This window comes from Pituophis catenifer, unplaced genomic scaffold (genome assembly GCF_029215685.1).
Source record: "Pituophis catenifer annectens isolate HBS135680 unplaced genomic scaffold, rPitCat1.0.hap2 SCAF_16, whole genome shotgun sequence".
NCBI classification, from domain to species: domain Eukaryota; kingdom Metazoa; phylum Chordata; class Lepidosauria; order Squamata; family Colubridae; genus Pituophis; species Pituophis catenifer.
In genome coordinates, this window is record NW_027256896.1 from 3,122,273 (window position 1) to 3,677,656 (window position 555,384).

The 555,384-nt window shown below is 45.8% G+C and overlaps 4 protein-coding genes, 2 long non-coding RNA genes and 1 other non-coding gene across 11 annotated transcripts; 3 read left to right on the forward strand and 4 right to left on the reverse strand.

The window, feature by feature from the left end:
- The first annotated feature begins 57,141 nt into the window (after window positions 1–57,141).
- Window positions 57,142–102,626, forward strand: LOC139325441 (transcription initiation factor TFIID subunit 4-like). The gene is made up of 3 exons (XM_070955319.1): window positions 57,142–58,039; window positions 59,829–59,890; window positions 102,177–102,626. Exons 1-3 carry the CDS (start codon window positions 57,142–57,144, stop codon window positions 102,624–102,626), a joined length of 1,410 nt encoding a protein of 469 aa, XP_070811420.1.
- A 12-nt stretch (window positions 102,627–102,638) lies between these two features.
- Window positions 102,639–333,032, forward strand: RAB26 (RAB26, member RAS oncogene family). The gene is made up of 9 exons (XM_070955071.1): window positions 102,639–102,857; window positions 107,766–107,876; window positions 262,859–262,900; window positions 269,165–269,231; window positions 287,733–287,785; window positions 328,696–328,761; window positions 329,057–329,113; window positions 329,877–329,953; window positions 332,681–333,032. The coding sequence occupies exons 1-9, from the start codon at window positions 102,639–102,641 to the stop codon at window positions 332,781–332,783; spliced, it is 795 nt and encodes a 264-aa protein (XP_070811172.1). The 3' UTR covers window positions 332,784–333,032.
- A 3,393-nt stretch (window positions 333,033–336,425) lies between these two features.
- On the reverse strand, window positions 336,426–341,807 carry LOC139325199 (uncharacterized). 2 transcript variants are annotated; one of them, XR_011601081.1, is made up of 5 exons: window positions 341,693–341,807; window positions 340,473–340,555; window positions 338,750–339,124; window positions 338,050–338,075; window positions 336,426–337,895 (listed from the first exon to the last, which is right to left on the reverse strand). It is a non-coding gene; the product is annotated as an uncharacterized lncRNA (long non-coding RNA). The 2 variants fall into 2 exon arrangements; XR_011601080.1 differs by lacking the exon at window positions 336,426–337,895 and having other exon boundaries at window positions 338,035–338,075.
- On the reverse strand, window positions 338,282–338,367 carry LOC139325538 (small nucleolar RNA SNORD60). The gene has a single exon (XR_011601097.1). It is a non-coding gene; the product is annotated as a small nucleolar RNA SNORD60 (small nucleolar RNA).
- Window positions 341,808–342,315: 508 nt separating the features above from the next.
- TRAF7 (TNF receptor associated factor 7) lies at window positions 342,316–402,023 on the forward strand. 4 transcript variants are annotated; one of them, XM_070955024.1, is made up of 21 exons: window positions 342,316–342,467; window positions 351,139–351,259; window positions 351,388–351,445; window positions 356,025–356,116; window positions 361,272–361,382; window positions 365,364–365,456; window positions 370,408–370,441; window positions 372,245–372,428; window positions 373,715–373,849; window positions 381,848–382,065; window positions 383,202–383,275; window positions 386,335–386,383; window positions 390,511–390,638; window positions 392,571–392,653; window positions 393,870–393,909; window positions 394,201–394,317; window positions 395,932–396,054; window positions 396,147–396,266; window positions 396,463–396,594; window positions 397,827–397,946; window positions 400,208–402,023. In XM_070955024.1, exons 2-21 carry the CDS (start codon window positions 351,176–351,178, stop codon window positions 400,220–400,222), a joined length of 2,010 nt encoding a protein of 669 aa, XP_070811125.1. In that variant the 5' UTR covers window positions 342,316–342,467; window positions 351,139–351,175; the 3' UTR covers window positions 400,223–402,023. The 4 variants fall into 4 exon arrangements, with proteins under 4 accessions (XP_070811125.1, XP_070811126.1, XP_070811128.1 ...); XM_070955025.1 differs by having other exon boundaries at window positions 351,142–351,259; XM_070955027.1 differs by lacking the exon at window positions 342,316–342,467 and adding an exon at window positions 344,711–344,751.
- On the reverse strand, window positions 365,325–366,514 carry LOC139325231 (uncharacterized). Its single transcript, XR_011601083.1, has 3 exons — window positions 366,416–366,514; window positions 366,097–366,148; window positions 365,325–365,568 (listed from the first exon to the last, which is right to left on the reverse strand). It is a non-coding gene; the product is annotated as an uncharacterized lncRNA (long non-coding RNA).
- A 4,449-nt stretch (window positions 402,024–406,472) lies between the features above and the next one.
- Window positions 406,473–544,041, reverse strand: CASKIN1 (CASK interacting protein 1). Its single transcript, XM_070955320.1, has 21 exons — window positions 543,948–544,041; window positions 463,805–463,856; window positions 443,486–443,583; window positions 442,850–442,995; window positions 441,920–442,015; window positions 441,304–441,434; window positions 440,271–440,379; window positions 440,011–440,119; window positions 436,261–436,355; window positions 435,251–435,368; window positions 425,035–425,139; window positions 423,268–423,389; window positions 422,538–422,625; window positions 421,259–421,356; window positions 419,777–419,887; window positions 415,773–415,874; window positions 412,291–412,429; window positions 408,972–410,450; window positions 408,354–408,902; window positions 407,526–407,913; window positions 406,473–406,812 (listed from the first exon to the last, which is right to left on the reverse strand). The coding sequence occupies exons 1-21, from the start codon at window positions 544,039–544,041 to the stop codon at window positions 406,716–406,718; spliced, it is 4,326 nt and encodes a 1,441-aa protein (XP_070811421.1). The 3' UTR covers window positions 406,473–406,715.
- Window positions 544,042–555,384: the final 11,343 nt, after the last annotated feature.

Consider the following 555,384-nt stretch of genomic DNA (forward strand, 5'->3'; position numbering starts at 1 on the left):
GCTTTAAAAGCCTTTTATCTTCTTCAAACAGGTTTTAAGGACTAGGCTGTTTCCATTTGCTTTTTAATTGTAGCTGTAACTCATAGTTGTGCTTTTAATTATCCCAGATATTTATAAGATAGATAGATAGATAGATAGATAGATAGATAGATAGATAGATAGATAGATAGATGGATGGATGGATGGATAGATAATGTATGTGTCTGTGTGTCTGTGTGTCTGTGTGTCTGTGTGTCTGTGTGCGTATGTATATATATATATATATATATATATATATATATATATATATATATATTTGTTTTCTGATATATATATACACACACACACACACATATCTCAATACTTGCTGATAGCATCAATCCATCTTGAAAAAAATGGTGTAGGGCAGTCAGATTGCTACTGGTTCTCCCAGGTTCTTGCGAACCGGTAGTGGAAATTTTGAGTAGTTCGGAGAACTGGTAAATACCACCTCTGCCTGGCCCCGCCCCCAATCTATTCACTGCCTCCAGAGTCCCAGCTGATCAGCTAGAAGGAAAAAAATCAGGGCTCACTTGACAAATAAGAGAAGAAAAAAAAAAACAAGACACCTTAGCTTTAAATTGAGAAGCCAAGAAGCCTTCCAACTGATCGGCTAGAACCGATCCGCTCCTTGATGGTGGTAGATTGGCAATTGAGGCCAATTGAGGCCAAGCTGCTTGAAAGAGGTTTCCGATGCTCTTGGTGGTGGCAGAGCGGCAAAAAACTATTTAAACTCTTGCCACGCCCTTCAAAGGGCCGCCTTACAGCTGATCAGCGGTAAAAGGCAGTGTGGTGGTAGACCAGTGTGCTCCAAAAAGAAATGGGTAGACCGGTACAGCTCTGCAAGCAGTTAAAAGCTGGTAGATCAGTACCTCTGCTAAATCCTAAAGAATTGTTTGTCACATGACCATCAAACCACGCCCACAAAATAAGCCACGCCCACAAAACCTGTAGTAAAAAAATTTAGAACCCACCCCTGAGGGCAGTGATGGCTAACCTTTTCCAGACCGAGCGCCCAAAGCGCTCAAACCCCCAAAATGCAATGCGTGTACACCCCTCCTGCACACACCCCACGCATGCACAACAGAGACCCGAAGGCCAGCTGGCTGGTGGGAGGTGCACGGACATGCGCAGTGCAGCTGAACTGGGGCGACAGCTCACGTGCCCACAGAGAGGGCACTGCATGCCCCTTCTGGCATGCGTGCCATAGGTTTGCCATCACGGGTGTAGGGTCTCCTGCTTGGGTGGTTGGGGGTTGGACTAGATGGCCTACAAGGTCCCTTCCAACTCTGTTAATCTGAGACCTAAAACAAGATGGGTTGATGCTACCAGCAAATATTGCGGGCCCAGTTGGCAAAGGAAAGCTCAGGACCGAATGGGCTGGAAACAGGCGGAACAGGCCCTCATCCTGCAATGGATAGACAATGATGATAAACATACATAAACACACAGTATAGATATTAAAAAGTTGTTATTATAATACTGCTATTTTGATTGATGGTATACACGTGGGATTGTATTAGTATATTTTCACATCTAGTTTTATTGTACTGTATAGGCTTTAAGCAAAGATTAATTACAAGTATAATCAACATTCAATTTGGTAGCTAACACAGTTTGTGTTAAATCCTCCACTGGCTGAACCACAGTCAGATCCCCAAACAATCCTCATTGCTCATTTCAGAAAACAATTATGTAAAAAAAAAAAAAAAAAGCAATATTTTTCTCCCACTGAAACCAAATTAAAACTTTTAGGTTAAATGAGATTTATCAAAATAGAAAGAGGTTTTTGTTTTTAAGGCAAGAAAATTGTGGCGTATTTAAGAGATGAAAGTATTGCAGCCTCTTCTGAAAAGTGAGGGATTCCCTATATTTAATCTTGGGGGGTTTTTTTGTCTGTTGTTTGCCTCCAGCCAAAACAGATCCCGCGCATAAATGTTGTGCTTTTCATGTGCAAAGAAGCAAAGACCCCTGAAGAAAAGTCATGCCCCTCCCATGTGGTGGGTGGAAAAGTCTTGGCCAGAAGCCCCCCAGAAGGCGCCCAGCTCAATTCCCTTCCCTCCCACTCCCAGCCAATTTGCTCGGAGGGACCAAGACCAAAGAAATGCCACTCAAGGAGCTCTGGCTGCAGCCTCCTTGTTTTTCTACCTCTAAGTACATTTTCCTTGGCTCTGGGACATGTACCGCTCCTCCCGTGTGCCACTAAGAAGGGCTCCCCATCTCCTGCCCCAAGGGTGGAGGGGCTTCCTCTACGTAACATCATCCTGCTGCATCCTTCAGTCTGACTGGGGAGGGGGAGCAGCTGGGTTTTTTTAAAGGCCAAGTCCAATGTAACAGCCAGTCTGTTACCCCACCACTCAGGAGTAAAATGTAGACAGTAAAAGATGCTAAGGGAAACATCACCGTGCTGGAACAGTTTGGCTCAGGGGGCAACTGCAGGGAAGAGGGGTAAAAACATCAAGATGGTTGCCATTTTTATCTGCATGGCAACATAAAGGGGGGAGGGGCTTCAACCATATGATTGTAGCTGTCATTTTCCTTCTACACACATATACACAAAACTGCAAACACCCCTGGTTTTGTTATTTTGGGGTTGGGTATCGTTCATAAACCTTTCGGACCTCAGGGACCACTACATTCATAATTTTAAATCCCACGGGCCACTAATAGGATCTGCCTAATGACCGGCTGGGTGGGTGATCATGTGACTGGATGGGCGTGATCAACTTGATATCACTCACGTCGAAGGGCGCCTCACCGGCCTCTACTTACCCCTCCCCTCCCAGCCATTCCTTGCCTACCTGCCCAGGCTCCTTAGGGCCCCAACAGGAAGCAGTTGTTGGAGCTAAGCAGCCACCACGAGAAAGAGTTGGCAAAGCAGCTCAGTTCAAATTGGATCCGGCCGAGAAGGAGGCTCAGCAGAAGCACCTCATTGAGGACTACGAGCATAGATTTTCCAAGCAGAGGGAAGACCTGCGGAAGTGTAAGGCCAGGTACCGGCGCCTGGAGGCCCAGCGGGCTGAGATGGTCAGCCGGTTCCAGGCCATAATACAGTCCCACTGGAACAAGGCCCTCCGGCTCCTCGCCACCAGCAGCACTTCCCTCCAGCCTTCGCTCAAAGCCCCACACCAGGAGGCTGAAACAGACCCCAAGTAGGAATTTCTGCCCCCCTCCGACCCGCACAAGAAGACCCCAAAGGAAGAGACTCTCTGCAGCAACACAAACGTTCATTGCACGTATCCGTCCCAGGGGCCGTAGTTTGAGGACCCCTGATTTAGTGCAATATAAAAAACGCAAATAATTTTTCTGCGGACCACCAAAATTTTCTTGTGGACCACCAGTGGTCCACGTACCACCAGTTGGTGACCGCTGGGTTAAAGCATTTTATGTGAATTTAACCAACTATGGTCTGTATTTCAAGACAGCTTAGTGTGATGCGTGAAGCCCCTCTGTGCTGGTATGTCTGGAGCATCTTTGGAGAAAAATATAGTTGAGCCACCACAGCCTGGGTTCACACAGCACACCAGACCCCAAAACCGAATTCACAAATGCAGCAGTGGAGTTCATTGAACTTACGAAGCTGAAACCTTATTATGATTTAGTGCAATCTGCGAACTCAATCACAATGAATTCAGCCCTCTGAAGTTTGTGTAGCTGTCACTTTCTCACCCAGACTTTTCAGAGGGTGGGGGCTGCAATGAATTTGCCCCCATCCCACAATCAGAATGGCACCCATGGGCTTGACACCTCCAGTAACACACTCTGCTACTCAATTACTTTTAGGGCTTGATCATGACATCATAAAGTCCATCTAAAGCAGGGGTCTCCAACCTTGGCAACTTTAAGCCTGGAGGACTTCAACACCAGGGTTTCACGCACAGAGACCAATGCCCTCTCCCACACAGCATGTTCCTGAGTCCGGGCTGAGACAGTCATAAAAGTGACCCTTGGCAAGAGGGCAGATCAAAGCATTGGTGGGGCAATGTGCTGTGCACAAGGACCAGCCTCAGAGGCTCATTCACCGCGCTTGACTCTTCCCCCAGCACAGCAGAAGGGGTACTCCTGTGAGCCCATTAAAAAGCCAGCATTCTCCTGCCAAGGGTGATGTCATGTTCCCATGACGTCATCTGCAGAGAGAAAAGCGGGTAGACGGGAGTCTTGCCCTCCCCTGGTGTTTCTGATGTGTGGCCTGCAACCAGAGCCTTAATGGGGAAAGCATCTGTGCACATCGAGACCGCAGCGAGTCACAATTTTGCCAGGAGGCCAACGGTACGGACAATGATTCAGGGGTTAATGCCAAGCCGTTAGATGGAACTCAGCGTCAACAGAAAAGGCTGCCAAATGCACCCCCCTCGTCCTTTGCTCTCTGGCCTGGCTGCCAATCCCTTTCTCAGCCCAGTTAGGGCTGATTTTGGCCCTTAGAAGCCCCCTCCTGGGTTTACCCGTCCTTCCCCCCCCCTTTATTCAACACAAAAGACACAACTAAGAGGTATCTCTGTTTTACTGTCTTTCTCGCAGAAAGAAAGTTGCTTTGTTCGGGAGGGACATGAATATTGTTTTACAGCTGATTTTAACTGTAATTTTATCCACCTGGATATCATTATAATAAATCTGTACAGCACCCGGTGACATAAACATACCAGCTACTGAACACCTGAACAAGTTTGACCTTAACAGGCTATCCTTCAGCCAGATGTTCTTGCTGAAATCCCAGTCTTGACCAACCCAATATTTCATTATGACATTGTTCTAGTATCCTAAATGTTTATATATATATATATATATATATATATATATATATATATATATATATATATATATATATAAATGTCACACTCTTGAAGCCAGCTTCTTCTGTTTTTAATCCCTCCTCTGTCTTTAGAACTTTAGATCATGTCTACATTAACTTATACAGTGGGGACCGTAACCATAATCAATCAAATGTTGCATGAACAGGGGTGTCTGAAGGGGAGTCAAAAAAGGCAAGATGGCGACCACAACAATGCCGTCAAAACCCTGCTTTGTTTTCCATGGTTAAGCAAAGTATCAATTAATGGATAAATAAACACACAACATTCCATGTGTGACAAGATTTGGTTTTTGCCATAAATAATTTTTGCAATGACAGTTTAACAAGGCATTTTAATTACAGTAGCAATCCATCTTCATTTTTTTTTTTCACTTCTTAGTTTGCAAAAAACAGCAACCAGTATTTGTTTTTGTTATCTAATTTTCATGGTCCAAATGCCATGGCAATTAAAATATTTATTAGAGCAGACAGCAAAACACTTAGTGAATGAATAATGTTTGCAATTTTCTGAGGATAATACAACATCCACACAAAATAACCCAAAATAACCCTATTTTTAATCAATATGTGTTTATGGCAATTTTAAGAGAAATGCAATGTGACAAATTCTATTCTCTCCAAGTTGCAGTATCTCTGCTTCCAGTTGCTCGTTCAGTCCTGCAGAAAAGCCCCCTGCCCCATTTGAAAATAGGAGGCTGGCAAGCCAGAGGGTTGATTAGGCTGTTGCTATGGCAAACGCATTCACATCAAAAGTGCAGACAAACACTTACAAGATTATTGACTCTCATCTATTAATCTTCCCAGGGAATGGGGTTTCTTGTTGAATTAAGGCAGGCGAGAGCAAAGAAAATCTCTGTTTTGCCTTTTTGTGCTAAGGCCAGTTGCAGTTGGTGCGTTGATTTTTGATCCCCCTTTCCTCCCCACCCACCCCCCATCCCCCGAGTGGTGGTAAAGCCACCTTGGCACATTCGAGGCATCTTACATGCTGCCCATGGATATTAAAACAAAATATATGGTTATAAATCCAGACAGAAAACCTGAAGGAAACGCTTGGCAGAGTTAGCCACCTCTTCAAATAGCACTCTGAGCCGCCACCACGCAGAAACAATTCCTTCAGCACTCCCTACATATTGAAAATGTCACTTTATTTAGATTTCTTAACGTACATATGCCGCCTTCTCAAGTTTGTTTTTTCTCACTGCCAGAACAGTGATGGAAGGGTTGAAGAGAGGAAGAATTTGTAAGCGTGAGGATGTAACCTTTGTAATCCTTCATTTGGATAATTCTAATTGTTAATTCTTTATTGTATCCAATTCTGGATTGTTATTTTTTTTTGTTTCTGGATATATTTTTTTCTTTTTGCTTCTTTTTCTTCCTCTCCCTTTTATTCTGAACTGTTTTTCTTTTTCTTTTCAATCATAAAGGCAGTCATTTCTGCCATCTTTATTCCTTTTGTTTCTCTCTTATTTCCTTCTTTCGAAATGTTTTTAACAATTTATAAACTGCCCAGAGTGGCCAGTAGTTGGGTGGCACATAAATTTAATAAATTATTTCATTTATTTTTATATTATAGACAGATAGTCCTCGGCTTACGACCCCAATTGAGCACAAAATTTATGTGGCTAAATGAGACAGTTGTTAAGTGAGTTTTGCCCTATTTTACTACCTTTATTACATTGATTATGTACAGGCAGTTCTCAACTTATGACCACAATTGAGCCTAAACTACTGTTGTTAAATGAGACATTTGTTAAGTGAGTTGTGCCCCATTTTATAACATTTCTTGCCACAGTTGTTAAGTGAATCACTACAGTTGATAAGTTAGCAACATGGTTGTTAAGTGACTCTAACCTCACCATTGATTTTGCTTGTCAGAAAGTCGCAAAATTCACTTTTGACCCTGGGACATTGCATTGCAACCATCTTAAAAATATGAACCAATTGCTACACGTCTGAATTTTCATGACTTGACCATGGGAATGCTGCTGAATTCTGCTGAAGAGGAACGTTTACATTGTACTCAGGGAACCTCAGCCGGGGGTTTTTAATTTAAAGAAGCTTCTAGTCCTCAATTCCGGTTGAATGGCTTGAATGGAGACAGTGGCTGATGAGATCACATGTTGGCTGGGGAATTCTGGGAGTTGAAGTCCAAGCGTCTGAGAGCTGCCAAGATTGGGAGCCCCTCCTCTAAAGCGGTGATGGCAGGGGTGAAATCCAGCAGGTTCTGACAGGTTCTGGAAGCAGAAATTTGGAGAACCGGCAAATGCCACCTCTGGCTAGCCACAGAATAGCAATATATGCTCCAAATGACAATCAAGAAGATTTTTATAGAAAATTACATATGAAAATAATTGAATTGGACTATGATAATATTTGCATGATGGGAAACTTCAATGGTATAGTAGAGGAGTGCCACTGTAACTTTGAACAGTCTCTAAAGGAACGGTTATAAGTCGAGGACTACCTACCTACCTAATTTCTATGGCCACTCATTTCAAACGGGTGACTCTGGGAGGCTCAGAATTCTAATAACAAAAACCTTGAAATGAGAAGAAAAAAACTGATTACTTGAATAACATAGACCACTTGGCTCTTCCAATGCCAGGCTGTTTTTGTTTAAGTTTTGCGGTTTGTTTACACCCGGGGTGAAATGCTCCCGGTTAGGACCGGATCGTCCAATCCGGTAGCAATGGAGGCGGGTGGTTCGGAGAACTGGTAGCAAAAATCCCTGCCCCCCCCCCATGCCCAGCTGAGCCGCACAATCATCAGAGGCTTTTTTTTTTTTTTTTTACTTTTAAAAGCATTTTAAACAAAAAGGTTGTTTAAAAAAATGCTTTTAAAAGGCTCTGACAATCCCAGCTGAGTTGCCTGATCATCAGAGGCTTTTTTTTCTTTTAAAAGCAAAAAAAAAAAAAAGCTCTTAAAAGAAAACAAAAGCCTCTGACGATCAGACAACTCAGCTGGGATCATCAGACACTTTTAAAAGCATTTTTTTACAACCTCTTCAGCCAAAGAGATTTTAGAAAAATTGCTTTTAAAAGTTAAAAAAAAAAAAAGTTGGCCACGCCCACCAAGTCACATTACCCCCCCCCCCCCCCCCCCCACACACACACACACCAAGCTACAACCACAGAACCGGTAGTAACAAATTTTACATTTCACCACTGGTTTACACCCCAGGTTAGGATTGTCTACACTCTACACAATCCACTCATATAGTTAGATGCCTGGGAATACCATTGTTGATTACAAAACCATGTTCAACTGTTTCTAATTCTCTTCAGCCCTAGAGGAACGAGCAGGGGCAGGGGAAGAGGGTGCCCAGGGGACTGCCTTTGGGTAGGAGTCCTCAGGCTGGAGGCAGGGGACCTTGAAGGCATGGAGGCCAACCCAACACCCCTGCTCAGGGGAAGATCTCTGCCCACTTGGACACACCAGAGCAGGGGTATCCAACTCACAGCTCACAGGCCGGATCTGGCCCACAGGGTGCTTAGATCTGGGCCAAGGGGCTGCCTTGGAAACAGCAAAGGACTGGCCCGCGGTGCCTCTGCCAGCGAAAACAGAACTCGGGAGAGCCACGCACCCCTCCCCCGCCATGCCCCCCTGAGATCAAACACAACCGTGATGCGGCCCTCAATGAAATCGAGTTTGACACTCCTGCGCCCAAAGAAGGAGAGTCACCAGTTCCCCTGGCCCTAACTTTCAGCCACAAATTTGCTTACCCAAATTCATGCAAACCCTGCCTTTCTTAATTTCCATCCATTATTCCACCTTCTCTGTGACTTCCTTACAGGTCCTGTGAGAGGGTGCCACCTTCCCTGCCCGAGTCTTTTCTGCACAAAACCAAACAGATCCAATTTTTAAAATCCCCTTCAGAGGCCTTAGTTGCTAGTCTTCCGATCAATTTGATGCCCTTCCCCATATACATGATATTAGTTTATAATATTGGGTGACACAAGTGGGGTCTTTCTCCAGAGCGAAACTGTTCCATGGTAAGATCATCCGGGAACCTTCCTTAGTCAGGCAGGGAAATGAGGTGATAACAAGGCTTTCAAGTTTCTTACTGACTGAGACAGACTCTGCATATAGTACAGGTAAACCTTGCTTGCTGACTGTCTTGTGCAGCAAGGGTTCAAACTTACAATGATTCTGAACTTTGCAATCAAGGGACGACCTTCACAGTGTGAAATGGTCATGTGATTGCCATTAGAGTCAGTATGAGTTGCCCTGGTTTATTTGTTTTGTTTTTCCCCTTCCCCATGCAGAGTTTAGAGAGAAAGGGATTATAAGAGAGTAAGCAGACAGACAATGGGCAATACACATCAAAAGGAATGCAGTGGCACTGGCATCGCTTTACAAATGGCAGAAGGGGAACCAAGAGGAAAGCCCAGCCACTGTCAAATGATTTCCCACTGAGCAGCTGTTTCACTTAGCATCAGAGCTGCTGGTCCCAATTATAGACCCTAAATGTGGACGCTTGTCCTGGGAATCAGAGAATGGGAAACAATTAAATTGAGGCTGAAAACTTTTGCCCTTTTTCGGATGGAATTCCTCTTTCGTGCCAACCGTTCCAATGTGAAAACAAGGCTTGCATTTTTAATTCAGAGAGCTGCATTTTAACTGGTTGAATTAAAGTTCAAAACGAGACTTTGCTACATGATTAAACCTTCCCTTTATGCCTTGTACTTCAGCACCCAGTGCCTCTGACCTACAGAATCTATCTGCCCTGGGCCTCGTGGCAGATCCTTTGAGGAAGGATGATCCCGCTGGTACAGTGGGTGGGTGGGTGGGTGGGGGAGACCTCATAAGACTCTGAACAACATACTGAGCCTCTCCCGTCCCTCCTGTTTCCCACATCCTGCTTCCCCCTGCAGCGGAGGCGAAAGGAAGAGGAGGATCTGTCCCTTGAAGCCTTCCAAAGGAAACTCTGGTTTTAGAAATGATTCCCTGAAAAGAACCTCAGGAACTGTGATCTGCTAAAGCAGGGGTGTCACATCTGGCCCATGGGGGGCTTAGATCTGGCCCACGGGGCCACCCTGGAAACAGCAAAAGACCGGCCCGTGGTGGCTCTGCCGGTAAAAACGGAGCTCAAGAAGGTTGTGTGCAGCCCTTCTGAGGTCCGTTTTCGCTGGCAGAGGGTTGCAGGAGGCTATCTCAGCCGAAAACTGAGCTCGTGAGGAGAGTGGATGGCCCTCCCAACTCCATTTTCATTGGCAGAGGGTTGCATGAGGCCGTCACAGCCGAAAACGGAGTTCGGAAGCCCGTTTTTGCTAGCAAAGTGCTCAGGCCACCACAGGTGCCCCCAACACGAGTGACGTTGAGCTGGCCACGCCCACCATGGCCACGCCCACCCCAGGTCCCCAAGGTCAAACACAACCCTGATGCAGCCCTCAATGAAATCGAGTTTAACACCCCTGTGCTAAAGCAGTGGACCCCAATTTTCTGGATTTGCAGACCAGTGCGTGTGTGTGTGTGTGTGTGAAGAAATAATTCCATGTGAGCTGCAGGACAGTGTGTGCATGCGGCTCCATTTGCCTGAGTGGCAGGCACCCACACGCATGCGTGAAGCTCCATTTGCATGAGTGGTGGGCATGCCTGCCTCCCTTGTGCAAATGGAGTTGCGTGTGTGCGCTCACGCCTGCTGCTTGTGCAGCCCAGCTCCTAATGGCTGCGGCCCAGTAGCAGGCCATGAGCCGGGGACCAGGGACCCCTATGCTAAAGCGTTTGCTAGTGGTCCCAAGCGAAGGCCCTCATAAATCCAAGAGGAATGCCTCTGGTTTTGTGAAATGCCAACAGATTTTTAAAATTCTATTGACGTCAGAGAGAAATCTTCCAGAATGAGCGATCTTTCCCATATGGGGTTTGGGAAAGATCGCATCATGCTTGCAAAATGGGACACATTTATCTTGCAACACATGCGCCAAAGGCGGATTCAAAGAGCCAAGGAGCCCTCAATCTCCTTCAAGAATTGCAGGAAAGGGTGAACAGTGCAGCAACTGGACTGGAGAGGAGCAGGAATGCTCACTTTCCAGGAACATCAGTGTGTCAAAGTAAAATACGGGTAGGAAAGCTAGATTGAACACCTTTTCAAAAATGTGAAAAGTGTGAACATGGATGCTCCCTCAAAAAGGGTCAATTTCCATTTTTTTGTTGGGCTAAGATTGCCATCCTAAGGGAGAAAAGGAAACCCGGAGACTTTGTGGAACGTGAAGCTACTTACTTCCTGGTTCCCAACTAATACATCTCAAGAAAAAAAATCTGTGCATTCTAGGGTTCTCCTGTTCAAGCAGTGGGATGGACTAGAAGACCTCCAAAGTCCCTTCCAAATCTATTATCCTATGTTTTATGTTCTAGATCAGCCCTAGGAGCCATGAGGCCTGCTGGATTATAACTCCCATGATTCTCAGCCAACACGGAAGGTTCAGAGTGGGAGAGCTGATCTCAGGATACCAAAATGTTGTTTCTCCAAGTCCACCTTTGAGAAGGCAGTGAGGAATTAAATTTTCACATCCCTGTAATGTGGAGTTCCCCAAATGTCTGCCACTCAGAAACAATTTTTCAGGTAATCCTTCTTTGAGTCCAATTCAATTTTCAAGCTTTTTCTCCCTGATGGGTTTGCTGTATTTAGCTATGACTGCAAACGGAGTTTAATACCAGAAGAAGGATGGATTTAGAAGCAGAAAAGAATTCCCAAGAGAGATTATGTGCATCTTTGTTTGTATATAAACTGTTTGCTTTCTCAGTACACAACAGATAAATAATTCAGGTCAGCTGGTTAAACCTAAAAAAAAACAAAAAGAGGAGGGGAGCAGGAAAGTCCAGGGAAGAGAATAAAAAAATGCAGATATTGGTCAATTTTCTCCTGTTTTTAGTCACACCATTGTGGCTGCTTTTCTTACTCCTCCCCATTGGCACCCTATGCAAAATGCACTAAATCAAGAGAATGAATGTTTAAATATTCCACTCATGCATCCATATAGCAAGCTGACAAGCACTGACGATTTGATGCAAATATTAAGTGTAACTAGATTAACATTTTAACCACATGTAATTCTAGACTGAGGTGGTTGAGCAGAGTGTGCTGAAGAGTAAAACTTGAATAACAAAGTTGGAAGGGACCTTGGAGGTCTTCTAGTCCAACCCCTTGCTCAGGCAGGAAACCCTATACTATTTCAGACAAATGGTTGTCCAATCTCTTCTTAAAAATCTCCAGTGTTGGAGCACCGACAACTTTTGAAGGCAAACTGTTCCACTGGTTAATTGTCCTCACTGTTAGGAAGTTTCTCCTTAGTTCTAGGTTGCTTCTCTCCTTGGTTAGTTTCCAGTCATGGTTTCTTGTCCTGCCTTTTGGTGCTTTGGAGAATAAGTTGACCTTCTCCTCTTCTTTGTGGCAGCCCCTCAAATAGTGGAATACTGCTATCATGTCACCCCTAGTCCTTCTTTTCTTTAGACTAGCCAAACCCAGTTCCACCCGCCTCATAGAAACTCTTATGGTTATGTCCATGATCTTGTTGTTTGCAATAGTATAGGAAAGATGTGTTCTCTTCCTGGTTTTTAGACCTTCCACTTCAGGTCCAAGATTAGCCAAAGATGATGCTCTCTGCCATGATCCTCGGCAGCCATAATCTATTTAAATCCCACTCGCTTCCCCACTGTTAAAAAGACAAGTTCCAGCAATAACAATAGCAACAATCATTCTTATTTAGTAAACGGATGCAAGAAGATCAAACAGACTGACTACAAACAACAGCATGGCAAAGTAGCAACAATGGCACACTGGAAGAGTTGCAAGAAATATCATTTGCCTGCAAGCAGGTATTGTGGGACCACAAAACAGACCAATAGAAAATGAAGAAGCTACATTGCTCTGGACTGATTCTTATCCCTATGGCCCTGGAGAGCCAAAGACAGAAGAAAGAACTTTTCACTTTTGGAGACGATATTGTGAGATCAAATGGCAGGGAAGTTCAGCCACAGCTTTTTGATATTCTTTCGGCCAAGCGTTTTAAAGTTTTCAAATATACCGTGTGTGCTTTTTAAAAAAAATGATTGCATTATTTCATTTCTGCAACCCGCCCAGATACGGGAAGGGACAGCATACCAATTGGCTGATATATAAACATACAGGAGAGGTGCCTTGCATAGACTAGAATGAGCCACTGTTGTTACCTCTTTTCACTGCCCCAAAAGAAACAAACAAGCCCCTCGCCATCACTCATCAGACAGAAAGCCATCCAGGACAAGGCTTCCTTTCTGATCTGACAAGGATGAAGGAACACTATTCCCAACCAATTCATCGGAAAGCACATTCCTCACTGGTAAAGCAATCCTTGGTGCGCAGGGCTCTCGGGGAAGCCAAAGTCCACCCAGCAGCTAAGCCACACTTCCCTTTAAGCTCACAGCTTTGCTCCATGTGGAAGAGGCAACTGGGAAAACACTCCCATGCGCTCAAAGAGGCTCCCTTGACTTTGTTTTGCTCACGAACCACCTGGGAGAAGACTCCCTTATTCCCTTCTCCCCCCCCCAAAACAGCTGGCTGTTTGCTTCCCAGCTGCAAGGAGTGACAACACAGGATGGATAAGGGGGAGGCGAGACATCATCCTTCTTCTTGCCAGCAAGCCAGGAGAAAAGAGCGGAAGCCTCTCTGCAGAAGCCACACCCTGCTCTGTTCCCAGAGTCAAGAATAGCAATTTTCCTTCGTTCCAAGAACTGGAGATCCCACCAGGGAGGAGAAAGAAGCCACTGTGACATCATGCAGCTCTTCTACGCAGAAACTGTGTTCCTCATGTGCATTCCTAACCCACCCGGGTGCATCAGGAGACGAAGAGTGCACAAGGGGAATAACTAGAAGATATTCTGTGAGAAAAGGGCGACGTGCATAAAAGGGAGGCAAGTGAAATCTCCCAGGGCCAGACAAGGGTCACCACACTATAAAAAAGATATTGAGACTTTAGAAAGAGTTCAGAGAAGAGCAACCAGGATGATTAGGGGGACTGGAGACTAAAACATACGATGAACGGTTGCAGGAACTGGGCATGGCTAGTTTAGTGAAGAGAAGGACCAGGGGAGACAGGATAGCAGTGTGCCAATATTTGAGGGGCTGCCACAGAGAGGAGGAAGAGGGTCAAGCTATTTTCCAAAGCACCTGAAGGCCAGACAAGGAATCATGGATGGAAACTGACCAAGGAGAGATTCCACCTGGAAATAAGGAGAAATTTTCTGACAGTGAGAACAATCAACCCATGGAACAGAAGTTGCCTTCAGAAGTTATGGGAGCTTCATTCCTGGAGGCTTTCAGGAATGAAATGGTGTAGGGCAGTGGTGAAATCCAAATTTTTTTACTACCGGTTCTGTGGGCGTGGCTTGGTGGGTGTGGTGTGGTTTGGTGGGCGTGGCTTGGTGGGGGTGGTAGGGGAAGGATACAGCAAAATCCCCATTCCCACCCCACTCTGGGGCCAGCTAGAGGTGGTATTTGCCGGTTCTCCGAACTGCTCAAAATTTCCGCTACTGGTTCTCCAGAACCTGTCAGAACCTGCTGGATTTCACCCCTGGTGTAGGGTCTCCTGCTTGTGTGTGGGGGTTGGGCTAGATGACCTACAAGTTAGTGTGTATCTGCATCTGTATAAGGGTAACGAATACTGCAACCAGGGTCAGTTAGAAACTGGGGTCAGTTGCTGCTCTGAGATGAAATGGAGCTCTGCACTTGGGGGGGGGGGGGCTCAATCTGTGGAATGTTACAGCCAAGTGATGGGACCTCTTCCTCCTGACCAAGGCCAGTTTCCATAAATAAGATTGTTTTCATTATGCATCATATCTGAACCTCCTTTTATGCACCCGATATCAGCACCACCTTCCACCCTGGAGTGCAAATGCCTATTTGGACCTGCCTTGCCATCTAACTTACTTTCTGGGGTTCTTGTTCAGATAAGAGAGAGAGGACACGGTGTGCCATCTTGGATTTGACGGGGGGGGGGGGAGAAACAAGGTCTAAATGCGATAAATAAACAGACACTGGCATTGAGATATGGGCCACAGCGCTTTGAATCGGCCAATGCGTCAGCTGCAGCCACACAATCCTGGGAAGGGATGCAGCTGCTGTCAGCAACTGTAGAGCATGTTGCTTCATGCTTCTGCATGCTCAAAATCAGCCTTTCAATGTGAAGCATTGCTGTCCTCTTCCTAATAATTCCTACTGCTGAGTCTTGTTTTCCACCATGATTCCGTGAAGAATATTTGCGAATTGAAAAAAGTTAGATTTCTCAGCAGTTCTCACTGGGAGTTTGCCACGGATAGACAAACCTATGGAAGTAGCTGAATCCGGAACTGGAAGGTCTCTCCCTTTTTTGGCCCAGAGGGTCTGAGGTCACTCTAGGGGTGGGACCCTAAGGGAGAGGGGGTGGTTTTGTTGGCAGGTGATTATTACATGATTAGGTGATAGGCTAAGCTATGAAGTAGGAAGGCTTGGCAGGCGATGCAGCTATTAAATTGCAGCTACAGCAGTGACTCTTAACCATAATATGTTCCCATGGCTAATCTAATCAGTGGTTTATGTGTCATCCAAACCTAGATACTTAATTCCCCTTCTGGACACAGAGAAGAGGAGGCCTACCACAGCATAGGGCATCCTTGGAAAGTAAGCAGGAAGTGAAATAGGAATAGTAAGGTGGGGAAGTAGAATTTCTTCACCCCCACCGCCCTTATATGGTTGGCCCCGATCCTGAAGACCTTTAGAAAAGCTGTTAACTTCTGGCCTTTTCCTTGGGCACTTGGGACAAAGATGAGTAAGAGTTCTCAGTTGGCGAGTTATAAATATATTTTAGTTCTGACCATCATTTGAAACAGCTTTAGTGGTATGTATTATTGTTTTTTTGTTTTTGGTATTTTTGTCTAATGATTCTATACATCGCCCAGATTCACACTGTTCAGGTTGGGGACCCCTCATGTAAAACGTAAAAGAGTCCCTGCGGATTTTACTCTGCTGGTCATTGTTGTTGATGGGGGGGAGGGGGCGTGGAAGGGGGGGCCGGTGCTCATTTCCATTTCAAGCCCATTGAACCAGTGCTGTCCAAAGGTATTTCCATGGTCACATGGCCAACATAAGCTCACAGAACACTGTTACCTTCCCACCGTAGTGGCACCTATTTATCTTCTTGCATTTGCATGCTTTTGTACTGCTAAGTTGGCAGGAGTTGGGGCATGGCACTCAGGCACTGAATCTGGGTTTCTGGCTTTCCTTTTCTTAACCGCTTCATGTAGAAAAGAAGGAAGGAAGGAAGGAAGGAAGGAAGGAAGGAAGGAAGGAAGGAAGGAAGGAATGAATTCCACCCATCTCACCAAAAACCAGTTTTCTCCAAAACTGTAAGAACAAAACAAAGCAAGTTATGGTCAACCACCCATTCATACCAGTGAATGTGGGCGTGGCTTGGTGGGCGTGGCATGGCTTGGTGGGCATGGCTTCATGGGCATGGCAGGGGAAGGATACTGCAAAATCTCCATTCCCTCCCCACTCCAGCAGAAGGATACTGTAAAATCCCCATTTCCTCCCGATCAGCTGGGACTTGGAAGGCAGAGAATAGATGGGGGCAGGGCTAGTGAGAATTTTTACTACCGGTTCTCCGAACTACTCAAAATTTCCGCTAGTCATTTTTTCCAGCACCATTGTAACTTTGAATGGTCACTAAGTGAATTGTTGTAAGTCAAGGACTGCCTGTATTTCTTGTCTTGCTTTCCAGTGCTTTGGAACAGGGGTCTCCAACCTTGGCCACTTTAAGCCTGGCGGACTTCAACTCCCAGAATTCCCCAGCCAGCAAAGCTTTGGAAAATAAGTTTTTTATGTTTAAAGAAAACCAAATTAATGATGGGGGGTGGGGGGGAAGCAGCAGTCTTAGAACTGACAGTGAAGCGAAAGGCGGCTTCTGCCTTTTAGGAGTAACCATCAACATAAAGGAAAAAGCAGCCAACACGACATGGGAGACAATGGCCATGAAGACCTCAGAAAGAATATTCAGATGCCACGATGGGCCTATTCAGATAGTCCTTGCTTAATGACCATTTGACGTGACCAAGCCGAAAAAGGGGATTTACAACCCAGATTTGAAGTTCCCACATTCGGGGCCCCTCCATTTAGTCAAAATTCAAGCCTTTACGGCTTTTTGCAGCGTCCCATGGTCACATGACATGTTTTGACAAAACCCAACATTTTCAGTTTTCATCGAAGCTGCACCCATACAACCGTTGGTTCATTTAATGACCCCGCAAAAAAGGTCATGCAATTTTGCAACCATTATGACACACGGCCGTAACGGGCAGGGTCCCTTACAGTCCTACATCAAGGACGACCTGTACATACAAAGATCAGAACAGCTCAGGCAGTGATCTTCTCTGTTACGCTTTATGGCAGGGGTCTCCAACCTTGGCAACTTTATGACTTGTGGACTTCAACTCCCAGAATTCCTCAGCCAGCTTTGCTGGGAGTTGAAGTCCACAAGTCATAAAGGAATTCTGAGAGTTGAAGTCCACAAGTCATAAAGTTGCCAAGGTTGGAGACCCCTGCTTTATGGCACTGAAATTGGACTTTGTAGAAGCTGAGTAGAAAGCAATCGGTCCAGAGATGATCTTCCTCCAGGTACAAATGGCCAGGCTCTGAATTATCTTGCTTCAGATGCCTTCTATGGAATTGGCTCTGATGCCAAGAAAGGTGGAAGGAAAGAGAAGAGGGGGACCAGTGGCAAGGACTCAATTACAACGGTCACTTCCAACGTGCTACTGGAAGACCTGAAGGACCAATGTTAAGGACGTGGTGATGGAAAATCTCAATCTATGTGGCACTTCATAATAGCAATAGCACTTAGACTTAGTGGATGGAAGGATGAGACTGAGTCAACCTTGAGCCTGGTGAGATTCGAACGGCCAAATTGCAGGCAGCCAGCAGTCAGCAGAAGGAGCCTGCAGTACTGCGCTCAAACCACTGTGCCACCGTGGCTCATAACCCATCAGATCCAGTCCTTTGCAATGATAATGAAATTGATTATGGATCAAAAAATGATGGAAGGAAATACAGCACTTGGAATTGCTGCTTCTCCCAAAGGACACTGGATACGCGGAGGGGCTGGAGGGGGGGAAGACCCTGCATATTCTCAAACTGAAAATCAGAGCGAACACAATGAAAGGACAGGGTCGCACAGCAACGGCAGTGGCATCGCTGTGCCCCAAAGATTTGGCTTCTCCCCACGTCGGCCTCAGCCTCCTCTTTTGGGCACCCCAGATAGTGTACCACATGTCACGTGCAGCTGCGTTTCGAAAGCCACCACCGCTGGGTTGACTCCCACACCAATGGGGCTCCGTCGAGAGGCTCCCCCAGAGCCCGTCTTCTGCTGCACCTCTTCCCAGGTTTATAAAGTCTGCATCCCACCCACCCAGCTGTCCTCCAGCACCTTAATGCCACGATAATCTGTTCTTTTAATCTTCTCTCCCATAAAAGAATTATGTATCGCCCCGCATAAAAGTCCAACCGCATTACCAATTGTTAACAGCTGACAAGGGGAGAGGGGGAGAAGGAAGGGCTCCCCTGCTGGAGTGCAACGTGTCCATTTGTGCTGCTCGTGCTCAGCCCAGAAAGGGATCCGGGTTCTAGGCACCCGAGGAGGTTCTGAAGGCTGGCCCGGTGCCAGCCTGAGCGTGTAGGTCCTCCCTGTTGTTTGCTTCTGATCTTGCAAACAGGACCCGCTCTGTATCTGGTGTGTTGTCTGATGCGTGGAGCCCATTGGCTCCCAGGTCTCCAAAGAAAACATCTGTGCATTCCAGACACATTTGGTAAGGGGAGCAAAGCCCATCCTGAAGCGAAGCTTTACAGCCGCCACAGAACACACTAAAGACTGCTGGCAAGCAGGAGTGGAAAAGTCATGTTTAAAATGTTATTCCAAGGATGGTGGCTGCCAGAGCCTCAAATTAATCATTAGAATGTGTCTTTGGAGGAGAGCGGGCGGAGAAGGAGAAGGAGGAGGAGGAGGAGGGGGAGGAGGAGCATTATGTAACATTCGTCCACCCCCAGATTAGAAAACAGCACCGCCTGCTTCTTCACTTGACCCCCCTCCCTTTTTTTCTGCAGGAGCGGCACAGAGGACCCCGCTGACAATCATGAGCTGCTCTTGGACTCCAGGCTGGCTCTGGACAGAAGCAAGGGCAGGTCACACACACACACACACACACACACACACACACACACACATCCCAGAGATAAGGAAACCCCGTCTCTTTGGAAGGACCTTCCCAAGGAGGAAAAAGAGCTACCAGGGCTGAAGGTCCACAATTCAGATCATCTGCAAGTTTCAAAATAACAGGAAGGGACTTTGGAGGTCTTCTAGAACAGCCCCCAGCTCAGGCAGGAAACCCTACATCAGTGGTGCCTAACCTTTTCCGGACTGAGTGCCCAAAGCGCACGTGCGCGCAAATGCCGGTGCACATGCCCTAACCCCCAAAATGCAAAGTGCGTGCACTCTGCCCCCTGCACATGCACGTGCCCCCCCCCGCATGCACCCCCCTGCATGAATGCATGGCCCCCCACGTGCCCCACCCATGCTTGCACATGTGCACCCACCCGCATATGCTCACCCTGCATGCACGGCAGAGACCTGATGGCCAGTGGGAGGCACAGGCGCATGCACGGCAGAGTTAAGCTGTAGCAACGGCTTGCGTGCCCACAGAGAGGGCGCTGTGTGCCAACTCTGGCACACGTGCCAAAGATTCGCCATCACGGCCCTACAGCATTTCAGCCAAACGGTTTTCCAAAGTCTTCTTTAAAACTTCCAGTGCTGGAGCATTCACAATTTCTAGAGGCCAGCCGTTCCACTGGTTAATTGTTCTAACTGTCAGTTTCCACGGAGGCTTTTGTGTCGGTTCCCCATAGGACTATTTTAAGCATCCGGGTCTCTTTGGGGGCGCTCCCCTTGTTCCCCTCTTCTCCTTCCCCATTTCATTCCACCCTCTTTGCTCTCCCCTGGCCTGTTCCCAACCAAACAGCAGAGGAGGGACAACAGGCAAAGCATCAGAGATGTGCTTGCTGTGGAATGATAGCCCAGTAAACAAGGATTGGACCTGTGGCACAATGGGAACTGAAAAGCATATTCTAGACCCGTGATGGCTAACCTTTTCCGGACCGAGTGCCCAAAGCGCACATGCGCCCGAACCCCCAAAATGCAATGCGTGCCCAGCCCCCACACGTGCCCCCCTACGCATGCATGTGTGGTCCCCTACATGCACCCCGCCCCCGAGCATGCATGCACGCACTCCCCCCCACATGCAAGTGCTCCCGCGCATGCACGACAGAGACCTGGAAACCAGCTGGCCGGTGGGAGGGGCGCACGCATGCACAGCGGAGCCGAACTGCGGGGTCAGCTTGCGTGCCATCAGAGAGGATGCTGCGTGCCACCTCTGGCACATGTGCCATAGGTTCCCCATCACAGTTCTAGGGGGTTTCATGAACGGGTCTATGACTACTCACAACGGCCAACTTGCCACGGCCAACACGCCACAGGTCAAGAGTTACACTCATATCAAAGAAATGATGGAACAGAATCATAAAAAAAAGGATGCAAAAGGAGGGACATAATGAAATGTGAATGACAAAAGTTAAAATATTTTGCTATTTATTTTAAATAATTAAATTTGAATTGTTAAATTGTTCATCTTGCAGAAGGCAAGCCGGGAAAATTGCATGTCATCATCTCTTCCAGCCCATGAGGACATTCTTGACCTCCCAAGAAAACTCTAGGCCAGTGATGGCGAACCTTTTAGACACCGAGTGCCCAAACTGAAAGGTGCATGCGTGCATGTGCTGATGTGCGCATGCACAGACATGTGTATGGACATGCATGCACACATGTCCTGACATGCGCACATGCACAACATAGACCCGAAGACCAGCTGGCCAGCAGGAGGCAGGGCATCCCAAAACCGGCAGCGCAGCAAAAGGTAAGACCTTTTTCTTTCGTGAGCTTCTGTTTCGTCGTTTGCAGGAAAAGAGAAGCTCATGAAAGAAACGCCACGGAGATCTGACCTGGGGGCGATGCCACACGTACCAGCAGAGAGGGTTCTGGGTGCCACCTGTGGCACACGTACCATAGGTTGGCCATCACGACTCTAGGCTGTGACCTCCCCATAGTTTTGAAGAGTGTTTAGGAGGCTTCTTGAGGGAGGGGAAGGAAGGAAGGAAGGAAGGAAGGAAGGAAGGAAGGAAGGAAGGAAGGAAGGAAGGAAGGAAGGAAGGAAGGAAGGAAGGAGGTGCTTTGCTTTGTAGAATGCCAGCTTCCGATATAAGGATTGGAAAAAACAACCCCCTACGCAATGCAGGAGTCCACTAGTCCAGCATCCAATGGCCACCAACCTCTGCTTAAACATCTCCTGTGCAGGAGACCCCCCCTCTTTTCTTCTGAGAGACCATAACCCTTCTGCAAACGAACTTGCCAGAAAAGAACATTTCTGGGAAGGTGGGAGGGACACAGTGACCCCCGGCACCTCTTCTGAACCCCAAAAAGGAATCCTTCCATCAAGCTGCTTTTCCCCAGGAAGTCACCACTGCCATGGTGATGTGAATCCTTGGGCTTAAAAAGCCCCACCAACTGCCCATCTGGACTTCGCCATGGGGAAGTCCTCCCACCCTTGGCAGATCCTGAGATCTGAACTACTTTTGCAGCTGCTCTTCCTCAGCCCCGTCCACCAGTTCCAGCTCCCTCCTGGAATCCTGTTTTGAACTGGGCTTCTATGCCTTGCTGTTGGACAAAGGAGCATGCAATTCTGGACAGTCGTGCGACATGTGTGTTTCATTAAGGTATCTGGCAGCCCCTGATGCACCAGAGGAGCATGCTGGGAGGAGACTGTCTAAACACACGACTAACGTTAAAGTTAGAAAGGTGGATTTAGGATGGCGACTTCAATAGCTTGCCATTTACTCATTTTGGGGTACGTTTTTAAACATAAATTTTTGCAAATGCTTTGCAAGAGCTCTTGTTCCACCCCACCAAGCCCAGCATAGAAGGACATAATAAATGTAATAAACAGCAACCCTCTGATTATATAACGGAAGCTCTGCAGGAGGAGCTGCCTCAACTTCTTGGGCACCCTGACACTTTTATCTTTGCTCCAGCCAAGCCATTCTAAGTAAGAGAGATCCACCATAAGGACATGCGGGTTTTGCTTTTTTTAATGACAGCCCCACCTTCCTGCTCCCCTCAACAAAACACTGACTCCAGGGACTGTGTGTGTGTTCTTGATGGGAGGAGAACCTCTACGCAAATTATGCATGTCCTTAAAAAGTGAACTTCTTCTTCTGCCTGGGAGGAGAAGAGAAATTGAAGAGATCAGAGCAGGCTCAGAAGGGGACTTTGCTGCACCTTACAGATATAAGGCTCTGATCCGTGGAGGTCCTTTGCCTGCAGAGCTATTCTTCCACAAGGCCTGGTACTTTCTGCACCAAAGTGAGCCCCCGAGGCATGGCCACAGCTGGGGGATGCTGGGAACTGTATTTCAGAAACACTTGTGGGGAATTTTGATATCTGGGTGGTTAAATAGAGTCAAGACCAACCACATGCCACACCCTGCCATACATCCAAAATGTTTCGGAAGCTGTAGAACGCAGCTTCCGAGATCTGCAAGTGGGCATCGTACACCACCCAGAGGCTACCATAGGACGACAAATCATGCATTGCAAAGATCACTTGGAGGTGGGAGACACTTCTAATGTAATCTACCGGATCCCCTGCAAGGATTGCCCCTAGGACTATGTAGGACAGAAAGGGAGGAAGTTAAGCACCAGATTGCAGGAAGACAAATGAGCAGTCAAACCAGGCAACCCAAACTCATTGATAGCCTCACATTGCAATGAACAAGGGCATACATTCATCTTTGCAGCTACTAAGATTGTTGGACAAGCAGGCACAAAAACAGCCAGGGAAGTGTTTGAAGCTTGGGAAACAGGCCCCTCACCAGTCAACAGGAGTAGTGATTTATCACTACCGGTAGCTTATCAAGTACTTAGAAGGTGAGAGCTGGGCAGCTCAAACAAACAACAGCCAACAACTTCAAAGCCAGCCATCAACACACCCAAATCAACATCTAAAAAGCCACATACAACCGGCACCATATGAATACCACAGACAGAACAGCACACACTCTGCTAGAGAGAAGTTCCCTGAAGATGGGCTCCAGCACTCCAAAAGCTCGGAAGACAAACCCTCTGGTCCTGATGACTGACCCAGATTGGATCCTAAATAGAGACACTTCTGCAGAATAGGTCCAGGACTATAACAACCACTGCTCCTGCAAGAGGAAGTAACTTTGCTTAAAAACAAATTTTTAAAGGTGCAGATATTATCATTACAGGAGTGGGTTCTAAATTTTTTTACTACCGGTTCTGTGGGTGTGGCTTATTCTGTGGGCGTGGCTTGGTGGGGGGGGTAATGTGACTGGGTGGACATGGCCAACTTTTCTTCTTTTTTTTTTTTTACTTTTAAAAGCATTTTTTCTACAACCTTAAGAGGTTGTAGAAAAAAAAGCTTTTAAAAGCCTCTGATGATCCCAGCTGAGCCGCGCAATCATCAGAGGCTTTTTTTTTTTTTTTTACTTTTAAAAGCATTTTTTCGGCCAAAGAGGTTGTAGAAAAAATGCTTTAAAAGTTTTTTTTTAAAAAAGCCTCTGATGAGGTGGGCGGGGTAAGCGAGTGGCAACTGGGCCAGGGACCAGTTCGGGGGCATGGCCAGCCAATGTTATTACCAGTTCTCCGAACTACTACAAATTTTTACTACCGGTTCTTGCGAACCGGTGCGAACTGGGAGGAACCCACCACTGTATCATTAGTATCTGAGGATACTGATCACTAGTATCTTTTTAGCTTTTTTTTCTTCTTCCGTTCAGTTGTGTCTGATGATTAAAAACTGCCTGAACAAGTCCCTGCAGCTTCTTTGGCAAGGTTTTTCAGAAGTGGTTTACCACTGTCTCCTTCCTAGGGCTGAGTGTGAGTGACTGGCCCAAGGTCACCCAGCAGAACTAGAGCTCACAGTCTCCTGGCTTCTAATTTGATGTCTTAACCACTACACCAGATTTAGCTTTTATCCTATTAAAAAGCTTATTTCTAAACATAACAGGACATGAATTGTGATTCCTACTGTAGCTTCTACCTTGCCTACCCTCACCACACCGCCACCCCTGGCAGATGCCAATGTCAATCACCTACAGATTTACAAAAAACAAAAGAAAACCCAGCATCCTTTTCAACATGGATTGTTTGCAAGGACGCTTTCATTTCTGTAGCTTCATCAGAGTAACGTCTGCTGCAAATCTTTTCCATTTTTAGCCTTGCACAGCTCAGCCAAACTCTGACATGCATCTCCAGGTCGGGAAGGGAGAGTGGGGAACGGCCTCCTTCTGGCATTAATCATCTGCGTGGTTTGATGGCTTATTTTGAACAACAGAATGTCCTGAACAGGCAGGCAGAACATCCCAGTTTCAAGCAGAAGGCAAGCGGCAGAGGGGCTCCCACCCCAGATCTTTGAGGCAGAGAAAAGCACAGGTTGTGGCCCCGTGTCTTCCATCAGGCCTTTGAGCCACAGGACCACAGTCCGTCTTGGACTATTCCAGGGGTCTGAAACCTTAAACACACAAAGAGCCTTTTGGACCTGTTTCCCACAGAAAAGAAAACACCGGGAGCCACAAAACCCTTCCCGTGCCTGACTATTTCTTGAGCGGCCACAAAACTAGCCTATGTAGTTGAATTAAACGTTCTGTTTTCTTCTGAAACTTTTCTTTTCTTGGATTTATCCATGGTTGGCCTACCGGGGGTTGAAAAACTCAGTAAATCGCGTGCTGGCGGGTGTTGCACATTGGCGATTGTGACGCATATTTTGAGTGACAGGGAGCCGCAGCAGAGGGGTGAAAGAGCCACATGCGGCTCCATAGCTGCAGGTTGCTGACCCCTGGACTATTCCATATAAAGTGGCCAAGACAGTCCACAGCAGGCATCCTTTTCCTTGATGCGTGGTGCCCCACACAATCATCCAGCCAAAATCTGTGCTTTTCATTCCAACCGAGGGAGGCACAGGTACACTTGGCACTCTGGAGAGCTGCTCCTTGCCCTGGTCTTGGAGACAGAGGCCACTGGAAGTGACTGCGGGGACAGCTGCCTTGGTGTTCTGCTGGCTAACAGATGAAAGGCTTTGTTTTAACAAAGCCCTGGAAAAGAGCCCTGGCAGCCAAGAGATTCAGAAAACTCTCTTTTCGGCAATTCAACGGTTGTCTGGATTTTGGCAGCTCTAATCCCTCCGCTGCACAGAATGATCCAAAAGAAATGTGGGCCATAATTTGCTGTTGATATTTTAGAAAAATTAAAAATTGAAAAGAAAATTAAAGAGAAACTGGCATGAAGCGAAGCAAGCACTACTGCAGGGTTTCTCGCTCCCAGCAACTTTAAGATGTATGGACATCAACACCCCAGAATTCATGGCTGGCTGGGGAATTCTGGGAGATGAAGCCCATGCATCCTAACGTTGCTGAAATTCTGCACGAGCCCGTTGGAGACCTGTGGCTGGTACCTTGCCTGGCTCTCGGGAATGACCCCAAGGCAGTGAAGTTGCCAGTTTTGCTAAATTGGCAGTGAGTTAGCCACCACTAACCAACGCAAAGTAATTAATGTACCAGAGTTTTGCAACAACTTTGAAAGCCAATTTATGGATGTACTGTATATCTTAATGAAGGGTGACACACGCTGAAAGCATGGTCAGCAGAACTATTTACATCTATTTACATTTTTAGTATGTCACACAGTCATGTGGCAAAGATGACTTTTCTTAACACAGGGCATCCTCCCAGGCAAATCACGTATGTCTTTGGGGCAGGGGTGAAATCCAGCAAGTTCTGACAGTTCTGGAGAACCGGTAGTGGAAATTTCGAGTAGTTCGGAGAACCAGCAAATACCACCTCTGGCTGGCCCCCGAGTGGGGTGGAAATGGGGATTTTGCAGTATCCTTCCCCTGCCATACTCACCAAGCCACGCCCACAGAACCAGTAGTAAAAAAAATTGGATTTCACCACTGCTTTGAGGCCTTAATTCTGAGGGAAGCAGGACCAGGGTCCCAAATGAAGCAGTGTGACTTTTGAAGAAAAGGAGATGTTCTTACAGGTGACATTAAGAAAGAAAGAAAATTAAAAATTATGTAGTGGTGATAACTGTACCCTCAAAAAGAAAATTTGCATAAAACAGCAACCTCATTTTTTTTTTTAATGTACTTAAATCTTTCTTTCTACTTGGCTATAAAGCCTCTTAGCACAAATCCTATGGCCCATGACTGCTAGTTAAGTTATGGCATGAATCAAAGTATAGGTTAGGAGACATGATGAGTGAAAGTAGACATTAATTTTCTTTTGTAAAATTTTAACATACAGGTGAAACTCGAAAAATTAGAATATCGTGCAAAAGTTCATTTATTTCAGTAATGCAACTTAAAAGGTGAAACTAATATATGAGATGGACTCATATTCTAATTTTTCGAGTTTCACCTGTACTTTGGTGGTCCATGAAAAGTAAGGCAAGCTCATGCCTTTTAAATTGGCTTTTAAATTGGGTTTTAAATGTTTTTTAGATAAATTGGATGTTTTAATTTGTTTTCTGAGCCTAAATTATTTAATCTGTTTTTAATGGTTTTTTAACTTTTTATGTCTTTGTATTTTATCTTGGCTGTTCACCGCCCTGAGTCCTTCGGGAGTAGGGCGGTATAAAAATATGATTGATAGATAAATAAATAAATAAATAAATAAATAAATAAATAAATAAATAAATAAATAAATGCTAGCTTCTCAGCTCTGCACAGGAATAGCACCATGATGTGTGCTAATCCACAAAGTTTCGGGCTTCTCACAGGTCTCATTGGCTTTCAGTGCCTGCAAAAAGTGGCCCCTTTTTGTGCATGAGGCACAGGCAGGGTGGATAAAAATCTATGGTTTTTAAAAATAAAAAAATCAGATTTTTAAAAATTTAAATAGGATTATTTTAATTTTTATCAAATTTATTTAATAAAATGCTTTTGGAGTAAAAATCTAAAGATAGTTTTCAATTTAAGAAACAGCAATAATTTAGTTTATTCAGCATGAAATGCAGCTTAATTATGTAGCATGAGGCTGTATATTCTGCAATATTGGGACCGGTGAGTCAACAGCAGGTCAGAGAAGGAGCTGCTGCAGGACAGAGATGACACTTGCTCCTTAAAAAATTTAAATCAAATTGATTTAAATGAAGTCTTTTTACTAGTGATTTAAATCATGATTTAAATCGATTTAAATCAAATCCACCCTGGGCACAGTATGCCGAGGGTGGCCCCTTTTTATCTGCCTCTAGCTCTCAATCTAACGTATGGTTTAGTCGGGGACCCTAGGGAACATCTACACAAACTTTTGTTCAATTTGGAAGAAGTCCAGCGTGGATCCCCTTGATATGGAATGACCTAAAAATGCAAAGTTAGGAAGGCTCCAAGTGAGCTCACCTTCCTGTCAGAAAAGACGAGTGGAAGCTGGGACAGGATGGGGCATCCTGGGGTTACACAGGTATTTTATGATGATGATTCTACAGTGGGAAAACTTCTTCTTGGCTGCCATTTCTCAGAGCAATGAAATTCCAAATCCACCAGTTGTGCCAAAGTCCTGGAACTTTGCAAGAAAAACTGCGTCCACTGCGTGGCTGATGCCACAGAAACCAAAACCCCTTTCTAACTTCCATGCAACCAACACAAGCCAAACAGACACAACTCTGAGCTTAATCCAATAAGAATGATCGGGGGGGGGGGGGGAGTCTCAAACAAATAATTTGATAAAAGACGAGGAAATGAGCATCAGTAAGGCTTACACTATTGATCTGGAAAAGGCAGGATGGAAAACAGGAGAAATTGAAGGGGGTTGTTTTCTCCCATGGAAAGGATCTTTTCAATATGCCCCAAATAAGCACAGCGGAAAGACAGAAAGCATCTGGCATCAACAGGAAAATAAAACCAGGTGCCTGCACACGTGGGCAGACCCAGCACACACATTCACGTGTAGCAAGGATGATGCTATGCAGATGTGCTCCAGAAGGCAAGTGGGAGCCCTGAGAGTCCTAACTTCCCCTTTCTCAGCCTCTCTCTGCATATTGCTGTGAAAATCTCCACAAATCCAGCCCATGAAAGAGCCAAGATGTTTAACCTGATCTGCCTGGGAAGATTCTCTGGCTGATTGCTGTGATGAGCACATGGTTGACTCTTCATAGAACTACTCAGGAAAAAGGTGGATCAAGGCAGCCAATGCTTCTGAAACTTTTGATATGAGCTGTAAAGTGGTCTCTGACGGCCTGTCCAAGTGGGGAATCCTCTTCCCTCTTATCTACCTTCAGAAAGCCTTCATCCTCCATCTCTCCCCCTTGGCTCAGAGGAAGTCCTTTCTTGGCCACAGCTGGGCTGCTGGGCTGCTTTCCTGGGAACTTGTAAGGGACCCTTGAGTGCTGAAGAAAATGGCTTCACCCAAGATCCGAGAGAGAGAGAGGGGGGGGGGGGAGAACTGGGCCAAAGCAGCAACATGAGAAGGGAGTGGTCAAGGCAGAGCCATGAATGAGTTCTTCTCTTTTCTTTCTGGGGTCTCCTCAGATGAAGGATACGGGCCCACGTGGCTTCTCTTTGGAAGAGAAATGGTTGGGTGGGCCCCAGATGTTATCCATCTGCGGAACAGGCAAGCACAGAACCGACTGTCTTACAAGACTTCCATTGCTAGGATGGCCAATAAATCTCAGAGGCAGTCAAGATTCCCCCCCCCCAACACCTCCTGCAAATGAGAGGAAAGGTGTCCACTGAAATCTCCTGGCTGAAAAATCCGTCAAGTTCTGGAAATAGAGGGGTGCCCAAACTAAATTCTGCCTCTTTTTTATGAAGCCAGCCTCTTCCTTTCATATATAGCTCAAGGCATACCCCGTCTCAAGATTCTTCACTTTATGTAGCCCCCAAATCCTCTCTAATTCTTGGCATTTCTAGCTCTGCCTAGGAAAACATGTGGGGCTGGAGCTAAACCTTTGCCAGGCCTCTCTCCCCATTAGGGATGGGCTCAAGCACTGGGGAGCAGAAGTAGTCTTGGGGAGATAATCCAGTCCTCTCAAGACACCTCTGGTAGCTGAGAAGACCCACTTGGCATGGATGGAGTCTCCCCCTTGCTCCCAGTCAAGAATCTCCCGGACCAGATATGACTCCAAGGCCACCCACATTTTTTCCCCACCCAGCCCCATTACTTTTCCTCACTTCCAAACCTCTTGACTGATGAAAAAGCCTTCGGGAAGGGAAAACATTTTTGCAATGAAGTCAACAAGAGCCATTCCCTAATGCAGAGAATGACGAGTTTTTAGCTTAGCAGGACTGACACAAAATGAGTCAATTCAGGAGGGCTCAGTGCATCTTTCCCACCCACCCAGCCTGCAGAAGGGGGGCTGCCAGTACCCAGGACATCTCTGGCTGAGAATCTGGGGAGTTGAACCCCACATATCTGGCGTTAGAAGACTTGGGGCCAAATCCACCAACACTTGTTATCCTGATATACAAGTAATCCTTGATTTACAACCACAATTGAGCCCAAATATTTCTGCTGTTAAGTGAGTCATTTGTTAGGTGAATTTTGCCCCATTTTATGACCTTTCTCGCCACAGTTGTTAAGTGAACCACTGCAGTTGTTAAGTTAATAACCCAGTTGTTAAGTAAATCTGGCTTCCCCATTGACTTTGCTTGTGAGAGGGTCACAAAAGGTGTTCACATGACCTCGGGACACTGTGACCGTCATAAATGTGAGTCAGGTGCCAAGCATTTGAATTTAGATCACATGATCATGGGGATGCCACAAAGGTCATAACTGTGAAAAAAGGTCATGTCACTTTTTTCAGTGCCGTTATAACTTTGAACAGTCACTAAATGAATGGAATAGAATAGAATAGAATGGAATGGAATGGAATGGAATGGAATGGAATGGAATGGAATGGAATGGAATAGAATAGAATAGAATAGAATAGAATAGAATAGAATAGAATAGAATAGAATAGAATAGAAGGTAGGGTAGGATAGAATAGAATAGAATAGAATAGAATAGAATAGAATAGAATAGAATAGAATAGAATAGAATAGAATAGAATAGAATAGAATAGAATAGAAAGTAAGGTAGACTAGACTAGACTAGACTAGACTATAGAGTAGAAAGTAGGGTACGGTAGGGTAGGGTAGGGTAGGGTAGGGTAGGGTAGAATAGAATAGAATAGAATAGAATAGAATAGAATAGAATAGAATAGAATAGAATAGAATAGAATAGAATAGAATAGAATGTAGAGTAAGGTAAGGTAAGGTAGGGTAGGGTAGGGTAGGGTAGGGTATCAAGTTGTTCTGACGTGCAGTGCCTCATCTGCATTGTTGCTCCTTTCTAGAAAGCAAGCCATTTATTCCTGTATGTACTTTTGCCTTATTCACACAATTCAGCACAGAGAAGACACAATGGAATTCATTATTCTCTTTTTATTTGTTTATGACAGAAATGTCTCTTATGGCTTTTCTTTTTCAGTTCTCTATTATGTAGCATAAAATAACCTCTTAGAAGTTTTATTTCCATCTCTAAATCAGTGCTTTTCAGTACTTTATTCTCAAAAAATATTTTAATTCCTTTTTACAATCTTCCACTATTTTTTTTTTCTGTGGCGACATTTTATTCAGTCTCCATCTAAAATAATTACGGTAGACTTTCTTTTATAAACCAAACTTACAGGATTATGATGCAGAAAACTCTTTGGCAATATCTCTGCTTTAGAAAACTTAGCAGCCAAGGGTTGGGTGTTTTTTTTAAAAAAAAAATTGAAATATTTCTCTTCTTGAAAAGGAAATGCGTATTTCAGAAAAGTCGGCACTTTCTTAAATTGCCATTTTCTGTTTCCATATATCAACTAGCCCTAAACTGTCTATCCAATTAAAAAAAAAACTTTTGGGAATTTGCCTTGAGTGATTTTAATGTTTTTCTCAGAAGTTCTGTCCAGTTGTGGGGAGGTCATTCAATTTCAACCCCCCATCGAATGCCAACTCTCACAGGAGAAACCTATTAGTCTCTCCATAAATCCTTTATAGAACAGGCATTTATCCTCACTTGGTACATAAATTTCCCATAACAGTCCCATGAAAATGAACTTCATCTCAACAAAGCTACCATGCTCATCAGTTGATACAATTTCTGGTTTTACAAAACAATTTCATTTTTTTTTTCTTTTTTGTTCCTCCTGAAATAAATTCTTCACCAAAATTTTATAGATCAAATATCCTCTTTTTCCCTAATATTCTGTATGTCTCTTGTAGGCAAATTATTTTATCTTTTTCAAATAAGGGAATATTTTTCTCTTTTGAGGAGCATTTGCTCCATTTATATTCCACATTAAACTTTTGTAACCCATCATCAATCCAAAAGTTTAGAAAAATCGGTACCATTTAGCACCTAGTTTCAGTTTCAGTTTCCTATTGCGCTGTTGAGTTTTTGTGTGGTCTCCTCTGACACCTCCATTTGAATCTCCTCCATTTCTGCTTTGAATTTTTCTAGAAATTCCTTCACCTTCTGGACAGAATTCAATCAAAATCTCTGCTGTTGAAAAGTAAAAATCACAGCTCCCAATTTCTCCCATCAAAATCGGATCATTTTCTGCTTCAATCTCTCAGTCAAAAAAATTACATAAAATTATAATACAAAATAGTATTATTACTATTAGTGTATGGTGTTGTTACATAATCCAGGAGACTGCAATTGCAGAGAAGTAGTTTGGCTGCCAAGGTATGAATCAGGGGTGAAATCCAGCAGGTTCTGACAGGTTCTGGATAACCGGTAGCAGAAATTTTGAGCAGTTCGGAGAACTGGCAAGTACCACATCTGGCTGGCCCCAGAGTGCGGTGGGAATTATTTATTTATTTTATTTATTTATAATGCAATTTATATGCTGCCCTATCTCCAAGGTCTCAGGGCGGCTCACAATGGTAAAGATGCACAGTTCCTCATTAAAAGACAATATAAAATTAAAATTCCAATTTAAAACAATTTAAAATTCATTAAGAAACCCCCCATCAGTCCAGGCTGTGGAACAACCAGGTCTTCAAATCGCGGCGGAATGAGCGAAGGTCAGGGGCCATCTGGAGCTCCAAAGAAAGTTGATTCCAGAGTGTGGGTGCGCCCACAGAGAAAGCTTTCCCCCTGGGGGTCGCCAGCCGACACTGTCTGGCCGACGGCATCCTGAGGAGGCCCTGTCTGTGGAAACGCACCGGGCGATTGGGAATTGTCGCTGGCTGCAGGGGGTCTGACAAATATCCCGGGCCTAGGCCATGAAGGGCTTTGTAGGTAATAACCAGCACCTTGAACCTCACCTGAAGGGCAACCGGTAACCAATGCAAGTCGCGCAGGAGGGGTGTAACATGGGAGTGTTGGGACGCTCCCATCACAACCCGCGCAGCCACATTCTGCCCCAGCTGAAGCCTTCGAGTGGTTTTCAAGGGCAGCCCTAGGTAGAGAGCATTGCAGTAGTCAAGACGGGAGGTGACCAGCACATGAGTAATGGTGCATAGGGCATCTTGGTCCAAGTAAGGGCGCAACTGGTGCATAAGGTGGATCTGGGCAAATGCCCCCCTGGTCACGGTCGTTACATGATCTTCCAGAGACAACCATGAATCCAGGAGGACACCCAAGTTGCGAGCCCTATCCACAGGGGGTAACACTTCACCTCCGATGGTCAACAATGGAATATCTCGATCGGACCAAGATAATAATAATAATAATAATAATAATAATAATAATAACAACAACAACAACAACAACAACAATAACAACAATAACAATAACAATAACAATAATAATAATAATAATAATAATAATAATAATTTTATTTCTATACCGCCCTTCTCCCGGAGGACTCAGGGCGGTGTACAGCCTATTAAAAGCACAAAGATAAACATCAATTAAAATTATTAAAATTATTAAATAGTTTCGGCTCAAATTTAAAACCCCCAATTTAAAACACCTAATTTAAAATCATTACACTGATAGCCCGGCCTGGCGGAACAGCAGGGTCTTGAGGGCACAGCGAAATACACGGAGGTTGGAGATCTTACGCATTTCCGGTGGCAGTTCATTCCACAGGGCAGGGGCTCCCACAGAGAAGGCCCTCCCCCTGGGTGTCACCAGCCGACATAACTTGGCCGACGGCACCCTGAGGCAGCGGGACATCACATCGAGGGCATCACTGGGCTGGTTTGGGGTGGATATAAAAAGCTGGGTATCATCAGCGTACTGATGATACCGCACCCCAAAACCACGGATGATCTTCCCAAGTGGCTTCATATAGATGTTGAACATAAGAGGTGAGAGGACCAACCCCTGGGGCACCCCACAAGTGAGGGACCTCATAGCCGACCTCTGCCCTGCCAACACCGCTTGCGTATGGCCCGAGATATAGGAGGAGAACCACCACAGAACAGTGCCTCCCACTCCCAACCCCTTGAGCCGTCGCAGCAAGATACCATGGTCGATGGTATCAAAAGCCACCAAAAGCTCCAAGAGGACCAGAACAGAGGAGTATCCCCTGTCCCGAGCCCTCCAAAGATCATCCACCAGTGCGACCAATGCCGTCTCCGTGCTGGGAATGGGGATTTTCCAATATCCTTCCCCTGGAGTGGGGTGGGAATGGAGATTTTGCAGTATCCTTCCCCTGCCACGCCCACCAAGCCATGACCACCAAGCCACGTCACGCCCACCAAGCCACGTCCACAGAATGAGTAGTAAAATAATTTGGATTTCACCACTGGTATTTCCAACTGTTGTGAGAAATGCTCATGCATTTCCCATGGAGCGCAACAAGAGGGTGAGCTTATTTTGCACCACAAAGCAGCTCTTCCTGCAGTGTCACCGAAGGCCCCCTCCCACACCAGAGCTGCCTCACAAATGGGCACCACAGCCAGGAAAGTTCAGAGGGCAGGAATCTGACTGCCTGCACGGAGTACCAGCTCGTCCCCACCGCACCGAAGTGGTACCTATTTTATCTACTTGCGTAGAACATGGTTTTGAACTGTAAAGTAGACAGAAATCGAAGTGAGCGATGGGAGCTCACCCCGACATGCAATGATAGGACTTGAACCATTGGAGCAGAAACCATCTCTAGGGTCCTTGACACTGACCACTGTGCCTCTACAGGAATTAGTTTGAGTACAATTGTATCTACATTAGCAATCTTCAATCTTGTATTAAATTGCTGCAGCAAATTTTGATCTCTTGTTTTCTTTGTGACAAAGTGCACCAAGACATTCCTTGGAATATTTCTTGTTCTCACAAGTCTTTAATTTATTCTATATACTTTATCAATTTCTGACTCAATGTTCTCCTCTTCCCAGACCAAAAAAATTGCCAAGAGTTTAATAATGTTTTCTCTAATATCTTAATATCTTTACCATATCTTTACCATTAATATCTTTACCAGAAACTTCTGGGATTGCACCGAGTCTCAAATAAAATTTCATCTCTCTCAATTCCAATAAAACCAGATTATCTAATGTTCTTTCCAACCCTCTGACTTCTCTCTTACTAAAATTTCCACTTTGCCAGTAATTTGCTTTACCTCTCCAGACAATTGTTTTACAGAGTTCCCCTCTTGTTAACTTTTTTCATCTCCTCTTTCATCTTTACATCCATTCTTCATCCATTCTTTTTTTCAAAAGCTGTCAATTTGGTAACAAGTGCTTCTAACACCCATTTGCTCACATTTGTTCAACAGGAGCGTGGTACCTCAGTGGCTTAAAAAGGCTGGATTTGCTGATCGGAAAAGGTCAGCTGTCTATATTCCAGCAATTTGAGCCCAAGCACCATGTGACGGAGTGAGCTCCCATCACTCGACTCAGCTTTTGCCAACCAGCAGTTCAAAAGCATGAAAAATGCAAGTAAATAAATAGGTACCACTCTGGAGGGAAGCTAATGGTACTTTGTGTGGTAGCAAGAAACCAACTGGCACTGGACCTGCCCAAATGCAAGACAAAAGCAGTGGAGAATGCAGACACCCCTGCAGACCATCATTAGAAACTTTGAGTGTGGAGCTAATTTGCCCCCTATGGTGCACCCTGGATAACATGTGAGTCAGGGGTGGGTTCTAAATTTTTTACTACCGGTTCTGTGGGCGTGGCTTGGTGGGGGTGGTAATGTGACTGGGTGGGCGTGGCCAACCTTTTTTTTTTAACTTTTAAAAGCATTTTTTCTACAACCTTTAGAGGTTGCAGAAAAAAATGGTTTGAAAAGCCTCTGACGATGAGGCAACTCAGTTGAGATCATCAGAGGCTTTTCAAAGCATTTTTTTACTACCTCTTCGGCCGAAGAGGTTGTAGAAAAATGCTTTTACAAGTTAAAAAAAAAAAGCCTCTGATGAGGTGGGCGGGGTAAGCGAGTGGCGACCGGGCCGGGGACCAGTTCGGGGGCGTGGCCAGCCAATGTTATTACTGGTTCTCAGTACTACAAATTTTTATTACCGGTTCTTGCGAACCAGTGCAAACCAGGAGCAACCCACCACTGATGTAAGTGTGAACTAAATGAACTAGCAATAACATTGTAGATTCCCTGGCTCTCAATGTACAAATGCCATATGCTAAATAAATAATGTGCCAATCTGGTGTAATTCTTCTCTCTGTGTGAGTTGCTCTAGTGACCCTCTCCTCCCCTCCATTCTTGATGCTTTTCTGGTAGTCATCACTATATTCCAAACTATTATAATTCAAAAGTGAATGTGTCTCAAGGAAAAGCTTTTTCTTTTTCCGTGAGACACATTCACTTTTTCTTTTTTATTTATCTTCCTGTGCCTTCAATGCTTTCATCTCTAATGGCACTCCATAGTAACAGAGCATCACAACCAACATTTCTATAGTTACAATCCACATTACAGTCTACTTATATTATCTTTATCTTTCCTTTTGTAAAATCCACCATTTTATTTGTTTATATCCCACCTTCATTATTTTTACAAATAATTCAAGGCAGCGAACATATCCAATATACCTTCTTCCTCCTATTTTATTATTTATTTATTTATTTATTGGTTTGATTTATATGCCGCCCTTCTCCGGAGACTCAGGGCGGCTTACAATGCGTTAAGCACTAGCCTTCACACTTTTGTATAGACCTGCTTAGTAGAGCTTTCGGCCCCCCCTAAGCGGTGTTCTTTTTTATACAAAGTCAGCTTATTGTCCCCACAATCAGGGTCCTCATTTTACCTACCTCGAAAGGATGGAAGGCTGAGTCAACCTTGAGCCTGGTGAGATTTGAACTTGCAGTAATTGCAGGCAGCTGGTGCTACTTAACAGCACTTTAGTCTGCTGCACCACCAAGACGCACACATTTTTCTTCACAATAACAATCCTGTGAAGTGAGCTGGGCTCAGACAGGGGTTCTGGCTCAGCCCAGCCAGTCACCCAAATGGCTTCCATGCTGAAGCATGACTAGAATTCATATCCTGCTTTCTAGCCTTGTGCCTCTAATTTTGAACATTATAAAAAAGAGGGGAATTAAAGAAATTTCCAGAGGATAAATATCTCAACAAATTAAGCTTTTACAAAGACAATTATCTATGTCAACTGCAAGAGAAATGGAAATAAAAATGAATCATGTAAAGCAAAAAGAAGCCTGAGTTTGCACATAAACCATGGAAATGTCTAGCATATAAAATACAAAAAGGAAAAAGGAAAATTGAAAGTACAAGAGGGAGATACTCTATTAATAGACAATGTGGCCATTCAAAAAGCATTCCATCAATATTTTTCCAATTTATATAAAGGAAGTGACATCTCATTAGAGAAAATAGATGAATATTTAAAGAAACAAGATTTACCAAGGATCACAGAGGAACAGAGAGATTATGAACGACCTATAACAATAAGTGAAGTTTCTGAAGCTATAAAAATATTAAATTAGGACAGGTCCCTGAACCAGATGGATTATCAGGTTCTTATTACAAATGTTTTATGGATGAACTTTTACAACCTTTACAAAATATGATGAATTCTATCCTATAGGGAGAGAGAAAAATGTCAGAGAGCTGGAAAGAGCCCAAGACATCACTAATACATAAAGAGGGACAAGATGCAATTTTTAACAAAAAAATAATAATAAAGGCCAATATCATTATTGAATAATAACCGCAAGTTGTTCACAACCATTTCACCTGATAGACTGAAAATAATTGTGCAAAAATGTATTAATGAGAATCAATGTGGATTTTTACCTTTTTAAAAAATCCAGTTTTTACAGTTAATTGACAATGTCAAAAATGTGTTATACATTTTAGAATATTTGGAGCAACATTATGAAAAACAAACCACACTAATTTTCTTAGAAGCGGGAAAGGTGTTTTGGAAGATATGAACTTTGGAGTTAATTTTATAATAATGGGTAAGATCATTTTATACTTCACAAAAAGCACACAAAATTGTCAATGAAGAACTAACAAAACCATTTGGTATTTTAAAAAAGGGATAACAGAAGGATGCCCACTGTCTCCTCTCTTATTTATTTGGTGTTCCTGAAACTACTGAACAGAGATATAAGATAAAATGAAAGGATTGTGAGAATAAAGATTAAGAAAGAGACTTACAAACTAAGGGATTTTGCAGATCACTTGGTGTTGATTCTGGAAGATCCTTTAATGGTAATTTACGAGACCGCCTTCTGCCTCCGATAGCCTCCCATCGACCAGTACGCTCCCACAGAGAGGGTCTCCTCAGGGTGCCATCGGTTAGACAGTGTCAACTGGCGACCCCCCAGGGGGAGAGCCTTCTCTGTGGGGGCACCTGCCCTCTGGAATAAGCTGCCCCTGGAGATTCGTCGGATTTCCGACCTTCGTACCTTTCAGCCGTGCCCTTAAAACACTATTATTCCATCAAGCAGGGCTGGCCTAAAATATTATTTTAACGGGTTATTTTATTTTAGATGATTGGCCAAACTATTTAATAATTTTAAATTGTTTTTAACTTTTATATTGTTGGTTTTTATCTTGGCTGTACACCGCCCTGAGCCCTTCGGGAGAAGGGCAGTATAAAAATTTAATAAATAAATAAATAAATAAATAAATAAATAAATAAACAAACAAACAAACTGTGATACAGGATTTACTTACAACAGTTGATTTAGTGACCGAAGTTACAACGGGACTGAAAAAAGTGACTTATGACCAATTTTCACACTTAGGACCATTGCAGCATCCCCGTGGTTACGTGATCAAAATTCAAGTATTTGGCAACTGACTCATATTTATTTTATTTTAATGTGTATCATTGTGCATACAGGTAAATGACAATAAAGATCATCGTAACTTAATTTACAACCACAACTCCAGTCTTTTTGTGTAGGATTGTTTAAAATGTTGTGAGGTTTTTTTTTGCTCTTTTATCCACTACTTTTTTTTTACCCTAGAAAAATATATAGTAGAGCACATCAATTCTTCCCGATCATCTATTAACTGTGGCTGGTGTTGTTTACTTGTAATTGGCTTTTTATTTTATAGTGATGGATGCTGCACATAGACATTTGTATGAGTTGGGCAGTGAAATAAACTTCATTCATATGCAAACAAATGAGTGTAGGGACTGGCACCATTTCTGTGCCTGGGCTCCCAGCTTGGACATCTCTCTTGTCACGCTCTCCAACTGGCTGGTTTAGCTGCTTTTAAAATGGAACAAGTTTGGGAATCTAGCTTGCTGCACAGGTAAAGAACTAGCTTCAAGACTCATCTTTCTAGAAAAAGAAAAGAAAAAAATTCTTCAGGATCCCACCGAGAAGTTCCGTTCTGCAGTCTGACAGGGATGGGGCTACGATGACGGTTATCCATAAAGATATTACAGGTAGTCCTCAACTGATGACCACAATTGAACCCAAAATTTCTGTTTTTAAATGAGACATTTGTCAAGTGAGTTCAACCCTGAAGCAGTGAGTTTTGCCCCATTTTAGGACCTTTCTTGCCAAAATTGTTAAATGAATCACTGCAATTGTTAAGTTACTAACCTGGTTAAGTGAATCTGGCTTCCCTGTTGACTCTGCTTGTCAGAAGGTAACAAATAATAATCACATGACCCCAGGACACCGCAATGGTCATAAATATGGACCAACTGCCCAGCATCTGAATTTTGATCACATGATCTTGGGGATCGTAACTCTGAAAAACGATCATAAGTCACTTTTTTCAGTGATGTTGTAACTTGAATGGTCACTAAATGAACTGTTGTAAGTCGAGGACTACCTGTATTTAGCCACTGATAGTATGGATGAGACAGAACGGGAGATGTGGTCCACCACATACCATGGGTAGGAGGAGTCTCAGGTCAGGAGACAGATCCTCCATTGAGCTACAAAGCTGAGCCAAGAAGCTATACCACACATTTAGTAACCCGCCCCACCTCCAAAATATCTTCAAACCTATTTCCTTTAGTTTTACTTCTCTTTAACTGGGACCCCTTTTCAAGGATTGTCCAAGTAAACCTGTTTCAACCAAGATGGAGCTGGTGGGTTTTGTCATGGAAAGCAAGGCTCACCCAGAACAGATGTTGCTAGTCCAAACGTTGGCATCCCAAAGCGACTCTCCCTTCAAATCCAGCTAGTCTAGACAAGAGTGCCTCTGCTCATACGCAGTGGCCGTTATGACCGTGACTTTTTCCACTGGCAAGTAAAACAACAAGCTTTGCAGGCCTCTGCCACTTTGAACCCAGCAGTTCATCTGCCTTAATAATCATTAGGACCAAAGCATGGATCCCAAACAACAAACCATGTTCCTGATCTTTCTTTCTCCTATTAAAAAAAAATTGTTGCTAAACCTACATCATCAAGCAAAGCTTTAAGAGTGGATTCCAAGATCAAAGTTGCTCTGCCCCCCTCAGTTTGGAGAGTGGGAAGAAGGGTGCCTGCTGGTTTGACATGTTTTGGGAATCTTAATAGGTGATGCGACCCAGGCCTTCCACCTGTCTTCAAATGGATCAAAAGTATACGGAACAGGTTACCACATGAAATGTGGAGTTTTCCTTCACTAGAGTGCATTGAATAAGGGGGTTGATCTAAATGACCTCTGACCAACTCTAGGATTTTATATAATGAAAGCCACACAAAATGCCAATATATATATATTTTTATTATTATTATTTGCTGGTAGCTGGGAAGAGCAGGTTTCTCTGTCTCTTCTCTTATTTATAGTATTTATGCTGTTTTCCTGCTATGATGCAACAGCAGCTCACAAAATCCTGTGGGCTCTGTTGGGATCAGCCTAATCTAGATTACTTTGGGGCTTCTTACTCTGCTTTAACCTTTTTGGCAAAGTGCTGAGAAGCCTGCATTTTACAAACAGTTGTGATATATGGTCTTTTGCATGCAGCTTCCTGTAACATTCATTTTTTCAGCATAATTTTCCTTATGCAATTTTTTTTTTGGTCTGTGCCTTTCTCAAACATGCATTCAGTTCTTCTCATGATCTCCCTAAATCAATACTATTTTTTAAAAGAAATGGATTTCTGTGTGAATCTGGAATTTGGAGGGGTGACACGATAGCAGTGTTCCATTATTTGAGAGGCTGACACAAAGAGGAGGGGGAGCAAACTATTTTCCAAAGCACCAGAAGGCAGGACAAGAAACAATGGATGGAAACTAACCAAGGAGAGAAGCAACCTAGAATTAAGGAGAAATTTCCTGACGGTGAGAACAATTAACCAGTGGAATGGCTTGCCATCAGAAGTTGTGAGTGCTCCATCACTGGAGGTTTTTAAGAAGAGAGTGGACAATCACTTGTCTGGAATGATTTAGGGTCTCCTGCTTCAGCAGGGGGATGGACTAGAAGACCTCCAAGGTCCCTTCCAACTCTGTTACTCTGTTACCATTTCCTCTCATAGAAATCCATGACAGATTTCTTATTTATGTTTTAAATTTGTACACCACCCACCTCACCTAAGATTCCACTGTTCTATGTCTCCATACTGGCTTTCCACAACAACTCAGCGATGTAAAATAAAATGGAGCAACTGGGTTTTTTTTTTTTTTAAATTTGATTTATATGCCGCCCTTCTCCGGAGACTCAGGGCGGCTTACAATGTGTTAAGCAATAGCCTTCATACTTTTGTATATTTATACAAAGTCACCTTATTGCCCCCACAAACTGGGTCCTCAATTTACCTACCTTAGAAAGGATGGAAGGCTGAGTCAACCTTGAGCCTGGTGAGATTCGAACTGGTATAATTGCAGACAACTGAATGTTAATTACGGTGCTTTAGTCTGCAGAGCTAAACCAGGCTTTGTTAAATCTCAGTTTACTTAATAGGGATTCAATGAATACGCCACTATGGCCTGAGTTCGCCCAAAATGCTAAACTGGGCAGGCTTACACCCTGAGCTCAGCCAGTACCTAATAAATAATTTCAGGCTGGGTGGGAATCCAAATAGCCTCACAACTCATCACTAATCCAGGGGGCCAAATTTCCCAAGGCTTGATTTCCATTAAAACTTGCCTCAAGGATGATGCAATTTTCCTATTCAAATTTGTCCTGGAAAAAAGGTTTGATGCAAGGAAAAGTTACTCGGTGCAAATTGCACTTATCAAATTAGCCGATTCAAAACCATGGGAACCCACATCCCTGCCTGATGCTGCCTTTGGAAACCCGTGCCAGGGGGGGTGGTAGGGTTGCCCAGGAAACCGCTGGCAACATATGCCTCTTTACACCCAACTTCACGGAGCGCAGCCTTGTTTGGACTCTGTAGCTATGGAGCTTCACAAATGCCAAGACTCACTTATGTATTAACTGCTGCCCTTCAGCCCCCACCAGCCGGCACCAGGACCAGCGCAGCCTGCCAAGATCTGATATCACCCCTGCCTGGCTAGAAGAGGCCGAGCGCAGTCAGCTGACCGGACTGCCCAGGCAGCTACCTGTGGTCCCCAGCGAATCATTAACCTGCCAACACCAGTCAGGTCCAGCTGGCCTCCTTCTTTCCCACAGCCCCAGCACAACCTGCCCCACCTGCAACCTGCCCCACCTGGCGTTTTCCAGATGTTCAGAGAGGCAACGCCCATGGCCTTGGGGTTACTGTCCTGGAGGATACTGGGGCACTGCCAGGGTGCACCCTAGCTCATGGACTGAGGAAGGATGCTGGAAGGGCCCACTGACCACAGCACTGGACTTCCTGTTGTTGTCCACTCAGATGATCTCCCCAAACCTCTGGCTGTATTCCCAAGGACGGGCTCAACTTCAGAAATGCAACTGTCATTCAGTTTGCTTCTCTATAGGTTTTGTTTCAACTCCCTTGGGATGGTTGCAGAAGTTGGAGTTGGGGCTGAAATGGCAAAACTGACTACCTTGATTAAAGAAAAGAACATGGAAACCGCTTCTGAACTTCGTGCTTGATGTGGAAAAGAATGAAACTTTGATTTGGGGCGTTACAGATTAGATTGATAGATCTTTATAGAAATGACTTGTTCATACTATTATGGAAAAGCAAAAAGCTGTGATTTGTTGCTAATGCCTTATTCTACTGTGAGAGAGAGTCGGAGGACAATTTTTTTTTTAATTTGATTTATATGCCGTCCTTCTCCGGAGACTCAGGGTGGCTTACAATGCATTAAGCAATAGCCCTCATACTATTCTTCTTTTTCTTTTTCTTTCCCTATCCTTCCTCACTTTTCCTCCCACTTCCCCCTTCATTGTCCTCCTATTTACTTTTGTATTTTGCATTTTACAATACCTTTTAACTTAATAAAATGTGATTAAAAAAACCTCCCTTGGGATGGTTTTTAATACATAACACAATTTAATACATAGCACAAGCCCAGAATTGTTTGATTGTGAGATGGGTGGCACATAAATTTAATAAATAAATAAATAAAGTTTTTCTAAGAAGGGGAAGAAGAAATATAGACATGCCCAGCTGTGGTTGTTGCATGTACCAAAACATGCCTAAAGAAGATGTCACCGTTTTTGCCAGGGTTCAACATGGCTCTACCTGGCACTACATCGAAGCTGAGCAATCAGCAGACCAATAAAGGAGAATATTTGTAGCTCAGGTTTGAAATGGGGATGCTTGGTGCTCTCTGAGCTTGCTTGTTCTCTTGTAGACATTTCATGACCCAAAGTTGGTAACATCCTCAGTGCTAGACGAGCACTGAGGATGTTACCTAATTTGGGTACTGAGATGTCTGCAAGAAAAACACAAGCTCAGAAAGCACCAAGGACCCCTCAATCCACAGACCCCTGACCCAGAGGTGAAATCCAATTTTTTCCCCTACCGGTTCTGTGGGCGTGGCTTGGTGGGCGTGGCAGGGAAAGGATATTGCAAAATCTCCATTCCCACCCCACTCCAGGGGAAAGATACGGCAAAATCTCCATTCCCTCCCCTCCTGGGGGGAAGGATATTGCAAAATCTCCATTCCCACCCTACTCTGGGGCCAGCCAGAGGTAGTATTTGCTGGTACTCCAAACTACTCAACATTTCCGCTACCGGTTCTCCAGAACCTGTTAGAACCTGCTGGATTTCACCCCTGCCCTGACATCTGGGGACCATTGTATCTTTGGAGATGGCAGGACACAAGTCCCTTTCAGCCTGGAGGTTAACTGGAACACAGACCCAAATTCCTACCACCCCAAAGGCAGGCCAACACAGGCAAACTCATCCTAAGGATCAGGCTGGGTTTAGTGTGTTTTGCAAAGCCGACATTTGTGTTTTGCAAGCTGTGGCTTACACAGTGTAGCATGAGGTAGGAAAGCAGGCCCTTCCTCTGATTCAGCTGCCTTTGGAAGCAGCACAGCTGGTGCCCCCTTGATTCGATGCAGAGGAGCAGTGCTGGCCAGGGGTGCTAAGAATGATGGACCAACCCCTCCATGGAAGGATTAGCTGGAGAAAGGCAAGTTCAGACAGTTTGAGGGGTTCCTTAATGTTCTCTGAGCTTGGTTGTTTTCTAGCAGATGTTTCATGATCGAGCCAGTAACACCATCAGTCATAATGGAGAACAGTGTTTCTCAACCTTGGAAGCTTGAAGATAGGTGGACTTCAACTCCCAGAATCCCCCAGCCAGCAGCACTGGCTGGGGGATTCTGGAAGTTGAAGTCCACCCATCTTCAAGCTACCAAGGTTGAGAAACACTGTCTTAGAGGTTCTTGGTTGGGCTGTTTACCGTTCGCTTGTTTGACAGTTCCTTGCTTGGGGTAATTGTTTACTTGATTGTTGGTCTGATATTAATCTATGAATTAATCTATGCTCATCTGGGTGCTGATTGCTGGTGTTTTGGTCTTTCTGTTCCCTTTCTGTTCCCAGGGGTTTGCACTGGGGGTGAAATGCTTCCGGTTTGGACCGGATCACCCGATCCAGTAGCGATGGCGGCGGGTAGTTCGGAGAACCAGTAACAAAAATCCCTGCCCCCCCCACCATGCCCAGCTGAGCTGCGCGATCATCAGAGGCTTTTTTTTTTTAAATTTTTAAAAGCATTTTTTCTACAACCTCTTTGGCCGAAAAAATGCTTTGAAAAGTAAAAAAAAAAGCCTCTGATGTTCGCGCGGCTCAGCTGGGATCATCAGAGGCTTTTAAAAACATTTTTTCTACAACCTCTTTGGCTGAAGAGGTTGTAAAAAAAACGTTTTTAAAAGAAAAAAAAGCCTCTGATGATCAGGCAACTCAGAGGCTTTTCAAAGCATTTTTTAACAAGCTCTTTGGCCAAAGAGGTTGTAGAAAAAATGGTTTTAAAAGTTAGGAAAAAAAAAAGTTGGCCACCCCCACTCAGTCACATTACCCCACCACCACCAAGCCACGCCCACAGAACCGGTAGTAACAAATTTTACATTTCACCCCGGTTTGCACCAATCATGCACTGCCTGTCTGCTCCCCATAGGGCTAAATGGCCCCAGACTTTGGGGAGCATCCCTTTTGGCTTCCTATCAGCTCTGTCCCTTTCCTGAATTCCTATTTTCCACTGGTGGCTCCATTCCAGGCAATCTCAAGAAGAGTCTAGCCCAGCGGATGGAGCCCTAAGTGAGCTGCAGGGAAATGTCTGGTTTTGATCTTTACTCCGTAATTTTGATGGAGGAGTGACCACATCCTACTCTGCAGGGCTGTTTTAATTACTGAGGAATCAGGCTCTGAAAGCTGCAAAACCACCACAAAGAACACCCTTGTCAAAAAAAAAAAAAACAGGGGTATGCATGGGCGTGTTCTCTCCTCTCTCTCTCTCTCTCTCTCTCTCTCTCTCTCTCTCTCTCGTGCACACACTGAAGGAGTCGGAGGGATCAAGTGACCCGAGCAGCAATCTCTACGTAAGAGCTTGGCTAGGGAGCCAGTTGATGTAGTGGTTAAAGCATCAGTCTAGAAAGCAAGAGAACAACGCCAGCTGGGTGATGTTTGGGCCAGTCACTCACTCTCAGCCCTAGGAAGGAGGCAATGGCAAATCACATCTGAAAAGCCGTGCCAAGAAAACTGCAAGGGTTTGTCCAGTCTGTCTCCAAAAACCAGACAAGATTGAACAGTAGGAAGAAAGAAAGAAAAACCCAGCTCAGCTGGGCTTGGCTTCCCAGTCTGAACAATTTATCCACCGAAGAAGATGCCAGGCAGACGGACTCCCTTTGCCTCGCCCATCTGCCTGATTGCGTTGGCCCCTGTGGTCTGGATCCGGCCTGGCCAGCTTTGGCGAGCAACGATGCCGCCACCGTGTCTCCCGTCCCACCGGCACCCACCCACCCACCCACCCATCCCTCTGAGATGCACCATCAGGCAGCTTAGAATAACAAGAAAAGGAATGGCAGCTCTTCCCGCCCCACCCTCCCCTCTCAGCTTATGCAACAGGGTTGTGAAGAACGCACCCCGCCCTGAGACGGATGCAGTAGCACCCAGCCATCTTCTCAAGAAACTTCAGCAGAGGAAAGGAGAAGAGCCAAAGCTTTTCCGAAGAGAAATTCATATTTGCAGAGGGTTGTTTGCACTACGCTTCAGGCAACAGATCCTCCCAGGACTGAGCTGCAACCAAGTGGCTTTTCTGTGTTTCTTTTTTAAATTCAGGAGAACATCCAACTTCCTCCGTCTGTCTTTCCCCCCCCCCCCAAAAAAAAGAAACACAGACTGGCTGGGGAATCATGGGTGTCGCGATACCCCAAATCTCGCAAGTATCCGGTTGGGGAAGGCAGCAGGATACACGTACCAAAGACTTTCTGGCTGTTTCTGGAAATACAGAAAGTTCTCAGGGATTTGGATGGGATAAAAACAGGACATTATTCCAGCAATCTCAGAAAGATCAATTAATTGATTGGTTTGTTTACTGCTGAATTCCTTTTCTCCCTCCCCAAAGCCCAACCTGCAAGAAAAGAGTTAAAACATCCCAATAAAACCGTTTAAAGTAAACAACACTTGGTGGTGGTGGTGTTTTTTTTAAAAAAAGCAGAAAAGCAAATAAAGAGGAGGCCTTCACGGGACTGCACTCCTGGGGCTGTTACTATCCATGAGGGATCCCCCCCCCCAATCCTAGGAAAGGGGTCCCACCAAAAATGTTGTTTTGACACATTCAGACAGACCTAGGCCTCTGCTTCAGGTTAGAAAAAGTGAATCGTTAAAGTATAACCCCGAGAGTTTTTTTTTCAGCAGAAACACTCCTGTTTCCTGGGCCATTAACTGCAATGCACAGGAAAATGTCACACCGATGCAGCGAGCATAAAAGAGGGGAGGGCAATTCCCATGAAGAGTCTTGTAAAAACTCCAAAATGTCTCTGTCCCACAGATGGGAGGGTCTGCAGAGTGGCAAGCCCCAATTCAGGACGGGGCAGGGCTGCGGTGTCCAAGCCGGGGCACCTTTATAGAGGAGGACCAGAGAAAGCATGGAGAAACTGGGCAGCTTTTTTAGAACAGGATAATAACTTCATTGTCACTTGGAATGTACACTAATCGGCATACAGTAAAATGAAATTTTATTGCATGCAGGCTCTCAAAGGGTCACCACTTCCAATATGTACTACATGAACATGGCAAAATAAATAAACAAATACAAAATTATGTATATATATAAGACAGTCCAGTTGGATGTATACATATAAATGGTGAGAAAATCAAATCTTGCGAGTTTACCAGATGGATGGCTTAAGGAACAAAGCTGTTACAGAATCTGGTAGAACCTGCTATAGATACTTTGAAAACTCCTCCCAGAGGGGAGCAATAGAAACAGACCATGGGTGTGTGTGGGGGTGTCTAACAATGCTTTGAGCTCTAAGCCCATAGCGCTTATAAGCAGCATCCTGAATAACGGGAAGCGAGCTTCCTATAATCTTCTCTGCTGTCCTTACCACTCTCTGTATAGACTTTCTATCTGTTGTGACCCAGGCCCAAGTAAGTAGTAGGAAAATCAGTCCGTGAAAAAACAAACAAACTTTATTTGAACAGCTGAGAATTACTTCATTCCCAGCGTCGTTCAACTAAATTAAAGCAAATTCCTCCCAACACAAATTCCTCAGTCCTATCACAAACCTTGGTCCAATTAGGCAAACTGCCAAAGACCTTTCTTGGCAAACGTTCAGAAGTCACAGATACAAAAATAAATACAAGACGTAGACGAAGAAGAAGACGAAGCTACCAACGCTGTTTTCCGGCAAAGCCCAAATGCTGTTGCTGGTCTGTTTTAAGCCTTATGGGAGGGGCCAATCATCTCTTAGCCCTACTCCCGAGTTGTCCTCTTTGCTTGAGCTGCTCTTGCCTTCTGGCAGCTTTTCTCATACGTGCACTAGGAACAGGCTCCTCCTGTTCCTCTGCCTCTCTATTGTCAGCCTCTGGAGGCTCCAGAATCCGCACATCACTCCCCGATGGCCCTGGCCCCATCTCTGCCTCCGACGCAGAGCCCTCATCCGGGCCTTCCCCAGCCTCCAGGACTGGCCCATGTTCTTCCTCAGCCTTATTCGCTGTCCGACTCCACTGCCAGCTCCGCAGGCTGCTGGCGGACCACAACACTATCTGAGGCGCTGCTGCCACCAAACCAAACAGGGATGCAGTTTGTTAAAATGCTCTCAATTATAAGCTTCAGCCCACCTGTCCTAGAAGATGGGGGAGGCTTTCCACACTGTCAGCCTTTCCACCTTTTTTATAAGAGGTAAAAGCCTAGCAAGATTTCCCCACCATAAGAAGAGGTTGCCCTCTGCATCTCTGGGCGAGTCACAGTCCTGAATTGGCTGCAGGGCATCCATCAGAGCAAATCAGAAGAAGAGGGCCCAAGAGTTTCCCAAGCCTTGCCTGGCATATCCACACATACAGGTAGTCCTCGATTTATGATCACAATTGAGCCCAAAATGGATGTTGCTAAGTGAAACATTTGTTAAGTGAGTTTTGCCACATTTTATAACTTTTCATCCCACAGTTGTTCAGTGAATCCCTGCAGTTGTTAAGTTAGTAACAGGGTTGTTAAGTGAATCTGGCTTCCCCATTGATTTGGCTGTCAGAAGGTCACAAAAGGGGATCACATGACCCTGGGACACAATAATGGTCATAAATATGAGTCAGTTGCCAAGCATTTTAATTTTGATCATGTGACCATGGGGATGTTGCAATGGTAGAAAGTGTGAAAAACAGTCAAAAGTCAAGGTTTTTTTTTGTGCTGTTGTAACTTTGAATGGTCACTAAATGAATTGTCGTAAATCGAGGATTACCTGTCTATGCTACAAGTCAAAGAAAGTGGTGCAGCTTTCAAACCCAAAATGCAAAAGGCACTCTCTGCTTCACCATCTTAATTTACCAACCCACCAAAGTTTGAGAAGAGAACCAAAATGCGTGGAAAATCTTGATAGCAATAAAAAAAAAAGAAACCGTTAAGCAGTTCCAAAAGAAAAGCGTTACTGAATCATATAACACACACACACACATATGTATAAATTTTCCACCGTATCCTGAATTAGATTCTGCCCTTTGGCCTCCTTTATTTTTAGAAACAGCAACTGACGAGAGACAACATTTGGTCCAGATGTTGTTACGGGAATTTAAAAAAGAAAATCTGTGGAACCAATAAGGAGAAATGGCGAAGGGTGAGCTAGCCAAAGCAATATTTCAAAGAACAAAACTTAGAATCATCCTTAAGTGTTTAGGCAAAATCTCTAACCAAAGAAGACAAAATTTTTGATTTAACCTCCATTCCCAGTTTGCTGCTGTTCTCTTCCAGAACATGCTTGTTTACCCAGTCTAGTCTATAACTCCAAGATTTCCTGATGGTCTCCCATCCAAGAACAAATGAGCTTCAGAGTCCAGAAGACACTGCCATCTGCCAAGATTAATCATGAAATAAGTTGTGCTATTTTTCCAGACCTTCTGAAAAAAGCACAACATGTTCGCAGGATGTGCTCAGAAGCTAAAGATGGCAAGCACAACGATGCAATTAAAGGTTCACTTTTTGTAATCTCTGTCTCAGAGACAGAAGCATAATCCTTCTTGAGACCAGACACGGATGCACAGTACTATTTCCTAGCGAGTTTACAGAGAAGTTACTTCTTTTAATACGTAATATTTACAGGAGGGGACTGCTATCTGAAAAGGGGCATTTCTTTAAAAGGGGCATTTCTTTAAAAGGTTGATGGCCGTAGTAAGTATCTGACAGAGAAATCTAATGCATATTTACTCAAGAGTAGGCTCAATACAATCTTATTATCAGATGACTCTGCAGTAACCAATGCAGACATGGGATATATATATATAATATACAATATATATATTGTATATTATATATATACAAGATATATACAAGATATATATATATAATATACAATGATGAAATCTAAATTTGTATCAACCCTGGGTAAGGATGATAGCACCGTTATGTTCTGGATAGAAAATATAGACAGATGTTCTTGCATAGCAAATACCATTCCAAGGAGCTGTTTCACAACACGACAGGTAATAAACCCAGGTTTATAGAGATGAATAACATCTACATACCATTCAAAAGAGACAATCAAAACGCCAAAAAAGGAAACAAAAAGACCAGAGCACATTCTCACCACCAATCAACACCCAGATAAGCAAAGATTAAATAAAGATTAACATTAGAGCAAGATTGACATTAGACCAAGAATGAAGCAGAAAACACACAGGCTAATCAAGCAGCAAACCCTACTCCCTTCTAACACTGATGATGTTACCTCGTCGGGTAATGAAATGTCTACAAGAAAACGGAAGCTCAGAGAGCACCAAAGACCTCACAAACCCAGGTTTTGCACAAAGTACATACTTAGCCAAAGGGAATCAAAGAGAGCAGCTGTCAGTTAAAAAAGAAATAGGTATATACCAAAAATGCAATCCCCCGTGAAGAAGGTCTAAAGCTAGGAACAACCCATGAACCGGTGGCCCTTTCTCTTGGAGCTGAAGTCCCAAGCAGACTTGCCAATTTATATTCCTAAAACAACAACCCTATGAGGTAGATTCCTCAGTGAAACAAACAACCCATTTACCAGAACAATCTCTAGACAGTGAACAAGAACTTCAAAAATCACAAAACAATTAAAACGAAACACCATTTTAAAACAAGGGTGAGGCCCTGATCAAGCTTGCATCCATCAATCAACCACCCCATGCCGGCTCCATTGACATCTTCGTCCCAGTGCCTGGGGGAAAACCCAGATCTTCGCTGTGCTTCTGAAGGCCAAGAGACTGGGGCTGTCTCTGGGGGAGGCTGCCCACCCTGCCAGGTCTAGACAAACCAAAATGGTGGCATGGAGTCCCCCAAATTAGCTGGCCCCTTGCCCAATGGGGCTTTAGAGGTGACAACCATCACCTTGAATTGCTCCTAGAAGCCTACCAAGAGCCACTGCAGTTCACAACGCAGCAGTGACAGACTTAAGGGCAGAAAAGTCAAGATGGCAGCTATAAAGATACAATCAGTTCCACCCCTTTTACGGGCCTCACAACGCATGTAACCAAGGAGAGGGGCTTCACCTGAATGGTTGGGGAGACCATTTTGGCTTTTTTGAACCCATCTCTGTGCAGGTCCCTGCAGAGAAACATTTGCCACAGCACCCTAATGTAGAAACAACTATAACCACAATAAAGGTGTCATTGGGCATGGTATTGATTAACTTCAAAAAAACCCTGATAATTTAGGCTCCTCTTTTATCATTCTCACCCAAAACACTTGAAAATACAGCATGAGTTAGACTGTCTCGGATGAGCTTGGAAAAGGCTAGAAAATACACACTTTGTTTTCCATTTAACATTAGGTACTTGAAGAAAACCAAATTAAAAAGGTAATTTATTTTCAAATAAAAATCCACATCGCCAAAACATCTACATCTGGAATTCTAGTACTGATTAGCCAGTTTTTGAAGAAATCGTCCTTTTATTTTGAGAAAAGCAAGCTGGTCCCCAATTTTAACTTACAGATGTATTTTTAATATTTATTTACTTATCGTATTTATATACTGTTGGACCCTGATTGAGTCCTGACAGACTAAACCATAAAATATGAAAACATAAAATCAATATATATATATATGTTTTACAAATTGGAGAATCCCCATGCCATATATTTATTTATTTATTTATTTATTAGTCCAATTTATATGCCGCCCTTCTCTGTAGACTCAGGGCGGCTTACAATGCATTATAGCAATAGCCTGCATACTTTTTTGTATATACCTGCTTATTAGGACTTTTGGGCCCCCCCAAGCGGTGTTGTTCTATACAAAGTTGGCTTATTGCCCACACAATCCAGGTCCTCATTGTAATGTTGCGCTGTAATGCCAAAGAAAGGAGATAAATAAAATAAAATAAAATAAAATAAAAAACAAACTTGTCCTTCAAAAAAAGGAAAACTCTCCAGAAATTAAAGCACATAAAAGTAGAAAACAGTCCTTTTCTGCTTGCCATCCTAATCCACCTACAGGGCTGTTTCTCACAATATTCATGCCAGTTTCAATTATTTCAATCCATCAATTTAATCTGCTTCTTTCCGACCATTCTGATCTATGATACATCACAATGTTTCTTTGAACAAATTCCTTAAAATATCACAAGGTATTAATATGCATAATGGTTATACTCCCAACTATTAATTTGATTTGTTCTCTGCATTCTGCATAATGTTACGTCTTCCTCCAACATGACAAGATAAATGAACAATTTTAGCTATTAAATATCTAAATCTCTTTTCCAGTTCTCCTTATTGTATTCCATCTATCCTCAATCTAAAACCTTTTGCCCCTAAATTTCTAATGATTTTCCTTACTGAATTATTTGCTCCATTTAACCCCAAAATTCTTTCATTACATAATTCTGCACCTGTAGATTCAATTTCAACTGACCCTTGTCTTGGCTTTTTTGACCCCTGCTCAATAATCCAAAGCCCCAGATATCAACAGTTTGACATCAGGTATCAGCAGCAGCCGCAGGATGGCTGAAGGAGGAAGTGAGCAGGTGAGGCAGTTCCTGGAAAGTTCACGGCTGATCCCTCAAGCAGCAAGAGAAAAGGTCGCCATTACCCCATCGGCCACTGAGGAAACTAATAAAGGGGAATATTTCTAGCTCAGGGTTGACATGAGGGATTCTTGGTGTTCTCTGAGCTTGTTTGTTTTCTTGCAGATGTTTCATTACCCAAACTAGGTAACTTCATCCGTGCTAGAAGGGAGAATGATTTGCTGTCAGTTTATATTCTAGTGCAGGTGTCCCCAAACTTGGCAGCTTTAAGACTTGTGGACTTCAACTCCCAGAATTCTCCAGCCAGCATAGCTGGCTGGAGAATTCTGGGAGTTGAAGTCCACAAGTCTTAAAGCTGCCAAGTTTGAAGACCTCTATTCTAGTGGCTCACCTGTCAGTGTTGATAGGAATGGTCTTAAGAGATTCTTCTTAGAGATCCAGCCTCCTCCTCCTCCTCCTCTTTGCAAATCACCTCCCTTCAAGCACTGATGATGTTACCTAGTTGGGTAATGAAACATCTGCAAGAAAACAAGCAGACGCAGAGAGCACCAAGGACCCCTCGCTGAGGAAACTGGCAGGCAGGATCCAGGATGAGCGAATTTGCCTTTCTTTACACAAGAATTCACAACACGTTTGACCCTCACCCAAAGCTTGTGGCAGGAAAAAAAAAGCCAATCTATAAAATCCCTCCAGAGTTAAGGGGAGAACCCAAATCTGGATCCATTGGGAGCTACGGCCCTTTTGTGCACAACGATTTGGCCTTTTGCCCATCCACTGAAAGGAGTCCTTTATCAGGCAGGACTTTCTCAGAAAAAGATGGAGCCGTGTGAAAGCACCTGCGAGATTCCCTTGTGTGCCTCTGAGTTGTTAGGTGACTCGCGAACTATAGGGAAGACACTTTCCATCCAGTGAACGATCTATGAGTTAATTGCTTCAACTTTTCCATGTCTGTTTGTTTGTTTAGTTTATTTATATAGATGTTCAATTCACACAAAGCGACTCCAGATGGCATGCAACATTAAAAACCCAGTTTAAAATTCACAATTTAAGCCCCCACCACTCCCCCACCCCAGGATTTTAGCATATTTCTATTTTATAAGTAGTCACTATTGCGTAAATCAGTGTTTTTCAACCATGGCACCTTGAAGATGTCTGGACTTCAATTATGCTGGCTGGGGAATTCTGGGAGTTGGAGTTCACACATCTTCAAGGTGAAGGCCATGCATCTTCAAGTGCCAAGGCTGAAAATCACTAGATGACAGTAAAAGAAATAGATTTTTTTCTGCTCAGGTGTATCCAATTCTCAGAGACCACCTGGACAAATCCCTGCAATTTTCTTGGCAACCTTTGTCAGAACTGGCTTGCCATTCTAAGGGCTGAGTGAAAATGACTGGCCCCAGGTGCCCCAGCTAGCCTTGTGCCCAAGTTGAGACTAGAACTCACAAGTCTCCTGGTTTCTAGCCTGGTGCCTTCACCACTGCACCCAACGAGCTCTCAAAAGGAGAGATATTCCACTGTAAATTTTGTTTCTTTATTTTATGGTACTTTATCTTCAGTACACCATTCCAAATCTAACCTTACAAACAAAACCACAGAGGGAAGAGGAAAATGTAGAAAAACGGAGGGAGGGGAGAAGAGAGCTGACATTCATTTAAATGATTAAAACAACATCGTCTTGTGCTGCCAAAACAACATTCAACTCAGCTTTAAATATACCGATGAACTTTCCATTTAGTTCTGGCTAGAAGCATGATATAATGTGTTTGTTATGTTCAACCAGGCCTAGTTTACAACTGCATGTATCTTCCAGACCCAACAATCAAAGCTTTCAGAATCTCACATTTGTCTTCTCACAGGCACATGAATACTACCCCAAATGAATCAATCAATCAATTTCTTTCTTTCTTTCTTTCTTTCTTTCTTTCTTTCTTTCTTTCTTTCTTTCTTTCTTTCTTTTCTTTCTTTTTCTTTCTTCTTTTTCTTTCTTTCTCTCTCTCCTTTTCTTCTTTCTTTCTCTTTTCTTTCTCTTTCTCTCTCTCTCTCCCTTTCTTTCTTTCTCTCCTTCCTTCTTCTTTCTTTTTTCTTTTCTTTCTTTCTTTTTCTCTCTTCTTCCTTTCTTCCTTTCTTTCTCTCTATTCCCTTCTTTTTTTCTTTCTCTCTCCTTCCTTCCTTCCTTCTTTCTTTCTTTTCTTTCGCTTTCCTTCTCTCTTCTTCCTTCCTTTCTTCCTTTCTTTCTCTCTCTCTTCTTTCTTTCTCACTTTCTCTCTCCTTCTTTCTTTCTTTCTTTCTCTTTTCTTTCTTTCTTTCTCTCTTCTTCCTTTCTTTTTCTCTCTCTCTCTCCCTTTCTTTCTTTCTTTCGTTCTTTCTGTCTTTTATTCTCTCTCTCTCTCTCTCTCTCTCTCTCTCTCTCTCTCTCTCTCTTTCTTTCTTTCTTGTTTCTCTAACAGACATGCCTAACTTCCCCGCACAGACCCTCAACGATGCCCAATTTTGCCTTCATGTAAGGAGCTGATGCACAATCTCTATGGTGGGCATCAGGACTGCAAAGCTACTGCAGACCTAGCAAATTGTCACCGGATCACCTGCTTTAAGAAAGATTAGTACAGGTAGTCCTTGAGTTACAACCACAATTGAGCCCAACATTTCTATTGCTAAGTGAAACATTTGTTAAGTGACTTTTGCTCCATTTTACGGCCTTTCCTGCCACTGTTGTTAAGTGAATCACTGCAGTTGTTAGGTTAGTAACCCGGTTGTTAAGTGAATCTGGCTTCCCCATTGACTTTGCTTGTCAGGAGGGTACAAGGGGTGATCACATGACCCCAGGACATAGCAATGGTCATAAATATGATTCAGTTGCCAAGCATCTGAATTTCAATCACCTGACCATGGGGATGCTGCAACGGTCATAAGTGTGAAACGGATCTTCAGTGCAATTGTAACTTTGAACTGTCAATAAATGATGACTACTTATATAATTTTAGGACAATGTTTCTCAACCTTGGTAGCTTGAAGATGGGTGGACTTCAAGCCACTAAGGTTGAAAAACACTGCTTTAGGAGGATATCATCACCTCTGTGCAGAAATATGGGAAGTGCTTTTCATCTGGCAAATCAATGACTGCTCATCTCAGCCAAATCACTTTTTCAGAAATCTGGACAAGCGTTTCAACAGCAGCAGCAGCAAAATGTTAACATTCTCTGTAGCTCAGATTTTTGCAGATTGGAATGATAGACATACTTTCCTCAAATAACACCATTTAAATGTTCTTTTTTATTTTTTAAAAAAATTACATCATCTTCCATCCGTAGTGCCTCTCAATGTTGAACCCTGAGGTCAATAGCAGCACAGCCCAACACTTTCTGGGGTCCCTTTAAACTCATTTTATGAACTGTCCCCCTGTAAATCTCTCACAAACACAAACACAACACAAACTTCTATTCCTGTTCCTGTCTTCTTCCTAAATGATGCAAACATTCCCACACCAGAGGCTGGAACAAAACTAAATCAACCAGGAAATAATTACAGGTAGTCCTCGATTTACAACCACAATTGAGCCCAAAATTTTTGTTGTTGAGTGAAACATTTTTTAAGTGAATTTTGTCCCATTTTAGGACCGTTTGTACCACAGTTGTGAAGTGAAGCACTGCAGTTAGTAACATGGCTGTTAAGTGAATCTGGCATCCAATTAGAAGGTCACAAAAAGTGATCACATTATCCTGGGACACTGAAACAGTCCATAAATATGAGTCAATTGCTAAGTATCCGATTTCTGATCACGTGCCTATGTGGATACTGCAATGGTCGTAAGAGTGAAAAAAGGTTATAAGTCGCTTTTTTCAGTGCCACTGTAACTTGGAACCATCAATAAGTGAAATGTTGTACACCGAGGACTACCTGCACTGTAACTACAAGAATGTAGGTGGCATTACTGACAAGCAGATGATCCCATGTTAAGACTCCCTGGCACCACTAGCCTTGCGATGCGCCATGTTGAAATTAAGTGAAAATAGAGCTGAATTTAAAGAACCTGCACCAACCTGATGAATAATAAAATGTTTTAAAAACCCAAAAGCCCAACACAACTAAAGCTTTCCCCTCTGGACCCTTCCACTTTCCTGGAGCTCAGGGGACCCTGCTCCCCTCTCCCCATTTTATCCATCTGCATCTTGCCAAGGAAAGACGGACAGTTCCTGATGCCACAAAGCAGCTGGAGATCTATGGCTGAGTAGCCCCAAGTGGGGGGGGTTGGGAATGACAGGAGCCCCCACTTTGCAAAGGGGAAGGTTTTCTCCTGGCTCCCCAACTGGGTCAGGGTATAGCAAGGAAACTCCGGGGCCACATCAGGTTCAACCAAGGCTGCCTTCTTCCTGCCAAGATGAATTCATGGAAAGAAATGGGGGGGGGGAGGTCCAGGGGTTTGGGGGCTTTGAGGGAGGCTGGATGGGCAAACTCCCTGGCTACCCCTCCTCAAAGCATCCAGGCTCTTTCATGGGGGTGGGGTGGGGGGGGCTTCTCCAGCCAGTGAGTGGGTGTGGGTGTGCAAACTTCTGCCACCATTCGAGGCAAAAAACTCCACAGCAGAGCCTCCAAGTCAGGGGCCGCTCTCCAAGGGCCACAGTCAGGATGGGAGCATCTTCCTGGCTCAATCAGAAACTGGAGATCAAGGATGACACTTAACTTGGAAGGTCCGTAATCCGGGGAAACTTTCAGAGGACCGGAAAGGGCCCTCTTGGCAAAAGCCCATTCAGACCCAGGGACCCGTGCAGGCGGCTGCCCCCTGCCCACCGTCCTTACAGTTTGGCTTGAGCAAGACAGACGGCCTCTGGAGGGGGAGGGTCCATTTCGGCGCAAACCAGGCCTGCGATGAAGTCTTCCCCGAAGCCGACCGCCCCCGCTCCACCGGCGGCTCCAGTGGCGGAGAGTTCCAAAGACGGCGGCGGCGGCGGCGGCGGCGGCAGAAGCCAGGCCAAGCCTTCCGTCCCTCCCTCCCTCCCTCCCTGCGCCCGGCCGTACTCACAGCGCGACGGTGCCGGCGGGCCAGGCCGGTGCGGGCGGCAGCTCCAAGCCGCGGGCGGCGCAGTCGACGGCGCAGGCGGCGCTGCCCACGGCGCGGCAGGCACACTCGGGCCCGCAGGGCTGCTGGCATCCGCGCGGGGTGGCGCTCGCCCCGGCCAGCCCGCCGCCCAGCAGGCAGCACAGCAGGCACCAGCGCCGCCAGCCCGGGGCCGCCGAGGAAAAGGCGGCGGCGGCGGGCGAGGCGCGGCCGGGGCGACTGTGGCGGCGCCGGCGGCCCTCCGCTCTCGGCGGCCGGAGGCAGCGCCGGGCAGGCATCGCTTCAGCGCGGGCATGGCATGGCCGCTGCGCCCGGGCCGCCCCTCCGCTCCTTTCGCTCGCTCCCTGGCTCCAAGGCAGCGCCCGCCCCGCCGCCTCGCCCACGCCCCCCCGGCCCCGCGCGGAGGGACGGCCGGCCCGCGCCCCGCCCGCAGCCCCGCCGACCAGCCCCGGCCGGAAGGAAGGAGGGCAGGCCGGCTGGCCCGGTCTAGGCAGCAGCGGCAGCGCCGACCCTCGGGCTCGGCCTGCGGGGACGCCCCCCGACCGCTGCGCTCCGCTCTCCGCCGGACCGGCTTCTCCACGGGCGCCCGGGGAGCCCAGACGCGAACCTGCCCGGGGCCCAAGACGCCAGTGCCCCGACGGAGGGGCCCGCGGAGCCCAGAGCCGCCCTCAACCAAGATCCGGCCCCAACTGGCCACCGTGGCGCAAAGTAGCCGACACCAGGGGCCTCCTGCGGGACCACCCCCATTTATTTATAGAAAACCCATTTATAGGATTCTTTATTGGCCAAGGGTGATTGGACACACAAGGAATTTGTCTTGGTGCATACGCTCTCAGTATACATAAAAGAAAAGTTTGTCAAGAATCATAAGGTACAACATTTAATGATAGTCATTGGGTACAAATAAGCAATCAGGAAACAATAGCAATCTAAATCGTAAGGATCCAAGCAACAAAGTTACAGTCATACAGTTGTAAGTGGGAGGAGATGGGTGGTGGGAACGATGAGAAATAATAGTAGTGCAGACTTAGTAAATAGTTTGACAGTGTTGAGGGAATTATTTGTTTAGCAGAGTGATGGCGTTCGGGGAAAAACTGTCCTTGTGTCTAGTTGTTCTGGTGTGCAGTGCTTTTGAGGGTCGTTTTGAGGGTCGGAGTTGAAACGTCCAGGATGCGAGGGGTCTGTAGATATTTTCACAGCCCTCTTTTTGACTCGTGCAGTATACAGGTTCTCAATGGAAGGCAAGTTGGTAGCAATTGTTTTTTCTGCGGTTCTAATTATCCTCTGAAGTCTGTGTCTGTCTTGTTGGGTTGCAGAACCAAACCAGACAGTTATGGAGGTGCAGATAACAGACTCAATAATTCCTCTGTAGAACTGTAAAAAAAGATGTTGAGACTTTGAAAAAAAGGACAGAGATGAGCAACTAAGATGATTAAGGGCTCGAAGACTAAAATATATGATGAATGATTGCAGGGATTGGGTTTGGCTAATCCAGTGAAAAGAAGGACCAGAGGTGATATGATAGCAGTGTTCCAATATTTGAAGGGCTGCCACAAAGAAGAGGGGGGTTAGCTTATTTTCCAAAGCACCCAAAGACAAGATAAGAAACAATGGATGGAAGCTAATCAAAGAGAGATCCAACCTAAAACTAAGGAGAAAGTTCCTGACAGTGAAAACAATCAACTATGCCCCCTCCCCAAAGGGGACTTCGGCGACCTTTTACCAAGAGGAGGAATTGTGGGGGGGGGCTGCCAAGTCCAGCAGGGGAAGGAGCAGAGGGCGCCGGGAGCCCCCCTTGCACCTCTTCCAACACCCTGATCTTGCCCAGGGGCTGAAGCGCTGCTTTTGAAAAAAAATATTTGCTTTTAAATTAAGACACCAAGTTGAAAAGAAATCGTTTCGTTCCGCTTAATGGAAGCGGTTTCAGTTGTTAAAAAGCCACCAGTGTCTCTTTGGGCTTTCTGCCAATCCAGGAAATATACTTACAAGCCTTTCCCAAGCCAGAGAGTAACAGTACTGTCATAGTAACAATATAACAGAGTAGGAAAGAACCTTGGAGGTCTTCTAATCCAGGGGTCTCCAACCTTGGCAACTTTAAGACTGGCGGACTTCAACTCCCAGAATTCCCCAGCCAGCTGGCTGTATCTGATCAGCTGGATGCTTTAAAATAGAGGCAGTCCTGCAAATGTCTCATGGATGCCATCTACGGCAGCGGTCTACAGCCTTGGCAATTTTAAGCCTGGAGGACTTCAACTCCCAGCTGGCTGGGGAATTCTGGGAGTGGAAGTCCGCCAGGCTTAAAGTTGCCAAGGTTGGAGACCCCTGGACTAGTCCATCCCTCTGCTCAAGCAGGAGACCCTTATAGCATCCCTGACAAATGGCTGTCCAGTCTCTTCTTGAAAGCCTCAGTGATGGAGCACCCCCAACTTCTGAAGACAAGCTATTCCACTGGTTAATTGTTCTCACCATCAGGAAATTTCTCTTGTCTTATTCTCAGGTGCTTTGGAGAATAGGTCCAACCCCCCACCACCACCCCTCTTCCCTGTGACAGCCCCTCAAGTACTGGATGACTTGCTACTGTATATTGTATCATCAGTAGTCCTTCTCTTCATTAGACTGGGCAGACCCAGTTTCTGCAACCGCTCATCATATGTTCTTTATTTTTTTTATGTATATATGTATTGCAACGTCAAGAATGGTTTGGAAAGCTTGCCAGAGGAGACCAATGGGAAACGTGGGAGGTCAATCGTGGCAAGGAAAGCATTGATGACTTTCTGAAGACCAACTGATTCTAGATCTTTTGGTCTTGTCTATCGTCCCACACAGCTGATCTTCCCAAGTTGAGAAGCAAATGACTTTCTTCCTGAGATACAGGGATTCACAGGAGCAGCAAAACTTTGTCCTTCTGTCGGTCCTTAAATCTCCTCCTTTTGGAACCAACCCATAGACCGATGCCAGGTACCTACAGAAATACAAAGATGCATTTTAGCGATGGGGGGGGAGGAGGAAGATAATTCATGACAGGAATCTTTCTCTATAGCCTACTGTTTAATGGCACATAAGGGATGAAAGAGGGAGCCTATTGCAATGCACTTTGCATGGGGTTACCCTTGGAGACTGCTCAAAAGTTACAAGAAGCACATGGTGTTCAATGCCCACGTCTTTTTGTGCGAGATGCACTGCTCCCAGTTTCCTCCTGGGGCCAATTCTACGTGCTGGTTTTCACCTTTAAAGCCCTAGATCAGGAGTCTCCAACCTTGGCAACTTTAAGCCTGGAGGACTTCAACTCCCAGAATTCCCCAGCCAGCTGGGAATTGAAGTCCTCCAGGCTTAAAATTGCCAAGGTTGGAGACGGCTGCCCTAGATGGCATCCATGAGACATGGTTATTTGCAGGACTGCCTCTACTTTAAAGCATCCAGCTGATCAGATACAGTGGGCACACCCCAGGCCCCTTCCCTAAAAACTTGCCGGCTAATGAGACCGCAGAATTGGGCTTTTCTGTGGCTTCCCCTACTTGTGGAACAGCCTCCCACCAGTGATTTGACAGGCCCCACCTTTCAGAAGGTCATCAAGATGGGGTTTTTACTGAGGGACTGGGTTTATACAGATAGAAGGTATGGGAAGACAATAGAGAATAGAATAACAGAGTTGGAAGGGACCTTGGAGGTCTTCTAGTCCAACCCCCTGCTTAGGCAGGAAACCCTACACCACTTCAGACAAATGGGTGTCCAATTTCTTCTTAAAAACTTCCAGTGTTGGAGAATTCACAACTTCTAGAGGCAAATTGTTCCACTGATTAATTGTTCTAACTAAGAAGGGTACTGAAACTGCTTGTGGGTAACCCAAGGGGGGTTTTTTGGTTTTTTTTTTTAGTATTTTTAATGTTTTATGATTGCTTTAGGGTTGTGAGTAGCCCGGAGCTGCTTAAGATGGGTGGCCATATAAATATTTTAAATTAATAAATAAATTCTTGTAAGTAAAAATACAGTTAGTCACAAAGCTAATTTACATTCTGTCAGACTAGGATATATATAAAGTAACTATATAAAGGGGGGAAGTATAAACACCATGTTAACTATAAGCAAGTCCAATACATAATATTTTTACAGTCAGCAAATCTAAAAAGAGCTACACAAAATAGAGCTATCCAAAATAGCAACAAGTTCCTTTCTAATCTGGTCAAATAAACCAACTTTGTGTTCATTCCTTTTACACGAAAAGGTTCCTGCCTGCTCTCTCATCCATTCAGATGATTGTTGATCCTTGTTTCAAATTTCTTCAAAACTTTAAAAAATCCCTTGTAAGTCCAGCAAAAGGAAAATATCCCAAATGGTATCTGAGATTGTAATTTTTATTTCTGAATTTTTGAAGTCACATCCAGTTTTTCTTTATATCTAATAGCAAAATCTTGTTCATGTTGTTTTTGGATATACTTTATTGCATATTTTTTTCCTGTAACATCTAGGAACAGATTGTTCCCAAGAAGATACAACATAGCTGACATTATTGATTCAAAGTCCCACTGCAATTCCTCAAACATGTCTCTGAACGTCATTATAGTTTGCTTATTTTGTTATGTCTCCAATATTAAAAAATAGTTTTTCTTTTCTACAAAAAATTCATTTATTCTTTAAAATTAATTTCAAAATCTCCATGTCCAAAGTCCAGTGTTCCAATGTTTTCTGAGTCTTTAGCCCATTTAAAACTTTCTAAAGCCAAAACTTTGACTTGTTTTTCTATGTTTATTTTAACTACTTAAAAGTTATAAAGATGCATCTTCATCTTTATACAGGTAGTCCTCGACCTATAACAGTTCATTTAATGACTGTTCAAAGTTACTTCACTGAAAAAAAGTGGCTTATTGACCATTTTTCACACTTACGATCATTGCAGCATCCCCATGGTCACATGTTCAAAATTCAGACCATTGGTAGCTGACTCACATTTATGACGATTGCAGTGTCCTGGGGTCATGTGATCACCTTTTGTGACTTTCAGACAAGCAAAGTTCTCTGGATAAACCAGATTCAGTTAACAACCATGTGACTAACTTAACAACTGCAATGATTCACTTAACAATTGTGTCAAGAAAGGTCATAAAGTGAGGCAAAACACACTTAACGAATGTCTCATTTAGCAACAGAAATTTTGGGCTCAGTTGTGGAAGTCAAGGACTACCTAGATCAGTGGTGGGTTTCACTTACCTTTGCTACCGGTTTGCTTGCGCACGCACCACTTCCGCGCATGTGCAGAGCGTATTTGATGACGTCCAGGCGGGTGGGCGGAGCCTCCCGCTGCTGCGACTACCGGTTCTCCCGAACCAGTGGCAACCAGTAGCAACCCACCACTGACCTATATTAAGCATTGAAGGCACTCACTCAGTGTTCCACCTGTCAGCCTCCGCCTTTACTGCTTTGGCTGCCAGAAGAAATGGGGAGGGGAGAGCTAGGGGCCCTGGGGGGGGGGGGAAGCGTGCTGGAGGTTTTTTTCGAAGAAACGAAACCGAATCTCTGAAGTGGCTATCAGGTCAACCGTCACCGCGTTCCTGATTGATGACGATGCCAGACGTGCTTCCACCTGACCTCTGGAAGACCTTTGGATTGGATGATTGATGATGGACAGTGGGAGGGGATTACTTTAGTTTCAGCTTTTCCTTGGTTGCATTCACTTCATTTTCTAGTAAAAGTACATTACTCTATAAATAATGGAGTTTGGTTTATTCTTTCCTGGACTTTGAAGGAAGCACACCTGACACCACCCTTGTGATTTGTAAGTATCTTAACTTCTTTAAAGCTGTTTACTCACACTTTCCAAAAGTGGTTAGCAAAGAAAGGGCAAACCTTTGTCTCCTTTGAAAGACTCTGGAGCAAGTATGGTGAATTCCCTTGGCTCCTGGTTCTCCCATCATCTTTGAGACTGCTGCCTTGCAGGCTTGTCGTGAGAAGCAACCATACAGAGCACAGGTTGGACAATCTCGCATCCACTCTTTTATCCAGAGAGGGTTGGAATAGCCATTCTACTCATCGACTCCCTGTCCTTAACCGTAAAATGTGGCTCTGCTTGATGCACAGCAGTCTTCAATCCACCATCCTTCCCTGGTGTTGTGGTCCGCCAGCAGCCTGCGGAGCTGGCAGCGGAGTCAGAGAGTAATGAGGCTGAGGAAGAACATGGGCCAGTCCTGGAGTTTGAGGAAGGCCCAGATGAGGGCTCTGCGTCGGAGGCAGAGATGGGGCCAGGGCCATCGGGGAGTGATGCGCGGACTTCGGAGCCTCCAGAGGCTGACAGTAGACAGGCAGGGGAACAGGAGGAGCCTGTTCCTAGTGCACGTATGAGAAGAGCTGCCAGAAGGCAAGAGCAGCTACAGCAAAGAGTACGACTCGGGAGTAGGGCCAAGAGATGATTGGCCCCTCCCATAAGGCTTAAAAGACCAGCAACGGCTTGTTGGAAGAAACATCCTTCTAGGTTCTGCTCCAAGTAGGGAAAACAGACACTGGAAACATGGAGACTGCTTGGAAAGATGGTTTAATGGTGGACAGGATCACATGGCTTGAGTTCCTGAACAGAAAAAGGGCAGATACAGTAAATCCTCGGGTTTTTATGCTCTCTCTGGCTCTGCATTTCTTGAGGCCCCAAAAGAGTATCCTGATTGGTTGTCAGACTCCCAGGGGGTGGGGGCCTTGCTGGCTGATGGTCACATGTGCTTCCCAGGTCACATGTGGTGAGTTTCTGCTGATATTGTGTAGAGAGCTAATCCTATCTTTGTTGGATCTTTGGCAATTCCTACTATGGCTCTGCCTGAAGGAGGCAGATCTTTGTTATGTAGAATAGACTGGCCCAGGCCTTAATGGCCCATTGACAAAGGGTGGGGGGCAGGAAGGTGGGAGCTGCTTTGTCTGTAAAATATGCTTCTCATACTTCTCATCCAGGGAAACATAATATTCTGCCTTTTTTATATTTCCTAAAATATTTCACTCTTCCAGGAAAGGGGTGGGTGCTAACTTCCTACAGGCTCTTGGCCTCTTTGCTGGAAAACAACGTTGAGAGAATTGCTTCGTGTTTGAATGTATTTCTTTCTTGTCAGCGTCTTCTGTTCCTGAACTGTTGCCAAGAAAAGCCTTTGGCAGTTTGCCTAATTATCCCAAGGTCAGAGATAAACTGAGGAATTGCTTTAATTTAGTTTGGACTACGCTGAGAATGAGTTAATTCTCAGCTGTTCTAATAAAGTCTGCTTGTTTTCAAACTGTTTGTATTTAATAGTAACTACTTGGGCCTGGGTCACAACACCTGGATGTCTGTCCCTTTTGAATGATTTATGTTTATGCTCCAACAGCTAATGCAGAAGAGGAGGAATTTTATGCTCGTGTTTAGTCTGAAATAGACAGAACATGGTAAGTAAGACTGGAGTTTGAGACTAGGATGTGAAATTGGAAACATTAAGGACGAAAACATAATCGGATCAATTATGGAAACAAAAAGGAAGCAGGAGAAAAAATTACAAGTTTCTGCCAATTCAGTGATTTCTTGGATTGCTAACACAATCTTCCAACAATCAAAATGACACCTATATGTGTGGACATTATTAGCTGGAATACCCAGAAAATAAACTGAATATATTATTGGTAGAAGGAGATGGAACAGTTTAGATATAACAGCAAACACATGGCCAGTGGTTGATTGTAGAACAGATCACACACTACTCATGTCATACCAAAGCAGAAAAAGCCAATCAGCTCCCATGATATCATCTTGAACATGTACCCATAATTTCCAAGGAGAACATCAGGAATTACTTTTAAAACTCTGAACTTCATAGATGGGGAAACCATAGGAACTGTGTTAGGAAACAAAGAAGTAAAAGATGAACGCAAAAATAGACTGATAAAGACCAAAAAAACAGAAGAAAGCAAACCAGATGTCAGAACACAGGAGGGAAACTTGTTAGGAGGAGAAGCTGCAATCAAGACTGACAAAGATCTCAAGAAGGAACTGAAGAAATAATTTCAGGGAGCTGCATTACAAGGAATTTAACAAGCAGGTATACAAATTCCGTAAAGTCATCAAAGATGAAAGCAGACTTTGAAAGACAAGTATTCCCATTAGATCTTAAAAGGAAACATGGAAGGAAGTTCCATCTCAATTTGATATGCTAAAGCAGGGGTCTCCAACCTTGGCAACTTTAAGACTTGTGGACTTCAACTCCCAGAGTCAGCAAAGCTGGCTGAGGAGTTGAAGTCCACAAGTCTTAAAGTTGCCAAGGTTGGAGACCCCTGTGCTAAAGGATGCCAATGGACAGTTAATAACTAATTTAAAGAAGATTAAACAAAATTAGAAGAATACTGGTAGTCTTTGACCTAGTCTTGCACATTGGCAAAAAAAAATCAAAACATAAAATACAAATTAGATGGACATGACCTTGTAGATAACCCTCACTCTGTCAAGGACCTTGGAGTACTCATTTCTAAAGATCTAAATGCCAGAGCCCATTGTAACAACATTACCAAAAAGGCATTAAGAGTTGTTAACTTAATCTTGCATAGCTTCTTCTCTGGTAATGTTGTACTACTAACTAGAGCATACAAAACATTTGCTAGACCAATTCTCGAATACAGCTCATCTGTCTGGAACCCGCACTGCATATCGGACATAAATACAACAGAGAGAGTCCAGAGATATTTTACGAGAAAAGTCCTCCATTCCTCTACCTGCAATAAAATACCTTATGCCACCAGACTCCAAATTTTGGGCTTAGACAACTTAGAACTACGCCGACTTCAATCTGACCTAAGCATAGTACATAAAATTACCTGCCACAATGTCCTTCCTGTCAATGACTACTTCAGCTTCAACCGCAACAATACACGAGCAAATAATAGATACAAACTCAAGATAAACTGTTCCAAACTCAATTGCAGAAAATACGACTTCAGCAACAGAGTGGTCAATACCTGGAATGCACTACCTGACTCTGTAGTTTCTTCCCTAAACCCCCAAAACTTTAACCTTAAACTGTCTACTGTTGACCTCAACCCATTCCTAAGTGCTTTGTAAGGGGCGTGCATAAGCGCACCAGCGTGCCTACCGTCCTTGTCCTAATATTCCTAGTATTGAAATTATGTTTATACCTGCTATTTATTTATGTTATTTATGCGTGACAACATAAATAAAATAAATAGTCATTTATAGCAATCATTTGAAATTACAACAACACTGAAAAGTGGCTTACGACTAGTCCTCACACTTATGACCATTACAATACACCCCCCCCCCCATAGTCAGATGATAAAAATTTGGACACTTGGCAATTGGCATGTATTTATGACAATTGCAGCATCGTGGGGTCATGTAATAACCATCCATGCTGTTCCCAGCCAGGTTCTGACAAGCAAGTCAAAGGAGGGAAGCCAAATTCACTTCATGACTGCATGATTCCCTTAACAATGCTAGTGATTCACTTAGCAACCATGGCAAAAAAAAGGTCATAAAATCAGGTACAAGTCACTTAACAACCACCTTGCTTGGGAACAGAAATTCTGATTCCAACTTTGGTCATAAGTCAAGGACTACCTGTAATTCTGTACTGTAGAAAAGTCAATTGCCAAGACTGGCCCACTTTATACAGAAACTAATTTCAAATCTTCCTAGGAAAAAGCAATCCAAAAGAGAATGAGTTATGATTTTTCTGATGATACTAACAAGCTAAATTAACTTCAGGTCAAAGAGAGTCTGCTGATATTTCACAGGATTTATTTATTAATAATAAAATTTAGGTTCCCAGCTAGCTACATATTTATATGAAATTTTGGTCCGTAATTCAGGAAAGCTTTAATTGTAGCTGCTTTGGAAAGAAAATAGGTTATTTCCTTTGAAGCACAATATTATCCCAGTGGCATGAATGTTATAGAAACCATGGATCATGTTTCTCTTCAGGCGTATTCATCATGAATTGATCACCCTTCTCTTATCTAAATTTCCAGAACATTCTGATTTGACAGCTTTCTTATTAAATGTATGTAGGTCACTTCTGCAGCAATTATATTCCCTCCTCCCCCCCCCCCAAAAAAAACCAAGAAATACTTTAAAAAACATGTTGTATGAAATGCATTTTGTCTACATGAAGATTTCTCACAATTTGCCAAACATTCAATACCTGGTTGTGATGCATCTTTCAGGAATAAAACTAAAAACTGAATAAGCCACCATGAGGTGATCTGTTGCAAGACATATAAACCAGGAGTGAAATTCAGCAGGTTCTGACAGGTTCTGGAGAACCAGTAGTGGAAATTTTGAGCAGTTCAGAGAACTGGCAAATACCACCTCTGGCTGGCCCCAGAGTAGGGTGGGAATGGAGATTTTGCAATATCCTTCCCCTGCCATGCCCACCAAGCCACGCCCACAGAACCGGTAATAAAAAAATTTGGATTTCACCACTGATATAAACACATCAAACTTGGGAATGTTTGTTGAATAATAGGTGAAATTCTGCATCTGAATTTCCTGATTCTCCAGAGCTGAAAATGATGGAATCCATGAAGAGTATTAATATCCACTATACACTATAAGTTTCATCTTCCTTTCACTCTGTCTCATTTAACAGTTCTTTAAAATAAAACAGTGTTACCCCAGTTGGAGCTTGGACTGTAGGAAGTTAGCACCCACTCCTCTCCTAGAAGAATGAAATATTTTAGGAAATATTAAAAAGGCAGAATATTATATTTCCCTGGATGAGAAATGGAGAAAAATGTTTTAAAGACAAAGCAGCTTCCTGCCTCCGCCAACCTTTGTCAATGGGCCATTAAGGCCTCAGCCAAGCTCACTCTTTCCCCCAACCTTTGTCAATGGACCATCATCTGCAACACAATAGGACCCATCTAGCAACAGAAACTCACCCCATGGCACCTGGGAAGATTACATCAGCCAGCAAGGCTAGCTAAGACCTCCACCCCATGGGAGTCTGACAACCAATCAGGATACCCTCCCTATGCCCCAGGAAGTTCAAAGCTCAGAGAGGGCATAAAACCAAGGCACACTCAGCATCTTGCCCCTTTTCTGTTCAGGAACTCAAACCATGTGATCCTGTCCACCATTAAACCATCTTTCCAAGCAGTCTCCATGTTTCCAGTGTCTTTTTTGCCACTTGGAGCTGAACGCAGAAGGATATTTCTTCCAACAGGACCCTGGAAGAAGAAATGGAGGAAGCCTTCTTCTTTCAGATCCCTTTCCTGCCTCTCCCCACCCCCGTGGCAGCCGCCCTCCTTTCCATGCTCCTAGCAAGTTCACCCCAGCACGCCCAAACTCCCACAGAGCTTAAAAACCACTACTGTTCCCTCTGCTTAGCATTGTTGGAAACGCACCTTCTTTGAAATACATTTTAGAATAAAAGCCTCTCTCGTAAAATGGAGTGGGAACCTCAAGCAGGAGAAATGTGTCCCAGCTTCTCTGAAAATACAAATGGATTGTTGGCTTAGCTTCCTGGATAAAAAGCAGGAAGAGGGAAGGGGTGAGTGGGAAGGCAGGTTGTAGAGTCTTTTGGGAACCCCTTCTAAAGGCCATTTTCATTCAGAGCACAAAGCAACCTCACAATCCCACACCAGGCAGGTGTCTTGCCATGTCAGGCGGTTGCTCACCCCAGAGACCTTTGCACAATGAGGCATTTGCTACTAGAGAACAATTTCTCCAATTGCTAATAAGGAGAAGAAAATATTTTTCCTTTGAAGGGTTTCAGTGCAGATTGGGAGTCAACTTTGGGATGCATCAGTATTTTTAAAAAGTATTTTAAAAAAAAGTGATGTAAAAACGATGTTGAGACTCTAGAAAGAGTGTAGAGAAGAGCAACAAAGATGATTAGGGGACTGGAGGCTAAAACATATGAAGAACGGTTGCTGGAATTGGATATGTCTAGTTTGATGAAAAGGATTAGGGCGGGGTGACATGATAGCAGTGTTCCAATATTTGAGGAACTCTCACAGAAAAGAGGGTGGTTGACCTGTCAAGCACTTGAAGGCAGGACAAGAAGCAATGGGTGGAAACTAATCAAGGAGAGAAGCAATTTAGAACTGAGGAGAAATTTCCTGACAGAACAATTAATCAGTGGAACAACTTGCCTCCAAAAGTTGTAAATGCTCCAACACTGGAAATTTTTAAGAAGAGATTGGATAAATATTTGTCTGAAGGGGGTTGGACCAAAAGGCCTTCCATCTATTCTATTCTATTCTATTCTATTCTATTCTATTCTATTCTATTCTATTCTATTCTATTCTATTCTATTCTATTCTATTCTAATTTAAAATAAAAGAGGCAAGTCAAGGAACACTTAAAAAAACCCAAGAAGAATAAATCTGTCTTTAAGTTACTAATTTCCCTCCGGCTAAAATGTGTGTTTTCCCCACTGGGGCCAGGTATATGCAAACATTAGGCCCCAGGAGGGTGGAGTATCAGATGTGTGACTCCAGTGACAGGGACCTTACCTAACTCCCCCCCCCAGGCTAAATTATGATTTAGATGAGGGAATAGAAGGAGAACTCATCAAATTTTCAGATGACATTAAACTGATTGGAATAGCCAACACTCCAGAAGAAAGGCTGGTGGATCTTGACCAATTTTAACAGTGGGCCCTATTTTTAAAAAATGAAATTCAGTGTAGAGAAAAGTAAGGTTTTACACTTAGGCAAGAAAAATCAAACGTACAGGTACAGATTAGGTGATACCTGGCTTAATAGCAGTAACTGTGAGAGGGATCTTGGAGTCCTAGTGGACAATCACTTAAATATGACCCAGTAGTGTGTGGTGGCAGCCAAAAAAGCCAATGCAATCCTAGGTTGCATTAACAGAGAGATAGAATCAAGAGCACGTGAAGTATTAGTACTGCTTTATAAAGCCTTAGTAAGACCACACTTAGAATATTGCATTCAGTTTTAGTCACCATATTATAAAAAAGATGATGAGACTCTGGAAAGAGTGCAGAAAAGAGGAACAAAGATGATTATGGGGCTGGAGGCTAAAACTTATTAAGAACAGTTGCAGGAATTGGGTTTGTCTAGTTAATGAAAGAAGGACTAGGGGAGACACAATAGCAGTCTTCCAATATTTGAAGAGCTGCCACAAAGAAGAGGGGGTCAACCTATTCTCCGAAGCACCAGAAGACAAGACAAGAAGCAATGGATGGAAACTAACCAAGGAGAGAAGCAACCTAGAATTAAGGAGAAATTTCCTATCAGTGAGAACCAGCGGAAAGGCTTGCTTTCAGAAATTGTGCGTGCTCCATCACTAGACATTTTAAAGAAGAAACTGAATAGCCACTTTTCTGGAATAGTGTAGGGTCTCCTGCTTGGACTAGAAGACCTCCAAGGTCCCTTCCTACTCTGTTATTCTGTGTCATTGCTGCCTTTCAGCAGTTTAAGATACAAGCACAGCGTGTCTTGCCAATTCTCCCAGAAGAACCTGCTAGAATAAATGGAGGGTGGGGATGGGGGTGTGGGGCTGTTGCTCTTTTATCTACTCCTGGAGGAGCGCTCATTGCACCTGAGCAGAAACGGGCACATTGCCTGCAGAGGTAAAAAGGTTGGAGGTGCAGATCCTGGTCAAATCCTGCAGGAAAAAAGCCTGATGTACACATACTTGCAAAAGTCTGCGGTGGGAACCGTTTTCTTGTGCATTCTGCCATCCTGTGGAAGAAAAGGAAGGTGCTCGACCTGGCTCCTTCAACGTTTCATGAGAGAGGCCAACCAGGATCTTTGGAGAGTTCTGGAAAAAGAAACCTTGATGTTCTGTTCTCTGCAGCTTTTTCTTGGGTGAAAAGGAAGCCTCCCTGGTGGTTTCACTCCCACGATGTTCTTTGGAGTTTGTTCACGCAACAAGATGGAGTGATGGCATCCGCTTTGCTTTCCTTGTAGAAAAACATCAGGGATGGGAGGCATCATGTGAATAACAGAAAAGAAGAAAAGAGACAGGCTTGATTTGACTTCTGTCTGGGAAAGTCTCGTTCCTGGGCAGAGGGAGGGGAGTGCAAGTTTTTCCTGGGTGAAAGAAATTCAAATGGTGCCCCATGGACCATCGTGTGGCAGAAGATTTGACTGGATCAGGACAAATTTATTGTTTTTTAAGTCAAGTTTTTTTAATTTATATATAAGTACTGTGTTTCCTGAAAATAAGACCCTGTCTTATATTTTTTTGAACCCTGAAATAAGCGCTTGGCCTTATTGCCATGCACTCAAAAGCCCAATTGGGCTTATTATCAGGGGATGTCTTATTTTGGGGGAAACAGGGTATTTTGAATACAGTGAATTGTCCGGGCATACCACAAAAAGGAAAGAAAAAAAAAAGATAACACATATACTGATAGCCACAATAATAATATAACAAAATAATTCTAAGCATATTTATAATTATATTCACTTATTTGTGTTCCTATTAAATATATTGGCATACATATAATTTATAAACAACATTCATATTTTACTTAAACCTAACAATACTCTTTCTTCATCTAATTTCTACCTCTTATCTCTAACCATTGATAAAACCTATTCCACATTAAATAGTATTCTGTGTCTCCTTTATCTTTTATTTTCAATGTCAATCTGTCCATCTCTGCACAATCCAATATTTTCTGGATTATATTTTCATCTGTTGGGGTGTTCTCATTTTTCCAATATTGTGCAGATACAATTCTCGCTGCTGTCAATACATGTCATAATTTTCTGGTATTATACCTAACAAAAATATTTCTGGTTTAAATCAAATTGATTTAATTACCTGTGGAACTTACTTAAATTAAACACCAGTAACATTACTCTCACGCATTTAACACTGTTCCCCCTTTTGTTGCATTAAAAATTGTGAAATGTTAACAAGTTTTTAAGCCTTTGCTGGCCTCACCCAAGCCTGATATTTACCATTGATTGTTTTTATTTAATATATATTGCTCAAAAAAATAAAGGGAAAACAAGCAGAAGACATCCGAGATCTGAATAAATCAAATAGCCTTATTAGATACTTTGTTCTTTACATACAGTAGTTTATACGCTGCTCAAACAACTAAAGGGAACACAAAACTGTAATGAACAAAGTATTTAATAAGGTTATTTCATTAATTCAGATGTCTTCTGCTTGTGTTCCCTTTATTTTTTTGAGCAATGTATTTTAAAACCATTTCATCTTTAAAAAAAAAACCTCAAAGCATTTTCCAACAGAGAAGCCTAAAAGTTGCACACTTTTGTGTTAGTGGGTGTCACATTGGATATTGGTTCTCTCCTTTTTGCTTTCCTCTGTAACAACATGTGTGCCAAATGCGTTTCTACAAAGTTCACTTCTTCGCATTCCAGTGTTTCCCTTAAAGTTCACAGTTCTTGAGTGAGGAACCCTCCACAGATCTTGCACACTTGCCGATTTGGTCTAGTGGTGAAGGCACCAGACCTTCAAAAAAAAAAAAACAGGAGATGGTGAGTTCTAGTCCCATCATTTAGGCACGAAAGCCGACTGGGTGACTCTCAAGATCAGAAATGAAAAAAATCATCAAATGGTTCAAAGTGCAGTTTGTGCAAAAGAAACAGTAACTCATATACTCAGTTCGTGCAAAAAGGTCACACAAACTGACAATAAACAACGACAAAACACAGTCACCAAAATGATTCACTGGAACATCTGTTAAAATTATCATGTGCCAATAACGAAAAATTGGTGGAAACAGAGATGAAAAGGTTGTCAAAAATGAAAAGGTTAAGATATTGTGGGATTTCCAAATTTTAACCGATAAAAGTTGTGGCACATAACATACTAGATTCATTTAACTGTGACTGAAAAGAAGAAATGTGGATAATTGATGTGGCTATAGCAAATGAGTGAGATGGGCAGTTTAGAAATAGTAAATATAGGAAAACAAACAAACAAACAAACAAACAATTAGAAGACAAAGAATTTATCAGGCCCAAACAACCAAACTGATACATATAGAATTCAAATAGCTACTTTATTATTCTCTGCCTATAATACAGGAATCTTCCCAGTCTGGCAGCTTCTGCCTGGGAGAGACCAGATAAGGCTCAAAGGTGTGTGTGTGTGTGTGTGTGTGTGTGTGTGTGTGTGTGTGTGTGTGTGTGTGAGAGAGAGAGAGAGAGAGAGAGAGAGAGAGAGAGAGAGAGAGAGAGAGAGAGAGAGAGAGAGAGAGAGAGAGAGAGAGAGACCTTGCCCTCTTCGGGTTACTATTTAATTCAATTTTATTTCTGCTTTTTAAATTTTGTATGTATGTATTTTATTGTTGGCTGTTCACCGCCCTGAGTCCTTCGGGAGTAGGGCAGTATACAAATCAAATAAAAGTAAAGTAAAAAGTAAAGTAAGTTACATATCAAGTCCCAAGCTAATCCCTCACTTAAATCTTCCTGCCAACTGCGATAGTTGTTCTCCATCAGAATTGGAGAAAACCACAAAATAGCAACATCTGGAAATTGAAGTTGAAAGATTATAGGATAAACCTTCTGGGATTGTCTCAGTGGTTATCAACACACAAGGTGCCATACCAGAAAATAATGGCTGACACTTATAAAATCTGCTCAGTGACAAAATTTCCATCTGTCAATTGCAAAAGGCCACGCTGCTTGAATCCGCACATGTATTATGCCAATACACTACAACATTCTACATTATTGGGAAGAACGTGATGTGTGTCAAGGACAACATCCCCTGCGATTTCATCTGGTTGTGCATATAATAATAATAATATTAATCAGCAGCAATGTTGCATTGGAATATTTGTAAGAAATACCCTTTGTCTGCAAGCAAGAACTGGTGGGATCATAAACAAAGTCATAAAAACAAAGAAGCTAAATTGCTCTGGGACTTTAGAATTCAAACAGATACCTGCCACATAACACCCCAGACTTAACAATTGTCAATAAGAAAGATTTTTTAAAAATCTTGATAGTGGATGTTGCAGGTCCTGGAGACAGCAGAAGAGAAGAGAAAGAACTGGAGAAGATAACAAATACAAAAACTTCCAAATAGACATAGAATGACTGTGGCAAAAGAATGCAAAGGGAGTACCAACAGTAATAGGTGCCTTGGGTGCAATCCCGGAATAACTGGAGCACCACTTGAACACTATCAGCATTGACAAATTCACCATCAGTCAATTGCAAAAGGCAGCTTTAACTTGGAACAGCTTACATTGCAACAATCTCTTTAACACCACATCTGCCTATCCCAGCTGCTTGGAAAGAACTTGATAGGTGGATAAATATATCAAGCCCAGTCAAAACATCTGGCTGATTGTGCAAGCAACCATAATAAGATTATAAAGCCAATTGGAAAAGAAAGCCACTTCTGGGATCAGTTGGCAATCATCGTGGACATCTTTTAAAAAATCTAACTTATTTTTAAGCAATTAACTGGGTTTCTGACAGCAGCCAGTTCAGCCTCTACTTCCTTAAAGCAGATCTGAGGAAATCAATAATGGGCAAGTAACAGAAGACGATGCAGACAAATTAGCCACTGCAGTACCCAGAGAAGGAGAAGCCCAGTTTGGGATAAATCAGCTTCGGTTCTGTAAACAAGCACATCTTCGTGCATAGATGCCTCCTCCCTGGCTAAAAACAGATTCCAATAAAGCTTGTTGAGTAAATATCATTTGCAAGATGAAAAATTAATAACTAATTACCAAAAACATAAATCAAGTTAATGGGTAAACAGTTTTTGCAACTCCGGGAAGGATGATAAGGATTGTACTAGCACAGGGGTGTCAAACTCAAGGCCCACAGGCTGGATACGGCCCGTGGGGTACTTAGATCTGGCCTGAAAACAGTGAAGGACTGGTCTCTGGTGCCTCTGCCAACGAAAACAGAGCTCGGGAGGGCTGCGCACGCCCCCCCCCCCCCCAGCTCCTTTTTTGCTGGCAAAGGGCTATCAAAACAAACTAAAAAGAACACAAATGGAGAAATGTTTCCCCTTTTGCATTCGAGCATGCAAGAAGGGACAGGAAAGGAGAAAGGGAAAGGGGAAAGACAAAGAAAAAGGAGGGAAGATGGGAAGAGAGCAGGGAACGAAAAATAAGGAAAGAGGGGAAGGAAGAAGAAAGGGGAATGAAGAGGGGAGGAAAAAGAAGAAAAGGGAGGGAGGGAGGAAGAAAGGAAGGAGATTATAATGAGAGTAAGGGAGGGTCTCAGGGAAGTCCTACCTTAGCACTTGGCCACCACAGGTGCCCCTGACAGGAGTCCCGTGTGGCCACGCCCATCCCCAGCCACCCCCACCCCTGGCCCTCCAAGGTCAAACACAACCCTGATGCAGCTCTCAATGAAATCGAGTTTGATACCCCTGTGCTAGCAGATCTACTGCTGTTAAAAGGGAGGCTGTGAGAAGCCAAGGCAGCAAGTGACATGGAAAAGGAGGCTGAAATCCTAAGGAAGTTATGAAGCACTCCAAAAGAATGGCTTCAATTAGAGAAACAGAGAAACAACCTGCAAATGAGGTTCACTCAATTTAACGAGGAGCAGGGGAGGGGAGGGGGGAGGAAGGAGAGTCTTTACATAGCTTTCCAAAGGCCTGAAGTGTGATCTCACCAAGAGAAGAGATCTTAGATCAAGGGACTGAAATAAATCTGTCACTGTTGTCACCCTGTTATCCTCATTTGTCCCATTCTGATGTTCGGTCACGAGTGGCAGAGTTCAGGTTGTCCAACGTGCACCATTGGCAGTCAGGAAAGTGATACTGGGCAGTGGTGGGATTCAAATTATTTAACAACAGGTTCTCTGCCCTAATTTATTTATTTATTTTATTTATTGGTTCGATTTATATGCCGCCCTTCACCGGAGACTCAGGGCGGTTTACAATGCGTTAAGCAATAGCCTTTATACTTTTGTATATACCTGCTTAGTAGGGCTTTCGGCCCCCCCATAAGCGGTGCTCTTTTTTATACAAAGTCAACTTATTGCCCCCACAATCCGGGTCCTCATTTTACCTACCTCGAAAGGATGGAAGGCTGAGTCAACCTTGAGCCTGGTAAGATTTGAACTTGCAGTAATTGCAGGCAGCTGGTGCTATTTAACAGCACTTTAGTCTGCTGCGCCACCAAGGCTCTTATAATGATTTATTCCAACAACCAGTTCATCAACCTGCTCACAAAGTTAACAACTGGTTGTCCTGAAGTGGTGCGAACTGGCTGAATCCCACCACTGACACTGGGGGGTGGGAGGGCAGCAGGTGGGGGCAAGATGGCAAAGCTTGGTGGAAGGAGGAAAAAAAAAGATTTTTCAGAAAAAAAGCAGAGCTCAGGAGGCCTCCCTTCTCGCCCCAACACCAAGCAGACTGGGGACCTCAGCAGGATGGAGGTCAGGGCAGAAGACCTGAAAGGCCAACCGAGGAAGGAAGCCAATGCCCATCGGTCTCCAGGTCATTTTACAAAGGATAGACTCTCAATCCAACCCCTCCAGATGTGCCATCCTTGGCCAGACCGGTTAAGGCGAATGGACTCAAACCGACCCAACTTTTGGAGCACACTATATTAGAGAAAGCTGATGTAGTACTTTTTAAAGATTTATTTTTGTAATGCCTCTGGAAATTAATTATTGTTGTTGTTGGCCTTTGTTGTTGGTTGCGGTGAACTGCATCTCTAAATACGTTCAGGTTCAGCTCTTAATTTCAGCCCAGCACCTAATGGGGGAAAAAAAAATAGCTGAGAGCAATTAGTGGTGCATTATTCTGAGAGCAATACTCCTGGGAACACTTAGAACAAAGCTCGGGAAACGTTCTGCAGCCCTTCAGGGTGACTCAAAGTTGTGCGGGGTGAAGTGAGACCACCCACCACTCCCATAAATGGCAACGCTTCAGATGGGGTGAGATGAATCTCAAGCAGAGTCAATGCAGAGCACGAGATACGGCGGCAATTATATTCTAGCACAATCATCATTAATTACTGCATCCCTCAAAGGGGCTTTCAGCTCTCACTGTCACCAGCATTTCTGATGCATAAGCAGAGGGCTGCTAGAGCTGAGGAAAAGATCTGCCCACCGCTTCCCCATTTGTGTACGGGAGCTGACCCCAATGGGTGATAAATTTTATTTTGAGATCTGCAGGAGGACAGCCACAGTGGAAGGCCACCTGCTTCATCTGGGGGCACAGAAAGGGCGAGCTGCTCCCTGTCTGCCTTGTTGCCAAGTCCCAATATTTGCTGTCTCGCTGTCTGCAGAATTACTTGCTCTGCAATTTAAAAATGTTTTAAACTAATCTGCATCAGTTTTAAAAGCATCAAGCTTGTCACCGGTGTGCTGTTAAAAATTGCTGATGAATCCCCTCTCGCATCGGCTGCTTTTACTCATTTAGATTCAGCTCTGGAAATGACTTCAAGGGCCCAAACGGAATCTGAAGGTCCACCTCACACGGGGACCCTACATGACAGGCATAGACCCAGGGATACACGCTCATGCTGCAAAAAGGAACGTCACTGAACAAAGTCACAAAGGTGACCCTGTGGCTCATAAAAACATGGCGATGGGGCAAATCCAGAGGTGGGTTTCAGCAGGTTCTGACCAGTTCGGGAGAACCGGTAGGGGAAATTTTGAGTAGTTCAGAGAACCGGTAGTAAAAATTCTGACTGGCCCCGCCCCCATCTCTTCTCTGCCTCCTGAGTCCCAGCTGATCGGGAGAGAATGGGGATTTTACAGTATACTTCCCCTGGAGTGGGGTGGGAATGGGGATTTTGCAGTATCCTTCCTGTGGAGTGAGGTGGGAATGGAGATTTTACAGTATCCTTCCCCTGCCATGGCCACCAAGCCACGCCCACCAAGCCATGCCACATCCACCAAGCCCCACCCACAGAACCGGTAGTAAAAAAAATTGAAACCCACCGCTGGGCAAATCGGCATCTCTTCATGACCTAACAACTTCCCAGACCTTGGAAACAGGCAAACATCTTCTCAGTCTCTGCAAATTCATACTATAATCTATGGGGATGAATGAACAAAACTGTCCTGTTTTCAGCTTTTTTTAAAAAAACCTTAGAGTAGAATAAAAGAGTGGGAAGGAAACTTGGAGATCTAGTCCAACCCCCTGCTTAGGCAGGAAACCCTATACCCATGTTGGCGAACCTATGGAACGCCTACCAGAAGCAGCATTCAGAACCATCCCGCAAGTGATGCGTGGCCTCGCTGGCTCCTCGTCCATGTTCCTGTGCACACACCCGTGCCGGTCAGCTGGTCTTCTCACGTGTAGGATTGCTAAAACCCAGAAGAGCAGCGTTCTGTTGCGCATGGGTGAGCCGGCACCTGAACTTCTGGGTTTACATCATGTGCATACGTGATGGCCAGCTGTTTGTCAGGCGTGTGTCCGTGCCAGAAACTGGAAGTTCGGGTGCCAGCTCACGCATGCGCGACAGAATGGTTTTCTTCTGGGTTTCGGCACTCCCGTGTCAACGAGGCCAGCGAGGCCGCGCGGTCCAGGTGGGATGGTTTTGCATGCCGTTTCTGGCACGCAGGCCGACACATAGTGATGTAAAAGGTTAGCCATCACTGCCCTATACCATTTGAGACAAATGGTTAGCCAATCTCTTCTTAAAAACTCCCAGTGTTGGGGCATTCGCAACTTCTGGAGGCAAGTTGTTTCACTGATTGCTCTGTCAGGAAATTCCTCCTTAGTTCTAGGGTGATTCTCTCCCTGATTAGTTTCCACCCATTGCTTCTTGTCCTGCCTTCAGCTACTTTGGAGAATAGCTTGACCCCTCTGCTTTGGGGCAGCCCCTGAGATATTGGAACACTGCTATGCTGTCACCCCTGGTCCTTCTTTTCATTAAACTAGACATACCCAGTTCCTGCAACCGTTCTTCATATGTTTTTGCCTCCAGTCCCCTAATCATCTTTGTTGCTCTCCTCTGCACTCTTTCCAGAGTCTCAACATCTTTTTTACGTCGTGGCGACCAAAACTGGATGCAATATTCCAAGTGTGGCCTTCCCAAGGCATTATAAAGTGGTATTAACACTTCACGTGATCTTAATTCTATCCCTCTGTTTATGCAGCCTAGGACTGTGTTGGCTTTTTTGGGAGCTGCAGCACACAGCTGGCTCATATTTAAATAGTTGTCCACAAGGACTCCAAGATCCCTCTTGGAGTCCTAGGAGTGACATGATAGCAGTCTTCCAATATTTGAGGAGCTGCCACAGAGAAGAGGGAGGGGGTCCATCTATTCTCCAAAGCAGCAGAGGGCAGGACAAAGAAGTAACAGATGGATGATCATTAAAGAGAGATCCAACCTAGAACTAAGGAGAAATTTCCTGACAGTGAGAACAACTAATCAGTGGAATGACTTGCCTCCAGATGTTGTGGGTGCTCCAACATTGGAGGCTTTTAAGAAAATATTGTTTAGTTATTTATTATTTATTAATTCAATTTGTATGCCGCCCCTCTCCGAAGACTCAGGGCGGCTCACAATGCATTTAAAATCATTATAAAAAACATTTAAGAATTAAAAACATTAAAAACATTAAAACTCATTCACACCATTCATGGCCGGATCTCGCCGGATCGCAAGAGCGAGATCAACAGCTCCAGGACTGCCAGAAAAGCCAGGTCTTCACCACTTTTCGGAAGGCCAATAAGGTGGGGATGGTCTGGACCTCAGGAGGTATCTGGTTCCAGAGAGCTGGGGCAGCCACAGAGAAGGCCCTCCCCCGCGGGCCCACCAGCCAGCACTGTTTAGCTGATGGGACCCTGAGGAGACCAACTCTGTGGGATCTTACCGGTCGCTGGGAGTTATGCGGTAGAAGGCGGTCTCGAAGATACCCTGGCCCTGAGCCATTTGTCTCACTGGAGGCTTTCAAGAGGCTGGACAGCCATTTATCTGAAATGGAATAGGGTCTCCTGCTCGAGCAGGGGGTTGGATTAGAAGACCTCCAAGGTCCCTTCCAACTCTGTTATTCTATTATTCTGTTAAAGTTTCCTCCAGTTTTGCTTTGCTTACCCCGGGAAGGGGAATATGCTGCCCTTCCCTTCATTTTCCTTGACGCAGGACAACTGAGATGCCACTGGCTCTCTGCAGCCAACCGTGTCCACCTATTGTATCTCTGAACATCACACGATGGATAGTTCACAAACCTAGGGTCATTTTTGATGTGCAAAGTTCCAAAACCACTTTTTTGCTTTGGCAGAACTAAATCGAGCTGCCGACTCAAGACAATAATCACCATCTGTTTCCAAGGGCAATGAGATTTGGAGCAGAATGAGAATTTACAATCCTGCACCCCAAAATGTGAGGGGTTCTTCTGTGGGTCTCTGCCTGGGAGAGATCTGGGGTGAGCTGAGAGCTTCTATCCGTAGGGCTTTTCTCAGGAGGACTTAAACACTCAGCTGCTGACTTCTCAAACTGTTCCTAGAAGCTGTGCCGACTCTCATTAGCATCCAATCAATCAAGGGTGGCAGAAACAGTGAGGCAGGATGGGAAACAGCTACCTGTCTCTGTGCAAAGCATTTGGAGCAGTGGTGAAATCCAAATTTTTCTACTACTGGTTCTGTGGGCGTGGCTTGGTGGGCGTGGCTTGGCTTGGCAGGCATGGCTTGGCAGGCGTGGCAGGGGAAGGTTACTGCAAAATCTCCATTCCCACCCCGCTCCAGAGGAAGGATACTGCAAAATTCCCATTCCCTCCCCACTCCTGGGGGAAGGATATTGCAAAATCTCCATTCCCTCCCCACTCTGGGGCCAGCCAGAGGGGGTATTTGCCGGTTTTCCGAACTGCTCAAAATTTCCACTACCGGTTCTCCAGAACCTGTCAGAACCTGCTGGATTTCATCCCTGATTTGGGGCATCTCGGGGTTGGGGAGCAAGTGAAGGAAGGTGGGGGAGGAAACCATGAGGGAGGAAGAAAGGGCCTGGGAGAAGGTGCTTCCTGGAACAGGACCTCCAAGCCTGGGAGGTCCTGTTCCAGGAACTTTTCCTCCCTGATTAATACTTTAAAGCAGCTTTGAGGAGTTTTTGTTTTAAAAATGGCTTTAAAAAGGTGCCTCTCGCCGCTGTCGTTTATTGTTCTCTAAGAGGTCTTGGTCCAGTAGGAAAGAAATTATATTTCTGATACAGAAAGTTGATAACAGAGTTTTCAGCACTAATGGAAAAAATTGACACAACAGATTCTGGCAGCAAATATTATGTTTCTCCAAGATAATTTGGTAGCCAAGAGCTTTAATTTAATTTCCTCTGCTAAATAAGAGTCCCTCGGTACAGAGCAGCTAAAGCAGCCATATTGAAGAGAGATGATCAGGCCAGGATGCCCGTCTTCTGCCTCCATTTAACTGGCAGATGCTGAATTATTTCTCTAGTTATCCACGGAAGGCTCTTCCTTAGGGCCATGTTGAATTACTGTCCAGCAGCCCTTCAACAGCAGAAAAGTATGTCAGCAGAAAAATGTTCTGCCCCTCATAGGCTTCTCCTGTCGCAGTCGTGAGGCCACTGAACAATGCTGCCTTCCTTCATTATCTTTATCGCAGGCCAAATTACAGAAACAGTTGATGGGGAAACCCTGGTTTTTTCCCACTGATTAATTGTTGTAACCGATTAAAAGGGAAAACACTCAGAACAACACTTGGATTCTGTTTTGAGATGAAGATATGGATGAAAAATGGCTTTGTGCTACGGTTAGAGGGTGGATATGAACATGTAAGATCCTTCATTAAATGTTCATATTCATTTAACTGCATGTCCCAAAGGTGCTTTTTCAAGAGGCCACTGGACTTTCTGGTTTTTCTTTGAAGATGTTTTGCTTCTCATGAGAAGTGAAACATCTTCAAAGAAGAACCAGAAAGCCCAGTGGCCTCTTGAAAAAGCACCTTTGGGACAACCATGACCTGGAGGACTGAGAATCTCCATAGCCATTTAATTGCATCCACATTTATTCACCATGATACAGAAAAGATGTTTAAACTCTAGAAAGAGTGCAGAGAAGAGCAACAAAGATGATCAGGGGACTGGAGGCTAAGCCATACAAAGAATACCCTCAAATATTCTTTGTATGGCTTAGCCTCCAGACCCCTGATCATCTTTGTTGCTCTTCTCTGCACTCCTACTACAACACCAACAAAAAGAAAGACTAGAGGTGACATGATAACGGTGTTCCAATATCTAAGGAGCTGCCACAAAGAAGAGTGGGGGTGGGTGGACTTATTCTCCAAAGTACCTGAAAGTAGGACAAGAAGCAACTCATGGAAGTTTAACAAAGAGAGGTCCAATCTAGAACTATGGAGAACAATTAATCAGTGGAATGGCTTTGGTCCAGAAATGATGGGTGCTTCATTACTAGAGGTAATGGAGTAGAGGTAGAGAAGAGACTAGAAAAGACTGGACAGCCATTTGTTTTGAATGGGTTTTAAAATAAATACCCTGCTCAAAAAAGAGCCTTGGTAGTACAGTGGTCTAAAGCACTCTGTTATTAAGACCAGCTGCCTGCAATTACTGCAGGTTCGAATCTCGCCAGGCTCAAGGTTGACTCAGCCTTCCATCCTTTCTAAGGTAGGTAAATTGAGGACCCGGTTTGTGGGGGCAATAAGCTGACTTTGTATAAATATACAAAAGGATGAAGGCTATTGCTTAGCGCATTGTAAGCCGCCCTGAGTCTCTGGAGAAGGGCGGCATATAAATCAAATAAAATAATAAAAATAAATAAATAAAGGGAACACAAGCAGAAGACATCAGAGATCTGAGTGAATGAAATAGCCTTATTAAATACTTTGTTCGTTACATACAGTAGTTTTGTGCTCCCTTTAGTTGTTTGAGCAGTGTATAAACTACTTATGTAAAGAACAAAGTATTTAATAAGGCTATTTCATTCATTCAGATCTCGGATGTCTTCTGCTTGTGTTCCCTTTATTTTTTTGAGTAGTATATAAAACAGTGCTTCTCAACCTGTGGGTCGGGACCCCTTTGGGGGTTGAACGACCCTTTCACAGGGATTGCCTAAGACCACTGGAAAACACACATTTTCAATGGTTTTAGGAATAATTTTATGGTTGGAGGTCACCACAACATGAGGAACTGTATTAAAGGGTCGTGGCATTAGGAAGGATGAGAACCACTGATATAAAGTATCACATATTCCATACTGTTCTATGGCACCAAAAGACACGTAATTAGTCTGTTCAGGCTATTCTGCAACAGAGATTTGTTCTAAATTTGGAGAAGAGCAAAGACCCTCCCAAGTGTTTATGATTTATGTTTTATTGATTATTCATATCCACTCAGTACTCAAGATAAGTAAGAGTCAAAAATTAAACTAAATCTAAAACAGTTAAAATCCAATAAAAACAACTGGCGCAATCAATTTTAATACACCCAAAGGCCTGCCTAAAGAAATGTGTTCAAATCCAGAGAGTGCAGAAGCAAAATACAACTTTTTAGGCATGTATGTGCATGTGTAAAAAAAAGAAAAAAGAATATGGTAGCTGTGACTGTGATTGAAGCTTTGATCCTTTTTACGCATGTTGTTTTAACTGTGTGGTTGCAGCTCCCATCCTTACTTTTTTTGTCACACCCAAACACATGCACCACAACTATCTCTTCCCTGGAAAATTGTGAAGGAAGGCATCCCCAGTAAAGGGGCACCTACAGATATTGGCATGTTCAAAGATCCATTGGCATGGATCTTAACATGATCAATACTCTGACCTCCACAGAGAAGGCAATTTGTTGATAGAACATAGAATAACAGAGTTGGAAGGGACCTTGGTGGTCTTCTAATCCAACCCCCTGCTCGAGCAGGAGACCCTATTCCATTTCAGATAAATGGTTGTCCAGCCTCTTCTTGAAATCCTCCAGTGATGGAGCACCCATAACTTCTGAAGGCAAAGCTGTTTCACTGGTTGATTGCTCTCACCATTAGGAAATTTCTCCTTAGTTCTTGGTTGCTTCTCTCCTTAGTTAGTTTCCATCCATTGTCTCTCATCTTGTCTTTTGATACTTTGGAAAAAAAGTTTGACCCTTTGTCTTTGTGGGAGCCCCATCGTTCCCCACCTCTGATGGAGAAGATGAGCAAAAAGGGAAGAACATGAATTAGTCTAAACTAAGAAGACATGACTCAGTGTCGCCTAATGCATTGTTTATAAATGAATTAGTTTGGTTTCTTTTAGAAAACGATCCAAGGAACAAATAAAGAGATGGGAACCTGGATGAGAGACAATGTGACGGAGGGATTGTAGGAGGAAAGCTGTGTCAGTTTATGGTGGCAAAAAGTCAGAAGCCTCTTTTTCTGACTAATAAATGTTACTAAAATTTACTCCATCAAATGCACAGAGTGGTTAGGCTGATTCAGGATTTAAATTGAGGTTGTTCTGCCCCAGCTACGGGCCCCAAAGAACGCAGCACACACAAAGTCCATTCAAACCTTAGTTTACTAAATAAACCAGTTTTTTACAACAACGGCTGTTAATTAACTGCATTAACAACCCCCAATAATTCAAACAATAATACTGAAAGCTTACTGTGGTTGGCAGAATGCCCAGAAGCAATTTGCAGGAAGCTGATAAGATAAGCAAGACAAGACATGAAGGTATGTGAACGAAGTTGTTCCCTGCAAATTGCTTCAGTCGGCATTCCTCCTTAAATAGGCTAAGAGAGTGGCCAATTAGCCCCAAACCTTACTGTCGAGGAGACCTCCTCCTGAGGAGCCACTCCTGCCTTTTGGCAGCTCTGTGCGCCCGTGCATCGAGAAGAGGCTCCTCCTCTTCTTCCTCTTCACTTAAGGGAGCTTCTGGAAGTTCTGAAGGCCCTGTCTGAATCCCCGCCTTTGGCTCCACATCTTCTCCAGCCTCCTCATTGTCCGACTCGAGTGCCATCTGCACAGGCTGCTGGCGCAGCACCACACCAGCCTCCTCGCTGTCTGAATCATCTACTAGCTACACAGGCCGCGTACAGGCCACAACAGGGGTTGGGAAGGAGGGAAGTGAAATTGATCATAGAGATGCAGGTTACATGTGGGGCAGAAAGCAAGTATCAACTAAACATTCAAATATGTAATTAATTCAATTACTTAATTAAAATCTCTATTAACAACCCATTGTCCTTCTCAAAACCTTTTAAAATACTTTGAAACCTTATTTAATGTATAGATAGTCCTCAACTTATGGCCATAATTGAGCCTGACAATTACAGTCAGATATCTTGGCAGTCATAAAGCAGATCACCACATGACTGGCCGGGTTTAACTATCCTTTTTTTTGCAACAGTTGTTAAGTGAATGCGACAGTCGTTTGGCAAAACCATTGTGGTTATGGGTTGGTTATTGCTGGAAACGGCAAGTAAATACCAGGTTCCAGAAAAAAATGTCATAAATTGCGGTCATGTGATTGTAGCTGTTGCAGATGGCCAGAAATGTGGCTGGCTGCCAAGAGCCCAAAATGTTGTCAAGTGATTGTGAGATGGCCCTCCGCTGACGTAACTGGAACTGGGTCATAAGTCCCCTTGGGGAGGTCCATACTAACTTACTAACTTGTGGTTCCATTTTAACTTTTAATGGTTGCTAAGCAACCAGTTATAAATCAAGGACTACATGAAAAACATATGAAGAACGGCTGCAGGATTTGGGTTTGGCTAGTCTAAAGAAAAGAAGAATTAGGGGTGACATGATAGCAGTGTTCCAGCATTTGAGGGGCTGCCATAAAAAAGAGGGGATCAAATTATTCTCCAAAGCACCAGAAGGCAAGATAAGAAACAATGGATGGAAATCAAATCAAAGAGAGAAGCCACCTACAATAAGGAGAAACTTCCTAACAGTGAGGACAATTAACCAGTGGAACAGCTGGCCTCCAGAAATCGTGGGCACTCCATCACTGGAGGTTTTTAAGAAGAGTCTAGATCCATGATGGCGAACCTATGGCACGCGTACTACAAGTGGCACTTAGAGCCATATCTGTAGGCATGTGACTGTTGCCCTAGCTCAGCTCCAGCATGCGTGCATGCACCAGCCAGCTGATTTTTGGGGCTTCTGGGCCCACCAGAAGTTGGGAAACTGGCCATTTCTGGCCTCTGGAGGGCCTCCGGCGGGTGGGGAAGGCTGTTTTCGCCCTCCCCAGGCTCCAAGAAAGCCTCTTGAATTATGGGTGTGGGCACACATGTGCGCGGCCCCTCCACACTCCCCCTGCTTTTGGCATGCGATGGCAAAAAGGTTAGCCATCACTGGTCTAGATAGTAATTTATCTGAAATAGTATAGGTTATCCTGTTTGAGCAGGGGGCTCGACTAGAAGACCTGAAGCTCATTCACTCCATTCTAAACCTATTGTTGAGTTCAACAATTGCCCCTCCAAGGTGCTGTTAAAAGTCTCATTGTCTCAAAATGGTCCCTTTGACGTCTGCCATAAAGAACTTGGGAGGTTGAAATCTTCTGAAGTTGCTTTGTCCTTGTTTTAAGTCATGATGTCAGTTGATTGATTGCATCAATTCTCTTGTGCAACATCTGTCCTGTATGACATCTCTAGAATCCAAAGGCATATTGCGTGCTTAGGATGGCCTGGAGAGGAAGAACGTGTGAAAGCAACACTAATCTTGTGCGTGCAACTGTTGGCTCCTGGGATTTTGCTGTTAGTGCAGAGCCGTGGTGAAATCCAAATTTTTTTACTACCGGTTCTGTAGATGTGGCTTGGTGGGCATGGTAGGGGAAGGATATTGCAAAATCTCCATTCCCACCCCACTTTGGGGCCAGCCAGAGGTGGTATTTGCCGGTTCTCCAAACTACTCAAAATTTCCGCTACCGGTTCTCCAGAACCTGTCAGAACTTGCTGGATTTCAGCCCTGGTGCAGAGGCAAAATGGACATCCGAGTTAATTGCAGGGGGCAGTTCCAATGTTAGCATTGTGGCCCTGCTGATGCCAATGGCTTGTGAGAAGCTGTTGGATGGCTGTCTGAATGGACATCCTGGCCTGCTGCACAGGGCCTGAGAAAATGCAGGATCATGGTTGTGTATGGACTTATCCTTGTTAATAATGTGTTGAATAGCTTCAGCTGTGAGCCATAGGGGACAATCGGTAGTGCTCTGTTGTTATGTTGTGTGATCTGTTTTTTAAGGCATTCTCCCTCAGAATTGATCTGGTTCAATTGATTTGTCTATTGATCTTGTTAGGCAGGTAGTTCAATCTCCCCAATGCCTGGTTTAATTCCATCAGTTGAGCGTCTGTGTCACATGTGCCAGAAGAAATGCCCTTACAAGCACAGAGCCTGAGTGTAGATGATAGATTAGTGGTAGTGAGTTTGAGATAGAAACTGGAAGCCTGGAGATATGCATGACAATCTCCAGCTAGGCCCAAATGCCTTGCAGGCCTTTCAAGACAGTTTGGAAGGCATTTGGCCCACAGAGGAGATGCCTCATGACTTCTGTGATGTCCTTATTGTAGCTCTTTATACAAGCAAGAGAAGCAAACCAGACAGTGGAAACTACAGAGGTTACAAATACAGATTAACAGAGTTAGAGTCTGTTAAGTCTCCGGAGAAGGGCGGCATATAAATCAAATTAAAAAAAAAAAAAAGTTGGAAGGGACTTTGTAGGTCATCTAGTCCAACCCCCCACCCGAGCAGGAGAGAAGACCCCACACCATTTCTGACAAATGGCAGTCCAGCAGCCCAGGAGGATCCCTTCTCTGTGGCAGTGATGGCCCCTTGGAATGATCCTCACCCACACTGACGTGGGTGGCCCTGGTCTGCTGGCCTTCCAGAAACTGGGTTTTCCTCCAGGTCTTGTGCCAGAGAATGGAGGATCCTGACTTCCAGAGGCAGACAGACTAACAGATTAACAGAGTTTGAAGGGACCTTGTAGGTCATCTAGTCTGTTATGTCCTTATAAGGACATCCGCCCTGATTGGCTGCCAGCCATCGGGCGGGAGATTTGAATCCCTGTCAGGGGCGGTGCGTCTGCCGGGAGCGAATATAAGGAGAGCTCCGGCAGCGCGCCAGCAGTCTTCTTTTACTTGTTACTATGTAAATAAAGTTTGTTACATGTATCAAGCTGGTCACGTCTTCTGTTCCTGCGCCTGATCTAACACTGGCGACGAAGGACTAGAGAAGAGAACCTGAGAAAGACTCACGGCACGATCGCCCAACGAGCTGAAGTCACTACACCACAGCGACTTTCCAGAATGGCTACCCCGCAAGCCCCGATGACCGCGCTGAACCCGTTCGACCCATCCCGGGAGAAGTGGAGGTCATACATGGTCCGATTCCGGCAGTTCCTGCGAGGCAATGGATACCAGAACCTCGACGATGAGAGGAAAAGAGCCCTTTTCCTGGCTCATTGCGGATCGGACGTCCTGGAGATGGCGATTGACCTCGTGGCACCCAGGGACATCGAGGAGATGTCCTGGAATGACCTGCAGGAAGTCCTACAGGAGCACTATGCACCTACAGGCACCCCCATCGCAAACAGGTTCACCTTCCAGCAAAGAAACCAGCGGGAAGGTGAATCCATCAAGGAATTCGTGGCAGCGCTCCGCCAACTCGCTGCCAACTGTGAGTTCGACAATGTGGACAATGCCATCCGGGACCGCATTGTTTTTGGAATGCGAGATGTGGGGCTGCAAAAGAAATTCCTCAGCAGGAAGAGGATCCCGCTTAAAGACGTCCTCGACGAGGCAACAGCGGCTGAAACGTCTGAGCAAGCAGCCGCCGCAATGGTAAAAGCAAGAGGGATCCATAAGATCCACAAGTCGGGCCCGACCTCATCAGACGAGGCAACCACTCAATCCGAGTCTGATGAGGAAATGGCCGTCCACAAGGTGTCCCGCCCCCCCAGGCGGGAAAACCCACAGCATGGCGACCATGGAGAGCGATGCGGCAGCTGCAGAGGCGAACACCCCAGGGCAAACTGCAGATGGAGGGACGCGACCTGCCGCCGATGCCTGAAGAGGGGCCACATCGCCGAGGCCTGCAGAGCCACAGACCCAGCCCCGGAACCGCCCAGACCACGATTCCGGGAAAATCGCAAAGATAATCAGAGGACATCCAAACGGTCCTCAAACCAGTCCCGGCGCGGGGAGGAGGAATATCCCCGAAACAGAACGGTGCACCAGACCACCACCATTGCTCACACAAGCGACGAGGGGACCACCAAGTTCCACGTGACGCTGCTAGCAGAGGGGTCTCCGTGCAAGATGGAGGTAGACTCCGGATCCGCCTTCTCCATCATGGACTGGCAGCACCTACAACAGCTGAAACCGGCATACAAAAGGACACAGCTGAAAGCCCCGAAAGACAAACTTGTGGACTTCAACGGGAACCCCATTGAAATCCTAGGCAGAGCCACCATCCACGTGAAGTACAATGACTTCGACGGAAAGCTACCCATCACCATCGTGCAGCACAGCCGACCGAACCTGTTGGGTGTGGAGTGGTTCAAGCCGCTAGGACTTTCACTTCAGGGTATCCACGAGATCCGCAGGGACGAACTCGACTCCATCATCGAAGAGTTCAAGGAAGTCTTCGATGGTAAGCTGGGGAAATTTGTGGGGAGGCCAATCTCTTTTAATCTGGATAAGGGAATCACCCCAATCAGGCTCAAGCCCCGCCGAGTTCCATTCGCCCTGCGACCTAAAGTAGATGAACAGCTGGATAAGCTGATCGCCCAGGGCGTCCTGGAACCGATCGATCATGCCTCATGGGAGACCCCCATTGTGACCCCACTGAAGCATGATGGGTCTGTGCGCATCTGTGCTGACTACCGTTGTACCATCAACAAGGCGTTGGCACAGAGCGCATACCCAGTCCCAGTGGTGCAACATCTGCTGCATTCCCTGGGATCTGGATCAATTTTCGCGAAACTGGACCTGGCCCAGGCTTACCAGCAACTGCCAGTGGATGACAAAACGGCGGAGGCTCAAACAATTGTCACGCACAGAGGGGCATTTAAATGCAACCGCCTCCAATTTGGAGTCAGCGCTGCCCCTGGTATCTTCCAATCCATGATGGAACGCCTTCTCCAAGGCGTTCCGGGGTGGTGCCTTACTTCGATGATGTGCTCATCTCCGGTGACTCAAGAGCCCAACTCCTTGAAAGGTTCAGGCTTGTCCTGCAGCGGTTCAAGGCCAAGGGTTTGAGGGTCAGGCGGGACAAGTGCATCATAGGAGTACAGGAAGTCGAGTTCCTGGGCTTCCTCATTGATAGCACAGGCATACACCCCACCAAATCAAAAGTGGAAGCAATCCATGAAGCTCCAAGCCCAAAAAACAAAACGGAGCTTCAGGCTTTCCTTGGGTTGCTCAACTTCTACGCCATTTTCTTAAAACAGAAAGCCACAGTTGCTGAGCCACTCCACCGCCTGCTGGGGAAATCGGCTTCCTGGAAGTGGGGCCAGGAAGAGGAAGCGGCATTCCGGGCCATCAAAGGACTATTGACGTCCAAAAGCGTCCTCATCCAATACAGCGAGACGCTCCCCATCAGACTGACCTGCGACGCGTCGCCTTACGGGGTGGGGGCAGTTCTCAGCCACGAACTGCCCAATGGCTCGGAAGCCCCAATCGCCTACTTCTCAAAGACTATGTCTGGCGCAGAACGGAACTATAGCCAGCTGGACAAAGAAGCCCTGGCCATCGTGGCTGGAGTGAAGCGTTTCCACGAATACCTCTACGGAAGACGTTTCACCATAGTCACAGACCACAAGCCTCTCCTGGGACTCCTCGCAGGCGACCAACCAACCCCGACCTTCATGTCCCCAAGAATGACGAGATGGGCCATCTTCCTAGCTGGCTACTCCTATAGGCTCGTGCACCAGCCAGGCACAGCCATAGGGAACGCTGACGCCCTCAGCAGATGCCCGTCGAAGAAGCCGGTCGAGGACCCAGCCCCCACGCTCCACCTACTTCACATTGATGACGACGCCAGCTGCCCGGTGTCATCCGCAGATGTGGCCGTCCACACCCAAAAGGACCCCACACTCCGCCAAGTGAAGTCCTGGATCCTCAGAGGGTGGCCAGCGGAAAAGCCGGAGGAAAGGTTCAGCCCGTTCGCCAGGAAACAGGAGGAGCTGTCCACCATAAAAGGCTGTCTGCTATGGGGAGACAGGGTGCTGATTCCAAGCACTCTGCAACGGCGGACGTTAGAGACCCTGCACAAGGGGCATCCGGGCATCGTCCGCATGAAGGCCCTGGCACGGAGTTATGTCTGGTGGCCCTCCATGGACAGAGACATTGAACAATGGGTCTCCAGATGTGACCCGTGCTAAGAAGTTCGCCCAGCGCCGCCGCAATCCGAAGTCGCGAAGTGGGAGACCCCCAGCAACCCCTGGTCGAGGATCCACATCGACTTTGCGGGTCCGATGCAAGGGCGACACCTCCTCATCGTGGTAGATGCCTTCTCCAAATGGCTAGAGGTGGTGCCCATGGCATCTACCACAACAGACGCAACGATCCGAGCCCTGCGCCGCCTTTTTGCCACACATGGTCTACCGGATGTGCTGGTCTCAGACAACGGCCCCCAGCTCACATCCCTGGCCATGGAGTCCTTCCTGGCAGGACTGGGCATCCGCCACGCCCTGTCCGCCCCTTACAGGCCGGCCGGAAACGGACAAGCCGAACGCATGGTCCGACTGACCAAAGAGGCCCTCACCAAGATGGGCCCGGGGGACTGGCAAGAGCGCATAGACAATTTCCTCCTCACCCAGCACATCACGCCACACGCCACCACCCACAAGAGCCCGGCCGAACTGTTGATGGGCAGAAGGTTGAGGTCACCCTTGGACCGGCTGCACCCCCAATACAGCCCGGAAGTGACCGCAACCGCCAGCTGCCCGCTTCGCGCCTTCAGCAACGGAGATTCAATCTTCGCGCTGAATTTCAGCGGCTCTCCTAAATGGCTGAAGGGGAAAATTGCCAGCACAACCGGCCCCAAATCCTACATCGTCGAGTTGGAAGATGGACAGTTCACGAGACGCCACATCGACCAACTCCGAAAAAGATGGGGGGGAGCACATGAAAACCAGCCTGACGAGGGAGGCCTCCAACACCCCGACGAGGTAGGCCTCCAACACCCCGGCGAGGTAGATCTACCACACCCAGACCAGGTAGGCCTACAACACCCCGACGAGGTAGGCCTACCACACCCCTGCGAGGCAGAGCAGCACCACCCCGACAAGGTCGGCCCAGCCCACTACCAGATGCTGTCACGTCGGCAGCCCAGCGAGGTAGACCGGGGCCAACCGCACGGGGGATGGCACCACCAACCCAGCCAGGTGGGCACCGGGCACAACAGGGCCAGGGACCACCAACCCAGCCCACAAGTAGACCGGTACCTGCCCAGAGGAGGAGCGGCGCACCCCACCAGTGACAGCAGCCCACGCCAGCCCAGCCAAGGAGACCGCGGTTCCAGGCGAGTAGACCAGGACCCATCCAAGACGGGCACCCCCCGACCCATGGGCAAGGGTGGCACACGACTCCCCAGCGAGAGGGACCCCCACCCATCACAAGAGGCAGCCAGAAAACGACAACCCGACCCGGAGGACCCCAGGCACCACCCGACAGTAGACCAGGGACTAGGGGGAAGGGAAAGCCGACAACAACCCGGCCAGGGAGACCTGCACCACCCCGGCAGGGGAGACCTCCGCCGCCCCGCAGAGGTAGGGTCGCAACAACAGCCCGGCCAGGTCGACCACCACCATCCAGACGGGGTAGACCAACGCCAGGCCGACCGAGCAGACCAACACCACCCCTGCGAGGTCGGACAAAGCAACGCAAGCCAGCACCACCCACAGCCGGCGGGCCGGTCCAGAGGGCACCGAACAGAACCACCACCCACCCGACACCAGGCCGAACCGCAACCGAACTGCGGCGCCCGGGAGACCAGGGAGGAGCAAACGATGGACTTACCGAGACTCAGACGCTCTTCCCGGGTCGGAACCGAGCCACCGAGACAAGGCGATAGATCCACAGGCCAGGAGGAAGACCATCAGAACCAGCCAGCCAAGGTCTGCGGTCCGGCCGGAGGCGCTGGGGGTGACCCCGCTCACTCGACAGCCGAACCTAGCCCGGTTCCGGAGAGGGAGCCGGGAGACGACAGAGCCCCGTCCATCCAGGCTGGAGACGGAGAACAAGTGAGACTGCGCAGGTCAGCTAGGGTGCCGAGGCGTCCTACGTACCTGCGTGATTACGTGACTTTTGTGGACGAGATTTGACAGTCCAGACTAAGGGGGGAGGAGTGTTATGTCCTTATAAGGACATCCGCCCTGATTGGCTGCCAGCCATCGGGCGGGAGATTTGAATCCCTGTCAGGGGCGGTGCGTCTGCCGGGAGCGAATATAAGGAGAGCTCCGGCAGCGCACCAGCAGTCTTCTTTTACTTGTTACATTGTAAATAAAGCTGTTACATGTATCGAGCTGGTCACGTCTTCTGTTCCTGCGCCTGATCTAACATAGTCCAACCCCCCCACCCAAGCAAGAGACCCTCCACCATTTCTGACAGATGGCAGCCCAGTCTCTTCTTGAAAGCCTCCAGTGATGAAGCTCCCACAACTTCCGAAGGCAACTTCTGTTCCATGGGTTGATTGTTCTCACTGTCAGAAAATTCTCCTTATTTCCAGGTTGAATCTCTCCTTGGTCAGTTTCCATCCATGATTCCTTGTCTGGCCTTTGGGTGCTTTGGAAAATAGCTCGTCCCCCTCCTCTCTGTGGCAGCCACTCAAATATTGGCCCACTGCTATCCTGTCTCCCCTGGTCCTTCTCTTCATGGACAAGTGCTTGCTAGGAAGGGAGTTTCTCAGGGTGGGTCAGGGAACTAGAACTGGGGACTCCTCAGTGCCAGCCCAACACCTTCATCACAATGGAACCCTGGCTCTCTTCCCCAATCTAAATAAATCTTAAAACTATCTTAAGAATGTAAAGAGTAGCTACGCAGTTTTGCAAGTGATGAAGATTTAATGAGAAATTTCCTTTTATGGACAGACCCAGAAAGGTGGCCAAAACAGAAGACATAAATTGTAGAACTGCACAATGTTTCAGGTTTGATGGCAAAGCTTGGCTAGGCAGGTGAGGGGTGGGAAGCAGCCTGCCACTTCTGAAAACAGCTGCATTTTCCCCAGACCAATGCAGCTCGACTGGGAAGAAATCCATTTGGGTAGACAGATGCTACATTCCCATCCCCACGGGCTCTGAAAAAATGAATTCATTTGGGAAAAGGTGAACAGGAAGGGAGAACACCTACAACCATTCTGCATTCCTGGAAGAAAAAATTAAATGAAAGTCCATTTAACTGGGCTAGAGGAGGATCTTGGAGCTGAGAATTTGGGCAGATTTGATTGAAGAGATGATTTGAGAGAGAATCTCTTGGTTGCCTAGATGTGACCATCCTTTTCCCTTTGATCTCCTGAAAGCCAAATGCTCTCTTATGTTACTGACGGTAAAAATATGTCAGCCTCTTAATGAAGACCGACTCTCGTTTTGTCCAGCTGAGTGATCCACTCCATTTCTAATTTTAGAGTCTAGCCAGAAAAGAAGAAAATGGCCTTAGAGATGACTGAGAACGCAGCTAATTGGCTCTACCTGGTTAACCATTATGTGATGAGACTTTGGCTGACTTCACAAAACACGCTCAGCTTGTTTCCTTCATTAACCTACTTTATTGGTTCAACAATATGTTGAACTAAACCATCTGTGTTCACACACTATGCTAAACTGCAAAGCAGCTAAACCAGGGTTTGTGCAAAGGCTGCTGATGGATCTATCTACTGTATCTGATCTAGTTGCGCCTGTTGTCTGGGACAGCCTAAATGTGAGATGTGTGTTGCAAAGGAAACGAGACCTTCGATTACAGATGTGGCCTGGATACTCCCTGCCCTGGAGCAGCTGTTCCCCACTTCTCTACCAGCCCTGAGTTCTTTTCCTTGGCTGCCCAGCTTTGCAGAACTTCCTTTCCAGAGAATTTTTCCTGTGGACTTCTGTTTTTTTATCCGTGCTTATAGAGGCCCAACATCTGGCTTGGAAAAGGAATATTATGCAGAAAGTAGAGAAGCAGTAACAAATAGTAAGCCAAAGACATTACAGGGATGAGATGAAGAGAAGAAAAGGAAATAGGTATTAAAACTAGTTTACACCATTGGCTAGGTCTTGTAAGCCATCCATGGCAACCATAGATTCTTCTAGCACAGAGGTAGGGAACTGGGGTTTCTGGGAGTTGAAGTCCACAAATCATAAAAGGGCCATATAGTTCCCCACCCCTGCTCTAGCACCCACCTTGCCTTTTGTCCCTAACACTTCATCTGAAGGTCTCATCAATGTCATCCAACCACAATGGTCTTTCCCTCCCTCCAAACTCATTCCCTCTTCCTTCATTCTGCTGAATCCAATCCCCATTCCTTCTATGATCTAACCATCTCAAGGTGTTTTTATACCGGCTGCTCGCTTTTGTATTCAATCCACATTTGTTTCAGCATCCACTCATTCTACCATGCCCTCCTTCATTCCCATTCAGTCATCCGACTTTGACATAACCCTGTAGTCAAAAGCACACCCTTACACAGGTTGTTTTCTTCTTTTGACAAATATACATCCCTTACAACAGGCCACAGGCTACCCACCACCTTTCACATCAGCAAGGGCCGTGGTGCTGCAATGGTTAGCGTGCAGTATTGCAGGATAATTCTGCCGACTGCCAGCAGTTCGATTCTGACCAGCTCAAGGTTGACTCAGCCTTCCGTCCTTCTGAGGTTGATAAAATGAGAACCCAGATTGTTGGGGTCAAAATGCTGACTCTGTAAACCGCTTAGAGAGGGCTGTAAAAGCATTGTGGGCGGAATATAAATCTAAGTGCTATTGCTATATTTGCACATCTCATTTTTTCCATCCATTTTCCTATCACACTAAACATTCTACAAGGTATGGAAAAATGTACTTTCTCCTTTTGGTTGTGTCTGTCTGTCTGTCTGTCTATCTATCTATCTATCTATCTATCTATCTATCTATCTATCTATCTATCATCTAGATATTCATCTATCAATCTGTTTATTCTTTTGCACACCTTACATTCATTATGTGATGACAATATCTTATCATGTTCAGCAGCTAACCTCTTGCTACACAGTTGCACACAAATTCAATAGTTTAAGCTTTTTCCCTTGATCATGCTTTTGGAAATCTGCAATACTTTCTCACGTTTATATATTTCTCAATGGTCTGCATAGCTCTTGCCTGATGCAAAGCCAAACAGCCCTTTCAAAAATGTGGTTTACTTTAGCTTCTCTGAGCCTTTGAATTAGAGTTATAACACACATTTTACAAGTTAATTCTCCTATCCTTTTGACATCTTTACTTTTGTACATGGGAAGAATAACAACATTGATGTATTTAACAAGTCCTACCATCATCTGATATATGCCATCTATGTCGCAATCTTACCATTTTTCACAGGATGGATTATGTGCCACTGCATAAACTGCCCCAGGATGATCTCACAACATGAGTGTTTCTTTTTCATCAATCTTTTCTTAAGAGACTATCATTCATCGCAGTCCCACTTCTCACTACAGATAGTCCTCCACTTACAACAGTTCACTTAGTGACTGTCCAATGTTACAACAGCACTGAAAAAAATGACCTACGGCTATTTTTCACACTCATGACCACTGCAACATCCCCATGGTCACACGATCAAAATTCAGATGCTCGGCAATTGGTTTATACTTGTGATGGTTGCAGTGTCCCAGGATTGATGGGGAAGCCAGATTCACTTTAAGAACCATGTTAAATGACAACTACAGTGATTCACTTATCACAGTGATGGCTAACCTTTTTGCCATCGTGTGCCAGGAGCTGGGGGGGTCGCATGCATACATGCCCACACCCATAATTCTATGTGCCCCGCCCCCACGCATGCATGCGCAACTACCCCCCCCCACTCCCCACTCCCGGCACGCGATGGCATGGTGGGCCCAGTAGGCTCATTTTTCTCTCTCCCCAAACTCCAGAGACTTTCTAGGAGCTTGGGGAGGGTGAAAATGGCCTTCCCCATCCCACCCCGGAGGCCCTTCGGAGGCTGGAAATGGCCCATTTTTTGCTCTTCTAGAAGCCTGGGGGGGGCAAAAACAGCCTTCCCCACCCCCCACCCCCCAGAGGCCCTCCGGAGACCAGAAATCGGCTGTTACAGGACGTTTTCGGCCTCCAGAGGGCCTCCGGGGTGTGTGGGGAAGGCCATTTTTGTCCTCCCCAAGCTCCTTGAAAGGCTCTGGAGCCTGGGAAGAGAGAAAAACAGGCCTTCCCCACCACCACCGGAAGCCCTCTGGAGGCAGGAAACGGCCTGTTTCCCTACTTGTGGTGGGCTCAGACGGCCCAAAAATCAGCTGGCCGGCACATATGTGCACCAGAGCTGAGCTCGCGTGCCCACCGATATGGCTACGCTTGCCACCTGTGGCACGCGTGCCATAGGTTCGCCATCATGGACTTATCAACTGTGGCAAGAAAGATCGTAAAAATGGGGTAAAATTCACTTAACAAATGTCTCACTTAGCAACAGAAAGTTTGGGCTCAATTGTGGTCATAGGTTGAGGACTACCTGTATTATTCTCGTACCGCTCTCTGAAATACTCCTTCCTCTATTTTCCTTCATTTACTTTCAACCTGTAATTTCATCCATTTTACGTTTAATTCTAGCCAGATGCTCCTTGTTTAGCCTTCTTCACCTGCTTCTGAATGTTCTTATGCATGTGAAATGAGAGTACTGAATTTTTGCATAACTTTTAAGATGGGCTCACATACTCTGTTGAGTGATCCTTTTCAGCAATAATTCATTAAGTCAGCACTAGCTCAGATTGTAAAAGGCTCTGAAAAGCATTGGGCTGTTGATGTTCTCCGAGCTGCGTTATTTTCCAGCAGAAATTTTGCTACCATTTATTTATTTATTTATTTATTTATTTATTTATTTATTTATTTATTTATTTATTTATTTTATGCAATTTATATGCCGCCCTATCTCCGAGGACTCAGGACGGCTCACAACCATAGAATGCATAATTCCTATTAAAACGATATAAAGTTAAAACCCAGTTTAAAACAGTTTAAAATTCATTAACAACCCCCCCCCATCAGTCCAGGCTACGGAACAACCAGGTCTTCAACTCGCGGCGGAACGAGCAAAGGTCCGGGGCCATCCGGAGCTCCAAAGGAAGTTGGTTCCAGAGGGTGGGTGCGCCCACAGAGAAAGCTCTCCCCCTGGGGGTCGCCAGCCGACACTGTCTGGCCGACGGCACCCTGAGGAGGCCCTGTCTGTGGGAACGCACCGGGTGATTGGGGATTGTTGCTGGCTGCAGGGGGTCCGACAGGTATCCTGGGCCTAGGCCATGAAGGGCTTTATAGGTGATAACCAGCACCTTGAACCTCACCCGAAGGGCAACCGGTAGCCAATGCAAGCCGCGCAGGAGGGGTGTAACATGGGGGTGTCGGGACGCTCCCATCACAACACGCGCGGCCGCATTCTGCACCAGCTGAAGCCTTCGAGTGGTTTTCAAGGGCAGCCCTAGGTAGAGAGTGTTGCAGTAGTCAAGACGGGACCATGCTACATAGTATCCTCGGTACATGAAAGAATGGAGTTTGCTGCTTGTTTATATACAGTAGCTTGCCCTGCCGATCTTGGTTGAGGTGTGGCTTCTTCCTTGATGGCCCTTATTAAGCCATTTTTCCTCCTGGTTGTTTATCTGTGCTGTTTCCTGCTTATTTCGGTGTAGCTGCTCGAGAGGATGTGTTTTTGGCTGTTTCCTTCCTTCCTAGACTTTTGATTGTATCTTTTAAATGGAATGTCAGTGGGGCTTATCTCTGTGTGTGTTGATGGGTTTGTTAGGATGCCAAGCTTGTAGGAATTACTTAGTATTTTTGGAATTGTCTTCTCCCAAAATGCCAACTCTTTCCCAGTTGAAATTGTTCTTGAATTTCTCTACCTGCAGAAAGATGAAGGAGCTTTCATCTTGTCTTCCGAATGTCACTTGATGTTCACAGATGATGGTCTTGGTCTTCCGACTGTCTCTTACAGTCCTTGCACTGTATGTTGTTGATGACTCTGATTAATTATTATTTCTGTGAGTTGTGGTCGCGCAATGGTTAGAGTGCAGTACTGCAGGCTACTTCTGCTGCCTGCTGGCTGCTTGCACTTTGGCAGTTTGATCCTGACCAACTCAAGGTTGACTCCAGTGGTGGGTTTCAAAAATTTTTACTACCGGTTCTGTGGGTGCGGCTTGGTGGATGTGGCATGACTTGGTGGGCGTGGCTTGGTGGGCATGGCAGGGGAAGGCCTGGAGTGAGGAGGGAAATCTCCATTTAGACTTATATAGGATATTGCAAAATCCCCATTTCCTCCTGATCAGCTGGGACTTGGGAGGCAGAGAATAGATGGGGGTGGGGCCAGTCAGAATTTTTACTACCGGTTCCCCGAACTACTCAAAATTTCTGCTACCGGTTCTCCAGAACTGGTCAGAACCTGCTGAAACCCACCTCTAGTTGTCTCAGCCTTCTATCCTTCCGAGGTGGGTAAAATGAGGACCCAGATTGTTGGGGGCTATATGCTAACTCTGTAATCCACTTAGAGAGGTCTGTGAAGCTCTATGAAGCGGTATATAAGTCTAAGTACTACTGCTAATGCTCTTCCTTTTCTCTCTCCCTCCCTCCCTCCCTTCCTTCCTTCCCAGTGGTTAGAATGCAGTATTGCAGGCTAATTCTGCCCACTGCCAGCAGATTGATCCTGACCAGCTCAAGGTTGACTCAGCCTTCCAACCTCTCGGGGGGGGGGGGGGGAGGTGTAAAATGAGGACCCAGATTGTTGGGGGCAAGAAGCTAAGTCTGCAAACTGCTTAGAGAGGGCTGTAAAAGCATTGTGAAGTGGTATATGTCTAAGTGCTCTTGCTATTTCTTTGGGTAGTTTTAAAAGCATTTGGTGGGGTTTTGTTGGTCTGTATCACAGCGATGCTGAGGATATCATAGGTTGTTGGTTGTCTCAGAAGCGCCTTTCATGTACGGGATAGTTAACCATCTCCCAGGTTGTGTCGCCATAGGTTATGTAGCTAGGTATTTTGATGAAGTTGCGTGGGTATCTGTTGTGTTCCCCTGGCAACCAACACCCAGAGAGGCAGGAAGCAGCACCAGGCCAGGGAAAAACAGTACCCTAATCAAAGAACCAAGAAGTGTTCAAAATGCGTCCCAGCCAAGATTGGGAGGACAAGAGGCTCTCTCGAAACCACCAGGGGACTCTGCTCTTCCTTGCCCAGTGGACGTTCCCTAGCCTGGTAACAAAACTTCGGCCAGGAAAACAACCAAGCGCAGGTAACATCAAGATCCCAACTCTTTATAAACTACAAATATTGTATTCTCCACTGTGGAAATTCTAAAAAATAATAATTCACTAATGATAGTGGCTTAGCTTTGGATGCCCCAAATTTATTTGCACACCTCCTCAACCCTAAAATAACATAATTTGCACACCTGTAAAATGAATACATGCTTATGAGAGCAACATTGCATGCGTATTTATGCAGATAGAAATCCTACTCCTGTGATGGCGAACCTATGGCACACGTGCCACAGGTGGCACGCTGAGCCATATCGGTGGGCACACAAGCATTGCCCTAGCTCAGCTATGGCGCACATGCGCGAGCCAGCCAACTGATCTTCGGGCCTCCTGGGCCCACCGGAAGTCGGGAAACGGGCCGTTTCCTGCCTCCGGAGGGCCTCCGGGTGGGGTGGGGAAGGCTGTTTTTGCCCTCCCCAGGCTCCAAAAAAGCCTCTGGAGCCTGGAGAGAGCAAAAAATGGGCTTAACAGCCCACCATGCCATCGCGTGCCAAAAGCAGGGGGAGTGCAGGGGGGTCGCACATGTATGCGTGGGGGGCAGGGTGCATTAAATTATGGGTGTGGGCACACATGCACGTGACAACGCCCCCCCCCCCCCGCGCTCCCTCCGCTTTTGGCACGCGATGGCAAAAAGGTTAGCCATCACTGTCCTAATCTATCATGATGCTTCATCTTAACTGGCTTCCCCTTTGAGACTCTGTCCAGACGTCAGCCAAACATCTGCATCCCAAATAGAGTGTGTGGATAAGGCAGTGTGTTAATGTGTTGTCAGTGGTGGCTCCTTGCTCCAGAGGCACGTTTTGCATACTTTGCCCTTTCTTGGTGATGGGGAGAAGGGCACGAGGGCTGCGTGATAAGCACACTCGGGAAGTGGCATTGATGCTCCCTGGGGTGCACCCAGGGGGTCAAAAGTCAAAGCAGAGACTGCGACCCCACCTGGTCACCATGGATCCAAAATGTTTGGGCTTCAGCCATCTTGATTTTTCTGACACCCCTCAGATTGCAGATTGTTGCATTCATGTCATTTCTCCTAAGGTGCCAATTTGTTAGGATTGCTTTTAAGAGCACTTTGCGGCACAGATGAGCGCAGGAGCCTCGCTTAGGATCTGTCAAGCATCCTGCCAGCTCTTGCATGTGGTTTGGCTACTAATTCCTGTCAAGATAAAAAGCAGCACATGTTTAGCGGTGTAGACTTCACTGTCTGCCACGCCATTGTTTACTTAGCAATGCTTGATTGCGTACAAAAATAATGTGACAGGAAACACCTGTTGCACACGAAGCCACTATGGGAACCCAGTGAACTAAGCTTACTCAACAAACCATGGTTAAACGGACCATGCTTCCGGACAGTGTGTTAAAGTAGCTATGGGTTGGGTTCACACACATCATTGTTAAACCATGGGGTGGTCCATCAAAGGTCTTGGGTAAAAAGAATGGTGAAACCATTCATGGAAGCCAGTTGGGTTGTGTGAACTGTGTCGTAGTGCCGGCTGGTTTTAATGTAGACTGTTGTGGGTCATCAAGACAATTGTGGGTCATCCAGAAATCGTGGTTAAGCAAACTGGGACTCGATGGTACTTTTGTGCAATGCGTTTATTTTGCAGATCTGCTTTTCTTGCACGGGGCCGATGTGGTGTTCAACCCGGATCCGAAGCGAGCCCGGAGAGCGGTTGTGCGAACGCAGGCTCCGCTATCCGAGACGCGCGTCCGAGGAAACTTTTTGGGGAAGCGCCTCCCCGCTCGCCCCGCGACTGCCCCGGCCGGAGAGCCCGGCGTGGGCTGCGGGGCCAGGCCGTCCCCTCCTGTGCCCTGCCTTGCACTCCGGGGCGCTGGCGCGGGGCCGGGCCGGGTCAGGCCGGCGGGGAGCCCAGCGCCGCTCCCCCGCCCTCTCCGGCAGCGTGGCCGCGGCTCGGGCGCTCCCAGCGGCGGAGAGGCGGGGAGGCGCGGCGGCGGGGCGGGCGCACGGACCGCGCTGCCGAGGACGGGCACCGGACGGGATGCCGGCGGCGTTGGGAGCCGGGCTGAGCGCGGAGCCGGCGGCCGGGGCGCCCTGAAGCAGCGCCAGCATGTCCCGCAAGAAGAGCCCCAAGGGCAAAGGCGGCAGCGCCGCGCCCTCCTCCGCCCTGCCCGCCGCCCAGCAACGCGCCGCCGCCGCCGCCGCCGCCTCGTCGGGCGGGCCGGGCAGGGGCGCGGGCGCGGCCCAGGAGGGGGCGGCCAACGGGGGGGCGCTGCCCAGCCGGCCCTCGCTCAGCAGCAGCGGCGAGTTCCACGACGTCGCCTTCAAGGTGAGCGGCGGGCGCGACTTGGCCGGGGCAGCGGGGCTCGCCCGGCGCCCACCCACCCAGCCAGCCACCCACCGCTCGACGGGCGGGCGGGCGGACGGAGGGCTGCCCTCGTCCGACCGGCGGCTGGCGCGACCGAGGCGGCGCGTCTTGGGGAGGCTTGGCGGGCGCGAGGGGCTCCTGCTTTCCCCGGCCGGGCTGGAGCGCGGGACGGCCTCGCAACAGGCGCGTCTGCCGCTGGCGGAGCGAAGATTCGGCGCTCGGAAGCGGCCGCGGGCTTGTTTTCCAGCCGGTCCCTGCCCCGGCGAGCCGATCCCGAAAGTGCCTGGGCTCCGGGGCAGCCCGCGGCTCCGCTCCGCTCCCTAACCGAACTATCAGCCGCGAGCAGGTGCCTGAAGCTGCTGCTTGCAGGCATTAGTGCACAGTTGCGGCCGGAGGTAGACTGCGCCTGTAGCTGGAAGCTCTTCGCCCCGTGAGAGCTACTCTCCAGCGGTCCTTTTCCCAGCCATCCCCACCTATGGCGCTGCCCGTTCCGCCCTCCGCTCACTTTCTCCCCCTTGAAGGTCCTTATCGCGGGTGGTCTTTCCCACCCAGTTGTGTTTGCCCAGCCCAGGACCCTTTGAGGAAAAAAGACGGCACCTTTCCTGATGCCAGTCTGTGCCTAAAAGAGCAACTGGAGAACTTTACTTCCGCTCTCCTGGTGGGACAATCTGGGTTTTGCACCTGGGAAGGGAGGGAGCCCAGGTGTGCTTAAATGAATCCTACTGCCTGGGATGTGCACACACTACTGATGGCATTTGCACAAGTTGTACAACATGTTTAATTGTAACTCCTGCGGGAATTTACTCAGTGCAGCCTTGCTTCTCACAGCACACAGAACCAGGGACCGATCCCACCGGCTGCTTTGCACCCTCCGTGTGCAAGAGAGGAATGGTGGCGTTGAGAGTGAGACAAACACAAACAATGAGCAGACAGGAGATCTTGTTCCAGGTTTATCCAACACACAGACTTATCTGCAAACATTCTGAGAAATAAAGACAATCCCCCCCACCCCACTCACCCACCTGACAATAAGCTCACTTAATGAACTCGCTAGAAGAAGAGGCTTGGAAGGGTCCTATGATCTCAGTTCTTCACCTTTGTTATACTGATTCTTGGCATTACATTAAGTCAAGAAAATGTGTGTGAATCATGTTTCCTTGATCGGGTTCTGCAAGAAAGGGGCTGGACAGCCCAAGGAAGGTAAAATTTGTGGGTGCTTTATGATCCAGTAACTCAGATTACCTGCAAGGTGTTTGACTCAGCTAACGGCGTGGTTGGCCATCTATGGCTGTTGTGAGCGTCGTGGTGAAGGCATCCGGCTAGAAACTGGGAGACCGTGAGTTCTAGTCCCACCTTAGGCGCAAAGCCAGGTGGGTGACCTTGGGCCACTCCCTTCCTGTCAGCCCCGGGAAGGAGGCAATGGCAAAGCAGAAAAACCTTGCCGGAAAACTCTGCAGGGTCTTGCCCAGGCGGTCTTTGAGAACCAGATTCAGATGGAAGAATAGGGTGAGAAGTTTCACTTGGTTGATATGGATTCACCTGTGTCTCAAAGGTCTTTTTTTTTCCCAAAAGGCAACTGGACTGTTTTTTTTCCTTGAGGAAGAAGAAGAACAAAATGTTTTGCTTCTCATCCAAGAAGCTTCATCAGTTGTGATGGTGGGAGGAGAAAGGATAGATACTGATGGTTGAGGCTGGATGATAAGGGCATGGAAAGATAGGTTCTGACCAGTTTTTTGGGGGGGAGGAGAGGTGGGAAATGGAAGGACTCTCTCTTCCTGAGAGCTGTTGAGGCTACTTGGGGGTTGATCTGTGCCCTCAGGATCTCCTGAATCAGATTGTAGAATCTTCTTGGAACTGCTACAAGGGGTGCATTGTAGACTAGACACAGGTGGTGTGTTATTCCTCCTCTCTCTGTTGAGAGGCCTGCTAAATGTTTCCATAAATGGCCTCTTTGATCCCTCTTCCGAACCAGTGGTCCTCTCTGTCCAAAATGTGGACTTTGCCGACTTCAAAAGAGTGGCCTTTGTTTTTCAAATGCAGATGGACTGCTGAACTTTGTCCCGATGCATTTCATCTCCTACATCGTGTCCCGCATCCATAGAGATGCTCAGTCACCCAGGCCACAGCTACCTCAAAGGTGCCTTTTCAAAAGACCATCGGATTGGGGTTTTTTTCTTGAGAAAGATGAACAAAACATTTCATTTCTCATCGGAAAAAAGGGATGGTGCAGGGTAAGGAGAGGTTCACCGATGGTTTACTTAAAGCCAAAGCAAATAAGCCAAGAAGAGATTTTTCTAGAGAATTGGGTAGCTTTGCTGTGGTTAGAAAAGAGGGGTGGGAGGGCTGGGGCATTGATGGAAGAATTGGGTGAGGTTTTTTTTATCCCAAGAGGTGACTTTGGAAATATCACCCATTATGTTGAGATGTGGTTTGCGCCAGCAAAGCAAAGCAAAGTAAACCGTATTTTGGGGCCAGGTGAAGCTGAGCTGGCTAGCCAGGAGAAACTGACAGAAACCTCAGGTTCACTAATGCTGAACTACAGTTCCCAAGAGCCCAGCCAGCAGCATCAACTGGAAGTCTGCCTTCTCTGCCCAAAATTTGGAGCGGAGTAGAAAGGCTGTCACAAAGAAGAAGGAGTCAAGCTGTTCTCCAAAGCACCCGAGGGCAGGACAAGAAGCAATGGGTGGAAACTAATCAACCTGGAATTAAGGAGAAACTTCCTGAGAGTTAGAACAATTAGCTACTGGAACAATTTGCCTCCAGAAGTTGTGAATGCGCCAACATTGGAAGTTTTTAAGAAGAGATTGAATAACCATTTGTCTGAAATGGTATAGTGTTTCCTGCCTAAGCAGGGGGTTGGACTAGAAGATCTCCAAGATCCCTTCCATCCTATTCTGTTCTGTTCTGTTCTGTTCTGTTCCGTTCTGTTCCATTCCATAGGAATAACGATAGGAAGATTATGGTTGGCGATCAGGGAAATGCTGGGTAGTCTTGAAAGAGGCCAATTGGGAGAAAATGAACTTCCCAGCCAAGCCCCATGTCCACAGATCAGTGGTGAAATCCAAATTTTTTTACTACCGGTTCTGTGGACGTGGCTTGATAGGTGTGGTGTGGTTTGGTGGGCGTGGCTTGGTAGTCATGGCAGGGGAAGGATACTGCAAAATCCCCATTCCTTCCCCACTCCCAGGGGAAGGATATTGTAAAATCCCCATTCCCTCCCCACTTTTGGGGAAAGATATTGCAAAATCTCCATTCCCACCACACTCTGGGGTGAGCCATGGTAGCATTTGCCAGCTCTCCGAACTACTCAAAATTTCCACTACCGGTTCTCCAGAACCTGTCAGAACCTCCTGGATTTCACCCCTGCCGCAGATGAGTAATCCCACAATCCCATCCTCCCCAGCCTGTAGATGGCCTTAGTCAGATAAAGGCCCAGGAGTGACTGGATTTACACATCATGGTAAGCCCTGGCTTGTTTTAACCAATCTTTACTGAAAAATGGACATCAGGCTAAGCCAAACAAAAGAAACCATGGTTTGGCTTATCTCTGTGTTCCTAATAATAACGGAGTAGAGCTCACCATGTGGTTTGTTTGTTTTCAGTAGTTAGTGGTCTCTGCCTGCCCTAAACCAGGAAGGATTCTTTGTACAAAGTTGTGGTGTGAACTGTATTCATGGAGAGGGAGTCTAAATGGTGCAATGACACGCTTGGCACTTTTGCTGCAGCAAACTTAAGATTGGTCTGCCAGTCTCCGCTCCTCGCAAGAAGTTACCAAGGTCCAACATGTCATGTTTTGTCTTGTTCCTGGTGAACAGTTCTCTCTCTGCTGCTTTGGAGATGCAAAGTTACATGAAGCGTGGGGAGTTTGGGGCTCCAGTCTATCCACTGCCAGCAGTCCTGTTGTGGAAATAAAGCTGGGGGTCAGTGAAAAAGTGGGGTTGAAACCTAACCACAATACAATTTACACCTCCAATAAATAAATTTAAATAAATACAATTTAGCAAAGCTGGCTGGGGAATTCTGGGAAGTCCTCCTGGCTTAAAGTTGCCAAGGTTGGAGACTCCTGCTCCAGAAAATACGATGCCCACCTGACTTGCCACTTAAGAAAAGAGAGCTCTTTCTAAATTGCATGAAGACAACCTCTTGCAGCCCCCGGTTCTTTTCTTTCTCTCTCTCTCTCTCTCTCTTGCAGTGAATGTGCATTTAACCCAGCTTGTCTCAGGCTCAACCCATTACAGATTTGAGGCAGACAGTTCCAGTTTGGGTAGCAGCTGTGTGGGAGCTGTTTCAATTCTCACCTTTGGGCTTCCAGGGAAAATTTGTGGAGATTATGATCCCAACTCAGGAGAGTTGTCAGAATAAACCGGTCAGTCTAAATCCCTCAGTTGAGAGAAGGGGGAAGTTTGCTGTTAGGGAGTGTGGAATAGCTTTAAGCCAGCCTGCATTAGGCAAGAAACGTTGAGTGCAGTGGTGGGTTGCCCCGGTTCGCACCGGTTCTATAGAACCGGTAGTAAAACCAGTGGGAGGCTCTGCCCACCGACCCCGATGTCATCAAAACGCTTCTGCGCATGCGCAGAAGCTTCTGCGCTTGTGCAGAAGAGCGAACGTGCGCGGCCCTGCTGCGAACCGGTAGTAAAGGTAAGTAGAACCCACCCCTGGTTGGGTGGCCTGAGGAGCAGAGTTGTCTGAAGGAAGCTCAACCAGTTTAGGAGACCATCTGAGGAGGCCAGTGGCTAAGCAGCTGTGGAGAGTTTGAAGGCAAAGCAGGAGCCTTTCCTGTCTCACCTCTCCCCTTGTCCATTGGTTCCAGGAGGCCAGGGAGGCCACTGCCATCCCTTCTCATCCCTTCTCCTCCTTTTCCTCCTCCAGGTGATGCTAGTTGGTGATTCCGGAGTAGGCAAGACCTGTTTGCTGGTGCGCTTCAAGGACGGCGCTTTCTTGGCTGGGAGCTTCATCTCGACAGTGGGGATCGATTTCCGGGTAAGTAGCTGTGGATGACTTCATTTGGGGCAGAGGCTGCAGCGCAGTCCCAGAGCCCTCGGTGCTCCTGCCAGCTGAACCGGAAGCAGTGGGCTGTGTCCCCTGTTGGGGGCAGGAGAAGGTCTTGGTGGGCTGCCTGCCAAGGATCATCTCTGTCTTGAGAGCAGGGAATAGTTTATTTTATTTTATTTTATTTTATTTTATTTTATTTTATTTTATTTTATTTTATTTTATTTTATTTTATTTTATTATTTTATTTTATTTTATTATTTTATTTTATTTTATTTTATTTTATTTTATTTTATTTTATTTTATTTTATTTTATTTTATTTTATTATTTTATTTTATTTTATTTTATTATTTTATTATTTTATTTTATTTTATTTTATTTTATTTTATTTTATTTTATTTTATTTTATTATTTTATTTTATTTTATTTTATTTTATTTTATTATTTATTTTATATTATTTTATTATTTTATTTTATTTATTTTATTATTTTATTTTATTTTTTATTTTTATTTTATTTTTTATTTTATTTTATTATTATTTTATTTTATTTTATTTTATTTTATTTTATTTTATTTTATTTTTTATTTTATTTTATTTTATTATTTTATTTTATTTTATTTTATTTTATTTTATTTATTATTTATTTTAAATTTTATTTATTTATTATTATTAAATTTATTTGCTGCCCATTTTCTCATTTTGAAGTGACTCTGGGTGGCTTACAGCGTAGAAACATTAACATCAGCAAAAATAAATATTCCATGGATGAAATCTTCCTTTTGCATCTAATGGAAAAGACCTTGGAAAAAAAACTTGGAACTTTGTTACTATAAATAACAGCAGCAAAGCTATTTATTATATGCACAAAAATGGGAGGACACTTCGATTCCCACCACGGGCGAAGGGTTGCCAGAAGTTGATGGAGTTGGCAGAAATGGCAAAATTGTCTATTTTGATTAAAGAAAATTAAAGTACTTTTGTGTCCCCATGGAGACAAAGCTTCTGAACTTTCTGCTTGAGGTGGAAAAGAATGAAACATTGATTTTGGGTTTTACCGATTAGATTGATAGATACTTATAGAAACGGCTAGTTTGTATTACTATGAAAAAAAAGTTGTGATTTGATGTTAATGCCTTATTCTAATGCAACAGAGGTTGTCAGAAGTCAATGTTTTGAGTTCATGGCTTCCATGACGGCCATGGACCTGACCCAATTAGTTCATGGCCCTACTCACACGGGGGGAAACACGCTGGACCTGGTTTTTGTCTCTGGTCAGTGGCTGAGTGGTCTCGAGATAGGGGATATAGCGATCGAGCCCTTGTCATGGTCAGATCACTCCCTCCTTCGCTTTGACCTTCGAACCGCCACACCCCGCCGCAGGGAGGCGGAACCGATGAGGTGGTTCCGCCCCAGGCGCCTGATGGACCCGGATAGGTTCCAGACGGAGCTTGGGCCATTTCCTGAGGCTCTGGCACACGGCTCGACTGAAGACCTAGTGGCTGCCTGGGATAGGGCGGCCGCTGGACCTTTGGACCGGGTCGTGCCTTTGCGGCCTCTGACCCGGCGTCGATCTCGCCTGGCTCCCTGGTTCACCGAGGAGCTGAGGGAGATGAAACGCCGGAAAAGATGCCTGGAGAGCAGTTGGAGGGCCAGCCATTCTGAATCTGACCGAACACTGGTAAGGTGTTAAGACCTACCTCGTGGCAATAAAAGCGGCAAAGTGTAACTATTTTTCCGCTCTTATTGCGTCATCAGATAACCGCCCGGCCGCCCTCTTTAGGGTGACCCGCTCCCTGCTCCACCAGGAAGTGCGGGAGGACCCCTTGGAGGGTAGAGCCGAGGACTTTGTACAATATCTGTATGACAAAATCGCTCAGATTCGGGAAAATTTGGACTCTTGACTGGGTAGATTCGGGAGGGAGGATGGAGGCAAGTCTTGAGAATATTACCTGGGAAGAGTTTGATTCTGTGACTCCGGAAAACGTAGACAAGATACTGGGCAGACTGAGTGCGGCCACATGTTTATTGGACCTGTGTCCCTCCTGGCTGGTGCTGGCCTCTCATTGCGAAGGTTGTTGAGAGTGTGGTAGCGCGACAGCTTCCTCAGTACTTGGATGAATCGGCTTATCTAGATCCGTTCCAGTCGGGCTTCAGGCCTGGATACAGCACGGAAACGGCATTGGTCGCATTGGTAGATGATCTCTGGAGGGCCCGGGACAGGGGTTGCTCCTCTGTCCTGGTCCTATTAGACCTCTCAGCAGCTTTTGATACCATCGACCACGGTATCATGCTGCACCGGTTGGAAGAGTTAGGGGTGGGGGGCACTGTGTTGCGGTGGTTCTCCTCCTTTCTCCCTGATTGGTCGCAGTCTGTGTTGACAGGGGGGGCAGAGGTCGACCCCGAGGCCCCTTGTATGTGGGGTGCCACAGGGGTCGGTTCTCTCACCCCTTCTGTTCAACATTTATGTGAAGCCGCTGGGTGAGATCATCCGTGGTTTTGGGGTGAAGTATCATCAGTATGCTGATGATACTCAGCTATACATATCCACCCCGGACCACCCCAATGATGCCCTTAAAGTGATGTCCCAGTGCCTGGAGGCTGTACGGATCTGGATGGGGAGGAACAGACTCAGGCTCAACCCATCCAAGACCGAGTGGCTGTGGTTTCCAACGTCCCGATATAGTCAGTTGGTGCCATCACTGACTATTGGGGATGAGTCATTGCCCCCCACGGAGAGGGTTCGCAACTTAGGCGTCCTCTTGGACTCACGGCTGTCTTTAGAAGAACACTTGACGGCTGTGGCCGGGAGGTCTTTTTATCAGGTTCGCCTGATTCGCCAGTTGCGTCCCTTTCTGGATCGGGACTCGTTAAATACGGTCACTCATGCCCTCGTCACTTCACGCCTGGACTACTGTAATGCTCTCTACATGGGGCTCCCCTTGAGGAGCACCCAGAGGCTCCAGCTGGTCCAGAATGCGGCCGTGCGGGTAGTTATGGGAGCAGCATGGCGCTCCCATGTGGCTCCCCTCCTGCGCGAGCTGCACTGGCTCCCTGTGGTCTTCCGGGTGCGCTTCAAGGTCTTAGTTACCACCTTTAGAGCGCTCCATGGCTTAGGACCGGGGTACTTATGAGACCGCCTTCTGCCACCAATAGCCTCTCACCGCCCAGTATGCTCCCATAGAGAGGGGCTTCTCAGGGTGCCGTCAGCCAAACAATGTCGACTGGCGGCCCCCAGGGGGAGAGCCTTTTCTGTGAGGGCACCCACCATCTGGAACGAGCTCCCCCCAGAGATACAGAAGATTCCAGATCTGCGCACTTTCCGCCGTGCCCTCAAAACATTCCTGTTTCAGCAGGCCGGCCTGGCCTAACTTTCCCTTTATATTGCTTTTGATTTTATTTTAAACTGGGATGTCTTGAATTATCTAGGACCAGAGTGTTTAGTATATTTTAATTGGTTTTTTATTAACGTTTGTATTACATGTATTTTTATCGTTCGCCGTTCACCGCCCTAAGTCCCTCAGGAATAGGGCGGTATATAAATTTAATAAATAAATAAATAAATAAATAAATAAATAAATAAATAAATAAATAAATAAATAAATAAATAAATAAATAATGTTTTGCTTTTCTTTTCTTATCCTCCCTCGCTTCTCTTCCCCCTCTTCCTCCCCATCGTTTTCCTATTTACTTTCCTATTTTGTATCTTATTTTATTCTACAGTATAACCCAATAAAAATGTTAAACAAGGAAAAAAAAGTATTCCAGAAAATGCCTGTTGACAGAGTAAGCCGTCTTGCCTTGAACCTTCCACCTGCTTGTTGCTCAGGGATGTTGGAGTCCCAAAGGGGTCTGTGAGGAGGGGAGTTTCCTTCTTGCCTGTTTTTCCATGTTGGAGGCAGCTATGGGGCTGTAGGTCCCCCTGCTGTTAAAAAAAGAAGCCAACCCCCTTTTTTGGACACAGGTCCATGTTCTTTGGCACCACATGCTGGCTGCCCAGCGGAAATTGGACCCAGAGCCTGTTTGGCTGCTCGAGCATTGCTGGCAGGAGGGTCCTGGCTGCTCGCTCGGCCCCAGCTGTGGAGGCATTTCTGGGCTTCTTGGAAAGCTGTTTCTTGCTTCGTCTATTCTGCAAAATTGAAAAGCCCCTGAATGAAAGAGGAAAGTGTTTCCTCTCTGTCAAGCATTTCTAATTAAAATAATAATAATAATTGTCATTGTCATTGGGGCACGTGGTACCATGTCCAAGAATTTTATAAAACACATCAAGAAATTGCAGCTTCCTGCAATAACACCAGCGGAACTGCAAAAAACTGCGCTACTCAGAACATCATACATTTTAAGAAGGTCCTTGGTTGATACCTGGGACGCTGGCAGCAACTCATATCAACCATTAGCACCAGTCGATGGTATTTGTGATGCATTTTTGAATGTTCAGACTGAGTTTCATGTTTAATGAATAAAAGAGATAATACTAATAGACTTCATTTCAAGCGTTTGGGTAGCTGGCCCAGAATGTTTCAAAATAATTGTTCTGGAGTCGAACCGTACCGGTGGGTGTCATTTCCCACAGCGGTCAGTTCCGGTGCTGAAGGGGCGGCTGCCGGGGTTGGCATTCCATTCCTGGGATAAATGCTTTACCCGGGAGGGTTGGTCGTGCCTGCCAAAGTGGGCAGCAGCCGTTTTGAAAAAAAGTTGTCATTGATTTATGATTCATGCAGTTGAGGGAGATTTGTCTCCTCTTGATCAACCACCTTACATGACCAAAGAGAAGAGGAGGAAGGAGGAAGAGAGAGGGGCCCTGTTTGTGTGGGGCTGCCCTAGACCTTCATCCCTGTTTCAGCAGCAGGCAGAGAAAATTAATTCCCCCAAGACCTGTCCAGTGGAAAGCTTGGCTGCAAACAGATCTGGGCTGTTGGGGCAAATAGAGTCCTCTCTAAGGGACGATGCTGGCTGCAGAATGATAGCCTTTTTCTAAGGCTCGCCTCTCTCTTTGTGGGCCAGGTAGGAACAGGGCTGGTGGGTCCATCGGAAGCTCTTCCTGAGGGGAATAGTTGCTTCTCCTGGTCTGTTGCACTAGCGAAGATCTTTCTGGGGATTGAGACGGCTGGTACTGTCAAATCTGCCGTAAACTGGATTTCAAGGGTAAGCCAGGGAAGCACACCATTTGCTTTGGAATAGTGCTGAGTTTGGCTGCAGTAAATGGGCTGCAAAAGGCAGGAAGTGGGATTCCAAAGCAGATGCGCCTTTATATAGCTGTGCAGCCTTCACAATTGATTCAGATGAAGAGCTTCAGAATTGGCCCCTGAGTGGCATCTCTTGGCTGCAGGGAGCCCTGGAAAAAAAAAAAAAGGATGTGTCTGCTTTAAGGAACACTAATTCCAGATCACTCTTTCTGCTGATGGTTCTGCAGAACTTGTTCCAAGCGTGGGATGCAAAAAAGGGGAAACTGAAAGGGTTTCTTTCTTTCTTTCTTTCGTTTTCTTTCTTTCTTTTTCTTTCTTTCTTTCTTTTTCTGTTTTTTCCTTCCTTCCTTCCCTCCCTCTTTTCTTTCTGTCTTCCCTCCCTCCCTCCCTTCTCTTTCTTTCTTTCTCTGTATTTTTCCTTCCTTCCTTCCTTCCTTCCTTCCTTCCTTCCTTCCTTCCTTCCCTCCCTCCCTCCCTCCCTCCCTCCCTCCCTCCTCTTTTCTTTTTTCTTTTCTTTCTGCATTCCTTCCCTCCCTCCTTCTCTTTCTTTCTGTCATCCTTCCTTCCTTCTTTCCCTCCTTCCCTCCTTTCTTTCTTTCTGTCTTTTTTCCTTCCTTCCTTCCTTCCTTCCTTCCTTCCTTCCTTCCTTCCTTCCCTCCCTCCCTCCCTCCCTCCCTCCCTCTTTTCTTTTTTCTTTCTGTCTTCCTTTCCTCCCTTTCCTCCCTTTTCTTTCTTTCTTTCTTTCTTTCTTTCTTTCTTTCTTTCTTTCTTTCTTTCTTTCTTTCTTTCTTTCTTTCTCATCCTTCCTTCCTTCTTTCTTTCTTTCCCTCCCTCCTTCCCTTCTCTTTCTCTCTCTCTCTCTTTGTTCTTACAATGGGGGGAAATTGGAATGTAATAAAACATGGCTCCGTGCTTGGCTTCACACAAGAGCTTGACATCTCTAAAAGTGGAAAGATGCAACACAGTGAGAGAAAACCCACCGCAAGGAACGGAGCCGGCTAGCTAGCAGACGCAGCTCTCGGTTTTTGCTCGCATGTGCTGTTTAAGTCCCTCGCTTTCTTCATAGTCTCTTGTCCTGTGGCTGCTCATGAGAATTTGTACTCCCCTCCCCCTCATTTAAATTTCCTCTTTGGCAGTTTTCCACTGAAAGAACAACATTATTTTGCTAAGGTTTCAGGTTAAAACCTCGTTTTTGCTGGTTCTTATTCTTTTGGCAGCCTTTTAGATCTCTAATGGATGCATGGATACAGAAGCCTCTTCAATGCACACTTTAAAACTCTTTGGGTCTTCTTAACGCCTCTTCTTCCTGCTTATGAAATGGTCACCCAAATGGACCCCTGGCCAGCCCCCCCAAACCCTTTGCTAGGAAGCTTCCTCTACCCACCCCATCCAAGGGTTCCTGAGCTCTCACCCCTGAGCTTGCCTTTGATTTTTTTGTGGGGACCAGGAGCCCCATTATTTACTCCCAAGGGAAGCAGCAATCTGGGAGCCCATCTGGGGCCTAAATACCTCTTGGAAATCAGCAATGGGAGAGGTGGTCCAGTTTTAAAGTTATGGGAAACTTTTTAAAAAACATAGTGTGAGAAGTAATTACGGAGGGTCTTCTGGCAGTGTTAGGAATCCCAGAAGGAGAATTTTTTTTTTTTTTTTACTAATAAAGCATCTAGAATCCTAGTTACAGTGAGCAACGTGATCCGTCAATTTCTCATCAGCTGAACAGATTGTTCTGGGAGTCCTTGAGCCGGAGAACATCACTGTTTCCTTCTGCTGCTCGGATTTTGGTGGTGGTTGCATTTTTATTTTTGACCTTCCTTTCTGAAAATCGGGGGCTGGGGGGAATCGGAATCTCTTGAGTATTAGCAGGGCTGTTTTCCCACCACTGGTTGCAGGAAGCATCTTTGCTTGGAAAATGTCCTGCCCTGTTCCAATTACAGTTATTACCAATTACCAATTACAAATACAGTTGCATCTAAAAATGCCACCACGTTGCAAATGAACATTGGTAAACTTCCCCATGGAGCAAACTGTTCTCCCTTTTAAAAGCAAGCTCAGCTTTGTTTGAGATTTTTTTTCTTTTTTAAAAAACAGCTTTTTACCCTTAATCAGATTGCATTTTTCTGAGATGCTTTCCCCAATCTTTGCTGATTTGCAAAGACGCTTTGGGTTTCTGGGGAAAGCTTTTCCATCATGGAAGTGTGCGTTTTATGCTAGATGGCTTTCCAATTTTCCCAGGATCTGTAATTGCTCTTTTCCAATTACATGATTACCAAACATTTTAGATCATCATTTTAGAAATATGACAATAAATCAGAAATGGTTTTACAGTCTGGCAGACATATTTGTCTGAACAGCTACTGGTAGTTCTGAATGTAAGATAAATTGTTCCATAGAGCGATCAGTCAACAAAAACTCTGCCTCTTCCATTACCATTTTTTTTGTAGATTAAAAAAAATAAAATAATCAGGAGGAATCTGGTAGCCACTCCTCCTGATTTTTTGCTATTAACACAGCTCTCCTCCTACAGCGTCTGACTGGTTTTAAGTCATACATGGATACACAGCATTGCGCAGAGTGCAGAAAAGGAGTAAGAAATAGTAAACTAAAGAAATTGTGGGAATAAAATTAAAGAAAAATAACATAAACTAAAACTAGTTTACAAACTCTCCATAGTTTTCTAGCCCTGCAAATCATCCTAGAACCGTAATGGTGAACCTATGGCACGTATGCAGAGTCATATCTGAGGCAGGGGTGGGTTCTAATTTTTTTTACTACCGGTTCTGTGGGCGTGGCTTATTTTGTGGGTGTGGTTTGATGGTCATGTGACAATTCTTTAGGATTTAGCAGAGGTACTGATCTACCAGGCTTTTAACTGCTTGCAGAGCTGTACTGGTCTACCCATTTGTTCTTGGAGCATTCCGGTCTACCCATTTGTTTTTGGAGGCACCGGTCTACCACTACACTGCCTTTTAACACTGATCAGCTGTAGGGCGGCCCTTTGAAGCCCTGCGGCAAGAGTTTAAACAGTTTTTTTTCCTTCTAGCCGATCAGCTGGTACTCGGGAGGCAGCGAATAGATTGGGGGCGGGGCCAAATAAAAAGTAAGAATAACACGGGGGGGGCGGGAGGACCCAGCTCCCGAACAAAGAGAATCGGTTCGGTGATGTCGTCACTGCTACCGGCTCGGCCGAACCGGGCCGAACCGGGAGGAACCCACCACTGATCTTTGGGCACGTGAGCATTGCCCTAGCTCAGATCCAGTGCCTATGTGCATGCCAGCCAGCTGATTTTTGGGCCGTCCGGGCCCACTGGAACTCAGGAAACGGGCCATTTCTGGCCTCCGGAGGGCCTCCGGGGGTAGGGTTGCCAGGTCTGCTTCCAAAAAATAGCGGACAAGCGGGTGGGGGGAGGGGTTTAAGTAGTAAAAAAATAAAAAAAAATTACAATTAAATTATATATTTTCTTACAAACATTTTAAAACGTATTAAAATAATCACTTCAAAACTTTACTTAAAATTCAAAACATCAAATATAATAATATGTAAAATATTAAATTACATTTTAATTTCATCATAAAGCTTTTGAATAAAAAAAATGTCCACTATTTTGTGAAAAAAAATAGTGAACATAATGTGAAAAAAGTGAACTGTCCGCTCAAATAGTGGACACCTGGCAACACTATCTGGGGGGGAGGCCATTTTCGCCCTCCCCAGGCTCCAAGAATGCTTCTGGAGCCTGGGGAGAATGAAAAACGGGCCTTCCGGGCCCACCGGAACTCAGAAAATGGGCTGTTTCTGGCTTCCAGAGGGCCTGGGGTGGGGGGAGGCCCTTTTTGCCCTCCCCAGGCTCCAAGAAAGCCTCTGGAGCCTGGGGAGGTTGAAAAACGGGCCTACCAGACCCACCAGTAACCTTTTTGCCATTGTGTGCCAAAAGCAGGGGGAGCACGGGGGGTTCGCATGCGCATGTGTGGGGGGCGAGGGGTGCAGGGGGGCATTGAATAATGGGTGTGGGCACGCACGCTACCCCCCCACTTCCCCCCACTTTTGGCATGTGACGGCAAAAAGATTAGCCATCACTATCCTACAACATGTATACGTTACCTCAGTGTATCTCAACCTTTGCAACTGTAAGACATGTGGACTTCAATTCCCAGAATTCCCCAGCCAGCTATGCTAATAAAAATGCCATGCTGCAAATGTGGGTGAATTGAATTGAACTGAGTATATAGTTAAAACCATTCACTTAGCAATCCATTTATTGTTAATACATGCTTAACTTCCATCGTATAACTTTCTCATCATGTTCAAGACCCAATCTTCAACTCCTTATGTCTGAGAAAAAACTTTTCTAATTTCCTTTATCGACCGCTTTCTCTAAATCGATAACTATGCAACAGCCTCGACTTTTATAGCAATTGTATGGATTTTTAAAAACTCATCCCTGTCCTCTTTCACATGAGCATTTTATCAAGCGTCTTTTTTCCTGTTTCCTTTCGTATAGTTCCATCTAATTATCGCAGTTCTGTCTAATGTCTATGCATATTAACCCATATAGTGTGGCTGTACTATTATTACTTATCCTTATTATCTTCTTTGCGGCCCACTCTTATTGGCATTGTGATTATGATTATTCTGTTCAGAGGTGGGTTTCAGCAGGTTCTGACCAGTTCTGGAGAACCGGTAGCGGAAATTTTGAGTAGTTCGGAGAACCGGTAGTAAAAATTCTGACTGGCCCCGCCCCCTTCTATTCTCTGCTCCCAAGTCCCAGCTGATCAGGAGGAAATGGGGGTTTTGCAGGAGCCTTCCCCTGGATTGGAGAGGGAATGGAGATTTTACAGTATCCTTCCCCTGGAGTGGGGTGGGAATGGAGATTTTACAGTATCCGTCCCTTGCCACGTCCACCAAGTCACGCCTACCATGCCATGCCACGCCCACCAAGCCACACCCACAGAACCAGTAGTAAAAAAATTTGGAATCCACCACTGATTCTGTTGCTTTGTAGGTGCACTAAGAGCTTCTGCACCAGAGGCAAATTCCGTGTGTCAGACTTGGTCAAATAAAGTAAAAGTAATCCTCAATTTATGACCACAATTGAGCCCAGTTTTTTAGTTGCTAAGCGAGAAAGTTGTTAAGTGAATTTTTCCCCATTTTACAACCTTTGTTGCCACTGTTGTTACGTGAATCACTGTGGTTGTTAACTTAGGAACATGGTTGCTAAGTGAATCCGACTTCCCGGTTGACTTTGCTTGTTAAAAGGTCACCAAAGGAAATCACGTGACTCCGGGACACTGCGACCGTTATAAATAAGAGCTAAGCCTTTCCATTAAAATCCACACATGGTTGGAAAAAATGACAAAAAACACATAGATTTTAAACCAGAGATTTTTTTATTAGGGATTGTGCCAGAAACATACAATAGAGAATTGAGATATTTGATTGCGAATGTTTTAACAACGGCTAGAATTGTGTTTGCTAAAAACTGGAAAAATGAGAAAATACCAACGCAAGATGAAGTTATTAAGAAAACCATGGAATGTGCTGATATGAGTAAATTGACATTTGAAATTAGAGAACAATAAGATAAACAATATTATAAGATATGGGATTTATTTTATCAATGGCTAGATAATAAAACATGGAAATGAAATATGCAACATGAAATGAATGATAAATATAATATTTGAAAATAATTTTTATGAAGCGATAAAGCCATAGTTAAATAAATGATAAATGAGGATATTTATTTGTTTGATAATATGAGAAATTAGATAATTAGTAAATTTTGAATATGGGGAAAAAGCGCAAAAGACTTGTAACCGACCGTCACTGTGGAATTGGGATCGTAGAAACACCCAGGAGCATAGAAGAATTCAGAGGCAGATGCATAAATAAATGTCTTAAACGTATTTATTCATATAATAAATCATATTAACTATGTACAACAGAGATCAAGTCTGATGAGGAACAAACATGAAAAGGGAGAGATGGAGAGAGAGAGAGAGAGAGAGAGAGAGAGCGCGCATGATGGAAAAGGTTGGAGGGGGTTTTATACTGAGGGTAAGCCCTTCCTTTCCACATAGGGGTGGAGACACTCTCTGCCTCCACTGGTGTCTATATGACACATGTGCCAATGGCTTGCAAATACTTGACAGTTACACTGTTTGCAATTGTAATGGATGATGGATTTATGTTTTATGTTTTGTTTAAAAATAAAAAAAAATAAAAAAAAAAGCGCCAAGCCTTTCCATTTTGATCACGTAACCATGGGAATGCTGCAATGGTTCTAAGCATGTAGGTCATTTTTTTCAGTCCTGTTGTAACTTCAATTGGTCACTAAACGAATTGTTGTAAGTCAAGGACTACTTGTATTCAGTTCAGTTCAATTCAATTCAGTTCACCCATGTTTGCAGCATTTTGTCGTTTTCATTTTACTCTGTTCCAAGCTTTTTACATCCTCTTTTATCCCTACTTTTATCCTGATTTCTTTCATTCGGCTTGGGTATTATTCTGTCATTTAATGACAGATTAATCTTTTTATCAGTCATTTAAACTTTTTCATAAAAGTCTCTCTCTCGCTTTCGCTCTCTCCCTCCCCCCACCTCTCTCTCCAGGGGATTGAAATAATCTCCAGGGTTTTTTGCAATGCTTTTGTTATGCTCTTGTTCTTTCATTCTTATTTCTTTCACGATTTTATAAATAGACTAATGTTTGAACCATGTGTTTAAAACAGACCCTTTTTCTAAAAAAATATTCATTACTTACCAGTGTCATTCCTTCCAAATTGCTCAATTACGTTTCCTTTTTGGCCTTTACATAATTAAACAGAAAAAAAATAAGAAAACAGTGAAACAGCTAGATATATAAGGAACTATATATTCTTATACACTGCAGATAAATTTATATTGATATATAGTGTATTATAAGGGACATGGTGGCTCAGTGGCTAAGACGATGAGCTTGTCGATCGAAAGGTTGGCAGTTCAGCGGTTCGAATCCCTAGTGCTGCGTAATGGGGTGAGCTCCTGTTCCTTGTCCCAGCTTCTGCCAACCTAGCAGTTCGAAAGCAGGTAAAAAATGCAAGTAGAAAAATAGGAACCACCTTTGGTGGGAGGGAACAGCATTCCGTATTCTCACATCTTCTTTCCACGGCTCCCTTTGCATTGCCTAACAGAATTTTTCCTTTAGGAGTTCTTCATTTAGAAAGTTCTGAATTTCTTCCCAAAACCCAACTCTGACTTTTTTCCCCATTCTCATTGTAGCGTAGCATGGAATGACCACCCTCCTGTGAGCGTGAATGAAAAGAGGAATCCATAGCAACCCACTTTGATATAATTATAACTTTTGATATATATTTAGCCCTTTCATTCATAACTAAATTGCTTTGCATCAAACCACATTGTCTCAAAGGTGCTTTTTCAAAAGGAAAATGGACTGTTTTTTTCCTTGAGGAAGAAAAAGATGTTTCGCTTCTCATCCAAGAAGCTTCATCGGTTCTGGTAGGAGAGTAGGGGCAGGGCAAGGATTAGTTCCGAGAGGATGGGGGGAGGGTTTGGAAGGATGATATTCCTTTGCACAGATAAACCCCCAAGTGGCTTCAAGAGCTCTCAGGGAGAGTGCTAAGGATCAGATGACTGCAAAGAAATAAGATCCTTCCATTGCTTCCACCATCCTGCCAGAACCGATGAAGCTTCTTGGATGAGAAGCTAAACGTTTTCTTCTTCCTCAAAGAAAAAACAGTCCAGTTGCCTTTTGAAAAAAATCACCTTTGAGCCAGCCAAGACTTGGATGACTGAGAATCTCCACAGAGATCAAACCACATTCTGTTGTGGCCCACCAGCTGCCAGCGGAGGTGGCAGCTGGTGGACGATGAGGAGGTTGGGGAGGAACTTGGGCCAGTTCTGGAGTCTGGGGAAGGCTCTGCTGGATGCTTTGCGTCGGATGCAGAGACAGAGCCAGGGCCGTCTGACATTTCCCAGCCACCGGAGAGGCAGCTGCCTATGGAAGCTGAGATAAGTGGGGAGGAAGAACAGCTGGGGCCTGTTCCAGATGCATGTGGTATGCGCAGAGCAGTTAGGAGAGGAGAACAACGGAGGACAAGGAGTCGACTCAGGAAGCAAGGCACACGTGGACACTGAATGGCCCCTCCCTGGCTGAGGAATAAATAGAAGGAAAGGGGAGTGGTGGTTGTAGGAGACAACCGTTTGGATTTCTGGAGATTTTGCTCATCATGTTTCATGCCTCAGAGACTGCTTGCCAGGACTTAATTTACGGCTTTGTGGCTGGAAGCTCCCGGCCTGGCAATTATCTCAAGGAACTGATAAGGTCTGTTACTGCAGTTAACTCTTTGAAGGATTATTGCCTGAACTTTTTGGTGTGTGAATGCCATTAATTCACAGGAGATAATAAAGAAGGGTTTTTTGGGACAAGGAGTCTGTTTCTTGTTTCTGCTAATTCTGGGTCAGAACCCATTCATTCAGATGTATTACATCTTTCCCTTCCTCTTAGCTTCACAAATTGGAAACGTATTCAGAATGGCAGTTTTCCATGGCCTTCATCGTGTGGATTCTGCCTTTGGTCAACCCAGACTTCCATAAACCTGCTTTTCAGTAAGGTAGAGAAGGGGCAATGCAGCCTAATATGTACCTGTATCTCAGGCAGCATACCTGCTAATGGTGTTGCTGCTCAGGTTTGGGGCAATAAACCTCAATTGTAACCAAACCCCAGTTTTCTCACGAACATGCTCCTGTTATTTTAGGAGGGTTTACTCTACTGATTTTTTTTTTTTTTTTTGCAATGAAGCATTCTGTTGCCGTTTGTTACTGTCAAGTATTTGCAAGCCATTGGCACGTGTCATATAGACACCAGTGGAGGCAGAGTGTCTCCACCCCTATGTGGAAAGGAGGGGCTTACCCTGAGTATAAAACCCCCTCCAACCTTTTCCACCTTGCTCACTCCATCTCTCTCTTTTCATGTTTGTTCCTCATGAGACTTGATCTCTGTTGTACATAGTTAATATGATTTATTATATGAATAAATACGTTTAAGACATTTATTTATGCATCTACCTCTGAACTCTTCTATGCTCCTGGGTGTTTCTACGATCCCAACTCCACAGTTACTAACCAGGAGGTGCCTGCAGGGCACTGACTCACTTGCAGGATGTAAGACATCCTTATCATTTTAAGGCTAAATTATTTGGGGGGAAATCCTACCCTTCTATAAAGTCTCAGAGATGACTTCAGGGAAAATGGACAGAGGCGAACGTTGGAAAGATCCTTCTCGAGAGAGAAAACAGGAGAAAGAAGTTTGGCTTGTCTGTAGCCTTCTTCCCTGGGGCAGAAGAGGGAGAGGAACCTGGCCAGACTTTTGGGATTCTGTGGCTTTGACAGTTATTGTCAAGTGCAGGAAATCAGAAGTCCAGGCAGTTCAAATGAACATAGGTTTATTGTATGCTAATGCTTTCTACAAGAATCTGAACTACTAACGGTCAAAGCAACTTGGAAGTAGATAAGAATCAGCAGAATTCAAAATGGGCTGGACTGCCATCTCTTGTGGGTGTGAAAGGACTCAAGACTGATAATGCATTTGACCCCTCCTCCTCCATCTCCTACAATAACCCAGGCATCATTACAGAGTCTACTTTGGCTGCTTCCTGACCAGACCCACCTGAAGGGTGGCACCTTTTTTTCAGAATTACAGAGTTGGAAGAGACAGTGGAGGTCTTCTAGTCCAACCCCCTGCTTAAGCAGGAAACCCTATACCATTTCAGACAAATGGTTGTCCAATCTCTTCTTAAAAACTTCCAGTTGTCAGCATTCTGAGTAATGCACCCATTGAAAGCAGAACTCTGAGGCAGGTAGATTCCTCAAATAACATGTTTATTGGCTACATCATATTGGCACAGTCGGTGAAAACCAACTCTAACAGTTCCCGTGATTTTCACCTAATTAAAAGAGTAAAATTCCCCCTCCCAGCTATCACCGGTCACACTTGTCTCCTCCTCCAACAGCCACCTGTTACAATGACCTTGGTTCCCACAGGAAACCTTTTTTGTTTTGACTGCTAGCTGGGCTAGCTACTTCCCCCCTCCCTTCCCCCTCTCAATCTTCTTGGCAACTATGAGGCAGCACAAGATGGCTTCAGCCAGGTTCACTTCCGAGTTGACACCAGTGTTGGAGCATCAGAGAAATCTGTTTAAGTGATTATATTGGTTGGTCACACAGTCAGTCCGATATCCAGAAATACTTGGTATTTTTGTCTACCTATGGAGTCCTTCCCAAAGATCTGAGATAGGCAAATTTTGTTTGATAGTGTTAAAGGTATCGTTGCAGGATGTAACCTATTCCAAGCAAAGCTGCCTTTTGCAATTGATTGAGGGTGATTTGTTAAGTATGGTTATTTATTTAGACTTTTACCTTGCTTTTTTTTAAATAAATAACTCAAGGAAGTGAACATATCTGATACTCCTTCCTCCTCCTGTTTTCCCCACAACAACCCTGTGAGGTGGGTCGGGCTAAGAGATGGGAACTGGCCCAAAGTCATCCAGCCAACTCTCATGCCTAAAGCGTGACTAGATCTGAGCATCTCCTGGGGTTTGGCCCACAGTTACCCAGCTCCCTTTCATGCCTAAAGTGGGACTAGAACTCACTGTTTGCAGCACTTCCATCACTACATCGAACTGGTATCTCTCTAAATCAGAGATGGAATATAGAAGAGAGACTGGCTGAGCCAGGGGAGGAGTCAAACTGGGAATTGGTCTGAAGTTCCTATGTTGGCACAAGAGGGCGGAGTCCGACCCTCCCTTGATTGCTGTTGGACCTTATCTAATCTCACCTAGATGCAAACTGTCAGTCTGAGAGGATTCCTGTGTATTCCTCTCTATTTATGAGCAATAAAATAGCTAACTGAACTTTTCATGTGTGAGTCTGGTTGTTTGCACCTGACATGGGCAGAGTGTCAAGTTCGAAGCGTGCTTATGCTGTTGCAACCATTATTGCTTCTCAGCTTGCCAAAGAACCAGGGGGGAGGGAAAGGTGAGATGGAATGTAGGATCCAGACATCAAGAAGACGAGCCGTGAGAGTCAAGGACTCTTCGGCAGGAGTTTGCCAAGACTAAAGACTTTTTCTCATAACAATACAGTGACACTCAATTGGACAATGGGACCTGCACTAATAGGGGGAGGGAGAATTCTATTCTTTAATTATGTGGGGTTGCACGGGAATTGGATAGATCTGGTTTTGCCCTCATCAGTGACGAAATGATGGACTCAATAAAGTTTTGCATTCAGAGATTGGAACTTCTTGGCCATGCTTACTTTGGTTGGGTTCGTCAGTCGGAACGTTGACACAGAGTTTAAGTGGGCAAAGGTGGTACAAGTTGGCAAACCCTTCTAGGGATCTTTAGTTTCCCCCCCCCCTTAAAAAAAAACAGCAGTAATGGTAGGAGACCTGGGTTCAAATTCCAAGATCAGCATGAGGCTCGCAGGGCATGGACAGACCATTCTCTCAGTTTTGCAGAGCTATTGGACATGCATACACACACACACACACACAAATAGAGACACACACACACACAAACAAACAAACACACACTTGCTTTCTGAAGTTGGTTCTTGTTTTTCTATAAGAGGGCCCTTTAAGGGTCTTTTGCCCCGGGACTTGTTTTCTAAAAGGAGGTTGCAGATGCTATGCAATAAATAATTCTATTTAGCAGACTTTGTTTCGCTTGCACTAAATTGGTCCCAAACCCGAATCTGTCTTAAAATCATCTAAATTATTGATTGGAATACATCGGATTGCCTGCTTCTTGTAGCTTTAAGCAATCAAAACAACGGTTAGCTCATTTCCCCACATTTCAATTTTGCTTGAGGCCGTCCGTTGTTGGATGGTAGCAGATGGATGCCAGGAGGGGAAGCTTTGCTCCTTGTAAGATATAAAAATTGGGGTGTGGAGAAAGAATTTGGGCTGGAATGTAAGCTCTAGAGACAGTGTCAGGAGGAGAACCTATCCTGCCTTCTCTGTCCACACTTTGAGGTTCTATTATCGTGTTTCCCCGAAAATAAGACCCTATCTTGTATTTTTTTGAACCCTGAAATAAACGCTTGGCCTTATTGCCATGCGCTCAAAAGCCCGATTGGGCTTATTATCATGGGATCAAAGATGGGTTTCAGCAGGTTCTGACCAGTTCTGGAGAACTGGTAGCGGAAATTTTGAGTAGTTCGGAGAACTGGTAAATACCACCTCTGACTGGCCCCACCCCCATCTATTCTCTGCCTTCCAAGTCCCAGCTGATCGGGAGGAAATGGGCATTTTGCAGTAACCTTCCCCTGGATGGGAGAGGGAAGGGAGCTTTTACAGTATCCTTCCCCTGCCACGCCCACCAAGCCACGCCCACAGAACCGATAGTCAAAAAATTTGAAACCCACCACTCCAGGGGATGTCTTATTTTGGGGGAAACAGGGTACTACTCAGAGCTGATGCCAAGGGGCAAGTGTAGAAGAGCAGGGACAGTTACAGAGAAGATAGGCCTAATCTTAGCAGAGGGGTGGGCCTTACCTTTAACAAAACAGGGACAAGAAAGTGTGAGAAAGTTGAAAGGAAAACACTAACAAGCTTTCAAAATTCTATTCTTATACACAATCTCAATGAAGTAGAGATTGGGTCTTTCTTGTGGGGTCTCCTTTTGATTTGGCTTATCTTGAAGGGCTACCTCAAGATATTGGCAGAACTCTGTTCTGCATTCTCCAGTTCTATCTATATACAACCAACATTCTCCCATCTGTCTGTCTGTATCCTTTAATTAATCCAGTCAATGCATCACAGTGCAAACATTTTTGGATCAAGGTGCCTCAAATCCACTACCTTAAAGAATCCATACCAAATCCAGGCCCCATTGTTTCTATGGAATTGAAATCTCAAGGTGTTGTGGCCCGTCAGCTGCCATCACAGCTAGCTGCAGAGTCAGATGAAGAGGAGGTTGAGGGAGGGCCTGGGCCAGCTTCGGAGCCTTTGGAAGGCTCTGATAAGGAAGCACATCTAAGACAGAGGCAGAGCTGGGGCCTTCCGCCCTCCCCCAGGTGGAGAGGCAGCTGTCTTCGGGACCTGAGCTGAGTGAGGGTGAGGAACCAATCGGGCACATCCCAGATGTGCATATGCGCAGAGAGGAAAGGAGAGGAGAGCAAAGGAAAGAAATAAGACGGCTCTCAGGGAGAGGCAGACACAGATGATAACCAGCCCCTCCCTGGCTGGGAAATAAATAGGAGGGGTTTGGGAGTGGCCGGTTGTCGCAGACAACCATTCATTTCTAGTATACAGCAAGCAATTTGGATTTCTTGGATAAACCCAGGTTTGTTGGGACTACTTACCTTTGATTTTTTGTTTATTCCCCTGTGAATAAAAGACTGTTACTGCCTTGTTATAAAAAGGGGTTGTTTTACTCATGAGTAAACATCTTATCACTACTTGTGAAGGCTGGGTCAGAACACAAGACTCTTAATGTCAGTTGTATTCCACAAAATTGTGGCTGTTGTTGTGTTGTCACAGTTGACCACAATCATGTGATTCTGACACTCCCTGCCAATTTCCAACAAGAAAACTCAATCGTGGAAGCCGGCAGGAAGTCAGAAGTCAGTCCCACTGCTCTTTGGCCTCTCCGTGGTCATTCTGTTTCTCTGTTTAGGCAGTCTGCGCAGCAGACTAAAGCACCATAATTAACATTCAGCTGTCTGCAATTACACCAGTTCAAATCTCCCCAGGCTCAAGGTTGACTCAGCCTTCCATCCTTTCTAAGGTAGGTAAATTGAGGACCCAGTTTGTGGGGGCAATAAGCTGACTTTGTATAAAATATACAAAAGTATGAAGGCTATTGCTTAACGCATTGTAAGCCGCCCTGAGTCTCCGGAGAAGGGCGGCATATAAATCAAATCCAAAAAAAAAAAAGGTATATATCTCTGAAAGGATGAGCCAGCGGGGCATGGGTTGTCTAGTCAGCCTATATAATTCCGACTTAATGTACACCAGTCCTTTATAACTTGGCATTCACTGAGTGACCTTAACTACAATTCCCATCATCCAAATCCACTGTGAGTTTAGTTCGTTTCCCTAGTGAACTAGCAAATAGGCTGTGGGTCTATTTGCTCCTGCAGGAAAAGCTGTAGTATTGAACAGAAAATAACAGAGTAAGAGTTGAAAGGGACCTTGGAGGTCTTCTAGTCCAACCCCCTGCTCAAGCAGAAAACCCTCGACCATTTCAGGCAAATGGTTGTTCGTTGGAAGTCTCATTGGAGCACCCACAACTTTTGGACAGAAGCTGTTCCACTGATTAATTGTCCTAACTGTTAAGAAGTTTCTCCTTTATTCCAGGTTGCTTCTCTCCTGGAATAGTTTCCATCCATTGTGTCTTGTCCTGCCTTCAGGTGCTTTGGAGAAAAGGTTGACTCCCCTCTTCTTTGTGGCAACCTGTATGCAATTTAGTTGCATCCAAAGCTGCAAAGCGGCAGGAGCAGGCTGTGGTAGCTGATGGGCGTTCACAGTTCCTTGTGCATTGGATGTGTTTTCATCACCTTTTCCCTCTTGAAATGGGGCAGCCAGTGTAGTGAGCTGCATTTCGCACCTGCCGCAGCCCCTTCCCCCCCTCCCTGTTGGGTTTTGTCACCTGCTCTGGGTGCCTCAGCATCCCTTGGCCGGAGCCAGCACCAGCAGGCAGTGAGAAGATTGCATCTTCTCTCCTGAATTATGAAAAGGGCCTGAGATTTGATTTTTGATAGAACTGGTGTAACCGCTTGTTTCAACTTGCAGAGCAGATGTCTTTCTTTCTGTGAATGGACCAGAGGCCTTTGTTCTGGTGGCTCTTGGGGAGGGGGCTGTGGTTATTAGCAGTTAATTTGCTTTTCTCCCATAAAATACCCTGTCACCGTGTTTGAGGCTTTGGGCTTCTCTGTCGGAGAAAATTTAGTTCATTTTTGCTCAGTGGAGGCCTTAATTAAACCATCAGAAGGGTGACAAGATTTAAACAGCATCTGATTCACTGCATAATAAAAAGTGAAATACTTTTACCTTTTTCCTTCCTAAATGGAAAAGCTGAGCTGCAAATGTACTTTTGCTTTTGGGGGTGGGGGGGCTGTCACCTGATGCCTCCAGACAGAATACCGAAGAGTTATTTTCTTATGGTGAGCAAGAATTACTTCCAGGTAATGAAATGGGGGAAACGTGTTGCAAACGGATGATATCAAGAAGGATTTTTTTTTTTTTACTGCTCATCCTGTGAGCTATTTTAACATGTTTCCTTCCTTGAAGTTCTTGAAGCAGCAAAGAAGTGTGATGACACAATTTGTCCTGTCCTAACAGCCAGCTTCTGTTCTGGTTCAGGAATAAGAGGGGGTTTGTCCTTACAGTTGTTTTTTTTTTAAATTGTTCTCCCTTTTGTTTTCGCTGACATTGGCTGAGTGGGGCAAAGCAGCCGCCCTGTTGCTCTCCTGAATGTTGTGGTGTGTCGGCCATTGGTGTAACAGAATGCATGGATGACCTTGAGGAAAGGGGAGAAGAGTTGCTGCCCAAGGAATGGTCAGAGAAGAGGGGTAGGAGCCTCCAGTCGCTTAACAGTTGGAGAAAGAAACTAAGGAAGGGTTCACCCTCGTGGAACGAGCAGTTAAAAGTGGAAGTGGGAAGTTTTGTACTTTCAGACTTGCAAGATTCTGTTAATGCCATCTTACAATGATGTTGTCAGCACTTCAAGCTGCATTTACTCTAGTGCTGACATAAGAAGGAGAAGCGGAGGCGTCTAGAAAGGGACGTTTGACTTTTCACCTACTTATTTTCCCTGGAGATAATATCCCCTGGGAGGTGGGATGGGAGGGGGAAATTCCTTTGAGCTGGAGCAGTAGATTAGGGGTAGAGTGACTTGGAAGATGGCCAATGAATGCAGAGGAGTGGGGAACGGAAAGGGAGGGTTTTGGGTCTGGAAGTCAGTGTTGGCTGCGATGGAGTCGGAGTTAGAATGTCGTGCTTAATAAATGGGAGTTTTTCATCAAAGACTTGGTTTGAAATGCAATTTATTTGAGACGACCTCGAAACTTGACAGATGTAGATTTACCTCATCCGGTCATGCTTCCTGTTTGGTTTACCTGTCAATCTTGCAAGTTTGAAAATACAAACATCCAGTGGTGGGATTCAAATTTTTTTTACTACCGGTTCTGTGGGCGTGGCTTGGTGGGCATGGCAGGGGAAGGATACTATAAAATCTCCATTCCCACCCCACTCCAGGGGAAGGATACTGCAAAATCCCCATTTCCTCCCCATCAGCTGGGACTCGGGAGGCAGAGAATAGATGGGGGTGGGGCCAATCAGAGGTGGTATTTGCCAGTTCTCCGAACTACTCAAAATTTCCACTTCCGGTTCTCCAGAACTGGTCAGAACCTGCTGAAACCCACCTCTGCAAGCATCCCATCTTCCACTTTTAATTGTTTGCTCCATTAGGACTGACCTTTTCTTAGCTTCTTTCTTTGACCACTTACGGCTCCTGCTCCTCTTTCTCTCATTGTTCCTAAGCAGCATCCTTGCTCCCCTTTCCTCAAGGACATCGATGCATGTGCTACATCTTACAGTATCACATGGCTGGAAGGGACCCTGGAGGTCTTCTAGTCCAACCCCCTGCCCAAGGCATGAAACCTTATAAACCTGGTCTACAGAAGTCAGAAACCTGGCCCTTCTCTTTCATTGGAATCATCAGTGGATGTGATTTTACAGATTGTAGATTAACAGAGTTGGAAGAGACCTTGTAGGTCATCTCATCCAACCCCCCACCCACCCAAGCAGACCTTACACCATTTTTAATAGATGGCAGTCCAGCCTCTTCTTTCCTTTATAAATATAATAAAGCCCTTTCCTTTATTCCTTGTACACGCATGACTGCACCCCATTGTATAACACCAATGCAATTATTAAATTTGTGGATGACACAACAGTGGTGGGGCTCGTTAATAAGAACAATGAGTCTGCTTACAGGAAGGAAGTACAAGGGCTGACATTGTGGTGTAATGAAAATAATCTCACACTTAACACCACAAAAACTAAAGAACTTATAATTGACTTCAGGAGGAAGAGAGATGTACATCTACCATTGTACATAAATGGTGAAGAGGTGGAGAAGGTGGATAGTTTTAAATTTCTGGGCGTTTATATCTCGGAGGACCTCTCATGGACTATGAATGCTAACATGCTTGTGAAGAAGGCACAGAAGAATGCTCAGGAAGATAAATCTATCTGAGCACCTACTTCTGTCCTACTATCGCAGCACCATTGAGAGTGTCCTGACATACGACATTCCTGCATAGTATGGGAGCAGCTCTGTAGCAGACAAAAAAGCTCTACAGAGAATCATTAAAACTGCCCAGAATATCACTGGACTCCAGCTACCAGCTCTGGACGACATCTTCGAATCTCGCTGTTTGAGAAAGTTGCATAACATTCTCAGAGACTCTTCCCATCCTGCTTACAATCTATTTGGACTGTTGCCTTCTGGCAGAAGATACAGAACAATGAAAACTCGGACCACACGTTTTCTGAATAGTTTTTATCCCAGAGCTATAATTGCACTCAACAATGTACTAAAGGGCCACCATCAGTGAGCTGTTGGACAGCATTACTTGGTCTGTTGTGTGGATGTTTGGGTGGTTTAGGGGTGGGAAATTTGTGGTGGGTGGGTGGGTGTTTGGGGATTATGTGTGTTGGACCTGATCTTTGGGTGTTAAGTGAATTTTGTTGTATGTGTATACTGTGTATACACATACAATGACAATAAAGTTGTTTGTTGTTGTTGTTGTTGTTGTTATTATTATTATTATTGAAATGTTCAATGATGCCCCCAAATTTCTGTGGTTGCCACTTAGTATTTCTGCTAAAAACTGAGAGGAAAAGTCTAGGCAGCAAACAACCATGGAATTGACAAAATGATGCACCTCTGCCTGCCCAAATTAAAGCCATAGAAACAAGCCATGGTCAGCAGTGGGCAATTGGTACTTCTTAGAAATTTGGGTGTTTTTTTTCTCCTAGTGATGATCTGTTGCCCAATTAGCCTCAGTCATCAAGGGAGGCTCTTTCAAAGACTGCCAAAGAAGTCTAAGGCTGTTCCACAAGACCAGCATGTGGCTAGGAAGCCTGAATAAGAACTCACTGCTTCTCAAAAATCACAGGCATCTTCTGGGCAGCTGCCCACAAAACCCAAGCACCCTGCCGAAATCAGGATGGGCAAGGAGAGAGCACCAACCAGGGGTGTGTCCTGGCCTCTGAAAATGGCCAGTGGGCTAGTGGGTTGTTACAGATTAATAGAGTTGGAAGGGACCTTGTAGGCCATCGAGACCAACCCCCCCGCCCAAGCAGGAGACCCAGTAGTGGGTTGCTATCGATTCAGGTGAACCGCTACCAGGAGAACTGGTAGCGGCAGTGGCGGGAGGCTCCACCCACCCACCCGGACGCTTCTGTGTATGCACAGAAGTGTGTGCAAGTGCGCCCGCGCCCACAAGTAAACCAGTAGCGATGGGTTTTGAAACCCGCCCCTGAGGAGACCCTACGCCATTTCTGATAGATGGCAGTCCCGTCTCTTCTTGAAAACTTTCAGTGATGAAATTATCACAGTCCCTGCCGAAGAACCACAAATCGTGAGAAGGCCGGTGTTGGAAGAAGGCGGAAAACCACAATGGACTGGAGAAATGGCAAGAGGAAGGCAGCATCCTGAGGGCAGAGCAGGGGTTCTCTGGGGATGCTGTGGGTCAGCTCTAGTGGGAGCAGAGGTGGGTTTCAGCAGGTTCTGACCAGTTCTGGAGAAGTGGTAGCGAAAATTTTGAGTAGTTTGGAGAACCGGTAGTAAAAATTCTGACTGGCCCCGCCCCCATCTATTCTCTGCCTCACAATTGCCAGCTGATCAGGAGGGAATGGAGATCTTACAGTATCCCTCCCATGCCACGCTTACTAAGCCACGCTCACCAAGCCATGCCATGCCCACCAAGCCACACCCACAGAATCGGTAGTAAAAAAATTTGAAACCCACCACTGAGTGGGAGGTGTCCCAGCTGACCTTTCTGGCTGTGGGCAGGGATGGGATTTGGGAAAACAGAGTCTTCCTAATCTGCCTTTGGTGGATATGCAATCATGTGATTGTGCCAAAGGAGGCAGAGGACAAATTGCTTGTTTATTCGTGTCAGAAGCACCACGATTAAAATAAGGCATATTATATGACCGTAGTTTTCAACCTTTTTGTCACCACGTTCCCCCTTTAAATACCTGATGGACCCTGGCTACGTGGTCCCCAAGACTGAACTCATGATTTAAATCACAAGATTTCTTCAAGCCTTTGTGGACCCCATGATGACATTGCAATCCCCCAGGGGTCCACGGACCACATCTTGAGAACCATTGCTACATCATATAAAATTCAAAATATAAACTGCAAGGTCAAAACATGTACAAATTAAACAGATCTTGCCCAGAAACTAGCAGCATGAATTGTGTTATGTCGTGCTGCCATGAGATCCTCAAGTGTACACTGATTGGGAGAAAAGGGCAGGTATACCTACATATGTGGTGTTGCCTGCATGCCACCACAATTGTGTTGTGGCCCGCCAGCGGCCTGCACGGATTGTTGCTGATCCCGATGACGAGGAGGCTGGTGTGGTGCTGCGCCAGCAGCCTGTGCAGCCGGTGCTCGAGTCGGACAGCAAGGAGGCTGGAGAAGATGTAGTGCCAGAGGCAGGGATTCAGTCAGGGCCTTCAGAACCTCCAGAGGCCCCTTTAAGTGAAGAGGATGAAGCGGAGGAGCTTCTTCTCAATGTACGGGCACGCAGAGCTGCCAAAAGGCAGGAGTGGTTCCTCAGGAGGAGGTCTCCTCGAGAGTTAGGCTTGGGGCTAATTGGCCACGCCCTTAGCCTATTTAAGAAAGAATGCAGCTTGTAACAAGCTGCAGGAAACAACTTTAGTTCGCTAATCATTGCGTTGGGATTTCTCTGCAACCTTGCTTCTGGGCTTTCTGCCAACTCCAGTAAGACTCTGACTATCTTATCTGTGGAATTCTGGCAGGCTGTTAAGAACGTTTATTAACAGCCGGCATTTGCTAAAACTGTGTTATTTGAGTAAACTAGGTTTTGTTCAGAGTTTGTGTGTGCTGTGTTCTTTGGGATCCCTAGCTGGGGCAGAACAAATTGCAACGAGCAGAAGCACCAGATAGCCCCATTTGTTCAGCGTGTCTTTGGATCTTGTGCAGTCTATTCAACAATTTCCATACTTCCAAGCTTTCGTCAGACCCTGGGTCCTCCAGCCCCTCTGTTGGTTCCATCCAGGGTTGGAGCTTTTCATAGATCCAGTCTGCTTTCACTTCTTCAAAGAAATGTCTAAATTGTCATCCCTTTGATTGGACTTGTTTTTCTTTAAAAAAACACACACACCACAAGATAGTTGACCCTAGTTTTGCCATTACCTACCCTCCCAGGTGAAAGTCACTTCATTGGAAATGGATGATTTGGGGGCTTGGGTGGCTCTAGATCAGGGGTCTCCAACCTTGGCAACTTTAAGACTTGTGGACTTCAACTCCCAGAGTTCCTCAGCCAGCAAAGCTGGCTGAGGAACTCTGGGAGTTGAAGTCCACAAGTCTTAAAGTTGCCAAGGTTGGAGACCCCTGATCTAGATGCTTCAACGGTGTGGTTGGAGTCTGTAAACAGCCAGCAGCCACTGGCCCCACTGCCTTTGCCACCCCTCTTTCTTCATAAGAGAACTTCTTTTCCTTCCTTCCATTCAATTATATCCAATTCTTGGAGAAAACCCGGACACGATTTTTCAGAAGTGGTTTGCCATTTCCTCCTTCCTAGGACTGAGAGAAAGTGGCTGGTTCAAGGACTCACAGTTCCTTGGTTTCTAGCCCAGTGCCTTATAACCACTGCACCAAACTGACTCTCCCTAAGAGTATTTACAAGCATATTTATTATGGGAACTAGAGTTCTCGGTGTGTTTTTGTAGAGCTGGGATTGTGCTTTTGGCTGATCTAAGTGTGATGACCCGGGACAAGGCATGAAAGCCACACAGCCAGCTGAAAGTTCAAACTCCCCTTTAATGCTCCAAATTTCCCCAAACACTCCCACATTCTTGGCAAGTCCCCCCTCCCCACACACACATGGCAGCCTCTGGCTGCACGCAGTCCAGCAAAGCAAAGGAACGGGGAAATGAATCTACGAAGCAAGGAACAAACAATGAGTCTACGAAGCAAGAAAGAAGCAAGCAGTGCTGCAAACTCCAAATGTCTTCAATGGCAAACAAAACTCTACAAAATCAGTGTTTGTTCCCAACAAACACGGCTCCCCAAAGTGTCTCCCTAAATCTCAGTCCCCAGGTGTGCCTTGTGAAGAGGGGCAGGGCATTCTCCTCCTGAGTTGTCGGGTCGGCCTGTGCTGTTCTCGCCTTCTCTCCACTCTCAGTGCTCGGGGATCAGGAGGGAGCGGTCCTTGCTTATCGCCTGAGCTTCGTCGCTCCTCATTTCCATTGCTTGACCCCTCTTGGTCATCCTGTCTCCGTTCCCACCTGCTAACAAGCTGTCCCAATCCTAAGGAGTCCTGCCTTAGCCTACTCCTCCCCACATTCTTTTGAAGCCAGTCAAGCTGCCCCCTCGATCTCCAGCTCCGGCTCCGGCTCCAGCTCCAGCTCTAGCTCATCCTCCTCCACAGATTCAGGCTCCAACGGGGGCATGACACTGGGCTTTCCAGAGATTAGGTTGACGTGCCAGAGTTGAAGGCAGAGAAGATGGTCGGGTCCTATCTCCTCCTTTGCTTCCAAGGTAGCTGTTATGCCATTTTCTCCGTGTTGCATTTCCCCATGAGGGCTCTGCAAATGTGGAGAATGCATTGGCCCTCAGGTCGATCCCTATTTCCATCTTTGGCATCTGAATTCTATGCTTCAAGAGCTTTTTTCGGAATGAAAGGTGCCCTAAAAGTCTTGCCTTAATGAGGTCTGTCCTCTTGTGAGTATTTTGCTGCTTCAGGCAAGGAGAAGCAACAGGCACAGAAGATTCTTCAGCAAACAAAGATCCTGTCATTATGTTACTTTTTAACGATCAACTTTATGGGAACTTAATGACTAAACCATAAGGGCCATTTATCCTTGGAAGACATAGTCTTCGAGCTGATAGATAGAACGAAGCGATCCAAAACTCACTTGGTGCTGGAATTTGGCTGCAAAATCAGCCTCCCTCCAAGCCTCGTTTATGGGGGTGGGGAGGTGGGGATTAGGGGTGGAAAACCTGCACGGGACAAGTTGGTTCTACGTGAAGAAAACGGTTGTGGGATGTTTCCGGGCATCGAACTGTGCAGTGTTTTAAGGATTTGAATTGGAAGCCAATGCAGCTCTAAGACTTCTCTTGCCTGGCTAGGAAAGAAATTGCAATAATGGCTTTCCAAGGACACCCAATAAATTGGCTTATTATAGAAAAGCTAAAAAAAAAAAAAAACAGTACAGAAGAATTCCAATGACCACCTGCATCGCAGGGAAACTCTAATTATAGTGAAATTCATGTTCAAATTTTTGCACTTTTTTTCTCACCCAAGTGATGCAAAGGACTGGAGGCCATCCTCTTTAGAGTGGGAGAGGCAGTTTCCATCTGTTTCTTGTGGTGGTGATGGTTGTTTTGGTAACAGACTAGTCTAATATCGGGCTGTTTGCTTATGACTGTCTGAGAACCAATTCTCACAACTGGGCCCACGAAACGGGTGTTATGTGGCTGTCACTGCTCTTCCCTGTCACCAAATGGCAGGGGCCTTCACACCAACTGCTGTTCCTGGGAAGTCTTCAAAGACAGCCCTAAGCTGGGCACGTGGCATTGGCCGGTTCTGGAGAAGAGAAGGGTGAGCTTCTCTTATTACAGTTTCCTGGTCCCAGAAGTGTCTCATCAGCTGCAAAGTTTCAGCCTCTACCTTCCTATCTAGAAGTCTGCCTAGAAATTTGAGAAGAACCCCAAAGTCACGGAACTGCTCCTTTAGGGAATGCCAACCCATCTAAAGTTATAGCTGGAACTGATGAAGAACCAGGTGATTTCTGGACAAACTGGACCTTTTAGCAGAGCTTCATCTTTAACCTGTTTCTCATGATCCAATCCCTCATAATCTTCACACCCTGGTCAGACTTCCACCGTCTCTGGAGCGTTCCAGAGTAGAGAGGTGTATCTGAGAATCATTGGCATTCTGATGGCCCATCTCCCTGGCCTGAAGGATGACCTTTCCCAACACTTCGTGTATCAGGAGAGAAAGGGGAGTAATCTAGGACTGGGATGGCGAACCTGTGGCATGTGTGCCAGAGGTGGCACTCAGAGCTCCCTCTGTGGGCACGTACGCCATCACCAGCTGCTCTTTGCGGGTGCTGAAGTGCTGGAAAACGGCCTGAAAAATGGCCAAAAAGAAGGCTGTTTTCTGGGCTGTTTTCTGGCCATTTTCAGGTCGTTTTTTGGGCTGTTTTCAGTCTGTTTTTTGGGGCTGAAAACGACCCCAAAATAGCCTGAAAACGGCCCTCAACACGGCCCAAAATGGCCAAAAACCTGGCATGCACGCTGGCCAGCTGGTCTTCGGGTTTCTGGCACTCCGGCGCGTGCACATGCACACATATGCACGTGTGTTCCAGTTTGGGCACTCAGTGCTGAAAAGGTTCGCCATCACTGATCTAGGATCTCATCTATCTTCAGCGGCTGCTCTCTCATTTCTTTCCTCCTCTTGCTGAGAAAGGAGTAGAACCCATTGCAATGCAGTGCCCCATCCGTCGCAGGTGGCCCAGAAAGACAGAATGACCAGGGCTATCAAAGGCCACTGGGAGGTTTAAAGATGGGGAGGGTTAGGGTAACCACATCCAATGAAGGTTATCAATCAAATTACCAATATGGCTTTTGCCAAGAACTAAGCCTGAACCCAGGCCTAGAGGGGTCTAGGTAATCTGTGCTGTGGACAGTTTTCATTTGAGTGCTTAGCTGCCTTAAGGCAGAAATGAGAGCTGTGGGGGAGAGGGGTAGGGGGGTAATCTTTCCCATTTTCCAATAGGGGAAAAACCTCCCCACATGGATGACTTTACACTGGTTTCTGTGATTGTGACAAGTTCTTAGAATTTTAGGAACCGAGAAAGCTCTGCAAAAGTGATTAAAAGTTTCTTGGAGATTTATATCCTGGCAGATTTAGGTCTGGATTTTCAATAAGGTTTCCAGGCATAAATTTATTGATTAATTTAAAGGGTGAATTTAAATTATGTATATTGGGCTTGGCTTAAAGTATAATGTCAAGTGGGGTTTAGCTTCTGAATCTACTTTCAATACCAGGTAGATAACTAAGGATTTTAAACAAGTGCAAAATGCCAGGTTTCTATCCTTAAATTGTAAGTGTGGGAGAGTCCTGCTTAGTGGAACAGTGGAACAGGAGTTGCTGTCAGAAGTTGTGGGTGCTCCATCACTGGAGGCTTTTAAGAAGAGACTGGACATAGTATTGAAATGGTATAGGACAGGGGTTTGAAATGGTATAGGACAGGGGTGTCAAACTCAAGACCAGCAGGCCGGATCCGGCCTGCGGGGTGCTTAAATCTGGCCCGCCCTGGAAACAGTGAAGAACCAACCCAGGGTTCCTCTGCCAGCAACAATGGAGCTCGGAAAGGCCACACGCGGCCCACCCAGGTTCCGTTTTCAGCTGTGATGGCTTTGTGCAGCTCTATGCTAACAAAAGTAGAGCTCGAGGAGGCCGCATGCAACCCACCTGGGCTCCATTTTCAGCCACGACAGTCTCCTGCAGCCCTCTGTCAGTGAAAACAGAGTTCGGGAGGGCCACATGCAGCCCGTCTGGGTTCCGTTTTCAGCAATGACGGCTTTCTGCAGCCCTCTACCAGCGAAAGTGGAGCCCAGGCGGGCCACACACAGCCTCCCTGAGCTACGTTTTTGCTGGGAGAGGGCTGCGGGAGGCCATCAGGGCCAAAAACAAAGCCTTGATGAATGATGTTGAGCTGGCCATGTCCAGCCTGGCCAGGCCTCTGGCCACGATCCTTCCCCTCCCCGAGGTCAAACACAACTTTGATGTGGCTGTCCATGAAATAGAGATTGACACCCCTGGTATAGGGTCTCCTGCTTGAGCAGGGGGCTGGACTAGAAGACCTCCAAGGTCCCTTCCAGCTCTATTCTGATTGAAGTTAGTAGATACAGCTTCTTGGAATCACGGCAGGCAGGAGGCTCAAACCTGATAAACTTGGAAAAATATTCACAAAGTTTAATAAATTCATTGCAATTCATTGCTCTTTAAGAGGGAAATAAGGAAAAAAAATCTGCCTCTGATATTCTTTTCTTTAAATGTATCCAAAGAGTGGGGCCAAACATACAATTCTGGTTTTGTGGTATGAAGTAGCTTTTATGTGGGTTGAGGTCTCACCATCATGTTTGCCAAGCTTGGAAGGAAGATCTGATTGGTAAAAGGGGCTTAAAATTACAGGATCAGTTTTTGAATCTTTTAAGCTATATTTCTCAACCGTAACAACTTCAAGGGGCCTCGACTTCAACTCCTACAATTCCCCAGCCAGCATGATTTCTGGGAGTTGAAGTCCATACATCTTTAAAGTTGTCAAGATTGAGAACTGCTGCTTTAAAGAATAATTCAGTTTAATGTGTTTCAGTCTCACAGAGACTCATAAACATCAACAATATTTCCCTAACAGAGAGAAAGCGAGGGTGTACTTGGAAAGTAACTCAAAGTGTTCTTGGTCCTCTCATGAAGCCAGAATTCCAGAAGAGCCATTGGCCACTGGCATGACAGCTCCAAAGGCCGTTTGACCCATTGACTGTCTTGAAGAAGTCCAGATGTTCCCACCTGTTTTATACTTCTTACAGGGAAAGAAGTCCTTCTTCTGGCAAATATCTGTGGAGGTTCTCAGGCATCTAGGTCATAATTATCTCAAAGGTGCTTTTTTTCTTTTTTTTTCTTCAAAAGGCAAATAGACTGGGGTTTTTTCCTTGAAGAAGAAGAAAACATTTCGCTTCTCATCCAAGAAGCTTCATCAGTTCTGAATTTTGAATTTTGAATTTTGAAACCCACCCTCCCTCCCTCCCATCGATACTGGTACTGGTGGGTTTCAAAATTTTTTACTACCGGTTCTGTGGATATGGCTTTGTGGGCATGGCAGGGGAAAGATACTGTAAAATCTCCATTCCCTCCCCACTCCAGGGGAAGGTTACTGCAAAATCCCCTTTTCCTCCCAATCAGCTGGGACTTGGGAGGCAGAGAATAGATGGGGGCGGGGCCAGCCAGAGGTGGTATTTACCAGTTCTCCGAACTACTCAAAATTTCCACTACCGGTTCTCCAGAACTGGTCAGAACCTACTGGTCAGAACCTGCTGAAACCCACCTCTGGTCAGTACCAGTCCTTCCATCTTCCCACCCTCAGAGCTGATGAAGCTTCTTGGATGAGAAGCAAAACGTTTTCTTCTTCTTCCTCAAAGAAAGAACAGTCCAGTTGTCTTTTGAAGAACAAAGCTTTGAGACTTCTTCTGGCGGGCATTTTCTCCTCCTGGCCCATTCCTCCTGGTTTAGGTGGTTAGTGGCTGGAGTGACAAGATCTACTGCAATTCAGCACATGCTGGTGAAAAGCCATCATCCTAACTCTTCAAGCCAGAGGGTCCTAATGAAGTCTTAATTTAATTTGGTTATAACAAAAGGCAAGACAAGAACCAATGGATGGAAACTAGCCAAGGAGAGAAGCAACCTAGAATTAAGGAGAAATTTCCTGACGGTGAGAACAATTTATTTATTTATTTATTTATTTATATTTATATGCTGCCCTTCTCCCTGAGGACTCAGGGCGGTGCACAGCCAGAATTAAAAACATGAAATACAAATATTAAAAACAATTAAAATCTATATAAATTTGGCCCAAAATTTAAAAAAACACAAACCAATTAAACATTTAAAAATTTAAAAAATTTCTTCCTAAGCCAGCCCGGCTTGCTGGAAAAAGTGGGTTTTAAGGGCACGGCGGAAGGCACTGAGGTCTTGGATTCTCCTTATCTCTGGGGGCAGCTGATTCCAGAGGGTAGGTGCCCCCACAGAGAAGGCCCTCCCCCTGGGGGTCACCAGCCTACATTGTTTGGCTGATGGCACCCTGAGGAGGCCCTCTCTGTGGGAGCGCACGGGTCGCTGGGAGGTCGTCGGTAGCAGCAGGCGGTCTCGGAGATAGCTAGGCCCTATGCCATGGAGTGCTTTAAAGGTGATAACCAACACCTTGAAGTGCACCCGGAAGACCACCGGGAGCCAGTGCAGCTCGCGTAGGAGCGGTGTTACATGGGAGCGCCATGCTGCTCCCATCACTACCTGCGCTGCTGCATTCTGGACCAACTGGAGCCTCCGGGTGCCCCTCAAGGGGAGCCCCATGTAGAGAGCATTGCAGTAGTCAAGGCGAAAGGTGACGAGGGTATGAGTGACTGTGCACAGGGAATCCCGATCAAGAAAGGGCCGCAACTGGCGAATCAGGCGAACCTGATAAAAGGTCCCCCTGGTTACAGCCGTCAGATGTTCCTCCAAGGACAGCTGCATATCCAGGAGGACTCCCAGATTGCGAGCCCTTTCTGTGGGGGCCAAGGACTCGCCCCCAATAGTCAGTGATGGAGTCAACTGACTATATCGGGATGCCGGGAGCCACAGCCATTCAGTCTTGGAAGGGTTGAGCTTGAGCCTGTTCCTCCCCATCCAGATCCGCACAGCCTCCAGGCACTGAGACATCACTTCAAGGGCATCGGGGTGGCCTGAGGTGGAGATGTACAGCTGGGTGTCATCAGCGTACTGATGGTATTTCACCCTGAAGCCACAGATGATCTCGCCCAGCGGCTTCACATAAATGTTGAACAGAAGGGGCGAGAGGACCGATCCCTGCGGCACTCCACAAACGAGAGGGCTCGAGGTCGACCTCTGCCCCCCTGCCAACACAAACTGCGACCGGTCGGAGAGAAAGGAGGAGAACCACCGCAATACGGTGCCTCCCACCCCCAACTCTTCCAGCCGGTGCAGCATGATACCATGGTCGATGGTATCAAAAGCCGCTGAGAGGTCTAACAGGACCAGAACAGAGGAGCAACCCCTGTCCCGAGCCCTCCAGAGATCATCAACCAACGCAACTAATGCCGTTTCCGTGCTGTGCCCAGACCTGAAACCCGACTGGAACGGATCTAGATAAGATGTTTCCTCCAGGAATTGTGGAAACTGTCGCGCGACTACACTCTCAACAACCTTCGCCATAAAGCGAAGGTTGGAGACAGGACGATATTTGGCCAATATTGCCGGATCCAGGGACAGCTTCTTGAGGAGAGGCCTCACCACCGCCTTTTTCAAGGCAGCGGGGAAGTAACCCTCACTCAACGAAGCATTGATAACACCCTGGAGCCAGCCTCGTGTAACCTCCCGGGAAGCCAGTACCAACTAGGAGGGACACGGGTCCAGTAAACATGTGGCCGTACTAAGTCTCCCCAAAATCCTGTCCACATCATCGGGAGTCACAGCATCAAACTCCTCCCAGGTAACATTCTCAAGACTATTCCTCGTCACCATGCTCTGATCTACCCAGTCAGAGTCCAAATCCCCCCGGATCTGAGCGATTTTGTCATACAGGTATTGTCCGAAATCCTCCGCCCTGCCTTCCAGGGGATTCTCCCGCAATTAACCAGTGGAACAACTTGCCCCCAGAAGTTGTGGGTGCTCCATCACTGGAGGCTTTTAAGAAGAGACTCGACAGCCACTTGTCTGAAATGGCATAGTGTCTCCTGTTTGAGCAGAGGGTTGGAATAGAAGACCTCCAAGGTCCCTTCCAACTCTTATTCTGTGTTCTGTTTTGGGGCATGTTTGTTTGTTTTTACCTTGTTCCTCAAAACTGTATTAAACCTCATTAAAACAAATGTACACGTCTGTTTTTGCATGTTTCTTGAGTCACAAGAAGAAGAAAAAACCAAGTCACAATTGGCCCAAGGCTACTGCATATAGGCCAACTTAAGCTTATAGTTGTTTGCTTTTAATGTGGACACTGCATACAAATTGTCAGAAAGGCCTAGCAAATGGATCCTAAGCACCCTATTTTTAGAAATGTATATTTCTTTCTACCGTTCGATTCAGAAATAGAAATGGCAACGAGCTTGGCTGATCCCATTGCATATATCAGCCCGAAAGCCTTTGGGTTTAGCCAATTATTTCTTCTCTGTTCCATTTTTGTGATATTCCATGCAACCCAGATAAGATCTCCAGACGGCCTCCCGTCCAAGCAGTGTCTACAACTTTCTCCTAGGTTGCTAGATCAACTCTTGTCTGATTGTGCCTAGATTGTGTTTTTGAGTTTTTGAGCCTTTCTCAAAAGAAAAGAAAAGAAAGGTTAGAAGAGCAACCCCGAATATAATTTAATTTTTTTTTCTTTAGAAAATATATGTATATCTGGGATTAATTATGGATAAGAGAATGTACATTTACAATATATTTATAAGAAATAAAATAAAAAACTTTTTTTTAAAAAAAAAGAGTTTTTGAGCCAGTCTCTGAGAAAAAAATCTGTTTTCCAATTAGAACAAAACAGCTCAGCTATAGTGAGGAAAGTGGATATCAGAAGGGACCAATTAGTGAATTTTCAGCAGATTGCCTCCTCTAATTTCCCCATAAGAAGTTGAATTATTCAGGGCAGAGAGTAAAGGAAAAGAATCCAACTTTATTCTTGATTGAGTGGGATGGATGAGGAAACACCAAGTGCACCTTGGAATAATAAATTTGCAGAGCTGGAGACAAAGGTTGGATGGTGAAGAAGCCTGTCTACAGAATAACAGAGTTGGAAGGGACCTTGGAGGTCTTCTAGTCCAACCCCTGCTGAAGCAGGAGACCCTATCACATGCCAGTTAAGTGGTTGTCCAATCTCTTCTTAAAAACCTCCAGTGATGGAGCATCCACAATTTCTGGAACAAAGCCATTCCACTGGTTAATTGTTCTCACTGTCAAGAAATTTCTCCTTAGTTCTAGGTTGTGTCAATGAAAATCTTCAAGATGGCGGACTGTGTTGACAGAAGCTCTGGCCTTTCTGAACATCAAAAGGGGAGTGGGCTTTGACTGTAGTGTTGCACTGACCATTTTATAGATATGGGACCTTCTGTTTCTGTGTGCAACTCAGGGCCAACCTGTGCAAGACGTTTGGTACACTGGAGCAATGGAAACCTCGCTCTGGCAGAGCTCAAAGAGTGTGGCTCACCACGGTTGCCAACATCTGAATTTGTCAATCTTCTTCACATTGAATATTGAGTCCCCAGAAGAGCAATAGCTCTGGCTATTTTGTGTGTCTGTATGTGTGTTGGAGAGGTAATTGTCATTTATGACCAAAAAACATGAATACAGAGAGTATAAAGAATCCTAATAAGACATAATGGTTAGGGTCAGAAATGGGTTTCAGCAGGTTCTGACCAGTTCTGGAGAACCGGTAGCGGAAATTTTGATTAGTTTGGAGAACTGGTAGTAACAATTCTGACTGGCCCCGCCCCCATCTATTTTCTGCCTCCTGACTCCCAGTTGATTGGGAGGAAATGGGGATTTTGCAGTATCCTTCCCCTGGAGTGGGGTGGGAATGGAGATTTTACAGTATCCTTCCCCTGCCACGCCCACCATGCCATGCCCACCAAGCCACACCCACAGAACTGGTAGTAAAAATTTTTGAAACCCACCACTGGTTAGGGTGTTGAATTAATTAGGGAGACCCAGGTTCAAGTCCACTTGCAGGGCCATAAATCAGGCAGGGGCATGGTGGAAAACTTCTCAGCAGGGATTTTAGAAGCATGGGCACCTTTAATCACAGCTGACTCCTTCCTCACACTTTTCTTCTCCCAAAAGAGGGGGAGTTTGGTGTCTCTGGTCATGTGAATCCTCCCCGGTTTCATGTTGGCTCCTTTCATGGGTATGTCTCCTGGTAGAAATGTTTTTTCCCATCCCGATAAGGGAGAATTCTGACTTGGAAAAACAAACTTCCCCCTGTGGGAGAGGGGTGTCCTTGCCAAGGAATAACAAAGATCTAATTTGTAGCTTCCGACACTAATTAGCACTTTTTAATTACTGCTGGTGGCTTCCCTTCTTCTGAGTTAGCCCGAAGGTTCCTTTCTCTGAAGCTTCTCAAGGAAAGCCGTCCCTTCCTTCCAGATGCTACAGGGGTCTGTCCTGGCCAACCCCTCACTGCAGATGGAGATCCTGCATTCAGAAAGATTATTATACTTCTGCCTGCAGAATGCTGTTTATAAAAGTCACAGTGACACAGTGGTCAGAGTGCAGTACTGCAGGCTATTTCTGCTGACTGCCAGCAATTTGGTAGATCGAATCTCACCAGACTCAAGATTGACTCAGCCTTCCATCCTTCCGAGGTGGATAAAATGAGGACCCAGGTGGTTGGGGGCAAAAAGCTGACTCTGTAAACCGCTTAGAGAGGGCTGTGAAGCGGTATATAAGTCTAAGTGTTACTGCTATTCCGTGGAATTTGCAACATTCACTTTGCACCGTCTCTGAAATTTCACCTGCTCTTTTCTAGGTGTTTTCAAGCAAGTCTTTCAAAGCATAAGGACTAGAATCTTGCTATTTATCTCTTAGTTTTAAAACAAGAATGAATAGGTTCTCAGAAAAATGAAATCTGGTCTTCTGTAGAAACCCGGGCATACTTTATTTCGTGAAGCCCTTTTTAAAATCCCAGCCCATCAATCTAAGTGCTAAAACCTCTGGCAGGCAGCCCAGAGGCTCCATCTTGCAGAAAATGGGACAAATTTAAATTTTCTATCCATCTTCTCTATCTTCAGGAGAAATTCAGCATTTTTTTTTCTTTTCCTTATTTGCGGTTTAAGGTGATTCGCGTTCTGTCAGAATGTCAAATGCAGCAAAAAGAAAGAAGTACAAGTTTGTGGATAAGTTTATTAAAGTCTTGAGGGTTAAGCTTGCCTTCATTTGAAATTCTAATAATGATGCTATGGGAGGGGTTCTTTTATAAAATGAGGAATGGTGCTAGGGTTTTCCTCCACAGTTGCTAAAGTTCTGCCTACTTTCCACTTTCTTGAAGGCAACAAGGAGAACAACAGCAGGAAAACTAGGACGTTTCACCTTCAAATCCTTTCCTTTAGAAAACGGTTCTGCAAAAATTGAAATGCCCTTGCCTGAGGGGTCATTTGCTTGGATCTGCTGAGCTGCAGGAAGATCCCCTAAAACAGGGGTCTCCAAACTTGGCAGCTTTAAGGCTTGTGGACTTCCACTCCCAGGAGAGTGGAAGTCCACAAGCCTCAAAGTTGCCAAGTTTGGAGACCCCTGCCCTAAAGGATCCAGGCCACTTTCAATAGGTTCATAAGTGGAACTTCCTGGGAGCCTCTCCTGAGACCCTGGGCCGCTAGTGGAGGCCATGAGGATGGGAGAGAAGCTGGGTTTATTTTTTTATGTTGTACAGGTACTCCTTGACTTAGAACCACAACTGAGCCCAAAATTTCTGCTGCTAAGTGAGACATTTGTAAAATGAGTCTTGCCTCCTCATTTTACGACCTTCCTTGCTACAGTTCTTAAGTGAAACACTGCAGTTGTTGTTTTTTTTATTTATTTTTTATTTTTATTTCTCATAAACACATTTACATGTACAGACATTTTCCATCATTTTTCATTCATCTTTTCTTTTAACTTTCATTTTTCATTTTTACTTTTTCGGGGCTGCTCTTTTACCCTTTACCTTTGCTCCAACCTTTCTTCTTCTCCTCCCCTTCTCTTCCTTCCTCTTTCTCCTCCTACTTCCTTCGTTCTTCCTCTCCTTCTCTTTCCTACTTCCCCTTCTCTTCCCCCACTCTTCTCTTCTTCCCTCCTTCTAACCTTCTCCTCTGCTCCTCTTTCCCCTCCCTTTTCTTCCCCTCCTTTTCCCTTTCTTCTTTCTCCTCTCCTCTCCCCTCTTCTCCATTCCTCTCTCTCTCTACTCCTTCCCCTCTCTCCTGTTGTTTCCCTTTTCAGTTCAATCTAAAGTGTTAAATGAGTCACATAGTGAATCTGGGTTCCCCATTGACTTTGCTTATGAGAAGGTCGCAAAAGTGAATCACATGACACCGTCATAAATATGAGTCAGTCGCCAAGCATCTGAATTTTAATCACCTGACCACAGGGAAGCTGCGACAGTCGTAAGTGTGAAAGATGGTCCTAAGTCCACTTTTTTTGGCACCGTTGTAACTTTGAATGGTCACTGAATGAACTGTTGTAAGTCGAGGATAGTCTGTATCCCGCAGGGATGGCAGGTGGTGTTTCAACTCCACTGTGGTGGCTGCTGTCTTGACCTTTTGACCACAGGTTTTTTTTGCTCCATTTTACGACTTTTCTTGCCACTGTTGTTAAGTGGATCATTGCACCTGTTCAGTTAGTGACCAAGTTGTTAAGTGAATCTGGTTTCCCCATTGACTTTGCTTGTCTGCAGACCGCCCTGTTGTAACGGAAGCCTGCTGCTGTTGCTCTGAGAAGCCACCCCTCACCCCTGGCTGCCCTGTTGCCTGCAGGCACCTGACACACCTGAGGAGGGGGCTCACCTTCCTGCTCAGCCAGCCTTTTGTGCATCTGTCTGGCCTTGTTACCCCGCACCCCTGTCCCCCACCCCGCCTTGATGACTTGATGCAGCCGGCTCAGAATTTGACATTTTCCTTTCCCTTGTTTTCTTTCAAATTGTTCAAGAATTGGGGAGTGGGGGTAGGGAGAAGAAGACTCTGTTCCCTTTGCAGATGACAGTGAAAAGCCCGTGATTATAATAGCTAAATGATGGAATTGGCGGTCGTGAGGGGAATGTTCTGCCTTTGCCGTCATCCCCATGGAAACCATCGGTGATGTCAGTTGGGGAAGGAGCACCAAGGGCTTGGCTTGCCTGGGAATTGGGGAGGGGGGAGGGAAGGAGAGACCCTGCCGAGGGGGGCTGACGAGGAAGAAGGTGGAAGGGAAAAAAGCCCTGGCCGATGTCAGGTACAAGCACTCAGATTCACACTTTACAGATTAACAGAGTTGGAAGGGGGACCTTGTAGGTCATCTAGACCAACCCCCCACCCAAGCAGGAGAACCTGCACCATTTTTGACAGATGGCAGTGCAGTCTCTTCTTGAAAGCTTCTAGTGATGAAGCTCCCACAACTTCTGAAGGCAACTTCTGTTCCATCGGTTGATTGCTCTCTCACTGTCAGAAAATTTCTCCTTATTTCCAAGTTGAATCTCTCCTTGATCAGTTTCCATCCATAATTCCTTGTCTGGCCTTCGAGTGCTTTGGAAAATAGCTTGACCCCCCCCTCCTCTCTGTGGCAGCCCCTCAAATATTGGCACACTGCTATCATATCTCCCCTGGTCCTTCCCTTCACTAGACTAGCCGTGCACCTGTCATGTTCAAGTCTATTACTTTAACACATTCTACCTATTTCTACAGGCAGTCCTCGACTTACGACCATAACTGAGCCTAACGTTTCTGTCGCTAAGTGAAACTAAATGAGTTTTGCTCCATTTTACAAACTTTTTTGCCATTGTTGTTAAGTGGATCATTGCAATTATTAAGTTTAGTGACACGGTTGTCCCAAAGGTGGGTTTGATTCCCCCCACTTCAAGAGGCAACTGGACTTTCTGGTTTTTCTTTGAAAAAGAAAAGAAAATTTCAAAGAAAAACTAGAAAGTCCAGTTGCCTCTTGAAGGGGGAAAAAAAAAGCACCTCCTTTGGGACAACCGTGGCCTTGAAGACTGAGAATCTCCACAGACATTTAGTAACATGGTTGTTAAGTGAATCTGCCTTCCCCATTGACTTTTCTTCTCAGATGGTCACAAAAGGGGGTCCACGTGACCCCAGGATAAATACAACTCGGTTGCCAAGTGTTTGAATTTTGATCATGTGACCACAGGGATGCTGCAAAGGTCGTAAGTGTGAAAAACCGTCATAACACACATTTTTTAGTGCTATTGTAACTTTGGTCACTAAATGAACTGTTGTAAATCGAAGACTACCTGTATTGCTAAACATTTTCAAGATGGGCAGCAACTGCAGCAGAGGTGGGTTTCAGCAGATTCTGACCAGTTCTGGAGAACCGGTAGTGGAAATTCTGAGTAGTTCAGAGAACCGGCAAATACCACCTCTGACTGGCCCCGCCCCCATCTATTCTCTGCCTCCCGAGTCGCAGCTGATGGGGAGGAAATGGGGATTTTGCAGTAACCTTCCCCTGCCATGCCCACTAAGCCACGCCCACAGAACCAGTAAAAAAATTTGAATCCAACGACTGAATTGCAGACAGATCATGGAGCAAATCTCTTATCTGAAATGGCATAGGTCCATGATGGCGAACCTATGGCACGCGTGCCACAGGTGGCACGCGGAGCCATATCGGTGGGCACGTGAGCTCAGCTCCGGCACACATGTGCGCGCTGGCCAGCTGATTTTCAGGCCTTCTGGGCCCACCGGAAGTTGGCAAATGGGCCATTTCTGGGCCTCGGAGGGCCTCTGTGGGGTGGGGGAAGGTTGTTTTCGCCCTCCCCAGACTCCTAGAGAGGCTCTGGAGTCTGGGGAGAGCGAAAAACGGGCCTATCGGGGAGCGCGGGGGATCATGTATGCATATGTGGGGGGCGGGGCACATAGAATTATGGGGGTGGGCACCTGCGTGCGTGATCCTCCCGGGCTCCCTCCGCTTTTGGCACATGATGGAAAAAAGGTTAGCCGTCACTGGCATAGGTTCTCCTTGCTTGAGCAGGAGGCTGGACTAGAAGACCTCCAAGGTCCCTTCTAGATTCTATTCTATTCTATTCTATTCTATTCTATTCTATTCTATTCTATTCTATTCTATTCTATTCTATTCTATTCTATTCTACTCCCTACTCTACTCTACTCCTATTCCTATTCCTATTCCTATTCCTATTCCTATTCCTCTATCTGGCTCAACTGTTCCAGATCATATGAACTGTAGATTAACAAAACAGCCTGCTTTCACACAGTGTTGTGCAAACATGGTCAAGAGATGTGTAACTAACCCGATCGCTCGTATTCTGTGGATTCAACCGACACTTCTGACTGCTTTTTGTTCTTTCTTGACTATCACAGTTTGCTGAATGAGGTTTCTTAATCTCAGAGCAATGAAACTGGGTCCATTTATTCAATCATTGTAAAATTAAAACTTTGATGTGCCCATGAGTGCGGAGGACACCAGCAGCTATGCTAGCTGATCAAGCTTGCATTTTCCTACTTTGTTTGGGGTGAACCAGGGTTTGCAAAAGCTGCAGCAGACTCACGAAGGTGCTTCCTTCTGATTAGAGATTTCTTGGACTGCAGCCATACTTCTTTCCTGAAGGGCAAAACCCCACTAAGAATAACACCCGCTCATAAACAAGTTGTTTTAATTTTAAATTTACTTTGTTGTACAGGATGATACATCAGCATAAAATATCCCGTTGCTTTATGCATTTATAAACACCTTTCTTTGCCTAGCCAGCATCTGGGGCAATATATAATAAGCAGACCATAACTAAGCTTTACATCATAAAATAATAAACACAAGCGTGCTGTGGTAAAATCAGCACCGTAGTTAAAATTAGGGGGCTGCAGAAATGAAACTGTATTAAAAGAGAGGGAGAAATATATTTATATTGGAGGAGTCCAATATAGAAGATCAATGGGTGGGAACTAATCAAGGAGAGAAGCAACCTAGAACTAAGGAGAAATTTCTTGACAGTGAGAACAGTTAATCAGTGGAACAACTTGCCTTCAGAAGTTGTGAATGCTCCAACACTGGAAGTTTTTAAAGAAGATGTTGGATAACCATCTGTCTGAAGTGGTGTAGAGTTTCCTGCCTAAGCAGGGGGTTGGATTAGAAGACCTCCAAGGTCCCTTCCAACTCTGTTATTCTATTCTATTCTATTCTATTCTATTCTATTCTATTCTATTCTATTCTATTCTATTCTATTCTATTCTATTCTATTCTATTCTATTCTATTCTATTCTATTGTTGGAAGCTTGTGATTTGGGCCACGCTGAAGGAGATTAGAAATGGAGATGTTGCAGATTTGGACTGTGAATAAAAAGAACAAGCTTGCTTACCCCTGGAGAGCTGAGCTGGGTTTCCCTCCTTAGCGAGATTCTAGTTGGTTTACTCCAGTTATCACCTGTTACTATGGTAATTGTAGGTGTAAAGACTAAGAGGCTGTGTTTGTCTACTGGAACTTTGTAGCTTTGGAACATATCAATTATTGGTCTTTATATGCATGATGGTAGAAAAAAAAAAGTCCTTGAAGAAAGAATAGAGTTTGGCAGGCTTCATGTTGAAAAAAATCTCTATTTTAGTCATTTTTATTTGAGATAATTTATAGTTTGGCTTTTCGTTCTTGGCACAGGTCACAGTAACAGATCACTCGATATACACTTGAATTAACAGCTTTCGTTTGTGTACAGAAACCTTGGCCAACTCTTAAGATGGCCAGTTCTGCCTTTTGGGGTCATACAAGGTTTTTCTCTCCCCTACCCCACATGCTTTGAATATCTGTGTGAAATCACTGGCTGAAACCATTCAGCAGATTGGTGTGAATGGTCTCCACTGAGCCTCAAACTCTTCTCTCCATCCAGTTCAGTTGATCTGATGATGGAAATGGCCTAGATTGTTGAAGCTCCCTCTAGACATGGGGAGATCTTTTAGAATAGAATAGAACTGGAAGGGACCTTGGAGGTCTTCTAATCCAGCCCCCTGCTCAAGAAGCAGGAGAACCTACACCATCTCAGACAAGTGACTGTCCAGTCTTTTCTTAAAAACCTCCCATGATGGAGTACCCACGATTTCTGGAGGCCAGCTGTTCCGCTGGTTAATTGTCCTCACTGTTAGGAAGTTTCTCCTTAATTCCAGGTTGCTTATCTCTTTGATCAGTTTCCAACCATTGTTTCTTGTCCTGCCCTCTGGTGCTTTGTAGAATAATTTGGCTCCCTCTTCTTTGTGGCAACTCCTCAAAGACTGGAATTCTGCTATCATGTCGTCCCTAATTCTTTTCTTTAGATTAGACATACCCAAATTCTGCAGCCATTCTTCATATGGTTTAGTCTCCAGGCCTTTGATCATCTTAGTTGCTCTTCTCTGAACTTTTTCCAAGGTCTCAACATCTTTTAAGTAGTTTAGTGGCCAAAATTGGTCACACAATTCCAGGTGTGGTCTTGTTAAGGTTTTATAAAGTGGCACTAATATTTCACATGATCTTGATTCTATGCCTCTGTTTATACAACCCAGGATTGTATTAGATTTTTTGACTGCTGCTGCACACTGCTGGTTCATCTGTTGGTGGATGTTTTATCTTCTATCTACTCAAATTTATGGTATTATGGTTTATGGTCTTGGTCTAGTTTGCACCCTGCTTTAGCTGAACACATTATTGCTTGTGAATAGATGTAGAAATAAGCTGGCAGCATGATATTGATCATTGTTCCATGTTTGTCCTTGGAGGCCCCCATGGAGCGTTTCCACCAGCTTTCATGGATGAAACCATATGGAGTGTTCCATGCCCTGGAAACTTCCAGAATAGAATACTGTAATCCAGTGTTTCTCAACCTTGCCTACTTAAAGGTATGTGGACTTCAACTCCCAGAATTCCCCAGACAACTATGCTGCTGTAATCCATTATATTGCAGAACAGGCTGTAATTAGTGAAAATCTAATTATAGGACTTTTAATTGGCATCAGGATTATGATGACATTTGGAGGAGGAGGTGATTGTTGTATTGCTTTCAGGATTTTTCAAACTATCATGGCGATTAAGTGTTGTTCCTCATGATTCTTGATGAATGTATCTTGTCTTTTTATGTACACCGAGAGCGTATGCACAAAGACAAATTCCTTGTGTGTCCAATCACATTTGGCCAATAAAGAATTCTATTCTATTCTATTCTATTCTATTCTATTCTATTCTATTCTATTCTATTCTATTCTATTCTACTCTACTCTACTCTACTCTACTCTACTCTACTCTACTCTATTATTTGAAAGCCTTAATACCTAAAGACCAGATATGGGAAAGAATATTTGGTACTATGTGTTCAGAAAGTGTCACCTCGGTGGTTGTCTCCTTGAGGAGCATGTTTTGCCCAAGGACACAATGCTTAGCATCCAGTTTGGTATAATTTCTCTCCTGCTGCTTGAAAGACATCTTTAATCAGAACTGCTTTGCTTTCCTCAATTGCTTTGGGCTTGTGTTATTTTGACCTGTTGCTGTTTTTTCACATTGTGGTGTTTGAATGTTAGTTTTTAATTCACTTTCTGGTGTAAATTTTTTGTACTGTAATCCATTATGGGAACATCTTCAGAAATACAGCAAAATGATACACCCCTCTAAGAGCAAGGATTTTACAGAAGGATATCCCTGTTTAGCATTAAGAAAAAGAAACAAAAGAAGGCCATTGTAAGGCTTTCATATAAATTCATTGTCACGTAAACCTTCTCAGAAATACAGTGCGTTTCATAGAGACGACAATCTGGAGAAATGAAATCTCTTCAGAAATCTCTGAAAAACTAAGAGGCTTGGCAAGAGACTCAGTTCAGCTCTTGAAAAAGAATGAAGATTGATCAGATAAAGCAGAAGAGACTGCAAGAGAAATTGGCAATGGAAACAGTTCTCCTGAAGGAAGACACTTTCATCAAAGAACAAATCCAATGGGGGAAAAAAAAACCCAGAAGGAAAAGAGGTAGAAGATATTTTTCACTACTGGAACTCAGAAAGAAGTGTCAGAAAATTGTTGAGAGAAGAGACTCTGTGCATTCAGGATTTGAGTTGGGACGTAACCAATCTTTGCCAACCCAGAAGGTTCTGGTAGCTAGTCATGCACAACTGAAAGGAATTTAAACACATTATGTTGACGGGTGACTGAGAGCATCAGTAGAATGACCTGGATGACAGACTACTGGCACAAAAGATGTAGCACTTCACAGGTAGTAGCCAGCAAGGTGAAAACTAGATGAAAAAAAACCTTTGAACTGAATACTGTTGGGGTTGGAGAAGAAAACTCTGAAGTCTAAGACTTGTCATCATGGATGGAATGAGAAGGTTGCAAGAAGTAGAGTTTCCTAAATCACTCAATTAAGCATCAGAGGGAACTTTGACTTGCCAAGGTCATGTCTTTTATTGCTTCCACACTGATCGTCAGAAGATGGGAGAAGAAAGCAAGATGAATTTGAGCTCCTAGTACAGGAAGGCAAAAACAGGTGGATGGAGACTTGATGAGAGAACATCTATGATTTGGTTATAACAGTTGCAGGAATAATCTGTTAGGAAAGACGTGAGGGAGAGAGTTAACTTTCTAATGTTAAAAATACTCATTTCTGTTCAAAAATCCAGATGAAAGAACTTGCAAATACTGTACGATATAGAAGAGTTTGGTTAAAGTAAGTGAAGGGATGAATAAAAGTAATATTTTTGCCTCTGTTGCTGCCCATCCAAGCAAGGAGTTGCATATGGTGCCGCCCAGAAGTAGAATGCAATTCCTTCAAGGACACTCAGAGACATAATAACGAGAGATTTGAATAGAACCAATTCTACCAAATAGAATTTCCAGGAAAATCCTGACCTATATTGCTGACAGCTATTTCCTGAAGAGGGTCGAGAGGAACATGAGGTTGAATAACCTTGAGTTCTTACTAATCAGTAGGGAGGATTTGTTGATGTGTAAGTATCCCTGTACATTGGAGGAAAGAAAATAACTATGTAAAGTGGGAGTAAAACAGATTCTAAAGCAGGGGTCTCCAACCTTGGCAACTTTAAGACTTGTGGACTTCAACTCCCAGAATTCCTCAGCCAGCTTTGCTAAATTGTATTTATTTAAATTTATTTATTGGAGCTTTGCTGGCTGAGGAATTCTGGGAGTTAAAGTCCACAAATCTTAAAGTTGCCAAGGTTGGAGACCCCTGTTCTAAAGGATGCTGAATGTAGCGCAATGTATCCCAGACTTCAAAAATGGACTGTATTAAGAGCAGAGCAAGGAAAACTGGGAGCCCATGAGAAAGCCTCACCCTAAAAGAGGCTGTTATGAAAGAGCATTAAAAAGCACCTGCAAATAGGTCCAAGGAAAAAGGTTGAGGACAGCTCTGTGAAAATTCAGGGGAGGGAAAGAGATAGAGGCTTCAGCTGGTGCAAAATGCAGCCGCGCGGGTTGTGATGGGAGAATCCCGATACTCCCATGTTACACCCCTCCTGCGCGGTTTGCATTGACTACCGGTTGCCCTCCGGGTGAGATTCAAGGTGCTGGTGTTGACCTATAAAGCCCTACATGGCTTAGGACCAGGATATTTGGCGGACCACCTACAGCCAGCAACAACATCCCATCGCCCGGTTCGCGCCCATAGAGAGGGCTTACTCAGGGTGCCGTTGGCTAGACAGTGGCGGCTGGTGGCCCCCAGGAGTAGAGCCTTCTCGGTTGGGGCGCCCACCCTCTGGAATCAACTCCCCTTGGAGCTCCGACTAGCGCCCGACCTTCGCACCTTCCGCCGGGAATTAAAAACTTGGCTTTTCAAATCCCTTGACCTGGTCTGATGATGGGGTTTTAAGGGTTTTAATGGGTTAATTTTAAAATTTTTAGATTTTAGTCTTTATTTTTTATTGTGGCTTGTGTTTTATTGTTGTGAGCCGCCCTGAGTCCATTGTGAGATAGGGCGGCATATAAGCTGAATAAATAAATAAATGAATGAATGAATGAATGAATGAATGAATGAATGAATGGAAGGAGGACCAAGCCATAGAGGAAGAGTACGGTAAAAATAACACGGAAAACCAAAGCTCAGAATAAACTAATATGTTGATTGATTTATATCAGTCCTGAGATGTGTTGAAAATAAAAGGAAGAGGAAAGGATCCACACACCAGCTGCACAATGGAGCTGACAAAATATTAGCAGGGACTAAAGAGAAGACAGAGTTACTCAGCTTCTATTTTGGCTCAGATTTCTCCCGAGAGAGTGTGTGTCTTCCACAGGATGAAGAGGCAGGATTGAGCCTTGAGACCTGACAGAAGTTTTTTAGAGCCAGATGAATTATTGCACCCTTGCAAGGGGTTAGTGAAGCAGGCTGAAAATAACAAGATGAAATTAAGTGATGAATTCAAAGAGATTCTATTAGGAAAGAGAAATCGAAGCTGTAGGTAGATCCGACAGTGTACTGGTATTTAGGATGTTGGAAGAAATCTCCTTGGTGCATTCCCCAGTTGGGACACCATCACTGGCGCTGAGAAGAAATTGACACAGAAGCAAGCTGCCAGAAAGCGGAGCCCTTTAATTCAGGAAGACAAGACAGCTCAAGTTTTTCCTGGCTAGCTAGCAGAGTGGGATGGCAAGCCTGTATCTTTTTATACTTAATTTTCCTTTGAAGCTCCTGCAGTTTGATCGGTTTTGATTGCCCTGGGTTTTTGTTTTCCTGATTTAATGGGTTAATCCTGGTCTTTTGTTTTTTCCTATCCTATGGGTTAATCCTGTCAGGGAGACAGGGAAGAGGCATTCTGGTGTGCCTTATTGAGTTATTTTTAGCCTAATCCCATTTATCTTTATGGCCCTACTCAAGTGTTTCTTAGGCTGCTTTTTGTGGTCAGGTTTTATTATTTCTTGTAACAACCTTTAATGGCTTTTGGCAGCATGCCCAGACTTTCAATTAGCCTGAGTGGCTGCTCTGAGTTTCCCTCTCAGCTAGTGCTTTTGCTTTGGGGTTTTGAATTTCTTAAAGGGGAATGGCTGTTTTAAGTTTTCTGTATTGTATTAGCACTGTCCTTTTGGACAGTGTCCCAGACCACAAGGATAAGGTGACCAGACGTCCCGCTTTTGGCGGGACAGTCCCGCTTTTTAGCAATTTGTCCCGCGTCCCACGGCGTTTCAAAAAAGTCCCGATTTTTCATTCTGCCTCCTCAGTCCCGCTGCCTCTTGAGCCCCAGCTGATGGCTAGAAGAAAAAAAAACTGTTTAAACTCTTGCCCAGGGCTTCAAAGGGCCGCCCTACAGGCAATCAGTGTAAAGAGTTCCTGAAGCAGTTTTTTTTCCCCCTAGCTAAGCTGCAGAAACGAAACCGAAACCAGGATCTTTGGTGCAACGGGACAAAATGAGGCAGAGAGAGATTTATTTTTATTTTTATTTTTCCTCCCCAAAAAAGGTAGGTGAAAAACTGCAAACAATGGGAAATTTAGGAGGAGAGTTCAAGATTTTAAAACACAAAAGAAAAAAAAGCTGTATTTAACTAGGGAATTGTAATAATTGAATTGAGATACTATTAATTGTATATTGTGTTGAAAGCAGAAATGTTTAAGTTGTGGTTCAGAGGAATATATGGGGGAAATTATTTGGTTTATTATTATTGGTAAATATAATTAATTGATTTGTAAGAAATTGGATTGCATGGAAATAATTGGAATATTCATGTTCATATTGATTAATATACAAAAAAGATAGTTTTATAACTAATTGATTTATATTAAAATGTTGAATTTGTATTAAACAACTGTATTACATAATTACATAATTAAACAATGTGAGGATGGATATAAAAATAGATGACAATGGAAAGGGGTATAATATAGAATAGAAGGGAAAAATTGAATTTGATTAAGATTAGAGATGAGGATGAAGGGTAATATTGGTTTTTTTTAAAAAATAGATGAGGAATAAATATGGCAAAAAGGAAATATAGAAATTGTAAATTTAATTGAAGTGACTAAACACTGTTTAAATTTGTGAACCGGCCAAATACTCTGTTCAAAGAAAATAAATTGTATGTTTGTATGTGTGTTTCTAATTACTGCTATTTATTCATATTTGTTCTCTTTTATTCTTTAAAGTTTAACCATTCATTCTTTATCTTAATATCTTTATATTTGTTTGGGGTTGGCTTTCTTCCCTTTCATCTTTTTTATTGTACAGCAATCTTTCTCCTCAAACCTACCACCTCTCTCTTTTCTTTCCTTCTTACTTTCTCTTCCCCCCACCCTCTTTTTCTCCTCCCTACTTCCTCTTCCTTTCTCCTTCTCCTCTCTTCCTCCCCCTCTTACCCTCACTCCTACTCTAATTTCCCTTCCCTTCCTTCATCCCTCTCTATTGCTGTATCCTTTTATGCATATGGACTACTCAGAGGGCTGAAAAAGTTATTTTTGACTGGTCCTCGCACTTTTGACCAGTCATCGAACTTACGACTGTCTTCACATTTTATGTTTTTTGCCCTATCTTATCACCATGGTGAAGAGAAGCAGTTGTGAAATGAGTGACATGGTTGTTAAGGATGCTGCATGGGCATAAATGTGAGGATGGTCATAAGTGTGAGGACCAGTCAAAAGTGCGAGGACCTGTCAGAAATGACTTTTTTCAGCCCTCTGGTTAGTCCTTTTGTGCATATGGACTACTCAGAGGGCTGAAAAAGTTATTTTTGATTGATCCTCGCACTTTTGTCCAGTCCTCAAACTTACGACTGTCCTCACATTTTACATTTTTGCCCTATCTTGTCATCATGGTGAAGAGAAGCAGTTGTGAAATGAGTGACATGGTTGTTAAGAATGCTGCACGGGCATAAATGTGAGGATGGTCATAAGTGTGAGGACCAGTCAAAAGTGCGAGGACCTGTCAGAAGTGATTTTTTCAGCCCTCTGGTTAGTCCTTTTGTGCATATGGACTACTCAGAGGGCTGAAAAAGTTATTTTTGACTGGTCCTCACACTTTTGACCAGTCCTCGAACTTACGACTGTCCTCACATTTTACGTTTTTGCCCTATCTTGTCATCATGGTGAAGAGAAGCAGTTGTGAAATGAGTGACATGGTTGTTAAGAATGCTGCACGGGCATAAATGTGAGGATGGTCATAAGTGTGAGGACCAGTCAAAAGTGTGAGGACCTGTCAGAAATGACTTTTCAGCCCTCTGAGTAGTCCCTATACACATAGCCATGGCCACCCGGTCACATGACCAGCTAGCCACGCCCATCCAGTCACATGGCCTCCAAGCCACGTCCACACAATAAGTCACGCCCACAATGGTGTCCTTCTTACCAATGTTAAAATCTGTTCACCTTACCCTATACACATAGCCATGGCCACCCGGTCACATGACCAGCTAGCCACGCCCACCCAGTCACATGACCAGCTAGCCACGCCCACAAAATAAGCCACGCCCACAATGTCCCTCTTTACCAGTGTTAAAATCTGGTCACCTTACACAAGGATAAAGATCCTGAAAACTGAAAATGAGCCAGCACTGTGATGTGGCTGCAAAACAGACAAATGCAATCTTAGGCTGCGTCAATAATAGTGGTTTCCAAATCATTGGAAGCAGTAGCTTCACTTTAGCCAATGTTGGTCAGGCCCACACCTCAGGTTTTCTATCAGGTTCTAGAAGGTGGATGGTCATCAGCCTTGGTTAGCGGGTGCTTCCCCTTTTGCATCTCCATAGAAAGTTTATATTGGCTACCATCTGCACATCAACCATACAATAATATAAACCGTGCAGAGTCCACTGCTGCACCAAGGAGATGACCTTCAGAAAGACCTGTGTGGCTTCTGCTGTCACCTAGCAATTAACCCCTCAGGGTCATAAACTAATTGGGAATACAATGCCCATCATTATATGCTGGAGACATCAAGATGCAGTTCAGGATTTAATTGATTCTGATGTCAGCTGGCAGAAGAGAAAACCAGCTCTGGTGAGATGTTCACAATTATCAGGGAAAAGGTAAAATCAGGTCCGGAAGGTGTTTTCTGAGCTTGTAGAATGCAGGGCAGGAGTAAAGGATCTAAGTTACAGAGAGGCAGGTTCCAGTTGAATGTTGGAAAAAATGTCTTAAGAAGAACAGGAGTTTGTCAGTGGATCTAAAAAGATGCTCTCCTTCCTTAGAGATGTTCAAGCAGAGGCTGAACAGGCATCATCTGGGATGCCTTGATTTTGACTTGGTGGCCCATACATGGTTGGTAATCTGTGACTGTCAAAATCAACTGGTTGGCCTTTAAACTGCTATGATATTGTTTTAAAAAAACACCAAAAAGTACAGAAAGGAAGGAGGAAGGAAGGAAGTTGAAGGAGGGGGGGAGGGGAGGGGGGAGGGAAGGGAACCCTATCCTTGCAAGAAATATCTGGGTGTTGTAGTAGACCACAAATTAAGGATGAGACACCAATGTTTTACAGCTGCTAAAAGAGCTAATGAAACTTTGGGAAGCATCAATGGAGGTATAGTATCACGGGAAGTGAGTGCAATGGTTAGAGCACCCCTGGAATTCTGAGTCCAGTTCTAGCCACCACAGTAGAAAAATGGATGCTGAGGAACTCAAAAGAGTGCAGAGAAGAGCATGGTGAGGGGTTGGGTGGATATGAAGAAGAGTTAAAGAGATTGGGACCACCGGGCATGTCTTCCTGAAGACTACATGGACTTCCTGAAGTCACAGGATTTATTCTCTGTAGTGCTTGAGAATAGAGGCAGGAGGAATTTCCTGGCTGAATGCAGCAGTCCGAGTTCGCCTTCTGGAGTTGAAGGGGCTCATTGGCGGGAGGCTTTCCAAGATTGGTCAACCATTTGTCTGGAACGGTCTGAGGATTTCTGGAACAAACACATTGGCAATTAATAATCCACAGAGTATGGTTTGATTAACTGCGGCTTATTAAGTCAGGGTTTATCTGAGATCACACTACCAATCAGCCTATAAACCACAGCTTTAAAACCAAAATAGTCAATCTGCACAGTACACATTATGCCCCACATCGTCAAACCACGTTGTAGATAAGTACGTTTACATGTGTTTTTACCAGGGAGTACAGACGGAAGGCGATCCAGGATTCTTGCCTGTTGGCAAGGAGGAGAAAGTGGCTTCTGTGGGGGATGGATTCGAAAGGGGGAAGAGCGATGCACACTGAGGCGTCTTCTGAGGGGGCAGGAGGGGGGATCTGGGGACCTGCTGCTAAGCATTGTCTGCCGGCCCCTCCAGCTCCGTGTGAGACACGCTTCCTTCCCACGTTCCCCGTATGGAATAATTCATTGCTGAGAGAGCAGCATCACTCGACTGACCTTTATGGATCTGGGAGAGAAATACAATATTTTTAGCTTTGGGTAAGCATCCAATTATTGGCTGAGAAGATGGGAAAGCAGCTGTCAATCTGCCTGAAGATCTTGGAGAGTCAACTCTTTGGCGGGTACAGTGCTGCTGCTGCCCTCCCTCCCTCCCTCCCTCCCTCCCTCCCTCCTTCCTTCCTTCCATCTTCCCCTCAATGGGGCACCCACCGAGAGCTTTATGGGAACCAGAGGCTGCCTTCCCCTCCCTTTTAAATCTCAGCAAAGACTTACACCAGGAAGGCCCCTTTCAAGTAGGGTGGAGTCATGCTGTAGTGGTCTTGGTGTCCCATTTTGTCAATTTCACTGCCTTTCATCAGAAACGGGTCTTCCTTGGTGCCCCCCCCTTACAGGTAGTCTTTGACTTACGACCCCAGTTGGGGCCAGAATTTCCCTGGCTAAGCAAGGTGAATTAAGTGAGTTACGCCTGATTTGGAACCTTTTTCGCTATGGATGTTAAGTGAATCACTGCAGTGTAACGAGAATCATGCAGTCGTTAAGCGGATCTGGCTTTTCCCTGCTTTTCCGTGCTTGTTGGAAGGCTGCAAATGGCTGGGAAGGCTGCAACCATTGTGAAAACATGCCAGTTGCCAAGTGTCTGAATTTTGATCTCACAATTGTAGGAATGCTGCAATGGTCGTAAATGTGAGGAATGGTCGTAAGTCACTTTTTTCAATGCTGTTGTAACTTCAAATGGTCAACAGATGGATGGTTGTAAGTCAAGGACAATCTGTAACTTTTCAACACCTTTGTTAAACATCGGACAGGGACCGTCTGTGGGGCACATTTGTGGACTGGTGAGCCTGAGCACAGGACCCAGGTGGAAAGGGTGAGATGGCATCCAAGGTTCAAAGACCTGATCCCACGTCTTGGGAGGGAGCCTGGTCAGTGCCCCCATCTTTGGCTTTCAGACATTTTGGCCTCGGCAAAGGACAAGAATCCCTTTAAAAATTATCTCTTTCAGCTGCCCAGAGCCAGAAGGTGAAGATACAACACCTAGTTCCCTCAATCGTTCATTGTACGGTTTAGCCTCCAGTCTCCTTAGCAACTTAGAACTAAGGAGAAATTTCCCTGACAGAACAATTAGGCAGGGGAACAACTTGCCTGCAGAAGTTGTGAATGCTCCAACACTGGAAGCTTTTAAGAAGAATTAGATAACCATTTGTCTGAAGTGGTGTAGGCTTTCCTACCTAAGCAGGGGGTTGGACTAGAAGACCTCCAAGGTCCCTTCCAACTCTTTTATTCTGTTCTGTTCTAGGTAAACATTGAGGAACAAGTTTGGGCCCTTCACTGGGGCAACTGGTTAAGCCTGCCTGCAAGTCTGCACATATTTGGAATTTTGCCCCAAATCCGACAGAAACAGCATCTCCAGGTGGGCACGTCTTCCTGCCAAATTTGAGCACAGGGGGGAGGGGGCTGAGGTGGCCTCCCAGCCCCACCATAGAGCTTGAAAGAGCCCTCCAGGCCTTCAGAAGGCTGAGATCATCTTAGGAGGAAGAGGAGGAGGAGGAGGAAGGGGTGTCTGGAAAGTACGCTCAAAAAGTTAGGATGACAGCCATGATGATGCAAAGGTCCCCTTCACAAGATTCCGGCCACCTGGACACGCGGTCGTGGGAGGAAGGGACTCCATTGATGTCTTGGGGAAAGCTGTTTTCCAGCTGGTTGCCAGGCTTCTGTGTCCTTGCCAACCTGTCTGGTTTGTTCACCACAATCACCCGCTTTGGGCTCTGCCAATTCAAAGCCAAATGCCCCCCTCCCTTTCCCCCCCCCCCCCAGCAGCTTTTTCCATTTCGCAGGTTGCATCCAACAGCATCACTATGGCAACCACTTAGGAAGGGCTCCATCTTAGCAACTCGCCTTCAACAGTTGCTCCGAGCACAACTGTCGGGCAGGTTTTCCAGGGTCTGCAGCGAGCAAACCTCCCAGTCGTTGCTCTTAATTTTGCCTCAGACTTTGAAGCAAAGGGATGAGAGAAAGAGGGAGGGAAGTTTCTTTCTTTCTCTCTCCAACCCAGTTCTGCTCTCATTCTTTTACCTCAAGACCTATTTTCAATTCCTGCATTGAATTAGGATATTTTCCTTCCTGCAATGAATTTTGCTCCATCTTAAGCTCTAAACAACCTTAGAAGGGTAGAGAAACACACAGCTGGAAGGGAAAAGACTTACAGTCCCTCCCCCCACCCCATGTTAATAGATGCCTTGTTTCTCTGTAAAAAAAAAATGGGTTAAAAAGAATAGTGAAACATGTCCTAATGTTTTCTTTCTAAATGATGCATAGTACATTAAGATGAAATTTGTTTGTTCTTTTAAATCAAGAAATTTACTAGAACATAAAAATCTAGAGATATTTAGATATTTATTTATATCTCTATATATCTAATAAATTAGATATAGATAAATTAGATATATATCTAATCTACTAGAATATAAAAATTTAGAGATATTTGATTCAGTGTAGGCATATCTTGACATTAATGACAAATAATGCAAGGATGAAAATGTAGAAAGTTAGCACCCACCGCTCTCCTAGAAGAATGAAATATTCTAGGAAATATAATAGTCTGCCTTTTTAATATTTCTAATATTTCCTAGAATGAAATGTTACAGTTGTGAAAAAAACAAGTTCTTGGAGTAGAATGAGGGTTAGTTAGCAAGACAGAAACATAGAAGGAAAGTGCTAATTGAGGTGACCTTGAAGTCCTTGGTTTTCAGTACATTTTTTTTTATTTTTATTTATTTATTTATATGCCGCCCTTCTCCGGAGACTCAGGGTGGCTTACAATGCGTTAAGCAATAGCCTTCATTCTTTTGTATACTTTATACAAAGTCAGCTTATTGCCCCCACAAACCGGGTCCTCCTTTCACCTACCTTAGAAAGGATGGAAGGCTGAGTCAACCTTGAGCCTTGGAGAGATTCGAACTCGCAGTAATTGCAGGCAGCTGGAAGCTAAATACTACCTTTAACAGTAGCATTAGTCTGCTGCGCCACTAAGGCTCTTTTCAGTTCTCAGTAAGATTTAGCAAAACTGCTAAGGCAACATAACTGATACGTTTCTTCTTTACTAAGACAATAACTCTTTCTTGAGGGTAGTAACAGATAGGCGGGAAAGTAACTTGAGGTTTGCTAATTACGAATATTTATGCTTATAGCATCTATTACCTATGTATATGTATGATTATCATTTTCTTCTCCTTTCCCCAAATACATAAAGACAAGCAAAGATACACAGACCCAGCCTTGTACAGCACTCAAGCATATTTTTCAACTCTGTTGCATACTTTAAGTTAGATCTCCAAACTCTGCACAAAAGATCCTTCCATTCTACAATCTAAGGAAATCAGCCTATGCATCAATCCAGTGGTGAAATCCAATTTTTTTTTACTACCGGTTCTGTGGGCGTGGCTTGGTGGGCGTGGCAGGGGAAGGATACTGCAAAATCCCCATTCCCACCCCGCTCCTGGGGGAAGGATATTGCAAAATCCCCATTCCCACCTCACTCCTGGGGGAAGGATACTGCAAAATCCCCATTCCCACCCCAGTCCTGGGGAAGGATATTGCAAAATCTCCATTCCCACCCCACTCTGGGGCCAGCCAGAGGTGGTATTTGCCAGTTCTCCAAACTATTCAAAATTTCTGCTACCAATTCTCCAGAACCTGTCAGAACCTGTTGGATTTCACCTCTGGATCAATCTGCTTGGCTACAGATAGCTGCCAGAAGAGGGAAAATAAGATCTGCCCCAGTGTCAAACAAAATCAACAGCAGAAAGAAAATGTGCGATCAACTCAACTTTTACTGTGCTCCATGGATACAGGTGATGTGCTATGGGAGCATTACGATACCTGCCCTCTGTCTGACCGCATGGAGGAGATGCTTTACAATGTGTCCCCATAGAGACCCACTGCTATTTGTGGCATACAAACATATCGAGAAGGAAGCCGTATCTCTCCCAACATAAGTTTTTGGAATCTTGCAGAAACTGTCTGATTGACTGAGATTACATTCACTGTTCAGGTGCATCACTTTTAAAAAAAGCAGAATCTTTAACACGTATATAGTCAGTATTTACTTATATTTATTGGTTCGATTTATATGCCGCCCTTTTTCGGAGACTCAGGGTGACTTACAATGCATTAAGCAATAGCCTTCATACTTTTGTATATACCTGCTTAGTAGGGCTTTCGCCCCCGCAAGCGGTGTTCTTTTTTATACAAAAATATATTTTATAATATATAAAAATATATATTATACAGAAAAAGTAATGTGCAAAACTTGCTGACAAAAGTCCACCTGGTATACACCGGTTTGAAAAATATAGTTTACTTAGACAATAATTTTTAAACCATCTACACTGTTCCAAAACAAATACTGTAAATGTTTCTAGATAAATAAAGCAAGCACTAATTTTCAGGAAAAAAGTGAGGAGTCCTTCTCAAAATATAGCTTTGACCTCAAAAAAAAATTGTCCGAGTAATGTCACTGCCTGATTTTAAAATACTATCTATTCTATTTATTTTTGTTGAAAATTAGCACCCACCTCTCTCCTAGAAGAATGAAATATTCCATCTGCATATTCCATCTTCCACCCCTGAAGTTCATTGGGTTACAACTTGCTCAGGGTAGAACTGTCCGCATCTTGTCTTGTCTCTTGGGGTCAGATTGCCAATGTTGGCTCTTTTATGAACCTGTCTGTGTTTGGCCCCTTCAAAGACAGGGGCCAATTGTCCTAGACCCAGGCCATTGATGGTCAACCCCTGTCTTTGAAGAGAAATGCCAGGTCCAGGTGTGTTGTCAGAGGTCTTGGGAAGCATTGTAACTGGAGTTACAATGCTTCCCAAGACCCCTAACAACACATCTGGATTCAGTGACTTGGAGACCCTCTTGGGGACATCAAGAATCAGCAACTTTCAAGCACAGACAGGTTCATAAAAGAGACAACAGATCTAGGACAATTGGCCCCAGCCACATGGCCGTAGTCACTTCACTGCCCCCCTGCCCCAGCTGACCCACCGCAGTTGAAGCTCCCCCTCTGTACTGTCATGTCCTTCCATCCCCCGCCACTCCGCCATGGTGGAGGACAAGGGGCAAGAGAGGGCCAACGTGTGAGGGACACCCAGGGCTTGGAGTCAAAGATGGTGCGGTAGGGGATGGGCAGACATGGCAATGTGGCAGGGGAGTGGGAGCTGCAGTGAGCCAGCCGGGGCAGGGGTGCCACAGTGAAGTGGCCAGGGGCCATGTAGCTGTGGCCAATGGTCCTATTCTGCAATGGCCATGTAAAAGAATGGTTATTTTATGGGAAAATAAGAAAAATAAGATCGCAAAGTCCCCAATTGACAGAAAGTATGGAAATAGGTTCTTGGATACATCAAAATGGTGCAAAGGAGCAGAAGATCTGTGCCACCTTCCTACGTGACACCCTTCTGCAGTGTCCACATTTTGAAGGTCAGAACGAAAGGCTTTTAAAAATAGGCGCAGCACCTCTCAAACTGTTGAAGGAAGCTGCTCTTGTCTGTGTTTATATTTACAGGTTTGAGTGGCTTTTAATGTTCTTCTGAGCCTTTATTGTATTTGGTGGTTAATTTGCTTTTAGTTTGTTTGTGCTGATGTTTCCTTGTAATCTATCTCAAGAAGGCAATTGTCCTTTTTAAGGAGCTGGCAAGTATTTAAATATTTTGAACAGCAGGGCAGACAAGCCTTCACTAAAATTGTACTATTTATAAGGGTTCTGCAAATTCACATCCGATCCTTCTGGAGACACCAGCTTGGAGAATCCTTTTTCTCCTAAAGGACACATCACCTTCCTTTTAATAGGAAAAAACCAGGCAGAAAAGTTGGGAGAAATTGAAATAGATACAGTCAGTATTTATTTTAGCACCTTTAAAAATCTAAAATCATTTTATAAAAATACTAGGTATATACGATAAAATATATTAAAGAATAACAGTGTAAATATATTGATTGGATTTAGTTTAAAATGTTTTTTGTCTTGAGGTAAAGATAAAAGTTCCCTTCGCATGTATGTGCTAGTTGTTCCCGACTCTAGGGGGTGGTGCTCATCTCCGTTTCAAAGCCAAAGAACCATGTCTCCGTGGTCATGTGGCCGGCATGACTCAACGCCAAAGGTGCACAGAACGCTGTTACTTTCCCACCAAAGGTGGTCCCTATTTTTTCTACTTGCATTTTTTACCTGCTTTCGAACTGCTAGGTTGACAGAAGCTGGGACAAGGAATGGGAGCTCACTCCATTATGTGGTGCTAGGGATTCGAACGGCTGAACTGCCGACCTTTCGATTGACAAGCTCAGCGTCTTAGCCATTGAGCCACCGCGTCCCTTGGTTTTTGTTTTTTGTTTGTCTTACAGAATGTTAAAATTGAAAAATAAGGTGCTTTTAATTTTGCTTTAAAAGGCAACAAGCTACTGAGGTTTAAGAAATGTGTAATAAATTGTGCTTGTTTAGGAGAAGCAAGCAGTCAAATAGTTAATACTGGAAGGAAAAGAAACCATAAACATAGTCAAACAGTAGAAATAGAAAGTTGTGGTGGTGTGGATTTTATCCTGCAATATAACAAATACACAGAAAGCCCTAATTTTCAGAAAACAACCCGAGAAAAAGCTTTGAATACGTATTTGACCATTTAAATCTAGTTAGCCTTATTTTCTCAGCATGAAGCACTATATTCTGTTTCTTTTGATTCTTTCTTTTGATTCTTTCATGAGCTTCTGATAACAAAAGGGGTGTCTGCATTGAGAGAAGCTTTTCCCTTCTTTTACAAATTAGTGATTTCTTGATTTATTGTATCATCTCTTAGCCCTATTATATAGGACAAGAAATCAGGAAATCAGACTATTTTTAAAAAAAATTTCGGGGGAAAAAATTGAAATTTATTTTACCCCAAATTTACACTCCCCACCCCTACCCCTGGATCTGTAATGCCAATGTGTCCTTTAGCCCCAGTCAGAATGACAGTTTCTGTGTCTCTAAAATTTTACAGAGTTTTTCCAGGAGATGCAGAAGCTGTGGGAGAACCTTCTCTGCTGTTGCATCTCTGCTCGTGTCTTGAGGCCAAAAAAATATCTGCAAATGCAGTTCCATCTTAACCATACCAAGGTCCTGCCCACAGCAGTTGCTGGAGCTATTTGAGGGATCCATTTTAAAGCTATCACTATCTCTTTAATAATAAGTTCTGTAATTATATACTAATTAATTAATCAAGATTTACTTAAGTAATTAACTGTATGTCCTCCATATCCTAGGGGTCCCAAAGACTTAAGCATTAATTAATTGCTCTTTTCTGTAATGCTATAAGAAGCCATGGATGGTGCAGTCAAATACATACTGCTAGCAATAGCACTTAGACTTATATACCGGTTCATACCGGTAGTGCTTTATAGTACTCCCTAAGCGGTTTACAAAGTCAGCGTATTGCCCCTGAAGGGACACAATGACAGGACTTAATCTAACCTTTGCTATTTGCTTCTGCTAATAGCAAAATTGCTTGTGCTATTTTGCTACTGTTAGGAATTATTTATTAGGAATCCATCCTGTAACCCTCGCTTAGTAAGAATTGTAACCTTTGCTATCTGCTTTCTCGCTTCTGTGGTTCACTTCAAAGCTAGGCACATCCTTGGAGAATAAATAAGAAAGATAGAACAAAACAGTTAGTTACCCAGGAACATCCTGCTCCATAGATAACGGGGCCAGAGCAGAGGGATGCCCAGAATCATGAACACACAAGGCTACAAGGGATGCTCTGTAAGATAACAAAAGCATGGACAGAACATGGACAAACAATGCTTCATGGATAAGCGGGACATGGGTAAGAAACTTTTGTCTCTGATTGGCTAAATGCGGGCATAGAATGTTGGGGTCACACGCTTCTCGGGTGTGGCTTTTTCCTTGCATGGTTGCTGTCTATATGCCATGGAATAAGTCCACTCAGCTCTTTCTTTGTACAAATAAAAGCTGTTATTTTTCCAAGCCTCTTCTTGAGTCCCTCTCTCTTTGGCATTCTGGTGACTCAAGTACATTTTTGGGACCTTACACCCCCAACAATCTGGGCCCTCATTTTATCAACCTTGGAAGCATGGAAAGCAGAGTCAACCTTGAGCTGGTCAGGATCGAGCTCCTGGAAGTGGGCAGAGTCAGAGTTTAAATAGAGAAAGGGATAATGATTGATCTAGAAAATCCTGATATGGTTTTTCTCTCTACCAATGAGTAGCTTTTCCCTACCGGAGCATATTTAGGAACCCTTTTTCTTCCTGTACAAAGACCTTCCTTCCTTACTGCCTCCCTTTTCCTTCCTTCCTTCCTTCCTTCCTTCCTTCCTTCCTTCCTTCCATCCATCCATCCATCCATCCATCCATCCATCCATCCATTGTAAATAAAGACTGTAACAAACCATCTCATTCATTTTTGCTTTTTTTCCCTTGCTTTTGTGATTTGATCAACCTCATGGGGCTTTTGTGGGAGATGCTCCTTATGTCACCCAGAATGAGAGTGATTCACTCCTTAATTAGGTATGGTACGATATCATGCTTTGCACTCATTGAAAGAAACTTGATGATAATCTCACAAAGGTCTGGCTCTGTTCTCCGATTTTCTTTTTGGAAGGTGTTGCTTGCTATCACCTTTTCTTTGATGTGGTTTTTCTAATGGTACTTTGAATGAGATTAATGAGGTGTGTAATGCAGAAAATGGCTGCTTTTTGTTCTAATCCTTGAGATGTTTTATATTGTACTGTGATTGTGACATAGATTATCATAATAACGGAGAGGCTGGCAGCCTCATTGCATGTGGAAATCGCTCTTCTCCAACTCAGTGTTCACCAAAAGTGTTGGACTAGAACTCCTAATAGCTCAGGGAACAATGGGACACGTGGACCTACAGAAGGCAAGCTGAGCAAACTTTGGCAAACTTGTTTCTTTGCTTCAAATGATGTGACCCTTGGCTGTGAAGAGAAGCAGCGTTTGATCTGTTTGAAAAAACACCAGGGCTGTTTAAAATTGCAAGAGCGAAATGCAATTGAGAATTGGTGAGCCTGGGAGATAGATGGCAGTTTGAAGAGAGCTATCAATGGATAGGACTGCTGAATACAGGGATAACATCTACCCAACCCACCAGAGCAGGAAGGCAAGGAATGTAGCGGGTCCCATCCGTTAGGGCAGGGGTGTCAAACTCAATTTCATTGAGGGCCACATCAGGGTTGTCTTTGACCTTGGGGGGGGGGCAGGGTAGGTGTGACCAGTGCAAGCGTGGTCAGCTCGATGTCACTCATGTTGGGGGTGCCTTTGGCGAAAACGAAGCTCAGCAACGGCCTCCTGCAATCCTCTGCCAGCAAAAACGGAGCTTGGGATGGCCGCAGGCGGCCCTCACAAGCTCTGTTTCTGGCTGTGACGGCCTCCTGCAACCCTCTGCCAGCAAAAACTGAGCTCGAAAGGGCTGCAAGAAGTTTTCGCTGGCAGAGGCACTGCAGGCCAGTCCTTCGCTGGGCCAGATCTAAGCACTTTGCGGGCTGCATTCTGACACGCAGGCCTTGAGGGAGATACATCTGACTGGACTCAGAAAAAGGGGCTTCTTCATGGTGGCTCCTTCTCTCTGGAACATCATTCCCCCAGAGGTTAGAATGGCCCCCACTCTAACACTCTTCCGAAAGGTGCTGAAGACATCGTTCTGCTAGCGGGCCTGGGGAACCCAGAGAGAGATGGAACCTATTAAATGGCTCGTATAAAAATGTGCTGTCACCGGGATGGTGATGGGTGGGTGGGCTATTATTTTATTATTTTATTATTTCCTTTTATTATTTTTATATGGTGCTTTTATATTGTGTAAGCCACCTTGAGTCATCATGGGTGAGTAAGCAGCAATATAAATGTTCTAAAACAAACAAACAAACAAACAAACAAACAAATAAATAAATGCCAGAGGACGGTATCAGAAATGTAAAGATGGCTGCTGCAACCACAGAGTTAGAGCCCCCCCTCTTTTTTTTACATGTGTTACATGACCATGCGGGCTTTGATCCCACAGTCCCAACCTCCATCTGGATTCTTTTGAGCCTCTCCCTGAAGAGATGCTCCTGGTTGAATAGCAATTGAGATCAGAGGGAGAACCAGAAGGCTCAGATGGACCTTTGAAATTCTCCTTGCAGAGGTCTGTCTTGCATTTCTCTCTCTTCCCCAGAGGGACCCTGTTGTGATAGGCCTTGGTTGGCTTCACACAGCTTTAATGCTGGGTTGATAAATGTGGTGGTTGGGATTAGGGGTGGGATCCTACCGGTTTAACAACCATTCGCTAAGCGCGTGTGCGCAGTTTGGAGAAAACTCACCTTCTGCATTGCTGCCGGCAAGGAAAACAGCAATCCACTCTGCCACGCCAATCAGCTGGGCTTCGGAAACGGAAATATAGGTGAAGCGGGCCCACTTCAAATTGGAGCAAACTGGTTCTCTCATGGCTGAAAGTCAGAGCTAATGGTTCGCTTGAACTGGTCCGGTAGAATCCCACCACTGGTTGGGTCTCCATCATCACGCGGAGCCAAATTCTACAGTTTCATCTGCAAGAAACGAACCAAGCTCAGAGAGCACTAAAGGTCCCGCAATTCAACCCTATACAAGACTACAAGTACTCTTTTTCCATTCGTTTCATTTTAGCCCAACATTTTGGGTGAATGAATCCATCCTTTCACTCATTGTGAGAACTTTGGCTGGGTAGAAACTGCAGAGTAGATTCTGCAATGAATTGTTGGCTTAACGGTCACCTGCGGCCTTCTCGTGCTTGTTTCATCAGACCTAGCCAGTTATGTGCTAGCACAGCCTGGTGGAAAGTTACACAGAAGTCCTTGCACCGATGGGCTGCATTAAGAGAGGGATAGAGTCAAGATCACGTGAAGTGTTAATACCACTTTATAATGCCTTGGTAAGGCCACACTTGGAATACTGCATTCAGTTTTAGTTGCCACGATGTAAAAAAGATGTGGAGACTCTAGAAAGAGTGCAGAGAAGAGCAACAAAGAGGATCAGGGGACTGGAGGTTATTCTCCAAAGCACCTGAAGGCAGGACAAGAAGCAATGGGTGGAAACTAATCAAGGAGAGAAGCAACTTAGAACTAAGGAGAAATTTCCTGACAGTTAGAACAATTAATAAGTGGAACAACTTGCCTCCAAAAGTTGTGAGTGCTCCAACACTGGAAGTTTTTAAGAAGATGTTGGATAACCATTTGTCTGAAGTGGTGTAGGGTTTCCTGCCTAAGCAGGGGGTTGGACTAGAAGACCTCCAAGGTCCCTTCCAACTCTGTTATTCTATTCTATTCTTGATTGTAAGAGGCAACTTGGGGGAATATTTATTTTAAAAAGTGTAGGCTGTTCGTAGGAGTATTAATGTTGCTAAGCAGGAACCCATTAGGTAGCGTCAGATACCCTTAGCCTTTAAAGTGGACCTTCATAACACAACCCTGAATTTCCCTGTCATGATCAAAACATTCCCCAAACATTCCCAATTGTAGGAGGAAAGCCATCTTAATGGCTCCATCAGCCTAATCTCTCTGTGTTGAAGTGAGCTGCAATGCACAAAAGATCCTGCCTTTTAATAAAAATTGACAGAGTAACTGGACTCCTCCTGATTCTTCCTGCTCCATTGGAATATTTTCCTCTGGAGCAGCTGAACCAGAGAAAGCCAAGTCAACAGTGTGAAGCCGTAGATATACAAGGCCAGCAGGATGTTAGGGTTGTGTCAGCAGTCATGAAGTCTTGAGCTGGCCCAGAGAAAATAACCTGAATGCAATTTGGTTTCTCAGAACCAGAAAAAGAAAGAATAAATTGGCTTATTTGCTCCTGAGGTTGGTTTCCTCAGAAAGCTGCTGAAATTGCCTTCCCCCCCTCTTCTTTTTGTCCCTTTTCATTTTTTTATTATTATGTCCATTAGATTTACAAGCATTTTATGTGATTATCTCGAATGCTTTTCCAGAAAAGAGTTCTATATCTGTACTTTAGGAGAGAGAAAGAACCTTCTTCTAGGAGTTTCAGAATCTCAAAATGAAGAAATAACCATGACGAGGTGGACCCTGCTTCTCCTAAATAAGGAATGGCAGCTTTTGTTCTGAAAAATCAAATTTCTTTCATAGAAAATGGAAAAGCAAGCAGGTTTTAAGTTACAATATTATTTACTGAGAAGATGCTAACAGTGAAAATTGCTTTTCTAAAACACTTTGCTGTAAAATTTGAGATCAAATTTGAGAACCAGAAGCTAGTGGTTTTTTTAATACTAATATGCCACCAAAGAATTATTCTTATTAATAATATTTGAATTTATATGCCCCCATTTATAATCTCAGCCCACTCAGGATGATTCAGCATGAAATTTGCTCCCAGTTTTCTTCATCTGTCCTTTTCCAGAGGAAGTTGTTACCCTGACACTTGTGCAGTTGTGAGCAGTGGACAACCTGCACCTCCAGTGCAGGACCTGCCTGGCTCTTGAGGAGAGGAAGGCTGCCTACAAAATGCCCAGAACTTGTGCGGCTGTCATTCTGTCCCTCTAAGTCCTCTCCCTAACCAGCACAACAGTTGTTGGCTATAAAAGCTGGGCAGAGAGGCAGCTGTGAGCAGACTTTGAGCAGAGGGCAAGGGCAAAGGAAATACTCCAGAGAAAAGGATGTAGAAATGGTGTAGATTCTCTTGGATGGATGGATGGATGGATGGACACAGTGTGAGTAAGCTTGAGCAGGGGGCTGGACTAGAAGACCTCCAAGGTCCCTTCCATATTCCATTCCATTCCATTCCATTCCATTCCATTCCTTCTCTTCTCTTCTCTTCTCTTCTCTTCTCTTCTCTTCTCTTCTCTTCTCTTCTCTTCTCTTCTCTTCTCTTCTCTTCTCTTCTCTTCTCTTCTCTTCTCTTCTCTCAGATGATGTTGAGGTTTGACTTGTGGCTCTGACACAGGGCTTTTAGCCAGATTCCACCCAGGCATCCTTTGGAGCAGTTGGGGAGGGCATCTCTTCGGTTGTAGTTTCTTGGCAAGATAGTCACATTTCAAAAGCTTGTTCCCAACCCCCCCCCCCCAACCCACCAATTTGAGCAGCTTTGTTCTTCTTGCCCCATGTGGCGCATGCCAAAGTTGACTCCTGACAGCAGTTCCTCAAAATGACTGGCTTTTAAAAAATTCTTCTATGCTTCGTGCTGCCTTTCAGGCTGAACTGACATTGTTTTGACAACTGGGCTCGGAGGCGAAGTGCTGAATGCCACTTTTTAGAATCCTTTTTACTCTTTTGTGAAGTCACATTCAGAGCTGGTTTGGGCAGAAGACTGACAGATGTAGAGGCAGGGGGTTCTTTTGTGTGTCATTCAAGTACTTCTGGGGGAGGAAAATAGCAGGGAAGGGGGCAATTAAAGAAGAAAAGGGGACTCATACGATAACTAAGAGGAATGGGCTTCTTTCTAGTGTCAAAAAGCCTGCTTTCCAATTCTAGAAGGATGTTAGTAGCTGCAGGAGACGGTGCTGTCGGCCAGCCTGCCTACCTGGTTTGGTTCCCATTTAGTCTCGGTATATATATATATATAGAACCATGGTGGCGCAGAGGATGGAATGCAGCATTGCAGGCTGATTCTGCAGACTGCCAGCAGTTTGATCCTGATGGGCTTGAGGTTGACTCAGCCATCCATCCTTCGGAGCTGGGTAAAAATGAGGACCCAGATTGTTGGGGGCAAGAGGCTGACTCTGTAAAACCGGTTAGAGAGGGCTGTGAAGCACTGGGAAGCAATATTTTTATTTTTTTTTATTTTTTTTAAATTTGATTTATATGCCGCCCTTCTCCGGAGACTCAGGGCGGCTTACAGTGCGTTAAGCAATAGCCTTCATATTTTTGTATATTTTATACAAAGTCAGCTTATTGCCCCCACAAACTGGGTCTTCATTTCACCTACCTTAGAAAGGATGGAAGGCTGAGTCAACCTTGAGCCTGGCAAGATTCGAATTTACTTTAATTGCAGACAGCTGGTGTTAAATTACAGTGCCTTGTCCGCAGAGCTATCCAGGCTCCATATAGTATATAAACCTAAGTGCTATTGTCAGGTTCCGGTAAAGCATGGGAAAAAATGGGGTTTGGCTCTCATATCCCAGGGGTTTCCCCAACTCTCCTCCTTCTCCATAGGGACACCGGGTGGCAGGTGCGGGGCCTGGAGTCAGTCCCTGCTCCACCTCCCTTGTCTGTCCCTGCCTATCATAGTGCAGTTTTGGGCTGGCCAACTGGAAGTGACTGGAGGCTGTTGCTGGGTGCTGGAGTTCAGCAGGTACCTGTCCCGCTTCTCAGCTGTTTTGGCCACTTCACAGCTGCGGAGTCAGTGGCAGCAACCTGGCCTGGCCAGGTCTGGTCTGGTCTCGCCTATCTGGCCAGTTGGAGGGTCCGTTACTCCAGCAGGTATGGCATTCAGTGGATGTGGCACGGCCGCGCAGCTCTCCAGAATGGCTGCCCCAGTCTCTCCTTTTCCCGCTGGAATGGCAGCCCAGGGCCACCAGGCTCACCAGGGCTGATAGCTATTGCTATTCTGGAGGTACTAGACCTCTTGTCTTGTGGCTCCTCCCCAGCAGGTTGGCATCTCTCCCAGGGCCCTTGCGCTGCTCAAGGTGGCAAGTGAGGCTGATTCTTTGACATGTCGTCTCCTCTGCAGAGGCCATAAGGGGAAAGCTCCATTGATCCCCCCCACCCCCAGCCTTTTGGATCACTTGGCAAGAAGAGGAAAGCTCAATCGGATCAAGCAGGGCACTTTAATGAAAGTCGGTTGGGACATTTGGATAGCTGATGGTCTTTACATTAGCATTCGTGAGCTTGCAGGCGCTTGGCTTGAGCTCTTGTTTGTCTAATGACTTGGTAAATTTGCATCCCCCAAGCCTTAGAGAAAGGAAGAAGCAGGCAATAAACACGTTCACCAGGAGAAGCAAAGCTTAGGAGAAACCAGTGCTTAGGAATTTGGGGGTTTGGAGTTTGCTTCCTCCTGGTCTCCCTTCCCTTCCCTTCCCTTCCCTTCCCTTCCCTTCCCTTCCCTTCCCTTCCCTTCCCTTCCCTTCCCTTCCCTTCCCTTCCCTTCCCTTCCCTTCAGGTGCCTTGGAAAACAGCTTGATCCCCTCCTCTCTGTGGCAGCATTTCAGATATTGGAAGATGCTATCCTGTCTTCCCTGGTCCTTCTCTTTACTAGACTAGCCATGCCCAGTTCCTGCAACTGTTCTTCATATGTTTTAGCCTCCAGTCCCCTAATCATCCTGGTTGCTCTTCTCTGCACTTTTTAGTGTCTCAACACCTTTCTTATAGTGTGGTGACCACAACTGGATGCAGTACTCTAAGTGTGGTCTTATTAAGACTTTATAGAGTGGTATTAGTACCTCTCTTGATCTTGATTCTATCCCTCTATTAATGCAGACAAGGCTTCGATATGACAGGGCATGGATTAGATCCGTACACCTCTTGCATCCATCAGATGGTGAAGATGGGGACTGAGAATTCCCTTTTACAGGACGGTGTTTCAGCAGTATGATGCCTTTGGTCTTTACGGCATTAAGAAATTTTATGGGGTGAAATCCATCTCACGCAGATGACTTCCAGCTGATGCAAAATGTTTATCTGCAACCTTCCTCAGCCTACTTTCGTCCTTAAGTGCCCATTATTCCCAACCAGCATGTGGAGGAGGCTCTTTGTATGTAGAAGTGAAATGTTCCCCTGCTCCTTCAAGCAACTGGAAGCATTTCCAAATACATCAATGCACACTATAATCTCCCATTCTTCGTTCCAGGGTGTTATGATGCCAGCATTTTGATCTTTCCTTCCTGCTGCTGCATTTGCAGACATGTTTTGCTTGTTGGTTTGGTAAAGAACACTAGATAACAGATTAACCATAACAAACTAACAGAGTTGGAAGGGACCTTGTAGGTCATCTAGTCCAACCCCCTGCCCAAGCAGGAGACCCAACCATTTCTGACAGATGGCAGTCCAGTCTCTCCTTGAAAGCTTCCAGTGATGAAGCTCCCACAACTTCTGAAGGGCAATTTCTGTTCCATTGGTTGATTGTTCTCACTGTCAGAAAATTTCTCCTTATTTCCAGGTTGAATCTCTCCAGTTTCCATCCATTATTCCTTGTCTGGACTTCAGGAGCCTTGGAAAAATAGCTTGACCCCCTTCCTCTCTGTGGCAGCCCCTCAAATATTGGAACACTGCTATCATGTCTCCCCTGGTCCTTCCCTTCACTAGACTAGTCATGCCCAGTTCCTGCAACCGTTCTTCGTATGTTTTATCCTCCAGTCCCCTCGTCATCTTGGTTGCTCTTCTCTGCACCCTTTCTAGAATCTCAACATCTTTTTTATAGTGTGGTGACCAAAACTGGATGCAGTATTCTAGGTGTGGTCTTACTAAGGCTTTATAGAGTGGTATTAGTTCCTCCCTTGATCTTGATTGTATCCTTCTGTTAATGCATTTTAGGATTGCATTGGCTTTTTTGGCTGCTGCTGCACACTGCTAGCTCATGTTTAGTTGGTTGTTCACTAAGACTCCAAGATCCCTCTCACAGTCACTGCTACTAAGCCTGATTTCACCCAATCTATATGTATACTTTGGGTTTTTCTTGCCTAAGTGTAAGATCCCTTGTAAAGTTTGTGGAGAGAAAATCTTATTTCTTCAAGAGCTTTTTCTCTACTCAGAAAATATGTGTAAGACCTAGAGCAGTTAAAAAAACCCAAAAAACACCAACCCATCCCCGAAGGCTTTGGTCAAAAAGTCAGCACAAAAGGAGAAGGAAATGATAGTGAGGAAACCAAAACCCTCAGGTGCCAGTTTCTTATTATAAATGGAAACAATTTAAGGAAAAGAGGAATTTAACCAAACTGAACATTTTCCAAGGCAATCAATTACCCAACGGACCAGGGGTAGCATATGTTATATTAATGCTGTGAATGTTAATTACGCCATTAAATCTATCTACGATTTGTAAATGAATAAAATATAAACTTTTCAACACAAGAAGAACAGCCTGTCGGTATTTATTGCACACATGTGACTTTTTAGCATTTAGAGCAAGCATTTCTTACAAAAGAGGTTGAAGGGAAGGTTCCCATTTCTTTCAAAAGAGGGAACCTCTTTTCCCCATATTTGGGGGCGGTTGTTGAATTGATCAGGCTGAGTCTGGGCCATATGCCATATTTTTCGGAGTATAAGACACACATTTCCTCCCCTAAAAGAGGTTGAAAATTTAGGTGCGTCTTATACCGAATGTAGCCCCACCCACCCGCCAGCCCCCCGGAAAATGGGGTGCGTGGATAGGCTACAGCAGTCCCTGCAGCCTGAAATAGCTGATCTTTGGGAGGCCGATCCAACCGACAATTGCTTGTGCTAATCAGGCCAAACTGAAGCTGAAACGGGCTGTTTGCTGCAAGAAGGCAAATTGCTGGGAGGCAGAGGCAAAAAAAAATTTCTTGTACTAATCAGGCTGTGATGAAAATGAAACTGAAACTGAAACAGGCTGTTTGCTGTTTGCTGCAAGGAGGCAAATTGCTGGGAGGCAGAGGCAGATTTTTTTTTGTGCTAATCAGGCTGTGCTGAAGCTGAAGCTGAAACGGGCTGTTTACTGCGAGGAGGCAAATTGCTGGAGGCAGAGGCAGATTTTTTTTCCTTGTGCTAATCAGGTTGTGCTGAAACTGAAACTGAAACAGGCTGCTTACTGTTTGCGGCAAGGAGGCAAATTGTTGGGAGGCAGAGGCAGATTTTTTTTTCTTGTTTTCCTCCCCCAAAAAGGCAGGTGCGTCTTATAGTCCAGAGCATTTTATACTCGATAAATACAGTACTTAAAACTATTATGCTGACCCTAGGCAGGGGGATGGCGATAGGCGAGGAGTGTTCACACTTCCATGGCATCATCTGGTGCACTTTCAAAGATCTCAACTGTCAGCATTCCAGCAGTGGCCATGGCTGACTGAACGATGCTGGGAGTTGAAGTCCAACAAGGCACTTAGATTGAGTCGATCAAGTAGAACGCTGCATCACAGCAAAACTCTAATTCTGGCATATCAGGAAGGTTTGGCCGGAATGGCAGTGACTGATTTTCATCTTTCTATTTGTTATTAAACAGGTAATGTGTTTGTATGGAGGACCAATGTGTCAGACCTGCCCCAGTCAGGTCCTGTAGGAAAGAAAGACCCTCAACTCCATTTGGGTGAAGTGATGGGTTCTTTTACTAAAGGTTGCTGGTTGCAGTAAAGTCAGGCTAGAACTAAGTTTCCCACGCAAAAAGTTACAAATTGTTCCCCTCATCCCAGCCCTCCCCCATGACCAGTTCGTTTTCAGCCAATCGAGAGCTGCAAAGAAGAGCCGTGGTGGCGCAGCGGTTAGAATGCAGTACTGCAGGCTACTTCTGCTGCCTGCCGGCTGCCTGCAGTTCAGTAGTTCAAATCTCACCAGGCTCAAGGTTGACTCAGTCTTCCATTCTACTGAGATGGGTAAAATGTGGACCTAAATTGCTGGGGGTAAGAGGCTGACTCTGTAAACCGCTTAGAGAGGGCTGTAAAAGCACTATGAAGTGGTATATAAATCTAAGTGCTATTGCTATTGCATAGGTGTTTTGGGAAACATTGAGATGTTTTGGGTAGTCCACATTCCACTCTCAGGATGTGTGGCCTTGAGTGCTGGGGCAAACTGGTTCCATGCTCTCTGGTCTTCATCAAGCTGCCATGCCCCCTCTCTATTTCCCATCACATATCCATACATGTTTATTGCCCATTTGTTCCCTCTTGCTCCCTCCCCTCTAGACTTTGATGGCAGGATGCCAGCAAGGCGCCAAGGTGAAGATGGAAGACCTGACACAATGAATAAAAAGAGCTAAGGTGGTATTTACTCTTGCTATGGGGGCATCTGGTGGGCAGGTGAAGTGAGTGAATGCCAGAGAACTCCATTTCCTTGGTAAGGGTGCACTTCAGGGGTGGGTTCCAAATCCTGCCGCTACCAGTTTGCTCATGTGCAGTGCTTCTGCACAGAAGCGTCTGGGCAGGTGGGCAGAGCCTTCCGCCACCGCCACTACCAGTTTGCCTGAACCCCTGCGAACCCGTAGCAGCCCACCACTGGTGCACTTGTGAAGGACTGAGAAATGGAGGACCACCAGGCCAGATTTTTCTATCTGCCATGATCTAACTAGTCTTTTGAAGTCCTGTTTTAAGAACTCCAGTTTAATAGGGAGTACAGTTTAACCCTTGTACGTTCCCCCTCCTGTTTCCTCTGGATGTGTGGGTTAGACACAGAATTACTGTGTACTCCGAGGCATTTCAGGCCCCAGGTTGGAGAAGGCAGATCAAAATGTTTTGCTCTCATTTAAAGCTGGAGCCTCTGGAGAAGACCTTGGAAAATTCGCTGGCTCTGGGTCTCTTGGTACCAAGCGGTTTTGGCTGGTATTTCCAATGGATCCTGGAATTGGTCCTCTGTGAGCCTCGATGGTCTGCTGCCTCAGGGTTTCAGCAGAAATACTGCTGACTTTGTTCCTGCCCAGAGAGACCTTTGGAGGCTGATGTGGGGCTTCTGTGCAGCAGAAGAACCAAGTTACAGCCATTGTTGCTTTGCTTGTTTCCAAAGGATGAGGAGCTGGGCCTCCAAAGATGAGATAGCCTTACCTGGCCTAATATAACGGATAAAACAGAATAACACAGTTGGAAGGGATCTTGGAGGTCTTCTAGTCCAGTGATGGCTAACCTTTTTGCCGTCACGTGCCAAAAGCGGGGGGGAGTGCGGGGGGTGTCACATGCGCGCGTGCCCACACCCATCATTCAATGTGCATGCACATACGAACCCCCCCCCCCATGGGGCCATTTCCGGCCTCCAGAGGGCCTCAGGAGGGGGAGGCCATTTTTGCCCTCCACAGGCCCCTAGAAAGCCTCTGGAGCATGGCGAGAGCAAAAAATGGGCCTTCCCCACCCACCCTGGAGGCCCTCCGGAGGCCGGAAACAGCCTGTTTCCTGACTTCCGGTAGGCCCAAAAGGCTGAGCTAGGGCAACACTCACGTGCCCACTGATATGGCTCCACGTGCCACTGGTTCGCCATCACGGTTCTAGTCCAACACCCCTGCTCAGACAAATGGCTGTCCAGCATCTTCTTTAAAACCTCCAGTGATGGGGCAGCCACAACTTCCGAAGGCAACTTCTGTTCCACTGGTTAATTGTTCTCACCTTTAGGAAGTTTCTCCTTTGTTCCAGGTTGCTCCTCTTCTTGGTTCGTTTCCATTGTTTCTTGTCTTGCCTTCTGGAGTTTTGGAAAATAGCTTGACCCCTTCTTCTTTGGGGCAGCCCCTTAAATATTGGAACACTCATATCATGTCCCCCCAATCCTTCTTTTCATTTGAGTAGACAGACCCAATTCCTGCAACCGTTCTTCAAATGTTTTAGCCTCCAGGCCCCTAATCAACTGGACGAATCATTCCAAGTGTGGTCTTACTAAGGCTTTATAAAATGGTACTAACACTTCATGTGATCTTGATTCTATCCCTCTGTTAATGCAGCCTAATAAATAGCCGGAGTCGTTTTGGGGTCTTCTTGTAGGTTGTGTAATGAGGCCGCTTTCCCCCCTCTCCATTCAGCCCTTTGGGAAAATCACAGAGGGAAGAAATGAGGCCACTGGATACCCTGCACTCCTCCCTTGCCCGGGGAAGTCCCAAGGAGCCCAGTTAATTATTTATTAACCTGAGCTACTTTTTGCCACCCTACTTTTCATTCCTAAAGATGTCTTGTTTCAGAAGAGGCACCTTTTCTTTTTTCCTTTTTTTAAAAAAGAAAAGATCAACATAGTTGAAGAGATGAAAAGATTCAGGTTCAGCCTGAATGACTGATGATGAGATATTTTCGACACTGGGAAGTAAGAGTGATCTGGGTGCAAATTTGGGATTGTCTTGGCGCCAAGGTAGGTAGTCCTGGTGTTCCCTCCAGCAGGCAAATCTCAAGGAGTCGAATGATGGCTTGTTTTGTTCCAGAGTCTCTCCAGGGCTTCAGCTATTTCATTCCACATGCAAAAGCTGCTTTAGCCCTTGCAGAAATCTTTCTCTCGGGTGAAGAATTTAGAATAGTCATACATTACGCTGGAATATGATTAGCTGTCTCTTTTGCTTACCTCCACGTGAACCTAGCTATTAAGGATTGAAAATAATGGTGGTCCACAGATCGACATAAGAGCTGCATCCATCTGTTCTGCCCCAGCTACAGACCCCAAAGAACGCAGCACACACAAAGTCCGTACAAACCTTAGTTTACTAATTAAGGACTACTAATGAGTTTTCTTAGTAGTTGTTCGAACACAAGTACAGTTTAAATCAGTCTTTTCTGAACAAGGGCTGTTCATTTAACTTCATTAACAGCCGACAAGAATCCAAAGAATAATAAGTCAATTCTGAAGCACAGTATTTCAGATAACTGTAATCTTACTGTGGTTGGCAGAAGCAATTTGCAGGAAAACTGACAAGAAAGGAACAAGAGCCGATCAGACGTTTCTGTAATCAAGACACAAAGGAATATGAACAAAGTTGTTTCCTGCAAATTGCATCAGTCATCGACATTCCTTAAATAGGCTAGGGGAGTGGCCAATTAGCCCCAAGCCTTACTCTTGAGGAGACCTCCTGCTGAGGAGCCACTCCTGCCTTTTAATAGCTCTGCGTGCTCGTGCATCGAGAAGATGCTCCTCTTCTTCCTCTTCACTTATGGGAGCTTCTGGAGGTTCTGAAGGCCCTGGTTGAATCTCCGCCTCTGGCACCACATCTTCTCCAGCCTCCTCACTGTCCAACTTGGGTGCCAGCTGCACAGGCTGTTGGCGCAGCACCACACCAGCCTCCTCGCTGTCGGAATCAGCTACTAGCTGCACAGGTCGCTGATGGGCCACAACACTAGTCAATTGTGGCTTATTAAACAAACCAGCCCTAAAAAAAGCATAGCTTAAGAAGATATCTGTTGTAACTGTACCAATTTGGCGTGATGAGATGAGTCTTATTTTGGCATAGCCAGTTTTAAAGGAACTCAACTGTGATTTGGGCTTAAACAGACTATGTCCTCATTCAGTCCTTACGATATGCCTTTCTCTCTTATTATTCATTTTATTTATTTATTTATTTGTATTGCACCTTTATTATTTTTACAAATAATTCAAGGTGGCGAACATATCCAGCACACCTTCCTCCTTCTAATTTCCAGCTCCTAATTAATGGCCCTATTTAATTCAAAGATTCGGTGAAATGCAAATCCAGTTGAAGGTTTCCTTATTTAATCTTTGGGGTGTGTGTGTGTGTGTGTGTATCTGCCTGCCTCAACATTGTTCTTCTGCTCCTTGTGATGCACCACTTTTTCCACAGTTTCATATATTTCGTTTTTCCAACTCTCAGTATCTCTGGATTTGACAAAATGGTCCATTCCATTCTTACTATTTCAAACTTCAGGTCTTCTGTTCTAAAGTGCAAAACTCCTCTTTGGAAGGAAGCTACCTTGAAATGGATTTCGTGCTCTTTCAGAAGAACACTAAACCTATGTTCCAAAGCAGGGGTCTCCAACCTTGGCAACTTTACGACTTGTGGACTTCAACTCCCAGAATTCCTCAGCCAGTACATGCGCTGGCTGATGAATTCTGGGAGTTGAAGTCTACAAGTCGTAAAGTTGCCAAGGTTGGAGACTTTTGTTCCAAAGACCCTTGGTGAGTAGGTGGGGAAGTAGGGGGGGGGGGGCTCTCCCATTGTCCAGAGCAAGTGGCTACGCTGGTCATCTGTTCCTTAGGATAACCCTGGACTCTGATTGGTTCAGAGCCCTGGCAGGAGAAGGACTCTTTGACAGAACTGGACTCACCTACTGCCAAAGCAGGATGGCTTCGTGTGGCAGCACCCAGGGTACAGAGGGCAGGGTGTGCTTGTGCCAGCCAGTGGGTGCCAATCTAATCTCACCCTGTGACCCTGGCAAAATAGCTGGTGAAAGATACCATATGGCACAGAACTCACTTGAATTTGCCCTAGCTTCATGCCTACTTACAGTATGGGGAAAATATTCCTAGGGATGACTTAGTAATGATACAGGGCTGGACAAGAGGAAGCCAATGTTGTTGGGGAGAGGGCAGAAGAAAGAGGTGGCTGGAGATGTTGTGCCAGGGCTGGACACGGGTGAAAGAAAGTGGTGACTTCTATATGTTTCTCTGGCTGGATTCACACAACATGGTGGAATGGATGAAAAGTCTTATGTAGAGCAGGAATGAGACCCCCCACACCGTGTCCTGCCAGAATTTATGTGACAGCCTTTTCAAAAGGCAACTGGACTTCCTTTGTTTTTCTTTGAAGACGTTTCACTTCTCAGCCAAGAAGTTTCTTCAGCTCTGACTGAATGGTGGAGGATGGAAGGATTTGCAGTCATCTGGTCGTTAGCACTCCTTCTGAGAGTCATTGAAGCCACTTGGAGGTTTATCTGTGCCCTCAGGGTCGCCTGAATAATGCAAATGGGTGTGGAACCTTCTTGGAACTGCTGAAAGGACTGTGTTGTCTGATTATTTGATCAGAACCAAAGAAGCTTCTTGGATGAGAAGTGAAACATCTTCAAGGAAAAAGTCCAGTTGCCTTTTGAAAAAGTACCTTTGGGGACGATCTGCTGAAGTTCCCTGTCTGGTCTGCTTGTGACATCCCGTCAAGTGCCACACTCTGGTTTTCTTACTGCTGTTCTACAGAGTCTCCTTTTAAGTCCAAGCACCATAGAGCAGATATGAGCAGCTGTGAAGCTGGCATTTGGGACAGGTGTGTCTATCAGAGAGGTCTCCTGGGGGGTGGGTCAAAATAGTCAGGATGCTGCCTGTGATTGCCTCACCCCTTTTTCAGTCACGGCTGCCATCTTTGGACCATCCATGCCTATAATGGGGGCCTTTCCTATTCCTGGTGTATCCCGTTTGCCTGCCTGGGGTCCGGTTTTTCTCTTTGGCCACAATCCTTGCGTCCACACTGCCGTTACTTTTCTTGGCTCCAACCTGGGATGTGTGTTGCTTTGCAGAAGGTGAATCAGAATCAGAATAGAGCTGGAAGGGACCTTGGAGGTCTTCTAGTCCAGCCCCCTGGTCAAGCAGGAGATCCTATAACATTTCAGACAATTGACTGTCCAGTCTCTTAAAAAAATCCCATAATGGAAAAGGAAGGGAGGGAGGGAGGGAGGGAGGAAAGAAGGAAGGAAGGAAGGAAGGAAGGAAGGAAGGAAGGAAGGAAGGAAGGAAGGAAAGCAGAATATCAGAGTTGGAAGGGACCCTGGAGGTCTTCTAGTCCAGCCCCTGCTCAAGCAGGAGATCCTTACTAGACATACCCAATTCCTGCAACCATTCTTCATATATTTTAGTCTCCAGGCCTTTAATCATCTTAGTTGCTTTTCTCTGCATTTTTTCCAAGGTCTCAACATCGTTTTTGTAATGTGGTGACCAAAAGTGGATGCTGTATTCCAGGTGTGGTCTTAGTCAGGTTTTACAAAGCAGTACTAAGTTATAGGTTATACTATAATGGTACCATTGGTTGGAAGGGACCCTGGAGGTCTTCTAGTCCAGCCCCCTGCTCAAGCAGGAGATCCTATACCATTTCAGACAAGTGACTGTCCAGTCTCTTCTTAAGTGCCCGACTTCTTTCCAGCAGTCTTTGCAGATGAAGGAGGTTTCGTGAAAGCTTCAGATGAAAATAACATGTTCCGGGGGGCCATAACTTTCCCAGCATCTGGAGCAATGGCACCTATTTTATGGAGAGCCTCAGGTTTCACTATAAAACTGTCAGCTTAGCTAGTTCTGTGGCTTTATTTACACAAAGGCTGTGTCCCTGCTCGCTGGCTCGCTGGCTGGCTCACATCTGGCCATGCCATAAACAGTCCCTGGCAGCCTCTTTGTTTTGCGTGTTCCCCTGAAATTTTTCTTCATTTCATCCAGAGCCCAGTTGGCCGTCTGTCGTCTTTGGCTGTATTGGTGTTAGCTTTTTCTCTTGTCCCAACACCATCAAGGCCTTGAAGGGATGTTCAGGCAGCGGTCTCCAACCTTTCTGGCACCAGGGACCAGTTTTGGGGAAGACAATTTTTCCATGGACTGGGGTGGGGGGTGGGGAGATGGTTCCCTGTACAACCTAGATCAGGCTTGTCAAACTGGCAGCCCACAGGCCGGATGTGTCACGCGCAGGCCACACCCACCCAGGCTCCGCAAAGGCAAAAAATGTAGTGATACGTCCCAATATGTCACATGACGTGATTGAGTTTGACACCAGTGACCTAGATCCCACGCATGTGCAGATAAAGCTTCATTCACTTGGCTACTGCTTATGTGGCCCGGTTCTCAACAGGTCACGGACTGGTACAGGTCCCCTCCCCAGAGATTGGGGAGTCCTGTGCTAAAGGACTGGGAGAGGCAAAGGAGGAGATTAGCACATGGACAGGCAATCTCCTGCTAGTGCAATTTTCTAAAGGAATGGAGAGATTTCAGCTCAACATCCACTCAAAGCTTCCATTCAAAGACTTGGTGGAAAGGACACAGTTCTAGGAGCAGGCCAACCTTCAGAGAAGGCTGAAGCCTCTCAGCTCCTTTACAAGGCAGTCCCTGAAAAAGCAGCACAGATGCTTTGCTTTGCTCACCTGTTGGGTGTGATCCTGTTGGAGACCCAAGTAGGGTGGGAGGGGATCTGGGTGATGTCTCTCTTATGACAGCCAATCTCTAGGAGGTTCTTAGTCTGAGAGAAGAGCTGGAGATGCGTAACAAGGATGCTCTCTTTCACATCAGCATCTTAGGATGCTGTGGCTTCCTAAACTAGATGGATGTTGTGGGCAAAATGTTGCTGCTGCAGTGGGACTCCCTTTGATGACTCCAGTTCTTGAGAGCTTCTTCTCAATGTCCTCGTCACCATCTCGCCTTGATGGCACCATCACAGATTTTCTGCCACACAGCAAAATAGGGGGTAACTCAGGCTTGGTGCTGACTTTGAGGACAAGAGCTGAACTGAAGCAGGAGCAGCGAAGTGGGAACAGAGCTGGAAGGGACCTTGGAGGTCTTCTAGTCCAGCCCCCTGTTCAAGCAGCAGACCCTATGCCATTTCAGATAGGTAGCTGTCAGTCTCTTCTTTAAAACCTCCAGTGATGGAGCACCCACAACTTCTGAAGGCAAGTTGTTCCACTGATTAATTGTTCTCACCGTTAGGAAATTTCTTCTTCGTTCTAGGTTGCTTCTCTCCTTGATTACTTTCCATCCATTGTTTCTTGTCCTGCCCTTCTGGTGCTTTGAAAAATAGTTTGGCTCCCTCATCTTTTATGGAGCCCATTAAATATTGTAAGACTGCTATATTGCCACCCCTAGTTCCCCCCCCCACCATTAAACTAGGCATACCCAGTTCCTGCAACCGTTCTTCATATGTTTTAGTCTCCAGGCCTTTAATCATCTTAGTTGCTCTCCTCTGCATTTTTTCCAAGGTCTCAACATCGTTTTTGTAATGTGGTGACCAAAAGTGGATGCTGTATTCCAGGTGTGGTCTTACTAAGGTTTTACAAAACAGTACTAAGTTATAGGTTATACTATAACGGTACTGTAATGTTATAGTATAAAGTTATACTATGAAAGTACTAAGTTATAAGTTATAATTATAAGAGAGAGGAGAGGCTGCAAAGGGGCATTTTGTCAATGATTGTCCTGAAAAATGCCTTTGTGGGGCCAGCAGTGACCATGTAGCAGTGGTTCTATTCAGCCGGTTGTATCCGGTTCGAGTAAACCGGTAGCGGCAGCTGCGGGAGGCTCTGCCCATCCACCCAGACGTCATCACATCCCGTTTTTGACCCTCTGCGCATGTGCACAAGGCGCGCTCACATTTGCGAACTGGTAGTGAGGGTAAGTGAATACCACCTCTGCCATGTAGCAACCTTTCCAGTGGAGTGTTGCCCCCGGTTCGGACTGGTTTGCAAGAACCGGTAGTAAAACCAGTGGAAGGCTCTGCCCACTGACCCGGATGACATCATAGGAGATCTGTGCATGGCAGAAAAGTGCGTATGGGCGCGAGCAAAGCTAGCACGTGCACGTGGGCACGATGCAAACCGGTAGTAAAGGTAAGTAGAACCCACCCCTGAACCTTTCCATCTCTTAATTATTTTCAGCCATTGCCAATATTATCTCCCAGAGGCATCTGGAGACAATCTGATCCCCTGTGATAACAGGGAACCTCCATTGGGCAATGCTACCATATTCAATGGGATGTGACCGAAATGTTTGGTGTGCTCAAAGGGTTCTGCCCTCTGACCTTCGTTTCCCCGGTGGGCCTTCCTGGCTACCTCTCCTTCTTCCCCCAGACTCCCATTTCTGCACAGCTTTTGGCCCATTCACACCTTCACCGATACTCCTTGCAAGGAGCACTTTGGAATCCATGGTCTTGGAGGGCAGGAGTGAGGAGGCTGCCCAAAGGGCTGCGGGAACTTTGCTTTTGACAAACAAACGGTGTTGGCTCCATTCTGTTGGACCCGACCCAGAGGACTTGGTCCCGTTCTGGGCCCCAACTTGGAAAGGGAAACCCCAAAACGGGAACAAATACAGGAGGGTGTTAGGGATGAGGGTTGGACTGCAGCTCGGTGGGTTCGTTTAGCCTTCGGAAACAAAATTTGAGGGGAGATGCTCCCCCTCCCCTCCATTCAAATACCCGGAGTGATGTGGCACAGGAGAAAGCCAAGAGCTGCTCTTGTTATTCCAGAATATAAATATCTAAAAGGGTGGATTTTAACTGGAAAGCTTCATTAGTGGAAGATCTGATTCAGAGAGAGTCAGCCTCCCCACAGAGATGCCTCCGGGCAGAGAGGGCAGCACTGGTCTGGGATGCTTTGATCTAGACTCCTGCAGGGGGCTGGACTGGATGGCCTTGCGGGCCCCTTCCCAATTCTATGATGTTCTAAGGGAGTCTCCTGCCAAGGTCTTGCTTCAGAGGCCAGACCATTATGGCTGCTGATTTATGAGCATCCCGCTTCCTTCCCTTCCTCCTCTTCCACTCTTTCTCCTGCCTTTCAATTCAGTTTGGGAAAATAATTGGGAGCGGACGACCTCCTTGTTTTCTGCAGTCTCAATAATGAACAGCAAGAATAGATAATGATCCTTGCGTCTCACATGCCGCTGAACGGAGGGAGCAAGCAGGGCGTTCTTTGTCTTTCAAAAGGGGTTAAATTCCTGGGGATGGGCTGGATGGCTGTGTATTATTTCTGCGGGTGATAGAATGGGGAAATTTATTCCAATTTTTTTGTAATAAGTATTATGCGGCTATATTCATAGTTGCTGAGTGCGAGCATGGGATTTACTACGGGAGTAAATTATGATGCATTACAAAGTTGTTTTTCCACCTAGAGTTGCAAATGAGATTCTCCCCAGTGCTGGCAGATGAGACAGCTCTGTCTCTGCTGCGGTCGGGCCACCGTCCCTCCTGGAAATGGTCTGTCTGGCTCTTGTCTGGAAAATAATGGCCAGGAGACCTTTTCTGTATAATGAACTCATTTTGGGCACAGCTGAATTGCGCGTCCTTTTCATCCCTTTTCTTATTATTTAGGAATGGAGTTGCAATTCTGTAGAGACTGTACCGTAGTCTGCTGAAGGGTAAAACACGACTTGCTAAAGATTGATGTAAGGCACCCACCCAGCACATTCAGATAACAAAATGTTTAAACATCAAGAGAGACCTCTTAAGAAGCTTGTTGTGTGCAAGAGAAAGAAACCACACAAACAAGTTAAAGTTCTTTTGGCCAACCCAGAAGTGCTTTTTGAAAAGGCAGCTGGACTTTGTTTATCTTTGAAGACATTCTTCAAGAACTGAAAAAGCTTTTTGGATGAGAAGTGAAACGTCTTCAAGGAAAAACAAAGAAAGTTTTTTGGGAAAACTTTCCCAAAAGTTTTTTGGGACAACCATGACTGGATGAACTGAGAATCTCCATAGACATTTCTCATGGCCAAGAGATCAAGAGTGGGACCCAGTGGAAAAAGTCTGAGTAGGTTCTCCATATCTTTTAAGCACAATGAGATTTCCAGTTCCTGAAGTGCGTACTGTCAGCGTATAAGAGTTCATGAATTGGAATAGACATGGCAACAGGTCAGCCAGTGGGGACTGTTTGGTGACTCAGACAGTTTGGAGCCTGGGCGTGGCTTATCTTATCTGGTCTGTATATAGTTTGTCCTTGAATTATTGCTTCTGTGTTTATATAAATTCTTGTGCTTCTGGATTCTGTGATTTCTGGTTCTGGCTTCTGCTGCATGGGTATTGTATACATGCATCATGATTTATATTACTGTATATAAAGACGTTTCTTTTATACATGAATCCTGCTGAATTATTTACTTGTGTGCTGGTTGGATTGCTGCAAACTCTTAACACTTACATATTTCAGTGTTAACGTCAGCATCTTTACTTGGGCATCACAAGTCATTAGATGCAGAAAATACACCAATATATTTGTTATTACAAACTTGAACTTTATTAGTTTCCAATCATTGTTTCTTGTCCTGCCCTCTGGTGCTTTGGAGAATAATTTGACCCCTTGTTCTTTGTGACAGCCCCTCAAATACTGGAATTCTGCTATCATATTGCCCCAATTCTTCTTTTCTTTAGACTGGCCAGATCAAAATCCTACAGCCATTCTTCATATGTTTTAGTCTCCAGGCCTTTGATCATCTTAGTTGCTCTTCTCTGCACTTTTTCCAAAGTCTCAACATCTTTTTTGTAGTATGGTGACCAAAATTGGTTGCAGTATTCCAGGTGTGGCCTTACTAGGGTTTTATATGTCACGTGATCTTGATTCTACATCCAGGATTGTATTAGCTTTTTTGGCTGCTGCTGCACAGTGCTGGCTCATATTCAAGTGATCGTCCAGGACTCTGAGGTGCCTCTCACAGTTGCTGTTTTTGAGCCAGCTTGCCTTCGGAAGTTGTGGGAGCTTCATCACTGGAAGCTTTCAAGAAGAGACTGGACTGCTATCTGTCAGAAGTGGTGTAGGGTCTCCTGCTTGGGTGGGGGGCTGGACTAGATGACCTACAAGGTCCCTTCCAACTCTGTTAATCTAATCTAATCTAATCTAATCTAATCTAATCTAATCTAATCTAATCTAATCTAATCTAATCTAATCTAATCTGTATGAAAGGCTGAGTATCAGTTTGATTGCCTTGTATGCAGAGATTTTGTTGGTGATCGGGAGTCAAAAAAAGGTAAGATGGCAGCTGCCACTTAACGATCAGTCCAGCCCCGCATTTCTAAACATAAATTTAACCAAAGGCTGCACTGAAATAAAGAATAAAATACAAAAAAGAAAACTAAAGAATAAAACATCATAAAATAAAGGGAAAAGTGCTTTTGGCAATACATTCCCCTCTTCCTTTCCATTTCCCCCAACTGCTAACCACTTCTTAAATATTTATGTTTTTCGTTTAACATTGGAGATTGTTGCTTTTATCTGCTTAAATCATTTCATCTCTTATTTTAATTGGTCTTTTTAAAATTTACTCTTTAGAAACAGTACAGGCAGTCCTTGACTTACAAGTTTATTTAGTGACCGTTCAAAGTTACAACGGCAATGAAAAAAATGACTTACCGCCATTTTGCAGTTATCACTTTTGTAGCATCCCCAGGATCATGTGATCAAACTTCAGACCCTTGGCACACTAGTTCATATTTATGACCTGTGTGGCTTAGTGGGTGTGGCATGGCTTGGTGGGTGTGGCTTGATGGGCGTGGCAGGGGAAGGATATTGTAAAATCTCCATTCCCACCCCACTCCAGGGGAAGGTTACTGCAAAATCTCCCTTTCCTCCCAATCAACTGGGAATTGTGAGGCAGAGAATAGTTGGGAGTGGGGCCAGTCACAATTTTTACTACCGGTTCTCCAGAACTGGTCAGAACCTGCTGGAACCCACCTCTGTCCCAAGGTGATGTGATTATCTTTTGCCACCTTCTTGACAAGCAAGGTCCATGGGGAAGCCAGATTCACTTAACAACCTGTTACTAATATATCAACTGCCGTGATTCACTTAACAACTGTGGCAAGAAAGGTCGTAAAATGGGGCAAAACTCACCTAACAAGTGAGTCTTGCTTAACAACTCTATTGGACTCTATTGTGGCCATAAGTCAAGAACTGTCAGTTATGTCATTACTAGATAGTCTCTAATTTTGATCTTGTATCATCAGCAAAGTTTCATTTTCCAATGTTACATAAAATAAGTTTTGCTACTATGACCATATCTTTTGTCAATTGGAGGGCATATTGCCCTTCTCAGCCCAAGGGGGAACTTTTTCCCTCCCATCCATGCCCAATATATTTATAGTTATTGATAACAGTGACACGTTTCAGTTGGGGCATATAATTCCGGTGTACAGATTTATACACTCACTTCTTCAAACCGTATTGATCACCGTAACCACATCTTGACTAACTCGTAATGTTAAACCCAATAATAGAAGGAATTGACCCCTCACCCAATTTACAGGCCTGACACAATGAGGCTGACAGCCAATCCTTAAAAAAGCATTTCTTCTGGAGTGAAGAAAAATGAAGGAAAAACTTTGGTTGAATTAGTCCAGGGATCAGCAACCTGCGGTTCTGGAGCCACATGCGGCTCTTTAGGCCCTCTGCTGTGGCTCCCTGTCGGGTGATCCCACCACTGGCTAGTCCCACCCCTCACCCTCCCCCCCCAGTCACACCTCGCCTGGAGGAGGGAGGGAGGGAGGGGAGAGAGAGATGTCAAAAGGGTTTTGTGGTTCCTGGTGTTTTTTAACAACTGGTTCTCTGCCCTAATTACCAGCTGGGTAGGCGTGGCTGGGGGGGGTGTCATGTGACTGATGGAAGTGAGTGACAATGAGTTGGCCCCGCCCACCCAGGTTTTGTGGCTCCCGGTGTTTTCTTTTCTGTGGAAAACAAGTCCAAATGGCTCTTCGAGTGCTTAATGTTACAGACCCCTGAATTAGTCTCATTCCTTAGCATGGCTGTCTAAGGAATTCTGGGAGTTGAAGTCCACAAGTCTTAAAGTTGCCAAGTTTGGAGGCCCCCTGATTTAGGGCATAAAAAAGATATTTAAAGAATAAGCTCCTTAAGCATTAATTTGTTAATATAGAGTCCTCCGACTTTCTATCCCAGAGAGAGGAATTACTATTTGAATAGAATCTACCTCCGTGATGAGCTTTGTTTATTTAAAAAATCTACTGCAGGTTTACAATGATCCTACATGCATTTCAGAATCATTAACGTTTGGAGAGCAGATAAGACCAATAAATCCCAAACCTGACAATATTAGTTGGAATTCTAGACTCTGCTAATGCATCAAAATCACCCTGTGAATTCAAGCAGGAGTTTTAATTGAATCTACTGCCAGTTCAGTTTTAGGCGAACCATATTCCTCTTGCAATAACTCAAGTGGATTAAAAACTTGCTGGCAATAAATATGTACTATTTGCCTATACAGTAAATGTAGGAGGGGAAAAAAATCACTGGCAATTATCCATCTGTGATTGTTCCAAAGTATAAGATTGCCACGTGAATAAAGATTCAAATTATGCTTCTACCCAACATTTTCCAAATGTGCCTTTGGTCTTGAATTGTCCAGAGGCGTATGATGGGGGGAGATGTACAAGAATTAACTAACAAACTGAACAAAATAAAATTCAGCTGTTGCTCAAAAGGAAGCAGGTATTTGCCATCATCTTCAAGGGGCCACATCAGTGGTGGGTTCCGCCCAGTTCCGCCGAGCCGGTAGCAGTGACGATATGACATCACTGAACCGGTTCTCGTCCCCCCGCCCCCCTCTCCCCCCACGTTCTTCTTACCTTTTATTTGGCCCCACCCCCAATCTATTGCTGCCTCCTGAATCCCAGCTGATGGCTAGAGGGAAAAAAAAACTGTTTAAACTCTTGCCGCAGGGCTTCAAAGGGCCGCCCTACAGCTGATCAGTGTTAAAAGACAACAAATGAGTAGATCAGTGCCTGCAAAAATAAATGGGTAGATCGGTACAGCTCTGCAAGCAGTTAAAAGCCTGGTAGACCAGTACCTCTGCTAAATCCTAAATAATTGTCATATGACCATCAAGCCACTCCCACAAAATAAGCCACGCCCACAGAACCGGTAGTAAAAAAATTTAGAACCCACTCCTGGGCCACATGATAATGTTCCAATTGTTTTACAGCAGGGGTGGACTGCTGGGGGTTCATAGGGGTTCAGGAGGATCTCTAGCTAAGATTCTGTGCAGTTCAGAGAACCCCCAAATCCTACTCTTGGCCCACCCCACCCTGCCCCTCCCAGGAGTCCCCACGTGACCCGTTTTGGATGCAGGTAAGTGTGGGGCGTGTGCAGAGGCTTGGGGAGGATGAAAAATGGGCCTACCGGAAGTTCAGGAAGGCCGGAAACAGGTGGCCTCCAGAGGGCCTCCAGAGCCTGGGGAAGCTGTTTTCGCCCTCCCAGAGGCTTGAAAAAAGCCTCCGGGGCCTGGGGAGGGCAAAAATGACCCTCCACCATGGTGCAGGAGGCCGACTAGGCCAGAGGTCAGCAACTTGCAGCTCTGGAGCCGCATGTAGCTCTTTCACCCCTGTGCTGCGGCTCCCTGTCACTCAAAATATGCGTCACAATTGCCAATGTGCGACACCTGCCGGCAAGTGATTTATTGAGCTTTTCAACCCCCGGTAGGCCAACCATGGATAAATCCAAGAAAAGAAAAGTTTCGGAAGAAAACAGAACGTTTAATTCAACTACATAGGCTAGTTTTGTGGCCCCTCAAGAAATAGTCAGGCACAGGAATGGTTTTGTGGCTCCCGGTGTTTTCTTTTCTGTGAGAAACGGGTCCACATGGCTCTTTGAGTGTTTAAGGTTGCAGACCCCTGGAATAGGCCATGCCCACCATGGCCATGCCCACCCAGCAACCTGGCAGAGAACCCCTTGCTAAAATGTTTGAAGCCCACCCCTGTTTTACACTGTATCCATCAGTGCACTCATGATGTTACCTAGCAGGTGTCATGAAATGCCTGCAAGGAAACAAGCCCAGAGAGCACCAAGGACTCCACTCTTCTTTGTTTTGACTTACCTTTTCTTTTGTTATGTAATTTTTAATTTTCTCTTACATCGTGTATGCTGTTTTGGGAGAATACTAAGGGGGTTTAGTGCCATCCTAAATAAAATTAAATAAAATGCTCTTCTACCTGTTGACCATTTGCACAGAATAAATGAAACAGTTTAGCTTTTACAGTGGACAATGCTGGGGAATCAGGCATTGGGCAAGGTAGATCAAAAACACCAAGACGGATTTTGATGTCCATGCAAAAGTGGCAGGGCTGTCTGACCTCATGCTCACTCTGCAGACATCCCTGATGGCCACTGAATTTCCTTCTTCCTTGTCTTACCACCCCAGTGTTCTTGCCCTCCCATTTCTCTATACCAGGGTCTCCAAACCTGGCAACTTTAAGACTTGTGGAGGCATGGGTGGTGGAGGAAATCTGGGAGTTGAAGTCCACCAGTCTTAAAGTTGCCATGTTTGCAGGCCCTTGCTCTATACTGTCACACCTGGACTACAAGCTGGGTCATGTCCAGCCTCTGCTCTGCAGTCCCTGGCATAGGGCAAGCCAGGGTTCTCTTGGTTGTGGTGGTGGTGGGAGTCGTCTCTTTGCAGGTAATGGGGAAAGACTTGTCAGTTGGGAGCCTTCCCAGGAAGAAGCTTTTGGAAGAAATATCCATCTGGTTCAGTTCCAATCTGGGAGAAAGGCACCAGAGACAAAATGGAGGTTGGAGGCTGATTGGAAAGAGGGTTTAATGATGAACAGAACCACCAAGCATGTGTGATTCTGGGTAGCTGACCCCATGGAGTTGAGAGTGAGGGGTTTTTATACCTTCCCTTGGGCTTTGAACTTGAGCTTCCTGTTCCTGTGCAAGAACATGTATTTTATTGGCTGTTGTCAGACTCCCATGGGGCCATGTAGGGGTCATGTTTGTCTGAGCTAAGTTTGGTTGAAGTTTGGAGGGTGATGCAATGTCTTTAGGACATTGTGCAATGTAGTGAGCTCTGCTGCTAGATGGTAATAGGTTAATCCTATTATGTCATGGGTCATGACATAATAGGGTCATGTCTTAATCCCATCATCCTGGACCTGTTTGTTAGATAAGATGGCCCAGTTTTTCTTAAGGGGCACAAATTATCTGCTGGGGGCAGGGAGCTGGGGCTCTGAGTTTCTGTCTCCCTTAAGATTTTTTTATTTCTCTTTTAGGGGAAATATTTTATTCTGCCTTTTTAAATATTTCATAAAACATTTCATTCTTCTGGGGGGGGTGGCTTCCCACAAAGCCATGTGCTGTGCACTGTTCTCAGATCACGGTGTGGCCTCCATGTGGTCGGTCTCTATGCAGACTTTATAAATAATGCCGTATCAGACAACTGGACCGAAAATCCTCATCGGTGATGCCAGCAGCTCCCTTAATTGGATGCTATTTTAATAATACATAGTTAATGTCTGCCAATGGGAGCTGTTCTGTTTCTCTGCTGTTTCTTTACCCTTTTTAAACAGTCTTTATATAAAACGGAATCTTGTGACATCTTAGAAACTCAGCTAATGATGCCAAGTACATCTATTACCACCTACTTGTTATTTGTGAGACAACTGTTGTACTGACCCTTTCGACTTCTTCCTCCCCTAAAAATACCTTGGTTTGTTTTCTACAATGTCTTTACTATTTTAAAACCAACTTTCATATCCCCCGTTTCTACTTACACGGGTAGTATTGATTTACCATGGTTCATTTAGTGACCGTTACAAAGTGAAAAAAGTGACTTATGGCCGTTTTTCAGGGGTGGGTTCTACTTGCTTTTACTACCGGTTTGCAACGGGGCGGTGCGTGCACGCTTGCTTTGCTTGTGCACGTGCGTGCTCTTCTGTGCATGCGCAGAAGCATCCTGATGTCGGGGTTGGTGGGTGGAGCCTCCCACTGGTTTTTCTACCAGTTCTATAGAACCGGTCTGAACCGGGGACAACCCATCACTACCGTTTTTCACACTTGCAACCATTGTAGCATCCCCATGGACAGGTGATCGAAATTTGGACATCTGGCAACTGTCTCGTATTTGTGACGGTTGCAATGTCCCGGGGTCATGGGATCCCTTTTTTGCAACCTTCTGACAAGCAAAGTCAATGGAGAAGCCAGATTCACTTAATAACCATGTTACCAACTTAACAACTGCAGGGATTCACTTAAGAACTGTGGCAAGGGTTGTAAAATGGAGCAAACTCACTTAACAACTGTCATACTTAGCAATAGAAATTTTGCGTTCCACTGTGGTGATAAGTCCAGGATTTACCTGTACCTGGAATTTAGAAAGGCCCAGATATCATCAGCTTCCATTTGTTATCGTTGCATAATTTAACATCATCCTTGTTTTCTGTTTCCTTCCTTGATGCTCCATTGAAATGGAATATATCGGCAGTGCTAAGTCCAGCTTGAAGCACCGAAGAAAAATGATAATGATTAGAGTCAAAAGTCATCTAATCGCCTTTCATGGCTACAGGGGTCCCTTCTGAATATTCCTTGGGGAGGTTTGCAAAACATTTACTGAACCCTTTGCCCTCCCCATGCATTTTTTTTTTTAAAATTTGATTTATATGCCGCCCTTCTCCGGAGACTCAGGGCGGCTTACAATGCGTTAAGCAATAGCCTTCATTCTTTTGTATATTTTATACAAAGTCAGCTTATTGCCCCCACAAACTGGGTCCTCATTTCACCTACCTTAGAAAGGATGGAAGGCTGAGTCAACCTTGAGCCTTGGAGAGATTCGAACCAGCAGAAATTGCAGGCAGCTGTGTTAATAACAGGGTGCACTAAACCACTGTACTATCAAGGCTCCTTTTCCTCCCATACCTGGTCCATACCACGGAAACTACCGTAGCTGCAGACAGAATGGGACAACTTGTTGTGGCCAACTCACCGCAGGAGAACTTCCTGCGGAACAATTCAACAAATACAAAAGTTAATTTTGACTGAACCATGTCCAATAAGCTATATATATATAAAAGCTTTGCTGGCTGGGGAATTCTGGGAGTTGAAGTCCTCCAGGCTTAAACTTGCCAAGATTGGAGACCCTTGCTCTAAACTTTTATGGGGATGATTGCACGGGACAAATGGGTTTTAGTTAGAGAAGATGGCATGGAAGCTGAACCATGGTTAATAGTGTATTAGCACGTCTATGCAATCAGCATTCTTTCATATCTGCTTGTATGTCTCAGTCAGAGAAATCAGGAAGGTTTGCTGATATGTATGGAGGTGGATGCCCGAACAATACCGGTGAATATAGGCAGGCTTGCTGGGGAGAGAGTTAAGAACTAATCCATTGTTGCTGATTAGTTTTCAGCCTGCCATAACGCCTCGGCATGTGGATGCATGATAAATTTGATGCTCTTGCCCAATTGAATTGCTGTTAAAAGATCCTATGAGGTCAAGGAACCAGGTCTGAATGGGGGACATGAATTTGGACTGACAGTTGCTCTTGACCTCAGATGAAGAACTGCCCGCCTGGTCCTTGCAGGCACAGGGGCTGTTTTGTGGTGACTTCCAAAGCTGAGAGGTGAAGGAGGAACAGGATCTTGGGAAAAGCACCCTAGGAAGAAGAGTCTCTTCTAGGAACAGTTATTGGTAAATCCTGTGCTTGGAACTTGTTGTGGAAGAGCTCATTTGCTGCAAGTCTTTGCTGGTCCTCAGTTCCTGGATCTTCTTGAAGATCTCTGTCTTTAGCCTGGAGTTTGTACAGCCTTTGAGTTCCCTGTTTATGCTGTTGAAGGTTTACAATAGTCGGTTTATTGGTACTTTCTTTGCTTTGTGTTATTTTCCTATCCCAACCTCATTGCATCCCTGTAGGATTTAATATGGCTATTTCTCTTCAAGTGGGGTGGCTCAGCAGTTAAGACCCCACTTCTCTTCAAGTGGGGTGGCTCAGCAGTTAAGACGTTGGGCTTGTTGGCTGGAAAGCTGCCCACCCAGGTTCGAGACCCGAGCGCCATGCAGCGGGATGAGTTCCCATCCTCAGCCTAGCTCTTGTCAACCTAACAGTTCAAAAGCACGCAAATGCGAGAGATAAATAGATACCATTTCGGTGGGAAGGTAACAGCATTCTGTGACATCACACTGGCTGCAGAAATATCTTTGGACAGTGCTGGCTCAGTGGCCTTCAAAAGGAGATGAGCATCTATAGTTGGCAATAAATAAGCAGAGTTAAAATCTTCAGGGACTCCTTTAACTCTTCAAATAGCTCCCGTTGGTGTGATAGTCCTAGAAGATAATGATGGGGGTGATGATGGTAATTGCTTATCTCTGGTTTAAATCCTTTTTGTTAATTCTGGTCTGAAGAACTTTGATGATATATGTTCCTAGTGGATCTCTGAGCTATCTTTGATCCTCCTGCTTGCTTGCTCTCTTACACCAAGAATAAAACCTTGGTAAGCCAACTTTCAATTGTGAATAAATTTGGTTTCACTCTCAAAGTGCCGTGTGCTAGACAGAAATGGGGCAGTTATTCCATCTTCTTTTGTCTTTCTAACAAAAACATCCTCCTGTACGGCTGATTTTGTGACTTATGAGTGGCAGTGGGGTTCACCAGCGTAAGATGTATATGGGTCTCAAAACGTACCTTTGCCGTTGGAGCCAGGTAATTGCTACCAGTTAATTAGGCACTGACTTCAGTTTTCCTCACTTTAGAATGAATTCATCGTTTTTTTTCCTCAAGGTACTGCAATATTTCTCTGCATTGCCATTCATTAAGTTTCCAAATAAACAGAGGCAGAGCAAATGTTGAAGGCAGAACTGATCCTAAAACCTGGAGGCTGAATTCCCAGTTGCAGCTTGGCAGGTGCGTGCTTGGAACCAGGGGTTAGAATTTCAGATGGCAAATAGATTTTATAGCGAGGCTTTGATTTAATGGACTTTACTAGAATGGATTTTTGGAGGCAGTGGGGGAAATTCCATCGCATTTATGTCATTTATTGTTATCTGCATCATGAAGAATTGTGCGAAAGATGGAAATTAACACAACACTCTAAACTCACATTAAATCATATTATCACATAATGTAATACATAAACCCAGGCTATAGAATCTGGCAAGCTAGAGTTTCTCACTTACGCTTTAGTCAGGGTAAACACCTCAGGATTTCCCTGAGGTATGGTCATTTCACATTTTAAAAAAAAATGTTTTGAAAACTTTCAATTTGTTACAATCTGTACATGTTGTAAATTTAGCAGCTTAATGAAGGAACATTTCATTTGCTCTTCCAAAATAAAAATGAATGTTCAATATGTTTTTGTACGTTTTGCTAAAATGAATGTGTGTAGTGTCATAATACTCTAATATACATAATGCATAAAATACATAATACAGGATCTGGGTTTGGCTAGTCTAGAGCAGGGGTCTGCAACCTTAAATACTCAAAGAGCCATTTGGACCCATTACCCACAAAAAAGAAAACACCGGGAGCCACAAAACCCTTCCTGTCCCTGACTATTTCTTGAGTGGCCACAAAACTAGCATATGTAGTTGAATTAAATGCTCTGTTTTCTTCTGAAACTTTTCTTTTCTTGGATTTATCCATGGTTGGCCTACTGGAGGTGGAAAAGCTCAATAAATTGAGTGCCGGCGGGTGTCACACATTGGCGGTTGTGACACATACTTTAAGTGACAGGGAGCCACAGTAGAGGGGTGAAAGAGCCACATGCAGCTCCAGAGCCGCAGGTTGCTGACCCCTGGTCTAGAGAAAAGAAGGACTAGGGATGACATGACAGCAATATTCCAGCATTTGAGAGGCTGCCACAAAAGGAAGGAGGTCAACTTATTCTCCAAAGTACCAGAGGGCATAACAAGAAACAATGGTTGGAAACTAATCAAGGAGAGAAGCAACCTGGAACTAAGAAGAAACTTCCTAACAGTGAGGACAATTAACCAGTGGAACAGCTTGCCACCAGAAGTTGTGGGTGCTCCATCACTGGAGGTTTTTAAGAAGAGACTGGACAGCCACTTGTCTGAAATGGTCTAGTTTCTACTGCTTGAGCAGGGGGCTGGACTAGAAGACCTCCAAGGTCCCTTCCAAGCTCTATTCTGATTGATTTGTCCACAACAGTTTCCAGCAAAAGTCCCAGACACAACAGATCATCTATGTTCTATGGTGGAGAGATCACTTTTTGTAAACTCTGTGGTCTTGAGGACTCCTGACATCACTCATCTTGCTTCTGGTCCTTCATCGTTTCTCTCAACCAGGTTGAAAGAAACTTTCTGTATCTTTTCTCCTGCAGAGGAACTATGATGTCCTCAGGTCCAGTGTAGTGCCACCTTCCGTGAATTCTTCCCATTCAATCCTAGGCTGCTTAATATAGAATGAAGATCTCGTGAAGTATTAGTACCACTTTATAAAGTTTTAGTAAGTCCGCACCTACAATACTGCATCCAGTTTTGGTCACCACAATATAAAAAAAGATGTTGAGACTCTGGAAAGAGTGCAGAGAAGAGCAACAAAGATGATTAGGAGACCGGAGGCTAAAACATATGAAGAACAGTTACTGGAATTGGGTATGTCTAGTTAATCAAAGAAGGACTAGGGGAGACATGATAGCAATGTCCCAATATTTGAGGACTGCCACACAGAAGAGGGGGTCAACCTGTTCTCCAAAGCACCAGAAGGCAAGACAAGAAAGAGTGGATCTAATTAAGGAAATCAAGGAAAGAATCATGGAAAGAAGCAACCTAGAACTAAGGAGAAACTTCCTAAAAGTGAGAACAGTTAAACAGTGGAAAGGCTTGCCTTTAGAAGTTGTGAGTGCTCCATCACTAATCATTGAAGGCTTTTAAGAAGAACCTGGACAGCCATTTGTGTGAAATGGCATAAGTTCCCCTGCTCGAATAGGAGGTTGGACTAGATGACCTCCAATGTCCCTTTCAACTCTGTTATTCTATGTGATATTCTATGATTTTAATAATGTGTTTGTTCTAAAGGCAGAAAAGGTTAGTTAGCCTTTGTTGGAATTTGTTGGATTTCTTTGTTGCGTCTTTTCCTCCACAGAGGCAGCCCTTTTGGGTATCTTCGGAGAGATTGTTCTGTCCATTTTGTTCCCGGATCAAAAAGGTTCGGCATTATAGCATAAATACTATCGAAAGAGAAGTGCTAGACTCCTACCCTGGGGGCCTCTCACAGAATTATTTGTGGCGATCAAATGAAGGACGTAGAGAGAAAGAGGTGGATCAACCAGATTATTCAAGGGAGCTTTATGCTTGTTTGCCGTATGCATCAAAGGCCTGGCACTGGGGGCTGCGAACAGCCAAACAGATGTCCAGGCCACCGCAGCACTGGTGGATAAACACCCCTCTCTAATATTCCTGAGCTTTACAATGGGTTTTGTGCAGTTGATATGCTAAGTGAAACCCCAGGCGCTGCTCTGAGAAATGTTTAATCCATCACCTGAATGGGGGAAGATGTGAAAATTGCTGCAGTTTAAGAGATTGTGACCAAAAGTCCTTGCCTGCAAAGGTCCCTTTGCAGATGTTGTGAGCCTCAAGGTTGCAAAGGCACCAGATGTGCTAAAACAGATGGGCAAGTAAATCCCCCTCCCCACATTCACGGACAGTTGGAGTGCACCTGGGTTTCAACCCACAGGCTCTCATTTCAAATACGGGATCTGCATGAGGGTTAGTAGCATGAGCAAAGTCAAATACCATGTGCAAAGTCAGATCACCCAGCCCCTCCTTTCCCGCCCGGGGGGGGATCTTTGTAAAATTGGGGACTGAGACCTGCCCATCTTCTTAGCAGCCCCAGAATTAGATACAGCTTAACAGAGTTGGAAGGGACCTTGTAGGTCATCTAGTCCTACCCACCCCCCGCCCAAGTAGGAGTCCCTACACCATTTTTGACAGATGGCAGCCCAATCTCTTCTTGAAAGCTTCCAGTGATGAAGTTCCCACAATTAATGGACTCCGGGATCTAGAGGGGAGTCCAGGAGGAACTGACTCAGAGGGAAAACAAATTCCGAAGAGATGAATTTAAAAGGATAGGCTAAAAAAAATGACTTGCTAGAAATACCGTATAATTTTAACTTTTAATTTGACTATGGCTGTTCCAATCTAATTTAATATCTCTGGTTATTACAGTCCCTCTATATGCTCAGTCTGTGTGGTTTTATGCACATTGTCCCTTCTGTACACCAAAGCAGCTTCCACATTAGGAGTTTCTATATCAGGAAGCTTCTATATTAGCGGATTCTATATTAGGATCGCAATGGGGTTCTGATTTGCTCAGAGCTCGTGTTGCCTTGTATATTTTTCTACCAAGATTCTTTTTGGATGCTCTCTGTATTTTAAAGAGCTCTATATTTATACAGGTAGTGCTCAGCTTGCAACCGTAATTAAGCCTGCCAATTACGGTCGTAAGTTGTGATGTTCATAAAGTGGGTCATCACGTGACCGACTCAATTTTACAACCCTTTTTGTGGCAGTCATTAAGAGAACCCATTGTTCACTATGGGGCAATTTTGCCAGAAACCAGGAATAAATGATGCTTTGGGACAAAATGTAAATCATGGTCATGGGATGACCATGGGATGGGGTGGGGCTGTCAGATTTCCAAATCTGGGTTGGGGGGGTGTTGTAACTTTTTCAGGGGTAACTCTGAACAGTCAGTGTGGGAGAAGGAATGGCAGTCCATAGGGACAGCATTAAAAAAGGGAGCAGCCTAGAATCCCTACATAGCCACAAGTGGACTAAGTCCAGGTCCCTTTTGAACTCTGTAGACTCTTATCTAACTCTAACCAGATGCTGACCATTTGTTGAGCAGACTCCTGTGCATAGGCATAAGCAGCAATAAATCAGTTTAATTGGACCTTGACATGCGGAGCTAACACTAAGTGAGTTACTATGTGAGTAAGCAAGTTGTAAATCAAGGACTACCCACTTTTGCCATTAACTGCTCCTGGTAGCTATTGCTCTACAGGGCCTCCCTGATGAAAGGCGGAAGGGGCAGGGTGGGGTCTCTGCTGGTTCCTTTGCAGGGCCTGGGGAATATTAAATATGGGGCTCCTTGGGGCTCCAGACCAAACAACCTCCTTCTCTCTTCTGCCAGAGCAAATAGCCAAAAAGGTAGGCAGCGGATGAGCTGAGCCATGCCATCCTCAGGCTTGGCAGAGTGGAAGATCCACAGAGTCCTCAGGAGAGCAGCTCTCGTAGGCAGAAGGGCTGATGGCAAGCCCTTTGCAGCTCCAGCTCTGGAGAGGGAGAAACTCTCTGTGCAGACCAGGTTTTGATAAACAGAAAACAGATTGGGAGCTGCACTTTATGTCAAGGTTCTGAGTAATACATCCCCTTCAATGAGAACTCAGAGGCAGGCATATTCCTCAAATGACATTTTATTGGAACATATCAAATTGGCACAGACTTGGTGGAAAACCAGCTCTAAATTGCCGCCCTTTATACACCCAATTAAAAGTAAAACTTTGTCACTCCCCCCCCTGAGTCCCTAGTGACATGGTCCAATCAGCATGTAGTCCAGTTGCTAGGTGACCTTTGTCTCCACCTTTTGAACACCTGCATGAACGTCCTTGATTCCCAGGGGAAAGAGTTTTATTTTGGCTACAACACCCCCAACTATCTCTAGACTCCCCCTCTCTGGCTCCTTTGCTCCAGGCTGTGTCAGCCCTGAAGCAACGTGAAGAGAAACCTCCTTAGAGGAAAGCTACAAAAAGAAAATGGCCACAGTTAGGCCAGCTTCAAGGTTGACACTTTGCCTGTTAGAAAATCCTATTACTTGCAATCTCATTTGGGTCCTTACTGGTCTTTTTCCTTCTTATTATGTATTTATTTACAAACACGTCTCTCCCTCCCACCTCTAGAGACAACATACCAGTAACAACTCATGAAATCGCCCTCCCTGTTGTACCAGGAATGCAATCCGTCCTAAAATTAAAAACAAGACATGACGAAAAGACCTCTCACCTCCTTCCCCTCATGCATTTCCCAAAAGCAGAATAAAGCAAATAAAAATTCTCTAGTGCCGGGGCTGCTGGGCGAGATGTCAGCAGAAGCTTAATAGCAACTTTAGTGGCTGCAGTGAATTGTCAGTTGAAGTTGGAGCTCCCACAGCTTCATCGTTGGGGTTATTTTGTTCACAAATTGTTTGCTGCTTAGAAACCTTTCTCTATTTTGGAAACAAAATCTGCCTGCCACAAAGATATGAACTGTGTGATATATGGAATAGAATAGAATTCTTTATTGGCCAGGTGTGATTGGACATATAAGGAATTTGTCTTTGGTGCATATGTTCTCAGTGTACATAAAGAAAAAATAACATATATTCGTATAGGCTTTCTCAGTCTTGGCAACTTCAAGATACCTGGATTTCAACACTGTTGTCTGGGAAATTCTGGGAGTTGAAATCCATGTACCTTAAAATTGCCAAGGTTGGCCTGATTCATATTCTTTTGTGAACTACTTTCTACCTTGTTGGGTGCACAAAGTATTATTTTGAGTTAGGAAAAGCTGCCTGTCTGTCCATCACCTCATGGGTGGGGGAGGGGTTGGAGACTCTAGAAAGAGTGCAGAGAAGAGCAATGAAGATGATTAGGGGACTGGAGGCTAAAACATATGAAGAACAGTTAACTGGAATTGGGTATGTCTAGTCCATCAAAGAAGGACTAGGGGAGACATGATAACAATGTCCCAATATTTGAGGACTGCCACAAAGAAGAGGGAGTCAACCTATTCTCCAAAGCACCAGAAGGCATGATAAGAAAGAGTGGATGGAAGCTAATCAAGGAGAGAAGCAACCTAGAACTAAGGAAAAACTTCCTAAAAGTGAGAACAGTTAACCAGTGGAAAGGCTTGCCTTTAGAAGTTGTGGGTGCTCCATCACTAATCATTGAAGGCTTTTAAGAAGAACCTGGACAGCCATTTGTGTGAACGTTGCAGGAAATGAGTATCTCTAATCTAGGGAAGAGGCGGACTAAGGGTTACATGATACAAGTCTCACAGTACTTGAGGGTCTCTCACAGAAAAGAGGGTGGTTGACCTGTTGTCTCAAGCACTTGAAGGCAGGATAAAAAGTAATGAGTGGAAGCTTATCAAAGCGAGATCCAACCTAGAAATAAGGAGAAATTTCCTGTCAGTGAAAACTATCAATCAGTGGAATGGCTTGCTTCCAGAAATTATGGGCTCCACTCTTCTTAAAAACTGGACAATTTGTCCAGAATGGTTAAAAGTTTCCTGCTTGAGCAGGGGGTTGGACTAGAACAGGGGTCTCTCCAATCTTGGCAACTTTAAGCCTGGAGGACGTCAACTCCCAGAATTCCCCAGCCAGCTTTGGACCTCCAAGAAGATCTCCAAGGTCCAAGCAAAGCTGGCTGGGGAATTCTGGGAGTTGACGTCTCCAGGCTTAAAGTTGCCAAAGTTGGAGAGCCCTGGACTAGAAGATCTCCAAGGTCCCTTCCAACCTTACTATTTTAGGTTCTGTGGTTCCGAACACTTGATTTTGGGTTTCCTGTTGGAAAATAGAAGAGGCATCATTAAAGCAATCAGGCAAAGAAATTGAAGGAAAAAGATGAGAAGGCATCATCACACAGATGAGTCCTCAAACTCACGTGGGGCTCAACTGATCCAGCAACCCTTTCAGTCATAGAACTATAGATTTGAAAGGAGCTCTTAAGGCCACTCTTTTACGTATTGAAATCCCAAATAAAGCATCTCAGACAGATGGCCAATTATTCTTTGTTTGAACACATCCAGATCTCTTTTTTTCCCTTGCTTTTAGAGCATGTTCCTATGTTCTTCCTTCTGAGCTAAAAGATTTTTTTTAAAAAATGCTTTACTTTTTTTTGAGTGAATCGTTTCAGATTCTTGAAGGGAGTTATTTATTTATTTATTTATTTATTTATTTATTTATTTATTTATTTATTTATTTATTTATTTATTTATCTATCTATCTATCGATCAAATTTCTATACTGCCCTACTCCCGGGGGACTCAGGGTGGTGAACAGCCAAGATAAAATACAGATAATACAAACAATAAAAGTCCATTAAAATTATTAAATATTTTGGCTGAAAACAAATTTAAAACACCCAATTTGTAAAACAGATTAAACGATTTAAAAATTTAAAAGGGAGAGTTAGGCCAGGCCAGCCTGCTGAAATAAAAATGTTTTGAGAGAACGATGAAACATGCACAGATCCGGGATCCTCCGTATCTCCGGGGGGAGCTCGTTCCAGATGGTAGGTGCCCCCACAGAGAAGGCTCTCCCCCTGGGGGCCGCCAGTCAACACTGTTTGGCCAATGGCACCCTGAGAAGCCCCTCTCTATGGGAGCGTACTGGTTGGTGAGAGGCTATTGGTAGCAGAAGGCAGTCTCGTAAATACCCTGGTCCGATGCCATGGAGCGCTCTAAAGGTGGTAACCAAAACCTTGAAGCGCACCCGGAAGACCACCAGGGGCCAGTGCAGCTTGCGCAGGAGGGGGGGGTCACATGGGAGCGCCACGCTGCTCCCATAACCACCCGCGCGGCCGCATTCTGGACCAGCTGGAGCCTCCGGGTGCTCCTCAAGGGGAGCCCCATGTAGAGAGCATTGCAGTAGTCCAGGCGGGAAGTAACGAGAGCATGAGTGACCGTATTTAACGAGTCCCGATCCAGAAAGGGACACAACTGGCGAATCAGGCGGACCTGATAAAAAGTCCCCCTGGCCACAGCCGTCAAGTGCTCTTCCAAAGACAGCCGTGAGTCCAGGAGGACACCCAGGTTGCAAGCCCTCTCCATGGGGGCCAATGACTCACCCCCAATAGTCAGTGATGGCACCAACTGACTATATTGGGATTTCGGAAACCACAGCCACTCAGTCTTGGATGGGTTGAGCCTGAGTCTGTTTCTCCCCATCCAGATCCGCACAGCCTCCAGGCATCGGGACATCACTTCAAGGGCATCATTGGGGTGGTCCAATATTCTTACTGCTCAACCTTTCCAAGATATTTTACTGTCTTTTGATTGGAATGAGTTTTTATTTCCATTTCCCCCATTTCCATTGTCCACCGTTCAGCTAAATGTCTTTGGGACATCTCTGAGCTACTTTCTGGGAAGCCTTCCAAAGCAGGAGCCCCCAAAAGGAGACATCATGGTCCATGGGGTGAAGTGAGACTGGTGCTGTATTGTCCTTCCCATGATCTGGAAATCATCCGTCTGTTGATGCGACTTAAAAGGGCACTGCCTGTTTTGCAGACCCATTCCTTCCTAACCCACCCCCATTTGTAACCAGCGGCTGTTGCAAGACCTTCACTGGTGCCGCCGCCAGAACCGGTATCCATCATCCTATTTACCAATAAAGGAGAATATTTGTAGCTCAGGGTTGAAAGCTCAGCGGGCTGTGGTGCTCTTTGAGCTTGGTTGTTTTCTTGCAGGTAGTTTTGTTACCCAAACTAGGTAACCTTTTCAGTGCTAACGACAGCACTTGACTAGCACTGATGTTATTACCTAGTTTGGGTAATGAAATGCCTACAAGAAAGCTCAGAGAGCCCCAAGGACTATCCTGTTTCTTTGCATTGGATTTCTGCTCCTTAGGTGCTTAATTCTGCATTTGGCTCTGTTTGTTTAAGTCTTATAATGTAATTCCACCCATTTTATTTTTTATTTGTAGGGATGTTTTGGCATTTTATGTCCCTCAGTATGCTATCCTGTCTTAATTTTGTGGTTTCCTGATGACCGATGACTCGTCTCTCGGCTGATTTTATGCGAGTCAGTTTTGTCGCCATAAAAGGTCCAATATTGACATTATTTAAGTTAATGTATTGAATTTAAATTATGGCTGAGGGTGCAGGAGGGGGAATTGAGAATAATGTGGAATTTATCACCCATTCTGAGAAGGAGCAACCATTGCAAAAAAAAAAAAAAAAAACCAAAGGGAAAAAAAAACCCCGCTGCCTTGCATTTGTTGTTAAATTTCCTAAGTGCACTGTGGAAGAGCAGAGGTGTCCTGTTCCCATTTCTGAGTGGCAGCCACTTCCTAGAAATTGGCCTGTAATCAATTAATTAAATAAAACCGCAGTTACAGCATGCCTCATTATCAAACCCTTGTAATCATCCCCACCCACCCACCCACCCCATCCTGCAGCATTGGATGGCTGACTGTTGCTGGGTGCCTGCTAAATTCATTCTGTTTTCTACAACCCCCCCCACACACACACACCCTCAGCCGTGATTCCATCAAGAAGCCATTTCATGGTTGAGATTTTAATTGCAGTTCCTTCACCACAATCTCAAGGTGATTCTCCCCTTTTGTCTCTTCATCCAAAAGCCTGAAACGTTGCTTTTCATTATGATTTAAAAAATCATAAACAGCAACAATATATGGAAGGCGAAGGAGGGAAAGTAAGTGGCTCTTCCACATTTATAAATTAAAAGCATGAACACTGTTTTGTGTCTAGTCTAAGTAAATCCGATGCTGCGGGGAGAATTGTGGCTTGGATTTTGTTTTCCTCCTAATGTGAAATTTCTATCCAGATATTCATGCATCTCTCCTCCTCTTTTTGAATTTATTTGAACGAAGATTGGGCAACTTGGGAGTTCAGCCCACACTGCTGTGGCTGGTGGCCAAGGACACGGAATCCAAAAGTAGCTGGAGGTGGCCAGACGGCCAGCGTGTAGCCTAGAAGCCATTCTTTGAAGTTTTTGGCCGGCCTTGAGTTTTCTGAAAATAAATCCATTAAATATTTATCTTCCTGAGAATGCTCAGGAAGATAAATCTATCTCAGCATCGACTTCTGTCCTACTATCGCAGCACCATTGAGAGTGTCCTGACATACGACATTCCTGCATAGTATGGGAGCAGCTCTGTAGTGGACAAAAAAGCTCTACAGAGAATCATTAAAACTGGCCAGAATATCATCGGACTCCAGCTACCAGTCCTGGACGACATCTTCGAATCTCGCTGTTTGAGGAAGTTGCACAACATTCTCAGAGACTCTTCCCATCCTGCTTACAATCTTTTTGGACTGTTGCCTTCTGGCAGAAGATACAGAACAATTAAAACTCGGACCACATGTTTTCTGAATAATTTTTATCCCAGAGCTATAATTGCACTCAACAATGAACTAAAGGGCCACCGTCCGTGAGCTGTTGGACAGTATTACTTAGTCTGTTGTGTGGATGTTTGGGTGGTTTAGGGGTGGGGAATTGTGGTGGGTGGGAATGTGTTTGGGGATTGTTATGTGTGTTGGATCTGGTCTTTGGGTGTTAAGTGAATTTTGTTGTATGGGTATACTGTGTATACACGTACAATGACAATAAAGTTATTATTATTTCACATTTTAGGAAGAGATAAAGTTAAAAACAGAGAACACAGAGCATATAAGTGGATCTTCTGAGGAATCAAGGCACTATGTGTAGACAATCAGAATTATGTTGCCTGTGATTCTTGCCCTTCGATGACCATTTTACAGGCTTTACAGGTTTCTTTGACAGTTCAGTATATTAAGATCGATATTGAATCATGGACATTAAATTAGCCAGTTGGATCTGGTGGTTAAGATACCAGACTGGAAAGCAGGAGACAGTGAGTTCAAGTCCCATCTTAGCCATGAAATGGCTGGGTGACTTTGGACCAGTCCCTCACTCTCAGCCCAACCCTCACTCTCAGCCCAATAACCTCACAGGATTATTTTTGTGGAGAAATTTTGAATTTAAAAGACCTCATAGCTGCGCAAAAAAGGATAAAATTATTTCAATGTTGGTAGTCTTCTGGAGCCAATCAGACATACACCGCAGGTCTTGGTGGCAAAGAAAATAAATTATGCAAAAATCAATCGGAGACGGTCACCAGGATCAAAGGTTTATTCTTCCAAGCTTTGAGGCTTGAAGTTCTCTCTTTGCAGAAAATTTGTACTGGGTTGTTCTATGGATTGTATTTATATGTAGGGTGTTGGTGGCCCTTATTAACAATTTTTGTATTTTTTAATATTTTTATTTCTTTTATATTGTCCTGTAAGCCACCTTAAGTCGCCAGGTGTAAGTTTGTTTGTTTGTTTGTTTCTTTCTTTAAATTTATATACCGCCCTTCTCCCGAAGGACTCAGGGCGGTGTACAGCCAAAGATAAAAACATAAAATACAAAATTTAAAACAATTTAAAAATATATTAAACAAATTTGGCTCATATTAATTAAAAAACCCCTTTTTTAAAAAAACGAATTAAAAAACAATTAAAAGAGCTACGCCAGCCCGGCTTGCTGGAATAGAAAAGTTTTGAGGGCATGGCGGAAGGTTCGTAAATCTGGGATCCTTCGTATCTCCGGGGGCAGCTTGTTCCAAAGGGCAGGTGCCCCCACAGAGAAGGCTTTCCCCCTGGGGGCCGCCAGTCGACACTGTTTGACCGATGGCACCCTGAGGAGCCCCTCAGTGGGCAGCAATATAAATTTTCTAAATAAATAAAAACTTACAGCTGCACACAGCCAAGAATCCATATAGATACAATCTGTAGAACAACCCAGTGCAAATATTCTGGAAAGAGAGAAATTTCCTGAGGATGGGCTCCAGTATGAGCCCCAAAGCTTGGAAGAATAAACTTTTGATCCCAGTGACAGATTAGATTTTGCAACATTAATCGTGGGATATATATATATATATATTCTTGCGAATGAAGGTAAATATATATATATATATATATATATATATATATATATATATATATATATATATATATATATTTACCTTCATTCGCAAGATAAATTATAATGAATCCACCAAAATATGCAAATTGGCTTGATTTCTGGAATTAAAAATAGCAGAATTCAGATGCATTCGATGTGTGTCTGTTTTCTGGAGTCAGTTTTGCGCATGAGGAACGTTTAACGTGCATGGTTGAGGATTGATTTTGGAGGCCAACTCAGCTTGAGACTTGCCTGCTTTGCTGGCTCCCTGCAAGGAAGCTGACCTGAGTCCTGCAGAACTAATGGATTCTGCAAATATTAGCCCCGAGACCGAAATCTCTTCTCGTCATGGGTCCTGGTTCCTTGTCGTGCTTTGAGATCCTAATTAGCTTTAAGTATTTACTTGTATGGATTTATCAGATTTTTTTGTGTACAGAATGTAAAGCAGGAGTAATTAGGACAAAATCCCACAGCTGCCAGTTCGACTTGCACTCGTGGGCACAATGCTAATAAGCGATTCCACCTCCCAGAGCAGCCATCTCCTCTTTTAGAAGTGACTAAAAAGCCTTTAATCCCATTTGGATACTGCTGAGACAAGGCAGGGTCACAATGCTTCACTGCTTTGTTGTAATCTCTTGGGCTTTGGGAAGAAACTGGGGTAACACTGGAGGGTGAACTTCCTAGCATTTATCTTTTAATTGAGTGAGGCTTTGAAGTATTTTTATAGAGCTTTTGCACCATGCTAAAGATGCTTATCTTCCCCCAGAGAAGGAATCTTATGCTGAAAGTGGGTCTTATTCCATTTCTGTGTTTATTTGACCTTTTTGTCTGCAAACCGCTTGGGGCTCTTGTTGGAGGGACTCTGCTATGGTCCCCTTGTCCTGCCCTTCTCTAGGGAGCTCCAGCTGTGATAGGAAGAACTTTTGATCTGTTCCTCACAAGAATTTTACGAGGTAGATGGACCAAGGGGTTGTGCATTATCCTTGGCTACTGATTGAGCACTGGGAAACCTAAACCCAGATTCCTTTGTGGCTTCTGCAGTTGTCCAGTTGCAATTGCCCTCAAATCAGGGGTGAAATACTCCCGGTTTGGACTGGATCGGGCGATCTGGTAGCGATTGTGGCAGGTGGTTCGGAGAACCTGTAGCGATGGTGGTGCGAGGCTCCGCCCACCCACCCGGGTGTCGTTACTTCCTGCTTTTAAAAGGTTAAAAGAAGGCTCTGACGATTGCGCGCCACAGCTGTGTTCGTCAGAGCCTTTTTTAACCTTTTAAAAGCATTTTTTACAACCTATTCGCCCAAATAGGTTGTAAAAAAATGCTTTAAAAAAGTTTTTAAAAACCCAAAAAGTTGGCCACGCCCATCCAGTCACATTACCACCACCACCAAACCAGGCCCACAGAACCAGTAGTAACAAATTTTACATTTCATCACTGCCTCAAATGCTTGCACACATGGCTTTTACCTGGACTTGGGGGGGGGGGTGTTTCTACCCCCTTATCTACTTGGTGTCCCAGCATCACCTCTTTTTTCTCTCATGCCACTTTGGCATCCGTCCTATACTGGCATGATTTATGCCCAGGATGGAACTTCAACCTTAGGAGAAAAGCTGGCATATTTTTTTGCACTGGTCTAGTTTTTCCAGGACCAGCTATTCTGAAGAGAGATTGACCAAAGGTTATAATTACTTTCATGAGCTCTTCTGTCCCTCATGTGCCCATCCTGGGTATTATGGCTCAAACATCCCTTAGAGCAGGGCCTCCAAACTTGGCGACTTTAAGACTTGTGGACTTAGATGTCAAAGGCAACCTGAGCATCCAAGAAGGATACTGAAAACAGCTTCATGATTTGGTTTTGGCTAAAAGGGTGTTTGGTATTGGGCCTCATCCACAACAGCAGCCATGTTGTGAGAGTTCACTGCGGCTCAGACAACCTATATCAGCTCCCAGAACACCCACTGGTTGACCTCAATGGTTGCCCCTTGAGCTCTGAGCTCTTAGGTTGGCTTTATTTGGTTGAGGGGGCCCATATCACAGCCAAAAACTGAGAAGAACATTTCTACCATGAGCTCCATCGGATCCACTTTTAAATCCCTGGCGTCCATTGGGGGGGGGGAGGGGAGGTGCCACAAAAGAAAGATGGGAGCCCTGATCATGTGATTCTTCTTTCCGCCCCAGGAGAGGAATTTACAAAGGGTTTGCTTTGTTTCATGTTTGAAATAAATAGCACAAAAATTTATTATTTCAAAGGGTCTGCTATTGGAAAAAATTTTCAGAGCGTGCCTTGAATGGTAAGATTGATCCCCAAGAAAGGCAGGGACACTCTCTGTTTTCTCAGACTGATACATTTTGCACCTCCATTTTGCACTAGGGTTTTGGCTTGGAGTGATAAAATGAATTAATCAGTGGAATAACTCGTCTCCCGGAGTTGTGAGAGCTCCATCGTTGGAGGTTTTTAAAAATAAACCAGACAACCCTTGGACCGGGATGGTATAAGGTCTCCTGTCTTGAGCAGGGGGTTAGACTAGACCAGGGTCAGCAACCTGCGGCTCTGGAGCCGCATTGGCTCTTTCATCCCTCTGCTGCAGCTCCCTGTTGCCGGTCGGCTCCACAATTGATAGGGTTTTCGGTTAGGACAGGTAGAGGAAAAAGGATGCCGTGCTAGGAGGAGACTCTATGGTGGGGGAACCAGGCTTCCAGTCAGCTCCAGAATTGAATGCGGGGCTTCCGGTTAGGACTTTTGTGGCTCTTTGAGTGTTTAAGGTTGCCGATCCCTGGATTAGTCAAAACCAGGCCATAGGAGAAATGGGCAAGTCAGTGCGCACTTGCACTCACATGCAAAGCTCCACTCACATGTGAAGCTCCATTCATGGGAATGGAGCTTCACATGTGAGCACGTGCCCTCTGCTCAAGTGCCCTCTGCTCATATATGTGTGTGCACCACTCGCACTAATAGTGCTGTGCACATGCACCTGCCACTCACACACCTCTCCCATGCCAGGCTGTCAAGCTGGAAAGGTTGGGGACCCCTGGACTAGATGACCTCTTAGGTCCCTTGTAGTTCTATGGTTCTATGATTCCATGTTCTAAATCCTCCCTTCTTTCTACCTGTGGCTTCCACTGCCTCTCATTTTGCCCTGATTCGCAATCTCAGTTGCTTTAAAAGCTTGCTTTGTGTCGGTGAAAGAAAAATGCGCGCAGCCTAGAAGCCACCCAGGACAGGTCCCCTTCCTGGCAGCTGGCGGAGACGCATCAGGCACACTGCTCAGCAGACTTGAAGTCATTATCTCTGTGGCTTGTCACTCCGCGATTTGATTGATGCTCCAGCCCTGTCTTTATCCCATCACTGCCTGATGCTCCTAAGCACTTAAGGGGTGTCCGGTGATACTCGATCTGTCAGTTCTCCATCTTAGCAGTTGCCCTGTCACGGCAGCCTTTCCCTGGTGCTGGTGGTTTCCCCGTTGTAGGCCATCTCCATTTCCCCACCACCCGCCCTCTCCATCTGCCTTGGACTGCAACAGTTCTGATCTCCAAGGGGGAGAGTAGCTCTCTGTGCCATTTTCAAAAGCTTCATGTTTTTGGTGGCATTAGATCAATTCTGCCTTTCTGGTTTTCTGAGATGCTTTTGTGCCAGGTTATAGCAGAGTTCCTGTAGTTCCTGTCCTTTTTCTAGAGATCGTTCTTCGTGAAATTGCAGATGACACCAAGCTGGCAGGAATAGCCAACACTCCCGAAGATAGGCTTAAGATACAGAAGGATCTTGACAGACTTGAACATTGGGTGCTATCTAACAAAATGAAATTCAATGGTGAAAAAAGTAAGGTTCTACATTTAGGCAAGAAAAACAAAATGCACAGGTACAGTATATGTGGTACCTCGCTCAATAGTAGTAACTGTGAGAGGGATCTCAGAGTCCTAGTGGACAACCATTTAGATATGAGCCAGCAGTGTGTAGCAGCTGCCAAAAAAGCCAACACAGTTCTAGGCTGCATAAACGGAGGGATAGAATCAAGGTCACATAAAATGTTAATACCACTTTATAATGCCCTGGTAAGGCCACACTTGGAATACTGCATCCAGTTTTTGTCACCACAATGTAAAAAAGATGTGGAGACTGTAGAAAGAGTGCAGAGAAGAGCAACAAAGATGATGAGGGAACTGGAGGCTAAAATATATGAAGAACAGTTGCAGGAACTGGGTATGCCTAGTCTAATGAAAAGAAGGACCAGGGGAGACATAATAGCAGTGCTCCAATATCTCAGGGGCTGCCAGAAAGAAGAGGAAGTCAATCTATTCTCCAAAGCACCTGAGGGCAGGACAAGAAGCAACGGGTGGAAACTAATCAAGGAGAGAAGCATCTTAAAACTAAGGAGAAATTTCCTGACAGTGAGAACAATTTGCCTCCAGAAGTTGTGAATGCTCCGACACTGGAAGTTTTTAAGAAGAGATTGGATAACCATTTGTCTGAAATGGTATTGGACGGTTTTCTTGCCTGAGCAGGGGGTTGGACTAGAAGACCTCTAAGGTCCCTTCCAATTCTATTATTCTATTCTATTCTATTCTATTCTATTCTATTCTATTCTATTCTATTCTATTCTATTCTATTCTATTCTATTCTATTCTATCCTATCCTATCCTATTCTATTCTATTCTTCTTGTAATCCCTTCTCTCTTTTCCTTCTCTCTCCACTTCATACCTGTACACCATCTAGACTCTAGAGCAGGGGTCCCCAACCCCCAGTCCACAGCCCACTACCAGTCCTTGAGTGTTTGGAACTGGGGCGCAGAAGTGGCGGGTGAGAGCACACACACATCCCCACTTGCACGAGCAGGGGTGAGCACACACATGCACTACATTTCCACAAATGTAGAATCATCGTTTCCTCCCCCCCCCGCCAACCCCCAGGTCCATGAAGCCGAAAAGGTTGGGGAGCTCTGATCTAGAGTCAGTTTGGACCAAGGTGGTAGAAAAATCTCCTGCCTCAATAAGGAATCGGCCCCCATTATTCTCTCAGCGTGAGAGTCTTTCTCCTAGAAGCCGAGATTTGTACTCCGGGGCCCAGAGGCAAAAACCTGCCAAGCTGGAATTAATTTCTCTACGCTAGAGGATCTGGTTAATATAATATCCCTCTTCCCCTTTAGTGATTCTGTGTTTTTTATTTCAGATGTTACTATTTCCTTTCGTTCTCTACGTTGGTTTTCTCATAACATCAGAGATAAAAGTACCACTAATTTCTTCCTCACTCCACAAGACCCTGTGGTGGGAAATGTGTTGTTTTCCAACTTTCGGAGCCTGGCCTTTCCCTCTTGGTTAATTCAAACCCCCGGCCTAATTAAGACAGCCCAGGCAACAGATGGGGAAAATCAGGCCTCCATACATCATGCATGAGCCTGGGACTGCAGCAGCATCAGTTCTTGGCTTGGAAAATTAGCCGGGACAATTTTCACTCTTTAGGCAGGATTTGTGTGTGTGACGCTCACAGTGGTAATTATTTTTCCCAAAAATAATTGTTTAAGTCAGAGGTCTTCAAACGTGGCCGCTTGAAGACTTGTGGACTTCAACTCCCAGAATTCTCCAACCAGCTGGCTGGAGAATTCTGGGAATTGAAGTCCACAAGTCTTCAAGCGGCCACGTTTGAAGACCTCTGGTTTAGGTGATACCCAGCAAACAGGACAACACAACTTCCATTGTTTTTGGGATAATCGCATGAAACCGGCATCTCAGTGCTGCAGAAGGAATTGGAGGTGCAAGACGGACGTGTGTTTTGTGATTGACATCTCTGCAGGGATGGGTTTCAGGAGCTGCCACTGTCCAACTTTTTGTCCTCATAATCCAAACCATCATTCTTGTGCACTTGGAAAACCAGCCCATCTACAGTACAATGAGGAAGCTCAAGCAGGAAGGCAGAGCTGTTTTTTTTTTCTCCAACCTGAGCTTTTGAAGATGTGTTGGATTCCAGTAGAGAGAATATCTGTTGCTCAGGGTTGAACTGTGGTGTCCCTTGGTGCTCTCTGAGCTGGGCTGTTTTCTTGCAGACGTTTCGTGACCCCACTAGGCAACATCATCAGTGCTAGAAGGGAGTGAGGTTTTCAGGAAGGAGGAGGAGGAGGATGGTGGGGTTGTTAGTGAAGCTTGGTTCTTTTCTTGCAGACATTTCATGACCCTATTAGGTAAGATCAGCAGTGCTAGAAGGGAGTGAGGTTTACGAGGAGGAGGAGGAGGAATTTGAGGTCCTTGTTGCTCTCTGAACTTGGTTGTTTTATTGCAGATGTTTCATTACATTTCACTACTCAACTGGATAACATCATCAGTGATGATGATAGTTGGGTAATAAAAAATCTGCAAGAAAACAGTCAAGCTCAGAGAGCACCAAGGAGCCAGCCACGTGTTTTGAATTACATCCCCACCAACGAAACAACCTGTTACCTTGGCTGATGGTGTGCCAACTTGGCACTTGTTGCCACCAATATGAGAAAAGTTGGAGACCTCTGCAACATGCCCTGAACTCTGTTATGTGCCTTTTTTTAGGAAAGGGTTTGTTCATTCTCTAAAACTAAACACCTCTGTAACTGTCTGGTTTGGTTCTGCAACCCAACAAGACAGACACAGACTTCAGAGGATAATTAGAACTGCAGAAAAAACAATGGCTACCAACCTGCCTTCTATTGAGGACCTGTCTACTGCACGAGTCAAAAAGAGGGCTGGGAAAATATTTACAGACCCCTCGCATCCTGGACATCAACTGTTTCAACTCCGACCCTCAAAACGACGCTATAGAGCACTGCACACCTGAACAACTAGACACAAGAATGGTTTTTTCCTGAACACCATCTCTCTGCTAAATAAATAATTCCCTCAACACTGTCAAACTATTCACTAAGTCTGCATTACTATGAATCTTCTCATTGTTCCCACCACCCATCTCCTCCCACTTATGACTGTATGACTGTAATTTTGTTGCTTGTATCCTTACGATTTATATTGATATTGTTTCCTGATTGCTTGTTTGTACCCTATGACTATCATTAAGTGTTGTACCTTATGATTCTTGATGAACGTATCTTTTCTTTTATGTATACTGAGAGCATATGCACCAAGACAAATTCCTTGTGTGTCCAATCACCATTGGCCGATAAAGAATTCTATTCTATTCTACTCTATATTTCTATCCTGTAAAGTCATGCAGCTAGGTGGAAATGATTGGTAAGCCCCCCCACCCCCTTTTCTCCATCATTTTCCTGAAAATTGTTGAAAGAAAGTTCTCTGAAAGTCATAATGAAGTGTTAAAATTAAAGGTACAGTATAACCTGAGATGAAAAACATGGGCTAGACTCGTAGCTGTTTTTCCAAGCACAATTTTTAATCAAGACGATTTTGCTAGGTGGGCCAAGAGCTCTCGAGGCCCCAGGGAGGGGAGGCGTTGCTGAAAAGCTAACCAACCGTTACCCCTGGAACCAACAGCGAGGAAATAGGTATTTAATTTTCTACTAGATGCGGCTGCCTGGTGGAACTGAGTAGATTTCGGCTCAATGTTTTCCCTGCCAGCAGTTTGTTCAAACATATCTGTGGTTTGTGTGGAAACAGAAGAGAATACCCGTAGCTCAGGAGTGAACTGTGACATTCTTGGTGCTCTCTGAGCTGGGTTTGTGTGAAAAGCCTGAAATAGCAATAGCAACAGCACTTACAGTCCTCTCTAAGGAGTTTACAGAGTCAGCATCTTGCCCCCAAACAACCTGGCTTCTCATTTTACTGACCTCGGAAGAATGGAAGGCTGAATCAACCTTGAGCTGGTGAGGATTGAACTGCTGGCAGTGGGCGGAGTCAGCCTTCTATACTGTGTTCTAACTAGTGGTGGAATTCAAATTTTTTTACTACTGGTTCTGTGGGTGTGGCTTGGTGTGCGTGGTAGGGGAAGGATACTGCAAAATCTCCATTCTCGCCCCAATCCAGGGGAAGGATGGCCTGGACTGATGGGGTTTTAATTTTTAACTTGTTAGTCTTAATTGCACTTTTAATTGTTAAATTATGAGATTTGGATTTAATTTCTTTTTAACTTTTTCATCAGATGTTTTTTACTTTTGTGAGCCGCCCTGAGTCCGGCTGGAGATAGAGCGGCATATAAATCAATCAATCAATCAATCAATCTCCATTCCCACCCCAATCCAGGGGAAGGATACTGCAAAATCCCCATTCCCACCCTACTCCTGGGGCCAGCTAGAGATGGTATTTGCTGGTTCTCTGAACTATTCAAAATTTCCGCTACCAGTTCTCTAGAACCTGCTGAATAGCACCCCTGGTTCTAACCACTGGCAAGAAAAGAAGGGAGGGAGGGAGGGCCATAGCAATGGCACTTAGACTTATATACCACTTCACAGTGCTACACAGCCCTCTCTAAGAGGTTTACAGAGTCAGCCTCTTGCTTGCCCCCAAACTATCTGGCTTCTCATTTTACCGACCTCGGAAGGATGCAAGGCTGAATCAATCTTGAGCCAGTGAGGATTGAACTCTGAGCAGTGGCCTGAATTAGCCTGCAATATTGCATTCTAACTCAGCTGGAACCCCTCCCTCTCTTGATTCCCCAAGGCCTCCAGCTTTGATCAGCTGCTTTTTGGAATGAAGTGTCTCTGCTTGGGTCTGTCCTTGTTAGCAAAGCATGAACGGCAGCCGGATGTGCTGAAAGAGATGGGGGAGAGTTTGATTTAACAGACTTTTCTGCCTTGGGAGCCCTTGTTCTCATCACAGAAATGACAAATATGATGGCAAGCCCCATAAAAGCTCTGAGATTTATGACAAAATCCAGGAGCTTAGAGGCCCCAGCAGTGTCTGAGTTGTCTGGTAAGAAGCAGATCAATCCGGCCATGGCTTCTTAGTATAAATCTTGCGGCACCCCAAGGTAAGAATGTGTTGATATCTGCCAACATCTTAAACTCACCAGAGCATGTCATGCTTCTTCTGAGGAGCCTCATGGGTGGGAGAGAAGGGTGGCTGGAGAAGGGGCTCCTTCGTTGCCCAACTAGCCTTTCTGGATCCAAGCAACAGCTTTATTCCTCCAGTAGCTCCTGGTTTCTCCAGGTCCACTTGAGGATACAACTGGGTTGAGCTTTCATCTTTATCTGGAGGAGTCTCAGATTCTCTCTTGGTCTCGACTGGCCAGTTTCTTTTCTTCTCTTATTGAGGGCCCCGAATGAAGAGCCCAGATCAGACAAGAGCTTCCTGACATCAAGTCAGACCGAGGACTCGTCCAAACCAGCATTCTTTCCCACATTGACCAGCCATGGGCTCCACCAAAAGCCTCCAAGCCAAACATGACAGTGGTAGCAGCCAGAGTTCATCTTCCCCAGGACCTGGGATCCCGAGACCCTCCCAATCCTAGTTTCATGATGCATGAAGCAAAACCCAGTGCTGTATTCACATAACTTGCTGTATCAAAAAGAATGAATCAAAACATAATAATTTATTACCTCTACAGCCATCCAAATCCAATTGCTCGTTCTTGAGTTGGAGAGTTCCATGATAATATTAGTGAAATAACCCTTTTCTGTACTTGAACCTCCATCATTCAGCTTCACTGATGCTGCTGAAGGCACAATACATCTCATTGTTTATAAATTAAATATCCCCCCCCCTTCCTGATAGTGGACCCACCACCACCACCTGAGCCAATGGAGTAGAGTAGAGTAGAGTAGAGTAGAGTAGAGTAGAGTAGAGCTGGAAGGGACCTTGGAGGTCTTCTAGCCCAGCCCCCTGTCAAGCAGGAGAACCTATACCATCTCAGACAAGTGACTGTCCAGTCTCTTCTTAAAAACTTCCAGTGATGGAGCACCCACGATTTCTGGAGGCCAGCTGTTCCACTGGTTAATTGTCCTCACTGTTAGGAAGTTTCTCCTCAATTCCAGGTTGCTTCTCTCTTTGGTTAGTTTCCAACCACTGTTTCTTGTCCTGCCCTCTGGTGCTTTGGAGAATAATTTGACCCCCTCTTCTTTGTGGCAGCTCCTCAAATACTGGAACACTGCTATCATGACACCCGTAATTCTTCTTTTCTTTAGACTAGCCAGACCCAAATCCTGCAGCCGTTCTTCTTATGGTTTAATCTCCAGGCCTTTGATCATCTGAGTTGCTCTTCTCTGAACTTTTCCCAAAGTCTCAGCATCTTTTTTGTAGTATGGTGACCAAAATTGGTTGCGGTATTCCAGGTATGGTTACCCAATCTGCATCTTTTCCACTCCGCGTCTTTGTAGTCATGGTGACCAGTGTTACATTCCAAGTGAGATTGCACTGTAGTTTATGGATCTAGCAGTTTATTTTTCCTTGTCTAAGGATTTCCTTTTCAGAATCTGCTTTGTTCACAGCAGCCATAGCCCTTCCCAGGGGTGAAATCCAGCAGGTTCTGACAGGTTCTGGAGAACCGGTAGCGGAAATTTTGAGCAGTTCAGAGAACTAGCAAATACCACCTCTGGCTGGCCCCAGAGTGGGGAGGGAATGGAGATTTTGCAGTATCCTTCCCCCGGAGTGGGATGGGAATGGAGATTTTGCAGTGTCCTTCCCCTGTCAGCCCACCAAGCCACACCCACAGAACCGATAGTAAAAAAATTGGATTTCACCACTGGTCCTTGCCAACATCTTCATCAAACTGTCCATCGCAAACCCCAGATTAGCTTCCTTTCATTCTCTCAGCTCAAGTCTCATTATGCGTCTGTGAAAATTAGGAATTTTGTTCTCCGTTACTTATAAAAGCTGCATTTGAATAGTCAGCCCTTGAATTATCTGGATCCTTTTTTCTACTCACCCTTCCCCAAAGGTTGAGAGCCAGAAAGATATTTTGAATTTTGAGGGAGTCTGGTGGATGCACAGGCTTTCAAGTTCTTTTGTTACTCCAGCCATTCTTTTATGGAGCCAAAGGTATTGCTGTGAATAAATAAAACAGTTGGGGCATTTTGCTTTGCAGCAAGCAAATTTCCTGTTTAATTTTTTTTAATTAAAGTAGCATTTTTTTATTATGTAAATTAACACGGAAGGAGAAGCTCCCTGTGCCGAAGATCACTTGAATGCCCCCCTTTTAAAAATTTCCTCTTAGCTTGCTTGCTTTTCCTCTGTTCCTTTCCACCTTTTCCTCAGACACGGTGTCACATTTGCACCCCCCAGTGTTTAAGAAGCCACTCACACGGGCGGCATTGTCACTGGTGGCGCAGTGGTTAGAATGCAGTATTGCAGGCAAACTCTGCCCACAGTCTCAAGTTCGACTAAGGCTGACTCAGCCTTCCATCCTTCCGAGGTCAGTAAATTGAAGACCCAGATTGTTGATGTTGACTCTGTAAACTGCTTAGAGAGGGCTGTAAACTACTGTGAAGTGGTATATAAGTCTTCGTGCTATTGCTTTTGCCTTCCCTCCCTCCCTCCCTTCTTTTCTGCACAGTGGTTAGTATGCAGTATTGCAGGCCAACTCTGCCCACTGCCAGAAGTTCAATTCTCATTGTAAAGCACTGTGAAGCGGTATATACTGTAAGTCTAAGTGCTATTGCTATTGCCCTCGCCTCATCACACCACTAGCTGTGGAATGGCTGATTGGTGTGCGAAGCTCCCAGGCTCACCTCTGCTGTCAACCGACTCCCAAAATTCCAGAAAACTTAACAATTGGCTCTTATGAGTAGCTCCAGCGATACCTGCCTCCTACTGGTTCCCAAATCAGGCGGATTTGCATCAACTCCCAGATTTGTCCATGCTATTCTTATTCTCTGTGCCTCTTAGCCTTTAGATGCAACGCTTGATACCAAATATAGCTTTTCTGATTTTGAGCACTAGTGTCAACCCTGAAGCTGGCCTGGATGAAGCCATCTCGGAGCTTCAGTGCTGCCACACTGGGGCTGAGGGATAGGGAGGAGGGGGATTAGAGATAGCTGGGGTTGTATAGTCAAAATAAAATACTTTCTCCTGGGAACCAAGGACGTTTTCATACCTGGCCAAGAGAAAGGAGGAGTGATGTCACCCAACCAGCAGACGGTGCCTTGATTGGGCCATGTAACTGATCGTTTGGGATTGGGGGGAAAACTTTCACTTTTAATTAGGTGAAAACCGTGGGAACCTTCAGAGTCGGTTTTCACCAGATCTGTGCCAATATGATATTTCCAAAAAAGCTATTCTTTGAGGAATCTACCTGCCTCGGAGTTTTTGCTTGCAATGGATCTTTTACTTGGAACCAGGGATGAAATCCAGTAGTTTCTGACAGGTTCTGGAGAACCGTTAGTGGAAATTTTGAGTAATTTGGAGAACCGGCAAATACCACCTCTGGCTTGCCCCAGAGTGGGGAGGGAATGGGATTTTGCAGTATCCTTCCCCTGAAGTGAGGTGGGAATGGAGATTTTGCATAACCTTCCCCTGCCACACCCACCCAGCCACACCATGCCCACCAAGCCACGCCCACAGAACTGGTGGTAAAAAATATTGGATTTCACCACTGCTTGTAACCCTGACAACCTGGAGAGGATTTGAAAACCCATTTAAGTGTCAAGGTTGTTTAAGGCCTTCAATTGCAAAATCAGTCTCTTTGGTGTCTTTTAATGAGTGAGTGAGGCAGTTACTGATGAATAGAAGTTTTAATGTTTCTAGGTCATTTTTATTTTTGCTAATGAAATGGCTTCTTCTTCTTCTTTTTCTTTTTTTTTTTGCAATACAAATGAAAAGAGAAAGAATCTTGCAAGAAAAGTGATCCCAAAGGTGCTTTTTCAAAAGGCAACTGGACTTTCTTTTGAAAAAGTATCTTTGGGACCTGACTGACTGAAAATCTCATAGACAAGAAAAGTGGCATTTTAATCTCCCTCCCCTACCCCTCTCCCATGGAAACAGATTCTGGGACATCGAAGAGAAGCAATAATGGATGACTCAGTAAAAAAATAATATTCCGTAGCTTGTGCAGGATTGATTTCAGAAGGGATTTTTGCTGAAGGAACATAATTTGTGAACAGATCTTGCTAGTTTTATATACTTCCAACCTTTCTTGTTACAGCCGTTAATTAATTTTAATGGTTTTTTGGGGCTGTTTATTTTTAAGGTCTTTACGTGACTTTATAAAGTTTTCTGAGCGTGAGAACAGAGTGGATTAGATGTGTAATAAGGAGCAATAAGCCTGAGCTGTGGAGCTGGGAAGGGGGTCATGGAGTAATGCAGTGTTGGGCCACCACTCTAATTGGTCGGTGTGCAAATTGCAGAGAAGCAGAGCTTTGCCTCTGAAAGGGAAGAAGGCCAGTCCTGGAGGCATCCTGGCTTTGCAAAGAGGAGAGCAGAGTGTGGGCCAAGGGTGCTTACTGGGGAGCTGGGCTCTTGGCCTCTGAATGTGCAGAGATCCCTGGAACAGAGTGGAGTGGAGTGGAGTGGAGTGGAATGGAATGGATTGGAATGGGATAGGATAGGATAGGATAGGATAGGATAGGATAGGATAGGATAGGATAGGATAGGATAGGATAGGATAGGATAGGATGGATTGGGATGGGATGGGATGGGATGGGATGGGATGGGATGGGATGGGATGGGATGGGATGGGATAGGATAGGATAGGATAGGATAGGATAGGATAGGATAGGATAGGATAGGATAGAATGGAGATGGTATAGCTCTGAGACAAGCCATGCTCCATGCATGGGAGGGCCAGGATTACTTGCCTCCTTTGCTGCCCTTATTGGTATCTGGGTTTGTTCCTTTCCCTTCCCTGGGAGATTTATACACTCATAGGCTTCCCATATGCTTAAGAATCTAAAGCTGTCTTTCTTGAGCCACTACAGCCTTTAGCTTTATGTTGGTACCAAGAGAACTTGAGAAAATGTTAGATATTTGGTTTTTGGAATGGAGGGTTGGCCAGCCTTGAGGGTGCCATCTAAATGCCCTTGGGCCTTGACTCCTCTGTCCATCCTGAAGAGGTGATGTCTGTCCTTGAGGCAGCTGTCATTGTTTCAGGCAAAGCCCTGAATGGATTTCTGCCGGGTGCATCTGGCATTTTGGACATGGCTTGGTCAGGAGGCTTAGTGGTGGCCTAGGAAGGGTAAAGGCATTGAAACCCCCAAGCGGAACACAAAAGGATCCAACACGAAAGATTTGCACAAGGTATTGGAACGCAGGGAGGCATCTGCGGCCCAGAAAGTTGTCTGCTGTTTGCTGTAGAAACCGACTTCTGGCCAAGAGCTGAAAAACACGCGTCTCTCAAGATGGTTGTAAAACAAACCTCTAAACCTTGGAAAGCTTCATTTAGACTTATCCACAACTGCACAGGACCTACACTGGAAAAGGGTTGATGGCTAAGAATAGTTTACAGATGTTTGCACACAGGCTGACATGCACACCTCCCAAATCCCAATTCTCAAAGCACCAAAAAGAAAGATGAGAAACAGTGCATGGAAACTAAGCAAAGAGAAAAGAATCTAGAACTAAAGAGAAACTTCCTGACAGTGAGAACAATTAACCAGTGAAACAGCTGGCCTTCAGAAGTTGTGGGTAGTTCATCACTGGAGGTTTTTAAGAAGAGACTAGAGAGCCACCTGTCTGAAATGGTACAGGGTCTCCTGTTCGAGCAGGGGGGTGGACTGGGTGATCTATGTTCTATGTTCAGCTGTGCCTTGTGTGGAGATGCATGTAGAAATTATAGAATGAATGAGCTGGAAGGGACCTTGAAGGTCTTCTAGTCCAGCCCCCTGCTCAAGCAGGAGAACCTATATTATTTCAGATAAGTGACTGTCTAGACTCTTCTTAAAAACCTCCAGTGATGGAGCACATATGATTTCTGAAGGCCAGCTGTTCCACTGGTCAATTGTCCTCACTGTCAGAAAATTTCTCCTTAATTCCAGGTTGCTTCTTTCCTTGATTAGTTTCCAACCATTGTTTCTTGTCCTGCCCTCAGGTGCTTTGGAGAATAATTTGACCCCCTCTCTTCTTTGTGGCAGCCCCTGAAATACTGGGATACTGTTATCATGTCACCCCTAATTCTTCTTTTCTCTAGACTAGCCAGACCCAAATCCTGCAGCCATTCTTCCTATGGTTTAGTCTCCAGGCCTTTGATTATCTTAGTTGCTCTTCTCTGAACTTTTCCAAAGTCTCAGCATCTTTTTTGTAGTGTGGTGACCAAAATTGGTTGCAGTATTCCAGGTGGGGTCTTACTAGTGTTTAGACACAGAAGAGGGCAGCCAAAGCTGAAGATACAGCACTGTTGGTCTGCCCAATAAGTGGAATCCAGTATCCAGGTTAGTACCATATAGGAACCTTTCTTCTCTTAGTTGAGAAGGTGTCAGAACTTTTGGTTAAAGCCCTCCATGGGGCTCCTCTGTGTAAGCTGGAATTGGGTTCGCATCTTGTGTTAAACCATTACATTGATGGTTCCCTAAATAGAATAGAATAACAGAGTTGGAGGGGACCTTGGAGGTCATCTAGTCCAACCCCCTGCTTAGGCAGGAAACCCTACACCACTTCAGACAAATGGTTATCCAACATCTTCTTAAAAACTTCCAGTGTTGGAGCATTCGCAACTTCTGGAGGCAAGTTGTTCCACTGGCTAATTGTTCTCACTGTCAGGAAATTTCTCCTTAGTTCTAGGTTACTAATCTCTCCTTGATTAGTTTCCATTTATTGCTTCTTGTCCTGCTTTGGAGAATAGCTTGACCCCCACTTCTTTGGGGCAAACCCTGAGATATTGGAAGACTGCTATCATGTCTCCCCTAGTCCTTCTTTTCATTAAACTAGACATACCCAGTTCCTGCAACCGTTCTTCATATCTTTTAGCCTCCAGTCCCCTCATCATCTTTGTTGCTCTTCTCTGCACTCTTTCTAGAGTCTCCACATCTTCAGAGTCTCAAAATAAGACACAGTTGGATGGATTGACACAGGGTGGGAAACCAGCCGTGGCCCAAGGTTTGCAAACCACAAGGGCTCGATTTACATGGACGAGGAAGACAAAAGAAAGCCGAGCCCCTTGTGGCTTTGTGAGATGTGAGCTCGCAAGGGCTAAAAGAGGCTCTTCTGCCCATGACTGCAAAGCAGAGCATTGAGCCGAGTGCCACTGACAGACGCTCCGCTTGTCGCGTTCATCATGGATCTGCCCTTGTCTGAGTATTCCCAGGCGGTTTTTCGTTCTGAGCCGTTGCGCCTGTCCCGCAGTCCCTCTTGAGATGAATCTGCCATTTCCCTGCCACAACACTTCTCTGCATGGGTAGCAGAGCGGCCCTTTCTCCAGCCACAGGCAGGCCTTTAAGAACACAGCAGAAAAGAGCTCTCCGATATGCTGGGTGTCAGCCTGGAAGCCATTATTTTTTTCTTTTAGCTTCCTAACTGCCACCTATTTTAGCCTGGGAAATTGGGAGGGGGGCTTTTGTTGGAGCGGTGGAAACTTTGCCATAACGATGTTCCTTATTCTGGGAGCCAAGGACATTTGCCTGCACCTGGTTGGGAGTGACTGGAGTGTCAGGATTCGGTGTCGTCTCAAATAAACTGCATTTCAAACAAATAATCCTTGATCAAAATCTTTCATTTATTAGGCACAACAATTGAAACTCCGACTCAGTTGCAGCCAACACTGACTTCCTGGTCCAAACGCTCCCTTTCCTTTCCCCACTGCTCTTCTTCTCATTGGCCATCTTCCAAGTCACTCTGCTATTATCTACTATTTCAGCTCAAAGGAATTTCCCCCCTCCCAACCCATCTCCTCGGGGATAGTATCTCCAGGGAAATTAAGTAGGTGAAAAGTCAAGCGTCCTCTTGCCAGATGCCCCCACCTTCTCCTTCTTATGTCAGCACTGGAGTGAATGCAGCTTGGAGTGCTGACATGGAGATTGTCTCCAGCTGGGTTTGAAGAATGGATTGGACCATGTGATGAACTTGTGGGTGTGGCGCAGGATTGTGAAATTTCAACTGGGTGGGGAAAACCTGGAAACCTTCAGATTCAGGTTTTCCCAGATGTGCCAACATGACATCTCTAATGAAGTGGAACTTTGAAGGACTTATTTGCCTTGGAGTTTTATTTCGTTGGGGGTGTTTTTTGGAACCCTGACACTGGGAGCTTATGCACCCCCGGCGACTCTGAAGTGGTGCCATCCGCCTTTGGCCCAAGCGGTTAGGAAATCATCTCACCACAAACTGAGTGTTGTTTTTCCTGGGCTGATGTGCACATAGGCATAGATATGGAGTAGGCAGGTGTGGGGAACTGGGAGGTCCAGGGAATGTGGAGATTAAAGGGAGGGAAGTGAGAGAAATCCTGAAATCTCCGCAATGGCCCAGAGACTAGTCTGGTCTTTGTTCCCTGATCACAGGACGGCTTGAACACCACAAAGCAGCTGGTGTGCAAAGCGGAGAGATTTGGGGGATGACCAGTGGCAGTGAAAAAAGGGCCTCCGGGGGGAGTGGGGCAAGGGAAGGGGAAAAAGGGATGATGGGCTCCCTCCTTCTCTTTTGGAACGAGGCTTAGTGGAAGTTGTCTTTTCTTGCCAAGAGCTGCATATTCACCGTAAGCAACGTAAGACGGAGACTGAAGAACTTGGTTTAGATCCTTACAGATTTTTTTTACTGCAGCCTTACAGATTAACAGAGTGGGAAGGGACCTTGTAGGTCATCTAGTCCAAGGGTCTCCAACCTTGGCAATTTGGAAAGACTTGTGGACTTCAACTCCCAGCATAGCTGGCTTCGGAACTCTGGGAGTTGAAGTCCACAAGTCTTAAAGTTGCCAAGGTTGGAGACCCCTGATCTAGTCCAACCTCCCCCCTCCCACCCAAGCAGGAGACCCTACACCTGTGATAGTGAACCTATGGCACGCGTGCCACAGATGGCACTCAGAGTCATATCTGTGGGCACATGAGCATTGCCCTAGCTCAGCTCCAGCATGCATGCGCGCACCGGCCAGCTGATTTTCGGGTCTTCCGAGCCCGCCGGAAATCGGGAAATGGGCTGTTTCTGGACTCCAGAGGGCCTCCAGGTGGGGGGGGAGGCCATTTTCGCCCTCTCCAGGCTCCTAGAAAGCTCTGGAGCTTTGGGAGAGAGAAAAACAGGACTTCTGGTCCCACCAGAAGTCAGGAAACAGCATTTTCGGTCTCCGGAGGTCCTCTGGGGGGGGGAGGCCGTTTTTGCCCTCCCCAGGCTCCAAGAAAGCCTCTGGAGCCTGGGGAGGGTGAAAAACAGGTCTGCCGGGCCATCACATGCCAAAAGTGGGTGGGAGTGCAGGGGGGGTCGCATGCGCATGCGCGGGGGCGGGATGCATTAAATTATGGGTGTGGGCACAAATGTGCGTGACCCCCCCCCCCTCTGCACTCCCCCCCTTTTGGCACGTGATGGCAAAAAAGTTAGCCATCACTGCCCTACACAATTGCTGACATATCCAAGCTTGGGAGAGTAAATTAGGAAGGTCCTTAGAGCAGAGAAAGTTTCTGCAAAGTGTTTGTAAGTAGAAGAGTCTGCAGGGAGGCTTTTCATAGGGAGCTCTGCTCCTCTTGCTGGTCCCTGCAATCTTCTACTGCACTCGGTGTGTCAGATCTGGGAGAAGTGGAACACTTTGTCCTTCATAATCGGACAGGGACACTGTTTGCATCTGTATCCCTGGCCTTTGCTGTGAGAATGGAGCCACTAAGCATGGGGGTTAGCTGCATGGGCCAGCAAGCCAGTTTGACGGTGCTGAAAAGTAGCCAAGGGAATATAGAGGCTCCTCCATCAAGTGTGGCTGATCTGAGAAGCTGAACAAGTACCGTTTGGGCTAGTCACATGAACATCCGCCTCTGAAGATTTAATATTTAATTCATGTTAATATTTAATATTTTCAAAATATTTAAAACACCAGGAAGAAGCACAAGGACACGTGCATCGTGGCAGTCTCGCAAGAAAAGACCGGATGTTTTGCAAAACCTTGGAAAGTGGGCTGGGCCAATTTAAATCTAGGGTTGGAGATGAGGGAGGGTGCACAGGGGGTAAAAAATACAAGTGCCCCCAAATTTCAGCCCACTTAGGAAAAACACCAAAACAATTTATGTGGATTTTGTAGCTTAAATCCTGAAGTATGCAACTCATCAAAATTCTATGGAAATCCTAAAATATTAGTTTTGTAACCTGTAGCCTAACAAGCGAGAAATGTCCTCTTAAAATAGCAATAGCAGATACCCAGAAATAAAGGAACTTGAGGGGGACAGGGCATTAATAATAAATCTAATTTGACTGTTTACAGATACCTTGTGAATCTCAGACTATAAAAAGCAAGACTCTGGGTGGAGATTATTGCTTTGTACAAAATACAATATTTCTACAGGTATCATAAGACATGCAGCCAGCAAATCAGAAAATGGTCCAGTACTTGAACCTACATTCTGAACTTGAATAGTTCCAATGGGGCTGGGCTCACGTGGATGGGCTTGAGGCTTTGCACAAGCAGAGCAGTAGCACCATCAAAATTCATTCCCTTTTGGGTGGTCTTGCCCAGGGGGATCTAGTTGCAAAGCCTGGAAGAAGTTTCAAGAGTTGACCGTTCTAACCTAGGCTCCCTGACCAAGCAGAAGGCAGGAATTACTGGCAAAATCTCTTTTATTTACACGACTGTGAATTACATTCAGTCACAGTCAGCAAGGTCTGTCCGAACGGTTTTTCAAAGGAATATTTCTCAACACACCTTGTCTCGTTTGGCAAGCTGCCACTTAACTTGCTTCCAACCGCAGTACAAGGCAAAACTTGGCACAGAGTCTCTCAGAGTCACGGAATGAACTAATTGTTTCCTGCAAAAGCCCCCTCCCCATTCGCTCCTCTTTTGTTTCCTATGGGAGGAGCCAATCACCTCCAAGGTGTGGCTTTACTCCTGAGTTGACCCTGCTTTCTGAGTTGTTCTTGTCTTCTGACAGCTCTGCGCATGCGCACATTGGGAAGGGGCTCCAGCTGTTCCTCTGCCTCACTGCTGCCTAGCTCCCTCTCTGCCTCCAACCCAGAGCCCTCGTCCGAGCTTTCCCCAGCCCCCAGGACTGGCCATGTTCCTCCCCAACCCACCCACTCACTGTCTGACTCTGCTGCCAGCTCTGCTGGCTGCCGGCGAGCCACAACATTGAGTAAACCCCTGGATTGCAGTCATCTGTCCAACCAATTGCCAATCATAGCAAGACCCAAACCCTTTGGGAAAAACTGAAGACAATCGGTCTGCCATCATTGCTGATAAAAGTAGGACCAAGTCAAAAGAGCCAATGAAATTCTAGGCTGCATTAATAGAGGAATAGAATCAAGTTGAAATGAAATATTAATTCCACTTTACAGAGCCTTGGTAAGACCACACTTGGAATGTGGCATCCAGTTTTAGTCACCCCAATATAAAAAAGATGTTGAGACTCTGGAAAGAGTGCAGAGAAGAGCAACAAAGATAATTAGGGGACTGGAGGTTAAAACATACGAAGAACAGTTGCAGGAACTGGGTTTTGTCTAGTCTAGTGAAAAGAAGGATTGGGGGAGACATGATAGCAATGTCCCAACATTTGAGGGGCTGCCACAAAGAACAGGAGGTGGGGTGTCAAACTATTTTCCAAAGCACTAGAAGAGAAGAGAAGAAACAATGGGTGGAAACTAATCAATGAGAGAAGCAACCTAATGAAGGAGTAACTTCCTAACAGTGAGAACAAATAACCAGCTAAATGTTTTGCCTCCAGAAGTTGTGGGTGCTTCATCACTGGAGATTTTTAAGAGACTGGACAGCCACTTGTCTGGAATGGCATTGGTTCTCCTGTTCGAGCAGGAGATTGGATGATCTCCAAGGTCCCTTCCAAATGTGTTATTGTTGTGACCCAGGCCCATGTAGTTAATATTAAATGCAAAACAGTTCCAAAAAACAAACAGATTTTATTAAAACAGCTGAGAATTAACTCATTCTCAGCGTATTCCAAATTAAATGAAAGCAAAGTCCTCAAAACACCATTCTTCAGTTTATCTCTGACCTTGGCATAATTAGGCAAACTGCCAAAGGCTTTTCTTGGCGACAGTCCAGGAACAGAAGACACTGATAAGAAAGAAATACATCCAAACATGAAGCAAATCTCTCAACGGCGGTTTTCCAGCAAAGAGACCAAGAGCCGTTGCTGGTCTTATGGGAGCCTTATGGGAGGGGCAAATCATCTCTTGGCCCTACTCCCAAGTCGTCCTCTCTGCTTTAGCTGCTCCTGCCTTCTGACAGCTCTTCTCATAGGTGCACTAGGAACAGGCTCCTCCTGTTCCTCTGCCTCTCTACTGTTAGCCTCTGGAGGCTCTGAAGTCCGCGCATCACTCCCCGATGTCCCTGGCCTCATCTCTGCCTCCGACGCAGAGCCCTCATCTGGGCCTTCCCCAGCCTCCAGGACTGGCCCATGTTCTTCCTCAGCCTCATCGCTGTCTGACTCCGCTACCCGCTCCTCAGGCTGCTGACGGACCACAACAGTTATTCTGTTCAAGTCGGACTTCCGGTTGGCACCGCCGGCGTTGCGGATGGTCTCTCTGGACCGCCAGCCCCGTGATCTCGTTAAAGCCGCTTTGACAGCGCTAATCAGCTGTCTGATGGCTTGAAAACCTCTCCATCGGGAGAAGAGGGAGAGGAGAGCCAGTGGGTGTGGGTAGAACTCCCCGTAAACCCCTGGAATAACTCCAGGGGCTTGGAGGGCGAGAGCTCCCCGGTCAGCCCACTGAAGCTCCAGATCCGGGACGACTCTGTTTTAAACAGAGCCAGACGTTGCGACCAACTCTGCAGGCAAAAGTGAGACTAATTTATTTCAAGAGCAGACAGAGCGGAAACAGGAGAACAAGCACTTGCAAGTATCAACGCTTAACTCCGGGTTTACATTGTTTCTATTTAAATTCCTTTAAGCTGGAGGCTGGAAGAAATGGCGCCTTTGTTGTGGGCGTGAAAGTGAAAGTTAGAAACGAAAGTGTTTGTTGAGAGACCTGCGCTCTGAGAGTGGATTAAAGCTGCGGGGAATTGAGAGCTTGGTGGAGAAAAATTTTGATTGATAAACTATAAACTATAAACTTTTGAAAGTTGTCCAAGAGACTGTGAAAGGGAAGAAGACTTTTTAAAAATAAGATGGCTTCTAAGCAAGTTAAGCCAGGAGTTCTTAAAAGTGGAGGAGGCTCTCCAGTAGTGTCAGTAGTGACACAGAAAGCACAACTTCCGGCTGATTCACAGAGCCAGGAAACTTCTTTTAAAGAACTTAAAGAATTTATAAGAGAAGCCATGAATAATCAAACTGCAACTATGAACAATCAAACAGTAATTATGGAAGGGAAACTTAAAAAATTTGTGGAGGATATAAAAGCAATTAAAGAGGTTGTTGAAGAAAAGCACAATGAAATAAGAGATGACATTATCCTAGCAGTTTCAGGACTGGCAAAACATCTTGTGCAGCTGGATGAGAGAGTAGAAGAAATTAATGAAGCCAATCTGAATTTGGAAAATAAAGTAGGAGATATTATGACTAAAACAGAGAAGGTGGATGATGAATTGGTTATGTTACAATATAGATCAATGGAATTTGCTTTGAGATTGAGAGGGCTGAAAGAAAATAGTCGTGAAAATTTAAAGGACATTTGTGCTGGAGCTATGGCAGAGATAATCAAAGAAAGACCAGAAAATGTGGCAGCCCGAATTGATAAAATCTACAGGGTTAATTCCTGGGTGGCAAGACAAAGACAGTCACCAAGAGATGTGGTGATCTATTTTACAACCAGGAGGAAAAGGTTGTATAATGCATTACTGGAAATAGATTCAGAAACGGAATTGGTTAAGGATTGTATGATAAAATGGGCACAAAACTTTCCGGAACCAGTGATGATAGAAACATGGGAAAAGATTTGGGTAAGAAATGTTAAATTTACCCAAGCACAAAACCTAAGAGAAAATTTTTACCCAAATTTGCAAGCTAAATGTTGGAGATGTGAATGTGATGATGCAATTTATTATCATATATGGTGGACTTGTAAGAAAATCAAGGCATTTTGGATAAAAATTTGGTGGGTGATGCAGAACATCCTGAAAAAAAGGTTGAAATTTACTCCGCAATTGTTTTTATTGGGTATAACTACGGATTGTACAGCATTAGAGACTAAATTGATTTTAAATTTAATATCAGCAGCTAGGCTGTTGGTAGTGCAATACTGGAAAAAGGACTTTTTGCCTACTATTGAAGAGTGGACATTGAAAGTATCGGAATGGAGAGGATGGATTGATAATATTCAAAATAAGTATCAGACAAGAAAATATCAAATAGCTTATGAATGAATATTAAATTCTAGAAGTTTATGTTATCTGTATTGGAGTTAAGGTTTCAGGGGGGGACTTGGTAGTTCAAGGATAGTTAGGTTAATTTAGCTTATGATTGTTAATTGAAATACCCTGTATTTTGCTCTGGGAAGTCTGGGGGTGGGGGTGGGGAGGGAAAAAGGGTGGGGGGAATACTGGGGAAAAATTTTTCTTTATAAAACTTTGCAATAAAAAAAAAAAGATGAATAAAAAGTTATTCTGTTCAAGTCCATGAAGGGAAAATTACACGCCTGCTAGTTTCACCCGTGTTTTTTTGTATCTGGTGAAGACTGCTCCGTGTGTTCTATGATGAGAAATGCCTTTGATGCCAAAGTGGCAGCCGACACTCTCCCTGTGATTGAGGAGTAGCAATTAATTGATGTCTGCTCTGATACTTCTTTGAAAATAACATTCCTGACGCTGCTGCTCCCTGAATTTTTGATCAGAGTGCAAAATGAGTGTGAGGAGCCTGTGAGCATTCTAATTCCATTTGAAGTGTCATATTTGGGAGGGTCAGGATTTTCTACAGTTGCTAGTATAAAGAGCAAAAAAACAATCTTAAATGAACGTGCAACAAGAAACGTGAAGGGCTGTCTTAAAAATAAACCCAGATTCAAAAAAAAAAAAAAAGTGGAAAAGGAAGCCAATTAAAAATACAGCTTTAACGTTCCTGATTTATTGTTTTTCTTTTGAAAAGTTGCAACGTCTGGTCATTTTGTTTTACTAGATTAACATGTAATTATTAAAAGTCAATGATATTTTACTTCTTGCTCAACTCTAATGCCAATGAAATAATTATTTTTAGTTATAAGATGGAAGGACTCACATAAAATTATGTAGCATTTAAGTACAAATGTCGCTTTAGGGACTACCACGGAGTGATGTCAAAAGATAAAGGGCTCACAAATAGAACCAAAACTGTGTTTTAACCCAAAGTATTATATCTTTTAAATTTTAAATGAAAGCTTTCCAGGGAGGCTGAGATAACCAGGTTGGACTTTTCTGGTTTTAATTGGAACAGATTTGCACATCATGTGGTAGAACAAGCTTTTAAAAGTTAATTGATTGTGATATAAGTGATTATATAATGTACAGGCAAGCACCACAAACATATTGCATTTTTGTTCCAAAATGGACAAGATACCAATTTAAAAAACATAAAGTTATGGCCATTGTTCTTATTTTGGGCATAACGTGAAAGGAAAGAGAGGCTTTATCTCAGAACAAGGTGATCAAAACATACATTTTAACCTTTTAGTTTTCCAATATGTGCAAAAGTTATTCAACTCTCAGAAGGAGAGAGAGGTTTCTTCTTTTAATTCAGACCTGTGATTATCAGACCTTGATGCCTGTGCAAAATTATCCCATATATTATAATAGAATAGAATTCTTTATTGGCCAAGTGTGACTGGACACACAAGGAATTTGTCTTTGGTGCATACGCTCTCAGTATACATAGAAGAAAAGATACATTCATCAAGAATCATAAGGTACAACACTTAATGATAATCATAGGGTACAAATAAGCAATCAAATCATACTAGAAAACAATCAACATAAATCATAAGGCGGGGTGAAATCCAGCAGGTTCTGACAGGTTCTGGAGAACCAGTAGCGGAAATTTTGAGTAGTTCAGAGAACCGGCAAATACCACCTCTGGCTGGTCCCAGAATGGGGTGGGAATGGAGATTTTGCAATATCCTTCCCCTAGAAGTAGGGAGGGAATGGGGATTTTGCAGTATCCTTCCCCTGCCACGCCCACCAAGCCACGCCCACCAAGCCACACCACGCCCACCAAGCCATGGCCACAGAACCGGTAGTAAAAAAATTTGGATTTCACCACTGTCATAAGGATACAAGCAACAAAGTTACAGTTATACAGTCATAAGTGGGAGCAGATGGGTGATAGGAATGATGAGAAGATTAATAGTAATGCTTACTATTCAGACTTAGTGAATAGTTTGACAGTGTTGAGGGAATTATTTATTTAGCAGGGTGATGGCGTTCGGGGAAAAAATTGTTCTTATTGTCCTTCGTTATGAGTTTTGTTCTAGGTGGGAATGTTTTAGGACTGCATGTTCCTATTCTATTTTATTTAAAGATTTTGTAGCTATAGTTTCAGCATCTATTGCAATCCTGATGTTAATTTTTCTCTAAATCCTGGCATTTTGAAAAGAATCCTCTCACACTTGAGAATTGCCAGCTTACAGAATGAGAACATAGGCACAAATATCATTTTTGTATGACTAACCTAGCAATTGGAACACCAGCATTTTCTTCCATAGAAGAAAAACATATTTATTTTTAAACAAGGTTTAATAGCACTAGCACTTACGCTTCTAAGCCGCTTCCCAGTGCTTCCCAGCCCTCTCTGAGCAGTTTACAGAGTCAGCCTATTGGCTCCAATGATCTGGTCCTTAATCATCAAAATAGGGGTCGGTTCACATGATGGGAGGGTCCAAAGAAATAAAACACCCATGGGATCAGTGGTGGGTTCTACTTACCTTTACTAATGGTTCGCAACGGGGCTGCGCAGAAGCTTCCTGATGACGTTGGTGGGCAGAGCCTCCCACTGGTTTTACTACCGGTTCTTGCGAACCAGTCTGAACCGGGGGCAACCAACCACTGCATGGGATGACCTAGGTCATGTTGTGTCATGCTAAGACAATGGCTGGGTTCCCCCAGTGTGTTGAATCATAAACTAACCCACTGAATCCTGCTGCTATTTGCTGTGTGAATCCTAGGTGATAGTGGATGTCAGTTAACAGAATTCATTAACATGGTTGCCTAGAAGCTGAAGGTGGCATCTTCTCAGGAAGGGTGGAAGAAGAGTTTTAAATCCATCTGCCTGGCTTGGGATTCAGGGTGACTTTTAGTCTTTCATTTTAGGAAGTGTTATTCCACTAGCCAGCCACAAATGTCTGATTTCAGATGGCTTACAGGTACAGTTTCTGGACACTAGGACTGAGCCATGACCAGTTTCCCTTTTAATCTAATTCAGATGAAGGTGTGGGAAAGCTGAGCCAGTGCCGCTCAGTCTAACAGGCCGGAGGAAGGCTAGGAAAGCAAATGGAGTCTGGTCCAGGCAGCTAATGAAACCATGAGATGACAGGCAAATAAATTTGATAAAATTAAAAAAAAAATTGAGTAGGGCCCAAGTATGATGCCCCATTGTGCAGTTGACAGGAGATCTCTGGAAAAATGGCCAAAAGTAATCAGGAAAAGGCTGTCTGAACTGTAATTCCTGGTCAGGTGGGCAGCTGAGTCCAGAGGGGCCTGTTGTGGCTCTGTTACCTGAGCCTGTGTCATCAGCAGGAGAGGACTCCGAGAGTGAAGGAGAGGAGTTGGCAAGGCCTCCCTCTCCAGGACCTTGCAGCCACAGGTGGACAGTAATGAGGGAGATGAGTCTTGGCTGGATCCTCGGCAACGTCGCAGAGATAAGCGCACACAACAGAAGAAGAGGCATGCCAGAGATTAAGCTGAGTCACTGGACCACACCCCACAGGGTATAAAAGAGGGTGAGGTGGCCATTCAGACTCTGTGACAGACAAAACTAACTACTATCGAGTCACATTGCATCTTTGGAAACAACATTATCTGCCTTGGATTTAATTACGGACTGGACAATTCTTGAACTGTGTGTATTTTGTTCATGAGTAAAGTTCTTGGTAAGTAGCTGCTGGGTTGCTGCCAAGCCTCTTATCGGAAGAATTGGTTGTCTGCCAGTTTATTTAACCCCCGGCTGTCTGTTTGTGTGCGTGTGTGAGACGGAGACAGAACAGGGCCAAATCCAAACTGAAGCTTCAAATTCAAGGCCTGGGGTCTGGATTCGGCCTGTAGGGTGTTTAGATCTGGCCCGTGGGGCTGCCCCGGAAACAGCAAAGGACCAGCCCATGGTGCCTCTGCCAGCGAAAAGAGAGCTCGTGAGGGCCGCGGTCATCCGTCCTGAGCTCCATTTTCTCTGGGAGAGGGTTGCAGGAGGCCATTGGAGAAGGAGCTCTTTTTGCTGGCAGAGCACTCGGGCCACCACAGGTGCCCCCAACAGGAGTAACATCTAGCTGGCCACGCCCACCCTGACCACGCCCACCCTGACCACGCCCACCCTGACCACACCTAACCTGGCCCTCCCGAGGTCAAACAATCATGATGCGGCCCTCGGTGAAATTGAGTTTGACATTCCTGCCCTAGATGGAGAAAGTTGGAATGAGATGTGATCAGGACCTTGGACAGCTCTCAGCTACTCTGGGTTCTGGGCATTATCCCAAACTAGAACAACACCTGAAGAAAAAGGGGTGGGTGGGAACATCGTGGTTGTCCCCCTACCTCCTTTTGCTGACTAAATGTTCCCAGAACTTGTAGTTTAGTGATCTGGGGGTGGGTGGGGGAGCTGCCTGACTTCTTAAAATTGTAGGTTTGTTTTCTGTCATATACAAATCAGGGGTGGGTTCTAAATTTTTTTACTACTGGTTCTATGGGCGTGGCTTATTTTGTGGGCGTGGTTTGATGGTCATGTGACAACAATTCTTTAGTATTTAGCAGAGGTACTGGTTTACCAGGCTTTTAACTGCTTGCAGAATCCTACCAGTCTACCCATTTGTTTTTGGAGCGTACTGGTCTACCACCACACTGCCTTTTACCGCTGATCAGCTGTAGGGCGGCCCTTTGAAGCTCCGCGGCAAGAGTTTAAACAGTTTTTTGCCGTTCTGCCACCACCAAGAGCATAGGAAATCGCTTTCAGGCAGCTTGGCCTCAATTGCCAACCTACCACCACCGAGCGGTTTACAAGGAGCGGATTGGTTCTAGCCGATCAGTTGGGAGGCTTCTTGGCTTCTCAATTTAAAGCTATGGTGTCTTGGTTTTTTTTTTCTCTCCTTTGTCAAGTGAGCTCTGATTTTTTCCTTCAAGCCAATCAGCTGGGACTCGGGAGGCGGCAAATAGATGGGGGCGGGGCCAGGCAGAGGTGGTATTTACCGGTTCTCCGAACTACTCAAAATTTCCACTACTGGTTCACAAAACCCGGGGAGAACCGGTAGCAACCCACCCCTGATACAAATTGGGGGGGAAGATAAAACCCAGAAAAAAAAGCCAGGAAAAAAAGCCCCAAACAACTAAACAACAACAAGAAATCATTCAGCCTAATTTTAAAACATGTTGTTGTTGCCCTGGAATCATTCTGATCAGTCTTCGCATTAAATTGAATGAGAGCCGGAGGGGGTATCTCTTGAATAATCGAAGGATCCAGCGTGGGATTGCAGGCTCAGACCTTTGCAGATCTGGTGAAATCAGGCCCTGCTCGGGATTTCTGAGCTCTGAGTGATCTCTCTGAGGTCAGTGGAGCTGCAGGTCTGTTGAGCAGCTATGATGAAGCTGAGGCCAGCCATGGTCAGTCCCTAGATCAATGATGGCTAACCTTTTTGCCATCGCGTGTCAAAAGCATGGGGAGCATGGGGGGAGCACATGCGCGTGCCCACACCCATAATTCGACGTGCCCTGTCCCCCTGCATGTGTGCGCACTCCCTCCGCGCTCCCCCCATTTTTGGCACACAATGGCCCAGTGGGCCTGGTAGGCCCATTTTTCACCCTCTCCAGGTTCCAGAGGCATTCTTGGAGCCTGGGGAGGGCAAAAAACGGCCTCCCCCCCCCCAAGAGGCCCTCTGGAGGCTGGAAACAGCCTCCGGTGGGCCCAGAAGGCCTGATAATCAGCTGGCTGAGGAAGGGCAACGCTCGTGTGCCCACAGATATGGCTCCGTGTGCCACCTGTGGCACGCATGCCATAGGTTCGCCTTCACGGCCCTAGATGGCATTTGCTGCCATGATGTTGGGTCTGTCTCTGCCCCAGGAGGAGAGACCGCCTGGACCTGAAGCACATGCCACCCCACAGTGGATTTCAGCTTTTCTTTCTCCAGGACAGCTGCGTCGGCTGTTTATCTGCTAACAAAAGACTCCAGCCCCTGACCCTTGCATTGGAGTGCTGGAAGGCCGGATTACACCTTTGTTGAAAAGCTATTCAAGATCTGCAAGGCATTTCCTGTGCTTGGAAGGGTGGCAGCTGCTTTTATCAGGGGAGAACAAGTGGGTCTGGCTAGGTTTGAAGGGTGGCTTGAGCAGGTTGCATTTAGGGGAAGAGAAGAGATTGTAGAGCAAAGAAATGGCTTCCCCTTCCATCATCATGGTTATCTTCTTACACTCGGAGGGCAGGCAGATATTTTGGCCAGAGGGCACACTTAAAAATATTTTTTCTTTAATATCCAAAGCAGGGGTGAAATCCAGCAGGTTCTGACAAGTTCTGGGGAACCAGTAGCGGAAATTTTGAGTAGTTCAGAGAACCGGTGGGAATGGAGATTTTGCAGTATCCTTTCCCTGCCACGCCCATCAAGCCACATCACGCCCACCACCAGAACCAGTAAGTAAAAAAAATTGGATTTCACCACTGATCAAAAGCCAAAGGGGCAGAAATAGTTGTTGAAGGAGGCAGGTCTGGAAGGTTTTACTCTCTATTCTCTTCAGAAATAAAGAGTTAGAAAAAACTAAAATGAATACCCAATGGACCATATATTTTTCTCATTCTACTTCAGGGTAGAATGCCCCGATTGGCTGACCTCAGAAGCTAAGCAAGATGTTTCCTGATCAATACTTGAAAAAGAAACCACTTGGAATTTTTTATATAGATTTTTAAAAACCCTACCTTTTATTATTTTTATAAGTAATTCAGTATGGTGAACACACCTAATACTCTTCTTCCTCCCATTTTCTCCACAGCAACAATTCTGTGAAGGAAGTTGGGTTGAGAGAGAGTGACTGGCTCAAAGTCACCCAGCCTAAGGCAGGACTAGAACTCAGAGTCTCCTGGTTCCTAGGCCAGAACCTTAACCACTACACCAGACTGGCTCTCATAATTAAATAATACCCAGATTTGTCATCTAGACCAGGGGTCCCCAATCCCTGAGCCATGGCCCACTACTGAGTCATGGCCAGTAATGGTTTTCAAAAATTTTTACTACCAGTTCTGTGGGTGTGGCTTGGTGGGCGTGGCATGGCTTGGTGGATGTGGCTTGGTGGGCGTGGCAGGGAAAGGATCAGTGGTGGGATTCAGCCAGTTCGCACCACTTCGGGAGAACCGGTTGTTAACTTTCTGAGCAGTTTGACAAACTGGTTGTTGGAAGAAATCATTAGGGCAGAGAACCAGTTGTTAAATTACTTGAATCCCACCACTGGGAAGGATACTGTAAAATCTCCATTCCCTCCCCACTCCAGGGGAAGGATACTGCAAAATCCCCATTTCCTCCCGATCAGCTGGGACTCGGGAGGTAGAGAATAGATGGGGGCGGGACCAGTCAGAATTTTTACTACTGGTTCTCCGAACTACTCAAAATTTCCGCTTCCAGTTCTCCGGAACTGGTCAGAACCTGCTGAAACCCACTTCTGGTCGTGGCCTATTTGGAAATGGGCCATGCAAGTGGCGGACTAGTGTGCATGCGTACCTGCACAGCTCAATTTACATGAGTGGCGGTCCAGTACACGTGCACAAGTTGAGCTGGGCGTGCATGCGTGTGTTTGCCAGCCTGCCAGTTATGGAAGTTGAGTTGCGTGTGCACCCTAGCTCGCTGCTTATCCGGCTGGTTCTCCTCTCCCTGCCAGCCAGGCTGCCAAGCCACAAAGGTTGGGGACCATTGATCTAGATCAGATGGAGACTAGTCTAGATGAAGACTGAAAATATGTTTCCACCAGTTTCTAGAGCTGTTGGCTAAATTGGGAAATTGTAAACACTTCCCAGAAGAAGGCAGTCCAAGCCACTTCGGTAACTCTCCAAGAAAGTGGCATGGGTACACTTAGTGTCTCTTTCCCACCACCTCCAGCCCCACGAAAATCACAGAAAGGGGGCCAGCAAGACTTCCTCTGACTTATTGCTGAGTGTCTGCAGCCCTTCAAGCACACCTATTTTAATCACTTTATTCCTACCCTTCCTTGGTGGGGGTCATGGGCAATTCAAGGCAGATCTCATTATTTTCTAATGATAGATTCCCCTGACCTTCTTTGGAGAGTTGCCCTCTCCCTCTATTCCACCCTGGTAGTAAAGCTGCGAGATAGATGGATGTGGCCCTGTCAGGTTGCGCTTCTTTCAATTTGATTTTAAAAAGATTGAATCAATTTTGTGCAGGATATGAATCTCTAGCGAGATCACTTGTGTGTCCCTTCCCCAGTAATTCCTCCCCTTTTTCCACAAAAAGGGAGAAACTACCAAAGGGGAGGTGGGTGGAGGGATATAAAAGGTAAAGGTAAAGGTTCCCCTCGCACATCCGTGCTAGTCGTTCCCGACTCTAGGGGGCAGTGCTCATCTCTGTTTCAAAGCCGAAGAGCCAGCGCTGTCCGAAGACGTCTCTGTGGTCATGTGGCCGGCATGATTCAACGCCAAAGGCGCACGGAACGTTCTTACCTTCCCACCAAAGGTGGACCCTATTTTTCTACTTGCATTTATTTTTTACGTGCTTTTGAACTGCTAGGTTGGCAGAAGCTGGGACAAGTCACGGGAGCTCACCCTGTTACGTGGCACTAGGGATTCGAACCACTGAACTGCCGACCTTTCGATCGACAAGCTCAGCGTCTTAGCCACTGAGCCACTGCATCAGTGATAAAGTCAGGAGCTTTATTCACAATGCCCCCCACCCCACCTGGCTGTGTGTGGCTGCTGTGCGCAAAGGAAGCCACAGAAAGAGCACAGAAGCAGAACCAAACCATTTAGTTCTTGAAAGAGAAGAAGAGGGAGCTTGAAATATTTACAACATTAATTGCTCTGAAAGAAGGTTGGGACACAACCCGTTCCCAGAAGCTACCATGCGCTCACTTCTGTTGTAAAACTCCCACCTATCTGAGCCAAGTTGGTGCAAGAGCCTTTCCTGACGGACTCTGCCCTGGGTCAGAGCTGATCCTTTCCAAACAGAAAACAGGCTCCCCTCAACGAGACTCAGGATCTGCAGCTCCAGGGTACAGAGGGTGATTGTCCTTCAGATGTGCCCCTTCTTAGGCATCTTGTGAGGGACCACAGTCTTTCCTAGTTTCCTGAGCCCCCCCCACTCCGGTCCGGAATGGAGCAACTCGCCCATGGCCAACATGCAGCAGGAAAACTCGCTGTAGGACAATTCAACAATTCAATGTAATTATTGAAAAAAAAAATTAAAAATATTTTTTGTCATTCGCTTTTCATTTGGTCCCTCCTTTGACATCCTTTCTTCAATGATCCTATCCCACCATTTCTTGATATTATTGTAACTCTCGTCCCACAGCAAAAGTAGGCCATGACGAGTTTTCTGTGGCAAGATGGCCACAGCAAGTTGTCTGTGGAGAGTTGGCCCTGGACCCGCCTCCCCCATCTCCTTGTCCTTTTCTTTTCTTTTCCTTTTTTTTTTTTTTTGGTTTTGAAGTTAGCACTTCACTTGTTTTTCTCTATAATTTTTATTAGAACTATTAACCAAAATGTTAACACAAACTGATATGAAGTAAGGAAGAAAAAAAAAGAAAGAAATCAAAGAAAAAGCAAAATGTGCAAGGAACGAAAAAAAAGCATGAAGAAAAATAAGAAAGGGGAAAAAAGATATAAAGAAATTACTTTCGATATTCTTCACAGTGGTTATAAGTACAGATAAATTTTAACCTATGTCTCTAAAGTTGCGTCGTATTTCTCTTCTTTCTATAAACTATCCTGCCTAATCATCAAAACCATAAATCTCTCTTCGTTTTTTTCATTTTTACACAAACTGAAAGCTCTTTCATCTTTGTTAACCTTTTCTAGTCCTGTGATTAATACCTTCCTCTCCCATTTGTACATGGACATTTAAATTTCAATGGTAATTTTAAGCCTTTTAAATGATTGTCTCCCCTTCTGGTCTGGGGTGTAAATTTAGCCTAGAGTGTCATTTTGGCTATTGCTCACAGGGCTGGGAATCTCCGTGCCCCCCCTCATTCCCCCTCTTGGCCCCTCCTGGGGCAAAACTGTTCCCTCAGAAACATTTCTCTCGCAACCTCCCCACCCCTACCCCCATGCTGCCCTCTTTCCTTCTCTTCTCAGGACTCACCTTTCAAGATCTGCAGTGAGACTTTCCTTTTGAGATGGTTCTCATTGCATGTGTCTACTGTTCCCCATTTGGGATTGAGGCCCTTAAAGGCTTCTTGGGCATGAAACGTCCATTGCTTGGGAAGGAGCACATGGCAGGGTCTTTCCATGGTCAACTCACTGTGGCCAACTCATCACGTCAAACTTGCCATGTTCAACTCATGACGTCCAACTCACCACAGGGTAACTTGCTGCAAGACAATTTAATGATTCAATTTAAATATTTAAATAATTTTTTAAAAATATTTTAATTTTTGTCATTGTCAGACCTGCCCCAGTCTGATCCCTTAGGGAAGTAAAACTCTCGACTCACTTTGAAATGAAAAGGCACTACGAGATGCTGATTGCAGGACAGTCAAGAGGAATCTAAAATTCCCACACACCAATACAGAACTAAAACCTCTGGTTTCCCCGAACCCCTCCCACTGTGGTCCGTCCGTGTGTAGCCAATCCACCATCGCCGTGATGCTATTGTTGTGGTCCACCAGCAGCCTGCGGACCTGGCAGCGGAGTTGGACAGTGAGGAGGCTGGGGAGGACAATAGGCCAGTCCTGAAATCAGAGAACGGCCCGGATGAGGGCTCTGTGTCGGAGGCAGAGATGGGCCAGGGCCATCTGGGAGTGATGCACGAACTCCAGAGCCTCCAGAGGCAGACAGCAGAGAGGCAGAGGAACAGGAGGAGCCTGTTCCTAGTGCATGCATGCAAAGAGCTGTCAGAAGGCAAGAGCAGCTAAAGCAAAAAGGATGACTCGGGAGTAAGGCCAGGAGATGATTGGCCCCTCCCATAAGGCTTAAAAGAGCAGCAAAGGCTCTTGGGAAAGCAACATTGCTACATTTTTCTTGTCTTGTTACATTTGTTCTTGTCAGTGTCTCTTGCTTCTGAACTTATGCCAAGAAAAACCTTTGGCAGGGTGCCAAAGTAGACAAAGGTTGGTGATAAGGCCAAAAAACTGTTTACAAAGAATTTGTTTTGGACTTAATTTGGACTAAGATGAGAATGAAGTAATTCTCAGCTGTTCTAATAAAATATGTTTGTTTAGGACTGATTGTGTGTGGTAATAACTACTTGGGCCTAGGTCACAACAGCTATGGGAAACTCTGAGGTGTTTGGGCTGGTGAATTTCCACTCTCAGGACAAACAGCCTTGAAGATGCGAGTGCTCTGGCACGAACCAGATTCCTAAATGCTCTGTTCATCTTATCAATTCCCCCCTCCCAATTTCCCGCGATAAAGATATATAGCAAATTGCCCATTTGTTCCCCCCTCCCTCTCCCTTTGATGACAGAATGCCAGCAAGGCGCCAAGCCGAAACTGGTGGTTCTGACAGTCATTCATGTTTCATTCTGTCCCTCCTTTTGCATCCTTTTTTAAATTATTCTATTCCACCCTTTCTTTGATATTAGTATAACTCTTGTCCCACAGCGAGTTGGCCATAGGCAGTTGACTGTGCTGAGTTGGCTGTGGTGAGTTGGCCATGCCAAGTGGGTCATGTCAAATTATCATAAACCCAGCTCAGCACATTCCCTGCTCCTTTTTAGCTTGGCTATGCACAAAGATCTCAAGGCCCCCATAGATGTAGGGTCTGTGCCATAGGAAGCCATCCTGTAAAAGAAGGGCCTTTTCCTTAGCAATGCTTCTTAAAGTGTGGTCCAAGGTCAATGGGGGTCTCCCAAGACCCTCTCAGGGGCCCTCAGAATCAAAATCATTTGCCAGGTATTGAAGATATTTGCAAATGCCTAAAACAATGCCGCTCTTCTCATTATTACTTTTTTTTTTGAAAAATATTGTATTTATCTTAATTTCTGATGAATTTAATACTATATTTTTACATGATTTCAGTAAGTAAATATTCCACAAATGTCAATTTTAATTTTTAAGATGGTAACTATAACCCATCTATACAAAAGCTCTTTTGGGGTCCTCAATGATTTTTAAAAGAGAGCAAAAAATGTTTCCCCCCCTCAAAACAACAACAACGCTGCCTTAAACAAATTCTGATGCCAAACTTATCTTTGTCCTGAGCTGGAGGGCCCTTCACATCAAGAGTCTTATCTCCGGGTTTATGGTTTGTCCCCTGAAGGAACAAGAACAAAAACATCCCACATTCATTCATTCCAAAGAATAAGAAGCAAATATGTCACAATGCTCACATACAATTGCACGAGGGTGTGAAGTTCTCTGTTACATCCCCTGGGAATCCCTCTGTTCAAGATGGAAGAACATAGGTCCTTACAACCCAAGGGAAAATTCTGAGAGAAAACTGTCGACAGAAACTTTTGTGTGTGTGACTTCCCTAGCAATCTTAGAATTAGTTTCTTAGACTCCCAAGAAATATAGGTGATTGAAGTAGAGAGAACATAAGAGCCGCAGTGGCACAGTGGTTAGAGTGCAGTACTGCAGGCTACTTCTGCTGACTGCTGGCTGCCTGCAATTTGGCAGTTCAAATCTCACCAGGCTCAAGGGTGACTCAGCCTTCCATCCTTCTGAGGTCGGTAAAATGAGGACCCTGATTCTTGGGGACAAGATGCTGACACTTAGAGAGGGCTGTAAAGCACTATGAAGCTGTATATAACTCTAAGTGCTATTGTTATTGCTAAGAACTGTGGTGGCACAGTGGTTAGAATGCAGTATTACAGGTTAACTCTGCCCACTGCCAGGAGTTTGATCCTGACCGGCTCAAGGTTGACTCAGCCTTCCATCCTTCTGAGATTGGTAAAATGAGGACCCAGATTGTTGGAGGCAAGAGGCTGACTCTGTAAACTGCTTAGAGAGCGCTGTAAAGCTCTATGAAGCGGTATGTAAGTCTAACTGCTATTGCTATTGCTATCTGTTTCAAGAGCCTTCTATTTCTGTAGAAATGAGTAAAAGCATTTTAGCAAGGAATCTGTGCTAGATTTAATTTATTTTTGCTATCATGGCCTCGTCATATATTCTTATCTTCTCTGTACAAGCTAGTGATGAAAATACATTTTTAATTTGGAAAATTCTTGTGACTTAAAATTTGGAACCTTTCTAAAAAGGTTTCTGGAGATGCCAAAAAAATAATAATAAACTAGAGCGATATCTTGTGTTTTGCTATCCAGAGTGTTGCATTTTCTGTTTTAACCATTGTTTTTGTGAGATTGGCCTCCCCCACTCCCCAAGGAAAAGAAAAATCCTCTAGCCCAGGTGTCCGTGGAGATTCTCAGTCATCCAGGTCATGCTTTTTAAAAAGGCAACTGGACTTTGCTTTTCCTTGAAGACGTTTCGCTTCTCATCCAATAAGCTGAACTGAACTTCATCAGAACTGAAGAAGCTTCTTGGATGAGAAGTGAAACGTATTCAAGGAAAAACAAAGTAAATCAAGCTGGTTTCTCTACCTCAGCAGCTTTAAGATGTTGGGATTCCAAGTCCCATGATTCCCCAGCCAGCATGTTGAAGTCCACGCATGCTGGCTGGGGAATTCTCGGTGATGAAGTCCACATATCTTCAAGTTGCCATGTTTGAGAGACACTGGGCCAGAGGTTCTGCACAGGTACAGATTCTCATCCCTATGAATACCCAGATGGCCACTCTGGAAATCTTGGTTACACTGACTGGCTCTGTCCCTTCTCCTTTATTTTCTGAAAAGCTCCTTTTATGAAATGAGGGAAGAAGGAAATTGAGGGTTGCTGGCTAGATGGATTGGGAGGCAGTGAAATTCTGGCTCTGCTGTCAATCCATCAAGAAATTCAGTTCATTAACAATTTTGGTGACCTGCTCCAGGCATAATCACACCTTTTTGTAGAGAATTAAAAACCTTCCATCTGTTAAAATAACAAGGTAGACAGTTTGGAAGCAATTGAATGCTAACGTGACAGATTTTGCAAAGTACCATATGTTTCTGTCAAGGGAAACTGAGTCAGGCTCAGCACGTAGGAGATCTGTAACTCATGGACCTGGAAGATGATTTCAACAAAGGTTAAAATGGAATGGTGTTTTGTCTTTTTCTGGATTTGGCATTTTGGAATGGTTTGGAGAATATAGAATATACCCTATTGACCAAGTGTGATTCGACACAAAAGAAATTTCTCCCTAGTGCATAAACTCTCAGTATACATACAAGTAACAAAGTGATAAACCATAAATCATAAGATAACAATCATAAGTTTATCATAAGTTTTAATCATAAACAATCAAGAAACTCAAGATCTTGTGGGACTTTAGGATTCAGACTGACAGGCACTTGGTCCACAACACACCTGACATAACAATAGTTGAAAAGAAAAAAGTATGGTTCATTGACATTGCAATACCTGGTGATGCACGGATTGAAGATAAGCAGCAAGAAAAAATCACAAAGTACCGGGACTTGCAAATTGAAGTTGAGCGACTGTGGAAAAAGAAATCGTGTGTTGTCCCGATTGTAATTGGAGCCCTTGGAGCAATACCCAAAGGGCTACCCCGCTATTTAGAAATTCTAAATTTGCCGGACTTGAACATTTTGACTCTACAAAAAAACACTTTACTCAGAACAGCTTACATCCTCCGACGATAGCTTAACAGTTCCTAGGTCCTTGGTTAGGACTCGAGCTGCTGAGCTATTAACCAGCCTCAAAGGCTGTGAATCTCACTAAAGATTAACTAATAATAATAATAATAATAATAATAATAATAATAATAATAATAATGCCGCATAACAGGGTGAGCTCCCGTTACTTGTCCCAGCTTCTGCCAACCTAGCAATTTGAAAGCACATAAAAAATGCAAGTAGAAAAATAGGGACCACCTTTGATGGGAAGATAACAGTGTTCTGTGTGCCTTTGGTGTTGAGTCATGTCGACCAAATGACCATGGAGACGTCTTCAGACAGCGCTGCCTCTTCGACTTGGAAACGGAGAGGAGCACCGCCCCCTAGAGTCGGGAACGACTAGCACATATGTGCAAGGGAAACCTTTACCTTTTTAAGAATAATAAATGAATTAAAAAAATCAGCGCAGCATTTTGATAGGATCCTGGTTTCCTTCTGGTTCTCTCCTTCTTGGTCCATTGGCTGATACTTCTTAGGCTTTCATGTTTATGACTATTCGAACTGTATTGAACCAAAATGTTATGGATAGACTCAGAAATGTTATTGATGGATGGTTGCCACAGTTTTGTTTTGTTTTAAACATCCATGTACAGGACTTCTTTTGACACGTCAGAGTAAATCACTTCAGGCTTCATTTGGGTAGGCAAAGCAAGGTTAAACCAAAGCAGGACCAAGTTGAATCGAGCAATATTTCTGCCTCTTCTCAGCCTTCCGCTGTCAATTGTCATCCCTGCCACAGGTCTTGCATCTGAAACAAAAGAAGCTTGCACATCTGGAAGGGGAAGAAAGACACCCAGCTACCTCTTTCTTTCTTTCTTTCTTTCTTTCTTTCTTTCTTTCTTTCTTTCTTTCTTTCTTTCTTTCTTTCTTTCTTTCTTTCTTGGGATGGGAGTGGGGAAACATTCCTGTGGGGTGAGGTCAGAAGCTGGGGAGACTGACTTGGAAGATGGCCAATGAGAAGATGAGAATTGGGGAACGGAAAGGGAAGGGTTTGGGGGTCAGAGGGTTAGTATCGGCTACGACAAAGTCGGGGCCAGATCTGTCGTACTCAATAAATGGAATATTTCAGCAAAAATTAATTGTTTGGGAGTGCAATTTATTTGAGATGACATCGAAACCTGACACTAGTCTTCTTTTTTTATCATCAGTGTCAGTCTGTCCATTTCTGCACATCTAATATTTTTTGGATTATTGCTTCTTCTGTAGGTGTTTCCTCATTTTTCCAGTGCTGTGCAAATACAACTGAAATGGCTCCTTTGCATATTTGATAGAAAGTGGTAATGAAGCTTGGTTGAATGCCTGTTTCCATGATAGAACCTAACACTGCCTCAGCAGAAGGGGTTTATTTGCTTTTACAATTGTATCCAAAGATCTTGAAGCATTGGTGTGTTTGAACTTGCTTTGTAACAACATTTAATGGAAAAGAGAAGTGAGCCAAGATGGGTTTGTCTGAAATACATAGGCAAGTGTGTAGGTTTTTTTCTTCTTGGATCTTTCCTTCAATTTGTTGTTGTTGCTGTTGATTGCGAAGTCGTGTCTGACCCATCGTGACCCCATGGACAATATTCCTCCAGGCCTTTCTCTCCTCTAACATCCCCCGGAGTCCATTTAAGCTCATGCCGACTGCTTCAGTGACTCCATCCAGCCACCTCCTTCTCTGCCCTCCCCTTCTTCTTTTGCCTTCAATCGTTCCCAGCATTAGGCTCTTCTCCAAGGAGTCCTTCCTTCTCATTAGGTGGCCAAAGTATTTGAGTTTCATCTTCAGGATCTGGCCTTCTAAAGAGCAGTCAGGGTAGATCTCCTCTAGGACTGACTGGTTTGATAGCCTTGGAGTCCAAGGGACTTGCAGGAGTCTTCTCCAGTACCTTTTCCAGTATCCTTCAATAGTGTAATAATTTCCCACAGGATTGGTTCCTGGGACCAGAGGTTTAGTTTTCTGAGCTTTTGGATTTATGCTGGAGCACATCCTCAGGGAACCTCTCTCTAGCAGAGTGTTCTCTAGAGCAGGGGTCTCCAACCTTGGCAACTTTAAGCAAAGCTGGCTGAGGAATTCTGGGAATTGAAGCCCTCAAGTCTTAAAGTTGCCAAAGTTGGAGACTCCTGCTCTAGAGAGAAGTTCTCTGAGGATGGGCTCCAGCACAAGACCAAAAGCTCAGAAGATTAAAGAAGATCCTGCAACATTATCCTGGGACACGTAGATTCACCTTCATTCATAATAATTTCCCCTTTGATGACTCTTCCACCATTTTGGGATGCTGCAGAGTAGACAAAGAGGCATTGAAATAGCAAATTCAGTTCAGGCACGAATGATGTGATTCCTGTTGGAGTAATAGTAACAGAGTTGGAAGGGACATTGGAGGTCTTCTAGTCCAACCTCATGCTTGAGCAGGAGATCCTATACCATGTCAGACAAATGATTGTCCAGTCTCTTTTTGAAAACCTCCAGTGATGGAGCAGCCACAACTTCTGAAGGCAATTTGTTCTCGCTCTTAGGAAATTTCTCCTTAGTTTTAGGTTGCTTCTCTCCTTGATTAGTCTCCGCCCATTGCTTCTTGTCCTGCCTTCTGGTGCTTTGGAGAACAGGTTGCCCCCCTCTTCTTTGTGGCAGCCCTTAAATACTGGAAGACTGCTGTCATGTCACCCCTAGTCCTTCTTTTCACTAGACTAGGTATACCCAGTTCCTGCAATTGTTCTTCGTATGATTTAGCTTCTAGGCCCCTAATCATCATTGTTGCTCTTCTCTGAACTCTTTCCAAAATCTCAACTTCTTTTTTGTATCGGGGTGACCAAAGCTGGATGCAGTATTCCAAGTGTGGTCTTACTAGGGCTTACTGGAGTAAAAACAGTCCTACTTCCACGTAGGTAATGAATGATCCAGGTGATGGATCAGGCAAGGACTTGTGCATAGTTCAAAAGAAGAACCCAGTGTGTGTTTGCTGCGAGAAAGGCCACTTGCAAGTGTGAAATTATTGGAAAAACAATAAAAGTGAAAACTAATGCAATGCACAATTGGAACACTGCCTGTTGGTTAACCATCTCTCAAAAGGTACCACAGATTGGAGAAACAGGTGTTAACAGAATAGCAGAGTTGGAAGGGACCTTGGAGGTCTCCTAGTCCAACCCCTTGCTCAAGCAGGAGACCCTACACCTTTCCAGACAAGTGGCTGTCCAGTATCTTCTTGAAAACCTCCAGCGATGGAGCATATGCCATATGTAAAGCAAAGATGGAAGCGGAACAAGATGTACAGATTTCAACACTTGGAGTTCAAGGGCTGTTCTTCACCCTTTCCTTGAGCGAAGCAGGAAACTCTGCCAGTGTGACGTTTGCTTCCCCAAAGTTAATCCTCAGGAACATTTCATTAGCCTGAATTGGCACTGTGCTGCTTTGATTCCACTCCCTGCTGGTTGCTTGACTGAGCATCTGTCATGATTGGGTAGCAAAGGATGAGAGGCTTTTATAACTAACTGTCACTGCGTACTGTCAGCTTAACCAGGGAAACACTGCTTAACAAAGGTGCGGCGAAGAGCAACTAAAGTCCAGAGACAAGATAAAGCCGTGATGGTGCAACAGAGCTGCCTGAGTGTGTCTCTGTTGCTGTGTAAGGGGAGGGAAGTTCTTGTGCCAGCTTAACGATGCAGGTGTTCAGTTGGTGACCCTTGGATTGACCTTGGCACACAGCTCTAGTGGACTCCTATTAGGATAGCTTGACCTATATTACTACTTTGAGAATGCTTCTTTGCTTAGAACATAGAATAATAGGGTTGGAAGAAACCTTGGAGCAGTGGTGAAATCCAATTTTTTTTGCTACCAGTTCTGTGGGCGTGGCTTGGTGGGCGACTGGGCGTGGTGTTGCTTGGTGGGCGTGGCTTGGTGGGCATGGCAGGGGAAGAATACTGCAAAATCTCCATTCCCACCCCACTCCTGGGGTCAGCCAGAGGTGGTATTTGCCAGTTCTCTAAACTACTCAAAATTTCCGCTACTGGTTCCCCAGAACCTGTCAGAACCTGCTGGATTTCACCCCTGCCTTAGAGATCTTCTAGTCCAATCCCTGCTTGAACAGGAGACCCTGTATCATTCCAGACAAGTGGTTGTCCAGTATCTTCTTGAAAGCCTCCAGGGATGGAGCACCACAAAGGCAAGTTATGGATTGCTCTCACTGTCAGGAAATTTCTCCTTAGTTCTTGGTTGCTTCTCTTTTTGGTTAGATTCCATCCATTGTTTCTCATCTTGCCTTTTGGTGCTTTGGAAAATAGTTTGATCCCCTTGTCTAGCCTGTCCCTTAAGTGAGACCGAACAGGCTCCTGCAGAAGGAAATTCTGCAGTAGGACAGTGGTTCTATTGAATTTAATATTTTCTATACTTCCATTAATTTAAGCTCAGGGATTTACTGAATAGCTTTGGATTCTTTCTTTCAGGCAGCCTTCCTTGCAGGGTTGTGTTTTAGGAGTGCAGCTGAAAAAAGAACAATTGTGAATAAGCATAGCTGGCTGGGGAATTTTGGGAGTTGAAGTCCACAAGTCTTAAGGTGGCCAAGTTTGGAGACCCCTGTCCTAGATTAAATAATCAGATTTCTGAGATAGATGGGCTAAAATAGAAGCCAATGAGGAAGTGAAAAGGTTGGACTGCCTGCCTCCTGATTCTCACTGAAGCGAGGAGAGGCAAAGGGAGAGCCAGTAGCTGGAGCCCTTCAGAGAGCCGCTGAATTATTTAGGGAATTGAAGACTGTTGGTTTACACTCCAAAACACCTCGCTGTCTCTGCAGCCTCCTCCATAACGTGGTTCCAAAATGTAGGGAACAAAACCAGCTGATGTCACCTTGTATTCATCCTCCACTTACTGTATTTATTTATTTATTTATTTGGCAGTATTTATATGCCGCCCTTCTCCCGAAGGACCCAGGGCGGCGAACACAGGTTAAGAACATACAATGATAAAATAATAAAATCCCGTTAAAACCAAATTAAAATCAATAAATAATAAATCAGCATCAGCCCATTCGTTGGAATAGCCAAGTCTTCAGGCCTCGACGGAAGGAGTGGAGATCTGGGGCCGTCCGGAGCTCGGTGGGTAGTTCGTTCCAAAGGGTAGGGGTGCCCACAGAGAACGCCCTACCCCTGGGCATCATCAGACAGCATTGCCTGGTCGACGGTACCCTGAGGAGAGCGGCTCTGTGAGAGCGGACAGGACGGTGGGAAGCAGGCAGGAGATGGTCCTGCAAGTACCCCGGGCCTAAGCCATGTAGGGCTTTATAGCTCAATACCAGCACCTTGAAGTGAATCTGGTGGACCACCAGTAACCAGTGCAGCTCGCGCAGGAGAGGTGTTACACGGGAGTAACGAGGAGCTCCCGTAACCACCCGCGGGGCCGCATTCTTTACAGGACAAGTTCCTGTAAAGGAACTTGTCCTGTTGTTTTGTTCTAGCACTATGATGGCAAACGTATGACACGTGTGCCAGAGGTGGCCTGTAGTGCCCTCTCTGTGGGCACACAAGCTGTCGTTCCAGTTCAGCTTCACTGCTCATCCAGGGGCGCCCCCTGCTGGCCAGCTGGTCTTCAGGTCTCTGCTGCGCATGCAAGTGTGGGGGGCACAATGCATGCAGGGGGGCATGCATGCATGCATGGAGTGTGGGCGGAGAGGCCGTGTGTGCATATGTAGGGGCAGAGCACGCGGGGGGCATACGCGCACATGCAGGGCACACGTATGAGGGGTGCAAGTGCGGGGCCAGGGTGCATGCATGGGGGCCGCACGCGCATTGCATTTGGGGGAGTTCAGGGGCACGCACATATTCACGCATGCACACGTACATTTTAGTCACTCGGTCCGGAAAAGGTCAGCCATCACTGCTCTTTTTTTTCTTTTTTTTTCTTAATATTTTTTATTATTTTTTTCTTTAAAAACAAAAACAAAACAAAAATTTCCATTTTACCACAGTTCCGTATCGGTGTATATCCACAGTTTATGTTTTTCTCCTCCTACATATTCACATATTTATTTTTGTGGTTTCCTCATTCCTTATATATTATATATACTACTTCTTACTTATTGTATTTATTATATTATATTATATTATATTATATTATATTATATTATATTATATTATATTATATTATATTATATTATATTATATTATATTATATTATATTACATTACATTACATTACATTACATTACATTACATTACATTACATTACATCCATATGTTAAAGGTTAGCCATCAGTGCTCTGACGTGTCTAAAGGGGTTTTTCCTTCTCCTTCCAGGGCGAGATCTCCGCTCTCTGTTCCTCCCACTGCACCCCATAGCAAGGTCAACCTGGCCCTGCTCCTTTGGGCCAGCTGCTGTGGGGATGCACAAACACATACACACAAACACAGATACACACAGAGAGAGTCTCTAGCCTTTTGCCTTTAGGCTGTGGCAGAGAAAGGGCTGGCTACCTCACTCTTCTCCTGCCAATGCTGCAGCCTGGCAGCCGATCCCCGGGCACCAGTGTGTGGCAGATAGCAAGGGAAGCATGGGGGAAGGGGAGGAGATCAGCTCTTTGGCTGCCTGTTCTCCTTTGCCGCAGAAGAGGTGTTGGGTGGGGGGTTGGAACATTGTCAGGGATAGAAAATGGGAGAAACATTTCTTTAGCTGACCCCCTTTAGCCCAGGATCAGCTTGCCCTCCTGCACAGCCACCCCTAATCAGTGGGACAGGGCGAGTGCAGTCTTTCATAGCTGCCTGTCTTCTGGGAGACTGCAGGATGCCCATAAAAAGACAGACATCCTGTGTTCTTCTTCCAGACTGTTGAGCTCCCCCCGGTGTGGGGAGTTTGCCTTCTCGGTTAATATTGTTTCTTCCTTTAAAAAAGTAAGCCAGCCAAAGCCAGCCAGCCTTTAAATCTAATAAAAAAATAAGCAAATAATACGGACGAAGTGCCGGAGCGCCTAATCTGGAGCAGGGAAATCATGTGTCATTGTTTGAGAGAGGAAAGGGAGCAGGGAGGATCTTCTGCTGTCAATTCCCCAGCACCAAGGAGTGGTCTGTGGGCCAGAGAGCTGACCCAGAGGACCCACCTGCCTGCCTTCTCTCCCCTCTGCTTCACTTCCAGAGGCCAGAGAGCTGAGTGCTGAAGACTGCCAGTAACTGAAGGGCGTCAGAGTTTGTTGCAGCACACACAATCAGACAATTAATTCAGCAGGATTCAAAACTTCTTTACATACATAATAACACATAAGGCATGTATCAGGCCAGGGGTGGGTTCTACTTAACTTTACTACTGGTTCGCAACGGGGCCGCGCACACAAGCTCTTCTGTGCATGCGCAGAAGCATTTTGATGACATCGGGGTCAGTGGGTGGAGCCTCCCGCCAGTTTTACTACTGGTTCTATAGAACCGGTGCGAACCGGAGGCAACCCACCACTGGCATGTATACAATACCCTTGTAGGTTTTCCCAGGTTGTAGAGAAGAGAAATAGCACGTACAAACGCAGCACAAAATGGAAGCACAAAATGGAGGCCAGCAACATGGAGAGGCCAAATGGAGGAGCGAGAAGCTAGTGCCCTCAAGCTTATATACAGAACAGTTAAGCCATGCCCAGGCTCCAAACTGTCTCTTATGGCCCCATACAACAATATGTTTCAGTTACCAAACAGTTCCCATTGGCTGACCTGTTGCTATGTCTATTCCAGTTCATGAATATACTGACAAAGGAAGCTTTGCCCATCCCGCTACTTTTCTCTCCTTGTTTCCTAGCGGGACAGAACCTCTATTCTGCTCAGGTGCTGAGGCAGGAGAAGGCAGCCGGATGAACACAGTTCCCTTTCTGCTACTTTTGGGGGGCTTAAGAGGCCCCCTGCCACAGTAGAAGGGGCTGTTCCAAACTCATCTAGGGAGGGTTGGGATCAGCAAGGGGGCGGGAAGCTTTTCTGGCCGAGACAAAACCTTTCTGTTATGGAAAGATCTGTGCAAGGAGCCTGCTGGTGTTACTGCCCAGCTTGCCTTGATGTTGAGCATTCAAAAATCTATTCAGTCCAGGATCCCTTAAAAGAAAATTCTAAGCATAAGTGGGAGAGATGAAACCCTTAACATCTGAAATTTCCTTTAAAAGAAATCACGGAATAATTTTAAAACCTAGCCTTGATTCTGAGCAGAGCAGAGCAGAGCAGAACAGAATAGAATAGAATGAGCTGGAAGAGACCTTGGAGGTCTTCTAGTCCAGCCCCCTGCTCAAGCAGGAGAACCTATACTATTTCAGATACATGATTGTCTAAACTCTTTTTAAAAACCTCCAGTGATGGAGAGCCCATGATTTCTGTTAGGAAGTTTCTCCTTGATTTCAGGTTGCTTCTCTCCTTGATTAGTTTCCATCTATTGTTTATCCTGCCTTCTGGTGCTTTGGAAAATAGGTTGACTCCCTCTTCTTTGTGGCAGCCCCTTGGATATTGGAAGGGACTGCTATCGTGTCACCCCAGTCCTTCTTTTTGCTAAGCTAGACATACCCAGTTCCTGCAACCGTTCTTCGTATGTTTTAGCCTTCAGTCCCCTAATGGTATTTGTTGCTCTTCTCTGCACTCTTTCTAGAGTCTCCACATCTTTTTTATAGTGTAACAACCAAAACTGGATGCAATATTCCAAGTGTGGTCTTACCAAGGCATTATAAAGTTGTACTAACACTTCATGTGTTAATACCACTTTATAAAAGTGGGCTACTCTGCTTTTACAGAATCCTTGAGTGCATTTTATAGTGGAGACATTTTGTAAAGGTGTAAGAACATGAGTTGCTTGGGGAGCACAGAGAAGTATGCAGCCATAGGGTTGGTTAGCGCCCCAAAAGCTCTCCCCTGATTTTTAATAATTTTTTTTAACATCAAATTATTTTAGCCATCCTTGCCTCTTTTTAATTCTCATCCTATTTTTATGTTTTGATATTTTATTTGTATATCTGAGAGGGAGAAAAACAGTTTCAAAATTAGATAAATAACTAACATAAGTTGCTGATGGAAGCGAAGGACATTTTTATCTTGGCAGAGCTGGTCATGAAGCATAAAAATCTGATGGAATTTCAGTTGCACCATCATCTTGGTGTTTTTGATCATACCCTGAAACAGCCCTGAGAGTGATGTTGAGGAGAGCCTGGAAGGAGGCCCAGAGAGGCCTAAGGGAGAAGAGGACTAATCTGTCGTGGAAGGAGAGCTTTTCTGCAGCTGAAGGCAAAAAGGGCTCAATGAGGGAGGGTCCCAGGAAGGGATGTGGCTGGATGCAAGCATGGAAAGAGAAGCTGAGAATCCAGAAGCAGTCAGGAATTCAGGAGAGGCGCCTTGTTGGTCAAGGAATGCAAGAACAAGAAGTCTAATTAAAATGATGAGAAAATTCTGCCTCAAGAAATTCCAGAAAATGTAACTTCTGTATTATGGAATGTATGACCTGCTTTTCTGCTTACATAAGCAGACAGAGAATTGTAGAGAGAGATAAAACATAAGACATGATTGTTAATATCACTATCATTAAAGTCAATATCATTGAATTCAATTGACATTTAAAAGCTGGGTAAACTCAGTGCATATTTGGGAGTCCAATGCAAAGCATTCCCTCACCTGAGAGTCAAGTGGAGAACGTCCACTCCCATGAACCAGGTAGATGGGTTCAGCAACAGCAGCACCTGCAAAAGGGCCTCTCCTGCTCACCTGGCCAAAGGAGGCTGTTGAGGTTCTCTCCTATGGCTTGGAAGGTGGTATGTGGGTTTGAATGGGGAGGACCTGACTCCAGCTAAGTGGTGGTAGGTCTTTGGGCCACCTAGATCTGGGCCTTTTCTGTCTTTAGCCTCAGATGGAGTCACCCATCCCCGTTCAAGAGGGGTGCAGAATCCTCTTGGACTCGAAGAGCAGGTGGCAGCTGTGGCCATTGCACAGCTCCATTTGACGTGCCTGTTGCACCCTTCCTCCTAGATTAGAAGACCCTTCAGACAGTCACCAATGCCCACAGGTCTCAATTACTGTAATGTGCTCTACATGGATACTACTGAAAGCCATTAGAAAGCTTCAACTGGTCCAGAATGCGGCAATGCAGGCAGTGATGGGCAGGCCTTGATTTGTAGATTTGATACCTCTGCTTTGCGAGCTGTGCTTGCTCTGTTTATGCTTCCAGGGACAATTCAAAGCTGAGCCCTAAGTGGCGTTGTGCCTGGTTACTTGAAAAATTGTATATTTCTGTGGCATCAGCCTAGCTGCTGCGATCTGACAGGGTTAGTGTGCTCTTTCATCATTGGTTAAAGTTGGTATATTGTTGTCCAAATTCATCATCGGGTTCTTGTGTGTCTACTGATATTCTTGTTTTCTTGTGAGTCGTGCAGAGTCAGCCTGGAGCAGTGTTTCTCAACCTTGGTAGCTTTAAGATGGGTGGGCTTCAGCTCTCAGAATTCCTTAGCTAGCATGCTATGAGTGCAGACTTTCACTCCCAGAATGCCCCAGCCAACAAGCTGGCTGGAAAATTCTGGGAGTTGAAATCTATATATGGTGATTGGGGAATTCTGGGAGCGGAAGTCCACCCATCTTAAAGCTGCCAAGGTTGAGAAATGCTACTCTAGAATCTCGCAATACCTAAACTGATTAGATTTAAATCTGAGTAATCTATCCAAGTCTTAGCCAGAGAAATATTCCTCCAGGCAGGGGTGAAATCCAGCAGATTCTGACAGGTTCTGGAGAACCAGTAGCGGAAATTTTGAGTAGTTCAGAGAACTGGCAAATACCACCTCTGGCTGGCCCCAGAGTGGGATGGGAATGGGGATTTTGCAGTATCCTTCCCCTGGAGTAGGGTGGGAATCCCTTATCCTTCTTGGTGGTGTGGGAGAGGCTAATCCTGAGCTGTTTCCTTGAATTGTGAACTAATCAGCCACTGAGCCTGGCAGCTTCCTGATGCACGACTGTGTCTGTCTGAGAGATGGAGTCTGCGCAGGACATTTGAGGATAAATGGATAGATTTCAGTCTGCCTGTGAAATGCCTGGTAAAATTCCATGTTTTGCTCAAAGCCTCTCCAGCCAGATTGCCATGTCTGGTTTTTTTTTTTTTTTTTTAAATTTGATTTATATGCCGCCCTTCTCCGGAGACTCAGGGCGGCTTACAATGCGTTAAGCAATAGCCTTCATTCTTTTGTATATTTTATACAAAGTCAGCTTATTGCCCCCACAAACTGGGTCCTCAGTTGGCCCTCTTCTCCATCCTGAAGTATTTGCTATTCCAGACCATCAACTCATTGCAGAAGCCCTGAGCTTAGAGCTGCAGCATACAGTTACCAATGACTGGCTTCTCCAACAGAGCCCATCATCCCCTACCTTCAAGGGTCTTCTAGTGCTGTACAGGGGCTATAAAATGGTGGAACCAATCCAAGAAAGGATTTGAAGACACCACCAAACTGCTCTGATTGCTTATGAATGTAGAAACTGCCATTGTTTGCCATGGTAATTTGTTAAAAATTAAAAATGATCTCCTTGGACTTTTTTCCTGCAGAGTAGTTGTAGCTCGGACCATCACTATAACTCCATGTGACTCAAGAGCTGTAGAAAGAAAAGCACAGAGCAAGGACCTATTTTGAGCTATGGACTATTTTCTTCCAAGGTTGCGTCATTGGAAATGGCCATGTTCAGTTCAGAACATTTTCAACATCACTGATGTACAGGGTTTATTATGGTTATGATTAATCATGATAGATTTAGTAGTTCCTCTTGGCTTTCGTCTTTGAACCCAGAACAATTAGAGTTGCCCTGTAATTATTTGGCAAATTTAATTGTCAAATTTAATTTAGATGGACGCCCACTGATGTCATCTTATGTTCTGAGGCTTTGTACCTCAAAGCTGCTGCAGCTCTTTTCCCCACAAAATAGCACTTGTGGCTTTCTGGCCAAGGAATCTACAACCCGCTTCCTCCTGCTCCTGGAAGGCAGGTCCAGTCAAGATGGAGCAAGCTCTTCCTGCAGGGAAGAAACCGGGATCCGGTGCGGTTCCTGGGGGCACCAAGAAGAAAAGTTGAGTGTGTTTGCTCTTATCTTCCACAAGGAGATAGGCAGGCAGACTGACAGATCATCTTCCCAGTCTCCTGGCAGCTCTGCAGTTTTCCTGGTCATTGTAACAATAACAGAGTTGGAAGGGACCTTGGAGGTCTTCTAGTCCAACCCCCTGTTCAAGTAGGAAACCTTAGACCATTTCAGACAAATCCTTCAAACCTGCTTAGGTTTTCAGGGTCACCTTGATCCCCTTGAACCTTCTCCAGATGTGAGTTCAGAGGAGAAGGATGAGTTTGAGTCAGCAGAGAAAAGCACAGAGCCAAGTGTTGGTCGGAATTGGGGCTTGGAGAGTGATAGCCTGATGGAGCAGCCTCAGCTGGATTGATTGGAGGACGGACAAGCTGAGGTTGAGCGAGGGGAGCCACGGCGGCAACAAGTTGGCCAAGAGGCTCCAGGAAAGGACCTGGAGCAGCTGCCGCCTGTTAGCAATGAGGAGGAGGTGGACTCCACACCTCTTCCTGGTCCAAGAAAATGTAGGGCAGAGAGGAGACAGGCACAATGCCAGTCAGCTAGACTGCTTGCAAGGAGGCAACCTCGCCTCTCATGAAAGGCTTCATCAGCATCACCCAGCGGTGGGTTCTACTTACCTTTACTACCGGTTTGCAATGACAGTGCAAACTGTCAGTGCATGGACTGTGCAAACAGAGATCGCCAAATATGACGTCAGGGTGGGTGGGTGTAGCCTCCCGCCACTTTTACTACTGGTTCTCAAGAACCGGACAGAACCTACCACTGGCATCGCCTACTTAATCCTGCGTTGAGGACTTGAGCATTGCTGGAGCAACATGCCCAGTCCTGAGCCTTGTGAGCTCATGTTGTGTATCATTTGATGCATGGACTGCTTTCCTGGACTTCGTGTGTGACCGTTGGAAATGGTTACCCAGTGACTCTTGCCATACTGAGCTCAGAATCCAGACCTGCGCAATGGTGGTGTTTTTTGAGGACCTGTTTGGGGGGGTTTGAATAAACACCTGCAAACTCTTGCTGTGCATGTGTGTGTTTGTGTGTAGGGAACGGGGCAGCACAATAATGTTGTCAGCCCTTCAAGGTAGTTCAGATCAGGAAACCAAAACCTAGATTACTAATACAATTTTTACTGTAAGATTACAGTAACCAAATATTGTAAGTCTGAAAGTACTTCCCCGCTCCCCAGCATGTACATTCCAGAATATTAGGGAGAGTCCCTTCTGCAATACTTTCTCCATCCCATGAGCTGTGGTGGCGCAGTGGTTAGAGTGCGATATTGCAGGTTACTTCTGCTGACTGCCGGCTGCCTACAATTTGGCAAATCGAATCTCGCCAGGCTCAGGGTTGACTCAGCCTTCCATCATTCCGAGGTGGATAAAATGAGGACCCAGATTGTTAGGAACAAGAGGTTGATTCTGTAAACCGCTTAGAGAGGGCTGTAAAAGCACTATAAATCTAAGTGTTATTGCTATTGCTATCCCATTGCTCCTTTGAACTCTGATTTCTCTTATTAGACCGTTGTCCAGCTTTTCCTCCTGTCTTGTTATTCCAAGGTTATTCTCACAGCCTGTTATATCTACAGAAATGGGGGGGGGGGGAGAAAATGTTTGTATCCTTTATAAAACTTTTCAGTTAAAAAAAAAAAAAAGAAATGGGAGAATGCAGCTGAAATTGGATTCAGGCTCTTTTGAATGTTGAACTTCTCAACCCTTTCCAGTCTGTTCCCTACCCCTTTCTCCATTGCAAAGCACCAAGTTGCTGCTTTAAGTTGTGTGTGTGTGTCTGTGTTTTTAATAGCTGTGTTGATAATTGTGTTGCTTTAAAACAGCGTTTCCAACCTTAGCAAGTTTTAGATGTGTGGATTTCTGGGGAATACTGGGAGTTGAAATTCACACATCGTAAACTTGTCAAGGTGGCGAATTCACCGCTTTAAACTGAAAGCTCATGGCAGTGGGAAAAAATACTTGTTTGAGCACCAGCTGTAACTCACTTTTTTCAGTACCATCATAACTTCCAACAATAGTTAAGCAAATGGTTGTAAGTCTAGGACACTCTAGTATGTCCTGAGGGTGCTTTTCTTTTTCCTGGGTCTTAAACAACCAGGGAGTTTATATAACTCTCACCAAAGGAGTCTTCTAGTGAGAGGATATGTTGCTGATGATCTGACGCCGAGTTATTTCTTTTTTTCTCTTCCAGAATAAAGTCTTGAATGTGGATGGCGTCAAAGTAAAACTGCAGGTAAGCCAAGCCATGTATCAGTTTTGATTCTGGACGTTTTGCTGTTTCATTGTACCTGTGGCTTCTGTAGAGCAACCAGCATCCTTAACAGATTAACAGAGTTGGAAGGGACCTTGTAGGTCATCTAGTCCAACCCCAACACCCACCCCGCTCAAGCAGGAGACCCTGCACCATTTCTGACAGATGGCAGTCCAGTCTTTTCTTGAAAGTCTCAACTTCTGAAGGCAACTTCCGTTCCATCGGTTGATTGTTCTCACTGTCAGAAAGTTCCTCCTTGTTTCTAGGTTGAATCTCTCCTTGGTCAGTTGCCATCCATTGTTCCTTGTCTGACCTTCGGGTGCTTTGGAAAATAGCTTGACCCCCTTCTCTCTGTGGCAGCCCCTCAGATATTGGAACACTGCTATCCTGTCTCCCCTGGTCCTTCTCTTCATTAGACTAGCCATGTCCAGTTCATGTAACTGTTCTTCATATGTTTTAGTCTCCAGTCCCCTAATCTTGTCAGATTCAGATGTTGTTTGATAGTTTCTCTGCCCTATTCACCTCCTTCAGGATACCCAGAACATCTTGTCACAGGCAGAGCGAACAGCCAGCCTGAGCTGACTTGGGGGAGATGTTCCCATAAATATCTTCCGAACAAACGCAGCAGGGGTTTATAGATTAAACTGGGACAGCCAGAGCTTGTCCAATTAAGAAAAATACAAATATTACTATGTGCAGTTGAATTCTTAATGCATTTGCTCCATTTTTAAATGCTTGTACATCCACATCCTTGATTCTTGATGAACGTATCTTTTATTTTATGTACACTGAGAGCATATGCACCAAGAGAAATTCCTTGTGTGTCCAATCACACTTGGCCAATAAAAATTCTATTCTATTCCACTCTACTCTACTCTACTCTACTCTACTCTACTCTACTCTACTCTACTCTACTCTACTCTACTCTATTCAATAGAACTGGGAGAAATGATAGTCACCACAAATCTCAAAGAGCCCCATGGTTGATCTGAAATGTCTTTTCATTGATGATGGTCATAGCCTTCTACCTCCTTTCTCAACGATGTCTGTGATGCACAAGTTTACCACTTTCACTGATTCCCTTATCTCATTTGGCCAAATTATGCCCATGCCATTATGACCATCCACTTCCTCTTTCATTTTACATACACGAAACTATCCATCTGAACCTTCTTTACCGATGTAATTCTTTCCTAAGATACTTTCACAGTCTTTCTGTCAACAAAGACTTTGGAAAAAGTTCAGAGAAGAGCAACTAGGATGATCAAAGGCCTGGAAACTAAAACATGAAGAACGGCTGCAGGATTTGGGTCTGGCTAGTGTAGAGAAAAGAAGAATTAGGAGTGACAGGATAGCAGTATTCCAGTATCTGAGGGGCTGCCACAAAGAAGAGGGGGCCAAATTATTCTCCAAAGCACCAGAGGGCAGGACAAGAAATAATGGTTGGAAACTAAGCAAAGAGAGAAGCAACCTGGAATTAAGGAGAAACTTTCTAACAGTGAGAACAATTAACCAGTGGACTAGCTTGTGTCCAGAAATCCTGGGTGATCCATCACTGGAGATTTTTAAGAAGAGACTGGACAGTCACTTGTCTGAGATGGTATAGGTTCTCCTGCTTGAGCAGGAGGCTGGACTAGAAGATCTCCAAGGTCCCTTCCTGATCTAATCTATTCTGTTCTATTCTAATGCATGCTGCCTCTGTCTTCCTCTTTGCCTCATGATGTTCTCTTTGCTCAACATTATTCTTTGTGCTTCTCTTTCACAACCACTTTCTTCTTCTTTTGACAATTTCATTTCTGTACACATTCTTCTTCTCCACTTTCATTTTCTCTACACTTTCAGGTGTCCAGGCAACTTCCTTCCATATTGGCCCCCAGCCTTCCCACAGCACTACCATTCCTCAGCATAGTCAGTTCCTATACTTTCTGTCCCCATTGATGAACTCTTGAGTCATTTGCAAAATGGAAGTGGGAAGCCGTTCCATTCCTTCAAGAACAGAAGTGCCAATCTTAACAAAACTGTAAAACTGCTGAGCAGTTATTGGACTACTTACCATTTTGAAAACTGGCAGTTATCTTGCCTTCTTCCAGGAGCTTCCATTCACACACATTGCAGAGGGTCTATGACAATTCGCCTCAGCCAACTCACTGCAGGACAAGAGTTACACTAATTTAAAAGAAATGGTGGAATATAATCATTAAAGAAAGAAGGGGACAAAAGGCGGGACAGAATGAAGTGTGAATGAAAAAAATGAAAATAACTTTTATTTATTTTAATTAATTAAAATGGAATTGTTAAATTGTCCTGCAGCTAGTTGTCCCTTGATGAGATGGCCACAGTGAGCTGACTGCAGCGAGTTCGTTGTGGTTAGTTGGCTGTGGCAAGTTGTCCCATTCTGCATTGCAGACACCCCCCCCCTCATTTTTTCCCAACCACATTCTTGCAAGGTAGGTTAGGTTGAGAGTGGCACTGTCAAGACATCTGGTTATCTTCCATGATTGAAGATACCACCTGAATCTCCCCAGTTTTAACCCTTTACCTTAATTGCTCTGCCTGAGTATGTAACCCAGTGTGCATGGAAGAATGACTTTTAAAACAAGATGCATGCTGGTTCAGTTCAGTCACTCAAGACGATTAATTTGTTTATTTTTTAAAGAAAATATTTCAGTCTATATATTATCTGCCATAATTCAAGTTCATTATGAAGTCCAAGTAGATAAATATTGCAAAACAATCATTCAGTGGAAAAGATTGTCAGTGTTGTAACATGAATAATAAGTTACAAACACTGTAATACCAAGTAGCAGTGCCACATGAAGAATTCAGATCTACAGCTTCCAGCTTCATTCACTGCTCCCCAAGATGGTGTCATGAAAACAACACCTGGATAACCACAAGTTGCTCACCAGAAGGGCTCCAGAGACACTGTGTGTGAGAAGAAGAAGAGGAAGAGGAAGAGGAAGAGGAGGAGGAGGAGGAGGAGGAGGAGGAGGAGGAGGAGGAGGAGGAGGAGGAGGAGAAGGAGAAGGAGAAGGAGAAGGAGAAGAAGAAGAAGAAGAAGAAGAAGAAGAAGAAGAAGAAGAAGAAGAAGAAGAAGAAGAAGAAGAAGAAGAAGAAGAAGAAGAAGAAGAAGAAGAAGAAACCACTACTACTACTCCTCTTGGAGTAAGGTGGGGAAGACTGAGTTGTTTTTTCACCTGTAACCCTTGTTACAGGGAACAATTGTTGTTGTGATGGTGGTAGCTGTCTATGGGGCAAATATTGATCAAGCATGCAGCACAACATCTGTGATAAGGCTTTGAATGTGAGGCACACCCCTCATAATTGAAGAGGTCGCTATCAAGATGACGTTATTGCCCATTTTTCTATTTGTAATCCAATTTTTTTTCTGCTTTCCAACTTTTGAGTAAACCCAGACACTTCTTCTTTATTCCCAGGCATACGAATTAGATTTTTCTTAAGAAATCAAACTTACCTTAACCACCAATTCTTTCAGGGAAATCTGCCATCTTTCTTCTGGTGAGTGGGGCACTCACTAACTTAATAAGCTATTTTACCAGAGAATCTAAGCTTCACCTTTTCTAGTGAGTTCTCCCTATCTGCTTATGTAAGAAGTGCACATCAACCATCAATCAATCAATCAAATAAGTAACCAATTTCACTGCACCTTAGTAATTAAGGAAAAAAACACCTTGTGGGACTGAGCCTTTTTTTTAGTCCCTTGTGGAAAAATCAGCCCTCTCTGACCATGGAACCCATAAACCCAATTTTAAAAACCCCAGTGGAAAATTATTTTGCAGGATCCAATCTGGATCAGTCACCAGGACCAGAGGTTTAGTCATTTGAGCTTCAGACTAGTGCTGGAGCCCATCCTTAGGGAACTTCTCTCAAGCAGTTTTGGGCTATTCTATGGGTAGTATTTATGTGGTGCCTGGTTGTATGTGGCTTTTTAGTTGTTGATTGGGGCGTTGATGGTCAGCCATTAAATTGTTGGCTGTTGTTTCCTTCTGAAAGCTCGGAAAACTAAACCTCTGGTTGGTTCCTGTGAGCGAGCCAGATTGGATCCTGCAACATTATTCTGGGACATGTAGATTCACCTTCATTTGTGAAAATTATTTTGTTACCTATAAATTACATTTCATGGATATAAATCTGCATTTATTTCAACATTAATATTTCCTATATATTGGTCCCCCATACGGAAGAAATTGAAAAATCCAGCTAATTGTTGGAAATGCCGTACTAATTCAAATGAGCCGGTTAAAGGTTCCCTTTATGTAGAAATGTAATATGCAGGATAACTTCTACACAAAGGGAGCCTTTTCTTGCCTCAGATGAACTAGTTCGGCACATCCAACAAATTAGCTGATTTTTTTCAATTTCTTCCACACTGGAACCAATTAATAATTTGCTTTGGAAGAGTCATTGAATTTTGGAGCAGCTCATTTTCTTTTGAACTGTATACCAATTGTGTGGGAAGTAACAAGAGAACAAAGAAAATGAACCCTGAGGAAGATTACAATGAAGAAGGGCTAACGGTACTCCAGGCCCACCTGCCTAGCATCAGTTGGACAATCATCTTACGAATTTACCTTTCTTCCCACATTTGAACTGGAATATTCAAGTTGCTGGAAGTCTGAAGGGCTATTTAGAAATTTGGTCTCTAAATTTGAAAGTATCTGTTTGTTCTCACTTTTCCCCTCTTCCGAAGTTAAATTTACTCAAAAGTATGTAAGGTAATTCTGAACATATGTTTAAGATTCATATAAACTCCTCTTTTTCATTTATTATTTTCTTTTTCCAAAACCATAAAAGGGTTGGTCTCTTTATTTTTTTTGCTCATTTAATCTGGACATACAATTGTCTGTGTTGTCCTCTTATATTCCCTGGAAAAAGTGCCAAGATATAGACGGATGTTAACAATATTTGCCTGGTACAATAAGATCACAAATAAATTTGAATAATTAATTGTGGATGCAAAGACTGGCACAATTATTTGCCTAAAGAGGCCTGAGAGATTTTTTCTCCGAATATCATCCCTCACCCGTGCTAAATTCCGTCAGGCAAATTTATTGGTATTCCCAAAAGAGTCACTCAACCACAACAATAGTAGTTTTTAAACATTTAATTGACAAATGGACCATTAAAAAGAGAAGCTGCCAATTTTCCTTGAGAAACAGTATCCGTTTGGATCCAGATCAAAATAGCTTTGCTTGGTCTATTTGAGCTGAATGTAAAAACAGTGCTTATGGCTAAATTAAATCTGCCATTAATTTTAGTGCGACAAGTATAGCTACTGTGTCCTGGATCCAGTTTATTGAAAGGGAAAATTTGTGTTTGGAATTTGTAATACTTGCAGCAAGAAAAAAGAAAAAAAAATAGTTGTATTGTTCTCCTTTCTCCCCATGGGTGAACTCTCTGGACATTTTTATTTATTAATTTAACACATTTGTATGGTTGCGGTAACTCACACTTGGTGACATAAACACTTGGGTCTAGGACAGGGGTCTGCAACCTTAAATACTCAAAGAGCCATTTGGACCCGTTTCCCACAGAAAAGAAAACACCGGGAGCCACAAAACCTGGGTGGGCGTGGCCAACTCGATGACACTCACTTCCACCAGTCACATGACCCCCCCCAGTCACGCCTACCCAGCTGGTCATTAGGGTAGAGAACCAGTTGTTAAAAACACCGGGAACCACAAAACCCTTTTAAAATATCTCTCTCTCCCCTCCCTCCCTTCCTCCCTCTCTGTATCTCTGTATTTCTCTCTCTGTCCCCCACTCTCTGTATCTCTCTGTCTCTGCCCTGGCTGCTTCGCCATCCCCCGCCGTTGCCCTTACATTCTCAGACCAGGTGAGGAGTGACTTGGAGGGGAGGGCGAGGGACAGGGAGCCACAGCAGAGGGCCCAAAGAGCCGCATGTGGCTCTGGATCTGCAGGTTGCTGACCCTGGTCTAGGACAACTCGCCACAGCCAACTTGTCACAGCCAACTCTTAGTGGCCAATGTGACACGGGACAAGAGTTACACTAATATCAAAGAAATGATGGAATAGAATCATTAAAGAAAGGATGCAAAAGGAGGGGTAGAATGAAATGTGAGTGATACAAATTATGTTTAAATTATTTTAAATTATTGAATTATTGAATTGTCCCATGGCGAGTTGTCCCATTCCATCAACACTTTGCCTGCAGGATGGCTTATTTTGTTTTTCATGTGCTTTAGTGCTTTTTGCTCTTTTCAGATTTGGGACACGGCTGGCCAGGAGAGGTTCCGCAGTGTCACCCATGCTTACTACCGGGATGCCCACGGTAAGAGCTTCTGCGATGTTTTGAGAAGTCAGTTCCTTGTGGAAGAAGGTTGCCACCTTGAATAGACTGTAAAGCCCTACCTGGGGTCTTCCCCTTTTGATTTTTATATTTAAAATTGAGCTTCGAAAGACGACAAGGAATGTATTTCACACACTTGCTCACTTGTGAAGAGGATACTGCTTGTTCATTTTCCCAGGTTAGAGGCATTATCAATTCTCGGTTGTGCCAGCCAATCAGAGCTTGTTAAAAGAGAAACAGGAAGAAATGATATAAATAAGGAAGTTTGTAAGTGAGGGAAGATGAAGTAATCAGAAATTGAGGGTGATAGATTCAAACATTTTTGTACCAAGAAGTAAAAAATAACCAAGTGAAATTATCACTATCTGAAATTACTGAGAGTGTTTACAGAGTGGAATGAGCATTAAAATGACTCCCTGGGTCTGCCTGAGTTTTTAGTTCCCTTGTTTGTTTCAATAACAGCACAATATTTTAATGATCCTTTTCACGGATAATCAGTCACCATGTAGAGGGAGATTTATAGAGGGAGGAAGTGATAGATACAAACTCATGGTAAACTGATCCAAACTAGACTGCAGAAAATATGACTTCAGCAACAGAGGGGTCAACGCCTGGAATGCACAACCTGACTCTGTGGTTTCTTCCCCAAACCCCCAAAACTTTAACCTTAGACTGTCTACTGTAGACCTCACCCCATTCCTAAGAGGTCTGTAAGGGGCGTGCATAAGCGCACCAGCGTGCCTACCGTCCCTCTCATAATGTTTTCTTTTATTCGTATCCTTTTCATGTATTTATAATTATGTTTACACTTGTATCTGTCATAAAATACATGCTTGAATAAATAAAATAAAATAAAATAAAATAAAATAAAATAAAATAAAATAAAATAAAATAAAATAAAATAAAATAAAATAAAATAAAATAAAATAATAAAATAAAATAAAATAAAATAAAATAAAATAATAAAACAAAATAAAATAAACTGTTGGCCATGTTTGTCTGGATTAAAGTTGGAAGGACAAGCAGCTGCCATTGTGGCCAGAAGCAAACTGTGAAGATAGATAGATATATACTCTTGGTACACAGAATGACAGAACCATAATCCCAGATAATCTTCTCAGAACTGAAATGCCAAGGTTGAACTTTGGCATTCTGGCTATTGCAGAGCTGAAATGGACTGGAATGAGTCACTTCACATCAGAAGACTATCTAATCCTCTAGTGATCCTGAATCATAGAAGAAATGAGTAGTTATATGTATTTAATTTAATTTAGAGGCTGCCTGTCTCCATGATTCTGGACATCTTCCAACTTAAAAAGTAAAGAACAATAAAGAAAGACCGCACACCAAAGAAAAACCAACCGATCAGTGGTGGGATTCAAGTAATTTAACAACCGGTTGTCTGCCCTAATGATTTCTTCCAACAACCAGTTTGCCAAACTGCTCAGAAAGTTAACAACTGGTTTTCCCGAAGTGGTGCAAACTGGCTGAGTCCCACCACTGCAACCGAGACTCAACAACCACCCTTCCCTGAGGTATAGGTTTCCCCAAGTTAGGTTTTCAAGGATTTACAGAACCTCATCAGGGTGAGACCTGTATGGATTTCTGAAGAAAGGCTGGTCCAGAGGCAAGCAAGTTCCCAACAAAGAAGGAACAATATCTAGATCCCAAAAGATGACATTGTTGAACAAAGGGATCTAAAGCATACTCACTTTATATAGTATTACAAGATGATTATTGGCTTTAAGTGGTTCCTCAAATAACTAGGACCTATATTAGGAAGGGCTTGGTAGGTGATAACCAGCACCTTGAATTGTGCCTAGAGGTCAAATGGCAACCACTACAGCATGCATGTAGAGCAGTAGTGTCACGTGGGTCTTCCATGGCACACCATCTCTGCTTTTACTGCTGGATCCATTGTAGGGCCTCCCAACCTGGGATTGCAGATGCAGCTGTTGCAATAGAAGGACCCATGGCAAATCTCCCCTGGCAAATCTGCCACCTGTTCTTTCAGCAGAAGCCTGAATCCAGGACAGATAGCACTCCAGTCTCAAATAGGGAACTGTGACCCCCTCCAAGACCAAAGATGAAAAGTTCCTCAATTCATGGGGCCCAAGTATACACAGACACTTGTGTTGTGGTCTGCCGGCAGCCTGCGGAGCTGGCAGCAGAGTCGGACAGTGAGGAAGCTGGGGAGGAACATGGGCCAGTCCTGGAGTCTGGGGAAGGCTCGGATGGGGGCTCTGCGTCAGAGGCAGAGAAAGGGCCATCTGGGAGGTACATGCTGCCTCCGGAGCCTCCAGACCCTTATTATGGTGATCCACAACTGTGCTCCAAGCACCAATGCAAAGGAAGCAGAAGAATTCGAGAATGACTTGCAGTACCTTAAATCCAGCCCAGGAAAGATGCTACAGGCAACTGGAACACTAAAGTTGGACATAAATAACATATGGAATAACAGGAAAATTTGGACTTTGAGAATGAAACTAATAGAAGACAGATTACTAGAATTCTGCCAAGAACATTCATACCTCTTCTAATAACCAAAAAATTACTTTACATATAGACATCACCAGATGGACCAGACCAGTGGTGGGTTCCCCCTGGTTCGGACTGGTTCTATAGAACCGGTAGTAAAACCAGCAGGAGGCTCCGCCCACTGACCCAGACATCATAAGAAGTGATCTGCGCATGCACAGAAGCTTCCGCACATGTGCAGAAGAGCACGTGCGCGCGAGCGAACCGGTAGTAAAGGTAAGTAGAACCCACACCTCGACCAGACCAAGAACAAGTTGACTTTATCCTCCAAAGAAACTCTTTTTGTCGGCAGAGACAAACTCAGACACTGACGGTGTCTCAGGTCACAAACTCCTCCTTGTAAAATTACAACTTGAACTAAAATACACACATAAAATATTCAGGCCAACAAGCTACAACCTCAGCAATATTCTGAATGTTTATGCAGTAAAAGGAAAGAATAGATTTAATGGATTGTTTTGATAAAGAGTGCCTTTAAAAAAAAGGCTGAAATTAATGTTATCATTAAAGATTAATCAAGCAAAAATATCCTGAAATGTAGAAAACCAAAGGGCTGCTTGTTTGTACCTTGAAAAGAACATAAAAATTACTACAGAAAGAAGATAGAAAGAAGACGTAGTAGAAATATATGGAACTGCACACACCCCAAATCCACAAATCCCCGATACACATGAAGATTAGACCATTGGACACGAGCCAGTTATTCTGAAAATAAAGTTAAATGGCCCTTAGATAATATTGCCAAAGACAAAGCCACAGGACTTGATGAAATACCAGAGCAACTGTTTAAAAACTTACAGGGTGATGCAGTTAAAGTGCTACATACAATTTATAACCAGGTGTAAAACACAGCAATGGCCAATAGCCAAGAAACAGGAAAAGAAGCTTTTATTTCCAATACCAAAAAGGCAGGATTTCAAACTACCCAAAATTGTACTTAAAGGTAGTCCTTGTTTACCAATTGTCTTGCCTGCCAACTATTTGAAGTTGCAACAGTGTTTTTAAAAAAAACAATTTTGCAACCAGCTCTCACAGTTATAGTCATTGCAGCATCACGCAATCACTTGAACACTATTCAGATCAGTGGTGGGTTGTCCCCGGTTCACACCGGTTCTATAGAATCAGTAGTAAAACCAGCGGGAGGTTCCACCCACTGACTCCGACGTCATCAAAACCCTTCTGCGCTTGTGCAGAAGATCGTGCGGCCCCACTGCGAACCGGTAGTAAAGGTAAGTAGAGTCCACGCCTGATTCGGATGCTTCACAACCAGCTTCTGAGAAGCAGAGTTAATGGAGATTGTGAAAATAAATCACAAATTGTGGTCATTTCTTAATATCATAGTGATTTGCTTAACAACCAAAGGGGAAGTGACATTGTAAGCCATTGTCATGTGATTTCCCACTTAGCGACTGCAGAGCCGTGACTTAGTGACTTCCATCCTTCTGAGGTTGGTAAAATGAGGACCCAGATTGTTGGGGGCATATACTGACTCTAAACTGCTTAGAGAGGGCTGTAATGTGATATGAAGCGGTATATAAATCTAAGTGCCATTGTTATTGCTATTAGGAACAGAGTTGCCGGTCCCAATTGCAGTTGCTAAGCAAGGGCTACCTGGGTCTCACATGCTTAGCGGTGAAAGCTCAAGCTTTTTCTCCAGTCTGCAACAGAACTGGCAATACACAAGCTGGATTCAGAAAGGCCACCCCAGATCACATTATAAGATCTGGTGGATAATTTTTAAAAAATCAGAGGGTTCCAAAATGAAATGTGTTTTTGCCTGCCCTTAAATCCTGGGTACCCAGGGCTGTTCTCATCTGCCTCCTGAAGGATCTGCATGATGCCAAGAAGGGGAGAAGATAACCTTCATTGCAGGGGTGAAATGCTACCGGTTCAGTCTGGTTCGCCCGAACTGGTAGAAAAAAGGCTACTGGTTCGCCAAACCAGTAGTAATTAAAAAAAAAACCCAACATTCCGATGATCAGCTGAGCGACGCGCGATTGTCGGAACTTTTTTTTTTTTTTTTTTTTTTTTTTTTACTTTTTAGGCATTTTTTACTACCGGTTCTGGAGAACCGGTAGTAAAAAATGCTTTTAAAAAGTTTTTAAAAAAAAGGCTCTGAAGATCGCACGCCACAGCTGATCACCACCCTGCGGCCTGTTCTACTTACCCCATGCCTCCTTTTGGTGTGCACTGTGCGTGCGCGCGCACCTCACATTTGGTGTGTGGTGCGCACTGTGTATGCACATGTGCAGTACACATTTGGCACACAGCGCACATGCGCAGCCAGCAAACCAGTTGTAAACCGGTTCAGACTTCACCACTGCAGTGCAGAAGCCTCAGACTGCAACCAAAGTATTGTTGTCCAGGCCAAGGTTTTCCCAGCTGCAACATCTGGCTGTGAAAGCCGGAGCATCACAAAAGACAACAAGGGAAGAAAGAAGGCATTGAGCTGTGTTGCTGGAAAAAATTGCTGGAAGCATCTTGGACAATCAGAAGGTCAAATCAGCTGAAGCTGGACAAAGTCAAACAAGACTCTCTCTAGATGCCTGAAGGATGAGGATGAAGCTGAAATTATTCGGATGCCCAACGCAAAGACAGGGTCCCTTGCAGAAGACCCTGAATGCTTGGAAGTATGGAAGTGGTTGGTAGAAGATGGTTTGATATTGTCAAGGATGAGGACTTACAAGAACTCTCAAGAAACACTTACAGATGGACAGTCCTGGTGAAAAGATGTGTCTGAATGAGTAAACCACTGTTTTAGTGGGAATCAATCAAAAGTCATTATGAGTTCAGTAGAGAGTTTTTTGGGATGGTCCTTTGAGAAAAAGGCCCACCAAAGATGTGGCTGCAGCTGCTGGACAAAGCAAGTCCTAATTTAGTCACAATTTTATTTTACATTGCTATCGTATTATGTTTGCAATTCACACGGCCTGCCTCCGCAGACTTCTCAGGATCCGGTGGCAGGACAAGGTGCCAGACACAGAAGTCCTCTCCAGGGCAGTCCTGCCATCAGTTCACACCTTGCTGATGAAAGCCAGGACACGCTGGGCAGGCCATGTTGCAAGGATGTCAGACCACCGCATCCCCAAACAGCTTCTCTATGGTGAGCTGTCTCAAGGAAAGCGATCCCACGGGGGGCAAAGGAAGCGATACAAAGACCTACTGGAAGCCTCCCTCAAGTCTCTGGATATTAACACCACCTCCTGGGAAACAAGGTTGCCAGATATTTGAAGACGGAAGGACAACCATAACACAAGAGAAGCAAAGCCAGAGCTGCCGATGCTGCAACAGTGGTGCCCACACATGTCTGCCCGACATGTGGCAGAACATTCCGTGCTCTATAGGCCTTAGCAGCCACCTGTGGACACACCGTGGACAGCCCACAACCCGTTAGATGTCAAGGTCCTCTTCGAAAACGATGGACGAACATCATCATCATCATCATCATCTTGTTTGCAATCCTAATAGTGTTACTTTATACAAATTCTGTGTAGGTTTATCTTGTTAGTTATTTGTACTTGTGAGTGTTATCTTGCTCAGTGGAGAGGGATGATGACAAACTGAATGAAAAATTCTAATTATCACCTGTAGTTTGCCACAGAGCGTGTTAGGTTTGCCCTGCCTTGGAGTGAAAGGAAGGAGCATTCCCTCCCTCTGCTTATTATGGGCTTTTGAGACGTGACACAGCCTCCTTTGGTGATGTGACACAACCTCTTCAAAGGGGCTCTTCTTCTCCCATCAAGAGAGGGAGTACAAAGGTGCTTCAACCGAGTTTTGAAGTTAGGCTCCACATTCACGATGTGAATTTCTGAGTGAAGACCTGAGAGGCCTGTTTGCGTTTTCCAGGTCACGTCAGCACCTTCTTTCAAAAAAGTGCTCTGTTTTCAAATTGTACTTGGAAGAGGGACAATCCTGGGGAATAATTTAAGCCTCCTTTCTTGGTAAGGAAAACGTACACCGACTGCTCAGGAGAAGCAGTAGGGACAGGCAATTGCTATTTTTTCATTTTGCATTGTTGCACCGATTAAAAGAGACAGTCAAGATTCTTCTGCAAAAGGGAGAGAAATGAGCACCACCCAGCAGTCCTTCAGCGCCCTCAATGAAACATCCCAGCTTTCAAGGTTGTGTCCTTTTGATTACAAGGACGCCATAGAGGGACACCTGTGAGTAGTGTAGAAGCAGATATTTCTCTCTCTGGGCACAGTGAGAATATATCTGCTGAACAAAGCTCCTCATTGGTGACAGGAAGGGCATCCGGCCAGTAAACAGCCTGATAGCTCCATTCAGTTGTCCAGAGTCTACCCCGCAAGGGATTATGGAGTCATTAAAAGATGATGATGATGCAGGGACACCTGCAGCAATGGCTGCTGGCTTCAAGATTGATGGCCAAACCTTTTTTATCTGCGTGAAATGTGAGCGAAAGGCTTGGAGAGGCTGGTTCTGTCCCCCATTTAGAAGCCAGAGACCATTGCTAGGGGGCACCAGGCTCCATGATGCCTTTAAAAATTGGCCCATCCTCTGAAGAGGCAGCACCCAGCTCTTCCCCTGAAGGCAGAGGTGAAATGCTCCCGGTTTGGACCGGATCACCCAATCCGGTAGTGATGGAGGCGGATGGTTCGGAGAACCAGTAGCAAAAATCCCTGCCCCCTCCCATGCCTCTTCAGCCAAAAAAAATGCTTTTTACAGTAAAAAAAAAAGCCTCTGATGATCGCGCAGCTCAGCTGGGATTGTCAAAAGCTTTTAAAAGCCTCTGATGATCCAAGCTGAGTTGCCTAATCGGCAGAGGCTTTTCTTAAAAAAGTTGTACATGCCCCATCACTGGAGGCTTTCAAGAAGAGACTGGACAACCATTTGTTGTTCTGTCCCCGTCTCACACACACACAAACAGACAGCCGGGGGTTAAATAAACTGGCAGACAACCAATTCTTTCAATAAGAGGATTGCCAGCAACCCAGTAACTGCTTGCCAAGACTTTACTCATAAACAAGAGACACACAGTTCAAGAATTGTCCAGTCCAGTCCGTAATTAAATCCAAGGCAGATAATGTTGTTTCCAAAGATGCAATGTGACTCGATAGTAGTTAGTTTTGTCCGTCACAGAGTCTGAATGGCCACCTCACCCCCTTTTATACCCTGTGGTGTGTGGTCCAGTGACTCAGCTTAATCTCTGGCACGCCTCTTCTTCTGTTGCGTGCGCTTATCTCTGCGATGCTGCCGAGGATCCAGCCAAGACTCATCTCCCTCATTACTGTCCACCTGTGGCTGCGTGGACGTGCTTGGCCCCGGGCCTATCTCTTGACCTTCGGCGGACACCGAAGGCATTGCCAGAGAGGAGGGTCCTGGAGAGGGAGGCCTTGCCAACTCCTCTCCTTCACTCTCGGAGTCCTCTCCTGCCAATGACACAGGCTCAGGTAACGGAGCCACAACATTTGTCTGAAATGGTATAGATTCTCCCAGTGGTGGGATTCAAGTAATTTAACAACCGGTTCTCTGTCCTAATGATTTCTTCCAACAACCAGTTTGTCAAACTGCTCAGAAAGTTAACAACTGGTTCTCCCGAAGTGGTGCGAACTGGCTGACTCCCACCTCTGGATTCTCCTGCTCATGCAGGGATTTGGACTAGATGATCTCCAAGGTCCCTTTCAGCTCTTTTATTCTATGTTCTAGCTCAGGGCTGTTCAACGCCAGCCATGGAATTCTGGGAGTTGAAGTCCAAGTTGGATATCCCTGAGCTAGTCTAGGGTCCCCAGTCAGGGTTCCAAGAATTAAAGGATGTCAACCAGATTTCCTTCTTGGCAGCTTTTATTAGATGTTGAATAATGGAAGCTGGCAATCTGAGTGAATAGCCCTGAGCAGCTTCTTGAGTGGTGCGAGAGCTTGTTAAGTGAGAATGATTAAAAGGATAATGAGAAAACCGTGAAAGAGGGAGAGTTGCTTCTGGGAATCTCATTTATTTCCCAGAGAACAAGAGGGGCCTGAGGGAGAGGGGGGAAATTTTGTGGAACGGAAAGAACAGCCATTCCCAGTTCCATCACTGCCGTATTACAGGCCGTTCTCGAGTCGCGACTGCCCATTACAGTAGAAAGGTGTGATCATCATAAAGTAGTTCGGTCATGCCACCAACCTGATTTTATGATCTTTTTTTTTTTTGCAACGGTTGTTAAGGGAACACAGTAGTCAATAAACAAACCTGTGGTTTGCTACAGGGTTGGATTTTGTCAGCAAAACGTAAAATCGTAAAAGGCCGTCATGTGACTGCAGGATGCTGCAAATGGTCATAATTGCAGTCTGATTGCTGAGCACCTGAAGTGCAGTCATGTGACTCTGGAGGGGCAGGGGGAACCTGCGTCATAAGTAGCCGCCAGGTAGGCCTGTTGGAACTGTTGAAACTGAACAAGGAGAGATTCAACCAAGACATAAGGAGAAACTTTCTGACAGTGAGAGCAATCAACCCATGGAACAGAAGTTGCCTTTGGAAGTTGGGGGAGCTTCATCACTGGAGGCTTCCAAGAAGAGACTGGACTGCCATCTGTCAGAAATGGTGTAGGGTTTCCTGGTTGGGCAGGGATGGGGGGTTGGACTAGATCAGCGTGTCAACTTGCAAAGCTTTCAAGTTGCCATGAGCAGGAGGGAGGGAGAACTGAAGTGAATTCCATACATTCTTCTGACCGCAATCAGAAGGAGGGCGTTAGGTTTCACAGCCAGCCAAAGTGGTTAATTGGAGAATGTGATTTATGACATGGCCAGAGAGGAGGGGAGAGACAGGGTCATAGGGGAACATAAATCTACCTAGGATTAGTCCTAACTGCATCCCAGTATTGCCGGAATGGTGCTCCTAATAAATGACTATATTTCCTTTGAAGTTTGGATCATGGCTCATGAATTAATTAGGGCATCTTTTGGAAACTTGACACAGCGGTCACCAACTGGTGGTCCGTGGACCACTGGTGGTCCATGATAAAATTTTGGTGGTCTGCAGAAAAATTATTTGCATTTTTTATGTTGAACTAAATCAGGGGTTCTCAGACTACACCCCTGGGCCGGATACGTGCAATGAACATTTATGTCTCCCCCTTCAGTGTCTTTTTGTGTGGGTTGGAGGGGGGCAGAAATTCAACTTGGGGTTTGTTTCAGCCTCCTGGTGCGGGGCTTTGGTCGAAGGCTGGAGGCGAAGAGCCGAAGGGCCTTGTTCCAGTGGGACTGCATCATGGTCTGGAACTGGCTGACCATCTCAGCCCGCTGAGCCTCCAGGTGTCAGTACCCTGCCTTGCACTTCCACAGGTCTTCCCTCTGCTTGGAAAGCCTATGCTCCTAGTCCTCAGTGAGGTGCTTCTGCTGAGCCTCCTTCTCGGTCAGATCCAATTTGAACTGAGCAGGCTGTTTGGCCAACTCTTTCTCGTGGTGGCTGCTTAGCTCCGACAACTGCTTCCTGTTGGGGCCCTAAGGAGCCCGAGTGGGGAGGCGAGGAGAGGTGAGTAGAGGCCGACAAGGTGCCCCTTGACATGAGTGACATCAAGTTGGCCACGCCCACCTAGTCACATGATCACCTAGCCACGTCCACCTGGTCATTAGGCAGATCGTATTAGTGGTCCGTGGGATTTAAAATTATGAATTTAGTGGTCCCTGAGGGCTGAAAGGTTGGTGACCCCTGGACTAGATGACCCACAAGGTCCCTTCCAACTCTGTTAATTGTATCTAACTTCAAATGGTGGCTAAGTAACTGGTCGTAAGACAAAAACTACCAATATTTACCAATGAATACAGATAGCTCACAACTTCCAAAAGTTCATTTAGCGACCGTTCAAAGTTACGTCTCTGAAAAAAGTGACTTAGGACCATGTCTTACACTCACGACCTTTGCAGCCTCCCCATGGTCACGTGATCAAAATTCAGACGCTTGGCAACGGATTCATATTTATGACCGTCACTGTGTCCCAAGGTCACGTGATCCCCTTTTGCGACCTTCTGACAAGCAAAGTCAGTGGGGAAGCCGGATGCACTTAACAATCATGTTACCAACTTAATAACCGCAGGGATTCACTTAACAACCGTGGCAAGAAAGGTTGTAAAATGGGGCCATTAACAAATGTTTCACTTAGCAACATAAATTTTGGGCTCAGTTGCGGTCACAAATCAAGGACTACCTGTATTCCCTTGACATAAAAGGCTCTAAATTCAGCACCAGACAGTGGAATCCTGATGTTGTGGTCCGCCAGCAGCCTGCGAAACTGGTAGCGGAGTCGGATAGTGATGAGGCTGAGGAAGAACATGGGCCAGTCCTGGAGGTTGAGGAAGGCCCGGATGAGGGCTCTGCGTCGGAGGCAGAGATGGGGCCAGGGCCATCGGGGAGTGATGTGTGGACTCCGGAGCCTCCAGAGGCTGACAGTAGAGAGGCAGAGGAACAGGAGGAGCCCATTCCTAGTGCATGCATGAGAAGAGCTGCCAGAAGGCAAGAGCAACTAAAACAAAAGGGACAACTCAGGAGTAAGGCCAGGAGATGATGGGCCCCTCCCATAAGGCTTAAAAGACCAGCAATGGCTCTTGGCCTCTTTGTCAGAAAACAACGTTGATAGATTTGTTTCTTGTCTTGCTGCATTTATTTCTTGTCGGCGTCTTCTGCTTCTGAACTTTTGCCAAGAAAAGCCTTTGGTAGGTTGCCAAAGTAGACCAAGGTTGGTGATAAGGCTGAAGAATTGTGTTATGAAGAATTTGTTTTGAATTAGTTTGGACTGCGCTGAGAAGGAGTTAATTCTCAGCTGTTCTAATAAAATCTGTTTGTTTAGAACTGATTGCGTCTGATAATACCTACTTGAGCCTAGGTCACAACACCTGATACCACTGCCATGTATTGCTTTATTGCACATGATGCGCAAATGGTGACATTTTAAGAGCCAGCCTCACGGTCACTTTTGCACGTTCTGCTCTTCAGGTGTCTGCAGTTGAGTATTCTTTGCTCTTACAATTGGAAAGAGCTTGCATTTTGGGTGCTTTTTTGGAGGGGGGGGCTGCATCCAGATGTGCACTCCAAGAATCCTATGACAGGACTGTCATCCAAATGCACCAGCCATGCTTTGCCAGATACGAGTCTGCCATACGTAATGGGGGGGAGTGGGCTGTGGGGAGCTAAGGGATTGGGAGGAAAAGGGAACCGAAACTACTCATTGTGCCGTCCCGTGAGAGCCGGTGGCTGCTCCAAGGTCCCACCATGGAATGCAACACCCTCCATCCCGCCAAACCAGGAACGGTTACCAAAACAATTTGTTTAAATTTAGTTGGACAAGGGGAGATATCCAGGGGGAAAGGTAGGGAGAAGGGAAGAGTTAACCAGATGCTTTGGGCATGAAAAACCAGATTCGGCTTTGCTACGCTGCAACCGCTTGATTTTAGTAAAGTGTACTTTCATTAGCGATGGTGCCGAGAGTCTTTCCTAACTGACCAAGTTGGGGTGGCTGACACTCTACTTCCCCCTGTCATCCATGGGGTGAAACCGTGGTTTTCTGGTCTGCAGTAGAAGCAGCAATCAACCTGCAACTTGCTAACTGCAACGATGCACTATTCATTCCTCTCCTTTCTTTTCCTGCCTGGCGCTATTTTCTTTCCCTGCTTTTAAAAATGTGATTGTGGCATTGTGCAAGACAACACAAACAAGCAAGAAAAAACCTCAACCCTATGAAATAATCACCCCAACTGTGCTTGATTTTTTGTTCTCTTTTGTGTGTGAATCACATCTGTAATGAGGAAATAAATAAGGCACCAATGCTCAGTGTCTCGAAAATCCCATCTGATAAATTGACTATCCAGCTAAAATTGCTGCAGATCTAGCCATGAATTGTATACTGGCCATTTGTGCAGGACTTTAGTCACTTCTGAGGGTGGTTTCTGAGCAGGAAGTCATTCAGAGACACAGCTGGCAGCCTCAATCTCTGCATCAGGAATAATCGAATGATCCCAGGAGACCTTTTGAAAGAAAAGGGGCAGGATGATTAATGCAACAAAGGCTGATCGAAAAGGAAAATTAATGTCAGTCCCTTTTCTGACTGGCTAAAATGGGGACAGATGGACAATGCAGGATGTGCTCGAGCCGGGAATGGGACAACTTGCCACAGCAAACTTGCTGCGGCCAACTCACTATGGCCAACTTGCCATAGCCAACTCATCACAGCCAATTCACCATGGGCAACTCGGTGCAGGACAATGTATTTTAAAATAAATAAAAAATATTTTAATTTTTGTCATTCACATTTTTTTTTAATTTGATTTATATGCCACCCTTCTCCGGAGACTCAGGGCGGCTTACAATGCGTTAAGCAATAGCCTTCATACTTTTGTATATTTATACAAAGTCAGCTTATTGCCCCCACAAACTGGGTCCTCAATTTACCTACCTTAGAAAGGATGGAAAGCTGAGTCAACCTTGAGCCTGGTGAGATTCAAACTTACAGTAATTGCAGACAGCTGGTGTTAATCACAATGCTTTTAGTCTGCTGAACCACCAGGCCCCTTTTCATTCTGTCCCTCCTTTTGTATCCTTTCTTTAATGATTCTGCTCCACCATTTCTTTGATATGAGTCAGAGGTGGGTTTCAGCCGGTTCTGACTGGTTCTTGCGAACTGGTAGTGGAAATTTTGAATAGTTCGGAGAACTGGTAAATACCACCTCTGCCTGGCCCCACCCCCAATCTATTCACTGCCTCCCAGTCTCCCAGCTGATTGGCTAGAAGGAAAAAATCAGGGTTCGCTTTTTCCTTTTCTTGACAAAGAAGAGGAAAAAAACAACCAAGATGCCATCGCTTTAAATTGACAAGCCAAGAAGCAGCTGCTGGAAGGAGGTTTTTACTTGCAGAAGTGAAGTGACATCCAGCAGTTTGTTTCTGGGTCAGTTGAACAACAAACTGGATAAGAGGAGGGATTCTTATATGGTTCTATGTTTTTGAAGTTTTGGGGTTTGTGCAACATGGGCTTTATGTTTCTAAAAAGGTTTGGGTGATTTCCATTGTGAAATATCCTGTCTTGAATGAGTTTTGTAACTGCTTGTAAATGGAGCTGAACTTCCGGCTTCCACTTTCTATTACCTCTGAGCACCAGTAGCTATTTTCTTCTTACAGTTTCCTTTATGCAGCTGGCAGGAATGTGGAATGAGCATCAGGCAGATTCCTTGTTAGCAGATTGATTTTTCCTTGCTTTTCTAGGAGCCTTTTCTTATGAGTAATATTTTATTTGGGGAAATGAAGAGGGGGGAGTTTGATTTCTTCCCAGGGGAGGTTAGTGGAATGGGGAGGGAATGGGGATTTTGAAGTAACTTTCTCCAGGAGTGGGGAGGGAATGCAGATTTTGGCAGTATCCTTCCCCTGTCATGCCCACCAAGCCATGCCCACCAAGCCACACCCGCAGAACTGGTAGTAAAAAAATTTGATACCCACCACTGATATGGGTGTAACTGTTGTCCTGCAGCAAATTGGCTGTGGCGAGTTAGCCATGGTGAGTTGGCCATCGCGAATTGTCATAGACCCTTTGGGTCGATCCTAGAAGGATCTCCAAATCCCCTTGGGCAACCTTGCTGCAGTCTCGCAAGAGCTCTCTGGAGGGGCCTAGGACAATTTGCCACAGCCAGCTCACCAAGGGACAACTCGCTGCAGGACAAAAGCTACACAATATCAAAGAAATGGTGGAACAGAATCATTAAAGGATGCAAAAGGAGGGGGAAAATGAAAGGTGAATGACAAATAATAAAATAATTTTGTTGAATTGTCCCGCAACAAATTCTGCTCTAGAGAAGCCAAGAAGGTATGTGGCCACTGTCTTTAATCTCAGAGAAATCTTCCTGATGTCATGACCCGGGCTCAGGACTCAGATTCTGAATCTGAAGAAGCTACTCCAGTTGACCCTGGGAAGGTCAGCCTCAAGAGACACTAAGCCGAGAATCGCACGAGGCTGATCAAACACAGGTGCCACCTGGACAGCTGGACCAAGAAGGTGATGTTGATGACATCAGGTCTCCCAGTCCCTCAGAGTGAAGAGCAGAGCAACGCAGGTCTATGAAGCTTCTTGCTAAACAAAATACTTTGAACATTCCCCATCTACCATAGTCCTACCTGTCAACGACTACTTCAGCTTCAACCACAACAATACACAAGCAAATATTAGATACAAACTCAAGGTAAACTGCTCCAAACTCGATTGCAGAAAATATGACTTCAGTAACAGAGTGGTCAATGCCTGGAATGCACTACCTGACTCTGTAGTTTCTTCCCCAAACCCCCAAAACTTTAACCTTAGACTGTCTACTGTTGACCTCACCCCATTCCTAAGAGGTCTGGTAAGGGGCGTGCATAAGCGCACCAATGTGCCTTCCATCCCTGTCCTAATGTTCCCTTTTATTTGTATCCATTTCATGTATTCATAATTATGTTTACACTTGTATCTGTCATAAAATACATGCTTGACAAATAAATAAATAAATAAATAAATAAATAAATAAATAAATAAATAAATAAATAAATAAATAAATAAATAAATAAATATAATTATTTTCTCAGTGAAACTTCTGCTCTTAGGCAGACGCCCCTACTTGTAATCCCAAACTGTCTCTACCTGCTTAATTCTCAATTCTCATTGTCCTCTACACACACACACACACACACACACACACACACACACACACACACACACACACACACCATAGAGAATAGGGAAGCCAGGAATATAATGTGAGACACTTTCCAAAAAGTTGTTGGAAGTGAGCAAATTTGTGGGAACAGAGAAGGGGGAAAAAAAACCCTTAATTCTTCTAACCCTTCTAAATTTGCAATAAGTCCTTGACTTATAATCACAACTGAGCCCAAAATTTCTGTTAAGTGAAACAGTTGTTAAGTGAATTTTGCCCCGTTTTACGATTTTTCTTCCCATGGTTGTTAAGTGGATCACTGCAGTTGTTAAGTTAGCAACATGGTTGTTAAATGAATCTGGCTTCCCCATTGACTTTGCTTGTCAGAAGGTCACAAAAGGGGATCACGCAACCCTGGGACGCAGCGACCGTCATAAATGCGAGTCAGTTGTTGAGCATCTGAATTTTCATCATGTGATCACGGGGACGCTGCAACGGTTGTAAGTGTGAAAAACGGTCATAAGTCACTTTTTTCAGGGCCGTCGTAACTTTGAACGGTCACTAAATGAACTGTTGTAAGTCGAGAACTATCTGTATTCTCGCTGTATGATGGGAGCAAGTCTTTAAAAAACTTACAATTTTAATCATGCTCAGACATGATTTTGGACCTGCTAAAAATGGGTCTGGAAGGATCATGCAACTCACTTCATGCAGTCTTCATGGGTGGAGTTTGCACTTGTGAATGCAGGTTTAGAGTTTCAGTGTGGCTGAATTCTTGAGAGTTTTTACAGAACCTGGTTTCTTCTCCCAGTTGGGTCAAGGAACGTGCCGCGGAGTTTAGTCGTGCTGTCTGGGATTCCTGGACTTGCATTCTTAACCCCTCTCGTGAGCCAGTGCTAAATCAACATTAACAATTTCTTGCAGCATTATCAGTAACTGTCACTTTTTGTAATTAAAGTTGAGATTGTATCTTCACCGCTGTGATTGGTTCAATTGCATGGAGAGAAAAAAAACCCTCTGGAGAAAGATGGTTTAAAGCTTGAATGGAATTCTAATTGAACGGAATTCAAAATGCTTTATGTCATCTTGATGTCTTAGCAGATGGGACTACGTGCCAAATGAGCGCTTGGCTCTTTTATTCCGGACACCGGGGGCTTCTCACGTCACGAACAACAGACCCTGATTTGAGGCTGGGCATATTTTAATTGCTGGATTTAATTTCTCAAATATTTACCTTGCTACAAGAATTAAAACAAATGTCTGGGATTTTGCTACATAATGAAAATTAAATGGAATCTGCGGTGAATAGAGATACATTTATGTTGTTCTGGAAAATCCCCAAAGGGTTTAACTTGCATTTGGATTAAGTTGGTCTGCTGAGTAGCACACTCGGGTCCCAGATGTGGTTCTCCTGATGTAGCTTGATGACCACTGAGTCAAAAGAGATGCTTCTTTCCAGGTGACCTCTACTGACCTCTGTCGGTATGATTTGTTTGACAGTGCAGTGAGAGAGGGAGGGGGACATTTTTTAGTTCTCATTCTGGCCTCCAATTCTGGATTTCTTGTGCTAACCAGCCAAGGATGTTGGCAAGGTATGGTCAAAAAAGTCAATATTGTTGTGATCAAAATTCTGCCTTTTTAAATTTTGGCGTGTTTTGCTTTCAAGATCAGTAATGGTTGATTTTGGACTGCAAGGTGATCCAACCGGTCAGTCCTAGAGGAGACCAACCCTGACTGCTCTTTAGAAGACCAGATCCTGAAGAGGAAACTCAAATACTTTGGCCACCTAATGAGAAGGAAGCACTCACCGGAGAAGAGCCTATCTCGGCTCCGTCTCTCATCCGGTCCAAATAGCGAAAGAAAAATAACTCAAACCACGAAAGAACGTTAACACAGGTTTACTTTTAAGTCCCTCAGCACCTCAGCTGGAAGAAAAGAACAAGCCAGCATACAGGTTTCTTTTAAATTCCTCAGGTCGACAGCCTAATGATGGGAACAATTGAGGGCAAAAAAAGAAGGGGACGGCAGAGAACGAGGTGGTTGGATGGAGTCACTGAGGCAGTAGGTCTGAGCTTAAATGGACTCCAGGGGATGTTAGAGGACAGGAAGTCCTGGAGGAAAGTTGTCCATGGGGTCGTGATGGGTCGGACACAACTTTGCAACTAACAACAACAATGGTTGATTAGATGCTGCTCCCTTCTGGGCCACTTTCAGTAGCTGTTGATAAAGGACTTGGGTTCGTCTAATCTAGTGAAATGAAGGACTGGGAGTGACATGATAGCAGTGTTCCACTATCTCAGGGATTGTCACAAAGAACAGGGGGTCAACCTATTCTCCAAACCACCTGAAGGCAGAACAAGAAGCAACAGATGGAAACTAAGCAAGGAGAGAAGCAACCTAGAACTAAAGAGAAATGTCCTGACAGTGAGAACAATTAACCAGTGGAATGGCTTTGCCTTCAGAAGTTGTGGGTGCTCCATCATTGGAGGCTTTTAAAGAAGAGGTTGGGCAACCATTTGTCCAGAATGGTATAGGATCTCCTGCTTGATTGGACCAGAAGACCTCCAAGATCCCTTCCAACTCTAGTGATGACCAAGGTGTCCTCTCTGCAGCCTTTGGAGAGGTCACTTGGGTTTCACTTGTGAAATTATTCACTCCAAGCCAAGCAGTAGTTTTATGTTCTTGTTTTAGGTCTCATGCCACTGAAAGAGAGTGGAAAATCTGGGATTTTGCTGTGCAATTTTTGCTCAGCATTTTTTTTAGCACAGTATTGAGGAGGGAGAACCAACTTCCTGTGAGGGTATAGAAACTGGCCCACATATGTCCTCCTTGTTTCTGCTCTGATGGATGAGTTTCTCCTTGAGATACTTGATCTCTCTATTTTTGGCAGTGGTTCACTCTCCAAGCTTGTTTCAATTTAGGTTCTGAACGTTTCATTGCCAGACTAGGTAACACCATCAACAGGATTTTCTTGTCTTATTCTCCTTAGCTTATAAATGTCTTGGGTGCCAGTGTGATCAGTTGGTCGTGCGATTGGTTGTTCATTTGGAGCCCTATTTAAATTCTGAGCAGCTGATTGGTTCTCTTGTTGATTGGTTGTACAAATGGTCTGGTTTTTTACGTATTCATATGCTGGATCGAGATCAATATGCTTGTTAATTGCTTCTTTGGTAGAATACCAGGCTTCCATAAATTCACATGTGTGGCGGGCGTTGGCATGGCCAATTGAACAAGTTATGTAGATTCTTATGATGGTATTTCCTACATGCAACATATTCATAGCTGACATAGCTGAATTGCACAGTCTTTAGCTCTGAACTTTTTTTTCCCTTCTGTTTTCAGCTTTGCTGCTCCTCTATGATGTCACAAACCGAGCATCCTTTGACAACATCCAGGTAAGTCTTGAGAACTCCAGACGGTTCAGGTTATTGCAGAGATGCAGATGCCCAAAGACTGAGCCCATGCAAAATAAATCCTGCAGCAGGACAGGTGAAGGTTGTTAGGCCCTACTCTTTTTCTGAATGAAGGCGAATCTACGTGTCCCGGGATAAGGTTGCAAGATCCAATCTGGGTCAGTCACCGGGACCAGAGGTTTAGTCTTCCGAGCTTTCAGACTCATGCTGAAGCCCACCCTCGGGGAATTTCTCTCTACAGAGTGTGTGCTTTGGGCTATTATGTGGTACAGTATTTATGCGGTGCCTGGTTGCGTGTGGCTTTTTAGATGTTGGTTGAGGTGTTGATGGCCGGCTATTAAGTCATTGCCTGTTGTTTCCTTGTGTTACCAAGCCCTCTGCTCCTAATACCTGATAAACTGGTTGTAAATCAGCACTCCTGTTGATTGATAAGAGGCCCATTTCCCAGGCTTCAATCATTTCCCTGGCTATTTTTGAGCCTGCTCATCCAACTATCTTAGTAGCTGCAAAATTGAATGTCCTTGTTCATAAAAGGCTACCAATGCATTTCGGCCTCCTCGTCTAACCACTCACTTGTATTTTTGCAATCTGTTGGTTAGCTTTCTCCCCGTTTGTCCTACATAGTCACAGGGGCAATCCTTTCAGGGGATCCAGTAGATTAAATTAGAAGAATCTCCCACCTCCAAGCAATCTTTGCAGTGCATGATTTATCCTCCTATGGTAGCCTCTGGATGGTGTACAATGCCCACTTGCAGATCTGAGAAGCTGCATTCTACTGCTTCCGAAATGTTTTTGATGTATGACAAACATGTGGTTGGTCTTGTACCTTGTTTTTTTCCTTTCTCTCTCCTGTAATCTGAAAGCTCGGAAGACCAAAATTCTGGTTCTGGTGACCGAACCAGATTGGCTCCTACAACTTCTTTTTCCCCCCATGATGAGCTTGCTGGTTCTCATCCTCTCTTCGTTCAAACTGTTGTCATCCGCCAGCAGCCTGTGGAGCTGGCAGCAGAGTCGGACAGTGAGGAGACTGGGGAGGACCATGGGCTGGTCCTGGAGTCTGGGGAAGGCTTGGATGAGGGCTCTGCATTGGAGGCAGAGAAAGGGCCATCTGGGAGGTACGTGCTGACTCCGAAGCCTCCAGAGTTGGACCTCAGCAAGGCAGAGAAACAGGGAGAGCCTGTTCCCAGTGTGCGCGTGCGCAGAGCTGCCAGAAGACAAGAACAGTTAAGACAAAAGGGACGACTCGGGAGTAGGGCTTGGAGATGATTGGCCCCTCCCATAAGACTTAAAAGAGGGGCAAAGGCACGTGGCCCTTTGCAGGAAGCAACATTGTTAATTATGTGCAGTTTAAAGCCTAAAGCTCTGTTTGATTCTGGACTCTGTGTGGCTTTGCCAATTAGGTCTTGGCAGCGTGTCAAGGGAGATAAGGTGGATGATTATCAGCCTTATCCTGAAGGACTCTTTACAACTATTTGGGACCCATCTGTGAATGAACAGAATTCACAGCTGTTAAAATAAAACAGGTTTTTGGGACTACTTGTGTGTTTTACTGACTCAGGAGGCCTAGGTCAGAACACAAACATGGAAGAAAGCAAAAGAAAGGAGGAGCTGTAGCCTGCCCACAGCAAATTAGAAACCGCTCCACTCTCTCTTGCCCATTTCTTCTGATGCGAATGGATTAAAAAAAAATGTTTTCAGCCTCCGGAGGAGTGGGGAAGGCCGTTTTTGCCCTCCCCAGACTCCTAGAAAGGTCCTGGAGTCAGGTGAGAAACGGGCCTTCCCCACTCCCCAGGCCCTCCAGAGGCAGGGAACAGCCTGTTTCCCTACTTCTGGTGGGTCCAGAAGACCCGAAAATCATGGCGCACGTATGCTGAGCTTGCGTGCCCACTGATATGGCTACGCATGCCACCTGTGGCACGCTTGCCATAGGTTCACCATCAGACAAATGATCGTCCAGTCTCTTTTTGAAAGCCTCCAGTGATGAATCACCTACAACTTCCGAAGGCAACTTCTGTTCCATTGGTTGATTGCTCTCACCGTTAGGAAGTTTCTCTTTGCTTGTAGGTTGTTTCTTTCCTTCTTTCTATCCAATGTTTCTTGTCTCGCATTTTGGTGCTTTGGAAAATAGTTTGACACCCCACCTCCCTCTTCTTCCCAGAGCTTTTGCTATGTTTGGTTTCTGCAGAATTTGGCCAAATGGAAGAGATTTCATAGGCCAAATCTCTCCTGGGGACAAAATTGCGGATTTGCAGGTGCAATAGATTGTTTCCAGCACTGCTTGTGTCCTCAACTTTTGCATCTTCAAATGTGTCTTCATCTGGAACATGATTTGGGCTTGCAGGTTACACAAGCAGAGCATTTTGCAGTCAAGAAAGAAAGAAGGAAGTGAAGGAACCATAATTCAATGGAACTTAAAAAGCTTTTGGCCAAGTGGAACCACTGTGATGGATCATCTACTTGTGCTTTTATCAATACCAGTTCACAGTGAGCCTGGAGGAAGACTGAAAGGTGCAGAATTAGTTGAGTTACAGGAATAAGAAAGGAAGGAGATGTGCTAGAATTACAGTTGCAAGTTAAAAGCCAGAATAGTGAATATGGATGGTAAAATAATATCTGGGAAGAAATAAATGGCTGGCTATTGTTTAGCTGAGATATTTAGTTTTCACCTTGCATTTTTTTTTCCCCTCCACCAAACTTAACTCTCCTTTTGCCAGAGCAATCTTTTTTTTAAGTTTTTTTTTATTTTTTAAAGACAAACAAACATTTAATACATCATTCATTTCCTCTATGTGACATCTGGTGTTGTCTCCAAAAAATTCTTCTCTTCTCTTGTCTCTTCTATCTTCATTCTCACCAAGTCCATTACAAAAATTTTCCACTCATATAGTATTCTAGTTGTAACTCTTTTTTTTCCCCAATCTCTTTTAATGCTTATTTATATATCTTTTCTAACCAGTAATAAAATTGATTCCATATCTTAAAATATTCTGAGTCTTCTTTTACCATCATAGTTAATCTATTCATTTCTGCACAATCTAAAAATTTTTTTGATTACTTTTCCTTCCGATGGTATATTCTCTGCTTTCCAATTTTGTGCATACACAATCCTTGCTGCTCTTATTATATGTATAATCAAATATATATTATCTTTACTGATTTTCTCCGGTAAGATACCCAATAGGAACAGCTCTGGTTTTAAGTCCGTATGTTGTTGTATCATATCCTCCAACTATAACTTAATTTTATTCCAATAATTCTTTGCTTCAGGGCATGTCCACCACATATGGTAATATGAACCTGGTTGCCAGAGCAATCTTGTGAGACCATCCAGGACACAATGAGCTCTGGACACATCACCTCTGAAGATCTTTTTATAATATCTTCCAATCATTTTACCAAGTTTTGGTGGCAAAATTGCTAACAATCTGTGACAGTTTTAGCCCTAAATTAGGCCTAATAATTAAGCAAATAGCTAGCTGTGTAAAACCCAAATCCCGGCTTTGCCTATTTGTGTAACTTTTGCCCTTTTGAATGTGACAGCTTTGCTCTACATCAGAGTTTCTCCGTGTTGGTTCACTCTCCCAGAAATGTCATATTTGGGCTGCTGAAAACAGCTTTTCTAGAATCTCCATAGAGTCAGCTTGCTTGCTTCTTTCACTGGATGGGAAAAAATGGATGCAAACTAACCAAGGAGAGAACCAACTTAGAACTAATCTATGTAGTTTTAATGTTTTAATATTTCAATTATTTTTAAGACATGTGGGCTTTAAATCCCATCATCCCTCTACCAACATGGGAGTTGGAGTCTACACATCTTAAAGTTGCCAAGTGTTCTGACCTAGGCTTCCTGAGACAGTAAAAAACACACAATTAGTCCCAAAAACCCTCTTTTTATTTCAACAGCTGTGAATTCTGTTCATTCCCAGCCTGTGATGAGTCACAAATCGTTTGTAAAGAGTCCAACAGAAGTCTGCCACAGTCCTTTGGGATAAGGCTGATAAGCACCCACCTTTATCTCCCTTGACATGCTCCCAAAGACCTAATTGGCAATTAGCTTTGCAAGGCCACATGGAGCACAGAGTCAAAATGGAGCTTCAGAATTTAAACTGACCAACATGAACAAAGTTGCTTCCTGCAAAGGCTTATGTGTCTTTGCTCCTCCTTTATGTCTTATGGGAGGGGCCAATCATCTCCAAGCCTTACTCCCGAGTCGCCCCTTTTGTCTTAACTGTTCTTGCCTTCTCGCAGCTCTGTGTATGCACGCACTGAGAACAGGCTCCCCCTGTTCCTCTGCCTCGCTGACGTCAGACTCTGGAGCTCCGGAGTCAGCACATAGCTCCCAAATGGCACTGGCCCCATCTCTGCCTCCAATGCAAAGCCCTCGTCCGAGCCTTCCCCAGACTCCAGGACTGGCCCATGTTCCTCCCCAGCCTCCTCACTGTCCGAATCTGCCAGCTCCACAGGCTGCTGGCGGGCCACAACACCAAGATTGAGAAACACTGGTTTTGCCTGTTGAAAGAGAGTTTGGGTCCTGGAATGCAGAGGAAAGTAGAAAAGGTCCATTGTTCTCTTGACAGAACTGGCATGCTGGCTGGGGAATTCTGGGAGTTGAAGTCCACCTGTCTTAAAGTTAACACGGTTCAGAAATAGTGTCCTACATCCTCTGCCTTTCTGCTTCCCCAAATGCTGCTTTCCACTCAACTGAGGCCCATCCATCTGGAATGCTTGTTTATTTTGGAGAAATAAGATGCTATATTTGAAAGGAACTGAATCCACAAGTGATCCAGGCTGGGACTTTCCTTCAGCGCTTGTGATTGGATAGTGCAGGCAGGTGGTTGGTTCTAGGATCTGTAGCAGGGGTGGGATTGAAAAATTTTAGCAACTGCTTCTCTGCCCGGTTGCTGGGTGGGTGTGGCCATGGTGGGCATGACCTACTCAGCCTTTCCTCGAGCCTCCGAGAGGGTGAAAACAGCCTCCCCCAGGCTCCGGAGGCCAGTCAGCCAGCCAGTCTTTGCAACTACCGTTTCAGATGTAAATTAGCATCCGGTTCTCCCAAACCTGTCCAAACTGGCTGAATCCCGCCCCTGGCTGTGGGTCTCCCTTGTTCTCAAAGGCTCTCTGTTTTGCTGTTCCTGAGTGGTGTTCCTCACCACTGAGCCACAATAGCAGCAGGTATCCAGGTTCAGCAAGCCCTGAGTATCCCTGCGTCTTGATGCTGAGAGCAGAGAGGGGCCAGGTGGCCCACAACTTCCTTCAGTCCTCACAAACTCAACTGATGACTGCAGTCTGGGAACCATCGGGAGGGACCACCCTTGCCCACCCCTGCTATGGAAGGTCACGAGACGGATTGCTGATCTTTGTCTCCAGATGTCAGATCCCTAAAAGTGATACTGCCATTCAATTGGGATAAAGGGGGGGGGGCTTGGATTTGATTTATTAGCATCGCCTGTGTCAACAGATATTCTACAACCTATATCCTGGCGCCAAAGTGCCCTGAGATCTACTTAACTTTGGGGAATGTTTATGACGGCCATGTGGGCTGTTTCACTTTAAAGGATAATGGCGATGGGAATACATGCTTATTCGGTTCTCAGGGTAGCTGGTAAAGAAAACATCTTCATACTTGTGTATTGGCTAAAATCTGCATTCTGGCTGAAGGAAGGGGTCTCTACTGCTTTAATCCTACTTGTCTTGCCTAAGGGTATTCAGACCTTGCTTTGAATCCATTGCTGTCACTTCTGCTTAATAAAAGGTTCCTTTTGAAACATTCTGTTTCAAGAGTTTTCACTTTCTTAAGTTAGGAGGAGAAGCAATCCTTACACCAGAAGTGTAAAAGTATAAGGCTCTGTCTCAAAGAGGGGGAAATAGGGATGTACCTGTTGGTTAAAAATAACTTCACACATCCCAGGAGTCAGTCGGGGCTTTAGAGTTGGATCCAGACACAACTACTGCGATCTGGGTCTGGTGTGCCAGTTGTGATATAGGCTGGGGGTTGGAGTTTCTTTGCTGGGTGCCTGGAAAAGGCAGGGGCTCCTTTGCATTCTGCTTCTCCTGCTTGCATTGACCCAACAATCAGCCCCAGTTCTGACCCATGGTGGGGCTGCCTTGGGGGAGCAGCTCCGCAGAGAAGCCGGGGCTCAGATAGACTTTTGTGAGGTCTACAGCGATGTCTCTCGTGCCCAGAGTTCATTGGAGTTGGGTGGCTAATAAATTCAAATAAATAAACAGAATTCTCTCAGTTCACTTAAATGAACTGGCTATGTTTTTTGTTGACAAGAATGCTCTTACACTGAGAGTTGCCTGAACCACTTCTCCCAAAATGGAACAAGCACAGAGCTTTATGGTCTTCTTCTTGAACTTGGGGCTCAGACCCTTTCCTCCCCCTGCCTCTTAGCGCTCCTTCTGCATATGCAGTCCTTCTGCTGACATTGTTCTCTGTTCTTTGGCATTGCCTGGCATCTTTGTCTGTGCAAAGTTCGATGTTCATCAAGTGGACTGATCATTGCAGTGCTCTCTCTCCCTCTGCAAATGCAAATAAAGAATTAGACATCTCCCAAATTAAATACTTTCCGCTGCTGGCGAATACAAAATCGCAACCTCCAGCCCAGCATAGTTCATTCTCTTGCGTTTGGATGCCTTCATTTCTGCTTGCCATTCCCCTTTGACATGTCCGGTGGGGGAGCTCGGTTGCCGGTTTCTGTAATCCCCGGGGTCTGCTCTTCTCTTTTGAGGTGTGTCTGCCTCGGAGCCTCAACCTTCTGTGTTGCTTCAGGAGGCAGGAACTGCTTTGAACATGTGCAGTGGAAAAAGCTTCTGGCCTGATGCCAAGGCTGGAGTGGTTTCTGTATGCAGAGGGAATGGCTGGTTTTATCTTATTTATTTTGTTATAGTTGAGCCATTGGAAGGGAGGTGCAAGGCTTCTTTTACACATAGCCTCGGCTCTGGGGGGCAAAATTCAGCCAGTCTTCCAATTCCCTGCTTGAACCAATTCATGGTATTTGCTGCTTATTTGTAATTAAGGTAGGCACAGATGGAACCAGCTTAGGGATCTGCCTTAGTGATTTCTAAGCAGGACAGGAGTCTTCCTGAGTCCTGGAGGGAAGAGGGCAGAACCAAAAGCTGGATTAGGTTTGTAGCTGGAGAAGGTCTGTGGTTTTCCTATTCGATATTTTAGCGGCCAAAGAGAAATGCATCCTCTTTGGCCACAGAGCTCCACCTGCTTAAAACGTATCAATCTTTGAAGTGGGTGGACTTCAACTCCCAGAATTCCCAGCCAATATTTTTTTTTATTTGATTTGTATACCGCCCTACTCCCGAAGGACTCAGGGCGGTGAACAGCCAACAATATGGCTATTGCTAAGAATTTTGGGAGCTGCCTGAAGGCCACACATCTCAACGTTACCTAGGTTGGAAAATACTGTTTTGATGCAGCACAAAATTACCTGGCATGAATGCAACAACTTGCCCTGATTTCCCCTAACCCAGGGGTGAAATCTATTTACCTTCCTTACCGGTTTGGAAGTGTGCACATGCATCACATGCACACGCAGACCCTCTGCACATGCGCAAAACACATTACTTCCTGGTTAAAACCAGGAAGTAATGACAACCGGGCGGTTGGGCGGAGCTTTGCTCCGCCATCGCTACCAGATCACTAAACCACTGGCCAAGATTGCTACCGGATCAGGCGATCCGATCCGATCTGGGAGCATTTCACTAACCCCAGAAACTTTTGGAGAGAGTTTCTTGGCCAGGGAATGCTTTGCAGCCTGAAATTTACAAGCAGGGCTGCAGTGGTCTCAGACACTTGGCCCAGCTGAGTAATCAAATGGTTGAAATTGTGTGTGTGTTTTTTTTAACCCCCGGGAATCACTCCTAAATTTAAACCTGCATTTGTTCCTCTTGTTCAGCTGTGGGCGGATGCCATTTGCATCCTTATCAGCCTCTGCAGATTTCAGGCAGTAATTGTGCCCCAAACATTGACGTCATTTTCTGCTGGGGCAGACAGATTCATAGGCCTGGGTCTGCTGCAAACAGAGGGTTTATTTAACCCAACCTTCTTCTTCGTCCAGCTCTGGAAGAAGTTGCTGTTGTCTGCCTCCTGCAGCAGAAACTCTGGAGATGACGCTGTTTCGGTTTCCCTAAGGCAGGGGTGTCAAACTCGATCTCATTGAGGGCCGCATTAGGGTTGTGTTTGATCTTGGGGGGCCGGGGAGCATGGCCATGGTGGGCATGGCCAGCTTGACGTCAGTCATGTTGGGGCTCCGTTTTCACTGGCAGAGGCACTGCAGGCCGGTCCTTCGCTGTATCCAGGGCAGCCACGCAGGCCAGATCTAAGCACCCCACGGGCCGCATCTGGCCCTCAAGCCTTGAGTTTGACACCCCTACCCTAAGGCTTGGAGCATTCTCCAGCTTCCTTCCCCAATGGGCGTCCCCGGGCCTCTTCAGCCATAATCTGCTAACCATGGTGCTCAATGTCAGCAGAGGCCTTCAGGAAACCTGCAGTGCAGGAGGGAAGCAGGGGGTCTTCCCCATTGGGAGAATTTGCGTGGGAGAAGTCTTAGCAGGGGTGAAATGCTCCCAGTTCGGACTGGATCCAGTAGCGATGGCGGCAGGTGGTTCGGAGAACCAGTAGCAAAAATCCCTCCCATCCTCCTGCCCATGCCCACCCAATCACCCCGGTCACCTGCTTGCCGCTTCTTTTAAAAAATGCTTTTAAAAGGTAAAAAAAAAAAAAAAGGCTCTGAAGATCCCAGCTGAGCTGCCTGGTCGTCAGTGTTTTTTTTTTATTTTTACTTTTAAAAGCCTTTTTTTACAACCTATTCGGCAGCCAGCGAACTGGTAGTAAACCGGTTCAGATTTCACCACTGGGTCTTAGGACCGTAATCACTTGCATGCTGAACACCAGACAGCCGGGTGCTGCAGCTTCAGGAAGGAGCTGGTGCCATCGGAGGCTTGAATCAATAGCAACTTAATTTCCAGCGCATCAGACATCCTGTTTTAATTCTGCACACTCAGCCTCATCTAGAATGCTGAGGGACGGAGAAGTGGACAGTGGCCGTTCTGAGAAGATTGGGAAAAAGTCCTGCAGCCTGGAACAGAGAAAGCAAGTTGGGGAGATTTATAGCATTTCAGATTCCTCCAGAAGTACCCTCAGGATGGGTCTGAGGGTCGAATGAGGGAAATGGGAATATCTGATTGGACTTTTCTTCTTCCCTCTGCACAACCTCCCCCCGGCCATTTTGTTTTGTTTTTTTACAACAAGGAGAGCAGGATGGTGGTTAATGATCCTGGGCAGTGGTGGGTTTCAAAAATGTTTACTACCAGTTCTGTGGGTGTGGCTTGGTGGGCGTGGCATGGCTTGGTGGGCATAGCTTGGTGGACGTGGCAGGAGAAGGATACTGTAAAATCTCCATTCCCTCCCTAATCCAAGGGAAGTTTACTGCAAAATCCCCATTCCCTCCCTAATCCAAGGGAAGTTTACTGCAAAATCCCCATTTCCTCCCAATCAGTTGGGACTTGGGAGGCAGAGAATAGATGGGGGTGGGGCCAGTCAGAATTTTTACTACCGGTTCTCTGAACTACTCAAAATTTCTGCTACCAGTTCTCCAGAACTGGTCAGAACCTGCTGAAACCCACCTCTGATCCTGAGAACCAGATGGAGGGAGGCTGCTTCTGGCCATTCTGATTCCATGCTAATAGGCCAATTTCATAATAGTTTCATTTTCTCTTTTAAAAAAAAATCTAAGGAAGTATTAGTAAACTCTGTTGGGGTTGGGCAAGCCTCTTCAAAAAGAAAAACTGCCAGAGTTTGTTGCAGAAATTAAATCCAGAAAGCACACACGGGTAAACCGATTCAGCAGGTTTCATTCACTTCTTTATATACATAATACTACATGAAGTAATATATACAATACCAAGAGTGGTTCTTCAGTTTCAGATCAGTTCAGAGAGGCAGACTAGCCTAGTTCAGACTTGTTTGCAGCTTCAGAGCACAGAGCTTAACACAGAGCTACGCCCAGGCTCTTTCCAGTTTCAGTTTCAATTCACCAATCAGCTCCCATTGGCTGACTTAGTTGCTATGCCTATTCATTGGCTGACCTTGTTACCATGTCTCCATTCAGTCCCCATTGACTGATCTATTCCAGTCTATGAATACTCTGTACTCTGACAAAAAACAACATTTGTTTAACTGTGGCTTGTTGAATAAGCCATGATTGGCTAAGCCCCAAATAACAGCTTTACCAAAGTCAAGCAAAACTATGCAATGGTTTAGTGCAGGGTCATGAGTATTTGGGCATGAGGCACCACGTTGGCACCAAGTGCCATGGTATCTGCCTTGCAAGGGAGTCTGTTGGCTTTTGGTAATGCAGCTAGGGATCTGGTTGTGCCTTGGACATTTGGGCCGGGTTTTATTTATTTATTAAATTTATATGCTGCCCAAATGACGGCCATGGCCAGGGGGGCTTTCTATCAGGTTCGCCTGATATGCCAGTTGCGCCCCTTTCTGGATCAGGACTCCTTATGCACGGTCACTCATGCCCTCGTTACTTCCCGCCTGGACTACTGCAACGCTCTCTACATGGGGCTCCCCTTGAGGAGCACTCGGAGGCTCCAACTGGTGCAGAATGCAGCCGCGCGGGTGATTATGGGAGCGACATGGCGCTCCCATATAACACCTCTCCTGCACGAGCTGCATTGGCTTCCAGTGGTCTTCCGGGTGCGCTTCAAGGTATTGGTTCTCATCTTCAAAGTGCTCCATGGCTTAGGGCCCAGTTATTTACGAGACCACTTTCTGCCACCGATAACCTCCCACCGGCCAATACGCTCCCACAGAGAGGGCCTCCTCAGGGTGCCGTTGGTCAGGCAATGTCGGCTGGCGACCCCCCAGGGAAGAGCCTTCTCTGTGGGGGCACCCGCCCTCTGGAATGAGCTACCCCCAAGGATATGACTGATCCCGGACCTCCGGACCTTCTGCCGGGCTCTGAAGACTTTTTTATTTCAGCAAGCCGGGCTGGGTTAAAAAATTTTAATTCGTGAATTTTATGGGTAAGGGGTTTTAAATTGGGGGAAGCCAAAGATAAATTTAATTTTGTTTTATAGTATTTTAATGTTTATATTGTATGTTTTTTAATTTGGCTGTTCACCGCCCCGAGTCCTTCGGGAGAGGGAGCGGTATAAAAATTTAATAAATAAATAAATAAATAAATAAATCGCCACAAGTCAAACACGGCTGGATGGATAACTTCATTATTTGCTGCCCATCTTGCAGTCATGCAATTCTATTAGGAGTATTAAGGGAGTCCTGTTGGTTGCTTGGATTTGTTCTGTTTTTTTTCCAGAGTGTAAGATAGAATTGTTGTTTTGGACCTCTGGCACATGATGTATTGATTGATAGTTGTTTTAAAGCTTTTTTAATTAATTGAGTTCTGTTGTTCTCTGGTTTTAATTTCTTGCTCGCCTCCCAGATTCACAATAGCGTAATGGGCAGAAATTGTTTACAGCAAATGAATCAATATATTTTAAAGAGAAAAAAAAAGCGTCTACCAAGGTATTTCTTCTGACACTATAAAAGAGAGCTCTTCCAGTGCTCATCCTCTGAGCAATTATTTGCCAATGTCCTTTTGAGATTGAGGTAACCAGAATTGAATGTAGTATTCCAATGAATTGATGAAGGCAGAAAAATTTCAAACAGTCTCTTCCTGTGATCTGTACTCTTATGCTCCTCTTATTACATCCCAAAGTAGCACATGATTTTCCTTTTTAGCAGCTGCAGTCACAGTGTTGGCCAGTGTTCAACATGTGATCTTCTAGAACAGGAGTATCAAAATTAGGCAACTTTAAGGCTTGTGGACTTCAACTTCCAGAATTCCCCAGCCAGCATGATAATCAACTGATAATCAGGCTTTCCATCCCTCCTTTGAGATCATTAATAAATTTCCAGGGCTATTTTGTCCAATTTGCACATGTTATATCTTCGTCAGATATATTACTTTAATACAAACCATCTCAAGAAACTTGGAAGCTTTGTATGACAGAGGACTCAAAGAACAATGGCAGGCTGTAGGTGGGAAGGAGAGATTCCATCCCATTGTCCCTTCCGTCAACTCCTCAGAGTCTTGGGATGGCAAATTCATGAAACTCTGCAGAGAAGCAGAGTCAACCTTTAAAGTGGTCCTCATTTATATTGTGGGGCTTTGGCCACTTCCTAGAATCATAGGGCTGGATGGGACCTTGGAGGTCTTCTAATCCAACCCCCTGCCCAAGGCAGGAATCTATATTCCCTCCTGGACAAATGGTTGTCCAATCTTTTCTTGAAAACCTCCAGTGATGGAGCGCACACAAGTTTGGGAGGCAAGCTATTCCATTGATGATTCTGTTAGGAAATGTCTTCTTAGTTCCAGGTAGAATCTCTCTTTAACAAGCTTCTACCAGTTGCTTCTTGTCCTGCCCTCAGGTGCTATGGAGAATAAATGGATGCTCTCTTCCAGTGGTGAAATTCAAATTTTTTTACTACAGGTTCTGTGGGCGTGGCTTGGTGGGCATGGTGTGGCTTGGTGGGCATGGCAGGGGAAGGATACTGCAAAATCCCCATTCCCTCCCTACTCTGGGGCCAGCCAGAGGTGGTATTTGCCGGTTCTCCAAATTACTCAAAATTTCTGCTACTGGTTCTCCAGAACCTGTCAGAACCTGCTGGATTTCACCCCTGCTCTCTTCCCTGTGACAGCCCTTGAAGTATTGGAAAGTAGCAAAGTCTCCCCTAAGCCTTCTCTTTGTTAAAGTTGACATACCTACTTCCCTCAGCACTTCTTGTTATGGCTTAGCCTCCAGCCCCTTAATCATCTTTGTTGCTTTTCTCTGCACTCTTTCTAGAGTCTCAATATCTTTTTTTTTTTTTTTGGATGGCCAGAACTGGATACAGTACAATACAAATACTCCTATTAAATTTACCAATCTGAGGCGAGCTGACATTAACAGACTAATTCACCCCTGAAAGGAGTTTAATGATACTCTGTTCTGTTACTTGATCCTTCATATTATTCTTCGCTCCCAAAGTGTCTGTAATAAGCCTTTAAGTCTTAATAGATTCTGATTCAACAGCAATTTCCTAGATTCTGCTGTCCTGCACAACTTTACCTTCCCTACACAGGTGGTAGAGGTTGGAGCCAGTTTTTAAACACTCTAACAGGTTTTTTTTAACCCTTCAGCTCACCCTATGTAACCTCAAGAACCCCCTATAGTTCCATCTGGTTTCTTCTATGATATTGGAGATGAACTGGCATTAGACTTTTTCTCATCTTACCTGCTAAATATTCTTAATGATGCTGATTTGGTGAGAATAGAAGAGGTCTGAGCTTTGCCCGCCTCCTAGTCCGGATGTATACATGTACACAGAGAAAAAAACGAATCTTGCAAGTCTACCAGACGGATGGCCTAGGGAACAAAGCTGTTCCAGAATCTGGTAGTCCTGCTAGAAATACTTTGAAACCTCCTCCCAGAGGGGAGCAACAGAAACAGACTGTAAAGTGGGTATGTGGTGTCTCTAACAATGCTTTGAGCACATAGCGCTTATAAGCAGTATCCTGAATAATGGGAAGCGAGCTTCCTATAATCTTCTCGGCTGTCCTCACCACTTTCTGAATGGACTTTCTATCACTAACAGTGTTGCAGTTTGTTAAAACGCTCTCAATCGTGCCTCTGTAAAAAGTGTCGAGGATAGAAGAAGAAAGATGTGCTCTCCTCATCCGATGCAGGAAATGCAAACGCTGGTTTGCCCACTTCACTAAAGATAACATATGAAGGCAACGGACAAGAATAAGGGACAGGTATGACAGGACAGGGAAACCTTTACAAAGGTTTCCACCCAACTGTGAACCCAGCAGTTTGTTCCATTCTTCACCATTCAGTCAGAACTGAAGAAGTTTCTTGGATGAGAAGTGAAACGTCTTCAAGCAAAAACAAAGAAAGTCCAATTGCCTTTTGAAAGAAAGCATCTTGACCTGGATGACTGACAATCTCCAGAGACATTTAGCTATGCACTTTGGGATGAACACCTTTCAAATGGTGCAGAGCAGGGGTTAGCAACCTACGGCTCCGGAGCTTCATGTGGCTCTTTGGGCCTTCTGCTGTGGCTCCCTGTCAGGTGATTCCAACACTGGCTGGCCCTGCCTCTCGCCCTCCCCTCCCAGTCACTCCTTGCCTGGCCTGAGAAGGTAAGGGCAATGTCAGGGGATGGAGAAGCGGCCGGGGAAGAGACAGAGAGATACAGAGAGAGGGGAAGAGAGAGAGACATAGAGACAGAGAGAGAGAAGGAGGTGGGGGAGAGAGGGGGGGGAGGGGAGAAAGAGATATGTCAAAAGGATTTTGTGGTTCCCGGTGTTTTTTAACAATTGGTTCTCTGCCCTAATGACCGGCTGGATAGGTGTGGCTGGGGGAGGGGGTGTCATGTGACTGGTGGAAGTGAGTGACATCGAGTTGGCCACGCCCATCCAGGTTTTGTGGCTCCTGGTGTTTTCTTTTCTGTGGGAAATGAGTCCAAATGGCTCTTTGAGTATTTAAGGTTGCAGACCCCCGATTCAGAATATGAACTGACTTCCAGAGGAAAAAATGCAGACTACAGTATTCAGGTGATCCTGAGGGCACAGATAAACCTCCAAATGGCCTCAACGACTCTCAGAAAGAGTGCTAACAACCAGATGACTGCAAGGAATATAAATCCTTCCATCCTCCACCATTCAGTCAGAATTGAAGAAGCTTCTTGGATGAGGAGCAAAACATCTTCAAGCAAAACAAAAAAGTCCAGTTGCCTTTTGAAAAAGCACCTTTGGGAGAACCGTGACCTGGATGACTAAGAATCTCCATATACCTCCAATTTATTGCACTGTGTGAACTGGGGGAAAAAGGGATTAAATGTTGATTTTATAATAACAGGTTATTTTCATCTCACTTGAATTCTTCTTTAGGGGCTTTCTAGGTATCCTTGAATCCTCATCTGTACCAGAACCTGTTCAAATGTCAGCAGATACCTGACAGTTCCTGGTCCTTTCTGTAAATTGATGAGGACAAACACTTAATGACTAATAACAAAGACAAAGCTCCCACCCCCACACACCCCAAAAAATTTCTTTACAAACTGTCTGTAATTCCAGAGTGAAGCCTTTTTGGCCAGTTAAAACCAGAAATATTTAATCTTGTTTTCACCTTTCATCTCCTTTTACATACATATATCCAGTATCTATCTTGTTCTTGGGCTTTGGGTTGGCTTTTTAATCTCTAAAACTCATTAGGTTTATCTCATGTCACCAAATGGGTGTTGAAACGGAAAATGAAGGTTAAAAAGCGGTCTTGAGGATGGAAACTTATTCTCTGCCTTCCCTTCTGGTTTAAAGAGCTGCATAAATGACTTGCTTTTTAAGCTGACCAGGCCACCGTGGTCTGGGAACAAAGATTTGGACAAGCCTTGTTCCCCAGTTGGAGGAGACCCCCTCCCCACGATCCTTCAGAATTCAAATATGCTCATTTACCCAGAAGAGGATTCTTTAAAAAAAAAAAAAAAAAAACCTTTAATGCTGAACAACAAACAAAAGCACAGACATAAAGCAGTTTTCTTTCCATCTGAGTACTAATTAAATCGGCTCCTTTTAATTCTTTGGTTTTTCCAGTATATTTCCGTTAAATAAATGTCCTTCTGTTCCCTTAATAAGAGAGCATTAGGGTCATTTAAGTTGATTTCCTGGCTTTTTTTTTTCCTGACAAATACAATGCTTTTTTTTTTTTTAAAGCTGTTATAACTGCTCCCAGATGGTAACTATTTGATGAGCTTTTGAATTGAGAATAATCTTTCGTTTTCATTTTTCTTGCACCGGTCTCCGTTAACTGTAATTATCTGCAATTCTTTCTCCTGTGGTTTTTTTTTCCTGACAAGGGGACGATTCGTACTTCTGTAGCCCACTTTGCCTTGCCTGTTGCGTGGAAGAGGAGCTGAGCTGCAAAGGGTAGCTGGTCCGTCCTTTTTTGAAGCAGTGGAGTTAGGTATAAAGCAGTAAAAAGAAATCTACTTTTGAGATAAAAAGGATTTAAAAATAAATAAATAAAGCCTATAATCTCTTGCCACTTAAAAGGGATTTTCCCGCTCCTCTTCCCTGTATAATAAAATATATGTCTATGGAGCTTCTCAGTCATCCAGGTCATGGTTGTCCCAGAGGTGCTTTTTCAAAAGGCAACTGGACTTGTTTTTCCTTGAAGACCTTTCGCTTCTCATCCAGGAAGCTTCTTCAGTTCTGTCTGAAGAACTGAAGAACTTAGAACTGAGGAAGCTTCTTGGATGAGAAGCGAAACGTCTTCAAGGAAAAACAAAGTCCAGTTGCCTTTTGAAAAAGCACCTTTGGGGGACGTCATAAAATATAATTCTTGAAATCTAACTGGTTATTATCTGTGCCTGGATTGGAATTGTGATCTGAGTCACCTCAAGGTGGAAGCTAGTGGAAGGCTGGCCTGCATAACTTTGCCTCAGCTAAAACTTCTGAAATGTCTTGAAGTACCCCTGGGGGGAATCAGAGCCGTCCAGTCTCCCTAGAAGACAGGAATCCTAGAAGGTCTGGATTGGAAAGGTTAGTCCAGGCCCTGCTCCGGGCAGAAGCCTATGAAATCATTCTGTTCAGGTGACTAACCAGTCTCCATTGGAAATGTCCAGTTAGGAGCATCCGTCACCATTTTAGGAAGATGATTTCATCACTTAATAGCTTTGACCAGGTCTGGAAATGAAATCCTATGAGGAATGACAGAATCCTAAGGCTGGAAGGGATCTTGGAGGTCTTCTATCTAGTCCAACCTCCTGCCCAAGGCAGGTGCCCTTATACCATCCAGGGCAAATGGTTGTCCAATCTTTTTTTGAAAATCTCCAATGATGGAGCACCCACAACTGGTCAAAAAAAAGGGATCCTGAGCTTCCAGTTGGTGCCGTCGTCGTCGTTAGACGGTCTCTTTAAGACCGCCAGCCCCGCCGCCCGTAAAGAGCCGCCTCTACAGCTGAGAGGCGGCTTGAAAAACTCCACGTTCTTGAGGAAACAGGAGGAGAGCCGGCGAGACCAGGTAAAGCCCCCTGCGAAGTCCCCAGATTGTCTTTTTTGCTTCTGGGGAGGAAGCAGGGTGAGGCTCCCCATCCAGCTCGCCGAGGCTCCGGACTCCGGGGACAACTCTGCATTCAGCAGAGCCAGATGACGCGACCAACATAACCAGCGAAATCCAAGAAAATTATCAAAAATAAACAGGGTGGAATCTGGACTTGAAACTTAAAACTGCAAGTATTTGTATTAGCCCTGTGATTGAACTTAAGAACGGAGAAAAAGTGAAAGTTTGCTAAAATGGCGTCCTGCTTCAGCGGTAGGAAGAAAGCTGAAAGCGAAAGCCTGAGTGTTTTAATACATTACAAAGTATCTAAAGTAACAGCGCTGGCTAGAAGAAAAGGGAAAAGTTCTTTTTAAAGTGATTCTGATCTGTTCCTTCTCCCTTAGAGACTTGATTAAAGCTGGGGAAATTTCTGAGAGGATTCTGTGGTGAAAAGGGAGGGAGGACTTCCTTTTTAGAAAGCTATCGCAAGATAAGAAGGGAGTCAATGGTAAAGCACAAAAATCCGAAGCTATGAGAGGAGCTAAGCCGAAGACTACCAGTCTGGAACAGAAACTTCAGCAAATGCTCTTAACGCTTCAGGAGACTACAAATGACAATTAAGTTTTTATCTTGGAATGTGAATGGATTGAATTCACCACAGAAAAGAAGGAAGATATTTCATTATCTGAGACAATTTAATAATGATGTTATTTGCCTACAAGAAACTCATATTAGAATACAAGATCAAAAATATTTGATAAATCCTAGATTAGGAGCACAGTTTATAGCTTCAAATTCGGAGAAAAAGAATGGTGTAGTGATTTATATAAATAAAAGATTGCCAGCAAAAATTTTAGAAGCAGATGACTGTGGAAGACATATAGCAATTGAACTTTCTACAGATAATGGTCCAATTTTGGTGATTGGAATTTATGCTCCTAATCAGCAACAAGAAAATTTTTATAAAATCTTGTACTCTAAAATATCACAATGGGATTACAGATCTATTTTACTTATGGGAGATTGGAATGGAGTAATAGATCCCAAAAAAGATAAAAAGAGTTTGGCAAAGTCATGTGTTAAATTACCACAGATCTTTTTTGATATGAAAGAAGATTTGGAATTGAAAGATATATGGAGAGTGCATAACCCAAAAGAATTGGATTTTACTTTTTTTTCAGACAGACATAGATCCTTCTCTAGGATTGATTTTATTCTACTTACGGCTGACTTGCTCTTAAAAACAAAGAAAACAAAGATATTTCTGAGGACTTTAACTGACCATAGCCCAGTATGGATAGAAATAGAAATGGGAAAGAATGAGAGAAGATCGTGGAGAGTAAATGAAAACTTGTTTAGATATGAAAAGAATGTAAATGAACTTAAAAAACAAATGAAGGAATTTTTTGAAATGAACTTAAATAAGGGTACCCCTATTGAAATTGTTTGGGATGCGAGTAAGGCATATATGTGGGGGGTACTGATCCATATGAATTCTAAACATAAATTAAATCGACAAAGAAAAAGATTAGAATTGGAAGGAGAGATAAAGAAAAAAGAACAGTTGCTTATAAAAAATCCAACAGATGAAAAACTACAAGGAATTATAAAACTTTTGAAAGACCAATTTCAAATGCTTACAGCGGAACAAGCAGCAACTAATTTACAATTTGCGAAACATAATACATTTTGAAACGCTAATAAGCCGGGCAGGTGGTTAGCTTACATACTGAGGAAACAACAGAGTACTCGGACTATTGGCAGTATTGAGTATGGAGGAAAGGAAGTTTTCCAACAAAGATTAATTAAAGAAGCCTTCTTAGATTATTATACTAAATTATATGCTAAAGATGATATACAGAATGAACTTATAAATAAATATCTAGAAGAAAGGAGAGTTATGAAAATTTCTAGTGATCAAAAGGAAAGAACAAGTTTACCAATAACAGTTGAGGAGATTATTTTTGCTATTAAACAACTGAAAACAGCTAAAGCTCCAGGAACGGATGGTTTAACTGCGGTGTATTATAAAACTTTACAAGCAGAAATGATTGAACATCTTAAAGACTTATTTTGTAGCATACAACAAGGGGGTAAAATACCCCCTTCATGGAAAGCAGCTTTTGTTTCTTTGATACCGAAAGAGGAGTAGGTTCTATAAAACCGGAAAATTTTAGACCAATATCTCTCCTGAATACGGATTAGATGGAGAGAAGATCAAAAAATTGGTTTAATGTTGCATGAAGAAGAATTGGTTAGACAGATAAAAGAGAAAGGTCCAATGCACATCAAGAGGGTTTATAATGTTTTGTTAGAAAGAGATTCAGAAAATGAATTGGTTAAAGACTGTATGATAAAATGGGCACAAAATTTTGCAGAACCAGTTATGATGGAAACATGGGAAAAAATATGGGTTCAGAATGTTAAATTTACGCAGTCACAGAATTTGAGGGAAAATTTTTATATAATGTTTTATAGGTGGCATTTAGATCCTAAGAAATTGTCATGCATGTATCCTAATGTTCAACCAAAATGTTGGAGATGTGACTGTTTGGATGCTACATATTATCATATATGGTGGACTTGCAAGAAAGTGAAGGCTTTCTGGATAAAAATTCGGTGGGTTATGCAAAATGTTCTGAAGAAAAAACTCCAATTTTCTCCTCAATTGTTTTTATTGGGCATAGTTAAGGGTTTTTCAACGGGTGAAACAAAATTGATATTGTATATGGTGCAAGCAGCTAGGTTACTGATTGGTCAATATTGGAAAAGGGATGTTTTGCCTACTATTGAAGAATGGACTTTGAAGGTGGCCAGTTTTGCAGAAATGGCGAAGATATCAGCATATTTAAAAGACCGGACTCAAGAGACTTATGTGTGGGAGTGGAAGAAATGGATAGATTATGTGCAGAATAAATACCAAACTAGGAAGTACCAGATAGCTTTTAGTTGAATGTTGTCTAGAAATGTATAGTATATAGGGAGTAGAATAGTTTAATGTTATGTAGAAATGTATAGTACACAGGGGGGAGAATAGAAGGGTGGTAAAGTATGATATAATATGATTTGGATTTGGATTTCACCTTGGGGAAGTCATAAGGGGAGGGGAGGGTTAGGGGAGGGTTAGGGAGGGGAAAGGGGGGGGGATGGGAAAATTTGTATTTATAAAACTTTTTCAATAATAAAAAAAAAGGGATCCTGGGTCTGTGTAGCCTATAGAAATGATGATTTGGGGGAGGGGGGTTAATAATACTCTGGTTATCTGGAGGGTTGTCCTACGGAAGATGAAATGGATTTAACAGATTAACAGAGTTGGAAGGGACCTTGTAGGTCATCTAATCCAACCCCCCACCCAAGCAGGAGACCTTACACCATTTCTGATAGATGGCAGTCCAGTTTCTTCTTGAAAGCTTTCATTGATGAAGCTCCCACAACTTCCGAAGGCAACTTCTGTTCCATTGGTTGATTGTTCTCACTGTCAGAAAATTTCTCCTTATTTCCAGGTTGAATCTCTCTTTGTTCCATTTCCATCCATTATTCCTTGTCTGACCTTCGGGTGTTTGGAAAGTAGTTTAATCCCTTCCTTTCTGTGGCAACCCCTCAAATATTGGAAGACTGCTATCCTGTCTCCCCTGGTCCTTCTCTTCACTAGACTAGCCATGCCTAGTTCCTGCAACCATTCTTCGTTTTAGTCTCCAGTCCATTAATCATCCTAGTTGCTCTTCTCTGCACTTTTTCTAGAGTCTCAACATCTTTTTTATAGTGTGGTGACCAAAACTGAATGCAGTACTCTAGGTGTGGCCTTACTAAGGCTTTATAGAGTGGTATTAGTACCTCACTTCATCTTGATTGTATTCCGCTGTTAATGCAACTTACTCCTTATATCCCCAACAAATAGAACCAGAACTAATAGATTAAAACTACAAGGGAGGGGGTTCAAGATGAATGCCAGGTGGATCATCCTAACATTACAAGCTCTCGGCTAGAGATATAGGCTGCCACAATACAGGATGCCCCCAAATAGAGGCTGGGTGGGCATTTGGCAGATCTGCTCTGAACAAGGCATTGGACTAGATGACCTAAATTTAGGGCCTCTTCTAAGAATTTATGATGCAGGAAATTGCTGCTCAGATTGAGCTCCATCCTAGACAATCAGCTGATTCTAGTGCCACATTCTTATAAGGGCACTCATGGTGATGCACAATATTAAAATAATAAAATAAAACTCAGGAAAAGCTCTAGAAACCCTTGTGCAACACAGCTATACTACATTACTATACAAACTAAGCTTCTTACTTAGTTACTGGATTTACAGTACATGACCTCATATCTGAGCAGGCTCAAGAAGCTCAAATAAAAAAATGGAACAGGTGAAGGTGCATAATTAAAATGGCAAATGTACAATGTGTTAAGCAATAGCTTTCATACTTTTGTATATACCTGCTTAGTAGGGCTTTTTTTGGCCCCCCCCAAGGGTGTTCTTCTTTATACAAAGTCAGCTTATTGCCCCTACAAACCGGGTCCTCATTTTATCTACCTTAGAAAGGATGGAAGGCTGAGTCAACCTTGAGCCTGGTGAGATTTGAACTCGCAGTAATTGCAGGCAGCTAGTGTTACTTAATAGTGCTTTAGTCTGCTGCACCACCAAGGCTCATGATACATCATCTCTTCTACATCAGCCTCACTTAAAAGGTTAGGGTTGCAAGTAAGTACATTAGTTTCACTGTGTAGCAGTTTAGCTGTCTCTTTCTTGATGAAAAGGCTCTTTTAAAGGACGGGGAAGGGGCTGGGAGCCTGGCAAGCAGCAAGAGAAGTGTGTGGAGATACATTTGCTCCAACCTCACTGGGTGTCACTGGCGAAAAGGTGGTTGGGTGTTCCCATTCAAAATGCCCAGTAACTGCTTTGATATTTAACAGATTAACAAAGTTGGAAGGGACTTTGCAGGTCATCGAGTCCAACCCCCTGCCCAAGCAGGAGACTCTATATCTGCCTCTACCTAGGATTGAACTCACAACCTGATTGTTAGGCAAGAGCTCTATCTATGTGTAGTTCCTCATAATACATTTTTTAATAAGTTAAAGCAGGAAAGAAGGTTTGCAATGAGCTCTGTACAGCCAGGCAAGCATGCAAAATATTCAGAATTCTTTAAAGGGCAATCTAAATGCAAATAGTCTGAGACACTGAGAAGTAAAACTTCCTGTGACATTGCCCAGACTTGTCATATGCTACATGTTTTAATATTTACCCAGTGTGGGTGCCAGAATACTCAAAAAAACAAAAACAAAACCCCAACCTAAACTAAACCAGCAAATTGGGATGTGGAAGAGGGGGTGTCCTGGGCTCCTATTGCCCCAAGTAAGGGAGTGGAGGGGGGTCTTGCAGACCTCCCATCAATGCTGCCTGCAGCCTGGCTGAGCTGGTTTAGGCAGGGCAACTCTAGGACGCTCAGTCGAAGTTGAGGAAGGGCTGCTCTGCTGCAGCTGTTCGGGAATCCGCTTGCAAACTTAAAGGGAGTATTTCTTGTAAATCACAAACAGGAGCAATTACAGACTTTAGCCTGATACCTGCACATCAGAGGTGGGGTTTCAGCAGGTTCTGACCAGTTCTGGAGAACCAGTAGCAAAAATTTTGAGTAGTTTGGAGAACCGGTAGTAAAAATTCTGACTGGCCCCGCCCCCATCTATTCTCTGCCTCCCGACTCCCAGCTGATTGGGAGGAAATGGGGATTTTGCAGCAACCTTCCCCTGGAGTGGGGTGGGAATGGAGATTTTACAGCATCCTTCCCCTGCCACACCCACCAAGCCACACCCACCAAGCCATGCCACACCCACCAAGCCACACCCACAGAACCAGTAGTAAAAAATTTTGAAACCCACCACTGCTGCACATGCAGCTTCTCACTCATGGAGATCTACTGGTGGGGAAGTGGGCACGGTAAGAGGTGCGCTGGCCAGGAAGCGGTTATGCTCCCTGGCCGGAGAGGGTTGCACAAACCTTTGCTGGAGTGAACGTGCAACCCTCTCCTGCCAGGGAGCATGACCGCTTCCTGGCTCGCGCATTTCTTACCGCTTTCCGCGACCACTTCCCCGCTGGTGGATCTCCATGAGTGAGGAGCTGCGCTCTCCTCCAGTCCTCCTGGAGAAGCGGCAGCACGAGAACCGCTCTTGCTGGGGGCAAGGGGGGTGGCGGCAGCAGGAGCAGCAGGCCAGGGCTTCCCTCCCTCCAGGGATACCTCCCTCTGGGGCTATGCCAGAAGTCTGCTCAGGCGGGGATCCAAGGAAGCTCCGGACGGCCCATCCTTGCCACCACCACCCCCTCACCTTTGACGGTAGCGGTTCTCGCACAGCCGCTTTCCTGGCAGTGGCAGGAGCAGCTGGCAGGGGAGAGTCGATGGCGGCAGGCAGCAGCAGCAGACAGTTCAAGCCAGCTAAGAGGCAACGTTCCTCCTCCTGCCAGCCTCAAGCTCAGCTCCGGGCAGTGTCCAGCCAGCCATACCTGGCTTCTTCCTGGGCAGCCCACGTGGATCCCAGGCAGCGCAACTTCGGGGCCTTTCCTCATGGTGGCGATGATGAGGCAGGCAGGCAGCCAGGTGCACGGGAGCAACTGGCGGCAGCGCTCCTAGCTGGCAAAGGGCAGAGTCCTGGGGCTGCATGCAAGCAATGATGGGGGGCAGGGTAAGCGAGCGGCGACCGGGCTGGGAACCGGTTCGGGGGCATGGCCAGCCAATGTTATTACCGGTTCTCCGAACTACTAAATTTTTTTACTACCGGTTCTTGTGAACCAGTGCAAACTGGGAGCAACCCACCACTGGAGTTGAGAGTGAGGGGTATTTATACCTTCTCTTGGGCTTTGCCCTTGAGCTTCCTGTTCCTGTGCAAGAACATGTATTCTGTTGGCTGTTGTCAGACTCCCATTGGGCCATGTAAGGGTTATGTAGGGGTCATAGCTGGCTCTATAGGCAAAGTACAAATCCTAGATGTTTATCTGAGCTAAGTTTGGTTGAAGTTTCTGAGGGTGATGCAACGAAGGGGCATGTGTTCTGAAAGAGTGTTGGGCAATTCCTATTGTGGCTTAATGGCTTTTTCCCATGTTGGATCTTGGGTGAGGGTATTTGCTTATGAATAGAGCTATCTATCTCTTTATCTCATAAGTGCTGACAGCTGCTGAGGCCCATTAAGAAAGGTGGGGGCTGCTTTCTCCATCTTAAAAAAATATGTTTCTCTATTTCTCATCCAGGGAAATATAATATTCTTCCTTTTCTAGGAGACGGGTGGGTGCTAACTTTCTCCAAATGGGTTTTGTGCTCTTCCCAAGCTGGATTGTGGTTGTTACCTTTGTTTTCCGGGAAGGAGAATTTTCCCGGGGGTGCTTCTTTGGTGCCCATCTGACTAGTAGAGGATTTGTCTTCCTTTGTGATGTTTTTGCAGCCAGCTAAGGGCAAAAGCATTGTGGGTTAAATGTACAGTAGTAACTTTGGCCAGTTGCCTGCGATGCAGTTTGGAGCCGGCTACTTTCTTTGTCTCTAGGAGTTCTGCAGTTTTTTCTTCTCTAAGAGCTGTGAGAAGTTTTATATCAAAATATATTTTATTGCTTCCGCCGTTTCCATCTTCTCTTAAAACATTAACAGAATCCACAATAGTCTAAGAATCAGTATCTCCACTAGATAATTGACAGTCAAGATGAAACTAAATAGCAGATGGGGGGGGAATCTCTTACTCGAACTTCCTCAAACCCACCCCCCCAGACCTAATCCACATATCAAAGGTGAAGGTCTGCAAACACAAATAGAGTTAATTAAATTAGGTCTCCCAGAGGAACTGCATGTTCACAAGAATACATATCTATACCAGGGGTGAAATCTAGCAGGTTCTGACAGATTCTGGAGAACCGGTAGCAGAAATTTTGAGCAGTTCAGAGAACCGGCAAATACCACCTCTGGCTGGCCCCAGAGTGGGGTGGGAATGGGAATTTTGCAGTATCCTTCCCCTGCCACGTCCACCAAGCCATGCCCAGGAGAACCAGTAGTAAAAACATTTGGATTTCACCACTGCTACACACAAATACACACACGTGCCCCTCAAGTGTCACCCTAGAATCAGCACATAGACACTTTCACACTCCGGACAAGCTCCCCTTATAAAAGTCTGCTGCTGTACCCCCATTTCTCTGGAGCTCTCCCTAAATGCAAACTGTTTTGCTTTTAGGAATAAATATTTCTTCTTTCTTCACAGCTGTCTGGATCTCATTTTTATTTATTCTTGTGCAACCCCGGCTCGAGTTGGAACCCCAAATTACTTTTCTGACAGAGCAGAGCTGGAGACTTTTGAGTGAGCCTCTTTGGTAAACTTTTAGTGTAGGAAATCACACTGTATGTCTGTTTTCCCATATACCGGGTTGATTTATGATGAATCAGTGGAAAACAATGTGTGCCTGGGGGGTGGGGGTGGGGGAGATGAATGCGAAAGCTTCGTTTATTTTCAGGAGCCCAGTTCCAGGTGCCAGCATGAGGGTTGCCTGCTGAAGGAGGCTGCCTTTTCCCTACCTTTTAAGCCAGGAATAAGCCTCCCTGGAGCCCCATCTGAGCCGGTGTATATTGCAAAAAGCAATTTGTTGAAATGCTTAGCAGAAGTATCGTGGCCTTGTTTGCAAGGGGGCTGCCAGCAGATGGATGCCCATCGGAGAACCAGCCTCAGCGAGTCTGGTGAGAGCCATTGGAATCGGCAACTCAAAGGGAAATCTTCCCCGCTTTGCCACCGGTTCGCTGCCTGCGCATACACGTTGCACCAAACGTATGCTGCGTGTGCATGCACAGTGCGTGCCAAACGCACACTGCACGTACATGCGTGCTGCTCATGGAAGAAGGAGGCTTGGGAAGGTAAGTAGAACAGCGAGGGGGAGGAACAGCTGTGCCACGCGATTTAGATTCAGGATTCAGGATTTCCTGCTTTCTAGCGATTTTAAATCGTGCAGCACAGCTGATTGTCAGAAATACCGGTTCGGACCAACCGGTAGCTTTTATCACTACCAGTTCTCCCGAACCGGTGCGAACCGGTAGGATTTCACCACTGGTTGCATGCCAATCAGGTTGCAGCTTAAGGTCTACTGAGATGGCCCACAAGAGAGTGGGGTGCTGGGATTGACACGCAGGGGAATGGGGGTCTGTGGCTGGCAGCCTTGCACACTTACATTGGAGGCAAGAATCTAGCTGAAAAGTATTCCTGTACAGGTAGTCCTCAACTTACGACAGTTCATAGTGAGTGTCCGAAGTTACACTGAAAAAAGCAACCGACGACCATTGCAGCATCCCCCCATAGTCACATGATTTATGTTCGGATGCTTGACTGCTGACTCACATTTATGACAGTTGTCCTGGGGGGGGGGGGGTTATGTGATTATCTTTGCAACCTTCTGACGAGCAAAGTCTGTGGGGAAACCGGATTCACTTAACAATCGTGTTACCAACTCAACAACTGCAGTGATTCAGTTAACTTAAATCACTTCTTGTCAGTTAAATGTGACAAGAAAACTCGTGAAATGGGGCAAAACTCACTTAACAAATTTCTCGCTGAGCAACAGAAATTTTGGGTTCAATTGTGGTCATAAGTCGAGGACTACCTGTATATGGGGGGAAGGAGAAAGGAGGGAGGCAGAATTTGTGTATGTGTGTGTGTGTTAGGGAATGGCTATTGCCTAACTGGTTGGGTTGGCAATATATATATAAACCATCAATGCGTGTTTGCAGTCAAAATGTAACGTATAGCTCTAAGACTATAAAGTTGTATTGCATCATACAACCAAATGCTAGCCATTCTGATTGGCTAGTACTTAAGAGGAAGCTTGAAACATGGCTTATTTTTCTTATTACATTATTATTGCTACCTCTGCTCCTCTCTGCCTGTTCTCTCTGCATGATCACTGCTTGATCATTGCTACTTGTTGTTTTCTACTGTTTTACTGATTGTTTTACTGCTGTACTTGTTCCTGTTTGCAACTCCAAAAATTGTTTTATTGCATATGACTACAACAACTGGTAAGAAGACTTTGTTCTTGGAATATCCCTGGATTGACAATTTAACTATCTTTATCTGTGTATGACCTGGATTGTTTATTGGACTTTGCTTTGCTTTTTCCTAAAAGTAAAAGAATATCACAACTCGGTGTGTCTGTATTGACAGTGCTTGTTCACAATCACTCTCAGCCATTTCTCATGTGCACAACCTTGCTACTCAAGGGTTACTCTGCGCATATTCCTTAACCGTGTGTGTGTTTGCACACATAAATGTCTGTGTGTCTACATTATGTCTGCCTATATGTGAGCCCTGGTGGCTCAGTGGTTAAAATGCAGTATTGCAGGCTAACTCTGCCCACTGCCAGCAGTTTGATCCTGACCGGCTCATGGTTGACTCAGCATTCTATCCTTCCGAGATCAGTAAAATGAGGACCCAGATGGTTGGGGGCAATATGAAAATAATGCCTTGACATTGTAAATGGCCCAGAGACTACTATAAGTCTAAGTGCTATTGCTATCTTGGGCTAAGTGAGAGATTCAACAAACATCCTTCTGCCTGTGACAATCACATTTGAGCTTCCCAACAGCAACTATATTTTGGATATTTGATTTTGCCCGCAAACCAAATACAGCAAAATTGAAGCTGTGCTTCAGTTGCCAGGATGCTCCAGACAGAGCAAAGGGATGCTGAGATCACTGGTGGCTCTTTGGCTGCAATTTTCTCTTGCCTTGGCCAAACCCAAAGCAGCTGGCTGGCAGTGGGTCTGCTGTGGGAACTCAGCCACTCTGCTTGGATGGGAGGCTGTGGGCCAGCCTCCCATCCAAGCAGGTTCTTGTGTGCCCATTTCTTTCAGATTTGAGTAAGGTTTTTCTTTCTTCCAGACTGGACTCTTCAGCCAAAATGTATTTATTTATTACATTTGTATGCTGCCATTTCTCTATCAAGCAACTCTGGGCGGCTTATTTATCAATTGGTTAGATATTATTATTATTATTATTATTATTATTATTATTATTATTATTATTATTATTATTATTATTATTATTCAAATTTCTATACCGCCCTTCTCCTTTCGGACTCAGGGCGGTGAACAGCCAAAATAAAAACATCTATACATAACATTACAGTTAAAAATAGAGTTAAAGTAGATAGATTTTTATCCTATTACTGTATAAATACCTGAAAGTGGCGAACATACATAATAGTCGTTCTCCCTCCTATTTTCCCCTCAGCAACAGCCCTGTGAAGTGAGTTGGGCTGAGAGAGAGTAAACGGCCCAAAGTCATCCAGCCAGCTTTTGCCCCTGAGGCACGACTTCTTCTTCTTCTTGTGCCATATCCGTCATCGATCATGTTGGCCATCCTATTTTTGTCAACAACCGCATGAAAAAGTGCTGCTGTGTTTTGTCCAAACCGGTCCCTTAGGTTTTGAAGCCATGATGTTCTTCTTCTGCCTGGACCTCGTTTGCCTTCAATCTTCCCTTGGAGGATTAAGTGAAGGATGCCGTATTTTTCCAGGTGTTGCATCACATGCCCAAAATATTCTAACTTTTGCTTTTTTATGGATTTGATGATTTCTTTTGGCTTTCCCAGGCGGCTTATTACCTCCTCATTTCTGATTTTGTCCACCCAGCTTAAAGGTTCCCTTCACACATATGTGCTAGTCGTTCCCGACTCTAGGGTGCGCATGTCCTCTCTGTTTCAAAGCCGAAGAGCCAGCGCTGTCTGAAGACGTCTCCGTGGTCATGTGGCCGGCATGACTCAATGCCAAAGGCGCACGGAACCTGTTACCTTCCCACCAAAGGTGGTGCCTATTTTTCTACTTGCATTTTTTACCTGCTTTCGAACTGCTAGGTTGGCAGAAGCCGAGACAAGGAACAGGAGCTCACCCCGTTAGGCAGCACCAGGGATTCGAACCGCTGAACTGCCGACCTTTAGATCGACAAGCTCAGCATCTTAGCCACTGAGCCATCGCATTCCTTTTCTTTTTTCTTTTCTTTTTCTTTTCTTGCTGTAGGACTGCAGATTAAAGGCAGCTCCATTCTGGAATGGGGCAGATGCTGGAGAGGTCGCGGTGGGATAGTTCCAACATCTGGCACACCTTCCTCCTGGCCAAGATTGATTGATGAGGCATGTCTCGCTGCCAACATGGCTTCTCCTGGGCCATCGAATGCCCCTGCTTTGATCTTGACACTTGTCTGCCTCTGCTTTTCCTTCTTTTTCTTTCCAATCCGTTCTGCATTTGGGGGAAGATGCGAGGGAGGAAGTTAACAATGGAGCCCCTAATTGCTCCCAGTCTTGTAGTATATTACATAGAAATTAAATTGCAAATGCAACTAATGCCCCCTAATTACAGTCATTATTGCGCAGAGGAAATAAGCCGGCTCCGCTTAACAGTTGGCAGTAGCTCTTTTTATGTTAGATTAAGTCTCCTTGCTTTGCTCCTGGCTGCATGGAGGAGGAAAGGGACCAGGGGTGAAATGCTACCGGTTCACACCTGCGGCAGTGTGTGGTTCGGTGAACTGGTAGCGGCGGCAGCGCAATACTCTGCCCACCCACCTAGACGTCGTTACTTCCTGGTTTTAACCAGGAAGTAACCTGTTTTTGACTCTCTGCGCATGCACAGAAGGCTTTGCGCATGCAGAGGATCCAAAATCGCATGTGGCATGTGCACACGCGCAAGCGGAATGCACACTTCTGAACCAGTAGGGGAGGTAAGTAGATTTCACCCCTGAAAGGGACGGCAATAAAAGTTCAAAGCTCTTGACTTCAGGGCAGTGTTTCAAAACCTCGGCGATTTTAACATGTCTGAACTTCAATTCCCAGAGTTCCCCAGTTGATGGACAACACAGTCCCGAGATATCTTTATATTTCTTTGCATCGGTGTTTCTCAATGTTACAACTTGGAGGTGTGTGGACTTCAATTCTCAGAATTCTGGGAGTTGAAGTCAGCACACCTTCCAGTTTCAAGCTTGAGAGACAAGCACATACTTGCTCCTAAAACTGTACGGAACACATTGGGAACAAATGTGCTGGCTAGGTACCCATGTGCTCACTCGCTTGATGGACTCTCTTTTAAGGAAGAAAAAGAAGCTTCAAGATTTGCGCTTTCATTTCTTTTTATTTATATCCCATCGCCATTCCACTCCCATAGATGAGTAATAGCAATAGAATGTGCAATTCTAATTCAATAAAATTCAGGAAGAACACAGCAAAACATAAGTCTGTCACACCGAAGGCTGGAAAGCTCTCTCTCTACTTGTACATTTTTCAAAGGGATTTAGAGACACAGATGCAAAAGCATATTGATTGGTATATTATTGTCTGGAGTGAAAAACTCAGCCTGTTCACACTTTGACACTCCCAGGTATGAACCCCCCTCCCCAAAATGAAAGGCTAGCTGGTCAGATTCAGAGTGAGCTCTGGGGTTGGGTGAGGCATTTCAAAACACCTGCTAAAAATCTGGGTGGACTTGATAAATCTTACTCTGCCAACACTACAGTGGCAGTATTCTGTAATTTCTGATGGCCCCCAAGTTTGCACATGGTTTTATAACTTTTTAACAAGACGTGAGTAGTCCGTCAAATGTGGCCTTTGTTTCACATCTCCCTCACGGCTTGTTTCACAAGACTGCCATTCAGTGCTGGGATTCAACCCAATTAACAACCGGTTTGCCGAAAATGTGAGTGTGCACGCATACGCGGCTTCCGCCATGCGGCGATGGTTGACTGAGCAGTCTTTCGGGGCCTGCTCCGCTCCATCTCTGCTCTCTGGGGCAGCAGCTGCTTTTCTCCTCTGCTGCTCTTGCTGGGAGAGAGAGCGTCTCTTGTGCAATTTAGCAGCTGTGAGCTGCCACTTTCCTCTAAGTCCCATCTGGAAAGCGCTGTAGTGCAGAGAAACAGCATTCAACATGTCTGCTGCTTCTCTGTGCTGCACACTTTCTGGATGGGACTTAGAGGAAAGCGGCAGCTCACAGCTGCTAATTTGCACAAGAGATGCTCTCTCTCCCAGCAAGAGCAGCAGCGGAGAGAAGCAACTGCTGACCCAGAGACCACATGGAGCATCGCTGCAAGCGATCAAGCCTTGGCAAGGGACGGCTGCAAGATCTCCGCTGCAGCCAGCTAAGAACCACCGTCTGGTAGTTTGAGGCCAGAGTTGGGCGGCAGCATTCGGGTGGAGGCCTGAAGCGAGGCTGGAGGTGGGGAATGTATGTCTTTGCGACCTGACCCGAGGCGAAGGGTGAGCAGGCAGATATGCATACCTTTGGTGAGCAGAGCGGACGAGGCGTGGAGGTGAGGCACGGAAATGAACTGGACCGCGTGATGAAGGAATAGATAATATATAGGGCAGGGTGGGGCAGGGCAGGGTGGGGTGGGCGGATCCAACCAGTGGTTGATTTTACCGGTTCTCTGAACTGCAACTGAACTGAAATCAAAAACCGGTTTACCCGAACAGGTCTGAACCGGCTGAATCCAACTCCTGCTGCCATTGTTTCATCCAGGCCACATGGAAGTCATCAACTGTTGCACTGCTTCTCCTTCAAGATCACTGACCACTTCACGATCTCCAAATCGAGATCATATGAAATGTTAGTGTCGCTTTATATTGCCTTGGTAAGGCCACACTTGCAATACTGCATCCAGTTTTGGTTGCCACAATATAAAAAAAGATGTTGAGACTTTAGAAAGAGTGCAGAGAAGAGCAACAGGGATGATTAGAGAGCTGGAGGCTAAAACATGTGAAGAATGGCTGCAGGAACTGGGCATGGCTAGTCTAATGAAAAGGACTGGGGGAGACATGATAGCAGTCTTCCAGTATTTGAGGGGCTCTTAAAAAAACAAAGAGGTCAAACTGTTGTCCAAAGCACCAAAAGGCAAAATGAGAAATAATGGATGGAAGCTAACCAAGGAGAGAAGCAACCTAGAACTAAGAAGAAATTTCCTGACCGCGAGAATAATTAACCAATGGAACAGCTTGCCTCCAGAAGTCATGGGTGCTCCATCACTGGAGGCTTCTAAGAAGAGACTGGACAGCCATTTATCTGAAATGGTATAGGGTCTCCTGCCTGAGCAGGGGGTTGGACTAGAAGACCTCCAAGGTCCCTTCCAACTCTGTTATTCTTCCTTCTGTTCACTCTTTTACTTTTCCATAGGCTCCTGAGCAAATCCTTCTGTCTCTTTGGCTGCTTTGAGTGGATCTCCCATACCTGCCAATTCACATGCAGACTTAATGTAGACATACTGGCAGTAAGATAAGTTTACACAGCCAATCAACATATTCTTACACAATTGGTATGTTAAACATTGGAATAATGTCAAATGCAGCAATGCAGTACCAAAAAAAAAAAAAAAATAACCAAAGAAGGAAGACGCAATAAATCTGGGGTATGAAAGTCAACCTCTTTGTTATTTGGTTCACCTCAGCCTGACACTTGCAAAATGCTTCATATGAGACACCTCTTGAAAAGTATCCAGAAGCTTCAGCTGCAAAATGTGGCATCTCGGCTGCTGAAGGTTCCATGATCCAGCTTGTGGGGATGGCTGCCCCGTTGTTTTCTGGGTGTAATTTAAAGAATTCAGTTTCAAACCCCTAAATAGCTTCTTCTTCTTCTTGTGCCACGTCCGTCATTGGACGTTGGCGATCATGTTGGCAATCCTATTTTTGTCAACAGCCGCATGAAAAAGTGCTGCTGGGTTTTGTCCAAACCAGTCCCTTAGATTTTGAAGCCATGATGTTCTTCTTCTGCCTGGACCTCGTTTGCCTTCAGTCTTTCCTTGGAGGATTAAGTGAAGGATGCTGTATTTTTCTGGGTGTCGCATCACATGTCCAAAATACTCTAACTTTCGCTTTTTAATGGCTTTGATTATTTCCCTTGGCTTTCCCAGGTGACTTATCACCTCCTCATTTGTGATTTTGTTAACCCAGCTTATACGTAACAGCTGTCTTTAAATCCACATTTCAAATGCTCCTAAATAGCTTAGGGTCTAACAGTATGTCTTCCCCACAAGGAACCTTTCCCAACAGGAAGATCACAAGAGAGGCCTTTCTAAAGATCTCCGTTCCTTAGTTGATAGGCAGATAGAATTCTTTATTGGCCAAGTGTGATTGGACACACAAGGAATTTGTCTTTGGTGCATATGCTCTCAGTATACTGTACATAAAAAGACAAGATACATTCATCAAGAATCATAAGGTACAACACTTAATGGTAGTCATAGGATACAAATAAGCAATCAGGAAACAATATCAATATAAATCGTAAGGATTTATAGGCAACAAAGTTATAGTCATAAGTGGAAGGAGATGGGTGATAGGAACGATGAGAAGATTAATAGTAGCGCAGACTTAGTAAATAGTTTGACAGTGTTGAGGGAATTATTTGTTTAGCGGAGTGATGGCGTTTGGGGAAAAAACTGTCCTTGTGTCTAGTTGTTCTGGTGTGCAGTGCTCTATAGCCTCGTTTTGAGGGTTGAAACAATTGATGTCCAGGATGTATTTAATTATGCATCAGCCACCTTTATTCAAGGAAAAAAAAGGGCAGGACATAAAAGGAATACTCTACCTTCTCACCCAAAGTAGTAAATGGACCCACTGTTGGTAGCTCCCGGAGCCCAACCCAGGCAGGAACTCTCTGCAAAGCCTCTTCTGGGTGTGATCTGCAGCAGGACAGCAGCTTCCCAGATGTCAAGATGTTTAAGGCATCACCTTTGCAACCCTAAGAGAAACAAAGCATGTTTTAAAAATGATTCCGTTTGTAGGCCTCCTTAACTGAATTTTCAAATTATCATTCCCTTGTTCCTGAAATTTTGATACACCGTCTTAGTCTTTTCTTGCCCAAAAACTCTTGGGGGAAGGCAAGATTAGAGGCATCACCCCCCACCCTCATCCTCCATATTATTTATTTATTTGGGGTTTGCCTGGTCCTTGGTCAGTTTCTTGAGGCCCCCTTCTGGTCTGTAGAGATTCTCAGTCCTTTTTCAGGAGGCAACTGGACTATTTTTTTTTGCCTCTCCAGGCAAAAAGCTTGTAATAACAATGATATCATTTTAGTTTGACTCTATTTTTATTTCCACCCAGAATCTCTCAACATGATACAATTGTGAATTTGTGCACCGGCATTTTTTAATCTACGGCACAATGTCCTCCCCACTTCCGCTGACTTTGTTCCCTGTGAGTTAAGTTGTAGTTTTGTAGGGCTCCATTGTTGGTCACCACGTTTCAGTGAAAGTCCGTAGAGATTCTCCGTCATCAGGTCCTGGTTGTCCCAAAGGTGCTTTTTCAGGAGGCAACTGGACTTCCTTGTTTTTTCTTTTGAAGACGTTTCGCTTCTCATCCAAAAAGCTTCTTCAGCTCTGACAGGATGGGGGGGAATGGAAGGATTTATGTTCCTTGCAGACAGCTGGTCATTTGCATCCTTTTTAGAGGGTCCTTGAAGCACTTGGAGGTTTACCTGTGTCCTCAGGCTCACCTGAGTTAGTGCTCCTGGTTCCTGTAGTCTGCAATTTTCCCTCTGGAAATCTATTTCCAGGTGTGGGATCCCTTCTGGTCAATTTTTCATCTCTAGAAAAATTCCAATTTATCTCCGGGTGCAATCTCCCTCTGCTCCTGCCTGCAGCCAGAGGTAACAAATAAAACTAATATACACTGCTCAAAAAAATAAAGGGAACACAAGCAGAAGACATCCGAGATCTGAACGAATGAAATAGCCTTATTAAATACTTCTTTGTTACATACAGTAGTTTTGTGTTCCCTTTAGGTGTCTGAGCAGTGTATAAACTACTCTATGTAAAGAACAAAGTATTTAATAAGGCTATTTCATTCATTCAGATCTCGGATGTCTTCTGCTTGTGTTCCCTTTATTTTTTTGAGCAGTATACTAAAGCTAGACCTTGGGCATGGGAGCTGAGACCTATCCTAAGGCAAGCTAATCTGGGTTTTTCTGGCTAGGGGGGAATTGCGAGAGAGGCTACACTCTCTCCCTTCAGGATGAACCACAGGGGCCATTCCAGGATTCGTCTGGACGGCCTGCCTGCTTTCCAAGTTCTTCTCTGCTGAACTCTTTAATGTTCTCTTGGAAGAGATGAATTGGAAATGCTTCTGATTTGGAGCTTCTCCACCCCACCCCACCCCCTTCCCTCCATAAATCTGAGATTTCAGAAACCATGTTCTGGGGTGAGGCACAGGATGATGATGAACTGGAGGGTTGAAGCTCAGAAGCTGGAATATGTGGAGTACGTCAAAGACCATTAATGCCAGGATTTCTATTGTGATAACAATCGGGCATCCTCTGAAGTCCTTTCTGGTGATAACTTTCACATTAGTTTGCTAATTTTTCTCCATGGGCTGGAACTCTGCGATGAGGGTGGATTGTTTCATACTGAGCTGCGGGAGGGAAATGGCTGCACCATGAAGTAGGGGAGAGGGAGATGTGTGAATTGGCCATCTTTGACAGACCACAATTTGTGTTACTATAATTCACTGAGTCTTTTGAGCTGTGAATTTCCACATTACGTGACTAAGGAGGATTGGTTTGTATGTTACATAGCCACAACCAAGAATGCTGGTGACGCAGTGGTTAGAATGCAGCCTGATTCTGTCCATAGTCCAGCAGTTCGATTCTGATCAGCTCAAGGTTGACTCGGCCTTCCATCCTTCTGAGGTCAGTAAAAGAAGGACCCAGTGTCAGCCCTGGAACCATTTTGGAAATCTTCAGGGTTGCCACAGCAAAGCTGGTTGCTGCTGTGGGAGCATAAAAGGGGAGATAGAGATAACTGGGGGAATTGTAGCCAAAATAACATTCTTTCCCATGGGAGCCAAGGACATCCCTACAAGGTGTTTGGAAGGTGTGGGCCAAAGGCAGCTGAAGGAGGACTGTGACCAGTGGTGAAATTCAAATTTTTTTACTACTGGTTCTGTGGGCATGGCTTGGTAGGTGTGGCAGGGGAGAGATACTGCAAAATCCCCATTTCCACCCCACTCCAGGGGGAAGGATACTGTAAAATCTCCATTCCCACTCCACTCCAGGGGAAGGCTATTGTAAAATCTCTATTTCGACCCCACTCCAGGGAGAAAGCTACTGTAAAATCTCCATTTCCACCCCACTCCAGGGGAAGGTTACTGTAAAATCTCCATTTCTACCCCACTCCAGGGAGAAGGATACTGTAAAATCTCCATTTCCATCCCACCCCACTCCAGGGGAAGGGAAGGCTACTGTAAAATCTCCATTTCCACCCCACCCCACTCCAGGGGAAGGGAAGGATGCTTTAAAATCTCCATTTCCACCCAACCCCACTCCAGGGGAAGGGAAGGATGCTTTAAAATCTCCATTTCCACCTCGCTCCAGGGAGAAGAATACTATAAAATCTCCATTTCCACCCCACCCCACTCCAGGGGAAGGGAAGGATACTGTAAAATCTCTATTCCCTCTCCAGCCCACTAACCTGCTTTCCAGCTCCATGTGCAGGGCAACAAAATAAGACCCAGCTGATCAGCTGGGACTCGATCAGCTGGGACTCGGGAGGCAGAGAATAGACGGGAGCGGAGCCAGTCAGAGGTGGTATTTACCGAATCTCTGAACTACTCAAAATTTCCACTACCGGTTCTCCAGAACTGGTCAGAACCTGCTGAAACCCACCTCTGACCTGATTGGACCATGTGATGGACATGTGAAGTAGGGGCAAGAACTTTGGGTTTTGATTTGGGTGAGGAAAACTTTGGGTCCTTCAGCGTCGGGTTTTCACTAGCTGGGCCAATATGGCATTCCTAATAAATTCTTACTTTGAGGAAACTCCAGGCCTCAAGAGTTTTGATTTTGTTGGGACTGTTACTTGGAACCCTGACATTAATCCGACTCTCTCACCCAGATTGTTGGGGAAAATATGCTAAACCAGTTAGAGCAGAGGTCTTCAAACTTGGCAGCTTTAAGACTTGTGGACTTCAATCCCCAGAATTCTCCAGCCAGCTATGCTGGCTGGAGAATTCTGGGGATTGAAGTCCACAAGTCTTAAAGCTGCCAAGTTTGAAGACCTCTGACTTAGAGAGTGCTGTAAAGCACTGTGAAGCAGTATATAAGTTTAAAGGATATTGCTATTGTTCAGTGCTTTAATGTGATTGGTTGGTTGGTTGGCTGGTTTGGCAGTTAGCATGATGCTTCTTCCTTGCCATGAGTTTTCCCATCCTGCTAAATTGAGCACAAACATAGATTGGGGGGGGGGGGGGTTCATGAAACTTGAGGATGACAGGATTGATTGACAGAGCAGCAGACTGCTTGAGAAAACGAGGGCTTCCTTTCTTTTGAGATGTTAACACAAGACTTGATGGTTTGGTGCTGTGCTAGAGGATATTTGACATTAAGGACAGCTTCTGAGAAGATCTTCAATTGTGCAGTTCCCTAAACAATCACACCTTGCTCATCCACAGGTTTCTTCCCCAGAGAGAGATTAAAAATGGAGAAGTGCAAATCTGTTTACTCCACCCACCCAAGTTTGTTATTGTGCATGATACTTTTTCCAAGTTTTAAAAGTTTGTATAGATACGGTCTCAAATCCACTCTTAATGATAGGAATCGGAGTTTCTGTTTGAGGCGAATGCTGATTATTTCTTTCCCATTACAGTTATTGACTCTTTAGCACCACCATGTGCCCAAAACCAGTTATTGAGTATTAGAAATAAAATGTGATATATAGCACAATAGCAAGCAAGACTATTCTATTGAAAAATGTTATGCTGGGGCTTGTGCAGGGGTGAAATCCAACATTTTTCCCTACCGGTTCTGTGGGCGTGGCTTGGTGGGCGTGGCAGGGGAAGGATATTGCAAAATCTCCATTCCCACCCCACTCCAGGGGAAGGATACTGCAAAATCCCCATCCTTCCCCACTCCTGGGGAAAGGATATTGTAAAATCTCCATTCCCACCCCATTCCAGGAGAAGGATACTGCAAAATCCCCATTCCCTCCCCACTCCTGGGAGAAGGATACTACAAAATCCCCATTCCCACCCCACTCTGGGGCCAGTCAGTGGTGGTATTTGCCAGTTCTCCAAACTACTCAAAATTTCCGCTACCGGTTCTCCAGAACCTGTTAGAATTTGCTGGATTTCACCCCTGGGCTTGTGATAATAATAACAATAGAAACTTTAACAGCTTTAACAAACTTAACAAAAGGTATAGTTTTAATTGCACAAAATGCACATTTTGGTAAAAGATGAAGGAATGGGAATATTTGCTTAACACATTGTAAGCCGCCCTGAGTCTCTGGAAAAGGGCGGCATATAAATTGAACCAATCAATCAATTAATCAATCAATCAATCAATCAATCAATCAATCAATATGGCTGTGTTGGAAGAAATCTCCTTCTAGGTTCTGCTCCAAGTGGGGAAAAAGACACTGGAAACATGGAGACTTGGAAAGATGGTTTAATGGTGGACAGGATCACATGGCTTGAGTTCCTGAACAGAAAAGGGGAGATACAGTGAGTTTTTCAGGTTTTATGCTGTCTCTGGCTTTGAACTTCCTGGGGCCCAGAAAGAGTATCCTGATTGGTTGTCAGACTCCCAGGGGGTGGGGGGGGGGTCTTAGCTAGCCTTGCTGGCGGATGTAATCTTCCTAGGTGCCATGTGGTGAGTTTCTGTCTAGATGGGTCCCATTGTGTTAGTTTCTGTTGCTATTGTGTTGCAAATGTCCTTTGACAAAGGATTGGGTTTCTGCCTCTGGCCCATTAACAAAGGGTGGGGGGCAGGAAGGTGGGAGCTGCTTTGTCTGTAAAATATGCTTCTCCATTTTTCATACAGGGAAACATAATATTCTGCCTTTTTAATATTTCCCAAAATATTTCACTCTTCCAGGGAAGGGGTGGGTGCTAACTTCCTTCAGCTGAAAACACATAACTTGGGATTTTTGGCCAGGGGTGCAAAAGAGAGGCCAAAAAGCAGTTGATTCCATTTCCTGACCACCAATGGAGGTTAGTGACAGGACTTGTGAATGTACCTATACCCTCTTGGGCCAAACTACATCAAAACCAGGGGTGTAATCCAGCAGGTTCTGACAGGTTCTGGAGAACCGGTAGCGGAAATTTTGAGCAGTTCGGAGAACCGGCAAATACCACCTCTGGCTGGCCCCAGAGTGGGGAGGGAATGGAGATTTTGCAATATCATTCCCCCAGGAGTGGGGTGGGAATGGGGATTTTGCAGTATTCTTCCCCTGGAGCGGGGTGGGAATGGGGATTTTGCGGTATCCTTCCCCTGCCATGCCCACCAAGCCACGCCCACAGAACCAGTAGTAAAAAAATTTGGATTTCACCACTGATCAAAACTGTTTTGAGTCTTTTTATCAACAGTTATCCTTTTCTTTCTCTTTATTGCTAACCACTCGGATAAAAAATCTGTTTGGATAATAAGATGGGCAGCATATAAATTTATCAAAAAAAATAAATTATTCTAATAAATTTATTCATGCATTCCTTTGCCAAGGTTATCTCTACACTCCTCTACCCCTGTACAAGCTGTGTTGAATTCTTTCATTCCGTCAGTCACATGCGATATTTAGTCTTCATTTAATGACTGCAGTGCTTCTCTTAACGACTACGGTAAAAAAAATGGTTGTGAAATTGGGTCCAGTCACATGATGACTCACTTAACGACCACATTGCTTAGCGACTGAAATCCTGCTTCCAATTGTGGTTGTTACCTGTGTTAACAAACGTAGACTGCAGAGACCAGGAGAGCTTTTCCTGTTTAATGAGTTCTGGGAATATCTGTCAGGTCCCTAAGATCCTTATCGGGATGCTGCCATTCTGGGGTGGTGGGGGTGGGGGGGCTTGGATGCTCCTTTACAACTTCTTCCCTATTTCAGTTCTTCCTGTCAGTTTGATGTACCTGCTTGGGAAAGGGAGGGGGAGGGAATTGCCTAGGGCCGTGATGGCGAACCTATGGCACGTGTGCTACAGGTGGCACGCAGAACCATATCTGTGGGCACACGAGCGTTGCCCTAGCTCAGCTCCAGCATGCATGCGTGTGCTGGCCAGCTAATTTTCAGGCCTTCTGGGCCCACCGGAAGTCATTTCTGGCCTCCAGAGGGCCTCCAGGGGGGGGGAGGCAGTTTTTGCCCTCCCCAGGCTCCAAGAAAGCCTCTGGAGCCTGGGGAGGGTGAAAAATGGGCCTACAGAGCGCACTGGTAACCTTTTTGCCGTCGTGTGCCAAAAGCGGGGAGAGCGGGTCACAATTTTCCTGGAAATTGCTTCTGGGTATTCTGCCAACCACAGTAAGATTACAGTTATCTGAAAGACCGTGCCTCAGAATTGAGTTATTATTCTTTGGATTCTTGTCGGCTGTTAATGAAGTTAAATGAACAGCCCTTGTTCAGAAAAGACTGATTTAAACTGTACTTGTGTTCGAACAACTACTAAGAAAACTCATTAGTAGTCCTTAATTAGTAAACTCAGGTTTGTACGGACTTTGTGTGTGCTGCGTTCTTTGGGGTCCATAGCTGGGGCAGAACAATTGGCTCCACTCAGACTGGACATAGGGGAGGGGTTTTCTGCAACGTTCAACCTAACGGTTTTTGAGTGAGAACTTCAGATCCTGCCTTGCTTTCCTTGCTATCACTTTCTCCCAAGTTTCCTTTTGAAATAATGCCTGCTTCAAGAGTTCTGTTTTCTTGAGGAGAGAGGAGAGGCAAGTCCTTACAATAGCTCCGGAAATAATAAATTTTGGAAAATATCTCGGTATCTTTCAAATGTTGCTTCTGTGATCTCTGATTGTCTTGTGTTCCTTTCTAGGCTTGGCTGACAGAAATCCACGAATATGCAAAGCAAGACGTGGTCCTTATGTTGCTGGGAAACAAGGTGAGTCCTTGATTTATGGCCTTGACGTTAGGCTGGGTCTGTTTGGGACATAGAAGCTGTTGAAGAAGGGAAGAGGGCAGAGGAAGCTAGATATGGTTTTGCACAGGAAGAAATAAAACCTCCAAACACTCATCCACCTCATACCTGTGCCTCGTATCCTCACCTGCTGCAAGAAGGGTGGCTTGGCCCTGGTTTGATCCATCCAAGCTCCTGGATGATGGGACCGGTGTTATCCGAGCAGTCTCAGAATGCACTGCTCCTGCTGCAAACGTTGACACTTTCTTATTGTGCTTAGGTGGATTCAACCCAGGACCGAGTGGTGAAAAGAGAAGATGGGGAGAAATTAGCAAAGGTACGTTGGGCGCCCTTGTTATTAAAATGAAGGGCAATTTGGCTCCAGGAGAGCTTCAAAAAGTTGCATCTGCTTCCACAAGCTAATAGAGCCTAATCTCTTCGGCTTCACCTTGTTATAGAGAATTACAGGGAAGGGTGCCAAGCAAAATTACTCACTATGCTATGCAGACATGTCCACCTGGAAAAGATCAAAACGTTACAAGAAATTGGAGATAATTATTCAGGTTTTGTTTGTTCTGCATTGGCAGCGGGTGGCAGGCTGCATTCGGTCCTGCCTCGGTCTTTGTTTATAGAACCAAGGATTGTATTCGCTTTTTTGGCTGCTGCCGCACATTGCTGGCTCATGTTTAAGTGATTGTCTTAAATATGACAGTCTGTTTTCGAGCAGCCAAGAGACAAAAATCACAGGATGACTTCCATTGAAATAATTAGCTCTGTTCAGTGGAACTGCTTGCCTCTCAGAGTTGTGGATGCTTCATCACTGGAGGCTTTCAAGAAAAGATTGGACCACAATTTGTCTGAGCTGGTGTGAGGACCAAAGGCAGGGGGCTGGGCTAGAAGACCTCCAGGGTCCCTCCCAACCCTAGGATTGTAGGATTCAATTTTTCCACCCGAGGGACATCTTGAGGCAGCCTGTCTAGGATAACATACATGCAGAGGGCAGCTCTGACATGGAACCACAGAATCCGTGTAGGATTGTACACATCCAACCTGAGGAGAGGAAAACAATGAGCCCCAAATGCCTTATTTCTTTGGTGCAGGAATACGGGGTGCCCTTTATGGAGACCAGTGCCAAGAGCGGATTGAATGTGGACTTAGCGTTCATGGCCATCGCCAAGTAAGCTCCTTCATTTCCATTTTCCCACCAAAAGTATGCATATCCATCACCAACATGCAGCTCCCAAGAACACTGTTTGCCGACGTTTGGCTGAATAAGAAGTAGAAAAGGAGTGCAGGGTCTCGTAAGATGCCCTTAGGATAGGATAAGCTTTATTGTCACTTTTTTCTGTGAACACACCGGTGCACATTAAAAAATGAAATTCTGATGCCCGCCCTCAGAAAGATAGATGATAGAGATAGAGAGATAGAGCTAGAAATGCTCCCGGTTCGGACTGGATCACCCGATCCAGTAGCGATGGCAGCGGGTGGTTCGGAGAACTGGTAGCAAAAATCCCTGCGCCCCCCACCCCCATGCCCAGCTGAGCCGCAGGATCATCGGAGGCCTTTTTTTTTTTTACTTTTAAAAGCATTTTTTCTACAACCTCTTCCGACGAAAAAATGCTTTTAAAAGTTGAAAAAAAAAAGCTTCTGATGATCGCACGGCTCAGCTGGGATCGTCAGAGGCTTTTCAAAGCATTTTTTTCTGTAACCTCTTGGCCGAAGAGGTGGTAAAAAAAATGCTTTGAAAAGTCTCTGACGATCCCAGCTGAGTTTCCTGAGAGGCAGAGGCTTTTCAAAGCGTTAGAAAAAATGCTTTGAAAAGTTAAAAAAAAAAAAAAGTTGGCCATGCCCACCCAGTCACATTACCCCCCCCAAGCCATGTCCACAGAACCGTAGTAACAAATTTTACATTTCATCCGATATATATATATATAGAGAGAGAGACAGACAGACATAGAGATATAGATACATAGACATAGACATATAGACATACACATACATACATATATACATACACCAGGGATGGGTTCTACTTACCTTTACTACTGGTTCGCAGCAGGGCCGCGTGCGCGCTCTTCTGTGCATGGCGTTTTGTTGACATTGGGGTCCCGCCGGTTTTACTATAGAACCGGTGCAAACCAGGGGCAACCCACCATATACACATCAGTGGTGGATTGCTCCCGGTTCAGTCTGGTTCTTGCGAATCGGTAGTAACAATGACAGGAGGCTCCGCCCACCCGCCCAGACGTCATCACAAACAATCTGCGCATGCACAGAAGCTTCTCCGTGCGTGCTCCCGTTGCGAACCGGTAGTGGTGAGTAGAACCCACCCCTGTTACACATGTATATATGTATATACGTATATACATATATACATATATATCACGGTCTATTTTGAATAAATAGTGGAAAGGTCTTGAAAGTTAACAAGGTTGATGCTAGATGGTATTTCAGAAACACCCTTGAGAGGCAAAGCAGCCTCAACTAAGCATGGTGTCACCATTTTGGGGTGGGTGGGAGTCAGAGGTGGGTTTCAACAGGTTCTGACCAGTTCTGGAGAACCGGTAGAGGAAATTTTGAGTAGTTCGGAGAACCAGTAAATACCACCTCTGACTGGCCCCACCCCCATCTATTCTCTGCCTCCCAAGTCCCAGCTGATGGGGAGGAAATGGGGATTTTGCAGTAACCTTCCCCTGCCATGCCCACTAAGCCACGCCCACAGAACTGGTAGTAAAAAAATTTGAATCCCAATACAGGGGGGGAGGGGGGGTAAGTTCTATCAAAAATTCTGGGAGATGAAGAGACACGTGGAGCAATGCAGACAAAAGACATCAAATCTGACTGGATGAGGGTAACTGCAGCCTATGGGATGAGTTTGGCCTAGTGGTTATGGCACCAGGCTAGAAACCAGGAGACTAGGAGTTCTAGTCCTGCTTTAGGCATGAAAGAGCTGTCTGGGTGGCTTTGGGCCAGTCTCTCTCCTCAGCCCAATTCACCTGTTGTGGAGAATGTCGGAGGAAGAAATATTAGATATGGGGGTTTTGTCACTGGAAGCTTTCAAGAAAAGAGACTGGACTGCCATCTGTCAGAAATGGTGTAGGGTCTCCTGCTTGGGCGGGGTGTTGGACTAGATGACCTACAAGGTCCCTTCCAACTCTGTTAATCTGTTAATGTGTTCACTGCCTTTAATGATTTATAAAAATAATAAAAGGAGGAAATTTGCTACTGCTATTGCACCCATGGCATAACATCCAACAACCCTTTTTAAAGTGACCTGAAGCCTTTGGGGGAAGGATGTGGGAGAAGCACCATCCCTAGCTGCTATGATGCCCAAGCTGAGCCCGTTAGGGAAATTCTCAGGGAATGCTCCCTCTGCTCAGAGTTGCCAGTTGGACAGAATATGAGGGTTCTTGTAGACTTGCTGATCATGGGCAAGTGGGTGGAATTTTCTGCTATTGTGGGCTACATTTCCTTGACTTCCTTGTGCAACCACAGAGGGATACCTCATGGCAGGAGGACATGTCAGTGGCCTCAAAAATGGCGTTGGGGCACACATTGTAGGGATTACCAAGGGTTTGGAAGAAGACATCGTCTGAACCTGTGTTGCTCAAACTTAGCGACTTCAAACTGCATCACTGTTTTGTTTGGTGGCAGCAGCACCTCAGATAGAAAGTCCATACAGAGAGTGTTGAGGACAATGGAGATTATAGAAAGTTAGTTCCCTGTTATTCGGGATGCTTCTTATCAGCGCTATGTGCTTAGAGCTCTAAGCATAGTTAGAGGCCCCACACACCCACTTTACAGTCTGTTTCTGTTGCTCCCCTCTGAGAGGAGCGTTAGGTTAGAGGAGGAGCTGCCTGGCTGTGCATGGGAGAACTGACGAAGCCTTGTGTTCAATTGCCAGGGAGCTGAAGCACCGGTCCATGAAGCTGCCCAACGAGCCCCGGTTCAGACTGCACGACTACGTCCGGAAGGAGGTGAAAGGCGCTGGCTGCTGCCGCTCATAGACTCTCTCTTGGGGGTCCTGTCCAGACCCCCACCGCCCCCTTCAGCAGTCCACCCTGCCTGCTGCATCCGTGTCTGCCACTCTCGTTCTCCTCCTTCCTGCTGCACAAGCTCTACAAATCTCTTCCTTGTCTTGTTGTCTTTGTCAAGGGGAAACTTGGAAGGATAAATGGTGGGGGATGGGCAGCTTCATTTCCTTCCCCGGGGGCAGGCAGGTGGTTTTCCAAAAGAGAGCCGGGTTAGAGGCAGCAACAGACAATCTGAATTATGGACAGGGCCTTTGGGGGTGGGGGGAGGGAGGGGGAGGTATGGTTTGCGGAGTCTGTGATATCCTGCATGAGTGCCCCCAAAGGGAGTGGGGTCACAGGGGAGCCTCCCCTAAGTCAGAGGTCTTCAAACTTGGCAGCTTTAAGACTTAGCTGGCTGGAGAATTCTGGGAGTTGAAGTCCACAAGTATTAAAGCTGCCAAGTGTGGGGACCCCTGCCCTAAATCCTTGCCAGGGAGGGTCCAGTTGCCATGGGTTGACTTAATATAGCGACTGTTTTATGTGGGACTTCAGCTCCACTTTCATCATTACTGCCTCAATGAGTACCCAAACATGGGGATTTCCATTCTTTTTTTTTTTTTTAATAGATCGAACTTAAAATGTTTGGTGTGTGCTATTGCCGATAAGTTTTTCGAACACGTTTTTTTCAAAACACCCAAACTCGATGACTATTCTTGGCTGTCTCATCTGCTAGCCATCCTGTCCGCAGGGCAGAATAAAATGTTCCCTCTGCTCTAGCTTTGGTGGTTGTGCTGCAGCTCTGGCAATTTTCCTGCGCAGTAGGGTGTGCCTTTTTTTTTTTTGTAAACGCGTAACACAAAATGATGGGAATAAGTTGGGTCCTTCATTTCCTTATTGCATCTCCAGTGGTTGATCCCAAGGACGGTTGATCTCCTTCCAGGAATTCTATCCCCGTTTATCTCTTTTCATCAAGATGGCCCTCTGCTCGGACATATGCAAAGAAGGGGAGTGTGACCCAGAGCCCCGATGACAAGTGGGGAAAATGTCTCTCCAGATCAAGGCTGGCAAGTAATTCTTGGGTCAGGCTGATGGGACAGAGACGTAGCAGGTAGGAGCTGTGGTGGTGCAGTGGTTAGAATGGAGCATTGCAGGCTGACTCTGCCCACCACCAGTTCGATCCTGATCAACTCAAGGTTGACTTCCATCCTTCCAAAGTCAGTAAAATGAGGACTCAGATTGTTAGGGGCAATATATTGACTCTGTAAACTGTTTCAGAGAGGGCTGTAAAGCACTATGGAGTGATATATAAGTCTTAAATGCTATTGGTATCGCTCCATCATCTATCTCCTTCTCTCATTGTGGTGGTTCAGTGGTTAGAATGCAGTATTGCAAGGCTGACTGTCCACCGCCAGGAGTTCCATCCTGACCAGCTCAAAGTTGGCTCAGCCTTCCGTCCTTCCGAGTTTGGCAAGATGAGGACCCAGATTGTTGGGGGAAATAAGCTGACTCTGTAAAACCACTTGAAGAGTGCTGCAAAGAACTATGAAATGGTAATAGAAGACGAAGTGCTATTGCTAAGTCTTCCAGCGGAAGGCAGGAAGCATGTAGAACCCCCCCCCCCCGGGATTCTGATGGCCATTCTCTCCCCACCCCGACTGAGGTGATCCTGTCCAGCTGTGGAATAGGCTCTACTCCTCCATGCAATCGTCTTTCCTTCAGCATTTTTACTTGGCCCTGTGACTTGCTAGCAGTCTTCTCAACCTTTGAGCTTCGCCAACTTATGGCCCTCCAGATGCATAGGACTGTCAACTCCTACAATCCCACTAGCTGTCAAGTTTCCGAAAGATACCCTAATTAATTCATGAGCCATGATCCAAACTTCAAAGGAAATATAGTCATTTATTAGGAGCACCATTCCGGCAATACTGGGATGCAGTTAGGACTGATCCCACGTAGATTTACGTTCCCCTATGACCCTGTCTCTCCCCTCCTCTCTGGCCATGTCATAAATCACATTCTCCAATTAACCACTTTGGCTGGCTGTGAAACCTAACGCCCTCCTTCTGATTGCGGTCAGGAGAATGTATGGAATTCACTTCAGTTCTCCCTCCCTCCCTCCTGCTCAGGGCAACTTGAAAGCTTTGCAAGTTGACACTAGCGCAGCCAGTCCAACAGACCTGGGGGAGCATCAACTGGTGTAGAGCTCTTTCAAGGAAGCTTCTGGCTCGATTGTGCAATCCAGCAGCTCAACTTTAGCAGGAGGGGACAAGCATATCTTATCAGCCAGTTTATTTCAGGGCATTGGGCAATGTGGATTAGGTGCTTTGTGATACTTTGTGTGCTAAAATTGCCATTGGGCTTTCCTTGTTAAATGTCGTTTTCCTTGTACCCAGCAGATGTGTTTTAAGTTAAAGAGTCCTTTACACAAGCCCTAAATTGGATTATTGTCACCATTCTCCAAGGAAAAAATCTTATCAAAGGCAGCTTGCATGTCGCATGTCTGCAGTTCTAAGTGGCTTGTTACGTTCACAAGCCAGGAGGAAACTGCGTGCAATGCAGAACTGCAGGAGTTGGGCCAGTCTTGCCTTAACTTCGAAGGCCCTGCATTTGTGGCTTGGCTTTGGCAATCCCCATCCGGCAGGCCAGCCCGTTTCCTACCTGGCTTTGGTGCCATGTAGCTGGAGGGGCGTCTTGAAAGTGTTATTTATGTACCAAGGTAACTGTTGGCTCTTGTTTATACGCTTTTTGGGGTTTCTCATAATAAACGATTTTTTAACGATGCTTGCTTTAAGGTCTAAAAGCAGGCCTCCTTCCTAAAAAGATCTGTGTTTTCTTCTTTGCCGGTACTGCCGCATCCGTTCATTTTTCATTCTGCCTGATTTAAGATCCCAAAGGCTCCCTTCCTACTAGGAATTTTAGCATAAAGGTTAATTTTACACTTAGTTTGGCTGAAAGAGCTGTCCACAGGGACATCAGACTGGAAACAGAAGGTGGGTGGGAAGAACCATAGCGTGCTCTGTTGGGAAGGAAAAACCACTTTGGGCTAGCCAATCGAAAGATGGAAAGTCTTTTCCTAACTGGCTAGACAGAGCATCGCTTAGGAGTAATGGCTCTGCTTAGAATACCAAGTATTTTTTCCAGGGGTGAAATCTAAAATTTGTTGCTACTGGTTCTGTGGGCGTGGCTTAATTAGTGGGCGTGGCTTGGTGGTAAGGTGACTGGGAGGGCATGGCTTGTTGGCCAGGTGGGCGTGGCCAAGTCAATGTCACTTCTTTGCCCTTTTTTAACCTACAAAACACAACACAACACAACAGGCTCACCCACAATGTAAAAGCAGCTGTGCTAGACCCAAAATGGCCCCTGCAACAAGCAGGAACCTCACAGCCACAAAAAGCCCAAAAAAACCAACTTTCACACTTTACACACACAAAATTCCACATACAGCTTTGTGAGATTTTGTGTTTGTGTAGTTAGAAACATTACAGAAACACACTAAATCTCAGAAAGCTGCACAAATATTTTATTTTTATTTTTATATAAAAGCAGCTAAATTTAAAACTTCCTAAACTTTAAATGGCTAGGTCTAAAAAAACAACTAAAAAAATCCCAATTAACTATTTTTAGCTTGTGGGTTAGCTTGTGGGCATGCACGCGCATGCATATTTTTGTGCATGTGCAGAAGCATCTGGGCGGAGCCTCCCGCTGCCACCGGTTCACCCAATCTGGGGCAAACTGGTAGTAACCCAACACTGTTCATACCAAAGGCAGCAAAAATGAAATGACTGAAAATTAAGCCTTCAAAAATAGTCTTTTTAAACTGCCCAAAATTATTCAGCATTCACCGAAACACTGCAAGGTTTTGATGCATTATAACTATTTTAAAAAATCATCACTGCCAGACTAAGTACCATTTATTTCCAATGTTGGATTCCCCGTTTATTTATTTATTTAATTTATCTAATTTTTATACCGCCCTTATCCCGAAGGACTCAGGGCGGTGCACAGCCAAAGACAAAACATGTATCCATATAAAATTTAAAAACAATTTAAGAACACATTAAATAATTTGGCCCCGACGTCATTATAACAAAAAACAACCCATTAAAATTAATGTTTAGGCCAACCCAGCTTGTTGGAACAATAACATCTTGAGGGCACGACGAAAGGTGCACAAGTCAGGGATCATCCGTATCTCCGGGGCAATTCATTCCAGAGGACGAGTGCCCCCCCAGAGAAGGCTCTCCCCCTGGATGTCGCCAGTCGACATTGTTTGACCGACGGTACCCTGAGGAGTCCCTCTCTGTGGGAGCACACTGGCCGGTGGGAGGCTATCGGTGGCAGAAGGCGATCTCGTACATACCCAGGTCCTAAGCCATGGAGCACTCTGAAGATAGTAACCAACACCTTGAAATCGCACCTGGAAGACCACCGGGAGCCAGTGCAGCTCACTGGCCGGTGGGAGGCTATCTAGTTTCAATCTACTGTTTGGAATCTTTGTCCCAAGCAACTCAGTTGTCACCAGGAGGCGTTTCTGGATTTTTGTAACTGTTGCAGAGAAGCAAGTCTCACCCATCTCTCTTCTGTCCTGCCTGCAGCATTTGAGCTGTTTAGTGGAAAGGGCAGGGATTCTGCCTGCAGTGCTCAATTGATGCAGGTAGTTCTCCAGATACAAGGGAGCCTTGCATGCTGAGGTTGCTTGCCACAGCAGGTGAGCAGCATCACTTAACACCCTCCATCTCTGCTCTTCCCAATGTTAAATGAACATCTGGGTCATTAAGCAGAGTGTGGGGGAGGCCTTTGGAGATCTATAGCACAGGAGGCCCAGGCCTGCCTACCATGGTGTTAGACCCACTGCCACTTAAACCCCTAAATAGAAACAATCCTTGGCTCCATTTGTTGAGAAAAGTATTAAGAGAATTTGCACTTCTCCTTTGTCACCATTTCCATGACTGAGAACTTCGAGACAAAGCAGCTTTTGTTAACTTCAAGTTCAGTCGAGGGACACTTCATCCCTGTCAGATCTGCCACCACTTAAACCTTTACATAGAAACGATCCTTGGCTCCATTTGTTGAGAAAGGTAGTTCAGTCGAAGGACATAAGACCACCTGCAAAAAAACAATACACGGGATTAATTGAATAGCTTTTAACCATTATTTGGCTCTTCATAACCTCCCTGCCCAACATCGATTGTTAACACTGTCCTGGTATTCAAGAATTTTAATGTCTTAAAAGTGACTTTTATTATCTGTGCTGCAATACCTGTCCTCTTCTATTTCCATCTGCTTCTAAAAAGAAAAAACACAAATGTCATTGATTTTCTAAACCAGCAACCACAAAACTCTATCAATATTCTAGGAGTCGGGCCAGACAATTTAGACATTGTATAAAATTGAAGACCTGCCCAATTGGGAGGCCCGTGTTTTAGAACTATTCTAAAATAACGTTTTTTTCCTATCTCAATTCAGACCCAATACCCTATTATATGAATGCCAAGCCTCAGATCATGCTTAAAATCACCAACTGCAAGCAGTTTTCATACGAGGTGTCAGAAAATTAAAGAGTTCATCATCATTGGCTGGTATTTAGGTTAGCAAAATACTTGATCTTACAATTTGTAAGACCCGCCTTTCCCATTTTGATCTGAAGTTACCCAGCTGGAAACATACCTGAAAAAAGGTAATCTAGTTTGTGCAGAAAAAGGAAAGCAGAATCTTTAAAAGCTCCACCTCTCTGCCAATTTATATAAGGGTTCCATTTCTGGAGCCAAGATAGTCCAAGCAGGAGAGACCTCTCCATCCCCAGTGCCACTATGAAACTCAAAGGCTCTATGCTTTCCCATTCTCATCTCCACTACCCTCAGTTATAAAATGAGCTGGGGGTCCCCTCAGCTACTCTCCCCATCCAATTGGCAGAAAGCTACTAGCACCCTCAGCCCAGTGGTGAAATTCAAATTGGCTACCTGTTTTTAAATGTTCACAGTCCAATTTGTTATGATGCTTTCTAAAAAACTTTCCCTAGGAAGTCCAACAAATTGATGATTTTCAAAAGCAGTTCAAATGCTTTCATTTTTCAGCCTTTATGATGTACGTATTACTTGCTTGCAGTCCAGTTGTTGAAAGTGAGATTTCTTCCAGAATATCGATCATGCCCTGGGAGAGGTTTGCACTGCTAACAAAGCAAGTGACCAGGGTCATAATGCTCCTGTTTATAGAGATCTACAAGGGCATCTTGAACCTTGGCACCAGGCAAGGAAAATACTTCTCAAATCAGCATTCGGGAAGACCCAAGACTGTGGGTCTCACAGCGAGTGTCATGTCAAGTGCATAGGAAAATACTGGAAAAAATTAAAACAGAGATCTGTGAATATCTGCAGAGAAATGCTATGAACATAATAAACTTCAGACTCCAGCAAGGCATTCCATAAAGTAGACCACAACCTATTTCTTGGTAAGCTAGAAACGTGTGAGATAGACAGCATCACCAAGAGATGGCTGGCAAACCATACTAACAAGTAATCCTTAATGGTACTATATCTACATGGAGGGAAGTAAGGTTACTGCAAGGTTCCGCCTTAGGCCCAATACTCTTCAATAAGTAAATGACTTAGATGAGGGAATAGAAGGGGAACTCATCAAATTTGCAGATGACACTAAGCTGGCAGAAATAACCAATAGCCCAGAAGACAAGCTCAGGATCCAAAAAGGTCTTGACAGATTGGAACAATGGGCTCTGTCCAACAAAAATGAAATTGTTAAGAAAAGCAAGGTTTTGCACCTGGGCAGGAAAAACCAAAAGTACAAGTACAGGTTAGGCGAAACCTGGCTAAAAAACAGTAACTGTGAGAGGGACCTTGGAGTCCTAAAGGACGATCACTTAATCATGAGCCAACAGTGTGTGGCAGCAGCCCAAAAAGCAAATATAATCCTTGGCTGTATAAACAGATGCATAGAATCAAAATCATGTGAAGTATTAGTACCGCTTTATAAAGCTTTAGTAAGACTGGAATACTGCATCCAGTTTTGGTCACATTGCAAAAAAGATGTTGAGACTTTGAAAAAAGTGCAAAGAGGAATTGAGATGATTAAAGGCCTGGAGACAAAAACATATGAAGAATGATTGCAGGAACCGAGTATGGCTAGTCTAGAGAAAAATGGGGAGGGGGGAGGGGGGGCACACAATAGCAGTATTCCAGTATTTGAAGTTCTCCTAAATACCTATCCCAAATAAACCTTATCCCAAAGAAGAGGGGTCAACTTGTTTCCAAAACTCCAGAAGGCAGGACAAGAAACAATGGATGAAAACTAATCAAAGAGAGAAGCAACCTGGAATTAAACAGAAACTTAACAGTGAGGACAATTAACAAGTGGAACAGCTGCTCTTCAGATGTTGTGGGTACTCCATCAATTGAACTTAAGTAGGGGATCAAACTAGAAGACCTCAAAGATACCTTCCAGCATTAATACCTTGCCCTTAATACACAGCAAGAAAGCTTTTATTTCACAAAACAGCAGAGCTAAATTTATCATTTCAACTAGCTAGTCTTTCTTTCTCTCTCCTGTAAGGCCTATTATTCTCCCCTCCCAGGTGGTCACACCCAAAGTTGCCCCCATCTTTCTCTCCTCCTCCCCTGCTCCCATTTCCTGGCCCCTCCCTCCCTCCCCCAAACAGCATTGCAAGGTTACCTTCTGGCCTCCAGCAGATGTGGGGCTGCAGACGGGCTCCCCTTCCCCATCTTCTGGCTAAAAAGCTGCTTCAGACCCCAGAGCTGAAACAAAAAACAAAGGCCTGTAAGGGAAGGGGGCGGAGAGCAGGGCATGTGCAAACAGTGTGCAGGAAACAGGGTCGATTTCAGCAGCTGCTGAAGGGTGATAGAAAGAGAGGCAGAGCCCAGGCTCCTCCAGGTGCCGACCCAACTAGGAGACTGCGAGTTCTAGTCCCTCTTTAGGCACCAATGTCACTGGGGATAGCATTTCGGGCCAGTCTCTGTCTTCTCACTCCAACCCACCTCACAGGGTCATATTGTTGTCCAGCATGACTCATGGACAACATTCCTCCAGGCCTTCCTGTCCTCTACCATCCCCTGGAGACCATTTAAGTTCACGCCGATTGCTTCAGTGACGCCATCCAGCCACCTCGTTTTCTGCCATCCCCTTCTTCTTTTGCCCTCCATCGTTCCCAGCATTAGGCTCTTCTCCAGGAAGTCCTTCCTTCTCATTAGGTGGCCAAAGGATTTGAGTTTCATCTTCAGGACTTGGCCTTCCAAAGAGCAGTCAGGATTGATCTCCTTTAGGACTGACCAGTTGGATCGCCTTGCAGTCCAAGGGACTCGCAGGAGTCTTCTCCAGCACCAGAGTTCAAAGGCCTCCATTCTTTGGCCTTCTCAGCCTTCCTTATGGTCCAACTTTCACAGCCGAACATTGCAACTGGGAAAACCATAGCCTTGACTGTATGCACTTTTGTTGGCAGGGTGATGTCTCTGCTTTTTAGTATGGTGTCTAGATTTGCCATAGCTTTCCTCCCCAGGAGCAAGCGTCTTTTAATTTCTAGACTGCAGTTTTTCCCCATCTGCAGTGATCTTGGAGACCAGGAAAATAAAATCTGTCACTACCGCCATTTCTTCCCCATCTATTTGCCAGGAATTGAGAGGGTCGACGTTGGGGGGAAGGGGGAGGGAAATAGGAGGGAGGAGTGTTAGCAATTGCACCTTCGCTGCCCTGAAAAGGGAGGCTGGCCTATTGAAATGAAAACGGGTATTAAAGAGGCAGCCATGACAGACTTAAGACGTGAAAGTAAGGCTGCCTTTCTCATCGTCCAGGCCTACATTAGGGCGGAGGTGCCCCCCCTCTTCACAACCGGGGGCTATAAACGCAGCTGCAGGAGGCCCAAAGAGGCGCCAACTCACCAAAAGCCCCCGCGGTGTTCTAAGGCCTTGGGATAAAAGCAGGCGCCGCGGCCGGGTGTTCCTCCGGCCATAAGGCGAGCCGAAGGCACAACCACCCAGAAGAACCATCACCACAGCGGAGCAAAGGCACGAAAGAACGAAGCGCCCACGCGCGCGCCATTTATACAGCTCGCCGCTTTCCGATTGGCTAGCATTTCTGCGCCAACACAGCCAATCCCATTGCTCCTTTTCTCTCCTCTCTTCGTAGCCAATGAACGTTCGCTTCTTTCTTAAATCGGCCGCGTCCATTCGCCATCCGCTTTAGAACCTCCTCTTCGACCTCTTGTAGAGGAGTGGCGGGGGGGGGTTGTCATTGGATTGGATGAGGCCAAGCGACTTCCGGAGCCGGAATGGGCGGGAAACGCTGCTCGAAATCCTAAAGGCTTGGGGGAGAAGAACTCTCATCACGCGAGATGTCGGGCCCGGAAGGGGGCGGGCGAGTCGACTGCCCCGCGGTCCCTGATGGGAGTTGTAGGCGAGCCGCAAGCTAACGGGACCCGGTTCTGTGTAAACGCTACGCTTTCCAGGACTACGAATCCCGTCGACTCAGGAGGGGAGGGGAGGGGGGGGAAGAGAGAGATTCAAGGAAGCGGCACTTCCGGCCCGGCTGGTGTGAGGGAAAGCGGACGAGACGGGCGGCTGTGCGCTTTGCGGCAGCGGCGGGGAAACCGGCGGAGAGGCGCCATGCGGTGGGCGGCCGCGCGCAGGCTGGCCCCGCCGCCCCGGCTGCCCACAGGTGAGGCGTGAGGGAGGGCGGGGCGCACGCAGCTCCTCCTCAGGCCGCGCGGACGAGGCCCGGGCTCTGGTGCGGGTGACTCCAGATCCCATCAGCCCCGACAGTGCAGCCATTGAGGGGGGGGATGATGGGAGACCTCCCCGGCCTGTCACACGGGGGGGAGTGTCCTGAGGGAGGAGCAGCGCCGCCCTCGGACTGCCCTCCCGGATGGAGAGTCTCGCTTGGCCGTGACTTCTGGGCTCTGTAGTCCCACAGGACCTCTGGAAGGAGAAAGGTCGGAGGTTCTTTGGGTGTTTCCCCCCCCCCCCATAAATAAATAAATAAAAGATCTCCGTTCTACCTCTGGGCTGCTTTGCCTGCCTGCCTGCCTGCCTGCCAAGGACCGGCTTGGAAAGGATGGAGGAGGATCTGATGCGCTTTCTTGGTCCTCTGTAATCAGTTGCAGGGTGGATAAAAATCGATGATTATTTTTAAAAAAAAATAAATCGGATTTTTTTACAAAAATTAAAATCGGATTATTTTTTAAAATTTTTATCAAATTCATTTTAATAAAAAGCTTTTGGAGTAAAAAAAAATCTATCCAAAGATAAGTTTTCTATTTAAGTAGAAAAAAATAGTTTATTTATACTGTAGTTTATTCTGCATGAAATGGGAGGAGGCTGTATATTCTGCAATATTTACATTTTTTGATAAACCCATTCAATGAATCCCAAGCTATGCAAGCTAAATAGGAAACCTTCATTTTGTTGGCAAATAATCACATTAAAGATTCTAACTACCAGCAAGAATGAGTCCTTACATTTAAAGAGCAACTGTCATTTCAGATCCATCATGGCAGTGCCTGTTAGCGGGCATCCACTCACCTGCTGCCTGCCACATCCCTCACCTTATTGTGCCACTGCCGCATCACCAGCCATCCCATTAAAGTGAATGGGGCTGTCGGTGAGTCAACAGCGGGTCAGAGGAGGAGCCGCTGCGGGACTGAGATGATGGTTGCTCATTAAAAATTATGATTTAAATCGAGTTAATTTCAATCAACCCTTTTTCCTAGTGATTTAAATTGTGATTTAAATCAACTTGATTTAAATCAAATCCACAATGATCAGTTGGCTAGAACATGGGCAGTTATATAAATGTTAAAAAATAAATACAGCTAGTCCTTAGCTTATGACCACGATGGAGCCCAAAATTTATCTTGTTAACAAGCATTTGCTAAGGGTGTTTTGCCCCATTTTACAACCTTTTCTCGCCGCAGTTGTTAACTGAATCACTGCAGTGGATAGGCTAGTATAGCCTGGTTGTTAAGTGAATTTGGCTTTCCCTGTTGACTTGGCTTGTCAGAAGGTTGGAAAAGGGGATCATGTGGCCTTGGCACACAGCAACAGTCATAAATATGAACCAGTTGCCGGGCATCTTAATTTGGATCACATGACCATGGGGATATTGCAAAGGTCGTAACTATGAAAAACGGTCATAAGTCACATTTTTTCAGTACTGTTGTAACTCCAAACAGTCACTAAACAAACGGTTGTAATTCAAGGACTACCTGTAACTGAAAAAATATTGCTTAGAACAGGGGTGTCATACTCAAGGCCCGGGGGCCGGATTCGGCCCGTGAGGCGTTAGATCTGGCCGGTGGGGCTTCCCTGGAAATAACGAAAACGGAGCTCGGTAGGGCCACGGGCAGCATTCCCAAGCTCCATTTTCACTGGCAGACGGTTGCAGGAGGCCGTTGTAGCTGAAAACAGAGCTCAGGAACTCACTGGCAGAGTGCTTGGGCCCCCACAGATGCCCCCCAACATGACATACCCAGACCCCAACATCAAGCACAACTCTGATGCGGCTCTCAATGAAATTGAGTTTGACACCCCTGTCTTAGAAGCTTTTAGAAAGCAGCCCATTCATCCTCCTCTCTATTTAACCAAGTATGTTAGCAATAAAGGGCCACTCAAGAATGCCATTCTTACCCCTTCAAGTTCAGGGAAATGTCAGGCCAAGGTAAACAGATTGAACTTTGACCTGGGACACGTATATTTGCCTTCATTCGAGACTGAACTTCGGCTGTTTTCTGAATCTCTAAAATGATCTGCCTCAGATCCATTTGGAATGTATCCCGAAGAAGGCCAACCTTTTACACAAGCAGGATCATCAATAAGGCTTCTCTGAAAGCTCTCAGATTGCAGTCTGGTCTGTACCAGATTGGACAGCGTTACCTTTCATTCCTTAGGTCTTTGTACAAGGTCCACTCCCTCCAGAATAAATAAAGGCTAGAATGACTCTAAAGGTCAGTTGAAGTAACTTAAGCAAAGTTCTTTCCTTCTCAAAGGTGAAGCAAAGATTTCACACAAGCGCGCCAGGTAAGTTTAGGTACAAAGTTCAAGAGGTTTTCTTGGTCCTGTGCTCCTGTGAGTTGTAAGCAGAATAGCTCTCTTCCGCTTAGTGTATCCTGAAAGAAATGGATCATTGAACAAGTCAACCTAGAGTTCTCCCCAGGGCACCAATGACCAGGTGTCAATTATCCTACTTCAGACACATTAAGTGAAGACCCAGCTCTTTGGAAAAGGCTGTAATGTTGGGAAAGGTAGAAGGAAAAAGAGGATGACCAGCAGCAAGGTGGATGGACTCAATTACAGAGGTGATGAATCCACCATTGGGAGATATGAAAGAACGGATGATGGATTGTCTTAGAGAAAATCCATCCATGTAGTCATTTTTTTTTTCTTTTAATGAAAAGAAGGACTAGGGATGACATGATAACAGTGTTCCAATATCTCAGGGTTTGCCACAAAGAAGAGGAAGTCATGCATGTGAAGGCATGACAAAGAAGCAGTGGATGGAAACTGATCAGGGAGAGAAGCAACCTAGAACTAAGGAGAAATTTCCTGACAGAACAATTAATCAGTGGAACAATTTGCCTTCAGAAGTTGTGGGTGCTCCAACACTGGAAGTTTTTAAGATGAGATTGAATGACCATTTGTCTGCAATGGTATAAAACTTCCTGCCTGAGCAGGGGGTTGAACTAAAAGACCTCCAAGGTCCCTTCCAACACTGCTATTCTGATCCTTTAATCCCTTTGTTTTGGGGTGGAGTCGGGGCAACTGAGTGGGGCTGAGCATTTACCACCCAGATGCCCTTCCTGACGCCTATGTGGAGTTCACAGCAGATATTTTATCTTCTACATAGGATCGAACTGTCAACCTTCTGAGCAGGAGGTGAGTATCTTCACCTCTAGGCCACCATGCTGCTCGTCTATGTAGTCATTAAAAGTTGAAAATGACTTGATAGCATATAATGTTAAAGTCTTTTTTAAGTGTCAAGTGTATGTTATCTGAATGCGGGCTGCTCCTAGCTTTCAGGTGCCAATTTAAGACACATTAAGCTTTCCATGATCTGTGGTTTGGGTGCATGCACATATAAATCTAGGCAGTACAGGCATGTCCCTAAGACAGAAATGGACATCTGAGCTAAACTTTTACATCAATGAGATGTATACACCAATTTCAAAGATATTGGTTGTGCCATTGACAAGTTATACATTTGGAATAAACTGCAACAGGATAACCAGGTTCCTGCACCATTAATCATTGTGGGGGGAGGGTTTCAGCCAAACGATTCAGGCATTTGGGTGCTACTCTCAAGGAATGTGTAAGTAACTTGGCCTTAGAAGCTATGCAGTTTGAGGCCTGGGCTTTGAAGAAAGCTCACTGGGGAATTCAAAAGTTTCTTAAGGCTTGGATGTGGAGCAGAAAATATTCTGAAAGGGCTTTGGCGAATAATTTATGTGCTGTTGCCCTTTCAGCCTGGGTTTTTAACATAATGAAATATTTTTAAGGATTTGGGCGTCTTATCTTTATTGCTGGTATTTAAATTCTCTGGTCCTGAGAACAAATATTTTTTGTAAAATAAACAAGCTTGTATTTAGGGATCTAAATTTCCATGCAATTTCTTTTAACCCAGGAAATTTCAAGGTCCTCTCAGCAGTTAAAATCTTTTATTTGAGAGAGTGTGTGTGTATGTGTGGGTTATGGACGTGAAGGTGAAAAGTTGATGTTTTTAGCATCATGTGTCATAAAGATATTTACTCCTGAGGCCTCAAGTGGGCTCATTTTTTCTCATGCAAAATTAGTGCAAGGATTAAGACACTCATTTTACTTTTGCCGCTGAAACATGCAAAAGAAGCAAAATTGAACATTTTCAGTCCACTTTTATTATTCCTTGTCCACTGAGGTCCTAGATAAGGCATAGGGGACGCATAAAAGGGTTACACGCTCAGATTTGGTAAAAACTAATTTACTGTTCTTTGTGATCTTGGTGAAATCACATGAGTAATCTCTGTGCAGGCCATAATTTCAGATTACAGTAGGATTTCCCTGCCTAACTACGCCTCCAGAGTGCTGCTTGAATTCTGAAGGGAGTGGATCTTGTGGTTTTCCTCAATCCTCTTCCTGGCAGCTGAGCACAAAAGTCCTTCCCCTGCCATTATCCTTCCACTTTCCCACCCCTCCCTTACTTACTTACTTCCTTCTTTCATCTATCCTGTTCCTGCCTGTCCCTATCATTCTTGTCAGCAGAGTGACTTCCTCGTTCTTCTATATAAACGCCTCCCACAGAGATGGTTTCACTTCTTCCTGTAGGCAGATGCTGTCCCCAAACATAGTGAAGTTACTTCCTTGCGCAGCTTCTTCCTGTATTACTGTGATAGAACAGAAGCGACTTCTCAGCTGGTTTGGCCCAGGCTCAGGTCTCGCCTTGATGCTTCTTCCAGTGTAGAATCCATTATTATTTATTGGCCGAGTGTGATTGGACACACAAGGTACCATATTTTTTGGAGTATAAGATGCACCTTTTCCCCCCAAAAAAGAGGGTGAAATACTCCGAATGTAGCCTCACTCACTTCTTAAACGGAGGTTTCAGAGGCTGAAAAAAGCATCAGAAATGAAGCTTCAGAAAAGAAGCCCCCAAACAGAGCTTCAGAAAAGACGCCCCCAAACAGAGCTTCAGAGGCTTTTTTCCTGAACCTGTTTTGGAGGTTTTCAGAGGCAGAAAAAAAAGCAAGGCACAGAACTCACAACCAAGGAACCTGTTGCTAAAATTTACTTCTGGGAACAGCTGATTGGGGGTATTCCAGGAGGCCGATCCACCCGCCAACCAGCTTTTTTCTTTTTTTCCTCCCCAAAAACTAAGGTGTGTCTTATACTACAGTGCGTCTTATACTCCGAAAAATACAGTAATTGGACTCCAGTGCATAAACTCGCAGTGTACATACAAACAACAAAGTGATAAATCCTAAAGCATAAGATATAACCAACAAGATACTAAGATCCTAAGATACCAATGGGAGCAGGTAATAGGAAAGGTGAGAAGGATAATAGTAACTACTACATAGTTTGACATCCCATGGCATAAGACTGCTGTGGGGGGAAAATTATCTTTGTGTCTAGTTGTTTTGACATGCATTGCCCAATAGTGGCGTTCCAAGGGTAGGAGTTGAAACAGTTTATGTCCAGGATGATGAGGGGTCTGTAGATATTTTCTCAGCCCTCTTTCTGGCTCATGCAATATACAGGTCTTCAATGGAAGGCAACCTGGTTGTGATGGTTTTTTCTGCAGAGCTAACTATCCGTTGAAGTCTGTGCCTGTCCTGTTTAGTTGCTGTACCAAATCAGAGTTATAGAAAAACAAATAACAGACTTAATCATTCCTCTGTAGAACTGTTATCAACAGCTCCTGGGGCAGTCTGAACTTTCTGAGTTGAAGTAGGAAGAACATTTTTTGTTGTGCCTTTTTAATGACGGTTCTAATGTTAGGTGTCCATTTCAAGTCCTGGGAGATCATAGAAACCTGAAGGTCTCTGCTGTTGATCCTTGTGTTGTCTAATATTGTAAGAGGTGACAAAATAGGAGGGCTCCTCCTAAAATCTACTACCATCTCTACAGTTTTAAGTGTGTTCAGCTCCAGATTGTTCCAGCTCCACCATAGGACCAGTTGTTCAATTTCCCACCTGCATCACCATCTTGAATGAGACCAATGACCCTTGTATTATCTGCAAACTTCAGTACTTAAACAGAGGGATCCTTCGAGATGCAGGCTACCACCCCAACCAAACCCCATGCATGACCCTAGTAAAGTAGAAAATTGGGGAAGATTGGAAGGAATGCTCTTTTCTATTGCATGAAGTTTAGCTATAGTTTTTGATGTTGAAAAGTGCTCAGGCATGCATTCTGACCACCTCTGCAAGCGGGAAATATTTGAAGGGCTAGCTTTGCTTGGGATTCTGCTCACATCAGCCTCTCTCTTTCTTGCTGTCTGATTGTGTGTCCTGAATGCCTTCTCAAACAAGGGGGTTTATAGCCTCTGATGCCATGAAGCATTTTGCGATTTAATGGGAGTTTTAGTAGTTGCTTAAAATACCGTATTTTTTGGAGTATAAGATGCACCTCCCCCCCCAAAAAAAGGGTGAAAATCTGGGTGCCTCTTATACTCCAAATGTAGCCCTGCCCAGCTTCTCAAATGGAGGTTTCAGAGGCTGAAAAAAGCATCAGAAACAAAAAGCCTCCAAACAGAGCTTCAGAGGCTTTTTTTCTGAAGCTCTCTTTTGGAGGCTTTCAAAGGCAGGAAAAAAACTTTTTTCTAAAACAGAGTTTCAGACGTTTCAGAGGCGGGAAAAAAAAAAGCAAGGCACAGAGCTCACAACCAAGGAACCTGTTGCTAAAATTCCCCTCTGGGAACAGCTGATTGGTGGTATTCCGGGAGGCCGATCCACCTGCCAAACAGCTTTTTTCTTATTTTCCTCCCCAAAAACCAAGGTGCATCTTATACTCCAAAAAATACGGTAACTCCTTTAAACCCACTAAAATATATTTAAAAATTGCCCCACCTCTTCCAGGGAATGGCTGTCCTCCTTTATAGCTCCCAGGCAGGGCTGATAACATAGTGTCTTCTACAGACTAAAAAGAGTGCATGGAGAGCATGGTTTTGTCATCAGGTTGTGTATCCACCTGTGTGCAAGACAGCCAGGTTTCTGCCTTCCGTTTTACTTTATCCAGACAATAGATGGAAATCGTCTTGATTTTTCCCAAGCAATGAAAGTCTCAGCATTACCTTATCTTGTCACGCTTTTCCTTTCTTCAAAATGTTTTCACCCTCCCCTATCTTGGCTTTGATAACTCCAGAAAGCTTGAGTTGGAGAGGAAAGCTTTCCAAGCATTGAGAAGAAAGCATGTCAAGGATTAAACAAGTGGTGAAAAATAAAAAATAAAATAAAAGACCAATTTGGTCTTCACGACTGAGGCTTTCTCAATTGTGGTGCCACTGATGTGGGATTTGTCACTGGAAGGGCAGTATTAAACTAATATAGTTGGGATATCACATATTGATAACGTTCTGTATTTAACATGCTGTTAAAATATATGCCAGGAAGTGTAGCCCTGTTCTAATTCAGGGGTCTCCAACCTTGGCAACTTTAAGCCTGGCGGACATCAACTCCCAGAATTCCCCAGCCAGCTGGTTGGGGAATTCTGGGAGTTGAAGTCCGCCAGGCTTAAAGTTGCCAAGGTTGGAGACCCCTGTTCTAGTTCACTTGAAAAGCTGATTCTTTCCCTCTTTCCTCTGTTTCATTGTTGGTTTTGGTTTTAGCCCTCAACAAAGGGGGGGGGGAGGAATAAGAAAAATATTATAAGGACTCTTTGTATATAACATATAAGACTATCAGTAAAATATGACCATTTTCATTATAATCTATGTACGATGCGTGCCTATAAGCAATTAACATCAGGTCTTCAGTAAAGAACAAGAGCCATAAATTTATACTTCCATTGTTGAAGGATGTAGAAAATCTATTTCTGTTAACACAGCCATCCGTTTCCATGTTATAAGGATATACAGGAAGTCCTTGAATTACGACCACAGTTGAGCCCAAAATTTTAGTTGTTAAGTGAGACATTTGTTAAGTGAGTTTGATCTCATTTTTTACGACCTGTCTTTCCACAGTCGTTAAGTGAATCATCGCAGTTAAGTTCCGCATGGACTTTGCTTGTCAGAAAGTTGCAAAAAGGGATCATATGACCCCAGGATACTACAACCGTCGTAAATTTGAGTCAGTTGCCAAGGGTCTGAATTTTGATTATGTGATTCTGGGGATGGTGCAAAGTGAAAAATGTAAGTCACTTTTTCCAGTGCCATTGTAACTTCAAACGGTCACTAAACAAACGATTGTAATTCGAGGACTACCTGTATCTCAAAAGAATGCAGACATCTAAAATGTTACTCCTTGTTCTTGTTTCTTAAACGAATGCATATAATTATTTCTTTCTATGACATGATTTCTGGCCACTGCAAAAAATGTTTTATGAAGCATTATTCTCATGACACCCTGAACACAACACGACGAGATCCAGTGAATTTTTAATATCATGTTTTCTTGAAACAAGCCATAATTTCAGACTTACTGGATTTTTTTTTTTTTTTACCATTGCAGTTTTCCTTCGTTTGGTTCTAAGCTGTAGATACATTTTAGGAATTGAGGAACGTCTCTTCTTTCCTTCAAAAACTGCTTTCATCTCTTTGGGATATTATAAAAATGGTGTTGGACTGGTGGGGGGGAGCGGGGGCGGGATTTGCAGATGTTGTTTTGGGTGTTTATGAATGAAACTTCTTTTTTGTTTGTTACCAGAAGCAGCTTTTATGATGTTCCATTGTGGGACTAGATTATGAGTGCCAACAAGAATACCCGCTACAATCGTTTCTCCAGCAGTAACACTCCAACAGTAACACTCCCAGAAAACACAAACGGGGTAAGACAGTGCAGTGTGATGGCCATCTCACCTGGCATCCTGGAGTTTCCTCAACTCTCATCCTTGCCATTCTTGTTTTCAACCCATGTAAGATGGAAAGTAACACGTTCTCTCTTTGTCTGTTGCAGACAAGAATGGAAACTACTTTTGGACCTACGTATTCTGCTGTGACTACCATCACCAAAGGTTGGGACTGAATAATTCTTGCTCTGTCTAATCTGTGTAAAATTATAAAGTAGTTTACAGAATAAATAAATCTTGGCTTGGCCTCCTCTGAAAATCCAGTAACTTGTTTGTCAGGTGAAAGCTCCAGTCCGAGTTTCATAAAATTCAGAGTTGAATTTCATAAAAGCTTCGTGATCGCCCAACATACGTAGGAACCAAAAATAGATTGCACATTACTATAGCAAGTAAGAGTTCCCCTCTAATCAGCCTACATGTAGAGTACTGAATAGTTGTTGGGATCATATTTAAGGACATCAATAATTACTAGTAGGTCTATAGAATAATGAACATGATAGACCAGTTGAAAACTGAAGTTGATTTCTGGTAATAGGATTAGGGGAAAACAGGATTGTGATTGACAAGTACCGTACCTAAAAGCATGGCTGTCGAAAGATGTTGCCAGTTTGTTTGTGACAGAACTGGAAACAATAGATGGAATTCTATGAGAGACAAATTTGGGTTAAACATCAGAAGAAACTTCTTTTTTCATATAATACATTTCTATTAGTTTATCAAAATATAAAATACAAAGAATTTTTTAAAAGTAATAGAAAAAAAGAGAAAATATGGTGTAAAGAGAGAAAGGAAAGAAAAAAGCACCAACTTCCAACTTTCTTTAGCACAGTAGAAAATAATAACATTATAACCTCAACTTTTTACTTTTACATAACAGAATATGCTAGCCATTCCTATAGCCACAAGACTTTCTAATCAGCAAAAACAAAATCAAAGTTTCATTTTTTTTTTTATTGCAAGCACAAAATCCGGAAGCAATTTCCAAATAGAAACAAAATTAAATATATCCTCTTCTTTGGATAAAAGAGTCAATTTGACCCTCTCTGCTTCTCTTTGCTGTGGGAAATAGTATATGCTTCTGTTTCCTCATTAATCTTTACAAACTGTTATAATTTATATTAATTTTTTTTAACCCTAAAGGGAGAAAACACTTTTTCTAATTTTAATATTTTAAACTTTAAAATTACTCAAATATTATATGTAAAGGGGGGGAAAAGCCTTCATTTTAAACCCAAAATTACATTAAAGCTTTTATTCAATTATCTATCTATCTATCTATCTATCTATCTATCTATCTATCTATCTATCTATATCACACCAATTAATTCCAATTAGCTCATTAGATTTAAATCTCCCTCAAGTTTAACCTCATGGAGTAAACTCTTTTTCTTCTCTTATTTTCAAATTTGATCAATAATATTTTACAAAATTTGGGAATTATTCAACATTACATAGAAGGACAGAAAACATGCATTTACAAACTCATTTTATAAATACAAAACTACTTTAGAGCTTTTTTTCAATACATATATCAAACCTATAAAAATCCATCCTAACTAATTAAGTCATTAAATTTAAGTCATTCCCTCCAGTTTATCTTCATAAAATAAAGTCTTTTTTTTTTCTCCTAAGGAGTGTCTAGCAAATCTCTTTTCTTCAAGAACTTCTCAGCCTTATTAATATCTATGAAAAAAGAGTCCCAAAGTTGTTCGGTTAAAAGTTGTAGATTAACTTGGAACACTTCCTCATAGAAGTCTTCTTCTCTGAGATGTCTATCATATCTTTTTTTTCTCCAAAAATTCTCAACCTTGTTAGTATCCATGAAGAAAAAACCCCAAACTTGACCTCTTAAAAATTCTGAATTTGCTTGACACTCTTGTTTCAATTACACTGGGAGCAGGGGTGGGTTCTACTTACCTTCACAACCGGTTCACAACGGGATCGCACAGATCGTTGATGATGACATCCAGGGTGGTGGGTGGAGCCTCCCACTGGTTTTACTACCAGTTCTTGTGAACTGGTCCAAACTGGAGGCAACCCACCACTGACTGGGAGTGTTATATTCAAATCATCATAATAAAAGCTGGTGTCAGATTTATATTCCATAGTTACAGTTATTTGCATTGTCCAGTGTTTGTGGAGTTGTCACAGTGGGTTGATAATTTTCTATACCTAATTGTGTCTTTTGTTCATTTTAAATATCATCTGCATCATCTGTGTGGAAGCAGATAAATTGACCAAGAAATTAAAAGATAGAGACCAAACACAAACATGTTTATCCTGGGAAAAATTATATACTTGGCTAGAGAAGAGAAAATCATAACCCAAACCAAAAGAGGAAAGGTTGTTATGGAGAAAACTATATTATACAAGGAAAGTGAGGTCGGTTATTTATTTATTTATTTATTTATTTATTTATTTATTTATTTATTTATTTATTAAATTTTTATACCGCCCCCTCTCCCGAAGGACTCGGGGCGGTGAACAGCCAGAATTAAAAACACACAATACAAATATTAAAATATATTAAAACAAAATTAAATTATCTTAGGCTTCTCCAATTTAAAACCCCGTTACCCATAAAATTCACCCAATTAAAAATTTTAACCCAGCCCAGCTTGCTGAAATAAAAAAGTCTTCAGGGCCTGGCGGAAGGTCCGGAGGTCCGGGATTAGTCGTATCCCTGGGGGTAGCTCATTCCAGAGGGCGGGTGCCCCCACAGAGAAGGCTCTTCCCCGGGGGGTCGCCAGCCGACATTGCCTGACAGACGGCACCCTGAGGAGACCCTCTCTGTGGGAGCGTGTTGGCCGGTGGGAGGTTATCGGAGGCAAAAGGTGGTCTCGTAAATAACTGGGTCCTAAGCCATGGAGCGCTTTAAAGATGAGAACCAACACCTTGAAGCGCACTCGGAAGACCACTGGAAGCCAATGCAGCTCGCGCAGGAGAGGTGTCACGTGGGAGCGCCATGTCGCCCCCATAAGTACCCGCGCGGCCGCATTCTGCACCAGTTGGAGCCTCCGAGTGCTCCTCAAGGGGAGCCCCATGTACAGAGCGTTACAGTAGTCGAGGCGGGAAGTAACGAGGGCATGAGTGACCGTGCATAGGGAGTCCCGATCCAGAAAGGGGCGCAACTGGCGTATCAGGCGAACCTGATAGAAAGCCCCCCTGGCCACGGCCGTCAAATACTCTTCTAAAGACAGCCGTGCGTCCAGGAGGACACCCAAGTTACGCACCCTCTCTAATTGATATAATTGATATATAAAGAGATATAAGTTGTTCTATCTCCCCTAGATTGTAATAGTATATTGAATAGTTAGTTGCTAAGGTGCTAGCTGCACCTATTACTTGTTTGTTATTTGTGATGTTTTTTGTGTTGTATGTTATTTATATGGTGTGTTGTTATTTTTTGTTTGTTTTTAATGGAAAATGTAAATAAAGATTATTTTTTTAAAATAAATAAATAAATAAATATCATCTGCATGATTTGTATCTTTAGCCCTTAGCAGATTTATGGTATAAATAGTAGTAACAGTAAAATTAAAAAAGAAAGCTATACAAAGAAGTGACCTCCAATCTTCTTTACAGTAGTTACAAATGAATTTATTATCCGGCCTCCCTCTTTCAGGTGACATTATGTGGTTCCTTTTTCCCCATATTCAATGTTTTTAAATCAGCAAATTGAGAAATCACCAATTCGTATTTTTTTCATGTTAAGCAAAGAGTCCATAAGAGTTTTCCAGTCTTTTATAAAAGTACTTATTCTTTTATTCCTCATCGAACAAATTAGTTTTGCCATTTCTATGAGTTCTGCCATCTTCGCAATCTACTCCTCTTGTAAACATTTTCCATCTTTATGCATATAGTTGCCTCACTGAAGTTACCATATATACTTTTTCATGATCCTTGTCTTATTGGCTATTTGTAAGTCCCAGTTTTAAAAAGTTTGGGTTTATTTGAATATCAATCTTCTAGAGATCCTTTATTATTCCGAGATATGGAGTCCTTGGTACTCTCTGAGCTTGGGGGTTTTCTTGCAGATGTTGCTTGCTCCCATTCCCTGCTAACACTGATGAGATTACCTGGTTTGGTAATGAAAGGTCTGCAAGTCTCAATCATACTCAAGGAACACCAAAAACGTCACAGTTCAACCCTGAGCTACAAATATTCAATTCTGATATGGTTATATTTTAAGTGATGATTCAGTTTATGAAAACAGGCAAACATGAAGTTTATAGCAGATGTAAATGAAGTAAATAAAATGCATAAATAATGTATTGCTGTAGGGAGCAGAGGTTCAATTAGCTAGTTATCTCTTATGACATTCATTTTAAATCCTTCCTACCCTTGTTTTTTTTTGATGTTTGGTGTTTTCTGATCATAGAGAAATTAACTTTTGTTTTTGCTAAATCTTATGTAGTGATTTTTCACAGATTTTTTCACATTTGCACACAGACACTGCTTTTTGTTGGCATAAGAATTGGTTTTCAGGAGATAAATTTAAAATATAGGCCTAGATCAATACATGGAGGATAGAATTATTGATGGAAAAATGTCTTCATTTTAAGGCTGTTTTTTTTAAAAAAAACGTTCTGTTCCATCGTCAGCAGATTTGGAGGAGAAATGTGGAGTTTTATTAATTTCTTTTTCTTCTTCCTGGATATGTTTTTCAAAGCGGCTCAGTGATTTAAGGGAATCTTGTTATGTTACAGAATGTCTCACCTCTCTCTTCTGATTCTCCTTTTAGCAGATGGAAGTAGTTCATACAAACAACATCGCCCGACACCCTCCTCCTCAAGTACACTCCCCTTTGCCTCCCGAGATGAGGATGACAGCATGGTAGGTGCTTTGAGGAGAAAAGAGATGGCAAGGTTGGGAATGGAGCCCTCGGCACTTTCTCTGACTCAGTTGCAGGTCACAAATTCCAGTCTGCTTCTCCCCCCCCCCCCATCTGTTGAGATTTCCTCCTTCATAGAATGTGCAGTTTAATATAGGAATAAATCTATGTGAAAGTTCTGTTAAAGGTTCTTAATTCTCCCAATTATTAACGCTGCTAAATGAATTGTTGTAAATTGGGGACTACATGTACTGTCGTATTTTGAGCTTTTTCACCAGTTCAGCTAGTCGTTTTCAGAAATTTCACATTCAGAAGCACAATATAATATTGGTGAAAATTATAAAATGTTTTGTGTGGTTGGTGCTTTTGGGAAGCTGAATAATAGCAATCACTCTGAATTAATGAGGGTTAAAGTACATGTTGAGCTTGAGCTAATTGAAAAAACAATGGCTTATTTGCTAGGGCTTCATTCCGTAAATCTTAATTTGGGGCCTAAATATATTCCATTATACTATCCTTGGAGATGTTGTTGAAGAATAAATGGTTTAAAATGAAAATGAATTTATGAATAAAGAAAGAAAGCTCCACAGTGCCTTTCATCTGCCCTCTTTTTATTAAGTCCTGCTATTTGCCTTTAAAGGGAAGGCTGGGTAGGATAGGATATTCTTTATTGGCCAAGTGTCATTGGACACACAACGAATTTGTCTCTGGTGTGGAAGCTGTCAGTATACATGCAAAACAACCAAGTGATATTATTATGATATCAATAGGAGAAGGTAATAGGAAAGATGAGAAGGATAGCACTAATACAGTCCTGGTACATGGATGAATATTCTTAGACATAAAACAGTACTATGGTATTTAGGTGTTCAACAGAGTAGCATCATGGGGGAATAAATTGTCTTTGTGTGTTATTATTTTGGCATACAGTGTCCTATAGTGATGTCTTGATGGGAGGAGTTGAAACAGTTTATGTCCAGGAAGTGAGGGCTCTGTAGATATTTTCTCAGCCCTCTTTCTGGTTCCTGTATTGTACAGGTCCTCAATGGAAGGCAGGCTGGCTGGCTGCAATTGTTTTTTCTGCTGTCCTAACTATCTGTTGAAGTCAGTGCCTGTCCTGTTTGGTTTTTGTACCAAACCAGACAGACAAGCAGAAAGAAAGCAAGAAATCAAAGCTACCAGGGCTATGAGGCTGATCCCGGGTCTTGATTTCTGCTTTTGATTCTCTGCCAGCTGGCTGGAAAGCCAGAGGAGTGTTTACTAGGGGCAGGGCCTTCTTGGTTGCAGCCCAGTTCCCTTCCAGGAGACCCCAGGGCCAAGTAAAGGCTTAGCATTTTAGAGAAGTTACTGTTTCAATGTATTTATTTTCATTTTGATGTGCATGTGCATATCATATGGTAGATGGGGCAGTTATAAAAAATTGATAAATGAGTAAAAATAATTTAAAAAAAAACAATTCATATGCCACCTCTCTACTCAAATGATGTTCAAGTAAGCTAATGATTTCTCTTAAAATTGAAAAACTAACATGTTTCAAAGTTAATGCTAAAATTGATCAACAATAGCAGTAGCACTTAGACTTATATACCGCTTTACAGTGCTTTACAGCTCTCTCTAAGTGGTTTACAGAGTCAGCCTCTTGCGCCCAACAATCTGGGTCCCTATTTTATCCACCTCGGAAGGATGGAAGGCTGAGTCAACCTTGAGTCAATCAGGATCGAACTGCTGGCAATCAGCAGAGTTAGCCTGCAATACTGCATTCTAACGCCTGCACACCATGGAAGGAAGGAAGGGGAAAGGAAAAAGGGAGAGCAATAGCAGTAGCCCTTAGACTTCTATACCACTTCACAGTGCTTTACAGGCCTCTAAGTGGTTTACAGAGTCAGCACATTGCCTCCAACAATCTGGGTCCTCATTTTACCCACCTTGAAAGGAAAGCTGGGTCAATTTGAACTGTTCAGAATCGAACTGCTTACAGTTGGCAGAGTCAGCCTGCAACACTGCATTCTAACCATTGCACCCCCATGGCTCATAATAATAATAACAATAGGCTGGATTAAAGACATGCATCTTTACAAATGTTCTAAATGCGAGAGCATGGGGATCAAAGAGAGCATCTTCTCTCAGTATCTAGGAGGGACCTTCTAGAAAGACCTTCGCAGCTGGTACCTGAGCTATCAAACTCTGGGAGAGCCTGCCTGGAGATTTATAGATTCCTGGAGTAATTTAACGACCGAGGGCTTTGAAGGCCAATATTAGCACCTTCAGTCATGACATTTGAGCCACTGGGAACCCCTGTGTCAAGGTTCCAACTAATGCAGGGGTCTCCAGCCTTGGCAACTTTAAGACTTGTGGACCTCAACTCCCAGAATTCTGTGAAATCTGGGTGTTGAAGTCCACAAGTCTTAACGTTGCCAAGTTTGGAGACCCCTGGACTAATAAATCCAACCAATTCAGCACTCCAAGACTTTCAGTTTCTTCAAAGAACTGCTTTATTGAGTACATCATTTCGGCATGAATGAATTTAAACCCAGCTCTAACTATTTCCCACGTTTTCAGTACAGTTTAATGTTAGATATCCTCCTCCCTCCAGTGTCCCAAGTCACCTTGTCCAGTTAGGTGCTCTGGCATCTCCTCTGGCCACCCACCTGTTGGGATGACCTTGGTTCCCACGAGATAGTAGGTTGTTTTGTATAGTCCATTCATCTCCCCCGTCCCCGGGGATTGTGTGGCAACTTGGGAAACGGAAGATGGCTGTGACGGGCTTGATCCATTTCAAAAGTAGCCCCTGCAGAACTTCAGCACAGGAATCTGGGGATCCCCGCCCCTTGCGCTAAATCACAGCCAATTACGGTCTCCCAGCACCGCCTTCTGGACACAGGCAAATAGAAAAGGCCGGAAGCATCGCAGAACCGTGGTTTGAGAGCCTCCCCCTGCTTTGAAGATCCCAAAGGGGTTCCAGCAGCCTCAGTACAGGTAGTCCTCAAACTTACAAGCGTTGTTTGAAGTTACAACGGCACTGGAAAAAACGACCATTTTTCACGCTTACGGCCATTGCAGCATCTCCATGGTCATGTGATCCAAATTTGGAAGCTCCGCAACTGGCTCATATTTATGACAGTCGCAGTATGCCGGGGTCCCATGATCCTCTTTTTCGGCTTTCTGACGAAGCAAAGTCAATGGAGAATGAGATTCACTGAACAGCCGAGTTACTAACTTAACAACTGCCGTGATTCTCTTAACAAATCCGGCAAAAAAGGTTGTAAAACGAGGCAAAAGAAATGTTTCGCTTAGCAACAGAAATTTTGGGCTCAAACGTGGTCATAAGTTGAGAACTACCTGTCTTGGCTCTAATTCACAATTCTTGCAAGCCATTGAAACTTTTAAGTTTTAACTTTTTAAGTTTCAATGGCTTGCCAGAGGACTTTGGAACTTGCCAGGCCTTCCTGATTGCTTTTGTGACTTTTTGAGAGTGACCTATAATGACCCGGCCCTCAGGTCAAGAGGAGACTTCTTAGTAGATTTCCTAGAACTGCCTTTTGCAGTGCGTGGGATGTAAATACATCTCATCTATGAGGAAGCATTCCTTAACTGTCAGGCTGGTCCTATCCTGCCCGATTTAATCATTGCAAGAACAGCAAATCCAGATCAGCTACTTAAACAATAAAATGAAACTCGTATCCAAAAGCAGGGGAATGCCCGGTACCTGTTATCGTTTGTGTTTGGCCTGGAATGTCACCAGGGTGAGACGCAGGAGAGCCTCTCTTGAGTTCCTTGCTATAAGCTGCCTGCTGAGAGGCTCCTTTCTCACCCTCAGCAAAGAGCCAGCATGTTCTGAACTTCGTTTTCCTTCTCTTCCTTTGGGAAAGTACATCATGGGAGCCATGAAGAGGCCAGGACATGGACAACTCGCCTGTCTCTTCTGTTTAAAGTTTATGACTGCCAGATTCCCCCCCCCCCCCCCTCTTATTAACTTGGCTTTTTGTGGCTCCTTCTCTACGGCGCAACTTTTATTGCTGCCCTTCTTATCCCGGGTCAGTCCCACGTTCGTACAGATGCAGTGGGTCTGCCTTGGCCTTCCTTCCCTGGATGAGAACCTGAGAGGTGGCCATTCTGTTAGCAGCTCCCTTGCTGAGCCGGTCCCAGAGAGCCTGCAGCCAGGACAAGCCGGGTGATTGGCGGGCATAGTGCCCAACTGGCTCTTCCACCCCCCCCAAACAGGAAGCCACAGAGCAGAACCCCGACTGAATTGAATAGGAGGAAGTCTCCAGCCATCTACGCAAAGCAAATTGGCAGAAGAGTGTGTGTGTGTGTGTGTGTGTGTGTGTGTGTGTGTGTGTGTGTGTGTGTGAAAGAGAGAGGCAGAAGCAGAGGCAGCCTAACCACAAGTGCTCTTAGGAACAGCAGAAGCCATGAGAGCGAAGCGTGGTAGGTTTTTGGTGAAGGATCATAGCCGAGAACCAGCATTTCTGGTCAGAAGCCTGGTTGAGCATCAGGAAGTTCCATGTTGGGAAGGTGAGCTTTTTATGTATCCGCCTCAGAGGCAAAAATCGTTCTGGGGTGCTTTTGCAACCACCTGTCAGATTTGTCAAGCTTTTCCCAATGATTTAACGGTTAAGTGAAGTGCTGGTATTGCCCAAGAAGTGAAAGGATTTCCGAGGGCTCAACTTTGCAGACCTCTGTGAAAAGCAAAAGTAACTTCTTTGCAGGGCAAGTAAATGTGCTTTGTCTGCCACTGAGGCCTCCCTCCATTTAACCTGTGGTTTATTTCTTCTTTTGAAAAATAAAAATGCAGAGAGGCTTGCAAAAGGAATTTGGTAGTCACACTGTTCCTTTGTGTGCTGCTTGGCCCTTGCCCGTCACAGGTCAAACAGCTACTTAGGACAGAACCTCGCAGAAATACGTTGAATTTTGTTCAGAAAGGCTGCCATTAGCAAGGGCCTCCTGGAATCCCCTGTAAGCCTGGTTCTGAACACACATGTAAGTTGTTGGTTGTGGCTGCTGTGCTATTTTATCTTAAATAAGTGACCGATTCATATCTCCCTCCCTCTCTCCCTCCCTCCCTCCCTCTGTCTCTGTCTGTCTCTGTCTCTGTCTCTGTCTCTGTCTCTCTCTCTCTCTCTCTCTCTCTCTCTCTCTCTCTCTCTCTCTCTCCAGCCGCCAATCACCCGTCGGTCTGACTCTGCCATCTCCGTTCGTTCGTTGCATTCGGAGTCCAACATGTCCCTGCGCTCAACGTTCTCTCTCCATGAGGAAGAGGAGGAGCCAGTAGGTATTTGGGGGTCGGGGGGGCAGAGTTTCCCATAATACATGATGTAGAAGAAGTCTATACATTTTTTTCTATTAACTATCAAAGTAGAAAGCTCCCTGTATTGCAGGAATTTCATTTTTTCTTTTCACGAAGGAACCTTTGGTGACAATTATTAAAACAATAAGCCTTCTGCCTCCTTCCCCCCCAAGCAACAGAATGAAAACTTCTTAATAAATTATTGCTGTGTTTAAAAGAAAAACCCAGAGGAACCTAAACCCAAGAGAGATGTGGCTCCCTGATGCAGAAGCTGATGAGCCTCCTGTCCAAGGCGTCCTTGGTCTGTATTAGACCCGTGGTTTTAGCTGCCCCCTGAAGCATGCAGTGCTGCAGCCAAAAAGGGCTCTGAGGAAGGAAATCTCTGGGTCTGCAGCCTAATTGGTCTTGCTTTTCACAGCCCTTATTCAGCTGATGGGGGTCTGGACTGTAGCTTCAGTTATTCCTTGCTGTTGCTGTAATCCTAGATGAAATTAAAAGAGCCACAAACTTGCCCATCCCTGGCATAAAGGAAGTGGCTGTTCTTTTCTGGCACAATTCTTTTAACTATAAATCAATGCTTTGCCACAACTCACAACCACTGCATAAAAGTTGCTCTGTGCCTCTCTAGAGTTTACTGCCCATGGCCCCTGTTCAACTATTCTGCCTCAATCATGATGCATCATGCATGGAGTTCAGTTCTAGGTATTGAAACGCTGGGCCTTTGGAAGTTTGCAAGAACCCTTTTCTCTGAAGAAACAGCTGTACGTTGTTTTAATTAAAAAAAACAACGTTCCAAAGCTCTCCCCCCAAATTTGGCATAGGTAGTGATCAACATGTGTGTGACCTGCATTATATCACATTTTCCTTCCCCAGTTAACTCTTGGCTCTTCCAAAAAGGAAAAGTGTCCTCTTTCCTGCCATCAAAAAACGTTACAACTTATGACCACAACTGAGCCAAAAGTTTTCGTTGTGAAATGAAACATTTGTTAAGTGAGTTTTGCCTCATTTTACAACATTTCTTGCCACAGTTGTTAAGTGAACCACTGCAGTTGTTAAATATGTCACACGGTCGTTAAGTGATTCTGGCTTTCCCATGGACTCGGCTTGCCAGAAGGTCACAAAAGGGGGTCATGTCAGGGGTGAAATGCTCCCGGTTTGGACCAGATCACCTGATCCGGTAGCGATGGAGGCGGGTGGTTTGGAGAACCGGTAGCAAAAATCCCTGCGCAAACCCCCCCCCCCCCCCGCCATGCCCAGCTGAGCCGCACAATCATCAGAGTCTTTTTTTTTTTTTTACTTTTAAAAGCATTTTTTTCTACAACCTCTTCCGCCGAAAAAAATAAAAAAAAAGCCTCTGATGATCGCGCGGTTCAGCTGGGATCCTCAAAGGCTTTTAAAAGCATTTTTTCTACAACTTCTTCAGAGGTTGTAGAAAAAATGCTTTAAAAGCCTCTGAGGATCCCAGCTGCCTGATTGGAAGAGGCTTTTTTTCTTTTAAAAGCCTCTGACGATCCAAGCTGAGTTGCCTGATCGGCAGAGGCATTTAAAAGAAAAAAAGCCTCTGCCAATCAGGCAACTGGTAGTAATGAATTTTAGATTTCACCCCTGGATCACGTGACCCCGGGGCACTGCAACCGTCGTAAGCATGAATCAGCTGCCAAGTGTTTGAATGATGCTCACATGACCATGGGGATGCCGCAATGATCAAAAGAGTGAAGAAGGGTCGTAAGTCGCTTTTTTTCAGTGCCGTTGTAACTTGGAACAGTCACTAAATGAACTGTTGTAAGTCAAGGACTACCCATATTTCCCCTGTGCAGATTGATGACTTTGGGGGGGGGGCGAGTGGGGGGTTATCCTGAGCATGCAGCTGTGTCCCCAGTAGTTTAAAATCAGGGCTCTCCAAACTTGGCAACTTTAAGACAGCTGAACTTCGACTCTCAGAATTCCCCCAGCCAGCTATGAAGTTGAACTCCACATGTCTGAAAGTTGCCAAGTTTGGAGAGCCCAGGTGGCAGCAGCTGCTTTGGATTCCCTAGACCAGTGACGGCTAACCTTTTTGTCGCGGTGTCATCAAAGTGCGCAGACATATGACAGCGTGCTTGCACGCGTGCCCTCCCCCATGCGCCTTGCCCTCCTGTGCATGCTCCCCTGCCCCCCCCCCCACATGTGCTTGCACCCCCTGTGCCCTGTTTTGGGCCTAGCAGGCCTCTCTGCAGCCTCCTGGGATCAAAAACAGACTCCTCCCTGCCCCCTGCACATGCGCGTGTGACCCCCCATCCCCCGCATATGCGCATGTGTCACCCACATGCGCCCCGCCCCCCGCACATGCATGGCAGAGACCCAAACATCAGCTGGCCGGCAGGAGGTGCACGCACATGCGCAATGGAGCTGAGCTGGGGCGACAGCTCGCGTGCCCACAGAGAGGGCTTTGTGTGTCACCTGTGGCACATGTGCCATAGGTTTGCCATCATGGCCGTAGACGGAGAATTCCCCTCCTCGCCCCCTTGCAAAGGGGATCCTTAGTCCTTCCGGTGCCTTAGCTGCTTTCAACCTGGGAACTGCCGAGAGTTAGTGAGGTGTTTTAAATGAATAAATAAAATTCTCTCCTTTCCCCCTCCCTGATTGTGAAGGAAGATGGCTTTTTGGTATCTGGATTCCAAACCTCTGGACCAGTGGTGAAATCTTCCCTGGTTTGCCACTGGTTTGCTGCCCCTGCATACGCATTGCGTGCCAAGCGCATGCTTTGTGTGCGCATGTATGCACAGTGCACACCAAACGCAAGCTGTGTGCGTAGTGCACACCAAACCCATGCCAAACGAACGCTGCATGCGGAAAAAGGAGGCTTGGGAAGGTAAGTAGAAGTAAGCGAGGGGGGGGAGAACAGCTGTGCCACGTGATTTAGATTCACTAGAAAGCACGATTTCTGGCTTTCTAGCGATTTTAAATCGCGCGGCACAGCTGATCATCGGAAATACCAGTTTGGACCAACCGGTAGCTTTTTTTAAACTACCGGTTCGCCAAACTGGTAGCTTTTATCGCTACTGGTTTGCCCGAACCGGTGCGAACCAGTAGGATTTCACCACTGCTCTGGACTAATTCCAACTAGATGGCAGCAGAAAGATAAAGCAGACACAATTCTTTAATAATGCCTTGTAGTTGTGCTCTGGATTTTTTGCGAATGAAAAGTTTTGCTTGGGCCCTAGAGAGTTCTGCTTATACCCCTGCCCGGCCCCCTCTTTAGAGATATTTTGCTGGGGGCCTGATGAGGAAGTGAATTCACGTTGGCTTGAATGTGAGGTGCTTCTTTTGCCCCCCTAAGAAAACGGAGCCCTAGTTTGCACAGATGTGCTCACATTGAAAAGATGAGTTTTCTCTTGTGAACACCTAGAGATTGTGGGGTGGCCGACACATGCTCTTCCTCTCCTCCTCCTCCTCCTCAGGGCGAGCTCTCCAGCCATTCACAACCTGGAGCTTCGTTCTCTGCCATTATACAGGTGGTCCTCGGCTTACAACACTTCATTTAGTGACCGTTCAAAGTCACGACGGCACTGAAAAAGTGACGTATGGCCATTTTTCACACTTATATGACTGTTTCAGCATCCTTGTGATCAGATGATCAAAATTCAGATGCTTGGCAACTGACTCGCATTTGTGACGGTTGCACAGTGTCCTGGGGCCTTTTGTGACCTTCTGACAAGCCAAGTCAAGGGGGAAGCCAGATTTACTTAGCAACTGCAGCGATTCACTTAACATCTGCGGCAAGTCGTGAAATGGGGCAAAGCTCACTTAATATCTGTCTCTCTTAGCAACAGAAACGTTGGGCTCAGTTGTGGTTGTAAGCCCCAGGACTTACCTGTAAATTTTGTCTCCCAAACTCCCCGGCTTGGCAGAGCATTGCTGGGTTTGAGCCAAAGGGAGGCGCCATTTCCATTCTCACACGCGTGTGTTCTGCTTGGTTGCAGGAGCCTCTGGTGTTTGCTGAGCAGCCTTCTGTGAAACTCTGTTGCCAGTTGTGTTGCAGTGTGTTTAAAGATCCCGTGATCACGACCTGTGGGGTAAGGAGTCGAACTGGGCGGCAGTTTCAGTCGTGTGGAGAAAGAGGTCGGGGAGGACTGAATTGGAGCATCTTTGGTGGACTTGCTGGACTTGGCCATCCAGTCCAACTTCCTGCACAGTGCAATAATCCCAAATTAATGCATCTTTCTTTGATTAGCTCTGGAATCCTCCCCGGTAGGGAGGTTAGACCGTGTAGGCCAGGGATGTCAAACCCGATTTCATTGAGGGCCGCATCAGGGTTGTGTTTGATCTCGGGTGGGTGTGGCCGGCTCGACATCATTTGTGTCACGGGGGCCTGCGGTGGCCTGAGTCCTTTGCTAGCTAAAACGGGTTCCCAATCTCTGTTTTCGGCTGGGACGGCCTCCTGCAACCCTCTGCCAGCGAAAACAGAGCTCGGGAGGGCTGCACACGGCCCTCCCGAGCTCCGTTTTCGCTGGCAGAGGGTTGCAGGAGGCCGTCCCAGCCGAAAACAGAGATTGGGAGCCCATTTTCACTGGCAGAGGCACCACGGGCTGGTCCTTCACTGTTTCCAGGGCGGCTCTGCGGGCCAGATCTAAGGACCGGATTCAGCCTGCGGGCCTTGAGTTTGACACCCCTGGTGCAGGCTGAAATTCCCTGCCCCCACTCCTCCAAACACACCTTTTCTGCCAGCCTCAAATGTCAGTCCTTCCCTTCTACTCGTCCTGATTCCCTGGAAGAAACAGAAGCAAAAATGGACTTAATTGATCTGCCTTTTCTTTGGCTGCCCTTTTCTCCCCCAATGGATCCTTTGCAGCTGTGCCTTCGACGTCTCCTTTGGTAGGAACTCCAACCCACAGTATAATGGAGCCTGCCCACCATGCTCGAGACTAACGGACGTAAAGCACCGACTCGATTTTATGACCTGTTTTGTGGCAGTCATTAAATCATTGTGCCGGTTAAACTAACACCGCAGTCATTAAATAAAGCTACGATTCACCTATTGGTGCATCTCAAGTCGGACCCTCGGCCACTCTGTGGGTCAGCCCTCTCCAGGCCCCTCTGTCTCACATCGCCTCCTTCAGATCCGCCATGGTCATCCCGGTGTCATCCTTTACAGTCTCCAGCCAGCGGGTGCTCGAGCAGTCCCCTCTTCTTTTTCCAGTGATCACTCCCAGCATTTGACTTTTTTTTTTCCTTTTTTGCCAGTTCAATGTTTTTATTGAGTTATAAAATATTATAAGATACGGAATACAAAAGTAAATAGAAAAGCAGTGGGGAGGAAGAGGGGGAAGAGAAGTGAGAAAGGATAAGAATAAAAGGAAGAAAAAGAAGCATTTGATTTACGACTGTTGCAGTAAAATAAGGCATTAAAAAAATACAGATAAACAGAGTTGGAAGGGACCAATGTAGGTCATCTAGTCCAACCCCCTGCCCAAGCAGAAGACCCCACACCATCTCTGGCAGATGGCAGTCCAGTCTCTTCTTGAAAGCTTCCAGTGATGAAGCTCCCACAACTTCCAAAGGCAACTTCTGTTCCACTGGTTGATTGCTCTCACTGTCAGAAAATTCCTCCTTATTTCTAGATTGAATCTTTCCTTGTTCAGTTTCCATCCATTATTCCTTATCTGGCCTTCGGGTGCCTTGGAAAATAGTTTGACCCCCTCCTCTCTGTGGCAGCCCCTCAAATATTAGAAGATTGCTATCATGTCGTCCCTAATTCTTCTTTTCACTAGACTAGCCAGGCCCAGTTCCTGCAACCGTTCTTCATATGTTTTAGCCTCCAGTCCATTGACATCAAATCACAAATCACTTTTGTTTTTTCATAATAATATGAACAAGCCATTCCTATAAGGATCTGTCAGTCTACTCTGAAAATCAAAGTTTAATTCTTTTCCACTTCAAGCCCGAAGTTCAGAAGTGACTTTTTAAATGAGTCAGTTTTCATGACGTGACCGAAGTATGACAGCCTCTGTTTGGCAAACTTGGCTTCAAGGGATATTGTTGGTGAAGTTCGGTCTAGGACTTCTTGGTTATTTTTACAGTCCATGGGATGCGGTAATAGTCACCTCCAGCCCCACAGTTCAAAGGCGTCCACCCTTCTCTTCTCTGACGTGTCTTTTTCAGAATCTAAAGTTTCGCAACCATAAATAGCAATTGGAAAAAAATTATTGCGTTAGCTAATCTGCATTGCATTGCGAGATTGATGTCTTTATACTTCCAGATGTCATTCATTCATGCCAGACATTGCAGCTCACAAAGATGGTTTGGACACGCAGAGCACACGAGCCCTTGTGGTTTCCTAAACAAGGGTTAATGGCACGTGGAGAGACCCAATGGAGTCCATCCAGCCAGAACCCCCTTTCTATTGTGCAAGTTTCCTCACGGTTTTTCCAGCCAGCTGCTCTGACATGTTTTGGGGAATGTCGGAATGGAAATTGGGAGCAAGGCCCAGCTTGCTTTATGCTCCGCTGCAGACTCTTTTGGCCTCCCTGGCGAGAACGTTTTCCTGAATGGATAGAGCAGGAAAGGGAAGTGAGCAGCTGGGGAGGAATTACCCCTCAGTTGGGGGCTGCAGAGCCCCCAGTAGAGGAGAGTAAGGCCAACTTTGAGCAAAACACTTGTAGCCAATTCAAGTGTGGCAGCCCAAAGTTGGTGCTCGGTTTATCCTGGAGAATCTAGGAAGGAAGGTGAAGGTCTGTGTCTCCTTCCCAGAAGTTCTGCTTGGCTGCTCAGGCTTCACTCCTTCCAGCTGTGGCTTATGGTTGCCTGGTGGCTGTGGTCCTTTTAGAGAGTGTTTCTGGCTGCCTTGACTGCCACAGAAGCACTTCCTTGTCACCAACATAAAGGCCAGGAGGATATTGTGAACCAAAATCCTATCAGTGATGTGGGGATAAAATGAACGAATTAGAAAGAAACAGTTCCAAATATAGTATCCCTTTTAAGAGCTCAATAGTATCCCTAGCCACTAAGCTCGGTAAATCATTTTGTATTTCTGAAAATAATCACTTCAGCAGAAAAAAAAAAAACCCAGTAGTGCGGGAGACTTAATCTTCAGTCACGGATGTGCCAACTCTCAGTCTCTCAAGAGTTAAGCAGCTGGCTCAGAAGGGCCTCTTGAACCCTATGGATCAGTTCTTGATCATCGCCATCTCTCCTAAATTCTCCTCTGGCTTTTCTGTGATTCCTAAGTAACAAAAATAGCCATAGATGATCAGTAGGAATGCAATTAAAACAGAACACTGTAATTTGGTAAAAATCCTGAGACAAGCACAAAAAATTTGGAGCACAGCTTTTCGTTCTAGCTTGTTCCCTCCCTCTCAATTGTCTTGGAACTATTCCTCACAGTAAGACAGCAAGTTGCACCAACTCACTTCATAAATCTGAGCTTCACTTGTTCAGCCCAGTAGACTTCCCGCCAGGCATCAGTCAGTAGCTTTCCCCGTTTAACGCTTCTGCAGATACAGATACAGATTGAGAAAGTTGGAAGGGACCTTGTAGGTCATCTAGTCCAACCCCCCGCCCAAGCAGGAGACCCTACCCCATTTCTGACAGATGGCAGTCCAGTCTCTTCTTGAAAGCCTCCGGTGATGAAACTCCCACAACTTCTGAAGGCAACTTCCGTTCCACTGGTTGATTGCTCTCACTGTCAGAAAATTTCTCCTTATTTCCAGGTTGAATCTCTCCTTGTTCCATTTCCATCCATTATTCCTTGTCTGGCCTTCGGGTGCTTTGGAAAATAGCTTGACTCCTTCCTCTCTGTGGCAGCCCCTCAAATATTGGAAGATGCTATCATGTCCCCCTTTCTCTTCACTAGACTAGATAGATAGAGGCAGCTGGCCTTCACTGCACAGACCTTGTTTCAGGTAAAGCTCTAGGCCTCACCTGACTATTTCTGGAAGAGATTAAAAGGCACCGTACAAAATTGTACGGTTACAATACAGATAATCCTTGACTCAATGACCACAATTGAATCACTTGACACTGTTAAGTTAGTAAGTGCATCCGGCTTCCCCATTGACTTACCTACATTCCTAGTGATGGATACCATATATCCCACAGTTCTTAATATGAAAGTTGAGCTCCATCTTCTGCTGTTGAATTTTAAGCTTTTCCGCACTTCATTCCCCTGCGAGAGTTTTAAATAGAAAGACTGAGGGTTCCAATCAGATGCTGTAACTTAACACACGCAAAGTGCCTAATTTTAAGTGGAGTTCTAAAACCTAAAATAAAACCAAAGTTCTGAATGAAACGAAGCTTTCGGTAAGATTGAGGCGAATGGCATCTGTCTGGAAGAAGAAATGCAATGGTCATAGGAAAAGGAAATGTGTCCCCTTTTATAGTCCAGAATGCAGCCATCGAATAAAAAGAATTTTTTTTTCAAGATCTGAGGAGTTCTCTTTCCTGATATTGAATTCATTTTTTAAAACTTTCCCAGGTTGCATCTGAGGAAGAACGATGCAATTTGTTTAGCTTTCTTAGCGTCGAATTGGACACGAGGCTGAATACAGGCTCTAGATTTTTTTCCCCACAAAGATCTGGAGAAAAGGAGCCCAATCCACCAGCTGTAGCTCCTGGAGCAAAGTGGATTAAAACGGGTGGGTCTCTAGGACAGGGCTCTCCAACCTTGGCAACTTTAAGACTTGTGGACTTCAACTCTCAGAATTCCTCAGCCAGCTTTGCTTTGCTGGCTGAGGAATTCTGGGAGTTGAAGTCCACAAGTCTTAAAAGTTGCCAAGGTTGGAGAGCTGGCTGAGGAATTCTGGGAGTTGAAGTCCACAAGTCTTAAAGTTGCCCAGGTTGGAATAGCTGGCTGAGGAATTCTGGGAGTTGAAGTCCACAAGTCTTAAAAGTTGCCAAGGTTGGAGACTCCTGCTCTGGGAAGCAGAGGCTACCTAGTAGGACCCACAGAGGCTGCCCCCTGTTGGTGAAAACAGGCATTGTGTGATACACACCCCGTTTCTTACCGCCTTGTGTTCTCTTTCTTCACAGCACACGTTTTGCAGGAGATGTGCCTTAACCTCTGGTAGGTACTGAAGCCCTTTTGAGCATTGTGTTTGAATGACAGGTAGTCCTTGACTTATGACCACAAAAATTTCAGTTGCTAAGTGAGACATTTGTTAAATGAGGTTTGCCCCGTTTTGCAAAATTTCCTGCCGCAGTTCTTAAGTGAATCACTGCTTAAGTTAGTCACCTGGTTGTTAAGTGAATCTGGCTTCCCCATTGACTTTGTTTGTCAGAAGGTCTCAAAGGGGCCATGAGCCCAAGACACTGCAACCGTCATAAATCTGAGTCAGTTGCCAAGCGGCTGAATTTTGATCACATGATCATGGAGATGATGCAAAGGTCGTAAGTGAAAAACGGTCATAAATCACTTTTTTCAGTGCCGTTGTAGCTTTGGACGGTCACTAAATGAACTGTTGTAAATCCAGGACTACCTACATTGTTGGAAAGTGCAGGCATTCTTTTTTCTTTTGCTTATCTTTTGCTTCTTTGTCAAATACAAATTTTAAAAATGGCACCCAGGCTTTCCTTGTTGATTGGATTCTTGTACTTTTTATGACATCTGAGAAATTTCACTCTGCCAAGTGCAGCTCTGGATATTTCCTCTGACTACGAAGATCAGAGTAGTGGACTTTGGTGGACCAGGGCTGTACAACTCTGGTGAGGTGCTCAGTCTCCAGGGCAATGATAACAAGTAGATCATCCTCTTTTAACGACCCCATAATCCCTTGCGAGGTGGAGTCTGGGCAACTGAATGGAGCTGAGTGTTTACTGGCCGGATGCCCTTCCTGTCACCAAGGCGGAGTTTTATTCAGCAGTCATATTCTCATTGCACCCAGAGAGAGAAATATCTGCCTCTACCTAGGATCGAACTCACAGCCTCCTGATTGTGAGGCGAGAGCTCCACCTCTAGGCCACCGCACCACTCTTACAAGTAAATGGGGTTTGGATTTTCCAAATTCCTGATATTTTCCCCTTGTTTCCAGTAAGCGTATTTTAATGCAATGTTTCTGTGTTTCCTGTCTGAAACCATGGATGAAAAACAGTCTAGGGGAATTGCAGAAAAGTCACCTGGGAGATGCACACAATGACTGGTGATCTTGAGGAATGACCTCTCTAAAATAATACATGTGAAGATAATGTGAATTATTGAATTGATAAAATGGATGCCAGTTACCATATTTCTCCGAGTATAAGACACAACTTAGTTTTTGGGGAGGAAAATAGGGGGGAGAAAATCTGCCTACCAGGTATTCATCTGGCTAGCGTCCTTCGTCTGGTCAGCTTCAGCAAATTAGTTTGCTGGTTTTTATTCCCTGCTTGGGGATAAAAAACAGCTTCTAAAGCACAACTGATCTTTGGAGAGAGAAGCAATGAGAAAAGCAGGCAAACCACAGAGATCGCTTCACTCGCTAGCGCCTCCTTAGGGCTGAAAAAAAAGCTTCACAGCTGAGAGTTGGAGGGAACAGGCAAAGCAGGGAAGCTAAGATCGCTTCACTCGCTAGCACCTCATTAGGGCTGGGAAAAAAGCTTCGAAAAAAAGTTTTTTTCAGAGTATACATTCAGAGTATAAGAGCGCCCAAATTTTCAGCCTCTTTTAGGAGGGAAAAAAGTGCATCTTATACTCCAAAAAATTCAGTAATTGATGATTGTACAAATTTACGCATTTGAGGAAGTTATCTGCTATTAAGCGGACAACACCTTCACTTAGAAATGGAGTTCAAATTTTCCCCTCAGAGTGTTTTTAAAGGGGATAAGCCTAGTGGATCCCAGCTCGGGATGGTGTCTGAATGAAGTCACGCTCACCAAGAGTTTCTCCCTGCAGACAAGTGCCCAGTGGACAATGCCAAACTGACAGTGGTGGTGAACAACATTGCAGTGGCCGAACAAATCGGGGAGCTCTTCATTCACTGCAAGTACGGCTGCCGGTCCAGCGTGAGTGGCAAGCCTTCAGCCTTTGAGGTGGACCCCCACGGGTGCCCCTTCACCATTAAACTGAGTGCCAGGAAGTAAGTAAGCTGTGTGAAGCCTCTTCCTGTGATCGCTGGTTTGTCTGGGCATGGCTGCTTATTTGAATTCAGCAGGGTGGCATTCCCCCTCCCCTTGCTCTCCCCCCCCCCAAAATGTCTTTGACAGTACAATTGAGGATGGGCTGTGGAGAGATTTGGGAAGAGACATGACCTGGGAATAGTGCTGCAGACAAAGGGAAGACTTTTTCCCCAAGAAATCTAAGCTGGGGGGATGGAAGAGGAATGGTCAAACTTTTTAGGCTTTTGGGTGGTTTTCAAAGGTAGAGATGGGAGGAGCCCCTGCCCCCCCCCCCCAAAAAAAACCCGGCTCCTTTGTCTTAAAACTATCCTAAATAATTAAACAACTGGCCGAAAAGCACAACTGAAATTTAGCCATTTTGTGACTGCCTTTTGATGGCCAAAGATCAAATTATTGGGGAGGATCCTAAATGGAGCTTATCCGTGTCTCTGGAAATTCTCAGTCCTCCAGGTAATGATTGTCCCAAAGGTGCTTTTTCAAGAGGCAACTGGACTTTCTGTTTTTTCTTTGAAGACGTTTCGCTTCTCATCCAAGAAGCATTTTGGATGAGAAGTGAAATGTCTTCAAAGAAAAACTAGGAAGTCCAGTTGCCTCTTGAAAAAGCACCTTTGGGACAGCTTATCCATGGGTTGCTGCAGAAGAAGCTGCATAGGATGAAATAAAATCTCTGTAGATGTATTTCAGTCCCCTTTGTTGCAGAGCTGGCAAAACTGCGATAAATACTTTAGTGAATTAATGAAATCTTTTCTGGCTCAGATTGTTCGTTCAGCTAATCCACAGCTCTATTTCCATAGCCAGAGCTCATAAGACTACAAAAGCTGGATGGTTATAGCCCAGCACCATGGAACAATAGAGCGATTGAGGGGAGGGGGGGGAGATCTCATCAATTTTCATTTCAGTAAAAGCATGGCTTTTGTTTTTCATCCTGCTGACAAAAACCTCCATTTTGTGTGAGTGTTTGTAAAAATCTCATCAACTCAAAATATTGGTACTGGGGCTTTATGGCAACTCTGTGGAAATGGCCAGCTGCCCTCAAGTTATCTAAAGAGGGAGATGTCCAGAGGGCTTCCCTGGTGCCACTGCAGAAAAATATCTGGTCCCTTTGCCAAAGAATAGTAATCCAGTGAAGGTGTGTGTGTGTGTGTGTGTGTGTGTGTGTGTGTGTGTGTGTGTGTGTGTGAGAGAGAGAGAGAGAGAGAGAGAGGGAGAGAGACTCAGCTTCTGACATCCCCTCTTTTATATCTAGGGACCATGAAGGCAGCTGTGACTACCGGCCAGTGCGCTGCCCCAACAATCCCAGTTGCCCTCCGTTGCTCAAGATGAACCTGGAGGCACATCTGAAGGAGTGTGAGCACATCAAGTGCCCTCACTCCAAATATGGGTAAGCAGGGATCCATGACCACCTAGGAGAGTCTTGCCTTCTTTGCCCAGCCCAAGGGTCGTTTCCCAGGCCTCAGCCCCCATCACATCAAACTTGTGATGACACGTCATCGACATGATGTATCTGAACTTTTTTTAAAATTTTTTTAAATTGTTTAATTTTAATCTGAATCTTAATGGGGTAATTAAACTGCTAGGCCAAATTATTTAATTTATTTTAAATTGCTTTTAAATTTTGTATTTTGTGTTTTTACCTTTGGCTGTTCGCCGCCCTGAGTCCTTTGGGAGAAGGGCGGTATATAAATTTAAAAATAAAAATAAAATAAAATAAACTTTTTTCCCCTTCGCTAAACTGGGAGTGGGCTTGCCAGTGCCTGACACATCTGGCCCGCGGGCTGCGAGTTTTGACAGCCCTGCTGTAAGGCTGCTGTGCAATATCTAGTCTCAAGAACGATCCCTCAAATCAGAAGCCGGCTTCGTTGTAATCATAATAAATGTGACACATATCTGTTTAATGTCTTCCAATCTATCTCTAAATGTATGCAGTTCAGCAGCTGCAGCTCAGTTCAGTGAAAAGTGTCAGAGGACGTACAAGCAAGGCAGCTCCCAAGAGAGCAAGCTCATTGAACAAGTGAAAAGGAGAGTAAAAGAGGATTTGAGCTTGGAGGTTTGGTAGGGGAAGAGTGTGGGAGAGATTCCAACCAGCATGGTCAGTCAAGGAAGTTCAGGGTGATCCTAACCGTAACCGTGTCTAACAAGAACCCAAACTACCCAGATGGAAATGCAGACTAATAGGAAAAGGGACTTGAGGAAAGAAACACTGCCACACATCAGAAATGCCACACATTTACAGTCCTCTCTAAGTGGTTTTACAGAGTCAGCCTATTGCCCCCAACAATCCTCATTTTATTTATTTATTTATTTATTAGAATTTGTCAAACAAAAACGAGAGCAAGAATAAAAGAATTAAAATATAATGACAGGGACGATAGGCATGCTAGTGCACTTATGCACATCACCTCTACTGACCACTTAAGTATGATATAAGGTCCACGGAAGTCAATTTGTGATTGAAACTGAAAATTTGTAGCTGAGACAACTGAATCAGGTAGAGCATTCCAGACTGACAACTCTATTACAGAAATCATATTTTTTACAGTCAAGTTTAGAACGATTTACATTTGAGTTTAAAGCGGTTGTTAGAGAGCGTATTATTGCGATTAAAACAGAAAAAGTCATTTACAGGTAAAACATTACTGCCTATAATTTTGTATGCAATACTTAGGCCTGACTGCAAGCGACGCAGTTCTAAGTTATCCAAACCGAGAATTTCGAGCCTAGGAGCCTAGGGAATTCTATTGTGTACAGAAGAGTGCAAGACTTTTCTCGTGAAGTACTTCTGAACCCCATTCAATTGTACTGATGTCAGATATATGGTGGGGATTCCAAACAGTTGAACAATACTCTCAGATTGGTCTAGCATACGTTTTATAAGCTGTAATTAGTAATACGTTTCCAGGAAAAAAATTGCGCAAAATTAAATTTACAACTCTTAATGTTTTTTTTAGCAATGCTGTTACAGTGAACTTTAGAATATAGATCATCAGAGATAAGTACACCTAGGTCAGTGATGGCTAACCTTTCTGCCATCGTGTGCCAAAAGCGGGGGGAGCGCGGAGGATCACGCACGTGCGTGCCCACACCCATAATTCTATGCACCCTGCCCCCCCTCACATGCATGTGTGACCCACCCTGTGCTCCCCCACGCTTTTGGCATATGATGGCACGGTGGGCCCAGTAGGTCCATTTTTCACTCTCCCCAGGCTCCAGAGCCTTTCTAGGAGCCTGGGGAGGACAAAAACGGCCTCTCCCCCCGGAGACCAGAAACGGCCCATTTGCTGACTCTGGTGGGCCCAGAAGGCCTGAAAATCAGCTGGCCAGCACACGCATGTGTACCCAAGATGAGCTCGCGTGCCCACTGATATGGCTCTGTGTGCCACCTGTGGCACGTGTGCCATAGGTTCGCCATCACAGACATGGGTCCTTGACAAAGTGAGGGTCATCAGCTAGTTTAATGCCACCTAGCTTGCATTTGACATTCTGATTACGTTTACCAATATGTAAGACAGAGCATTTATTGATCGAAATTTGAAGTTGCCAAATTAGATGACCATTTTTCCAACCTCAGAAGGCTGGGAGGCTGAGTCAACCTTGAGTCAGTCAGGATCGAACTGCTGGCAGTCGGCAGAATTAGCCTGCAATTCTGCAGTCCAACCACTGCGCCACCACGAAGATGAGAGCTTCTTCGATACAACAAATAAACCTCCTCAGGAGAAAACAAAAAGAGGAATAGGCATGCCAGAGAACAGGAAGAAGAAGAAAGTGGAAGGATCCAAACACCCTTAGGGTTGACATTGCTTTTCAGCAGGCTCATTCTGTGTGTCTGTTGCTCCTTGGCTCAATTTCATGGAAGCAAGCAGGAATCACTCAAGTCATCATAGCTCAAGGAAGCCCAAGAATCAGTTTTCGAAAGAAGCAGCATGTAGGATTCCCTGGGAAGGCTCCTCTGCAGGTATTTCTCGCATCTGGAGTCTCCGGACCGTTGGCCTTGAGCTGAGTGTAAACAACTCCACTCAGCAGCGCCATAATTCATGAGTGCAAACCTCCCTTCCAGTTCTCATGGGACTACCTCACACCAGTTCGCTTCCCCATCCCAAATGCCCGTGCCCTCCTCCCCGTTTCTATGGCAGCCGAGAGCAAGCATGCTGTAGAAACCCATGCTGGAGATCCGGCTGACAACCAGCGAACAAGCTTAATAATGAGGAGGGTTTGGGTTCCTTGACTGCTCTATCAACCTGAAGGATCTAAGTAAGAGCTGGGTATGTCTCACCCTGACTAGGAAGGATGTTGTTAGCAGCCACATTGCTAAATCTCATCAGGAAAGCCTGAAGTGCAGAGAAAAAGAGAAGAGCCTCTTTGAGATAGAGGATAGAGGCAGGACTTAGAGACTGGCTGGAGTCTTCAAAGATGAAATCAAGAGGAGGTATAACTCACAGTCCCAGAAATATTTTACAGCGGTCACAGCATTCTCGTGAAACAAACAGAATTCGAAACCCTAACGAGAAAGGACAAAAATGAGCATCAGTAAAACATATCGCAAAGGTGCTTTTTCAGGAGGCAACTAGACTTTCTTGTTTTTTTCTTTGAAGATGTTTTGTTTCTCATCCAAGAAGCTTCTTCAGCTCTGACAGGATAATGGGGAATGGAAGGATTTATATTCCTTGCAGACAGCTGGTCATTTGCATCCTTTTAGAGGGTTCTTGAAGCCCTTGGAAGTTTATCTGTGTCCTCAGGGTTGCCTGAGTAGGGCGAATGGTTCCTGTAGTCTGCAATTTTTCCTCTGGAAATCCATTCCTACTCCCACATCTGGAAATAGATTTCCAGAGGGAAAATTGCAGACTACAGGAACCAGGAGCACTAACTCAGGTGAGCCTGAGGACACAGGTAAACCTCCAAGTGCTTCAACCACCCACTGAAAGGATGCAAATGACCAGCTATCTGCAAGGAATAGAAATCCTTCCATTCCCACCATCCTGTCAGAGCTGAAGAAGCTTCTTGGATGAGAAGCGAAACGTCTTCAAAAGAAAAAACAAGGAAGTCCAGTTGCCTCCTGAAAAAGCACCTTTGGGACAACCAGGACCTGATGACGGAGAATCTCTACGGACTTTCACTGAAACGTGGTGACCAACAATGGAGCCCTACAAAACTACAACTTAACTCACAGGGAACAAAGTCAGCGGAAGTGGGGAGGACATTGTGCCGTAGATTAAAAAATGCCGGTGCACAAATTCACAATTGTATCATGTTGAGAGATTCTGGGTGGAAATAAAAATAGAGTCAAACTAAAATGATATCATTGTTATTACAAGCTTTTTGCCTGGACAGGCAAAAAAAATAGGGATGAGGATTTTTGTGTCAGATGATCAAAGCGACAATGGGAATTTTCAACAATTCTGACATCTGCTGGAAATCGTAACTCTGCCAAAAAGTTAGAGATAAAGTGAATCCCGAACCAATTTGCCAACGGCTTCATTTGTCAGAAAGTGAAAGAACAAGAGCTAAAGGTTAGGTCTGTAATCCTACACCAAGTCTTTAGCAACAGAGAAGAAGTTACAGAAGTGAAGAACCTTGGAAGAAAGTGACTTATGTTGTCCTTGGGAGACATTTAGAAAGCAGGGTGGTTAGACACACAGTTTCTAACAGATGAAAAGAAAAAGAAATGTCTATAGGAACTGCAAGAGGAGCATAGAGCCCAAGGATACAAAAAGTATATTTGCTAGAAATTATAAGGATTGTACCAGAAATACTGAAGCTTGGAAGAAGCTGAGGCTTGTTGAGAAATAATGTATTTTTCGGAGTATAAAATGCAACTTAGTTTTGGGGGAGGAAAATAGGGGAAAAAAATTCTGCCTATCAGGTATTCATCTAGCTAGTGTCCTTAGTCTGGTCAGCTTCAGCACATTAGTTCACTGGTTTTGAGCATGCATGCACCGGGTTGGGGATAAAAAACAGCTTCTAAAGCACAGCTGATTGTTGGAGAGAGAGGCAATGAGAAAAGCAGGCAAAGCACGTAAGAACACTTCACTCGATAGCGCCTCGTTAGGGCTGAAAAAAAGCTTTGAAAAAGCTACATTCAGAGTATAAGACGCACCCAAATTTTCAGCCTCTTTTAGGGGGTGGGAAGTGCATCTTATACTCCAAAAAATACGCTACCCAAAACAACAAAATGGCCTCTTGTGGGGGCGGTTATGTCAGATACAAAAGGAAGGGCAAAAAGGTCAAGGAGAAAGGGATGGGATTGGTGATGCCAAGAAGGCACAATATCTTAATTCATATTTTATGTCTCTTGTGTCTCAGAAGTGAAACAAAACTCTTAACAAGCCATGGTTGCATCATTAGAGGAAAAAGGGAGGGACAGCTCAGGATGGACAAGAAGAGAATCAAAGACCAGTTAGCAAATGTAAAGCAATTCAAGTCTCTATGGCTGTGGACTTCTGTTGTAGGATACTAAAGGAAGTAGCAGCAATGATTGCAGAACTGTAATCCTTGGAAAATCCTGGAGCCCTGGCAAGGTCCCAGAAGACACCAAGAATAAATGTTGTCTTTATTTTCAAAAAAAATTAGCACAGCTCCCCCCCCCCCCCAGGCGGTGTGCTCTTCCCACTTCACTGCTCTCTTTATACCAATGACTGCATCTCAAACGATCCATCTGTTAAACTAATGAAGTTCGCAGATGACACAACAGTGATCGGTCTCATTCGAGACAATGATGAATCCGCATACAGAGGGGAGGTTGAACAACTAGCCTTGTGGTGCGATCAGAACAATCTGGAACTGAACACACTCAAAACCGTAGAAATGGTGGTAGATTTTAGGAGAAACCCTTCCATACTACCACCTCTTACAATACTAGACAACACAGTATCAACAGTAGAGACCTTCAAATTTCTAGGTTCTACCATATCTCACAACCTAAAATGGACACCCAACATCAAAAACATCATCAAAAAACTACAATAAAGAATGTTCTTTCTGTGCCAACTCAGGAAGCTCAAACTGCCCAAGGAGCTGCTGATCCAGTTCTACAGAGGAATTATTGAGTCTGTTATCTGCACCTCTATAATTGTCTGGTTTGACTCTGCAACCCAACAAGACAGACACAGACTTCAGGGGATAATTAGAACTGCAGAAAAAACCATGGCTACCAACCTGCCTTCCATTGAGGACCTGTATGCTGCAGGAGTCAAAAAGAGTACTGTGAAAATATTTACAGACCCCTCGCATCCTGGACATAAACTGTTTCAACTCCTACCCTCAAAACGACGCTATAGAGCACTGCACATCAGAACAAGTAGACACAAGGACAGTTTTTTCCCGAACGCCATCACTCTGCTAAACAAATAATTCCCTCAACACTGTTAAAATATTTACTAAGTCTGCATTACTATTAATCTTCTCATCATTCCTATCACCCATCTCCTCCCACTTATGACTGTATGACTGTAACCTTGTTGCTGGTATCCTTAAGATTTATATTCACTGTTTCCCTATGACTATCATTAAGTGTTGTACCTTATGATTCCTGATGAATGTATCTTTTCTTTTATGTACACTGAGAACGTATGCATCAAGACAAATTCTTTGTGTGTCCAATCACACTTGGCCAATAAAGAATTCTATTCTATTCTAAAAAAAAAAAAAGGAAACTACAGATTTATCCCCATGACCTTTATACCAATATTTGAGGGGATATAAATCACCAAAGGGCAGTACAAGAAACAATGGATGGAAATTAACCAAAGAGAGAAGCAACCTGGAATTAAGGAGAAATTTCCTCACAGTGAGAACAATTAACCAGTGGAAGAGCTTGCCTTTGGAAGTTGTGGGTGCTTCATCACTGGAGGCTTTTAAGAAGAGACTGACAGCCACTTGTCTGAAATGATATAGGGTCTCCTGCTTATGCAGGGGGTTGGACTAGAGGACCTCCAAAGTCCCTTCCAAATCTATTATTCTGCATTCTGTATATGCTAGAACAGTGATGGCGAACTTTTTCAGCACCGAGTGCCCAAATCAGAATGTGTGTGCATGTGCGCGCACCGGAGCGGTAGAAACCCAAAGACCAGCTGAGGGTGCACATGTGTGCGCTGGCCAGCTAGTCTTCGGGTTTCCAGCATACACATACCTGCCAGCCAGCTGGTCATCACACGCACTGGAGCACTGGAAACCCAAAGACTAGCTGGGCGGCGTGTGCATTCCTGGTTTTTGGCTGTTTTTCGGGCCGCTTTCAGGCTGTTTTCCGGCGCCTGTGAAGACCAGCACGCCAAAAACTAGAAGACCAGCTGGCAACGGTGCGCGTGCCCACAGAGGGCTCTGCATGCCACCTCTGGCATGCTTGCCATAGGTTTGCCATCACGGTGCTAGAAGATGTAGTTCTTAGATGGATTCCCAAAATGACTAAATGATTGCATTTGTGGAATACTCATAAATGACACTTCATGCCCTTGGAAGGAAGTATTTAGTAAAGCACCACAGGATTCCTTCCTGCACCCAGGGCCGTTCAACATTTTATTAAAAACCTGGGATGACACAAAACTAAGAGGAATGGCTAAGTTTTTAGAGAAGAAAGAGAAAATTCAAAAAAATTTAGACGAGCTTCAGCAGTAGTCCACAAAAAGCAGAATGAAATTGGAGAGGGAGGCTCAAACATTGACTGGGGGAAGCCTGGCTTGGCAGTAGGACACAAGAAAGGACTTCACTGACAGTAAGAACCTTGGCATGTCTTGTGAAGTCTTTCCTTTTATCAGAAGTCTTCAGACAGGCTTAGAAATCTAACGTCCAAAATGCTTTCACATATTCTGCCACAATCAGGAGCTTGGATTGCAGTGAACCCCAAATATTGACAGCAACAAATACTCAGCTGAGAAATAATAAATTTAAGAGACTGCAGTGAAATAGAACAAGTGATTGTAATCTATTACACAGGCTGTAATTTAACAAGGCAACAAAACAGGTAACAAAAGCGCCTCTTCATAAAATTGGTTCAGTTTGTCCAAACCAGTCCCTTAGATCAAGAGTCTTCAACCTTGGCAACTTTAAGACTTGTGGACTTCAACTCCCAGAGTTCCGTAGCCAGCAAAGCTGGCTGAAGAACTCTGGGAATTGAAGTCCACAAGTCTTAAAGTTGCCAAGGTTGGAGACCCCTGCCTTAGATTTTGAAGCCAGGATGTTCTTCTGCCTGGACCTCATTTGCCTTCAAATTTTCCTGGGAGGATTAAGTGAAGTAAGCCACATTTTTTCCGGGTGTCACATTTCATGTCTAGTGCAGTATAACAAATTAAAGCTCGCTCTGATGTGGTTCTGGAGCACAGCTCATAATAAGTAAAATCACAGTTTTGAAAAGGAACTTCTCATCCTGAATACCTTGCTTCCTCTCCGCTAGGTGTACATTCATAGGAAACCAGGATACATACGAGACTCACCTGGAAATGTGCAAATTTGAGGGTCTGAAGGAGTTCCTGCAGCAAACGGATGACCGCTTCCATGAGATGCAAGTGGCAATGGCTCAGAAGGACCAGGAGATCGCCTTCCTGCGCTCCATGCTGGGCAAGCTTTCCGAGAAGATAGACCAGTTGGAGAAGAATTTGGAACTGAAGTTTGGTGAGTCTCTACAAGAAAGCAGGTCCCTCTGCCTAGGTGGCCCATCTAAAACCCACTCCACCTTCTAGAGCTGCTTTCTCCTGAGACATTTCTATAATATCTTGGGAGCCCATTTGGCGCAGGGCTTAGGGCTAGAAACTAGGAGGCTAAGGAGGAGGAGGCAAGGGCAAATCATTTTCAAAAACCTTTCTAGGAAAACTGCAGGGACTCATCCAGACAGTTGCCAGGAGTCAAAAACCGACTTAAAGGAACCATAAATAAACAAATACAATTCTGGAGCAGTCTATTTTGCTCTGAGTTGTGGTTTCTTTGGAGAATCAGTGTTCTGCTTTTTTAAAACATCCAGCTAATCCTACCTGCTGTAAAAAAGAAAATCTGACACAGCCAGCTCCCAGGTACCAAAAATTGTTCATACGCAATTCTAATTCAAAATTGAAAGAGGGAATTAATTAATTAACTATATACTAACTTACTTAACTGGGAGCTCCAGAATAGCCAAGAAAGTCAAATATGTATCCCGTTGCTGATCATCCTAGCTGGACCTTTTGGTCAGCTTCCTTTTCAGGAGGAACGTTGAGTGTTTTGACCTTCCAAGACTGGAGAGTTGTTCTCTCTCGCGGAGATGCTGCTTGCGGGTGGGCAGAGGGCCAGGCATCTTGGGGAGGTGAAATGAGAACAGGGGGCACAGAACTTGGGGCACAGCATTTCCTGAGAGATCCTTACATCCGTGTAAGGAACATCCAATCTTAACTCGGCTCGTTTAGATATTCTTGTACTTGGCTTATAAAAAGACGTTGAGGCTCAAGGGAACAGAGACTGAGGCTCTCTAGAAAATAAAACTGCATAGTTGGATGGTTAGTCCAAGTACCATAACCGAATGATAATAAATGACCGAATTGGGACAGAAAATTATTTTTCTCCATAAAGAAATCTGTCATTTATTTATCTGCTACATTTATAGGCTGCCACTGAAACGGTGACTCTTAGCTATTTGCACTGCAAGAGCTTTCTGCAGAATAGCAGGAGACTAAAATGGATTGGGATTAGTTTAGGTGTGAGGCCTCAGGGGTTTCATGATTTATTTGCGTTTGCAACCAGAAATCATATGTCCCGTTTTCCTAACTGTCGTCGTTCAGATGTGCTGGATGAGAACCAGAGCAAGCTGAGCGAAGATCTGATGGAGTTCCGGCGAGATGCCTCCATGCTCAACGTGAGTATCGACCATCCCTCTTGGTCATTTATCAAAGAAAGATTCCTGGCCATTTGGTTTTGCCAAGAGTATTCTTTACTGAAGCTTAGGTGGTTACGGAGGTAGCATAAACTGAAACTGAGGTTTTCCCATGCAGACAATACAAAGTAATTGTTCTTTCCCCCCACCCCCGCGGCCACCCCAATTGTCCAATTAGGTGCTTTCATGTTGTTTAGGGAGAGACGCAGTGGCTCAGTAGCTAAGACGCTGAGTTTGTCAATCAAAAGGTCGGCAGTTCAGCAGTTCGAATCACCAGTGCCACGTAACGGGGTGAACTCCCGTTACTTGTCCCAGCTTCTGACAACCTAGCAGTTCGAAAGCAGGTTAAAAATGCAAGTAGAGCAATAGGGACCACCTTTGGTGGGAAGGTAACAGCGTTCCGGGCGCCTTTGCCGTTGAGTCATGCCATCCACATGACCACGGAGACGTCGTTGGACAGCGCTGGCTCTTCGGCTTTGAAACAGAGATGAGCACTGCCCCCTAGAGTCGGGAACGACTAGCACATATGTGCCAAGGGAACCTTTACCTTTACCTTATATTGTTTAGGAAAGCGGTTCTTGGTTCCCAGCTCTTCATATCAATAAATGTCTATGGAGATTCTCAGTCATGCAGGTCACAGTTGTCCCAAAGGTGCTTTTTCAAGAGGCAACTGGACTTTCTGGTTTTTCTTTGAAGACGTTTCACTTCTCATCCAAGAAGCTTCTTCAGCTCTGACAGGATGCTGGGGAATGGAAGGATTTATACTCCTTGCAGACAGCTGGTCATTTGCATCCTTTTAGAGGGTCGTTCAGGTCACCTGGAGGTTTATGTGTCATCAGGGTCACCTGAGTAGTACAAATTGGTGTGGAGGCTTCTTGGAACTGTTGAAATGACTATGCTGTAGATTAGTCTTCAAAGAAAAACTAGAAAGTCCAGTTGCCTCTTGAAAAAAGCTCCTTTGGGACTTCATATCAATAGTTGACTTGGCTGGCTGAAGCTTCTCACAAGGCTCAGCTGGGCTTCCACCACTCCTGTGAGATATACGACCCAAATATTTTAATCCTCACAATTCATAAACAAGTCTGGTTCACAAAATCAAAGGTTTGTTGGAGATAAAATGAAGAAAAATAAAAAGCGGTTGCAGACCCTTCCCAAATGAATTCAGTTCAAAGAGTGCAAGAAGCAATTTTCAAGCTACACATTTTATTATTATTATTATTATTATTATTATTATTATTATTATTATTATTATTATTATTATTAATAATAATAATAATAATAATTCAATTTATATACCGCCCTTCTCCTATTGGACTCAGGGTGGTGCACAGCCAAGGATAAAAAACATACCAATACAAAATTTAAAATCAATTAAAAGAATTATACAGCTTTGGCCCACAATTTAAAACAATCCAATTAAAACCCAATTTACACTTTAAAAGCTAAAAAGAGCTAAAAGGGGGGGGGGTTCACGCCAACCCTGCTTGATGGAAAAGAAAAGTTTTTAGGGTATGGCGAAAGGCCCGGAGATCTGGTATCCTTCGTATCTCCGGGGGAGGGCAGGTGCTGCCACAGAGAAGGCCTTCCCCCTGGGGGTCACCAGCCGACATTGCCTGGCTGATGGCACCCTGAGGAGTCCCTCTCTGTGGGAGTGTACTGGTCGGTGGGAGACTATCGGCGGCAGAAGGCGGTCTCGCAAATACCCAGGTCCGATGCCACTCCTACACAATGCACGCCACGCCTAAGAAGCCCTCCCAACTCTCCCCTTTATTCTCCTAAGTCATTCTTCCAAGTTGTTTTACACTTTAAAGGGTCATCTTGACATTTCCTGCCTAACAACAACTATCTTATCATGTTTACTTTTAATTTTCACCTTGAGCGGATGTTCCTTTCTTACTGATAGTGGTTTTGCCCAAGGCATAGGTTCCTGTCTCCCAAGTCATTAGCAAGTCAATACACATTGTCTCTACTGATTACCATTTGTGGTCAGTTTGCCACAGTAAGAACATCATAGCTTTTTAATACATTAAACACTTACATAAGTATTAACCAGAAAACTCACAAACCTATCAAATTCTCACCTCACAAAAAAGACATCCAATCAAAGTTAAAGTCTTTAAAAAGCCCAATAATCAGATAGGATGTGTGCATCTGTTAATCTCCTTTATCTCGGAATAACACACACACACCTCACCAGAAAGGGAAAACCCACTTTACAAATACACACCTACCCCGGGTCTCCTGAGTTTCTCTGCATCTCAGTTTGCCCGGAGAAGTTGAGATGACATGCAGATGGTTGGATGCATGGATGAGCGGGCAGGCAGGCGGATAAATAAATAAATGGCGATAAATGACAGAGTAAAAATGACGACTAAAACAAATGTGGAATTGTCTGAACAAGACCTAAATTCCTTCCTCTGGCATCTTTACAAACCAGTTAAAAGAAACCTTCATTTCAATCAATTCAATCAGAATAGAGCTGGAAGGGACCTTGGAGGTCTTCTTGTCCAGCCCCCTGCTCAAGCAGGAGAACCTATACAATCTCAGACAAGTGACTGTCCAGTCTCTTCTTTAAAACCTTAGTGTTGGGAGCACCCACAACTTCTGGTGGCAAGCTGTTCCACTGGTTAATTTCCTCACTGTTAGGAAGTTTCTCCTCAATTCCAGGTTGCTTCTCTCCTTGCTTCTCCCATCCATTGTTTCTTGTCCTGCCCTCTGGTGCTTTGGAAGTTCATTTGCTGTGTGAATACAGCTGTTCACTAAATTATAGTTCAAACAGTGGTACACAGCATGGTTCCAGAAGCCAAGGCTTCAAATCCCAAGTGCTCCTTAGCCATTACCCCTGCCAGTCACTATTTGTGCTATGGGCATTCGCTGTCATCCCTCTTGGTCTGTTACAGTGGCTTGGGGCTCACAAAACCCGACTCTTGCTATCTGTCAAGAGGATAGCACCCGTCTTTTCTACTCCTCTCTTGCCCCGGTGCCACAATTAGCATTTTTTCCCACTTGGCCTTTATCACGTGCCTTCTTTCTCTCTGCAGGATGAACTGTCTCATATCAATGCCCGGCTGAACATGGGGATTCTGGGCTGTGAGTATCTATCTTTTCTTTCTCCTTGAACAGAAAGGGACATTCTGGGTTCCTGTGGGTAGAGAAGCTTTTCTTCTTTATCATGTAAAACTTCTAATTACCATATTTTTCAGACTATAAGATGAACCAAGATTTCAAAGAGGTAAACAAGAAAAAAAAAGTCTTTGCCCTCCCCGGTCCCCAGGAGCACTCTGCAGGCCTCCCAAACCCTCTGCGCGTCCTGTTTTTGTGAAAAATGGGCCTGTTTTTGGCAAAAACGGGATGCGCAGAGGGTTTGGAAGGCCTGCAGAGTGCTCCTGGGGTAGGGGTGAAATGTAAAATTTGTTACTACGGGTTCTGTGGGCATGGCTTGGTGGGAGGGAGGGCTAATGTGACTGGGTGGGCGTGGCCAACTTTTTTGTTTTTTAACTTTTCAAAGTATTTTTTCTAATGCTTTGAAAAGCCTCTGCCGATTAGACAACTCAGCTGGGATCGTCAGAGACTTTTCAAAGCATTTTTTTTACCACTTCTTCAGCCAAGAGGTTGCAGAAAAAAATGCTTTGAAAAGCTCTGAGGATCCCAGCTGAGCCACGCGATCATCAGAGGCTTTTTTTAAAAACTTTTAAAAGCATTTTTTCTTCAGAAGAGGTTGTAGAAAAAATGCTTTTAAAAGTAAAAAAAAAAAAGCCTCTTATGATCCTGCGGCTCAGCTAGGCATGGGGGGTGGGGCGTAGGGATTTTTTCTACCGGTTCTTCGAACCATCCGCCGCCATCGCTACTGGATCGGGCGATCTGGTCCGAACCGGGAGCATTTCACCCTGTCCTGGGAGCTGGGGAGGAGAAAAACGCCCCCGTTTTTGCAGGAAATGGGCCTGTTTTTGGCCTCCCAACCCCCCCACCCCCATATGTTGCGTTTTTGCCCTCCCCAGCCCCCAGGAGCAGTCTGCAGGCCTTCCAAACCATTTTGCAAAAAATGGGTCTGTTTTTGGCAAAAATGGGATGCGCAGGGCGGAGTTTCAGGAGGCCAAACATGGCTGTATTCAATGTATAAGACACATCAACATTTCCACCCTCTTTCAAGGGGGTGGGGTTGCATCTTTTTTTTTTTTTTTTTTTTTTAATTTGATTTATATGCCGCCCTTCTCCGGAGACTCAGGGCGGCTTACAATGCGTTAAGCAATAGCCTTCATTCTTTTGTATATTTATATACAAAGTCAGCTTATTGCCCCCACAAACTGGGTCCTCATTTCACCTACCTTAGAAAGGATGGAAGGCTGAGTCAACCTTGAGCCTTGGAGAGATTCGAACCAGCAGAAATTGCAGGCAGCTGTGTTAACAGGGTGCATTAACCACTGTACCATCAAGGCTCCGAAAAGTACGGGACTGACTCAGAAGTTCTGCTTTCAGAGTGAGAACTACTTTGGGTTTTGTTTTTTTTTCACTCTTCAGTAAGAAGAGTTGTGTCGGAAAATATAGCAAGCCAAATAAATAATTTCACTGGATCATCTGAGGCCGGAATAATATTATGCAATTTTTTCCAGTTTTACAGTCTTTTCCTTCATCCGAAGGACTGGAAAATAATTCAAAGAATTATGGTTTCTGAGTGTATTATTGACCTTTTCCCCCTTATTTAACCATATGTTGACCGTATTTTTGTTTCTGATCGCCTTTTCATTCGCTGGGGGGAGGGGTGTATGAGTCACTTGCTGAAACTGCTTGGCAGTAAATTCAAAGCAGCTTAAAAAGTGTTTTTCACACAAGCATTTTGTTTGAAAGTAGCATTTTCACTGACTATGGGAACCTCCATTTTTAAAAAATCTGGATTACTGTGCCTGCCCTGTTCTTACTTCCTTTTCAAACAAAACAAGGCTTCCAGATCTGATTCATGGGCCACCTGGTTTAGGGTTATTTATTTATCTAGCATAGTCATATAGTCAGCCATTTCACAAACACGTGACTCTGATGACATGCAACATAACAAGAGTCGAAAACTCCACAACATTAAAAGCCATCAAAGATAAATGAAATAAGCATAAAATAAGCACAATCCCAAGAAAGAAAATAAATGCAATTCTGAGAAAGCAGAAAAACAAACATACATCACTTAACCTTATGCAGCCACTCTGGGATCACCAAGGCTGGTGAAAAAAGTATGTTTTAAAGGCTTTCCAAAAGGCTAACCACACCTGAAGAGGAGGGGCTGCAGCAGAAAATGCAGACCACCTGGATTGTACCAGATGGAATTCCCCTTGGAGACAGACCTTCCATAGCCATATACAGGATCCCTCCTGCCTGACCTAGTGGGATGTAATTGAGAAGAGGCAGTTCCTCCGATATTAAGAGCCTTGGTGGTGCAGCGGACTAAAGTGCTGTTAAGTGCTAGCACTTAGCTGCCAGCTGCCTGCAATTAGTGCAAGTTTGAATCTCACCAGGCTCAAGGTTGACTCAGCCTTCCATCCTTTTGAGGTAGGTAAATTGAGGACCCGGATTGTGGGGGCAATAAGCCAACTTTGTATAGAACAACACCGCTTGGGGGGGGGGGGGTGAAAGCCCTAATAAGCAGGTATATACAAAAAAGTATGCAGGCTATTGCTATAATGCATTGTAAGCCACCCAGAGTCTACGGAGAAGGTCGGCATATAAATTGGACTAATAAATAAAATAAATAAATAAATTTGATCCCCTGCCAAGGAGCATCTGAAAGGGTCATCAACACTGCCTGGCCACAGGATCAGCAGCAGTGGTGAAATCTAAAATTTGTTACTACTGGTTGTGTGGGCATGGTTTGGTGGGGTGGGGGGTAATGTGACTGGGTGGGCGTGGCTATTTTTTATTTTTTTTTACTTTTAAAACCATTTTTTCTACAACCTCTTCAGTGAAGAGGTTGTAAAAATATGTTTTCAAAAGGCACTGACGATCCCAGCTGAATTGCCTGATCGGCAGAGGCTTTTTTAAAAAGCCTCTGCCGATCAGACAACTCAGCTGGGATCGTCAGAGGCATTTAAAAGAAAAAAAAAGTTTTTTTTTCTTTTAAAAGCCTTTGACGATCCCAGCTGAGCTGCGCCATCATCAGAGGCTTTTTTTTTTTTTACTTTTAAAAGCATTTTTTTGGCCGAAGAAGTTGTAGAAAAAATGCTTTTAAAAGTAAAAAAAAAAGCTTCTGATGATTGTGCGGCTCAGCTGAGCAAGGGGTGGGGTGGGGCGCAGGGATTTTTGCTACCGGTTCTCCGAACCACCCGCCATCATCGCTACCGGATCGGGCCAGGAGCATTTCACCCCTAATCAGCAGGCCTTCTAGAGCAGGGGTGTCAAACTGGTAGCCCGCAAGCCAGATGTGTCACGGGCAGGCCACGCCCACCCCAGCTCTGCGAATGGGGGAAACGTCACAAAATGTCACATGACAGCAACTGACGCCGCAAGTTTGACACCAGTGTTGTAGAAGGATTTTTGTCTTCCTGTCCTGATGAGACTCTTGGATCTAATTGAATACAGGTAGTCCTCGATTTAACAACAGTGGATTTAGTGACTGTTCAAAGTTACAACGGCATCAAAAAAAGTGACTTATGTTATGATCTGTGCAGCATCCCCCGTGGTCATGTGATCAAAATCCAGATGCTTGGCAACTGGTTCATATTTATGACGGTTGCAGTGTCCCGGGAGTCACGTAATCTTTCCCTTTTGCGATCTTTGACAAGCATAATCAATGGGGAAACCAAGATTCACTTAACAATAGTGTTACTAACTTAACAACTGCAGTGATTCACTTAACAGTGGCATGAAAGGTTGTAAAATGGGGCAAAATCCACTTGTAACAAATGTTTCACTGAACAACAACAAAATTGGAGGCTCAATGATGGTCGTAAGTCGAGGACTACCTGTATTCCTAAAGGTGCTGATAGATACGTAGAATACCTTTGTTTAATGGCTGAGCGCCTGGGAGTTAGAGTTGCAAGTTTGCCGCATCCTTTCTTGGAAAAAGGATGCTGGGCTGGTTAGCCCCTCGCTTTGAGCCACCCACCCTTGCCTGCTTCTCTCCCACCTGCAAGACCACATCCCCAAGGAACCAGATTCCACACCTTCTCCAAGACTGAGGGTTTGGCCTGTGGCTGCTTGTACATTAACACACTTTCTTTTCTCCTCCTTTTCAGCCTATGATCCACAGCAGATTTTCAAGTGCAAAGGGACCTTCGTTGGCCACCAGGGCCCTGTCTGGTGCCTCTGTGTCTATTCCATTGGTGACTTGCTTTTCAGTGGCTCTTCTGACAAAACCATCAAGGCAAGACGCTTGTTCTTACTTTAACCTTTGCATGGGGTACACCACAGACTCAAGGGGAGCTCTGGAAAAGCGCATCTTGCTACCAACCAGGTGTCAGTCAGACCAGAGCTGAAATGCACTTACCTTCCCTACCAGTTCGGGAATGCGAGCGCGCACACCTCTTCTGCGCATGCGGAGAGGGTCAAAAACGGGACGTAATGACGTCCCAGTGGGTGGGCAGAGGCTCCCGCCGCAGGCACTACCGGTTCGCACGAGCCAGATAGATCCAGCCAGATTTCACCGCTGAGACAGACCTGCTCAACTTGGGCTTCTAAATAAAAACAATCCTTACCTCCATTTCTTGAGAAAGGTATATCTGCTGAGCCACGGTGATGCAGTTGTTAAAGTTCAGTACTGCAGGCTACTTCTGCTGACTGTCGGCTGCCTGCATTTCCGCTGTTCGAATCTCACCAGGCTCAGGGTTGGCTCAGCCTTCCGTCTTTCCGAGGTGGGTCAAATGAGGACCCAGATTGTTGGAGGCAAGAGGCTGACTCTGTAAACCCTTTAGAGAGGGCTGTAAAGCACTGTGAAGCGGTAGATAAGTGCTATTGCTATAATTTAATAGAAGTCAAGTGAATTAAAGTAGTGCAAAGCCAGAAGTAAAGTTCGTGTATCAATCCTTCCCAGTAAACTCTCCTCCCTCAGTCCCTCCCCATTGTGTATCTCTCACTGGCCAATGGAGTTTAAAGAGATGTTTTAGAAACAGTCGCTCTGCCTGTCGTCATTCTTCTCCCAGGGAAACGACCTTGGAGAAATCCTTGGTTCTTGCAGAGAGCTGTTATCAAAGTTTACTTTCACTTTCCCCCCAAGCCTTCGCCCTCCCTTCAAGGCTGCCCTGGGGATTCATAGCAGGCTGACAGTGAGGTGGCAGTTCTGACATCTGGCTAGATTGCTGTTGCACATGTGATCCCACGCAGAGCACATATGGAAAAGGAAAAGTCTCCCAGAAGCCTTTGTTTGGTCCACAAGTATGGAGTCCTGGCAATCATTGGGGTGGGGGGAGGAGGGGCGGAATACCCAGGCCCAGAATGGGTAAAAGCATTTCAGTGTTTGGGATGGGCTGCAGCTTAGATGATTCTGGCTGATCATGAAACATCTAAGTAGTGCTGATCATGGTTAGAACTTGGATAGGAGACCACTTAAAAATCTGAGGCTGTAGACAAAGCTGAAAAAAAGAATCCCAGGAAAAAAATAGCAGTAGCACTTAGACTTATATACCGCTTCAAAGTGCTTTACAGCTCTCTCTAAGTGGTTTACAGAGTCAGCCTCTTGCCCCCAGCAATCTGGGCCCTCATTTTACCCACCTCGGAAGGATGGAAGGCTGAGTCAACCTTGGGTCAATCAGGATTGAACTGGTGGCAATTGGCAGAGTTAGGCTGCAATACTGCATTCTAACCACTGTGCACCATGGAAGGAAGGAAGGGGAAAGGAAAAAGGGAGAGCAATAGCAATAGCCCTTAGACTTATATACCGCTTCACAGTGCTTTACAGCCCTTTCTAAGTGGTTTACAGAGTCAGCCTCTTGCCCCCAACAATCCAGGCCCTCATCGGAAGGATGGAAGGCTGAGTCAACCTTGAGTCAATCAGGATCGAACTCCTGGCAGTCGGCAGAGTCACCCTGCAATACTGCATTCTAACCACTGCACCACCAGGGCCCTTAAGAGAATTTTTCTTCAGGCCACCAGTTGCCATTACCAAATGAGCGAGGGAGCAAGAGTCAGAGGAAGGGCCTTTTTTAACTTTTTCCTTTCTTTGTCGGAAAGGGGGGAAAGCAGGTGGACACGTGACAGGCCAGGTGCTTCCTGCCTTCCCAGCTCTGGCACACGCTCTGACTTCCTGCCCTGGGTCTGGTTGCCCTTGAGTCCAGTCATGTGATCTCTTATTTCCTGCTAGGTGTGGGATACGTGTACCACTTACAAGTGCCAAAAGACCCTGGAAGGTCACGATGGGATTGTCCTGGCACTCTGCATCCAGGGGTGAGTCAGCCGCCAGCCTCATTGCCTTCCGCTGCTCTACTGTATAAAGCAGTTTCTCTTCCTTGCCAGCTTGCTGATGGGTGGACTTCAAGTCCCAGAATTCCCCAGCCAGCCATGCTGGCTGGGGAATTCTGGAAGTTGAAGTCCACCCATCAGCAAGCTGCCAAGGAGAAAACACACTGATATAAAGTCAATGACTGGTAGGTAGATTTTAGTTCTGCTCCTTGTTTTGTTAAACTCAACAAGCTGCTTCTCATTAAAAAAATATGTCACGTGAAATACATTGTTTTCAATAATGGGAGAAATGCCTTATTTTTTCAAATGACAATGTGAATTAAATTTGAGCTGCAGGAAAACCTGATTATTTGAAAATTAGATTCAAACTGAACTCATGCCTTTGGATTGTGTGGCTTTGCATATTTTTGGTTTAGCCAAGGCAGTCCTAAGCTGCATTAACGAGAGGGATAGAATCAAGATCACTTGAACTGTTTGTACCATTTCATAATGCCTTGGTAAGACCCACACTTGAAATACCACAGCCAGTTTTGATCGCCACAATATAAAAAAAGACGTTGAGCGTCTAGAAAAAGTTCAGAAAAGAGCAACAAAGATGATTCAGGGGGCTGGAGGCGAAAACACGACAAAGAGCGGTTGCAGGAATTGGGTTTGTGTAGTGTAGCAAGAAGAAGGACTAGAGGAGACATGATAGCAGTCTTCCAATATTTGAGCGGCTGCCACAGAGAGGAAGAGGTCAACCTATTCTCCAAAGCACCTGAAGGCAGGACAAGAAACAATGGATAGAAACTAATTAAGGAGAGAAGCAACCTAGAACTAAGGAGAAATTTCCTGATAGTGAGAACAATCAACCAGTGGAACAGCTTGCCTTTAGAAATTGTGGGTTTTTTAAATGAGACTGACAGCCACTTGTCTGAAATGATATAGGATCTCCTGCTTATGTAGGGGGTTGGACTAGATGACCTCCAGGATCCCTTCCATCTCTGTTATTCTGGTTTTTCAAGGGATTTGGGATGTGTGCCATTAGTTGAATAATGGAAACTCTTCTAGTAGCTCAGTTTTACCACAGAAGTTGCAGTCTGCAATTTTCTGGGGGAAGTTTGCCTACATGTCCCCTATCTTTTTTCATCATCTTGAGAGAAAAAATTGTGCCAACGCATGTCTTCTGGCTCTCTGATTTCTTTTTGTTTCTTTTGCCCAGGAACAAACTGTATAGCGGCTCAGCTGATTGCACCATTATTGTAAGTGGCTGATTTTGGGAGGCGGGGCGGGGGGGGACCTGCTTTGGCTTCCTCCAGGAGGGGGAGAGGAGGAAGTCACTGATCATTCTTTTGCACAGGGGTCTCCAAGCTTGGCAACTTTAAGACTTGTGGACTTCAACTCCCAGAATTCCTCAGCCAGCTATGCTGGGGAATTCTGGGAATTGAAGTCCACAAGTCTTAATGTTTCCAAGTTCGGATATCCCTGCTCTTGCGCTACATGCAGTAAAGCCACCTACACCATTTGTCTATATCCTTTTTGACTTTTGACAGGTTTGGGATATTCAGACCTTGCAGAAGGTCAACACCATCCGTGCACACGACAATCCTGTGTGCACTCTTGTCTCCTCGCACAACATGCTTTTCAGCGGCTCCCTGAAAGCTATTAAGGTACAGTTTTCTGATGCAGAGGAGTGGGGAAAACAGAAACCATTTTGGTCCTTTCTTTCCATTCCCAGATCCTTTGTTTTTCCAGCCTAAGAGGTTTGTCCACTTAGATGTGCATCCTTCTCTCTGTCGATTATTCTCAGTTCATTTTGGATTTTCCTTGATCCCAGAGAGCTGGCCTTGCTTTTTCCTCTTCCCTTTTCCTTGCATATCCTGCTACTTTTATCTGGTGTTCAGACCTGCTACATTATTCATTCTCTTTGCTTGTTGAACCCTTCCCCATTTTCCCTGGTACCGTATTTTTCGGACTATAAAACGCATCTAAATTTTTAGATGCGTCTTATAGTCCGAAAAATACGGTTGAGTAAAACAACAAAAAAAAGTTTTTGGCCTCCCTTTTTGGGGCCTTTTTAAGGGGCTTTTTCAAGTCTTTTTTCAGCCTTTTTTCAGTTCATTTTTGGGGCTTTTTTCGGGCCATTTTTGAGGCTTTTTCTGGGCCGTTTTCGAGGATTTTTGGGCTGTTTTCAAGAATTTTTTCAGCCCATTTTTTCCCAAAAAGGGGCCAAAAAAATCCCCAGAAAAAGCCCTGAAAACGGGCCAAAAAAGCCTCAAAAAAAGGCCAAAAAAAGCCCCAAAACAGGCCAAAAAAAGCCTCAAAATGGGCCAAAAAAGGCCTGAAAAAGGCCCGAAAACAGGGCATGCAGAGGCCAAAAAAATGATTGGCGAGTGGGCAGGGCTTCAGCAATATTCGGTCTAAAAGATGCACAGACATTTTTGCCCCCTTCTGGGAGACAAAAAAGTGTGTCTTATAGTCCGAAAAATATGGTAATTGATTTCTTCTCCTACTTGTCCAGAATTACCCACTGCAGGATCATTGCAAGGATAAAGATCTCCCCCCTGAGCTGGGAGGAAAGGAACATCTCAGCCTAATAATCCAGCTTTTCCCCACCTGTTCTCCAGAATTCCCCAGGCATCATGGCCACCGAAAGTTGCATTCTTGCACACATGGGGAGCACAATTATTACATTAATATGTTCCTTTTGGTGGTGGTGTGGTGACCTAGAGGTAGAGCTCTCGCCCCACAATCAGGAGGTTATGAGTTCGATCGTAAGTAGCAACAGATATTTCTCTCTCTGGATTAAAGAGAAAATATCTGCTGCGAACTCCGCACAGGTGTCAGGAAGGGCATCCGGCAAGTAAATGCTCAGCTCCATACAGTTGCCCTGACTCCACCCCAAAGCAAGGGATTACAAGAATCATTAAAAGAAAAAAAACGTTTTCCTCTTCCAGGACCTGTGAGAAAAGACCTTCAGTCTTTTGATGCATGATTGGCTCAGCCTCCCTCACAGGGCTTGATGAAAAAGTGGAATAGCAATGTAGACCTGTGTAAAAACAGATGGGCTCTAACTACTGCCCAAGTATGGCTCGTCTTTCTAGGCTTCCTCACTTGAGAGAACTGCGGGAACCCTTGAGGGTCTGGGCTTTAGTTTCCCACACCTTGTATGGAGCAGGCATAGGAAGCTGGTTGGCGGGTCCTGCGTTTGAGCAGGATGCCAGATTGGACGATCTCCCGTTATTGTTGGAAGGCCTGATTCTGGCTGCCCTTCTGCCCATCAGGTCTGGGACATTGTTGGCACTGAGCTGAAACTGAAGAAGGAGCTGACAGGCCTTAACCACTGGGTCCGGGCGCTTGTGGCATCCCAGAATCACCTGTACAGCGGCTCCTACCAAACCATTAAGGTAGGTGTGCTCTCAGATGCTCCACCTGCCGCAGCTTCTCTTGGCAGCCTGGGAAGAAGAGTCCATCAGCTCTTTTCTCTCCACTGCTCCAGATCTGGGACATCCGGAACCTGGAATGTGTACATGTCCTGCAGACATCTGGGGGTAGCGTCTACTCCATTGCGGTCACCAACCATCACATTGTCTGTGGCACTTACGAAAATCTCATTCACGTAAGGATGACCGAAGCCTAGGATGCAGGAGGAAGGGGGCAGTGGGGCCATTTTGCAGCCTCTTTTAGCCCTCCCCAGAGCCTCCAGTCCTCTCTTTCTGGGATCTGGCAAGAAGACCGAATGGCCAGAGCCACCGGAATCAAAAGGGGGAAACGATGGGAAGGTAACGCTCGGCCTTTGCTCCCTTTTGAATCAGGTGTGGGATATTGAGTCGAAAGAGCAGGTTCGCACCCTCACAGGACATGTGGGCACTGTGTACGCTCTGGCAGTCATCTCTACGCCGGACCAAACCAAAGTCTTCAGCGCCTCGTATGATCGGTCATTGCGGGTACGTGGGGGCACAGCAAGTGATTGGTTCAGGGCAAGGGGCGCAGAGGAAGACCATGGGGAAAAAGGCGGTGGCAGTGGGAGACAGCCTAACAGATCTTTCAATGTCTAGTATAATTTGATGGAGTTGAACTCTCTTAGGAAGCAGGCAGCTGGGCTCCCTGATCCCTGAATCCCAGGCCAAGGTCTCTTTAGCAGCCTGGCTCTACCAACAGCACTCTCTGCTGCTTGAGGAAGTTTGTGTGTGTGTGTGTGTGTGTGTGTGTGTGTGTGTGTGTGTGTGTGTGTGTGTGTCCTTGCTAATCTCATTTCTCCAAAACCTTCAGAATGAATTGTTATTGCAGGAGAACAGGGGGAGTTCTTTCCAGCCACTGTCCTGTTGGAACCGATTTCTCCAAAGTTAGGCTAGGCCCAAATAGGTTTTTTTAAAAAAAATAATTGTATAGAGGCAAGCAGAAAAAGAACTAAAATTGATTTCATTTCAATTATTTGTATGATACGTGTGTGTACAGTATGATTATTCTCCACCCCCCTATATTCTAGTGGTTTCCCCTTGCAACATATTCCCCAATTACAATTTTGTAATAAGTTTTCGGGATCATGTGGGGCATTCCCACCATGAGAGGACTATTCTGAGGGACAAAAATTCAACCTGAGTGTGTCTTTGCTCCAAACCCTGGGAGAGAGAAAGGCCAGTGGAGGCCGTGGTGTCTCCTCCTTTTTTTCTTTTTCATTTTACAGCCCTGTAATCCCTCACTTTGGGGTGGGGTCGAGGCAACAGAATGGAGCTGAGAGTTTACTGGCCAGATGCCCTTCCTGACTCCACACAAGAGTTTGCAGCAGATATTTTCTCTTTGCGCCCTGATAGAGAAACATCTGCAACTACCTAGGATTGCACTCTTAATCTTCCAAGTGGGAGGAGAGTGTCTTCACCTCTGCGCCACTCCCATGGCGTCTCCTCCTTACCTGTAATGCCTTATGCAGTTGCAGAACGTTAGCAGCCTATGCCCAATTGAGGGGGGGGAAGGGTGAGTTTTGGAGGTCCTTCAGCTACATCTGTTGTACATCCTAGCCCCACAAGAAACGTGGAGGTGCAAAAACTGTGTGTGGCCTGGATTTAGGCAAAGAATGGGATCCATAGTTCAACACCATTATCTGCCTAAATCCAGGCCACGTTCCATCCGCTATGGTGATCCACCACTGTCACTGTCTTGGTTTGTTTTCTGCCTCCAGGTATGGAGTATGGACAACATGATCTGTACGCAGACACTCCTGCGCCACCAGGGCAGCGTCACAGCGCTGGCTGTCTCTAGAGGCCGCTTGTTCTCCGGGGCTGTCGACAGCACTGTCAAGGTATGTCTGGGGGGAGAGGGGAAGAGAGCTCTCAACAAGAGGTAGAGGCCCCCCTTTAGTGAAGAGAAGGACCAGGGGAGTTTGGCACCGCAGGTGTCGTGGACGGTCTCCTTAGACCGCCAGCCCCGCGATCTCATAAAAGCCACTTTGACAGCACTAATCGGCTGTCTGGCGGCTGAAAAACCTCTCCATCGGGAGAAGAAGGAGAGGAGAGCCGGTGGGTGCGAGTAGAGCTCCCCGAAGGTCCTCTGGAATAATTCCAGAGGCTTGGAGGGTGAGAGCTCCCTGGCCAGCCCACCAAGAAGCTCCGGATCCAAGGCAACTCTGTTTTAAACAGAGCCAGACGCCGCGACCATCCTGCTGTCAAAAGTGAGTTTGATTGATTACAAGCGCAGGCAGAGCGGAAACAGGAGAACAAGCCTTAAAGTAGCAGAGCTTAACTCCGGAGTTACTTTGTTTCAAACTGAATTTCTTTGAGCTGGAGGCTGAAGATGGCATCTTTGTTATGGTTTTGAAAGTGAAAGTCAGAAACGAAAGTGCTTATTGAGAACTTTTAAAGCTGCTGGGAAGTGAGAACTTGTGGAGAAAATACTATTTTGCCTGATAAATTAGAGACTATAAATTACAAGCACTTTAAAGTTGTTCAAGGGACTTTGTGGCTTTGGGAAAAAAAAAAGATCTTTTTAAAAAGGAAAAAAAAAAAGATGGCTTCTAAACAAGTTAAACCAGGAGTTGTTAAAGGAGGGGGAGGTTCTCCAGTTGTGTCAGTGGTGACACAGAAAGCACAACTTCCAGCTGATTCACAGAGTCAGGAGGCTGCTCTCAATGATTTCAAAGAGTTTATGAAAGAAGCCATGAATAATCAAGCAACAGCAATGAAAGAAGCTATGAATAATCAAGCCACAGCAATGAATAATTTAACTGTACTTGTGGAAGGGAAATTAAAGAAAGTTGAGGAGGATATAAAATCAATTAAAGAAGTGGTTGCAAAAAAACACGATGAAATAAGAGATGATATTGTTTTTGCAGTATCAGGATTGTCAAAACTTGTTATTCAGTTGGATGAGAAAGTGGAAGAAATTAATGAAGCCAATTTAAATTTGGAAAGCAAAATGGGAGATGTCATGACCAAAACAGAGAAAGTTGATGATGAATTGGTAATGTTACAATACAGGTCCATGGAATTTGCTTTGAGATTGAGAGGCCTGAAAGAAAACAGCAAGGAAGAGCTCCTTTTAGTTTGGGACAAAATGTGATCGAGTCACAAGTCTATGCCTTCCAGGGGACTTTTGCAAGCCAAGATGCAGGGCCTATTAAGCTGCCACAATTTAAGACACGGCAAGGAGCGTAGCTTAATGGGGCGACTCTAGAAAGAGTGCAGAGAAGAGCAACAAAGATGGTTAGGGGACTGGAGGCTAAAACATGCAGAATGATTGCAAGAACTGGGTATGTCTAGTTTAATGAAAAGAAGGACTAGGGGAGACATGATAGCAGTGTTCCAATATCTCAGGGGCTGCCACAAAGAAGAGGGAGTCGAGCTATTCTCCAAAGCACCAGAGGGCAGGACAAGAAGCAATGGGTGGAAACTAATCAAGGAGAGAAGCAACCTAGAACTAAGGAGAAATTTCCTGACAGTTAGAACAATTAATCAGTGGAACAACTTGCCTCCAGAAGTTGTGAATGCTCCAACACTGGAAGTTTTTAAGAAGATGTTGGATAACCATTTGCCTGAAGTGGTATAGGGTTTCCTGCCTAAGCAGGGGGTTGGACTAGAAGACCTCCAAGGTCCCTTTCATCTCTGTTATTCTATTCTATTCTTAATTCCGTGCCACACGTGGTTTCTCTGGTGCACTCCTCCTTTTGGGAAGGGCCCCACTCATGGATGGGAGTTTAGACGAGATTTTGCTTCCCCCATGCCACGTGTTACATACACAGATGTTTAACATTGAGCATTGAGAGAAAGAAGCCATTAGCAGAACCCTGAAGTTGCTTTGATCAGGATTGACAGCTGGTAGGAAGACCTTGTGCTCAGGATGGCACCTGGGCTGGACCAGGTCATGTCAACAAGGGTTGCCTGTACGTTCTACTCCAGTGTTTCTCAACCTTGGCAACTTTAAGGCACCTGGACTTCGACTCCCAAAATTCTGGGAGTGGAAGTCCAGGTGCCTTAAAGTTGCTAAGCACTGCTTCTAAAGTTAGAAGCACTGCCCTTTACTCAGTGATGGGAGTTTGGGCTCTGCTGACATTTCTCTCCCCAACAGGTTTGGACCTGCTAGGACCCGCTTTGGACGCCCCGCTGCCAAATACACTCCGGCTGACTCCCTACACTCCAAAACGCCCTCCCGATGTGCTGTGTTCCTTCTCGGCGGGCCTTCCACTCCCCAGCCAGCTGTGCAAGAGCTTTGGGCCACATACTTCAGCACCCTCTCCCTTCCGCAGCAGCAGAACTCACTGCTGCGCCATTCCAGCTGCGGTTCCTTGGTCTGGCTCTTCCTGGGAAAGAGAGAGGAGGTCGGTGGACGCCGGCCCAGCTGCAAGCGGTGGCCACAAAGGCTTTACTCCTCGTCAGTAGATCGTCTTCAAGAGCAGATTTTCTACGAAGCTGGTTTGGATCGGTCTGCATGAGCAGCCAGAGCCGCCTCTCTCTCTCTCTCTCTCTGTCCTGGTATTTAAATTATTTGCTATGCTCCTTCATTCGTGGCCACAGCCGGGGATCAAACCCATTGTCCTGTCATGTAAACCCGGTACGATTTCTATGTCCCCAGTCCAGCCTTCTTATCAGGTATCCTAAACCTGCCCTCCCCTCCCCCGTCCCCTGCCGCCCCCCGCCCTCCCCTTCTTCAGAGCATCCCATCATCACGGCCTCCCTGGGAAAAGCAGGAGAGCCGACGGTTGTGTTTTTACGGACATTTTCTACTGTTTTTAAAATTGTGATATAGATTTGGATTATTTCTTCCTTACCAATAAAATTGGACCATTGTTTTAGGCCAGCATGACTCATTGACGAACCTGAAGCATTTCAGCTGATGGACAGAACTACTCAGGAGCAGGGCCCAACCTTGCCCCTCCCCCCCCCCTCAAAAAAATCAAGGCTGACCTCCCATGGATTTTGCCACTCAAAAACTCCCTGGCCGATCTGTGATGAGCACATCCTGGGTTGCCATTAATCAGTAAATATAACAATCCCACTGCCTGCAAAGATATTAGCATGTAGCACGAGGAGTTTATTGCAGCACCAAAAAGGCTGAATGCATTTGCCAGGTCTTATGTGTGATCACCTGCGGCCAGCTAAACTGGCAGCTATGACCTATTTGTTCAGTTTCTTAGGTTGAACTAATGATCATGTGTGACATTCTTATCTCCCAGAATGCTGCTTTCTAAGGTTGCTCTTTGAAGCATGAAACTCGAATGGTCTTTGCATCCAACTTCAGAACTGCTGAGACTATGTTTAGAGGTAGGAATTGAGGGGACAATGACAGGGCAACATCTGCCCACAAGCTGGGCACTGACCAGTTTCTTTGGAGGGGAGGAAAAGCCTCCCTTAGTTGCATTTGGCCACCACTGCATTGTCCCCCCCCCAAAAAAAAAATCCGAATAACGGTGAGAGATTTGTAATCACACAAATAATTGGAAGCGGTTTGTTTTGGTTTTTTTTTTTTCTCTGTGCAAATATTCTTGCTCAGTACGATGTAAAAAGCGGGAGATGTAGAAGAATCGGCTTCACAGATTGTTGCACGTTCCAGCTTCTGGTTGTGTTACATAAAGATGTGCAGCTTTCACAATGGCTCCAGCTGGCACCCAGCAGCCCTTTCCCATCATGCAGCAGAAGCTTTTTCTCCCCTCTGGCTGGAGCCAAAACACGAGTTGAGCGGGCCAAGATAATCTGGACGTTTTATTAAGCACCGATGGTCATAAATGCTGTTTGCCTGGACTGTGAGCTGCAGCACGAAGCCGTCATTCCCTCAGCACCAAAGCAGCCAGACCCCACGTCCTCCCCCCAAAGTTAGTGCCTCCGAGGTGGGATTTTTTTTTTTCTGACCTCAACAATAAAAGTATTCTTTAACAGTGAATGTCATGTATCTGTATTAGAGACAGGGGCTTCTTCCCCGTTTTTGTCTTTAAATATTGATAGCCAGATAACTTCTTTTTTAAAAAGAAGCAGCAAAAAAAAAAAAAAAAAATTTACACCACCACAAAGCTATTAATATAAGTAATACTGGTGGAATGTATGCAGCAAGAAAAGAAGGTTAGAAGCAGAAAATGCATAGCTTTGACAGAAGGGGAATACAATACAGTATCCATAACTTAATAATAAAAATATAATGTGTATATATATATATATAGTATGTATATATCCAGCATTAGAATCTTGGAATAGTTTCTTATACATTTTGTTTCTCTTTACAACAGCTATTGTTACGTTGCCTTTTTATTTTTATTTTTAATTAAGAAATTTCAAAGTTGTGCCAGACACATTTTGGATATCAGCAAAGACTATCCATACTCAAGAAAAGAAACAGGAACAGCATTCACACGGCAATTCTAGCTCTCCATAACCAAAGCTCAAGGGAACCAGATAGGGTGTTTCGGGCTTAACAGCCGTATTTAAACTGGACGTGACCCCCATTTGTATATTTGTATACAGCTGGGCATACGTTAGTGATTTCCACACGCATGCACTTCAACACACACTCGCATACTTACACAGGCGCATATAAACGTACATCCAACTTAAAAAAGACACAAAAGAATGCACACTTTTCAGGTAAGATTAAACAAAACTTCTTAAAACAAGGCACATCCTTTGATTTTCAATAAAACTGTAAAAAGAAAATGGCAAAAAAAAATCCATATAACATAATGTTTTGCACGCTTTGAAAAAAAAAAAGATAAACTACCTTTTTAAACATTGTGCTACTTTTTTTAAAATGACCTCACAAGACAAAACAGCTTATTATAAGTCTAATAGTCAAGCTAAACTCCAGTTCTTTCAATCTTATATTTTAAAACTGTTCAATATACAATTGATAATATTTTAAAATCTTTTTTTATATATATATTAAACTCCTTTCCTTCTTTTGTTATTTATCTCTGGGGGAAACTCCACTTAAATAGTTTTTTTTTTTCCAATAAATACTTTTTTTATATAGCTTTTTTTTTCTTCATCCCTTTCATCACCTTCCAAAGGAAAAGCTGTGTGATTCTCTGCACACATCAGAACATTCCTAACACGACTGTCTCAAGAGGAGAGTTCTACCAGTGAAATAATAAAAGAAACAGCACCACAACTCAACACTACTCTTTTAAGGTGAAAAAAAAGCTCCATGACGTCTCTCAAAAAAGGTAGCTCTACCAGAAGATGACAAAGAGTTCTCCTGAGATCTTACTCCAAGCCCATGGGTTGAAATCCATGAGTGGGAAGTGTAGCAAGCCGAAGGGAGATGGCCTCCGTTTCTTTTGGCTGCTTTGTTCTGGATTCCTTTGCCAGATGGAGAGACAAGAATAGACAAAACAGGAAGGAGCCCAGCATGTCATGATCACATGAGTGAAGAAGCAGGGGTCCCATGTTGGAGGTTGGGCTGCCGGTCAAGAAGATGGAACTGACATTAGAAGAGGAAGGTGTGGTAGCCCCACACATAAGTGTTGTTCCTATCGCTGGTATTTTTCCGTTTGGCTGAAAACAGCCCTAAGAGCGTGAGATGCCACCTGCTCAAGAACCCCACCCCACCCCATGTTGTCTGAGAAGAGTCTGCAGGACAAAGCTCCCAAGTTCTCACTGAAAATGGTAGCTCTTGTTTTTGTTTTCCTTTATTGCCAGGTGATTTGATAAAGCAAAAACCAAAACACTGCGAAGTGAAATGTACAGGAAACCGAGAAGCCAGCAGCAAGGGAGAGTTGAGAGCTACACCAGATAAGAGGAAGGAGAGATGAAAAGTGAGGGCTCCATCCCATGAGCAAAACGGATGCCCTATGAATCAGACGGCAGCAGAGAGGGAAGAGAGGTGGTCAGGGCATTTTCCCAGCCCTCTCATCTCCCGAAGAACCTCAGTTGATTCCCAGCTGGAGATTGTCACCCTGTAAATTCTCCATTCCCGGAAGATAGAAATTCAGGGAAAAGAGCCTTAAACTAGCTAGCACCCCGGTACTTTCATCCGTGGGAAAGGAAGATGATTCAAGTGACTCTGGTTTCAGACCTATGCATGACTTATGAAATATGGCCACAGTTATTCTGAAGTACAAAAACAGCATGAGGGAGAGAAATATAACCAGCTGAAAACATTTAAAAGCCAGTTTAGGCTAGAGATTAGGAAACGCATTCTAAGAGTCAAAAAATAAGTAGGCACTGGCAAAATTCCTTCTGAGTACTTAGGGGAATTTCCTTCCATGGAGCTTCGTAGGCAAAGGAGTCATTTGGAAATAGCAATCAGAGTTTGAAGAATGCTCCCACTGACCTTGGACAAAGGACAACATATCTTGGACACTTGCCCCAAAGCCTTAAAAAACCGAGAATGCTCCTGTGGGCACAAGGTTTAGAGAACCCAGTAAATTGTTCAAGTAAAACGATCTACCTTTCCTTGTAAAATGCTGTTTCTTGCCATTGCAACGCAACAAAAAAATTACTTCAGGACGTTTTAGAAATTCCACAAGAAGGAAGACCAAGGGAAACTGATGTGGAGCAACTCACTGAGAACATGGCTGGAGGGCGATCCAAGCCTTCCCGTGCGACTTGAAGAAGCCAGGAGATCCCGAGAAGCTCATCCGTCAGAAGTAGGAGCCAGTCCTTCCCTAACTGCAACATTCAAGCATTCCTCTTGCAGCCGAGGGTCTTCCCTATTTCCCTATCGAGACCCTTCCAATTTGCAAGTGGAATAAAGCAAAGGAAACCTGAGGGAAGTAGACAGTTCTGAATTGACAGAACACTTTGTTCCTCCCGTCACTACAGTGTTTCCTCATTCTAAGAATCCTCAAGTCGGTGGATGAAAATAGAAAATTAATTGGCCACGATACCAAGTGGTGGTGCTTACACTGCCTGGGGAGTAACGAAAGCAGTAGTTCTGGCCCCAACATACCTGGAAGATGGAGAAGGCTCCTAAGAATAAACTTTGGCGCACATTGTACAGTTGCAGACTAGCAACCCTTGGGTGTGCAAACGTTGTGATCCTCTTGGAAGATGCCCCTTTCTGGAGAGAAAGAATCAGTGCTGCACTCGGCAGCATTCTCCTCCCAAGGAAGCTGTTTCCTAACTGATTGCTGGAAGATCCCTCCCGTACCCAGGATCAATCAGGGCAACAAGAGCTGCAGCTCGAGTGTCAGCCATGAGTCAGGAGCACAAGACACGTTCTAGCCAATGGTTGCAATCCACTCAGTCTTGGCTGAGCCTCCTTTGATTGCCACTTCCGAAACTGTGTATGTATAATACCAAGAGAGGACGCCTTTCTTCCATTAAACCTCCACTGGAATACAGAACCGCCCTCGCCCTCGGTTTCCTGAACATGGATATGGTTTATCGCTCCTTTGTCTGGTCAATGATGTCTTCTCCTAGCCGTGCTCCCAACGGTCGTGGCAGGTTAAGAAGGCTAAACGGTTCAATCAGTGGCGAACTCTTTGGGACAGAAGTGCCTTAGAGCAATAGAAAGTGCAGGACAAGTCCCTGTGCTCAGAACTGCCTCGAGAGAGGGGTTAAAAAAAAATAAAGAGAGAGAGAGATTTGCCATCCATCTTTGGCAGCCGCAGAAGCCACCTGTAGGCTTATGTACAAGGAGATTTTGGCCAGGATGCTTTTACCCCCACCCACCCGCCACCCAAGTTTTTTTTTTCTTTTCGTATTTCAACACTTTTATCGATCATGCAAACATACCAAAGCTTTTGCACAGCTTTTGCCAGGAACGATGCTTTCCAAGGCAAACCAACAGAAAAAAGAGCTTGTATCTCAAAGGGGAACGTGTTAACAAAACAAAACTTCTTACAGTCACAGCTTCATCATCACCAGGAGAAGACAAACACCTTCAGGACAAAGAAACGAAGCATGCAGCTTGCTGAAGGTTCCCCCACCCCTCCCCCACCCCCAACTCACAGGTTCCCTCAGGCCTTCCATGGCTGCCTCTACCAGCATCTCCAGCAGTGGCAGATGGGCGCATGAGCTGGGCATAGAAGGAAACACGGTGTGCAGTCCAGAAACACCCAACACAGAAGGCAATAGTCATTGCTAAGACGAGATTTCACCCCAAACGGAAAACATGAAGAACCGGAGAAGACTAATACTTATTTTGTGCCACATACTTTGATAGTGTATTGGGACAGTAACAACTCAGGACTGATCTGGAGAGAGGGGAAAGAAATTCGTACTTATATATGAGGGGCAAGCCACTTTGGAGTGGATGGAGTAGCTTCGCCTGGAAAGCTGTGCTGAAGAAAGTGCGAAGCTCACTTTCTCCCATTGCCATGGAAGCTCTGCCCATCCCAGGCCGCCCTGACCTCCAACTCCGCTGCAGGAGGAGAACTGCAGTCATGCTGTCATCTCTAAGGTCAAACGGGTGTTTGGAAGGGATGGGAGAAGAAACCCAAATGTGGTTCCTCTCTTCACTTTGCAAAACAGGTCCCGAGGAAAGCCTTTCTCAAGCATCTCAGTTTGTTTCAACACAATCCTGAGGTAACCTTGTCTTCTTTGTGCAAACCTCAAAAAATGGAGGAGGGAAGATCTTCATGGAGGTGATTGTGCCCTTGTGCCCATGGCAGATCCTGAGGTTGGCCCGGACTGTTCTCCAGCTCTCATTCCAACATGGCATCTAGCTGGTCAGCAAGATCATCAAACATGCTGCCGATGTCGTCCAGGATGCTGACGGTACTCTTGGATTCTGCAGTGGAACTGAAGGCAAGAGACATCAGTGAGGTTAAGCCAATCCCAATTCCTTTACAACAGGGATGTCAAACTCAAGGCCAAGCCTGCGGGGTGCTTAGATGTGGCCGCGGGATGCTTAGAACTGGCCCATGGGGCCGCCCTGGAAACAGCGAAGGACTGGGCAGTGGTGCCTCTGCCAGCGAAAATGGAGCTTGGGAGTGCTGTGCGCGGCTGTTCCAGGCTTCGTTTTTGGCCACGACGGCCTCCTGCCGCCCTCTGCCAACAAAAATGGAGACACCCCCCCGCCCCCAAGCTCTGTTTTCGTTGGCAGAGTGTTGCAGGAGGCCGTTACGGTCAAAAACGCAGCCCAGGAGCCCATTTTTCCTGATGTGGCCCTCAATGAAATCGAGTTTGACACCCCTGCTGTACAAAACCCTTGCCTTTAATACAGCTTCCTAATACTTCTGTCCTCTGGTTACTTAAATCTGAGCACATATGACAGCAGTAATCCCACCCTGCCTTTCTCCTGTTTTGCTCTTTCACCTTTTTACTAAATACTTTTGTTCCCAAGAGTGGACAACTCATAGAAGACAGCAGATGGCTGCACCTCCTCATGATAAAGAACCAGCAGTGGCTGTTTCACCCAGCCTGTCTGGTCTGCTGGACTTTCTGCAGGCTTTCTGGCTCCTCAACCATCTCTGGTCCTTCCCCACCCCTTCCCATCCTCAGGAGTGCCTTACTCGGCTGCTTGTCCGTCCTCTTGCTTGATCTTCTCTTCCACAGCTTGCAGAGCAGCAGCCAGAGAAGCACTGGTCTCCTCCAGTTTCTGATGCACGCTCTCGGTGCTCTCCACTGAGGGCCCAGCCATGGAGGAGCGAGGTGGCTTGACTGGCACTGTCTGAGGCGACTGCCCTCCAGGGGACAAAGGCTTAGCTGGGCTGGAGCAGAGGGAAGGAGGTGTGCTTGAAGGCTTGATGGTGGGGGTGAGCTGCTTGGCCGGTGAAGGTGCTGGTGTGCAGCTGGCACTCACTGACTGGAGGACAGGGTGGACCTTCGGCTTCGGAGCAGTTGGCGGTGGTGTAGGCTTTGGAGATGTGGGTGGTGGGGTCCCATGGACACGTTTCACCTCTGCAAGAGACAAACAGGACATGCCATGACCTCTGTTAGAGGAAGCGGCCATAACGGAGATTCCACTTGGCAGGGCTGGTTCTAATGTCTTCTATCATTAGGAAGACAGTCCAGCTGTTACTAGAACTGGATTCAATGGATATTAAAGGTGATAACAAAAAGGATCCCTGCTTCCATTCAGCCACTAGGAAACATTAGCACTCAAGCTTGCAGTTTCAGGCACACAACTCCACTCTCCAGCCTGATTCCCAGAGTACCCCACACATAAATACACACACAATCTCCCCATGTGCTGCCCAACATTTCTTTGTGAGCAGTTTATTGGTACCTAGATTTGTACATGCATAAAGAAGCCTCTTGGCAGCCTCGGAGCACAGAGAAGTAGCTGTGAAGCCCCCCACTAAAAACCATGCTGTGGGTTCCCCAGGAAGTGGCTTTACCTGGGCTGCCAGGGCCGGGAATCGGAGCCCTTTTGGTGGTTGGCGTGGAAGGCCCCGAGGTTTTTGGTGGCAAGATGGGCTTGGGAGAGACAGGAGGCTTGATGGGCTTCTTGGCTTCTTCACGCGGGATCTGACCCAAAGCCCCTCCCCCTCTCTCTTGCTGCTCTGTGGGGGCTACAGCCTCCAGGCTGCTCATCTCAGAGGTCGGCCGGCGCTTGACGGTGCCCATGCCATTGTGGTACACTGACAGCTGGGCCAGCTCCTGCTCCTTGTCTTTCGACTTTGGCCGCCTCTTCACAGTATCTGATTCTGTGAGAATGAACTTGACATTGTCCTGTTGATACTGCTTTGCCCGGATCCTCCGCTTGAGAGTGGCGCTGGCCTCCACTCTGGAAAGGTCGCTGTGCCGATGGCCCAGGGACAAGCCTTCCCCACCTTCAGCCTTGGCCAGGCTCATCTGCCGGGGACGCTGCTTGATAGTCAGGCTCCCCTCCTCAGCAAAGGGGATATTTTCTCCTGAACCATTCTGCGGGGCACTCCCGCTGTGCTCTACCCGCAGCCGTTCCATGGGTCCGCCGTCTTTGACCATGTCAGACTTGATACTGTCCAAGCGTTCACGGCGAGCGGCTGCCACAAGACCAGTCACAGGGCCACTGATGGTACGTCGGCGATTCACCACCTCTCCGTCTGGTCCAATGGCCTCTTTATGCTTGACTGTGGCCAGAACAGTTGCAACACGGGCATGTTCCGGACTGGCTGAGCGTACAACCACACCAGGCTGCAAATAGTACCCATCAGCCCCCTTTTGCAGGACAAGACCCCGCCCCCCTCCACCGATAGACGACATTTCTAACATGGCAGCAATGCTCTTCACGCTCCCAGCACTGCCTGTCTCCACAGTGCCCCCGTCACTCAGTTGCTTCTGGTCCAGGTCTTCTCCCTCCTCTCCCTCTTTGCTAAAATCGTCCGTCATGTTGCTGCTGGAGATGGCAGAGCTGGAACGCTTGGGCGGTGGTGGAGGAGGACCCTTCTTCTTGGGCCGCACAGCAAAGGACTGGCTGCGGTTCACGTTCTTGTCAGCACCCGACTGTGCCCGGACAGAGTGGCTGCGGCCGACCCTCCGCTGCACAGTGGCGTAGGGCCCGGCATCTGGCACCAGCAGCTCGTCCCGCTCCTGCTCGCTGTCAGACATTGCATAGCGATTCAGACTGTGGGCTCTCTTCTTGGGCCGACCTGCCTCCTCCTCACTCTCTGCAGTCTGGGGTGGCAGGCACAGCACCGGGATGGAGATGGGCAAGACTGGCACAGCTTGAGCCAAGGGGCCTGCAGCTTGAGCCTCTCCCTCCACAGGTTGCGGCAAGACATAGGCAAACCCCCGGTGCGTTGGAGACTGAGGCAGTGAGCGAGGGGACATAGGTCGGTCGGTCTGCGGCAGCAACTGTGGCGTGGGTTTTACTTTGGCCGTGGCATGGGGCACCCCGAAAGCCTGAGGAGAGGATGGGCGGGGCTTAGTGGGAGTTTGTGGAGGGGTGTAGTGGCCTGCAGCTGGAGGGAAGGATTGCCGGGGTTTTCCAGGCACTGGTGGGACACTTGCTCTCTTGATACTGTGGCCATGTCGGAGGCTCCGCACCTCCTTGGGCAGGGTGGCCGGAGGCTCCTTACCCTCTTCTGCTAGGTGCTCCTGGCTTTTGGATGCTGCAGGGCCAGGAGATTTGGGCCCATCTCCCAGCAGCTCCTGGGAGCTACTAATCAGCTTAGCTCTCCCACTCAGGCTGTTCTCGTGGACGAGGCGGGAGGAGTGCCGGTAGACAGTTCCATCCCGGAAGTGCGTCACATGATTGGCCTGTTTCTCGGGGCCCTCTTCGCTGGTACCTGTCATGGCCACCTGCAGTTCATTGCTCAGCTCGCTGTCCTGGAAAGTGGACATCTTGGGGGACTGGCATTCAGCCGTTTCCTGCGGAGGAGACTCTATGGCCACCGTGTCCTGTGACTGTGGTGCCCCCTTTTTCTTCAGTGTTCCAGATTCATACTTGATGTATTCAGCTTTCTGGATCTCTGCCAACTTTTTCACAGCTAGCATCAGTTTCTTCTGGTGGCCTAAGCAGATACGAGAGATCAAAACTGGTTAAAATTCTAGCACAGTCTTTATAAATAAACCTCCAAACTAGTACAATTGTGTCTCACTCAGTCTAGTGTCTCAGTCTGAGCGAGAGCCAGTTTGATGTAGTGGTTAATGCATGATTCTAGTCCTGCCTCAAGCACGAAGCTAGCAGAATGACTTTGGGCCAGACACTTTATCACAGCCCTAGGAAGGAGGCAATGGCAAATCACTTCTGTAAAAGAAACATTGCCAAGAAACATGCAGGGACTTGCTGAGGCAGACTCCAAGAATCAGACAGAAATGAAGAGAAAAGGGAAAAAAAGATCTATCACAGATCTTAGTTCAGCCATTTCACCTGCCAGGTGTCCCTTTAGTTCCCCCCAAAATCAACATTTCAGCTTAATACAGCAGCCCTGAGCTAGAATTCGCCTTGTCTTGTCCTGGTAGGGCACTCATTTTTCTTGAACCCTATTTTTCCTACTCCTTGCTGTTCAATACCTACAAGATGGGCTGTTTGGTTGGATGGCCAGCTGATGCCCAACCTTGCCCAGTTTCAGTGATCTCTCCTCTGGCATGTAGATTAGATATGAGGAATGGAAACCCTAACCGTAACCTCTTCCTTCCTTGCTGCTTCCTCCTCTTCAGAGCTCAGAATTTGTACCCTTTCCAACGTTTGGAAGAACCGCAAGGAATCTGTAATTCCTAAAGATTAGTGCTCTACTCTTAAAGATGCAGAAATCTTCATGAATCTCCCCCCCCGCTCCCAGTTTTCTTTTTAAATAATTCAGTCATTAAAATGGCAGATGCTGTCCACTGTGCCATTTGAGGGAACCTCAGCAAAGATACTTTATCTCTTGTCTAGTTAGGTCAGGGGTGTCAGGCTCGATTTCATTGAGGGCCGCATTATGGTTAGGCTTGACCTTGCGGGCCGGGGTGGGCGTGCCCAGGGTGTGTGTGGCCAGCTCGATGTCACTCGTGTCAGGGGCGCCTGAGGTGGCCCGAGGGCTCTGCCAGTGAAAATGGGTTCTCGAGCTCCGTTTTCAGCTGTGACAGCCTCCTGCAACCCTCTGCCAGCAAAAACAGAACTCGGGAGGGCCTCCTGCAGCCCTCGCGAGATGTTTTCAGCTGTGACAGCCTCCTGCAACCGTCTGCCAGCGAAAACAGAGTTTGGGAGGGCCTCCTGCAGTCCCCGTGAGCTGTTTTCGGCAATGACAGCCTCCTGCAACCCTCTGCCAGCAAAAACGGAGCTCGGGAGGGCCACACGCAGCCCTCCCGAGCTCCGTTTTCGCTGGCATAGGCACTACGGACTGGTCCGCTGTTTCCAGGGCAGCCCTGCGGGCCAGATCTAAGCACCCCACAGGCTGAATCCAGCCCTCGGGCCTTGAGTTTGACATCCCTGTTAGGTCATCGGTGTTCAGCATTTGGGAGATAATTAACTGCCCGAAACGTGGCCTCTTTTAAACCAATACATTACATTGCGTTATATCCCTGCTGTAGAACGACTTCTTTTAAGTGCCTCTTCCCAGGTAATCTGGAAAGTGGACATCTTTTCTATATGCACCTTCTCCCATCCAACACCAGCTCCATTGCAAAGATATTTGAAGCCCAGTCACAGTATAGGCTGGGCTTTCCCAGCCTGGCATCCTCCAGAATAATAGAAGTTGTAACTTCAAGACATCCTGAAGGCACTTGGAGGTTGGAGAAACTGAGGCAGACTGAAACGCCCTACACTGCCCTCCATCTTAACTCGGAACCAAAACACACCATTCACGCATAGAGGTACACAAAGTTTTAAGTTTCCAGTTGAGAATGGAGATGCCTCCACGCTTCCCTCACCCAGTTTGATGATGCCGATCTCCTGCAGATCCTCCCAAGTGATATCGGTAATAAAATCGATGTTCTCGTAGCCATTTTCCACCAAGACTTTGTAATACTGTGCCAGACCAATCATGGAGAGCCAGAGAGCCAGATTTGCCTGGGAGGGACAGAGGATATATATGTGTGTGTGTATATACCGTGTTTCCCCGAAAATAAGACCTCCCTGCATAATAAGCCCTCCCTGAAAATATTTAACCACATACGCAGCCGGTCCCTGTCATTTCCCTGGTTAGGGTTAGGAAGGCAGAGCTGGAGATCAGGTAACATGGCAGGAGGAGCCCCGTCTTGCTCCACGTGCCCCAAAATAAGACCTCCCCGAAAATAAGGCCAAGCACCTATTTCAGGGTTCAAAAAAATATAAGACAAGGTCTTATTTTAGGTGAAACATGGTAATAAGCCAGTGTTTCTCAACCTTGGCAATTTGACGTGGTGTGGACTTCAACTCCCAGAATTCCGATGCTGGCTGGGGAATTCTGGGAGTTGAAGTCCACACCTCTTCAAGCCGCCAAAGTTGCGGAAGAGTGTAACGAGCCATTTCACAGAGCAAGAGGCTGCAGCCCCAGAATCCCCCAGTGGGGGTCCACCCCCCATCCTAACCAATCGGTGTCCAATCAGTGCCTTCCGTGTTTTCTGCCTAGTTCATCTTTTTTTCCACATTAAACACGTAGTTGTAATTTGAAAAGTCTCGGGGGAATTTCTGACCTCTTCCCCATAATTAAAAACAGCCTTGAAATGCTACTCTACCCATTGTTGATTAGCAGAGCTCCTTGGAGAGTTTTCAAATTATGTCTGCTAATTAAGAGCTGCTGCTGGACTCTTGGAGCCTATTTATCGCTTCCTGCCAGCTAGGAGGGGATCCAGCTTTTGCTGCCAGGTTCTGTTCCAGGAGGGAGGGAAGAAAATTTGGGTTTCTCCTCATCCAGGGTAGTCCTCGACTTACGACCATAACTGAGCCACAAAGTTACGTTGCTAAGCGAGAAATTGGTTTTGTTTCCCATTTTACGACCTTTCTGGCTCAGGGACACTGCAGCCGTCGTAAATATGAACCAGTTGGCAAGCATCCAAGTGTAAATCACATGACCTTGAGGATGCTGCAGAGGTCATAAGTGTGAAAAATGGTCACAAGTCACTTTTTTCAGTGCCGTTGTTACTTCCGTCACTAAATGAACTGTTGTAAGTCAAGGACTACCTGTATTTAAAGGAAGACAGTTCTATGCCACTCTAAAAGAAAAGGAAAGTCAAGTATACAGCTGTCCTTGACTTACGGCTGGTCACTTAGTGACCATTTGAAGTTATGACGCACCTCTGGGAATTGTTATGCTCCGAATCCAAAGTTCCAATGGTCACTCCGCTCCTCCCTGGGTCACATGACCTCATTTTGGGACACTTGGCAACCAGCCTGCATTTTCGGCCATTTGCAGCATCCTGTGGTCATATGACCACATTTTAGAACGGTTTTGCTTAAAAAAACAGCATTCCAGTTTGCAGCAAAACCAGCCCATAGTCAACCATTGGTTCGCTTAACGGCAGTGGCATTCACTTAACGACTGCCACCAAAAAAAGGGGGGGTTGCAAAATCAGGCCAGTCACATGGGTGACCAAGTTTACCAACTGTCATGGCTCGCAAGTGTTGGGCTGGCTCCATTTCGGTGGTAAGGCCAGGTCTACCTGAAAGCCATTCAAGCTTTTCTCCCCTACGGAGGGAATCGGGGTCTTAAAACGAGATTCTCTGCTGAAGGAGGTTGCTTGTCATTTGTACAGGTGGTCCTCGACTTATGACCATAACTGAGCCCAAAATTTCTGTTGTTCAGTGAGACATTGGTTCAGTAAGTTTTCTCCCATTTTATGACCCTTCTTGCTACAGTTCTTAAAGTGAATCACTGTACTTCTTAGCAATACGGTTGTTAAGTGACTCTGACTCATGGGTGAAATGCTCCCGATTCGGACTGGATCGCCCATGCTGGTAGCGATGGAGGTGGGTGGTTTGGAGAACCGGTAGCAAAAATCCCTGCTCCACCCCCCACCCCCCATACCCAGCTGAGCCACACAATCATCAGAGGCTTTTTTTTTTACTTTTAAAAGCATTTTTTCTACAACCTCTGGCCAAAAAATGCTTTTAAAAGTTAAAAAAAAAGCCTCTGATGATCGCGCGGCTCAGCTGGGATTCTCAAAGGCTTTTAAAAGCATTTTTTCTACAACCTCTTCAGAGGTTTTAAAAAATGCTTTTAAAAGCCTCTGAGGATCCCAGCTGAGTTGCCTGATTGGCAGAGGCTTTTTTAAAAAGGCTGAGGCAACTCAGCTTGGATCGTCAGAGCCATGTAAAAAAAATAAAAAGCCTTTCCCGAAGAGGTTGTAGAAAAAATGGTTTTAAAAGTTAAAAAAAAAAAATTGGCCACACCCACCCAGTCATATTACCCCCACCACCAAGCCACACCCACAGAACCGGTAGTAACAAATTTTAGATTTCACCACTGCTCTGACTCCCCTATTGACTTTGCTTGTCAGAAGGTCACAAAAGGGGATCACGGACCCCGGGACACTGCAACCGTCATAAATAAGAGCCAATTGCCAAGCATCTGAATTTTGATCATGTGACTGTGGGGATGCTGCAATGTTCTAAGTGCCAAAAACTTATAAGTCATTTTTCTCAGCACCGTTATAACTTGTGAACAGTCACTAAATGAACTGTTGTAAGTCGAGGACTAACTCTATTTGTTAAATGGAGGAGATTTCTGCATGATCCTGATGGAAGACTTCTAGCAGTGAAGGAAAGTCTGAATCATAACGTTGCCTCTCCCCGAGTTGAACCACGATGTGAATTCTGCTTTCAGATGGTCTGCAGAAAAGCAAAATCTCTGCCGTGCTTCAGAGACCACGCCAGGAGCAGATGCAAAATTGTGCAAGACACCAGCAAACCAACAGCTGCTGCTGACATAGTCTGGGAATTCTGGACATTTTAGGTCAGTGTCAACCCTGAAACTGACCTGACCGAAGCCATTTTGAAGCTTCAGTGTTGCCACACTGGAGCCGAGGGATACAGAGGGGGGAATAGAGATAGCTGGGGTTTTGTAGCCAAAACAAAATACTTTCTCCTGGGAACCAAGGACATTCTCACACTTGGTCAGAGAGAGAGAGAGAGAGAGGAGGCGTGATGTTACCAGGCGGCATCCTGATTGGACCCTGTGACTGATCGCTTGAGGAAGGGGAAAAACTTTCAATTAGGTGAAAACTGTGGGAAACATCAGAGTCGGTTTTCACCAGCACTGTGCCAATATGATATATCCAATAAAACTATTCCTTGAGGAATCTACCTGCCTCGGAGTTTTGTTTGCTATGGCTGTATTACTTGGAACCCTGACAGTTAGGGATTCCCACCTCAGGGCGATAAACCCGGCCTACACCTCCCCACCTCAAATGCAGCAAGATATGAGGCCGCTCACCGGCTTGTATTCTGGAAGCCACTCGGGAATGTTCAGGTTGTTGATCTCAGAGGCGATCTTCTTTCGGTGTCCCGGCTTGGTAACCCCAATGGCCGTCAGGTCCTAAATCAAAAAGAATCATTCGAGTCCCAGAAAGCAACAGGCACACATTAACCTCAAAAGCATTTGGAATCAATAGAATATTTGTAGCTCAGGATTGAATTGTGGGGTCCTTGGTGCTCCCTGACCTTGGATGTTTTCTTGCAGACGTTTCATGACCCAACTAGGTAAGATCATCAGTGCTGCAAAACAGGAGGGTTTGCTTCTCATCTTTTTTTATATATACTAGTGGCTTGCCCTGTCATTGTCGGTCGGAGTGTTGTTGTTGGTTCCTTGATTAGGGTGTTGTTTACTGATTATCTGAGTTGGTAATTCCTTGATTGGGATATTGCTTTTTTTATTGTTGGTCAAGTGCAGGGGTCAGCAACCTTGAACACTCATAGAGCCACAAAGGTCCTAACCAAAAGCCCCCTGTTCAATTCTGGAGCCAACTGGAAGTCCAGTTACCCCACCATAGAGTCTCCTACTAGTGTGGCGTCCTTTTTCCTCTGCTGACCGGAAGTCTGGTTCCCCTACCATAGTCTTCTCCTAGCGCGGCATCCTTTTTCCTCTACCTGTCCTAACCGAAAGCCCTATTAATTGTGGCGCTGACTGGTGACGGAGTCGCAGCACAGGGATGAAAGAGCTACATGCGGCTCCAGAGCTGTGGGTTGCTGATCCCTGGTCTAGTGTTAATCCTGATGTTAATCTCTGCTCATCTGGCTGTTGATTGTTGGCAAGGAGGTGTTTTGGGTTTTTTGTTTCCTTTTTGGCTTTTTGATGGTCTCATTTGACTGGTGTGTAGATGTTGTTTATCTCTATGTGTCTGTTGATGGCTGATTTGTCTGAGTGCCAGGCTTTCAGGAATTGTGTAGCGCAGGGGCCTTTCTGGCTTGGCAAACCAGCAGGGGGGAGGGGATGGTTCTCTGAGCGGCGGGTGGGTGTACAAATGTGCACAACTCCATTTGCACAAGTGCCTGCTCTGCTCATGCAAATAGAACTTCGCACATGAGCGAGCCACCCGCCACTTGCGCAAGTAGAGCTTCAGGCCTGTGCACGCTCACCCTCTAAGCTTGCATGGCCCGGTTCTGAAATGGGCCACAGCCTGGGGATTGGGGACCCCTGCTCTAGCATTTTTGGACTAAGCTTGGTCTGGGAATGGCTGTGGAGGCCCAACCACATAGAAAATAAAGCTGCACCATCACCATATACATGGAGTAAGGCAAAGTCAAGCTGGCTCCTGGGATGTCACATCGTTTCATGGCCTTTTCAGGATGCTTGTTCACTTCCCAGCCTAGCCAACCACTTTCACAGCCTTTCATTAGCCTGCAAAGCAGTGGTGGGTTGGTCCCGGTTCGGACCAGGAGCAAGAACCGGTAGTAAAACCGGCGGGAGGCTCCGCCCACTGACCCGGATGACATCAGAAGTGATCTGCGCATGCACAAGCACGATGCAAACCGGTAGTAAAGGTAAGTAGAACCCACCCCTGCTGGAAATGCCACATTTCCAACATCTGGCCATGGTCTCCAGAGGATAAGGTCCTTATTCTTCACACCCTTGTCCAAATTTGTCCCTGCCTCCCTACCGCCCAGAGTCCCTTGGGTGAGGTGGGCAGTGTAAAGATGTGATAAGTAAATAAAATAAAATCCCCATTTACTTTTTCAGTTTTCTGTCCCTCTTTATTCTTGACCAATGAGTGACTGAATACACTAGGCCAGATTTTTGCCTTTCTATTTTTGCTTTAGCAACATTTCTTATTTACATCTTTCAAAATGTTGGAGCTTCATGACTCTTTCAGTCTATTATTCTTAAAACATATTTACAATGGTTTAGCTTCTAGCATGGGACACCATGTGGTCTTCCATCCCAATTTTAAGCTGACCTGATTCTCCTTAGATTCTGATACCAAACAAGCTCAGAAAAGGGTAGCTATGCAGTGTCCCCTGTCACTTCTTTTCAGGGTCTGGGCCCCCCACCCACTCTCCCACCCACCCAGGCATGTTACAACCAAATTATTTGCAGGAGCACCACTTCAGGTGACATCTAGCTGACCATGGTTGATCTTGTGAAAGTTAAGAAGAGTTAAATCCAGATGGAGGACAACTAGTCAGTTCTAGAACTACCGGCTAGGCTGGGAAGCCAAAACACATCGCAAAAAGTGTTGGCAGAGGGCGTAACGCTACTTGCCAAAAAATCTGCTCGGGTGGATTTTGCAAATCGCCAGGAATGAATCGGAACTCAAGGAAGATTTTTTTTTCCCTCCAAGAATGACTCATGTTCTATTTAAGTTTTTTAAAAACAGACTTCATAAGCTCACTTTGGAGAGGAACAGAAGGTGCCTAAGAAAGGAAATTAAGCCTCTTACAATCATACCGTGTTTCCCTGAAAATACGACCTATCCCGAAAATAAGCCCTAGCTTGATTTTACGTGTGCGCCTAATATAAGCCCTACCTCAAAATTAAGCCCTAGTTAAGACCCTGCCCACTCCATCCCACCATCTGGTTGTACTAGGTGGGGCAAAGCGCATGCATAAGAATCAAGCTAGGGCAGGCGGGAGCTGCCCCACACACCCGCTTACCTTAGCACCACCACAGCCAGGCCTCCCATATCCTGACACCTGTTGTGCTGCTCTCTGACTTCTGCCACCACTTGCCGCCAGATGCCGCATGGTGCATTGAGCCAGTGCCGCCGCTCGCGGCTGGAGGCAACATGGCACATTGCACCGGTACTACCGCTCATGCATACAATGGCACAACACACCATGCGGTCTCCTGCCACAAGCAGCAGCACTGGCGCGATGCACCACATGGCATCTGGCTGCAAGTGGCTGCAGAAGAAGTCAGGCAGCAGCGTGACAGGTGTTGGGCATGGGAGATCTGGCTGCGATGGTTCTAAGGTAAGCGTGTAAGACTTCCCCCCAAAATAAGACCTGGTGCATTGGGGCCTAAAAGAAAATAAAACCGGGTCTTGTTTTCGAAGAAACATGGTAATTAGTAATGGTAGAGGTTTCTCCTGTCCAGTCGTATCTAACTCTGGGGGGGGGGCTCATCTCCGTTTCTTAGCTGAGGGAGCCAGCATTGTCCGATGACATTTCTGCGGTCATGTGGCCAGCATGACAACATATCGCAGCACAGAGCATATGGCGAAACGTGGAACACAGTTGCCCTTCCACCGAAGAGGTACCTATTTATCTACTCCCATTTTCATTCTTTCAAACTGCTAGGTGGGCAGGAGCTGGGGCAAGAGCTGGAGTCTACCCCATTGCATGGTGTTTGGGTCTCAAACCTGGGCTGTGAGCTTTCCAACTGATGACTCAGCTTCCTAACCCCTGATTCATTGCGCCCCAACAATCATCATAATACCTGCACTCTAAAATGGGGAAACCTTTTCTTCCTTCCTACAGTTCCAGTGACAGGTATCGGAGCTAGGAGCGAGTGCCAGGCGAGTCAACAAAAACCAGGATGGAAGTATCCAGCATTAAAAACAGGCCGAATTTTGATTCTGCCCCTGTGGCCACCATCCTGCCTTTTTTAAAACCATCCTTTGTGGGATACCTGGCCATTAGGAGGCCGTTCCTCTTTTTTCCTGCCGAACAAATGAGTTTAAAAGGTCTCCAAAGAACAAAGTACATCCAAGAACTGGGTTGGTCAGCTGCAATTTGGTTTCTTATTCATCATTTTGAGTGGAGATGCTCCCACCCAAGTAGTCGCTGGTTACGGTCAACACATTTATCTGAGGCGCGTTAGCTTTGCTTTTTTAAAATTCTCACTTCTAACATTTAAAAATAGAACAGTTCTTTTAGAAATCGTATCAGGATTCTCCCTCCACTCCGCCAGCCCCTTCCTGAACTGAGCGCTGAGCGGCCAACTCCTTCGTCCTCCCACCTCCCCACCCCCACCCCGATTTTCTCAGCAAGAGCCCTCACCTCGGGGGTCATCCGGCTGATCGTGGGAATGTCATAACCAGCGTTGATGAAGTTGGAGGCGTAGAGTTGCAGCTGAAACTTGTACAGCCACTGGTAGACGGCCTCTGAGCTCTGGGTGGGAAGAGGGGGCCAGGTCATTATTTACAGGTATTACGTCTCTTTAGAACACCCAGAATCCCCTGCCTGAATGCCTGACGGAGGGAGGTTTTGATCACAGCAGTTCTTATTTTTTTCCCTATCCTTAATGATGTTTGTGGTCTTCCTTCCAGCCTCGTCACTAAGATCCCCGTCACTATTTTGGGACCTCTTCCTACCTGCAGAATCTGTCTCCTTGCAAGAAAGCCACCTGTTTTTTAAAACCAGCTGCAGTTTCCTCCCCTTCCTTCCTTCCTTCCTTTCCACATTTATCTCAGTCAGATCTGAGGAAGGGGTTTAATAAACCTGAAAAGGCAACCATTTAAAAAAAATGGGTCTCATAAATGGAATCGTATCCTACAGCTCCGGCCAGCTCTGTCCTTTTCCGCAGCATCTCGACTGTCTCATGAAAAACAGGTGAAGCCGAGACAAGCAAAGACAGCATCCTTCCCCAGATTACCCACCACAAGTAGGCAAGTGGGGCACAGCCAAGTTCCTCTGGGGGCAGGGGAAGATCGAGGTAAAGGAAGAGCTGCCCCCCTGGACACTGCCAGCTACAAAACGGCAACCCTGCCTTGCTTTTGGGTGCTCCTCCAAATTTTTGCAGCCCAGAGATGGCATCCTTAACCAAGCTCTCCCCTCCCCCATCTCCTCTCCTTTCCTTTACTATAGATTGGAAAAGTCAGTTTGTACATAAAAGGGCTGCCAGCTCAATTCCAGAAGAGAACCAAGGCTTGATCTGAGCCATGTCCAGCCTGTCTCTGAACTCTACCAGGCCACGTTTTTTGCCAGCTCGTTTTCCCCAGGCTTTATTCGGAATTCCAAAATGAATGAGACTTGAGGCGGGAAGTTACCTGGTAGCTTAGCAGACTGATAGCATTGTGATTAACACCAGCTGCCTGCAATTACTGTAAGTTCTAATCTCACCAGGCTCAAGGTTGATTCAGCCTTCCATCCTTTCTAAGGTAGGTTAAATGAGGACCCAGTTTGTGGGGGCAATAAGCTGACTTTGTATAAATATATACAAAAGTATGAAGGCTATTGCTTAGCGCATTGTAAGCCGCCCTGAGTCTCCGGAGAAGGGCGGCATATAAATCTAATTAATAATAAAAAAGTGGTGGAGAACAAGGAGGACAAAATGTGTACTTTTAAATACCTTCAACCCTCATCTGTCCCTCAAAACACTCCCATCCTCCCCTATAAGTCCAACCAAAAAGATTGCAGCTTGCTGCCCCCCACCTCCCCACCCAAGGAATGCCGTGGGCTGCAGGGACCCTCGGGGCACTCTTGTCCAGCTCTGTCCTGCTCCACCTGCTTCAGAAGCTGCTCAGGGATGCCCAAACTTGCCTTCCCCTCGGACTGCGGCTCCACCTTCTTGACCTGCTGCTCTCCATATGACTGGCTGGGGTACGGTGCGCTGCCCAATCCTGGGGTCCTGGAAGAACCTGTCACAGAGCAGGCAGGAATTCTCAGCGCATCAGAACATTAGAAGGAGCTTCACATGCCAAAAAGACCCTGACTACCCCATGGGCACATTCCCTGGCAGGGCAAGATGGCCGGCCACAGGACATTTTTGAGAAACGGACTAGTGTGCAGGTGCCACAGCATAGGTGGCTTGTCTGAGTGTGGGTCCCTGTCAGCCTCTCACACCTGGACCTGCGCAGGTGCTCTGTTTCCTTTCAAGCCAGAGAAGAGGCAAAGGGGAGATGGGAGACCCAGCTGCACTCGGGTAGCATCTTCCTCCCACCAAACAGGTAGTAGAAGATCAAGATGGCAGCCAAGGTGACCTTGATGTCCCCCAAATCATGTTCTACTGTCAAACCCTCAACAAGGATTCCAACCCACTTCCAGTCCAGCTAAGACGCAAGGTCTCCGGCTGGATCCAAGGGCTACCAAGACCTCCGGCATTAGGCTGGCAACCACCCCTTCAACCTCGGGAGGGAGGAAGACCGTAAGTGGGCCCAGAGATTTCCAGCTTTGTGACTCCAGAAAAGGGCAGCTCCAAAGCTGTTGCACAGACAACACAGATCCACAACGCGGCCAGCATCTCGGGAGAACAACCCTGAACAGCACAGATCAGAGCAGCCCGGTGGCTGCCTTCTGCCCCTCACTCCAAATCAAGAAAGCCCCTTCCCCAAGTGAGGGTCTTGACACACCATCCAAGATCTCAAGACGGAGGGCACTGCAGAAAGCAGCCTTTGCTGACACCCCCCCCCACTCAACCCCCTCCTGCCACCCGGGAGCTCTTGAAATGATCCATCGAGGGGAAAAGCGAAGAGCAGAGCAGCTCCTCGCTCCTGGGGGGGGGAATGACACTCCAAACCCAATCAAGGGGGGGTAGTAACACCAACAGGGTGGGGGGGAGACAGACCGTCCTGCGACCAACCGCGCTCTTCGCACAGAAGGCAGCTTGCATGTTCAACAGAGGCGGGGGGGAGAGCTGTCTTGTTTTCCCTTGGCCATCGTGCCCTCCCCCAGTGCTCCCCACTAACCGAAGCAAGCGAAGGGCTGGCAGCAGCAGCAGAAGGAGAGGGTCATGTTCTCCAGGAGAAGCCGCTGGTCCTGGAAATAAGAAAGGCTCCCGTGGGGAGAGAAGGACCAGCTGTCCTCCGGAGCATCCACGCACCTGCGGGTGTCTCCACCGCCTTGGCAGGCCCGTCGCTCACAGCAGATTCTTGCACAGACGCCTTCTGGGAAAGGACAGTTGCCAGCAGCTGAGAAATTGGGGGAGGAACAGCAAGAAAGCGTTAATCAGAAAAGAGCGGCAGGCGAGGAGAGTGGGGGGGGGGGGGCGAATAGAAAAACAGGGACTTGGGAAGCCTGGAGCCAGCCGAGGGAGAATCAGGTGCTTTTCTCCCAGAACTGTGACTCAGTTGGCAAAAGTGGCAAGCTGCAGCACGGAGAGCAAAACGGGTGGCACAATGGCGCTGCCTGCTTGGCATTCGTGGCTGCAGCCGAGCCAGCTTGAAAAGAGAATTCTGGTGCAGGCAGGCCGCAAAAGGGAGATTTGGGAGCTAGCGGCCTGCCCCTCCTCCTCCTGGCCCAGTTTCCCCAGGGAAGGAAGGAGCCCCCTGGGTCACTGGCCAAGCGCATGGCATCGGAAGGGGCGAGCAATCCAATCTGCAACCACTAGGGGGCAGTAGAAGACCAAGCAACGTCAAGGATGCCTAGCTACCTTGTTTGTTTTGGTTTGTAAAATTTATTGGCTGCCCATCTTACCCTGGGCAGCTTACAGTCTTAAAAAGATTAAAAATATACAACTAGACAAAGGCCATTGGGTGAGACTTGGGCTGGAGAGCTCCAGATTTAGTTCTGTGGCACATCCAGCCCTTTGGGGAGCAGGGACTCGGGCTTACCTTCACGCCTTCTGAACCGGGGTGAAGGGCCCCATGGCCTCCGCTTCCAGTGCTCTGGCCGCTGCCCGAGCTCCGTCCACTGGTGATGCTTCCAGTGCTGCCCACGCTGCTGCGGTCGCCTCCTAGCGGGGGGGGGGTAGGGGAAGGCAGTTGGCAGGACAAAGCAAGGGCAGCTCCATCCTATGACCGGCAGCTTTGCTCAGGACTGCTGGCACCCACAACCAAGGACCGGCCGGGATCCCACATGCCTGTTTTCTGGCCACCCCTATCATGCTGCTGAAATTCAGGCAAGCACCAGATAACAGGTAAAATTGCTGTCCGCCCAAAACAGGCACATGGACCAAAATATATATATATCCCTGTTCAGAAAACCCCATTAAACCAAACGCTATCGGAAAGTCTTGAAGCCTTAAATCAGAGGTCTTCAAACTTGGCAGCTTTAAGACTTGTGGACTTCAACTCCCAGAATTCCTCAGCCAGCTTTGCTTGGAATTCCAAGCTTTGCTGGCTGAGGAATTCTGGGAGTTGAAGTCCACAAATCTTAAAGCTGCCATGTTTGAAGACCTCTGCCTTAAATAAAGGGGAAAAAATCCCCCCATCAACTACTAATTCAACTCTATCCTTATTTCCTGTAGGATATCTTAAAATGTTTCCGTAAAGCTCCTTTCTTGAAGTGGACGTTATAGGACAGTGATGGCTAACCTTTTTGCCGTCGCGTGCCAAAAATGGGAGCGCTGGGGGGGGGTCACGCGCTCGTGTGCCCACACCCATAATTCAATGCCCCCCCCAGTGCCCCATGTGCATGCACGCATGACCCCCCATATGCGCGTGCTCCCCTGCTTTTGGCACGCGATGGCAAAAAGGTTACCTGTGGGCCCGGTAGGCCTGCTTTTCTCTCTCCTCAGGCTCCAGAGGCTTTCTTGGAGCCTGGGGAGGGCGAAAACTGCCTTTCCCATCCCCCCGGAGGCCCTCCGGAAGCTGGAAATGGCCTGTTTCCCAACTTCCGGTGAGACTGCAAGGCCTGAAAATCAGCTGGCTAGCGCAAACATGTGCGCTGGAGCTGAGCTATGGCAATGCTCGCATGCCCACAGATATGGCTCCGCGTGCCACCTGTGGAACGCGTGCCATAGGTTTGCCATCACGGTTATAGGAGGAAAACCAGGCACCTTCCTCTACAGTTAGTCGGAGATCAGGAGGCACCTGGCAGCATTTTATCCAGTTCACAAACTTCATTCAGAGGCAGAAATTTTTCCGAGCTGCAACTCCTCCTGACTTCTTCGTTTTGGGGTCTTGACTTGCCATCCCTCACTTTGTATAAAGCTCCAGGTTGGAGAGAGGGATATTAACAGTAACCGAGTTGGAAGGGACCTTGGAGGCCATCTAGTCCAACCCCCTGCTCACGCAGGAGACTTATACTAGGGATTCGAACTGCCGACCTTTCTGATCGACAAGCTCAGTGTCTTAGCCACTGAGCCACCTAGCCAGGCTATTAAAGGAGGGGTTGTGCTTGCCCCACTCCCCAAAAGGCTCCTCTCATCTCCAGTTCAACCTCCTTGGGGAACGGCTGATACAACAATTCTCCATGACACGCACTTCCCACCTTGCATCACGCGTTTGCCTCTCCCCATCAGCCAGACACTGCCCAAACTCCCCACATGGCCTCCCCTCAGGGGAACACACTCCCACCCCACGCCCAGCCAGTCTCTCGGGATGCCCCTTGAATCCCTGCAGCCAGCTTGTCCCCCCCGCCCCCCCTTCTCCTCCTACCTGCGAAGGGTTTCCGGAGCACCCAGATTTCTTCTGCGGGGGCTGGCGTGGTTGCAGAGCTGCCGGGGGACAAGTGGGATGGGCTGGCATCCGACCCCCGGGAGCCTTTGAGGTCAAAGATAGCACCACGATCCAGAAAAGGGAGGGAGAGAAAAAGAGAGAGAAAGAAGTGAGAGAAGAAGACAATGTTGCATGACGAAGAGGGGTTTTTGGGGAAGTTTCGGCAGCATCCTCTGGACCCCAAACCAAGCCCCAGACAAGAGGGAGTAACTTGTCGGAGAGGGTCTTGGCTTTTGCCACTATTTTTGACCTCACAAAGTCTAAGAGAGTCAATATAAGAGCTGTGGTGGTGCAGTGGCTAGAATGCAGTATTGCAGGCTAATTCTGCCCACTCCCCGCAGTTCGATCCTGACCAGCTCAAGGTTGACTCAGCCTTCCGTCCTTCCAAGGTCAGTAAAATGAAGACCCAGATTGTTGGGGGCAAGAGGCTGACTCTGTCACCCGCTTAGAGAGGGCTGTAAAGCACTACAAAGTGGTATATAAGTCTAAGGGCTATTGCTATTTGCAAAGGGTGAAGCCCAGCTTGGCTAATGCTGCTCCACTGGCATCCAGGCTGCCCACATCATACTTGTGGCTGTTGGGACCAGGGCAGTAGTTCTCAACCTTTTCTTCACCATAGACCCCATTTAAATACCATTTTTGGCACGGACCATGGCCACAGACCTCCAAAATTTAAATCATAACATTTCTTCAAGCCTTCATGGACCCCATGACGACATCAGCCCCCCCCCCCAGTCCACAGACCATAGTTTGAGAACAGTAAATTAAGGGATCTTGACCAAGGGGAGGGGTCTGCAAAGGCTACAGTCACTTAAGACTTGTGGACTTCAACTCCCAGAATTCCTCAGCCAGCCATGTAGGTAACTTTCTTAATAGATGGTGGGTATGCAGTAAGCGTAATATATCTTGACTTCAGCAAAGGGAAACAAAGGGAAACAAAGAGCTGGCTGAGGAATTCTGGGTGTTGAAGTCCACAAGTCTTAAAGTTGGCAAGGTTGGAGACCCCTGACCTAATCCATACTTTAGATAACTGATGGTTTCCCTAATCTGCTCTTTGTGGCTTGCTCTGCACACCTGAAGCTCAGCTGTCGTGGCTGACAAGACACTGACTAAAAAACCACATCACCAAGCTCATTTTTTTTTAAAGCAGGAAAACCAACAGTGTGAAAAAGTCCTTTCTTGACTCCCCTGTAGTCAGTCAAAGGCTCCTGGGGAAGAAAAACCGATCTCTCGGGCCAATGGTGTTTTGTGAGCTGAATGCAGTGGCCGTCCTGATTGTGTTTCTGCGGGCACTGAGCGCCCCTGGAAGAGGATGCAGACCCAAGGGAGAAGCCCATCCCACGACTGTGGAGCCTGGCAAGGAAATGGGGACTCCCATCAAGTTCCTCCCCCCCCCAAAAAAAGAGCGCCTGTAGCCACACTACTGCAAGTGCTGTGCTCCAAATCAGTTCGGATGGAAAAATCCAGAGCTGAGTAATGCTACACCAGAAGGGAGTTTGATTCACTTCCTCTCGTGCTCCAGCCTGCCTTCCTGGTGTGGCACCATCCAGATGTGCTGGCATTTTGGGTGTTGCAGTCCCAATGTAAATGGATGCAGCAGGATGGGAGCTCTAAAACATCAGAGGCCCAACCTCTGGGGACTGAGCTGGCTGGTAAAGAGGAGGAAAAGAGCTGTCTGCAAGGAGTGTAAATCCTTCCATTCCCCACCATCCAGAGCTGAAGAAGCTTCTTGGATGAAAAGCAAAACGTCTTCAAAGAAAAATTAGGAAGTCCAGTTGCGTCTTGAAAAAGCACCTTTGGGACAACCGTGACCTGGATGATGGAGAACCTCCGTAGACATTCAGGACAGTGGTGAAATCCAATTTTTTTTACTACCAGTTCTGTGGGTGTGGCTTGGTGGGCGCGGTGTGGCTTGGTGGTGTGGCAAGGGAAGGATACTGCAAGATCTCCATTCCCACCCCACTCCAGGGAAAGGATACTGCAAAATCTCCACTCCCACCCCACTCCAGGGAAAGGATACTTCAAAATCCCCATTCCCTCCCCACTCTTGGGAGAAGGATATTACAAAATCTCCATTCCCACCCTGGGACCAGCCAGAGGTGGTATTTGCTGGTTCTCTGAACTGCTCAAAATTTCCGCTACCGGTTCTCCAGAACCTATCAGAACCTGCTGGATTTCACCCCTGATTCAGGAGGAAAAGAGGGTTTTCTGTCTATTCTTACGGAAAGTCCACAATGGGGGAACCCTGGTGCACCCTTTATTAATTAAAACAGTGTTTCTCAAACTTGGCCACTGGAAGATGGGTGGACTTCAGCTCCCCGAATTCTCCAGCCAGCAAAGCTGCCATTTTGCTAGCTACGCATTGCAAGCTGATAGCCTGACATTAGCAAGTGGGGGAGGGAACGGAGGGAGGACAGATTGGAACGTAGGGAGGAATTGGGGGAGGGGAGGATCGGAATCATGCTGGGCCAGGCCGAAGCATGAGACGCAGCAACCAGCCCAAGGTCAACCATCGGAATGCAGAGCTGGAAAGCACACGAATTGAGGGTCCATTACCCAAACAATATATGAGCACCTAATTGGACAGTGACTAATAACGGGGATAGCCGGGGAAAAGGGAAAGTTAATTGTACTGTTTTGCACGCGAAAACACCAGATCCGGTTTCGCTACTTCTGTAACCACCTTTAGTAAAGTAGACTCCTGGTGAACAATGGGCCAGGTGTCCTTCTTTGCTAGATGACGAGTGGGACGGTTGACATCTTCAAGTTGTCAAGTTTGAGAAACACTGGATTAAACACTTGTGAAAACAAGACCCCAAATCCTTGAAGAAGCACCCAGGGCCTGCGAGGGTTGGCTCGGGTAGTGGAAGGTCAGGGAAGGGAGATGACAAAATGATAAAAGGATCAAGAAAACAAAACAGAAGCCAAGGCTTACACACTTGCTCTCACACCCCTTCTCTTCCCCTGGGACGTCCGCAGGGCATGGCCAAGGAACTCAAGAGAGCCATGACAGCATAACAAGCAGAGAGAGATTTGATTGCACCATGGTGGCGCCATCTTGACTTTTCTGGCCATCCTCTGCAGTCTCTGCCTTCTCCTATTTCTCAAACCACACACTCCAAATGCCTTCCCCAGCCACTTCCTGTATGTGCCTCCAAATTCAGTTTTCTCCTGGAAGTAATTTCTGGAGTAATTCCTGGCCCTCCACCCTCCACCCCATCTGCACCTACCATTCTCACCTGGGCAAAATGATCTAGATAGCTGGCCGTTGGTTTAGCCACCCAGTAACTGCTCATACATAATTTAATTTTATCGATAATTTTATTCATCACTCATGCTATGTGTTTTTAAAATAATTCACTGCTCTCATGTTTTATATTTTGATAGACATTTTATATGCCATTTTGTGATTTATTTATGCAGTAATGTTATATTTTGTTATGCCATACAACATATACTGTATATGATAGATAGATAGATAGATAGATAGATAGATAGATAGATAGATAGATAGATAGGGATGGATGGATTTTATTTATTATTTATTTATTAGTTCAATAAATGGAAAGTTCAAGGGATGGATGGATGGAGATAGATAAGATAGATAGATAGATAGATAGATAGATAGATAGATAGATAGATAGATAGATAGATAGATAGATAGATAGAAGATAGTTTGAGGTAGATGATAGATAGATAGATAGATAGATAGATAGATAGATAGATAGATAGATAGATAGATAGATAGATAGATGGAGATAGAAGGTAGATGGATGGATGGATGGATGGAGATAGATAGATAGATAGATAGATAGATAGATAGATAGATAGATAAAGATAGATAGATAGATAGATAGATAGATAGATAGATAGATAGATAGATAGATAAAGAAGTTCTTTTTACAGATGCGGGCAGATGGCAACTGAAGACATTAGAAACGCTGTTGGAAGAAGGGATTAATTTAACTTGGTTACAGTATAATCAACTTCAATTGAGATGGAAAGAGGACCAAAAAACTGGTATAATGATGTATGAAGGAGAATTGGTTAGACATATAAAAGAGAAAGGTCCAATGCATATTAAAAGGGTTTATAATGTTTTGTTAGAAAGGGATTCAGAAACTGAACTGGTTAAAGATTGTATGATAAAGTGGGCACAAAATTTTGCAGAACCAGTGATGTTGGAAACATGGGAAAAAATATGGGTTCAGAATGTTAAATTCACACAGTCGCAGAACTTGAGGGAAAACTTTTACAAAATGTTTTATAGGTGGCATTTAGATCCTAAGAAATTATCGTGTATGTATCCTAATGTTCAACCAAAATGCTGGAGATGTGATTGCTTAGATGCCACATATTACCATATGTGGTGGACTTGTAAGAAAGTGAAGTCTTTTTGGATAAAAATTTGGTGGGTCATGCAAAATGTTTTGAAGAAAAAAATTCAGTTCTCTCCACAATTGTTTTTATTGGGTATAGTTAAGGGTTTTACATTGGGTGAAGTAAAGCTGATATTGTATATGATAACAGCAGCGAAATTACTGATAGGTCAATATTGGAAAAATGAAGCTATGCCCACTATTGAAGAATGGACTTTGAAGATGGCCAGTTTTGCAGAGATGGCGAAGATTTCAGCATATCTAAAAGATCGGACACAAGAGACTTATGTATGGGAGTAGAAAAAGTGGATAGATTATGTGCAGAATAAATATCAAACTAGGAAATATCAGATAGCTTTCAACTGAATGTATTATATAGGGATAGAATAATTGAATTGTGAAGATGTGAAAAATATATAGGGAGTGGAGGGGTTCAAGTTTTATAAAATGTGATTTTGATTTGGATTATATTCTATGGAAGTCCTGGGGGGAGGGGAGGGCTAGGGAGGGTTGTGGGGGGGGAATTGGGGAGAAAATGTATTTGTAAAACTTTTTCAATAAAAAAAAAGATAGATAGATAGATAGATAGATAGATAGATAGATAGATAGATAATGATGATAGATATATAGACAGACAAGAGAGAGATGGGGGGGGGAGAGAGAGAGACTGTATGTGTGCTAACACATAACAGAATACAGCACCAATGCATAAAAAGTCACAAAACAGCATATAAAATATCTATCAAAATATTTATCTATATTAGGAAAAAGGGAGTCCTTGGGACCTGCTGGCCTGCGTTGACTTGTATCCGTCTCTCTTCTTTGCTCATTTCCCATTTCTTCATCCTCCACACAGGCCAACAAACACTGCTGGCATTTGAAAAATCCCCAACCTGAGGCAGACACAGGTGAGGCAGGGCAGCATTTTAGGAGCTCACTCAGGAGAGCGACTGCACCCTTAGGGTGTGTTGTCTGCCGTGACAGTTCTCTCCTCCACCGCTTGTCTAAAAGGGGGATTCCCCCCCCCAAATGCTCTGAGAAACCTCTAGCACAATGTCTCTCAGCCTGGGCAAAATTCCAGATGGGTGGATCTAACTCCCAGAATCCTCAGCAATAGTCACATAAACTGAGGGATTCTGGGAGTTGAAATCTATACTTCTGGAGGTTGCCAGCATTGAGAACCACTGTCAAGTGAGATCTTTATTCCCAAAGACAACCCCATTAAAGATCCCAAGGACATTCTTGGAAAAGAAATCCTTGGTGAGTAGTTGACGGAAGCATTGCCCTGCCTCTAGAACAGGGTTCTCCAAAATTGGCAACTTTAAGACTTGTGGACTTCAATTCCCAGAATTCCCCAGCTAACTATGCTGGGTTTAAGTCCACCAGTCTTAAAATAGCTAACATTGGAGAACCCTGAACTAGAAGATCGGCAGGAGGTGGTGAGACCTTTCTGGTGTAGAAGTGGTGGCAGATGGTTGGTCTTAATTCAGGGGTCTCCAACCTTAGCAACTTTAAGACTTGTGGACTTCAACTTCCAGAGTTCCTCAGCCAGCTTTGTTGGCTGAGGAACTCTGGGAGTTGAAGTCCACAGGTCTTAAAGTTGCCAAGGTTGGAGACCCTTGTTCTAATCTACAGGTGTTGGGAATGGCCCTGCCTCCCATGGCAGCCATTTTGTGAAAATACCCCTGAGATGCCCTCAGTGAACCTGGTGTCCTCTCACCGCTGCTGGATCAACCTGCTCCTCATCTTCATCGGCCCAACTACACATGCTTGACCCACAAACGCCTGCATGTGCGAAGCACCCCAAAAGAAACCCTGGCAAAATGAAAATCCGCACAGATATTTGTCAAGGATCAGTGGAAGGACACCCCCTCCCCCAATATGGCCAAAGCATAACAGAACATAACGTAAAAAGGAACCAAGCAATGGAGGGTCTACCTGGATTGGCGCAAGGCCTTTCCGCACCGCCATGGGCAAGCCGGCGGTAGCCGAAGGAACTGAAAAGAGGCTGATGGGGAAGCATTGGAGGCGGAGGCAGGCAATGGAGCTGATGGAGGGGGGGAGAGGAGGAGGAGGAGGAGGAGGAAGGAGGGAGGCCGTTGGGCAGGGCAGCCCCCCCAGCTGGGAGGGAGATGGCTTGATACTGCCCTGGGGAAGGGTCTGCATCCCACGGACCTGACAACAGAAAGACAAGAGGCAACATGAAGTGGATGTTCCAAGCTGGGAGGGAGAGCCAGGAAGGGGGTTATCAGGGGTCCCGCAAGGTGGAAGGAAGGAGCCACACACAACCAAGTGACCAACACACACACACAAACACACACTCCCATTGAAATCTCAGGAGGTTTTTTTGCCATGGCCTCACTAGCAAACCTCTTTCTCTCGCTCTCCTTCAATTTCTCCCCTACTGAAAGGGATACTAATCTCGATTGTACCTGCAGCATGGCTGCAAAATTGTAAGACCTGGGACGCAAAAACTTCTGAGCGTTCCCAAGCCTTCGCCGATTGATTATTGGGTGATTATCATGATAGAAAAATGATGTCTGCAGCCCCGCAGGGGCATTCCTGCTAGCAAAGATGGACGTGCTCGGAGTCACCCTCCCTTGTGGAATGCACTTCGTGAGGTTTAAGGAAACCCCCAGAGTTTCCTTAACCCTCTACCTGGTTTTAAGGCCTCCGTTCCACTCTCCCACCTACTCGCTCTTGAGGATTTAATCTGCCTTCAAAGAAGATTGGGGCTTACAATATTAATTATATGTGTAACAGGATTCTAACAGAATTTAAATAGGATAATCTACTTTTTTTTCCAGCACCAAATCTCTAGTTGCAATAAAGCAAAGTATTAGATTGGGGGAAAAAAATAATAATCAGGAGGAGGGGAGAGGTAAGAAAATTAATTACAAGGCATCCAACCTTGAGAAAATAGGACATGAATATCAGCCAGCTCCAATTGAAGGCTGTGGCTACAAGCGGCTAATTCTTTTTCCTTCAGCTACACAGAGTAAGATTCTGGGGGAGGCCACAGGCTACAGATTACAGAATAAGAGCATTAGAAGGAACTTTGGAGATCTTCTAGTCCAACTCCCTGCTCAAGCAGGAGATCCTAGAGCAGGGGTCTGCAACCTTCAACACTCAAAGAGCCATTTGGACCTGTTTCCCACCGAAAAGAAAACACCAGGAGCCACAAAACCCTTCTTGTGCCTGACTATTTCTTGAGCGGCCACAAAACTAGCATATGTAGTTGAATTAAACATTCTGTTTTCTTCTGAAACTTTTCTTTTCTTGGATTTATCCATGGTTGGTCTACCGGGGGTTTGAAAAGCTCAATAAATCACGTGCCGGCGGGTGTCGCACATTGGCGGTTGTGATGCATATTTTGAGCGACAGGCAGCAGAGGGATGAAAGAGCCACATGCAGCTCCAGAGCTGCAGGTTGCTGACCCCTGTCCTAGACATTCTAGACAAGTAGCTGTCCAATCTCTTCTTACAAGCCTCCAGGGATTCTTGGTTGAGAAACTGAGTTTCCCATTTGCAATTGATCTGGTGCAAAAGATCTTCCTGCCTCGCAAACCTCCAACTAGGGTTTTTGGAGATGGTACCTATCCACCATCACAACTGATGAAGCTTTTTGGAAGAGAAACAAAACTCCTCCTCCTCCTCCTTCTTCCTCCTCCTCCAAAAAACAGTCCAGTTGCTTTTTTGAAAAAAGCACAACAAAGAATGTCTTTTCTGCGCCAACTCAGGAAGCTCAAACTGCCCAAGGAGCTGCTGATCCAGTTCTACAAAGGAATGATTGAGTCTGTCATCTGCACCTCTATAACTGTCTGGTTTGACTCTGCAACCCAACAAGACAGACATAGACTTCAAGGGATAATTAGAACTGCAGAAAAAACAATGGCTACCAACCCGCCTTCCATTGAGGACCTGTATACTGCACGAGTCAAAAAGAGGGCTGTGAAAATATTTACAGACCCCTCGCATCCTGGACATAAACTGTTTCATCTCCTATCCTCAAAACGACGCTATAGAGCACTGCACACCAGAACAACTAGACACAAGGACAGTTTTTTCCCCGAACGCCATCACTCTGCTAAACAAATAATTCCCTCAACACTGTCAATTTACTAAATCTGCACTACTATTAATCTTCTCATTGTTCCTCTCACCCATCTCCTTCCACTTATGACTGTATGACTGTAACTTTGTTGCCTGGATCCATATTGATATTGTTTCCTGATTGCTTATTTGTACCCTATGACTATCACTAAGTGTTGTACCTTATGATTCTTGATGAACGTCTCTTTTCTTTTATGTATACTGAGAGCATATGCACCAAGACAAATTCCTTGTGTGTCCAATCACACTTGACCAATAAAACAATTCTATTCTATTCTATTCTAAAAAGCACCTTTCAGATTCCAGCAAGCAGCCAGAAGAGGGTGCCAGAGAGCTTCCAAAATGCTAAGCCTTCACTGCCCTCTTATGGATGTCTGAATTTTGGCAACTCAGATCTGGTAAATCTAGAGGCAGATTTTTTTTTCAACCTTGGCCACTTGATGTGTGGACTTCAAACTCCCAGAATCCTCCAGATTGGCTGGGGAATTCTGGGCACTGAAGTCCATACATCTTCAAATGACCAAGGCCGAAAAATGATGCTCTAGTCTAGAAGATTGTAACTCTTTTTTTTGCGAAGTGGAAAGGAGCCACAGTCAAGGATACCAGGCCAGGTTTCCACATGGAAAATCCTGAATTCAATTCAAAGATCTGACAAGTACGGCTGCTTTCGAAGCAGACTGGGGTCCTTGCCAACCGAGTGCTTTCTGGGTATGCTGGAACGGGGGGAATGAGTTTGACCATCCCTTCCAGATAGTCTCTCTTTTGGCTCTAGGTCTGCATAGCGTTGGGGAGATTCCTTCCAACCTAGAACTAAGGAGAAACTTCCTGACAGTGAGAACAATCAATCAGTGGATTGGCTTACCTCCAGAAGTTGTGAGTTCTCCATCACTGGAGGCTTTTAAGAAAAGATTGGACAGCCATTTGTCTGAAATAGCATAGGGTTTTCTGCTTGAGCAGGGAGGGAGTTGGACTAGAAGACCTCCAAGGTCCCTTCCCACTCTGTTATTGTCTCTGGCCAAGCTGTCTGGGCACATCTCCAGTGTGTGCTCATTCAAGAAAGAGGCCTTTGCTCCTGAAGCTCTAGAAGCCACTGCCGCCATTCCTGACCGCCTCGGCTGGCTGCCGTTTCACACACCAAGATGGCTCCCAGCTGCCCCCCTTCAAGCCCCATCAGGCCATGGAGCTCTTCAGCCCTCAAGAGATGCTCAGTCGTTGCTGGATTGCACTGGCTGGAATTGGATATCACTGGCTTTCTTTCTTGGTCACATTTTTTACTCTCTGCTTTGAGATTACTTTTAACGGGAGTAAAATAAAACGCATGCGGTATCTGAGCACCCACTGAATGCTTCCAGATGTTAGCCAACCCGGAGTCTGGGGGTGCAGCAATTCTGCTCCCAATTCTCTCTCTTTTTTTGTGGTGAAAAACCAAAGAGACAGGAAATGGAAGGGGGGAAAAGATAGATGCTTAGTGGTGTAAGGAAAGACCGGCTGCTGCCACCAAGCCTAAACTTCTACAATGTATAAAATCCTTATCTGGAAACCCCCAGTCGAAGCAGAGCAAACCCAGGCAGCCAGAAAGAGAGAAACAAGTGAAAAAGCACCCCTCCGCCTGCGTGCCCCTTCACCCTCCAGAAGGCTGGGAAGCCCCTCAGGAGTGATATTTGCCTGTGCGTTTACTGATGGCTTCGACCAGGGTGGACGGGAAGTATCCCACGCGGTCGTTGCCTGTCCTGTTGTCGTGAATGCAGCCTTTCCACCGTCCGTCGGCATGTTGCTCCAGGACCTGTGGGCAGGGCGGAGGAGGGGGGGAGAGAGGAGACAAAGACTGGTCAGTGGCAAGCATCCATTTAGGGCCAAGGGAGCAAGGAATGGCCAGGACACGGTCCCCTGCAAGGGGGAATCAGAAAGTCAAGATGGTGACAGCAAGCTTCAATCAGACAGTTGCAGCCGCCATCTTGATTGTTTTGCCTCCACAAATGTCTCGGCCAGCAAAAACGTGGCCTCTCATCTCCTGAACCCAGAGCCACCCCCAATTGCCATTCTTTACTCTGAATGTGCCCTAGGGAAGGGGTCCCCAGCCTTGGCAACTTTAAGACTTGTGGACTTCAACTCCCAGAATTCCTCAGCCAGCTATTCAACCTGGGCCACTTTAAGATAGCTGGCTGAGGAATTCTGGGAGTTGAAGCCCACAAATCTTAAAGTTGCCAAGATTGGAGACCCCTGTCCTAGGGCATAAGGTTAATACTTATTATTGGTAGTCCTCGAGTTATGACCATAACAGAGCCTGCCCAACACAGTTGTAACTCCTTATTGTCAAAAGGTGGGCCGGTCACATGATTTTACAATCTTTTTGTGGTGGTTGCTACGTGGAGCATGGCTGTTTTTAAGTGAACGCCACAATTTTGGCAAAAAATGAAGTAAATGTCAGTTTGGGGCAAAACCATCCCCAAAAGCAGTCACATCACCTCAGGGCAAGGCAAAGGGCCGCCAATGGGGAGAACGTCCCCCTTGGCGCGGGGTAGGGAAAGACAAGATAGGCAGGGTCCCATATTGTGGGGTCCCCCCAACAGAAGCCTTCAAGCGAGAGCCGGGTATCTGTTGAGGGCAAGGCTGGACCGTGTCCAAGGCCATCTTTGGCCCAGGAGCGTTCGGACTCCGCGCCCACAGGGACTCACCGTGATGATGTCTCCGGCTTTCACATTGAGGCTGGTCAGGTCATAGTTGTTGCAATAATCTTTCATGGCCCTGACCTGCAGGGCAGCCGAAGCGTCTGGGAAAGAAAGAAAGAAAGAAAGAAAGAAAGAAAGAAAGAAAGAAAGAAAGAAAGAAAGAAAGAAAGAAAGAAAGAAAGAAAGAAAGAAGGAAGGAAGGAAGGAAGGAAGGAAGGAAGGAAGGAAGGAAGGAAGGAAGGAAGGAAGGAAGGAAGGAAGGAAGGAAGGAAGAAAGAAAGAGACGGTCAAAAAGATAGACTACCACGATGGTTAGAATGCAGTATTGCAGGCTACTTCTGCTGATTGCCGGCTGCCTGCAATTTGGCAGTTCGAATCTCACCAGGCTCAAGGTTGACTCAGCCTTCCATCCTTCCGAGGTTTATTGCTATTGCTACCTGTACCATCGGCTAGGCCAGGCAGCCCCTGATGTGCTCTGGGCACCCCTTCCCACTGCCAGCCTTGCCCTCTGGGCCTGCTGTCATTCATGCCATCTTCACTTGTGCCCGAGAGGAACATCAAAGCAGGTTCACACCTTTCCATATATGCCAACCAAGATGGAAGCAGGATGAGCAGGCTGGATGTTGGCAAAGCATGGCCTACTCATCCTGGTGCTTTACCCTAAAGGAAAAAACGGGCCCTTGAAATTGAACGCAGAAGCTCATGGGCAGCCAAGCAGCACTTGACAGGTTGAGCCATCAAGAGTCCAGCTGCCATGTTAATAACGGGCTGTACAGTTTCAGAGACTAAATTGATTTTGAATTTAATATCAGCAGCTAGGCTGCTGGTAGCTCAATACTGGAAGAAGGACTCTTTGCCTACTATTGAAGAGTGGATATTGAAAGTAACAAACCTAGCAGAAATGGCGAAAATCTCGGCGTACTTGAAGGACCACACGCAAGAAAGATATGTATTGGAATGGAGAAGATGGATTGATTATATTCAAAATAAGTATCAGACAAGAAAATATCAAATAGCTTATGAATGATTGTTAGTATTAGAAGTATTTGGTTATCTGTAGTGGAGTTAAGGTTTCAGTGGGGGAGGCAGTACTTTGAGGATAAGTAGATTAATCTAGTTTATGTTTGATTAAATGAAATACCTTGTATTTTGCTCTGGGAAGTCGGGGGGGGAGGGGGGACAAAGGGGGAAAGGGTGGGGGGAACAGGGGGGGGGGAATTTTTTTGTCTTTTTTGTAAAACTTTTCAATAAAAAAAAAAAGAGTCCAGCTGCCATGTTCTGTACCAACTGCAGCTTCTGTTTCGCCTTCAAAGGCAGCCCCTGGCACAGTGCACTGCAGCTGAATGCCAACCAAGACATGAGTTGCCATCACCAGAGGGAATTGATCTAAGTGTTTTTGAGTGGTGATTTTTGCCCTTTTCTTAAGCAAGCATCCAGCACCCTAACCTTAACCCTAGAGGGTCCTCTAGGCACAAGCCCACTCTTGGGGGTGGGGCACCATGTCCACAGTAACTCCTGGGCAGATGTCACAAGGTTGCCCCGATGACCAGACAGCTCAATCTCAAACAGGATTCAATCTGAGCTTGTTTCCAGTCTCAAGACATCAGGTCAGGACTTCGACAGGCACTGGGCTCAGCTGAGAGTGGTCATATTCAGGTAAGTCCTCAATTTATGACCACAACTGAGCCCCAAATTTTTGTTGCCCCTTCTGGAGAAGGCCTTCCATCCCAGAAGGCCAGCAGCTTTTATGCCCTCCCCAGCAAGCTGCTAAAGATCGCCCAGAGATGCTCGTAGGAGGGGCACAGATGAACCCCACAGGGGCTGAATTCTTGTTCCAGGTTAGATTATTTTATTTCTCTCTCTCCCTCCCTCTCTTTCTCTCTCTCTCTTTCTATCCATCCATCCATCCATCCAATCATATATCTATATCTATCTATCCATCCCTCCCTCTCTCTCTCTCTCTCTTTCTGTCCATCCATCCATCCATCCATCCATCCAATCATATATCTATATCTATATCTATCTATCCATCCCTTCCTCTCACTCTCTCTTTCTGTCCATCCATCCATGCATCCATCCATCCAATCATATCTATATCTATCTATCGATCCATCCCTTCCTCTCTCTCTCTCTCTTTCTGTCCATCCATCCATCCATCCATCCAATCATATATCTATATCTATATCTATATCTATATCTATATCTATATCTATATCTATATCTATCTATCTATCCATCCCTTCCTCTCTCTCTCTTTCTGTCCATCCATCCATCCATCCATCCATCCATCCATCCAATCATATATCTATATCTATATCTATATCTATATCTATATCTATATCTATATCTATATCTATATCTATCTATCCATCCCTTCCTCTCTCTCTCTCTCTCTTCCATCCATCCAATCATCTATCTATATCTATATCTATATCTATATCTATCTATCCATCCCTTCCTCTCTCTCTCTCTCTCTCTCTCTCTCTTTCTGTCCATCCATCCATCTAATCATCTATCTAATCATTTACCTATATCTATATATCTATATCTAATTATATCTATCTATCTATCCCTCCCTTCCTCTCTCTCTCTCTGTCCATCCATCCAATCATCTATCTATATCTATATCATCTATCTATCCATCCTTCCTCTCTCTCTCTCTCTCTCTGTCCATCCATCCAATCATCTATCTATATCTATATCTATATCTATATCTATATCTATATCTATATCTATATCTATATCTATATCTATATCTATATCTATCTATCCATCCCTTCCTCTCTCTCTCTCTCTCTCTCTCTGTCCATCCATCCAATCATCTATCTAATCATATCTCTTTCCCTCCCACCCTCCCTCCCTCTCTCTCTCTCTCTCTCTCCAGAGTTACCCTGTGGTAAGATGGGCAGCCAATAAATTTAATAAAGAAATCAATACGTAAGTAACACTCCCCAACATCCTCATCATCCACATATTCCAAAAACCTCAGACTGTGCCCCCCCAAAAAATCTGGCTTGTTATCCTAGGGTGGAAAGGGACCTTGGAGGCCTGCTACTCCAACCCCCTGCCCAAGGCAGCAGCCTTTCTTAGATCATCCCAGTTGTCCAGTCTATTCTTGAAAACCTCCAGTGATGGAGCTCCTACAATCCCAGGAGGCATGTAAAAACCCGCCTACTCCTCCAGCTGCTCCAGAGGTTTTGTCCTCCTCTGTCCCTGTCACTCTGATCAAGGCTGCCAGGCAGGAGTCAGCATCCTGGGTGGGCTCAGGCCAGGCGCTCTGGCTCTGGTCTTCCACCATCATCACCATCACTCTGGGCGTGTCTTCCCTAACCTGAGCCAGCAGATGGAGGCAGAGCCATGGGCTTCCTCCCACCATTAGATTTATAAATGTGGGAAGATCAAAATGGCCTCATTTTCCTGGTGTCGGCACTGCGATGCACGTAACACAGGTGTCCCAGGAAGGCTGCTGGATTGGGACAAGGAAGTTCCAGTGAGCTGGCTTTGAGCCAGTTCCTTTTCATCACACAAAGGTTCTTGGGAGGAAAACTGGAAGGGGTGGGGGGGAACCTTACAATCTTGAGCAGAAGTGCAAGACAGCAAGAAGTAGCAAGAAAAACAGAGAACAACGTTGTCAGCTACTCTTGCACAGCCTCTCCCAGTTATGAAGGAAAGGGCACCACCAGGTGCAGCTCAGCCTCAGCTGAAGAGGTTTTTCTGGCTGTCCCCCCATCCCCCGAGACTCCCACCTGTCCTCACCTCGCAGCATTTGCTTGATCTCCTTGCTGGCTTGCGTGGCCGTGAACTGGTGGACAATGTCCAGGGCGGTCTGGCTGTAGGTATTCCGGATGTGGGCATTGATCCCGCTCTGTGGAAGAGAAGGGGGGGGTCTGCGTGAGGAGGCGAGTTGGGGGGTTGCCCCTGGATGCCAGTCGCTACAGTTGCCGGGGGGTCTGCAGGCCCATTGGGAAGAATCTATGGGACTCTTCCTCCCTGGGAAATGGGGGGTGGGGGCTTACATCCAGGAGGAGGCGCACCACATCCGTCTTGCCACACAGAGCTGCTTCGTGCAAGGCGGTTCCTGCCTTCGTCTGACGGTTAATGTCTATGCCGGCCTGGAGCAAAAGCCTGCAAGAGAGAAAAATAGAATAAGAGTCGGAAGAGGTCCTTGGAGGTAAGATACTTTAACAGATTAAGAGAGTTGGAAGGGACCTTGTAAGTCATCTATCCTGTTTCCCCCCAAAATAAGACACCCCCTGATAATAAGCCCAATCGGACTTTTGAGCGCATGGCAATAAGGCCAAGCGCTTATTTCAGGGTTCAAAAAAATATAAGACAGGGTCTTATTTTCGGGGAAACACGGTAATCTAAACCCCCACCCAAGCAGGAGACCCTGCACCATTTTGACAGATGGCAGTCCTGTCTCTTCTTGAAAGCCTCCAGTGATGAAGCTCCCACAATTTCTGAAGGCAACTTCTGTTCCATGGGTTGATTGTTCTCATTGTCAGAAATTTCCTCCTTATTTCCAGGTTGAATTTCTTCTTGTCCAGTTTCCATCCATTATTCCTTGTCTGGCCTTCAGGTGCTTTGGAAAATAGCTTGACCCTCTTCCTCTCTGTGGCAGCTCCTCAAATATAGGAAGATGCTCTCATGACTCCCCTCTTCCCTAGACTAACCATGCCCAGTTCCTGCAACCGTTCATCGTATGTTTTAGTCTCCAGGCCTTTGATCATCCAGACGGTGGCCACCATCACGTGACTGAACATCCCACCACTGTTTACAGGCCTGGATGGAGGCCAAGAGCGATGGGGCTTTGACCCAGCCAAGGCTGCCATCTTGCTTTTTTATTTTAACCTCTCCCACAGGTCCCTGTGCGCAGATGTTCCCCTCTGGGCCACCCTCACTGCCTCTGGATGGTGCAGCCTCTCCATCATTACCACCCCACACTGTGACCTTCACAGGAAAAGAGACCTACCCAGGTTGTGTGTTGTCATAATCCTCACCCTCGCTTTGCCCAGCCTCTTCAGGCCTGCAACCCCCCCCCCAACTCACCTGATAACATCAATGTGCCCATTCTTGGCGGCCAGGTGCAGCGGGCTGGTCCCGTTTGGGTCAGTGATGTCCCCCGGCTTGGGCTCCAACAGGGCTGCACACATGTTGCTGTTCAGAAGCAGCTGCACCACCTGGCAGGCCAAGAAACAGAGGAGGTGCCCAAGAATTTCCTCCCGAGTCTTCTCTCCATCCCCCCAGAACTCAGCCAAAGCTCCCCAAAGCAGCCAAATCCCTCCCCTGCTTCCCATCCAATATAAGGAACCCTCAAAGAAATCACCAAATTTATTCTCATAAAACGGCATAATCCCCTTTGCTCCAAACCCTGGTCTTGTGGCAAAGATCCACCCGGTTGTTAAGCAAGTGGCTCACAGGGGGGACATCAAAGGGACATATGACCTCTCACCCCCAAATCTCAAGGGAAAGGCCAAAGAAAGTGGGGACAGTTCTAGTGAAGAGTACTGGACTCTCGGGGGGTGGGGGTGGGGTGGGGAGTAGAGTCCTGATGGCCGCACTAGCTCCCACCCACCAGCATCTTTTGCAGAGGAGATGAGGGTCCTTAACTTGGTTTGTGGCTGGCCCCCTTTCACAATCGTCCCTCCCCAAGAATCGGACTTACCCCAACGCGGCCAAACTCGCAGGCCAGGTCCAGAGGAGTCTTCCCACTGTTGTCCAGTATGCAGGGGTTGGACTGGTGCTGGAGGAGCATTTCTGACTGGGGGATGGAGAGAGAGCATGTGGGAAGGCCAGAGACCCCCATTGGCACAGACCCAACCTGCCAAATGCACCCATTAGCTCAACATGAACCACCCCTTCCTCCACCCCCAATCGCCTCTTCCTCTAAAGAGCAGCCACGCCAAGGAGCAAAACGCCATTGAACTTGTCAATCAAAGCCCCATCTCCTTTTAATGTGCATTACCCACATTAAAATGGGTAATGGCTGGGGTGTTTTTGGAGCCAATGACTGAGGAGATTCTCAGTCATCCAGGTCACAGTCGTCCCAAAAGTGCTTTTTTCAAGAGGCCCTGGACTTTCTGGTTTTTCTTTGAAGACGTTTCGCTTCTCATCCAAGAAGCTTCTTCAACTCCAAAGAAGAAGCTTCTTGGATGAGAAGCGAAACGTCTTCAAAGAAAAACCAGAAAGTCCAGGGGCCTCTTGAAAAAAGCACCTTTAGGACAACTACTGCTAGAGACACCTCTGTCCATACCCCCACGTGCCTCTGGGACAGGATGACTGTAATGGTATGTGTGAATGGCTGTCAGAACCTGGGCAAAGAGGCACTGCTGAAGGAACAATTAGATAAGAGACTGCATAGCCCACAGTTGCCTAGTGGGAAGAGCAAGGGGCTCGGAAAGGACCCTCCTTAGTTTCTTGAGCTGTAAAGGCGATGGTTGTGGGGAGAACCGCAATTTCAAACTTGCAAGGTTCTGTCAATGCAGCTTTTCTCAACCTTGGCACCTTGAAGACGTGTGAACTTAATTCCCAGAAGTCCACACATGTACACTTCACGGTGCTCCTCTGATGGAGATGGCTTCACGCCACCTCTTACCACATCGTAGTGTCCGTGCTGAGCCGCCAAGTGCAAAGGGATCTGTCCCTCGTCCGACGCGATGTTGACCGAGGAGCCGGCCTTCAGCACCAGCTTCATGGGCTCCTTCTTTCCTTGCCAGGCAGCGTAGTGTAAAGGGCGCATCCCTGCAGAAGAGGCAGAGATTCAGCAATGGAGACAGACAGTAGGCCCTTCTGCCATTCAACAGAACAGCCGTCCCACAAAGCCAAGAGAGGAACGGATCCATCTGAGAAGAGGCAACGGCAGTTTTTCTGAGCCGTTGCCAGTTACAAAATCAGGTGATTAAACCTCACATTTTCTGTATTTGATTTTGGCTCCAATGAACAGTGGGGCATCTACCCATAGAGTTCTTTTCAATGCTCTTGTAAATCGCTTCCCAAAAGAAGGAGATGACTTTTACCTGGCCCTGTCTAGATGTCCTGCCTGAAGGCCATCTCCTCCTTTCTGGGAGAGAACTACAAACTTGGTTGGTGCTCTGGACGCAGGACCCAACCTCTGCCTCCTTTCACACACCCTGTCTCTACCCAGGACTCTCCCCTGACTTGCCCCCTCGGACAGAGAGAGAGAGAGAGAGAGAGAGAGAGAGAGAGAGAGAGAGAGAGCCTCCATACTTGCCTTTGTTGTCCTTGATATCCACCGCAGCCTGGGCTTCCAGGAGCAGCACGATGAGCTCCGTGTTGCCGTTGAGGGCAGCGTGATGCAAGGCGGAGAACCTGTCACGACAGGAGCAAAAGTCACCAAGACCATCCTTCCCTTCCCTTCCCTTCCCTGGATTCCCCGCGCCCTCAAGCTGATCTCGTCTTCGGAAGACCGCACCTGGAATACTGCATCCATTTTTGATCACCACGATAACATAAGATGTTGAGACTTGGAAAAAAGTGTAGAAAAGAGCAACTAGGATGATTAGAGGGATGGAGACTAAAACGTATGAAGAACGGAATTGGATTTGGCCAGTTTAGAGAAAAGAAGAACTGGGGCAACATGGTAGCAGTCTTCCAGTCTTTGAGGGGCTGCCACAAAGAAAAGGGGGTCAAATTATTCTCCAAAGCACCTGAGGGCAGGACAAGAAGCAACGGATGGAAACTAACCAAAGAGAGAAGCAACCTGGAATTGAGGAGAAACTTCCTGACAGTGAGAACAATTAACCAGTGGAACAGCTGGCCTCCAGAAATCATGGGTGCTCCATCACTGGAGCTTTTTAAGAAGAGACTGGATAGCCACTTGTGTGGAATGGCATAGGGCAGTGATGGCTAACCTTTTCTGGACCGAGTGCCCACAGTGTGCAGGTGTATGTGCAAATGCACATGTGTGTACCCAAACACCCAAAATGCAATGCGTGCACGTGCCACTCCACACGTGGCCCCACATGTGCACATGCCCCCCTGCACATGCCCCGTGCATGCACGGCAGAGACCCAACGACCAGCTGGCTGGCGGGTGGCACACGCGCGCACACACATGGCGAAGCTAAACTGGGGCGACGGCTCACGTGCCCACAGAGAGGGTATTGCATGCAGCCTGTGGCACGCATGCCATAGGTTCGCCATCACAGGCATAGGGTCTCCTGCTTGAGCAGGGGGTTGGACTAGAAGACCTCCAAGGTCCCTTCCAGCTCTATTCTGATTCTAATCCTCTTTAATAACCAAGCTCTGAATTGCAAAGCTGGACTAGGTACCTCCAAGGTGTCTCCTCTATCCTCAGCAGGAGGCTGGGCAGAATTTCTTTTCTTTTCTTTTCTTTTTTAATTTTTTATTATATTATTAAATTAACATTACAAACAAACAACATATACAATACTTCACCCTGTGCTATACATAAGAAAGGAAGATTTGGTTCTTCGGATATATCCTCATGATCGCCAAAATCCACGTTCTCGGGGTACAGGTACCGAAGCATCTAATTTTGGCTGGGCAGAATTTCTGCAGGAGAATCAATCCACTTTAGAAAGGCCTGAGCCCCTCCCAGCCCTGTTAATCTCATTCCACCTGCAGACTTTTTTTTTCTTTCTTTTTTGGCGTCCTTTCCTCTGTCTAATTAAAACACCTGATAACTTTTTTTTAAAAAAAAAAGCCTGCTTCTGTTTTAGTCTAGCTGGGTTTTTGATTTCTGGAATGGCTCTTTCTTGTCAGCATTATACGATTGCTTTATTAGTTTTTAATCCTCGGCTGCATAATGTGCAGCTTGGCACAGAAGGGGGATCTGAAATGAAAGCACACAGAGATAAAATTTTTTAAAAATGTTTCCGTCTCTACAACGGTGAGCACGATCACTCCGCCGATTTGCCGTGAGGACTTCAGGGCACCCTGGGCAGTGACAGTGCAGGAGGGAGGGTGAATGGCCCAACTCGCCCTGCAAGGACTCGCCAGCCAGCCCAGCAACCTTCTCAAAGGTGAAGGGATGTGCATGCAATGGGTTAGTCAAAAAAGTCAAGATGGCAGCCAAGGATCACGTCACCAAAGCACCTCCCTTTTTCAGATACATCTCAGATGTGACATATGTAAAGCAGTGGTGAAATCCAATTTTTTTTACTACCGGTTCTGTGGGCGTGGCTTGGTGGGCATGGCAGGGGAAGGATACTGCAAAATCCCCATTCCTTCCCCACTCCTGGGGAAAGGATATTGCAAAATCTCCATTCCCACCCCATTCTGGGGCCAGCCAGAGGTGGTATTTGCCAGTTCTCCGAACTGCTCAAAATTTCTGCTACCGGTTCTCCAGAACCTGTCAGAACCTGCTGGATTTCACCCCTGATGTAAAGTCTCCCCCTCAAACTCCCCCTGGAGCTCCTGCTTCTCTTTATAACTCCGCTCCCCCTCCCACCAGCTCCCCCTGCCCACCCCCCACCCACAATTCCTCTCTCTTTCTAGTAGAAGCTCCTTCTCTTGCCTGCTCCCTTCCTCTTAGCAGCAGTCAGTCTCCTGCCTGACAAATAGAGGAGGGGTTCCCTTCACAGCCAACCTGGGGCCCCTCTTAACAGAATAGCAGAGTTGGAAGGGACCTTGGAGGTCTTCTTATCCAACCCCCTACTCAAGCAGGAGATTCTGGCCTATGCCATTCCAGACAAGTGGCTGTCCAGTCTCTTCTTAAAGACCTCCAGTGATGGAGAACCCACAACTTCTGAAGGCAAGTCGTTCCACTGATGAATTGTTCTGCTTCTCCTTAATTCCAGGTTCTAGACCAGTGATGGCTAACCTTTTTGCCATCGAGTGCCAAAGGCGGGGGAAGCATGTGCACATGCCCACACCCATAATTATATGTGCCCCGCCCCCCCACACATGCACGCATGACACCCCCCCCGCACTCCCCCAGCATTTGGGACTTGATGGCACAGCCCGGTAGGCCCATTTTTTGTTCTCCCCAGGCTCCAGAGCCTCTCTAGAAGCCTGGGGAGGGCAAAAACAGCCTTCCCCACCCCCCAGAGGCCCTCTGGAGGCCGGAAACAGCCTGTTTCCCTACTGATGGGCCCACAAGACCTGAAAATCAGCTGGCCAGTGCGCGCATGCATGCCAGAGCTCATGTGCCCACCGATATGGCTCCATGTGCCACCTGTGGCACACGATCCATAGGTTTGCCATCACGGTTCTAGACCTTCTAGAGATCTTTCACGGGAAGTTGCCCAATCTTAATCCCAGGCCTCCCTCTCCCTCTGCAGATGGATTTGAGAGGTTGTGACTTGACACCGAAATAGCAAATGCATAATGAAAACATGGATCGAAGATAGACAACAGAAGGATGGGTTGGCGAGGATGATGGAATTTGCAGCGACAGCTAAATTGACTTCCTTGATCGAAAAGACATTATCCCCACTTATGGTTGACTGGAAACCCCTTGTAGACCTTTTTGCATGAAACAGGGGGGAAAAAATGCAGTGGTGAATTGTGGTTTTGATGGTTTAAAAAATGGGTAATAGAAAAATGTGAGCTGTTTTTCATAAGAGAACTTTGTAATTGTGCTCATATTTGCTGCAAAGGAAATAGGAAGCTGCTTCTAATTCTTTTTTACTTTTGCTTTCCGTACTTTTGCCTTCCTTCCTTCCTTCCTTGAAGATAGTAACAGAGTTGGAAGGGACCCTGGAGGTCATCTAGTCCAATCCCCTGCTACTGCAGGAGACCTATACTAGGGATTTGAACAGTCGAACTGCTGATCGCCAAGCTCAGTGTCTTAGCCACTGAGCTACCTAGCCTTCCTTCCTTCCTTTTTTCCTTCCTTCCCTCTCTTTCTCTCTATCTTTCCTTCCTTCCTTCCTTCCTTCCACCCTCCCTCCCTCCCTCCTTTCCTAGCCTCCTTCCTTCCCAGCCCCCTTCCTTCCTTCCTTCCTTCCTTCCTTCCTTCCTTCCTTCCTTCCTTCCTTCCACCTTCCCTCCCTCCCTCCCTTCCTTTTTTCCTTCCTTCCGTCCGTCCATCCATCCTTCCCTCCCTTTCTCTCTTCTATCTTTCCTTCCTTCCTTCCTTCCTTCCTTCCTTCCTTCCTTCCTTCCTTCCTTCCTTCCCAGCCCCCTTCCTTCCTTCCTTCCTTTCTCCCTCCCTCCCTCTTTTACTCCTTATTACTTGGTTAGCTTTGATGCTCTTTATAAAACTTTTAATTAAATTTTTATTTAAAAAGAAAGCAAATGTAGTTCAGCTGCCGCTGGGAACAAGACTAGTTTTATAGCTGAGGTCATTAGCAAAGGAACAGAAAAGGCTGTTCCTCATCAAGTCTGGTACAGCAGACCCGGAAGCACCAGCCTTGATTCGGCTTGCAGCCTTTGCAAGCAGAGCGGACACCCAAATCCAGTCTGCAAACTGCTTTCTGGATTTTGGGGGTTGCCAGGAATGTGGCAGGGAGTCAGCCTCCTGATCTCAAAGCAAGGCCAGCAGGAATGCACCAGTGGTGGGTTTGGGAATTTTTTACTACCGGTTCTGTGGGCGTGGCTTGGTGGGTTTGGCAGGGGAAGGATACTGCAAAATCCCCATTTCCTCCCGATCAGCTGGGACTTGGGAGGCAGAGAATAGATGGGGGCGGGGCCAGTCAGAATTTTTACTACCGGTTCCCTGAGCTACTCAAAATTTCCGCTACCGGTTCTCCAGAACTGGTCAGAACCTGCTGGAACCCACCTCTGAAATGCATGCTCCTCTAAATATAGAAACTCCTTGGGGCCGGTGAGTAGGTGGGGGAACTAGTCCCTGCAACTACAGATAGTTAAAAGAGTTTGGTGTCACTTACAACACACCAGCTCTGGATTGTAAGTGGTTGCATGTGAATGCTGGGAGAGTGCCCAAGAGTGGTGCCAAGCTGGAACAGCCTCCATTTTCAATAGGACAAACAGACAGCCCCCTGCCCTCTATACCAGGGGTCTCCAACCATGGCAACTTTATGACTTGTGGACAGGGTGGATTTGATTTAAATCGAGTTGATCTAAATCACAATTTAAATCATGATTTAAATCACTAGTAAAAAGGCTTGATTTAAATCAACTCGATTTAAATCATAATTTTTAAAGAGCAACTGTCATCTCTGCTACTCCTTTGACCCATTGTTGACTCACTGATAGTCCCAGTGTTGCAGAATATACAGCCTCCTGCTACATAACTAAGCTCCATTTCATGCTGAATAAACTAAATGATTTATGTATCTTAAATAGAAAACTATCTTACGATAGATTTTTACCCCAAAAGTTTTTTATTAAAATAAATTTGATAAAAGTCAAAAAAATCCGATTTAAATAAAAAAAAATCTGATTTTTTTGATTTTTAAAAAAAAAATCATTGATTTTTATCCACCCTGCTTGTGGACTTCAACTCCCAGAATTCCTCAGCCAGCTTTGCTGTGTCTTAAAGTCTTAAAGTTTTAAAGTTGCCAAGGTTGGAGACCCTTGCTCTATGGTCTCTGCTGCCTTCTTTGTGATAAGGATAGCCGGAAAAGGGTTACAAAACGCTCAATCCAATCCTCCAAAACAGACAACCTACTAAGATTAGCTTTAACCTTATTTTACACAGGCTATTTTAGCAGCCAAGTTCAGCCTGCTGTGGGAACCCAGCTGGAGAGCCCGAGAGGGGTGAAGGAGTCAAAGGCATCGGAGCAGCAAGTGACAGTTCTCTGGGAAAAGGGGAGAGGCCTCTGCCTTTCTTGGTAGGGCGAACCTCAGCTCCCTCTTGGAGAAGCCAGCACCATTTCATAGCAGGGAAGCAAAAAAATATGCAGCCCCCCAAACAACAATCAGCAAGTGGCCTTGACTTCTTGAGGGGGTTAACCTGTTGTTCCCCAAAGCACCTGAGGGCAGGACAAGAAGTTACAGATGGAAGAACATTAGGAAGAGATCCAGCCTAGAACTAGGGAGAAATTTTCTGACAGTGAGAACTTACCTCCAGAAGATTGGAGGTCTTCAAGAAGACATTGGGCAGCTTGAGCAAGGGGTTGGACTATTCCAGGGGTCTGCAACCTTAAACACTCAAAGAGCCATTTGGACCCGTTTCCCACAGAAAAGAAAACACCGGGAACCACAAAACCCTTCCCGTGTCTGACTATTTCTTGAGCGGCCACAAAACTAGCATATGTAGTTGAATGAAACGTTCTGTTTTCTTCTGAAACTTTTCTTTTCTTGGATTTATCCATGGTTGGCCTACCGGGGGTTGAAAAGCCCAATAAATTGCATACTGGTGGGTGTCGCACACTGGCGGTTGTGACGCATATTTTAAGTGACAGGGAGCTGCAGCAGAGGGGTGAAAGAGCCACATGTGGCTCCAGAGCTGCAGGTTGCTGATGCCTGGACTAGAAGACCTCCAAGGTCCCTTCTAACTCTTGTTATTCTGTTATTGTCTGATGGAGAGAAAAGTGGGCCATGAATCCAATTAATAAACAGGCAAAAAACCCATCAGGAAGCAAACAGCCAGCCAAAAACGGAACCAGAGAAGGAAATTGCAATATAATTGTAACCTGGGAGAAAGATCTGTTTGTTCCTGTTAAAAAGCTGGATCTAGCCCAATAACTCAAAGACAGACTCCGATTCTTTTCTGTAGCTTTATTATAGATTTGATGGTACTGGAGGTCACTGACCTTGTACCTTTCTCTTTCAGGTATACATCTGGAATAATGTGTGGACCACGTGGTTGGATCTTTTATACCCAGGAGGAGGGGCAAAGAGGTAAGGAGTGGTTACAGGGGTTATGGGATATGTGGTCAGTTAACCCTTGCAGATCCGGGTGATCAGGGGGATGCAATAGTTAGACATTTACCATGACAGTTCCACAGTTGCCTGTGTGACCTCCACCCCATCCAAACCAGCTTCTGATCTGCTAGCCTGGGTCCCCAGCCGTTGGCAAAACAAAAAAGTCAGATCAAATTTAGCGTTCTTCTGGCAGATAAAATTCTTTGATCCATTTTTTATTTACTGTCTTACTTTAATTGTGTAGGAAGTTAGCACCCACCCCTCTCCTAGAAGAATGAAATATTTTAGGAAATATTTAAAAAGGCAGAATATTATATTTCCCTGGATGAGAAATGGAGAAACGTATTTTAAAGACAAAGCAGCTTCTTGACTCCCCCCACCTTTGTCAATGGACCATCACCTGCAACACAATAGGACCCATCTAGCAACAGAAACTCACCCCATAGCAAGACTCAAGCAAGCTTGAGAGACAACCTACAAAGTTAGCTGAGACCCCTAGACCACCTGGGAGTTTGACAACCAATCAGGATACATTTCTTTTACAGGAACAAGAAGCTCAGAGGTGGGGCACAACAGAGGGCATAAAACCAAGGCACTCCCAGCATTTTGCTCTTCTTTTTTCTACTCAGGAGCTCAAGCCATGTGATTCCTGTCCACCATTAAACCATCTTTCCAAGCAGTCTCCATGTTTCCATGTTACAAGGAATGGTGGATCAGGCCCAATAAAGAGACTTGAGTCATCTGGTAAAATATATCTCTTTTATTTGCAGGTTCATCACATCATCACTTGAATGTATCAGGAACTGGGGCTAGGAGGAGTGTGCCCACCTTTTATACCTGTGGGCGGGGATTCAGGTAAGGAGGAGTCTATGGGAGGAGCTGACCAGGTGGGAGTCTGGGTTAACCCCTGCACTGCTGCGCTATAGCTGATCCCTGGCACGGGCAGAGCATTTATACCTGACAAATCCCCCTCTAAATGCCTGACCCGTGTCTGTAGGCCTGACTGACTAGTTGGTACTCTGGGGTGAATGTTGAGCTTGGAAACTAAGTGTGAGTGTTGCTTGCCCTGTAAGGGTTTTGTGAGTATGTCTGCGGTCTGTTCTTCTGTATCGCAGTGTATGGCCTTTATGAAACCAATTCTGGAGAGCTGTCTAACGTGCTTATACTTTATGTCTATGTGCCTTGACCTTTGCCCTACAGCGTCGGACATAGATATCTCTATGGCGGCTTTGTTGTCTTCGTAGATATTTATTGGGTAAGCTGGCTCTCTCCACACGCTGGCAAGTAGGTCGTCGAACCAGATGAGGTTGTTGGCGGCTTTGGAGAGGCATATGTATTCAGCTTCAGTAGTTGAGGTTGCCACCAGGATTTGTTTGCCTGAGTACCAATGCACCGGGCAGTTATTTAGGTAGAATATGTACCCAGATGTGCTTTTGCGCCCCTTGGCGTCTCCGGCCCAGTCAGCATCAGCGTAGCATGAGAGGATGGGTTCTTCGGATTTTTCAGGCTCTAGGGTTAGGCATGCATTGACACTCTGTTTCAGGTATCTTAGCACCCTTTTCACTGCGTCCCAGTGGTATGTGGTGGGTTTGCTCACGTGCCTGGATAGTAAATTAACGGATAGAGCGATGTCCGGTCTGGTCCAGTTAGCGATATACAGGAGGGAGCCTATGATTGACCTGTACAGCGTGTTGTCTCCAAATTCGGGTGATTCATCATGCATGTTTTTTAGGAAGTCTGCCTGCATGGGTGAATCACATCCCTTGGCGTCTGCCATGTTGCATTTATGGAGCAACTCTTCTATCTTCTCTTTCTGCGACAGTTGGAAACCCTTTGGCGTCTGGTTGACTTGTACTCCCAGGTATCGGTTAATCCTCCCAAGGTACTTTAGGGTGAAATGCTCGCTCAGCCTGCTGGCGAAGGTGTTGCGGTTGGCTTCGTGTTTGCTGATGTACAGAATGTCATCCACGTAAACTAGGATGTATTCTGGCGAGTCCCCCTCTTTCCTGGTGAAGAAACAGTTGTCAGCTATGGTCGCCGTGAATCCCATAGACTTCAGGGCCTCTACCAGGCATTCGTACCATCGTTTGCCTGATTGTTTTAGTCCATACAGGCTCTTATGAAGTAACCAGGTGTCCCCTCTGTTGGTTTCTTTGCTGTGGGGGGCTCTGATGTATATCTCTTTGTCTAGGTTGGCGTGCAGGTAAGCGGTCTGCACATCGAACTGGTGTACTTCCAGCCCTAGCAAGGATGCGATGACCAGGGCGCTTTTGACGCTCTCTGTTTTTTACGGTGGGCGAATAGGTGTCTGTGTAGTCCTCCGGAAACCTTTGAGCAAACCCCTGGGCAACTAATCTTGCCTTGTATAGGCTTTGGCCCCCCTCTAAGTTCTTGACTTTGAATATCCATCGGGTGCCTATTGTGTTCTTGCCCTCTGGGACTTTGGTGGGGGTGTATACTTCCAGCTTCCTCAGGCTGTCCAGTTCCTTGGCCATGGCTAGCTCCCACTTTGCCCTCTCCCCCTGGGGTAGTCTCAGCACCTCTTCGTATGAGTTTGGCGTAACGTGGTTTGCGTGCACGTGCATCACGTAATCATTTAACCTTTTTGGCAGCTGGTTTCTGGTCGATCTGACCGGCCTGGTTGCTGCCTGCTTGGTGTCATGCAGATATCTGGCTTCTCTTTGTGTCAGTGATTCGACACTTATCTTGGGATGATTCTCTTTCCATCCCTCAACCTTGATGCCTTGGAGGTCGGGCTTGGGCCTGCTCCCTTCCTGTCTACTCACTGTCTCGTTTTTGTTTTGGGTTTGTTCGGTTGGACTATCCTCTCGTTCGGTGGGTACCTCATTTAGGTGTAATCTGGACCAGTTGGCTTGCTCATGGAATGCCGCTGTTCTAGAGATCACAAACCTATTATTATTGTCCACAAACCTGAAGCCCTTGGTCCCTGGCTCGTATCCCATAAACCTGAGCCTTCTGGATACCTTATCCCCTTTCTTGCGCAACTGCTTGGGTATGTGTACATCAGCCGTTACACCGAACACATGTAGGTGTGCTATCTGTGGCTTCTTGTTATACATGACCTCGTAGGGCGTTTTGTCTATCACACTGGACCATGTTCTATTTAATGTATAGTTGGAGTAGACCAGGGCCTCAGACCAGAAGTGCTGGCCAATGCCCGCGTCCTCTAGGGCGCACCTGACCATCGTTTGCAGCGTGGAGTTCCGTCGTTCTGCGACCCCGTTTTGAAAGGCGGAAAACGGGGACGACGTAAAGTGAATCACGCCTTTGGACCTGAGCCAATGTGAGAAGTCCTTAGATAGAAACTCAGACCCTCTGTCGGTCATGATCTGTTTGATCTGTTTGTTGTTTTGGGTTTCTACTCTTTTATAAAACTCCTTGAATTTTTGGAAGGCCTCATCCTTTTTTCTTAAGGTGTAGACGAAGCCATATCGACTATGGTCATCCACTATGGTGAGGAAGTACCTTTTTTTATAGTTTATGGATGGCCTTAGGGGTCCTACCAGGTCCATGTGTACTAAATCGAATATTTGGTTGGCGGCGCGTAACGACTTCTTGGGTCTGGGTTTTACTTTCAGTTTTGAACATTTGCACACCGAGCACTCGAGGTAGTTTTCACAGTTTTTTATTATGGCACCCTCGGTACAATTGGCCATTTTCTGTATCACGGGAAAACTGGCGTGTCCAAGCTTGCGATGCAAAAGGTGGGCACAGTTGTCATGCATTGGTTTGCCTATTGAGGGTCTTCTTTGGGTGTGTTTGTTGTGTTGTGTTTCTGGTGTCATGTTACCATCTTTATCTACCTCTCTCCCGCCTACCTGTTCACCCTCAGTCCTGCCTTGGTCAGTGTCTTCTGCGTTCTCTGAACTGGTGTTTATGCTGTGGGCGTGATTCTCATAGAAAGCTATGTAGGGCAATCCTTGGTTAATGGTTACTCTCCCTATATCTTTCCCTTCCTTGCTAACCTTCACGTTGCCTTTTGTGAATATCATCTCAACCCCTGACTCTCTGCTAAGCTTTACTGCGGCCAGGATGTTGTGGGGTATCTCCGGGACTAGTAGTACCCCCTCTATTTTCCCTACGCCTGGTAATGTAATTGTCCCTTTGCCTGTTACTCTAACCTGGTTCTGGTCTGCAACTTTGATGGAAAAATCCTCTCTCTTGAATGATGAGAGTAGTTTCTGATTGTATGTGGTGTGGTTGGAGGCTCCCGAGTCCAGGAGCCAAGAGCTGGTGTCTTTGTCTTGGTGTGTGGTGTGTGTGTGCTCCCCTATTCCATATAGGGACCCTGTCCTGCTGTCGCGTGAACTGTCCCTGTTTCCCTTCCTATCCCTGGGGATGGGTGAGTCTCTACTCCTATACTTTTCTCCGGATGTGTGCCTTTCTGTTTGTCTGTGTCCATGCTCTGGCCTGCCTCTCTCCCTATAGTTCTTGGGGCAGTCCCTTTTGATGTGTCCCCTCGACCCGCAGATGTAGCACTCGGGGGTGTTGTGTTGTTTCTCTTGGAAAACTACTCTCCTCTCACTCTTGTGTTCTCTGGGAGGGCCGGGGCGGCTCCTCCTCAAATTATCTTCTGCGATGAGCCTGTTGGATAGCCTCTCCACAGACAGCATCCCTAGGCTAACGGTGTCTAGGTGAGTCAGGAAGTTATTCCATGAGTGATCTAAAGAGTTGATTATCACACTCTTCATGATTTGGTCGGAAATAACTTCTCCCCTAAGGTGTAGCTCTGCTCTGGTACCACTTAAGGACACTAGGTGCTCACTCATGGGGGTCCCTGGCTTAAGTCTGGCGGAAAAGAAGTCCTTGGAAATTTGCGTGGTGGTGGACACGCTCTCACTATAAAACAATCCAAACATTTTCCCTATGATTTCGGATACTGTGAGGTTATGGCCAATACAGTGGTAAATTGTGGGGGAAATACTGGCAATTAAAAGGTAGAATGCCTTATGGTGCATGCAATCCAGCTCTAAAGTCCATGGTCTCTCTGGGGGGTCATTAATAAAATGAGACATGTTTTCTTTCAGAAACACCACCTGGAGCTGCTGTGACCACTCTAGGATATTACCCCCATCCATCCTCAACTTGGGAAAGTCAACAGGTAAGTTCCCAGCACTAGTAGTAAAATTACTTACTGCTGGCTGCTGTCCATGGTTCCTTATGTTCCTATAGCAGCAGTAGGGCATGGGAACGCTTGCCGGCAGTTTAAAAGTCCCGCTTTGTAATTTTTTTCTTTTTTCTTCCTCTAGGCGGAAGAGCGCATGCGCGAAGTCCATTTCAGCTCTGCCATCGCCAAGGAAGGACCTGTTCGTCGCGGCTCCGCTGTAGAGGCCTCTGCTGGTCGGGTAGGCCTCGGCCTCGGCCTTGGGGGTCCAGGTGTCCTCTGGAAGGGGTCGTCCAGCTGCTGCTTCCCTGGAATGAAGATCTCGGCGGTGCTGGGGCTCCGGCGACGGTTGTAAGTAGCTGCCCCAATCCATGCGGTCCGGGGTGCGCGGCCTGGGCGATCGGAGGCGCGGTGTCCCTGGGGTGCGAAGGTGGGCTGGCGAATCGTCGCGGGCGTCGGTGGCTCTCGGGTGGGTGCCCCGCTGCCCCTCTCCTCGTCTTCCCTTCTGCTTCGGCCTCTCCGGCTTCTCTTTGGTGATTTTGAGGCCTGGGCCGAAGGCGGCGGCAAGGGTCTTCATGGCCCTATCCACTTGCCGCTCGCTGGGGGTGTACCAGGGGTCGGAGTCAGATTCGGTTCCCTCTCCCTGGTCACTTTCATCATTGTTTATGGTCCGGCATTTTTCGCGCGCCGGCCATTTTGAATTCTGATCGCTGATTGGTTGGGGGTCGGCCATCTTGTCTGACCATGTGGACAAAGATGGCCGCCGTTTCAAATTTAGAGCGGGGCTTTGGGGCTCGGTGGCCGTTGGGGGTGCCCTTTTGGGCGATCCACTCACCGAGTCCAGCTCCTCGAGTTCAGAGTCCGAGCCCTCTTCGCTCCTTGCCACTTCGCGGTCGATTATGAAGCTCCGCAGGTCGGCAAGGAGGTTCTTGTCGCCGGCTCGCTCTTTCAGCAGCTGCAGGACGTCGAGTCGCAGCTTCTCTTCCTCTTGGTCGTGGTGGTGGGCCCTTTTTCTTTTTTCGATCTCCCCCTTTTCTTCCGTCGCTGTGGCTTTGGGGGTGGCTGAGGTTCCTGCCTTCCCTGGCGAGTCTGATGGGTTGCTCTCCCGTTGCTTCGGAGGTGTCGCCATTCTGCAGGTAGGTATGGGTCCTTGTCTTGTGGCTTGGGATCTTTGGGCCTTACCAACCATCCTCTGCTACCATTTTGTTACAAGGAATGGTGGATCAGGCCCAATAAAGAGACTTGAGTCATCTGGTAAAATATATCTCTTTTATTTGCAGGTTCATCACATCATCACTTGAATGTATCAGGAACTGGGGCGAGGAGGAGTGTGCCCACCTTTTATACCTGTGGGCGGGGATTCAGGTAAGGAGGAGTCTATGGGAGGAGCTGACCAGGTGGGAGTCTGGGTTAACCCCTGCACTGCTGCGCTATAGCTGATCCCTGGCACGGGCAGAGCATTTATACCTGACATTCCAGTGTCTTTTTCCCCACTTGGAACCGAACCCAGAAGGATATTTCTTCCAACAATTGTTTATTTGGTATCTGGGAGTATCCATGGGGTATGGTCCCAGAAGCGAAGAGTGCAGCCACAAAACCCCTAACAAATTCAGCATCCTGACCCTCTGGGCACCCTGGCTTCTTTTCATGGACCGCCTGTCTGGGAAATGGGCAAGCTAGAACCCTTTCGGATCCATCCATGAAATGTTAGGAGCCTCCCTGCCATCTGCCCGGCCACAAAAAGGGAGAAGGTCCTCAGTGCAAGACCCCTTCCTCGTCTAGTGGATCAGGGAAGGTGCCAAGGGAGCGCCTGGCAGAGGGGGCTCTTGAGTAACCCCCCCAGCCAGCCTCATTTGCGGGGCAGCTTTGAACCAATCAATCAGAAGAGAGTTGAAAGGGACCTTAGAGGTCTTCTAGTCCAACCCCTTTCTCAAGCAGATAGATAGCTGTCCAGTTTCTTGTTAAAAACCTCCAGTGATGGCGCATCCACGATTTCTGGAGGCAAGACGTTCCACCGGCTAATTGTCCTCACTGTTAGGAAATTTCTCCTTAATTCCCAAAGGTTGCTTCTCTCCATGAAAGTCCCGATGCAACAGCTCAGTGCTTGGGGTGACCATTGCTTATCTCAACAGGGAAGCTGCCCCAGATGACCGTGTCCCCAAATGCCACCAAACACTCCCCCTCATCTGAAATCCCCCCCCCCCCGGGGGCAGGTGGAAGAAGGAGGAGAAGGGATGAGGGCAGTTGCTTCTCCGTGGACATTTAAAAATAGAAGTATCCTTTTTTAAAAAAGATGCCATGAAAAGGCAAGCATAACAAAGGCGAAGAAGAGAAAGCCCGCCCTCTCCAGCTGTTTTCAGTTTGAGGACCTCCTCCTCTGCCTCCCCCTCCTGCCTCCTATGGGGTCCCCTTTTCCTGCTGTTCCCCTCCCCAAACACTTGAGCCACAGCTCGCTTCCGCCTGCCTCTCTCCCTGTGGGGGACCGTCTGCCTCCCCCTCGCTCTGAACGCAGGTAGAGCCTCTGCCCAGGAACCTCTTGGGCACCTGCCTTGAGCTGAGGGGGGATTGTTGTCTTAAAGGGGTTGGCTCCCCCTGGCTCCAGCCCCTTCTGGGGGCACCTCTATTGGCCGCCCCTTTGCTTGGAGGGAAGCACTGGGAAGAGGGCAGGGGAGGGGTCAGACACTGGATGGCAGTGAGGGGCAAAGGCTTCTCAGAGCAAGAAGTAATATCAGGTTGAAAAACATGGAGGGCAGAGCAATGAGAACCCCCCCACCTCTTTGAAATCATCCCCTCCCCCCCACCAGCCAGGGAAGCCAGAGGATGGTATGTACCCTTGATGGCTTCTCAGAACAGGCTTCTCTGTTCCTGGACAATCTCCTTGCCCCATCTGGAGGGTCCAGGACCCCTGGAGGCTGACAGGGGTGGGGGGGTGAATGTTGAAGGCAGAGGTTTCCAATGTTCCTTCCCACCATCTTGACTTTTCTGACCTGCCTGACCTGCAGGGCAAGGAACAGCCCCGTTCCTACGTGGCTGCTCCTCAGAATGATTCTAAAGTGCAGTCAGTTTTGATTTTGCTGTTGTTATGCACTGTTTGTATTTTACTATATTGTTATGACTGGATTGTAGGATATGCACTGTTTTGAGTCAAGGAGAGCAATTCAGCAGGGGGAAAATACTCTTTGCACGTCCAACGTACTGTTTTTTTGCCTGTCACCCACCTGCCAAAGGGCCAAAGTTATAGCCTGCCCCACTACCTTGCCTCATCATACCTCTCCCCCGCCCCCCGAGAAGGCCGTGGGGCTCGCCCTACCCTTGGGGGGAGCAAAGTCTTCTGCTCCTTTCAGCAAACATTCATTTGCCCCTCCTTTTAAAAAGTTCATTGAAGAGTTTTGCATGAATAAAAGATAAATACAGTATGAAAACATATAAAGAGAAAGGTTAGGAAAAGGCTAATCATGGGGGCTAATCATGTGGAAGAAGAGAAAGAAAGAAAGAAAGAGAGAGAGAGAGAGAGAGAGAGAGAAGAAAAAGAGAAAGAAAGAAAGAAAGAAAGAAAGAAAGAAAGAAAGAAAGAAAGAAAGAAAGAAAGAAAGAAAGAAAGAAAGAAAGAAAGAAAGAGTGGGAGGGAGGGAGAGAGGGAAGAGAAAGAGAAAGAGAAAGAAAGAGAAAGAGAAAGAGAAAGGAAGGAAGGAAGAAAGAAAGAGGGAGGGAGGAAAGAGAGAAAGAGAGAGAGAAAGAAGGGAGGAAGGAAGGAGAAGGGAGGGAGGGAGGGAGGAAAGAAAGAAAGAGAAAGAAAGAAGGGAGGGAGGGAAGGAAGGAAGGAAGGAATCTTCTTTATGGCAATTACAAGCAACTTATAATTTGCTTATTCCTCCTCCCTCCCTCTCTACCTCCACCCCTCCTTGACCTTTCAGCCTTACCCACCCACAAGGGCTGCCCGGAGAGGGACACCCCCTGTGAGGGACAAGCCCCTGTGCGACTCTTGGCCACTGCAATGGGGCCCACCCAGAACGAGGGAGGCAGAGCGAGAGAGAGGAGAGGCCCTCGGGGTCTCCTGCTGAATCCCCAACTGCTCTTTGATGACCTCCGGTCATTTCTCAGGGTGGAACTAGAAGAAACAGAACGCAAAGGTTGCTTCAGTTGGCTACTCTCCCGCAGCAACGCCAGCTTCTCCACGAGGGGGATGTCTGGCATCTCCCTAACTTTGCTTGCAGGTGGCTGGTCAACCCTCCCCGTGACTCAGCCCTCCTCCCATCGCTGCCCAGCAGCCAAAGTGAGCTAACGCCACATTTCTCTTGGAGTGGCCAATCCCACCTTCTCCTGGCCATGCATGGCTGGGTGCATGAGTCTGTTGGCTTCGACAGGGACTGAGCTGATGACGTGAGAAGATGCAGGGTCTGCCCGGCTCCTATTGGCCGTTGTCCTCTCATTGCCTGCGGTGGGTAGCAGCAGCGGTGTTGCAGGGCAGGATGGGGCTCTGAAGCCCAGATTTTCTCTCCGCCCTCACCACCCCCACAAGCAGATGCCCTGCAGAGCATCTCAGCAACCAGGTCAGTGGGTCAACAGTTGGCTCTGGCTGAAATGGAGGAATTTCCTTAATCAGGGTTTGGAGACCCCCGTCCTTAACCATCCCTGCCAATGGGAGATCTTCCCCACAAGGCAAGTTAGCCCTCTGTTCAGCAGGTCTTCTTGTTCTGCCAGGGTCAGCCCCACAAGTGGATTTTTGACCGTCTCGGGGAAGGGGAATTTAGGAGGAGGGAGTGTGAGTTGTGCCCCCTCAATTCCCACAGCAGTCTCTCGATGGACATGCAGTTTCCTCCTTTACTGTGACCTCCTTAGTTCCTGATTGATGCTGGCTGCAGGTGATCTTCAGAGACATTATTAGACAAGGAGTTCAGTGGGGCACTTTTGCTGCTGAAAGATCATCATGCCCCACCCCGATCGTTGGCAGGTAGACACCTGCACGCATGCTCCATTGACCACGGACGAGAGCCGCTGTGGCGCAGTGGTTAGAATGCAGTCCTACCGGCTGCCTGCAATTTGGCAGTTCGAATCTCACCAGGCTCAAGGTTGACTCAGCCTTCCATCCTTCAGTAAATGAGGACTCGGATTGTTTGGGGCAAGAGGCTGACTCTGTAAACTGCTTAGAGAGGGCTGTAAAAGAAGTGGTATATACAGTCTAAGTCAATGTTTCTCAACCTTGGTAGCTTGAAGATGGGTGGACTTCAACTCCCAGAATCCCCCAGCCAGCAGCGCTGGCTGGGGGATTCTGGGAGTTGAAGTCCACCCATCTTCAAGCTTCCAAGGTTGAGAAACACTGGTCTAAGTGCTATTGTTCTTTTCAATCTTGGCAGCTTGAAGATATGTGGACTTCAACACCCAGAATTCCCCAGGCAGCATAACTTCCATAAGAGCTGAAGTCCACCCATCTTCAAGTTGGCTGGCAAGGTGGAGAAACTCTGAGTGACCTTCTTAGCTGCACGATTACTTATATACAGATCTGGTAGCAGGTTAGAAACTCACAGCTGTGCATGCCCCTCTGAAGTCCCTCTCTTTTTCAAGAGCGGGACAGCTCAACTGATGGATCGAGAAACCCTGAAGGAAGACAACTCCAGACCTTCCTACATGGGGTCCAGTTTTGTCACGGGAGATATTTGCTTTTTCCACTCCACAAACATGATTCAGAAGAGTGCACGGAGGAGATGGGTGGTTCATCGCTGCTTCCAACTACTTTATGTATTTTTTAACAGATTAACAGAATTGGAAGGGACCTTGTAGGTCATCTAGTCCAACCCCCTGCCCAAGCAGGAGACCCTACACCATTTCTGACAGATGGCGGTCCAGTCTCTTCTTGAAAGCCTCCAGTGATGAAGCTCCCACAACTTCTGAAGGCAATTTCTGTTCCACTGGTTGATTGTTCTCCTTGTCAGAAAATTTCTCCTTATTTCCAGGTTGAATCTCTCCTTGTTCAGTTTCCATCCATGATTCCTTCTCTGGCCTTGCCTGGCCCAGTTCCTAACAGGCTCCAGATTGGTACTGGTCCACAGACCGGAGACTGGGGGGCCCTGTTCTGGAGAGAGAGAGATGCAAGAGTCCCCCACTCCTCACCATGTTCCCTTGGAAAGAGGGAAAGCTCATGGATTCGGAGCCGTGGTGGCGTAATGGTTAAAATGCAGTATTGCAGGCTAATTCTATGGAATGCCAGGAGTTCAATCCTGACCAACTCAAAGTTGACTCAGCCTTCCATCCTTCCAAGGAGGACCCAGATTGTTGGGGGCAATTGGCTGACTCTGTAAACTGCTTAGAGAGGGCTGTAAAGCACTGTGAAGCGGTATATAAGTCTTAAGTGCTATTGCTATTCCCTGTTCAGGCAGAGGCAGTCAGGAGTGGCGTCTTCCTATCCCGCCATTCTCAATAACGCTCGAGCAAAAGAGATTTTTTTTTTCCTCTTGGGATGGACAGTTCTCAGTGGTGGCCCTTTTGTGCATTGGAGTCCTGGCTGGCCGCATTGATCGAGGGGCTCTGGGAGCTGGGTTCTCCCAAGAACTGAAGGACAGCTCAAGTGGACCTGCCAAATTCCATATTCCACCAGCCTATTTCCCATAGCAGTGAGCCGAGACTGCAGGTAGTCCTTGAGCTATAACCATAATGGAGCCATACGTGACCAATCCAATTTTATGATCTTTTTGGGGACGCATTGTTTGCTAGAGGGCGTTTTTGGGGAAAACTGGAAGCAAAGGCTGGGTTTTTTTGACAAAAACATAAAACATAGTCATCTTATCACAGGATTCTGTAGAGCAGAGATCTTCAAACTTGGCAGCTTTAAGACTTGTGGACTTCAATTCCCAGAATTCTCCAGCTGGCTGGAGAATTCTGGGAGTTGAAGTCCACAAGTCTTAAAGCTGCCAAGTTTGAAGACCTCTGCTGTAGAGATTATCCATCATCCAGGTCCTGGTTGTTCCAAAAATGCTTTTTCAGGAGGCAACTGAATTTTCTTGTTGTTTCTTTTGAAGACGTTTCGCTTCTCATCCAAGAAGCTTCTTCAGCTCTGACAGGACAGTGAGGAATGGAAGGATTGATACTCCTTGCAGACAGCTGGTCATTTGCATCCTTTTAGAGGGTCGTTGAAGCACTTGGAGGTTTATCTGTGTCCTCAGGGTCACCTGAGTTAGTGCTCCTGGTTCCTGTAGTCTGTCATTTTATTTCCTCTGGAAATCCTTTCCTACTCCCACACCATTCAAGGGGTGTTCATCCCAAATTGTGTAACTAAAGATCTGTAGAGATTCTCAGTCATCCAGGTCATGGTTGTCCCAAAGGTGCTTTTTTCAGGAGGTAACTGGACTTTCTTGTTATCACAGATTGCTGCAAATGGTCCTTAAATACCAGTCGCCAAGATCCCTAAATGTGGTCACATGACCCTGGGAGGAGGCTGACTGTTGAAACTTCAGAGCTGAGTTGCAAATATCTATTGTAGGGTCCGTCGTAACTATGAACAGTTGCTGGGTGGCTCATTGTAAATCGATGACTACCATTACCTCCCTGGTACTGGTACTCAGGCACTTGTTACCTGTGATCTGAGTGGACATCTAATTGATAGTTTCAATCCAATAAATTATCCCTTTGCAGCTGCCCACTGCCCACTGCCCTGAGCAGCTGAGGCAGCTCAGCTGGGATCGTCAGAGCCTTTTTTTTTACCTTTTAAAAGCATTTTTTAAAAGAAGTGGCAAGTGGGTGACCGGGCTATTGGGTGGGCATGGGTGGGGTGGAGGGCAGGGATTTTTGCTACCGGTTCTCTGAACCACCTGCCGCCATCGCTACCAGATTGGCCGATCCGGTCCAAACTGGGAGCATTTCACCCCTGGCTTCTGCCCACCCAGCAGTAAAGCCCACCTACAAAGACTGGCCAAATCCACCATGTGCTTCCACAGTAAAGATCTTGAGATGTTTTCCGGGTGGTATACATGAGCCCCCTCTCCCAATCCCTGCTTTTCTCCTTCTTCCCCCTTCCTCTTTTTCTATGATGAGGGGTTCAGCCACAATTTTGGCCCTTCCGTGGCCTTTCCATGCCCCCCTGGACCCAACTCTAGAAATAATAACTTTGTAAACAGTTGAAAAGTCGAAGGGAGCCAGGATCCACCAAGAGATTGGAGGAACCCCCATAAAGGTAATGGTTAAGGTTTCCCTCGCACATATGTGCGAGTCGTTCCCGACTCTAGGGAGCAGTGCTCATCTCTGTTTCAAAGCCGAAGAGCCAGCGCTGTCCGAAGACGTCTCTGTGGTCATGTGGCCGGCATGACTCAATGCCAAAGGCGCACAGAACGCTGTTACCTTCCCACCAAAGATAGTCCCTATTTTTCTACTTGCATTTTTTACGTGCTTTCGAACTGCTAGGTTGGCAGAATCTGAGACAAGTCATGGGAGCTCCCCCCATTAAGCGGCACTAGGGATTCGAACCGCTGAACTGCCGACCTTTTGATTGGCAAGCTCAGCATCTTAGCCACTGAGCCACTGTGTCCCTATAGGAACCCCCATAAAGGAAGAGAAAATCCCCACAAGATGCTTCGGAGCCCCCAACGGAAAGGAGGATATTCTAGGGAGTCCTCTGGGGTAAGAGGCCACCCCACCAATCATGGGGAGATGCGCGGACAGTCAGGCTTTGCCAACTCACCCATCTGTATCCTGGAAGTTCACGTTCACCCGTTTGGTGGATCCGAGGAGCTCTGGGGGGGACAGAGAAGAGAGATGGGTTAGAGGAGGGGAAGCCTTTTCCCTGGGAATCTCTCCAGGCACTCCCAGAAATGAATGCATCAGCTGCCCAAAATACCCACTTTGGGAATAATCGCTCTGCGCTTCCATCACAGCACCTCCATTATGAAGCCGGCTTCCTTCCGAAATGAAGCCAGCTGCCTCCCTGACGGTCCTCGAGAAGCTTTTAAGGAAGAAGCTTTCTCGGAGGGTCTTTGGAGAACGCCTGCCAGGAGGTGGAGGTCTATTTTTATTATCCAGTCGTGGTTATTATGAAGCATTGTTTGGTTCATCCATTCTCTGGATGTTTTTATGCCAGGCTGTACGTCACTGTGCATTGTGAGGATTCAGCGACCTAACCAGTTTGGTGACTCGAGAAATGGATGCATTCTGACTCACGTTTTGCTCGCTTTTGCCTGGAGGATACAGCAAAATGGACATTTGGATTGGTCTAAAACTGACCAATCCGTCAAATTCCCTGCTGGTCACATGTGGCTACTGGAGTCAGGTGAGGACAGGGCCCTGCAATTCTGGCCCTTTTGCAAAAGGGACCCTCAGCAAAAGCATAGGAACAGGTACAAGAGAGAATACGTGCACCCACCCACCCGTACACACGTTAAGAATTTGTGGTTTATTTTCCCATCTTCACAACCCATCTGCTGGCTACTAACACAACCCAAGCCTTTGTTCGTCCAGGCAATCTTTTCAAACGGAGGGTAGAAGGAAGGCAATGCTTTAAATGGCTGGAATTCCGGGAGAGGATGATGGGCTTTGCAAAACTGAGGAGGCTGTGGAAGGATCAGAAAGCATGAATTTCTGGCACCCCATTTCACCCTAGGGCAGTGTACTTCAATCTCGGCAGTTTTCAAATGTGTGGAGTCCGACTCCCAGAATTGCCCAGCCAGCATGCTGGGGCCACCTTCTGGAAAGTGAGAAGCAACTGAGGACTCTCTGGATCTTTGAGGATCCCACAAATGGATGCTGTGAATGGATTACTTGTGGAAAACAGGGGGTTCTACGTGCAGGAAATAATCCAAGAAAGAAGCCTTAATTGTGGGTTGGGAAGAGGTTGCATTAGGGCCAGCACGGGGCACAGGAGGCTTCTTGAATTGGTGTTGCCCATTTGTGCCTTTAGATTTCCCCTGGTCTCCCACCCCTGAGGATTTGCCCTAGAGAAACATTTCAAACTAACAAAGCCAAAGTTTTAGGCCCTTACGATTTATATATATCCCCCCACCCCAACCTGGATGAGAAAGAACCAACCTGCCAGTCTCCCCTGCCACTTTTGCCCAGGTCCCCCCAAATCCATTCTTGTCCCACTTTTGCATGAATCTCTACATTTTTAAAGTAATGGGCACGAAAAGTCATATTGCGCATACATGTATCTGTCTTCAAATTATTTGGTCTCAAAATATAGGAGAGTAGAGTAGAGTAGCGTAGTGTAGCATAGCATAGCATAGCATAGAGTAGAATAGAATAATAACTTTATTGTCACTTTGAATGTACACTAATCGGCATACATTGAAATGAAATTTAGTTGCATACAGCTCTCAAAGGGTCATCATGTCCAATATACGAAACATAAACGTGACAAAATAAATAAATACAAAATTATGCATATATCCACATATATAATATGACCCAGAGAAACAACACGGTCTAGTCCAGATGTATACATGTACATGGTGAGAAAAACAAATCTTGTGAGTTTACCAGACAGATGGCTTAGGGAACAAAGCTGTTACAGAATCTGGTAGTCCTGCCAGAAATACTTCGAAACCTCCTCTCAGAGGGGAGCAACAGAAACAGACCGTGGGTGTGGGATGGGTGTGTCTAACAATGCTTTGAGCTCTAAGCCCTTAGCGCTTACAAGCAGCATCCTGAATAACGGGAAGCGAGCTTCCTATAATCTTCTCCACTGTCCTTACCACTCTCTGTATGGACTTTCTTTTTTTTTTATTGCAAAAGTTTTACAATTACATTTTCACCCCCTTTTTCACCCCCCACCTCCCGCCCCAAACTTCCCATCCTCCCTAACCCTCCCTAACCCTCCCCCCCCAGACTTCCCTATTACTTACTCATAACTAATGACACTAATATATAAGCCTGAACCCGTCCCTCCCCCTATAAAGTTTTTCCTCTTTATCCCTTTGCATTAAAATATTTCTAATACATTATTTTCAAATAAAAGCTATTTGATACTTTCTAGTTTGATATTTGTTCTGAACATATTCTATCCACCTTTTCCATTCCCATTCATAAGTCTCTTGTGAACAATCTTTTAAATACGCTGAAATCTTCGCCATCTCTGCAAAACTGGCCATCTTCACAGTCTGTATGGACTTTCTATCTGAGGCACTGCCCCACAAGATCCATGCCCCACACCTTGCGTTCCTGAATGAAATAACAAGCTGATAAATACTAATGTCTTTATATAATGTATGGCAATATCCTTTTTTTACAAGTTTCAGCAATTGGGACATGCTGGAATTAGGATGCAGATGACAGGGAAAGTCAGGCTGAGGATTGTTTGCACCTCTGTTCAGGTTGAATCCTTCTGAAGACTGTCCATATTTCCCGTGGAAACTTCAGAAGGGGAACAGCCAAGACTTCGTGCTGAGCTCAGCTGGTCCTGAGTCCCAGGTATAAACCCTGGCACGATCTGGCTGCTTGAACAGCAGCTAAGAGAGTTTCAGGCTAGAAAGAGACATTCCACAGTTGGATTGACACAACTGGCTAAAACTGTAAACTCGAGTTGCATCAAGTACAATTGCTGCATTCACATAATGCAACAACCACTTATGGTTTAATGGGATCACACCCCCCCCCAAGGGCTAAGATAATGTCTGGGTTCCGACAACACATTGTACCACAGGTTCTCCTTCCTAATTTTAGTCCAGATAAGCAGGTTATGGGAACCAGCCCACCTGTGGCCAGAGAAAAAGAATGGGTTGTAGTCATGGAATGAAGCCTGGGGAAGGGGAAAAGTGCCCAGGGGCACTTTTGACAATGACCTACCTGCCTCCCTCCTCACCAGGGACTGGCAGCTTTTCCTTCTGCCTTTCCTTTACCAGTGAGTGGGGTGCGAGCAACTTGTGCCACAAAATGTAGCTGTGCCAGCACTTTGTTTCCTCCAGAGGAGAAGGAGGACAGGACTTCAGCTGACCCTCCTAAAAAAAAGAACGGCCTGCCATCCACCTGGCCACTGTTGCTCCTACTGCCCACTTGCACCAAACAGCCACAAGGAGTCAAGGATCCCCTCTGCCAATTAGCAAGCTTTAGCAAAAGGCAGAAAGAAGCCTTCGTGAACGGCGCTCACCCAAACTTCTGCCTTTGAACAAAATGGGACAGTTGGAAAAGGTGCCGCCAGGCCTGGCTTTTTGCTACCTTTGATGAATGCACCTGGCTCACCTCCAACAATGCCTCTTTGCACCCAAAAGTGCTACAGAAGCCAACCTCCAGGGCATCGGAAACTTCTCCCCTCACAGCCCCTCTGGCTCTGCTCCAATGGGGATTGAGTGACCGAGCTGGCCGACTGAGTAAGGTTAGGGGTCCCCCGTGACTGGGAGTTACACCTCTCATGCTCTTGCCAAGCTGGCCCTGAACTGGACCAGGAGAGATGCTGGGCCATGCAGGAAGCAGGCAGCCCTGCAGGGTAAGGAGTGGGGCCTCAAGGCTACTCTGGGTAATTGCTTGCCCACCCTCAAACCGGCTGGCCACTGCAGGGGCTGACAACGGTCCCCTTGGCCTTGGAAAGAGCTCACCTGAGCTTAGTCAGTCCTTTCCCCATCTCTGCTCCAAAGAGGAAAGGCTCCCTCCCCTTCGGAGGCCCCTAACTCAAACCTTTCATTTCCTGCTACAGTTTTATTAGCCTCCCCCTGGTTTGGCTCCCTGCCAAAGAGATGGTAGAGCAGCTGCCAAATTGGCAGGAGCGGAAGACGTTTGTAGCCTAGCCAGCCCCATCACACCTCTCCCAGCCTTAGAGCCGAGCACAGGCCCACTCGGCAGAAGCTGCAGGGAGGGGCAGACCAGCAAGGAGAGGACCAGCCCATCTGGAGGAAGGGTGCTCTGCCCTCCCAGGGGAGGGGGCCGAGGGAGACCCCACAAACCCATGCAGTCCAGAGTTTAAATCTCTCGTGCAGCCCCTCCTGCCTTCACTGTCCATCCCTCGGTGCCAAGGAAGGAGCAGCAAAGATGCCACCCAAGGGCGGAGGGCGAGGCAGAGCCTGGCTGGCAGGGACAGGAGTGGAGAAGGGCCATCCATCTTCCAGACAGAGGAAGAATCTGCAGGCTGGACAGTGGCGGAGATGTGTGTCGAAGGGAAAGGAGAGGAGGGGGAAGAGGAGGCGCAGAGGAGCCAAGAGGGGAGGAGGAGGGGAGGGCACCGGAAAGATTTTTGCTCGTCATCACATTCTCATTTGCTTTTATTCTTAGCATCTCCACGGCAGAAGAGATGCCAGCTGACCACAAGCCTGGAGTTTCTTGAAAAGAGGGAGACGAAGGAGGCTTCCAGAGAGCAGAGGTACCGCAACACCCATCTGGTGCTCAAAGCCAGGAGCAGAGCTGCAGGGGGCTTTCCCAGAAGAGACCCACCCCCCATTTCGAGGGCTCTGCGATGGGCCCCTGGGAACTGCCCTCCTTCTGAGCATGCGGCCTTATCTTACAGCATCCTGGGTACCATTTAGAATAGAGACTTCATTGTCACTTTGAATGTACACTAATCGGCATACATTAAAATGAAATTTCGTTGCATACAGCTCTCAAAGGGTCTCCACCTCCAATACACACTATATAACCATGACAAAATGAATGAATGAATGAATGAATGAATGAATAAATAAATAAATAAATAAATAAATAAATAAATAAATAAATAAATAAAAAATTATGTATAGACCCACATATATTATTATATGACACAGAGAAACAACACAGTCTAGTTTGGATGTATAAAATGTACATGGCGAGAAAAACAAATCTTGCAAGTTTGCCAGACGGATGGCATAGGGAACAAAGCTGTTCCAGAATCTGGTAGTCCTGCTAGAAATACTTCGAAACCTCCTCCCAGAGGGGAGCAACAGAAACAGAGATCGTGAAGTGGGTGTGTGGGCTCTCAGAGAATGCTTTGAAGCACGTAGCGCTTATGAGCAATATCCTGAATAACGGGGAGCAAACTTTCTTCTCCACTGTCCTCACCACTCTCTGTAGGGACTTTCTGTCTGAGGCGTTGCCGCCACTAAACCAAACATTGATGCAATTTGTTAAAACGCTCTCAATGGTGCCTTTGTAAAAAGTGGCCAGGACAGAAGGAAAAAGATGCGCTCTCCTCATCTGAGGCAGAAAATGCAGACGCTGGTTTGCATGCTTCACTAAGGATGACATGTGGAGAGATCAGTTCAGATTGTCAGATTTCCTTTCTCTTCTATGGAAAAGCTCTTGTGGCAAGGAAAACATGAGGCACTGCCTGGTGAAAACCAGGCTGAACAAGACAGTCGGTGCCTGGAGTAAGAGAGGGTCGCAAGGGCAGCAGTAGCAGAAGAGGCCAGCAGGAACCATAGAAGGAAGCACAGCCATGGGGTGCCCAGACTGCAGGATCCAGGGTTGCCTTCTGCAAAGCGCAGCACACAGTGACCTGTTTAAGGTCAAAAAAGTCAAGATGGCAGCCACAATGAGGGTGGGGGAAAGATACTGCAAAAAGACACTCCTGGGAAAAAGATACTCCTGGGAAAAAGATACTCCTGGGGGAAAGATACTGCAAAATCTCCACTCCCACCCCACTCCAGGGGAAGGATACTGCAAAATCCCCATTCCCTCTCCACTCCTGGGGAAGGCTATTGCAAAATCTCCATTCCCACCCCACTCTGGGGCCAGCCAGAGGTAGTATTTGCTGGTTCTCAGAACTACTCAAAATTTCCGCTACCGGTTCTCCAGAACCTGTCAGAACCTGCTGGATTTCACCCCGCCTTAATTCCCACATAACGCCAAGCCCTCCTTCGCTCTTTCTTTGATTCTGCTTTAGCACTGGGTGAAAACAGCCACGAGAGCTGAGTGTTACAACTAACCAGGTTCTTTGCAACATACACAGTTAGGGAGTTTTTACTTTAAATGGATATTAAACCGCTTTTAGAGCCAAAGTCACAATTTCAAAAGATCGGAAAACAGTGCTGGGGAAGCAAGGCCCTGGGGAGTGTTTCTCAACCTCAGTCACTTTAAGATGTCTGGACTTCAGCTCCCAGAATTCCCCCAGCCAGCTTTGCTTGAAGTAGCTAAGGTTGAGAAACACTCCTCTGGGGGAAACATGGGGACATGCAGCAAGATGTTTGCACACAGCCAGATGTTTGTATGTATGTACGTATGCATGTGTGCATGTATGCAAGTGCCAGGCCTTTGAGCAACCCACGAAGGGAAGTCAAGACATGCTATGATGTCATCTTCTTAAAACCTATTCAGCCTGACAACAGTTATAATAACAGCCATGGAAACCAATTTGGTTGCATCAACAGTTGGGTTTGCTAAAATTCAGGTCTTTAATGGAAGAGAAGGTGAATGGGGCTACCTGTTTCTCTCTCTCTCTCTCTCTCTCTCTCCCTCTCCCTCTCTCTCTCTCATTCTCTCCTCCCCCCCCCTCACACATGCACACAGAGATGATTGGATGGATGGATGGATGGATAGAAAGAGACGGAGGGAAGGAGGGAGAGAGAGAGAGATAATTAGATGGATGGATAGAAAGAGAGAGAGAGGGAGGGAGGGAGAGAGAGAGATGATTGGATGGATGGATAGAAAGAGAGGGAGGGAGGGAGGGAGGGGGAGAAAGATATGATTGGATGGATAGATGGATGGGTGGATAAAAAGAGAGAGAGACGGAGAGAGAGATGATTGGATGGATGGATAGAAAGAGAGGGAGGGAGGGGGAGACAGATATGATAGGATGGACAGATGGATGGGTGGATAGAAAGAGAGGGAGGGAGAGAGAGAGATGATTGGATGAATGGATAGAAAGAGAGGGAGGGAGGGAGGGGAAGAGAGATTGGATGGATGGATGGATGGATGGATGGATGGGTAGAAAGAGGGAGGGAGGGAGGGAGAGAGAGAGAGACAGAGAAGGAGAAGAGTATTTAGTTGTCACCCCCAACCTGATTCCTTTTGGGTGGTGACAAGCAAAGTCTCCCGGCTGTGCTGACTCAGAGCTCCCAATTGGTAGCCCTCCCCCCCTACAGAGCCCCCAAACATTCTGTCACTTTTGCTTCCAGCCCACCTGCCACTCAAACCTCCACCCTTTCTCCAGGCCTGGAAGTTCTCCGCCTTGTCGCCACAGGCATCCCATTCTGCAATCAGGATATGGGAGACCTAAAATTGAGTGTGCGCATGTGCATGTAACAATCAGGGAATGATTCACTGCCAAGGGTGAGGATTTAGCAAGGGGACAGCTGAGCTGTCTCAAAGGTGGTTTTTTCTTCTTCAAAAGGCAACCAGATCTTTTTTTCCTTGAGGAAAAAGAAGACATTTCTCTTCTCTTCAAAGAAGCTTCATCAGTTCTGATGGTGGAGGGAATGGAAGAATAATATTTCTTTGCAGTCCTTTGGTTGTTAGCATTCTCTGTGAGAGTCATTGAGGCTACTTGGGGATTTATCTATGCCCTCAGGGTCTTCTGAATGCAATATGCTTATTGGAACTCCTGCAAGGGCTGTGTTGTAGACAGGAGATAGGTGGTGTAGTATTCCTCCCCCTCTGTTGAGGGAGGGGTGTTCAATTCTAACATAGATGGACTCTTTGACCCCTCTTTCAAATCAATGGTCCTCTATATCCAAAAGGTGGAGTTTGCTGCCTCCAAAAGAGTGACCATTGCCTTTCAAATGCAGATGGACCGCTGAATCTTGTCTTGATGGGTTTGATCTCCTATGTTGCACCATGTGCTTGTGAAGTGGTTGTTTTGTTTCCCCAATCTAGAGTGTATAATACCCAATGAAGCTTCTTGGATGAGAAGCAAAATGTATTTGAGGAAAAACAAAAAAAAAAAGGCCAGTTGCCTTTTGAAGAAAAAAAGCACCTTTGAGACGAACAGAGCAGCTGTTGAACTACAACAAGGAAACATCCCGAAGCCTCCATTCCTGCCGCCTCTTTTCAGCTCACTTAAAATCCAACCTGGGAATGTCTGATCAACATTCACGCTGGTGAAGGAAAGGCGGGGGCCAGTCACCAGGGCTTTCAGTACGGAAAAGAAGGAAAGCGCAGACAAGGAGCACGCAAGTAATAGATTATTATGCAGTAACTTTAATTCCCTAGGAGCAGCTACTAATTATCTGGCATTTACAACTCAAAGAGGCTTTTTAAAAACCCAATCTGGGACGTCAATTCCCTGGCGAGGTGCCCCCTCCCGTCTGCCTTTGTTCCAAGTGGCACGGCCAACTCCACGCACGCCGCACGGCATCCACGCATCTAGTGGGACCAGACAGGGTGGGCGAGAAGCGTCTAATGCCAACAGCGGGCCTACATACTGGAAGAGGATTTAATTCTATCTAGGAACACAGTCTTAAGAACGCAGCCAATCTGAATGCTGTCTTAGTTTCACAGCCATCCTGCAGCCACAGCCGTTCTACTAAGTGGCATAATAGTTCCAGATTGACCCCTGCATTATCTTGGCTGCCAAATGGCATCTGATGGCCATGGGTTAGACAAGCTCTTTTTTCTGGTTTAGTCATGCTTTGTCATTTTCTCAAAAAAATATTGAGATGAGGCTTTCCTCGAGCCTCCAGGAGGGCGAAAACGGCCTCCCCAGGCTCTGGAGGCCCTCTAGGCCCATTTCTGACATTCCTGAACTTCCGGTATGCCCGTTTTTCATCTTTCCACAGCCTCCGTGCGTGCCCTGCACTTACCTGCATCCAAAACGGGCCAGGTGGGGACTCCTGGGAGGAGAGGGGCGGGCAGGGCAGGGCCAGCCAGGAGTGGGATTTGGGGGTTCTCAGAACTGCACAGAATCTTAGCTAGAGGTTCTCCTGAACCCCTGCGAACCCCCAGCAGCCCACCCCTGGTTGGGGGGGGGGGCTTCCAATCTTGAGATTTCATCAATCTTGAGATTTGATGAAAAAGAAGATCCTCCAATCCACCTTCTGTGGGCTGATCTATCAAGTGTCAGTGAAAAGAGCAGTCATGAGGAAACATCTTAAAGGGGTTCACTGGTCAGATTCCCCTCTAAATCATCTCGTCTTTCGCACCTCAGACACCTGCAGAACTGCCTCCTGCCAATTTGTTTCAAACAGTTTAACGGCTCCGAAATGTTCATTCCTTATGGGCTTTAGTGCAAGGTCTCCTGTTATCTGTGTTGTTCATTTCTGCTTTTGTTTTTCCAGCTCTTGTCAGAAAAGAATGCCATATTCTAAGAATATTCATTCCACGATTTCTTGGCTTCTCTTTCGCAGAAAAGTCCCTCTCCTTTTATACACTTGCTGATTTTTAAAAAATGCTCTTCAAACATTTATATGTAAAAGAACCATTAAGCCGTATCATTTCCTACATTTGCCCGTCCCTTGATCCCAGAAGCATTAGCCTCATCTGAGAAACAGCAGACTGGAAGAAGCCAGATGTGGGTCTTGATTACCAAGACAGCAGAAGAAAAGACCATGCAAGACCATACTACTATTACTACTACTACTACTACTACTACTACTACTATTACTACTACTACTATTATTATTATTATTATTATTATTATTATTATTATTATTATTATCTCTTTTATTCATTAAACATGAAAGTCAGTCAACTGAACATTAAAAAATGTATCACAAATTCGATTGACTGGTACTAATGGTTGATACGGGTTGCTGCCAGCGTCCTAGGTATCAATCAAGTACCTTCTTAAGATGTACGATGTTCCGAGTAGCGCAGTTTTTTGTAGTTCCGCTGGTGTTATTATTATTATTAATAGTAATAATAATAGTAATAATAATAATAATAATAATAATAATAATAATAATAATAATAATGTCAGTGTCCCAGCACTGACATATATAAGGAGAGGAGAAGCTTGAACTTTTGCCTACTTAATCCCTTTGAAGATTCTGTCTCCTCGAAAATGCAAGTCCAGATTCTGTCCGTCTGTTCCCATTCTAACCTGGAGTTTGGGAATCTGCCCTTCATCCTTGCATGACCCCTTCCCCGTTGCTGGTCTTAGCTTCCCTCCCCATCCAATTATAAAGGCCTCTCCTCCCACTACCATCCTGGGATAATTGGTAATACCAACCGCTGCTGCTGGAGGAAGTTTCTCTCTGCAATCCAAGGCATGCCTTTGGGAGGTGGTTAATTACCCAGACAGGTTGCCTTCCTCAAGGATCACAGCAAATCTCGGTGCCAAAGAGAAGGTGGCAAGATGACAGCAAGTGGCAAGGTGACTGGCAGGGAATGTCCTCCCAGACAGGGAAGGAGCTGGCAGCCTTGATATGGAAGCTGAGAGCAGAGATGCTAGTTCGGCCCTGCTATCTTAACAGAATAACAGAGTTGGAAGGGACCTTGGAGGTCTTCTAGTCCAACCCCCCTGCTCAAGGCAAGAGCCTTATACCATTTTGGTCAAATGGATGTCCAACCTCTTTTTGAAAACCTCCCAAAGGTGCTTTTTTTCAAGAGGCAACTGGATTTTCTGGTTTTTCTTTGAAGACATTTCGCTTCTCATCCAAGAAGCTTCATCAGCTCTGACTGGATGGTGGGTTGCATTCACACACAGCCTAAATGGATGCAAATGACCAGCGCTGCCTGCAAGGAATATAAATCCTTCCGTTAAGGATATTGTTGTTGTGGTACCAACCAGCAGAGTGTAGAGCACAGAGAAACGTTGCTGAGAGCAATGAATAAGAGATGTGCAAACTGGTTTGTCAAAAGTTTACTTTATAGTGAAAAAACAATCTCATAGTCTTTAAATCAATCCAAGTCTTTGCCAGTTAAATCAGTCCAGTGATACAAATATCGTCTTACCGCACAAACAGTAGTTGGTTAGAATAACAAACTCACTCTGGTTCACAAACCACGATGGTAGCAGATCCATCCAACGATGATAGCACAAAGGATAGCACTCCTCACACAATGGTAGCTAATCATCAACTGAATACTTTACAGTACCTTTCTTAAATTCGTTTACAACCAGTGTAATTACAGCATGACTCAGCATTACAATGAATCAGCAGGAAAACTTTAAAGTCACACAATACATATTCATATTAAAGTCACAGAACACATATATTGCCTGGACAACTTGTTAGGCTCAAACCATATCTTAACACCTTCCATTCCCCACCATCCAGTCAGAACTGATGAATCTTCTTGGATGAGAAGTGAAACGTCTTCAAAGAAAAACCAGAAAGTCCAGTTGCCTCCTGAAAAAAGCATCTTTGGGATGCTTTTGACCTTAATGGCTGAGAATCTCCATAGACTCCAGTGATGAAGCACCCACAGCTTCTGGAGACAGGCCGTTCCACTGGTGAATTGTTCTCACTTTCAGGAAATACCTACTTAGTTCTTGATTGGATCTCTCCTTGATTCGTTTCCTTATTTGTACAATTCAATCCCAGATTGCATTAATTGAGGGATAGAATCAAGGTCACATGAAGAGTTAGAACCGCTTTATAATGCCTTGGTAAGACCACACTTGGAATATTGCATCCAGTTGTAAAAAAGATGTTGAGACTCTGGAAAGAGTGCAGAGAAGAGCAACAAAGATGATTGAGAGGCTAAAGGCTAAAACATAAAAAGAACAGTTGCAGGAATTGGGTATATCTAGTCTAATGAAAAGAAGGACTAGGGGAGACAGGATAGCAGTCTTTCAATATTTGAGGGGCTCCTACAAAGATGAGGGGGTCAAACTATTTTCCAAAGCACCAAAATACAAGATGGGAAACAATGGATGGAAATTAACCAAGGAGAGAGAAGCAACCAAGAACTAAGGAGAGAGCAATCAACTAATGAAATAATTTGCCTTCAGAAGTTGTAGGTGCTCCATTGCTTTCAAAAAGAGACTGCACAATCATTTATGTGAAATGGTATAGGGTCTCCTGCTTGAGCAGGGGTTGGACTAGAAGACCTCTAAGGTCCCTTCCAACGCTTATTTTTCTATGTTCTACACATACTGGGCAATGATAGGCTGGGATTCAATTGTACAAAGGGGGAGGGAGGGAGGGAGGGAAGGAAGGAAGGAAGGAAAATAACAATAGCACTTAGACTTATGTACCACTTCCCAGTGCTTTACAGCCCTCTCTGAGCAGTTTACAGAGTCAGCCTCTTGTCCCCAACAATCTGGGTCCTCATTTTACCGACCTTGGAAGGATGGAAGGCTGAGTCAACCTTGAGTTGGTCAGGATCGAACTGCTGGCAGTCAGCAGAGTTAGCCTGCAATACTGCATTCTAAACACTGGGAAGGAAGGAAGGAAGGAAGGAAGGAAGGAAGGAAGGAAGGAAGGAAGGAAGGAAGGAAGGAAGGAAGGAAGGAAGGAAGGAAGGAAGGGAATTCCCCTGCTCCATCAAACAGCTGATTTCTGCAAGTTCTCTGCAGAAGTCTCATCACCCTTTGGAGCAATGCACACTCACCAACACACACAAACACAAGTGGAGAGGAAGGCAGCCATCTGCCACCCAGAGAGACAGCAAACAAGCCGTCTGCTGTGGGCAAACACTTGCCAGCCTCCGAGCCCAAATAGCTGTCAGAAAGGGCCTTTCTTCTTTCACACCCCCAGCGAGCGAGCGAGCGTGCAAGCAGACGATTTCCTGCCACTTTGCCCCGCGAGTCACACCGTCCTTCCAGGAAAGAACCAAGTGCTTGGGAAGAGGGTTTTCCCAAGAGGGGAGGAAAAGGCAAGGCGGCTCCTGTGACCCACTTGGCAGCCTGGCAGGGCCCTCGTGCCAACTGCTTCCCCCAAATCTGCAACAAGGTGAATTCTCATCCGTCTAAGTTACGTTGCTCACTGTGGTGAACGTAGTTCTGCTTTTAAAGTGCAGCATGCCTTTTTGAAAGAATCTAACTTACCTAAGCAAGCACTCCAAGTCTCCCACACTCCAAGCGCCCCAAATCAGCACCCCAAGACCCCAGACTCCCTACATTACAGCTTGTATCCCCCCCACCTTTCAGATGGATTGCCAGCTCTTCCTCTACGAAGCTGCTTACCTTCTGTCCCACCCCCACCCCTCCTGCACTTCATCATCCAAGAGATGGTGCTAATCAGACTGGCCTCTCCCTAAGGTTGTTGTGAGGATCCCTCAGAGACGTTACAGTAGGCGCACAATATAATAATGTTATTTGCATGATTCGGTACTGTTTTGCAGACTGAATGTTCAGCCCCGGCATTATGTTGGTGTACATAAAAGGATGTTTGATGACAGGAATACAAAGAGGGAGGGAAACCGTGATGGCGGAAGAAAGACGGCATTTCACATATGGCATTTTTCCTTTGTGCGAGGGCTGCTCCTGGAGACCCGTCCACAGCTGCCCTCACCCCAGATCACGGGTGAAATCCAGTAGGTTCTGGCAGGTAGCAGAACCGGTAGCGGAAATTTTCAGTAGTTCATAGAACCGGCAAATACCACTTCTGGCTGGCCCCAGAGTGGGGTGGGAATGGGGATTTTGCAATATCCTTCCTCCAGGAGTGGGGAGGGAATGGGGATTTTGCAGTATCCTTCCCCTGCCATGCCCACCAAGCCCACTAAGCCATGCCCATAGAACCAGTAGTAAAAAAAATTTGGATTTCACCACTGCCCCAGATAAAAGCAGGCCAGAAGGCATGATAGGCTGTTCCTTTGTAAGGAATGAGGTCCCTGGTGGGCAGCCTCTCCTTTGACAAGCTGCCTTGTGTCGGGGGGTGTCTTTCGGCTCCGTTTCCTTCTGGAAACCCCCCCCCCCTTCGGTCCATGCACAGAAAGCCCTACAAAGGATTGCAGCATCTTAAGGTGGATGCAATAAATTAAACATTCCTGCTACCACATTAAACAACATTGGATGAAACCAACGGGGGGAGCCGGCATCTGGGTCTGATGAAAGCTGGGAAGTATGGAAATCGTTCAGTCGACAGCACAAGGGTACAACAAGACCCAGAGACACTCTGCACAAATGGGGCTATCTAGTGGCTTCTGCTTCTTGCGACTGTGGTGACATGCAGACATGTGTACACCTGGCTTTTGGGTCCCGATCAGTGGACACTTGAGGATGTCGTGGCAGTGAGACAGAATGCGATTAAGGTTGCTCGTTTCTGGGCAAGATCTGTTTAATCAGTACATATTTGAATCTTGTATTTTATATTTTAAAATGTATGTCACAAATTATGCCTTTTAATTGCCGATGTGTCTGACACGAATAAACAAACCCCATTAAAAATCCCACAATGATCTTGCAAGATGAAGAGGTAGTCAGGAAGATACTAGATCAGTGATAGCTTTTGGCCGTCGCATGCCAAAAGTGTGGGAAGCGTGGGGGGGTTGTGCGCACGCGTGCCCACACCCATAATTCAATGCACAATCTCTCCTTGCTCCTCCCGCTTTTAGCACGTGATGACATGGTGGGCCCATTTTTCACCCTCCCCAGGCTCCAGAGGCTTTCTGGGAGCCTGGGGAGGGCGAAAACTGCCTTCCCCACCCCCCCTGGAGGCCGGAGTCTGGGGAGGGCGAAAATGCCCTCTTCCTGGAGGCCCTCTGGAGGCTAGAAACGGCCCGTTTCCTGAGACTTCTGGTGGGCCTGGAAGGCCAAAAATCAGCTGGCTGGCACATGCATGCGTGCTGGAGCTGAGCTAGGGCAATGCTCATGTGCTCACAGATATGACTCCGAGTGCCACATGCATGCCATAGGCTCACCATCAGAGTACTAGATTGTGCAGAAATGGATAGATTGACATTGAAAATTAATCAGAAAGAAGACGTAGAATATTATCAAGCATGGACTTTATTTTACCAATGGTTGGAAAAAAGGGATAGAGAATTAAGAATGTAAATGTGTATTGTTAAGCAAATTAAATACCCAGACAACACGGTGTTTATTAAGCACTAAGAAATGTATTTAATAGAAAATCAATTTAAAAATGTTTAAATCCCACAATTATTACTTTCATCTCAAACGGAAGCATGATGGCGGAACGTGATGATCTACAGTGCACTACGGTAACCGATGAAAAGGGGTTGCATTAGATGACCTCTTAAGATCCCTCTACAGTTCTAGGATAATGGCTGGCTCCCACGGCATGCTGAACTGGAAACTGTAGTCTAGTTAGCATGTTGTGGGAACTCACCCATAGTTGGAAGGCCCCAAAGCAACCACTTTTGTATTCAGGGGGGAAGCGGTGGTGTGTAATGGGGGCGGGGGGGGGGGAGCTCCCTCGGCTGCCAGTATGCAGAACCTCTTTCCAAAGCCCCATTCAGGATGCTCTGGATCAGTCAGGGAAGTAAATCTTTCCCTCAGGAAAGAGAGGACAAATGCAACGGAAATAGCTGCCTTGCCAAGTAATTGAAAGCAGTAAGAACAGAACTCTGAAATGTATTTATTTATCTTTGGGTTGAATTTGCATAGCTGCCCCCTTGCCAGGAGATTCTGGCAAGGGTTGAAGACATCAAATACAAAGGAAAATGATGAAGCAGAGCAAAAAACCCCTCCCCCAACAGACACACACAAACTGCACTGGGGGTTGGGGGGTGGACATATGACTCATATAGTTAGATATAAATAGGCCAGGCCTGGGGAAAGCTCTCCAGGTCCTGATTAACAGACAGCAGGGCACGGTCAGCAAGGAAGGTTGGCAGATCTGCCTCCTGTCCCAATAAGCAATGACCTTCTCTTGGCTGCCTCAGTTTTCCTTTCGCAGGCACAACCCTGCCCTGGCTTTGGGACACCCGCCACCTGGGTGTTTTTTTGGGGGGTCAATGGAGAAGGCACCCAGTTCTGCAGGATCACTGGACTCCACATCGTCTTCCCCCCCCGAAACAAGTCTGAGGACCTTTTCTTCACTGATGATTTACTGACACATGACTTATACACCCCTTTTCCTCTGCCATGTTAAGAAATCACCCTAGCCAAGTTCCTGTAGGCAGACAGGTTGGGCTGGGAAAGAGAGACTGGACCCAGGAAACTCCAGGACTCAGCCTTGGAACTCTGGTTCCCATTTGACACCTCAACCAAAGCCACACCAGCCACCTGGAAAAGTCCAGCCTGGTGGCAGATGGAGAGTCGGCAAGATTCCCTACAGTTCAGGGTTGACATTGATTGATTGATTTGAAATATTTATATGGTTCCCCAACTCTGGGAGGGTCCCAATCAAAGAAGCAGCTGGTGGGGGCTGGTATGCATCAAGCCACTCTGGCCACAAAGGGGCACATAGGCCATCTCCATCCCCATCCCCATGCTTGGTTGAATCCCATCTACAGGACTGAAAGGAGACAAAGATGGCAGGGCAGGGCTCAGGCTGGCGAGGCTTCCACTACCTGCTCTGGCTCTAGCCCCCAAACAGCCACAGCGGCTCTTCCCAGGACCTCCTGGCATGTCCCAAGCCTCACAGCTGAAAGGCTGGCAACTGGCCTGAATCCTTCGAGATACCCTACTCACTCCTGAAATGTTGCTGAGAAAACTACAAAGACTTGTGACTCAAAGGCCCATATACATGAAGACCTAGCTCTCTGGAGAAGTCCATAGTAGTAGAGAAAAGAAGAGGAGAGGAGAGGAGAGGAGAGGAGAGGAGAGGAGAGGAGAGGAGAGGAGAGGAGAGGAGAGGAGAGGAGAGGAAGGCAAAATAACAGAGTTGGAAGGGACCTTGGACGTCTTCTAGTCCAACCCTCTACTAATACAGGAGACCTTATAGTATACCATTCCATTTTTGCTGGCAGAGGGCTAGCAAAACAATTAAAAATAAAACAAAAGGAGAAATGCTTCCCCTTTTTATTTGAGCATGCAAGAAGGGACAGGAAAGGAGAAAGGGAAAGACAAAGAAAAAGAAGGGAAGATGGGAAGAGAGCAAGGAAGGAAAAAGAAGGAAAGGGGAAGGAAGAAGAAAGGAGAAGGAAGAGAGAAGGAAAAAAAGAAGAAAAGGGAGGGAGAGAGGGAGGGAAGGAAGGAAGATAGATTATAATGAGGGCAAGGGAGGGTCTCAGGGAAGTCCTGTTTTAGCACTTGGCCACCACAGGTGCCCCCGATACGAGTGACGTTGAGCTGGCCATGCCACCTGGCCCCCTGAGGTCAAACCCAACCCCGATGCGGCCATCAATGAAATCGAGTTTGACACCCCTGAATTATACTGTGATGGGTTAGACTTTGACAGATCTAAAGGAACAGGTTGGGTTGAAACTCTACTTACATGGTCACTGAGAGGCAACACTGGTGTGATGGCACACAACGAAATCAGTTCAACCTTTTTCTCTCATTACAAATTCCAATTTGGTCCCATTATTTGAAGCGCTCCAAGGGCTCCGTCTAAAGCCTTGGCGATGGCATATCGTTCCTGCAGCCTCAGATTAAACAAGCCTATTTTAAACTGTCCAAAAATCATTTACGTATCTGAAGTGCAGTGAGCTTTGCAAAATATTTGGCAGACCAAAAGTAGTGAACTCAAAATCCCGGGAGCGCACGACCCACAGAGTTCTCATTAAATCGGGCAAAAGAATCATCCAGCCTTGTGGAACGCTGTTCTTCAAAGCTTCCCATTTCTTCGTTCAGGCTTGCTGGGCAAATTAAAGAGTGCTCTGACTCTGTCACAAAAGTAGAGTTGGCAAAAGGCTGCTTCCCCCCTGATTCTTGGAGCAAAATGGGGAAAAAAATAACTTGTCTGCAACACCGAGGCCTTTTTGAAACTAAACGCTCCATATGGCAACTCAGCTCCTCTGTTCTGCGCCTATGCACCACTCCTCCATGGCTCTGCCAAAGTTGATGGACCTTTGCTAAGAACGAGGTACGACAAGCACAGCTTTTAGGGTGGCTGTGATGGGTTTGTTCTGGACTGAGAGGTTATCAGGGGAGCCAGTGAGGAGGGGAGGAAGACTCAACTTTTTAAGGACATCAGCTGTGCCTGACTGGCAGTGGTGAAATCCTCCGAAGTTTGCCACTGGTTTGCTGCATGTGCGCGCACAGTGTGTGCCAAACATGTGCTGTGCATTCGCATGTGCAGTGTGCGCCAAATGCATGCTTCACGTAGAAAAAGGAGGCTTAAGAAGGTAAGTAGAACAGCGAGGGACGGAATAGCTGTGCCACACGACTTAGATTCGCTAGAAAGCAAGATTTCCTGCTTTCTAGTGAATATAAATTGCGTGGCATAGCAGATCGTCGGAAATACCAGTTCAGACGAACAGGTAGCATTTTTTTTACTACCGATTCGCCTGAACCAGTGCAAACCGGTAGCTGGATGGGATTCCCGGCACATCTGGATCAGCAGTCTGGATCCTCAGATCAGCCAACAAATTGCAGAAGGAAGCCCAACCATCTCTCCGCAGAGGGCCTTCAGAGGCAGCCCCTCAAGGCTAACGGATCCCCAGGACTTCCACAAAACTGGTTTAACCCTTCTTTCGTGTAAATCAGCAGCACGTTTTGTAGTAGCAAATTCCAAAACTGAATTACATATCATGTAAACAAAAAAAAAATCATCTCTCTTTTGTCCTGATTCTTTCAGGATTCAATTTCATTCCACGACTTCTTAATTGTAGCATTTGGGGAAGGGGAAAATAGTCCCCTCACTTATCCATGGGATGCATAATTTTGTACACCGCAATCATGCGATTTTCTGCCAGGTGCAAGTTACCAGGAACAGGAGTTTAGTTGAAAGGGCTGAAAGTTTATTCCATGCAACCTATACAGGTTGCAACAGTTCATTTAGTTTCGTTTCATTAAACAGAACATACCCAATTCCTGCAACCGTTCTTTGTATGTTTTAGCCTCCAGCCCCCTGATCATTCTTGTTGCTCTTCTTTACACTCTTTCCAGAACTGGATGCAGTATTCCAAGAGTGGCCTTAACCAAGGCATTATGAAATGATACAAACACTTCACATGAACTTGATTCCATCCCTCTGTTGTGTTCTATTTCTGGAGAAGAATTTCAGGCGGCCGTCCGCATCAAGCTGGAATCTGTTCCAGGGACCAGTAGCTGGATCTTCTAACCCAGGGATCCCCAAACCTGGCAGCTTTAAGACCTGTGAACTTCAACTCCCAGAATTCTCTGGGAGAATTCTGGGAGTTGAAGTCCACAAGTCTTAAAGCTGCCAAGTTTGAAGACCTCTGTTCTAACCCTTCTCTTGAAAGCCTCACTTACCCATTCCCATGATTACAATCGAAGAAGCAGCAATGTGAAAGACCAGAGTCCCCTCTCTCTCCCTCTGGGTGAGGAAGGGAGAGATTGGGGGGGGGGCGGAGATATAAATTCTAGCCCACTTGCAAAAGTCATGGAAAGATTTAAAAGCCCGGCAGTCTGAACTCTAGAGCGCTAGAGAAATGTGGATTGATATGAAGAGCCATGATTTCCACATGCGTGCTTATTAAGGTCATAATTTACAAGGCAGCCGTGAAGAATCCTACATCCTTCCAGAAAGTGAGACCCATCGTCCCCCAACCAAGCGTGCAGCAAAACCCGGGCAGGGACCAAGACCACCGCTGGAGACGAGGGGCAGCTGATGCTCTAAGATGCCACTTGGAGCAGCTGCACAGTGGTGCTCGTGGCCGCCGCCTCCTCCTCCTCATTGGCCAGACATCCTGAGCCTTTTGGCACATCCGGGGGACTGGCAGGCTTCCCTCCTAACTGTTTTGGCAGCAGAGAAGGATTTGGGGACGAGCGGGGGGAATAGGAGGCTCCTTGGTCAGCCAAAGGAGGCTGCTCAGTGGCTGACACAGAAACAGACGCAACCGGAGGCCGGAGAAGGAGGAAGAGGGGCCCCTCCCTCCCCAAGCTGCACACGCCATGAGCCATGTGGGGGAGGGAGGGGGAGAAGCAGAGGCAGACCGGATCTTTCCAAGGCCAGCTCTCTCCAGTCAAAGGGTTGCATAACTCCGTCACAAATCACACCATCTCCTGTCAACCTCTGCAGGCTCCCTCGGACGGATGGAGGGCCAGGTGGGGCAACCAGGTAACACCCAGGGCATAAGGAGGCTTGAGCAAGGGCTGGCCAAAGCCATCCCACTGCTGGCAATGACAGACCAATTGCTCCATCCCCCCGGCTTGCCGACACGCTTCTGGTGGCCACCGAGGATTTTTTTTTTTTATTTGATTTATATGCCGCCCTTCTCCGGAGACTCAGGGGGGCTTACAATGCGTTAAGCAATAGCCTTCATACTTTTGTATATTTATACAAAGTCAGCTTATTGCCTCCACAAACTGGGTCCTCAATTTACATACCTTAGAAAGGATGGAAGGCTGAGTCAACCTTGAGCCTGGGGAGATTGGAACTTACAGTAATTGCAGACAGCTGGTGTTAATCACAATGCTATCAGTCTGCTGAGCTACCAGGCCCGTTCAACTTGATTCCTGATCTATGATTTACACACGGGTTTGTAAGTTGGTAAAAGAAGAAGAAAAAGAAGAAGAAGAGACTGGATTGCCTATCTGTCAGGAATGGTGTAGGTGTAGGGTTACCTGCTTGGGTGGGGGAGGGTTGGACTAGATGACCTACAAGGTCCCTTCCAACTCTGTTAATCTGTTAAAAACAACCACCGTTTGTCCTCTCTGTTTTGCTTTTTTGGAAATGGACAGCAAGCTCGTAGCGGCTCAGATATAAAGCAGTGGTCCCCAACCTTTTTATCGCCGCGGCCCGCTGAGCGCGCGCAGGGGTGGGGGCACGGCCCAGGAGCTTTTGCGCACGGCCCATTGTGCACAGCCCAGGAGCCTTTGCGCTGCAGCGTTCATGTCCCCCGGCCGCTGCGCGGCCCGGTGCCAGGTACTCCACGGCCCGGCACCGGTCCGCGGACCGGGGGTTGGGGACCACTGATATAAAGGACTCTGAGAGTCACGTGTGAATTATGAGCTTACGACGTTTCCAAAGTTTGTGCCTCTCATTTCCTTTATACTATAACACAACTGACTCCAAAATGGCTCCTCTGGGAGAAAGCAAACAATGGGAATGTTGATACTGCTGACCCCAGATTGGTTGCTCGGGAAAACTTGGAAATGTTGTTGGTCTCGGATGCTCCGGCTCCTCCTGCCTCTCTGCAGATCCCAGGTACGATGCTTTTCTTCAGTTTTACCTTGTGATTTTTCATCCTCTCCTCCTATCTGTTTAACGTTTCCATGAGGCATTGCATCGCCTGGGTTGCTAAATCGTAAACCTACAGGGAAGTCCTTGGCTTATGACCACAACTGAGCCCAAAATTTCTGTTGCTAAGCGGAACATTTGTTAAGTGAATTTTGCCCCATTTTACCACTTTTCTTGCCACAGTTGTTAAGTAGTCTTCTCCTTCTCCTTCTCCTTCTCCTTCTTCCATATCCATCATCGGACACTGGCGATCATGTTGGCCATCCTATTTTTATCAACAGCCACACAAAAAAGGGCTGTTGAGTTTTGTCCAAACTGGTCCCTTAGATTTGGAAGCCATGATGTTCTTCTTCTGCCTGGACTTTGTTTGCCTTCAGTCTTTCCTTGGAGGATTAAGTGAAGGATGCCATATTTTTCTAGGTGTCGCATCACATGCCCAAAATATTCTAACTTTCGCTTTTTTATGGATTTGATGATTTCTCTTGGCTTTCCCAGGCGGCTTATCACACCTTCTCATTTCTGATTTTGTCCACCCAACTTATAGGTAACAAACATCCATCCGTAAATCCTTAAAGTTGTTAAGTGAATCACTGCAATTGTTAAATTAGTAACATGGTTGTTAAGTTGAATTGTTGAAATTCGAGGACTATCTGTACAGATGATCCCCATTTCTTTATTTTGGGAGGTTCAAATCCAGGTGGAGCTGTAGGTCTGTGCTATCTCAATGCCTGGCTGATATTTGCACCATGATCAGGAGCTGCTGGCCTTCAAATGGTTGGAATTAAGGAGAAGCAAGACATGGCAGAATATCCGGAATGCAGATAATGCCTGAATCCAAAATCAGAGACCAAAGTGTCACTTCAGATCAGCCTCTAACTGTCTCATCAGTTCCGTGGTGAAATCCTCTGCAGGTTGCCACCGGTTCACTGCCCACGCATGCTCGGTGCGCTCCAAATGTGTGCATGTGTGGTGTGTGCCTAATACATGCATGCGCAGTGCACATCAAATGCGTGGAAAAAGAAGGCTTAACAAGGTAAGTAGAACAGTGAGGATGGGCGAACATTTATATTTGCTAGAAAGCAGGAAATCCTGCTTTCTAGCGAAGCTCAATCGCACGGCACATCTGATCGTCGGAAATACCGGTTCAGACAGCCCAAACCGGTGCAAACCGGTAGCATTTCACCCCTGCATCAGATCACTGCTGAACTCTGGAACTGCTGCTACCTACTGAGCTCTTCTTTTTCCTCACATGATTTCACTATTTCCCACATGCCTGGAGGTCTCCAGATTAGACTCCTGTAATTCCCTCCATAAAGGGGCTCCCACCTGGGATCTATTGCACTGCAAACTGCAGGAGTGCAGTTGGCCAAGTTGGAGCGCTGGCAATTTCTGTTCATATCTCCCTGTGCAAATTCAACAGATGTTGCCCAGATGCTTGGCCCAGCATGGCTAGTGGAGAACTTTAGTTGTAGCTCAGGAGGTAGCTATTTTAAGCAATTGGCTGTCACCGTGAACAACTCTTCTTGTATTTCTTCTTAACGTTTCTTCTTGTGCTTCCGAGAACTAAGCGGCTCTTGGTTGTTGACCTAACCAGCGTTTCTGCTCTGAAGACCGTCAGCTCCAAGGAAACTGCCACAGCTGGAGCTCCATTGGCTGCTTGTGGGCACAGCAGCGAGGCTCAAGGCTTTGCACACTGCGTAGGAAAGCTTTCCTGCATCTCTTGACGAGGGTCTTAAGTCTATCCCCTTTGCAGGAGAGGGAAGATGGACCTACCAACCAAGCTCCACCGAGCAGCTGGATCTGCAGGAAGCAGGGCCAAGCTCAGCACGCTTTTTCTGAGGCTCTGGTCATGTCAAGCACCTCTATAAAAGGAGACGTTGCGATGCTTATATGATTAGGCACTATGCAGTATAAACATTTCACTCAGTAAATAAACTCTGGAATGAAATGTACTTGGCAGCATAAGGAAGGTCCAACGGCACAAGTAGCAATGCACGCTAACAGACTAACAGAGTTGGAAAGCACCTTGTAGGTCATCTAGTCCAATACCCCCACCCCCACCGAAGCAGGAGACCCCACACCATCTCTGACAAATGGCAGTCCAGTCTCTTCTTGAAAGCCTCCAGGGATGAAGCTCCCACAACTTTCAAAGGCAACTTCTGTTCCATTGGTTGATTGTTCTCACTACCAGAAAATTCCTCCTCATTTCCAGGTTGAATCTCTCCTTGTCCAGTTTCCATCCATTATTCCTTGTCTGGCCTTCGGGTGCTTTGGAGAATAGCTTGACCCCCCTCCTCTCTGTGGCAGCCCCTCAAATATTGGAAGACTGCTATCATGTCTCTCCTGGTCCTTCTCTTCACTAGACTAGCCCTGCCCAGTTCCTGCAATCGTTCATCGTATGTTTTAGCCTCCAGTCCCCTAATCATCCTGGTCAGGGGTGGGTTCTAAATTGTTTTACTGGTTCTGTGGGCGTGGCTTATTTTGTGGGCGAGGCTTGATGGTCATGTGACAATTCTTTAGGATTTAGCAGAGATACTGGTCTACCAGGCTTTTAACTGCTTGCAGAGCTGTACTGGTCTATTCATTTGTTTTTGGAGGCCCCGGTCTACCACCAAACTGCCTTTTAACACTGATCAGCTGTAGGGCGGCCCTTTGAAGCCCCCGGGCAAGAGTTTAAACAGTTTTTTTCCTTCTAGCCAATCAGCTGGGACTCAGGAGGCAGCAATAGATTGGGGGTGGGGCCAAATAAAAGGTAAGAATAACACGGGGGGGGGGGGGGCGGAAGGGCCCAGCTCCCAAACTGTCAAGTATTTGCAAGCCATTGGCACATATATCATACAGACACTAGTGGAGGCAGAAAGTGCCCCCACCCCTATGTGGAGAGGAGGGGCTTACACTGAGTATAAAACCCCCTCTAACCTTTCCACCAAGCTCTCTTTTACGTTTGTTCTCCATGAGACATGATCTTTGATAGGGGTAGTCACACACGCTGTGTGCCCCCTATCCTAATGGATATTAAGACAGCCTTTGTATATAGTTAATATGTTTTGTTATATGAATAAATACATTTATCAAATTTATTCATGCATCTGCCTTTGGACTCTTCTATGCTCCTGGGTGTTTCTACGATCCCAATTTCCACACAAACAAAGAGAACCGGTTCGGTGATGTCATATTGTCACCGCTACCGGCTCGGCCGAACCGGGCCGAACCGGGAGGAACCCACACTGATCCTGGTTGCTCTTCCCTGCACTATCCACTAGTTTGAAGGAAGATTCAAGGAAGAGTCCCTGGAATACTCAGCCATTCACCCCTCAGTTTGACCCTGGATTTATCTCGCCCCGTTCCAAGGTCTGCCAAAGTTGTGTTTCCCCCTGAAAAAGAGTAGCTGTAGGGGAGGATTAATCAGTTGCTTGCCTCCAGAAGTTGCACCCATCACTGGAGGTTTTTTAACAAGAGGCTGGGCAGCCATTTGTCCAGAATGGTACAAGCAATCCTCAACTTACAATTGAGCCCAAAATTTATGTTGCTAACTGAGAAATGTGTTGCGTGAGTTGCGCCCCATTTTACAATGTTTCTTGCCATATTTGTTAAGTGAATCACTGCAGTTGTTAAGTGAATCTGGTTCCCCCCGTTGATTTTGCTTGTCAGAAGGTCACAAAAGGGGATCACATGACCCCGGGACACTGCAACTGGTCATAAATGTGAGTCAGTTGTCAAGCATCCGAATCACGTGATCCTGGGGACGCTGCAATGGTCATAAGTGTGAAAAACGGTCATAAATCACTTTTTCCGTGCCGTTGCAACTTTGAATAAATGTTGCCGTTGCAACTTTGAGTAAATGAAGTGTTGTTAAGTCGAGGACTACCAGTAGAGGGTGTTGTGCTTTGAGCAGGAGGTTGGACCAGAAGACCTCCAAGGCCCCTTCCAACTCCAATACTCTGTAAGATGCCCCAACCTCTCTGTTGCACAGAAAACAAGCAGGATGTTGAAAGGAAACCTCTCACAAGGACGAGGGCGTTTCACAGCTTTTAAAATCCCATTTCGGTGATGCATGACAGGAAAAAGCCAATAGTTGAAACTATATAGAACAGCAGCCGCCGCTTCCTCCCAACCTCTTTGTTTCCCAGCCATCCAAAATGAAAGAGACGGAACGACCATTTGAAAGACAGTGAGGTAAACAAGAGAAAAACACAGGAGAAGAAGCAGATGGGCTCAAGCAAGGCTGGAACAACTGTAGCCCTCAAAGGGGTCTTTTTTTTTTTTTTTTTTTTTTTGTGGTCCTCGCAACCTCTCAACACTGCACATTTCAGGAATTTTGCACTGGGAGAAAGATAAGTATTACGATGAGCCATTAAGCATAGTTGAGGAGGAGGAGGAAGAAAAGGAGAAGGAGAAAAAGTAGTAGTAGTAGTAAAATCTCTCCCTGCTTTGTCCCTGTTTGTTGGACACATTTAAACAGGTCACAAATTGCTAACCCTGGTCAGTTCAACTGGTCTTCCCTGGCCAGCCCTGCTTCCGGTTGCCAGGATGCCAACTTCTAGACTAGGCCAGAAAACCTCTTTTGGGGGGGGGAGTCTTCGATCCTCCCTGCTGGCTGGAGAATTGAAGCCCACTCATCTTTGAAGGCTGGCAAACACTGCCCTAAAGGAACAGCTGATTAAGCTGGCTAAGATGCTGAGCTTGTTGATCGAAAGGTTGGCAGTTCAGTGGTTCGAATCCCTAGTGCCACATAATGGGGTGAGCTCCGGTTCCTTGTCCCAGCTTCTACCAACCTAACAGTTCGAAAGCAGGTAAAAAATGCGAGTAGAAAAATAGGGACCACCTTTGGTGGGAAGGGAACAGCGTTCCATGCGCCTTTGGTGTTGAGTCATGCCGGCCACATGACCACGGAGACGTCTTTGGACAGCGCTGGCTCTTCAGCTTTGAAACAGAGATGAGCACTGCCCTCTAAGAGTCAGGAGCGACTAGCACATATGTGTGAGTGGAACCCTTTACCTTTACAATATTGTGAGAATGTAGCCTTCCCCCGGCAGGCACTGTGTCTACCTGCCCAACTTCCTTGCTTCAAACCCTCCTCAGTTTGCCCACTGCAGTGTCACCAGCACCCCTCCTGCAGCAGGAAGCATTTGCCATTGTTTGACACTGTGCCTCGAGGTGGGCTCAAGTCTCTGTTGCCCTCACTCAGGCTGACATCTCAAGGTGTTTGGCCTCAGCTGGCAGGAGGCGAAAGAAAGATAATGCTGAATAAAGCAAGATGTAGAAGGAGGTGAAGCATTGGTGCCTCCGGACCACGTTTATGGGAACAGGTCCGCTTCACAATTGAGGACGAGCAGTGCTCTATGAAAACCATGTCCCCATTTGCTCTCTTCAACGGGATGTTTTGAGGGTCGAGGCAGTACACCAGGGGTGAAATGCTCCCGGACAGGACCAGATCGCCTGATCCGGTAGCGATGGAGGCAGGTAGTTCGGAGAACCGGTAGCAAAAATCCCTGCGTTCCCCTCCCCCCCATGCCCAGCTGAGCCACACGATCATCAGAGGCTTTTTTTTTCTTTTAAATGCCTCTGACAATCCAAGCTGAGTTGCCTGATCGGTAGAGGCATTTAAAAGAAAAAAACCTCTGCCGATCAGGCAACTCAGCTGGGATTGTCAGAGCCTTTTGAAAGCATTTTTTACAACCTCTTCGCCGAAAAAAAGTGGTTTTAAAAGTAAATAAAAAATAAAAAATTGGCCACGCCCACCCAGTCACATTACCTACCACCACCACCAAGCCACACCCATAGAACTGGTAGTAACAAATTTTAGATTTCACCACTGCAGTACACTCTCCGGAGGCCAGGATGTCAATTCCCAGAATTCTTAGCCAAGCAACAAGACTGGGAATTATGGGAACTGAAGTTGTAGATTCGGAAGGATGTCCATGTTGATTGCTAGGGTTCAGTTGCTCCCAGTGGTGAAATCTGAACCGGTTTTATTACCGGAGCACACCATGCACACCAAAAGGTGGCACGGGGTAAGTAGAACAGCGCGCATGGGGGTGGGGTAATCAGCTGTGGTGCACAATTTTTTTTTTACTTTTAAAAGCATTTCAGGTTGTAGAAAAAATGCTTTTAAAAGTAAAAAAAAAGGCTCTGACGATGGGCTCAGCTGGGATCGTCAGAGCTTTTTTTTACCTTTTAAAAGCATATTTTAAAAGAAGCGGCAAGTGGGAGACCGGGCGATTGAGTGGGCATGGGTGGGGGTGGGGCAGGAATTTTTGCTACTGGTTCTCCGAACCACCTGCCGTTATCACTACCGGATCGGCCGATTCTACCCAGGAACATTTCACCCCTGGTTGCTCCCCTCCCCCTCCCTTACATGGGTCTTCTTTCAGGGCCTTGAGATGTTCAGGTCTTGGAACCCAAGGCTCAAGAATCCAATGCAAAGGCCCATTGAAGCTGTGGCTGGTGGAAACTCAGTGCCAGCTATGTCTTGCCTGGCAGTGGAGATGCTGCAAGAACAGGAGAAGTGCCATCCTTGAATCGGTGGCAACGATGGGCCTCTGAGAACATCCCGCTGCTCCTACAGTGGTGCCCCAAAGCCGGAGGAGGCATCATCAGAGTGGCCCGATCCATGGGGAGAGAAAAGTAGGGCCATGTCCACCTAGATGAGGTCACCTTTCCCACACCAGACTCTCCCAGGGGTGAAATGCTCCCGGTTCGGACCAGATCGGGTGATCCGGTAGTGATTGTGGCAGGTGGTTCGGAGAACCGGTAGCGATGGCGGCATGAGGCTCCATCTACCCACCCGGATGTCATTACTTCCTGGTTTTAACCAGGAAGTAATGTTTTTTTTTACCCTCTGCGCATGCACAGAAGGTTTTGCGCATGCACAGAGGTCTGTGTGCGCATGTGACGCATGCACTTCCAAACCAGAAAGGAAGGTATGTAGCTTTCACCCCTGGATTCTCCCCTAGTTCTCTCCTTGCATCCAGGCTGGGTCGATCCAGGGACACAACAAAGCTTCCGAGACCCCTTCCACGTGGATCATGGGATACTTCTCCCCACCTCTTCACTCAATATCAATGGCTCCGCTGACAAGCAGCTGTCTCTGTGGCAGAATGCCAGAGGCACTGAGCCAGGAAGACTTTCTAATCTTGCCCACATGCACGCACACACAAGTTAGCCCCTTCCTTGCCAATGAAGACAGGCTTAAAACTCAACTTGAAGGTCCATCACCACCCCAGGACAGCAACCGGGATGTCAAACCGCCTGTCCTCCAAGACCTGAATCTGCCTGCCAGCACTCAGATCCAATGTTTTGTTCTGCAGATGGCATCCTTCCCCTCGGGCATCGCTGAGGAACCGGTGAAAATGAGGCAGGCTCCAGAAGAGCGCCAGAGGAAGGGAGCTGCCCGTCAACAGGGCAAAGAATGGGAAGGCAGCTTCCAGACTGAGGCAAATAGGAAACCTCTATTCCAGAGGTCTTCAAACGTGGCAGCTTTAAGATTTATGGATTTCAACTCCCAGAATTCTGCAAAGCCGGCTGGAGAATTTTCATGCAAACATACCCAGTCTCATATTTTCCAGCCCTTACACAATTTGAAAACCATTCAGCTTTCAAAATCTGCCCTTCTCCAAAGTTGGAACGCTGTTTTAAAATCAATAAATACACATTTCTGTATAAAAAAGTTTGCATGTGTGTGTGTGTGTGTGTGTGTGTGTGTGTGTGTGTGTGTGTATCTATATGTACTCTATATCTTCTGTATCTATATCTCAGAGTATAAGACGCACCTACCTTTTTTGGTGAGGAAAAGAAGAAAAAGAAATCTCCCTCGGCCTCTGAGCAATTTTGCCTCGTTACAGCAAACAGCCTGCTTTACTTTCATTTTTGTTTTCAGCATAGCTTGATTAGCACAAGGGGAAAAAAAATCTGCTCCCAGCAATTTACCTCCTTGCAGCAAGCAGCAGAGCCCTGCACAAATCAGCTGAGAGTCGGGAGGCCGATCCAATCAACTTGTGCTAATTAGGCTGTGCTGAAGCTGAAAGGAGCTGTTTCTTCTTGCTGCTTGCTGCAAGCAGATAAACTGCTGCGAGGCAGAGGCCAAAGGGTGGGGGCCAGTGGGTGGACGGGGCTACATTTGGTGTATAAGACGCACCTAAATTTTCACCCCCTTTTACTCCGAAAAATACGGTATATCTATATCTATCTATCTATCTATCTATCTATCTATCTATCTATCTATCTATCTATCTATCTATCTATCTGTTCTGTCCCCGTCCCACACGCACACACACCAACAGACGTCCAAGAGTTAAAAACCAAGCCAGCCGACAAAATCCTTTTCCTTATGATAACGGAACTTGGCAGCAACCTAGTGGCTGCCTGCCAAGAGTTTATTACTCATGAAGGGAAGAGATAACTTCTCTCCGCTTCTGGTACATCAAAGTAAAACATTCAATAATTACAGAGTAAATCAAGTCCAAATATAATCCAGCAAAGCCTATAGCAAAAGTCCGGCAATGCAGAATGGCGTGGAAGCTTTCAGCTTTGTTCGTCACAAGCCTTGACTGGCCACCACGCTCCCTTTTATACCCTGTGGGGTGTGGTCCAGTGACTCAGCCTAATCTCTGGCACGCCTTTTCTTCTGTTTCGCGCGCTTATCTCTGCGACACTGGCATGGATCCAGCCAAGACTCATTACTCTCATCACTGTCCACCTGTGGCTGCGTGGACGTGCTTGGCCCCGGCCCTATCTCTTGCCCTTCGGCGGACACCGAAGGCATTGCCAGAGAGGAGGGTCCTGGAGAGGGAGGCCTTGCCAACTCCTCTCCTTCACTCTCGGAGTCCTCTCCTGCTGATGACACAGGCTCAGGTAATGGAGCCACAACACTATCTATCTATCCATCATCTTTTAATGACCCCATAATCCCATGAGGAGTGGAGTCTGGGCAACTGAATGGAGTGGAGTGTTTACTGCCTGGATGCCCTTCCTGTCACCAATGTGGAGTTTTGTTCAGCAGATAAATTCTCTCTTTTTTTTTTTATTGAAAAAGTTTTACAAATACAAATTTTCCCATTTCCCCCCCCCCACTTCCCTCTCTAACCCTCCCTAACCCTCCCCTGCTCCCATGACTTCCCCAAGGTGAAACATTATATTGTATCTTACTTTACTACCCTTCTATTCTCCCCCCTGTGTACTATACATTTCCACATAACATTAAACTATTTTACCCCCTATGTACTATACATTTCTAGACAACATTCAGCTAAAAGCTATCTGGTACTTCCTAGTTTGGTATTTATTCTGCACATAATCTATCCATTTCTTCCACTCCCATGCATAAGTCTCTTGAGTCTGGTCTTTTAAATATGCTGATATCTTCGCCATTTCTGCAAAACTGGCCACCTTTAAAGTCCATTCTTGAATTGTAGTTTTGTTCAGCAGATAAATTCTCATTGTGCCCACAGAGAGAAATATCTGCCTCTACCTAAGATCGAACTCACAGCCTCCTGATTGTGAGGCGTATGAAAGGGTGTACATTATGAAAGAGATTTTTTATTTATTTTTTCGGTATTATGTTTCTCGTGCATGCTTTCCCAAACCTCAAATCTGCAGCACAGAACAAACTGATGATTGACAAAATGAGTGGCTCAGAAACCGAAAATGTCAATTATCCATTAGCTAGAGTTCAAATTCACTCCGCTATTAGATGGTCCAGAAAGAATCTATATTTCATCCTCCATTTCCCAGGAACAAAAATGACCCTCATTAGAATCTTCTGAGAAGGAATATAATAACAGATTACGGAGCATTCTGCTAATTAAAGGCACTAGATAAATGAATGATTGGACAATGATGACCACCGGAAATAGGCAAACGGCTGCTCCACTGGGCAAAATATCAATGGAGGGATATTGTTTCCCAACCATTTCAAGCAATTGTGTTTCCAAAAAGGCCGTTATTAAAAGTGCCCATTGATGCTATATTTAGCTGCATTTTACGTCAGGCCTAGTTGAGTCTTAAAACAGGAATTGAAAAATGGGAACAGGGGGCTTGTCACACTGGTTTGTGATGAAGACATCGGCTACGGCAATGCTCCAGATCAATTTGTGGTTAACAATCCTTGACTCTGGTTCAGTCTACCCAGTACAGGTAGTCCTCGACTTACGACCACAATCGAGCCTAAAATTTATATTGCTAAGTGAGACAGTTACTAAGTTAAATTTTGTGTCAGCCCTGGAAGCCATCTTTTTCTTTGGATCTTCAGGGCTGCCACATTTACTGCTGTGAGGGATTGCATGGAGTGGGGAAGATATATAGTCATAATAACATTCTTTTCTCTGAGAGTCAAGGACGTCTTGCCCTGCACCTGGAGGGCTGGAACTGGGAGGCACCTCCAGTTGGGACGGTGCATTGATTGGACCATGTGATGGACATGTGGGTGCAGGGGAAGGGACTTGGAGTTTCTTTTGGGTGGGGAAAACCTGGAAGCTTTCAGATTTTCCCAGATGTGCCAATATGACATCTCTAATAAAATGGAATTTTGAGGAACTTCTAGCCTCAGAGTCTTCTTTCGTTGGGGGTGTTACTTGGAACCCTGATATTTTGTCCCATTCTACGACCTTTTTTGCCACAATAGTTGTGAATCACTGCAGTTAGGAAGATAGCAACATGGTTGTTAAGTGAATCTGACGTCCTCCATTGGCTTTTCTGGTCAGAAGGTTGCAAAATCATGCAAAATCATCACTCATGCCCTAGTTACCTCCCGTATGGACTACTGTAATGCTCTCTACATGGGGCTCCCCTTGAAAAGCACCCGGAGGCTCCAACTGGTCCAGAACGTAGCTGCGCGGGTGATTATGGGCACAGCTCGTTGCGCCCATGTAACACCTCTCCTACGCGAGCTGCACTGGCTCCCGGTGGTCTTCCGGGTGCGATTCAAGGTGTTAGTTATCACCTTTAAAGCGCTCCATGGCTTAGGACCTGGGTACCTACGAGACCGTCTTTTGCCACCAATAGCCTCCCACCGACCAGTTTGTTCTCACAGGGAGGGACTACTCAGGGTACTGTCAGTCAAATTATGTCGACTGGCGACTCCCAGGGGGAGGGCCTTCTCTGTGGGGGCTCCAACCCTTTGGAATGAACTGCCCCCGGAGATATGGAATATCCCTGATCCCCGTGCTTTCCGCCGTGCCCTCAAGACCCTGATGTTCCAACAGGCGGGGCTAAACATACGAACATGTGAATGATTTTTTAAATGTTATCTAATTCTGGGTTTTATTTAATTGACCAAACTAAGTAATAATTTTAATTAGCAATTTTATGATGTTTGTGTGTCTATATTTTTCTTGACTGTACACCGCCTTGAGTCCTATGGGAGAAAGGCGGTATAGAAATATAATAAATAAATAAATAAATAAATAAATAAATAAATAAATAAATAAATAAATAAATAAATAAAATCATGTGACACTGCGACGGTCATAAATACAAGTAGTTCTCGACTTACAACAGTCCGTTCAGTGACCATTCGAAGTTACAACGGCACTGAAAAATGTGATTTAGGACCGTTTTTCTCAGTTATGACCTTTGCAGCCTCCCCATGATCAGGTGACACTTGGCAACTGACTCATATTTATGACCGTTGCTGTGTCCCAAGCTCACGTGCCCCCCTTTTGTGACCTTCTGACCAGCAATGTCAATAGGGAAGCCCGATTCATTCAACAACCAGGTGACTTACTTATCAACTGCACTGAGTCGCTTAACAACCGTGGCAAGAAAGGTCGTAAAATGGGGCAAATCTCACTTAACATACGTTTCACTTAGTAACAGAAATTTTGGGCTCAGTTGTGGTTGTGAGTCAAGAATTACCTATCTGAGTCAGTTGCCAAGCGTCTGAATTTAGATCAGAGGTCTTCAAACGGCAGCTTTAAGACTTGTGGACTTCAACTCCCAGAATTCTCCAGCCAGCTATGCTATGCTGGCTGGAGAATTCTGGGAGTTGAAGTCCACAAATCTTAAAGCTGCCAAGTTTGAAGACCTCTGATTTAGGTCATGTGACCACAGGTAGGCTGCAATGGTTGTTAAGCAGGGGTGAAATCCAGAAGGTTCTGACGGGTTCTGGCAAACCGGTAGCGGAAATTTTAAGTAGTTCAGAGAACCGGCAAATGCCACCTCTGGCTGGCCCCAGAGTGGGGTGGGAATGGAGATTTTGCAATATCCTTCCCCCTGGAGTGGGGTGGGAATGGGGATTTTGCAGTATCCTTCCCCTGCCACGCCCACCAAGCCATGTCCACCAAGCCACACCATACCCACCAAGCCACGCCCACAGAACCAGTAGTAAAAAAATTTGGATTTCACCACTGTTGTTAAGTATGAAGGAGCCTTGGTAGTACAGTGGTCTAAAGCACCCTGTTATTAAGCCTGCAATTACTGCAGGTTCGAATCTCTCCAAGGGTCAAGGTTGACTCAGCCTTCCATCCTTTCTAAGGTAGGTGAAATGAGGACCCAGTTTGTGGGGGCAATAAGATGACTTTGTATAAATATACAAAAGGATGAAGGCTATTGCTGAGCACATTGTAAGCCGCCCTGAGTCTCCGGAGAAGGGCGGCATATAAATCAAATTAAAAAATAAATAAATAAATAAATAAAAAACCGGTCGTAAGTCCCTTCTATCGGTGCTGTTGTAAATTTGAATGGTCACTAAATGAACTGTTGTAAATTGAGGACTGCTTGCATTAAGATTTCAGATCCGTTGAGAATTTTTCAACATCCCACCCTACAATACATGGAAAATAACGAAGCATCTTAAAAAGACCCTATTTCCCAACAAACTGTCCAACCAAACAAGGTAGAAAAGACCAAAAGGAGGCTGGCCGGAAAACCAGAATTTGCAATGTGCAGCAGTTGATGCAAATCCAGAGAAATCTGCATCCTTTTGCATCATTTATTCTCTTTCCACAAGACAACAGAAGGAAAGCTGGGCCTTAGCCGCAAATTATTCTTAAACTAACCAAGATGAATGGCTCAATTTTCTCCAGTCCACAGCAGGAGGCCTAGGACTACAGGAGAAACTAAATGCCTTTTGTTCTTTGAAGGATGCTGAGATTTTTATAGAGGCTGATTTTTGTGGCTTGAAAATCTATTTCCTCTCCATAGCTTTGAACCTGAGTCTCCGTTGGAACTGACAGCAGAAATAAACAGACAATTGTGACTATATCCAGGGGTGGGGTGCTGGGGGTTTGGGAGAACTCTAGCTAAGGTTCTGTGCAGTTTGGAGAACCCCCAAATCCCAGTCCTGGCTGGCCCCGCCCCGCCCCACCCCTCCCAGGAGTCCCCATGTGGCCCATTTTGGATGCAGGTAAATTCAGGGTGTGCACGGAGGCTCAGGGAGGGCAAAAAGCGGGCCTACCGGGAGTTCGGGAACAGCCTCCAGAGCCTGAGGAGGCCGTTTTTGCCCTCCCGGAGGCTCAAAAAAAGCCTCCGGAGCCCGGGGAGGACAAAATCACCCTCCCCTCCCGCTGCCACCATGGCACATGATGCTGACTAGGCCACGCCTACCATGCCATGCCCATCCAGCAACCAGGCAGAAAACCCCTTGCTAAAATTTTTGAAGCCTACTCCTGCCTATATCCATGGGTAGGGAGCAATATGGACCAAGTCTTCTGTACAAATCCAGCTTTGAGACTAACAGAATAACAGAGTTGGAACAGACCTGGGTGGGCTTCTAGTTCAACCCCTCTCAAGTAGGAGACCTATAACCATTTCAAACAGATGGTTGTCCAGTTCCTTCTTAAAAGCCTCCAGTGATGGGTCACCCACAACTTCTGAAGGCAACTTGTTCCACTGGTTGATTGTTCTCACTGTCAGGAAATTTCTCCTTAGTTCTAGGTTGGTTCCTCTCCTTGTTCACTTTCCATCTATTGTTTCTTGTCCTGCCTTCTGGTGCTTTGGAAACTAGTTTGACCCCCTCATCTTTATGGCAGCCCTTCAAATATTGGAAGACGGTTATCATTTCGACCCTACTTCTTCTTTTCATTAAACTCCGTAGACATATCCGATTCCTGCAACTGTTCTTCATATCTTTCAGCCTTTAATCATCTTTGTTGCTCTTCTTTGCACTCTTTCCAGAGTGTCAATATTTTTTGTATATTGTGGTGACCAAAATTACATGCAGGATTCCAAGTGTGGTCTTGCCAAGGCATTATAAAGCGGTAAAACAACAACAACAACATCAACGATCACAAAATATCACGCCTTGGCCATCGAAACTACGTGATTATGGAAGAAACCTGTAACAGTGATACCCATTGTCATTGGGGCACATGGTACCATGTCCAAGAATTTTACAAAACACATCAAGAAATTGCAGCTTCCTGCAATAACACCAGCGGAATTGGAAAAAACTGCGCTACTCGGAACATCATACATTTTAAGAAGATACTGGGTTGATACCTAGGACGCTGGCAGCAACCCATATCAACTATCAGTGCCAGTCAATAATATTTGCGATACATTTTTAAATGTTCAGTTGACTGAGTGTCATGTTTAAATCATCATCATCATCATCATCCAAACTGCCGACTTTGCAATGACAAAGTTGAAACTGTTTCACATTTATTTATTTATTTATTTATTTATTTATTTATTAGTTCGATTTATATGCCGCCTTTTTCTGGACACTCAGGACGGCTTACAATGTATTAAGCAATAGCCTTCATACTTTTGTATATACCTGCTTAGTAGGGCTTTCAGCCCCCTCTAAGCAGTGTTCTTTTTTTATACAAAGTCAGCTTATTGCTCCCACAATCCGGGTCCTCATTTTACCTACCTCGAAAGTATGGAAGGCTGAGTCAACCTTGAGCCTCGTGAGATTCGAACTTACAGTAATTGCAGGCAGCTGGCAGCTAAGTACTACTTAGTACTTAGTCCACTGTGCCACCAAGGCTCTTAATATGTGAGTGCAGCAAAATTGTGCAAACTGATTACAAAGCTAGACATGACTGAGTTGCTAAATTCATCACGCTAGATATCATGGTTATCGAGGGCCGAAGTATACAGTTTATTGATATTGCTGTACCAGGAGACGCCAGAGTCGAAGAAAAAGAACTGGAAAAAGTCACGAAATATCATCATCTGGCCATCGAAACTACACGGCGACGGATGAAACATTTAACAGTGATACCCATTGTCATTGGGGCACGTGGTACCATGTCCAAGAATTTTACAAAACACATCAAGAAATTGCTTCCTGCAATAACACCAGCGGAACTGCAAAAAACTGCGCTACTCGGAACATCGTACATCTTAAGAAGGTACTTGGTTGATACCTGGGATGCTGGCAGCAACCCGTATCAACCATTAGCACCAGTCAGTGGTATTTGTGACACATTTTTAAATGTTCAGTTGACTGAGTTTCATGTTTAATGAAAAAAAAGAGATAATAATAATAATAATAATAATAATAATAATAATAATAATAATAATAATAAACCACCTTACTCAGAACTGCCTATATACGCAGACATTAACAGGTCTTAGGATCTTAACTTGAACTGTTTTTACCAGTCCCAGACTGTGAATCGAATTGAAGATTAAGTCTTAAATCATAATGATAGATAGACCAGCTCCTTCCCAATCCACAGGATCCCTCAGCTGTTTCTAAGGTGCCTTTCAAACTTGGTCCTTTCAAAAGGCACCTGCTGCCAGCCCGGTGATGGATTTAGAGCCAACCGATCAGACTGGCAGTCCAGCTGCCCAGTGAAGAAGGAAAGGCCAGAGAAGTGCCCAGGTGATTCTCAGCCGTGACAGAATCGGAAGGCAGACAGCAAAACAGTCATGTCTTAGCAGCAAGAACAGGTGTTTCCCTGGATATGAGACCTCGCTGACTGCCAAGCAGGCCCCATCTGGAAAGCACATCTGTCTGAAAGCTTCTCCGTGACTTGCAGATGCTCATAAAAGGCACCTTGCAGAATGCCTGGCTCAGGGCCGAGATGGTCAACAGCCATTGCATTCAGAGTCTAGACAAGGAAGATAGGAAAAGCAAAAGCAGGGGTTTGTCTATTGTGTGATTGCATGATTCTGTTTGTGTGTGTGCATGTGCATGCACATACAGTTTTTACCAGGGGTGAAATCAATTTTTTTTCCCTACCAGTTCTGTGGGCGTGGCTTGGTGGGCGTGGCAGGGGAAGGATACTGCAAAATCTCCATTCCCACCCCACTCTGGGGCCAGCCAGAGGTGGTATATGCCGATTCTCCGAACTACTCAAAATTTCCGCTACCGGTTCTCCAGAACCTGTTAGAACCTGCTGGATTTCACCCCTGGTTTTTACCATACTTGGAAGTCATGGTAAAAATGGCCTAGGCTCCAAACTCCATGCCTCAAATCTGCACCATCAAACCACAGAATAGTTCGCGCACTAAATAAGATATGATTCATTTAACCATGGGATTTTTAATAAACCACGGCCTGTTAGGTTCAGACATAAGACTGTAAGCCAAGGTGTACAAAGAGAATGCTTGGGCTAAGCTTTACCCAAAAAAACGTCTTATGGTTTAGCTTACTTTGTGAATAGCATCAGTGAATGATGGTTACAGCAGGGTGGCAATGGGCAGATCCTGCCCACAAGCTTTCACAGGAAGCTCAGTTGCCAAACAAAAGCTGAACCAAAATGTTGGGTCATGGATCTTCATTTCGTACAGGAAGCTACTGTATAGAGAAGAAGCCATTCTGAAGATCTGGAAATGTCCATGGGAAGTGGAAAAAGGTAACCAAGAAGAATCTGGATAGTTAGCCCAGAACCACTGAGGCAGTACCAAGGAAATTAAAGCTGAAATGGGATAAAACCAGCAAAAGAAATGAAGGAAAAAGGATGGGTTTCTTGCATTATGGCAAGAGAAAAGATTCAGTACAATGCTCAAAAAAATATAGCGAACTGGAAACAAAGAAAGGGCAGAATTCTTCCATTTCTATTTCATCTCAGTCTTCTCCAGCAAGGAGTTTGCACTCCCACCAGGTAGCTGGGAAGGCCAAGATAGACAGAAACATGATCTGACAATATCTGTTTACATTGAATGAGTCTAAATTTCCAGATTCAGATTAATTACATCCTAGATATTAAAGGAATTAGTTTTGAGAAATCCTGATGGTGAGTAAAGTCCCACATGACCAAAGGAGGACAGAATCTGTCCCTATCTTTGAAGAGGGGAGAATGGATTGCAGATTAATCAAACCAACATTGGTTTATAGAAGATTCTAGAACAGTGATGGCTAACCTTTTTGCTGTCACGTGTCAAAAGCGGAGGGAGCATGGGGAGGTCGCCCACATGTGTGCCCACACTCATAATTCAATGCGCCCCGCACATGCGGTCACCCCCACTGCTTTTAACACGCGATGGCATGGTGGTCTGGTAGGCCCGTTTTTCACCCTCCCCAGGCTCCAAAGGCTTTCTAGGAGCCCGGGGAGGACGAAAACGGCCTTCCCCACCCCCCGGAGGTCTTCCGGAGGCCGAACACAGCCCATTTCCCAACTTCCAGTGGGACCAGAAGGCCCAAAAATCAGTTGGCCAGCGCACGCATGCACGCTGGAGCTGAGCTAGGGCAATGCTTGCATGCCCACTGATATGGCTCTGTGTGCCACCTGTGGCACCCATGCCATAGGTTCGCCATCATGGTTCTAGAACAAAGCAAAAGAGGTTGGCTTTAAATTCCTTTAAAAGTACAGTAATCATCAGATTTATCTAAAGAGATCTTGCTAAATTAATTAATCATAACTTTGGCTCATTCCTCAAAAAAAAAAATATCCCAGCAGAAAGCAAATTGCCTCCATACTGAATCACAGAATCATAGGTCTGGAAGGGACCATGGAGGTCTTCTAGTCCAACCCCCTGCTCAAGCAGGAGACCCTAGACCAGTGATGGCTAACCTTTTTGTCGTCATGTGCCAAAAGCAGGGGGAGTGCCAGGGGGGCCATGTGCGTACGTGTGCCCACACCAATAATTCAATGCATCCTGCCCCCCCCATGCATGCGTGCGCACCCCCCCCGCTCCCCCCACTTTCGGCATGTGATGGCACGATGGGCTCGGTAGGCCCGTTTTTTCGCCCTCCCCAGGCTCCAGAGGCTTTCTTGGAGCCTGGGGAGGGCGAAAACGGCCTTCCCCACCCCCACTCCCCTGGAGGCCCTCTGGAGGCTGGAAACGGCGGAGGGCCTCGGGGGGGGGCGGCCATTTTCATCCTCCCTAGGCTCCTAGAAAGCCTCTGGAGCCCAGGGAAAATGAAAAACGGCCATCCCCACCTCCCCCAGATGCCGTCTGGAGGCCGGAAACAGCCTGTTTCCCAACTTCCGGTGGGCCCGGAAGGCCCAAAAATCAGCTGGCAGGTGCCCACATGTGCGTTGTAGCTGAACTAGGGCAACGCTCGCTTGCCCACCAATGTGGCTCCGTGTGCCACCTGTGGCACCCATGCCACAGGTTCGCCATCACAGCCCTAGACCATTCTGGACAAATGGCTGCCCAATCTCGTCTTTAAAACCTCCAGTGGTGAAGCACCCACAACATCCTAGGATACAGATGTAAAATTTTTCGTTGGTTGGAGAAATAAGGAAAAGAAAGGCATTTAATGAAATTTGCATCAAGATTTTGAGATCAGGATGTTTAGATAGATAGAATAACTTTATTGGCATTTTGAATGTACACTAATCGGCATACATTAAAATGAGATTTCGCTGCATACAGCTCTCAAAGGGTCATCACCCCCAATATACACTACATAAATGTGACTAAATACATACATACAAAATTATGCATATACCCACATATATTATATAGCACAGAGAAACAACACAGTCTAGTCCGGATGTATACATGTACACGGCGAGAAAAATGAATCTTGCCAAACAGATGGCATATAGGGAACAAAGCTGTTACAGTATCTGATTGGTAGTCTTGCTAGAAATACTTCAAAACCTCCTCCCAGAGGGGAGCAAGAAGAAACGGGCCATGAAGTGGGTGTGTGGGGTCTCTAACAATGCTTCGAGCTCTAAGCCCATAGCGCTTATAAGCAGCACCCTGAATAACAGGAAGTGAGCTTCCTATGATCTTCTCAGCTGTCCTTACCACTCTCTGTAGGGACTTTCTATCTGAGGCGATGCTACCACCAAACCAAACAGGGATGATGTCTGATAACAACACTTAAAAAAATTATCTTGGGAGTAAATTTGGCCCCAAGGTAGAAACCAGGAGTTCCAGTCCTGCCTTAGGCAGCTGGGTGACTTTGGGCCAGTCACTCTCAAACAGATTCTACACTTGTGGAAAAACTGTAGGGAGAAAAAAATAACTTGAGAAAATTATTTAGGAATACAGTTAATCCTCAAGTGAAACATCCTTGCTAAGTGAAACATTTGTTAAATGGGTTTGCCCCATTTTACGATCTTTCTTGCCATAGTTGTTAAGTGAATCACTGCAGTTGTTAAATTAGTGAAACTGTTGTTAAGTGAATCTGGCTTCCCCATTGACTTTGCTTAGGGATGCTACAATGGTTATAAGTGTGAAAACTGGTTGTAAGTCACTTTTTAGTGCCGTTGTAACTTTGAACAAACTGTTCACTAAACGAACTGTTGTAAATCAAGGACCATCTGTGTAACTTGGCCACAAACTGAGCATGAATCCCTCTGTGATTCAAGGCTAATGATCATCAATATAATAGTTGTGACCAGGCATGAAAAAGAAGCAAAAAAAAAAAAAAGGATGGATGGATGGATGGGCTTTTAATATGGGCTTGGGTGGGGGGTTGGACTAGATGACCTAAAAGGTCCCTTCCAACTCTGTTAATCTGTTAGATGGCAAATATGAACCCTTCCAAACACACCCTCCTAAAAATTTCAGCTTGGCACCAATATAAAACCAAGCTCTGAGCAACTCAAGGCTGGCATCAGTTCTGTACCTTCCTTCCCACCATATCCTGTTCCACAACTAAACCCATTTCCCTTTGGCTAATTAAGGCTATTTGTCAAACATGGTCAGAAAAATAATTTCCCAGTATTCGTGGAGATTCTCAGGGGGTCAAATTATTCTCCAAAGCACCAGAAGGCAGGACAAGAAGCAATGGATGGAAACTAACCAAAGAGAGAAGCAACCTGGAATTAAGAAGAAACTTCCTGACAGTGAGAACAACTAACCAATGGAACAGCTTGCCACCATAAATCGTGGGAATTCCATCACTGGAGCTTTTTAAGAAGAGACTAGACAGTCACTTGTCTGAAATGGTATACAGTAGGTTCTCCTGCTTGAGCCCCTAGGGGGCTGGACTAGAAGACCTCCAAGGCCCCTTCCAGCTCTGTTCTATTCTGTTCTGTTCTATTCTTGTCTCAAAGGTGCTTTATTTTTTTACTTTTTTCTTCAAAAGGCAACTGGACTGTCCGTTTTTCCCTTGAGGAGGAAGAAGAAAACATTTTGCTTCTCATCCAAGAAGCTTCTTCAATTCTGACAGCTCTCAGAGAGAGCTAATGATGCCTGCAAAGAATACAATCCTTAAATTTCCCCCCACCATCCTATTTGAACCTATCCTTCCATCCACCCCACTATCCAGTCTCATCATCAGTTTGTATCCTTCCACCACCAACACCTTGGATATCAAAACTGATGAAGCTTCTTGGATGAGAAGTGAAATGTTTTCTTCTTCTTCCTCCTCAAGGAAAAAACAGTCCAGTTGCCTTTTGAAGAAAGGGGGGGGGGGAAGGATCTTTGAGCCAATTTCCTAATGCCCTGTTTCCCCGAAAATAAGACATCCCCTGATAATAAACCCAATTGGGATTTTGAGCGCATGTGCTAAAATAAGCCTCCCCCTGAAAATAAGCCCTCCCCAAAAATATTTTTGTGCGTGCACCTCCTGCCGGCCAGCTGATTTTTGCTGGCTCCCCCCGCAGCCTGTTTTTCAGGTCAGGAGGTTGCAGGGAGGCCTCCTAGGCCCTAAACGGGGCATGGGGAGGTTCGGTGTTCCCCTCCCCCCCGACGGCCCATTTTTGGGCCCAGGAGTAGGGGTGAAATGCTCCCGGTTCGAACCGGATCGCTCAATCCGGTAGCGATGGAGGCGGGTGGTTCGGAGAACCGATAGCAAAAATCCCTTCCCCTCCCCCCCCATGCCTAGCTGAGCTGCACATTCATCAGAGGCTTTTTTTTTTTTACTTTACTGCATTCTAGCCACTGCGCCAACAAGGAAGGAAGGAAGGAAGGAAGGAAGGAAGGAAGGAAGGAAGGAAGGGGCATAGCAATAGCATTTAGACTTATCTACTGCTTCACAGTGCTTTACAGCCCTCTCCAAGCGGGTCACAGAGTCAGCCTCCTGCCCTCAACAATCTGCGTCCTCATTTTACTGACCTCGGAAGGAGGGAAGGCTGAGTCAACCTTGAGTTGGTCAGGATCGAACTGCTGGCAGTTGGCAGAATTAGCCTGCAATACTGCATTCTAGCCACTGCGCCAACAAGGAAGGAAGGAAGGAAGGAAGGAAGGAAGGAAGGAAGGAAGGAAGGAAGGAAGGAAGGAAGGAAGGAAGGAAGGAAGGGTGGCCAATAGCAATAACACTTAGACTTATATACCGCTTTACAGTGCTTTACAGCCCTCTCTAAGTGGTTTACAGAATCAGCCTCTTGCCCCCACCAATCTGGGTCCTCATTTTTACCAACCTTGGAAGGATGGAAGGCTGAGTCAACCTTAAGCCTGGTGAGATTCGATCTGCCGAACAGCTGGTAGCTGGCAGTCAGCAGAAGTAACCTGCAGTACTACACTCTAGCCACTGCACCACCAAAGCTCATAATGGCCCCATGACACTGTGACCGTCATAAATAGGAACTAGTTGCCAAGCATCCAAATTTTGATCACGTTACCATGGGGATGCTGCAACAGTCGTTAAGTGTGAAAAATGGCCCCAAGTCCCTTTTTTTCAGTGACTTCAAATGGTCACTCCATGAACTGTTGTAAATTGAGGACTACCTGTATTCCCCATGCTGGCAGGCAGAAAATGGGAAAGGTGGAGGAGGAGGAATCCTGCAACGTTCTTAAGGCAGGACATTGATTTTCCTGCCTTGCAGGTCACTAACAGGACACAGACTTTTAGCTATGCAATTTGGGATGAAGACTCTTGGAATGGTGTGGGAATAGGAACGGATTTCCAGAGGGAAAATACAGGAACCATTTGCACAACTCAGGTGACCCTGAGGACACTGATAAACCTCCAAGTGCTTCAATGACCCTCTAAAAGGATGCAGATGACCAGCTGTCTGCAAGGAGTATCAATCCTTCCATTCCCCACCATCCAGTCAGAGTGGAAGAAGCTTCTTGGATGAGAAGCGAAACGTCTTCAAAAGAAAAAGAAAAAACAAGAAAGTCCAGTTGCCTCCTAAAAAAGCACCTTTGGGACAACCAGGACCTGGATGACGGAGAATCTCTACAGACTTTTAACAGGACATGTGTCTCACACACCAACTTCCGTCACCAGCATCTCCCTCAAAAAGAGGGGTACCAATACCAAGCCTTTTCTCTCACCTGAAGGCACAAATTTTGAGAGCAGTTCTCTTGACATGCTTGCTAAATTATTGCAAGGGGATGGCCCACTTACAAAACTGCTGCGGGGGGGGGGGGGAGGACACAGAACTAATTAGAAAATAATTAATAAACAGGAAGTTATCTGCCTCTCTCCCACTCACCCCTCCCCTCCCCTGAATATTGAGGTCCCCCATATAAAACTGGCTTGTAATCTTGGGGTCCTCCAGGACTTTCGGTCATGGCCAGGAGTGTCTCTGACATCATTTGCAACCATTTCTGGATTGGGAGTCTTTGCGCATAGTTACTCATACTTTGATCATCTCTTGGCTTGACTACTGCAAAGGGTTCTGCATGGCGCTGCCCTTGAAGACTATTCAGAAGTTGCAACTGGTCTACAACACAATGGTTTGAATAATTATGGATGCATCCTGATTCACCAGTGAATAGTTGATAGCTGCAAAATTCACCAGGTGTATTTCCAATGCAATAGATTTATATACTGCTTCACAATGTTTTACAGCCTACTCTAAGCAGTTTACAGAGTCAGCATATAAATAGAATAGAATGAGGTGGAAGGGACCTTGGAGGTCTTCTAGTCCAGCCCCCTGCTCAAGTAGGAAAACCTATACCATTTCAGATAAGTGACTGTCTAGTCTCTTCTTAAAAACATCCAGTGATGGAGCACCCACAATATTGCCCCAAACAATTTGGATCCTCATTTTACCGACCTTGGAAGGATGGAAGGCTGAGTTCAAAGTATTGGTTGTCAGTCAAGACACGATCTATTCCCAATAATATCTACTGATCCAGTAAGTTTGTCCCTCTTTTGAAGCCAATTTGAAACGCTCCTTCCATCAAACTGATTCCAAAAAGGACCTTCCACCAATTCTCAACCCAATTTCTTCCACCAGCCCAAGAATATTTGCAGATGTAAAGGAGCCTTGGAACACCTCCAGTCCTCAAATCGTAGAACACAGAATAACAGGATTGGAAGGGACCTTGGAGGTCTTCTAGCCCAACCCTCTGCTTGAGGAGGAGACCTTACGCCATTCCAGACAACTGGTTGTCAGGTTGCTCAGATCGTTTCGAATCTTCTTCAGAAATTGCGATGCCAAGAAGACAATGGATGTATAGATGCAGGGAGCCATCAGCCAAGCAGAGTCTGGATTGCTACCTTACCTGTTGACCTTGTTTTAGCAGAGCCTGCACTGAGTAGGTGGTTAGACTAGATCGGGGGTCCTCAACCTCCAGGCCGCAGCCCACTACTAGGCCATGAACCATTCAGAACCGGTCTGCAGAAACAGCAGGCAAGCACATGCACACTTACACCCACTTGTGCAAGCAGCAAAACTATAGATCACGTGAGGTACTAATACCACTCTATAAAGCCTTAGTAAGACCACACCTAGAATACTGCATCCAGTTTTGGTCACCACACCATAAAAAAGATGTTGAGACTCTGGAAAAAGTGCAGAGAAGAGCAACCAGGATGATTAGGGGACTGGGGACTAAAACACATGATGAACAGTTGCAAGAACTGGGCATGGCTAGTCTAGTGAAGAGAAGGACCACGGGAGACAATCATAGCAATGTTCCAATATTTGAGGGGCGGCCAAAGAGAGGAGGGGTCAAGCTATTTTCCAAGGCACCTGAAGGCCAGACAAGGAAAAATGGATGGGAACTGAACAAGGAGAGATTCAACCTGGAAATAAGGAGAAATTTCTTGCCAGTTAGAACAATTAATCTAGAATCCTGCATCCAGTTTGGGTCACCACACTATAAAAAAGATGTTGAGACTCTAGAAAGAGTGCAGAGAAGAGCAACCAAGATGATGAGGGGACTGGAGGATGAAACATACAATGAACGGTTGCAGGAACTGGGCATGGCTAGTCTAGTGAAGAGAAGGATAAGGGGAGACATGAGAGCATCTTCCAATATTTGAGGAGCTGCCACAATGAGGAGTGGAGACAAGCTATTTTCCAAAGCCCATGAAGGCCAGACAAGGAATAATGGATGGAAACTGACCAAGGAGAGATTCAACCTGGAATTAAGGAAAAACTTTCTGACAGTGAGAACAATCAACCCATGGAACAGAAGTTGCTGTCAGGTGTCAATATGTAATTTTCGCGCCTATTCCCTCAGACTTTGCTTAATGTCAGGTGTGCCTCCGTTCAAAACTCAAGAAAGAAAAACCCCAACTCCATGTTTGTAGAGAAAGGTACTTTTACTGAGTATGAACTGAATGCTGCGAAAGAAAAGCAAAGTCTGAGGCAATAGGCGTGAAAATTACATATTGAAAGCATCCCCAAATCCCTCCCCCCCCCAGGACCCAGGTTGAGTGTCCAATCTACATCTTCCCAAGGTGTCATGTGGGGTGCTTCTTCAGACGGCCCCATCTATCTGGTATGCCGGAATGGTTGACCTTGACAGCTATCAGCTCTCTCTGCAGCTGCTATGAAGACAGTGAGAATTTTCCTCCCTTTTTCGAGACATCTCCACCAGCTCACTTCCCACCCTCCCACTCCCAAATACCAGCAATGCTCCCCTCCCCCCTCCTGTTACAATGGCAGCCGAAAGCAAGCAAGCATCATAGAGGCTGACAGTTGCCTTCGGAGGTTGTGGGAGCTTCATCCCTGGAGGCTTTAAAGAAGAGATTGGACTGCCATTTGTCAGAAATGGTGTAGGGCAGTGTTTCTCAACCTTGGAAGCTTGAAGATGGGTGGACTTCAACCCCCAGAATCCCCCAGCCAGCGCTGCTGGCTGGGGGATTCTGGGAGTTGAAGTCCACCCATCTTCAAGCTACCAAGGTTGAGAAACACTGGTGTAGGGTCTCCTGCTTGGGTGGGTGGGGGGGTTGGACTAGATGACCTACCAGATCCCTTCCAACTCTGTTAATCTAATCTAATCCCCTTCCCCACCCTGCAGGTCCACAAAGCCGGAAAGGTCGGGGGAACTCTGGATTAGATGACTTCTGAAAATATGAATTTATCCAATTACACATTAGCCCCCTCTAAGAACAAAAGAGTCGTCTTTAGGATCTGGATTTCCTGCTGATAAGCAGGATCCCTCAGCAACAAAAGGTACACTCCTTTCCTCCTTTGACGATATCTTTAAAGTTGTTGCCTGCTTACTTTAAATGCTGCCATTTGCCACCCGACACCTGAAGTTAGACCCACCAATCTACCCGTGTTTCCCCAAAAATAAGACCCTGTCTTATTTTATATATATATATATATATATTTTCCTATGTTGAAAGATGTTAAATGGCCATGGTGGGATGAAATCTCTATTTATCGCTTTCAGGCCTGTCAGACATTTTATGTTGTTTCTTCTGAGACTTATGGGAGACTGGGATAGCACTATTTCGGCCTTCTTGGACCTCTTCAGCCAGACACACCCATATTTTATGACTCCTCCCTGTAGAGGTCAAATATTTATTTCTTTTAATTCATAGGTATAAATGTGTGATATTTTTGCAATCAGGGTTTTTTCCTATGTTGAAAGATGTTAAAATATGGGTGTGTCTGGCTGAAGAGGTCCAAGAAGGCCGAAATAGTGCTATCCCAGTCTCCCATAAGTCTCAGAAGAAACAACATAAAATGTCTGACAGGCCTGAAAGCGATGAATAGAGATTTCATCCCACCATGGCCATTTAACATCTTTCAACATAGGAAAAAACCCTGATTGCAAAAATATCACACATTTATACCTATGAATTAAAAGAAAGAAATATATATATTTTATATATATATATAAAAATAAAGGGAACCCAAGCAGAAGACATCCGAGATCTGAATGAATGAAATAGCCTTAATAAATACTTCGTTCTTTACATACAGTAGTTTATACACTGCTCAAACAACTAAAGGGAACACAGAACTATATATATATATATATATAGTCTCCTTAGTCTCTTAGTCTCCTTAGTCTCCCAATGGGCAGCAGAGTGTTTGCTGGCTGCCAGAAAAAAAAAAAGCCTAGAAACTAGTGGATTGTGATTTCATGCTTGGCCTTATTTTCGAGGAGGTCTTATTATTTTGGGATGGGTGGAGCAAGACGGGGATCCTCTTGCCGTCTTAACCTGATTTCCAGCTCTGTCTAACCAGAGGAAATGGCGGGGACCGGCTGCACATGCATTTAAATTTTAATATTTTTGGGGAGGGCTTATTTGGGGGGGGCTTATTTTAGCACATGCACTCAAAAGCCCAATTTTTACAGATGGCATTTGGATCCTAAAAAGTTGGCTTGTATGTATCTGAATTTGCAATCTAAATGTTGGAGATGTGAGTGTGACGATGCTACTTATTATCACATATGGTGGACTTGTAAAAAAGTTAAAGCATTTTGGATTAAAATATGGTGGATTATCCAAAATATTCTTAAAAAGAAGATAAAGTTTACTCCACAATTGTTTTTGTTGTATATCTGTGGGTACCCAATCTGTGGGTATAATCACAAATTGTACAGTTATAGAGACTAAATTGATTTTAAATTTAATAGATACTACTACTACCAAGAGCCTTGGTAGTACAGGGGTTTAAGGCACCCTGTTATTAAGCTTATTAAGACCAGCTGCCTGCAATTACTGCAGGGTTCGAATCTCGCCAAGGCTCAAGGTTGACTCAGCCTTCCATCCTTTCTAAGGTAGGTGAAATGAGGACCCAGTTTGTGGGGGCAATAAGCTGACTTTGTATAAATATACAAAAGGATGAAGGCTATTGCTGAGCACATTGTAAGCCGCCCTGAGTCTTCGGAGAAGGGCGGCATATAAATCAAATAAAATAAATAAATAAATAAATAAAATAACTGCAGCTAGACTTTTGGTGGCGCAATACTGGAAGAAGGAAGAATTGCCTACTATTGAAGAATAGACATTAAAAGTGGCAAATTTGGCAGAAATGGCGAAAATTTCAGCATACTTGAAAGATCATTCACAAGAAAGATATATATCGGAATGGAGAAGATGGATTGATTACATTCAAAACAAATATCGGACTAAAAAGTATCAAATAGCTTATGAATGAATAGAAAAGTTAAGAGTATGTATATTTAGTTAAGTAAAAGGCGAGTTAAAGTGTCGAGGGGGGGATAGGAATCTGTAGTTAGTTAGCTTAGTTTAGCATATGATTGTTAATTGTTTTACCCTGTATTTTGTTCTGGGAAGTCGGGGGGGTGGGGGAAAGGGGGGGGAGAAGGAAGGGAGGGGGGAGAAGGGGAAATATTTGAAAAAAATTTTTTTTCTTTTTTGTAAAACTTTTTAATATTAAAAAAAAAAGCCCAATTGGGCTTATTATCAGGGGATGTCTTATTTTCGGGGAAACAGGATACCTGTAGCCTAAGAGCCTTCAGGTTGGCTTTGAACCTGAAGGCTTCAAGAGCCAGAAGGTCTCTCTGGGCAGGTTTACTCCTGCTCTGGCACCTAACTGCACGGATGACAACTTGCTCATACAACCACCCCGGAGTCTCCTTAGTAACCCATCCGAGAGGCCTCGTCTGTCTACTGAGTGGGACGAAGTTGGCGGCGTCTCTTCTGCGGGGAGGTGCGCAGATGTGCTTGTGTACCTCATGACAATGTCGCAAAAGTGAGTCAGAGAGAAAGCCAGACCGGCAAACCTCAGCGGCAACAACCTGCCCGCCTCATGCCGCTTTGCAACAAAACCACAACTTGAAAGGTTCCTTTGAGCCCTCGCAACTCTTGTCTCCCCAGCCTTCCTTAGCAACTTCCTGGCTTCGTTTGAAGCCATTCCTATTCATCAGTTTCCTCCCCAGCCCGAATCATGCACAGAAACCTTCTCGGCCCTCGATTGATTGCTGATGAAGAAGAATCTCTGACTTTTCTAAAACACTCAGAAACCGCTAAGACAACCCATTATGAACCACTCTTTTTAGCAAGCCATTTATTGGCACTATTTTTGGAGTGTGACTCAGAACTCAGGAGTTGGCAGGGCTGCCCAAAAAGGGTGGGTGATTCAGAGCCCACCGGGGCAGGACTCCACCTCTGCACAGCCCCCTTTCACTTGAACGGACCCCAAAGAGGGCAGTTGCAGAAAGCAACAGAAGGACTTGCAGGATTCTCTGAAGCCTCAGATTCACACATACACCAGCCCCATCAGTCTCCTGGGGATTAGTGGAGAGTTGATTCTCTTCGAGTCAGACCCCTGGGGCCCTGAGTGTAAATGCCCTTAAGTCCAACTTAAGCCTAGCTTGCCCAAGGACCCAGCTTGAATCACCCCAGCAATGCCCATCTTCACCCCAGTAATTGCCCAGAGCCGAGGTGGCGCAGTGGTTAGAATGCAGTACTGCAGGCTACTTCTGATGATTGCCGGCTGCCTGCAATTTGGCAGTTCGAATCTCACCAGGCTCAAGGTTGACTCAGTCTTTCATTCTTTCCGAGGTGGGTAAAATGAGGACCCAGATGTTGGGGGCAATATGCTGACTCTGTAAACGGTTTAGAGAGGGCTATAAACCACTGTGGAGCAGTATATAAGTCTAAGTCTTCCTTCCTTCCTTCCTTCCTTCCTTCCTTCCTTCCTTCCTTCCTTCCTTCCTTCCTTTCCTTTCCTTTCCTTTCCTTTCCTTCCTTCCTTCCTTCCTTCCTTCCTTTCCTTTCCTTCCTTTCCTTTCCTTTCCTTTCCTTCCTTCCATGGTGCACAGTGGTTAGAATGCAGTATTGCAGGCTAACTCTGCCGATTGCCAGCAGTTCAATCCTGATTTTCTCAAGGTTGACTCGGCCTTCCATCCTTCCGAGGTGGGTAAAATGAGGGCCTGGATTGTTGGGGGCAAGAGGCTGACTCTGTAAACCACTTAGAGAGGGCTGTAAAAAGCACTGTGAAGCGGTATATAAGTCTAAGGGCTATTGCTATTCTCCCTGGAACCCTCCAGTGAAGTCTCCCTAAGGAGCTGGTTCTGGGGCTGAGCTGCTCTTGCCGTAACAAAGTTTTTTCATAACAAGGTGACTGGGATGGATCTTCCTGAAAGCAAAACAAATTGTCCCCGTCCTTCAGAACTGCAAGAACTCCGAACCGAATAGTCATTCCGCTTGCAAGGGGCTTCATCAAAGGGAATGGCCATGCTGATTGATCCAAAAGAGGGGTGAAAAAGGAACAACAAATGCATCTGTCTGCTTTTCAAATCCAAGCATAGTTTCATCAGAAATCTCTCTTTCTCCTGTCCAGATCTCTGCTGTCAGGAAACATTTCCTGGGTGGCTTCCTTGCACAGGTGAGGAGGCAGCATCAAAACAACAATCTGCCATTCTTTCTATCTCTGCAGGCTGGGTCAAGCAAGCACTGGCCCCTACCTCACACGGCAAGAGAAGGATCCAGTGAAAATATTGAGCAAACCAAGATCAAGCAATGCCCCAACCTTGGTGCACCCAGCCAGCCTGCTTGGAGAGACTCTTCCAAAGGCTTTGCTGGTGGCTGTTGAGCAGTGGCCCTGAAAAATGATTGTCTTTAGGGAGAGCGTCTCATTGGAGCACCAGCATCATGGTATGAATGAAGACATCTGAACTCTTAAGTAGCCTCCCCCAAGGAAGCACTTCTTACTTTCCTCACCTGAGATAGGCAGATTAACAGAGTTGAAAGGGGCCTTGTAATCCCCTTCTAGTCCAACCCCCCACTCAAGGAGACCCTACACCATTTCTGACAAATGGCAGTCCAGTCTCTTCCTGAAAGCCTCCAGTGATGAAGCTCCCACAATTTCTGATTGCTCTCACTGTCAGAAAATTTCTCCTTATTTCCAGGTTGAATCTCTCCTTGGTCAGTTTCTATCTATTATTCCTTGTCTGACCTTTGGGTGCTTTGGAAAATAGCTTGACCCCTCCTCTCTGTGGCAGCCCCTCAAATATTGGAAGACTGCTATCCTGTCTCCCCTGGTCCTTCTCTTCACTATTCACACAGAATATAGATATCTGTAAATAGATAACCTTCTGAGTTCCTCTATTAAAGGACAGAGGCAGCCCATCTGGGCCTCTCTGTCACAATACAGGTAGGTGGAAAAGGGGGAGGGGGTGTCAGTAGAACCAGAAGGTCATGCATGCAGTCAAGGAAGCCAAGAGTTTGACCATCTAGGTTGGGAGTGGCTGAAGTTTTCAAAAGGGGAGAAAACTTCAGCCAACGCTGATGGATTAGTGGTTTACAGTGAAATACCACTCTATAAAGCCTTATAAAGCCTTACTAGGACTAAGACCTAGAGTACTGCATCCAGGTTTGGTCACCACACTATAAAAAAGATGAGACTCTGGAAAGAGTGCAGAGAAGAGCAACCAGGATGATTAGGGGACTGGAGGCTAATATATGAAGAACGGTTGCAGGAACTGGGCATGGCTAGTCTAGTGAAGAGAAGGACCAGGGAAGATATGATAGCAGTCTTCCACTACTTGAGGGGCTGCCCCAGAGAGGAGGGGATAAAGCTATTTTCCAAGGCACCTGAAGGCCAGACAAGGAATCATGGATAGAAACTGACCAAGGAGAGATTCAACCTGGAAATGAGGAGAAATTTTCTGACAGTGAGAACCATCAACCAATGGAACAGAAGTTGTGGGAGCTTCATCACTGGAGGCTTTCAAGAAGAGACTGGACTGCCCTCTGTCAAAGATGGTGTTGGGTCTTCTGCTTGGGTGGGGGGTTGGACTAGATGACTTCCAAGGTCCCTTCCAACTGTTAATCAGTTAAATGCTAAAGTAGGTGGGAAGAAACCTTGGTCTAATTTTACTATTTATTTTGAAGAATTGCCAGTGTTCATTACAGTTAATCCTCAAGGAACAGAATTTCCATCATTAAGTGAGGCAGTGAAGCGAGATGCACCTGATTTTATGATCTTTTTGCCACAGTCATTAAGCGAATCGCTGCAGTTGTTTGAATCACAGGGATGTTAAGTGAATCCTCCATTGACTTTCCCTGTCAGGAACTGGCTGGAAAGGTTACAAATAGGGAATCACATGACTGTTGCCAAGCATCGGAATTTTGAACCCGTAGCTGTGAGGATGCTATGACGGTTGTAAGTGCGAGGAACAGTCAAAGGTCACTTTTTAATGCCATTATAACTTTGAACAGTCGTTAAGTGAATATTAAGTTGAGGACTAGCTGTACGGAAAATATTTTAAGCATCAAAATAGAAATCAAATACATTAAAATTAAATAAACAAATGGAAATTAGCCACATCATGGAAAAGTCCCAATTTTGCCTCCACATTTCCGGGGTGTGATTCTGGCAGTGCCCTGGAACCTCTCAAAACAGAGGTGAAGCTGCCTGTGTTGCATGACTGCAGGGAGCCCCAAGAGGGCTTCACCCCTTCTACCCAGGGGACAAAGAACATCTGGCAGGTTGGGATCATAAGGTGGGATCTGGCTGGCACCTAGTGGCTGCCCTCCATTCCCTGGGCACTGCCACCCAGAGCCATCCTGCTTTGGCAGCGGGCAGTTCAGCTTCTGTCCAGTGGAGTTCTTCCTCTGCCCGACCTCTGAGCTGTTCCTGGCTGGAGAATTGGACCAGCCAAGCAACACATGAGCAGCATGGCGGTGGGTTCAATTGGTGAGGCAGCTCTCCTGCTGCTTCTCAGGGTGACTTTCCAGCACCTCACAGCCATTTTGCGGCTGCTCTGGAATCCGGAATCCTTGGGACACAGTGGCACAAAGCTTTGCCTGGCCCTCAATCAAGAAGGGCAATAGGATCAGAGGGGAAGAATCCCCAATCCTGCCTATCATTGCCCAGTAAATAAGGACAACCCCTCAGTCAGCCTCATACCTTAGCAGGATGGGGTCATCAGTGGGCACAGTTAGTGTTAGCCCAGCTTCCTTTTTAGGGACTGAGCATTGCGCCTTTCACATGGCCATGAGAAGAGCTCACACAGATTTGGGCCAGGCAATCTATTCTACTGTATATCTACCTCTCTAAAAACAGTCCAGCCCCCGCTCTCTGTCTCTCCTTGCTCTATTCTTATCATTAAACAAATTAAAATGTCAGCTTGACAAAATCTGCAAGATCGCTAGGCAAATTTAAATACATGCTCTATATTTCCATGAACTGCAAGCAAAGCATAAACTCACAGACCAGTGTGAGTCAGATAATGACAACAAACTAAAGTAACTGATCCTACACTGTGCCTCTCAAATCTCAGGGCACAGCACTGGATGTGCACAGCACATACCGTAACTCCTGATGTTAAACATAAAGTCTGACATCTCCCAGTGTGTAGAAAGCTAGCAGCTCAAGGAGCAAAGTTCACTCTGATATTTCCTCAGAGTGAAGTGCAGAGAAAGGAACGCAAAACGACAACTCTTCTCAGCGCCTTCCTGGAGGTGCACATGGTCTCTGTGGTGCCATGGCCTAGATGTTTCTGTCTGGCCACAGCAAGATGTTCCTGGCTTCCAGAGAAGGAAGGGAACAAACACACAATGCGTGCCCTGTTTCCAAGGCTGACTAATCGCACCTCCCAGCCAGCATGGAACTTGGAGCGTGGCAAGGAATTCGAGGCCTTGGAAAGAGACACGCCAGGCAGGCTCAATCCCTGAGGACTGTCTCAGAGGAGAGGACAGCCCTCAAGACAGGGCCCTCCGTGGCCCAGAAAGACCATCTCCCCACCAGGGCTCCAGGCTTGGTTAGGAGATCTCAAAGGAGACCATGGAGGTCAACCAGGGAACTGGGACCCGGCTCTAAATTGTTGACTCGCTTTATAAAACAGATGCAACACCATTCAACAATCAATTCAGAAAACCAACCTGATTCTACACAGACATAGAAATCCAATCCCACCGCTCTGAGCTGTTTTTGAAAAGCCCAAACTTTCAGAAATGTCCAAACTTTACTCAGAGGCATTCAGTTCAATTTGATGGCTTAGTCTGACCTTAGAGTCTAGTGTCATAGGTATAGGATCTCCTATTTGAGCAGGCTATTTGACTAGAAGACCTTCAAGGTCTATTCCCATGATGGCGAACCTATGGCACGGGTGCCACAGGTGGCACGTGGAGCCATATCAGTGGGCACACGAGCTCAGCTCCGGCACACATGCATGCGCCGGCCAGCTGATTTTTGGGCCTTCTGGGCCCACCAGAAGTCAGGAAACACACTTTCTGGCCTCCGGAGGGCCTCTGAGGGGGTGGGGAAGGCCATTTTTGCCCTCCCCAGGCTCCTAGAAAGGAGCCTGGGGAGAACAAAAAATGGGCCTACCGGACCCACCGTGCCATTGCGTGCCAAAAGCGGGGAGAGCACGGGGGGGGCATAGAATTATGGATGTGGGCACGCATGTGTGTGACCCCACCACACTCCCCCCGCTTTTGGCATGCGATAGCAAAAAGGTTAGCCATCAGTGGTCTACTCTACTCTACTCTACTCTACTCTACTCTATTCTAATTTAATTTCCTTTCCATTCCTAATTCTAATTCTAATTCTATTCTGATTTGCTTTGGAAAGTGGATTCAGTTTGGAGACCAACTGAACTGCTATTGAATCTCTAACTCAAAACTTTGGGCAGCTTCCTGATGACGCTGCTATGTTTTCATGCTTATCTGCCTCTGACCAAAGGAAGAAGGCAGGACCTCAATCAGCCTGAAGCAACATTCTCCATCTTGCAATCTGCACCTCTAACCTGTGCAGTTACTCAGCAGTGAAGAAACAGTCTACATTATTATGCAGTCAGAAACCCTCTCTTCCACTCTCTTGAGGTGTGCCTTGTTTTCACCAATGAGCAGTACGGCTACAAATTCCTGGATGGTATCACAGAGCAAGACTGGATTGCACTGGGCCTCTCTCTTCCCTCCCTCCACAGTGACCATTGTCTCCTCTGAGGTAGAGATCCACATTTATGGCCTCCGAGAAGAGCTGGACAAGGTGCAAGGACCTCCCGGGGGAAACACCGACTGGGGCTTTTTGCTTAAAGCAAAGGCAGGTAAGGCAGGGATGTATAAAATCACTAACCAGTGGAACAGCTTGGCCTTCAGAAATCGTGGCTGCTCCATCAGGTTTTTAAGAAGAAATCTTGCGTAGCTTTTTCTCTGGTAATGTTGTACTACTAACTAGAGCATACAAAACATTTGCTAGACCAATTCTCGAATACAGCTCATCTGTCTGGAACCCGCACTGTATACTGGACATAAACACAATCGAGAGAGTCCAGAGATATTTTACAAGAAGAGTCCTCCATTCCTCTAACCGCAATAAAATACCTTATGCTACCAGACTCCAAATTTTGGCTTACTTAGAATTACGCCGACTTCAGTCTGACCTAAGCATAGTACATAAAATTATCTGCCACAATGTCCTTCCTGTCAATGACTACTTCAGCTTCAACCACAACAATACACAAGCAAATAATAGATACAAACTCAAGGTAAACCGCTCCAAACTCGATTGCAGAAAATACGACTTCAGCAACAGAGTGGTCAATGCCTGGAATGCACTACCTGACTCTGTAGTTTCTTCCCCAAACCCCCAAATCTTTAACCTTAAACTGTCTACTGTTGACCTCACCCCATTCCTAAGAGGTCTGTAAGGGGCGTGCATAAGTGCTCCAGCGTGCCTACCGTCCCTGTCCTAATATTCCTTTTTACTTACTCTTTTCGTGTATTCAAATTAAGTTTATACTTTTACCTGTTATATATGCTTGACAAATAAACTTATGATTATGATTATGAAATTAGACAGTTGCTTATCTGAAATGGTATATAGGTTCTCCTGCTTGAGCAGGGGGCTGGACTAGAAGACCTCCAAGGTCCTATTCTATTCTATTCTATTCTATTCTATTCTATTCTATTCTATTCTATTCTATTCTATTCTATTCTATTCTATTCCATTCCATTCCACAAAGCACCAGAGGGCAGGATAAAAAACAATGGATGGAAACTGATCAAAGAAAGAAGCAACCTGAAATTAAGGAGAAACTGCCTAACAGTGAGGACAATTAACCTGTGGAACAGCTGGCCTTCAGAAATCGTGGGTACTCCATCACTGGAGGTTTTTAAGAAGAGTCTAGAGACAGTCACTTATCTAGACGACCTCCAAGGTCCCTTCCAGCTTTATTCTAATTCTAAATCCTGCAAGGTGTGATAAGCCATCATTATCCATGCCCCAAGCATAGCTACCTGGACAAGATTACATCACGACTCAGGAGTACAATAAAACTCAGTAATGCGATAGAATAGAAACTAAATCTGTGACAGAGAGAACATTTGCTCCTTCTCTCCCAAGGTTAGAACTTTACATCAACCTAAACTTTACGTGAGGAATTTCAGTGAGGATTCCGCTGCAAGGACCCTAGAAGAAGCAGCGGCATCTCTGCTCTCTTTGGGTCTGTTTTCAGGCAATGGCTACTCTACTTCAGCGTTTTTCAACCTCAGCAACTTTAAGATGTCTGTGTGGAGGAAGAAGCTGGCTGGGGAATTCTGGGGCTTAAAATCTGCCCATCTTAAAAGTTGCCAAGTTTGGAAAATAGTCTCTAGTTCAGGGGTCTCCAACCTTGGCGACTTTACGACTTGTGGACTTCAACTCCTAGAATTCCTCAGCCAGCATGTGCTGGCTGAGGAATTCTGGGAGTTGAAGTCCACAAGTCGGAAAGTTGCCAAAGCTGGAGACCCCTGCTCTAGTTGATTCCTTTTTGTTGGGTTGTCCTGATCTCTTTTGATTTTCCCAGAGGTCTTTGATCTAATGAAGAGAAGGACCAGGGGTGACATGATAGCATCTTCCAATATTTGAGGGTTGCCACAAAGAAGAGGGAGTTATTCTCCTGTAGGGACTTAAAACCCACCCCTCTCCTAGAAAATGAAATATTTTAGGAAGTATTAAAAGGGCAGAATATTTCCCCTAAAAGAGAGGCAGAAACTCAGCCCCCCCACCTTCGTCAATGGGCCATTAAGGCCTGAGCCAGTTCATTCTACATAACAAAGACCTACCTTCTTCAGGTAGGGCATTTAATTGCCCTTCATTGCATTACCTCTTCCCTTTTTTCACACAAGATCTCCAAGGCATGTGATCCTGTTCATCAATAAATCTTTCCAAGCAACTTCCATGAATCCTGTGTCTTTCCCCCACACACACTTGGAACTGAACCCAGAAGGATATTTCTTTTAATACTCCAAAACACCTGAAGGCAGGAGAAGAAGTAACAGATGAAACCTTATCAAGGAGAGATCTAGAACTAAGGAGAAATTTCCTCACAGTTACAACAATTAATCAGTGGAACACCTTGCCTCCAGAGTTCTGGGTGCTCCATCACTGGAAGTTTTCAAAGAGAGATTGGACAACCATTTGTCCAGAATGGTGTAGGGTCTCCTGTCTGAGCAGGGGTTTCGACTAGAAGACCTTCAAGGTCCCTTCCAACTCTTGTTATTCTGCATTTGGTACTATTGGAGATGGTACATGGCAGGATGTCATGGAGAATTAGAAGTTGGAGACCCTCTCTTGCAATGATTCCCCAGTGAGGATTCCAGTCAAAGGAGGAGGAGGAGGAGGCGAGGTCAGCCTGGGGGATCTTCCTGGGTGAGGTGTCCAAGAGGCTGGGAGGGATGAGCTGGAGGTCTGGGTGAGGGATCTGGGGTGGTCCAATCTCAATCCTGGAAGCTTCACAGTCTGGATGGGAGAAACCTGGCTAAAACTTAACCACCCCAGCAAGATGAAGCTGCTCTTTGCCCCTCATCTCCAGCAGCCTCTTCTGATGTGGAGGGTTGGTTGAGGGGAGCAGGTCCATGGCCTGGGACTTCCTGGGCTCAAAGCTGCTGCTTGTCTCTCCTGGAGATAAGGTGGATTCTGCCACTTCTTCTGGTTGAGGCTCGAGTTGAAATCAAGCCCTTCCCATGAGGATTGGGGTGCCCTGGGACAGCTTCTGGGGTTGTGTCATGTGATTTGAATCTAACTTTATCCTCACTTTCATTTACTGCAGTATTTTAGAATGGCAGAGAATGGAGATGTGGCAGCTTGTATATGAAATCAATACTTTCAGGCAACTTCCAGAGTTCCAGGAGGCCCATCTGGCCTACTAGCCCGGGGAGAGGGCTCTTGTTCTCCTATGTTTATTTTATTTATTTATCTGTTTATTTTGTCAAGCATGTATAAGATAACAGATATAAGTATCATGTATAAGATAACAGATATAAGTATAAACATTACTATGAATACATGAAATGGATACGAATAAATGGGGACAGTAGGACAGGGACGGTAGGCAGGTTGGTGCACTTATGCACACCTCTTACAGACCTCTTAGGAATGGGGTGAATGGGGTGAGGTCAACAGTAGACAGACTAAGGTTAAAGTTGTGGGGGTTTGTCTCCATGAGCTTCTGCTTGGCCACCGAGGAATCCTGAAGGCTCCTCGGATGGTTTCAAGGGCTGCACCCCGTTGAAGGGAAAAAGGGCTGAGGGTGACCAGCTAGGCTGATGGCGAGGAGGCCACCAAGACGCCTTCCCTGGCTTCCATTCCAGCCCTCTTCTCCCTGTGAAGTCCAGGAAGGCTTTCCTGTCCCTCCTTCTCTGCCTAACTCAGCATCCCACTGGCGATCCTTTTCGCCAAAAGCAGAGAAGGAAGAGAAACCAGGTTGCTTAGCAACGCAGGCTCCATGCCGCTCAACCCCAGCTCAGGGGACAGTGTGGCTGCCCTCCCTGGCACAGCAGGGGAGACAGGCATAGGGTCAGCCTCTACTTGGGCTCCAACACCCCTGCGAGGTCGCCTTGATCCCGCTTAGGGCCAGGCCAAAAGCCCATCATCCAAGCAGCTTCGTCTACAGCAATGGGCAAGGGCCTGAAATACAAGATGGCCTCTGCTCCCAATTTTCAGGTGGGCAGAGTTTTGACTGTGCAATCCTTAACCTCTACATTGTTCTCTGGTTTCCAACCTGCTCCTGTTCTCAGTACATACAAAGACTTGGAAGAATATGCAAACCAGCCGAATTGCCAACGTAAGAAATACAACCAGGCTCTCCAAATTCAAACATGGCATGAAGTCATCATTTATTTAGCCGTGGTTTACTGAAGAAGCTCCTGTAAACCCCTGCGATGTGTGTGTGCAAGAGGGGGGCTTCAGCCAGCCCCACCAATCCCGCATAGCTGCCCCCGAGAGGATCCAGCCCACCCCTGGGCCTTTCGAGACTCAACTCGCCTGATTTTCCTGGTCCCGAGTAAATACAGAGAAAGGTTTTAATCTGCTCCTGATCCCGCTGCTGTTTATTTTTATACTTGCTCCTGATTGGCAAACTGTTTTACTGTGTAGATTTTTATTTTTTTTTCCCAATGAGCTGTGATGCCGCCTGGAGCGTATTTACATCAAAGATGCTCCGAATACAAGGAGTAACGGAAGGTATGTTCGTGTGCTCTCCGCAGAACCTTTACAAATTTTCACGCTTAACCAGATGTGGTGCTGAAAATAGCTTACAGCTAAACTGCACGTTACACTTCTTGCAAAGCGCGTAAATGCGGCTCCTCTCTGCCTTGAATCGCTCATGGTCCAGGGAGACTCTTACTACGGAAGAGGAAGCGTCCACCCCTCTTTCTCTCCCCAAAGCCCCCCTTCCCCTCCAGCCGGCCAGCCCTGGGCTTCAGGAGCCAGAAACCCCTTTGGCCACCTCTGGATCTCAACCACTCTAGGGAGGCAGGAAGGTGGTTAAGATCGAAGGAGAAAATAAGCAGGCCGGGTGATTTTGGGCCAGTCCCTCTCTAACAGATTAACAGAGTTGGAAGGGACCTTGTAGGTCATCTAGTCCAACCCCCCCCACCCAAACAGGAGACCCTACCGTTTCTGACAGATGTCACTCCAATCTCTTCTTGAAAGCCTCCAGGGAGGAAGCTCCCACAACTTCTGAAGGCAACTTCTGTTCCATCGGTTGATTCTTCTCACTGCCAAAAAATGTCTCCTTATTTCCAAGTTGAATCTCTCCTAGATCACTTTCCATCCATTATTCCTTGTCTGGCCTTCAGGTGCCTTGGGAAATAGGTTGACCCCCTCGCCATTGTAGGAGCCCCTCAAATATTGGAAGATTGCTGTGATTATCTCCCCTGGTCCTTCTCTTCACTAGACTAGCCATGTCTTCTGTCCATCCATCCATCCATCCATGGTTCACTCAGATGTCTTCTTTCTTTCTTTCCCTTTCTTTCTTTCTTTCTTTCTTTTTTTCTTTCTTTTTCTTGTGCTTTGGAGAATAGCTTGACCCCCTCCTCTCTGTGGCAGCCCCTCAAATATTGGAAGACTGCTATCATATCTCCCCTACTCCTTCTCTTCATCAAACTAGACATACCCAGTTCCTGCAACCGTTCTTCGTATGTTTTAGCCTCCAGTCCCCTAATCATCTTTGTTGCTCTTCTCTGCACTTTTTCTAGAGTCTCAACATCTTTATTATAGCGTGGTGACCAAAACTGGATGCAGTATTCCACCCCCCACCCCCACCATATCCCCTCCCAGCTGATTGTTTTAAGAAAGAGGAAGCAGTTCGGCCCTTTTAATGTTTAAAACAGACGTGCACAGATTTACGTAGAGTCACATTCCAACCACAGTATGTTCACAGGAGCATTGTGTTCCGACGCAGTCTATCTCAGTCTCAAATCCTGGTCATCAGAATCTGCCTGTGAGACAGGACTGGCCGGTTCATTTCATCTGCCCCTTCCCTCCAGGACACAGCCCCCTTCCCCACAAGAGAGATCACTAACTCCGAGGGGTGGGGGAAGAATTGGAAAATAGGACAAGCTGTTTCCAAGCAACTACCTATTTCAGAGAAGAGGCAGGACCAAAACAGGCTTGTAGTTTTCGTATGAAAATTACACCAGATGTAATTTTGGGTGCCCTCCAATAGGCCTGACTGCAATACCCATCATTCATAGCCAAACGTGGCCCACTACCATACCATAAATGATGGGAGCTGTCCTCCAAGCCAGTGAGGCTAGCTAATGCTAATGACGTTATATTTATGAAGTGTTAGGTTTGATTATGTTATAGTGTGTAGGATGGTCTTTCACCATCCCCTTCTCCTGCCTGCACCCTGGCCTTGGAAAGAGGGCCTGCCAGGTGTGCTCCCTCAAGGCATCCTCTGGGATCCCCCCTCTGTGCCAGCATCCTTTCTTTGCTGGAGAAGCTGCTGTTGTGGCCTGTCAGGCACCGGACCCTCCAGCAGCCAAATCAGACGAGGAGGATCTGGGATGGGAGTCAGGGCCAGCATCAAGGCAACCTGAGAGCTCCGAGTGGGAAGAGGCAGTGGTGAAATCCTGCCGGTTCTGTCCAGCTCGTGCGAACTGGTAGCGCCAGCGGTGCGTGATTCGGTGAACCGGTAGCGGCGGCAGTGCAAGGCTCCACTCACCCACCGGGCATTGTTACTTCCTGGTTTTAACCAGGAAGTAACTGTTTTTGACCCTCTGCGCATGCGCAGAAGTCTTTGCGCACGCACAGAGGGTCCAAAATTGGATGTGACGATGGCGCACGTACTTCCGAACCGGTAGGGAAGGTAAGTAGATTTCACCCCTGGGAAGAGGGAATGGAGTTGTCAGAGAGAGAGACAGAGGCGATACCTGGGCCTCAGATGGAGAATCAACAGCCAACAGGCCTGGATGAGGAAGAGGAGGTCAGCTGGGTCCAGTGCCTGACATGTGGATGCGCAGAAGGCAGAGGAGAGGAGAACAGTGGAAATCTATGGGCCGGTCCTTGGGATGGAAGAGCCACCACTGCTAGCGAAGCCCACCCTAACTCTGGGGATAAAAGGCAAGGGGTAGAGATGAATAGGTATGGCAAACAACTATTCATCTCCCTGCTGGACAGACTTGTTAGCCTGCAGTGAGAGAGATACTTTTTGCCGGGGCTGCTGGTGCTCCTAATAAAGGAATCATTGAGTTAACTACAGAGGGTTTGCCATATTTGGGAGCCGGGTCAGAACAGCTGCTCTTCTGAAGTCTAGGTTTCATGAAACATGGCTGCCAGCAGCCATTAAAATGATCAAATGAAATCAGGGAAGCTGGAATTAATTGATCACGGTTAATCCGAGGGGGGGGACTCTGCCAGCAGGACAGGTCTGGAAACCGAGGTGGGGTCCGTGGGAAGTGAAGGCTGAGTGGAAGCTGCTGAGAAAAAATGGACCAGGCTCAGCTGCTTTCCATGTGCCAACTCACTCGGAATCCGAGTGTAATGGGCACCCTGAAGGACAGCCGCTATGCGGTGAGCCTCTTTCTCTGCTCTTCTTGAAGATGCCACAGGCTGAATTGGGAAGGCTCTGCTCTCAGCTACCAAGGGCAGCTGTCTTCCCCAACCGAGGCTGTCTTTGCAGGTCCAGATTTCAGGTCCTAGTATGCTCGCTGGTCACCATGTTGCCAGGGGATTCTGGGAATTGATGTCCACTCAGCCCTAGATAGGCAGAAATGTCAGGAAGAAGCTGTGATGTTATACAGCCCCTCCCCCTTGCTCTAAACTGCCCTTATTGACGGTACTGCTGTGGTGTTTCTCAACCTTAATCACTGGAAGGTGTGTGGACTGCAACTCCCAGAATTCCCCAGCCAGCATGGCAAGCCTGGAGAATTCTGGGAGTCGAAGATCAGACATCTGTATCTGTATCTTCCAGTGACCAAGGTCCCATTTTGGAGACAGTTGTACCTTAGCAGATACAGATACAGATTAACAGAGTTGGAAGGGACCTTGTAGATCCGTGATGGCGAACCTATGGCACAGGTGCCAGAGGTGGCACGCAGCACCCTCTCTGATGGCACGTGAGCTGTCACCCCATTTCAGCTCTGCTGTGCATCGTGCACGCCTCCCGCTGGCCAGCTGGTCTTCAGGTTTCTGCCACGCATGCACGGGGCGTGTGGGGGAGGCATGCGCATGTGTGGGGGTGGGGCGCATGTAGGCGGGCATGCATGCATGCACGGGGAGGGGCTCATGCAGGGGGGCCATGCGCATTGGGCACTCGGTCCGGAAAAGGTTAGCCATCACTGTTGTAGGTCATCTACTCCAACCCTCTGCACAAGCAGGAGACCCCACACCATTTCTGACAGATGGCAGTCTAGTCTCTTCTTGAAAGCCTCCAGTGATGAAGCTCCCACAACTTCCGAAGGAAAGCTGTTCCATGGGTTGATTGCTCCCACTGTCGGAAAATTCCTCCTTACTTCCAGGTGGAATCTCTCCTTGTTCAATTTCCATCCATGATTCCTTGTCTGGCCTTCGGGTGCTTTGCAAAATAGATCCCACCTCCAGGCCTCTATTCATCCCCTTCAAAGTCATCCTAGCAAGACTGAAACAAATCAGCCACCCCCAGTTGTTTTACTGATCTGACCACCCGTGTTTTGCATACTCGGTTTCTTCGGCTGATTGTGAGCTTCAACCAGAACCTCCCTTGCTCCTCCTCCCAGCTCCAACCCACATCAGAGGACAGGCCCTCATGGGAGCAGCCAACCTCCATCCTGACAGCAATTTCCCAATCTGGCACCCTCCGAATTTGCTGGAGTGCAAGTTCCCTAAATCCCCAGCCAATCTGCGTCAGCCACATCTGGAGCGCCCGGCTAGGAAAGCTGGCCCATGCTGACTCCCAGACAGATGGAGATTATGGCCAGAATATCAAACCGTGGATCCAGCAGAAACAATGGGTGTTTCTTCCGCCGTGCCAGACTGCAGCTCCCTGAGGTCTCCTGCTACCACAGCAAAAACGAACCTGAAGTCATGGCAACAACAATCACCTGCTATTTCTCCCAGTGTGTGAGTATTTCCTGCCTTGCGATGGCAACTGGGTTCCCTTCATACAGGCACTTATGTAATCTGTTTTTTTACGGGCTTAATGACCTGGTGTGGTGAACGTGCCAATCAATTGTATCCGAGAAGGTAAGGAAATGAGACTTGGCTGAGGGTGAGGAAGAAGGAAGAAACTTTTTCCGCTTGTATTTCATGCAATCGGTGCCACACTTTCAAAATCAAAATGTGAAAGGAAACAGAGCTAGAGGCTAACTTCTCCTCTGAATTGGTCATGTAGGCCACGAAGGCAGAAATATACATCTGCAAAAGACCACGCAGGACACATCTGCAAACACGTTCTTAAGACTTCTCCAACATATGCAAAAATCAGAAGATTGCAGCTTAAAACTGGGGAGGGGGGAACACCCAGAAATTTAACAGAATGAAAATGACAGATAGATACATCCACCAATGGGCAAGATCGACTCTATTCTCTTTGCCATTTTGTTGCCCAAATTCAGTCCTTCTCTGGGTTTGCAGCCACTGAGTAGAACACAAACAGGCAGGAGCTAGATCAGACCAGCCATTCTGCAAACATTCTGAATGATTCTATGCCAACCAGAAAGAGGAAAAATTACCTCCAAAATCATAGAAGAGGTTTTGCAACTTCACAGCTGTCCGATACGCAGGTTTTTATTTTGTTTAAAAAAAAAAAAGACTGCATGTGCATTCTACACAGACACTCCAACCTGAGTAGGAATCAAATGCTGAAAACTACATTTTCCTTTTTGTCATAATGTGCCCTTCATAGAAGAATAACAGAATAGCAGTAAAATGGAATTGGAAGGGACCTTGGAGGTCTTCTAGTCCAACCCTCTGCATGAGCAGGGCTTCCTGTATCATTCTGGACAAACGGCTGTCCAATCTCTTCCTAAAAGACCTCCAGTGATGGAGAACGTCCAACTTCTGGAGGAAAGACGTTTCACTGATATTCCACACTGGGATTGTTTAGTTTTGCAGCATGTACTGTAATTATCACAAGATTCCCAAATGTTTTTCAAAGCTGGTGGATGGATGGTCCCCAGAATGCATGGGGCTGAAATTTTCACATCTTTTCTTCGCATCTATAAAGCATTTTGCTGAATTTTGTCAGCCACAAGATCTTCTGTGATCTGGCATTCTGGAGGTTGGTCTCCCTCTTGGAAGCAAGCTCTAAAATGAGGCAGAACTGAAAAGAAAGACTGGCTATTTTCCAGACCTTGGAAACTTTCCCCCCACCCCGCTCAACTTCAATTTGGGTCATTGCCCAGCTAGCCCAGCTAGACAATGGTGGGGCAGATGGGAATTGTAGTTCAAAACAATTGGAAACCTTGGAAGCAGGCATTCCCAACTGGATGGGCTCAGATGGTTGTCTGTAAGCATGCAATGGGTGCGGGCAGGACTCCTGAATGTGGTCCTCACCATGCAAAAACAGCTGCACCTGATCTGGCTCTTTGCAGAAGCCAAGACTTTGCACAGTCTTGCCAACCTGGCACTGCCAGGATGTATTAGGATTGTACTCCCAGAATTCCCAAGAAGCAATGACCCGGTTGCTAATACCCATTACCAAGAAGACAGTTAGTAGGAGCAGTGTCTCTTAACCTTGGCAACTTTAAGATGAATGAACTTCAACTCCCAGAATTCTCCCACCTAGCAAGATTGCCACTAGAGCAGGGGTCTTCAGAACTTGGCACCTTTAAGACTTGTGGACTTCAACTCCCAGAATTCTCCAGCCAGCCATGTCTAAAAGCCTTAAAGTTGCCAAGTTTGGAGACCTCTGTCCTAGAGGTAGGTTCCTGCAGGAGTCATAGATGGAATGATCTCAAAGAACCATTTCTGTCTTCATCTTCTATGATTCCTCAAAGACCTGCTAGATGTTTCTGGACAGTTCTGAGACAGAATGTTGATTCTTTCTTCTCTAGCCTTCAGCAGCTGGAATGGAGAGCACCTTCTCTAGTCCAGGGAACTCTGGCCTGTCCTCCTTCTCTTCCTACTCCTCTAAAATGATCACTTAAATCAGAGGTCTTCAAACTTGGCAGCTTTAAGACTTGTGGACTTCAACTCCCAGAATTCCCCAGCCTGGAGAATTCTGGGAGTTGAAGTCCACAAGTCTTAAAACTGCCAAGTTTGAAGACCTCTGATTTTAATATTGTGATTGGTATTAGAATTGCACATTTAAATATTGAACAATGAAATAATGAAGAGTAGTACTGTAATGCAAAGGGAACATCTTTTAATATAATGGTCACAAGAATAAAAGTTAGAATAAAGAATAAAGACAGAAATAAGAGAAAGGGGGAATATTAGTATATACATTTTTTATAAGTGTAACGATAAGAGAGAGGTTTAGAAATTGATGTATGTTTAAACAATATGAAATAATGGAAGATTATAATTTGATATCAATGTGTATTACTATTAGAAATATATAAGATGGATGAAAGTGATAACTATGATTAATAATATTATTTTATTTGTACTGAAATGTATGGCACCCAAGTGTCACACTGCTAATGCACTGATATGTATATGTAATATAAAATAAATTTGTTATTAAAAAATAAAATAAAATGATCACTTAAATATGAGCCATATTCAGCAGTGTGCAGTAGCAACCAAAAAAGCTAATACAATCCCTGGTTGTATAAACAGAGGCATAGCATCAAAATCACGTGAAGTATTAATGCCGCTTTATAAAACCTTAGCAAGACCACACCTGGAATACTGCATTCAATTTTGTTCACGTTACAGAAAAGATGTTGAGACTCTGGAAAAAGTGCAAAGAAGAGCAACTAAGACGATTAAAGGCCTGGGGACTGAAACATATGAAGAATGATTGCATGAATTGGATATGACTAGTCTAGAGAAAAGAAAGACTAGGGGTGACATGATAGTAGTATTCCAGTAATTGAGAGGCTGCCACAAACAGGAGGAGGTCAACTTATTTTTCAAAATATCAGAAGGCAAGACAAGAAAAAATGGATGGAAACTAACCAAGGAGAGAAGCAACCTAGAACTAAGGAGAAACTTCCTAACAGAACAATCAACCAGTGGAATAGCTTCTCTTCAGAAGTTATGGGTGCTCCATCAATGGAGGCTTTTAAGAAGAGACTGGACAACCACTTGTCTGAAATAGTATAGGGTCTCCTGCTTGAGCAGGAGGTTGGACTAGAAGACCTCCAAGGTCCCTTCCAGCTCTATTCTGATTGACTGAAAAGCTATCCAAGGCAATGGCTATTACTGAGAGCAGCATCTTCTCATCCCTGGTTGCCTCTTCTCACACTGTGCTTTCAAGATTGCAAGCACCACATCAAAAGAAGGCAGCAGTGACTATGGATGTAATTACTGAGAGCGCAAGGGTACAATTTTGTGCACTAACACAGACTTGGGTGGCATTAAAGTATTAAATCCTGGGCTAGGGTATTCCACAACAGCCTTGAGCTTGGGCAGCGATCAAACCACTCAGCTTGGCATCAGCTCTTATCATAGTACCCACTTCATCCCCCCCCAATTAAGATCTCCAACGTGGAACATCCCTTGATCACTGCAGTTGCATCATGAATCCACTTTTGACTGAACCTGCTCTCCTAATCCCTTTCTCTCAGACGGCTCTGATCGCATCAGCACAGCCAGGAGGCTCAATTTGCACCAGTTAAAATTTTTTTGACATTGGACAACAGCCTTCTCCTAAGCAGACTGGATGATCCCGCTGTTCCCCCAGGACGGGGGGGTCGGCAACCTTAAACACTCAAAGAGCCACAAAGGTCCTAACTGGAAGTCCCCCATTCAATTCTGGAGTTGACCGGAAGTCTGGTTCCTCCACCATAGAGTCTCCTCCTAGCGCAGCGTCTTATTCCCTCTACTTGTCCTAACCAAAAGTCCAATCAATTTTGGAGCCGATTGGCAATAGGGAGCCGCAGCAAAGAGATGAGCCAACCCGTGCCCCAGGAGCACTCGTTTCTCAATAGGGTAGTAGGGCCAGAAGAGGAAAGAAGGCCACACAACTGATCCATCCCACTGGGCCATTGGAGGCATCCACCAAGGGTAGCAAACATCTCCATGTTCTCCTTAGGAAGCACTGGTGATGCTTGCAAAGTTCTGAGAAGGACACCAGATTCCTGGTCCTCGTTCTTACTACATTCGATTGCTTTTTCCCAGCTCTTGCTCTGGATCTGGGGCACTCGACGATGATAGCGGAATGGTCCCACAGTCACCCACTGCAAACGGTTCTCGCCTGCTGAGAGGGATTCCCTTGGGATGGAGCCCCAGCTGTCCACCCCCAGGCCAGAGGTCAGCCCATCAGATGTCGTACTGCAGCTCGGGACTTTAGGCAGATCTCTCACTTAAAGCAAGCCCTTGTGTCATTTCTGGCTGAAGTCAAAATGCTAAATATTTATCTGGCTCGTCTTTGATTTAAGACAGCTCAGGAGGTCTGAAGAAGGGGAAAAGGCCAGGCTGCAGGCTCCCTGGTAGGTAATTGTAGCCAGAAGAGGCTCCCTGGAGCAGGGGTCTCCAAGCTGGGCTTGGGGTTGAAATCCACAAGTCTTAAAGTTGCCCAGCTTGGAGACCCCTGCCCTGGAAGGTCCTGCAATCCCCTCCTCTCCTAGGGAAGGGCAGCCTGGCAGATGGGCAGAGCGATGGAAAACCGCCAGCTCTGCATTGCCTTGAAAAACAGCCAGATCTCTCGACAGCCCAGGAACTGCCAGCGTGCAGAACGAGAAGCCAGCATCGTTCAGCTGAGCTGACCAAACACATTTGAAAAGGAGAGAAAGCACAGCCGACCCCCATTTGCCAAGAAACGTCCTCCTACCAATACTATCCCCGGTTGCATCGTTGCATCTCCATCCCACCCTCCACCCCCCCCCCACCTCCCCGGGGCTACACACATCCCCTCAGCTGGAAAAATGCATGTAAAACAAGACATCAAGAGATTATTATGCAAGCAGTGGAGTTATCAGCCTGACAACGCAGGTGTCCAGAACAGCTGGCCGATGCCTGAAATGCACAACTTCAAAACCCATGATGCAGCAAATGCGCCCTCGTCAAAATACAAATGCAAAAGGGGGAAACAGTTTCAAAGCCCATCATGCTTGATTGGTTCCCAACTTGGATAGTTTCAAACAGGCCGCTGTCCAAGACTTCCAAACCACGCTGCCCCATTGTGGCTTGAGGGTCTCGGATCTGATGTCCATTTTGTCCCCCGCCCTTCAGAAGCACCGTCACCCACAGACAATAAGGAGGAAAGCAGTTGCCCGCTGGCGATGGGCACCGTAGTCCAGCACATCAACGTTCAAAACACCAAAAGGGCCATCTCCTCACCTTTGACCCTGAATAAGGGCGCATCATGCAGCTTTTCAAAACTCGCATCGGGCTCAGCTATTCCTGTTCAGTCAGCAAAGTCCACCACATTTTCAAGAATGCGCAAAATGCTCCCCAGCAAAACACCGAAAGGAAAACACATTTGCTTAACAAGACAAACAGCCCAAGATTGCCTCTGAGCATGTACCGATTTCTGGACTTGGGAGACTTCATCTGCACGGAGTGAAGGAGGACGCTGGCTCTCAGGGGCCGATAAGGGAAGATGTTTCAATCGGACATCACTCTCCTTCTCGCACAGGCCTTGACCCACCAGCAGCAACGATGGGCCACTCTTGTGTGGGCTGCCCCCTGCCCGGCAGGATCTCTTCTGGCCTTGGAAAGCCAGGGGTTCCAGAGGGTCTAGCAAAGGCAGGCCAGGCTTCCTGCTGGGGTTCAGGCCAGGGTGGAAACAGCCAGAGGGAGGGAGGGAGGGAGGGAGGGGTGCTGGGGGCCTGGGGCAAGGAGGGGTCTCTTTCTCACCCTTCTCCTCTGCTTGGCCAGGCACAGGCATCTCCCTTCAGCCTCTTCCTTGAACTTCCTGGAAGAACATTGTCAAGGGGAGCTTTACTTTCTGGTGAAATGGAAGAGAAACTCACCGACTCAGGGCAGCTCTGACAGCAGCTCTCACAGCTAAGCTGCTTTAGAAAGCTTTAAGCAGATTGCGGGCAGCTTTACAATAATTAAGGAGCAAGAATCAAAGAGCAAGTTGATGAGCAGGCGAGAGGTCCTCCAACTTTTGCGGCGAAGCTGCTGCTGGCAGTGCTAAGGGCCCCCACCCACCTACCCACCCACCCAGATGCCCTGGCGGGAAGTTTTTAAGAAGAGATTGGACAACGATTTGTCTGAAATGGTGTAAGCTTTCCTGCCTAAGCAGGGGGTTGGACTAGAAGACCTCCAAGGTCCCTTCCAATGCTGTCATTCTGCTAAATGGGAAAAGCACATCCATTCACCTGTGCTGTGACATCTTGCAGGTCACCTCACCAGTGACATCAAAGTACAGACGTGGACGATGGCCCCACTGCTTAGTAAGTGGAGGTTTCACTCTGGCCAAGGCAAATCCAAACGAAGCGAGTAATTCCTTCGGGTAGAGACACAGACACATTCCAGCATGAATGACAGCGATCCAAAGCTACCTGCACGTATCGATGCTGAAAGATGTGGTGTTGCAAAGAAGGCTGAGGTCGCTCGGGGATAAATGTAGAAGAACAATACAGGTGAGTCATTTGGTGAGCCTGGCTGTTTTCTGGCCGACGTTTTATTACCCAACTAGGTAACATCATCAGTGCCAGTAAGAAATTTTTTCACCCATGGCATTCTTTTAAACCCCCACCCCACCCCACAGACACCCCTAACTTAGGTCTACAAAGGTCTGCCTGGGGCTTCTGGGTCACCCCCTCTGACAGTTACAGGGAAGCCCCTCTCCAGGAATAACAAGAAGTGACAAGAAGTAATGGGTGGGAAGCTTGTTAAAGAGAGATTCAATCTAGAAGTAAGAAGAAATTTTCTGACAGTGTTGTAGGAACTCCATCACTGGAGGTTTTCAAGAGGAGACTGGACAGCCAGTTGACTGGAATGGTATAGGGCCGTGATGGCAAACCTATGGCATGCGTGCCACAGGTGGCACGCGGAGCTATATGTGTGGGCATGTGAGCGTTGCCCTAGCTCAGCTCCAGCACACATGTGTTCGCTGGCCAGCTGATTTTGGGCCTTCTGGGCCTACCGGAAGTCAGGAAATGGGCCATTTCCAGCCTACAGAGGGCCATGGAGGGGGTGGGGAAGGCTGTTTTCACCATCCCCAGGCTCCAAGAAAGCCTCTGGAGCCTGGGGAGGGCGAAAAACGGGACTTCCAGGCCCACCAGTAACCTTTTTGCCGTCACGTGCCAAAAGCGGGAGGAGCACAAACACAGGGGTGGGTGGGTCATTGGATTATGGGTGTGGGCATGCATGCCTGCGACCCCCCCCCCCCGCACGTGACCCCCACTTTTGGCACGTGACGACAAAAAGGTTAGCCATCACTGGTATAGGGCTTCCTGCCTTGAGCAGGCAGTTGGGCCAAAGGTGGGCGTCATATACTGTAACAACCAGTTCGCCCAGCAACTGGAAATGTGATCCACGCATGCGTGCAGCGTCACGAAACACGGCAATTCGCTTGCGCCTGCCTTCCACACGTGCACGCGGCGTCAAAAACACAGCGATACAGGATGGGATTGCGCCCAGGCAGGTGGGCGGACCGACTCGCAGGTTGCAACTACTGGTTCACCTGAACTGGTCCGAACCGGCAGCAGCCCTCCACTGGGTTGGTCTAGAAGACCTCCAAGGTCCCTTCCATGAAACAGGAGAGTTGTGGTTGCATTTGAGGTCTGTGTACGAAGCTTTTAGGGGACAAAAATCCTCCAGAGGAGAGTGGGAGCATCATTTTAGACTCACAGATTTGATCAAAGCAGGTTTTATTAAACCTCACGAAAGCTTAGGCTTTTGAGTCTGAAAAGGCGCTTGCAAATTCCTCCTTATTTAGGACCATCACTGACTACCACAGTTGCCCTCCTACAATTAAAGACGCAGGTAATCCCTTAAAATGCCCAAGGCCTCCTCCCCAAGCATGCCCTGACCCCATCCCTCTTTTTTAGAGGGGGGCCCCCAAACCAGTGGTGGATTTGCACCGGTTCTATAGTTCACACCTTTCTGGACCGGGACGCCTTGCGCACGGTCACTCACGCCCTCATCACTTCCCGTCTGGACTATTGTAACACTCTCTACATGGGGCTTCCCTTGAAGAGCACCCGGAGGCTCCAGCTGGTCCAGAATGCGGCTGCGTGGGTGATTATGGGGGCGACTCGATGCTCCCATGTAACACCGTTCCTGCGCGAGCTGCACTGGCTCCCGGTGGTCTTCCGGGTGCGATTCAAGGTGTTGGTCGCTACCTTTAAAGCGCTCCATGGCATAGGACCTGGGTACTTACGAGACCGCCTTCTGCCTCCGATAGCCTCCCATCGACCAGTATGCTCCCACAGAGAGGGTCTCCTCACGGTGCCGTCGGTTAGACAGTGTCGACTGGCGACCCCCAGGGGGAGAGCCTTCTCTGTGGGGGCACCTGCCCTCTGGAACGAGCTGCCCCAGGAGATTCGTCGGATTCCCGACCTTTGTACCTTTCGCCGCGCCCTTAAAACACTATTATTCCATCAAGCAGGGCTGGCCTAAAATATTATTTTAATGAGTTAATTTATTTTAGATTATTGGCCAAAATATTTAATAATTTTAAATTGTTTTTAACTTTTATATTGTTGTTTTTTTATCTTGGCTGTACACCGCCCTAAGTCCTTCGGGAGAAGGGCGGTATAAAAATTTAATAAATAAATAAATAAACCGGTAGTAAAACCGGCGGGAGGCTCTGCTCCGCCCACTGACCCTGACGCAGAAGAGTGCGCGCGCGCACAGCCCTATTGCAAACCGGTAGTAAAGGTAAGTAGAACCCACCCCTGCCCCAAACATGCCTGGAGTGACCCTCTGGTTGGCATACCTTTGTCTTGGAGAAGCTCCCTGACCGGACCATGGTAGGGCTGGAATATGGGACCCTCACATGTGGCTCAGAGAGAGGCTTTGTCAGTGGCTGGGTAGCCAACACCAATCAAAAGCCTGGTGGAGATTCTGTAGGTAACTGACCCATTCTTTTATGTTCGGTTACTAATTTCTTTATTGCCGTTTTACGTGGCCCAATAGCAGACATGTTCTTAGCAGTCCACAAAATAAAGTTTAAAACCCTTGAATGCATAAACACAATTAAGCCATTTAAAATCAGAAAGAAATTAAAACAAGCCCAGTGGGGAAAGAATAATCAGCAACGTCGCATGGCAAACAGCGAAAGGCTCTGAAAATTGCAAACACATTTTAAAGTTTTCCGCATTCAGCGGCGAAATCACCCATGGCTGCATAATCAACTAAGCAGCCAGCGACGAGCCTTTGAGGAGGTGGGAATGCAAGTTCCAGCAGTCTTTGAGCTGCATCTCCAACATATTATTGTTGGGGTTATATCAGAGGTGGGTTTCAGGTTCTGATCAGTTCTGGAGAACCGGTAGCAGAAATTTTGAGTAGTTTGGAGAACCGGTAAATACCACCTCTGGCTGGCCCCACCCCCTTCTATTCTCTGCCTCCCGAGTCCCAACTGATCGGGAGGAAATGGAGATTTTGCAGTATCCTTCCCCTGGAGTGGGGAGGGAATGGAGATTTCACAGTATCCTTCCCCTGCCATGCCCACCAAGCCACGCCCACCAAGCCATGCCACGCCCACCAAGCCACACCCACAGAACCGGTATTAAAAAAATTTGAAACCCACCCCTGGGTTATATCTCACTTTTCTGCCTGAGTTTTTACAGCTGTTTCAAGCACCTAACAGTGAAAAATAAATTCTTCTTGGAGTCAAAACTCGACTTTTAGTGTCTTTGTAGAGATGCTGCGTTAGCATCTTTTTAAAAAAAAATTCAAATCTTTATTGTCAATGCACAACATGTGTACAATGAGATTGGCTGAGCCTCCCTTACTGCAGCCCCCCAAACACACATACGTCTCAATAACTCACTGTGAAAGAAAGAAAACCCCTAACCCAGTAAATCATATTAACGAACACACAATCCTCTATACATGTATGTGCATAACATTACATTATAATATATTGCACCAATATTAAATTGTTGCACGTTGTGCCGGCTAGGCAAGTCTATCATACTACGTATCTTGGCCACAACCTGGCTGTCGTACCCTTCTTCCTCAGAATTTTTTGTTTACTTTTCAGTCCTGGTGAGAGGTAGACCCTGGGATCTCCTGGTGGTCCCCCATCCAAATACCTGAAGTTTACCTTAGTTTTCTTCGGATCAGTGAAAGGTGACTGGATGCTGCTACCTAGCTGGGCAGCAGACAATAGCCATAGTCCAGTAAAGTAGGGGTCTCCAACCTTGGCAACTTTAAGACCTGTGGACTTCAATTCCCAGAGTTCCTCAGCCAGCTTTGCTGGCTGAGGAATTCTGGGAGTTGAAGTCCACAGGTCTTAAAGTTGCCAAGGTTGGAGACCCCTGCAGTAAAGCAGAAGAGAGTAGTAGGAAAATGCCTATTATGAAGGAGGAGGAGATTGCACAAGGTGGCTTTGGCACTGGAGGACACACAGCCAGGAAGGAGTAGTTGCACATGCCTTTTAAGTGGGGGCCACAGCTAAGAAGGGCTCGTTCCTGAAGCTGATAAAAGGAGTTTAAAAAAAAAATAAAGGCGGAGCTGTTTTTAAGGAAGGTGACTCTGGAAGTGAGAACGCTCAATCAATGGAAAAAGCGTTTGAGTGCTCCATTGCTGGAGATTTTCAAGAAAAGATTGGATCGACATGTGTCTGGAATGAAATAAGGATTCCTGCCTTGGGCAGGGGGTTGGACTAGAAGACCTCTAAGGCCCCTTCTAGCCCTAGGATTCTGTGATTCAGGAGGGCCTCGGAGGAAGTTCTCCTCCTTCTTTATCACCCAGTATATCCGAAGAACGCAGCATATAGAATCCTCCCTCTGAGAAATACACCTGGGGATTTCTCCTTAGGCTCCTTAGGCTACCCCACAACAACCCTGTAAGGTAGGCCAGGCTGTGAACGAGCAACCCCAAACTGCCAGTGGAGCTCACTTAACTGAGCGGAGAGCTCAATCTCTCCTCTTCCTGAAAGGGCCTCTGGCTAGAAGTAACAGTAACAGTAACAGAGTTGAAAGGAACCTTTGAGATAATCTAGTCCAACCCCCTGCTCATGCAGGAGACCTGTACCAGGGATTTGAACCGCCGAACTGCCGACCTTCCTGATCGACAAGCTCAGTGTCTTTAGCCACTGAGCCACCTAGTCAGGCTGTCTGCATCCCTCTCAGTGAAGCCCCAGGATGGGAGGAGACCCCCCCCAGGACAGGGACGGAGCAGGCTTTTGGGGAACACTGGGACCCCAAAAGCTCTTCTTGGCTGACTTCTCGAGCACAAATGCTGCCTTACAACCCCGGAGAAGCCCCAACCCCTGAAATATCTAATTTTATTGGATGTGAAAGGCAAGAGAAGAGATATACACTTGCAAACACACATATTTTTTTTTGCCCTGAATATACTTTTTAATCAAGACTTTGCTGCTCACATTGTAACAGGCAACCCAGTGGTGAAATCCAATTTTTTTTACTACTGGTTCTGTGGGTGTGGCAGGAGAAAGATACTGCAAAATCTCCATTTCCACCCCACTCTGGGGCCAGCCAGAGGTGGTATTTGCCGGTTCTCCAAATTACTCAAAATTTCCGCTACCGGTTCTCCAGAACCTGTCAGAACCTGCTGGATTTCATCCCTGATCCAACTTCTCCCAAATGTTTCTTTGCCGGAATTACCACCAACGTGGCAAACTACCTGAGCTGCATTGCCAAGCAAATCAACCGATTAGCAAAATCTTCATTAACACCAAAAGGGAGCATAACGTATTTTTTAACAAAACAATCTCCAGAGATGATCCAAATTTTCAAAGCATTTCTTAGGCCAGTGATGGCTAACCTTTTTGCCATCGCGTGCCAAAAGCGGGCGGAGTGGGGGGGGGGGAATTGCGCACACGTGTGCCCACAACCATAATTCAATGCGCCCCGTCCTCCCACGCATGCACACGTGACCCTCCCCACTCTCCCCCCGCTTTTGGTACGTGATGGCACAGTGGGCCCGGTAGGCCCATTTTTTGCCCTCCCCAGGCTCCAGAGGCTTTCTAGGAGCCTGGGGAGGGCGAAAATGGCCTTCCCCACCTCCCCGGAGACCCTGCAGAGGCCCGGAAACAGCCCATTTCCCGACTTCTGGTGGGCCCAGAAGGCCTGAAAATCAGCTGGCCAGCGCGCACATGCGTGCTGGACTGAGGTAGGGCAATGCATGTATGCCCACAGATATGGCTCCGTGTGCCACCTGTGGCACCCGTGCCATAGGTTTGCCATCACGGTCTTAGGCTATCTATCCGCTGCAAATTATAATGACTATCTCCTAGTCAAATTTCAGCCGAATTTCAAGTTTCAAATCAGAGTGAACTGAGGACATCCACCCTGGGAAGCGACGTCCCCTGGGAACTGTGGCGGAGCCTCCTAAAGGCTCAAAGTCTCCGGAAGTGCCGAATAAGTGCCCAAAGCCAGCTACATTCCTTGTGGCTGGTGGGCACAAGCCCTGGTTTGCCAGGCTCTCTTCTCCAGCACCGGCTTCCTGAACCCCCACACCCCACCTCCAGACTGAGACACCCAGCTTGGGTCCAGCCCACCAGAGCTTCCCCTGGCCTCCACTAATGGCGGAGAAGGAAATTCCCCAGCTGTCACTGCCATGCCTTGGACTACAAAATCCATCATGCTTGGCTGGAAAGTTGTCCTCTTATAGATGCAGAAGGCTTTGGGCTAGGAAAGGGGGCCACAGAGCTCCTTCCTTCACCCGTATCTGCTGACCTGGAGGAAAACCCACCAGCTCACACCACATTTTTAGGAAAATCTCTCTAGCAAAAAGCAGTCCGCCTCCTTTCCAGCCCAACACAGCCTGAGTCCTCTTCTGTGGATGGCAGGAGACACCATCCATCAGCCGGGGAGTTCAACCGGGTCACAGAGGCCGAGCAAGTTGACAAGGTCTCAGTAACTCTTCTCTCCAGCCCTGAACCTCACAAGCAATTTTCACAGTCCACTTTGCTTCTGGGCAACGTTTCCAGAGTCTGGGGGCACGAGGGGAAAGATTGGATGGGACTTTACTGCCTGGAAAGTCCCAAAGGCAAGGATATCCTAAAGTCAAGCTCAACCCTAAACCATCGTATGAGCTGCCGCCTCTTCAAAAACTTTCCAATCTAGCCCAGAGCCCTGGGACTCCCTGAAGTCTCCCATCGATCCTGCTTGGGGGCCCTGAGGCTGCAGCCATCCCCCACAGGGGCCATTCACTATTTCAGCTCCCCACAAGCTAGAAGTGGGATTCTTCCCTTCCCAGCTCTGACCCCCAATGTGGCTCTATCTAGCATGCATGAAACAGGTGTTGCCTATGTCTGCCCTTAAGCCTGGACACAACAGGAGCACCATCAAATCCCAGGAATGGCCTGCAGGCTGAATTCACATGTTCCGTGTTTGAATGAAACCCTTCATATCCCATGCTGTCAAACCAGGCTTCCCACAGCACCTTCTGAGTTTCTTTCTGAGGGGGGCTTCCGAACCCTCCATAGACTGGCATGCAAAGGCAACAGGTGCTGTTCTATGGTGGGGGGGAAGGGGTCCAAGGTTAGTGCTGCTTACAATCCCACAGGTCTCAGGTGCTCACAAAAATGCAACAGCTCAAGCATCAACTCTGAAAAGCGTTGGCTGGTGGCCCAGAGCTCCTGCTTCTTCCCCCTCCCCCCCAATCCTCAACACAGAACCACACGCTCACCCCCAAAGCCAGTGTGTCACTGGAACAGGAGAGACTTCTAGGAAAAAGAGTAGGAGAAAAACAGGAGTGGCCACTGCGGGAAAGAAGGTGAAGCGCCCAGACAGACAGACTGCCAAGCGACCCACAAGCTCCATGCAAAGGGAACCATTCATTGGCATCAGTCTGGGAAAGCGTTTCTCCGGCTTGGCATTTTTAAGATGAGTAGACTTCAACTCCCAGAATTCCTCAGCTTGGGGAATTCTGGGAGTTGAAGTCCACACATCTTTAAAGTTGCCAAGCTTAAGGAACACCGGTCTAAGAGGTCTTCTCCTCCACTGGGTGAAGCAGCCCCATGTTCTGGCATCTAGGGCACCTGTCCACCCCACGGGGGACTACCAAGTATCTCAGAGCTTCTTCATCATCTAGACCCGGGGTCTCCAACCTTGGCAACTTTAAGAGTTGTGGACTTCAACTCCCAGGAATTCTGGGAGTTGAAGTCCACAATTCTTAAAGTTGCCAAGGTTGGAGACCCCTGATCTAGACTGTCTCTCAGTTTAGCTCTGAGGCTGTCCAACCGGCTGGCAGAAATGTCCCCCAGTGGGCGTTGCATTTTGAACTGGCCAGGAGGCCTCTCCTCTTCTCAGGACACGCCTGAGGTTTGAAACTGGGAAACTGACCACCTTCTAATGGAGGCTGGGCCCCAGTTCTTGTCTCCAGCAAGGCAGGGAAGTCCAGAAGAAAGGTTTAAACCTCAGGCTCCCCAATTCTTTTTTTCTCCCACACCAAAAATGGTCTCCATCGTTCACCCCCAGGGATTAGAAACACAGACTCTTCCAAACGCTCTGCTACCAATGTGGCACCGGTGCTCAGCAGCGACCTCCAGGTAGACTGGCTGGGCTCCCTTCATCCCCAACCAGCAGCCTTCTCTCCAGAACTCCCGAGCCAATCAGGCCGCTGCTGGGAATTCTAGGCATTGGAACTCACACACCTGAAGGGAGGCTGGAGAAGGCAGATGGGACCTGCAGTACTCCGGCTTGCCTGGAGGAGGGCTGGAAGGGAAGCAGCACTAACCCGTGGGGGTCAGTGAAGGACAGCGAGCAGAGAGGCCTGGCCGCAGGAGCAATGGCCGAGAGGAAGGCACCAGGCTGGAGAGGCAGCCAGATCGGAGAGGCCATCCTGGGAAGGATGCCCACACCCTGTGCCAAGGCTTGCTTTGCTGGCCAAGTGGTCTCACGCTTGCAGAGCACAGAAGGGAGAAGCACAGCAGAGAGCTGGCCCTGTCCCAGCTGCAGGCAGAGCCAAGCCAGGGCTGGGTGCTCCTCCGTGCTGCATCCAGCCTTGGCACCGGGCCCCGATGCCCCTCGCTCTGCTCGGCCACCCCAGGCCTCTCCAGCCGGCCTCTGCCCCCTTAGTGACAGCCAAAGGCGGCACAATCAGGGCAGCTCCCGGGGGTGACTCTCTCTCTCTCTCTCTCTCTCTGCCCCCCTCCGCCCAGTTGAAGAGACGGGCATCCACCTGTTCCAAGGGTGCCTTTCCACTCCCAGCCCCGATGCCAGCCTGCCGCCCGGAGGGGGTGGAGCAGCAGCGGGAGCAGCGCGTAAACGCGGCATTTCATTTCATTTCCCTCCGCGACCCGCAGCCGCTTCCCCGGGCCCGCCGCGTCAAGGGGCAGCGGCAGGTGGGGGCGCCGAACCGGGCACGTTCCGGACAGAGCCCGAAGAGCCCCGGCGGCGGCAGGAGGGCAGCGGCGCCTCGCGGGGCACCGGACGTCCAGCTGGCTCCGGCGACGGGGCTGGAGGAGGAGGAGGAGGAGGCGGCGCGGGACTAGCCCGGCCGGACCTCCGGGGCTGGCGAGCAGGACGAGCCTCCCTCCCTCCCTCCTTCCCCGGTGGGGCGTCCCGCTCCCGGCCCCCCGCGCGGGACAGCCGAGCCCGGCCTGGCATCCCCCGCCGCCCTCCCGCCGCCGCGCACTCACTGGCTTTGCCCGGCTTGGGCCTCTGCAGCAGCTTCTGCACCGCGCCGACGTCCTCCGCCTTCACCGCCTGCATCAGCTCCTGGTCCTTGCCCATGGCGAGCGGCGGCGGCGGCGGCGGCGGCTGGGCTGGGCTGGGCTGCGGGGCTGGCCCGGGCGGGGTCCTCAGGGGCGGCTCATGCCCGGCCGCGCCCCAGCCGGCGGCGATGGGGGCTGCGGGAGGTGCCGGGCTCGGGGCGGGACGGGGCGGCGGCGGCGGCGGCTCCTTTGCTGCAGCGGCTGCCGCGGTCGCGACGCGCAATGGAGACGCGCGGCCGGGGCGCAGCGCCTCGCCGGCGGGCGGGCGGGGACAAGTCGGCTGCCGGGCTCCGGCGGGGGCTCGCTCAGCACAGCCACCGCCGCCTCCTCCTCTGCAGCGGCGGCGGCGGCGGCGTCCTCACTCCTGGCCGCTCGGGCCGAGCCGGCTCCCCGCCGCGGCCGCGGCCGCCAAGAGCCTGGCCGGAGCCGGCGACGAGCCTTCCATGGCCGGCCGCGCCGGAGCTGCGCCTGGCTCGTCTCTCCCGCGCCGCTGCCGCGGTCCTGCTGAGGCGTCGCTCGGGAAGGAGGCGGCTCCCGCTTCGCGCGGCTCGGGCGGGGGGCGCCGGCCGAGCCCCCTCCCCGGAAGGCCCGAGCCCGGGCATCGGGGAGCCGCGCGGAGGAGCCGGGCGAGAGCGCCTCTACGGACGTGCAGAGCGCTCGGCGCGCCTAAGCCAGCCGTGCCGGCGGCGGAGCTGTTGGGCGGTGAAGGGCGGCCGAGGCCCTGCGGAGTCGGCGGATCTGTGCTGCGACGGGAGGCCGCCGAACATGTGCAGAGGGCTTGGCGGCAGCTCCTGCGGCCGGAGCCCAAGCGGGACCCGTCCGGGCCGACAGGCGAGGCGCAACGGCGGAGCCTCCGAGGGCGCGCGGGAGGAAAGGGGGAGCCGAGCGGGGTCGTCGGGGAAGCCGGCCGGGACTGCCTGGATGGGAGCGAAGGGCAACGGGACCTCGGGGTGATGGCGGGCTGGTTTGCCCGGGGAGGCGATTCCTGCAACCAGGACGGTTCCGAAGTGGGACGAGGTGATGGAGGGCCAGGGACCGCTGGGGGCCCCCTCGGCTCTCCCCGGGCTCCTCCAAAAAATCGGCCCAATCCCCCCCTCCCGCAGCGATCGTGGCAGCTACTCAGCCCTGGCTGGCAGCTCCAAATCGCCCCATGGAGATTCCCCCCCCAGCCCCTCGGATGCTCCCAAGCGCAGCCCCTGCTCAGCCGGCGGGCTCCCTGGTGGGTTTCCACAGCCTGCAAAACTCTCCAGTGGGAATTGCCTATCAGTCGGTGCCATCGCGTTTTACCCACGGAACACCATGTGCGGACTTAGCCACTGGTGTTTTGGCGGTAAACCTTGTTTCAAACAAGCCGTGGTTTAGTGAATCCAGCCCTCTGGCTGCCTTTGGGGACCGGTGAGTCAACTTGCACTGAGCCCGGGGAAGGACCTTTAGCTGTTGGTCTCTCCACTCAGCCCTGCAAGAGACAAGGTGGTCTTGTGGCCTTTCCCCTCCCCCCATCCCTGCCCCCCATTTCTAAGACAGGGGGCTGAGAGTTCCAGGAAAACATTTTCAGTTTAACGGTGGGAGGGAAACATTGGTTGAAGCAACAGAGCCTCCATTTCTTGTCCTTTGGCTGGACTAGGATAAGTTTCCCTAAGAAGAATAGAATTGAATTGAATAGAATAGAATAGAATAGAATAGAATAGAATTGAATTGAATTGAATTGAATTGAATTGAATTGAATTGAATTGAATTGAATTGAATTATTAGAATAGAAATAGAATAGAATAGAATAGAATTGAATAGAATAGAATTATTAGAATAGAATAGAATTGAATTGAATTGAATTGAATTGAATTAATTGAATTGAATTGAATTGAATTGAATTATTTATTGGCCAAGTGTGATTGGACACACAAGGAATTTGTCTTTGGTGCATATGCTCTCAGTGTACATAAAAGAAAAGATACCTTCGTCAAGAATCATAAGATACAACACTTAATGATAGTCATCAGGTACAAACAAGTAATCAGGAAACAACATCAATCTAAATCGTAAGGATACAAGCAACAAAATTACAGTCATACCATCATAAGTGGGAGGAGATGGGTGGTGGGAACGATGAGAAGATTAATAGTAGTGCAGACTTAGTAAATAGTTTGACAGTGTTGACGGAATGATTTGTTTAGCAGAGTGATATTCGCCAGCATCTCCCCACTTACCCCTGCCCCGTGGTTGGAAGGAAAGAAGGAAGGATTGTGAAGCTGTGGGGGCTGGCAGTGGTTAAGTCCCACCTGTAAAGAAATGGTTTCTTTTTCCAAAAATCAGGGCAAGGTGGCCCAGGCTGCCACTTTAACCAGCATTTCTCAACCTTGGCAGCTTTCGGATGGGTGGACTTCAACTCCCAGAATTCCCCAGCCGGCTGGAGAATTCTGGGAGTTGAAGTCCACCCATCCGAAAGCTGCCAAGGTTGAGAAACTCTGCTTAATGCAGGGGTCTCCAACCTTGGCAACTTTAAGCCTGGAGGACTTTAACTTCCAGAATTCTGGGAATTGAAGTTCTCCAGGATTAAAGTTGTCAAAATTGGAGACCCCTGGCTTAAAGTATCCTGCATAAGAAGAGCCATCAACAAGAGACTGATTCCCCATCTTAGAAGAGTCTCAGTTGGAGAATGAGAATTCTGTCCCATCAGTAAGCAATTTATTAGTTTGGAAAATGACTTTCGGTGGCCGATTTGCCCTTCCATGGCACTCGATCCTGTTCAGAATGGTCTCGTTTCTTCTTTGAAGAAAGCAGAAGAGCTCTTTTGGCAAATGAATGCCAAGACCGACATCTGAAAAGCAAACATATCAGACGGGGGCACATTTCCCAATTAATGCACTTTATTAAAAGGCAAAAAGAAGCTTTGCTGAGCTGATGCCTTTGGATCCCATTTGGAAAAGGGACTCAAGAGTTCTTCTGATGTTGTGCTGCCGTGGCTAACATGTTGCTCCCCCTACAATATCTGGAAATTGGGGCAGGAAGGCAGGCAGTGCACAGAGTCCTTCTCTGCCATGTAAGATCCCCGCATTGTATTTCCCGACAGGTAATCCTTGACTTACAACCATTGGTATATTGACCAAAGTTAACAACAGGACTGAAAAAAGTGACTTATGACGGTTTTTCACACTTAGGACTGTTGCAGCACCCCTGTGGTCATGTGATCAAAATTCAGATGCTGGAAACTGGCATGTATTTATGACGGTTGCAGTGTCCCAGGGTCATGTGATCACTTTTTGCAATCTTCTGACATGCAAGATCACGTGAGGTACTAATATCTCTCTATAAAGCCTTAGTAAGGCCACACCTAGAATACTACATGCAGTTTTCATCCCCACACTATAAAAAAGATATTGAGACTCTAGAAAGAGGGCAAAGAAGAGCAACCAGAAGGATGAGGGGACTGGAGGCTAAAACATACGATGAACTATTGCAGGAACTGGGCCTGGCTAGTCCAGTGATGAGAAGGACCACAGGAGACAGGATAGCAGGGGTCCAATATTTGGGGGCCTGCCACAGAAAGGAGGGAGTCAAGTTATTTTCCAAGGCACCTGAAGGTCAGACAAGGAATAATGGATGGAAACTGATCAAGGAGAGATTCAGCCTGGAAATGAGGAATTTCCTGACAGTGAGAACAATCAACCAGTGGAACAGAAGTTGCCTTCAGAAGTTGTGGGAGCTTCATCACTGGAACCTTTCAAGAAGAGACTGGACTGCCATCTGTCAAAAATTGTGTAGTAAAGTCTCCTGCTTGGGCGGGGGGTTGGACTAGATGACCTGCAAGGTCCCTTCCAACTCTGTTAATCTGAATCTGTTACTCTGTTAAAAGTCAACGGGGAAGCCAGATTCACTTAACCATGTGATTAACTTCAGAACTGCAGTGACTTACTTAAGAACTGTGGCAAGGGTCACAAAATGGGGCAAAACTCACTTAATAACTGTCTCAGTTAGCAACAGAAATTTTGGGCTCAAAATTTGTGGTCGTACATAGAGGGCTTCCTGTATATGGATGACACAATGCAGGACGGATCTTCTTTTGTCTAGCCAATTATTTCCTTTGCATAAACCCAGATTCCAGAGTGGCTGGAGAGGAAAAAAAAATGGCAACTTTTGAAGAATGTTAAGGAAAGTGGCCCAAGAGAAGGCTGACGAGTTTGGTGCAAGCCAGGCACATTTAAGATACCACCCTTGAGTGCAAAAGGAGGGTCTATATGAGAATTAAAAATAATTAAAAATAAAAATAAAATAAAAAAGAGCTAGAAAGCAGACTCATTTCACTCACTGCCGAGCAGATTTTTTTTTTTCTGTTTTGCCTACCAGTTCTTATTCTCTCTAAAATAGAATTTGTTTTCAAAGTTCTTTTCAGAGAAGCGAAGGCTGGTGGGTGGGATGTTTTTCCACTTCTCCATGCTGTGAGGGAGAGGGTCCCGCCTTCTCTCCAATCACCTGCAGCCTGGCTGGTGCCCACTTCCATCCGTCCTGGTGGGGAGGGGGGACTTTGTTCCTGTTGGGGCAGGGGAGCGAGCTTCACCCTGGGAAAAGGATTAGAGAGTAGTTCTCCCCTTGATAAGAAATGCGGTGGCTCAGTGGCTAAGACGCTGAGCTTGTCAATAGAAAGGTTAGTTCAGCGGTTCGAATCCCTAGTGCCGCGTAACAGGGTGAGCTCCCATGACTTGTCCCAGCTTCTGCCAACCTAGCAATTCGAAAGCACATAAAAAAATGCAAGTAGAAAAATAGGGACCACCTTTGGTGGAAAGGGAACAGCATTCCGTGCACCTTTAGCGTTAAGTCATGCTGGCCACATGACCACGGAGACATCTTAGGACAGCACTGGCTCTTCGGCTTTGAAACGGAGATGAGCACCGCCCCCTAGAGTCGGGAACGACTAGCACACATGTGCAGGGGTACCTTTACCTTTACCTCCCCCTGATAATTTCTGAAAATCGGGCACCCAATTTCTCTACCCCCAAGTTTCTTGGAGACCTTCAGAAGATCATCTGAGTTCAGATACATGGCTCCTCTGAAGGAGAAACATGAGAGAACTATTTTAGAGAAATCTGGGCCACATGTTTACGTTTGCAGGGCATCTGCAAGGTATGGCAAAAAAATCAAGATGCTTCAATTGAAGCTCTTTCTGTTTTTGTGTGTGTGCTGCCATCATGGCCCCATCGTGATACTTTTAACCACACCTTGCGGACACCCCTGAGACTTGACGTTCTTTGAGCATCTCATAGCGTTAAGAGAAGTGTCTGGTTTTCCTCTCTACAGATTCCCCCAAATTGCAGCTTTTTGTCGTCTTCTTCACAAGCAAGCAGGGAGAGAGGATTTTTCAGGCCAGAAAGGGCACTCTTAATTTAGTTTTTCTGCCCTCAATGCAAGAAAACAAGGGCCCTTCAAACTCCAATAGCCCAGTGTGTTGGGTCAGCCCAGCTGCAACCTCTCCTGACAGCTCTCCCAAAGGTCTGCTCCTTGATATGGAGCACAGGCTCTTCCACTACCCAACCAGTCCAGGAGTTTGGAGATTCACAGGACATCAAACTCTTCCATTGGGATTGACCCTGGAGGCCGTCCAATGATGGAACTGGGTATGTCTAGTCTGAAGAAAAGAAGGCCTGGGGAGACATGATAGCAGTGTTCCAATATTTCAGGGGCTGCCACAAAGAAGAGGGGGTCAATTTATGTTCCAAAGCACTGGAAGGCAAGACAAGAAACAGTCTATGGAAACTAATCAAGGAGAGAAGCAACCTGGAATGAAGGAGAAATTTCCTGACAGTGAGAACAATTAATCAGTGGATCAACTTGCCTGCAGAAGTTGTGAATCCTCCAACACTGGAAGTTTTTAAGAAGAGATTGGATAAGCATTTGTCTGAAGTGATGTAGGTTTCCTGCCTAAGAAGGGGGTTGGACTAGAAGACCTCCAAGGTCCCTTCCAACTCTGTTATTCTGTTCTGTTCTGTTCTATTGTATCTGCCTGCTAAGTGCAGGAATCCAAACTCCATCCAGCTTCTGCTTGAACAAAATCCACGAAAGCAATAGTGTAGTCCAACATTCAAAGACAACCTGCCGCCTTCTCACCCAGAACATTCTAAGATGGAGTAAGGTTGTCTCCTAAGTGGCAACCTTCAAGTTATTAGGAAAGGTTCCTGGATCCCCTCTCAGTGATCTGTTGAAAACTCTGCTCTGCCCATCAGCCTTTCCATCTCAGCCAATTCCCTGACTGGTCTCCTTGCTGGACCCAGGGCCTGAGAGGAGGCTCTGAGTAGGAGTAGAACTTAAGACTTCCCTTGATCTAGGAACTATCAGCCTCAGTGGATTTCAAGTTCATGAAGAGAAAAGTGCGACCTTTCTCAGATTTGTCCAACTAACGGTTCATCCTCAAGCCGTTTGAAGGTCTTCTTGTTGAATAGGTGGGATGTGCACCCAGGACAGGCTTCAACTCCTTGGCATTGCCCATGCCCTGCACTGCCTTCTCCAAAGATATTCCTAAGAACAGATGGGGCTTGGAAGGAAAGGGCCAACCTTTCCATCAGGGTCCAGGGAGGTGTGGGGAAAAGGCTGAGCAAGGAACGAGGCTAAACAAGGCTCAGCCACAAGAAATTCACAATCACTTATGAGAACAAACACCTCTCTTACTCTCTCATTCTCTTTCATTCTTTCTTTCTCTCTCTCATTCTCATTCTCTCTCCCATTCTCTCTCATTCTTTCTCTCATTCCCATTCTTTTTCTTTCTCTCATTCTTTTTTCTTTCTCATTCTCTCTTTCTCTCTCTCATTTTCTCTCTCCTTTCTCTCTCTCTCTTTCTCCCTCACTCAACTATCCACAGGCACCCTAACAAAAATTGTGTGCAACTAATTAACTACAGGATGAGAGACAGATTGGTGTGGTAGTGAAGGCATCAGGGTAGAAATCAGGAGACTGAGTTGGGCACGAAGCCAGCTGGGTGACCTTGGACCACTCACCCCCTTCCAGCCTAGGAAACATGGCAAACCTCTTCTGAAAAACCTTGCCAAAAAAGAATCGTAGAGATTTCTCTAGTCTCCAAGAATGAGACCTGATTGAACAGAAGAAGAAAAAAAAAATCACGGGATACTCCTTTGGCTGTAAGACCAAGAGACTGAGTTAGGGCCGCCATTTTGAGTATTGAATCCCTTGGTCAGCTGGGCACAATTTCTTGCGGCCATTCCCTAACCCCACCGAATCCTCTCTGTTCTCCGGTTTACCTTTTTATTTCTGTTTTAAAGGGCTGCCTGACAGTAAGGTGTGTGGGGGGGGGGGGAGAGACCCGAGAGGATTCCTTGGAAGGAAAGATGAGGGCTGGCGGTTTATTTATTTTTCATCAAAAGAATATTTTTTTAAAAAAATATTTAAAAGCACAGATTGGGGGTGAGGAGGAAGGAAGCTGGCAAATGCTATGGGGCCTGCTCTTTAATGGCAGGGGCCAGGCAGCTTTCAACTGTGCAGGAGGATACCGATGGGAATAATCCAAACCATAATACATAATTTAAAAAAACAAACAAACATAAATATATAAGTAATCATAAATAATTATAAATCTGCTTGTAAATCATGTGCTGCTTTGCTGAGTCTCTAGGCCAGCGACACTGAATACTGTGCAGTTACCATGAAGAGAAAAAGCATCTTGATTCGCCTACTTATTGATTAGTAAACATGCACCTGAAAAAAATTATCCTAGGAATATTACTGGACATTTATTATCTAGCTACTAGGAGTTTTCAGAAGGTATCCCCCAGGGTCAGTGTCTGTGGAGATTCTCTGTCATCCAGGTCATGGTTGTCCCAAGATGCTTTCTTTCAAAAGGCAACTGGACCTTCTTGTTTTGCATGAAGACATTTCACTTCTCATCCAAGAAGCTTCTTTAGTTCTGATTGAACAGTGGAGAATGGAAGGATTTCCAGAAAAATTGTAGACTACAGGATTCAGGTGACCCTGAGGGCACAGATAAGCCTCCAAATGCCCTCAACCAGTCCCAGAGTCTAATGACCAGATGACCGCAAGGCATATCATCATCTTCTTCGTCGTCGTCATCTTCTTGTGCCATATCCATCATTGGACGTTGGCGATCATGTTGGTGATCCTATTTTTATCAACAAAAGCACAAAAAAGTGCTGCTGAGTTTTGTCCAAACCCAGTCCCTTAGATTTTGAAGCCATTATGTTGTTCTTCTGCCTGGACCTTGTTTGCCTTCAATCTTTCTTTGGAGGATTAAGTGAAGTATACCGTATTTTTTCTGGGGGTCGTGCGGAATAATGGATGGAAACTGATCAAGGAGAGATTCAACCTAGAAATGAGGAGGAACTTTCTGACAGTGAGAACCATCAACCAATTGAATAGAAGTTGCCTTCAAAAGTTGTGGGAGCTTCATCACTTGAGATTTTCAAGAAAAGATTGGACTGCCATTTGTCAGAAATGGTATAGGGTCTCCTGCTTGAGCAGGGGGTTGGACTAGATGACCTATAAGGTCCCTTCCAACTCTGTTAATCTGTTAAATCTGTTAAACTTGCCCAAAATATTCTTTTGCTTTTTTATGATTTTGATGATTTCCCTTGGCTTTCCCAGGCGGTTTATCACCTCCTCATTTCTGAGTTTGTCGACCCAGTTTATACATAACAGCCGCCTGTAAATCCACATTTCAAATGCTTCTAGTCTCTTCAAGTGACCTTCTGTCAGAGACCAGCTCTCCCCTTCGTAGAGGAATACAAATCCTTCCATTTTCCTTGCTGCCCCTGTGGAAACTGGACCTCTGCTGAGCACAAATGGGTTTTCGTGTCCTATTTCCTAGGATTCCTCCACCTCATCAACTTTAAGAAGGGTGGATTCCAACTCCAACAGCTGGCTGGGGAACTCTGGGAGTTCAAGTCCACCCTTCTTTAAGCTGACGAGGTTGAGAGAAAAACTGCTAGAAAAATAGAGAAATAGCTAAAATAGAGAAAATCTATTTTATTCGATTTTAAATTTTGTATATTTATGTGTTTTATTTCATGGCTGTACACCGCCCTGAGTCCTTTGGGAGTAGGGCGGTATAGAAATTCAATAAATAATAAATAATAATAAATAATATACGTTCGCTTGCTTTGAGGGTTCTTTTCTCTTCGCACGAGGGCTTCCTAAACCCAAGGAATGGCTACCTTATGGTCCAGTTCTTTTGCCCAGGGAAAGCTGGCTGCAGGCCCAGGGCCAGAGGACTGATTCAGCCATAAGCATCTGCCACAGGGACTCGGCCTCATTTGGGCGGAAGGCAACTCTTCCCTGCAGGAGACAAAGCTGGCTGCCTTTGTGCCAAAGAGGCGCGTCTCCTTTCAGGAGAGGCTCTGCTCGTGCGAGAATGACCCAGATTCTTCACTGGGGGCCGGGTGCACATTTCTTCCGCTGAAAAGAACCAGCGTAGGAGTCGGAAGACTCTTCTCGCTTGGGGGGGGGAATCTGTAGGGCCTCCTCCCACCTAGGTGGACTGGAAGAAAAGGGGGAATTACTTGCTCGGCTGTTCCTCTACCTGAACAAATATTACAGACTTGGAAGGGACTTTGGAGGTCTTCTAGTCCAACCCCCTGCTCAAGCAGGAAACCCTGCATCAAATGATTGTCCAATTTCTTCTTGAAAACCTCCACTGATGGAGCAGCCACAACTTCTGAAGGCAACTTCTGTTCCACTGGATAATTGTTCTCACTGTCAGGACATTTCTCTTTAGTTCTAGTTTTTTTTTATTTTTTTATTTTATTTTTATTTATTTTTATATGCCGCCCTTCTCCGGAGACTCAGGGCAGCTTACAATGCATTAAGCAATAGCCTTCATACTTTTGTATATTTTATACAAAGTCAGCTTATTGCCCTCACAATCTGGGTCCTCATTTTACCCACCTTAGAAAGGATGGAAGGCTGAGTCGACCTTGAGCCTGGTGAGAATTGAACTCGCAGTAATTGCAGGCAGCTGGATGTTAAATGCTGCCTTAGTAGGAGGCATTAGCCTCCTACGCCACTCAGGCACTCAGGTTGGAGATCTCTTTAATATGTTTCCATCTGTTACTTCTTGTCTTGCTTTCAGGTGCTTGGGAGAATAGGTTGACCCCTTCTCCTCTGTGACAGCCCTTCAAATGTGGGAAGACTGCTATCGTGTCTCCCCTAGTCCTTCTTTCAATTAAATTAGACATACCCAGTTCCTGCAACCGTTCTTCATATGTTTGAGCCTCCAGGCCCCTAATCAACTTTGTTGTTCTTCTCTGCACTCTCTGTACTCTCAACATCTTTTTTGACAATGGTAACATATGGAGGTCCCCTGCACTCCCAATGACTCCACCAACTATAATGGAAATGGAAATTTACTCAAAAACTTGAATTTTATCCGATTTTCAAGTACATTTGAATATTTTAAGGTAACTTCTTGGGCAGTAGCTCATCTTTACCTGCATTTAAACACGTGTTTTTTTTTTAAAATTCACAACATTCTGCGGTTGCCAGACCTTAAGTATTTTTCTACCAGGAAGGGAAAGGCAGGCTTGACTGATTAATTAGGTGCCCTGAAATTGATGCTAACTCTTAGCAACCTGAGGCCGACTTTTTCAGGAGCAGGCTGATCTGTCCTTGACCTGAACTTTTAGGCATCCCGGTGAATTAATTGCGGTTGTAATTGAATCTATCCACCTTCCTGCTGATCCTCCTCTTCTTTCCTTCCACCCTTCCTAGCTTTAGAGATTTCTCAAGGGAGCCAGGCTGGCACAGAATGTGTTTAAATATGAGAAGTTGAGCTATCATCATTGGTGCCTTGAGTGAGAATCTGGGTCATTTTGATCAATGATTCATAGGTTTGTTTTCTTGGTGTTTTCTCCAAGATCAAAGGCGCTTCCCTCTCTCCTGCTTCTTTCAAGGCCAACCTTTGCTCCTACTGGAGGGCCACAGGGACCACAACATGATTCTGACTCTCGGAGCCGCAGACGCAGCCAGGGGATCTGGGTGTCTGTTCCAGGGCTTAATTGCCAAGTGCTAATCTGCAGCGTAGAGGCATTAAAATAAAAATTATGGTGGCTCCGGGGAAGCTTAAAACTAGGGAAGGGCCGGGCACTTTCACCATTCAGGAAGAGAAAATCCCAGGAGCTGAAAACAGCCACGGGAGCCAGGCACACCACTCGTGTGTCAATCAGCTGCTCCTGATCGGCAAATGGCAGCGACAATGCAAGGCTGAAACGGATGTTGTTTCTGGGCCCAGATCAGCTCCTTATCAGAAAGTCAGCCGCTGAGCATGAAACCTCGGCTCTTGAGGGATTGCAGAGAAGCCGCAGAAATGCCCCATTTGAACCTTCCTGGCCTGCCAGGATGGAAACTAATCCCA

Bases quoted from the DNA above. Each gene is read 5' to 3' on its own strand.
- LOC139325441 (XM_070955319.1), top strand. From the start codon at position 57,142: ATGAAGTCTTCCCCGAAGCCGACCGCCCCCGCTCCACCGGCGGCTCCA. The intron at 58,040-59,828 runs GTAGCCGACACC...TCTTATTCTCAG, and splicing joins ACTGGCCACCGTGGCGCAAA to GTGCTTTGGAGAATAGGTCC. The intron at 59,891-102,176 runs GTACTGGATGAC...TTTATTTTGCAG, and splicing joins TCCCTGTGACAGCCCCTCAA to ATCTGCTTTTCTTGCACGGG.
- RAB26 (XM_070955071.1), top strand. From the start codon at position 102,639: ATGTCCCGCAAGAAGAGCCCCAAGGGCAAAGGCGGCAGCGCCGCGCCC. The intron at 102,858-107,765 runs GTGAGCGGCGGG...TTCCTCCTCCAG, and splicing joins TCCACGACGTCGCCTTCAAG to GTGATGCTAGTTGGTGATTC. The intron at 328,762-329,056 runs GTGAGTCCTTGA...TATTGTGCTTAG, and splicing joins TTATGTTGCTGGGAAACAAG to GTGGATTCAACCCAGGACCG.
- CASKIN1 (XM_070955320.1), bottom strand. From the start codon at position 544,041: ATGGGCAAGGACCAGGAGCTGATGCAGGCGGTGAAGGCGGAGGACGTC. The intron at 440,120-440,270 runs GTAAGCCCCCAC...TCTCTTCCACAG, and splicing joins TGGTGCGCCTCCTCCTGGAT to AGCGGGATCAATGCCCACAT. The intron at 425,140-435,250 runs GCAAATATCACT...TTGACCTCAAAG, and splicing joins AGCCATCAGTAAACGCACAG to GCTCCCGGGGGTCGGATGCC.
- TRAF7 (XM_070955024.1), top strand. From the start codon at position 351,176: ATGAGTGCCAACAAGAATACCCGCTACAATCGTTTCTCCAGCAGTAAC. The intron at 361,383-365,363 runs GTAGGTATTTGG...GCTTGGTTGCAG, and splicing joins ATGAGGAAGAGGAGGAGCCA to GAGCCTCTGGTGTTTGCTGA. The intron at 383,276-386,334 runs GTGAGTATCGAC...TTCTCTCTGCAG, and splicing joins GAGATGCCTCCATGCTCAAC to GATGAACTGTCTCATATCAA.